The 576,716-nt window shown below is 38.5% G+C and overlaps 2 protein-coding genes across 2 annotated transcripts; both read left to right on the top strand.

Moving 5' to 3' along the window:
• Positions 1–14,150: 14,150 nt before the first annotated feature.
• LOC136857204 (serine-rich adhesin for platelets) lies at positions 14,151–343,601 on the top strand. The gene is made up of 31 exons (XM_068224997.1): positions 14,151–14,378; positions 19,693–19,977; positions 65,251–65,683; positions 76,326–76,438; positions 85,855–86,880; positions 97,477–97,686; positions 105,490–105,677; positions 115,901–116,079; positions 131,417–131,712; positions 134,935–135,113; positions 136,774–136,965; positions 140,015–140,136; positions 147,676–147,956; positions 155,909–156,249; positions 162,382–162,640; positions 164,035–164,043; positions 182,128–182,331; positions 194,807–195,066; positions 217,264–217,388; positions 221,795–221,896; positions 232,056–232,063; positions 232,772–232,790; positions 243,616–243,778; positions 260,052–260,158; positions 292,753–292,959; positions 297,120–297,122; positions 298,040–298,248; positions 298,990–299,178; positions 316,611–316,797; positions 332,261–332,396; positions 342,132–343,601. The coding sequence occupies exons 1-31, from the start codon at positions 14,151–14,153 to the stop codon at positions 342,181–342,183; spliced, it is 6,312 nt and encodes a 2,103-aa protein (XP_068081098.1). The 3' UTR covers positions 342,184–343,601.
• A 149,005-nt stretch (positions 343,602–492,606) lies between these two features.
• LOC136873980 (H/ACA ribonucleoprotein complex non-core subunit NAF1) lies at positions 492,607–540,847 on the top strand. The gene is made up of 6 exons (XM_067147388.2): positions 492,607–492,745; positions 506,150–506,774; positions 524,556–524,728; positions 528,876–529,119; positions 533,128–533,248; positions 539,675–540,847. The coding sequence occupies exons 2-6, from the start codon at positions 506,155–506,157 to the stop codon at positions 540,347–540,349; spliced, it is 1,833 nt and encodes a 610-aa protein (XP_067003489.2). The 5' UTR covers positions 492,607–492,745; positions 506,150–506,154; the 3' UTR covers positions 540,350–540,847.
• The last annotated feature ends 35,869 nt before the right edge of the window (positions 540,848–576,716 follow it).

The raw sequence follows: 576,716 nt of genomic DNA on the forward strand, positions 1-576,716 counted from the left end.
TAAAGTGCCGCTTGAAGTCTATTTAAATCGTAATGGGCTTCTGGGGGGAAAAGACTTGCAAATAAATAAAGCTTTGTGGGTTTCCAACATAGTTGAAAAAGATAATATTACCCTTTTGTGGAAACCCTTCACTAATATTGATCTCTGAGTAGTTATTTTCAAGAAACAAACCACATGGTTAACCGTACAAAATTTAGACACAACCTACTAACGTGAACCAATATGTTTAGAGCAGGGGTTTACAGTTTTTAAGGGCTCGAGAGCCACATTGGAAACCTTGGGTATAATCGCGGGCCGCACTATAATAATTGGCCAATTTTCGCAAAATTTCGCAAGAAGAATAGAGGTGTCAGTATGACGGATAATTTAGTGGGATTAGAGTGAAGGGAACAATGATATACGGCTGTGAGAGACTACAATCCCAACATTGTACTTCCAGGAGTACTTCTCTGAAAATGTATTCGAGTGTGCAGCCCTGTGCATCAGCCAGTACTACCAATGAGAGAAGAATGGAGACATGAAACCGCTTCTTTAACCAATGGCAATTAAAGTATTTCTTGGTATTCATTGCACGCTACGTTGCACAAAAATGTCCACAGTGAGATTGGCATGGAGTTCAGGAATTAGTATGGATCTCATAGCCGTTTTTATAATGGTTAAGACCCAGCAATGGCATGTATAGATAGTAACATCAAGAAAATAAAAAAAAAATCAGGTGACAAATTTTCTTGTGGAGAAATCAAATGATTTTAAATATACCTTTCAATAAATCGAACAAATTTATAACAAGAAGATACGCAGAAGAACCGGTATGAGAGACGCACTCAACACAGCGGATAAACTCAAGTGGAAATGGGGAGGCCAAATAGCAAGGATAGAGCACAAGAGGTGGACGCACAGTCTAATGTTGTAGGAACCCAGACGAGGCAGGAGAAACGTACGAAGACGGAGTGCCCCATGGGCTGACTCGATCAAGAAAATGGGTGGATCACAGTGGACCAGAAGAGCAAGAGACAGAGAAGACTGGAAGACTCTAGAAGAACTCTTTTTTAATGTAGTGAACATTTCAATGCAATTTAGTAAATTCAAATAAAAGATTAAGGAATACATTGCGTGTAATTCAGTAATACCGTATTAAATTCACAAATATAAAATAATACATAAAAGTAATACGAGATAAAGTATTACCCCGCCAAGGCGACTGAATCCGCGGAGGAAAGAATGTGAACTAGCGCTGTGGCGTGCGCGCTAAGCACGGACATACCGTATAGTCCCGTTAGATGATGTGCTGCCTCATCCAACGAGCTAGAATAACGTAGAGAAGCGAAAGTGCTGCCTGGTTGAAGTTAATTGAACGAAGGTCCGCCATGTTTTCAGTGGTCACAAAAGCAACGGGGAAGCTTAGAGCATCAATATAATCATAGAGTGCGAATAGCGCAACTTCCTCCACGTTGCGGCTCCAGGCCAGCATCGCGGTAGGTTGGTTGTAGAGTAGTTCGAAAAGGATACAAGGAGAATCGCCATACAACGACATATGAAGAGGCCACGAAATCGGAACAAAAGCATTAAACTGCTTAGCTGGTGTGGTTAAGCATAAATTACAGTAAAAACCGTGAATATAAATGAGTATTTATGACAGAAATCCTTTAAACGAAAAAGACCTACGATAGGTTACAACCTCATTCTGATCATATTTTTAAATTTATTTCATCTCCATGAGTACCACTAGAATTTTTTAACGTATTTAACGTATTTATTATAATTTAGAGGGCCTATAACTTTTCCCCATTGCCTATCATTCAGGAATTACTAGCTGAAAGGTAACCTTGAATGTTGTCCATTATGAAGTGTAGCCTAATTTTAAATACAAAAAAAATGCGAATTATATCTACAATAAATCCTTCATAAATTTCACAAACAGCAGTGAAAATGAAATGTCGGATGGCTTTTAGTGCCGGGATATCCCAGGACGAGTTCGGCTCGCCAGGTGCAGGTCTTTCTATTTGACTCCCGTAGGCGACCTGCGCGTCGTGATGAGGATGAAATGATGATGAAGACAACACATACACCCAGACCCCGTGCCATTGGAATTAACCAATTAAGGTTAAAATCCCCGACCCGGCCGGGAATCGAACCCGGGACCCCCTGAACAGAAGGCCAGGATGCTGACCGTTCAGCCAACGAGTCGGACAGAAACAGCAGTAAGATACTGTATTTGCCCTGCATTGTGTACGTTTGACTTAAAAAGGCCTACATTAAACCAATGCCAAAGCACAAGACACCGGGAGTGACTCATAGTCTTCAGGACCATTCTCCTTCTTCTTCCTCTTCTGCCGCTTTTTCCCGGGTGCGATCGTGTCTTACATGAGGATTTGGCCCTGTTTTAGGGCCTGATGCCCTTCCTGACGCCAACCCTATGTGGAGGGATGTAATTACTATTGCGTATACCAAGTGAGTTGGATATACGGTAAGGAGCGCGCGCAACTGTGAGCTTGCATTCGGGAGATAGTGGGTTCGAACCCCACTGTCGGCAGCCCTGAAGATTGTTTTTCGTAGTTTCCCATTTTCACACTAGCAAACGCTAGAATTGTTCCTTAATTAAGGCCATGGCCACTTCCTTCATACTCCTAGCCCTGTCGTATCCCATCGTCGCAGTAAGTGCGACATAAAGTTCCTTAAAGTAAAGACTCTGTCACTCAGTTCAATACTACTACTCTCTTCATAACTACTAAGGTGACTGACGTACGGCAATTCCTATAACACCACCACTCAAACACAACGATAAACAAACACTTAACCTGTACGGTACTACGTGCAAACACGAAATAATTAACCTGCAGGTATTTTGACCTTTCACATAAAAGCACCTAGCGACTCAAATACTTCTTTATCAGTATTCAGAATCACGAAGTTCGATCACAAGCAGGTTCGAAATAATTATTTCACAATTATTACTTTAAACTTGTAACCACGATCACATACAGCTATGCATGACCCGCGTTCACGGCCATATTGCCGCTAATCAAAACCTGCCTTGAAGTCTGAGTATTGTAGTTGGTCTTGGTTAGTGCTACAGTTGTTCTCCTTGGCTGACTGTACTGCGATGACGTAATATTCGTAACTAGTGGCGCTGTGCTGTGCAGGACTCCACTCGCCTTGGTCTGGCAATACAGAGAGAAAAGAAAGATCGTACAAAAAAAACTCCAAAAATAAAATTAGTGTTTGTCATAACGTGAACAATCTCGTAAGTTCTTAGATAGAAGAACAAGAGTACAGAACAGAGAGGATAAAGTGGTTGGAAACGTATATATCGCTAGTTATGAGAACAGCTACAAGAACAGTGGTTGCTAACAGGTAAGAAAAGTGAACCACAAGGTGCGTTCGTACTTCTTAAGACTGCTCATTTAACAAGTATAACCAAGCAAAATCCCTGCCTAGACAGGTCATTGCCCGTTAAGTATTTTGAAGGCTAAATTGAAACTTTTTTATTTTGAATTTATTTGCATCTAACTAATAGTTTTTGAGAGACATCTGTATGGAGTCGACAGGTATATATATGTGTGTCATGGCCATCCATTAATACCTTACATCACAGCCTGCAAGATCACATCAACCATCTGGACTCTAACGCCCCTCTTCGATAAAATGTCACTCATCCATGGCCATCCATCAATACTTCACATCACAGCCTGCACAGTTGCTAGGTAACATCGCATCACACATTTTGTATCGCTAATTTCGTGACGCAAATTTCCAGATGGCCTCCAACCATGACGTATTTATGTCAAAATCACGGCCGTGGCATTAATTAAGGCACAACCCCAGCATTTTCGTGGTGTGAAAATGGGAAACCACGGAAAACCATATTCAGGGCTGCCGACAGTGGGATTTGAACCCACTATCATCCGGATGCAAGCTCACAGTTACGCGCCCCTAACCGCACGGCCAACTCGTCCGGTCGTAACAGTCTTGGAGTGGCAATAAGAGACATTCCTTTGCTCAAAAGAAGGAGTTTGGGAAGTAATAATGGGTTAGAGAAAGCGAGCACTGTTCTTAACTATCCATGATATTTCATTTATATGTGGAAGTAACGTAAACGGGAAAATTGATACTCACTCGTGGTATCATCCTTTACTTGTTCTTCAATGACCAAGTTCTCATAAATGACGGTGAACTTTCCCTTTAGTGTGTTCCCTGCCAATATATCATAACTCTGCCAAATTCCATAAATTCTCCTTGCTTTCGAGGCACAGGATCCCGTTGCTGCTGAATGGGGTGTGACAAGGAAATTTCAGAAGTCAAGTCTTCAGTCCAAGACAAGGGTATGCAAAAAAGTTGCAACGTACTGTATACGACTATTGAGTGCGAATGCAGAATGACACGAAGGCAACCACTTAAGGGGTTCTGATAGTTCAGTTCACTAATAATTATGCAAATCTCAATGCAGAACTGTTGTGCGTGTAGAAGGCACTTGCTCCTTGTTCAAATACGTTTGCATTCTAACATATTCGAGTCTAAAAATCCTTTCCTTTTGCTTACAATAGCACGTAAAACTACCAGCACTTTTCATAATTACAATTCTCTTTTTGCAACTGGCTCTGTGGCCTCGTTTAGTTGAACACCTCTTATCGCTAAATCTTTAAAAACTGTATCTAACCATTGTCGTCGTCTTCTCGTACCCTCCATATTCGAGTCTGTTATTCTCCTAGGTAACTTACCTTCCTCCAATCACCTCATGTGACTACCACCGAATCCTGTTTATGCGTATGGTTTCATCCGTCGACTGCATTCCTAACTTAGCCTTATTCCCTCATTCGGAGTGCCGTGGTTGTTCCCACCTGTTCGTACCGACACTCCTTCTACCTACTGTACTTTCATTCAAGATATCCTTAGCCCACCCGGTTTTCACTCGGGTGCAGGAAAGTCAGTTAAGACCTATGCCAAGGTACTTCCATCCGAGAGCTGGCTTCTTTCTTATAAAATACCACTGTTCACAACTGCGAGCTCTCTCCATTATCTTTGCAGCACCTTGATTCGATTCTACTTAGTATAAGTTACTACCTCTTTTCTTTTCGACTTGCTTTTTTTCGCACCTATACATATAGGTCTTATGGGAACAATGGGCTGGGAAACGGCTAGGAATGGGAACGAAGCAGCCGTCACCTTAATTAAGGTACAACCCCAGCATATGCGTGGTGGAAAAATTGGAAACCACGGAAAACCATCTTCAGAGCTGCCGACAGTGGGGTTTGAACCAATATCGCCCGAATGCAAGCTCACAGCTGCGCGCTCCTAACCGCACGGCCATCTCGTTTCCTATCCCATCGTCGCCATAAGATCTATCTGTGTAAGTGCGACGTAAAGCAACTTGTAAAGAAAAGAATGTCAGTGACAAAATGAGGCCTAATAGGCAAGATGAGTGAGGTACTTCGCCGTTGTTTTCCTCACTGGGTTAGAAGGTGCTATTGCACCACGAACGGTGGTTTTATAACGTCCAAACGCAATAGTGAAGCTCCGAGCTAAAGCTAGAACAAAATCAACTCAAGACATTGAGCACTATGTGTGTATAAAAGGAAAAAAATTGTCACCGAATGCAGGACAAGAAGGAAATCCTCAAATGTTAACAATAACACTTAACAACACTTTTGAAGAGATCTCCAAAATGGAGTTCCTTCATCAATATATTCCGGAAGACGATCCAACTGCAGGTCCTATCTCACTCATTACATCAGAAGAAATCGTCAGTGCCATCAGTAGTATGAAGAACTTCAAAATGCCAGTACAAGATGACCTCGCGGCAGATTTCTGGAATTTTCAGGAACTACAGGAAACATCAATAAACCGGTTCATCGAAGTTTTCATTGCTATAGTTGACTCTGGCTCAGATCCATCTCATTGGGCTACTACGTAGCATAAATGTACCTTTCCATAAGCATAGCAGAATGTGCTAATTACTGTCCAGTTCGCATACTGTCACATACAATGAAGATCTTCGAGAACAAAACTTTATCACCAATTGAAACAAATCATTTCTATTAGTACTATTCAACGTGGATTCGTCACGGGTTCTGGTACCACCGAGGCTATTTTCACTGCTCGGTTACTCATTGAAAATCACCGAGAGAAAAGACTCCCACTGACTATTGCCTGCCTTGATATTGAAAACGCTTTCGACCATGTACCACACCACGTTATCTGGTATGCACTTCGTGACCAGGATGTACCAGAAATGCAAATCAGCTGGATCAAGTTGCCATACTCAAACACCAGAAGTTGTTGGCACATCGGGCATATTTTCAGTGGCAGTCGGTGTCCATTAAGGCTTCACATTGTCCTTGTGATGAAAAAAACGCACAAGACCTGCAAATGAGCATCACTTGGACTCCCTCATATGTCGCACTTGCAGATACTAACAGAAGAGAAATGCAGCACCAAGTTCAACAATGGAACAAGCGTCTTTCATTGTATGGTCTTGGACTGAATAAAAAAAAACGAATACCTGGAAACTAATCCAAGCGCCGGTTCCATCGAAGTTGGCGGAGTGATCTCATCGAAGACCAAAAGCTTTCGACATATCGGGTCTTGCCAAGAGAACGATGGTGGGAGCGGCGATGAAGTGCGCAGTATAAAAAAAGGGCTGCATGCATGTGATGGTGGGAAGTCACAGGCGCGTTTTGCGATAGAAGAATGCCAATAAATCTCAGTCCCAAATCAAACCGCATGTTAGTACGTCCTGTTGCATTATACAGTGCTGAATGTCGACCATATGACAAATCTACGGAATGCCATTTACATAGGATGGAAATGCTTCGTTTGGTCATTGGGTATTACAATCCTGGACCATGTTCAGAACGATACCGGTCTCCAGCAAAAGGGCATCGCACCCATCACTGAGAAAGCACAAGAAAAACGTCCTCACTGGTTTGGCCATGTGCTGCGTGAGGCACCTGGAACAGTCGCTAATCTTGCTCACCACTTTGAAAATGATGGACGCTATCCACGTGGAAATCAGAAACAGCATTGATACGACACAGTAAATACTGACATGAAGACTGCCAAGCTAAAGCCAAACGTTGCCCAGGATCGTGCAAACTAGCGTGTTATGATCAAGAAAACGGACCATGCTCCGTGGAGAAAACGTTAGGACGAAGAAGAAGAAGAAGAAAATTTCACGACTTTTCTGTTGAAAATCACAGCTGGTTCTATGACAAACAATGTTTCTGCAAGGTGTCCATTCTTTCACAGAAATGTCAAAGTAGTTGCAATCTGAGTTCATTGGTAGCTCCGTTCTGAACATTAAGTAAGAAGCACTTTACAAGAAAGTCAGTTTCAACACTGGCTAAATTACAGAAATTCTAGAGAAACTCGAACGCTTGTCTCATAAATCTCTGAACAATGTAACTCAACAGACAGGTATTTTCCCCTCCTCTACTAGAAATATTACGCATGTTCTATTCCTCACACCCTATCAGTACACTCGAGTAATTGTTTGAAAGAGATTAACTTGTGGAATGTGTGGAAGATTATTTAATTAAGTTGCAGATAATGTTTTCCTCGAATGTATAGAAACATAATTCAGCTTGACTTACTATCCTCTATAAGACAAATGTAGGGGAAATCGGAATTCGCATGAAACGTTGTAATGGCAGTCTGTAAAAACCTCGATCTTAAGAGCTTCAAGGAAATGTTAGCAAGGGCGACAGCAATGTACGTAAACGAACATCCGCTTGGCAATGCTCCAATATTCAATCAGCTACGTTATTTGATCACTGGGAGACCAATTACTGTCTAGTTATAAGTCAGTCACAACTCTCAGTCCCACCTGGATCCTGCCTTCCTCCATTTCTCTTGCCGCAATTCACCGTAAGGTTGCTGAAAAGTATGTTTTGAAAAATAGTTCATAATTTGACGTAATATAAAGAAACAAAAATAGTATTATTCTCTAAAATAAAGATAATCATTTCTAGGACTTTCAACCATCTTCTTCCTTGCATAAGAATTGACTGATAATATTAACAATCCTTGAAGCTGGTGGTGAAAATCTCTGCCCATATTTGTGATGATTTAAAAATTATCAAACCCTTTTCGTCTGAATTATTATGGAGTGAAACAAGTCATATTCATAATGCAATAAAACTATACTGGACGAAGTTTCAATTCCATTCCATCTATTTACTTATTTTAGTTAGATTTATGTCGTTCTATGTGCATGGGAATCTTCTTTTTCTTCTTCTTGTTGCTATGTGATTTACGTCGCACCGACACATATAGGTCTTACGGCGACGATGGGATAGGAAAGGCCTAGGAATGGGAAGGTAGCGGCCGTGGCCTTAATTAAGGTACAGCCCCAGCATTTGCCTGGTGTGAAAATGGGAAACCACGGAAAAAACATCTTCAGGGCTGCCGACAGTGGGATACGAACCCACCCTCTCCAGATTACTGGATACTGGCCGCACTTAAGGGGAATTGTCTTGATGACGAGTACCGCACTTTCTATTTAGCAGAGTCATTAAGTTCGTGGATTGGCCATCTAGTGTCGGTGTGGGACACTACAGTGGAGAGTTGCCCAAAAAGATGCAGCTGCCTGCATGCAGTGTAAACAGAACTACGGTCTCTGTTGTGAGGGGTAGTTGGATGTCAGAGAATGTCGTAGTTTGACAACGGGTAAATTTCAAGTTCTGCCAAAAATTAGGCAAATGCGCTAGCGAAACTTTTGAGATGATTAAGTCGAAATTGCCCGGATCACCACGATGGAAAAAAGTCGCCTACCACCTAAGTAAGAGTATGTACAAATCTAAATCCCTCTCCCTTAACCTCAAAATCAGGCATTACACTACTGTAGTGAGACCATAAGTTCTATACGCCTCAGAATGCCTAAACATGGTAAGAAAAGGGCAACATAGAAAACTGGAGCTGTAGGAAAGGAAGATCCTGAGAAAAATCATGGGCCCTATTAAAGAAGAACGCAAGTACAGAATCAGACTATGTGATCGCTGGGCTGAGTGGCTTAGACGGTTGAGGCGCTGGCCTTCTGACCCCAACTTGGCAGGTTCGATTCTGGCTCAGTCGGGTGGTATTTGAAGGCTGTCAAATACGTCAGCCTCGTGTCGGTAGATTTACTAGCACGTAAAAGAACTCCTGAGGGACAAAATTCCAGCACCTCGGCGTCTCCGAAAACTGCCAAAAAGGTAATTAGTGGGACGTAAAAGCAATAACATGATTATTAAACTATCTGTTCCTTAAACATGAATGAAGATCAGGCCATGAACAGCAGATGCATCAAATTGGAAAGCGCCTACCACCTATGTAAGAGTATGTACAAATCTAAATCCCTCTCCCTTAACCTCAAAATCAGGCATTACACTACTGTAGTGAGACCATCAGTTCTATACGCCTCAGAATGCCTAAACATGGTAAGAAAAGGGCAACTTTGAAAACTGGAGCTGTAGGAAAGGAAGATCCTGAGAAAAATCATGGGCCCTATTAAAGAAGAACGCAAGTACAGAATCAGGTACAACAACGAACTGTACCAACAACTGGAGAGCATTACAACATCTATGAGGAAGAGGAGATTGAACGTCTATGGTCATGTCATGAGAATGGACAATCAGAGGTTCACATCCAGAATCTTCCATACCATCTCTAGAGGGAAAGCAACTAATGCCAAGTGGGCAAGACTTGTCAGAAAAGTCCTTCAAGAACTGTACATCGCTCCCAATGAAATCTATAACAGGAACAGGTACAGAACATTGATCAAAACATCAAACTCTCTCCAGTCACTAACAGAAAAAAACAGTACGTCCGGGAGGAGGTGTGAAATGGACTCAGGAGCGAAAAGACATTCACAGTGCATGAATGAAGGAGTACTGGTCAAAGAAGAAAGCTGCTAGATATAAGAACCACGTGGTCCATAGCAGGCCCAAACGGAACTTAAAAAACGGTTAGTACCCGTACAAGAACACATTGACTGTAGTACGTACACAGGTGTACACTGTGTTGCCCACACAGTAAGCGCCAATCGGAGAAGTTATTAACTGTAGTACATGAGTGTACGCCGTACTGCCTACACTGTTTTGGCGTCAGTCCATGAACTTATCGACTGTATTAGTATGGCTTTACCTGCAGACAACGGATCAAAGTGATGAACTTCTTCCATGAACATTCATACGGTTATTATTAATCATATGATACACGTTTACATTTTATATGAAACAAAACAAAGAAGAAAACAAACAAAGGTGATCACAATCTAAAATGTAAGTTCAAAATGTAGTCTAGTGATGCAGAAGTCACAGAGGTGAAATCCTTGCTGTCCCCTTCATATGCTCTTATGGGACAATCCTGAATGATGTGCTTCACTGTTTGTTTTCCGGCTCTAGAGTCACACTTCGGAAAAGGTAACTTGTTCCACTTAAACAGAAAGTCCGCACAAACTCCTGAGTTGGTCCTGACCCGGCTTAGTTTTGACCGTATCCCGTGAGGTATGTCAAATTCAGGAACTTTAGATGTGACTGATAACATGTCTTGAAAGCCATGAGAAGCGGAAGTCTTCCGATCTTGTGACCACTGTCGCAACATATCAACGTGCTCATTGAGAAGTCTCGTAGCTCTCTTCATACGGGGCTATCTTGAACGAAGTCTGCGTAGACAAGCGTCAGATATGTCAGCATGAATATGACGATGTTTCGAAATATCTTGCACTACTCTTTGACCAGAACAGTACACCTGCGGAGATGAGGTGGAGGGATGTAGCACAGAACTGGAAGCCATTGAGTAGAGGTTCACTTAATGGTACCGGGGATCAATCGCATTGTTTTAATGATTTCAACTTCAAACATAGTGATGAGAGGATTGTTTAACGGCACGGTGGCGCAGTATTCAGCTGTAGATATAACGAGACCAATAGCCGAAGAGCGAAGAGTTGAAGCATTAGCGCCCAGCGTTGTTCCGCATAGTTTCTGGATAATGTTGTTACGTTATCCCAGCTTTGCAGCTGTCTTCAATTCATGCGGTCACCATATTGCTACTGTCGCTATTCCAAAGTTCTGGTTTACCTACTTGTGTGCTTGTGATCGATCTACCGGCATGACGACAAATTATCGGATATGTCAGTTGGAGTGATTTCCATTTCTTTGTCAGTCCGCAGTAGATTGACATATTATTGGTCAAACTGAAGGCTCTACATTTTCCTCAGAGCACGATTGCTTGGATGCATTACTATCTTTACGGACGTCGACAGTGTGTGAAAGGTAATAATGGAATCGTTTCCTCGTGGCGCCACGTGAATAGAGAAGTTCCCCAAGGCTCTGTAGTTGGACCTCTTTCTTACTCACTCTTTGTGAATGACATATCATCGAATTTAACACATTGCAAATACCATATGTACGTTGACAACAACTCTGCACAGACTCTACAGCACGAGATCTTCAGGAAAATACAGACTTACTAAACATTGACTTACAGGCTGTTAGTGACTGGTCTGCTGCCCACGGCCTGCAATTGAATCCTACAAATTCACAAGTAATCCTTCTTGGCCATCAAAATCAAATGAAAAGCATTTCCGCCGTTGCCCAGAGTAATCCTTCAGAATGTTCCAATTCGTTTTGTTTCACAAGTGAAGAATCTCGGCGTTATCATGGATGAACGCATAATTTGGTCTGGACATATCTGACATATCTGCCAAAAGGTTTTCTCAGCTCTTCATTCTTTATATAAATATAAACATCTATTTCCAATAAAAAATAAATAGGAATTAATCAAAGCTCTTGTAATGCCACATTTTGACTATTGCGATGTTGTTTTCAATGATGTGAGGCCACTATTGTCCCTAAGGCTACAACGCGCTCAAAATGCATGTGAGGGGTATATATGCAATCTAAGAAAATATGATCACGTTTCATCATATTTCTTAGAAAGAGAGTGGTCGCGACTCCATGGTCGTCTTAATCATCATACTATGTCTCTCCTCCACCGAGTCCTTACTACATCTTCCCCATCCTACCTTTCTTCGCGTTTCCATTACTTCTCAAATGTTCATAACAGAGATACAAGGGTCTATCGTCAAATTGGCTCGTCGTTCTTCACCATCGAACTGCCGCATACAGCAACTCACTTTTTGTGTTTGTCGCACGAGAATGGAACCGTTTACCGGATGACGCCATTTAAAAGAACTTTAAGAGGTACAGCAGGATACGAATGAACTGTGCGTTTCTGGTCTTTCATTGATCGTGCTAGTACATTATTATCACTAGCTATTATTATTATTATTATTATTATTATTATTATTATTATTATTATTATTATTATTATTATTATTATTATTATTATTGTAAGTATGAATATCTCACTGAGGTGGAAATTTATTTCTGTTAAAATGTACTTCGATTCCGTTTAACTGTGTTTATATTTAGTATTTATTACGGTAGTGTTAACTTTGATTCTATGTACAATAATTGGTTTATTATAAGAGAAGGCCTGACGGCCTAACTACGCCCATAAAGACATTTATCTATCTATCTAACAAGGACACTTGCTTTTTGACTTAACCTCGTAGTCTTTTCAAATCAGCTTAAAGAAACTGTCACTGCGGTGCCTTATTTATAACAGCGTGTCCGGCTCCACGGCTAAATTGTTAGCGTGCTGGCCTTTGGTAACAGGGTCCCGGGTTCGATTCCCTGAAGGGTCGGGAATTTTAACCATAATTCGTTAATTCCTCTGGCACAGGGGCTGGGTATATGTGTCGTCTGCATAATCAGTTCATCCTCATCACGAGGCACAGGTCGCCTACGGGTGTCAAATCGAAAGACCTGGATTTGGCGAGCAGAACTTGTCCTCGGGTACTCCCGGCATTAAAACCCATGCGCCATTTTTATAACACCGTATAGTAAGTGTCTACCGAATATGTAGTGTAGATCAAACGTGTTTCTTTCATTTACAGACGACGGAAATGACCAGAATTTTGTAGGAAGGTATTTTTGTTGGCCAAACTTCACATTTTAAATTTTTCATATAAAAATATCAGTAGCTTTGGAATGTTACTCAGACTGAACTAAACTGAAAGTGCGTCGAAGAGAAAAGACATCATGTTTAACCACATTTCTTTCAAAAATGTAATATCTTATTCTTAATTCTTTGTAGTTTAATAATTGATTTTAAAATAACTAATTTTGGAAAAGTATTGAAGTTTCTTGATATAAAAATTAACTTTCTTCAAAAATGCTGTGGATATCATTCGTCTTTAAACTATACAAATACAACACGCATAGTTATTAAATAGACATAAAATTTGTTGCGTAATATAAGTTTACCTCGCCGAAAGATTTTTTTTTTATTTAGACTGAATGAACTTGTGTTATCAGCGAAGTGGCTCCTGCAATCACTGCTCGTGGTAAAATTTAAAAGTCTGCTTTGATCAGTTTGTGAACTCTGGCTATGACCATGAATGGAACACAATTTAAAGAAATCTTGAAGGTGAAGGGAAACCAATCGTATAAGCATTTTTTCAGATTTGATTTTAGTCATATTTGGTCCTCTCAGCAGCGCCAAGGTTCTGGACCTTGTAAATTTTTAGTGATTTCTAGGTGATTTAATGCCTGCAGGCATTTTTAATTTCATGCCTATATCGATTTTTAAAATAAATGAACTTTTCAATTTGAAAACTTCACAAATAAATACATATATACATCTCTTAAGTCCATGGCATATTTTGCAATATCCTGGCTGTCTCGTGAGTATTCTGGAAATTATGTGTCACAGCCAAGTAGTGGGGGCTTGCCTGCGCTGTTATGTAATGGGGTTGCGGCCCGTGTGTTTATGTTGTGGTCTGTATGTCTTAAACTATGAATGTTAGGCATCCAAGAATTACTGATTTTATATCCTTCTTCTAAATTTAGGTCCGGGCCACGCTAGTAGGGTAATTTCTGCCTGGGAGACTGATTACCTCGGATCGAGTAGGGGTATTTCAGTCACCTTGACAAAGAATACTGCAATGTATTCGAAACGTCGGCAAACTGTACGTGATGTGCAGACAAGTACAACACGGTTCAACCCGGAAATTAAATTAAATCAAAGATAATGTTAATTCTAGAATGTACTTATATATTATATTCTAATGAAAATGCCTATGATAACCTGGAATGAAGTGGTGTTCAATGGTGTTTTCGCAGGCGGACCTGGCTCCGGATGCAATACCGTGCTACGAGTCGGAGGACGAGGCGATGGGTCGACGCCACAAAGTGCTGGGGCGCAACAAGCGAGGAACGCCGCTCTATTCCAAACAGGACATTAGGGAGCAGTACTGCATCACACGACAGCAGTTAGATGTTCTGGAACAGGCTCAAGGGTCTGGTGGACTCTTCGGTTGTCTGTCTAGCTATCATGTAAGTATGAATTACCCTACAGATCAATAGCTGTCACTTCATGGGAAGAAAAACGTGATTTTATTCACAGTTTAGTTCCGCTAATCGGAACAATTGGGTGAAGAAGCACCAAAAATGGACTTCGATTTATTTGCACAAAATCCTTTGTATTAATTGAGGGATTCACAATCAAACTGAACCAAGTCCATTTGGAATAGTATAGAGAAATTGAGTCCAAAATTTCTGGTTAATACTTAACTGCTGAAAATTTAAATTAAAATTTAGACAAGGGTATTTTCTAACTTAAATTTTAAGCATATATATGAAGTGACACTTTATTTTATTTTATTAAAAAATCCACAGTTCTAGCTCTTCAGACAAGCAACTCAGTGTTGAAAACATCCTAGGGATATAAGCTACGAATTTTAGATAAATAAAATATAATAAAGTATGAGAATATATTCGTTATTTATAACTAAAACTTACAATTATTTTCTTAATCACCGATATCCGGTCGATTAGATTAGCAGTTTGCCTTTTTCTACCACTACGAGCGCTAATGTGAGTAAGTGCATTGTTTCACTTAACCACCATTACGAGTGCCAATGTAAGCCAATGCAGAGTTTCACTTAAGCCCTTATAACTACATCATTCAGTGTGGACATTTTCAAAAACTCAAAAAACGCCTGAGGGTATTGAACCAAGGAACACATTACAGAAAGAATTATGTAAATAAGTTAATTTGGCTAGGATTTGAATCAGAAAGAAACCGAGTAAAGGAAAAGCGATTTTAGGCATATTTTAATAGTTTTTCACATAATCATATAAGCAAAATTCAACTCGGTCAGTGTACACGAATTAATCATGGTGATCTTCTGCGTTGTTTACAGTATCACTTGACCTCGTAGTAATCTCAAATTGGAGATTCTTGAAGAACTGACAATGAATTGGAGGTATATAGGGCAAGAGGTCCACCACGTCCTTCTTCTCAGCTTCAGAGATCCTTCGTTGAATTCAATATAAGGACTTTTCAATGATGGATGACAATGGTAATTGTTCCGGGGTCTTTGTGGAACGCAGAGAGGTGAAAGAAGATGTGGGCTTGAATGGGTCTAACTACAATATCAACAATTAATTTAAAACTTAAAATAAAGGTTTTTTTTTTTTTAGAATCTCGAACTTAACAAACAATATTTTCAGGTACTGGTAATCAGGTACACAATAGCAATAGAGATACAAAATAGAAAACTAAAGGATAGGTAGTTCACAAGTTTTGAGCTTTAAGTTCCAATTTTACCATTCGCAAATGTTGCGTTAGTCAGATAAGGAGAGATATCTCCCAATACACAGTGATCACGAGCACTTGGCTCCAACAGTAACAATTTACGGCCTTCCAAAGGCACCCCTCAGTATTACAGTAAACTTAGAAAAGAGCTTGCATGCTCTTCAACATTTACCAATTGCTTACAGCCCGCTTAAGGCAACATTTCACAAAATCTTACAATCTCTGGTCTCTCTAGGCATAATTTACAATTTATTTATTTTTACACAGGGGCATCCATTACCCAACCTACTGGGCCTTCGTGAAAAAAGGTTAAATTAATGGCCCGAACACAAACTGAATGGAGGCTTACACTTGTGCCCCTAGAAAATTAAAAACCCTAATGGGGCTCTCGGCCCGATGATGCAGAGGCTAATCCGAAGCTACTGAGGTGACTAGAATGGAGATTAATTTAACACTTTACAGAAAAGAGAAAAGGTTACAAAATCATAGTCACCTCAAACTAAGTTGAAGGGGAACTCGAGAGGGTAACGCACTCTATATCCCTGATTTACAGTTTAAGATTTTAGGAAATTTTACATTAGCCGAAAGAGGGTTTACTATTTTTTAAACAGGAGGTTACCTCGTTAGAAATTAGAACCTTCCCTCGTGTAAGTTTTCGGAGGTAGCTACAGAAAAATAAGACAGGTGGCCATTACCTTGGCGGTTGAACTGCCTGGCGAAGAAAGAGGCGCCTCGCCTCCTGACTTAACACACACACACACACTCTCAGAAATTCGGTGATCCAAAGACAAGGTAGCCTGAAAGACCGCAGCTTATATACGCGAGGGACGGTTCTAGAGGGTTCTGGACTAATCCGGACACACTCTCTCAATTTTATTGGCCGAATAAAAAGTTACACCCAAAAACCAACAAGAAGCCTGTGATAGGCTGAAAAATAATTACTGAAAAATTTTGATTGGCCGGACACCAAAGCTGGCAGGAAGAGAAGGGAGCGTTGCAAACCTTGAAATATATATTAAAAACAAATGAAAGTTAATTTACTTGAGAAAACCTATAAACACAAAATTTATTTCAATAACAAATTATTCCACTTTGCACCAGAGTGCGTGACCTGAGTTTTGTAGAGGCATCTATGGAGAAAATTTCAAACTTCTTGATGTACACCGAAACAAAACAAAACAAATCCAATCAGTTTAGGAAACTTAGAAATGACAAGCTTCTCAGTTATTCAGTAGTGACATCTTCTGATTAATGTCCCATCTTCATGCAGTAGCAGTTTCACGTTTTGTTTGATAGATAGATTTCTTTAAGGCGCTTCTTTTGAGTGTGCGGAGTTGAGGTGTACCTTCCGGTACAGTAATAATGATAGTCCTGCATTCTCGTTTTGCGCAAGAATTACCTGCAAGAAAGACATATCTTCATTCAGATTTTCCTTGAAAAAAAATTAAGGGGTACCTTTCACTACTCTAACCACATTATTTGTAGCCAGTTGAAGGCCTGACCATCATTAGTCTTCTTTTGTATTAGTAATTTCTTTCTCCAAAGTCTTTGTAGATAACAATTCCTCTCTCTCCACCTTGATCACTTAAAAATGTGGATGTTTCCACTTTGATTATTTGATAATTTGTACCCAGTCTTCTGGTCGTCTGGGATGTAGATATGTGTCAGATGTTTTAAGAAGTTAATCTTCACGTTAGACATCTTATTGACAAAATAAGACAAATACACTCACAAACAAACAATGATGGACTGTAGGTTAATGGACTTCGTTCACTATGGCAGTGAATAAACCGAAGTGTCGTTAGTCCCAGATTGCATTAATCCTCGTAATGACCAGTTTTGGACTTGGTCCACTTTGTTTGTGAACCCCTAAATTCATCCTTTCAGTAAAATTCAAAATAGTATATTCCAAAATGAATCAAAAAGTTATATTTTAAATATTTTTATCTGAGATAGTGACGTTTGGGCATATGGTGATTTCTTGATGTATCTTTAGTTTTCTTGTTTTGCATCACTTGGCTAACCAACAAAATTGTCATTTTGTGATTCGATTTGACTTTAAGAAATTCATTGCAGTGTATTTTATTATCACTAACTACCGGATTATATTCTATCAAATTTCTACGGGCATACCAAGACCCACCAGGGCTGTACAGGGTGCGACATCAGAAAGAAATGGTGGAGGGAGAAGGATCATAGAGCTCAACTATTATTTCAGGCAATACCCGGCGGGGGACGGGGTATATAATTCCCTTGTAAGTAAATTATCCCTTCCCCCATAAAAATGTAAATTTTAAATCTTCTTGTTTGAATTATGATGTTATAACAAGAATGATAAACATTGGAAAGTCATTTATTCATTTCAGTTCAGTGTCCGTTCAGCATTTCCAAAACACTGCAGCTGCGAATGGTCTTGTTGTTTCCTCTAAAAACATCTTGTGATATACACGGATTGTCCAGGAGGGGACAGATAAATAGGTGGCTTGGGTCTTGTTCAACACCACATTCACACGAGGTGTCTGCGTTTTCTGGAAGGATCCGCCATTTTTTCAGTTAGTTCTTGCATCAAGGAAAGATATTCACGGGTTTCAGATGGATTTTCCAGAGTGAAACATGGACAATAGGCTGCAGATACGGAGATGCTTTATTGCTCAAGGTCTGGAAGTCGTTCTATTATTTATATATTATATGTATTATTGCTGATGTTTTCATAAAAATATGCACAGTAAAAAGCATAAATTTCAGTGATACATGTGTTCTACATTTCCTCATTATTTTATAATGAAATAATCCTTCCCGGGCAATTTTAGTGGGGAGGAATATTTGAGATAAAATCGCCGGTGAGGTGGAAGGCACTCCCTGGGGCTGTATTGCCATGGGGTTTGTTTCTATGTTTGTTTGTTAACCTATGAGTAGAGGCATGATTTTTTCGCATTAACGATAAACGCGACAAAAAAATATTTTGAAGCGATTTTGCGATATCATTACAAATCATATGTTTCTGGTTAAAAAAATATGGATATTATGTTCGCGAATTAAAGCGATAAGGTCATTTTAAAGCGAAGTTCAATTATTTCGCGATAAGCGCGATATTACAGCGAAATGTGTAGTGAATAACGAACTTGACATTTTGTTCCAAGATAACACATGAAAATAAGAGGAAGAGCGAAGAAAGATTCATCAACAGGGACGAAATATGTTATCATTAATGTTCTGGAAGATCTCTCTAAGACATGGCATCAAGGAAAAGGGGTTGGCTCCAGGCTTCTTGCCAAACGAAATGTTTGGAATGTTGTTCTTGTGGTGGCTGGTAATCCCACCCCTGCCTGTTTCCTCACGGCATTGTGCAATCCTGGAATCCCTAATGACGTCTACAAGCAGCACAATTGACTGGTGTTTTTCGGCTTCGTGGTCAGGTGAAATCAAGAAAGTGATCACAGACAGTAGCGAAGATGGGTCGCTCGACAAGTGTTACGGTGCACAGCAGAGCTAAACAGTTTGGAGTGAAGGTTTATACGTTTCGGAAAGCAATATTTTAATGTGTAAATTTTTTAATGTTTTCATCGAGTGGGAGAAAAAAAGATACTATCTCAAAACATTGTTTTAAAAATAAAGAACATTCAGAACGTCAATTTAGCACTCGAATAGTGAAACAGCGGGCAACAACAGAACTCTCATTAGATATGCAAAGAAAGGTAAGAGTGAAAAAGTAGAACATATTCACGAAACAACAGCGATGCTGCTCAAAGCCAATATCCCGCTGGAAAAGGTAGATGATCCTGCAGTCCGAAAATGGCTTCAAAAGTATGTACCAGGTATGTACAGTCTATCAATTAAACCTCCACAATCAACGATAGTAATGAAACCTTTAATGAATAATTTTAGAATTTCATTAAAGCGAAATTAAAGCGATACGGCAATATCTATTTCGCGAAATAACGTGAAAATTAGTATCCTTTTCGCGAAATCGTTCAAAAATTAATGCGAAAAAATCATGCCTCTACCTATGAGTAATAAAAAGGAACTGATTGTCCTTCTGAAATCTTACAGGATAGCTCGTGCCGCTCCAGCCAGTCTCTGCTCTCGGTGTGTGTTCGCCGCAAAGTGCCGAGCGACGAGAACCTCCATGAATTGTGCCGTCGACCGACCGCCGCCTACGCCCCTATCCCTCGCTGGCCTCGCTACCCTCCCCCAGCGCCACCACCCCCAGAGATGTATCCCTACGACGACGATCTCGAGTGTTCCTACTTTCGGCGGAGACCTAAGTCGTTGTGCTCTGCCGCAGATCCTAAGCGCTACACGTGGATGCCCGAGGATGAAGAGGCCACACGGATGGTAAGTTATCATTCTATCCAGAGGTATGAAAATTATTAGACTCAACTCTAGTTTTTGAACATTTCCATTGTCGCATTACCTGTTTCTCACCTACCCATGAACCTCTGTCCTGCAGTGGAGTTCTTTTACATTTTACTTGCTATCTGTTAAAAGTAAATTATAGAACACATGTTACATCTTCTTTCAATTACATCACTGACGATGTTATAGTCAATATACTCTTCTATCAACATTAAATTCCAATGTTAAGGATTTTTAATTTCTCTTTTGAGTGGAATTACAAAGAAATGGAATTTCATGAAGTGACTCTGTGATATTTTGCATTACTTGAAAGCTGGTATAATTCACTGTGCTTTGTACTATTTATTATACAAGCTCTTCGAAATTGATGTTGTAGGATTAGCAAGAGACCAAAGAGAAATATTTAATTTCAACGTAATATTTTTAAAAATACGAAAAATACAGTATTTCAAAATGTTTAGGAAGACGGATATTTATCTGAAAGAGCAAATATTCCACGGAACAAATTAGAAGGACAAGTGAGGGAAGAAACTAAAACTAAGACAGTTTATCTCCTCCTTTCTGTCTAATAATTTCCATACCTCTGTAGTATTCAGCACGTAAGGCTGTAGATTAATCCTTTCAATTCGAGGTTTTTATGTATATGTACTCCTTCTGTGCTAGTTTTTCCCCAACGATATGTGATTATTGAAAAATATCTTAGTGGTTATTCAACTGAAATTATAAGATAATACATTGGAAATAAACACAAATTTACAATGATGATGTTCAACGTCTAGAAATGGACGTTACTTTGTTATTGTTCAGAGCATGTGCATTGTAACTGCAAAAAAATTGTGCACACATGTTCCTTCACATTCGTATCATTCAACTGCTGAAGTCTACTATTCGTAGAAATAAACTGTTAATACCTTCTTGAAATATTCATTGCTAGCATCCAGAATAACTTGTACCAGTTCGTAACTGAACAAACACAGAAATAAATCTATTTTCGGAGAATCATCATGTAATATATTGTCCACAACACCTAAATTGCGTAAACAGCATGAGTGAAGTATGGGAGTAAACTGACCAGCAATCCAAGAAAATTATTATTTATTTATTTATTTATTTATTTATTTATTTATTTATTTATTTATTTATTTATTTATTTATTTATTTATTTATTTATTTATTTCCGTTTCACTTGTGAAGGTAGACTATTTTTTACCTTCGTCTTCCTCAGCGTACGCATCTTCACCACCACTTTTTATCACATTTCCAACATCATATTCACTGTCACTTTCATTGTCCAGAAAAACTGTTCTATTTTATCATTGCCAAGGCATGTTCTTTTTCGTGGCGCAACCATTTTTGTTATTGTGGTCGAAAGCACAGACGATATATATTTCATCATTGCTAGGAAGTAAAATTCTAATGTAAATACGAGGGAAACAGTGAGTTATCTCTCCTTTAGAACTTCCCAGAACTTCTGGCAAACATTTGAACTGATCGGTCGCTGAATGCATTGTTATGGGCTTAGCAAATTGCATAAAAACGTAAATTAACGGGTTTAGTACGGCGGCTCGTCGTCGCACAACGTATATTTACGGGTTTAGCATTGATTGGGATGAAAACCAAGTATCGCCGCCCAATTTTCCCTTTGTTTTAATGGTCCTTTACTGCTGCTAACTTGATTAGTTACATACTGAAATCTCCAGACATAACCACAACAAACTATAACCTCAGTGTATGTATCAATAATGAAGGTTCACTTTCCCCAACTAAATGATCAATCAAAATATTCATAATTAAGTCGTCTTTCAGGGTCAATGAGGAATTAAGGAAATAAACACACTCTCTCACCCTCACTAAGTTAATGTTATATATTCCTGCATTTATTTTGTTACCTGCGTTACCATGACCGTATTCTTCCGGTTTTTGTCTGGAGAATATAATTCAGCTTCCTTCCTGAAATTTGGTATTACTTGTCGAACTGAATTAAAACCACGCTCTAATAAAACACACAAATCTATTACATACACACATGCTGTAAGTCAATAATAATACATAAAGGCTAAGTCTGCAAACTGTACAACCATACAGGTTAGGTTTTAGGTTAGGTTAGGTTAGGTTAAGTTGATAACGAAATTTCCTTCCAGTTCAACTGATTCTCAGTATGTCAGAAACTTATTATAGAATAGAAGAGGTAGGGTCGCTTTCCTTTTGGGAGGAATTTTCGCATTCTTCCTTCTCTATACATAAGAATTCCATACATAAGGACTGAACAAAATAAGACCGTACTAATAAAATGCTGCGTTTGTCATTTCACCCCAACTACTTTGTTAAATACATCATTCGAACCACAATTACACTTATATCAAAATATATTTACAGTCCTACAGGAAAAGAACATATGCTTTACATATTCTCGCAAATGTAACACATTAGTGATTTTCACAACACGGCAGAAGTAGTACATATAATCTCGCAAGTCACGAAAAAAACATGTCGACATGCGAGATGAACGGTTAACTGTAAGCTATTATATCGGCAAGTAGGGCCCCTAATGCATATGGTTAGGGACACTGAATCGATCCCAACACTTAGAAAATACTGTAACTATAAATCACTACCTTCAGTATTAATAGGGTTGAAAGAGTAAGGTTCTTCCCTTAGTGTATGCGCTTACATGGCAAGTAGTATAACTACACATTGTGCGAGAGTTGATCACACCATCTGATGCTTAGAAACTGTCACAGTAAATAATTTCAAGTTTTTTAGAATATAGAATATAGAACGAGTTTCCTGCTCCTGCAGATTCTTCTCAAAAATGTTAAGGGGGAAAATGAGAATCTTATTTCTAAAAGGTCCCAAATCCAAAAGTAAAATTTTACAGGAGAGATAAAAAACTCTCAGGGTGTAACATTCCAACTGATTATTTATTTTAGCACTCTTGTTGTGATAATATCGAATAAAAGCATTGTTATACGTACAAATAATTTCCGTTAAAACTTTTGTAATTTTAGAAATATTCAAGACAAAAGATTTCAGTAATAATACGAGCATTCTGAGCAAATATCAGATACTGTTAGAAAAAGATGACTGAAATTTTATGGCCATATTCAAAGAATAGGCAATGAAAGACTTACTAAAACTATATTTGATTATGCCTCCTCTCTACAAGTCAAGAATAATTGGATAATAGAAATTGAAAAAGACCTTCAAGAAATCAGTATAACAGGGGATATTATATGGGACAGGGCTAGCTTAAGAACAAACATCATTTTGCTGAAAAACCCAAAATGAGAACCACCACTGCATGGACGGAAGAATGAAAGAATAAGCATAGTGAAAGTATGAAAAGATTCTGGAAAGAGAAGAAAGCAAACTTATCTTCTCAATTGCTGTAAATAATAATAATAATAATAATAATAATAATAATAATAATAATAATAATAATAATAATAATAATATTATCGTTTTACGTCCCACTAACTACTTTTGAAGGTTTGCGAAGTCGTCGAATTGCCGGAATTTTGCCCCGCAGGAGTTCCTTTACGTGCCAGTGCATATACCGACACGAAGCTGACGTATTTTACTACCTTCAAATACCATCGGACTGAGCCAGGAATGAACCTGCCAATTTGAGGTGAGAAGGCCACCGCCTCAGCCGTCTGACCCACTCAGTCCGCAAAAAACTTTTGATTTTGTACTCTTTCGCACTTAAACTCTAAATACTTCCATCTGAAAGGCACAAATTTCACTGCAGTCATCAGAAAACTAACTGCATTTAAATACATAATGATCAAAATTAAGTGATTTATAGTGAAGGCACAGATTAGTTAAATAATATTAAATGAAATTATTGACAACTACATTGTAAAAAGTGTCCTGTTGTCGCTGGTTACTGAAAAGTTAATTTGTCCTCATGAATCCTAACTTTATTTTCATGTTGAGATCTTTCCTACTTTTAAAAGCACTACTCAAACTTATTCGTCTACTAACGTCATTTCACGCCATCTCTTCACTAACAGCTCGGAATATACCACTTAGTCGAGCAGCTCGTCCCCCATCTCCCAAGTCTTCCAAGCCTAAACGTTGCAGGATTTTCGTTTCAAGACTCTTTTGTTGGAAATCACTCAGAACAAATCGAGATGCTTTTCTTTGGATTTTTTCCAGTTCTCGAATCCTGATGAGGGTCCCATACACTGGAACCGTATTATTATTTATTAATTATTATTTCTTGCTAATGGCTAAACGTCGCACCGACATAGATAGATCCTATGGCAACGACGGAATAGGAAGTCCTAGGAATTGTAAGGAAGCGGCCGTGGTCTTAATTAAGGTACAGCCCCAGCATTTGCCTGGTGTGAAAATGGGGAACCACTATTAATTAATTATTTATTATTATTTATTTACTTATTTAGTATTATTAATTTATTTATTTTCGTGAAATTTTTCACTCTCCTTACTACAGCCCCTAAACAGTAGCAGCAATTAGGAGGGGGGCAGCAGGGTAGGGGCAGTTACCCCCACCACCACCACCACCACCACCACCACCACCACCACCACCACCACTTTGTAGAGAAAACATTACATTCTCTCCACCTGAAACTAGGAATTTTTTTTTTTTAAAGACAATTTGTACAAACCCTGTTGTCTTATCAGCTAATTCTTTCCTTTATTTTATTTAATTAAAACACAATTATTAGAGGAAATGCGCACAAAATGTCGTTCGTCGCGGCTAACCGATTTGTATAGCGCCACAATACGTAGTGGAGACTTCGCATATGCTGTGAGGAAGGGTAACAGGGGTATTTTTTCCAACGTCATGGACACTGAGGTATAATTCACCTGCTTGCCGCGCGCATTCGTGAGTCTGACAATATCTTTAGTGTCTGTTACTTTCTTAGTGTGTGGTCAAATACTAAATGATTTGTAATTGTATAATCACACCGTACTTCTATTTGATTGCAATATATGTGAAATATTATTCCTTTAGCGAATGTTTTATTGTATAGGCCTAGTGTTCAATTAAAATCTCAAAAAACTATTATGACCGCACTTAAGTTGGCAAACTGTCAACCTTTACCTCTGTGTGGAAGTTCGCTCAGAGAGCATTGAAAAATGCCAATTTTGTAGTTATTTTCACGTTTGACGTATATAACCCCGCCCACTATATCCCACGAACCCGAATAGTTTCTGTTGTCTGAATATTTTATCCCCTCCCTAACCTCCCCCCACTTCCAATTCCCAATCACCGCTATTGCCCGTAAATACCCTCATAACCATATGCAGAGATTCTTCTTCTTCTTCTTTTTCTGCCGCTTTTCCCACACCTGTGGGATCGCGGGTGCGAGCAGTGTCGCACATGTGGATTTGGCCCTGTTTTACGGCCGGATGCCCTTCCTGACACTAACCCTACCCTTCTGTGGTGGTTGGTAGTGTACTGTGTTGTCTGAATATGAAGAGGAAAGTGTTGAGACAAACACAAACACCCAGACAAGAAGAATTAACCAAAGGCGGTTAAAATTTCGGACCTGGTCGGGAATCGAACCCGGGACCCTCTGAACCGAAGGCCTCAACGGTGACCATTCAGCCAGTGGGTCGGAAAACCGTGTGAAGAGACCTGTACCTTTTATTTACAGTCACATTTATGTGATTACCCCAATGAAGGTCTTTCCTTATATTAACCCTTAGGTACTTACAGTGAACCCCATAAGGAACTTCCACCCCCATCAACGCAGTAATGAAAATGAGATGACTTTCCTCATTATTGAAACTCACAACCTGAATTTTAACCCCGTTTATCACCATACTGTTGCCTGCTGTCCATACCACAACATTACCGAAGTCTTTTCGCAGTTCGTCACAACCTTCTGACTCATTTATTATTCCTATACAGCAACATCCGCATATAGCCATGTCTCTGATTCCATTTCTTTACTCATGTCATTTATATATATATTGTATATTAAATGTTATATATCGTTGTTGCCGGGACCAAACCTCCTATGTGATAATATTTTTGGAGATATACTGACCCGCAGCACATACATTATGAAGAGCGAGAATGTCTTGACCGTATTCACACAATATTGCACCTTAGATGACAGAACCTTACCGTCCAGAGTTCTAAGCTAAAATATTTCACATAGGAGGTTTTGTCCCGGCAGCGACGATATTTATGTTCTGATATGTGGAAAAGAAATAAAAATTGTAAAACAATCTAAATAACTTGGAGAAACTATAGCATACAATTTAAACGAAAAACTTTCTTGGACAGAGAGAACGAATAAATTATCCAGAGCCCAAAAAGTAACCAGAAATACATGCAACAAGAAATGTTTGTCAAAAATACAAAATTTAAACATTATAAGACTGCAGTCCAACCTGAAATAACTTATGGAAGTGAAACATTATTTGAACTAAAGCAAAAGAATAACATAGAGAAAATGTTTAAAAAATAAAGAAGAATAGTAAGAACATGCATTAATAAGAAGTGCCAAAAAGAAGGAGAATGGCGTATCATCCCAAATGCAGCAGTATATCAGGAAATAGAACCTATAACGGATTTCATAAGAAAGAAGAGAATATCATTGGTCATCTGTTGAGAACACCTCAAGACAGGTTAATACGCAGAATTTTGGAAAAGCGTTGGAAACAAAATCAACAACCTGTCTGGATAATTGAAATAAAAGAAAACACGAAAGAATTAGACATAACACTGGAGAATCAAACAAAGTAAATAAATTGAAGAATAGTAAAATTAGATTCCTACCAAAATGTGATAAAAGAGAAACAACTAAAACGGTATTTTCAAAAGAAGAACGACAACGAAGATCAGATAGAATGAAGAAATACTGGAAGAACAAGAAAGAAAACACCATAAAACATCATAGAAGACCGGACAGAAATTGACTACAGTGGTCCAATGCGGCCGTAAAAGCACAATAATAATAATAATAATAATAATAATAATAATAATAATAATAATAATAATAATAATAATAATAATAATAATAAAAGACGATTGAAATTTCATGGACACATTATCGGAATGAACTCTAACAGGCAAACTAAGAGAATTCCCAACCTGGCCCTTTCATTTAAAACCAAGAATAGCTGGCTTCGTGAAACTGAAACAGATCTCCAGGAAATCAACATCTCAGAAGACATTGTACAGGACAGATGTAAATTCAGAACCAAAATCGACAATCACCACTTTGAAGACAAACCCAACACCAGAGCTACTATAACTTGGACAGAAGAACGAAGGAAGAAGCTCAGCGAGAGGATGAAGAGATTTTGGGAGGAAAAGAAGGCCGAAACATCAGCTAAGCAAGTTCAACCGTGCTCCTGAGTAGGGCATAACGATGTAAAAAAGAAATAATAATATATGTATACACCCGTGGATTTCACAGTTTTCATCTTCTCTATTTATATAAATAAAAGAGCATCTGTCTACCTTACGAAATAACATCATGTCTAAACCACTGGACGGATTTCGTGAAATTTTGCACAGACATCCACAAAGGTTTTATTGATATGACGACAATAGCGGACATATTGATAGTCTATGGTTTGTCGAGTGTGGCGAAAGTACGACAGCCTTTGTAGAGGTAAATTATATATTTCCTAATTAATTAACAGACCAACTTAAGGAGCGGTAAAAGCACCGAAGCTACTCGAAAGTCTGGAAGAAATTTAATTCAAATTTACGATTTGCCAGATTACTGGCGTCAGGAAGGGTATCCGACCGTACAAATAGATTTAATTCACATATTATGCCTTGGAGAAAACCAGAAAACATGTACCATTTACATTGGTTTTGTCTTATGCATACTTATTCGCATAAAAATCCGCTCTAAGCAAAATGAAGTTTTCAAAGCCGTTAGGGGAACGTTATTCAATTTATGTAGCTCTGAACAAGTACGGTACTTTTATTCGTCGGTTTTGTTGTCACCTGCTGCATTCGACATGGTAGATTCATAGAGAAACTCACCACTTTACGCTCTAATGGAAAAGTTCCGAACAAGAGTTCAGCGTCCCAGAAGTTGGAGGAGACAAGCAAGCACTTGAAAGGTACCTGGTAAGCCTCATGAAAAAAAAGTGCTAAACAAACTTTCCTTATATTACACAGTACAGTAAGCTAATTGGCCTAGACATTTAAAAGTTCCTCAACGGTGGATATGTTTTGTCATTCCACTTCACTTGCCACATGAACCAAAGACAAGGTGCACACGTTATTTTTGTTACATGCTTGCTTGTTGTTTTAAGGGGCCTAACATCGAAGGTCATCGGCCCTATTTTTGTTACAGACGACTAATCAAAAGTATCTAGGCCGTCTGCTGAGCGTAGTTATTTTAGACACTCGCCTTCTACGCTCAAAGTTGCGGAATCGAATCCAGGTGCAACCACTTGTCACTTAGAGTGAGTCCACAAGCACGCCCACAAAATTCGAGTCATCGCAAAAATTTAACATCGAATGAACGTTTGTGTTTCAGATGTTGGGAAGTGTATTTACCGTGGTGTGGTATGGTTGTCAAGTAATATTCAAAAATATAATATAACTCTCTAATTCGTATATTTCGTAAATACCAAATACAGTTACTCCCATAAATATTCGGTCACTCTGATTTTTTACATACATTTTTGGATTATTGCTTACACTATAATGATAATGTATAATACAACGAAACATGTAGGAAAACATAATACAACGTTATAGACACATTGTGATGTAAGTCAAACTCTTCTGGCAGTCATTAGTACGCCATCTGTCGTATATTTAAATAAAAGCAATAATTCCAGTGCCGCCTCAAAAATATTCGGCCACTGTACAAAAAAAAACAATTTAAACTCGCATAATTCACAACCCTGTTACACATTCAGTACTTTGTAGGTCCACCTTGATGTTTTATGACCTCTTCCAGTCGATTCGGCATACTGGCGATAACTTTCTTGATATAATCAGGGCTTAATGCCGCCTATTCTTGTAGCAGTCTCCTCTTCAAGTGTGTGAGGGAACTTGTCGGCCGGAATTGCAAAGCTGCCTTCATTTGACTCCACACATTCTCGATGGGGTTCAGGTCGTGTAATTGTGGTGGAGTCTCCAAACACTTCGGGCAGTTGTACAGCAGCCACTCCCTGACAAGTTACGACTTGTGCTTGGGGTCCTTATCTTGGTAGAATTTGAAAGTATGCTGTATACCAAGTTGTTCCACAGATTGTCGTAAATTGTTTTTGAGGATAGCCAAATAGCCCTCTTTTTTCAAAATATTTTCAGTGAAACTCAGTGCACCAACCCCGTTTGATGCAACACATCTCCACACCATTTCACTTCTTCCACCATGTTTTACCGTTGCTTGTAAATTGCTTGTTTTCAGTTCCTTGTGACGTTTCCGCCACACCAGTTACTTTCCATCGGACCCAAACACGTTGAACTTTGACTCATCAACAAATAACACATCCTCCCACCAAGCACTGGGTTTGCTTTCGTAGGTTTTACGAACTCTAACCGCTTCTTTTCATATACCGCGCTAATGAATGTTTTCCTCCTATCTCTTCTCCCAAGTAACTCATTCCTTCGCAGTGCTCTTTGCACGGTTTTAGTACCCACTTTCTTTCTACACTCCTCTAAGACAGCTGCTACCACTTTCTGAGCACTAATTTTTGGATTTCGTTTCCCATTCCGAAGCACAAACCGCTCCTGTCGTTCTGTCAGCCTTCTTGGTCTGCCTGTGTGAGGAACTTAATCAGTTCTGTCTTCATTTTTGAATCGTCTGATTATATCTCCAACTATTATTCTGCTATGTTAAGCATCTGCGATATCTTTCTATGCGATTTACCTCGAGCATGATGGAATATCACGAGCTGGCGTTCTTCAAACGTGGTATTGTGTTGTCTTTTGCACCCTATTTGATACCTGTCCGCAACACTGCAGCGAATGACTTCGGCACGACATGTCTTGCGGCACCGCATTTCTGAACTGAAAGTTTTGCAACGCTATCTGCCCTGTCTCTGTCAATGAACACAATGGCAATCCTGGCCTTTCCGGGTGACCGAATATATTTGAGGCGTGTCATTTCACCCACGTTAGCAATACCCTTTCTTTTACAGCATAATGTAAATCAATGCTCCCTGATTCCTCTTCGGCATAAGCAACCACATGTAGTTCCATTACCTAGACACAATTGGTTTCACATTCTGCTCATGGTTGAGTTATTGTCATCACTTTTTCGCGGATTTTATCAGTGACCGAATATTTATGGGAGAGACTGTATTTGGAATTAAGCCATGAACGCCTAGCGTTGCATATGTGCAACGGCGTGCCAGTGCTCTTTTTTTTTTCAATGTATGAAGTTGTTTTCCAGTAAAAGAATGAAAAATGCGCGCGTATTCGGTAAAGGGAAGTGTTGTGCTTTGTTACGAGTCAGTTAATGAATAGTCACCGCTTGATTGTTGACGAGGTGTATGTTTGAAGTTTGCCGTGTGTTCCATCTATCACAATGGCATACCGTAGGAGGTAAGTTCCCCTATATAATTTTATGATTTAGAAATAATTCACCTCTTTTAGGAAATCCAGGAAGTAAATTCATCAGAGTTTGAATGTAGCACGATTCTTTTTACAATTAATAACTCATGGGCGAGTGACATCCACATATTCCAGGCGTTGCATATTCGCAACGCTAGGCGGATTTGTCAAATCACTTCCTTATGTACCAATTTGGTATTGAAGGGTTTGTTATTGACGTAACAACCCTTCGTTGCTGTGCGTGCAATTCAAACTCATATACCAGTTTTGTGATGCATATTATTATTATTATTATTATTATTATTATTATTATTATTAATGGTGGTGGTAGAAAATTTTATCTCGTGTATATAGGAGGAAATCATAGTTGCATAGCGCCATTAGCAGAAATTCTCAAGGAGGTAGAGAAGCGAGATGAAGGAGTACATAATTATTACTTATATAGAACCTCCAGAGTCTACACCCCTTTCGGATGAAGACTCGGCAGATGAGGATGAGGGAGTGCTTATTGACAACCTGAATCATAGGCAGCTTGCTGCGGGAGCTGAAGTTGTTCTTTCCAACCAAGAAAGACTGGAGGAAGATTGCAATGATGAGTATGATATTGTCCCGCCTAATGATAGTATTGCTTCTACAGCTGCTCATTGTGTTTCTAATCGAAATCCGTTCATACCTCAAGTTACACGAAACTGGACTGTAAGAGACTTTTCACCACCTCCCGGTATCTTACCTGATAGTGACTTTGCGAAGTATAGTGATTTTCCCCTGTTGAACTATTCGAATTGTTATTTGATGATGATTTATTTGATTACATACTGGAGGAAATACGAAATTATGCGTTATTCAAGATCTGTTCAGATCCACTCGTAACCAAGAATGAACTGAAGTGCTTTTTCGGAATACTCGTAATGTCAGGTTATGATATGCTACCTGGTGTGAGATATTATGTTCCATCTCCTTATAGTAGAAAGAAGGCAACCATATAGTCTGACCAGTTGTTTCCCTACCGTATTAACTTTAACACATAGAACCTCCTTGGCTCAGGTGGCAGTGCGTCGGCTTCTCACCGCTGGGTTCCGTGGTTCAAATCCCGGTCAGTCCATGTGAGATTTGTGCTGCAAAAAGTTGAGGTGGGACAGGTTTTTCTGCGGGTATTCCGGTTTTCCCTGTCATGTTTCATTCCAGCGACACTCTCCAATAACATTTCATCTGCCAGTCATTAATCATTGACCCAGAGGCGTGCGACATGCTTCGGCAGCCGGCACAATTCCTATCCTCGCCGCTAGATGAGGGCTTCATTCATTCCAATTCTGACCCGGTCGAACGACTGGAAACAGGTTGAGGATTGTCATTAATTTTAACACATCTTATTTATGTTTTTGTATATTTTATGAAAAAGAAGGCATTGTAAGTCAGACCCACTGACAGTTTCATACTCCACGGATCTAGCCCGCGTCTGTGATTAGTACCTATATGGGCGGAACACCATGGGCCTACGTTGCTTTTGAGCAGTACAATTATGTAAGGAACCTCATGCGTCTGTGTTGATTGTGAGTAGTACACGTATGTGACAAACACCATGGGTCTGTGTTGTCTGTGAGTAATGCCATTATGTGTGAAATAATTGAGTTGTGTATGAAACCGTATATGATGATGCTGGATTTAGAATGTCAAACTAGGTAGTAGTATTTCTTGTAGTTTTTTCCATGGAATTTCTTTTTGTACTCGTGTTGTTGTAGTTGTTGGGTAATTACATTTTTAACTTTATTATCACTTGTTATCACTTATCACGTCTTAAGCTAATATTAAGTTCAGCCTATAGTATCGTAAACCGTAGTGCAAATTTGTACATAATGGCGCTGGATTTAGAAAGTTAAACTAGTAGTATTTTTGGGATATTTTTTAAATACTCTCTTTATTGCCCACCCTAGTATACACCATCGGCTTACAGGCAATAAAGATAATGAAACACACAGAAACAAAAAATAAACAAACAATATCTATATAAATAAAATTGTTTCTGTTTGTCTGTTTGTCTGTCTGTTTGTCTGTTCCACCATCACGTCGAAACGGCTGGATAGATCTCAACCAAACTTCATATTTAGAGTATACTGACCCCGGGGAAGGTTTCGATATGCATATCATTTTAAAATCTTTGAAAAGACGGGGGTTTTATAGGAAAAACGGTTTTCCTCCATTTTCTCTTATACTATTATAGGCAAAATATCGAATTTGTCGTATAAGGACGAGACAAAGCTCAATTTAATCCTCTTGACGCAAAGAACAAAACTCGGTGAGCCCTACGGGCCCGAAAACCATGTTTTAAGGCCCTAAAACCAACCGTTACGGAGATATTGGCACCACACTACCCCTGCTCTAGGAATCGGATAAAGAAATGAACTGCCGTAACCATGGCAACGTCAGCTCCAGGATTCTAGAGCAGTGAGATTATGCATGTACGTTTGGGCATAGCTGTCAACCAAAATAGGTACAAATAAGACTTAATATCTGGGAAAAAAATATACTGTTGTGTAAGGCACTCATAGGACTCCTTTGGGCGGGGATGGAAAGGGGGTGAAGAACGAGTGTAAAAATCTATATAAATAAAATTGTTTCTGTTTGTCTGTCTGTTTGTCTGTTCCACCATCACGTCGAAACGGCTGGATAGATCTCAACCAAACTTCATATTTAGGGTATACTCATCCCGGAGAAGGTTTTGATATGCATATCATTTTAAAATCCTTGAATAGACAGGGGGTTTATAGGAAAACCAGAATGGTTTTTCCACCATCACGTCGAAACGGCTGGATAGATCTCAACCAAACTTCATATTTAGAGGATACTCATCGCGGGGAAGTTTTCCATATGCATATCATTTTAAAATATTTGAATATATGGGGGGTTTACAGGAAAATCAGAATGGTTTTTCCACCATCACGTCGAAACGGCTGGATGGATCTCAACCAAACATTGTATTTAGAGTATACTAATCCCGGGGAAGGTTTAGATATGCATATCATTTTAAAATCCTTGAATAGACGGGGGGTTTATAGGAAAACCAGAGTGGTTTTCCCACCATCACGTCGAAACGGCTGGATAGATCTCAGCCAAACTTCATATTTAGAGTATACTCATCCCAGGAAAGGTTCCGATATGCATATAATTTTAAAATCTTTGAATAGACGGGGTGTTTATAGGAAAACCACAGTGGTTTTCCTCTATTTTCTCTTATACTATTGATTTTCTGTAAACTTCGTTTACCGTACGTGAAACGTCTCTTCATTATAAACAACTTTCGTTATGTTCATAATTTACCTTACTCTTTACATGACGGAGAAATTTACAATTTTCTGCTGGTATCATGCTCTGCATTTAGTGACCGACAGACCGACAACGAACCTACAGGTTACCATGGCAACGTCTCTGACTGCATGCCAGTAGGGAAGTAACGTATTGCCATTTTCCTCATCATGCTTTTAAATTCGTGGTTGTTCCTTGGGTAGATGGCAAGAGAGGCATCAATCGGCTCATCTGCGGGATATTGGCGGAATATCGTTGGAGGTTATAACCGCCCTCGAATAGATTAACTAATAACACCTAGTCATCTTCATACTTGTTTACCTAAGAATCACTGAACCTAAATTTCTCCTCTGTTAGCGCTTTATTATATCCATAACTCACGGCATTTATTTATTTGTCGTTATCCGGCTGTCCTCAGTTATAATCCATTTTCTATTAGTTTCAACATTCTTAACTGTATTATTTTCTTCCTTAATTACGCCGTATGTACGTGAATGCTAGAAACTACTGGATGCATTTCCACCAAGATTCGTATTTAGAATACACCTGTCCTTGATAGGTTTCAGGGCAAATATTGTTTCTAATACGAAACCGAAACAGTGATTTTGCACTTCCAAAAAATATACACAACAAAAGTTTATGGAAGTCTACCTACCTTGGTAGAAATTAATGTCTAAACCTTTTTTCTCATGTGCATCATTTCGATACGAGGATCAATAAGGGAGATATCATTAAAGGACCGTTTTTCTGTACAAGTCCCATCGGACTTAACTCACGAGCGGGTGCGTGTAAAGCGTATTCCTTACAACTTGAAAACTACTGAAGACATTCGAAACAAAATTTATATTTAGCATCCACCTGTCCAAAGGTAGGTTTTAAACGTAAATAACATTTCATGTTCCGGAATGGACTGGCGGTTTATAAGGAACCGAAATGGTGATTTTACTCTTCCACAATATATACAGAACAAGACCAACCTGACTGGAAATCGACCAAACCTGATGGAATTCCACCTCTAAACCTTTTTTTTCATGTGCATTTTTTCGTCAGGAGGATTAATAAGGGAGATATCATGAATGGTCACTTTTGCAGGTTAAGTCCAGCGGACATAGCCCAAAAGGTGTTTTACATGGAGCAGATTCCTTATCTATATAAATCAAATCGTAACGACTGTGTACCTCTACACTGACCATTTTGGCGAAATTTTCCTACAGCTTTCCGTTTAAGGGGTAATAATAACAATCTCCATAATTTTTGATTTCCTGAAAGTCCTAATTTTTACCCGCCTCGCCCAAAATCCACATTGTGGCATAATCTGCCAGAAGAATAAGAAGATAATTGAAATTTGACAAAATTATACGTTTTAGCCTGTAACGAATGAAAAATCCTATATCATTAAATTTTTCATTTTTTATCCCCGAAGAATATCGAAATATGCAGGCAATTTTAATGATGGTGCAGACCTTCGGAAATTCCTATCACGAAACGGATTGCACAATCTCCGTTCAATTTGGAATGATCTACAACCTTGGTCTTATGACTTTATGCCGTATCTGTATCCCTTTTACGTTTGATTTTTCTCTATTAATCGATGTTAAGTCAATTTGGAATTTTCACATGCATTATTCATACTTTCAATTACTTATATGAAATACAGAATCATCAAACTCTTCACGAAAATTGGCCCACTCAGTAGCCATATGTGAGCCAAATGCTACGTATGTAGCTGTCACATTATTATCCGAAAAGTAATGTAATGTGAGATAATCTTACAAAACCTTTACCCTGTTCCACGTTTCTAAATCTGACCCAAGAATAGATGACATATCATTGGACCAGCCATTTAGGCCACTAAATCCGGCGTGTCTTATGGTATAATCCTTTGTCGATATGACGTACGTTTAGTAGCAGTTAATCTGTAAATGAAGGTCTTCAATATTGTAAACACGCATATACTTTCGTATGTCGATCTATATATATTCACTGATGTCGATTTAGCGATCGAGAAAGGGTCGGTCTGCTATTGTAATCAGTACTCCCCACACCGACTTTGACTGGCAGTAGGAAAGGGTTCCTTCTCCAACTCCTGTGTAACTGTCATTAGTAAGGAAGGCCTACAATTGTAATGAATAGTTCCCTTCTCGATTTGACTTGCAGAAGGTAAGTGAGCATGCAGTTTTGTTTAAAACTCCCCTACCCGATTGTGTTTGGCAGTAGGCAAGGGTGCCCGCCATTATAAAGAAATGTACTCATCTAAAATGTGACTGGCATTAGGCATAGTGGCCTGCTATTTTGATGGAAACTCACCAACTTGGTGTGACTGGCAGTACGCTGGCTGGCAGTAGGAAAAGGGGCCTGTCATTATAATGATAACTGCACAACTCAATTTCGAGTGATAGTAGGGTAATTGCCTGCCATTATAATAAAAACTGTAATCTGTCTGGAGGTAGGAAAGGGGGGCTGCCATTTTAACGAAAACTCCCCAAATCGATTCTGTCCGCATAGTAGGCAATGGGGCCTGCAATTATAATGTAAACTTCCCAACCTGATTGTGAATGCCAGTAAACAAGTGAGCCTGCCGTTATATCACAAATCCGTAACAAACACTTTACATTGGAAACGTACGGGGACCTCCCCATGCTCTTTCTCGGATAACGCTAAGAGACATGCAATTTTAAAACTATCTTATTTACTGCATGTACACTATTTACTTCGATATTCGAATACAATGTAGAATACCGTAGCGAAGCACGGGTACATTCGCTAGTATCTATATATATATAAAGTAGCTTGTCCTGACTGACTGACTGACTGACTGACTGACTGACTGACTGACTGATTCATCATCGCCGAGCCAAAACTACTGGACATAAAGAAATGAAATTTTGGGGATATATTCATATTAAGATGTAGGTGCTCGCTAAGACAGGATTTTCGGATATTCCGTCGCTAAGGGGGTGAAAAGGGGGGTGAAATTTTAAAATGAGTGTGTTTATATCTCAAAACTTTAAAAGTTTAGAGATGTGAAAATTGGTATTTAGAATCTTCTTTAAAAATAAGGAAACACGTATTTTTTTGTTTTCAGACAATCCCAATAGGAGGGGTGAAAAAGGGTGAAAAAGGGGTTCAATGCCTAATCAGGATACCGGTGCTTATATCTCAGAAATTGAAGATATTACAGACCTGAAAATTGGTACTTTTGATCTCTTTTAAAAATAAAGAAACACGTATTTTTTGTTTTTGGAAAATCCAGTTAATGGGAGGGTAAAAAGGGGGTGAATTTTAAAAATGAGTGAATCTATATCTCCAAACTTTTAAAGTTTGCAGATGTAAAAATTGGTATTTAGATCATTAAAAATAAAGAAACACGCATTTTTTTGTTTTCGGAAAATCGCAATAGGAATCGTGAAACGGGTGAAATAGGGGTTGAATGCCTTTAATGAGGCTACTTATATCTCAGAACCTGAAGATATTACAGACCTAAAAATTGGTGTTTGGGATCTCTTTTAAAAATAAAGAAACACGTATTTTTTTGTTTTTGGAAAATCCAATTAACGGGGGGGGGGTGAAAAGGGGGTGATTTTTTAAAATGAGTGTATCTATATCTCAAAACTTTTAAAGTGTATTGATATAAAAATTGGTATTTAGAATCTCCTTTAAATATAAAGAAACACGTATTCTTTTGTTTTCGGAAAATCCCAATAGGAAGGGTGTAAAAGGGTGAATAATGGGTTGAATGCCTTTAATGAGGCTACTTATATTTCAGAAGCTGAAGATATTACAGACCTGAAAATTGGTATTTGGGATCTACTTTAAAAGTAAAGAAACAGGTATTTTTTCGTTTTTGGAAAATTCAAATATTGGGGGGTGAAAAGGGGGGTGACTTTTAAAAGTGAGAGTGTCTACATCTTAAAACTTTAAAATTTACAGATGTAAAATTTGGTAGTTAGAATCTCCTCTAAAAATAAAGGAACACGTATTTTTTTGTTTCCTGTAAATCCCAATAGGGTGAAAAATGGGTTGAATGCCTTTAATGAGGATACTTATATTTCAGAACCTTAAGATAATACAGAACTGAAAATTTGTATATGTGACCTCCTTTAAAAATAAAGAAACACGTATTTTTTAGATTTTGGAAAATCCAATTAATGGCGGTTAAACAGGAGTGACAAATTGGGGTGAATTTTTTGAAAGGCTATATCTACAGAATATCTTGGAAGCGTAAAATGTTACAGACGTAAAAAGTGGGTGTTTGGAATCTCCTGTAAATGTAAAGAAACATAGGTGATTTGTTTTTGGAAACTCCTCTTAAGGGGAACTCAAAAGAGGTGAAATTTTAAAATGAGAATGTTTACAGTATATCTAAAAAACTTAACATGTTACAGAAGTGAAAGTGGTATTTTTTATCTCTATTATACATAACGAATCGTGTATTTTTAGTTTTCGGAAATACCACTTGGGTGGTGGGGGGTGGGTAAAAGTGACTGAAAATGGTGTTGAATTCTTTTAATTAGGCTACTGATATCTCAAGAATGAAGATGTTACAGACGTGAAATTTGATATTTGCAATCTGCTTTAAAAGTAAAGAAAGACGTATTCTCGGAAAATCCAATGAAGGGGGGGGGGTGAAAGAATTGAAAATTTGACTTAATTGTATGAGAATGCATACATCTAATAAAAACTAAAGTTGTTACTGACGTGAAAATTCGTATTTAGATCTCCTTTAAAAACAAAGATAAACGCGTTTCGGTGGGGAAACCATCTTGGAGGGTGGGAGTGTAAAGGAATTGAATTTCTTTCATGGGGACACATAAATCAAAAACTGAAGAAGTTAGAGTCGTGATAATTGGTATTTAGAAGATCTTTTACTATTAAAGAAACAAGTATTTCTTGCGGGAAAATTCACTTGGGGGGGGGGGGAAGAGTAGTGTGAAATGAAGTGAAAAAAAAATTATTTTTATGGGGATACTTATATCTCAAAACTGAAGGCAATAGACGTGAACATTGGTGTTTGGAATCTCCTTTATACATAAAGAAACAAGCCTTCTTTTAATTTTTTTGGGGGGGGGGGGGCGGGGGTGGCGGTAAATAAACTTAACGGCGGTGGGGTGTAGAAGGAGGTGAGACCAATTGATTTTACTGTTCTTAATGTACTTATAAGTATCCTCCGTTGCTCAGGCGGCAGCGCGCCGGCCTCTCAGAGCTGGGTTCCGTGGTTCAAATCCCGGTCACTCCATGTGACATTCGTGCTGGAAAAAACGGAGGTGGGACAGGTTTTTCTCCGGATACTCCGGTTTTCCCTGTCATCAGCCATTCCAGCAACACATAATAATAATAATAATAATAATGTTCCGGACCGTCGTCAAATGTGCGGACCGCGCTGGAAAAGGCTCCTGGACGGGTAATGACTAAGAATGCAGTCCGGCTGCGGGTTCAGTGCCGCCAAAGCACCCAATATGACACCACGCCGGATCTCCTGAAGGAATTTATACATATTAAAATGATTATAGGAAAAGATGGCAAAGATTTACGGACCCAACTGACCGGGAGGAATACCTGAGACTAGACCGGGAAGTACGAAATCGATTGCTGGAAAGGAAGATTGATAAATGGGAGGAAACGTGCCGTAATCTAATAGAAAACGAGTCAGATCGGGAATTTTGGTGGATTCTCGCAGAAAACGAGTCAGATCGCGAATTTCGGCGGATTATTTATCTAAAACAATAAGCATTCAATTATAAATTTCAGTATAATACCGTAGCGAAGCACGGGTATCTTGCTAGTCTACTATATATCTCTTAAAACTACTTAACTACATACTCTAACTAATTTAGTGGCACCCGCACAGGCGGAATGCCAGACCATGAGCTGCACCACCCTTTACTAGAACTACAACTAACAGACAGAAAGGAAAAAAAGACAACTGGCTGTTCACGGTATCCCCTGATATGGAGAGAGCCCCTCCCATTCATGATACCGCTATCAGCCACACCCGTGGGTCAGATGTCATCCCCACCTAAACCTCGTTGGCAATGTGCTTCCCTCCCATTCTTTGTGTGACGAATCGCTGAAGCGGAAACCAGTCTATCATGCGACCCGTCATCCTCTTATCTACTGCCCCGCCTGTTAAACCGAATCGTCTTACGTACACATTGCCTGCTCCCATCTTTAACTCTCCAGTACCTCCCTGTGCAGACATGCTTATTCCTTTCACCTTGGGATGGGTCTATCACACCCTACCCTTCCACCACTTCTATCCCCCCGCCCTTTTCCAAATCTTTCCATTTCTCTTTCTGACTTACACATGTTCATCTACCTTATAGTAACTTATCCACTATAGTTACACACTGTTTGCTTATTTTCAACACTATGTCCTAGAGTTAAAATTTTAAACACCTTTTAATAACACTGAACTTATCTACAGTTCTACCGTTCCTTATTCCTCACCGATCTTTCATCTTGTTTCCGTCTCTTTGTCTGAAAGAAAACTAATTGCACATTTCTTTACATTACCATTCAATACACCTGTTCATCTACCTTATTGTAACTTATCTACTGTAATTTACACACTGCTTGTTTATTTTCCTCCACTATGTCCTAGAGTTAATATATTTAACACTTCTAACAACACCGAACTTGCCAACAGTTCTCCAGTTCCCTTACTCCTCACAGTTCTTTCATCTTATTTACTTCTCTTAGTCTAAAAAACACTCACTAATTGCACATTTCTTTACATTACCAATTCAATTATTATACCATCTCTTACAGGTTCTCTCTCAACTTACCCTCATCTATCTAATTTCTTTATAACAAGGTTTTCCTACCTCACCTTATCTAGCAGTTACCTACTCATCACTTATTAGAATCTTTTATTCATATTTACAGGCTTCTTCTATTATGTTTAGATTATCTATCCTATAACACATTTATCAACTCATCCTCGTCCCTATCTACTTCCACTCTTTTCTTAATACTAATATCTACAATCCCTACTTTTGTCACTACATTAACTGAAACAATTCATTCGACAACGTAATGCAATCTTCTTTCAATATCTAAAATTTTCTTTTTATAATACATTATTTTCCAGTATATTCAAATCTCCTCTTACTTATTTACATTATATATAGTCTAACAATTTCGTCTACATGTTTCATCCCATTCCTCTGAAATATCCTTCTACCTATTATTCCCTTAATTTCTTTAAAAATCTAGCTCTAACCAAATTTAAATATTTTGATATATTTGTTCCTCTTTCCCGTTCTCTGCACAGCCATGACGTCATCTAATAACCCTATTCTACTTTTTCTATCTCTTTCTTATTCAACACTTTCTTTTTCATCTCCTCTAACTCACTACATTGAGTAAATATATGCAGGACCGACCGTCCCTCCCCACATAAAATACATATCCATATTTTCTCGCCCTATCCATCCCCTATTTTTTGGAACTCCAATAACCCACCAGTATAAATCTCTTTTACACTTCCTACCATCAAATTCGCTTCTCGGGTTCGTGGTTTCCACCAAGCCGGGCTGAGTGGCTCAGACGGTTAAGGCGCTGGCCTTCTAACCCCAGCTTGGCAGGTTCGATCCTGGCTCAGTCCGGTGGTATTTGAAGGTGCTCAAATACGACAGCCCCGTGTCGGTAGGTTTACTGGCACGTAAAAGAACTCCTGCGGGACTAAATTCCGGCACCTCGGCGTCTCCGAAGACCTTAAAAAGTAGTTAGTGGGACGTAAAGCAAATAACATTATTATTTATTATTAGTTTCCACCAATTTGTTTAATACTGATAGAGAGTCTCTTTCCCTACATTAAATTATTAAACTCTGTCTTTCTAAAAAAGCCACTCTCTTTTTAACCCTTCTCCATACCCATTCTTTCCTCTCCCCATCTCTCACACCCTAAATCTCCTAATCTTAACTTTCGTAATTTATGTTTGCACTTATTCACCCAGTACTCTTCGTTCTCCATACTTTTCTGGAACCTATACACCTCTTGTAATAAATCTCCTCCCTTCCCTTCTTCCAATCTCATCCAATACTTCATCACCCTCTTAGCTATAGTAATGTCTATCGATTCTTTACATACTAATCTAGTCCCCACATTTGCAGTACAGTTTGGAACCCCCATCATAATCTTACTAAATGTTTCCACAACCTGGTTTAATTCCTTTCTACTGTCCTCCAATCCCCACACTTCTACGCCATATAACATTTTTCCTTTAACCATTGATTGGAACACCATTCTCTGAATTTTGTACTTAATATCCGGGAATTTATTTTCTAATACCCCCACTACTGCAAGTACTCCCCTCCCCTTCAGTGTGGCTCTTTTTTTCTGATCCTTCCAGGATCCGTTACTACTAATACTCCTAAATACTCATTTTTTCTGGTCTGATTTCTTCCTGCTCTATCATCCAAAATTTCTTTCCTTTCTTGGCTTTCCTTTTCCTACATACCATTATCTGCATCTTCTGAACATTTATTCTAAGTGCCCATCTTTTAGTGTATTCCACAACTTCTTCTAGCCGTCTTTTCAATCCACTTGCTGTTAGTGCCAAGATCAATAAATCGTCTGCAAATAGCAGTCCCGGTATCTCACGTTTCCCTATCCAAGGACATTGCCATCCTTCACCTCCATGCCTGTCTAATATATTACTTATAAACAAAAAAATAATATCGGTGACAGCTTACAGCCTTGTCTCACACCCCTCTTCGATTCAATACACTTACTCAACTCACCCCTGTAATTTAATCATCACCATTACTTTCTCATATATTCCTTCTATTGCCATCCATTTTTCTTCGATAACTCAATATCCCTTAATCTAGTAAATAACGCCTCCTTATTCACTGCATCGAACGCTTTTTCTAAATCTATTGCTGCTACATATAATCTCATTCCTGCTATCTTCACATACTTCGTAATTAAGGTATCCACAATCCATACATTGTTCACCGTACTTCTCTCTTTTCTAAACCCATTTTGATACTCCGATATCCTTCCATACTTCTCTGCCCAATTTCTAATCCTATTGGCTAGAATTCCTGTATATACCTTCGATAGCGAGTCAAGGAGTGTTATTCCTCTATAATTATTTGGATCGTTTCGACTCCCTTTATTCTTGTATATAGGACATAATACTCCTTTTTCTCCATTCGCTAGGAAATTTTGCCGTTTCCCATATCTTGTTAAAATAATTAACCATCACCTTCAACATCGATTCATTTGTCCCTACTTCTTTCCATACTCTGTTAGTAATGCCGTTCGCCCCACCCGCTGCTTTTATTTTTACTTTACTTAACACACTAATTACTTCCTGACTTGTTATCTCCCTATCTAGTAACTGTACTCCTACTTGTAATTCTCTTAGAATATAAGTCTTGCCCATATCCCCATGCCAGTCTCCCATCCCACCCAAAAGACCTGTAAAATAACCTACCCACTCATTTTCCTCTATACATGTTCCCTTTTCCGTAAGCCTAGTTCTCTTTAGCTTATTTATAGTCTCCCAAATCCTCTCAGATCTTTTCTCTTTGCAATATCTGTTCACTCTTTCCGCTTCCGCCTCTTTCCAACATTTATTTTTCTCGTTCAGTAACATCTTGTAATCTCTTCTTAATTTACAATATTCCACTCTTTTTTCTTGTTTCCCTCCCTTCTTAAACTCTGCTAGAACTGACATAACAACCTCTCGTTTCCTCTTACAGTCTTCATCAAACCACCCCGTGACTCTGTTTTTGTCTCCCTCTTCTCTTATCTTCACTTTCTTTCCCATCTTCCATAGTGGGAGTTCTGTTATTTTTAAAATTGTATCCATGTCCTCTCCTTCCATCGCCCTTTCACATTCTATCCTTATACTATCTCCCTTCTCTCTTAACTCTAATCTCAATTTCTCAATCGCAGTATCATTCCAAATATATTTCCATCCCTCCTTATACCTCACCCTTTTTCCTACCCCTCTCTTCACTTCACCATTATCATCTCTTAATTTTATCTTAATGGGCATGTGTTCTGTTGTCCCACATTCTGCCACCTCAAAACGTATTATTTTCGTTAAAGCTATTTCCATGCTTACACCTATATCTACCATACTCCCTCCCCTCGATGTGATGAATGTCAATTCTCCCATACTGTCTCCCTTCATCTATCCATTTAAAATTATAACTTTTCTATAGCACATAACTCTAACAACCTTACGCCATAACTATTTATATCTTTGTCTTTACTGCTTCTTCTGTACCCTCTCACTTCGGTATCCTCCCTCCCATAATCTGGTACTCTATTACTCACTCTTGCATTCCAATCTCCTATTAATAACATTCCATCTTCCACATATAAACCTTTAATTTTGTTTATTTCTTCAATCAGTTCTTCAAACAAATTTATTCTCATAAACTGAATCCTTAGGATAATTGTATAATAGAGCTAGACAAATTGCCTCCTTCTCTTCACTTCCCATTTTAATTCTAAACCACACCACCCCTTCTACCTCATTCTGTATTCTCTCTACTCTCCCTTCTATCTCATTTTTATTAAAACTTTTATTCCAGGGTTTCTTCCCATCCTCCCCAATTTTTCTTTATGACGTTGACTACTCTATACCCATCCCAATTAATTTCTACCCCTTTCCTTAACCAAGTCTCCACTAGGGCAATGATCTCAAACTCCTTTACTAATTTCTCTATTTCTTTATTCCCTAGATTCCCCATTCACCCCTCAATATTCCACAAACCTATCGTCATATCTAGTTATTTATTCCCTCCCCCTCTCTGCTTCTGTACTTCTCCACTTCCACGCCTACTCCTTGTCACTCTTTCTTGCAAGACTTCTCTATCACTCTCTCCTCTTGTTCCTTTCTCTCGTCCTCCTTCCCCTTCTCTGTACCTACGCCTTTTTTCTTTCCCCATAAATCCTTCAAACTTAATTATCTTTCCTTATTTAGCACCTGTCTTCTCTCCATTTTACTTTCTGTATTTCTTTTACTCGGGGAGGATGAATCATTACCCTGCTTCCTATTATCTTCATTCACAACTTTCACTTCACTCCGCACCATTCGTGACACATTACTTGCTTCCTCCACCTCTGCGTTGCGCTGACTCTTCAAGGTCTTTGCATTCCCGACCATCTGGTTGCTGTCACTGCTGTTCAGCAGATCTCTACTTCCTGCACCTGATATGATGTGGACTTCGCTCACTTCCGTAATATCACTCTCCTCTACGTCACTGCCATTTCTCCTTTTGCCCTTCCTTGCTACTCTCTCTGCCGTCAAGGACTCCTTCTGCTGCTGTTGGTGTTCCTCATAAAGTTGTTTTAGCCGGCCCACCCACATATACGATTCCATCTGCCGTCTCCAACCACCAATTGCTGCCATCTAATATATGCTTTAAGGCCTTGTATTTTGCCTCCCTTAAATGTCTGTTCAGGATCCTGTTCTCCTCGATGGCTTCCCTGTTCATCTCCCTTCTTATCCACACTTTCTCTCCTTTTAAGTTGCTCGAATTTCTTATCACAATGTCCGCCATCAACATAGATAATAATTTCACTCTGATGGGCCTTCTTCCCTTAACTTTCCCCACACGATCCACATCGTCTATATCCACTTCACTAAAGTTGATCTTCATCCTATTCTGGACCACTTCCACCACTTTGTACACTAGTTCCACTTTTGACTCTTTTTCCTCTTCCTGGACACCATATATAAAAATACTATTTCTCACACTTTCTTGCACACCCCTCTCTACTAATCTCTTAGTTTCTCTCAGGTCCTGCTCCAAACTTCTTACCTTCTGTTTCAACTGGTCCATCTTTATTGCACCCTTCCGCTTCTAATATCTTCTTTACGTCTTCTTTAATACTCAATTTTAGTTCTATAAACTCCTTGGATAGCTCTCGAAACATCTCTCTTATTTGCTCCGTCTGGCAAGCCTCTCTTATCATCTCTATTATCGTTTCGAACTCTTAACATCCAATGGAATCCATTCGAACTGGGCCAGGATTAACTTCCACTCCTCCTATTATCAACAGCACCATCACCACCGCCGCCACCTGTAGAGTAGCCACCATGCTCCTGTTTTCACCCTTCAGCTTCATTCTTGTCTCCATTCTGCTTCCCTTTTTACTGTTCCAGCTACCAATCGCTATCCTGTACTGTGTCAACGTATTACCCATTGCTCTGCGCTCCACTCAGCACATCCACACTCCTTGTTGTCTCAAAGAAGACTGTTGTGGGATATTTTCTTTCCGTGGAATTGCTTGCTGTACATTTTTAATTGTTGTTGTTGGGTAATTATGGTTTAACTTCACTTTATTATCACTTATAATGTTAAGCTAGTAGTACGCTCAACCTATAGTATTGTAAGCCGTAGTGTTAAGCACCGGAAATACTTAAGTTGTGTGTGAATTTGCATATAATGATGCTGGATTTAAAAAGTTAAACTAGTAGTATTTCTTGTAATATTCTCTTCCCATGGAATTCTTATAATCTTGTTGTTTTTTGTTTGCTTGATTGTTTTGTAAATTGTTTGTTTGTTTGTTTGTTTGTTTGTTTGTTTGTTTGTTTGTTTGTTTGTTTGTTTGTTTGTTTGTTTGTTTGTTTGTTTGTTTGTTTGTTTGTTTGTTTGTTTGTTTGTTTGTTTGTTTGTTTGTTTGTTTGTTTGTTTGTTTGTTTGTTTGTTTGTTTGTTTGTTTGGGTAATTATGTTAACTTTATTATTACACTACTGTAAGTGACCATTGCCACCGAGATATTTCCCACTTGCGATGTATTTGATAAGAAGAAGAAGAAGAAGAAGAAGAATAGTAATAATGCCCTGGGTCTACAGTATCTGTGATTAGTACCACCATGAGAGGAAAACCATGAGTCTACGTTACCTGTCATTAGAACCACTGTATGAGGAACACCATGGATCTACTTTACCAGTGATTAGTACCATTATGAGGGGCCGGTGACCTGGATTTTGGACCCCTTTGGACAAGAAGCATCATCCCAGAAAATAAGGCATCGTGAATCGGAACCACTGATTGTTTTGTATTCATGGTCATTTTTTCATCATCATTTGTTTTAGATTCCAGCCAGTGGATACCGGTACATTTTGAAGTTTTAATTATCGTTTCATTTAGTAGCACCTTGTATCATCAGAGTCCGATAAACTAGTTGTTAGGCCCGTTCAAACAACAACATCATCATCATCATCATCATCTGTTTCATACTCGTACAGTGATGGTTATGAATTTCATGTTTTTGGTCCGTATTGAACTGAGAATAATATATAAGTAATAATAATAATAACGTAAATGTTTCCACCTTTTCAATACTACAATATATTCACAAAATTACAAAATTATACGGTACTAGTTTCGACCCATCTAGGGGTCATCATCAGCCGTATTGGAGCAAAGATCATTTGTGGCGAAATCCTAGTCTTAGGATTTCGCCACAAATGATCTTTGCTCCAATACGGCTGATGATGACCCCTAGATGGGTCGAAACTAGTACCGTATAATTTTGTAATTTTGTGAATATATTGTAGTATTGAAAAGGTGGAAACATTTACGTTATTATTATTATTATATATTACTCGTACAGTGTCTGATCAAAAGTATCCGTAAACCCAATGTCCCCCTAAACAAGAGTTTGGATGTCACTATGACCGTCAATTCTGCTATAAAGGGTTGCTGAGGACTTGATGTTGTTCAGATCACAGCTACGAGATTCCTGCAGAAATTGTGAAGCAAGAGATCTTAGTGGGTTCGAATGCTGAGTAGTTTTTGGTTGCTACGTCGATAAGCAATCACTCAGGGCCATTTTCGTCCTTCTCAAATTACCCAGGTAGTCTCGTCTTTTGGGGACGTGACTGTAAATTCACAACCGGTAGGTCATGTGTGTTCATCGACAAGGAAAGTCGCATGACAATGTGTGATTGATGTAACTTACAAACTTTTTCAGTCTGTCGAACATACAAGTTCAGTACAGAGTAAATACTACACTAGAACCTTTCCTCTAAAAAAAAGCACTATTAAACAAGGAATAAAAATACACACTATTAAACAAAGAATTACATGTTTCGTTCTCAAAAGAACATCGTCATATTCTATCAAGTCACACTGGAGTGTAGACAATGCAGGGCTTCGTTAAGATAAGTTCCACATTTCAAATTTCTAACTGTTTAGACAGAAATAAAAAATATTTCCATATACTGAGTTTGACTTGGAGAGAGACTGATGATGTTCTTTTAAGATCGAAACATGTCATTCTTTGGTTAGTATTGTGTGTTTTTATTCCTTACTTCATAATGTTTAAAGGTACGTTATAGTGTAATATTTTTAAAATAGAATACTCCCATCCCTTAGTTTGGGATCGCCTGAAACTACGGAGAGAGCACTCTTTTATTGCAACTCATTAAGTTTGATCCATGCATTACATTTTCCTCTTATAATTATTTGAACACTAGCAAATGAACCCGTGCTTCGCTACGGTATTCTACATTGTATACGGATACCGAAGTAAATTACTGTACATGCAAAGTAAAGTGCGAGTTGCGGAGTTGTGATGATCACGGCAGGCATACTTGCCTACTAACATTCACAATCAGGTTGGGAAGTTTACATTATAATGGCAGGCTCCATTGCCTACTGCGCGGTCACAACCGATCTGGGAAGTTTTCTTTAAATTTGCAAGCCCCCTTTCCTACTTGCAGACAGATTACAGTTGAGGATGTTTTTTTATTATAATGACAGGCAACTTCCCTACTGCCAGTCAAAATTGAGTTGTGCTGTTATCATTATAACGACAGGCATATTTTCCTACTGCCAGTCAGATTAATGCCAGTCACACTGAGTTGGTGAGTTTCCATTAAAATGGCAGGCAACTATGTGTAATGCTTGTCACATTTTAGATGGTCACATGTGTTTATAATGACGGTACCTTCGCCTACACCCAAATACAATTGTACAAGGGAGTTTTGAACAAAATTTCATGTTCCCTTACCTTCTGCAAGCAAATCAAGAAGGGAATTATGCATTACAGTGTTAGACCCGCCTTACTAATGTCAGTTACACAGGACATGGAGAAGGACCGCATTCCTACTGCGAGTCAAAGTCGGTGTGGGGAGTACTGATTACAATAGCAGACACACCCTTTCTCGACCACTTCAAATCGACATCAATACATATATATATATAGATCTACATACGATAGTATATGCATGTTTACAATATTGCAGACCTTCATTCACAGATTAATTGCTGCTAAACGGTACGTCATATCGACAAACGGACTGTACCATAAGACGCCGTATTTAGCGGTCTAAATGACTGGTCCTATGATATTTTCTCGTATCTCATCTGTTCATAGGTCATATTGAGTTAAAAACGTTGAACAGGTTGAAATTCGGGTAAGATTGTCTCACAGTGCATTACTTTACGGATAATTATGAGACAACAAAAACATAACATTTGGCTGACATATGACTACTGGGTGGTCCAATGTTCGTGTAGAATTACATGATTCTGTCTTTCCTATAAGTGATTCAAACTATGAATTATGCGTGTAAAAAGGGCAAAGTTCACTTACAGTCGAGAAATGGAGAAAAATCTAACGTACAAGGATTAGAGATACGACGAAAAGTCACAGGACCAAAGTTGTAGATCACTCCAAATTGAACTGAGATTGTGCCATTCGTTTTGTGATACGACTTATAGTTTAGCCACGAAATACCTCGAAACGAAGGTCTGCACAGTCATTAAAATTGCCTCCATATTTCGATATTCTTCGGGGATAAAAAGCGAAAAATTTAGAGATCTTGGAAATTTTCCGTCGGTTACAGGCTAAAACGTATAATTTTGCCAAATTTTCATTTTCTAGCTCGTTTGGCAGATTGTGCCGCAATATTGATTTTGAGGGAGGGGGTTGGAAATCAGAACTTTCAGGAAACTAAAACTGAAAAATATGCAGACGGTCATTATTACAGCTGAAACGGATAGCTGTATGAAAATTTCGCCAAAATGACCAATGTACAGACACACGGTAGTTACGATTTTATTTATATAGATAGATAGATAGATAGATAAGGAATCTGCTCCACGTGCAATACCTTTTAGGCTATATCCGCTGCACTTAGCCTACAAAACCGACCGTTCATGATATATTCCTTATTAATCCTCCTGTCGAAAAAATTCACATGAGAAGAAGTTTTAGAAATGGAATTCCATCAAGGTTGGTCGATTTTCAGTCAGGTTGGTCTTATATATATATTGTGAGAGAGTAAAATAACTGTTTCGGTTCCCTATAACCTCCCGTCCCTTTCAGGAATTTGAAATGGTATGGACCGTAAAACCTACCTTTGGACAGATGGATGCAAAATACATAGTTTGGTTGAAATATCTTCGGTAGTTTTCAAGTTATAAGAAATACGCTCTACACGCACCCGCTTTTGAGTTAAGTCCATTGGGACTTGTGCTGAAAAACCATCCGTTAATGATATCTTCCCTTTCCCTGTTTTATTTAATGCTTACTTTTGTGTCACAAGTCTTTTGGAGTATCCTACCATCAACATGACTTACTTAACGTCTGAATTAAGAATAGTAAATAACGACACGACAATACAGTAATTCATATATTACTACATCTGATATTATATTTAACCTACTAGTAATTATATCATTATTCTGGAACAGGCAGGCCTCTTATCCGTCTTACCTTTATCCTTCATTATTCTTGTTCATATTTGTTTTGATATTTTAATTTCCTTTTTCCATATACTTTTTAAAATACAAAAAAATGGCTATTCTTCCTGGTGTAATCTGCTCTTTATCTAATAGTTTAACGATTGTATAGAATTGTCTCTCCCTTTCTATTTTTGTTCTATATTCAGATATTTAAGTCTCAGTTTTTCGGTTGCCTACAAAATCTTAATAGATGCGCTTCTTCCATTTCTTCTCCACAGAGTAGACACTAATCTTCGTTATTTCTCTCTCTAACCCTTATTTATATATATTCCCGTTAGCTACCACACCATTTCTCTCTCTGTTAGGAAGCTTTTCTCTCCGTATTACCATATTATGTATAATTTTACAAAATTCCAGCAGTGTCCTTTTCCATAACCATCTGATTCTCAATATCCTTCACTCTAATCCAGGGCCTCTCAAACTCCCAAAATCTCACGCGTGCAGACAGCGGCGCAGAGCTCCTGTGCACAGTGCATCGGTCCCGCTCGGCTCGGCTCAGACCAACGCTTAGTCTCTGGGCTACTCGGCTAAGCTCGGCTCAACTCGGCTCAACTCGGCTCGGATTTGGAGCGCTACGGAGCAAGTGAGGAAGAGAGAGACAGGGGAAGCGAGCGAGACAGGCGTGGGGAAAGAGAGAGACAGTGCTATTGCTCCAAATCGAGGAGTGGGGGTCTGCACTCTGGTCAACCAAGTGAAGTCGTCTTTTGCACCGTGCGCAGTGCATGCACCAGGCGCATGCACCAGGCGCATGCAGCCTGAGAGGCCCTGCGTCTAACCATTACTTTGTTACTGAATTCCTTATCTTTATACTGAATCTCTTTACCCCAGTAGCTTTCCATTCCTATTCCGTCGAGCATCCTTTTCACTTTCGTCAGCCAGTAATCATCCTTTAAATATTCCATCAGTTGTTTGTAACCTAAATTCAGTATTTCCCTCTGTAATATTTATATTGAACTAGTAAATGTACCCGTGCTTCGCTACGGTATTCTCAATGTATACGGATATCGAAGTAAATTGCTGTACATGAAGTGCCCTCCTGCTGAGAGTCACTAATGATTTGTAAAGTATTAATTACGATGTAAGACACACTCCTTTCTAGATCGCTACAAATCGACTTAAATTAATAAATGTAGATCGACATACGGAAGTATATGCATGTTCACCTTCATTTACAGAATAACTGCTGCTAAACGGTGTATTCATATTGAAAAACGGCTGGCCCTATGATATTTCCTCGTACCTCATCTATTTAAAGGCAAGATTATTTTAGAAACGTTGAATATGTTGAAATTTTTGTAAGGTTTTCACACAGTGAATTACTTTTCAGATACTTATGCGACAGCTTCAAACATAGAATTTGGCTGGGTGGGCCAATATTCGTGTAGAATTTGATGATCCCATCTTTCCTATAAGTGACTCAAACCATCAATTATACGTGTATAAAGTGCAAAATTTAGGTAAATCCAGAAATAGAGCCAAATGTATCATAAGGGATAGAGATACGACAAAAAGTCGTGGGACCAAATATTGTAGATCACTCAAAATTGAACGGAGATTGTGCCATCCGTCTTGTGATACGACTTACCGTTTAGCCACCAAATACCTCGAAAGGAAGGTCTGCACCGTCATTAAAATTGCCTCCATATTTCGATATTTTTTGGGGGTAAAAAAAATTGTAAACATCTCGTAAATTAACCATCGGTTACAGGCAAAAAGCTATAATTTTGCCAATTTATATTTTCTAACTCGTCTGGGAAATTGTGCTGCCATCTTGATATGGGGGAGGAGGTTAAAAATTAGGACTTTCAGGAAACTTTTAAGCCCATGAAACCTATAGGTTATCGTTCTGGATAAATATCACCGACTGTGTACTTATGCAGATTTTAAACTCCCAACGTGTCCCTCTCAGAGAATTTTGAGAATTTTAGATTTTTCTAGGGATCCTGAAGTCATCAGCTTGTCTGGTACCAAGTTTTAAGTTTCTAGGTTGCCTAGAATGGTCTCATTAATTCACGTCTGATTTCATTTTTATGCCATAATGTATATATGTATGTATTTGCATTGTACCGGGAACGCCGCTACGAGAGAAGTCCGAAGTGTGTTTGCTGAACATCGCGCGAGGTGGAAGGTAGGCAGCCCGCCGAACGCAGTGACGTACCCAGCGAGTGACGTGGCCGCCGTAAGCCAGCTATCCGCTACCATATATGGTAATGTTCCAGCTCATCCTCAAAAGTACATTTTGAGCTACTTTATCGCTATTTTGACACTGCCATCTTAAAAGCCTTTACAATGGACATCATCTGTTCAGATTTCAAGAGAATCCACCAAGTATTATAGAAGTTATAAGGGTAGATAGTACCCAAGTTCTAGACACTTCCATGCGAACGTGTATAAAAGGAGGACCACCCGACCTACGAATTCAGTGTCTGTCACTCCACCGTCTCTGTGACACGGGTGACAGGAGAAGTATTGTGTGTGTCGAACTTCTAGTTGACAGTCTGCGAAATCCAAGTATTTCGGTATTTTCTCTAAGTGTTGTATCGGGACTTTATCATATTCTTGAAGTGCCTGAATGGGACTTTATTTTCTGCGAGCATCGTATTGGAACTTTGTCATATTGACACATTGGAACTTTGTTTTTTTTAAGTGCCACATAGGGACTTACTTATTCGATAACGATTGAAAGGACTTCGAATTTTCACGAGTGTTGTGTACCGCATTGAACTTACGCTTCGAACTTATTCGAACTTGTATTTTTTGAATCAATTTCTGGAACATTGAAACTTTCCGAGCGTGTAGAATGAACTTCTGCCCTACCAACATAAACTTTCGTGTGGACGATGTGACTTCTTTTCTCAAGTGCCTCATTGAATGTATGCCTCGTAAAGACTATGAAACTTAGGGGACATTCAACATTACGTTTAATTGTGAAATATGCAATACTTTCCAAGTGCTGCACAGGGACTTATGTTTTGATTCTTAAAGACTGTGACAATTCAGAATACGCATATCGCGTTCCCAGAAAGCCTAGAACTTTCCAGTATTTTGAGTGATCCATAATTTATGAAGTCAGACTTTTTTCTTTCAAATATTATTTTCTTTAATGGCTATTCACTTCGCCTATTGACGGAACAGGACAGTTTCCGAGTGCTACTTATTCAGTTCATTGCCAATATGTTTTAAATCTTCAGAACTATGCGTTTAGGACTGCAGTGACAGTAATCCTCTAGAACATTCTGGCTTACAGTGAGCTTGCATTATGAACTTGGATTTCTACCAGTACTTGTTCTTCGAGTGATTATTCCACAACGTTTTGATTTAATATCTAGAGTGCAGTAACCATAATTAAAAGGTCATATCTGTTCAGACAGTGCCCTGAATGTGTGGAGTGCCGCGCAGGAAATTCAAGTGTGAATTACGTCTCGAATCGAACCCAGGAACGTGTGCCAATCTTCGAGACATTCCAGAACGTCGGGACATTCCAGAACGTCAAGACTTCCAGAAGGTCGAGAAGTTCCCAGAACCTCCAGACATTCCAGAACTCCTCATCCGAGCAGGTGTGGTCCCTGCCCAGTCGATGTCCAGCACCATCCCAGGACTTGGAGGTACCAACCAGCCACGACACTTCCACGCTGCTGTACGAAGGTGATATGGACTTGCTTTTGATGATCAATAAACTCAATTTATCAAAAGAATCTCTCAAATTGATAACTATACCTCTCTCTGTACCAGCTCCAATGATAAAGCCACTCCCTAGGTTAAGAATCATGCTCGTTAATTTAATATCAAGCGCCTTAAAGATATGAACACATTTTTACGGGTACAGTATATATATGTATCGCGCCAAACTGACTTCTATTTATTAATATGGATTATATATTTCACCCGCTTCCGAAGTGGTTCTAGGGGCGCCTTACTCCCAAAGTATGTTTTCCAGGTAGTAAGTCATACTTGAAAGTCATACTGGAACATACACACGCCTATTACCTTGGTCATTTTTGACAATTTATTTTTTCATCCTTTCTCACCCTCTATGCCAAAGGGGGGCATTTTTGACAATTTATTTTTTCACCCTTTCTCAACCTCTATGCCAAAAGGGGGCTGAAGGTGTACTTTAAAAGTCCGGAATATTACTATTCACCTCAGAGACTCGGAAAACTATGGATTAGGCAGTATATTCGATGATTATTATTATATCTCACTCCCCCTCCCCCCTAAAGGGGGATAAACTTTGAGTTTTAAAAATAGGGAGTGTTACTATTCATCTCAGCGACCCCGAAAACTATTGCTTCGACACTATTTTCGATTATTTTTAAATCTGAATCCCCTCACTCCCCACCAGAATGGGGGATGAACTTGGGCTTGTAAAATATCCGGGATCTCACCATTCATCTCAGCGACCCCGACAATCCTGGGAATCCTTCATATTATGAATTAATGAACCAGCACATATAATTAAAAGGGATTCAACATTATTTTCGTTTATTTTTTATTATCAATCTCCAATTGCCACCCACCACGAAGGGGGCTGAACTTTAAAAAATTCCGGAGTGCCATTATTCATCTCAGCGACCCCGAAAAGTATGATTCGACACTAATTTCGATTATTTTTATATCTCAGCCCCCAAGCCCCCCCCGCCCCTAACGGTTCCTGGGGTGTCGTACCCCCACGTGGTTTGTGTCCTGATACTAAAATTTTGAAGTGTACAATTCATCTCGGCGAAATCGAAAACTATGTATTCGACACTATTTTCGATAATTTTATATATCATTCCCCCCTCGCGCCGGATCCCAAAAGGGGATGAACTTATAAAATAACCGGAGTCTCACTATTCATCTCAGCGACCCCGACAACTATGGATTCGACACTGTTTTCGATTATTTTTATATATCATTCTCCCATCTCCCCCATTATGATGGGGGCTGAAATTGGACTTTAACAAATTCCGGAGTGTCACTATTCACCTCAGCGACCCCAAAAAATATGGATTCGACACTACATTCGATGATTTGTATATCTCAGCCCCTCGCCCGCCGCCACTAATGTTTCCTGGGGTGTATTACCCCCACGTGGTTTGTCTCCTGATACTAAAATTCCGGAGTGCCACTATTCGTCTCAGGGACCCCGAAGACTACGTATTCGACAGTATTTTCTATTATTTCTATATATCACACCACCATCAACCCCCCTCCCCAACGAAGAGGGCTGAACTTGGACATTAAAAAATTCCGGAGTGTTGCTATTCATTTCAGCGAGCCCGAAAAGTATTGATTCGACACTACTTTCCATGCTATATATGTCTCACCCCCTCGCCCCCCCCCCCGCCCCTAAGCGTTCCTGGGGTGTCCTACCCCCACGTGGTTCGTCTCCTGATACTAAAAATCCGAAGCGTACAATTCACCTCGGCGATCCCGAAAACTATGTATTCGACACTATTTTCGATTAATTTTATATATCACTCCCCCCTCGCCACCCACCCCAAAGGGGGATGAACTTATAAAATATCCGGAGTCTCACTATTCATCTCAGCGACCCCGACAACTATGGATTCGACACTCTTTTTGATTATTTTCATATATCACTCTCCCATCTCCCCCATTATGATAGGGGCTGAACTTGGACTTAAAAAAATTCCAGAGTGTGACTATTCATCTCAGCGACCACGAAAAGTATGGATTCAATACTACTTTTGATGATTTTTGTATCAGAGCCCGCTTGCCCCCCTGCCCGTAAGGTTTCTTGGGGTGTATTACCCCCACGTGGTTTGTCTCCTGATACTAAAAATCCCGAGTGTCACTATTCATCCCAAAGACACCGAAAAGTATATTTTCGACACTAATTTCTTTAATTTGTATATCTGATCCCCTCACTCCCCGCCCCTATGGTTCCTGTGCTGTCTTACCCCAATGTGGTTTATCTCCTGATACTAAAAATCCTAAGTGTACAATTCACCTCGGCGACCCCGAAAACTATGTATTCGACATTATTTTCGTTTATTTTTATATATCACTCACCCTCACCCCACAAAGGGGGCTGAACTTGGACTTTTAAAAAACCCGGAGTGTCACTATTCATCTCAGCGACCCCGAAAAGTGTGGATTCGACACTAATTTCGTTAATTTGTATATCTGACCCCTTGCCCCCCCCCCGCCCCTATGATTTCCTGGGCTGTCTTATCCCCACGTCGTTTGTCTCCTGATACAAAAAATTCGGAGTGTACAATTCACCTCGACGACCCCGAAAAATATGTATTCGGCACTATTTTAGTTTAGTTTTATATATCAGCCCCCCTCGCCCCCCACCCAAATGCGAGCAGAATTTTTACTTTTAAAAAATCCGGAGTGTCACTATTCACCTCAGAGACCCCAAAAACTATGGATTCGACACTATATTCGATTTTTCTACCTGACACCCCTAACCCCAACCCCTAAGGGGGCTAGAGGTGGCTTACTCCCACAGTGCTCGTCTCCAGATAGCAAAGAATAAGTTTCAAAATTTGATTGAAATTGCTCCAGTGGTTTAGGAGGAGGTGTGTCATTTACACACATACATACATCATCAGTCCCCCCTCGCACCCCCCCCCCCCCCGCAAATGGGAGCAGAAATTCGACTTTTAAAAATCGGGAGTGCCACTATATTACCTCAGCGACCCAAAAACTATGGATTCAACACTATTTTCGATTATGTTTTACCTGAAACCCCTAACCCCCCACCCCTAAGGGGGTTAGTGGTGGCTTACCCCCACAGTGCTCGTCTTCAGATAGCAAATAATAAGTGTTCCAAATTTGATTGAAATTGCCCCAGTGGTTTGGGAGGAGATGTGTCATTTACACACATACGTCCATTTTTATATATAGTTAGATTTGTGTGTTCGACTGACTGAAAAGATTTTAAGTTACATTTGACTGAGTCGAGTGGCTGCCTGGCCGAGGTGGTAAAGCCGTGCTCGGTTAACCCAGAAGGACGTGGGCTCGATTGCCCGTTAGGAAGTCGAAGAAATTAAGTAACTAGATTTCACTTCCGGAGGTGCACATGGCCCTGAAGTTCACTCAGCACACCAAAACTGAGTGCCATGTTAATTTCTGGAAGCAGAGGTGGGAGGGCGTAGAGCTAACCACTTTACCTCAATAAGTAGCAAGGTTACGGATAGTGGAAAACATTTCCTTTCACCCCTTCATGGCCTTCATGGCCTGTACGGTGATAAGTTCGCTTTGCTTTGTTTTGCTTTTAACTGAGTTGACACTGGAAAGTATGGCTTTCTTCTCAACAATGTGTGATAATATCAACCGTGAATTCCACGGTGCCACCAGTTGTGCAGTTAGTACCATGGCCGTGCGCCGGGAGATACGAGGAACGGGGTTTCTAGGCTTAGGCACCGCATTTGGTGGTGTAAACAGCGCCGCCTCTGGTCCATGGACGACAGGCGGTCATGATTTGGGATGATTAAACACGCTATCCCATGTGACAGTCGTAGTGGAGGGTCCAGATGTAGTGAATGTCAGGCGAACGATGCATGCTGGCTATTAGAATGCTCACTGTGGAATTTGTTGGTGGTGGGATGACAGATTGAGGCATGATTTCCAAGGAAGGGACTTCGTCCTCTCGTAATACTAAAAAGCACGTAAAATGCGGAAGGATGTTTTAACCTGTTGCATGTTTCCTGCTAAGAACGGCACCTCCACTTCAGACCCCAAAGAACGACATGACTAATTACGCTTTCTACAGCGCTGCAGGAAGAATGTTCTGCTATTCCTTACTGAAACATCCCGAATCCTGTCGACAGTCTCCCCCGCAGAGTTCGAACTGTATTCACTAATGGGCAGTATATCCAAGAAATACTTAGAGGACATGATCTTCCTACTCAGTGGATATTTGTAGACTATCATCGAATACGATGCAGCAGTTGTTAGCTTCCTTGAAACAAAATTCACCACCATTTGTCTTTAAAATTAAGTGAATCTGCCGACTTTACAACTGGTAGAACTGACAACACTGTTTCATCCTTTCCGATGAATTCGCATCCTGCTCGAATACGTTTTGCACAGAATGATCAGTGGCGACCGACTGTGTTTCTCTGGTATATGTAGACCTAGTTGATAGTTGTGTAATATGTGCGCTTATTTTGTGTGTGTTTGAGCAATATTATTTCATACTGGTTAATGTACAGTATACTATTTTAATTCCTTTATAAATGTGAATGAGAGTGAGAGCGTGTGTGTTAAATTAATGTAACTCTGCTAAATTATAAGTTAATATATCTGCAGAAATGTGCTGTAAATGTGTAAGAGAGGACCATCGCTCTCACTTCCCCACTTGAAATAAATAAATAAATAAATAAATAAATAAATAAATAAATAACGTAACTTAGGGAGATCCCGACATGAGGGAGAACTCGACACTTTTAAGCTTAGCGCCTCTGGTAATCACAGTATTGCACAGGTCAAACTTGCAATTACATTTACTGGAGCCATATGGTTTTGTGCTCATGGTCATCCTGTTAGCTGAAGATTATCACTATACATACAAGGCATATGAATAATTGAAGGTGAGTGAGTAAGTGATATATGATTTAACAGTAACTTGCTATAATATGATGAGCAGGTTGTGTAACGAAATAGGTAGATATGCGATACTTTTAAGATGATGTTTTAGGTTAGGCGCACAAAGCAAGTTTCGGAGAAGCGGTCATGTCATTTCCAAATCGCCAAACCTTCAGCTTGGTAAGTGTTGCGACCTCTTGCCTGCCAATGAAACTCGGGGAGATCTAGACACGACAAGCTGGGAGATCTCGAATCTCTAAACCGGGATACATTTTTGGGGACAGGGTTTAATGGTGCGTTTATACTACAGTTTAGTAGGAGTAATAAATGATGACAATGTAGTGTAGTAGGATATTTATATTATTTTTGTAGTGCGATATTTTTATAATGTTTGTATTGTAAAGTTAAACTCGAATTACGAAGGTTGGAGACTGATTATAAAGTAGAAGTTTCGCATTAATAGTTTTGCATCCAAATGGTTATAGGTGGAGGAAATATGTGTACAAAGGTCTGCTTGGACGATGGAATGCAGAAGATATGGCAGCTGCTATTAAGGACGTGACAGAAAATGAAACTACTTTAGCAACAGCTGCGAAGTATTTCAGTATTCCAAGGAGTACACTCAGATCCAGAATAATATCTGGTATATCTACCAATAGAAAACTGGAAAAAGGAGCAACAATTAACAAAGCTATGTAGGACCATTTAGTCAACCACATTTTTCATCTCGATTCTAAGGGGTTTGTGCGAACAGTGACTGACTTACGAGAACTGGCTTTTAGGTTCACTCAGAGGAATGGTGTTAAGAAGTATATTTAAAAAACAAAATGCAGTGGTTGGATATGACTAGGTTTTTCAAGAGCCTGGTAATATTTTCAATGCCAATGAAACTGGTGTTCAGCTCATATTTAAGGCAGGAAAGATTATCACTGAAAAAGGAAAGAAACACGTGTTTCACAGCACCACGGCAGGAAAGGGATCTACGGTAACAGTAATGGTGTGTGGTAATGCTATTGGATATGCTATCCCACCCTTTGTTATAATGAAAGGGGTAAGGCAAAGATACACTCAAAAGGACTGCCCAGTGGATCAGTTGTTAAAATGTCCGAATCAGTGTATATGACCACTGAGGTATTTTCATTATTCCTTGATCACCTAAACCGTTACAAACCTCGGGGCAGTATTCGGTTGATAATCGACGGACACTTAACGCACTGCAAAAATCCGAATGTGCTTGATAAGGCATCGGCTTTATGAATAGAGATGTGTTGCTTACCCCCCCCCCCCAACCGTCACGGTGACTTCACAGGATTATCGGGAAAATTTAAAGAACAAGAAACGCGAAAATGAAAAGAATCCTTCAAATCGAAGGACAACAACGAGAATTCGGCGTGGGCAAAGGGGAAGCTATTTTCTCAGGCAGTCTTCTTTGCTCTGAGAATTACTGCGCAGTATGTGATGACAACCGTAATGAGGCATGGGTCCAGTGTAGTGGGAAATACAGGAAATGGTTCCACGAGATGTGTGTGGAAAACGGAAACGATGAACAATTTATATGTACCTACTGTGTACTATTCGGAGGTCCTACCTAGTGTCAGGTTTTCCCTAAGTGCGGCAGAAGTGGACATTATTGCATCCTTTATTTATTTGATAATTTAACATGTTATGAAATGTTATTTTTTGCCATAAATAATAGAAAACATAAACTAACTGTGTACAAAATCACCAGGGAAATAATTGAAATGTTTTACAAATAAAGCATGATCAAAATTACAGGCTTTTGCTTAGCGTGTCGGGATATCCCTGAATTACTATTAATTAATTAATTAATTATTTAAATAGATAAATAAATAAATAATAAACAAATAAATATAAATAAATGAAGTTCTAGGGGGTCCGCTGTCTGTAAGTTCGTTTGTTTTGCCAATTTTTCATATACAGTATTTTTCCGTTTTAGGTCAACTCAAGGCCGAATCGGTGGTTTTTATTTTTCGTGTCAGTCTGTTTGTTCCACCATCACGGCGAAACGACTGGACAGATCTCGACCAAACGTCAAATTTAGAGCATACTCATCCCGAGAAAGGTTCTGATATGCATAAGATTTTAAAATCTTTGAATAGACGCGGGGTTTATAGGAAAGCTAGAATAGTTTTTCTCCATTTTCTCTTATACTATTAATTTTCTGTAAAATCCATGGACCGCATGTGGAGCGTCTCTTCATTATAAATAACTTTTGTTATGTTCGTAATTTATCGTACTCTTCAAATGACGGGTGAGCTCCCCGCTCGTTTACCGTGCGCGATAAGGGGAATGGAACGGTATACAATCACATGTCTTGTTCCTGAACTTTTTTCTGATGTTTTCTTGTTTTTCTTATGCTTTCCTTGTTTTTCCTTTCATTTTCTATTTCTTCAAAGTCATTCTAGCCCAAACTTCGTAACATTTTCGTAACAGAACAAAACGCGCTGCTTTCCTTTGGAATTTTTCCCCGTTCTCGAATCGAGTAATCCTGGTGAGGGTCCCATTCACTGGAACCATACTCCAGTTGGGATCTTACCAGAGATGTATATAACCGAGCTCGATAGCTGTAGTCGCTTAAGTGCGGCCAGTATCCAGTATTCGGGAGATAGCCCTGAAAATAGTTTTCCGTGGTTTCCCATTTTTGTACCAGACAAATGCTGGGGCTGTATCTTAATTAAGGCCACGACCGCTTCTTTCCCACTCCTAGCACTTTCATGTCCCATCCTCGCAATAAGACCTATCTGTGTCGGTGCGACGTAAAGCAAGTAGCAAAAAAAAGAGATGTATATACCCTCTCATTTACTTGCTTACTACACCCTATACCCTCAAAACCATGTGCAGAGATCTGTACCCTTTATTCACAATCCTGTTTATGTGATTACCCCAATTAAGATCTTTCCTTATATTCACAAAAATCTTTCACCCCATCAACTCAGTAATTAAAACTGAGAGGACTTTCCCCCATTAAAAGTCACAACCTGACTTTTAACTCCGTTTATCATCGTACTATAGTCTGCTGTCCACCTCACAATACTATCGAGGTCTTTTTGGAGTTGCTCACAATTTTGTACCTTATTATTCTATACACTATAACATCATCTGCTCCTGAGAGAGTGTGTTCTTTTATTCTTTTCTTAATTCTGTAATTAGTCACAAAATGTATTAAAGGTCGTGCGTTTCCAGCGACACAACGTACGATTCATATGTGTTAACTCAAGCAGCTCGTGAAGTTCGAAGACAGTTTCAAGAAAGATTCGCGGATATAGACGTTCCAAGTCGTAAGTCCATAATCTTTATTATAAATTTCAGGAAACTCAAAGTATTCAGCCTAAGGAACCAAAAACCCAAAATAGCAGTGTAGGGTTCTCACCGAAGAAAAGTTGGGTGAAAATTAGAAAAATTGTTTCAAAAATTCGCCTAAAAAGCAATTATTCTTCTTGCACAAGAAGTGGGTATTTCATAATATGGGGTCTATGAAAAGGCGACTAAATTATTACACTTAAAGCCGTATGAAATAACTGTAGCACATGCGCTTTAGTGACTCTGTACGTTGGCGCGCATTTACCTAGTGGAGTCAGGAAAATATATACAATGGACAAACAGACTCACATTTAAAATTATTCTCGGACTAGGCATGCTTCCACCTCCATGGTCATGTGTGTGCACAAAACAATCGCTACGAGAGTGTTGTTAAACTTGAGTTCGTACATGAAGTGTTCCTCCATGACACTAAAATCTGTGTATTGTGTGCCATCAATGGTAAAAGAATCATAAGACCATCGTTTTTAGAATATAGTTGATATTGTTATCATACTAACATTCTTCTTCAAAGAATTAACGAATAGGGAGTGTGATTTTTTATTCAAGATCCAGTCATCAAAGATCTGCATTTTAAGCTTTCGCCCAGGTGGCAGATTCCGTATCAGTTGTTTACCTGGCTCTTTCTTAAATGCTTTCAAAGAACTTGGAAATTTATCAAACATTTTCCTTGATAATTTACTCCAATCCCTTACACCTCGTCCTATAAATGAATATTTGCCCCAATTTGTCCTCTTGAATTCCAGCTTCATCTTCATATTATGATCTTCCCTGCTTTTAAAAGCTCAAGCTTATAGGTCTACTAATGTCATTTCACGCCATCTCTCCACTGACGGGTCGAAACAGTACGTAGTCGAGTATGTCGTTTCCTTACTCCCAAGTCTTCCCAGCCCAAAGTTTGCAACAGTTTTCGTAAACTACTCCTTTGTCGGAAATCACCCAGAACAAGTCGTGCTGCTTTCCTTTGGATCTTTTCCAGTTCTCGTATCAAGTAGTCCCAGAACCATGCTATAACTTCGGTCTTATCAGAGACATATACGCCCTCTCCTTTACATCCTTACTTCAACCTCTAAATACTCTCACAACCATGTGAAGAGATTTGTAACCTTTCTTTAATATCCTCGTTAATATGATTACCCCAATGAATATCATTCCTTATATTTCCACTAGGTACTTACAGTGTTCCCATGAGGTACTATCACCCAATAAATCTAAGAGGACTTTTCCTCTTGGTGAAACTTTCAACTTGACATTTCATCCCATTTACCATCATACCATTACCCGCTGTCCATCTCACAACATTGTTTAAGTCCCCCTGCAGTCGCTCACATTACTGAACTCATTTAATGCTCTATACAGCATTACATCATCCGCAAATAAATTTATTTGTGATTCCAGTTGTTTACTGATAACGAATTTGCAAATTTTTTAGTTTTGCTAATTGGACTCAGCCTCTGTTCACACTGCAAATTATTCCATCAGAGAAATTCACGAAGTGTATAATTAGAGTTATTAGTAGAGGTTTGACGCCCCCTTGCTCCCCAATTTATCAACCTGCGGTTGTTAGGTATCTCTGGGGTAAATTTAAAAATGGCGTGTATAAGACGAACCCGAACTTCATACAAGAACTAAAACATTATATTCGTTAGGAAATTGCTAGGATCCCTACACGTGATGTACAGCGTATGATGATTAATTCGTAACGAGATGCCAAAAATGTATGGATAATGAATGCAGACAGTTTCAACATCTTCCTTTCATAATTTAGTACATAAAAATTTCTTAAAATTATTTGTGTTACTGTTGTATGCTACTGACTTCGATCCCCAACCGGCAAACGAGCCCGTGCTCGCCTATGGTCAGAAGATCGCGCGTCGGAGTAAAGCATCTCTGACTACCCTGTATTTATCTCTAAAATTAATAAGCACCACATAAATTTATTTAAGGGGAATCATGACTGAAATTTTTAACCTTTATAATTTACCACTTATCAAAACCAAATTTTAAAAAGTAGCATATATTACCACACGAAATTTGGAGTTGATTAGTTAATTGGTTGCAAAATTATTGGCAAATAATTCGTATATGTTGCATGAAAAATGCTCCTTGCAACAAAGTTTCCATTTTCTTCGGCTATAATTTGGCAGACTTGTCAAAAATACTCATATATTTTAAGAAAAACTCCGGGTTTTGCAGTCAGGTATAAACTATTGTACATATTATTTTTCAATTACTCATTCAATAGGCAAAAAACATGTTTCGTGTTATTTGAGGAGTACAAATATGACGGTAATATTCAACTGGTAACAAAATGCAGTAAGTACTACTTTTAATTCCGTACATATTCAAACATTCTCTGAAAATTTCAGGTGAAACCAATCAGAACCCTGTCGCAAGGAGCATTTTATGGCAAAGAGCTGAAAAAGCTTTTAGACAAAATCAATTGAAAGTTTTAAGAACATAGAGTAATTGCTTTAAAACTGCCCTGGACTGTAAATTACTCCCTCAGATGGCCTTTTCCTCTTACGCACAGCGCAGGCCCTCTAGAATAAATATATCCAGTGGTAGTATTGAAATGGTAGTCCGAAAATACTTTGAAGCTAAGCTTGGCTGATAACATGAAAGAAAGGAGCATGGGCTTATTCTATATACGCCGAACCGCTACCCTATAAAATCGGCATTTGGAGCTTTAAAATTGGCGTTACGTAAACACTGATCATGGGATTTTAAAGGGGAAGAATTGGGGAATTTAAAGGTTAAAATTGAAAACTTTTTTTTCAAAATTCGCAACATTTCAATCAATATTAATATTTATGTTCCAGGAGCGTCCTCGCCCGATCAGGCCGGATTTGGAAGATTCCCACAGTGACTACGAGGTGTCTTCTCATTCTCATTATCATAACCACTACCACCCTCCGTCCCACCACCCTCTGTATGGCCCTCCTCGATCCTCTTGTCTATCCTATCTTAGTTACAGCAGTGAGTATCTTGCCTGCCCCGCGCATCCTGAACTTCCACCACCGCCACCACCGCCCGCCTTGCCACACCACGACATGCCGCCTCGCACCAAGCATGTCAGTTTCGCACGGTCTCATACGCTTACCTCTTTTGATGACGCCGTCACCTGCAAAGCAATGGCCGTCGCATGCAGCCAAGAACGTCTCATAGATGGGAAGAAAGCACCTGGAGACGGAGCAGGCAGCGCTCAGCATGGAGGAGGTAGTGTCGGAGACTCGCCCAAAGTGGTAATCCTCGGTAAGCCAAACTAACCTGCCATTGTCTCAAGGTTGAATTATGTCTAAACATCCTCCACATATAGACTAGAAATCACAATGTACAACCGCCATCATTCAAGTATCCATCTGGAATGGGTGCATTTCTTAAATAAGAGCAATATTTGGAATTAAATTGTTCTATCTCTATTCTTTAAGAAAAAGCGTATCCATATAGCAGATTACTTCCACATGTTAAATTTAATGTACTCCCAAATCCAAAATATTAATTCAGTTTATTTTCTGCGAAGCATACGCTCAATTTAAGCATACCTTGATCGAAATTCAAAAATTGCATTGAAGTTACGATCCATTTTAAATAATGCCTTAATATATTCGTTTAAATATTGGCAGGCAAAATTGTACAATACGATTAATAGCGAGATAATCTGTAATACAATATTAATTTATTTGTGTTACATATACATTACACCCCCATTTCTCAAGCATACAGAGAATTGTGATCTCCATTTTGCAATGACTTGGCATATATTTAAAATATAGTTTATAAATGAAGTTGCATTTTCTATGGCAGGAATTTTGGACTTGATATATGGGCCTATATCCAGATCAAAGAGCTTGGCTTAAAAAATGAAGAGTGAAAAGTGTCAAGTGAGTGAACACGCATAAAAATGATACTTTCATGTTAGCGGAGGGTAACCGTGAACATGGTTCTCAATATCTTAAGAAATGGAGAATAAACAAAATTCATTTTATATACAGTACATGTCTTATTTTACTTATGAAGTTCAGAAATTCATGTATGAAGAAACAGAAAAATTATTAAGGCAGAAAGGAGAGAGTAACACTCTACTATTTCAAATATTGCTTTACCATTGATGCTCATTTCAGGTCATTCTTAAGAACAGTAGACTCGCCATTTTTCATGAAAGATAATGCGGTGTGACCACATTTCTGTACCTAAGAATGAATTTACATCATACTTTCTTCTGCACATGCACTCTCATGTAATGCAACGTATCAGTGACAACAAATCTCAATAACAAAAGGAATGATAATTCAAAATCCTCTATAAAATATATGTAGTTCTCATGATTTTTATCTTAGAGAATAAAACAGTGTATCAATTATAGAATTATTATTATTATTATTAATGAAAATTATCAATACGTCATTCTTTCTGTAGCCTGTAAAACTTTTAAACATATATTTAACTTCCGAAAAGCGTTCTTGATTTCTTATACTGTAAAATTAAAAAGCAATTCCCGTCTTGGATCGTTAGCTCTTGGATAAACGTCTTTATCAGTCTGTCCATCAGAAATTACATTTCCAGTGTATAATTCATATCCCCTCAATTAACTACGTATTGCATATCCACTTAAATGCTGTATCATTCCTCCCAAAATTCAGTCTCACAATCTATGTATAACCGTTCAGCGTAGAAGATCTGTAAGCTGTCTTATCTGCCTTAAAAAATTACGATCTCATATCAACTGAGATTCTCATTACATGCTAGATAATAAATCACTAACAAATGTACAGAATCCTTTCCACGGAAGGATCTTAATCGATAATTCAAACGAGATTATTGTTAAATAAATTCAGGTAGCTCAGTCGTAAGAGTACCAATGTTTCGCCTCAGTGTGACTTGGGCTCATCATTTAGAAACCGCACCTCTTTACGACGCTGATGAACCCAGACCTCACTGGGGCGTAACGCTGCTTCTCTTACGATTGCGCTATCTGAATTTATTTACGGTTCGCAATTGGAAGCAATAAATTAAAGTTTACGTATGGATACTTATTTTTTTTCAAGATTAATGTTGTAAACAAAGCCATATTCTAAAAATGTTAAACCTTAATGAAGCCTTAATGAAGCGTTTGCTTCAGAATGTGGAGACCTTGCACATTACTGTAATCCTCACTATAATTGTATAAATTAATCACAATAATATTAGTTCACTCTCAGTCCTAATGGCCAAATCTTAAACAAGACGAAATATATGTTTATGTATATTATTTTGCAAATTATTCAGTAAGTAAAAACAAATAATAATAGTTTAATAATTTTACCATACAGTATTTTCTTTAACGAGGCTGTCGTAATAATTTATTGCACTAATTCCGATAACTCTCATGTTCATTTTTATTATTCAAAAACATGAATATCGCACTTTGAAATTCTGTCACTTTCATGTCGTATTCACACTTTAACTCAGAAATAAATGGAATTGTTTTGTCCCTTCAATGGAAAATTCAGTTTAGAACGGAATCTGTCGAATTTGCCAACCCATGATAATTTTCTTTCCTTATTGAAATAATATGTTTATAAATCATTCTTAGTACGTGGCACAGACTTAAGCTTGTTTTAAATAATAGTATGTCTAATTTTGAAAGAAGCACATTAATAAAATGGAATAATAAACTACCACACAATTAACATATTTGAATACAAACTTATAACATCATCACTCTTTTGTCATGTTATAATACTGTAAGGTGAACAAAAAGAGGGTATAATCTCCTTCCACTGAATTTATTGAAATCAAATAAAAGTGCTAGTTAATCAACAATTTACATTTAAGAGGACATATGTCATTTTAATGCAATAATTATTTACTTGCACATTAATTATAACAGTATGATACCAAATTATTAAAAATACTTGATAAATATATTCCTGAAAATGAAATAACAGAAGTTAGATTCCTAAAAAATGTTAAAGGGAAATTATATCACACCAAAGTGATTAAGAAAGTTTAATCAAGGTTTATGAAAAAAACTATTTTTGTCTCATCGTATGCAAATCCAAATGTTCTTGAACTCGAACATTCTATATGTATCCGTAATTTTAAAAGAAGTTTTCTAAATTGCTTTTCAAAGATTTGTAGTGCTTAATTTAAGGAGAAAATTGGACTTTTAAAGAAAACTAGCCCAACACCAGATTTCTTTTATTTTAACAATTTTCTTTACGCCGCACGATACACTTAGGTTTTATGGCGATGATAACAACACATTTGAATCCAGAGCAAGAACAAACGGAGTAAGAAAGTGGATAGATGCGTCTGCGATGAGACTTTTTGGCAGTGTGATAGTGAAGAAACCAGTCGTTACTGTTCTGCGCGTCTCCTCTTCGGTGGTGGTTATGACACATGAACAAATAAAGGCGTATGTGATTTGAAACTCCTGCGAAGTAAAATAAGGATACATGAACTTTCTACCCAATACAAGACAAATAATTTCAGTTTGGCGGGGGGGGTTCGGTAACCTCACCCATAGTTTAAGCGATGCATATGCGCACTTTAATAAGATGCACAGTGAAACTATCACAAAAAAAGTCGCAACATGCTGTCTGCAATAACAGATTATCTAAACGTTTGTGTTGCATGCATAAAAAAGTCTCGTAAGAAATGCCGCCGCATGGATTTCCGGTATAAATAACGATAAAAGTGTTGTTTAATACATGCTCATGTAATATGTTTGAGGCCATTCCATTTTATTAAATCTATATCACTAACAGACCCTCCATCCCCTAACATCCACAAACCACCAGCCGCCAAATGACATAGTAAATTAATCATTTTAGAGTACAGAATATGTCTGGAATTACAAACAATCGACACCATGAATGTAATCGCCGTCTCTCTTCTATGCGTTCTTATGCTTCCTTCCCACAGAGTATACCGGTATTACATCTTACAACAAGAGAATTGATAAGAAGTGGTAACAACTCTACTAGATAACATGATTTGTTAGTCACATTTATGGCCATTAAAGTACAGTGATAACTCTATAATCTGGATAATCGAATTCAAAATGTTAATATAATATCGCTATGGGTTCTTCATGTTCGGATAATTCAGGATTGGGGTAACTAACGCCCACATAATCGAATTTCTTCCTTAAATAGTAAAATTTAAACCTTTCTTTAACCAATACATAACTGAAATTTATATTCGATCATTTCGTATAGATTAAAAATCCTTTCTCCTCACTAAAATCTCTGAATGTTTGAACCTTCATTTTTGCACGGAAAAAATTATAAATTAAGATCGTTAAACAATTATTATATCACTGTGATCTTTGGCATTATAACTGTGGCCATCAAATTTGTGAACGTTCACTGGCACCATCAATTATATCATTCCTCCATCCTGATTAATGAATTATCTGAAAATCTTTCCACCTAGTTAAATTTTAATACGCCTTAAACATCAACATTTCACTCATTATATTACAAGGGATAATTGGTATGTCCATTTTTATATCTACCCAAAATAATGTAAAAGGAAACACGAACTGGTATGCATAGTAATGTAGCTACACAAATAATTATCGTACAAGTTGTACCTTCATCACAGTGGACAAATGTTACAAGAACACACTTTCTTTTTCTGCCATCTACATCGGGATTACTGATATCCTAACATTTTATCCCACGACTAACAATCAAATACAACTGAAACATCAATGCATAAATACCTCAGTTAATATTTAACATTCAGTGTAAGAAAAACTCCCTATTATTGTTGTCGATATTGCATTAATCTATTTATTATATAACAATATTAAATTGTGAGTATCTGCTTTAAAAATAGACGGATAATATCCACCGGACGTATTTGTACAAATGTATACTCATTTTTAATTTTTTCTCAGCTTATCTGTATCAGATTGTTTAGAGTGTTAATTTAATAAAAATTACGACTCTTTTTCCTCCGATATTTGTACATCAATAAACACATGTTTCTATTCTACTTTAGGCCTGCCACATAAAAATAATTTAAAATAATGTTTATTTGATAAAATATTAAACATATAAATTGCTTTAAGGTTATTGGATATCAGGGTTATGCCTTTCAGAATACTTTTTATTCGTATTACTCAATAATAATATAACATAAATGTATGAACTTCATGCATTCGATGATATTTTAAACATTGTTCTTTGGCATTCCTTTCTATTATTTGCAGGTGATGAATTGTAAAAAAATTAAGGTGGAAGCTTTCACTATATTTGATAAACCGTTCTCTTACTTCTTGAAGATCTTGACATAAAGAGAAAGAAGCAGAAAATTTTAATTTAATTATCTGATCATGTTCCCTTCAGCTGTAATTAATTTTCGAAAAAAAATCAGCTTCTTAAAATAGAACAGAATTAATTTTCGAAAATATGATTTTAAAACGCTACTCTTAGCTGAAATAATTAATATTAATTACTATCAAGTATAATATTGCTACCAACTCGGACGTAGAACAATCCCTAATAATAATAATAATAATAATAATAATAATAATAATAATAATAATAATAATAAACAAAGAACAAACAAATACATTTACCCACCACCAATCGCAGAATTCGACCTAGTAGTATATACCAAATTCTGTGTAAACTGTTACCGGTTATAGTCGTAAGCATTTTGACGCTAAGAATTTCAGATCACATTATATTATGTTTATAAGAGTCACACATGATAGTAAATGTATATATTTTCAATATATTCCATTTGAATATAAATTTCTGTACATTCCATTTGATAATCACTATTTGTTCATCGTTCGCATCTGTAGCTAATTTTCTTGTATTTATTAGTTTAAACATAAACTGCAAATTTGAAGACAATTCGATCTACGTTTAAGTAATATGATTTTGATAAAATGATTATACATAGACAAGCGTCAATAGTGTAAAACCTTGTGAATTTAAGTATATTGTCCTTGTATTTGAAAATATATAAAACTACTAACCAGTAATTGCTGATAAAACATTTAAAAGTGAAACCGTACGCTGTCAATATCAAAATAATTACTTGAAGTAACAGTACAAACTAAATAATGGGCTAATTATCAGTATACGTCAGCTGAGATACTCAATACCGTAACTTTAAAAAAGTATTTTATTAGCATTTTGTCTGAAGAAACTGCATGGCTACAACCAAGAAACAAAGCTTTTACAATCTTCATACTACTCTCAATAAAAGGCTGTTAGTACCTAGCAGCACATAACAGCGTTATACCAAAATTTGCCGGTCTTCGCATAAAAATACACCTTTAGAAGAATGAATCGAAACCACTACCGGTACGAATGAGATGTGTTCTATTACATCTACAATTATCGAGAAATGTTTGAGGTTAGCAGATAATGAGACTCTCTTTGGATATAGTCGATTGTTGATTTTAAATTACACAAAGCCATTATTATGAATCAATCATTTTAAATTATACATGAGCCGTAAATAGTTCAGAAATACGTTTTTAAAATTATTTTTCGTGTCTACAAAAGAACCATTTGAGACAATGCATTGAAAACAAATTTCACGTCGTATCCATACGCTCCAGATATGTGGAATAAATCAAAGTGCTCTATTGGCATATGTAAACAGAAAATTAAGGTTACAACTTTGGAGTATGGTGGATAATGTAATAAAATTTGTATTCTTTATAACAAGTACTCATCGCAGGCGCATTCGCTTAGAAAGGCCATTTTGATGACAACTACAAATCATAACCATGGCGGTTAAATTTCTACTAATACTCTCCTTGAAATAGTATATTTTGGACTCTAATTGTCAGGCAGTTTTATGCTGACTACTAGAAATCTTTTGAATCAGACTAACAGTATTATTCCGTTGCAGAGAAACGAAACATTTGTATAGTTTCGTATGGATGAGGTTATTAATAATAGCTCACAATAATCCATATAACAAATAAGGCAATGCTGAATATTAATTTAATGTTACTATGAAAAGGACGTAATATTTCTACCTAAAAGAGGCAGTTACTATACTTCAAAGAAGAATCGCATGTCCCTGGCATCTACATTTAACTATTCATATACATTCTAAGAGTATAGACACAATTCAACACTGAGACTATTCAGAATTTGTACCCTAAGGATGGGGGTGAATTTCTGCATTAGTGATATTGAAATTTGAACTAGAAGATATATTTGAATACTTCCACATTTAATTTTCAAAACCTATTACCGGTAGTCTATTTAATTATATCGTATATCATGGCGGATGGAGAGCGAATGATTGCTCTCAATATTATCAACAATATCACATGCATTTATCGAAACTGAGCCTCGATACGTTAAACTCACTTTGGAAATACACCCCCATCCTACAATGTATCGTATGCCACTATTGCCCTGACAACCAATTAATGTTCGTATATCTCTGCGTATTGTCAGTAATATTGAATACATAATGGTGGCAATCTTCTAATTAAAATACATTGATCAATATGTGATATTGATAAAATACTCATCTGTGACGAATATAGGTTATAATGCATACCAGTTGATAAACCAATATTGATCATTTTGTATTATTGTTGACATACTTTGCTCATAACAGCCAAATTGAAATTGAATGAATTTTTGCCCAGTGATTGTCCCATATGTGAGAATTTGTAAGAAGAAATAGGTAAAACGTTATGACTTTGCTTTCAGCTATTGTTTACCATGTGTTACAACTTCTTTCAGCATGATAGATTAAGATAATTGTCAGTCATTCATGTATACTAATAACTACTTTAAATAACACTAATCCTATAATAAATTAACTTCAACAAATAGTTTTCTTGTTGCTGAAGGTCGAGTCTAGCAAAAGTACACTTTCATTCATAAGAATATTTAAAGTGTGCATATATGTCTGGAATATGAAAGTAGATTAATTAACATTTCAGTATTATTTCTAAATGAAGGTTATTCATCCATGAACCTTGTCTGTGTCAACATTTTATTTATGTAGCACTAACGTAAACATTATTGCTGAACGTTAAAATTCATGTTTTAATTTCATGAACTAAGTCGCCGCAAGGTAAAACGAATGTATATCATAACTAATAGAACGTGTTATTAATATTAACATGATAATGTTTAAAATAATGTACAATAGCATTCCCTTAAAAGGAAGAGAGCATTAACATAAGTACTGTGATCTTTATGTTTTAATTTAATGCATTTGTATTGTATGAAAACTTCTATCCAAGAATGCTTGATGCATCGTTGGTAGCTCCTGGCATCGGGTAACGGTGTTTTGCATGTAGAATGTGAAATTGACAGTCATATTGCGGTACTGTGAAGAAGAGGAACATCCGACAGACGCTGACGTTTCGTCAATATTTTAGCGGGAACTCACTTCAGCTTATGATTTCATAAATAGAATATTGAAACTGCTTTGAAGAATCAATAGTATATCTAGATAGTAAATGGATTCTGTTGTTTTACACAAATAGAAAACAGTCGTGTAAGAGAAGATAGGTTTAAAAATCTGTGTTATTCAATTTTAATGTTTTAATTGTCGTCAGAAAAATAAGTGTGTAATGCTGCATTTCTTGTAATAGTTACACAGGAGATTAAGAGACAAAAAAAGGTTTTGGATCAGACGTAACTGCTTATTCTTTTGTACGGTAGATTTGTAACCTTTAGAAGGAATTCATACTTCCTTCGGTTTTGTATTACAAGTTTATTTAAAACTTATATATAACTTCAGAATCCCAGTTTGATAGTTCACTTGTATCTAGTACTTTGGTCTTCTTTTCTCTAAAAAGTAAATATAGTGTGAAGAGAATTCGTCAGATCATTTTAAGAAGATCCTTTGTTCTTTTGAACTCATCATTGCTATTAACAGTGAAGATGCAGTGTGGGTTGTCATTATTGTGACAAACTGAACCTGTCATCGAAAATCAACATCGGAATTTGGATAATGATGCCTAGATCATAAAAAGGTTTGTATACACTTCGAGAAAGTATTTGTTCACATCATGGACAATTGGCATGTTACTTCCATCGCTTAAATCATCAACAGCGTACGAGAGTGTGTACCGTCTTTCTTTAATCTGAATCGAGAAATGTCCATTGATGAATCAGGTTCAATAGAAGAACACGAAAGAAGAGTAAGCTTTATACTGCTTATCTCTATCATGACATGAGTAATGTGAACTTTCGAACCAAGATGAATTTGATATCTATTCTATGCTAAGGAAGCAAGATTTTCCAGTCCTTGTCAAATCTAGAAAATGTAAGGAAACTATCTTCAATTTCATGGATTCAAAATACAGCGAAATATTTTATTTGCTTCAGCGATAATTGTTTTATATGATGGAAATTATTTCTGTGTGCACGACGGACAAGAACTTCTATACATCAACATCCCTACTAAATTGGCATGTGCGTTTTAAATAACTGTGCTAAAATATATAGTTGTGTGAGTGATTTTTTATTTCGAACTTATGAAGAGTTATTTGTTCCCTAAGTGTGTTAAACAAAAACTGTAAGTATAATATTGATATGTGTTGTAAATGTTTGACAGTGAACATTTGTAATATAACATACGTTATGAAAGTAATTCTGGCTAAGAGTCTCTATGAAAACTAATTAATGGTGCAAGGCAAGCGCAACTATAATAATTTTTAAAAACTCTTACAAAGGAACATCCAAATAAACACTCGTTTTAATGAATATTAGCTCGATGTTGACGTTAATTCCCATGCAAGACACATATATACTTACTGGACATGAACGTAGAAGAAGTTAGGTGTGGTGAGCTTATAAACTTCATTAATGATACCACACGTATCAAATATCATCAACTTTAACAATATTTTCATTACATCACATAATAAACTATTTACATGTTTTAGGTATGATGCCATTTATCTAGATATATAGGAATGTGGTTTAATATTACTTAACATACTTTCTCGTGCATTGCGTAAGTAGATATAGAGGTATCATGAAGTAGTAATAAATCGACTAAGTGTTAAGTGTCAGATTTTAAAAATAAACGCCTCATCACCCGACAAGAAAAGGAAACATCTTCAACAGTCTGTATCTTTATTCTGCATTGTTGTCAATTTACAATACTTCGTTGAAAACCTGGCATAACAATTATAATTAGTGCAAACAATAGGAAAACATCTTTTATTAAAGGGATCTCATGAGATTTTAGAGTAAACTTATAGCTGTTATATGTGTAATATATGTACAAACTGTTGAAAATATGTTATTGGAAGACTTACTTGGATATCAATATATAAAGTTATCGTCACTTTTTTGTCAGGAACCGAAAACGCATCCAACAAGTATTTCGTGATTCGCATACAAAATTATTGTAACTATGAAATAGCAAGTACTATAATGACAAACAATATCCTAGCAAAAGCAATTAACTGATCACAATTCACTTGAAGGAAGAATAAGTCGTCCTTATATTCAGATAGAAATAAATTATGGTATCACCAAGTGAGTCTTTCGATATTATAAATCTGTATTATTTGTACGTACATTTTTGTTCTCAAATAAATCAGTTGGAGTTCTGTCAGGCGATTGAAACATCACAGATTTTCTTGAAAATTAAGAGCTGTGTTCAGTTTTAAATATCTGAATAATTTTAAGGAAACTGAATTTATAACTTATAAATCAGAAAGATTATTTTATTCGTCAATGATAAATTCCGTTAAAATATATGTGCATGAACCTACGTATCATGTGAGTACATAAGTTCACTGTTTCATAAAAATTTTGGACACAATAACCTGTTGAGTTTTCTCTCCCACTGACAGAACATGCAAGTGGCAATCACCCTTGCTCAAAACCTTCCGGAATATTCCCGGACAGGTTTTGAGCAAGGCTTTTGGCTGTTGTCCTTGCAGAGAAGGTGAAGAGGGCACCCATGAAGACCCAAGCAACTCAGACTGAAGTGTGTTTGGGACGGAAACCCATGGCTCCCCATTACCTGTCACTCAGTCCACGGACCATACATCGGGTAAGTCACGCCATTCTGTAAACATTTAAATTGTACCTCGGTAATGTATGCCTGTTGTCTATGTACTCCTGAGCTGTATGAAAATATCGTCCATCTGCTATGACTCGCTTTGTGAGATCTGTGCAAAATTGTTTATATTGAACGAAAACATCTTAAAAGATATATTCTGTTTCTCTGTACAAGGAAAATAGTAATATTTTCGTTCAAATGTATGTATGTATGTATGTATGTATGTATGTATGTATGTATGTATGTATGTATTGTACCCTTTAAATGATCCTGTTCTTGCATGAGATCGTTGTATTTTGGAATTTACCTCGGCGCAACTCAAGTACCATTTTCTTCTCTCATTCCACGGCTCAGACAGTCCCAAGGGCGCCCATATGATAGTTTGTAGGGGAGAGGCCTAGACCTAGGGGTATGTAGTATTTTTAATATTTTGGAAGATGAATGGCGACTTGTATTACACGGTAGAATACCACCCACGGTATCCTCTACCACTTCTACGTAATACCGTCTTTTAAATCATTTTCTTGAAAGAAAAAACACCTGACTATATTAGATTTTTTACTTTCCCTGAGAGCTAGGGGGAGCGCGTCCTCCCCTTTCCCCCGGGCATGGGCGCCCTTGGACAGTCCGTCACTTCGTCTTCGTTTTGGGTACATAAAGGATCCTTCCTATCTATGGGTTAAGCTACTAAATAAGGAGACAAGACTAATTCTACTTAATATGAACGTATTAACAAAATAAATCTACTTTAACCAAAATTGAACTGACTCTATATATAAAAAAGCAAGTCGGTTTGGAGCGAGATATATATATATATATATATATATATATATATATATATTGTACTGGGGAAAACAATGTCTGTCTTTGGGGCCGCTGACACTAGCTTGAAGTGCATGGAATATTTCTAAGGGTGTAGTACGTAAACATTGTAGTTGGTACAGAGAGGGGTATTAGTTCACTGAACTTAGATTTCTTCAGAAATTTGATTTTATTGTTCATTGGAAACAAATTCATATCACCTTTCATACAAGTTGAGTTGAAGCGTTGTAGCAGGCTGGAATCTCCGGACTCCGGGATGGTTATTGGACACGGTCTGGACAAGAACCACGCCCGTACTGGATGTGAAGTTCTCGACGTTCTAGAATTTCTCGAAGTTCTAGAGGATCTGAGAGTTCTCGAATTTCTAGGTGCACACGTTGCGGGGTTCGATCTCACACGACAATACTGAGAGGTAAGGCGTGACGCGCACACAAGTCCCCGTATGGCATTCAACTCGCTCGTAGCACTGTTAAATGAATTAACATTGACCTTTAAATATTGCATTCATTCATTCATTGCAAGTGAAATATGTCGAATCTTAATGAAATTGACACTCGAATCTTGATTCAAACACCTCGTTGAATCACCAAGGTTCATAAGTTATTACTTGAAAGTAAAACAATTAAACTGGATATCTGACCACATATTGGATGTCAGCTGAATTAATACTTGGGAAAATTCTGTACAATTTATAATGTCAAGTTCACGACGTAAGTCCGCTAATATTGGCATTGGCAGGACAGACTGGAGTGTTCCATTAGATCCGTAATCTTTATCATCACAGTTCCTAACGTACTGACTTCGTCAATTTATAATTAGAACGCAATATTGAGCACAATATCCACAGTTCATGAAAGTTCAGGACACATTAGCACGTTCGTAATAAATTAAGCAAATTTAACGGGCCCGGAAATGTCCTATTCCGTCCATAAATAAAAATTACATGTACTTGAAGACTGTTCAGCAATGTCATTAGATGGCGTAGAAACTGTAAGTTCAATATGGCACTGAAAAATTCTAATGTTCTCTCGGGACTTCACGAGAGGAAAACAAATTCAGATATGGCATGGGTATTTTATGTTTCCACAGTCTGTTAGGATGACACAAGTTTAAACACAAGTTCAGATGTAGCACTCAGAAATGTTCTATATTCCCACAGTTCGTTACGAAATACAAGTTCAAACGTAATACTCGGAAATACCCTCTAAGTTTTCCACAGTTCGTCACGAAACACCAAGTTCAAATATGGCACTCGGAAAAGTTCTATGTTCTCAAAGTTTGTTTACGAAACATAAGTTCAAACTCAAGTTCAAATTTAGTACTTGGAAGAGTTACAAAACTCACGAGAAAAATTCTATGTCCCTTCAGTTTGTCACTGAAACACAAGTCCTAATATGACATCTGAAGAAAATCAATAAGTTCCACCTCCGCTGGAACCGAGCACTCGAGATGCAAAGTTACGTCTGACCATAGGTTCGGTCTGCCGCACTTGTAGAGCTCCACCCGTCACACGTACCGCAGAGACAGTGGAGTATTACTGCCTCTGTAGCCTGGATGTGGCGAAGCATCTAGAAACGGGAATATTATCCACCTCTATAACTCCAAAAGTGCATGGTGATTTTTCTCGAGAATTTGATAGATTGCTTCTGTTTCGATGGCCTTCACGTAGGCGGTGTAAAAACATCAACATCTTAACTACAAGTAGACCTTTACACATGCGTCGGAATATTACCATATATGGTAGAGCCTGGCTGCGTGAAGCTGGCTCGAAGCGGCTATGTCACGGCTGTGCACGTCAGCGAGTTCGGCAGGCTGCCTATACTCCACCTCGCGCGAAATTAAACACACATACTTCGAACTTGGTTTCACGTAGCGGTGTTTCCGGTACAATATAAAAGTATTAAAATGGAAATAGACGTGAATTAATGAGGCACTTCCACGTATCTGCTAATTTTCCCCCTTCCCTCCAAATCAAGATGGCGGCATAATCTGCCAGACGAGCTAGAAAATTGAAATTTGGCGAAATTATAGCTTTTAGCCTGTAACCGACGGAAGAAAATTCCAAGATGCTTAAATTTTTCACCTTTACTTCCGAAAAATATTGAAATTTGGAGGCGATTTTAACGGTGTAGACATTCCTTTCGAGGTATTTGGTGGCTAAAAAGTAAATCTATCACAAAACGGATGGCACAGTCTCTGTTCAATTTGGAGTTATCTACATCTCTTTGGTCCTATGACCTGTTGCCGAATCCCTCTCCCTTACACGTTATATTTAGCTGTATTTCTCGATTGTACGTAAATTTTGTGATTTTTAACTGTGTATTTCATAGCTTGACACACTTATAGGAAAGATAGTCATCGAATTTGGCACGCACATTAACACGACTGATGACCATATGCAAGCCAAATTTGATGATACTATATTCTACACAAGTATACGAAAAATAATGTAAAGTGTTAAAAATGTACCCAAATTTCGCCCTATGCATTTTTTTACAATTTGTTTTGCGTCACACCGACGCATGATGACGATGGGACGGGAAAGGCCTAGGAGTGGCAAGGAAGCAGCTGTGGAATTAATTAAGGTACAGCCCCAGCATTTGCCTGGAGTGAAAATGGGAAACCACGGAATACCATCTTCAGGGCTGTCAACAGTGGGGTTCGAACTCACTATCACCCGGACGCAAACTCACAGCTGCGCGCCCCTAACCGCACAGCCAACTCGCCCGGTCCTATGCAAATTTCCTATATCATTCGAACCCATAAATATGGGAGATACTAAAAAATGTTTTAGGACCAAACATATAGAATGATAAAAGAGGCATCCGATGGCGCAAAGCGTTTGTTGATATGATGTACCGTTTAGGAGCAGTAAGTCTTGAAATGAAGGTCTGCACTTACAAATGTGCTCAGGCTTATCTGCCTTCTATATATATAAAAGCAAGTTGGTTTGGAGCGATCTATCTCCTTTCTGTATATACTATAAAAGGCTAAGTCCGACTGACTGTAATCAACTTCCAGCCAAAACTACTCGACATAATGAAATGAAATTTTGGGAATACATTTATACTACAGTGTAGTTCCTCACTAAGGGAGGGTTATTGGATATTCCGTCCCTAAGAGGGTGAAAAGTGGGGTGAACTGTTTAAATGAGTACATCTATATCTGAAAATCTTAACGGTTTTCAGATGTAAAAATTGTTTTATTGGAATATAATTTTTAAATAAAGAAACGCGTATTCTTTTGTTTTCGGAAAATTCCCTCACGGGGGCTGAAAAATGGTGAAAAGTGGGTTCAATATCTTTTATGAGGATGCTTGTATCTCAAATAGTGAAGATGTTACAGACATGAAAATTGTTATTTGGAATCCCCTTTAAAAATAAAGAAATGCGTATTTTTTTGTTTTCGGAAACACCACTTAACGGTGGGTGAACAGGAGTGAAAAGGGGGTGATTTTTTAAATGAGTATATCAAGAGTATATCTAAAAATGCAACATTTTACAGACGCGAAAATTTTTATTTGGAATCTCCTGTAAAAGTAAAGAAACATGCATTTTTCTCGGAAAATCGACTTAAGGGAAAGTGAAAAAGGGAGTGAATTTTTAAGCATATTTGCAGTAGGGTGTATATCTAGAAAACTTAACATGTTAGAAAAATGAAAATTGGTATTATTAATTTCTTTTAATAAAGAAACACGTATATTTTGCTTCCGGAAAAGCTACTTAAGTGGGGGGTTTGGTAAAAAGGACTGAAATGCGGTTGAATTATATTCATTAGGATACTGATATCTCAAACACTGAAGATGTTACAGACGTGAGCATTGTTATTTGGAATCTTCATTAAAAATAAAGAAATACCTTTTGGTTTTCGGAAAATCCACTTAAGGGGAGCTTGAAAAGAAGTGAAATAGGGGTTAAAGTATTTCATTATGATACTTATCTATATAAATAAAATCTGTAAATTGACTAGTTTGGTGAAATTTTCGTACAGTTATCCGTTTAAGGTGTAATAATAACGGTCTGCATATATTTTAGTTATATTCATAGTTTTACACACTTATAAGAAAGATAGAATCATTAAATTCGGCACGAACATTGGCCCTCTCAGTAGCTATACGTCAGCCAAATTCGATGTTTCTATCTGTCACATAAGTATCCAAAACGTAATGCAGTGTGTGAAAACCTTACCCAAATTTCTCCCAATTCTAAGTTTCTAACTCAATCTAACCCATAAATATAGGAGATACGAGAAAATGTCATAGGATCAACCATTTATACCGCTAAAAGAGGCGTTTTATGGTGCAGTTCGTTTGTCGATATAACGAACCGTTCAGTAGCAGTTAAATCTGTAAAACAGGTCTGCAATATTGTAAACATGCATATACTCTCGTATCACGAACTATACATATTCATTGAAGTCGATTCGTAGCGATCTAGAAGGGGTGCGTCTGCCATTATAATTAACACTTCACAAATTGATAGTGACTGTCTGCAGGAGGGCGTCTAATAATTGTAATCAATACTCCCCACATCGACTTTGACTGGCAGTAGGAATGGTGTCCTTAAGCTCCTGTGTAACTGGCATTAGTAAGAAGAGCCTACCATTGTAATGAATAATCCCCTTCTCGATTTGACTGGCAGAAGGCAAGGGAGCATGCAATTTTCTTCAAAACTCCCCTACCCGATTTTGTTTGGAAGTAGGGAATGGGCCTGCCATTGTAACGAAAACTCTCCAAATCGATTGTGACTGCACAGTATACAAGGAGGCCTTCTATTATAATGAAAACTTCCTAACTCGATTGTGAGTGGCAGTAGGCAAGCGAGCCTGCCGTTATCATCACAACTCCGCAACTCACACTTTACATTCGAAACAACGTATGGGGACCTCCCCATGCTGATTCTTGTATAACGCTAGGAGACATGCAATTTTAAAAGATCTTATTCACTTCGTGTACAGTAATTTACTTCGATATCCGTATACAATGTAGAATACCGTAGCGAATCACGGGTACATCTGCTAGCTAAACATAAATAAAAGTGTGCTAATCAAAAATATCATGAGAAATTTAAATAAATAAAAGTACATAAACTGTGAAGCTGAATAGGAATGAAATTATACTGAAATAAACTGAAATAAAATGTTAGTGGAGTACGGTTTACATAAGATGGGAGCCAAAAGAAAACTAAATATAAAATTACAGTAATGCACCAATTGACTATCGTAACAACATTCCGAACTTGAATCAGTAAACTGACCTTACATTATTCTTATTCGAAATAATCAATTTATGCTTGGATTAACGGGATTAATTCTGAATTAAATTAGATTGGAATTATATGAATCAGTAATGAATCACATCAGATAAAACTTTGATTGACTTAATTAAAATGTCATTGCTTGAACTTAATATATACGAGACTTACCTAACTCCTAAATTCTAAATGTAAACTATCGTAATGAAGCACGCATAATATTCATGCCCAATAGCAACTGAAACTTGTTCACGAGTACACTGTTATGTCACCCTCGAAATTGGAGCACTGTACTTTGTACTAAATGGGTCCTATTAGACTCTCATGGTGTAAGATTTCCCTCAGGAATTATTATTCACGCAATGACAGTACACTTGTTACATATGGCCATAAGAATACTTTCCTCTAAAATATATTTCATGAATTAATTACATTATTGTGATAATCACTCATATTTCTAGTCTTCTAAAGCCATTTATCAAAAGGTGCTGTAAACTCAACAGACGCTAGCGACATTACACTTTACCAGTTACAGTAATTAAATATCAATCACAGATTAAGTTCAACATAAATTATTCATTAAGCTGAAAATGTAATCACAAATAATCAAATAATCGCAAAAAATAAGCACCTTTTCAGTGATAATTAGTTGGAATAATGTTGTTGTATTTTTTTTGCAAGAATGTTGTCTACACTTAACCTGCGCGAGTTGTCATCCTAAATCCCCATTCTATCACAGCACAGCGAGCGTCACGGATCAGTTATGGTCAGATATGTACATTATGGACAACGCTGGGTTAAGGGAACCGGGAAGTGCGATAGTCTCAAGAATGCCAATTTTGTTTTTTGATCTTAAATCATTTCCATTCCTGAAGAATTTGGTGTATCAATTATTGTGCTGAAGTTATATTTGAGGCAATAAAATTAGGTTTAATCATTACTCTGCACGCTGAATACCATTGGATGCCAGCTACCAGTCGAACATTCTTCTTAGATTTTCCGTACGTAATTTTTTTTTAAATTTTGTGCACCTTTTTCTCAGAAACTATCACATCAATGTATTTGTAAATCGGTAGTCTATCAGACACTATATAGATCTGCTTGTGGATGTAAATGTAATTAAATATCTTGATTAGTTGATGGAGTCCAGTTTGAAGATCACTAGAAATTTTCAGAATATTTCAGTCTTCAAATAGAATATTTCAAAAGTTCTCAACTCTTGTAAACAATAACAATAATTTTACTTCAGCAGCTCAAAAATATATTTAAATATTATGCATGCAAAGTTTCTTGGGTCTGGTTTGAGTATCTTCTCAGAAAAAGGTGATCAGTTGAGGCAATTTTTAACAACATGTTTAAAAATATTACTTTCATAATGCTCTTTCTGACACAAAATATTAAAAATAGAAGATTCATATTCCACCCAAATAATGATGAATGTATTGTGAATATATCAAAAACATTCAAGGAAATACCTCTTTTAGTTCCGGAGATATATAACTAAAACATCGAAAGTTACATATTTCTATCGCTTCACAGTTCCTGGTTCTTTTAACGCAACAACAGTACAAAATGTAATGGATAGAAATGTATTAGGGCATAGGTTATATTTAGAAAAAGAGATCTTCAATGATTGATCCTCTTGTGCGTTTTCATATTTTATTATGTGCTCGGAATATTCATTATTGACGGCAATGCACATTTACAGTCTTCTCTCGAGGGATAAAGAATTGCCCTAGGTATTGCAGCAATGCAGCGATGATACAGCGTTTCACATCCTCTGGGATTGTCCATAAATTTGTAGGACGTGCATTATTCAACGCGATCTATGAATGAATGAATGAATGAAGACGTCCGAATTCTCAATACCATATTCTACCACCTAACAGTTTTTATCCAGCTTATTACCATTTCATATTCATGAACTTTCTTAACACATTAAAAATATTTTGGGTTAAATGTTACTGTTTCTTCATTTCTCAATTCAAATATACTGTATTCTCAAATCGGAGACAATTATGTTTTAGTTCTGTTATTTTGTTTCTTTTAAAAATGTATACCTGTTGCCATTTCTTGATGGATGCAGTATTTTTGTATCTGTCTCTTGCCACAGTCCAGAGCAAAGTGTAGTTTCCACCGAAGTCCCAGCCTCATCCATGGCTGTGACAATATGGAAGCTGCTGGGGTATGGGTGGTGCTGAGTAATGACATTTGGAGCACAACTAGTGTCCGAGTGTTATGAAAGGTGTTGCTCATAGGATCAGTCGTGCTGCAGTAGCACCTTCTGGTCCAGTGAGGAAAGCAATGACAGACTACCTCACTCCTCATCTTGCCTAGTACGCCTCATTTGGGCTCTGCCATTGGTTTTTGCAGTTTTCCTATAACTGCATAGCTTTCGAGGTGCTATTTGAGGATCCAACCAGCCTCTGGACTGATAACCTAACAGACAGACAGATACCTCCTTTTCCAAACTTGAGTTCGTCCGTCATAAAAACCTTGAAAACCCAAGGGACACATAATTGTACCGTTAGTATGTACAGTACATTACTGTACAGTTGTGTAGCTTGCACTCCAACAAGGAAGCAACTTGCGTATCAGCAAGACCTTGCGCCAGCGAACGGACTGATATGCCAAGACAAGTGCCTGGTCTCAGCCTCTAAACTCTCAATCTGAAGTAACCAATCAATGTATAAATGAATTATATGTCTGAATTTGTAACATGTTTTCTAAGGGAACAACATATTACTATAGTTTTGTTTTTTAAAAGCAAAGTAGGTGTCAATATCTCCGGTTTTAATAATCTCACGGAAAAAATCACGTTTTACGACCTCCTTTTAACACAATTTAAGAATACGAAAACATAATATTGATATTTTAAATAAATTAGGATTTATTTTGGTATAACACCTTAGGTGAATAACCCTGAATATGTGTGCTTCTAAAACACATTTTGATAAATGAATAAAAGAGAAGTGAGTTTAAAAACACAGAAATGAACGGTACTGAGGAAAAAGTAATGGTTAGGTAAATGTATGTTTGATAACCATATGTATAAATGAGTAGGTACAAATAGTTTCGAGGTAAATATCAGTTCACTGTTGTTACACAGGAGGAGTGTTCAAGTTGAATTTAATTTTATTTCATTTCATGAATGGTATTGTTTTCTCCAATATTTTATGAAAATCAAAGAGTTGAAGGTAATTTTATGAAGGAGTCTGCTGCCTCAAAGTAACAAACCTCTCTACTCCACTCCAAATACATTTTGCTCGTAGCTTTCTCTTCATTTTCATAACTATTATTAAACGTCTGTTAACTTTGTGTTGCTTCTTCCAGGTACGAATGGTGTCTCAGGGTGCCCAGACCAATGGCGGAGAGCGTTTCATCTCACGTCGAGGTCTCATGAAGAGTTACTCAGAGGCAGGCGGTAGATTTGGAGTCGTCCAGGCTACTGAAACGTATGAAGAAACGAGTAATGATCATGAACCTCTACAGCGAACTCAGTCAGAAGAACCACCACGATCGCCATTCCTCGTTACCACACCTCCTGAGACAATCCTGTCATCGTCTTCCGCGCCTCCTGCAACCACTTCACCTGCCCCCGTCCAAGTGCAACCAACCACCACCGCTACAACCACTACTGCCACTACGGTTGCCACCGATTCCTCAGTCAAAAAGAAAAAAGCTTACAAGGAAATATTCATCGACTTCGAACCTCAGGGAGTTGAACGTCGTGCCAAGAAACGAATGCTCCAAAAGACGCTCTCTGAGGGAGAAATTTTGGTTGACCGTCGAACGTTGTTCAACAATGGTGAAGCTGAAATGGATACTGCATCTGTTAGTCAAGAAGGGATCTCGGAAGATCGAAATTATCCATATTATCAAAACGAAGACGTATTTCTTGAACCATTAGAGAAGAAGAGTGTGGCATTATTTTCATCTATACCAGCGGAACTCGCAACATCATCGCCTCTCCTATTAGAAGACTCGCAAGAAGATGAATTCCACGAAAATCTTATCTATAGAGGACTATTTCGGAAACGTAGTGTTTCTTTGGAGGATGCGGTATCGTCCACTGCGAGTGATCAAGATATGCCTGTTTTTCACCAAGCCAGAGACGAGGAATATTTTTCAGATACCAAGTCAGCCCCACCATCACCTGAGCGAAAATTATCCCGACAACCGGCAGAGGATAAAGATGATATTATATCTCGAGTGTCGGAGCCTCAGGGAGAAAAGGAGGAGGTGCAGCCCCCAACCACGCCTCTTACGCAACGGTCTTCCCCATTTGCCTCCAGTGATTCACTAGCCAATGACCTGAGGGACCACAGTGACGGCATCTGGAATGAATCACAAGCAACTGTATGTATGAGGAGCAAATTATTATCTTCTTTATATCATCGTTGCACCTAGAAAAACTGCGCTATGTGATAATATTTCACTCTAGAACTCTACCAGAAAGGTTCTGAGTGATACATGTGCTGCGGGTCAGTATTTCTCCCCTCAGCATTATCACACAACGGTATTTCGAGGCGCAACAATGACATGCTGTATGCAGAGTGAGCAATTTAAAACTGGTCCCTTACTCACAGCCACCATCTCAGACTATCTGAAGAACATGCCAGACAGGCCAGTTTTAAGTCGATCGCTCAGTATATGAAAACTTTTTAACTGCTCCTTCCTTCCTTCCTTCCTTCCTTCCTTCCTTCCTTCCTTCCTTCCTTCCGTTTTCTTCCCATCCCTTCCTTTCCCTTCCTTGGTTAAAAGCTTGTCTTTTGTGCTTATGTTATGAGTAACAGTTAAGGCAGTTTGTCGGAATTTAACCCTGAGAATTCCACATACGATCTAATCGTAACACTGATTATTTGTCACCTTCTTGTCCTTCAGTCCTCGAGACCATAGGTTCTATTCCCGGCCGCCTCGAGGGATTTTAATCTTAAAAGTTTAATCCACTTGACTCGGAGACTGGGTGTTTGTGTTGATTCCAAAATTCTTGCAGCTTACATATCACACACAACACTATTCTCCACCACACTAACACTCAACTTCCTGTACACAGAAGATGCTGCCCGCCATCATCAGAGGGTCTGCCTTACAAGGTTAGCAATACCCACTAGAAATCAAGAATTAATTATTGGTTAAATACCAAATGAGACATTTAAATGATGATTATTTGCTAATGAATGTGAGAAGGATGCTCGACAGAATAAGAATGGGAGGCTACTGGGGTAAAAAGATTCAGAACAAAGATAAGAGACTCAGCAAGAAAGTAACGATTATAGTGAAAGATGTCGAGAAGCAGATGATTATGGCAGAATGTGAGACTAAAAAAATTATTAGAATTATGTAAAATTACCCAAAATATGTAAATAATGAAAAAAAGCTTTCAAACAGAGAAGTAATAGGTATGGTGTGGTGGCTAATGGGAATATATAAATATAAGGGTCGGAGAGAAAAACATAACGAAAAATCATTGTCTTGTGGACCCTGATATTATATTATATTATATTATATTATATTATATTATATTATATTATATTATATTATATTATATTATATTATATTATATTATATTATATTATATTATATTATATTACACTGACTGACAGAGCAAATGCAACACCAAGAAGGAGTGGTCAGAACTTTATGCCAATTGCAGGGTAGACTGACGTCACTGAGGTATGCTCATGATGTGAAATGCGCCGCTGTGCTGCGCACGTAGTGAACGATAAATGGGACACGGCGTTGGCGAATGGCCCACTTCGTACCGTGATTTCTCAGCCGACAGTCATTGTAGAACGTGTTGTCGTGTGCCACAGGACACATGTATAGCTAAGAATGCCAGGCCGCCATCAACGGAGGCATTTCCAGCAGACAGACGACTTTACGAGGGGTATGGTGATCGGGCTGAGAAGGGCAGGTTGGTCGCTTCGTCAAATCGCAGCCGATACCCATAGGGATGTGTCCATGGTGCAGCGCCTGTGGCAAAGATGGTTGGCGCAGAGACATGTGGCACGTGCGAGGGGTCCAGGCGCAGCCCGAGTGACGTCAGCACGTGAGGATCGGCGCATCTGCCGCCAAGCGGTGGCAGCCCCGCACACCACGTCAACCGCCATTCTTCAGCATGTGCAAGACACCCTGGCTGTTCCAATATCGACCAGAACAATTTCCCGTCGATTGGTTGAAGGAGGCCTGCACTCCCGGCGTCCTCTTAGAAGACTACCATTGACTCCACAGCATAGACGTGCATGCCTGGCATGGTGCCGGGCTAGAGCGACTTGGATGAGGGAATGGCGGAACGTCGTGTTCTCCGATGAGTCACGCTTCTGTTCTGTCAGTGATAGTCATCGCAGACGAGTGTGGCGTCGGCGTGGAGAAAGGTCAAATCCGGCAGTAACTGTGGAGTGCCCTACCGCTAGACAACGCGGCATCATGGTTTGGGGCGCTATTGCGTATGATTCCACGTCACCTCTAGTGCGTATTCAAGGCACGTTAAATGCCCACCGCTACGTGCAGCATGTGCTGCGGCCGGTGGCACTCCCGTACCTTCAGGGGCTGCCCAATGCTCTGTTTCAGCAGGATAATGCCCGCCCACACACTGCTCGCATCTCCCAACAGGCTCTACGAGGTGTACAGATGCTTCCGTGGCCAGCGTACTCTCCGGAACTCTCACCAATCGAACACGTGTGGGATCTCATTGGACGCCGTTTGCAAACTCTGCCCCAGCCTCGTACGGACGACCAACTGTGGCAAATGGTTGACAGAGAATGGAGAACCATCCCTCAGGACACCATCCGCACTCTTATTGACTCTGTACCTCGACGTGTTTCTGCGTGCATCGCCGCTCGCGGGGGTCCTACATCCTACTGAGTTGATGCCGTGCGCATTGTGTAACCTGCATATCGGTTTGAAATAAACATCAATTATTCGTCCGTGCCGTCTCTGTTTTTTCCCCAACTTTCATCCCTTTCGAACCACTCCTTCTTGGTGTTGCATTTGCTCTGTCAGTCAGTGTATATTATATGCGGTGGTCGTCCCAAACGATCTCTATGTGACGTGTCTTGATAAATGGATAGAAAGGGAAGGAAAGGAAGTCCAGGGGCTCGAGATCTGGCGATCTAGTAGACCAGAGAACAGGTCCTTCCCTTTCTATCCATTTATCAAAACACGTCACATAGAGATGGTTTTGGACGACGAGGGGGAGGGAGAGCGACCGATGTATTTCAAAACTGTAGTAAACGCGACGGGTTGCATAAAACGAGATCGTAAGAGGTCGGTGAACCATCTGGTATGTACGTCATCTAAATTCGTTTAGCTCCACTTTTCACTTCAAAAAACTGTTGAGTTTTAATTCATAATCGATACTCGTGCATTAAAGTGCCTTTTATCCGGCTCCATGGCTAAATGGTTAGCGTGCTGGCATTTGGTAGAGAGGGTCCCGGGTTCGATTCCCGGCCAGGTTGGGGATTTTAACCTTAATTGGTTAATTCCAATGGCTCGGGGGCTGGGGGTGTGTGCCGTCTTAAGCATTAGAATTCGTCATAGGAAGGGCCCCATCCTAATAGACGTGCAGGTCACCTATACGGCGTAAAATTGAAAGACCTCTCCGGAGGTCACACGGCATTATTATTATTATTATTATTATTATTATTATTATTATTATTATTATTATTATTATTATTACTTCAAAACCTCAACTTTTATTCTCGTTTTGCTCATTATTATCATACAAAACATTTCCGCGTGAGTTAGGATGCAATGTAAATAATCAGGCCTACAGCTCTTGTCGTCGCGGTTAGTCAGTTAACCACTCCAGAGTAACAGCTCTCTGCATCAAACCGCCACGGACTACGCGATACGTTCTGCCATCTTTGGGATTTGAAAACAACTTTTAAAGAAGGCATTAGAAACGGGTTGCCTTCTCGATATGAAGCAGCCATCGGATGCATATCGAGCAGGCAGTGCCGTGATCACACTGTAAACTGTGATCATGTTCTCCATACCTACAGAATTGTCCTTTCAAGCTCTAGCTATGCAATACGCCCAAGTTTGTAGTTCAAAACGGGGTTGTGATCGGCTAGCGTGGCGCGTGATTCGAATGGAAAGGGAAAGTGAATCGGCACTTACAACTTCGTAAATATGTTCTCAACGTACAGAAATCTTGTTCTCATCATACAATATCGTGTAAGTTTCATGAGTTTTGGGATTACCAGGGTGTTCGCGTGCTCATGTGATCCTTAAGAGGAGGCGCCCCTGCGTCTTGCAGCGTGTTAGGGACTCGTGCGCTGTATCGAGTAGATGATAGGTAAATGATAGAAAAAGAGAAAAAATATCATTAAAAAATTGTCAAGATTTCTAGTATTTTTTTCACATTGTCCTTTCACATTTTTTTTAAAAGGCATGCACTGTAGGGTTAATTGAGGTTTTTATGTGAGTAGCAGCCTACTGCAACGCGCACGTGGCCGAACTTGTCATTGTTGTCTCCCGGGTTGACATAGGGCAGTGTGTTATATTTGTTTACCAGTCATGAATCGAATGCCCCCAGCTGGGAATGTACCTACTTTCTATCTAACCATAAATGAAAAATATTAGACATGCAAATCAGCGGTGATTTATTTATTTATTTATTTATTTATTTATTTATTTATTTATTTATTTATTTATTTATTTATTTATTTATTTATTCTTCTTCTTCGTTTAGGCCTACGATGGACCACGTGGTTCTTAACTCTGGTGAGCTCTTTTCTTCCTCTTAGCCCAGTATTCTTTCATTCTAGCGCTATGGATGTCTTTTCTTTCTTGAGTCCATTTCACTCCTACTCCTGGACGCAGTGATTTAGTTGTTAGTGACTGGAGAGAGTCAGATGTCTTGACTAACTTTCTGAATTTATCTCGGTTGTAAATGTCAATGTGATCAATGTTTAGGTATTGTAGGTCTTTCCGTACTAAATTCGTCCATTTGGCATTTGTTGCTTTCCCTCTAGATACAGTGTTGAAGATTCTTGAAGTGAGCCTCTGGCTGTCCATCCTGACTACATGACCATAGAAGATTAGTCTTCTCTTCCTCATAGCTGTTGTAAGGCTCTCTATTTTACTGTACAGTTCCTTGTTGTGCCTGATTCTGTAGCCATCTCCTTCTTTAATGGGACCCATAATCCTTCTGAGGATCTTTCGCTCTTTCAGTTCTAGTTTTCTGAGTTGTCCTTTCCGGGTCATGTTTAGGCATTTTGAGGCGTACAGTACAGATGGTCTTACTACGGTGTTGTAGTGTCTAAGTTTAAGATTCAAGGAGAGGGATTTAGACTTGTATATGTTCTCACAAAGATGATAAGCTGTTTCTAATTTAGTGCATCTACTCTTCATTGCAAGATCCTCATTAACATTTGGGGTTATCCACTCTCCAAGATATTTGAATGAGTTGGCCTTGTGTATTATTTTGTCCCCCAAAGAAATGAAGTTGGGTGCTTCTCTGATGTTTGTCAGAAATTCTGTTTTATTGACAGCAATCTTTAGCCCTGCTTTAGCTGCTATGCATTCTAGGGAGGATAGCTGGAACGTAGCTTCTTCCATACTTGAAGCTAAGAGTGTGAGGTCATCTGCGAAGGCTAAGCAAGTAACTGTTAACTTGTCTTTTTTGTAGCCAATTTTTAATCCAGAGTTGTCAGCTAGTGTTTTCGTCCATTCCCGAATGACCTTCTCCAGCAGACAGTTAAACAGGATAGGGGACAAACCATCTCCCTGTCTAACACCTGTTTTGATCTCGAAGCATTCTGATAATACCCCTCTGAATTTGACTTTGGAGATGGTGTTTGTCAGAGTAGCCTTCACAAGATTCAAAGTCTTCTTATCCAGTCCCATTTCAGTCAACGTCTCAAAGAGGGACTGTCTGTCTACCGAGTCGTACGCCTTCTGGAAGTCAACGAAAATTGCTACATAGGGTGAGGTGCTGAGGTTTTTGTAGGTAAAGATAGTTTCGAGGTTCAGAATCTGCTCTGTGCATGATCTTGACTTCCTAAATCCAGCTTGGTACTCTCCTATGCAGGAATCTAATTGTGCCTCCACTCTTTTAAGCAATGCTTTGGAGAAGATTTTGTACGTCACTGATAGGAGAGAGACCCCTCTATAGTTGTTAGGGTCTAACTTGTCTCCTTTCTTGTGCAACGGGTGGATGATAGCTGAAGTCCAATCCCTTGGTAGTGTTTCTGTTGTCCAGATGTCAGTTATGATTCTATGGATACTGTCAATTGACTCTTCATCTGCATGTTTCCATAATTCTGCAATGATGCCATCTTCGCCTGCTGCTCTGTTAGATTTCAGTTCAGAAATGATCTGTTTGATTTCTTCTTTGGTAGGAGGAAGGGAGTCAGGGTTAATAACATTCTTCGGTTGAAATTGTAGTTTTTCCTTTGGTTCTTCTGCATTGAGGAGGCCATCAAAATATTTTGCAAGGGCTGTAGTACAATCTTCATTGTTCATTTTCAGTTCTCCGTCTGGTCCTCGAAGGTGGAGTGTGGGGGCTGAGTAAGCGTTTGTCTGAGGTTTTAGAGTTTTGTACAGGTTACTGGTGTTGTTCCTTTGAAAGTCTTTCTCTGCCTGATCTATGATGTCGTTGTTATATTGCCTCTTAGCATTTCTAATGGTCTTGGCCGTGTTCTTTCTGACTGTTAGGAAGGCTGTATGATTTTCCGTGTTTTTGTTGCAGTTCCATTTCACCCATGCCTGTCTTCTCTCCTCTATTGCCTTATCACATGTTGGTGTCCACCATGGGTGTTTACTCCTTCTGGTTGCAAGGATGGTTTCTATTGCTGCATCTATCAGTGCCTTCTGTAGGTTAGGCCAATGTGTTTTATTCTGATTATTGCTTAGTACCTTAGTAATGTTGTTGTTCTCTTTCAGCTGGGCTGGATTAAATTTTGGGATTCTGGACCTGGTGTAATTGTTACCTCTGTACTTCGTGAGTGGAACGAAATTTGCTTTGACCAAAGATAGGTAGTGGTCTGAATCAATATTGGCACCTCTCAATACCTTGACGTTCATTATTTCCTTGCTATTCCTTCTACTGATGGCAATGTGATCTAACTGGTACTCTCCTAGCAAGGGATTGGGACATCTCCAGGTCTTGGCTTTTCGGGGGAGGTGTCTAAATGCTGTAGATTTAAGAACAAGGTTGTGATTTTTACACAGGTTGATCAGCCTCTCACCATTACAATTGGTTCTCTTGTGGGCCGGGTATTCTCCGATATGTTCTTAAACCTCCGCTCCTTACCAATCTGGGCATTAAAGTCCCCCATTAAGATGATCATGTGATGTTCAGGAATTTTATCGATTGTCTCTTCCAGTTCTTCCCAAAAGTATTCAACACTTTCAATATTACTCTTATTAGTATCATTGGTAGGTGCATGGAAGTTAACAATCGTGTAGGCTTTGTTGAGACTTCTGAAGGCTATAGTGGACGTTTTCCCATTTGGTGATGAGAAGGAGATAATAGAGTTGATCATTTTGTTGTTGACTATGAAGCCTGTACCCAGGTGAGGCATATTCTTCATCACTCTCTGACCTGGCTGTCCCTTGTAGATCCTGAAGCCTTGTGACTCAAAAGGTTCTTCGTCCGTAAATCTTGTCTCCTGTAAAGCCGTTATAAGGATGTTGTGTTTTGTTAGGACGTCCAATGTATGTTTCAGTTTTCCTGTTTGTAGGAGGGAATTAATGTTTATTGTTGCCAGATAGTTGATGTGTTTCTTCCTCTTACATGAAGATGCAGGCTCCCCAGAATCCGATGGCCTGCTTGCCCCACTGTGAGTGGGGGTGGATTTGTTACCACCTGGGGTAGATTTCCAATTAGTCGTTTGCTCCATGTTTCCAGAGTTACGAAAAAGTTTAGAGGGGTTACCCGAAGGTAACGTGGTGTTTAACTATCAAGGTTGTAAGCCTTGAAGCCCCCAGCACTGATCGGTTCACTGACCCAGCTTCCCGCTGGGATTGGTTACCCAACCTTCCACTGGGTTGCTCAGCTTAACAGGGGGCACCTCGTGTAGGTTACGTGCTGGAGTTGTAGTGAAAGAGGCTAGTTGGGTTTATTTATTTATTTATTTATTTATTTATTTATTTATTTATTTATTTATTTATTTATTTATTTATTTATTTATTTATTTATTTATTTATTTATTTATTTATTTATTTATTTATTTATTTATTTATTTATTTATTTATTTTCGTTTGCCTATCACTTATTTGAAGGCCTCAGCTTTGATTCCTGGCCTATAGGCTATAAGGATTTTAATTCTGGTCTGGGAGCTGGAACTCTGGAATAAGTCAGCTTTGTGAGACCAAATGAGTAGCTGTCTGATATGAGGGGCATTGGAGTCAATCATGAAAGCCAAACAATATGGCTCAGAATATAACTCTTTCCATATAACACATGCCGTTCCAAATCTAAGGAGGTAGAAGGGGATAATAAATCAGTGCTATTGCCCAGTGATACATTTATTATTATTATTATTATTATTATTATTATTATTATTATTATTATTATTATTATTATTATTATTATTATTATTATTATTATTATTATTATTATTGCCATAGTGACAATAATGATAACTATTGTTTTGTTTTGGTTTTTTTTACATTCTTCAATCTTTATGTTAGCTTATCCCAGTTTATTATCTGCATAAAGAAAGATGCTTGAGAAGCAATTCTATCTAATACTAGAAATACAGTAGCAAAGTTTATACTAACTTAAGTTTGTATTCATATTGCTAAAATATCATACCGTAAACTAAACAAACTTTTAGCATGTTTCCACCATTAAACTCAGTAAAAAAGCATGATAGTAAACTAGTAGCCTGCTGAACCTACTGCTGGCTTGCATGGTAGTTCAAAATTATCTATTACAGAAAGAGCAGGTTTGCATTTAGGTAGATTACAGTTTCTTCTTTACTTCATTGCTTAATTCTTTGCATTTTAGAGTTCAGCAATCGCATAGTAAAATGCATGTTAAAATGCAAATTTAAGGCATTTTGTCTAGAAATATAATTTAAACAAGTAGCCTACTGTTTAAACACATAATAAACCTCAGAAGATCAAAAATGTAATTATGGTGCAATAATATATTTCTTAAAGTTCTATTCATTAAGGGAAAGTACAGCATACTATTATTCTGAATCCATTTTGCTTTTTTGTAAAAGTCATCAGCATCATCATCTTCACCCCCTTCCTTTGCTCTATGCGACCAACCTTTTTCTTTAAGGGCCTTTTCTAAATTTTGCTGTGTAAATAACCATTTTAAGTACGGTAATAGGCCTAGATAAGTTCTGTACTCAGAACAATTTTTCTGCTCATCTTAATCTTCCTAACATGTGATAGAACATCTTTAATACTGGTACCAGCACTGAAGTTCTATCTCCAATGGCTTAGAAATCATGCAAAGAATCTTTAGTCCTAACTCAGCCAATAATATGTACATACTGATATCCTCAAATATTCATTCTTGCTCAAGTAAAAGCCATTTTAAAGCCCATCTTTTATAAACACGTCTCAAAAATAAGACAAGTTCAAAGCATTACTACCTTCATTTGTAGAACAAACAAATTCTGTGTTACAGTACAGTATCATAAATGAAGATGATATCTTTCCTGAGTCATGTTTTCTTATATCAGCTGTTATTAGCCTTAACTAAAACTTAAAGTTCAAAATTCATTCCTTGAATATTTTTTTCCATTTCCTATTAAGCCTATATCTAATTTATCATATTGTGTAGAGATCATTTTCATTTTAGAAGCAAATAAATAAACAAACCAAACCTCATTATAAAGCCCTCTTTGCCACTAGATCTACTGGGCAACAAACTGACTACTCTAGCACAACATTAGAGCAAAATCAATCAAAATACCATCAGCCTTCATGACTAACATCACTAGAGTAACCATAATATTTAGCTTCTCAATTGTCCTTACAAATTTAAGACTCCCACACTCTACACTGCCATTTCAAAAGAAAAACCCTTAGACAGAGCCAAGAATCAAACCTGCAACCACTCAGACAGCAACAAGCCTATACAGTGTTCAACCCTATACCATACTTAACCTGCTTCAAACAGAGTTATAAATCAGGGCATGAACTGTAGATAGTGGATGGTGCAGGAATATGAATGCTGACAAAATGCCATACATCTCTGGAATGATAATGGATGAATAGCACATAATTGAAATAAAGAAATAGGGAAACTGGAAATTCTTGAGATAACCTGTCCTGCTTTCTCATTATCCAGAACAAACTTCACGTGTTGTCACAGCATTTTGAATCCAGGTACAAAAGACAAACTTTTAACCATGTGAGCTACTGAAAGATAATTAATAAAATAGCTACCCTTATTTCATCTGATCAGCCACTGAAAGTATTGTAATTCCAGAATTATAAGGGCTATCCCTGTAACACACAGGATCATAATTAGAAATGAAAAAAAACCTAAGCCCATATATGAACAATGAGATTACTGACTGCAATGTATCATTGTATAAAATTAATTTAATGATCATTTAGATGATGATCATATGTTCTCCATTTATTCAGGCAAAATAGACAAATTCACCTACACTATTCATGAGCTTCAATGGCAAAGTGTAGGTATTATCAGCAGCAAAAATTTGTATATTTTTGACTTCAGGAAATATCTGAAATAAGCATTTTTATTATAAGAATATAATTGTTTAATTTCAGTGTGGATATATATTCATTGCTAGAAAATATTTTGAGTCCTTCAACTGCTCCTTCAAATGAGTGTATTATGTGATTCAAGAAACCCTGAATTGTTACATGAGCTTGAAATACAGGACTGGTCATCCTTCCTTGTGATATTCATACTCCTTCTGTCAGTGCAGTGTCAGAGAGAGAATCCATAACAGTCAATTTCACTTAATGGTTGGTGATAACTACCACTACTGACGATGCAGGCACCAGGTGTTGCAGGCTGACTTGGACAACGGCACTGGCATGAGCTCATCTGATCTTAGTTCGCTGGCTGCCAACTCTTTGGGTGCTGCAACTGCTTTGGCGTTAACTCCTTCCTCACGTCGTAAGCAGCTGCTTCTTCTACAACACCAACAACGCAGTTCCATGGACACAGAAGCGCTGGAAGAGGAGCTTGCTGCAGAAGCAACTGATGTACAGGCAAGTCTACGATTCAAAGATTGATGTCGCTAAGATTTTGTTCTGACATGAAAAATTATATCATAATATCTTCCCTAATACAAAAATGTATCTCAAAGAAAAGACAAGAAAAGCAAGATGATGCAATGTTTAAAAAATAAACATGCAATTCTAAATTACAAGAAGAAACTAAGAGACCATTAGAGCCTTAAAAACCAAAGACCTAACTCTTTGCTAAGTTTTCGTGCTGAAAGTTGGAAAATTTAGTTCTTCAAAATTTATATGGGAATGCTTTTATTATCCTAACTCATCCTTCATTAAAAGAAAAGTTTTGCATTGCATGTAGACCCTATTAGTATTTTCCTTAGAAAAATCCAGTCATGTTTGGAACATGTATATTCAAACCTGCATCTTGTTTATTGACTTGAAATTGCCTTAGTTGGCTAAATTAATTTTTAGCTTCTCAGTGCAATAGCCTATTTTATCTTCAGAGTTATTTCTTCTGTTTATTTACAGTGCATGGTGAGTAAACATTCAAATTACATCAGTTGGTTATTTTTAAGTAGGCTGTATGATTTACTGGTCTGTCCTAAAACTAGAAAATTTGGCAAAATAGGGAGCATGATTTTTAATGGTTTATACAGATTTGCATCTTGATTTTTCCATTTATTTTCCCTCTAGATTAAATTTCTTTCCCAGAAAAAATGTGATAAAATTAATTTATTTTTCTCTGGTATTTCATGTGAATTGCATTCATGAAGATGATTCAGCAAGGACATCAATTGCAGGAGATAGTCAAAGTTCCACAGTCCTTCAAATAGTTGACATGTTACTGTATCATAACCTGTCAGAAATCAAAAACTGATATAAAAGTCTATGGTTAGGGGCAAATTTACACATAGGCATACTAGGCAGGTACAAACACTGGCAAATTTTAAAATAATAATTCAGGTTATTTCAAGGTAACTCACAAAGAATTTTATTCTGATTATTGGCAATGTTGACTGTAACCATCGAGCAAGAAATAGGCTGTAGACAATTGGCACAGTATTGTTGAAAGCATTGTAAACTGCGTGTTATGTTAAAATTGTGCTAGTATGGGAACTAGTGTTTGTGTTAACATGAGTGACGGAAGAAGAAAGCTTAGTGCTATTCAGTATTATTTAAAGCTAAAGAAGGTCAAGGAAACAAAGATTGCCAATGTTATATATAAAACTCAATGACTGGAAACATATTTCAGATCTGTGCATCATGATACGGAACACGGATCACACTTGTCAGCATGCACAAGTCCCACTGCATGTATTCTCCGTAACATAATGATTAGTACCCTTTGATGCCAACCTCAGAGGCAATTCCTTGTAATGCTGGAAATTTAAGAATAGCAGGAGGGTTGGTATGTTGTTAAAATGGACATGCAGCTCACCTCCATGCAGGGTGTACCTGAAAAGAACTGCACCACCTCAGGATGAGGACACAAGTTTTCTTACTGCATGTATTGTTGAACCTACAGATGAAGTCAATACTCATTGTTAATGCTGAGAATGCTAAGAATGAAATCCCTGCTCCTCAAAACACTGGCAGGAGAAACATTGAAACAGATCAAGTGTTTTAATAGTGATCCTGCTACAGTACAGTACGAATCAATCAGGACACAATAATAACTCTTTTTTTTTTTTTTTTTTTTAATGGTAAGGTGTTCAGATGTATATCCAACTTTTCCGGCTGCTACCCATACGATGGAGTCAAACCATCGCAATCAACCTTCCCTCATTTTATCTTGAATGAGGGTGATACCAAACTGCTGCCTGAGAAGTTGACTTTATGTAGTTTTGGTCATGGGTCAGCATCTCATTCCATTTAACATTACTGGACAAACAACAATGAAGTAGATGTTTGTCTTACACTGCAAGTATGATATCCTGAACAAGTTAGCTTTTTGTAGATGTACACCATTGGATGGAACCATCAGCTGGACTTGCTTCCAAATACTCCATTTTCACAGTATTAAGACGAAGCTCAGACTGCAAAAGGCAATCAGCCTATTTCTGCACTTGCTGCTGAAGCTCTTCCCTAGCTCTTCCCTCATTTTATGTTCAATGGAGGTGATACTAAACTGCTGCCAGAGAAGTTGACTTTATGTAGTTTTGGTCATAGGACAGTGAAGTAGATCTTTGTCTTCAGATGGATTGGCATTCTATGCATACACAAAGTACCATCACTTTGACCACATTGCTTTGACTTGCACTCTAACATCAACACGGATTCATCAAGCACAGCAAGGACAGTGGATTCAGAAAGTGATGGAACCTACTAGAAGAAAGAATATTCTGTACGTGGTGTTGGTAAAACCAGATGAGCTCTATAGAGAAACCAAAGTAATAGTGGTATTTAGTGATCATGAAGCATTTTTGCCATACTTAAAAATAAATGTGATAGAAAGGAAGGTCTTAAAAGTAGGACTATTAGGCAGTACCATATGGCTGATAAAACAGGCATGAGGGAGTTTTAAAAAAGTAACTACGATTGGTGGAAAATGGTAAATAAATATGTAAACAGACTCTGACAGCAATTGATGAGGAATGTAAAAACAAGTTTGTACTTTTAAAGGTGGTAAGGAATGGTAAAGACCCAATATACTATAACAGAGAAGTAAAGAGACTAAGAAGGAGGTGCACGGTGGGAAGAAATAGAGTTAGAATTGGCTGTAAAACTAAGGAGAAATTGAAGGAACTTACTAGGAAACTGATCCAGCAAAGAAGTCAGCTAAGGATAACATGATGGCAAGTATAATAGGGAGTCATACATATTTTAGTGAAAAATGGTAGGTTATGTATAGGTACGGTACTTTAAGGCAGAAACAGGTTCCAAGAAGGACTTTCCAGGAATCATTAATGAACAAGGAGAGTGTGTACCGTGAGGATCTTCAATCAATTAATCAATCAACCAATCAATCAATCAATCAATCAATCAATCAATCAATCAATCCTGATCTGCATTTAGGGCAGTCGCCCAGGTGGCAGATTCCCTATCTCTTGTTTTCTTAGCCTTTTCATAAATGATTGCAAAGAAATTGGAAATTTATTGAGCATCTCCCTTTGTAAGTTATTCCAATCCCTAACTCCCCTTCCGATAAACAAATATTTGCTCCAATTTGTCGTCTTGAATTCCAACTTTATCTTCATATTAGGATCTTTCCTACTTTTAAAGACACCATTCAAACTTATTCGTTTACTGATGTCCTCCCACGCCAGCTCAGAACATACCACTTAGTCAAGCAGCTCATCTCCTTTCTCCCAAGTTTTCCCAACCCAAACTTTGCAACATTTTTGTAACGCTACCCTTTTGTCGGAAATCACCCAGAACAAATCGAGCTGCTTTTCTTTGGATTTCTTCCAGTTCTTGAATCACGTAATCCTGGTGAGGGTCCCATACACTGGAACTATACTCCAGTTGGGGTCTTACCAGAGACACATATGCCCTCTCCTTTACATCCTTACTACAACCCCTAAATAGCCTCATAACCATGTGCAGAGATCTGTACCCTTTATTTACAATCATGTTTATGTGATTACCCCAATAAAGATCTTTCTTTATATTAATACCTAGGTATTTACAATGATCTCCAAAGGAAACTTTCACTCCATCGACCCAGTAATTAAAAGTGAGAGGACTTTTTATATTTGTGAAACTCACAACCTGACTTTTAACCCCATTTATCATACCATTGCCTTCTGTCCATCTCACAACATTATCAAGGTCATTTTGCAGTTGCTCACAACCTTGTATTCACTTTTCAGTCAGATTGTTGGTTACAGAGATAATGTCCAGTTAGAGACAGTGACTAATACTAAAGAAATATTGAAATTTACCTATGATAACAATGACATTTACAATAAGATACAAAAGTTTAAAACTAGAAAAGCAGTTGGAATTGATAAAATTTCTAGGAATATACTAAAGACAATGGGTTGGGATAGAATACCAATTCTGAAGTACTTATTTGATTATTGTTTGCATGAAGGAGCTATACGGTACTAAATGAATTAAGAGTTGCTTTAGTAGACCCTGTGTATAAAGGAAAGGGTGATAGACATAAAGATGAAAATTACAGGTCAGTCAATTTAACATATATTGCATGTAAGCTTTGGGAAAGCATGCTTCCTGATTATATTAAACATGTTTGCAAAATTAATAACTGGTTTGATAGAAGGCAGTTCAGGTTTAGGAAAGGTTATTCCACTGAAGCTCAACTTGTAGGATTCCAGCAAGGTATAGCAGATATGTTGGATTCAGGTCAAATGGACTGTATCGTGATTGACCTATCTAAGGCATTTGATATAGAGGATCATGGGAGACTACTGGCAAAATTGAGTGCAATAGGCCTAGACAAAAGATTGAATGGGTGGCTATATTTCTAGAAAATGTATCTGAGAGAATTAGAGTAGGCAAAGCTTTATCTGACCTTGTAATAATTAAGAAGGGAATTCTTCAAGGCAGTATTATTGGATCTTTGTGTTTTCTTATATCTAGGTATATAAATGATATGAGTAAAGAAGTGGAATCAGAGATAAGGCTTTTTGTGGATGATGTTATACTGTATAGAGTAATAAATAAGTTACAAGATTGTGAGCAACTGCAAAATGACCTCGGTAATGTTGTGAGGTGGACAATACGCAATGGTATGATGATAAACAGGGTAAAAAGTATGGTTGTGAGTTTCACAAATAGGAAAAGTCCTCTCAGTTTCAATTTCTGTACTGTATTGATGCAGTGAAAGTTCCTTATCGGAATCATTGTAAGTACCTAGGGGTTAATATAAGGAAAGGTCTTCACTGGGGTAATCACATAAATGGGATTGTAAACAAAAAGGTACTGATTTCTGCACATGGTTATGAAGGTGTTTAGGGGTTGGAGTAAGGATGTAAAGGAGAGAGCATATACACTAAGTCTCTGATAAGATGCCAAACAGAGTATGGTTCCAGTATATGGGACCATCACCAAGATTACTTGATTTCAGAACTGAAAAAAAATCCAAAGAAAAGCAGCTCACCATTTTCTGGGTGATTTCCGACAAAGGAGTAGCATTACAAATGTTGCAAAGTTTGGGCTGGGAAGACTTGGGAGAAAAGAGACGAGCTGCTCGACTAAGCAGTATGTTCTGAGCTGTCAGTGGAGGGATGGCGTGGAATGACATTAGTAGATGAATAAGTTTGAGTGGTGTCTTTAAAAGTAGGAAATATCACTATATGAAGATAAAGTTGGAATTCAAGAGGACAAATTGGGCAAATATTCATTTATAGGAAGGGGAGTTAGGGATTGGAATAACTTACCAAGGGAGAAGATCAATAAATTTCCAATTTCTTTGAAATCATTTAAGAAAAGGCGAGAAAACAATAGATGGAGATTCTGCCACCTGGGCGACTGCCCTAAATGCAGATCAGGATTGATTGATTGATTGATTGATTGATTGATTGATTGATTGATTGATTGATTGATTGATTGATTGATTGATTGATTGATTGATTGATTGATTGATTGATTGATTGATTGATTGATTGATTGATTGATTGATTGATTGATTGATTGATTGATTGATTGATTGATTGATTGATTGATTGATTGATTGATTGATTGATTGATTGATTGATTGATTGATTGATTGATTGATTGATTGATTGATTGATTGATTGATTGATTGATTGATTGATTGATTGATTGATTGATTGATTGATTGATTGATTGAAGCATCTCATCATCAGTGAATAGCGGAGCCAAAGGAAATTACACATTATGGTGTCCATGACGAGGATGAAAAGAGTGGCAACAGCATAGATCCCTGATGGATCCCATGTTTCACGTCACCATTGGTGCCGGCTGGGCATCTCACACTGTTTGTGGTGTTTGAGTAGAGCAATTAAATGCATTTGATGAGGAGCTCTGGAGTTCCATGGTCGTACAACCAGTACTGTATAGGAGTTGGTTTGTGAAATGGTTGAAGGCCTTCTCCAAATTGAGGAAAGCTGGATGTAATTGTTTTCTCTTCTCCTGGTGTCTCTCTAACAATAGCCATGCAACAAAATTCACATCTGTAGTGTCAGAAACTTTGACAAACCTGCACTGCTTGATAGTGAGCGTGACAATGCTGTGAAGGTGCTGGTCAAAAACTCACTCAAAGATCTCCAAGGTGTCACTCAAGAGGTGAACTGAACAATAGTTTGAACATAGATCCAGGTCCCCTTGTTTTTAAAAATGGACACTGTTCTACTTGTTGACCAACATCAACAGATGATATGCAAACCATTAACATTTTGTGTGAAGGCAGAAGCCAATACTGCATTCATGGACGTATCAGTCACTCTTCGTGTGACATATGAACATGTTAGAAGAAAAACAAATGGAAACTCCTACAAGTAGGCCTAGCAGCCAGTTGTTGATATAGGTTTCCTCACCTCCTTCAAAAATGAACATGAACATGGTTTTAAATTGAAAACTCATACCAGTAGAAAATGTAAGGCAAGTGAAAATATGAGAATCTGATGGATTCAATATTTACAAGTGTAATGCTTGCTAAATGTGCTCTATCAGTGATAGGAATGACTGAAGATACACAAGACATCAGTATGAACAACTGATGTAATCTGAGGGAGATAATACACACAGTTAGGGTGTGAAAGACAAGGTGGATGGCACAGTGAACTGTTTGTATTTTTGCTTGTTTGTACTTCACAATCAGATTGCACTGGGAAAAATACACATTTGGTGGCACCAGATCCCTGCAAACAATTCATACAGCTGCATGCATTGTAGTTCGCTAAGACAACAGACACATTGGAGAGAGACTTGCCAATCAGTGCAGCGAAGCTTTCGAATGATATGCAATGTAACCTGGATGCCAATTGTTGTGTCCAAGTGGCTAAGTGAAAGAGTATGGTAAGCACTTAAGTCTTGTAGTACTGCACTTGGCTTCACTTGCTATAATATGCAGGCAGTCAGGTACAAGTCTAGTAGGTTCAGTCTCGAAAATTCCTCGCTGCATGGCCACTTCTTCCTTGCAACCTAAAGAAGAGTCAAAACATTAGCACAAGCATATGATTTAATGACTTTTTTACTTCAACAGGACATTAAAAAGTTTAATAAGTGAATGTGTTAAACAATTACAGAAATACTGATGATTGTATCTGAATAGGATCTGCTGATATTGAGAGTGTCAAGAATCTAGTTATGCTGACTGAAGGATAAATAAGAAAACATTAGAAGAAAAACAAACAGAAACTCCTACAAGTAGGCATAGCAGTCAGTTGTTGATATAGATTTTGTCACGTCCCTCAAGAATGTTCAAAACACAAAACAGTTTTAAATTGAAAACTCATACAGGTAGAAAATGTAGGACAAGTGAAAGAATTAGGATTTAATCCGGTCACTATTGACAGGTACTCTAACTTACATCACAAAGCCGTGTCAGTAAACATGAAGCAGGGAATGTTCATAGTCAAAATATGTATGCATTATCATAGTAAAAATCAGGGAAAGTTACAAAAGATTGCTTCATGAAACAATTTTAAGGTTTCTACAGGATTCTTTTGATGGACTCATGAATCAGTTACAGGGGCAGAAATATTATACAAGATGTCACTCCAGGAAATAGAACAGGATTAAATTAACAGCTCTCAAGTTCATCACCTGTTATTCAGGTTCTGGATGTTTATGGCTTTTCTCTACTTGTTAATGAGTTTTCATTGTAATAACTGCATGTTATGTCATGTATTTCTTTTTGTTTCATAGCCTGCAATATCTTAACATGTTTCTGATTTTCTCTCATAGCAAGTTCCACTGTCACCACGAATTCGCATTGAAGCACCCCAGCCGAAGACATCCCCAATAGCCCCAGTAGCTACAGTAGCAGTAACAACCCAAACTACAACCACAACTACTACCCCAAGCCAAGAAGTGCCATTAATGTTGGAAGAAGCCAAATTGTTCAAGAGAAGGTCTTCTGCAACACCAGACAGGTAACTAACACATTGACATTCTTAGCAGAAATATTTACAATTAGGAGTTTAATTTTGATGCTATCTGAATGAAAAATGCTTTAACCCATTGACATACTAATTTTAATGTACTGAGTATGCGCATGTATACCATTTTTTCATGTATAAGATACAGTTTTACGCTACTATGACTTATACATGTATTCTGCAACATATTGAATTTTAATCACATGCTTGTTTGATGTCATGAAGTGCAGCACCCAGAAGAACAAAAGTTTTAAGGGTGTGAAACACCCTTAAACACTCCAGGAAATGCATAGCCACCAAATACTTTCAGAGTCGTATCTCATTACACTTTTCTTGCTTGTCTTGCTTTCAACACAGTCATGGCATGGTTTAAGGTTATAGGCCTTGTGAAATGTTCCCAGTGAACTCATATAGGATGGGTTGGGATTTTTTTCTGTGAATTACTGATTGGCAAAATTATGATATGGAGATGGAAAGTGAAGGTACTATTAGATTCTGGTGGTTATGATGGAATCCCAGCAGAACTGTTCAAAATCCTAGGAGAGGATGCTGTGAAAGTGCTACATTCAATATGTCAGCAAATATGGAAAACCCAGCAGTGGCCAAATGATTGGAAAAACTCAGTGTTCATCCCAATTCCAAAGAAGGGCAGCGCTAAAGAATGTTCAAACTACCGAACAATCGCACTTATATCGCATGCTAGTAAGGTTATGCTCAAGATCCTGCAAAATAGGCTTCGGCAGTATGTAGATCGAGAACTACCTGAAGAACAAGCCGGTTTCTGCAAAGGCAGAGGAACCAGAGATCAAATTGCTAATATTTGCTGGATTATGGAGAAAGCAAGAGAATTCCAGAAAGACCTATACTTATGCTTTATTGACTATGCTCAAGCCTTTGACTGTGTCGACCACAATAAATTGGGCAAGTACTCAAGACTATGGGAGTACCAGATCATCTTATATGCCTTATGAGAAATCTCTACTCTGATCAGGAAGCTACGATGAGAACCATATATGGAACAACTGAATGGATCAAGATTGAGAAAGGTGTACGTCAAGGCTGCATATTGTCACCTTACTTATTCAACTTACATGCAGAGTATGTGATGAGGAATGCCAAATTAGATGAAACAGAAACTGGAGCTAAAATTGGTGGGATACATATAAATAACCTTAGATATGCTGATGACACCACCCTGTTGGCAGAAAGCGAAGAACAACTTAAGTATCTACTAATGAAGGTGAAAGAAGAAAGTGCAAAAGCTGGACTAAGGTTGAATGTCAAGAAAACAAAGATCATGGCAACTAAACCTATCACCTCCTGGCATATACATGGTGAAACAATGGAGGTTGTTCCTCGTTTCATCTACTTGGGCTCCAAAATAACTGCTGACGGCGATTGCAGCCATGAAATTAAGAGACGCTTGCTCCTTGTGAGGAAGGCAATGGCCAACCTTGATAACGTTTTCAAGAGTAGAGACATAACTTTAAGAACAAAGATTTGTATAGTGAAGGCTAAGGTCTTTCCAGTAGCAATGTACGGAAGCGAAACCTGGACAGTAAGAAAGGCTGAGCGTCGAAGAATAGACGCATTTGAACTATGGTGTTGGAGAAAAGACCTTAGAGTTCCGTGGACTGCGAAGAGGTCTAATAAGTCCATATTACAGGAAATCAACCTAGGCTGTTCACTGGAAGGTCAAATAATCAGAGAAAAACTAAAGTACTTCGATCATATTATGAGAAAACATGATTCACTGGAAAAGACCTTAATGCTGGGGAAGACTGATGGTAACAGGAGAAGAGGGCGACAACAGATGAGGTGGATTGATGGCATCAAGGAAGCCACGGCTCTCAATTTAGAAAGACTTCAGAAAATAGTTCATGACAGGAAGAAATGGCGCACTTTGGTCTATGGGGTCACGGAGTGTTGAAAGCGACTAAACGACAACAACAACAACAACAGTGAAAGGTCATGCATTAGCTCCAAGCTTTATGAGGAAATTCTGAAAGAAAGTCAGAATATAACAGAAATTCGCATGAGGCAAACTTTCATTATAACAGCTGTTGGCAGTAAGTCACAGAGAGTCAATAAACTGATAGCGGTGCCAATCACGATTGAAGATGAATGTAACTTTCAGCCATGCCTTGTTGTACCAGTTATTTTAGGAGCTTGATTGGCTTACAAATCATGGGGCTAGATTAGACTTTGATTTAGGTAGTGTTTGTTTGTCCTGGGGGGAAAACTAGCAAAGAAGTATGTGTAAATTATGATGGGTCTGAGGTAGGTGTTGGTAACATGTGTTCTATTGAAGATATAAGAGAGGTGAATGAAGGTGTTCCCAGTGAGAGGAAATGCTTTGATGTGTGTCACATGTCCGTATGACAGGATCTGAGGGATAGTCTGTATGAGGCAGTGGCGAGAAGTAATTTGAGTGAATTACAGGAAGATCAATTGTGTTCGATGCTAGTTGAGCATCGGGACTTATTCAGTGATAAGCCATGAAGAACACATGTATATGAACACAAATTTGTAGCACATGACCATTTATCATTTGCGGGACCTAAGTACCCCATTCCGCTTAAATATGCTAGTGCCATCAAAGAACAAATAAACATTATGCTGGATACTTTTAGGTTCAGTCAATATTCCACCTTTACAATACCATAAGTTTATTGTCTATTTATTTAAAAAACATTATTAACTATGACGGGACATGTTTTGTCTAACTTGTAGACATCATCAGCCGTAAGATATTTTTTAAATATCATAGTTAATAATAGTTAATAATGTTGTTTAAATAAATAGACAATAAACTTATGGCATTGTAAAGGTGGAATATTGACTTAACCTAAAAGGATACGTACGACAATACAGACTTTACGATGAAATTTATTTTATGTAATTATGCTGGATTACAGAATAACTGACCCATCTTGTAGCCATAGTATTAATCCTTTAATTGTTGTTGCCAAGAAGGATGGTCTGTAAGATTATGTATAGATTCCAGGCTGATGAATCAGAGAATTGAGGCAGATCATGAGAGGCCTGAAACAGTGGAAGAACTCATTCAGCAATTTCATTGAAAAACATGGTTTTCTATCATGGATTTGTCTTCTTCATTTTGGCCAATTCCCCTCAGAAAAGAGAATAGACCTCTCACAGCCTTTGCTGTTTGTATCAATTTGCCAGGGTCCCATTTGGGACAAAGACATCTTCTGCAGCATTGATTCGTGCTATGTCTAGAGTTTTAGGTCGGGATACAGGGGATTTTGTAATGATGTACATTGATGAGGTAGTTATAGCATCTCACACTTTTGAGGAACACATGGAACATTTGGACATAGTTTTACAGAAAATTAGATAGGGGGCTTCACATTAAAACTGGATAAGTCTACATTTTGCATACAACAGATTTCATTTTTGGGGCACACTGTATCTGCACAGGGGGTAAAACCAGAACAAACAAGATTAGAGAAGATTAACAACATGAGTATTCCATGTAATGTTAAACAGTTAAAATCATTTTTGGAGGTTTGTAATTATTTTAGACGTTTTGTTATTCAATATGCAGCATTGTTATGAGCCATTTAGAGGATTATTGAAAGGCGGGACTAAATGGAAGTGGACGGGTGAACATGATGAGGCATTTCTTATGCTGAAGAAAGGTGTTAATGATGCTGTTATGTTAAAATACCCTATGCCTGATTGCGAGGTCATACTCATGACCGATGCATTGGAAAAGGTTATTTCTGGATGTTTTGCCAGAGGGATGATGAAGGAAATTTGGGAATTGTTTCCTTGGCGAGTCAGGGACTCAGTTTGACAGAAAAAAGGTATACCATTATGGAACTTGTAGCCACTATTTATTCACTAAGTAAGTTTAGGATGTATGTATTAGGAAATAAGTTTGAGATATGGACAGATCACCAGGTATTAGTATTTATTAAGACATGTAAGTTAACAAGTAATGAATGACAAGGTGGATTTTGGCTATCAGTGAATATGACTTTACTATTCAACACATTAAGGGTAGAGAAAATGTCTTGGCCGATTTCCTCAGTAGGAATCTATTAGGTAATACGGAGTCCAGGTACGTAAAGATAAGAGAAGGAATACTGGTATGTGTGGGTAGGGTAATGGGCAACATGATAGAACAGGATCGATTACAGCATCTCATGTTGGAACAAGATAGGGAGGATGAGATGTATGCTATCCTGACCTTACCAAGAGATAAGGAGGCAGATGTTGTAGTGAAGGAAGGTAAACATGAGTACAAACTAAGCAGTGGTTTCCTGTCAAGGAAGTGTCATTCTGGTCAATTTAAAGTTTGTGTACCAAGGTCATTACAGGAAGATATGATTTGGTATTACCACAAAGAACTCGGTCATTTTGGGGCAAACAAGATTCTTTATGCAATTCAAGGGAATTTTGTATGGAGGAATATAGGAAGGAGTATTAGGAAATTACTTGCGACTTGTAATCTAAGTCAACGCAGTAAGCATCCTAACAGAATGTTAGAGGGTCCACAGAAGGCAGTCATTGTAGACAAGCCAGGTCAACTTATATACACAGATCTGTTTGGGCAGATAGTAAAATCTCGGTATGGATACCGATATGTGTTTGTTTTGATTGATGCTTTCAGCAAATATGTCAAAATGTATCTCCTGAGAAAAGCTACTGGAAGGGGTTGCCTGAAGCAGGTTATTGACATATATATTCCTGAGTTTTGATGTCCACTCAGAATATTATCAGACCATGGCAGTCAGTTCAGCTCAAAGATATGGACTACCAAATTGAATGAACTGGGTGTTAAGACCATATATTCGTCAATTCGATACCCACAAGGTAGTATGGTCGAGCGGGTCATGAAAGAGATCGGGAGGATATTTAGAGTCTACATACACGACAAGCACAGTTCATGATTTTCACAACTAGGTGACATAGAACGACGGTGCAATACTATGTTACATGAGTCTACGGGATGTACACCTTACAAAATTCATTATGGTAGGAAGCCAACTGATCAAATTGCAAGTATGTTAGGTTTGGACTTGGGAGAGGGAAAATCTAAGCATTATTATATCCAACTGGCCAGGGAAAATTTAATCAAAGCAGGAAATAAATGCATTCACCAGCAGAAAAGGGCAAACTTGGACGAATTCAGTTTGGGTGACAAGGTGCTACTCAGGATTCCATTTCTGTCATCAGCCGAAGTGAGAAATGTGTCTAAATTCTTTCTTTTGTATATGGGGGTACTTCACAATTGTTAACCGTATTGGGAAGAATGCATATTCCTTACAAAATCAGGAAGGGAAGATTGTCAGTACGTATAACATCAGAAGTCACGTGAGATTTGTTGAGATATTAGTAAGATGATTGTTCTTTGTAAAAAGATGGCATAAAAAAGTGTAACTTCTGTGAATTTGCATATGAATCCAGTCTCGTATTGGTGCACTGAAGTCCAGTACAAGGAAAAATAAGAGCTATATTGTTGTGAATTGTATGAGAAGGAGAGAACAGGACACAAACGGTCATTTATTATGTCAAAATGTAATGTTGTAAGTTATATTCATTTAAAATTATTTGTATGTGTTAATTTCTGTGCTATATTGTTGTGAATTGTATGATAAGGAGAGAACAGGACACTTAAGAGTCATCTATGATGACAGTGTGCAAGAAAAGTTCTCACATAAGTGATATTTTATAAAATGTATTGATATGTTACAAAAAATGTTGTATACACATTTAAAAGTGTTTGTATGTGTCAATTTCAGCTGTTCATAAATCAGTTGATTTTTTTGTTCTTCGATTTATTTATAAAGGAGGCAAGTTGTAATGGTTCAAATCCCGTTACAAGCATTCCTTTGTGTGATTATTATTATTATTATTATTATTATTATTATTATTATTATTATTATTATTATTATTATTATTGTTGTTGTTGTTGTTGTTGTTGTTGTTGTTTGATTCAATTCTGTAATCTGATTTTGCTATGTATTGATTAATTATTTCATTTACTGTAATTTATTGTGTGTGTGTGTGCGTGTGTGTGCGCGCGCGCGTGTGTGCGTGTGTGTGCGCGCGCGCGTGTGTGCGTGTGTGTGCGCGCGCGCGTGTGTGCGTGTGTGTGGGGGGGTGTGTGTGTGTGTGTGTGTGTGTGTGTGTGTGTGTGTGTGTGTGTGTGTGTTTTTGCATTAAACTCACGTAGAGTGAGAGTTGCTGCCTAATATCAGATATGGACATACTTGGTGAAACCTTTTGACATTGCAACATATGGTGTAATACTGTTACAGTAACTGTCGAGTCATCGCTTTGTCATTGTATGCATTTAGACTATGACATAATGCAGGGAGTTCCTACTTTGCCTTAGGCTATTTCATCACTATATGTAATACTTTGGAGCTGGGTGGGAGTGACATCATGTACTCTTTTAACTCCGATATGGGTGTTATACCACATGACAGCTAATGTCCATATATATAGGAGTATCCTATAGCGGCAAGTTAGTTGGATACCGAGCTTTAGTCAAACCAGTCAAATGGAAGTGGACTCTCAATTAGTCAGTCAGTGAGACGGATGCTGAACAGTCAATTGGATGGAACCTTGGTTGATGGGTAGTAATTTGGGGAGTGAGGCCACAGTTAGTCAGTCAGTCAGTCAGTTGAAGATAGAACAGTGACATGAATACATGATCGTCAGTGACCAAATGGATTAAATGTTCGGCGTGTGTTTCGTGTATCTGATCGGTCAAATTCTTGTGTCAGTTCAGTGACAGCCGAATATTGAGTCATCGTTATGCAGACTAACAGTTATCAGTGAATTACTTGTAAAGTTGATTGTGAAGTGTGATTATATTTTCAAGCCATACTATATCTTGTTTGTGAAACTAAAAGGATACATCACCAAATTAGGTTTGAGATACCTACAGCTGATACCAATTCAAAGGAATATGTCATAATAACACTCAAAGTGTTTAAGGTACAGTCAAGTGAAACAGTGCGGAACAAATTTCTTGTAAAACTTTTAAATGTCCGGTCAAGAGGATTTCCAATTTAATGCCCCTTTCAGTTGTAACATCAAAATTTTATATTATCATCTGAATTATCACAACAAACCTCACCATTTAAATTATAAACTTAAAGAACATATTTTGTTTAGTATCAAATGCAGTTGTTTTATTTCAATGGTAGATCAGATAATCTCAAATTTTAATGGGGAAACCAAACGACAATCTCCTTTTCCCAGAACCTATATGCTATGCTGTCAAAGTAAGCTTATTACCTCACACCCTAGAGATATTCAAGATTCTCATTCTATTATCATTACATTTATTTGTAGCTGGCGCCCATCAACAATTGTATGTGTAAGTAATAAGGTAAGTGATGAGTGAGAGTACATAGTCCGATGATTGAGTATTTTATTTCATGAATACTTTAATGTCAGTTTCATTTTAAATTAATGAGCTAACCACACAATCAAAAAATCAAGAAGCAGCAGGTGTATTCCTAAATCTATCAAAAACAACATTTTTTTTTTGCTAGTGGCTTTATGTCGCACTGACACAGATATGTCTTATGGCGACGATGGGATAGGAAAGGCCTAGGAGTAGGAAGGAAGTGGTCATGGCCTTAATTAATGTACAGCCCCAGCATTTGCCTGGTGTGAAAATAGGAAACCATGGAAAACCATCTTCAGGGCTGCCAACAGTGGGATTCGAACCCACTATCTCCCGGATGCAAGCTCACAGCCGCGTACCCCTAACCGCATGGCCAACTCGCTTGGTCAAAAACAATTGACTGTGTGAAGAGTGTTAGTCCTCTACTGTCACACTCACTCACTCCGTAGGTTCTGAGCGACATGAAGTTCCTGTGCCCATCTCACAATCCTCTTCCATCCTTTTTGATCTTGAGCCCGCTCTTCCCAGTTATCAATATGGAGGGTCCGGCATACCTTATTGATCTCCTTCTTCCAGGTGCTTCGGGGTCTTCCTGAAAGTCTTTTCCCATTAAGAGATCCCTTGCATAAATCTACTTGTGCTCTGTTATCCTGCATCCTCAGTACATGTCCAGCCCAGCGCAGTCTGTTGGATTCTCACACACCCATTATAGTGTGTCATTGAGGGGTCATTTAGAGGGTCTAAATCTCATAATTAGACCTTGTCTGCCAGCTTTGAGAGATAGGATCAAACCATTGGCCAAATATATTTCTATAAACTTTATTTGTGCCTGGTGACATCCCCTGTTGCTCTGCTACTCCTCCCTTCCTCACCATGGAGAAGCTCTCAGCACCATCAGACCATGTGCACTCCAATGAGGGCAGCTCTAGTTGTTCTTGAAGTTAAGAAGTTCTTGAGGATCTTGAAGGTCTAGGAGTTTGGGTCACCGAGCTCATTCACTCAGAAGGATACCATGAACACACACATTTAAGCCCCATGGACATATTGGCTGGATTAGTCTTAGGTGTAATTTTTGAACTAACTTTAATCGTTCCCATGAAATGGTTAAAAATAATAATGCAAAGATGGCGTGGAGAATGTCAATGGAATTGAAAACAAATGCTTCTTTAAGGTAAATAAACTGGTCACTGACTTGAGAAAATAAAGAAATTATCTTTCATGCAGCCAAATGTCAATAGAAGTGAACCCGCATTCTTCTTAACGTAACTTACACTTGGCACAGATTATAAGATTGTTCACACAAAACAAATGGTTCACTTATGTTTTTTAATGTTTGAATAGGATAACGCAAGTATTTGTGGAGTTCTGTTTTACGATTGCTTTGAATGTACATATTTACAAATATTCAACACTGGTATGACACTATAAATGGCAGTTACTTCACTTTGGTAGAAGAAGTTAAATGTTGTACATGTGAATTTAGTTCCATTCACCTGCACTGTTATGTAGACATATGACAAGAAGGTAGCACTATTAGACTATTAATACAGGAGTGAAATTAGTCCCGTTCATTCACACTGTGATGTTTATGATCAAACACAAGTAATAATACTTGTAAGACTTTATAATACCATTTGATCATGAAAATTAGTTCCGTTCACTGATAGTTCTAGGTTTCTTTAAAGATACCGTGAAATCATAGATTGATTCACACATGAAGTTTTAATGTTTTCCTAACATTCAACTTCCACTTGAGAAAATACAAGTCCTGATGCACTGTTTAAGATTTTAAGTTTGCTATCAGCAGAAATATTTCAATCACCTTGAGATATTTTAAGTAATGTATCGCACTTCTCGATTTTACGACTGAGTTTGCAGTGATTACTGAAATGTTACACAGTTATTCTCACCGTAATTTAGTACAGTTGAAACCGTAGACTTTGATTCCGCAATAATACATCATAGCACCAACTTCCACCAGCCAACCGTCCTGGTTCAACTGTGGGACAAGACTGTATTGTGTCGAATTCTCACGTCTCTTTTATACTGAAGTTGCAGAGACTGCAGCTGTTTCATTCCTCTCAATAACTTTCTTAATCCGGGTTGGATTTTAATAAAACTTGGTGGTATAGGAGATATTAAAATGATATGTATGGCAAAGTTATTCTCTTATACATATCTTAATTCATATATGAGTTATTCTGGGTAGAAGGTATGGAGATGTAACTTAGCATTGGCAAGTTGGAGCTGGCTCCTACGTCACTCGCCACATACTTGCCGTAGCCGGCTGCTCAGTTGGTATGTGAAGCGTATTTTAAAGTTTGAAATACTTCAACACCTATGCTGGACCAGCATTTTTGGTACAATATTCATTATTTGTTCATATCATCTCTCATTCATAATCAGTGACTAGTTCATGCAGTGTTAAATGCGTATGATTTAAAGTGATTTGCTAGAATCTGAGGATGTTCTTTTAGAATGAAACTTGTCATTCTTTGTGTGTTTTTTTTAAATATCTTACGGTGTTATATATTATGTTTTGAACTAGTGTGTTCAACACACTGGAAAACTTTTAAGTTAAAATAGATATTGTGTTTATCCTAAAAATGCATTCCTTTTCACGTTCCTATATTTGACTTGATTTGCAATTTCTTTGTTCCTTTCCTTTACATAATTATAAATAATGTATATTTTGGCAATTCCCTAAAAAATACAAAATAAAGGAATATATTTTTAGTATAATCAAAAGATATTTCAGTTGTTAAAAACAAGAGAATCTGAAAATGACTACCCTGATTATCTGATTTCATAACCATAACAGCAGTTTGGATCGTTCTGATTCTCATCCCCTTCGAGAGAGAATACTCTCTCCAGGCCATCGTCGAGGTGAACTCCGTAGGAGAAGAAGTCCTGCTGGCTCTGGGTCCCGTACAACACCTGAGTCATCTCTTGAGCCTTCACTTCAATCACAAGAGTCTGAAACATCCCGCAACACCAATGGTAATAACAACAAGATTACCGTATATTCCTTTGTCTAAAGTTATAAATTTGCCTGGTTGACAATATGAAATGGTAGTTTAAAAAAAATACAGAATACAGGCAATAAATCAACACATAACAGGAAAAACAAAATGACAGGTCAGTATGGGAAGAGAGAGAAACAGAAAGATAACACAAAAGGACAAGGACATTCTCAACATCTTTATACACTGCCACCTACACATAGATTGGCTCTCCCCTCCTCTATCCCAATTCTTCTCAGCCCCTAACAAGCTTATTTTTGCTTCCCAGTTTCATCAGGTCTATATTCCTAACCTGTAAAACAAATTTTTGTATATCAGTTCACAGGAAATATAATTTAATTAATGTTACCAAATAACATTTTTTAACTTGTGTATGCATTTCAAGACAATGAAAGAGAATTTTATTGACTTGTAACAGTATGACTCTCTTAACTTTAATGTTTAAATGTGTTTTGATGATGATAATGATGCTCGTTGATTTTTTTTTAGTTGCTTTACGTCGCACCGACACAGATAGGTCTTACGACGACGATGGGACAAGGAAGCGACCGTGGCCTTAATTAAGGTACAGCTCCAGCATTTGCCTGGTGTGAAAATGGGAAACCACGGAAAACCATTTTCAGGGCTGCCAATAGTGGGATTCGAACCAACTATCTCCCGAATACTGGATACTGGCCGCACTTATGCGACTGCAGCTATCGAGCTCGGTGCTCATTGATTAAAGGGGCCTAACATCTAAGGTCATCGGCCCTAAATGTATTTGTAGCTGAGGAAGGTCACAAATAATGACTGAAACATGTCTTTTTATCTGTGATTAATTTTATATATTAAAACTGTAAAGGTGGGGGGGGAAATACCAATTATAGGAATAAATTAATTTGTCAATGCAGTTATCAAGGCACTCACTCTCGAGGCAACTTAAGTTCTGTCAAAAGCTTGCTTGTCATCATATTATCATCGTCATCAGCTGTTACTCATATCCAAGTATTCATATATCTCCTGCGATTCTTCCAATCCTTGAATTTATGGACGCAGATACCTTTGATGGCAAATGAGACCAATCCTAGAATGAAACATACAACAACATTGGTTGCACCTTATAGAGAGCAACGGTTGTGGTTGAGCCTGACTTTGTTTACACCTCTGACGTTTTTCCAGCTTCCTGTCCTCATATCAGAGCGCTATCATCTCAGTATGCTGTAAATGACCGGTAGCACCCAATAACTCTTCTACGAGCGATTCTGCCTCGACTTTAAGCCCCAGCAACCAGCAATTTCGAGAATATCCAGGCAAAGGTTAAACCGTTCTTACAATGGTAGAAAGTGACACCCTCGATCGGTGTGCCCTACTAGAGACACTATGTGTTCCAGCTGTCACAAAAAGGAACACTATTTTTAAAGTGTGTCAGTTTAGTGAATATCAGAAAATTCACAAAACCAAGAATGTTGTTTCAACAGCAATACTTGCAGGCACTAACCTGCCTACATCTCTTTCAACTGCAGTAACTAAAGTAAAAGTCAACTATGTGAGTACCAACTGTCTTCAATCAATCAATCAATCAATCAATCAATCAATCAATCAATCAATCAATCAATCAATCAATCAATCAATCAACATTGATCTGCATTTAGGGCAGTTGCCCAAGTGGCAGATTCCCTATCTGTTACTTTCCTAGCTTTTTCCTAAATGATTTCAAAGAAACTGGAAATTTATTGAACATCTCCCTTGGTAAGTTATTCCAATCCCTAACTCCCCTTCCTATAAATGAATATTTGCCCAAGTTTGTCCTCTTGAATTCCAACTTTATCTTCATATTGTGATCTTTCCTACTTTTATAAACGCCACTCAAACTTATTCGTCTACTAATGTCATTCCACGCCATCTCTCCGCTGACAGCTCGAAACATACCACTTACATGTAATAAATATCATTTTTGGTCCGTATTGATGATATTTGATTGAAATAATAACAGTAAGTTATTTATTAGACCACCTAATCAATACAAAATCTAGTCTTGGATGATTTACATAAATTTGTTAACTAATAGTGGTACATGTTTTGCCTTCCCTGAAGGCATCATCAGCCATAGTCTTAACCTTAACCACTGCCCAAAATTCATAAAAAGGATGTCCCCATTCGGCCTATAATTAATAGTATAAATAGTCCTACCTATAAAACCTCTCAATTCCTACACAAATTCCTGAAAAAACATTTCAAATTTCACAACTCCAACCCCATAAAGAACTCGATCGAACTTTGTAATTCCCTAAATAAGTTCAGTCTACAACCAAACCACGTTTTATGTTCTTTTTGACATCACCAACATGTATACTAATATCCCTATCAACAATACTATTAACATCACAAAAAACAATCTGTTGAAACATAGCACATTGAGTAAAATCGAAATTGATGAATGGTTAAAATTACTTAATTTTGTTTCAGACAATAACTATTTTATCTTCAATAAGAAAATTTACAAACAAGAAGGTCTAGTGATGGGAGACCCGTTATCTGGAATACTAGCCGATATATACTTAGATAATCTCGAACATAGTAAGATTATTAATAACATCAATGGACTCTGTCTTTGGCATCGCTATGTTGACGATACCATAGCTATCATTGATAAACAAATCAACAACAGCAATAATATACTATCATTTCTCAACAACTTAGATAATAATATTAAATTCACTAAAGAAGATGAGTTCAATAACTCTTTGAACTTCTTGGACATCAAAATCACACGAGCATTGAACAAATTCGACTTCCAAATATACAGAAAACCCACCTTTTCTCCAACAACCATAAAAAATGATTTTTTACATCCCAACTCACATAAAAATGCCACTTATCACAGTTTAATATATAGAGCATTAAAGATCCCTATGTCCTCTATTAATTTAAAGAAAGAATTACTATTCATTAAGGAAATAGCTAAATTCAATGGATTTAACACAAGTATGATTGATAAAATCATTAATAAAACCAAACTGAAACTAGCTACAAATTTAACTCCATTGAAACCCGTGAAACCAAAATACGCTAAATTCACGTTCACTAACCATAGCATTTATCTGATAACCAATTCATTAATAAAGCACTAAATAAAAATAGCCTACACAACAAAAAACACTAATCGTAATTTATTCTTTAATCACAACTCTATTAACATCACAGACAATAGTTACTCTGGATCAGGAATATACAGATTGAAATGCTCTACATGCAGTTTTTCTTATGTTGGCCAAACTGGCCGCAGCTTCTCCACCAGATACGCCGAGCATTACAATGCCCAAAGATACAACAAATTCTCCGCAATGGCCAACCACATGAGGGACACAGGGCATAAATTCACCACAATAGAACAAGACCTCCATATCCTAAAAAGAGTCGATAAAAGTAAACTCATGACAGAATATGAAAACTTATTTATTTTTCTCGACCAACATTTTAATAAAGATAAGAACCTAAATGACACTATCGATAAAAAAAGCCCCCTGTATGAACAGATCCTTATTTTATTACGAGAATCAACTCCCCTCACCAACATATTCTTAAAAATCTTCAACCTCACATCAATTAGCGTTCCCACCTCCCCTACAGCTAATATACCCCCCTCCCTTCCCCCCACCGCTAGTACCTCTAATTCAAATACAACCAATAAACCCATAGCCACACCCACCGTAACATCGCTCTCTCCAATGGCCTTACACCGATATAACACGCGCAGTAATACACTCTCTTCCTACCCTCCCACCAATAGCAGCCCCCCTCCAATAGTTACGTCAAAGCAAACAGATCCCCCTCCAACACAAACCTTCAGCTATAACACACGTAGCAAGAAGTCTACTGTTGCAAATACTTCTAACTCATAACATTACAAACTATCTTTGTCACCATCAAATGGTAAGTGCACACGATTCTACTTCAATATTTTCAAATATCTTTTCACACAATTAACTCTATGTTTCTTGCTTCCTTTTACAGATTCCACTATTATATGCCTTTTCAACTAGAATATCTACAAACTCACAAATTGCAACATTTGAGCATTACTTCAAATTTTGAGATGGTCCATAGAGATTCTATTTGAAACTGTTCTTCAACTTCTATTCTACAACTTCATATCCTCAACGTGTTCTACAACTTCACCATATGCCTCTGACTTTCGTCTTTTATCTTCAAGATCATTATTAACTTTGGATCTCTCAACTAACCTTTGACTTTTATTCTCTCTTCTTTACTTTGATTATATACGATTTTTCGCCATCGTCTAATTATAACCGCCAGACTATCAACTTTATTTTTATGCAATCTTACTACTTGTTGTATAACAATCTGTTATTTTATCCATTGCACTTATTTTAGCAGCCTTCTAATGTTAATTTTGTTAATACTTCCACTATTATATCTCATCACATTATATTTTTTAAACCATCATTTTTATTTTTAATGTTATTTTACTTCAAATCTCTTCAAGATTTTAAAATTCATTTCATTATTACATGTTATTTAGACGCTTATTTTTAATTTAAGGTTAAGACTATGGCTGATGATGCCTTCAGGGAAGGCGAAACATGTACCACTATTAGTTAACAAATTTATGTAAATCATCCAAGACTAGATTTTGTATTGATTAAGTGGTCTAATAAATATCTTACTGTTATTATATCAATCACATACTACTTAGTCGAGCAGCTTTTCTTCTTTCTCTCAATTCTTTCCAACCCAAACTTTGCAACATTTTTGTAACGCTACTCTTTTGTCGGAAATCACCCAGAACAAATCGAGCTGCTTTTCTTTGGATTTTTTCCAGTTCTTGAATCAGGTAATCCTGGTGAGGGTTCCATACACTGGAACCATATTCTACTTGGGGTCTTACCAGAGACTTATATGCCCTCTCCTTTACATCCTTACTACAACCCCTAAACACCCTCATAACCATGTGCAGAGATCTGTACCCTTTATTTACAATCCCATTTATGTGATTACCCCAATGAAGATCTTTCCTTATATTAACACCTAGATACTTACAATGATCCCCTAAAGGAACTTTCACCCCATCAATGCAGTAATTAAAACTGAGAGTACTTTTCCTATTTATGAAACTCACAACCTGACTTTTAACCCCGTTTATCAACATACCATTGCCTGCTGTCCATCTCACAACATTTTCGAGGTCACGTTGTAGTTGCTCACAATCTTGTAACTTATTTATCACTCTATAGAGAATAACATCATCCGCAAAAAGCCTTACCTCCAATTCCATTCCTTTACTCATATCATTTATATATATATAAGAAAACATAAAGGTCCGATAATACTGTAATACTGCCTTGAGGAATTCCCCTCTTAATTATTACAGGGTCAGATAAAGCTTCACCTACTCTAATTCTCTGAGATCTATTTTCTAGAAATATAGCAACCCATTCAGTCACTCTTTTGTCTAGTCCAATTGCACTCATTTTTGCCAGTAGTCTCCCATGATCCACCCTATCAAATGCTTTAGACAGGTCAATCGCGATACAGTCCATTTGACCTCCAGAATCCAAGATATCTGCTATATCTTGCTGAAATCCTACAAGTTGAGCTTCAGTGGAATAACCTTTCCTAAAACCGAATTGCCTTCTATCGAACCAATTATTAATTTCACGAACATGTCTAATAAAATCAGAAAGAATGCCTTCCCAAAGCTTACATACAATGCATCTCAAACTTACTGGCCTGTAATCTTTATGTCTATCACCCTTTCCTTTATACACAGGGGCTACAATAGGAACTCTCCATTCAACTGGTATAGCTCCTCCGACCAAACAATAATCAAATAAGTACTTCAGATATGGTACTATATCCCAACCCATTGTCTTTAGTATATCTCCAGAAATCTGATCAATTCTAACTGCTTTTCTAGTTTTCAACTTTTGTATCCTATTGTAAATGTCATTTTTATCATATGTAAATAATATTACTTCTTTGGCCTTAGTCTCCTCCTCTATCTCAACATTATCCTTGTAACCAACAATCTTTACATACTGCTGACTGAATACTTCTGCCTTTTGAAGATCCTCATAAAGACACTCCCCTTGTTCATTAATTATTCCTGGAATGTCCTTCTTGGAACCTGTTTCTGCCTTAAAATACCTATGCATACCCTTCCATTTTTCACTAAAATTTGTATGACTGCCAATTAAGCTTGCCATCATGTTATCCTTAGCTGCCTTCCTTGCTAGATTCAATTTTCTAGTAAGTTCCTTCAATTCCTCCTTACTTCCACAGCCATTTCTAACTCTATTTCTTTCCAGTCTGCACCTCCTTCTTAGTCTCTTTATTTCTCTATTATAATAAGGTGGGTCTTTACCATTCCTTACCACCCTTAAAGGTACAAACCTGTTTTCGCATTCCTCAACAATTTCTTTAAACCCATCCCAGAGTCTGTTTACATTTTTATTTACCGTTTTCCACCGATCATAGTTATTATTTAGAAACTGCCTCATGCCTGCTTTATCAGCCATATGGTACTGCCTAATAGTCCTACTTTTAAGACCTTCCTTTCTATCACATTTATTTTTAACTACCACAAAAACAGTTTCATAATCACTAATACCATCTATTACTTCAGTTTCCCTATAGAGCTCATCTGGTTTTATCAGCACCACATCCAGGATATTTTTCCCTCTGGTTGGTTCCATCACTTCCTGAATCAGCTGTCCTTCCCATATTAACTTATTTGCCATTTGTTGGTCATGCTTCCTGTCGCTCGCATTTCCTTCCCAATTGACATCTGGCAAATTCAGATCTCCCACTACAATCACATTTCTTTCCATGTCGTTTCCCACATAGCTGACTATCATATCAAATAATTCCGAATCCGCGTCAGTGCTACCCTTTCCCGATCTGTACACTCCAAATATATCAAGTTGCTTATTATCTTTAGAAATGAGCCTTACACCTAGAATTTCATGTGTCTTGTCAATACAGGTAGCTTATAAAGCTATATCAATAAAATTTTTGTCCAGAAACATGGTTTCTATGACTACAGCAGTTTTTAATTAGATGATCAATGGGTACATCTCAGCCAATATTACTATTGAAAGTTTCCAACACAAGGCATTCAAGCTATCTATACTCCATGACTTTTGTTCAGATGTTTTAGTTGGTCACGACCTAATGCGTAACCACTCAAATGTTGACGTTGAGTTCAGTGGCCCAAGGTCATCTGCAGTGTAGCTTGTGCTAATATTGAGTATTGAGTCAGTCCATCTCTTCAAACCTATCCTCAAACTGAAAACTGATAGACATTAGATCTCACCAACAGATGAAAGTGGTCAGATTCTAGTTATCAAAATGAGAAACATCAAAAGCAACTTGTGGCAGATTATTCACAGACCATAAAATGGCTTATATTCTAGATGCCTACCAATTACTAAATATTGAGAACCCTATCTCCAAAGTTGCAAAGTACAACTATCTGGAACGATCTTGAAAGTTTCTGTCATCAAATCCATATTCATGAAATTGACAAGACTTATACCCTACCACATTGGAATCAGATGGACATATTCCTTTTGAAATTAAGAATGAAGTAGCGGGATTCCAGTGAGTAATACACAACATCATTAAGAAAGAATATATTCATTGGGTTGACTCAGATGACATTACAGTAGCAGGAAAAAGATGGGATGAGTACAATCACAATTTACAACAACTTTTCAATGCTGTCAGGAAGTGCAGTTCAACATTAAACCATAACAAGAGCTTCTTTTCTGAGACACCTATAAGTTTTCTTGGTTTCTTAATCCACGGTGGCAGAATAAGACTCAATCCTGAGTGACTGAAGCTACTCATAGAAATGACTCTTCTAGAAAACACATTGGCCTTGTAGCATGTGATAAGAGTGTAAAATTCTAAGTGGATTCCTCATTATTCTACCAAAATTCATAACTGAGTTACCTATAAAATATTCCCTCTGGCATCAAATATATCACTAGACTTTGAAAACTTTAAAGATGATGTAGCTAAGTCGATGTTGCCCACCATATCTATTGACCTACCCTTAGTTGTTGAAACTGATGCTTTGGATGTTTCTACTGTTGCTCATATAAGCCAGGGTGGTCATCCAGTAGCTTTCTTTTCCTGAGCTCTTACCAGAAGTGAAAAATTGCATCCTTGTATATAAAAATAAGTCTCTTGCATTAAAGAATCTGTGCAAAAATGGCAACATTATCTTCTTGGTAAACAATTCAAATTGGTAGCTGATCAGAAAGCATTGAACTTTATATTCAATTTCAAGCATGATAGCAAGATCAAAAATGACAAAATCATCAGGTAGAGATTAAAGCTTTCTTGTTTCTACTTTGAAATCATCTACCAGCCAGGGAAGGACAGCACTGTAGTGGTTTTCTTGGAAGTTTGCAGATATCTCACTGCTGATTCACACATGGAGAATCACGAATCCCTCTGCCATGGAAATATTACCAGAATGTATCATTGGATACAGTTTAGAAGAAGTCAAGAAAATAAACTGAAATTGCCCTACATGGATGGACATTAAACCCAGACTCATCAGAAAACCTCCAAGCCATCTCATTAAAGCAATTAAACCATTTGAAAGGTTTAATGTGAAATCTAAGGGTCCACTGCCATACTTACTGCCAAGTAAATACTTGCTCACCATAACAGGTGAGTACTCTTGATTCTGCTTTGCCTTCTCTTGCCAAGATATGATCTCTGCAAATGTCAAATGATTTATGGAATTTTATTTTTATATTTAGCGTGCCAAGTTACGTTCACTCGAACCACAGAAATTCATTCTTATCCATTGAGTTAAACTCATTTTTGTATGATCAAGGAGTACCTGCCAGCCTCACAACTCTCTACAGTCTGTAAGAGAACAGGCAAGCCAAGGGGTTTAACGGAATTCTCTGAATGACTAACTCTGCAGCATTGAAACTTCAAAATCTAAAAACATCTCAATGGGAAATGGTACTGGTACTTTGAGAAGCATTACACTCAATCAGATCTCTTCTGTGTACTGTACTGCGAGGAACTGTACACCACATGAGAGAATGTTTTCATATCCACATTGTTCTGCTAATAATTTGTTCTCAAGATGGGTGGGAGCCAATGTTATTTTCTGAAATATCTTGCTCCATGCAGAGAAATTTCTTTGCAAACTGAAATGCTAGAAAATCCCTCACCTGTTATCATTGGTACTCAGGAGACAGCTTCAAGGTCCATGAAGGACTTGCCCGCACACTCATCACCAAAGACAACTACTCAGGAGATAGAACAAGAACAACTTTTAGGAAGCAACCACCAGGAATCTCACTGTCTTGTTCAGAAGACAGAAATGTTTATGAAGATTTTCAGCCAAGAAAATCTGAGAGGTCAATAAGAAAACTTCCCTATTTGGGTGATAATGTACAATGAAGACAACAGAGGAGGCCAATGTGTTATATCTTTATTTTGTTTTATTTTTACTCTGTTCTTCTGTTTTTATTATTTTTATGTATTCTACTCCTTGACAAAACTGTAACTGTTATTGGATGATTACACAAATAAAAATAATAATAATAAAGAATGAAATTTAAAAGTTAGTAAAAAAATTAGATCCAACAAAACATCGCAGCACAAAATGTAAACAAACAGGTTAGGAAACATGACAACTACAGAATGGATGTGGAAAGCAGCATGGAACCCTGACAGGTAATAGAACATAGCCTTTTAATAATAACGATAAGGAGCACTTGAATGAGTATTGAGTATAATGGGTTCACTCTTTGCTATATTCAGATAGCATTTTTGGTCTCTTTTTACACTTTAGGATGTGGTAACAATCACAGATGTCATTGCAAAGTGTGCAAACACAGTCAATCATTGGGTTATGGTATTTTGCCTTTGCACAATTGGTGGAAGCCACGTATCATGTATCTGGTTATAACATGTAGTTCTTTGGTCCAGTTTCAATTGATCATAGCATCACTACCATAGAATTCAGAGTCTATATACAGCACGTTTCCTTAGAAGTTTCTTCTGTAGTGCTTGGAATGGTTTGGAAGATGGCAGAGGTAGGTTGATTCGTAGATATTCTATGAAATATGTTTCCCGGGCCAGAACGTAGTCGAGTCTGGAAGGAGCCGATTTATTCACTCCTAGGGCCTTCTTGAGTCTTACTTTAACTTTTTCTATCTTCTCCACATCGCTAATTGTCAGGTTATCCCAGATTATCTTGATTCCGTATGTGACAATTGTGGTCTTGAATAATGCCATTGCTGTGTTGAATGATACCATAGATAGGTTCTTGATATTGTGGATGGCCTTGATTGCTGCTGTCATTCTGTCTAAGATGTGGTAATTGAAGGAAGTCATGGTCATTTGAAATGTCATGCCTAGGTATTTGACTTTCATGACTATTTCTTATGGATTACTTTTTAGTGTTGTAGTGCCATCTGTGGCTAACTTGTTGCCTTTTCTGAAAACCATCTCAGCTGTATTTTCCTGCTTAATCTTGATTTTGATTCTCGTGAGTGGATGATCACCAATCATTTGCTTTAGTTTTCCTATCAGGATATCTGTCTATCAGGTCAAAAGCTTTTCTGTAGTCCACAAAGACGACATTTCCCCTAGGGTGTCTCAATGCCTCTTCTACTTTCTCTTTTAGGTATGCTGCGGCTTGTATCATGCTTTTTCCCGTTAGGAAGCCTAGTTGGCATTCTGGTATGAATGGGTCTACTTCTTTGGTCAGGAGTTTTGCTAAAATGGTTGCAAAAGTTTTACGAAGATTGCTTTTGAGTCCTATGCCTCTATACAAGTCGGAGTTGTCAGTATCTCCTTTTCCCTTGTAGAGTATCTTTAGCATTGCTATTCTCCAAGTTTCTGGTATTTTGGCTGAATTTAGACACTGGTTGAATAGATCTGTCCAAAGTTGCAGTAAGTAGATTTGTGAGATTTTGTCTCTGTAAATGTTGTCTGGACCTGACACCTTGTCCATCTTGCTTTTACTGAGAAGTGTTTTTCCCATGTTTCCATGGTTATTTCCCTCAGTCTGCAAGTTTGTTTCTTTCTGAGAATGGTAAAAGGGTCTTTCTCGGTGTCAGCTATTAGCTTTATGGCTTCTTCCTCCACTATTTAGCTCTCTTATCTTTTATGAGTTTTTTGTATTTCCTTCTTTTAGTAGCGTATGTCTCTAATTGTTCAGAGGTCACCGTTGTTCTCACTGTATGGAGTGCACGTGGAGTGTCTATGCATGCAGTGTAGCACTGCCTGTCGAAACACTTTTGTGCTCGCCTTTTCTTCGTTGGTAGGGTGGCTTCCTCTAATAGGTTTGTAGCTATCTCTACTGCTTCATCTAGATGCCCTTAAGCAACAAAGGCTCTTGCTTTCTGTATTTTTGATTGGTCTTGCATTTTCATTATGTCAAGTTTTCTTGAAGATGGTACTTCCTTGTCATTGGGGGTCATGTCTTCCATTTATCTCTATGTTCAAATTCTGTGTAGATAGGTATATGTTTTCTGATTGGAGCTGAGCCTGATGACAATAGACTTTCTTGTTTCTTGATTGCAAATCTTACTCCTCTATAGAACACAAAGTCAATTGCACTGGCGCCATTTGGGGTGAAGTAAGTTTTAAGCTCTTTTCTGTTTACCATTTGGACTCCGTTAACTATCTCCGATTTTATGTTCGGCTTGTCTATCCTGCAATTGGGGTCTCCCGTGATTACCTATTACTTCTTCATCGGTGTTTACTTTCTCTACTGCGTCGAGTAATGTTTCAATGATGTCATCTGTTGGTTTGTCCAGTACAATGTATATTCCTATTATTGCCAGGTCAGTGGTTCTAACTATGACAGTGTTTACTCCTCTTTGGACTTCCTTTACTGTCCCAACCGCTGGTTTGAGGAAACAGGAGACTCCTCCTGGTCGCCTGCCTCTTGTTGGGGTTGCATATCTGTGGTACCCATAAAATTTTTGTATGCCTGTTGGTTCTAGTAGAAACGTTTCCATGGCTATCATGATGTCAAAATGTTTTAGTGTCTTGGAGGTGAGTATATTAAGGCATTGCTTAGTCCTTCGGTGTTCCAGAGTAGGATCTTGGTTGTTGTACTATTCGAGGGTCACTCCAGTTTTGCGTTTTTTGCCTCAAAAGGAAAATCTTCTAACGAGGATTGCTGTACGCCAAAAGCCCAGGTTTTCTATCATTTGTAGGAATTCAAAGGGAATTCCCAGTTTGCAGGCTTTCATGGAAACAGCTGTGTTAAGTATCTCACAGGCCTTTATCTGCAGAATAAAATTTATTTATTTATTTCTTTTGCTAGTTGCTTTACGTCGCACCGACACAGATAGGTCTTATGGCGACGATGGGACAGGGAAGGGCTAGGAGTGGGAAGGAAGCGGCCGTGGCCTTAATTAACGTACAGCCCCAGCATTTGCCTGGTGTGAAAAATGAGAAACCACGGAAAACCATTTTCAGGGCTGCCGACAGTGGGGTTCGAACCTACTATCTCCTGAATACTAGATACTGGCCGCACTTAAGCGACTGCAGCTATCGAGCTCGGTCCTTTTTTTTTTTTTTTTTTTAGAGTTTTTGATGTTATCTTCTGTAGTTCCTTCTTTTATCTTTTCCACATACAGCTTGCCGGCTGCAATTCGTTTTTGCTTTGCTTTGTGGCGATGATGGGCGTACGGTTCCATTTGGTATTTTTCACCACTGTGGTCCAGAGTGTTGTTTTCTTCAGGTCTGATGTCCTGGGGAGCCATGGTCATTTAGCACAATCATTGTATTCTTGTCTTCAGATTCATCATATGAGCAGGGTAGAGGTTGGAAGTTTTGGACTTGGCATGTTCCATCTTCATTTATTTCTGGATCATCTACTTCTGAGAGAGTTGGCACATTCAACGTTTCATCCTTGCATGCTAGTTGAATATCACTGGTTAATTTTTCTTCTGGTGGTGTAGGAGTTATTTTCTTGTTACTTCCATTCTTAGCTGGAATGTATGTCAGTTGCGTCTTTCCAGTTTCACACCATGTTTGCAATGCCTTCTTAATTTCTGACTCAATTATGAATTTCATATCCTGACGCATTGCTTGAATTTCCTGTTTCAAAGTAGTTAGTTCTTTTATATTCCTGAAGGATGCCAGATCTTTTCTGCATACCTGGCATAGCAACTTTGTTACTTTAATTGGGAATAGTCTCCAGCACCCATTCCCACACATTCTTTATGGATCCATGCATTACATTTTCCTTTGCAACCGACTGCTGCGTCATCTGCATTTACTAATTTACTGCATGTACTGCAGGAAGTGCTTTGCCTGGTGTGAAAATGGGAAAGCATGGAAAACCATCCTCAGGGCTGCCGACAGTGGGATTCAAACCCACTATCTCCCAGATGCAAGCTCACAGCTGCGGCCCCTAACCTCACGGCCAACTTGCCCAGTCTTTCATATACACTTGACCTCCTGTGTTTGGATATGACAGTATTTCTAGTATGGAGGTTATCACATGAACTTATGTGATTTCTACCTTGGAGTTCATTTTCTTAACAATATAATGATGTCTGTTTCTGGTGAACAGTAGCTAGCGTGTATTCTGACCTAAATCCAGGTCACTACCTTTAATCCCAGGTCATTACAACTACAACACACTATACACTACACACTACAACTAATCATTTGATAATGAAACGGCGCTGTTCCTCTCGGAATCTATAGAAACACTAATCTGAAGATACATGTCGACTAAAATGAGGGCTAGTTGTAATCTACACAAATATAGAAATAAAACCAAACACAGAGATACAGTAAATGTGTACCTTTATCTAAAACTCTTCAGGTAATGTGCATAGTTTTTCAGTACTTATACAAGGTGATACAGAAATACCAGGAGGCAAACCAGAGGGGTAATTACAACATTATACAAAGTAAAGAAAGAAATATTGCCTCCAAACAAGTAGTATATGATCCTAGCTGAGAAGCTAAGTCATTTTGACAAATTTAGCGGTGAATATAAAACTCGAGAATTAACTCCTGCATAAGACAAAGATAAATTATCACATTAGGATGAAGTTTAAAACCAAAGTTAAGGTTGAAACCATGCTTACCCAGAGACTGGATTTCCCACGAGGGGACCGGAGGAAGAGCAGGTCTGCTTGTTAAGATGGTTAGATTATCAAAGACACTGATCCCACCTCACTCCCACCGAAGAAGTGGGGTAAGGCCGAAAAACAGGAAATGGTGCAACCACCAAAGAGAACCAATCAAAATTTAGAATTCACCTTCGACTTCCACATTCACCAATTACATTTGCTTTTATTTTCTCCAATCCAAAGTCTCTTCTTTCTTGCTGACACACTGATAATAAATGTTCAAGTAAAGTCTTGTTTATGCAACAGGAAATGCGCTTCCAGAACTGCGCGTGTAGGTATAGTATGTTTCATAATTATATGACTAAGGACAAAAATATTAAAATTCACAGATCAAATTATAATTTTGATACAACCCATAAATAAAAGAGTTTTTAAAACAGAATTCAAAATGAGATCAAAATATTCTTCCAGGTCCAAAAGTCCAAAACAACATACAATGTTATACAACCAAAAATAAATTTTAATACAATAAAGTAAGAAATTTCAATCCATTCCCACTGCTGTATTTATACTGCCACAAAAACATCAATTATTTTCCATGTTGATTGTTACTACATAGTGTTTTGCCAAATGAAACCTAATTCTTTCTTCTAAGGTTTTTCATTACATACATCACGAAAATACTCAAGCGTACACATCACATGTTAAATTTACATAACATGAGCATGCATAGTATTGTTTTTGAAATGAGTCAAAATTTACTTAAAGAATACAAAACTTCCTTAGCTAAGAAATATTTAGTGGTTCTTTAAATACAGAGCCTGACAGCAATATTTATGTTTTCTTGGGAAGTTTATTGTAAAACATCACTTCCTTTATAAAAGGATCCTCTTTAGCATTATGTCTGTTTACCTTCACTCTGAAATAGTTTTCTTGACCTCTAGTTTGATATTGTACATATTACCTATCTATGTGCTTTACTACTTACGAGTAAGGTAATTTTAAATATTATGTACAAACCCTAGTGTTAAAGTGTCGTTTTGCTGAAGTGCATTTCTACATGATTCTGTAAGTCTCAGTCCGAATATTAATCTAACTACCCTTTTCTGTAATTTGAATAACCTTCCCATGTGACTATGTCCTGTGTGTTCTCATATTTAAATATCATAATGATTAATGAGAATCCATTAAAATAAAATATCCTCTTAACATCTTATGAATCTTCAGGTACCAGCTCAGGAACTCTTTCAGACCTGCTGGCTCGTACTGACTCAGGGAAAACAGGGACTGACCTGTCAGAAGCATCAACAACTGAGGACTACATTACCGCCAATGACAACAACTCCGGTACTGACACGAGTTCGAGACGAAATGGTTCACATAGAGTGAATGAAATGGGTGGTGCTGCCCCTGTAACTGGTGGTGGCAGCATTGGTGGAGCAGGAGATGGAAGTTCCTTTGAGAGTGCCTCCTCTATGTATAGTTTTGCCCGTGGAGATCTTAGTACAGAAGATTTGCTCCAAGTAAGAAATAAATTATGCTTATTTTTTAATTTTTTTCATGTCTTAAAATAGTCAAGATTTTCAGGTATTGCAATGCCTTCCTCCCTTGTTTCTTAAAGTACTTCATTTTGAGATTTTCTACAAATGATACATGTGATTCAACAAAAGTATATAGCTCCCTCTGTGGATCAGTGGAAGAGTGTTAGCCTCTGGATCCCAAGATCACAAGTTCTAACCTAGCAGAGACATATAAATACTACAGGTAATAGTTGGATATCCCCGTCAATATATTCTCAAATTCATAAGTTTATACAATTATTTTGACTCGTACAGTACATGTTTCAGGAGACATCACTCCCTTCATCAGTGACTTCTACATCGTGAAACAAAACTTCCCATATTCTAGGATGTAACAACCTCCACTTATACAGAAAACATATTTAAAATCATAAACTTATTTTAACACACACACACACACACACACTCTAAAAAACTTCTTGATACTGTTTGTTGTATTTATTTTTACTGTAATAGAACACTTTCAAAAAGCATTAAAAAGTCATCTGTTTTTTCTTCAATAAACACAGAAAAATTAAAATCTTGGTATTGTTGCTGTTAAAAATCTTTCTAAGATATTATCCTCCAATGAATTATTCCTCTTCATAAGATCTATTATGAATAATTGCTTTCGACTATTACTGATTGAACAGGATTATGTTATGCTGGTGTTAAACAGAGCGGATCGAACCTGTCATTGTGTCCTTAGAATGCGTGCCTAGTGGTTGATCTTTTTATCGCGTAATATCGGAGTACAGGTTGTCGTTCATCTGGGTTGAGTAATTATCACAACACTGAAAAATCACTGGTAATGTTGTATGTCCACTTTGTCAATACTAATTAAAATACTTTTTAATCCATATGAATTAATCTGTCATACATGTTTTGAGAACCATATTCATTTCACTTCATCAGCGACCAAAAGTTCACCGAATAATCTGCGGATTTGATTCATTTACATACTAACATTTAAAGATAAAAATTTCATTGTTCCATATTGAAAATTATCACAGTTAAATTTTACAGTGCCTACCCCCGTCATTTTTATATCGCCTCTTCAACTGATATTGTTTGGACTTGACCGTTAACTTCTTTCTTACTTATGCATTGTTTTTCGAGTTATAATCAGCTGATGATGACCCAGACTGGGGTCGAAACCGGTACCATTTCCACTTTTAATTAAATAAGAATGTAATCTCTACATCTCTTATTTACTTGTATTGAATAGGTTGAACTACCATATTTATTATTTCAATTTAACTGTGATACTAACATTATCAAATAAGTTATAAATAAAAATACAAGAATTGTCAATCTTATATAAAATCTTTGAAACTATATGAAAAACACACCTTCTTAAATTATTCTGAATACTCTACATAATGTTTCTAAAAACCCATGTGTGCATCGAAAACTTAAAATTTATATTACAGCTCCTTCTATACTTCTTGTCTGTTGATATGCCTCCCCAAAATAGTTAATAACTTTCAAGCCAGGGTGTGATTAAGCTTTCCATTACATATTGTGGATTATTTTTTACAAATCAACACTCAAATACATACAGATAACCTTGACTCATGAATCAATGTCATCTTGCTTTTCTTTCTCAATGATCGGTGTGACATAAAGCAAATTTTTTGAAAAGGAAAAACCTTTCTCAATGAATTCAGTTCAATGAATTATGGGTCAGCTGTTGTTGAAACAGTTCTGGTTCAACAAGTATGCAAGAAGCCACACAGGGAAGAAAGGAGTGAGTTAAAACAAAACTGGCTTGCATATTCTGTGAGATACCAGGATTCGAGTGAATGCTGCTTGACTGAAAAGTAGCAACAAATCACTGGTGTGTCTTCATCCAGTGGCAGCTTATGGTTGTGAAGTTGTTAGGTGAAGAGCTAGTAGAGAAATAAATTGTAATTCTTACTCACTTAAACAGAATACTGCATCAATCACTAACTGTAGAAAAATTCTGTTCAAACATACATTTTCATTAAACTGCACAGTATACAATCTAGCATTTTCCTCCAGGACATTTGAAACTGTGTACTGATTTCTTTCTAAAGTTTTGAAATGTATCTGGTGCTTTAAATGCTCTGCTGAATCTGAGTGTTTGTGTAACAATTGTGTTATATTCAACAAAGCAGCAAATTCTCTGCATTCCAAATGTGACTTATTGCTAAAAAGCAAGCATGGCTAACAAAACAATTTCTGCAGAATTCCTTAAACCATAACTGAAACAAGTATTGTAGCATTTACCTGAATGTTTCACATTTTTGTACCACATATTTGTACAGATTCAATATGGTTCCCACAGTTTAAAGATTCCTTCTTATATTCATCTTTCCAACATGAAAATGATGTTTATAATAAAATGCACACTACATCATAAACAGGACTCATATTTAAAACAGTGCAGCACTAAAGAAGGAAGCATGTTCTACACTAGAAGAAGCAGGAAGAAGAAACATACATCTCTCTCAGTACTTCACCCACATAGATCTCTATAGACAAACTGTAATGGGTGATGTCACGGTTGTCTTAGTAACAACCATCGAGGTATGTTCTGCCCGCAAAGGTTGAGCAGTGTGAAAAGCTGACCACTTCACTTCTCCAGTCACTGTGGTCAGAATCACAGAACGCTCACTGCCAGAACATTAAGAGTCCCTTGCTGCACCAAAATACAGAAATACATTTCAATTAAAACTATGATAATGAAAATAACTTTTTAATTACCCTGGCAAAAATAATTGGTAAAGTGCCAGGAAGTGGTGAAGTGCCACTTCACCTACTACCCTTCAGTAGCTGCCCCTGCCTCAGTCAGGTGTTATGTGTGATGCAAGGTTTTGATTTCTACATCTGGATCCCATTCTTGTGTTAGCCATCATCCTAAGTACTAGCAATAAGACACCTTTCAGTGGTGGTTCCATCCAGGATGATAAAAGAATTACTGATTTTCTGCTTGCTAATGACCATTAATTTTAATGTTATTAAATATGACTTCATAATTATAAGTTAATTTAACATATGAATTTTCAGTCTGATATGAATGAACAGTGTCACTTAGAAATTCATTGAATAAGGTATATATGTCCAGACTCATATCAAAATCAAATATTTTCTAGGGTTATATTTGCAAAATATATTGTGTCATTTTATCAAAAGAATATTAAGTTAAAGTATGTTAATTAGGCATCATGTTCTCCTCCACCAATTATGGAAGAGAATTCAAGTGACCTTCCTACAACACCCATCGTAGAGAGTGAGAATAACCAGGCCAGCACAACACCACGGGTTAGTGTGGACATGACAATTGTGCAGAAACCTGAGGCAACATCCCCAAGTGGTGAAAGCAGTAGCAGTTGTGGCAGGTAAGACTTTACACCTCAAGGAATGGAAAAAATCCAAATTTTAATACTGTAAATTGTTTGAAATATTCTGTTTTCCATTAGTAGTAGTAGTAGTAGTAGTAGTAGTAGTAGTAGTAGTAGTAGTAGTAGTAGTAGTAGTAGTAGTAGTAGTAGTAGTAGTAGTAGTATAGTAGTAGAGGGTCTTTTTTTGGCTCACTCCGAGTGTCAGGGGAACATACACGGAAGGCAATAGCGCGGCCGAGTGACTCATTTCCTGAGAGATATATTGCTTCATGACTGGCTAAGATGATCTAATGCAGTACAGTAGTGATAAGCATTGCTTCACAGCGATAGTTTAGTTTAACATATGTGGTATTGGTAGCTTGTTGAATGTGTTCGCTTTAAAATAACATAGTTTCTGTAGTAATACAAAAGTTATCATGTGTTTAAGGAGTGATGTATACAGTAGGACAGCGTGTATTCATTGTGTTGTACTGTGTGAAATATTCCTCTTATACAGAGTGCCGCTTTTGACTCATTTGCAAATTTCCTGGCATCCTTCCTCCCCATAGGAGTATGGTACATAAATTAGTAAAGAAGTTCCGCATAATCGGGTCCATTCTCAACAAGAAACCTCATTGGAGATGAACCGTTTTACCAGAGGAAAAACTTGACGAAATAGGAGCTCTCTTGGAAAGAACTCCAACAAAATCCCTGTTGCATCTTGCCGTACAAGCTAAAGTGTCATTATCTTCTGCCCACAAAGCAACAAAACTGTTAAAAGTCAAACCGTACAAACTCACCCCTGCCCAACATTTAAGAGGACCTGACAGTTTCGCTAGGATTCGGTACTGTAACTGGTTGCTTCAGTCAGTTCACTATGGGTATGTTATTGTTATATAGAGATGAGGTATGGCTACATTTAAGTGACTATGTAAATAGTCAAAACAGTCGCTACTGGTGTGCATAAAATTCCCACCAGCTGCATGTCCATCCACTTCATAATGTAAAGATAGGAGGTTGGTGCACAATAAGTACTCACAGAATTATAGGGCCTATACAGGATGAAGCGAAATTCGCGAAATTCGTGCACTTGGGCGTCAGCACGACTCCTCACATGCCAGCAATAAAAATGTGTCTCTCACAAAAGTTCGTCCTGCGAGTATATCCGGCAGAAAAAGAATGTTGAAGAGTGGCAACCTGGCAACACTGTAACCACGTGTATGGTAACTACCTCTGTCAGCACATACTAGTCGTGCTGTACACTTGGTGCAGTGGATAGAGTTTTGGGTTAGCATGCAGGAGGTCGAGGGTTCGATCCTGGGTTGAGGTGCACTTTTTTATTTGCTAATTTCCATCGGACATTACATGCTGTAATACAGTAAGACACCGTTTCTTAGATCACATGTATCCTCCATCTACAAAATTTAGTAACGCTGAACATGTTGTAACGCATCTAGTAGATGAAGTGGTGCAAATAAATTGATGCCCACGACGTGTCTATCCACACAGTCACTACACCTGTACACCAAATTAGTGCACAGTAGGTAATCTACTTAATAATATGAGTGGGCAGTGAAATATGTTCTATATTTTAGTACTATACACTTATTTTAAGGTTTAAAATGTTCTTTCAAGATATCTTTTGAGATCTCTCTAGCTGAACATAAATTATTTGTAGCTACAGTATTGAAGGCAGCATGGATGATCTGGACAAAAAAGCAGAAGGAGAAGAAACAGAGCTCCCTCCAGTATCACCTAAAGAAAAACAGAAGACTAGAGCTGCATCAGCATCTGATGAAGAACACAGTGGACATTACTCCTCATCTGGTTACTATGAATCTCCAGTAGATGAGGAAGATGAAGCTGAATGGTAAGTTCTCTTTGTAGAAATGTAACTAAAATCATTACCTATTTCCTATACTACTCTCACTATTACCAAAATTTGAAGAAGTTCAGTCAGAAATTGACAAATTAACATGCATTGATGCATAGTCCAGGTGGATTTGCAGTAATATTGCCCTTCTCAGAACCAACAGCTATTTAACATTTCTAAGTGTTGAAATGAATTAGTCATGGATTGTCAACCTCTGAGATGCAGTCTTTTAAGTTGTCCTGTCCATCTGTAGTGCAACAGCATTATTAGCTGCTGACCTCAGGGACCCAGGTTAGATTCCCAGTACTGTCAGAAATTTAAGATTGGCAGGAGGGCTGGTATCTGATTGGAGGTGTGCCTTTAAAAAAATGCTGCACCACCTCTGGACAAGGACAAAAATTTACATTTTTAGTTGTTGGCCTTCTGTTTCCAAGCAGTGTTGCCAACTTTATTTGACTATAAAAAAAGCCCAGACAAAGAACAACTAAAATGGTATTTAGAAGTATGAAACTGTTATAACTAGAGGCACCAGTTTGTGGTGGAAAATTTTGAATAATTTCGTCACTTAAAAAAGTTATTTTGGAATATTTCTCACTATTTTATTTTATTTTATCAATAATTTTGCTAAATTGTATATCCACTTTCCTGCAATGAAGCTAAAACAAAATGTAGTTGACAGCATATTTTCAGTAAACGCATCATAGTTTATTTCACATATGTACAAGAAACATGTTCCTGCTAAAAACACGTTACATATATCAAAGCCTGAATGTATGAAAACAAAATATCCTGTCACTTTAATAAGTATGACCTAGCCTACTGTATGTATATAATTTACACATTAGTCTAAAAAATACAGAGATTACTGGGAGTCAGAGTTGTTCTCCTGTCAGACATTATATTACAGTGCATTGAAAATGACCTCTCCCTATCAGCATTACTGGTACTGACTGGGGTCCATAAAGCTTCAACAAAATGCTCACATTCTGATTTCAGGGAGAAAATAATGGCAATCACATCAATATATTTACCTGCTCTACATGAAATACCAGCTAGATTCCTAAACATTGTGTAATTTCAAGATATTCTGATATTGAAATTTCTAGTACAGTGAGAATTTACTTTATTAGATGAGAGACTTCATCAAGTCATATTCCATTACGTTTGATCAAAGAGTGATTCCACATCATTTATTCAGTTATTTCATAGTTTTTCTTAAAGGCATTTGCCTATTTGCATTTTGGGCCAAATTTCTAAAATTTTGCAAAATGTTCACAATTTTGCGCTCCATGAAAAATAGGTGTCTCTAGTTTAACCAACAACCCTCAAAAATGGTTGTAGAATAACTGGGATTCATGAGGAAGGAGTTGGATTTGCAGATAGTGTATGAAGACATTCTGTTCCTCCCTCTTCGAACAGTGACCTGTCATTGGGTTAATCTTATTTTGGTCAGCGGATCTAGAGTTGGCTTCAACTGTACCAGTGGCCATAGCTGACCAACCAATCAAGCAGAGTAACTTCGACTGTACCAGTACCCGCGGTTGGACCGTTGCTCTACAGCGCTGCATTCCTACCATCCAACTGAGCAAAGTAGGCTTCAGCTTACCTGTGGCTACGGCTCTACCATGGCTCTACAGCTCTGCATTCAGGAGATGAACAGGGGAGGACAGATCCCCACCTTTGGATGTCCTGAGAATTATTTTCCATGGTTTTCAATTCTTCTGCACTAAGGCGAATGCTGGGACAGTTCCTAGCATAGGCTATGACCACTGATACCCTTACTTTCACAATACATACATCCCTTGCAATTCCTCATCACCATTCATCTGCACATAACAATTCTTTTACTATGACCGGTTCCAGACTTTGGAATTCCACATGTCAGTGTCAGGGAAGGTGACTCATTAACTAAATTTAAGAGATCTTGCCGAGATTACCTGTTGAAAGCTACCAACTGATGTGTGCACTGTACAGTTGAGTGTGTGAATAGCGATAAACTGTGTTTTTCTGGTATATGTAGGCCTAGTTGATTGTGCATTTATTTTATGTGTGTGTGTGTTTGAGCAATATTATTTCATATTGGTTAATGTACAGCATAATATTTTAATTCCTTTCTAAATGTGAGTGAGAGTGATAGCGTGTGTGTTAACATAATGCAATTCTACTAAATTATAACTTAATATATCTGTAGAAAAGTATTGTGAAAGTGTGGTTAAATGTAAGAAAGGGCTATGCACCCTAACTTTACCACTTGAAAGAAGACAAATAAATACATAAATACAAACATTCATATGTTTCTTTATCATGACTTGTCAAGTTTACATAATTTTTGGCTGAAGATGATTTCATGGGAAGATCAAAACTTAATATAGCCTTTATATCAAGAAAGTATTGAATAGATTGAACAATTCTAGCTTTTTGCTTTCCAATTTGTAATTTGTATTTCAATATGGATCAGTGTGTAACTTATTGCTTATGATAGCCTACTTCTGTTGAATAACACTAGGTGGTCTGCTCAAAGCTTAACATCCCAATGCGACGGGCGAATCACCATCAATAGTGTCATATGCCCTCATTCCATATGAACACTGCAGAGAGGTTTGGAATTGAATCCAGGCTTTTGTCACACAATCTAGTAATTTGAAATTGTATACAACCATCTCTCCTATTCTGCTGGTGAAAATATTTCCATCAATGGGACTCAAACCATCTAACCACCATGTCAGACCATGAAAACTGTGGCCATCAGGCAGGCTACTATAGAAATAAAACCTATAGACTTAAGCCAACCAAGTATATTTTAGCTCTTAATATGGTTTATACTGTAGTGATTTCATTCATTATGTGTATTTTGAGACACAGGGTTGGAGTATAACATTATGGAACTTCCTCCTTGAACACTGATTTAGAATTCTCTAAGCAGACCACCTATATAATAACTAAATAATTCATTCTGTAATCACTCACTCAATACTCTATGGATCACAAAAATTGTAATACAGTGTATTTGACAAAAAAAATGATTACATGATCATATCTTTTACAGTGTCTCTGGTACTGAGAGGAAAGAATGGACAGATGAGGAGAAGCGTCGTAAGAAGAAAGCCTTCAAATTAGATTTTTCACCCATCATGGACAAGGAGGGTGAAGAATCACCACCAACAGCAGGTTTGTTGCATTTTTTAATATGCTATGTATATGGTGTCTCTCTCTCTCTCTCTCTCTCTCTCTCTCTCTCTCTCTCTCTCTCTCACATTCTCAATTATCGGTACATGAAGAGGTTTGTTTGGATTTTTTTTTTGGCCCACACAAAAAAGATTAAGACTATCCAACAAATGGAGAATTAATGATTTCTTCAAACCATGCTAGATTTAAGCTTTGAGGCTCCATAATTGTTCATAAATTTTTATTTACTGTATATTGTACTGTATGTTTACTGCATCTACTGTATTTACTCGCTATTAGACCCCTTTTTCCCACTTTCACATCCAAAAATATGTAAAGGGGCATCCAATATGCACTAACCTCAAATTTTTGCAGTGAACACATGACTTCTAGGCTATAAAGACCTATAATTCTATACTACTATTTAACAAACTTACAAATGTATTTGAGTTATGCTGGCTATTTTGGATGGAAGGCAGTATTTCTGAATTTAAAAAGACAATAAATGGTGAACACGTCTTTTAGGCCTACATATAAAGTAAATATAATCGGTTTTAGTTACTCATATCACGTCGTTCGTTTAATCTCATTAATCTCGCTATGAAGATTCGTCTCACTTCACGCTCAACCCTGTAGAGAAAAGGGATAAGGGTATCGTACTATCATATTATGCAATATTGATACAAAAGAACTTAATAGCCAGTCATTTGTCTCTGTCAGCTGAGCAGTAGGCTTACCACTAAGTAAACCTGATCACTGCTTTCATTTGAATTATCGTCTTTCACTGCCAACTTCCCTGCTACCGGCGTGTCATCGTTCCAAGTAACGTCATTTTCAGTGCCATCTCGTCAGTCATGTCAGCTATGCACTGCAATCGAGAGCATTCGAGGTCCCGTCGTCCCGTCTTCTTTTTAACCTTTTAAAAACAGTTTTGTTCCTGACTATAGAGTCCAAACCATGTGAATGTATTCCCAAATGGTTTCTGGAGATGGTCTCTGATATTCCCAGTTAGGACATAAAATCATTATTATTATTATTATTATTATTATTATTATTATTATTATTATTATTATTATTATTATTTATTAGGTACGTTGGTGAGTAAACAATCATTATAATTGGATAGTTTTTATCACATTTTAAACCTACTTCCCTCCGAAAAATACCTATTTTGGCCCGAGTTACGAGATATTAAATGATCACTTTGTTAGTGATCTCGCCTGCTATATTAATAGCAAACATGCCCCCAGTGGAGGAGACGTAAATCTCTAGCAGTACGGTACCAGGAATCTAACTTGGACTCCCGAGAACAGCAGGTAAATTGTGCTACCATTACGCTGGTGGACATTATTAATGACATAACACAGACATAAAGCATGACTGATATGTGCTTGCAATGCACGGGTCGGATACAAAACTATTGACCTAATTGTGCGACATCATCAGAGCTGCAGTAGGCCTATGCTACCGAGGCGGACACAATGTACCGCATGACTTTGACACGTGTTTTCATTGTGTGGGTCATACGGATGAAACTATTCACAAATTTACGCATTGTCATCAGAGCTACCATAAGACTTGTACTGTTTCAAAGCGGAATCGTTGTTCCTCTCTCGAATTACGTTGTGGGTCTTGGATGCGAGATTTAGTTTTCATTTTCTTCGTCTCAAAAAAACAGGGGGTCTAATACATCAGTAAATATGGTATGTGCATCAATCTTAAATTTTTAAAATTTTGAATTCATAATTGTTCATAAAATTGTCAATTCAATTATCCAGATATTTGCTTGTGACCTCTAGTACCAGTTAGTCCAGATAATCAAGTTTCTACTGAGCTGTATATATGCCATGGTGGCATTTCAAAAGCTTAAATTGAATTTGGCCTTGAATTATCAAAATCTTGGATTTTACAAGGGGAGATAAAATTTGAAAACTATTAGAATTCTACAGTCATGCATTCTACATTCTAATTGTATTTGATTACTTAATGTCTGTCAATAGTTCGTTGTTCTTTAACCTGGCTCCACTTTTTGACAGAAATGTCTTCCCAATGTATAATAATAAAAGATCTATTATTCCACTTTTCTTCCATATTAAAAATTTGTCATCAGTTACCTCAATTGTCTTGGTTCTCATTCTTTTTTTAACTGATCTGTGTTTGCATCACCAACCTTGCAGTATACTTGCAAATCTTCTTTTTTAATGTCATTATCAACATGAGGCAGATTTGATGTTATCATTTTGCTACAGATGGTCCCACTCTTTGGCTGAATGGTTAGCTTACTGGACTTCAGTTCAAAGGGCCCTGGGTTTAAACCAGCCAGGCCAAGGAATTTAATTGTATATGGCTAATTCTCTGGCGTGGAAACTGGGTGTTCATGTTTTTCTTAATAAATACCTCTTCATCAACACACAATGCAACACAGCACACTAACAACCACCACAGAAACACCCAACAGTGAATACATCCCTCAACAGAGAATTGGTGTCGGGTTGGGCACCTGTTCATAATACTGAGCCAAACTACATAAAATGTTGACCCCAATAAACTGGGAAAAAGGACAGGAAAAGTAAATTTTGCTGTAGATTGATGTATTCACAAAGACACACACAAGATGCTGTCAGTTGTGTACGCTATTTTATTCACAAATTATATTTACATCTTCTACATACATGCACTAATAAGCTGTAATAATAAACAAAACACTACTACGAAAAATCAGAAGAAGACTGCAACAGATGCATGTCAACTACCAACCAAACAAAACCAGTTCACATACTTGACTTCAAATACTCGGCTAACATGACTTCAACACAAGCCACATCAAAACAACTCAAGTCTACTACCAAGACTGCTTCTTATATATACATTGCCTGGCCAGGCTTCTAGAAGATTATGACACAACATATTTTCTCATAAATTTGAGAGTCTCCAATAGTCTAGTTACAATGTAACAAATTCTCTATACAATTCTAGTCACACCATGCATTGTTCTGGACTTATTACAGTGTATTGTACAATGTTGCGCATAGGCTTAATGTAGGCACTCCACTCACTCCGCTCGCTGTGCACGGAGGCTCGGCAGCAGGTGATGCTCTTTTATTATTCACTGGACTTTGGTTAACTGAGAGCTGGATAAATATGGTTCTGCTTGATATAGTCATTTCAAACTGTCCCTGTGGATCAATACTTAAATTGTTTTCCTTGAAAGCCATACATGAATTTATCAAACTTAAGTATAGCAGGAAGGAGACAAAAAGATATACATTCCTTCTAAATCCAACATATTGGTACATCATAAAATATTTCAGTGTGGGTTATACAGGTAGTATGCATGCCTTTTATCTGTAGGCCTTGCATTTGTTCCTGGTTTTTCTAAGGATTTTAATCCTGCGCTCGAACGGGTTTCACTCAGCCTCATGAGTTTAACTGAGGATGCAGGAGACTTGCTGAAGAAAGCTGAATAATATGTAGGGCCTGGATATTTTAAAAATTCATATGCGCATATGCAAATGCATATTTTGAACGTTAGTGCATATACAGACATATTTCTCTTATGTATCATCGATTATCTCTGAGATTTCTCAATGAAATGAAATATCTAATGAACTTTATATGTTGTACATCCCTTGGCAACACAAGACCCTTGCTGATCAAATAAAGGGCTTTCAGTGTCATAATACAAGCCCATTTCAGAACAACTATTTCCTTCTTTCTGACATTCCTTTCTCCTTATAGTAGCCTCCCAAGGTTTGCTTAAACAAGTGCGTTCATCTGCTAACTTGCCGTTCGTCTATTGCAGTGTTTCACCAGATAAAACTGTAAAAATGCCTAAAGATAAGAGCTCTAGGTCTTTTTTATTTTTAATTTAACAGTGGATATCACGCAATATTGACCATACAAGTGAAGGTGATGTAGTGTACTGTCAAGTGTGTGACAAGAGTGTAAAATGCAATAAAAAATTTCAAATTGAACAGCATTTGAAAACAACTTCATATCTCAGATTAAAAGAATGGAGTAAGAATACTCAACAACTACTTTTAACTGACATGAAAACATGGTGTAAAGTTAGTACATTTTCCGCTGATATGTTTAAAGCTTTTGTATGCAGCAACATTCCGCTACATAAATTGAATACAGTAGAACCTCGATAATTCGAAATCGGTTAATTCAAAATCCCGCCTAATTCGAAGAAGCTCTCGTTCCCGGAAACATGAGATACAGTTTTGCATGTTATTTCAATTGTTTAATTCGAAATACGGATAATTCGTAATTCGAAGTACAATGTCGGCCCCATTACCGAAATTCAGACTTTTAATTCGAAATTGCCTTTACATTTTAAAACAATAGTATGTTACAGAGTAATTTCAACTCGAAATTTATCCGCTCCGCGTCATAATAGAACGCGCGTTCCGGAACGTGGAGGGGTAGCTTTCCGCACTTACACTCACTTCGGTGGGTCAACAGTGCGCTTCATGATTGCTAAGTTGAATGAAATCGGAATTCTTGTTTGTTCAACCTTTTAAGGAACGCCGTAATATCACGCAACACGCAGTGTGCGGGAAAACAGAATCCGCGAACATTGGCGATGCCGACAGTTGACGAAAAAACGTGGCAAATATAATGAATTCGTAGGCACCGAACAATATTGACATGGCGGTGAAACTGCATTGCTTTATTTTAATGCGAGCCCAAACGGTCTTATTGTTTTAAAGGAGAAATTGCTAGCCTGGAAATCGTACAGTGTGAGGGATGGGGGTCATAGCAGTGCGTTTCCATGCACATGGAAGCGAGATACTTTATTCCCTCGTCATAGGAAACTTCGATAAGACACGATGTTTTAAGAGCGTCCGGCACTTTCCATGCCAGTACAAAGCATCTATAATAAAAATGCAAACAGTAAAGAAATCCAAAAAATAATGCATTTGCACAGGGGAACCGGCATAATTTATCCTCGTCTTTGAATTGTGCGATTTTTTTTTCTTTCGTTGCGTGAAGTTATGTTTGTCAGTGATTTATCCAAGTGCATTATTTGAACATTGTAAATGCACCTTGTTGGATACATTTCGGAAATAGTTTTTTCCATAGCATTTGAAAGGTTTAAACTGTGAATCGAGGTGATTGCATGTATTAATGGGTCTTAGAATACTTCGTGACGCGGCAAGTGTTTACATTTCTGAAGTACGAGAGAAGTGCCTTGGCGGGAAATCGTACAAGGATAGAGTCAGATAGAGTCATACGAAAGTTCGATTTTAAGGGCATCGGGTACTTTCTGTGTAAATACAAGGCATCTAAAATCCATACAGTATAGTAATCCAATTAATAAAGCACTTGCACATGGGAGCGAGCATAGATTTCTCCTCGTCTTTGAATCGTGCTTTTTTTTTTCTTTCCTTCGTTGCGTGAGGTTATGTTTACCAGTGAGATATCCGAGTGTATTATTTGAATACTGTAAATGCACCTTCTTGGATACATTTTGGAAATAGTTCTTTTTTTATGGCATTTGAAAGGTATAAACTGTGAATCAAGGTTAAATGCATGCTGTAACGGGCCTTAGAATATTTTGTAACGCGGCAAGGGTTGGTACTTCTGAATTGCGAATTGGCGGTTAATTCGAAATCACGTAATTCGAAGTCCGATTTTTGAGTCCCAACGTCTTCGAATTAACGAGGTTTTACTGTAATCCACATCTGCGCTCGTTTCTTGAAAAGTATTGGGCTAATCAAAGCATACAAGATGAACTTGCCCTAAGGAAGAACTATTTTTTACCTTCGCTGCACACTTCTGTTGTTGATTTGATATGATCTGATATACATGGGAGGGAACTGTGTCCACATATCTGTAGATGAAACAACCAATTCGTGTGGTCGATACATTGCCAACTTCACAATGGGTAAATTATGTCCGGAATGACCCAGCAAATCTTGTTTACTTCCATGCAGTGTGTTAGAAAAAAACCAACCATGCCCCAGTTGCAAGATTTGTTAATGATTCCCTGCTACTTCTGTGGCCTAGTGAATCGGAGAGTGATTGTTAATCACAGATGCAGCATCGTATATGATGAAAGAAGGTCAGTCTCTTTGATTATTTTTTCCAAATCTCATCCATGTCACATGTCTGGTGCATGGATTGCATTGTATTGCAGAAGAAATATGTACCCTCTTTCCATTTGTCAAAGAAGTAATTTCAAGTGTTCCTAAGAGCACCGGCTCATGTACAGTTGTAGAACACTCATCTGTCTCAGGTTTCTCATCTGCCGGAACCTATTCTCGCAAGAAACAGAACTTGGTTATCTGCAGTGTCGTTCTACCAGGAGAACTTTAATCAAGTGAAAGATGTAGTTAAAAGTCTTGATAGTCATACTGCATGTGTTTGTGAAGCAAAGTGTGCATTTGAATCTGAAACTGTATATAAAGATATCAGTTTCAACCATGTGCATTATTTGTCAATTTTGAAGGCGATTAAGGGCCTAGAAACTTATGGTGCACTCCTACACGGATCCCTTGAATTAATTCAAAACACCACCAGTTTTTAAAATGGTGCCCATGGTGACACTGGAGAAAAAGTTAAAAAAGGAAACTCAGTACAGTGTTGGACTCAAACCCAAGACTGAAGAAGATTCAATACATAAGCAACTACATAAGTGGAATCAGGCAGTCTTTGCCAGAAGAATGTTCTGAGCAGTCAGTGCCAGTGTACAAATATTGCCCAGTTACGTCCGTCAATGTAGAACAATCATTTTCAGTATATAAATGAATTATGTCTGACAACACAAAGTCATTGACCCCTGAGAACATTGAAAAACTGTTGATAACCTACTGCCATGCATCATTTTTCAAGGTATGAAACATGTTTGTCAATTTAACACTGAGTTAAAATTAAATAATGCGTTCGGTAACTGCATTTTGTTTGATTTTTAGTGCATAGTTTTGTACATATTTTCAACAATTTTAGTGCATATTTGCATGCATATTTTTGGAGTTTTTAGGGCATATGAATCTAGGCCCTAGTAATATGGCTGAGGAAGTCATCTCGTGGGCCATGTGAAATGTCAATATTTGCAGGCCATCTAACTAGGCAGTGGCACTTAATGGACTATACCTGCCACAGGGTTTCATCTTTTCTTAAAAGATGGTGATAATGCTGTATGTTCATTAGGTATTAGAAATATGTACACATTGTAAGGTAATATGTATAGGTCTATTTTAAACCTTAAGGACAAGGTTAAAATTGGGTTGTTATAGCCATGTGTTATTGTCACTGGCTTCTCACCTAAGTAGCCATAGTTTAAATCCCAGTCAATACACTTGGAATTTTTTATATGTAAAGTCATATGCCTGTGGTTCAGATTCCACATGAAACTGGAGGTCCCGTAGCTATGATCAACATACCAACAGTCATGTAAAACTATTTTTTGTTATTACTTTTTAGTATGCCCAAACTTGACAAGTTAACAAGACCACCTTGTGCAACAGTGATTTGGATACTGTATTTAACTTTGTGATTAGATAATTGAGATATAATTAACCTTTCTTACTTCAGCCCAGCCTCCTCGTCGAGATTCAGATACATGGAGCAGACGTTCATCAGGAAAGAGTGAAAAGTCCAACAAAAGTGAAAGATCAAGTAAAGAGGAGGTCAAGAATGGTAGACGTGGAGAGAAAAAGTCATCACCTGAAGCTCAAGCATCAGCAGGGGAGGGTGAACTCCTTAAGGATAAAGAAAGACCTACAACAGTAAGGAAAGGAAAGTCCCGAAGCAGCCCTGTACAGCATCACCGAAGACCACCTTCGGGAGTACCAGTGCTTCCTGGAGCAATACAGGTGAGTAATGATATCTTTCTCTAATTAATTTTTTTTCTCAACTTCCAGCCCCAAGAGACACAATGATAGGTCATCCTCGGAAGAGTAGGAGTCAAGGACTAACGTAAAAACACAAGAGAACAAGGACAATCTTTGCATCTTGTCGTAGGACAGGTATCCTAATTTGGATAAAACCTTCAATACTCGTATTTTGAAGTTTTATGATGAGCCGAAATTATTATGTTATTATATTTATGTTTAGTGTCCATGGACGTATAACGTGCGGACGTACGGACACACAGACTTCCAATATGGCGTCAAGGAACAGCACCATTAGATCTCTGATGTAAGACATGTATAAATTCTATGTAGATTGTTTTAGAGAGCGATTGTTCGTTTTGTATTCTGAGAGAAGCACTGAATGTTTTCTTCTTCTGACAGGATAAGTTCGTAGCGATAATAAAGTTGTTTTTAGAATACGTAAAAGTGTTCTCGTGTGATATTTTTATTGCGTAAAATAGAAAATCGCATATAGAGAACGACAAATTGGCGACCGTGACAGGACTTTCGAAGTTTAATGATGAAGATTGATCAAATGACCGTAGTGATTGTACGAAAGGTGCTGATATCCCGAGGGTTACCGACGGATGGGAGCAAGTCGGAACTACAAGAGAGACTACGCCGGGATCTGATAGAAAATGAGGAAGACCCAGGTAGTTTCGATTTTGAAGTTGTCTCGGAGAACGAAGCCAACGACCGGATGCTTACGCAACTAACTACCTTGATCAGGACACAATCTGAAGAGATAAAAGGCCGAATCGATTCCTTGGTAAGAGATCTGAAAGAGGATATTTCCAAAATTAATGACCAAAACAACAGCGTAGAATTAGATGTACCGGTAGATAAAGTAGTAAGTGATATGAACACCTTGGAAAACGAAGTCAAGGAGAAGAAAGACGAAGAGAAAACCATTTCAGAGGCTAACAATGCAAAAGATCAAGATTTCGATGCTCATTCTGCAACTGAAGAAGATCAACGAAAGAAACCTGCGTATGATCTGCCCTGTCCTCATTGCTTAATACAATGTGACACAGTACGGGAGTACAAAATGCACCTCTCTTCACCTAAACACATAAATGTCATGAGGAAACAATCATTACTACATAAGCAGACCTTGCAGCGAATGCGTATGAATCAACGTCAAAAGCACCGCATGCTAGATGAAACTGAAGAGTTCCGGCATACACTGTCTGATAGAACGAAGTTCTGTGCCATTTGTAAGCTCAATTACAAGCAGCCCAAATCAACACACATGACTTCTGAGGATCATGAGAATATGGTGAAATTCTTGAATCCATACTGCCGGGTATGTAAACAAAGATTCAATACACTAATGTCTTATGAACATCATCTGTGTTCCTTAGATCACATCAAGTTCAAGGCTCTCTTGGCCGACAAATCCAAGAGTGACGATGAAGAGAGTGGTGGAAAAGATGATGTAAAGGAGCTCAACCTTGTCAACTTTATGATTCTTGATTCAGTAGGTTCTGTTGGTAGTAAGGAAGGAGAAAGCGGAGGAGATGGAAAAGCTGAAAAGAAAGCCGGGGGAGAAGAAGAGAAGGAAATCGCACCCAAATCTGAAGACAAAACTGAAACCATAGGTGCTGAATATGCCCGGAAGGTGGGGGTGTATTACTATGATTGGTGTCGTACCTACTTGTCATTGTATGAAGAACAAGAGAGTGTTCTAACCATCCATTATCACTCAAGGGCACGCTTACGGCGATATGTACGTTATCGTGAAGATAGATTTCTTAGAAAAGAGGCTGAGAGACTCCATCAGAAAAAGTTGGCAAGAAAGATTCTGAAAAAGAAGCAAGGTCCTGAAAGACATCTGGAGAGAAAGATCAGTCAGATAGTAAAACAGCGGAAAATAAAAAAAAAAGTGAGAAGGATGGTGAGAAAAGCTCAGAAGATACAACAGGTAAATCTTCCAAGAAAAAGAAAAAAGACGACTGAAATGGCAGTGAGGTTTCTCAAGGAGAAGATGTTATCTCGACCACTACAGGATAGCGGAGGGACCGGAGAGTGGGCACTCTCTAGGGGGTCCCGGAGGAGTACGGACTTCGGAGAGGATCAACATACACTGATACCTGTTCTGGAGGATGGAATAGCTGAAGACATAGATAACAAGACGACTAGTTGTAATTTGGGACCTGGAGAAGAGAAGGTCCGGAATCAGTATTGAAGGTTTTAGGGGGGGATAATTGTCGTAGGACAGGTATCCTAATTTGGATAAAACCTTCAATACTCGTATTTTGAAGTTTTATGATGAGCCGAAATTATTATGTTATTATATTTATGTTTAGTGTCCATGGACGTATAACGTGCGGACGTACGGACACACAGACTTCCAATATGGCGTCAAGGAACAGCACCATTAGATCTCTGATGTAAGACATGTATAAATTCTATGTAGATTGTTTTAGAGAGCGATTGTTCGTTTTGTATTCTGAGAGAAGCACTGAATGTTTTCTTCTTCTGACAGGATAAGTTCGTAGCGATAATAAAGTTGTTTTTAGAATACGTAAAAGTGTTCTCGTGTGATATTTTTATTGCGTAAAATAGAAAATCGCATATAGAGAACGACAATCTTCATACATTGCTATCTTTGCATAGATGTGCTATTCCTGTATCATTTCTTCTACATCTACATGTTTCTTCTCATTCCCTAACAAGGTTGTTACTACTTCCCAGTTTTTCATCAGGTCACTGAGGTCCATTTCAAAAAATCTTCACTCTTCATGGGAAGAGTGTAAGATAAGAAGAAAGCTGGACAAATAAAGAAGGGAAGAGACAAAGACAAAGATAAAGATTGATACATGTAGTAAAAGACTAGGAACATGGGACAAACACACAACAAGAGAATGGGCTGGATCAGTACAAGAAATGGAAAGGAACAAATAGCAGAAAGCTTTACAATGAATAAAAAATGTTTGGTAGAAAATCTAGAAGCCAAGGAAAGGAATATCCTGAAGAAAGTCCTCAGCCTGGTCAAAGAAAATGGTGAGTACAGAAAAAGCCACAATCAGGAGTGATATTCCCATGTGGAAAAGATAACGGTCACTGTTCATGAAAGGAGGATTGTGTTCTACAATCACCTGACACGAATGCATTCAGATAGACTGTGCAATTGGATCTTTTCCTACTTTCTGGATAAGAAGACTGAAGGAGCCTGGTTCTCCACCTCAGAAGAAACGAGGATTGATGACATCCTGAAATGTGATCCTCTTCAAAAGAAACTTGGAGGACACCATAGTTTCCAGAAAATGTCCCAAATGAAAACAGACTAGAAGTGGACTGAAGAGAGAAAGGAAGCTCAATGAAGAAAAATGCAGGAATAACAGGCAATGGTTAAAGATCATAGAAGAAAACAATTGAAATGGCATGGTCCATAGCTGGCCAAATCAAAATAATAATAATAATAATAATAATAATAATAATAATAATAATAATAATAATAATAATAATCATAATAATAATAATAATAATAAACAAACACTATGTGATCAAAAGTATCCAGACACCTGGCTGAACATGATGTACAAGTTCGTGGCGCCCTCCATCAGTAATGCTAGACTTCAACATGGTGTTGACCCACCCTTAGCCTTGATGACAGCTTCCACTCTCACAGGTATATGTTCAATCAGGTGCTAGAAGGTTGCTTGGGGAATGGCAGCCCATTCTTCACAGAGCGCTGCACTGAAGAGAGGTACCGATTGGTCGGTGAGGCCTGGCACGAAGTCTGCATTCCAAAACATCCCAAAGGTGTTGTGTAGGATTCAGGTCAGGACTCTGTGCAGGCCTGTCCATTACAGGGATGTTATTGTCAGGTAACCACTCCGCCACAGGCCGTGCATTATGAACAAGTGCTCGATCGTGTTGTAAGATGCAATCGCCATCCCCAAAGTGCTCTTCAACAGTGGGAAGCAAGAAGGTGTTTAAAACATCAATGTAGGCCTGTGCTGTGATAGTGCCACGCAAAACAACAAGGGGTACAAGCCCCCTCCATGAAAAGCACGACCACACCATAACACCACCGCCTCCAAATTTTACTGTTGGCATTACACACGCTGGCAGATGACGTTCACTGGGCATTCACCATACCCACACCCTGCCATCGGCTCACCACATTGTGTACCGTGATTCGTCACTCCACACAACGTTTTTCCACTGTTCAATTGTCTAATGTTTACGCTCCTTACACCAAGCGAGGCGTCGTTTGGCATTGACCTGCGTGATGTGTGGCTTATGGGCAGCTGCTCGACCATGAAATCCAAGTTTTCTCACCTCTGCCGAACTGTCATAGTACTTGGAGTGGATACTGATGCAGGTTGGAATTCCTGTGTGATGCTCTGGATAGATGCCTGCCTATTACACTTGATGACCCTCTTCAACTGTCAGCAGTCTCTGTCAGTCAACAGATGAGGTCGGCCTGTACGCTTTCGTGCTGTACGTGGCCCTTCGCATTTCCTTTTCACTATCACATCAGAAACAGTGGACCTAGGGATGTTTAGGAGTGTGTAAATTTCGCGTACAGACTTCTGACACAAGTGACACCCAATCACCTGACCACGTTCGAAGTCCGTAAGTTCCACGGAGCGCCCCATTCTGCTCTCTCACGATGTCGAATAACTACTGAGGTCACTGCTATGGAGTACCTGGCATTAGGTGGCAGCACAATGCACCTAAGATAAAAAACGTTTTTGGGGGTGTCCAGATACTTTTGAGCGCATAATGTATATAACAAAATGTCCATCTCTTGAAATGCAAAAATTTGACATTATCAAACTGTAATTAGACAGAATATTATTATTAGCAGAATATTTAACACTTCGAATACATAGCCTGCTTGAAAAACTGTCAGTTGAGGAAAGGAGGATTATCCAAAAATTTATTGGTCCCAGTCTCAAAGATGGTGTTTACAGACTTCGTAGCAAGTTAGAAATATACATCCACACTGAAAAGATATCAAGTGTAATGTGGAAAAAGATAACATTTTACGCTCACCTCTTCAGATTGCCAGCTGAAAGAATCTGTAAACGTTTGTTATCCTACTTCAGAAGTCTCAAAACGATTTTTGATTGGTTGGTGGAGATTGGTAAAGATCTTTTAAACTATGGAATCTCAAAACAGACATTCAACTCTGAGCATAACTCAAACACAAAGTTAGACAGGTTCACCAAGAAGAAGTCCCAACTTGATTGAAGCATGTCCATTCTGATGCATGGAAGAAAGCACACTCCGAAAGGATGAAAACCTGGTGGGCCCGCAAGAAGACAAACAGTTGAGATCTCACGGTCCTTAGTGGCCCTAATGATGAATAATAATATAATAATGGCATGTGGCAGCTGATGATGACCTAAATAATGGGTCAAAACTGGTACTGTGACTGAAATATTTTAGACACCTCATATAAGAAAGTATTGATTAGGTGGAATATTCTTGACTTTTTACTTATGTCACATAATAATTATTAAACTAATGTTGTAATGGTCCACCTTTCAATACTATATATATATAGTATAGTATACACTTCGCAAACTGCATTTGTTCTGCCACTGCCTTCTAGATTCTCAGTGATTGTAACTTTTGTGAGAGTATATAATATATACTATATAGGCTATAAAGTATTGAAAGGTGGACCATTACAATATTAGTTCAATTATTATTATTGTGATTACAATTCAATATGGATCGGAACCATGAAGTTTATATCCTATGATTTATACTTGTGTAAGTTACAATGAAGCTGATAGATTATAATAAAAAAGGCATGGTCAAGACAAAAAATTTGAATAAATGTTGACATCATGCACCTTGCTTTACAGCTGTGATTCTAACAAAAGCGCATTGAAACACGCTCACAAACTGCATTTGTTCTACCACTGCCTTCTAGATTCTCACTGATTGTGATTTTTGTGAGAGTTAACACTGTGTTAGCTAACAGTTATCAGGAAATGTTTGGTTGAACGCAAGAATCTTAACATGCTGCTAAATTTTTAATGCTATGTTAACAAACACTATGTTATTGTTCTTTTAACTGAGATTGAATAAACCAGGCCTAACTATTAAGTTTCTTAATATACCTGTCCATCACTCCCAGTTGTTGTCAAAGAACCTGTCAGAGACATTAATACTGAAGAGGTCAAGGCTGCTTTGAAAGAAATGAAGCCAGAGAAAGCTGTTGGCTTAGACGATCTTTCAGTAGAACTCTGGTACTCTCAACAATGGGGTGCGGCAGAATGGTAAGCATGATCTTCAAGCAGATCATTAAAGAAGGTCAGACACTGAGCGACTGGCAACAGAGCATCACCGTACCCATCTTCAAAAAGAAGGGGAGCCCAGCTGAACATACTGATTATGGCCAATCCGACTTATGTGTCATGCGATGAAGGTATTTAAATGTGTTCCTGATAAAAGGATTTATGAGATCACCGAGCTTTCCAAAAACCAAGCTGGATTTGTGGAGAATTGTGGCACAACTATTGCAATACATCCTGCACAGCTCTTGGTTGAAAAGCAACGTGAGAAGAACAAGCCAGTCCATCTAGCTTTCCTGGGCTTGAGAAGGCCTTTGATCGCTTACCGCATGACCTCATATGACTAGCACGGTAAGAGCATGGCATACCAGAATACTTTGACAACTGGGTTCAGCTGCTTTATGTAGATGCACAGAGCTATGTTCAGACTGCCGCAGGAGCATCCAGTAACTTTCCTATCACCATCGGCATTCACCAAGATTCAGTGCTGTCACTACTCTTGTTCATTCTAGTGATGGACACTGTAATAGCAGACATGCACCATCCTTTGCCATAGACGCTTCTCTATGCACACGATGTCACGTTGGTCTCTGAGACCCAGGTTGATCTACAATGCCAAACCCAAGAATGAAACGATCGGCTGGTGCAATACGACCTGAACCTCAATAAAAAGAAGACTGAATATATGGCGTCAGATCCACAACCTATCGGAACCATTCAGGTAGAGAGTGGAGGACCTGCCGTGACTGACAAGGTTCGAGTATCTTGGCCCCATAATAACAGATGATGGCCAACTTGTCGAAGAGGTCATTGCAAGGATATCCGCAGCCTGGATGAAATGGCGAACAATGACCAGCATCACTTGTGACTGAAGGATGAAAGATAATCTCAAATCAAAAATCAATCAATCAGCGATTGTGGAGCCAAGATACTTGAATCTTGTCATTCGTGGTAGGTCCTCACTGTCTACTTGTTGCAATGTATGGTTGCAAATGTTGGCCGACTACAAGAATGAGCGTCATGGAGACTAAGATGCTGAGGTGGAGAGTTGGTGTCACTAAACTAGATCACATCTCTAATGAATCCACCATGGAGAGATTTGACGTTGCACCAATTCAAGATAAAATGCATGAGAATCATCTACGATGGTTTGGACATGTACTAAGAACAAGGGTTGCATGTTAGAAGTCGCCAGTAGGAAACCAAAAGGATGACCAAAACAGCGATGGGCCGTTACCCTTCACAAATATCTGAAGAGCGTCAATTTTCATCCTGACATGGCCCACGGTAGCACTAAATGGAGCCAATGAATTCATGTAGCTGAGCCCCATGAGGGACAAACACTGAAGAAAAAGAAGATATACCTGCCCATCCAGATGTGAGAACACACTTGTGATCTTAAATGTGTGTGTTTGTATGCGTGCGTGCATGCGTGCATGCGTGTGTGTGTGTTTTTTTTGTTATATAGGTTGATTAGATCATGATAGTGCAATTATTATTTCTATCTATACAGACATACAGAGTTTAATATGGAAGGAAATATACTTAAGAGCAATTATTTGTTGCAAGAGTAGGAGATGTTAGTATATAAGCAACTTAATATCTCTAATTAACTGTATGGGATGCTTCAACTCTCCCTGTCTTCTCTAGGTAGTTGGGAAGAAAGTCCACCGAGAGAAAGCAGACAAAGAACCCATTACACCTGGTATGGTTCGAAGTCCTGCTATGCATGAAGGTTTTCGCACCGAAGACTGGGGAACACCTCAACGGAGTACACCAGCACACACACCTGAAGAAGGCACGCTTCTTGGAAATAGTAATCATGTTAATACGGGTACATCTGATGACTCTAGCTGCGGCCACAACTACCCTGCTTCTGAGGGAGGAAGCCAACAGCAGTCATCTCCAAGGAGACATCGTCGAGTGAGAGACAGCCCACGGCGTAAAGTTGCCGGCACAGGTGGTCGTAGTCCTACAGCTACACAACAGAGGTAAGCAATGTTAGTAGACTTAGTGGTGTGAAAGAGGATTTGTTACAACTTATGATTATATTAGCCAAGAAACTCTTGTTGATACTGCTACATGTTCACAATGCAAGCAAACAACTCTTCAGCTCATTAGATCATCAAGTGAAGACAGTATACGTGCAACATATATGTGATTAAGGAAATAATGGAGAGGAAGAATGGCTGACATAGACAAGGATGTTTTATTTATTTATCATATGTCATATGCATTGAAATAATTAGAAATTAATATTTAAAAATGACTATACAAACTCATCTCCAAGGAGGCATGAATGCTGTTTGCTTCTCAGTGCTGCAGTCACAACATGATGAAGGTCTTCTTGGCCGTCTCTAGGCTACAGGAGATCTCCACTTGCCCAGCAATTTATCCATATCCAATTTAATTTGATCAAATTCTCATTAGGTTGATTAGAGCATGATAGTGCAATTATTATTTCTATCTATACAGACATACAAAGTTTAATATGGAAGGAAATCGTCGTCAGCTGTAACTCAATCCGAGTATGTATAACTTCTTCCTGCATGCAATGACCAGTTCAACTCAGTTCATGGATGTGTTTGTGATGACTAAACAGATCAATTCTGGCATAAAACATATGCCCACACAAATCACACTGATTGGATGCAGGAGGGCGGGGTTGCAATTGATGGAATTTTCTTCCTGCAGCATTCTCTTTCAAACAAGTTGACAGTGCTGGATGTAGTTTTCTGCCACAGTGAACGGTCCACAGCACATTCTTCCCATTTCTGTATATTTATACCAGTTGTCTTCGTGATGTGTTTCAGCTGGTCCTTAAAACGCTTAAGAGGTGCTCCTTGAGGTCTACTGCCGGAGCAAAGTTCACCATAAAAAATTTGGTAGGGAAGCCTGGTATCACCCATGCTGTGAACATGGCCTAACCATCTCAGTTGATGAGCGATCATTGTTTCCTCAATGCTATTTAGCTGCGCTTTGTCAAGAACTGCCATGTTGGTCACATAGTCCTCCCACTTAATATTTAAGATGTATCTCATTTTCTGTTGGTGGAAGCACTCAAGTTTTTTCATATCATGGCAATAAGAGTGTCCAAGTTTCACAGCCATACATCAGCGTGGAAATGACAACAACTTTGTACACCATGAGTTTGTTTTGCAGTTTTAAGTCATTATTCATGAAGAATGTCCGAATGCTGCATGAGCAGCCCCAGTTCTTTTATCAATGTCTTGTTTGCAGATACACCATTTAGACAAGATGCTTCCAAGATATGAAAAGTGATCAACCTGTTCCAGTGTTGTGTCTAAGATGGAGATACTGAACTCAAGAAGAGTTAATCCTGGGGCAGGTTGAGCAAGTACCCTTGTCTTCTTTTTTTTTTTCACATTAATGGCAAGACCAAAGGGATCACATGCAGTTATAAAGCAGTCGACTGACTGTTGTAGTTCTGCAGGTGTTAGAGAAGGAGATGTAATGTCATCGGCATAGTGCAGTTCTGTCACCTGGGTAACCAGAGTGTGTCTTTGTGAGCGAAGTCTTACTAGAATGAAAAGGCTTGCATCAAAACAAAATTTAATCTCCATGCCTAAGTTGTTTGCAGATGATTCATGCAGCATTGCAGCCATGTAGAGTGCAAAGAGTGTAGGAGCAACCACACAGCCTTGTTTCAATCCATGAGTGATTGGGAACGAATCCAATACTAAGTTACCGTGAAGAATCTGCCCAGACATGCTATCATGAAGAGCTTGAACCAATTCCACATAACGTTCAGGACATCTAAAATGTCTCAATACTTTCCACATAGAAGATCTTGGTACTGAATCAAAGGCTTTTTCCAAATCATAGAAAACCAAATACAGAGGCTGCTGTTGCTCTCTGCATTTTTCCTGGAGTTGTCTAGCACAGAAGATCATATCTATTGTGCCTCTGGAGGTTTGGAAACCACATTGAGACTCAGGCAGAATCCTCTCTGAGATAACTCTGGCCTGTTTAATAGAATCCTTGCGAGAATTTTACCTGCAATTGATAAAAGCGATATACCATGGTAGTTCCCACATACACTATGATCGCCTTTCTTGAAGATACTGATGATGGTAGCATTCTTAAGTCTTCAGGTACTTCTCGAGTTTCCCAAATCAAGAGGTTGATTTCTTCAAGGGTACACCACCATTTTGTATCAGTTCCAGGGGGATGTTATCAGGACCAGGAGCCTTTCTTGGTTTTAGCTGATTGAGTGCTTTGGTGAAGTCCCTGTATGTGGACGGAACTGCCATCCATGGTTGCTGGGGCTGCTGAGGGACATTACAAAGAAAGTCCTCAGTGACAGTGGAGACACAATTTAGAAGCACAGAGAAATGTTCCTTCCAATGCTCTAAAATTTCTCCATTACCAGTTAAAATGATGGAGTTGTCAGCAGTCTTCAATGACCCTGATGAAGATCGAATTGGGCCATATACCTCCTTTATGCCAGCATAGAAGTTTTGCAGGTCACGGGCATCAGATAGTCTTTGCAGTTCTTCAGCTTTTTGTTGCCACCAGTTATTCTTGATTTCCCTCATTTGTGCCCGAGATTTTCATTTAAATTCCAAGAAATGTGATTTGTTCACATTGGAAGACGGATCTTGAAGATAGGATAGATGGGCTTCCCATTTGGCATTGGTCAGACACTTAATTTCTTCATTATTTTCATCAAACCAGTCTTATCTTTTTTTCTTCACAAAACCAATTGTTTCCTCGGCTGACTCAGTGATGACCTTCTGAAGTATGACCAATTTCTGATTTGTACTATCACTGCTGACTGGATGACTAGCCAGTTTGTTTGATATTGCACTTCTGTAATCTGTAGCAATGGATTCAATTTGAAGTTTAGAAGTATTGAATTTCTTTCTGGGCAGGTTGTGGATGGATCTTTTTGGTTTGCGACAGATTGATATTTTCAACTGGCAAAGAAAGAGCTTATGATATGTCTAGCAGTCATCAATGTTTCTTGCAGTCCTTGTAATAAGGATATCTTTTTTATCACATTGCCTAGTGATGATATAATCAAGGATGTACCAGTGGTTTGAGCGAGGATGCATCCAAGTGGTCTTGTAGCGATTAGGCAGGCAGAAATGAGTATTAGTAACAAAAAGTTCATGTTCAGCACAAAAACCAAGGAGCAGTAGACCATTGGCATTACAGTTGCCAAGTCCACGTTTTCCCATCACATTGCTCCATAACTGGTGATTTTTACCAACTCTGGCGTTGAAATCACCAAGTAGTAAGTGTTTGTCTCTTAGTGGTACTTTGGTGATGGTAGTGCTCAGCAGGTTGTAGAACTGGTCTTTAGCTTCTACATCAGCATCCAAGATGGTTGCATATGCGGAGATGAGTGTCATAGATTTGGCTTCAGAGAGTGGCCTTTGGAGGGTCATAATTCTTTCGCTGACAGCGGTTGGAGTTAGCTGATAATCATTCACCAGTGTGGTCTTCACAGCGAATCCAACACCATAAATATGGTATTCTCCCTCATCTTTTCTCTTCCAGAAGATTGTGTAGCCTGAGCTGAACTCTGTAAGTTTACCTTTGCTGGACAGTCTGGTTTCACTTAAGGCAGCAATATCAATATTCATTCGTCCAAGCTCATGGGTGACAAGCGCTGTTCTTCTCTCAGATCTGTTATTGTCTTTCAAATCAAGTAGGGTTTGAACTTCCAGGTTCCTATAATCGAAGTTTTGGTAATCTTCGTTTTTCGACAGCATAAGGGGTGATCCACTGAGTGCAGCCTCCCAGCCAGCTCAGAGTGTGACTACTGATGTTTAGCCCACATTTTCTAGGGTCTTCCCCATTCAGGGTGGACAGTGGTGATCCTAAATAGGCCTGCTCAAACACAGATGCAGGACCGAATTCCTGAGTAGTCACAGGGACTCAGAAAGATGACCATCACACATCTGCTGCCAACGTGCAGGTCCAAACAAGAGGCTTCTAGTTTCACCCGAAAACCTGCCTCCACCATCCTTATCCCATTGCCATTGGACTTGAGTTGAAGGACGTGACAGCAGGAAAAAGTGCCACAAGCGGGATTTTGTTTAAGGTGGATCGCAGCTTGCAAGGAAGTGACCCACACACTATGATCTTGGAACTATACCCTGCGGCACAAATTAAATGCAACATGCAGGTTCTAGTACCATGACTGCAACGGACTGCTGCAGACTTGAAATACCATTGAGTTGTGCCTTCACAGCCAGTCTGTCTGGCATGACCTCATCCGCCTCCATGACTAATGAGAAACACAAAAAGGAGGTTCCTCTGTCCGTTTTGCTGTTGGGCCAAAGACACAGATGATGGGTTCCAGTGTCATTTCCTACACTGAGGAGACCATCACCCCACCCAAAGGGGCTCATCCGCCTGAAGCCGTTGGCCCCTATGGGGGGGTCGAGTTATTTACCGCCGCTTGACACTCGGCGTTAGCAGTTTTTACAACTGGTTGCCAAGCCAGAGCAGTTTTTACAGCTGGTTCCCAAGCCAGCTAACCCTCCTCCTTTCCCATTCTGGACTTGATACTGGACAATGGTGGAGTCTGAAAGGAAATATACTTAAGGGAATTGAAGGGCTTATTTCCAAAGTGATGCATCTCCAAGAAACATACTTTTTCAGGAAACACGAGAGAACAAATATGGAAACCTTTTCTGCTGGGGCTTATAAAATAACAAGTGCACCGAACGGTGTAAAAAACACATATAACAAATATGAAAACATATGTACGGGGGCCAATAAAAATATCCAAGTATTACTGTATTGCAGATCACTCTTTCTAAAACAAATGTTAGTAAAAGCCTTTCATTTCAGAGCAGTGGTTTATAAAACATTATTTTCTGGTCACACTCTTAGACAATGAATTGGAGGTTATACTCAGTCATGTGCGACTGTAACAGAATGACTCTGGCCACCATTTTTCAAAACTTCGACCAAGTCAAAACTCGAAGGTGCGAGTTCAACATTCGCGATCTCTGTGCACTTAAAGATGCGGATGTCAGTCCACTTTCTGAAAGATTTTGATGTTGTCTTCATTAGAAAGGAATTCCACTTTTTCTGTTTCCATACCTAGGCTATCACAAGACAAATATGCACCACGCTAGTCAGTTCCACACAATGCTCCTAATCCACATGTAGGCTACCGTATCACGTGAAGAAAACTTCACTGTACCACTTAACACACACACAAAAAACTTCTAATTTCTTAATGGAATACAAACACAAATAGGCTCAATTTTTCCATAATCATGCAACTGTGGCAATGGCTCTTACCTGAGTTGGAAATGATGTTTGTTTCACAAGGCATGGCAAATAACCTTTTCAGGGCTAGAAAAAAAGTGATTGTACTAAGCGGTATTAGCGAAAATTTGTGATGCGGTAAGTGAGGTATTTTTATATAGATTTAATACGATGAGAATCGGGACTTCGAATTTACAATGTGCTAAGCGGGAAAACATGTTAATGAGGAACACACTAACGAGGTTTCACTGTACTTTATTTCCTAATAAGATAGAGACTTAATTTTTTCTATATAACATCATCACTTCAAACAAAATCTGCTTGTCAAGGTGGCTAAAATCATAGTACAAAGAATACCATAAAAATGGACCGGGGAGCTTGGATTTACGTCACTTTGGAATTTCAATACATTGCCCAATTTGGTCCTTGTTCCCCTTCAAGAAACAACCATTTCCTACCTCTTTTCAGCAGGATGTGTTTGCACACTGCAAAACCACAAATGAAAGAGCAAAGTCCCCCCACAACCAATAAGCTGTCACGTGATATGTGCACGCCAAGCTATTGGTCATGTGGAGTAGCGCCACTATGAAAAGAAAAGCATCGAGGACTTGCATCACATTGGAAAACAGTACAACTTTTGGATGCCATTTTAATCATGATATACTCCACTTTGAAAATAAATATGTTCCCACATGATAAAGTACTATTGTGGGAATACATTTTCATGTTCAGCTTGAAATCCGAAAAAAGTAGAGTTGCGTCACTTTGGAAATAAGTCCTTCAATTCTGAATATTTATTAGAAACGTGAAAAGTTAATTTTCATGTAATCAGTTTATCATGAATTACTAATTATAATCCAAATTTGTAGACCTCGGCGACGCAGTGGTAGTACTGAAGACAAGACTATATCTACTGCAGTAACGCTTGCTCGAAGACGTTCATCCATACCAGCCAAATCTCCAAGTGCTCAACCTCCTCTACCAGATGAACCTTTGTCTGCCCCTGTACTGCTGCCCAAAGGTAGTCGTCTTAGTCCTCATCGGTATTCTCGTAGTCCTGGTGGTAGCCCAAGCAGAAGACACAAATCCAAAGGATCACCAAAACAAATTGGAGATAAGGTATGCATAGTTATGTGGTTTCTTCGTTTCTTCAGTCATTAAAAAAGAGATATATATAAACTAAATGGTGTAGATCACTTATTTTTCTTTTATTATTGATTTGTTTCTCAGAAAACATGAATTTTAAAAATCTCATTTAGAGTTTGTTCATTTATGGGCAAATTGTAAACAGTTGAATCCCTGTTTTATTCCTTACAAGGGAATAATGAATAAAATTCCTAAATGAAAATATTAAGCATAAATATTTTAAACCAGCTGCAAGAGGGTAAGTTACTGTTTAGTTTGAGAACATCACATGGTAGTAGAAGTGGCATCGAACCTGGTCTATTTTCAGATCACCCCCAGCCATGAGACATATTTGTGTCAACACTAGACAACAAATATGAAAACATTTGCACTGGGGTCCATAAAAGTATCATTGTATTATTGTAGATCACACTCTTTCTTTAAAAAATGTTAGTTGAAGCTTTATATTTTGGACGAGTGGGTTATTAAATTGTTTGGAAGTTACACTTGGCCATGTGCAAGAGAATGACTTAAGTCGCCATTTTGAATGTGGCAAAACTTCGACCTCCTCAAGTATGAAACACAGAGGTGCTAGTTTCAACATTCACACCATCTGCCCATCTCTACACACTAAGATATGGGTGACAGTTCACCTTCTGAGGTATTTTAATTTTGTCTTCATTAGTAAGCAATTTCATGACTTTTTCCACATTTATAACAAGACAAATATGGGCCATGCTAGTAAACCTCACACAACTATGTTCCTAATCTGTAGGTAGACTAGATGTGATAAATATTCACTGCCCTTCTGTACCACTCAACACAGAATAAATTTCTAACTTCTGACTGGAATGTGAAACACACAAACAGGTTCACTATATTATTCAGCAATTTCACTGCTAGCTGGCAAGCAAAATTGAACTTTCCTGAGGCCAATGCCTTGTTTCTTGAAGGTTCAACTAACACTGTTAAGTTCAGGATTTCAAGATATTTTCCCATACTCATGCAATTTTCCCTGACCAGTCTCCTGTGGTGAGGGTTCTTATCTGTGTTGGAAATTATGTTCCTTTCACAAGGGATGACAAAGAATATTTTCAGAGCTAGGAAAAATGTGATCATACCAAGCAGTAATCAATAAAATTTATATCACAGTAAATGAGGTATTTTTATTGTATATAGACTTAATATGATGCGAATCGGACGTCATTGTTAGATCAGGTCAGGCTCGACAACAGTGCCCAGGAAACTGGAACTGTGTAACGATGATGATGATGATGATGATGATAATGGAAATTGGGACTTTAGATTCACAATGTGCTAAGTGAGCAAAAACATTTTAATTCTGTGTAGTTGACTATATTTCAGTTTTTTTTTTTTTTTTTTTTTATACAAATGAGAAAATGCAAGTAATTATATATAGTAAAACCTTGTTAGCACGTTCCCCATTAAGATGTTTTTTCACTTAGCATGTCATAAGTTCAAAGTCCCAATACACGTCGTATTAAATATATATAAAAATATCTCACTTACCACATGACAAATTTTTGCTATTTCTGCTTAGTCGGATCACACTTTTCCTAGCCTTGAAAATGTTCTTGGTCATCCCTTGTGAAAGGAATGTGATTTCTAACACAGATAAGAGCCCTTGCCACAGGAGGCAGGTCAAGGAAGGTTGTGTGAAAACAGGAAAAGACCTTGAATTTCTTCACGCTCTTAGTGCCCAGAATCGCTGTGAACAGTCCTCAAAAAATGAACAAAACTTGCTGGTGGCGCTCTGAGAGACACTTCATTTCTTTTTTCTTTGATAGGCTTCTAGGACAAAAAAGGCACTTAATTTTGCCATGTCCATTAAAGATAGTTCAATCTACCATGTTCTGACAACATTCTTTTGTTTTCTGTCTATCGATAATCTGGAGCAATATTAAAAATACATTGACTTATTTAGGCGTGACTCATAAAACCATGGCATCAAAGTGAAAGAAGTGTTCTGTAAGAGAGGAGGAAATTAAAGAACTAATGAGTCCAGGAACTGCTATGGAGCCTGTATAGGGTTGTCCTGGTCACAATTCATTTCTTCCCAGTCATTATTAGTCATCAACATCATCATCTTTCACTTGTTTATGTAGTCACATTCCGCGTAGGTGATTCATTGTCTGATGTGAAATCAGCACTTGATTGGTCACCAAGATTGGAATCACTGTCCACAAAGTCCAAGAGGTCACCACTTAACTCACAAATCATTAGCTAATATGGCTGTTTATTTTTATGTCATCATTTAATTGTGTTTACATGTGTGATTACCATTGTTGGTGTATTTTTTCAATATCCTAGAATTTTTGGATTTTTGACACCTCTGGAGATATTTTTTGAACAAACAAAATGATTTTCTTATTCCTCTTATTATGTATGTATATTCATTTTTACTCCATTTGTAAGCAGGTGGTAATAGGAATAATCAAATTTTTCAACTTTTATTTTCCTGACTAAATTATTAATTAATCATTATGATCTGAAATACATCCTGAATTTAGGTGACTATGTTTTGCACTCCTTGATTATCTTTCACTTTCATATCTTTAAAAACAGAGGAGTTACATTCTTTTTTCTGAAAGCTTACATTTTCCATTAAAGCAGCTTGGTACTTTTAGACTTCACTTCACATTTTCGCCTGGCACTAAAAAGGTTAACTTTACAGGTTAACTTACACCTTTGGGGAGCAAGCCGTTAACCTCAGAAAAGTTCACTTTTGCTTGCTGGTTTTCAGTGATATTGCTGAATAACCCATTAAGCCTGTTTATGCTTGTATTTTGCATTCCACTCAAAAGTTAGAAATTAATTCTGTGTTGAATGATACAGTGAAGGGTAGCAAATATTTGTTGCATGATAGCCTTTGTACGGATTAGCAACATAATTGTGTGAAGTTGACTAGCGCAGTGCATATTTGTCTTGTGTTAGCCCAGTTATGGATACTGAAAGAGTCATGAAAACACTTACTAATTAAGACAAAATTAAAATCCAAGAAGTGGGCAGGCATCTACATCTCTCAACAGTGGCACGTGTGTTGAAACTTTCACCTTTGAGTTTTGACTGAAGTCATAGCCTACGCTCTAATCAGTCAAAGTGTTGTCACATTCACAATGGCAGTCAAAGTCATTCTCTCGCATATGACCGAGTTTAACCTCAAAATAATTTGTGGTCAAAGAGTGTGACCAAAAAAAAATGTTTAATAACCCACTGGTCCTAAATGTAAAGCTTCAGATAACATTTGTTTGGGAAAGAGTGTGATCTGCAATATTATGCGGATACTTTTATTGGCCTCAGTGCAATTGTTTTCATATTTGTTGTCTTGTGTTTTATACACCTTTTAATACACTGTTATTTAATGAGTTCCATTGGAAAACGTTTTAGTATTTGTTCTCTCATTGTTTTTTTTTTTCCACTCCTTTTAAACTCATTTCATTTTTAGAAATGGTAGATAGCCTATATTTTTCACTGTACCTGTACATACATGATGTAAAATGCACACATGTCGAAAAAAAGTTTCAAGTGTTTACATACCCTATTATATAATTTTTATTTGTGTATTCAGTAGTATGTTTTCTCACTTAACACATTCTCATTCCTTTTCCCCTGTAGAAACATCTTAATGAGGTTGTACTGCACTTATTCATTTGTATTACCTATCTCATTCTTTCTTTTCTTAGTTATCTACAGGATGATGCATGAACACCTGACACATTTACAGTATAAAGCAAATAAATAATCTTGGGTACCGGTATGCCATTCAATTACCATGGATGGCTCAACTTTTTCCTGGAAATACCATTAGAGGTCAGTATAGTGGATCTGATTGTCTACTACCTTTGATTCAGTTGCATTTTTACCATGGCAGAGTACATTTGCCTCTCTACTGAACATCACACTAAAACTGTGTTGCTCTACACCGAAACAAAGAGTGCTACTACATTGTTACTACACAAAGAAAGTTTTGAGCCATTTTTCAGGTTTCGTGTGTCCCAGAATGGAACATTATCCTTCATGTGTACCGGAAAGTTAGACAGGTAGGCAATGCAAAGGAAGAAACAAGACATCTGACACCAGTAAGGCATGCATTCTTCTCAAAGCTCTGCGAGTAAACATGCACTGAAATCCCGATAAGTCTATTAAACAAGCCGTAAGAGAAATGGGATTATCTTGCGATGCAGTGCAAAGAATATTAACACTGTGCTCTGAAACGGCTCCATACAAAATGACTATTTTACACAAGTTGGCACAACATGACAAAGAGAGAAGGTTACAGTATGCTTCATCGGTGGAGGGTAGTGAAGAAATCCGTTTCAAGACATGGTTCTTTGGCAATGCCTATTTTACATGTATGGGGCTCTAATAAGCAAAATATATGTTTTTTTGGATAACAGAAAGCCTTAAATTGTTTACAGAAAAAGCAGTCAGGGTTGAAAGTGATTGTCTGGGTTGCTTTATCCAGCCAAGAAATTATCGGCCTCATATTCTTCAAACAGTTTATTTGCAGTGCTACTTGAATATGTTGCAGAATGACTTTGTGCCTCAACTTTTCACAACCAAATTGCCAATCCAGATGCTCTGATTGGTTAGTAAATTAATTTGTTTTTCTTTCTTGTTTGTATCACAGAAAAGTTTGCCACAAAGCCTGGCTAATGAAAGAAATTTTGAACATTACGGTATTTATGATAAGTCATAACAGCAAATATATTTCTAGTTTACTGAGTCTCTCCTATGAGAAACTTGACGACATGACTCCCAATCTAGTATAATTGAGAAAACCTCTTAAAAGGATTAACAATGCTCTCTACCATATGTGCATTCTACAGTATTTCCACAAATTACCAACAGATACAAATTCTATATGCAGTGAACAAATTTGAAAATAACTACAAGTTAATAAAAGGAAATGAAACTGACTATTGCTGTTTCTTCAAAATTAAATTCTAATTGCCTACGTCTGTATTCAAGTTAGAATGTACATACTTTATGAAGGCTTATTTTAATATTTCATTGTAACCAGATAGAGGAGAAAATACAAATTTAGATGCTAAAGTCAATGGTGTTATATTGAATATGATTAGATACACTGATCTGTTGTAACAAGGGAGGTCTTCAGCAATTACTTGACAATATCAACAGAACATCTGAAGAATACTGACTCAGTATTAATGTAAATAAGAAAACTGATGATGTCCAGGATACTCTTGAGTAACAGAGGTCTTCGATTCGAACATGTTCACCATTTTAAATACTGAGGGAGTCTGGCGTTGAAATCAGAAGTCGCATAGAAATAGCACATGATATACAACCTGTGACGATAAAGTTCTGTGAATAGTCCTGTATTATCAACAACAATGCATGACAGTGACCTTACTGTCCTTCCAAATAGTCCCCTCCCATAACTATGCACTGCTGAGATCGGCGATACATGTCCTGGAAACTTTGCGAGAAGGCTTCCTTTGGGATGGTGTTCAAAAGCCTCGTCACATTTCATTGGATGTCAGAAATATCATCAAATCTCTTTCCATTCAAAGCGAGTTAGATGCTTGACTTTTCGGCTCTAACCTTTTTCCGATGAGAGGATCCCGGAGAACGCCATTCCATGCTTTGCCATTTTGTTTCAGGGTCGTACCTGAAACCAGGTTTCACCCTCCACGACAATACTTCTTCTTCTGCTTCTTTCCCTTTGTGTCGTTAGGCGTCGGGACATTTCAGCCATTTACTGAAGATTCTTCTGTCGTGTGCCATTCTTTGGACCTCACCCAGGGTCTTCCCCGCTTCCTGGTCAGTCCCAAGATGTACTCCTCCCATTCAATCCATGGCCCCCCTCGTGTTCTTCTTCCTGTTGGTCTGGCTCGCCACACCTGCTTCGCTTTCCTTTCATCTTCCATTCTTTCTAGGTGACCAATCCAGCCCAATCCCCTCCCCTCAATGAAATCCATTATTGACTCCTGCTGAAGCTCATCTCTCACTGTGGTGTTTCTAATATGGTCTCTTCAAGTTTTCCCGGCAACTTTCCGCAAATATCTCATCTCAGCGGCAACCAAACGGTTCTCCAGTTTTTTTATGCACTGTCCAACTCTCTGCACCATACAGGAGGGTTGGCAGGTACATTGCATGATATACCCGCATTTTTGTGTTTCTAATAATTTCTTTCTTCCCTATGATTGTGTTGTTTATACCATAGTAAACTTGATTAGCTTTTCTAATTCTGTTGTTTATTTCTGCCTCTAATTTTCCATCCTCTCTGAAAATGGTCCCCAGATACTCAGTTTGTTCTACTTGCTCAATATCCTCATTGTTCCACCTGATCTGAAGCTGTACTTCTTCTCCTTTGGTGAACTGCATGGTTTTGCTCGCATTCACTTCCATCCCACGGTCCTGGAAGGCATAAGCCCATTCAGTAAGAGCTTGTTGGAGATCCTCATCTTTCCCAACCAAAATCAGAATGTCGTCTGCATAGACCAAGGATTGGACATATATTGGTCTCACGTTCCAATTGCCAACCTTAATTCTTTTAGTTCTTTTACACTGCTTAATGACTGGGTTCATGAAGATTACAAAGAGAAGAGGGCTCAAGCTGTCACCCTGCTTTACTCTCTTCGCCATTTCAAATTCCCTAGAGCATTCACCAGCTATTCTCACCACTCCTTGGACTCTATTGTACATGCTCCTCATGCACCATAAGAGAGTCTTGGTTACCTTTTCGTCTTCAAGTGCTGCCCAAAGCTGTTCCCTGGGGACTGAGTCAAATGCGGCCTTTAGGTCGACAAATGCAACTGGAACATCCTTCCCTCGACTAAGTCTTTTCTCTATAACAGTTCTTAGTGTGTGTATATATGGTTGTGTGTTTGTCGACTTGGCCTGAAGGCACTTCTTCCAACTTTTCCTCTGCTTCTTGTCTCAGCCTCCTCTCCAGTATGCGGGAGTATATCTTTCTGGCCACACTGGAAAGACAAATTGCTCAATAGTTTGCACAGTCCAGAGTGCTGCCCATCTTATGGATAGGAACAATAATGTTCTCCCAATCCTTTGGAATCTTCTGAATGCTCCATACTTGTTGGCACATCCTTGTCATCCATTTTACCACAGTCTCTCCACCATATTTCATAAATTCCGGTGAAATTCCATCCCAACCAGCCGCCTTGCCCACCTTCATTTCAGTGACAGCCTCCCTTACTTTACTCTGCATAATTGACTCACCTTCTTCTAGTTCTTCTTCTGCCGCGTTACCGGCGTTGTCTTGTGGATTCTGGTCTGGGCGGAACACATCCTCATAGTACGTGCTCCATGTATCAAGAATTTCCCATGGCCTCGTTTGGATTTTCTGGTTCCTATCTTTAATGTTTCTGATTCTCTTTCCAGTTTTGCCTTGGAGGGATCTTAGTATCTTCCAGAACTTCTTCTGATTATTTCTGTATTCTGATTCCATTTCCTCACCAAATTCCTGCCAGTTCCTTTCTTTTGCATCTTGTACTTGCTGCTTAGTTTCATTATGTGCTTCAACATAATTCCTCTAGTCTTCTTCCCTTCTTGTTCTCATGTACTCCTTTCAAGCTACCTTTTTCCTCCTTACACATTCCTTGACTTCCTCAGTCCACCACTTTGTTCGTTTCTTTCGTGTGTTTACTGTAGTTTTCCCACAGACCTCTTCTGCTACTTTGATAATATTCATCTTAAATTTCCTCCATCTTTGCTCTAAGTTCCAACCTCTCTCAGGTTCTTCTCTTTCTGTTTGCTGAAGTTTGTCCTCCAACTTCTGAGCATAATTCTGCCTTACCTCTTCCTCTCTAAATGCAGAAATTCTTATTTTCTCAAATCGAAGATGAGAGGGTGTGGGTGTAGCCTTAAACCTTGTTTTCATAACCAGAAGCCAATGTTCTGTACTCATTTCTGCACTGCGGAAGACCCTTACATCTAGTGCTGCATAAGTCATGTTCTTAGTGTAACAAAAGTAGTCAATGCAACTCTTTGCTCCTCGGCCTACTGCCTCAAAAGTTATTTTATGGATAATTTTATGGGGGAAAAAGGTGTTGTCACTCCTTAGCTCATTATCAATACAGAATTCTAACATTCTGCTTCATGTTGGCCCATACATCCATGTCCTCGATGTAACCTATTTCCAGTCCTAGCATTCCAGTCCCCCATCACAATAACATGTCTACTTCTTTCCCTGGCTTTGTCTATAGTTTTTTGCATTTGAACATAAAATTGCTCCTTATTTACTTCTTGCATATCTTCAATGGGGGCATAGATCTGCACTACCATAATACTTTCTTCTAATTCCACATCCACTATAATAAGCCTGGAGTTAATAGGTTCCCATCCTGTCACTTTGTTTTTCACTGCTTCAGACATAATGATGGCCACTCCTTCTTTTGCCCGTTCATTCCTGCTGACTCCTGAGTATCTCATTACATGTCCCTTATCCAAATTTATTTGGCCATTACCTTTTCTCTTGGTTTCACTGACTCCGAGTATGGCAAGCTTGTACTTTTCCATTTCTTCGACTATTTCTACCTCCTTCCCTGACAGCGAGGTCACATTCCAAGTACCAATTCTCATATACCTTTTCATGCCAGGTTGTTCCCTTGTTATCCGTCCAGCTACTCTCATGTTTCTCTGAATAGTTAATTTCGCCCCACGTGGGTTAGCTGTCATGCCAGCCCGTTTTCTGTCAGGGTATCTTCCCTTAGCCTTTGGGGTCCACTCCCTATCTGCAAGGCAGCAATTTGTGGTTCGCAGTTCCTCTGCCTACTCTGCCGTTGAGGTATTTACAAGGTTCCTTCTTCCACCTTCGTAGCCATTGACTGCCAACTTCTGATGAATTTATGTGCCATTTCCTGCACAAAGGCTTCATCTGGTCTCCAAAAGGGGAACTCCTCCGCCCATAGCCGTTGGTCCCCCTTCTGGTTGTCAGGTTTGGTAATGGCCGCCTGACCGTCAGCCAGACAGTCGCAGGTTGTACCATCTACTGTCACATATGGTAGCAGGATATTCCTGACCTGACCGAGCCACAACAATACAGTTCAAGAAATTTGGTGTCGCATCCGCCATTTTGACAAAATCCTGTGAAGCCTCTAAACGTGCCTAATTCTGATCATCAGTCAAGTGATGTGGCACAAGACGAGAACACGTTTTCCTCTTCCCTAACTTTCGGGTAACGATTTGTCGCACGGATTCACGGTTAATCTGCAGTTAATCCGCTATCATGCGCATAGTTAATTGCCGATCGTATATGATTAATGTCCTCACGTTCTCATTGTTTTTGTCATTGACGGTGGTCGCTGGCCTTCCACTACGGGGGTTGTCAGAAACACTTTCCCAGCCTCCTCGAAAATGGGTGAACCACTCGTACACACACTTCAAAGACAGTGCTTGATCTTCATAAACACGTACCAGCATCGCATGTGTTTCTTTCGGTGTATTGCCAAGCTGAAAACAAAACTGTACATTGATCTTTTGGTCGTTCACGTTCCTGTTTGCAGTTCAGAACCAATGCACTAAACGCACACTGTGTCAAACAGGTCTTACACGGCACACACACAATGCTCAACTGAACAACATTGGGAGCAGGTGGTCAAAAGGTGCTACTACGCAGGTGCAGCGTTGTGTGTTGCCAATGTTGCCGGATCGACTGTTCTGACTTCATTCACCAAACTTTATTGTCACAGGTTGTATATAGAAATATATATTAACAGTGACAACTTAAAACCTGAAACTACATCGGAGGATGCTTACAACGTCCATCTGATTGACTCTTCTATATGGTGTAGAAGCTTGAAAACTGAAAGTTGGCACCATGAGAAAATCAGAAGCATTTGAGGTTTGAATCCATCAAAGAATTCTGAAATTACCCTGGACTGTTGAAGTGATGAACAGAGATGTCCTAAGGAGAGCAAATAGCAAACTTCATCTCTTGTCTGCAGTTAAATGCAGAAAAAATTAACCAAGTTCCTCCACTACATGGAGAATCATATAAGCATGGATATGTTCTTTCCTGTCTTCATGTACATAGATGATATACACTGGTTGCCATGGTTACCATGGTGTCGGAAATCTGTCGATACGAAACTGCCCACGCTAATTCTAGATAGACCCCAGCCCAAAAATATATCGTATTAAAACAGCCTACTTTGGAGATGTGTTCAGAGGCTAAAAATATCAGCTGCTTCAACTAATACTGAAGGGAAAGATAGAAGGCAGATGAGGATATGGTAGAAGACAAATGCCTTGGCTTCAGATTATAAAAAAGTGGTCAGTGATTCTCTGTGCTGGAGAATTGTTTAGGCTAGTGGAAAACAGAAATATATTCATCAGAGCCAATGTTAGGGCACCGAGCATGGCACTTGAAGAAGAAGAGGAGATTTGAAGGCATCTTTTGTTAAGTCAATCCAATTTCTAAATATCTTCTGTTTAGAAGAAGATTTTTTCCAAAATTCGTCCTTAGGAGGATGAAAATTTTACTATAATGATCTTTCCAGCATTGAAAGTACATTTTTTGTCAGTTTTTGTTGTGTTGCTTTCTCTCACTCACACTCACACACACACACACACACACACACACACACACACATTTGCCAAAAACCAATTAGTATTAGTGTGTTAAAACTCTCTAATACTATATATGCATCATTCCCTAACATCATTCCATGTATTAGATACATACATGAAGGAAGTCCTTTCACCACTGTCTGTAATTTTACTTTACCTCTCCTCTTCTTGTTCCAATCGCTGGATGTTGTCTCTCACTATTACCTGTATCTCATTCCCAACAATGCAGTATACCTTTGCCCTTTCAGCTGGAACAATCTGTATCTCACAGCCATAGGTCCATTAAGGGATAAAATGTTAGATAGATGACTTGCTTTCCTCAAAACATTCCTCGAATAATATCTTTGATATTTACCACTTCCATTTCAAATTACCTTGTATCTCATCTCATTAACAATTTACATTTTAAACATACTTATGAATCGATCTATAATTAGTGTTAATATTTGTAGGAATGGCTATCAACAATAATAAGAATAACAATAATGAAATATGTATAGTGCTCTTAACTAGTTTGTTGGTGCCCTTGAAAAGCAAAGCGTCCGATGAGTGTACAGGACGAGAATGTGTTTCGGTGCACAATTTAAATACCTTGCAGAACTCATTATACACAACTTAAGCGAGAAAGCAACATGGATAAATAGAACCAACAAAATGAAAAAAGCACAATTTCTAACCTGGATAACTTTTAACAAAAAATGCTTGTCAATAGACACTAAGATCCAACACTATAAAACTGTAACTTTGCCCAAAGCCACTTAAGCTTGTGAAACCTTGTTCCAAATTAAAAAATGAAAGAAGAACTGATCAACTCCTCAAAACTGAAAGAAGAATTATCATCACAACTAGCATAAATAAAAAGTACCAGCTGGAAGGAGCCTAGAGAATCCTCCCCAATGAAACTGTCTATCGAGAGATTCACCAGTTACCAGCATGATGAAGAAGAAAAGAATCTCTTATTTCTTTCACATCTTACAATTACCAGAAAACAGGATTTTATGACAACTAGTGAAGAAATCTGGGAAAGAAGACAGGAGGGCATTGGATCAATGAAATTCAAGAGGATCTCAAAACAGTTGGACTTGAAATTACAGATGCAGAGAACAAGAATAAAATTACCACCCTTCTTAAGAATCACAAATTGTCAACTGAAATGATGCACAGAAGGCCTGTAGAGATTTTAGATGAATTAAAAACACTGCAATCAGAATGAGTGAATAAGTACTGGGCAGATAGGAAGGATCAAACAATACAAAGTGTACATGGAAGACTCAAGTAGTCCAGTGTGGTCAATAAAGTTAATAATAACAGGGTAATGTGGTATATGGTATGTGAGTTTCAGTTGTATTGGAGATAAAACAAACATCCAGTCTGTGACCCAAGAGAATTAATCATTCGTTATTAAAATCTCATGACCTGGCCAAGAATTGAATCAAAGACCCTAAGATCAGGTCAGGACACCAACCATTCAGCTACAGAGCCAGACAGAATAAACCAAACCAAACCCCAAACCCCATAGCACAACAGCCCCAAAGGGCCATGGTCTACCAAGCAACCACTGCTCAGCCCGAAGGCCTGCAAATTATGAGGTGCCATGTGATCAGCACGATGAATCCTCTCAGCTGTTATTCTTAGCTTTCTAGACCGGGGCCACCATCTCACCATCAGATAGCTCCTCAATTGTGATCATGTAGGCTGAGTGAACCTCGAACCAGCCCTCAGATCCAGGTAAAAATCCCTGACCTGGCCAGGAATTGAACCTGAGGCCTCCGGGTAAGAGGCAGGCATGCCACCCTACACCACAGAGCCAGCGTCAGATGGAATATTTATTTTAAATAATACCATATAGTTCTTGAAGCAGAAGAAATTAAATGATAACTGAGTAAAACATACCAAAGAAAAATGTTTTATAGATAAATGACAGCACAATACAGATTATTTTCTTACTGAAATATTCCATATTTTGAATTTCATTTCTTTCTTTCCACTTTTTATTTGTTCATCTTTAATTTGCTGTAGTCCACCTCCATAGTGTAATGATTAGTGCAATCAGCTGTCATTCTCAGAGGCCCCAGATTAGTTTCCTATACTGCTATAGATTTTAAATTGGTTGAAGGGCTAGTATGTTGTTAGTAAGATACATGCAGCTCATGTCCATTGGGGAGGAGCCTGAAAGGAGCTGCACACCTTGGGGAATATGAAGATGCAAGTTTACTTTACTTTACTTTACTCTGCTTTACTTTACTTTACTACTGTGTAAACTAAACTTGGGACAAAGAATAGTTGAATTACAAAAGAATGTTATGCATTTCCTTTAATAACCAGTAATGAAACTTATGTTTCTTTGTAAAATCTGTTTCATTTTTAGGACTTCATAATTTTTTATATACTGCTCCCATAAATGTTGTCAAAGACTTGTTACTACATCCAGTTTATTCCTAATTTGCTTTTTCTAAAATATTATGGAATGAAAATATACCTAGGTACTTACAAACATATTATATCGGTGGATATCTGTAATAGCTAAGACTTCTGTTGTTGAAGTATACAATAGAACTGCAACAGCCCTGAAGATGGTTTTCTGCGGTTTCAGATTTTCACACCAGGCAAATACAGATGCTGTGCCTTAGTTAACACTTAGGGCATAGGTGCCGTACTATTACATTGCAAGGTAACTTTCTAAAACTGCGGCGAGTGTAATATTACGTTGTTCGATTTCTCATGCTTTGTGTTGGAGACGAACGTAATATTACAGCTCTAGCACTCCTGTGTGGATGCCAGTAAGCATGAAGTTGCTTATACTATTTCTAGATAGCACCACATCACTGTTTAATGGAAGAATATCGATCTGTTCAAAGGCATGAGAACTCGTGAAAGGAGCATCCCTCGTAAAGTTGTTTGTTATTGTTTGTTCTGCACATGGCTTCCATCTCATTGTGATGGCAATAGCGAATGGTTGTATTGTTCACAATGATCAGAAAGCAAAGAAACTCAGCACCTCCCAGTTTTTTCAAGACATTTGCTCAAGATTAGTCCTGTCTGCAGGCAATGAATTCGAACCCAGCACCTCCAACAAAGATAGGTCGGATCACTCGAAAACATTTTCCAGACTAAGTTCCTCTTTCTGATGGTAAAATGAAGGCACAGAGAAGATGTATTGTTTGTAGTGACAAGGAAAAACATTGCACGTCAAGGCCGGTAGAAAAGACACTTCATGTCAATGTAGTGACTGTTACGTTGGACTTTGTGCCACCCCCTTGTTTCAAAGTTTACTATACCATAGTGCATTACGAGGGGACATTTATGGTTTTTTAAGTTCAAAGTAGTGTGTTATATCAAATAAATGATGTTTGAGATTTATTTCAACAGTGTAGTGCAGGCATATTTGATTTTTAAATTTTTAATGTTTTTTATTCCTGAAAATGTGTAATTTTGCAGCATCTTTTACAAAAGTTTTTTTTCAATCATACCCAAAATATATTAAACTTGTAGTGTAAGGATTCAGAAACTGAATGGACTTTTCAATTTATCTGTAACTCAGACCACATTCATTTTGTGCCATTCTGAACTTAGCCATAAATTCTAGAAATCAGCCAGCTCGTGGATGAGGAGCAACATTTAAGGCATCAGCAGGATAAGTTTTAAAGCCATGGCCTTTACTTTCCCAGTCCTAGGCCTTTCCCATTCTTGCATCGCAAAAACCTTCAATGTGTTAGTGTGACATTAAAACATTAACCGAAGAACTGTAACATCTTTCGACCTGATTTTATGAGAACAATTTGAATGATGCACTGTGTGCATCCAATCTGTCTGCATCTTGGCACTGAAAACTGAAGGTTTAAAAATTAGGTAGTTCTCCTCTCTGTCAACAATAGACTGATCTCATAAACTTTCATTAGCATCACATTTCTCCATTATGTTTCCTGCATTTACCTTTTTTTTTTTTTTGGTGGGGGGAGGGGGGTTTTTCATTATAATGTTATCTCACTAGATCATTTTCAGCATTTCTACTATTCCTTTAATGAGGGAAACTTGTTTTGTGCTAAACAATGTCTTATCCCAGCAGTAATACCCATGAAAGTAAAGGCTCAATACATACTGTAATACTAATAGGTTGATGGTCACCCTGTAGAGAGTCTTTGGTTATTACTGCATTCCTCGTACCTTTGACGGGTGAGAATCTTCCCTAATATATAGCTTGTTTTAGTTCATCAAAATTTTCAGATAGGCCTACATATGAAAACATTTAAGCATTATGGAGAATGATTCAATTTTACCTGCTTCAAAGGTGTCATGCAAAATCCTGACTATATTAGGACAGGCATTATCATGCAGAGTAGTGATACATATGAAAATCTTACTAGAAATCTTGAACTTAGTGACATGTCTCAATCACAAGGAACAACTCTCATTATTGTTCCGTATTGAAGATGACATTAGGCATAAAATCTCAAGGATAATTTAATAAAACCACCTGTTCAGTACTATCCTCGCTGAATGTGGTTTGAATCTACATGAATTTATGTAGACTTATCAGGTACATGTTTCACCCATTATTTGGGCATCTTCAGCCTGTAGACAACCTTTAGGTCAAGGTTCGGGACCTTATTTAACCATATATAGTATAATATATTGTCTACAGGCTGAAGATGCCCAAATAATGAGTGAAATATGTACCTGATAAGTCTACAATAATTCATGTAGATTCAAACCACATTAAATGTGGATAGTATTGAATAGGAGCCTCCGTGGCTCAGACGGCAGCGCGTCAGCCTCTCACCGCTGGATACCGTGGTTCAAATCCCGGCCACTCCATATGAGATTTGTGCTGGACAAAGCGGAGGCGGGACAGGTTTTTCTCCGGGTACTCCGGTTTTCCCTGTCATCTATCATTCCAGCAACACTCTCCATTATCATTTCATTGCATCTATCAGTCATTAATAATCACCTTCGGAGTGGCGACCCCACTGTAATAACAGCCTATATATGTTTCATTCATTACATTCCTGACCCGGTCTAAGACTGGAAAACAGGTTGTAGGTTTTCTTTTTTTTTTTTTTTTCAGTATTGAATAGGTGGTTTTATTAAATTATCCTTGAGATTTTATGCCTAATGTCTCAATCACCCTGATGTTTCTATGCACGGCACTGCACTGTACAATGGTATGCTTTCATTACATTGAAATGAAATGGTGTATGGCTTTTAGTGCCGGGAGTGTCCGAGGACATGTTTGGCTCGCCAGGTGCAGGTCTTTTGATTTGACGCCCGTAGGTGACCTGCGCGTTGTGATGAGGATGAAATGATGATGATGATACATACACCCATCCCTTGTGTCAGCGATATTAACCAATTATGGTTAAAATTCCCGAACCTGCCGGGAATCGAACCCGGGACCCCTGTGACCAAAGGCCAGCACACTAACGATTTAGCCATGGAGCCGGACTTTCATTACATTGATCCTATATAACTACCTCAGTTGTGTTTCGGATGACAGAAAACTGCACCTTCTCCCCTTCTGGCACACATTGTTAATGACATAATCTTGACAATATTGTTATTAACTGCATAAATTAGTATATGCACTGAATGTCAAGTGGCGTGTATATGAAAATCCATTGCCTAAATCAGATATAAAATTTTATACACACTCCAGGCTTCCGAAGTGTCCTTTGAATGTACCTTTTATACTTGAAGTCCATCGCTGCATTGAAAAATCATAAACCAGTTGAAAAGAATCCTCAATGGAATATTCGTCCTCTCATACAAACAATTGATGATCTTGATGTTAGGGCTCCTGAGACTCAATCACCAGTCAGCCAATACCCAAAAATTCCTTTATAATACACGAATATTGCACAAAAACATATCCAACAGAATAATTATAATTGGAAAAATAGAGTTTCAAAACAACTATTGACAGAACAAGGAAATGTTTACATATTTTTATAGTAGACAATGATACATATTAGGGAAGGTATAATTACACAGAGGTTGTGTGAGTACAGTTCCCTGTATCCTCCTCTGCTTGTTCCTGTGCCCAGGCAAGATGCTTCCTAATTCCAGTTCCTACTTTCTTCTTCTGTTTTGAAAATGTTCCATTAGCCCATGTTCAATAATCTCAAAGAGGGAGGAGAATGTAACTTCCTAGGAATAAGGCAGTGCATGTATCTGAGAGAAAAAATCGTATGTCGTTTCCAATGATGAAAATGTATTTAGGGCCAGAGAGTTCACGTGAGCACTAAAGCACATTTATTTTATTAGCACATTTTTCAGTGAAGTATACTACCTGATTAAAAGTATCCAGGCAACCCTATGTGGGGCCTACATGTAAACTAGAGCCTCAATATTACTATAACCACTGCTATAAAGGGTGATTGAGGACACCATGTTGTTTAGCGCTACAAGATACCTGCAGGACAGGTGGAGCAAGGAAGCTTAGTGACTTCAAACATGGATTGGTTATTGGTTGCCATGTCAGTAAGTTATTAGTAGGGCCATTTCTGCTCTTCTCAGGTTACCTAAATTCACTAATGGGAATGTGAATGTGAAGTAGAAATAGAAAAACATAATCACAACAAAACCATGACCAGGTAGGCCACATGAGTTGACCAATAGCAATAGCATGCACAGTAAAATCATCTGACACTGTGCGATGCCATTGTCGGTGAATTCCACAGTGCCACCAGTTCGGCAGCTAACACCATTACTGTGCACCAGGAGATACAAGAACTGAGATTCAAGGCTTAGGCACCCATCCACAAGCCACATATTTTACCAGTGAAGACTTTTTTGCTACTTGCTTTACGTCGCACCGACACAGATATGTCTTATGGCGACGATGGGATAGGAGAGGCCTAGGAAGTGGAAGGAAGCGGCCGTGGCCTTAATTAAGGTACAGCCCCGGCATTTGCCTGGTGTGAAAATGGGAAACCACGGAAAACCATCTTCAGGGCTGCCGACAGTGGGGCTCGAACCCACTATCTCCCGATTACTGGATACTGGCCGCATTTAAGCGACTGCAGCTATCGAGCTCGGTACCAGTGAAGACTAAGGACCGCAATCAGTGGTGTGAATAGTGTCGGCACTGGCCTGTGGATAACTGGACCATGTAGCAGTCAGATTGGGCAGTTTGGGAGTAGTGAATGCTAGGTGAATGGTGTATGCTAACTTGTAGAATGACCACAGTAAAAAATCAGCAGAAGTTGAGTGACACTGTGAGGGGGTTGCTTTCCATTGAAGGAACTCAGTCCTCTCATGACTGAAGTTAATGAAAATGAAATGGCGTATGGCTTTTAGTGCCGGGATGTGTCCGAGGACTTCGGCTCACCAAGTTCAGGCCTTTTGATTTGAATCCTGTAGGTGACCTGCGCGATGTGATAAGGATGAAATTATGTTGATGACGACACATACACCCAGTCCCCGTGCCAGGGAAATTAACCAATTAAGGTTAAAATTCCCGACCCTACCGGAAATCGAACCTGGGACCCCTGTGACCAAAGGCCAGCACACTAACCATTTAGGCATGGAGCTGGACATTGAGGTTAATAATATTACAGAGCACATTAAAGGTGGAAGGAAGTAAAGACATTTTGACTAGCTCCATGATTTGGAGAAGATCACTGTGTGTTTCAGCATGATAATACTCCCTGTCACAAAATGGAGTCTGTTTGTGAGTGGTTTGTGAACAATAAGGTCCCTGAAATGGACTGGCCAGCCCAGAGCCCCAAGCTCAATCCTATTGAACATGTCTGGGATGAACTAGAATGAGGACTTTGCTCCATACCCCCAATGATCCACATCACAAAGTACATTTGTTACAGCATTGCAGAAAGAATGCTCTTCCATTCCCCTGGAGATGTCTCAACACCTGGTGAACATTCACCCTTGCAGAGTTCGAGCTGTTCTTAACCACCCTTTAATGATGTCCACTACTGGGTAGTATATCCGAGAAACACTTGGAAAACAGTTTTGAGCAGGTGTCTGGATATTTTTTAAAAATCCTTCACATTGTGATTTTTTATTATCAGGCAATTGCCTACTTATTCATATTACAGATACTGACTCTGTGTTGTCTGCCTATGTAATGATGTTTACAGAAAGATAGACTGGAGAATATTATACATTAACAGAACGAAGTTCACCTCTGCAGTGTATTGGTATTGGTTAGCACTATTCGCTGCCATCCTCAGAGGCCCGGGTTTGATTCCCTGTACTGTCAGAGACTTAAGAATGGCAAAAGTGGTACATGCAGCTCACCTCCAGTGGGGGTGTGCCTCAAAAGAGCTGCACCACCTCAGGATGGGGACACGAGTTTTCTTAGCAGAATGAAAAGTGAAAAGAACATACCAGTAACACATTTCATAACCCTAAAGGACTACTTTGTAACCATAACAACAAGATATACTGATGATTGAAACAAAACATATGGAACCATTACAATTTACTCCAAACAAATAAGAAGAAGAAACAATTTACAAACATTAATACAGTGATTATTACATACAACATAATAAATATTACCAACATGTCAAAAATGAAAGAAAGAAAAACACCTAAGAATGAAAAGAAAGCATGTTCAGGAATTAAAAGGGAGCATGTCAGCATAAGACTAATGAAAATCATATGGTATAGTTGACAGTTCACTAAATAATCCATACTGAATAAAACATGAAAACCATTATAACACTAATCACTGTGTATTCCTTACTATAATATATTAATAGAATTTAAAGGATTTGAATCAATAACCAACAAATTATGAATTTTCTTTTCTTTATAGTCTACTCTTTTACCGAAATAGCAAAGACCCAACATAGCTCTTAATCCCTAGTCCCTTCATAAGGGTAGCCCTTTGGTCATTTGTATGCAGTGTTGAGAAGGAAATACAAAAATGCCATTTCTCTCATTTCCAGGGAGCAATGAGTCCCGAGTCAAGTCGCCTGAAGGCACTGAGTGCTGAGTCATTACGTTCAGTGAGTCCAGGCAGTGATAGTGTGTTTTATAGTGAGAGTGCAGACCCCAGTAACAACGTCCCAACGAGTGGAGAAAGTGCAGGAGTGCTCTGTCACCATTGTGGGCGAGAAGTAGATAGTAAAACACTCTCTTCAGGACCTGAGGTGTGTTCTTAATAATAAGATGTGGCATAACAACCACTCAGTGACCCTGAATGGTGTTAAAAGAATTCCCAAAGGAAAACAGTTAATCCTGAGGTCCTTGATCTGAATCTGTAAACCACTTCCAGTAACTTTGTGTTGAATCACTTCTTCTTGTCAACTTCCAATACTCCTCTTGTGGTCTTGTATTATTCCTAACCTAAAATGTTTCCTCTTTCAAAAAAAATGGAGGCTTCTTTCCATCCCTCAAGTTTAATACAATTTGGCTTTGCTTTTTTCTCATGTCGATCATTCAGTCAGTCAATATATTTTGTCAAGTTCATTAAAATATATATTTGTAGGTAAAATAGTCCCATTATAGGGGTGTTGATGTAAATGGCTCATAAAATTCAATCCATAATCGGACATATCTTAACTGCGTGTTTGATAGTAAGCACAATTTGAATGTTTATGTATCAAGGAGAATGTTGAATATCAATTAACTTCTTTGTTGATGAGTGAAAGATTATTCAAAAGAGCAAAGTGTAATGGGTATTGATGGTGGAGTTAATGGACTGATTCTGGGAACGATGAAACTAATTTTTTGTTTATGTTGATTCTTCTTCTGAGTTGCAAATTGCCAGTCAATTGATCTTTGAATTTCTGGCCACTCATTATTTGATAACACACCTATTTTTAATAGTAACCATTACTTCATTTCAGCTTCACTTAAATTTTCTGAATTGCTCAGGAATCTCAGGAATTAAAATTCCAGCATGTCCCAAACTTCTAAGGTAAACTGAAAGATGTGTTGCCTTTGAGGTCTGGCTAACAAAGGATTACAGAAAGCTACAAGATTATAAATTAATGTTTGATAGTTCTTTACTCTCTGGCTAGGGTTACCTGCCACAGGATGGAGTGGACAGTACAGCCAGTGACTCAATGCCAAGGGTTGGGTGGCAGTAAACAACACAACACTCTAAAGGGGCCAACAGCTTCGGGTGGACGAGACCTTTTAATTATGTGCTGGTATGCAGTGGAAGAAATTCCACTGAAATCCAGCACACAGCATCTGTTCTCCAGGTTAGAGACAGCCTCATTGAAACCTGGCAGTTAGGTATAAAATGCCTTCAAGTATGGCAAGCCTACATGAAGCATCAAAATGGATCAGGAAAGAGCTAAGAAGTACCATACATCTCTGGTATCTCCAACAGGGTGCAAAAATTGGAATGAGATCAATGATCCACTAATTAACCCGAGAGCTCCTTGGTAATGGAAGAAGTAGTTTGATAGTTCTTGAGCAATGAATCAGTACCGTACTAGATTTAGCTTATGAGGGTAGCAGTGCAAAAATGTAGCTTGTTTAACAAAATGTTGAACTCCTCTGTGATCATCACTCATTTGAAGTCTACCACTGCTCATTACTATAATTAATTTCCTAAAAATGAAGCATGTTTATAATGATGTCCGATAATTTCAATGTAGATATACCGTATCCTTCCTGTGTGCAAAACCAAAAGATAAGACTCATTTTTGTGATTTACCAGGTGTATGCATAAGTCTTTTCTGGTTTCACTAAGAGATGGCTCCAGTGAACAGTACATAGCGTACGAATTTGACACATATGTCAGTTTGTCCAACTGACATTAACCTATCAACAGACACAAGATGAGTCCGCCAAAAACCAGCTTCTGTGTTGTATCGTTCAGTGAACATGTCGACATTTCTGCCTGAAAAAGAACTTTTGCGGCATTCTTTTCTTATTTAATCAAAAGCAAAAGGCTGTGGAAAGTCATAGTTTTCTGGTATAAACATATTGTCCCGTAAGAATTAATACTGCATAACTGACAAAATCCAAAGTCTACATGAGAGGCAAAAAACAGTTTATTTTGAACATAATACAAAATAATATAGTTATTTTTTGATATTGTGATGTAAACTCATCATTGTATACTCAGATAGTGCTATTAAATTAATGTTTGTGTTGTTTAATCTGTAGCATCAGTTATGCAGTATTGGATCAGTTAAATTTTCAGAAAACAGTGAGTTACGCGGTATTGAATTCCATAATAAAATTGATAAAACCTAGTTGTTTAAATTATTATTCTAATTCTTACCATTAAATTTAAAATATAACCTTAAAATACAAAAGTCCAACATCCTTGGTTTTTATAGTACCCAAATTGGGCCACATCAACTATGATCATGAATCACAATTAGGGTATTCATTCTTACAAGTGTGAAATGTTGTCATAATAGGAATGGCAGTCTTTAGGAATTACACTTTGAGTTGCTGAAGATGATCCCATTTTGTATTCTTGATCTTCAAGTACCTTTGGTAAAGTTTTGAAAGCTCTTGTTCACTTACTATTTTAGGTCACCTGGGCATCTACACAAAATCATCCTCAAAATTCAATTTGTAGAAAATTTCTCCTGTCAGATCATATTAAAAAACTTTACGATCCATAACAGATGGGTCATAAGCTTTTCGTCCGGGATGAATGGAATCGTATATCCATGAATCTCTTATGGCATAATTGGTGAAGAATGAGTAGTCAAGATAAACTGCATTGTATGGTTGGGGTTTTCCTTATGTTTCTTTTGACACTGATGCATATTGGCTGGGAAGTGTGATTTCACAGTTCTTTAACATACATTCAATTGCACTATGGACTGAGTCACATTCCATTTGGATGTGACCCTTTACTAGGAATTTCTGGAAAATCGCTACCCCAGTTTTCTTGGCTAGCTTCAACAAAGCGTCAGACATCACTACATTCAGATTTTGGTAGGTGCATCCATCGGAATACAAGATAATAGGAACACGTGCCGTTTCAAACTGCTTGCTTATTGTATCGATTATGCAAGAGGTAAAGACTGAAGCCACCAGCTCAGTTTGGCTTTCATCGAACCAATATCATGTTACATCATGGGTTCCTAAGTTATATTGTACTCAGTTATGCTGCCAGCTCTGTAGCTAACACACAGATTACATTCATCTTTTCTTGGCCTGAACAATCCTATGTTCAAGTCAGAGAGAATGGTACTGGAGGTGTACCTACTGACAATCTCATTATTCATTCCTTTGTAACTCTCTTTGTACAGTTCATGCAAATGACTTACTGATTGAATTACAGGCTCCAGATATACTTTTGTTGACTTGCTCCTGCAGTAGTGAGAAGGTAATTTTGGCAACTTTTCCAAAATTCATGTATTCCACTCTTCTTGCTACGATTGCCTAATGGATGGTTTTTCTCAGCACGACGAATGGTTCTACTCTCTGAAGTTTGACCTTTCTAGTACCTAACAGTCCATGCATTAATTCTGAATGTGTTTAAAAACTTTTTATTTTTGCAAACTTGTTTCTTCTGGTGGTTGATGCAAATGTAATAGACCATGTACCACTGCATCTTGATTCCCCTACATGTGGTCATTTTCTAGCGATGGAATCCACAAGTCCAGTAATGTGCACTTTACGCTGATCCCAAGATATGGTCTTCCAAAATTCCTTAAATACCTCTTTTCTTTCTTCATCTTTAATGTTGTTGCACTCCCACAATTTTTGGACTTTTTACACATATTTGAAGTTCAAGTAGGTCCCTGCTTCCTTTCTCTAGACATCTTGTATGACTTTCCGTTCTTTTGTCCTTCTGTAATCTAGGTATGGATTGCCTTCCATTCTCAATCTTTTATTTTTGTGTTGTTTCCATACATCTTTCATACTTTTATTTTTCCTTCGCCTTCTGGTGCACTGAATAGCTCAGCCCATGTGTCAGGGGTGTAATAAGAATAATTTTATTTGGATACTTTGTTGGCAGGAGGAAGTATAGGTGGACCTAAAAATCAAATTAATGTACATGTATAAAATTTTGAAGTAATATTTTAACTAATAGCATGCAATTAGATTATCCTATACTGAAAATTATTGCAATGGAACATGCATACTTTCATTGTCTGTAGAGGTGCTTGAAGACCTAAGTGAAGATTTCTCACTTGGCTGGGGTTTAGGAGCACCATTCTCACAGCTCCTATCAACAATACCTACCAAAATAAGCAATAAAGCGAAATGTAAGGAAATTTGAACGATTTAAGGCATATGATCGTAAATTTAAATTAGAGCCTGTGAAATAACAACTACTGACTTACGTTGATTATATGACTTGGAATTTGCATCTATAGCTTCAGGGGTAAATAACTGTAGAGTAATGGGATCTGGAATGATAATAAAAATATTTAATCTCCATTATAATATAACATAAAGTAATTAATTTACATAACGAACAGGCCTACTAATAAATTAAATCTTTCGAAACTACATTATGTCATTTTTAATGTGCTGAAAACAAACTTACTTGATTTTGCAATTCTTCTGAGAATTGAAGCATTTGCAAATGAGAATCCAAGTTGTGCTATTATTCCATGTTCCGAGAACGTATTATCAACAACATCATCGGAGTTCTCAAGTAGTATTTCCTCATCAGTGACTGAGAGCAGAACAGTAATTTTCCTCTTTTCCTTCTGAAGCCATGTAACGCAGTGGCTTTAATTCTGATGTTTCTGGATAATAACTACTACAATTATTATTATTATTATTATTATTTTAACACAAGCACTGTAGAGAACTCAAGACAAACTTCTTCTCCACCGGGCGAGTTGGCCGTGCGTGTAGAGGCGCGCGGCTGTGAGCTTGCATCCGGGAGATAGTAGGTTCGAATCCCACTATCGGCAGCCCTGAAAATGGTTTTCCGTGGTTTCCCATTTTCACACCAGGCAAATGCTGGGGCTCTACCTTAATTAAGGCCACGGCCACTTCCTTCCAACTCCTAGGCCTTTCCTATCCCATCGTCGCCATAAGATCTATCTGTGTCGGTGCGACGTAAAGTCCATAGCAAAAAAAAAAAAACTTCTTCTCCCACCAAAGTGTGATTATTGTAGACCTGGGCTACTGACTGATAGTCACAGAGTTGGCTGTCGGCAACAATACTGTGCTACTTTCAGTTCACTACGCATGAATTGGCGGAGGTTATAAAAATGAGAGGGAAATCCTTTTGATTCACAAAACCCCGCCAAACAAGACAATTCAGTTATGTGGTACTGCAAAAATATATGAGTCACTGTACTTATGCAGTATAGTTTCACCCCCAGTTTTTGGACAACAATGTGTAACTATGAAATTCCCACTGCTGAAACGGATGAGGGGCTCATTACAGATGCCAACAGAGCCAATAAGTCATTTTCATCAGAAATGTCAGTTAGGTGGTATTCATTCTTAAGGTACTATATGGTGAACATGCTCCATCAATTAGAACATGCGAGATATTGTTTCGACAATTTACACGTGGTGATTTCAATGTGAAAGACAGTGCGCGCTCTGGTAGCGGTATTGTGTATTATGATCTCTTGAAGCCTGGTGAAACTGTTAATGCACAACGCTATCACCAACAAATCATTAATTTAAATCATGCATTGATTGAAAGGTGACTGGAATGGGCCAGAAGACATGGCACGGTGATTTTGTTACACGACAATGTGCCGTCTCACACAGCAAAACCAGTGAAAGACACCTTGAAATTGCTTGGATTGGACATCCTTCCGCACCCACCATACTCCGCCGACCTGCATAAGTTTTTGTCAGTTTTTGTGGTAAAGAAAATATGTGATTTTCAAGGGAAATTCATTTTTTTGTTCTCCACACTTTGCCCATCTTTTTAGGTAAGTTATAAATACCATACCATAAAAACTGCTCGTCTTTTGCGGCAAACCATTCGTTGAGCCATTTTCCAACTTCCTGAAAATTGCTGAAGTGCTGCCTTGTGAGTGTGTGCCCCATTGATGCGAAGAGGTGATAGATGGTACCAGGTCAGGGAAGTACGGCAAGTGTGGAAGGATGTCCCATCCAAGCGATTCCAAGGTGTCTTTCACTGGTTTCGCTGTGTGAGACGGCGCATTCTCGTGTAACAAAATCACTTTGCCATGTCTTCTGGCCCATTCCAGTCACCTTTCGATCAATGTATCATTTAAGTTAGTGATTTGTTGGCAATAATGTTGTGCATTAGCAGTTTCGCCGGGCTTCAAGAGTTCATAATACACAATACCGCTCTGGTCCCACCAGACACAAAGCATGGTCTTTCATATTGAAATCACCATGTTTAAATTGTTGAAACCATGTCTCACATGTTCTAATCGATGGAGCATGTTCACCATATGTTTCTACCAGCAAATGATGACTTTCCACAGCCTTTTCCTTTTGATTAAATAAGAAAAGCAATGCGTGCCGCAAATGTTCTTTTTCAGGCACAAACATCGACATGATCACTGAACAATACAACACAGATGCTAGTGTTTGGCAGACTCAACTTGTGTGTGTTGGTAGGTTAATGTCAGACGAACAAACTGACGTATGTGTCAAATTCATACCCTGCGTACTGTTCGCTGGTGCCATCTCTTAGCGAAACCGGAAAAGACTTATGCATACACCTGGTAAGCACTTTGGCAATATTAAATATTTAAAACTTCAGAATTTCAAACAAATGAACTATTATTGTCTATCAAGATATTTTTACTTCATGACTAGGTAATACTGAAAGCTTCACATAGTTAGCCATATGTCAGTCCTGGGAATGTGTCTTCTTGATAGAATATTGTAATAATTTTATACCTTCATAAATTACGTTATCTTCTTCTGACTTACCATCAGCAGAGCAGCAGCCCCCACAGACAACTTGTCCTTAGTGGGTTCACAAGCCACCTGCCCTGCTTATCTATAAGATTACGATCTTTCAGTCTAAAGGTGGAGCAAAATGTAATGCTTTTGGAAGCAGTTCCTGTGGTGATCTTGTTTAATTGTTTATCTCTTAATTGTTTTCTTTTTGTAATGATCCAATGTTTATACCATACAATTTTGTTGAATAAATTGTAATGATTTTATACCTTCATAACTTAGCTTTATTTGACAAAATTACACAATACAAACAAACAAGAGATACACAATGAAGTGAGATTGCCATAGCAAGTTCATATACTGTATTTGCCATTGGGAGAAACTGATAGTTTTATGGCTAATGTCCTAAAAGAGAAAAAGATATTATTCATATACTCACTGAAATACAGTTGAAGGTTATACTTGTCTTAACCCTACAACACAAACGTTCGTAATTTTTACAACTGCCAATTCTTCATTGTTGCGTGAAAAGTATGGGAAGAACACAAGCGCTTTTCCATCGCTTCAGTACCTTTGTAGCTTATGTGCTTGAATGATGTGCTTATGACTTCCAAGAGGAAACTCCACGCACCGCTTAGAAAACAGTTGTGGCCGTTCTGAAGGTCGTCATTGTTACAAACGTTTGTAACCTCGTTATACCAAACAAGGTCATTAATGCTTACGATATGGGCTTATAGTTACTTTTATTATGTGGGTAATCCATGTTCACAAAACCAGCTGCAAAAAGAAGAATGTCCTAAATGGGAAACACTTCCTAATTCAACTGAGTGACGAGCCACTCTCATCATGGATGCAAAGCAGGTTACATATTCCAACACTATCAAATAATCTGCATTTCGCTATACAGTCAGTCCTTGGAATCGAACCCCATCATGAGTAAAATACTGGAACATCATCTGTCCCAAGGAGAACTATCTGCCACATTTGTCCGTCAAAAAGGAGGAGAATGACAAAAATGTTTTGTACTGTTTGTTGTAAGGCATTTTCAAAGTGCCCTGAGCGCAAATATGCACTACGTGTTCAAAATAAATGTTTTCATTGTTGTCAAAACTATTGTTTCTTTGCCTTTAGACAGTGCCCTGCATTGTTTATTAGTGATATTTAATATATAATAAAAGGTGTTGCAAAATGTTCGTTCGTTCTTTTGTCATGTCATAAAAGTAACGAACGTTTGTGAAATAAGATAATTGAAGGGTTAAAGAAAATTCTAGTTCTACATCATTACATATCATAAAATGTAGCATTTCAAAAGTTTAAAGGTGTTTTTAAATATTGGAAGAAAAAAAAACGAGCGAGTTGGCCATGGGATTAGGGTGGCATACTTGTAAACTTGCATTGTGAGATGGTGGGTTCAAATCTCACCATCAGCAGCCCCGAAGGTAGTTTTCCGTGGTTTCCAACTTTCACACCAGGCAAATACTTGGGCTGTACCTTAATTAAGGCCATGGTTGTTACCTTTCCAATCCCAGTGCTTCCCATACTTGCATCACTGAAAACTTCTGATGTGACAGTGTGGTGTTAAACCACTGGCAAAGAGAAATAAATCAAGAAACTTGTTGATAGATTGCAACAAGCATTATAAAATTTTCAGTAGCAATCATCAGAAATCATCTGTATAGATATCACAGCACTTGAAATTTCACTAAGAACCTATAGCTCAAAATTGATTACAAATGCATGTAAATCACTTGTGTATTATTCAGTACCAGATTAAATTATTATTATTATTATTATTATTATTATTATTATTATTATTATTATTATTATTATTATTATTATTATTATTATTATTATTATTCTGAGGATACTGTTGTGGACAGAGGTGAATGGGTGGATATAGAAAAGATGGAAGATTACTTTAAAACTTTAAAATTGGGGGTTTTTTCTTTCTTTTCAAACTTTACACTTTGCTAAGCAAATAACAAAATCAAGTACAAAGTCTAGCTCATGTGTAAAAATACAAGAATCATGAGATAACGATTTAACAACATGAGCTTGAAGGGCATCGATCAAGGAGACTGAGCTCCAAATTTTACACCTAGTAGGAGTAGCATCTTTACTCTACCCAATTACTTCTTAGGAGACTATTCTTCAAACTTACAAGGTCCAGGCCTTTTAAAGCACCTACCTACATTTAACAAAACTGTCTTATATGCTCAACAGTCTGATTTACCTTAAAAGTAAAAAGAAATGAAATTGACTTTAACAGGGGTAATGAAATGGCGTATGGCTTTTAGTGCCGGGAGTGTCCGAGGACATAACAGGGGTAACAAGTACCCACACTACATGGTCTTTGGTACAAACAAAAGGTTGAAGTTACTGGCCGAAAATCAAAATGTTAGGAGGTAAACACTTGCACTCCTTGAAATTCACATGAAAATACTTAAAACCCTATGTGTGCTTATGACCCGACGTTACAGAGGCTAAGCCTATATTACGGAGGTGACTAAATGGAGAGAAAGTTTACAAAATTAAGAGATGGATTAAAAAGATACAAAATCATAGTCACCTCAATATCTAGTTGAGGGGAAATACAAGAGGGTTCCTCACTCTTTATTCCCTAAGTTTGGTTGTTCTTTAGACTTGTTTGAGAATTTACATTAAGAGATAAATGTTACACTGTGAAAGAAATTTCAAACCTTCTCCTCGAACTAGCTTTCTGAGACTATCACATGTTTACAAACGGTCTGACATTACCTTGAGCTGATGGGCCTTACGGAGATGGACGAGGGAGCCCTTCCTTCTGCCTCCGCTATGAATACACTCTAAAAGTCTTGACTGGAGCGATCACAAAGACAACATGGCCCGCAATCTTCCAGCTTTTATAGCAGAGAGGAAGGTTCCAGATTTCTCTGGGCTGAAGCCCTGACACACCCCCCATTTTCATTGGACAATCAAATAAATAACAAAAACAGTGATTGGTTACTTAAATAAATGTACAAATATTCTTATTGGCTAACATATTAAGTTGGCGGGAAGAGATAGAAGTGTTGATAACTTTAGAACACCAAAAACAAACTATAAACAATTCAGTTTAGGAAACCTTGACCCACAAAATTACTTTGAAAATTAATATTTCATCTTCACCCCAGAGGGCGCACATAAGTTGATAGTTAATAGAGCAAACGCCTGAAAAGCCTCACATCTGATCTGTTTTTTGACATGCTCTATTGGTGGAAAAATATCTAATTCCCTCTTGGGAACTTAGAATTTCCATAGCGACATCTGTCGAGAAACGTTCAAACTATTTCCGAAATGAGTTTCAGATTTCCTGTTATAGATGGCCTTCTACAAGGCGCTAGTTTTAAATGCACGAGGTGGGTGTACCTCCGGTACAATTATTATTATTGTCTGACTCATTAGCTGAATGGTCAGCATTGAGTCCTTCGGTTCAGAGAGTCCCAGGTTCGATTCCCGGCTGGGTCAGGGATTTTAATCGCATCTGATTAATTCTTCTGGCTCAGGGACTGGGATTTGTATTTGTCTCAACAGTTTCCTCTTCATATTCAGACGACGCACTACACTACCAATCACCGTAGAAACATGCAATAGAGATTACATCCCTCCGTACAGGGTTGGTGTCAGGAAGGGCATCCTGCCATAAAACAGGGCCAGATTGCCATGTGTGATACAGTTCACACCCACAACTGTACAGATATGGGAAAAGCAGTAGAAGATGATGATTTATTATTATTATTATTATTATTATTATTATTATTATTATTATTATTATTATTATTATTATTATTATTATTATTATTAAAAGGAACAAACAAGTGATAAATCCAGTCATATACAGAAGTAAAAACATGAATAGGATCACACAATAGGATAGGATAAATATACAATGACATGTCAGCATTGTAAGAGGGAGTAATAAAAAAGAAGACAAAGTCAAACATAAAAAACAAAAGGACAAGGACAATCTCCACATCATCATCATATAGATAGCTCTCTCTTTAAACTCCCATCTTCTACACCAGTTTCTTCTCATTCCCCAATGAGCTCACTTCTACTTCCCAGTTTTCTTAAGAGGGTGGGCTTCAGCACTCATTGAGTGCCAAATGTATGTACAGTACCATAATGTGTATAGATCAAAGTAAAGGATTCTTCAAATCAGATTAAAATTTTCTCACAGGTTGTAGTTTGGTGAACTACTTGGTGAAGGTTATTGTTTTAAAAGGTCTAACTTGGAGGTTATCAACTCCAAGGAAATATGTTTGTGGCTGATTAAGTGAAAAATGAATTTTCTAAAAACTATGTTACTAACCTGAAAGGGTTTGCATACTTAATTTACAGATTATTTCAATGATGAAACTTCCTTACATTTTTCTGGATGAGATAGAAAATGAAACAGAATAGTGATAGAACTGAATATATGCTCCCCATTGTTGTTCAGAAATGAATTGCCATGTTTTGTTTCTTCAGTATTCTGTTGTAATTGAGCATCAAACATCAGAGATTAGGTATGGTCAGAGGAGACTGATATCTTGACCACTAAGCTTGCTATACGTAGAAATATTTGGCCATATACAAACTTTCAATATCACATTTCACAGAAAACTAGCATGAATTTGGACATAACCTGAACATAATAATGCACAGGATGTGTTTGAGTATCACTTGGGCGTTTTCTGAATATAATTTTCATAAGGTATATTAGACATTTGTAATATAAATTCTTGAAATATAAAAAATATGAAAATTAGTTTTAGCTGCTGTATGCTGCATTGAGAACTGTTGTATCTGTTGAAACAACTAGAGCAATTTGTAATTTGGCAGTAAATACATTTTTCCTCGCTGTTTTGGACTATCCTAAATATGAAGCTTCACCAGATGCCTAGGAATTAGAAGACCTTTTATTCACTTATGAAGAGTTGTTTGTGGAATGAGGTGTTCCACAAGCAATCCCAGAGTATTCTTTGTCACTAGGACATATTTTCAATTGCTGTTGAACATTGAACTCTTAGGCAGATAAGAAAATAGGTAGGAAAGTTGCTGCAGATAGTAGTAGATCTGCAGAGGGCAATAAATTAAAATCTTAGTAAGTGGAGGAATTAAATGTGGATTTAATGCTGATTTTGAAGACAACAGTGAAACTCTGAAGATAATTTTGAGCTGAACACTAAATGATACTTACCTTCAGTATTTTGTTTTTAAATTGTACATTTGCTATTTGGAAAATACAAAGGTCATTTGAAATAACAAATATGATTAATATCTGTGTACATGTATTACTGGTTGTATTCTTACAATAGTAATACAGTACTCTGCTATGTGTATAAAGAGGGGTGGGGAGAGTGGGGGGAAGTATTACTATATTTCTGCAGGTTCACAGCTGACACTTATATGAGCATTAGTTCTTGAGGAGGAGGCAATGAGCAAGAACACATGTACTGCCTCTTTCATTTAACTATTAGCTAGTGCAGTTTTCTTAGAATACTATATCACCATAATTACTCTTTGTATTTCCATCCTTCACAATAGCTTCATCATCTTGTAATTATTACCAAAAATATCTAAATTTTCATCTTTCTACAACTTAAACTATTGAATCTGCTCCATAAGTTGTCACACTTCTTCATTCTAAAAAGGACAACTTGCATTTTGATATATGTTCAAATTTCATGGATGTTTTAATATGGTAAACTGTAGTATATTAGTCTCATAGTACTGTATTAAGACAATCTTAGAATGTCTATTTTAATGTTTGCAAATTATTCTTTTAAAATGAATCCCTTTTTCTTCTAAAGTAAATATAGAGTAATTTATGTTCAGGATACAGAACAAGGGAATGGTGAAGGAGCAGAACCTGAGCAGCCCGACATTGTCCAGCCACCTGCAGGATTTGCAGATTCACCTGATGGCCCTAGAAGTAAGCCTGCTTCTGGAGGACGGTTATATAAGAAACTTGAGAAGCGATTTCGTTCTGAAGAACGCGGAGGACATGGAGAACGACGTCACCATAGCCGGTTCCGCTGTGAAGGTGCAAGAGCCAAGTCAGAAGAAAGAGGACGTGAAGATCGTGTCAAGATAAGGTGGGTTTGAACTTCCCTTCTTATGTTATATCACCAACATTATCTTCACCACCACTGTCAGCTGTAGCAAAGCACACATTGACCTGCAAATTAGACATGTCCTTGATCACCTGTACATTACTATAACAAAAGTACACCATCTAAATACATGAGTGTCCAAAAGTTAAGCACAAGTTACGAGTAAGCAGGGCAACAGGAAATAGACCGCAAATCACACGACATATGCACCTACCAACCTTATGTGTTTGCTCTGTATATGAAAGGAGTGTTCCCTGCTTTGACTAGTGGTGTAACCGCAAGGTAAACACAGCCAGTGCCTGCGCCTCATATTCCCTCAGTCGTGTTTGCCCTGTTATAGTGTGCGTAGTGTAGCCTCATGGTGAACATGACAACATAATGGCACAACGACACCATTTGGACCCCGTTTTGCAGGGTAGAATACTCGGCCACCTAGAAGCAGCCCAGACACAGACCGAAGTCGCCGTATCCTTGAATGTGCCACAAAGTGTCATTTCCAGGCTTTGGAGACGATTTTGAGACACAGGAGATGTTACTCGTAGGCCAGCACCAGGTCAACCAAGGGTAACCACCCCATAGCAGGACCGATATCTGGCCTTAACCATCCGACGAATCAGAGTGCACCTGCAAGACAATTGTCAGCGGAGCTTGCAGCCATCTCAGGAGTTGTCGTTTCCTGGCAAACTGTGTACTGGAGGCTCAGAACAGCAGGGCTGTTTGCCCGACGTCCAGCGGTGTGCGTCCCGCTGACTCCAGCACAGAAATGGGCCCATTTACTGTGGAGCCGTCAACATCAAAACTGGACCATGAATGAATGGAGGCATGTGCTCTTCACAGATGCATCCCGCTTCAGATTGCAGAACATTTCCTGTCGCACATTAATCTGGAGAGAACCAGGTAGCCGATACAACCGCAGGAACCTCATGGAACGGGACCAGTATGGTGTGGTGGCATCGTGTGTGGGGCGGCATCATGTTGAATGGCCATATGGACCTGCACATCTTCATGGGTAGTCCAAGGAACACTGTTAACGCTCGGAGTTACAGGGATGTGGTACTGAGACCACATGTTTGACATGTTTTTTGCTAGTGGCTTTACGTCGCACCGACACAGATAGGTCTTATGGTGATGATGGGATAGGAAAGGCCTAGAAGTTGGAAGGGAGCAGCTGTGGCCTTAATTAAACCTCTCATGCATGAATTTTGAAATAGAATTTTTAAAAATTAATTCTCATGTTTCTAAACAGGAAATACAATAAATGATACCATCTAACAAAAATTTCAACAGCCAGTCTGAGTGGCTCAGACGGTTAAGGCGCTGGCCTTCTAACCCCAACTTGGCAGGTTCGATCCTGGCTCAGTCCGGTGGTATTTGAAGGTGCTCAAATACGACAGCCTCATGTCGGTAGATTTACTGGCACGTAAAAGAACTCCTGCGGGACTAAATTCCGGCACCTCGGCGTCTCTGAAGACTGTAAAAGTAGTTAGTGGAACGTAAAGCAAATAGCATTATTATTATTATTAAAATTTCAACAAATTGACTGCTACAACTGTCCAAAAATGAGAGGCCTCATATGAGGCTTAAGTGTACCAATGACATCTTTTAGATTACTAGCAGTATAAATAGATGGATTGCAACAGGTATCTAGAAAACATGGTTTAGCCATCTTATTGTAATGTTTGCTCAAATATAAATTATAATACATCCATATACTGTAAATAGTAATAATAATAATAATAATAATAATAATAATAATAATAATAATAATAATAATAATAATAATACATAAATAGCACAGCAAAATAATTGTCATTCCAAATCAGTTTGTACTGCACAGATGAATCTTTATAATGTATCTGAGGAATGTAAAAACTGTATGTATAGTGGAGTCATATCTTCCTTGATTCTTCCCCTGAATGATGAAACACAGTCGTCTTGTTGCTTATTCCAGCATGTTGTCAGTATGGTGTAAAGTCTTGTACCATGTGTCTGACTCCAGTACTGTCTTAGTCTTGAATATCGTAAATAGGTAATCATATAGTTGATACCGAAATACGCTTTCAGCTCTGGGACTGTAAGTCTAAAATTTTCTCTACCCTTCTGGATGGCATACAAATTACTTTTTTTTTTTTGCTAGGGGCTTTACGTCGCATCGACACAGATAGGTCTTATGGCGATGATGGGATAGGAAAGGCCTAGGAGTTGGAAGGAATCGGCCGTGGCCTTAATTAAGGTACAGCCCCAGCATTTGCCTGGTGTGAAAATGGGAAATCACGGAAAACCATCTTCATCTTCAGGGCTGCCGATAGTGGGATTCGAACCTACTATCTCCCGGATGCAAGCTCACAGCTGCACGCCTTTACGCGCACGGCCAACTCACCCGGTATACAAATTACTAGCATCAACTCTTTCCTGTATCAACTCTTCAGGGAACATGGATAAAAAATAACCTATAGGCATCCTGCCTTCAACATGCATGTGTGCCCTGAAATTGAGGAATGTTGCCCACAAGACCATATTCTTTCTCACCAAACCACAGAAGTGGCCGTGGATTTATCTGAAGACCATTTATTGTATCGGTTGCAAGTGATGGTGGTTGGTGATAGCTCCTGAGAATCATTTACACTATTGGGTGAACCATCTTCACATTCTCAGGTGGGACCCAGAGTTCATCCTCTGATCCAGAAAAGTCATCTTCTGAGCTTTATGTGTACAGCATGTTATGGATCTCACGTGTTGATAGCATACCCCTCAAGCCTGCATTCTAAAAAAATAGTATAAAATGTAACTATCAGTCACAGCAAAAAATCAATATTATAACTTATAAACATATGGGCCTATTTTAATTTATACTATTATACATATCAAAAAAGTAGGCTACTCTTAATCTTAAACACATTTTAAATATATATTTGGTACCAATAAAGCCGTCACTTTGTTTCTTACGTTGTTCCTCCTGTGAATCATGACCAGGTTTTACTGAGCTGGAAGAACGTGATGGACCATGATCTCCATCCATATCTACGTGGATATAAACAAAATAACAAGTGTTACAGGATGCAATTATCATGCAATCTCCACAAAGGAGAGATAAACTGAACTATATAACAGGAGTAAAATGTAAGGTTAGAATCCATCCTGCACCCTTCAACACAGATAGGCCTCATATGAGGTCTCACATTCAAGCACAAATAACATGATCCACAATAAAGATAGGTGTTATAATGTTATGTATTCATGATTTGACATGCTTTCCAAACCTAAAAATAATTTTACTTACCTCCTAGTTGATATCTGCCGAGCAACACAGGTCACTGAACATTCACAGGTGCAATAACAACACAACTTCAAAAATTATCACAGCAGAGATGCAAGTTCGGGGTCCTTACAGTGCTGCAATCTGTCCCACGCTCATGAAATTATAAAATGACCTTACCTGAGGTCTATGTGTAGCAATGGAAACGTAACAGAAAACATCTGTTGTCATGGAGACCTAGCATGACACTTCAAATATCAATTAATTTTAGACCTCATATGAGGCTTTCATGCACGAGAGGGTTAAGGTATAACCCAAACATTTGCCTGGTGTGAAAATGGGAAACCACAGAAAACCATCTTCAGGGCTGCCAACAGTGGGGTTCAGACCCACTATCTGCCGGATGCAAGCTCACAGACCTGCACCCTTAACCGCATGGCCAACTCACCCGGTACATGTTTGACTCTTCAGAGGTGCGGTTGGTCCAGACTTCCTCTTAATGGACGATAATGCCCGACCGCACCGCGCTGCTCTGGTGGATGAATTTCTGGCTGGGGAAGACATTCATCGCATGGACGGGCCAGTGAGGTCTGCAGATCTGAATCCTATAGATCATGCCTGGGATGCATTTGGGAGGCAAATTGCATCCCGTCAGTATCCACCAAGGACCCTCAAAGACCCTCGCATTGCCCTTTTGGAGGAATAGGATCGACTGCCACAAGAGCTCTCGGACCATCTGATAGAGAGCATGCCACGTCGCTGCGAAGGATGTGTGGCCATTAGGGATAACCATACACCCTATTAACAGCATATTTTATTGTAGAAGACATTGCCAAGTTTTGTTAGTTGTTGTCAAAGGTGTACCTTAGCTATCAGAACCTTTCTGACACTGTTTTTTTGGACAAGTTGTGTGACATATGGTGTGATTCAGCTTCCATTTGTTCAGCAATCCATCTGACATTCCTGTCAGGCAGTATGGCCTCGTTTAGTGATTATGCTTAACTTTAGGACACTAGTGCAGAATCATTATTGTCTAAATATTACCCATTTGGAAAATATTCTAATCTGTAGTATGTAGTAGGAGCAGTTATAAGCCTCTAATATTGAATAATATTTGTGTTCAACTCTCCAAATATTTCCAAGCAAAACCAAAAAAAGAGAAAATTCTCTGTCGCAAAGGCTAAATAGAAAGATACTATAGAAATATTATGTATCTAAATATAACCAACTGCACCTCTTTCCTTCAAACAATTAAAGCTAAACCTAAGAAATTTTTAGGATTTAATTGATTCCTCTTACCTTATTTTGCCAAGTTTATTGCTCTTTTAAGGCGATGTCTGGCATCTGTTCATATATCATGTCCACCCTATATGAGTCTTCCAAGAAATGTAGAACTGTCCAATATTTTCATTCTTTGTCCATTTTTTTTTTTTTTATAATTGTGTTGAATTATACATACAGTAGTTCATTACAAGCACAGGTATATGAAAATTGATTGATGGTGTTCTGCTAGGGGGGTTAAAGACAGAAGTCCCCATTGTAACACTTGTATATCCCCAGTATAAACAAAATTATAGTTTACAATAGGAGTGAAAATATTAGTACCGGTACAAATAATGAAAAAATTCACAGCCTGTTTCCAGTCATTTGACCAGGTCAGGAATGGAATTAATAAAGCCCCATCTAGCAGCGAGGATAGGAATTGTGCCAGCTGCCGAAGCCTGTAGCACTCCGCTGGGGCACTGATTAATGACTGGAGAATGAAATGAAATAATATTGGAGAGTGTTGCTGGAATGAAAGATGACAGGGAAAACTGGAATTCCCAGAAAGAAAAAAAAACATGTCCTGCCTCTGCTTTGTTCAGCACATGAAGAGACCGGGATTTGAACCATGGAACCCAGTGGTGAGAGTCCAGTGCGGTGTCGCCTGAGCCATGGAGCACTTACTACAAGTGATAAGGTGCTCAAATATGCTAGCCTCATGTTGGTAGATATATCAGTATGTAAAAGAACTCATGTGAAACAAAATTCTGGCCCTTCAGCATCTATGAAAAACATAAAAGTAGTTAGTGGAATGTACAATGAATAACATTGTTGCTGCTGCTGCTGCTGCTGCTGCTGCTGCTGCTGCTGCTGCTGCTGTTGTACCTTAAAACATAAATGCCTACTTTACATTTGTGAATTAAAATACAATGAAACAAATAATGTGTTGATGGGTTAGCTTTTCAAATTGCTGCAGTATTGCCATATAGGCCACATTATTCTATGTACCGGGTGGTTCACCAGCCCATTATTTTTAAGGAGGTAGGTAACCCAACTAACGTGTATATCATAGTCGTCCGAAAAACATTAGTACCGATACCTGCTTCTTTATGGCCTTAGTACGATACCGTTTATATATTGCTCACGAATATGGTAGAAATAATTAGCGGCAGTGTCATTTCTATTAAGTAAATTATAGTGAATGTGTAAAACGATCACAGCTGAGAATAACACTATCTTACATTTGGACAGGAAGTGTCTATAAGGACTACAACACATTAACAGTTCACAGTGGCTCACGGTAGCTAAGGTGACTAAAGCACGAGTCACTGCTGTTGCATCAGCGAAGATATGTGGTAGTAGGTTCGAATCACAGATTGGTACACTTTTCTTTTTGATTAACACTGTTTACAGTGACTGTAATATGGCCGCATATCATCCCTTTCGAAAGAGTGAATTATTATTTGGTCCTGAAAAGGACCGTTTTTATCTGATGTTATGTAACCAGGTTGGACTACGACGTGATGGTCTGTAAGTGGGAAGTATGGTACTCTGCATATTCAGAGTAAGAAGTGTTCGAACTGTTGACCACTTTACAGTTTTTGGTCCACCTTGTCAATACACTTTTTGAATTGAAAATTATTTATTCATACACGTTTCATTAAAATGTTGGGCTAAACAAAAGATAGTGTTATATTGGTTTTATTCTTTGATTGGTAGATTTCACTGATGAAGGGAATGTACTATGTTCCTGAAATATTTATGAATAAATGATTTTCAATTATAAAAAGTGTATGAAAAGGTGGACCAAACACTCACTATTTTAAAAATAAATTGAATAGCTTTTGACAAGTCAGAACAGGATCAAATCAAATACCTATTATGGTTAAGTTTATAAACACTTTACAATGTTCATTTAACTTTTTACCATTACAAAGCACGTGGCATACATTCTAATTCCACCGTACTTTCTCCATAAATTAGCAACAACTCAATGTTGAGTAAAGAAATAAGTGCTGTGATGTGACCTGGTAGGTTTGAATTATTAATTATGTGCACTGGATTCGGTAGGATGAGGATTAGAATCCCATGCTGGCCGTCCTGAAAACAGTTTTCCTTGGTTTCCTATTTTCAGCACCAGGCGAATGCCAGGACGGTACCTTACTAAAAGATTAAGGCCAATTTCCGTCCCAATTCTTCCCCCACCTATTCTTAGGGGGAAAATGCCAAATTAGAGCGCACCTCTTAAAATCAATAGCAAAACGTATTTATTATTCTTGTATCCCCGCTAAAATGGAGCACCCCTGTCGTTCAAAAAATTTGCCTAATGCTGGATTTGAACGACTACGCTGCCGATACTCGCACATATTCTGCTCCAGCCCTTGACCGATTCAGCCACGACTTCAACATACAAAATGTTTGCTAGAGGTTCTTGTAGTACTTAAGTGCGGCCGTTCCACCTTGAAAGTTAATATCCATGTCAAAATCTTCAATGAAGATTTATAATGTTCATTTAACTTTCTTATGTAACCGAGCACATGGCATAATCTATTAATTTGGTCATATTACTGGTACCTATGTTATTTCAAGGCGCAACACAACACATGTTTGCAGAATGGTCCATAGTATTTGACAAGGAATTGTGCAGAGTAGTTGTTCCTTTGCTAGTTCCATGGATCAATTTACTGTGATGACACACAGGTAGGGGAGAGCTTTATTGATTCCAAGGAGAAATTTCAAGTTATTTGGTGTTCATAAAACTCAATTATAAGGATCTTTGGATTATACGCATTATTTGGATTGCCTGTCTCCGAAAAAATAAGGTGCTGGTGAACCACCTGGTATATACTGAATACAACCAGCACAAAAAGAAACTAGATGTCTTTGAGCTGTGGTTCAATAAATACATATTGAAGATTTCTTGGACTGACCATATATCCAACTATGAAGAATTGAGAAGAATAAGTAAAGCCAAGAAAAATCAATACCTGGGTCATGTGATGTGAAATCCTAAGAGATACGTGCTCCTTCATCTAATACTTTAAGGGAAAATGTCCGGTAGACGTTTTGAGATGTGGTTTCACTATTCCAAACAAAAGCATCATACCATATGGATTGCCAACATCCAATAATGGATCATCACTTGAAGGAGTAGAAGAAGAACAAGAAGAATTCCATTTAGAAGGGAAAAGTGGCAGGAGGAGAAACATAGTATAGCACAACTCAGCTAACAACAATAGTCAGTCAATATAATGTTATTGTTCATAAGGAGGATATTGTTGCTCATCACACTTTATTTTCTTCCAGCTCGGTGATTTTAGGGCATTCCAGATCTAGGCCTTCTTTTAAAATCTCTCATTCTTTGAGTGATTGGGGTCGGCAGATGCAGAGTGGGTTTCGACCCACAAGTAGCCACGGCTGGTCTGTGATCCGACAGCTCTGCACTCTGACGTTCATCCGAGCAGAGGAGGGGTGACCACGGCTGTACCGTGGCTCTACGCCTCCGTATTCGGGAGATGGAGAGGGGTTGGTCCCCACCGTCAGCTGCCCTGAGAATGGTTCTCCATGGTTTTCCATTCTCCTGCACTAAGACGAATGCTGGGACAGATCCTAGTATAGGCCACGGCTGCCAAACCTCTTACCTTCTCCACACATATCCTTCTCCAATACAAATCCCCTGGCTTGTAAGATAGCGTCACCATCTAAGAGGCCCGCATCCCCCTTCAGGAGAGGAATGAAAACATTTAATAGTAGTAGTTGAGTGATTATTCCTTCTGTTTTTCTTCTTATTTTGAGAGTTACTTTATCTTCCTGATCAATAGGGGCTAATGACCACATGGTTGTGCACCTTATAAAAACCATTAGAGTTCGGAAGCAATTGAAGTAATCAAATTGCTTGTAATGATTACAATCTCAGTAATTTTTAGTTGTAATTTACTTCTTGAAATAAAATTATAATTGTTATGTTCTTGTAATAGTTACATTCTATTAGTTGATATATGATACATCGCATGGAATCAGAAATGGGAAAAGAATGAATGATGATCTTTTTTTAAGTTCTGCTATGGCAGAACTGGTATTTCCTCAGTTCTGTATGAGGTATTTTCTTACCTCTCCAGTACTTTCAAAGACAGCATACTATACCAACAATGTTCTTAATATTAAACTCAGGCATTCCTTCAGGTGTCCATGTAGGGCATCTTTTCAGTAAATGCAAAGGTACTTCCCTCCAAAGACATTGAGGGTTAGCAATGAGAATCTTTAGAATAAATGAATTTATTTGCAAAGTAAATGGAAAACTATTTGAAATACTAAAAGTCATTATCTAAAATAAAAATGATGGGAAAAGGTAATTCAAAATCTCCAAGGTACGAGGGCAAGTCAATAAGTATCTTAAATTTCACTCTAATTGTCTTTAGGTTGGCTCTATGGCGTTGTGTGCTCACCAGCCCCTACATGGCACCGTTGTCCACCGGGCAAGTTGGCTGTGTTGTTAGGGGTGCGCAGCTGTGAGCTCGCATCTGGGAGATAGTGGGTTTGAATCCCACTGTCGGCAGCCCTGAAGATGGTTTTCCATGGTTTCCCACTTTCACACCAGGCAAATGCTGGGGCTGTACCTGACTTAAGGCCACAGCCGCTTCCTTCCTATTCCTAGGCCTTTCCTGTCCCATCGTCGTCATAAGACCTATCTGTGTCGATGCGAAGTAAAGCAAATGGCAAAAAAAAAGAATAGCACCGTTGTCTACGTCTGTGGTAGGTTTCAGCATTATCAGATCAGTACAGCTTCCGCTGTTGCAACACAAATATGTTTGCACCAAGGAAGAACAGAATTCCATAATCCATTTTTTGTGGTCTGAGGTTGAACCAGCAACGGAAATTCATAGAAGACTTTGAGCACAATATGGGGACAATGTTTTGCCACAAAGGATGCTTTCATTCCATGCTCTGACATTTGCTCTCTGGTTCAAAGTGGTGAACCCATATTTCATCTCCAGTGATGATCCGTTTCAGAAATGTTTCACCTTCATTAGCATGACGGTCCAGTAGGTGCTGACAGATTCTCACACGATTGCACTTCTGCTCTTCATTTAGTTGTTTTGGAACCCATGTCAAACAGACTTTGTGAAAGATTTTTTTTTACTTTGCTAGTTGCTTTACGTCGCACTGACACAGATAGGTCTTATGGCGATGATGGGAGAGGAAAGGCGTAGGAATTGGAAGGAAGCAGCCATGGCTTTAATTAAGGTACAGCCCCAGCATTTGCCTGGTGTGAAAATGGGAAACCACGGAAAACCATCTTCAGGGCTGCTGACGGTGAGATTCGAACGCACTATCCTCCGGATGCAAGCTCACAGCCACGTGCCCCTGACCACATGGCCAACTCACCCGGTCTTTTTGAAAGTTAAGCCTGTTATGCATGATTTCATATGCTGAACCATGGCTAATGTGCATATGGGTTGCCACGTCATCAACAGTCACTCATCAGTTATTCAGGATCATATCACGCACTTTTTCAATATTGGCATCAGTTACAGCTGCAGATGGACACCCAGATCTTTCCTCATCTTTCATGCTCGTGCGACCCCTTTTCAACTGTTCAATCCACTGGTAAACACTTTGCTGTGGCAAATTTTGTCCCCGTATTGTGCTGAAAGTCTTCTATGAATTTCCACATTGCAACAATGCAAGCTGTACTGATCTGATAACACTGAAACCTATAATAAACATAGGCAAGGGTGCCATCTAGCAGCTGGTGATCACACAATGCCATAGAGCCAGCCTAAAGACAATTAGAGCAAAATTGCAGATACTTAATGACTTACCTACATATTATGTTTAGCCTCACCTAGTGATGATAGCTAGTGTCGCCTTACTTAAAAAGAAATCACAATATGAAGTAATACCTCTTCCTTGTAAACTTTGCATTATTCCTGTCTGATTTAAAAAAGTCAGTGATTTCCTTAAGACTGGCGTTCTGTAAAATAATATTGTAATTTTAGTGATTACTTGTTGAAAAAGGAATTTGTAATCGTAGTTAAATAAAATATTTTTTCAAGTAACTGTAATTCAGCCCAATTACATTTTTTCATGTAATCTTCCCATCGCTGAAAACAAACATGACAGCAACAACCACCATTGCCAGCTCGCTATCATGATGACGATGCGCCTCTGTTATTATAGCCCATAGGGTAAAAAATCATTTTACATGTAAAATGGTATGGACACAGTCTTGGAAAAGGAGTGCAAGGTGAAAATAAAAAATCTGTAACAAAGGTAATGGAGTGCAGTTGAATGCTACTTGCTTTACGCTGCACCGACACAGATAGGTCTTATGCCGACGATGGGACAGGAAAGGCCTAGGAGTGGGAAGGAAACGGCCATGGCCTTAATTTAGGTACAGCCCCAGCATTTGCCTGGTGTGAAAATGGGAAACCACGGAAAACCATTTTCAGGGCTGCCGACAGTGGGGTTCGAACCTACTATCTCCCGAATACTGGATACTGGCCGCACTTAAGTGACTGCAGCTATCGAGCTCGGTGCAGTTAAATGAAGTCAAGTGATGCAGTAAATATTAGATTAGGAAATGAAGTCTTAAAGGAAGTAGATTCATATTGTTACAGATGCATATTGTTACCTGCATAATAGACTAACTAATCATGGCAGAAGTAAGGAGGACCTATAATGTAGACTAGCACAAGCAAGAAAGCCCTTTCTTAACCTTTCAGGTGGTACATTTCTTTTGAGTAGCTACTAACATAGTGGCACATTTTCCATAAGGTACTGGGAAGTAACATACAGTGAGATACTCTTGTGTAGTATAGTACTTTAATCAGGTTCAAAAAGTACAGAATATGTATCAAGCTGTCAAAAATGATCATTAGTATGAAGGGCAAGGTGTCTGGCTTGCTGAGGAAAGCAATGGGAACTTACAGTGAGATACTTTTAGTTGGTCAGGTATTTTCATCAGGTTCAAAGAAACAAAGTCTCATTTTCAACCTATTAAAATGATTACAGTGCCAAGGGTAAGGAAAGAGAATCTGGCTCAGTGAGGAAAGCAATGGAAAACCTACAATAACATAAGTGACTCATCTACAGACACATCGCTTTCGGGTGTGTACACACTTTGGAATCTGCTATTCAAGTGGTCCAGAATAGGTTTCAGTTTGTAGAGTTTCTTCGGACCACATATGGCTTCATCGTATGCTTCGTTATCGACAAAATGTAAGAATTTGAGGAGATGAAATCTTCTTTCAGAGAACAGCTCCAAAAATATTAGGGTCTCTAATATCTGTCTACGAGAAAGGTAGCTGATGAATGCCTTGTAAGAGAAAGAATGCAAGTAAAGTCATAATTTCATCTTTATTCCTGTCTGACTCGTTGGCTGAATGGTCAGCGTACTGGCCTTCGGTTCAGAGGGTCCCGGGTTCGATTCCCGGCCGGGTCGGGGATTTTAACCTTAATTGGTTAATTCCAATGGCACGGGGGCTGGGTGTATGTGTTGTCTTCATCATCATTTCATCCTCATCACGACGAGCAGGTCGCCTACCGGCGTCAGATAGAAAGACCTGCACCTGGCGAGCCGAACCCATCCTGGGATATCCCGGCACTAAAAGCCATACTGCATTTCATTTCATCTTTATTCCTGTCAGTCCACTGATTCACTCTCGAATATAGTATCAAGGTTGGTGTGCTTTCTAAAAGCTGTTGGGCGCACCGATTGGTTTCCCTACTTATTACTTCTGCTAATTCAGGAGTGATTATCAATTGAAAATATTCTAGCAGATTATTTACATCTTCAGTTTGTACATTTAGTCCAGGTTGTGCAGTAAATGTAAATCTTGGCCATTCAGATCCTACCTTTGTCCATACACCGAGCTGAATATCACCGCTAGTGCTACCGTCACATTCACTTGAGTAGCTTTCACCATTGCACTCGCTATCTCCTGACATTTCAACATGAGTCTCACTATCAGATGACACATCACTCTCTGAATTGTCACAACATAATAAATCAAACAGTTCTTCTTCACGTAGACGTTTCCGAACTCCACTTGCACCTGCCATAATGCACTATTTACCACTCTCAGCAGCCTGGCGGCTGGTACTGGCTGACTGCCAGCTGGGCACGGAACAAAAGAATTTTACCCGATCACGTGGTTTTAGGAGAGTGCTGCTTTAGGAAAAGCTCGAAACTAACATACACACACAAAGGAAAGTGATCTCGGATCCTATGACGGAATAAGTCGTCATACCCATCGCCGAAAGACATTTACAATGTGATGACGGAATATTCCATCATGGCCACTTAGGAAGCCATGCGGCTATATCGCTGAAAGGCATTTACAATGTGATGATGGAATATTCCATCATGGCCACTTAGGAAGCCATGCGGCTATGACGATTTATTCTGTCATTACCATTTCAAAGGTTAAAGAAAGAAATTTGCTCACTATGAACATCGATTTAGGAATTTGAAAGACATTTTTGAAAACTTTCGTCTGGAGCATGGCATTATATGGAAGTGAAACATGGAAGACAACTAGCTCAGAAATAAAGAAGACAGAAGCTTTCGGAATGTGGTGTTACAGAAGAAAACTAAGGGTGAGATGGGTAGATTAAATCACAAATGAAGAGGTACTGCATCGAATTGGTGAGAGGAGAATGATTTTGCAAAATTTGACCAGAAGAAGAAACAGAATGATAGGATACATCTTAAGACACCCAAAACTTGTTCAGTTAGATTTATAAGGAAGTGTAGGCAGTAAAAACGGCAGGGGTAGACCAAGGTATGAATATGACAAACAGATTAGAGTAGATCTAGTATGTAGTAGTTACATAGAAATGAAAAGGTTAGCACAGGATAGGGTGGCATGGAGGCTGCATCAAACCAGTCTATGGACTGATGACCCAAACAACAACATACACAAAACCTCATTTATCCGAATTAAGTGGGACCAGTACTGATCCGGATTATCGAAAATCCGGATAATCTGGAAAACTAAAAAACAAATACAATATATGGTTTAGGCCCTACAACATATTAAGATAAGTTGTACAGTAATGTCTTTTTCAATTGTACAAAAAAAAATATAAGAACACTTTTCTTATATTTACGACTCTGTTTTATGCACTAAAGTAATGTGTGAGCTTTTTCTGTTTTACATTTGTATAGTGTTTGCGTGCAGCATGATCATGAAGACATTTTACTAACATCAGTTCTGCCAGTGTTGTTTCAGTCTGGGATTCTAAATAGGCCATCAGTTTGTCCAGCTGCATTGTTCCATCTCCAGGAGTCATTGTTTCTTCTGATGGAGCGCCGGTTTCTTTTTCGAATTCACCATCACTCTCGTCATTACCTGCCAAGGAAGAAGAGGCAATAATTTATTCATCTGTCATTATACTGTAGCCTGAATTACAGTAATTTTTCAACTAGTCATTTACGTCGTTCACATCCACCTACATCCGAGCATCTAGGAATGCGTGCAAATGTGTCAAGGAACTCAGAAGAGCCCACAGTTTCCCATTCTCAATTTCAGGCAAGTGCCGGGACGGTACCTTTAATAGATCGCAGCTGACTTCCAATTCCTGTCCTTAATTATTCTTGGCGGAAAAGACATTCAAGAAGAATCGACCCTGTTGAAGAAATACTGTACATGTAAAAATAAATGTTTATTATTTCCTATCTGGATAAACCAGAGATCTGGATTAATGAAGGCCAGATAAATGAGGTTCATGTGTATAAAATATTGGAAGTGGAATTTTCTATTCTTCTTGTTATTTACACTCAACCACACAAAAATTGGCTATCGCAGAAGATGATTTTCCTTCAAAATTCTCATTTTTGGAATAGAATGAACATATCGTGCAGTTGGTAGGATTCAAAGTGTGATCTCTTCTGCCACCAGCTATTCACAGTTTATGAATATCCTCACGTTTCAGCATCAGAATTCAAGACAGGTGTCTGTGAGAAATCAGTACGAGCCACTGCAGGTAGAATAACAGAAGGAAGATGAGGAACAGAGAACTGTTGCTGAGAAGTGTGGAAGTAGAAGGAAAGGAAAAGTAGGAAAGAGAAATGTAGAGTAGAGGATAGGAAAATACAAGTGGAACAGGGTCATGGGAGGGAGAAAAGGGAGGAAGAAGTAGCTTCTTCAGTTGTCAGGAAAGATAGGACTGGCCAGGAAGGGAGAGGATCAAATATAGTGGGTAGGGTTGAGACATTGGTCATGGAGGATTCCATGTGGGGAAAGTGTGTGGAGGAAAGAGAACCAGGATAGAGTGCTTTCCAGGAATTAAGGCAGATGTTGAGGAAAGTAGAAGAGAAGGAGGAGGGAAAGGAGAAGGCAGTAGTGTTTCACGTAGGTACCAGTAACATAAGGCAAGCAAGTTTAAGTAGCAACATAGTTGGGGAATTGTGGGATCTGGAAAATGCAGCACAGGTGAAGTTTAAGGGAGTGGAGATTGTTATCAGTGGAATACTGTGTAGGAGGGATAGTGGCTGGAAGGTGATTGGAGATTTAAATGAAAGAACTATGGAGTAGGTATGTGGGAAACAGGGAGTGAGATTTCTAGATCCTTATGGGTTGGTAGGAAATAGGGATCTGCGCACAGATGACCTTCATTTAAACCACAGTGGTACGTATAAGTTAGGAAATTTGTTTGGAAGGGTTATAGGGAGGTACATTCAGGGAAACGGGGTGGTCTAGGGAGCGGGGATAAGGGTACAGGGATCTGAAAGTCAAGTAGGGATGACATTAATATGTTAGTGTTGAACTGGTGAAGTGTTGTAAAGAAAGGAATAGAATCAAGTAATTTAATAGATACTGTATATACTTACCAGATATTGTAATAGGAGTTGAGTCATGGCTGAGAAATGATATAATATATGCAGAAATTTTCTCTAGAAACTGGAGTTTTTATCATAGACATGGGAAGAAGGCTCATCTCTAAAGATAATAGGTAACTTGATGTCTTTGGAGTGTACAGACCAGGAAAGAGTAGCGATGACACTGATTCAGAATTATTTGATAAGATAATCAGCTATGTGGGAAACGATACGGAAAGAAACGTGATTGTAGCGGGCGATCTCAATTTACCAAATGTCAAATGGGAAGGTAATGCGAATGACAGGAATCATGACCAACAAATGGCAAACAAGTTAATATGGGAAGGAAAGCTGATTCAGAAAGTGACGGAACCAATTAGAGGGAAGCAGATTCTGAACATGGTGCTGGTAAAACCAGATGAGCTCTATAGAGAAACTGAAATAATAAATGGTATTAGTGATCATGAAGCTGTTTTTGTAATAGTTAAAAATAAATGTAAAAGAAAGGAAGTACTTAAAAGGAGGACTATTAGTCACTACTATATGACTGATAAAACAGGCATGAGGGAGATTTTAAAAAGTAACTACAATCAGTGGAAAATGGTAAATAAATATGTAAACTGACTTTGGGAAGGGTTAGCAAATGATGAGGAATGTGAAAACAGGTTTGTACCTTTCAAGGTGTAATGAATGGTAAAGATCCACTATTTTATAACAGAGAAGTAAAGAGACCAAGATTTATCTGACACTGTAATAATTAAGAGAGGAATTCCTCAAGGCAATATTATTGGACCTTTGTGTTTTCTTATATATATAAATGATATGGGCAAAGAAGTGGAATCAGAGATAAGACATTTTGCAGATGATGTTATTCTATGTAGCATAATAAATTAGTTACAAGATTGTGAGAAACTGCAAAACGACCTTGATAATGTTGTGAGATGGACAGCAGGCGATGGTATGATGATAAATGGGGTTAAAAGTCAGGTTGTGAGTTTCACAAATAGGAAAAGTCCTCTCACTTTTAATTACTGCATTGATGGGGTGAAAGTTCCTTTTGGGGATCATTGTAAGTATCTAGGTGTTAATCTAAGGAAAGATCTTCATTGGGGTAATCACATCATTGGGGGTTATAATAAGGATCTAAAGGAGAGGGTATATAAGTCTCTGGTAAGACCCCAACTAGAGTATGGTTCCAGTGTATGGGACCCTCACCAGGATTACTTGATTCAAGGTCTGGAAAAAATCCAAAGAAAAGCAGCTCGATTTGTTCTGGGTGATTTCCGACAAAAGAATAGCATTACAAAAATGTTGCAATGTTTGGGCTGGGAAGACTTGGGAGAAAGGAGACGAGCTGCTCAAGCTTCCGAGCTGTCAGTGGAGAGATGGCGTGGAATGACATTTTTAGTCAAATAAGTTTGAGAAGGAAAGATCACAATATGAAGATAAAATTGGAATTCAAGAGGACAAATTGGGGCAAATATTTGTTTATAGGAAGGGGAGTTAGGGATTGGAATAACTTACCAAGGGAGATGTTCAATAAATTTCCAATTTCTTTGCAATCATTTAAGGAAAGGCTGGGAAAACAACAGATAGGGAATCTGCCAAGTGGGTGACTGCCATAAATGCAGATCAGGGTCGGTCGGTCGGACCAGGCCAGACATGGACCAAAGAAGGATGAAAAAACTTTGAGAATGAATGCAGCAGTACTGGGGAAATGTTCAAGCCTAAGGAAGAAAAAAAGCTGGAATAATGTGGTTCACGGCTGGCTGAAATGACACGAAGGAGAAGAAGAGGAACAAAAAGTAGGACAGTGATGGCAGAGAAACTGGGATTACTAATATGTTATCAATTCTGTTAGATAAACAATGAATGTGTTGGATTTTGTGGAAAGTATAGTGTATAGGAAGAGGTCAAGACATGGATATAACAAACATATTAGAGTAGATGTAAGATACAACTAAAATTCTAAAACGTTTCAATTTGTGGACACCATGTGCTTTCCATACACAATGTATTGTGATATTTCTACTTATTTTTGTATTATATGCTTTTGTCTCATCCTTTATTAAAAATTAAATATACTTTACTGAAGTGGGTAGATTAATTTATATGAGTAATTAGTTGTAGTACCCATCCTTGATGGGACAATCATATAGCGTGTGCAAAGTTAACTAACTCCCTAGATACTTTTGGGCAATATTCAGGCATACTGCTTTACTTGGAATGGAAACGAGTGGCAGCAGAAGAGAAAAACCACACCACAACAATGGTCAATTATTATGAGCTTTCAATATTATAGGCATTCACATTTAGTTTTCTTTCAAATCTGTGATATTAGGATATCTAATGTAAAGGGAGTCCTTCCTTCTTTCATGACTCTTTCTTGTCTTATTCTTCAAGCTATCCTTTACGTTTTTTCTAATTTTTTATAATCATCTTCACAATTTTCCTTCGCGATATGGACTGACAACCAAGCGGTTTTACTCCTGAAGACAATCATGATAAAAATCATTGCCAGTAACATGATTGAACAATATTTCCATGTTACCAATGATTGGTGTTGATATACACTAAGCAGCTAAAGTTTAAATTCATCAGTTCTATTATCATACATACATTCACACATACATTATCATTATAGACTGTTATGCCTTTCAGCATTCAGTCTGCAAGCCTCTGAGAATTTACTAAACGTCGCCACAATCCTCGATTTGCAACTAGTGTTGTGGCCTCATTTAGTTCTATACCTCTTATCTTTAAATCGTTAGAAACCGAGTCTAACCATCGTCATCTTGGTCTCCCCCTATTTCTCTTACCCTCCATAGAAGAGTCCATTATTCTCCTAGGTAACCTATGCTCCTCCATTCGCCTCACATGAACCCACCCCTGAAGCCGGTTTATGCGTATAGCTTCATCCATAGAGTTCATTCTTAAATTAGCCTTTATCTCCTCATTCTGAGTACCCTCCTGCCATTGTTCCCACCAGTTTTTACCAGCAGTCATTCTTGCTACTTTCATGTCTATTACTTCTAACTTATGAATAAGATATCCTGAACCCACCCACCTTTAGCTCCCGTAAAGCAAAGTTGGTCTGAAAACAAACCGATGTAAAGATAGTTTTGTCTGGGAGCTGACTTCCTTCTTACAGAATACTGCTGATCTCAACTGCGAGCTCACTGCACTAGTTTTACTACACATTGATTCAATCTCACTTATTATATTACCATCCTGGGAGCACACACAGCCTAAATACTTGAAATTATCAACCTGTTCTAGCTTTGTATCACCAATCTGACATTCAATCCTGTTGAATTTCTTATCTACTGACATCAATTTAGTCTTCGAGAGGCTAATTTTCATACCATACTCATTGCACCTATTTTCAAGTTCCAAGATATTAGACTGCAGGCTTTCGGCACAGTCTGCCAATAAGACCAAGTCGTCAGCATAGGCCAAACTGCTTACTATATTTCCACTTAACTGAATCCCTCCCTGCCATTTTATACCTTTGAGCAGATGATCCATATAAACTACGAACAGCAAAGGTGAAAGATTACAGCCTTGTCTAACCCCTGTAAGTACCCTGAACCAAGAACTCATTCTACCATCAATTCTCACTGAAGCCCAATTGTCAACATAAATGCCTTTGATTGATTTTAATAATCTACCTTTAATTCCATAGTCTCCCACTATAGTGAACATCTTTTCCCTCGGTACCCTGTCATATGCTTTCTCTAGATCTATGAAACATAAACACAAGTGCCTGTTCCCCTTGTAGCATTTTTCAATTACATGGCGCATACTGAAAATCTGATCCCGACACCCTCTCTGTGGTCTGAGACCACACTGATTTTCATCCAACTTCCTCTCAACGACTGATCGCACCCTCCCTTCCAAGATGCCAGTGAATACTTTGCTTGGTATACTAATCAATGAGATACCTCGATAGTTGTTGCAATCCTTCCTGTTCCCTTGCTTATAGATAGGTGCAATTATTGCTTTTGTCCAATCTGAAGGTACCTTACCAACACTCCATGCTAATTTTACTACTCTATGAAGCCATTTCATCCCTGCCTTCCCACTATACTTCACCATTTCAGGTCTAATTTCATCTATTCCTGCTGCCTTATGACAATGGGGTTTATTTACCATCCTTTCCACTTCCTCAAGCATAATTTCACCATCATCATTTTCCTCCTCCCCATGAGCTTGGCTGTTTGCAACATCATCAGGATGATTTCCTTTTTAATTGGGAAGATGTTCAAAATATTCCCTCCACCTCTCCAGTGATTCCCTGGGATCTATTATGAGTTCACCTGAATTACTCAAAACACTGTTCATTTCCTTTTTCCCTCCCTTCCTAAGATTCTCTATTACTGTCCAGAAAGGTTTCCCTGCTGCTTGACCTAGCCTTTCCAGGTTATTACCAAAATCTTCCCACAACTTCTTTTTGGATTCAACAACTATTTGTTTTGCTCTGTATCTTTCATCTACATACAAATCCCTGTCTGCCTCTGCCTTTGTTTGGAGCCATTTCTGATAAGCCTTCTTTTTACATTTACAGGCTGCTCTCACTTCATCATTCCACCGAGATGTTCGCCTTTTTCCATCTTTACACACAGTTGTTCCTAGGCATTCCCTTGCTGTTTCTATTACAGCATCCCTGTATGCCACACATTCACTTTCTATATCCTGAACCTGCTTACTGTCTACTGTTCGAAACTTCTCACTAATCATATGCATGTACTTCTGTCTAATTTCCTCGTCCTGGAGATTTTCTACCCTTATTCGTTTGCAGACAGATTTCACTTTCTCTACCCTAGGCCTAGAGATACTTAGTTCACTATAGATCAGATAGTGGTCTGTATCATCAAAAAATCTCTGAAAAACTTGTACATTCCTAACAGATTTCCTGAATTCAAAGTCTGTTAAGATATAGTCTATTATGGATCTGGTACTGCTAGCCTCCCATGTGTAGCAGTGAATAGCCTTATGCTTGAAGAATGTATTCGTAACAGCTAAACCCTTACTAGCACAGAAGTCCAGCAAACGCTTCCCATTCCCATTAGCTTCCATATCTTCCCCACATTTACCAATCACCCTTTCGTATCCTTCAGTTCTATTCCCAACTCCTCTCGCATTGAAATTGCCCATTAGTACTATTTTATCCTTGCTGTTGACCCTGACCACGATGTCACTCAATGCCATAAAACTTGTCAACTTCATCCTCATCTGCACCCTCACATGGTGAATACATGGACACAATTCTTGTCCTAATTCCTCCAACTAACAAATCTACCCACATCATTCGCTCATTTACGAGCCTAACAAAAACTATGTTGCGTGCAGTGGTATTCCTGATAAAGAGTCCTACCCCAGACTCTGCCCTTCCCTTTCTAACACCCATCAAGTACACTTTATAATCTCCTATCTCTTCCTTATTATCTCCCCCTACCCGAATATCACTTACTCCTAGCACATCCAGATGCATCCTCTTTGCTGACTCAGCCAGTTCTACCTTCTATCTTCCATAAGCCCCATTAATATTGATAGCTCCCCATCGAATTCCATTTCATTTGCCAAGTTGTTTCCAAGGAGTCCCTCGCCTGTCAAATGGAAGTGGAACTGCATTACTCCCATAGGTCCGAGGCTTGCTTAAAATGTTCTGAGCTCGGTAAATTCATGAAGCAGGATGCTACCCTACTTGCACATAGTCCAAGTGAGGATCTCTCCTCTAACGGGTTATGGACCACCGGTGAATTGTATAGTCCTAGCCGCCTGAGCACAAGGAGGGCCATGACTCAGAATATGTCTGAGATGCCCACTCCCATTCCATAGCAACTGGTATCCCGACTCTCAGGACCACTTACTAGGCCACTCAGCCGTTGCCCATGGTTCATGAACTAGGACGTGACTACAGTAACCCACAAACATGAACCATAAAGAATTTAAAAATTACATTTTAGGCACCTTCCCCTAAACTACTGTTTCATTCAGCATGTCAGATTTTTTTAAATGTAATCCTGAGTTGGTTTACCCCCCACCCCAGACCGGTGAGGGATCCCACCTCTACCACCTCAAGGGCAGTGTCTGGAGCATGAGGAATTTGGTTGGGGGATAGAAATGGGGAGAAGGACCAGTACCTGGCCCAGGTGGCCTCACCTGCTATGCTGAACAAGAACCTTGTGGGAGGTGGGAAGATTGGAAGGGATAGGCAAGGAAGTGGGGAAGGAAGCTACCGTGGCCTTAAGTTACATTCCATCCCGGCATTTGCCTGGAGAAGAAGTGGGCAACCACGGAAAACCACTTCAAGGATGGCTGAGATGGGAATTGAATCCCCTTTTATTCAGTTGACCTCCCAAAGCTGAGCGAACCCCTTTTCAGTCCTTGTACCACTTTTCAAATTTCGTGACAGAGTCGGGAATCAAACCCGGGCCTCCAGGGATGGCAGCTAATCAACCATAGTGTCAGATATATACGCAAAACAAACCAAGAGCTTCAAATGTTTTTTATACAAGTAATGCTGGACAATCTTGTTGTCGGCATGGGAGTCCATTTAATGCATGTGTCATACTAACTTTTTACCAGACTACCCCACATTGGTGATATGGCACGGATTGTATTGGACATTTTGTGGTCAATTAATATCATATACTTTTAGGAAATGTTTTATTGTGAATATCTGTGAATGTACTGTTATGCTAAACTAGCACATCTATGGATGTGCATGAACCTACACAATTTTTGCACATAACTGTATATAAACATGACTGTGAGAAGGATGAAGAGGAGATTTAATAGAAATGTTTCTGGTCCCATTTCCCATGTACAGGCCTCTTGCTCGTTCAACAGATGCCAGCATGGAAGTTTTGAGAGCGGCGGACTCAAGTCCTAATGTTACAGCAACAAAGGAAGGCAGCCTCACAGATCTAGCAGGAGAGGAAGATGAGGATATTGGTGAGTATAAGAATCAAGTACTAAACTTAATTATTCACAAAACTGTGACCAGAGAAATAAGTTTGCTGAAAGTTGAGAATGAATTTTCTGAACAATTTTCTATAGTTGTTAGTAATAATGAACCTATTGTAGTTTTTCCATAGTGCTGGTTATATAAATAGTATTAAGGTTGAAAAAAAATTATCTTGAAGTCCATATGCGTTCCTTCTCAGTGTTGTGTCTATAATGATTTCTCTCGTAGTACACCTAATATAAAAGTTCAGTACAATTTTTTTTAATAACAATATGGGCTGCATAGCATTGCTGGTTAGGCAGTTGTCTTCTATGCTCAAGGTTGAGCGATCAGATCTTGATTCATTCATTTGGCATTTGAGAGTGGTTAAATAATGAAAGACTTGTGTCAGTGAAATTCCTGATACTTTAAATAAATACTTTATGGGATAAATTTACAGCATTCCAGCATCTCTCAAAATCTGAGGCAACTAAAATGATATTAAAGTACAGAGTGTCCTGCTTGAATATGTAATATAATGAATATGAATATTTTGAGAAGTAATAGCGATAATTATTGGTGGTTTATTTCTACAGGTACAGAAACTCAAAATGTTCTTCTTTTTTTTACATATATCTAAAACACCTTGATATGTGCACCAGTAATGGCACGACAGACGTTGCAACTGTTTTCGACCTCTCTTCATGTGTTTTGTTGCATTGCAGATGTAGCATTTGCGATAGCTGCTCGAATGCTGCATTTAAATGTGAAAACTGCATTTAACATGAACATTTTTATTTAAGTAAGCATCCCAACATACAGCTGGCCTGCAAGATAAGTGTCCCATCTGTCTCTCTTCTTTGAAGGTTAGGCAGCTGAGATGGTTGCACAACACAGCACGCATCCTGCTAGCTGTCTGTTAGTTTTGGACAACATCGTTTTGGGCTGGAGTATCAACTGCAGCTAAGTGACAGTTTTCCCCATGTATATATCAATCAAGAAATGGCACAGATGCCTTCGGGAAATTGGCAGATTGCTTTTGATATCAGGCCACAACACCAAGCACGCCGACATGGGGGAGAAGTGTACTACAGATTCAGCGTTTGTTGCACCACTAATGATGCACATATTGAGGTATATTAGGTATGTAAAGAAACAGTTTGAGTTTCTCTTCTTGTACAACCAAACTGCCAATGATTATCTCTATTACTTCTCAAAATATTTTTTTTAAATTATACATTCAAACCAAACATGCTGTGTGTAGAGTCAGCAGCAGCAACAATAACAATATAATAATAATTTAGTATTTTAAGGTACTAGACAATTAATTTTCAGATGTCTACTTAAAAAAATAAAAAAAATAGCAATACTAGAAGAGTAAAAGTACTAATGCAGTTTTGCAAACATTATCAGATGGGAGTTAACTTTCTCTGTGTTGTTTCATCTCAGATCCATTTTTTTACTTCCAAATGATGATTAAAGCAAAGGAAGTTCTTCTTCTTCTTCCCTGCCGGGTGGGTAATGGACCTGTGTGCACCACCTCTGCCTGTTCTTCCACCATTCTTCTCAGAACTCTCTGGGCCAGTTAACACCTTTATCCTCCACTGCTTCCTCTAATTTGGTTATCCACCTCTTCTTTGGTTTCCCTCATTCCAGTCACCTTCCATTCCCATCATTGCTCTAGAGATCCTTATTATTTCTATCCTGTTGATGTGGCCAAACCAAATCAGTCTACTGGTCCCTATTCTGTTTAGAAGCTTCTCTATCCCCAGCCTTTCCTATATCTCTTGCTCCTTATATGGTCCTCTTTCTTCTTCCTGAGGATGCTTCTAAGGAACTTCATTCCCACTCCTTGGATCCTGCTTTCTTCTCTGGATGTTGTAATCCATGTTTCTACTCCATATGTCAGAATAAATAGGTCAATCAATCAACCAATCACTACTGATTTGCATTTAGGGCAATTGCCCAGGTGGCAGATTCCCTATCTGTTGTTTTCCTACCCTTTTCTTAAATGATTGCAAAGAAATTGGAAATTTATTGAACATCTCCCTTGGAAAGTTATTCCAATCCCAAACTCCCCTTCCTATAAACAAATATTTACCCCAATTTTTCCTCTTGAATTCCCGTTTTATCTTCATACTAGCTGATGTACCCGTGCTTCGCTACAGGATTCTCAGAAAAACTGACTTTGTTGTCTTCCTAACTGAAGTCAACATAGGTCATTACAAAAACGTCAGTAGGAATGTAGTGATTAAAAACAATGTTATCATATAAAACACTCGATCAAATGAAAAACCACACATTTTCTCACTTTTAACGAACAGTACTACAGTGCTGATCTAACAGTCCAAAGTTCCAGAGCTGCCGAAGACAGCCGTGAACATTCCTCTGCCCTTATTCCGTTAAATATGCACACTGCTCATTCCAATCAGTGCCTCAGAGTGGGGATTGAATAGCTCCAATGCTATGATGAACCAGTGTGTTACGTACCAGCAGTATCAGAAAATTTATGAACCAGAGGAATGGCATGCTAAAGAAGAAAGTTATCTAACTTCCCAGCTATTTAATGCCAATATTCAGGCAGGCTGTTACACGCGGTACGACTGGGCGAGTTGGTGTGTGCTTAGGGGTGCTAAGCTGTGAGCTTGCATCCGGCAGACAGTGGGCCGTTATAGTTATAGTTCACAAACTTTCACTAGCAAAAAGAATATTTATATGGATATCCATGACAATAATAGCATTCATTGAAGATAACAAACAAAATTAAGAAATCTATAACCAGTTTCTAAGTCTCGTAAATGACCACTATATGCAACTTATGTTCGTTTTTTATAAGTGTTTAAATGTGTTTCATTTTAATTTAAAAGACAACAAGACCAAAGATTAAGAAATGAACAATACAGTTGAATGAACGATTTAACGTGTTTCTAATAAGTGTTCACCGAGTGTTCAACATTCATTTTATGTGTTTTTATAGTCAAATTTGTAATATTCAACTAATTAACTAAGTGTGATAAATTAATGTACCTTTCTTTTTACATCCATTCTAAGCAATAATGAGGCCAATTAATATATAATCGGGATCCCGATGCTTCATGTTTTTGAGGATGAGCTAATGGCTGATGATGCCCAATATATAGGGAAAAACATGAACCAATTAGGATTGTAAATATTAATGCATAAGTCCTAAGCTTAAGATATAACATATGTATTGAATAGGTGGACTATTTTAAAATAAATTGAATATTTTAATATTATATAGAAATTCAGTACGGATCAATAATGAAATTTATAACTTGTAACATACCACTTAGTCAAGCAGCTCGTCTCCTTTCTCCCGAGTCTTTCCAGCCCAAACTTTGCAACATTTTTGTAATGCTACTCTTTCGTCAGAAATTACCAGAACAAATCGAGTTGGTTTTCTTTGGATTTTTTCCAATTCTTGAATCAAGTAATTCTGATGAGGGTCCCATACACTGGAACCATACTCTATTTGGGGTCTTACCGGAGACTTATATGCCCTCTCCTTTAGATCCTTATTACAACCCGTGAACACCCTCACAATCATGTGCAGAGATCTTTACCCTTTATTTACAATCCCATTTATGTGATTGCCCCAATGAAGATCTTTTCTTATGTTAACACCTAGGTACTTACAATGATCCCCAAAAGGAACTTTCACCCCATCAATACAGTAGTTAAAATTGAGAGGAATTTTCTTACTTGTGAAACTCACAACCTGACTATATTACACCTCTTTATATCATTGTGGGACCTTTTGATTCCATACTATATCCCTTACACTGTGGTAAAGTCCTCCAGCCATTTACAGCCTGTCACTGATCTCATATGTTATAGCCCCATCTTGTGACACATACATCCCAAGTAACTTACTTGAAGGTGTCAACTACTTCTAGAGGCTTGTTGTTTAACTTTATTATGCCTGTTCCAGACCTTTGTCTCCTTGCCACCCTGGTTTTACTCTTGTCTTTACTTATTTTCATTCCCCAGTTTTCAATTTGTACAAAATTTCAACCTGATTTTTTAACTTATCTTTAATGAACCTTGCACACTAAAAAACTGGGTTTTGCACCAGCAATGTTATTTAAGATATCATGGGGCGCTGGGCTCTTGTCAAAATATTTGGGCCATAGACCTTGCCTAAAATGATATGATGTTACTTGTTCCAGTTCACTCTGGATGAAAATTTCAAGTTTGGTTCCTGTCATTTTAAATTGTCCTGATTCCCTTTATCACAGTCTGTGGCTGTTGGTTAGCATTTTTTTTAGTACTTTCTATATATGAAGGATTATGTTCCTGTAATGCAAAAATAATGCCATTAAAATTTCTATTGCATTTTTTAAAAATTCTTTGTGAATATTGTTACATAATACTGCACTCTTATAAATTTAAGGTGTGTATGCAGACTCCTATAAAAGTTCCACATGGATTTACATTGGAGACTCAGAAGAAATGCATGTATGGCAGAAACCTGAGACAAAGGGTGAGGACAAAGGTAAGTTGAATTTTTGTTTGCTAGGATTTACAACTAGGATTTTATATTGAACCATAAAATTAATGCCTTAGTAAGTATGGTATTGCCTTGCTGGTCTAAACAATAACTATATTACACAGCAATCTTGCCTTATAAGGGAAGGGTTTTACTCTTAGGCCACGACTCTCATACACACAGTACAATCTCGTGTAGCTAAGCAGCATGGTGATAGTACATTTTTACACTTGTTTAAGAAGAGGTGCACATTTGTGAAAATCATGTATAACCAGCATATATTCTCATTGCTATGTATAATGTACAGTAAACTAACTAATGATTAATAAATGTCAGTATTAGGCTCATAACAATCCATTTTATAGCACCCAGATGTTACAAAAGAAAGAAATGGGAAAATTATTCATTTAAATACGGAGAAAACATGGGCACATTAAAAAAATTATACACAAGAATAACAGTACTCCAAACCCTGCAAATCCAAAATGTTGTATAATCCAAAGAAAATTCATTAGAGTGGGGAAAAGTTTTTAAAAATGTTTTCAGTATGAAAATGTATCATTGTCAGCCATCTGCTGGTCAAAGTACAAGTTTCAATTAATCTGTAGGGAGTTCTCCTCAAACTGCTTCAAAGTCTACTGAACTCTAGTGGTGAACTTCTGTAAATGGCTCAAACTTTCTCTCTTTTGAACTCTAGCGATGACCATATAAGCTAGTCAAATCTCTGAAGGAACTCAGTAACACATTGGAATTGGAGTGTGAGGGTCTCTAGCTATAGTCAAATCTTCATAATATGCATGATCCATGGCAGGAAACAGTTCTCAGCAGGCATCATCTATTGGTGTTGCTTCTGAGTGTAGTTTTTATTTCAGCTTCAGTTTGTCTAGATCAGTTATTCCTCAAGAACAGAAAAAGACTAAAAATCTATATAGCAATGATTAATTTCAGGCTATGGTTTTACTAAAGTAAAAGAAGGATATACTTGGGACACAGTACCTACCCAGGTATACTACTTTATTTTATAATTTTATGCCTAATGAATCTATGAAGCCTGCTGATCTCAGGCAACACTTGAAGAAAAATTATTCACAATAAAGAAATAGATCAATAGATTTTTTAAGATTAAACTATCAGAGAGAAGGGGAGGAAAAAATACTCAGGATAAATTAACCCTGGATTCTTATGACTTTGTAAAAATGGCTCATAACTGTACACAAGATTCCTCCTTGTACACCCTTCATCCATTGGTTGATTAAGAACATTAACATGGATAATCCACCTTGTGTCTACTCACACCATAAGAAATCTTGGATCATTTCTTAAGTGGCTTATTCATTTAAACAGTTGATGGTTGTTCAGAATAGAAATATTCTTCTGTTGTTGGACAGACATGCAGCCCACAATGGAAATTATCCAAACCCAAATGATCTAAATTATCTAAACCCAACTCTTATGATGAGAGCTTGTTGCAGAGGACTTATAAGAGCTGCAATTCACACTGTTGAAAATAATGCAGCAACTCTAAGTTGGAAAATCTGTGATATGTAGAAAACAGTCACCACAGCCTGGGAATCTGTGTTATCACAGTATATGCAAAATTGCTTTAACAGAAACTGATGAGTCCAAATGGCACGTCTGGACGAAACTCTGCATTATGCACACGGCCTAACCACCCAAAAGCTGGTTCTATTCCTGTGATTATAAAAACATACTGTTGCAGATCATATCCATATCTATACCATTCTACCTGAAGAATGGGCTATTCTGGACAACATTGCAAACCCTTGCAAACAATCTTTCAAAAAGGGGACGATTTGGAATAAAGTACTATAAATTATGTGAATTGTCCAGTGGATACTGTTTCAAGGAATTAGTTAGTGTAGTGATCATGTTGCCATATGTGCTCCAGTGGAACCTGATGTACCAGTATGTATGTCTGAGGTGCAAGAAGAGTCATCAGAAGAAAGTGTGGAAGACGATATCAATCTCTGAAATGATCCTTTACATTTTAGTCATATTTTAAAAAAAAGAATAAATTTTATACACCTTTATTTATAACAAATAAGAGTTAAAAAACACAGACTCATAACTTCTGCATTAGTAAGTATCATGGGAGAAATCATGTTTCTTTTTGTCTTGAAAAATTCCTCAATGTCTGGTTTAACTGTAAGTTAGGATCAAAATGGATGCAGTTTCTTTGTGTGTTCTTCAGGTAACAAAATACCAAAATGTTTGTACACAAAGATATGTGGAACAAAATGGAAATAGACATTTCAAATCTTTCTTACCTACTTTCTTTCAATCAAAAAATACCATTACCAAGAACTGATGAAGTGTACACTGTTTGAAAAGTGTCTTCAGTGAACCATAACAAATCAGTTCAGTAAGTTCAACAGGAATCATGAAAAGTGCCTGTGCAAGGTTATGATTTATAAGCAACTAAGCGTTCCTTGGCAACAGCAATATGCTGGCTAAACTTTTCACACCAGAAACATCAACTCGAAATGCAAGAACAATTATTAAACTGCATGCTCCACCAAGATATTTGCCTAGGGTGCATCTTGGGAAAAGATTGTAAATGAGTCCCATGTTGTTCATATTGAACACATCATATGAGGCATATCTTTCTCTTATTAATAAAATTCTTGCAACGAATTGTTTACCCTTTCTTCATAGACTTTGTTTACTTCACAACAAATTTCTGATGATAGAACTGAGCGTCTTTCTTTGGAATTGGTGAAGCCAACCAGTAGAACAACTGAAATCTTCAACACCTAGATATTTGGTAGTCTTATTTGCTTTTGACTGAATTATAGGCCCATGACTGAACCATTCTAGAAATAACGTCTTGATGTTTTACAAAGTCACTTAGTTTTCTCTCCAGTATTTATTATTTTTGTTGTAAATTATTGTAGATGATGTAGATTTAGTGATTCAGCAATTATAATTTTCTTAAATGCAGCGCAGTCTACTTCCTCCAGAATCTTTAGGTTTGTCTTGAGATCTATGACTGACAGTTTTCTCTTGGTCATGGCCTGAGCTCCACTGTTTGCTGATGGAACAAGTCACCATGGGACTACATCTTAACAGACACAACCATCAATGTAGGATTCATTTTATAAAATATGATACAAATACTCATAGATGAGTGAAAAAATTATCTAGGCACTGGTTCAAGAAAGAAGTAAGTTCAGAACCTGGGTACATGGTATAATGGATCTTCCAGGAGTGATGTGATGACTTGGTGCAGAGTGGTCTGAAGAGTAAAGAACTGCATTTTCCAACATGACAAAAGAGTACTTGAAATCTGGAAAGGTTGATACGTGTTAAGTATGGCCCTGAGGGGCTGAAACAATATGTTTAAAATAATAATAATAATAATAATAATAATAATAATAATAATAATAATAATAATAATAATAATAATAATAATAATAATAATAATAATTTTTTTTTTTTTTTTTTTACGAGGGAAGTGTGGGAAATCTTTCATTAGACACTTGTGAGGGTCCGCACTCCACAAGCGTGTGAGATTCCTACTCACTAAAACCCACACACCCTTTTCCCACGACGTATATCTCCGCCCCGGAACCGCTCTCGCATTACTTCAGGGCGGTGTCGTGCTAATTTCTTAGGTTTCTTCTTCCTTATTTCTCCTTACTGCCGTTCATGAGCATTCATATCTCTCTTTTTCTGACGCAGGATGCCTTCTACATATACTGCTATCTGATCCCAAATTCTTGGTTTCGTGGCATCGCCTACACAATAGTTTCTGGCATCAACTCTCCTTGCTCAGTATATAAACATCTTCTCTGAGTTGACCAATGACAGCATATGAAAAATGTGTGAAATGCATCGTCTATATCATTCCAATAAATACACGCCGAGTCGCTCGCTCTACCTACTCTATGTAGAAATTTCCGGAAGTATCCGTGACCTGTCAATAGTTGCGCAATGTAAAAGTTAACCTCGCCATGAGCTCGAGCAACCCAATCAGCTAGGCGTGGTATCAGCCGCTTAGTCCATTTTCCTCGAGGATCTTCCTCCCATCTTTGCTGCCACTGCTCCATTCGTTGCCTATAAGCTAGCTCCTTAGCGCGCTTCTTTCCGAGCTCTCCTTTAGTTCGCCAGACTTTCTGTCTCTCTAAGGCAAATAAATCAATCGGCGCTACCACTGCTATTGTAAGGACCGCAGGTTCGGACACTGTGCGATATGCGCTTGTAATACGCAAAGCTGATCTCCGCTGTACCGCAGCTATCCTTCGCCGGTATTTTTCAAACTTCAGAGATTCAGCCCAGACTTTGGCACCATATAGAAGTGTCGAGTGAACTATCAACATCAGAAGTCGTCGTTTGCTAGACTTCGGACCTTTAACGTTGCTCATTAATCTACTCAGCGCAATCGTTGTTTTCACCGCCTTATCTGTCACCCATTTGATATGAACCCAAAAAGTAAGTTTGGTATCAAGTGTCACTCCGAGATACTTTATACTTCTAGATGTTTCGATTTCTGTTTGTCCAATATACATTGGAATGACGGTCGTGATCCTTTTTCTTGTCAAGAGAACAATCTCTGTTTTATGATTTGCAAGCTGTAATCTGTGATTCGCCATCCAATCTTTCACCCGTCGCATTACTTGATTTAGCTTAAACTGAGCCAACTCCAAATTTCGACCAACTATCAAAACAGCTATATCATCAGCATAGGCCACTAGCATTGTGTCTTCCGGCATCTCTAACCTCAACAATCCATCATACACTATGTTCCACAGATTTGGGCCAAGGATGGACCCTTGTGCTGCACCAGCTGTGAGCCGTTTCACTCTCTGCCCATCTTCTGTGTGATATACTAGAGTACGATCTTTCAAAATAATTTCTCATTATGCGCATGAGATACTCCGGTAGTTTGAAAGTATTTTGAAGCGCTTCCAATATGTCATTCCAACTGATCGAGTTGAAAGCGTTCTTAACATCAAGGGTCACAAGGAGTGTCACTTTTCGAGAGTGATGATTACCCATTTGTGCCCTTTTAGCTGTATTCAACACTTCCCATACTGCATCGATTGTCGAATGCCCTCCTCGAAAACCATGTTGACGATCAGAGAGGTCCCCAGCTAGTTGAACTGCTGAAAGTATTCTTGGCTGCAAAAGTTTCTCTAATCCTTTACCAGCAGTATCCAGCATACATAAAGGCCTATAGCCCCCAGATTTTCCTTTGCTTATTAAAACTAGCCGAGCTGTTTTCTAGTGAACACTGAACACCCCCAATAGCAGGCAGCTATTGTACATTTTCAGCAGTAGTTGTGGACAGAAATCTGCTATAAGCTTTAATATCTCTGCTGGAATACTATCTGGTCCTGGGGCCTTTTTATTTCTAAGGGACCTAATCGCTCTCGTCAATTCTTCTCGTGTAAAAAGTGGCACATCATCTATGAAGTCATCATCATCATCATCAGCTGACCTCTCAGGATGATCTGGGAATAATGTATCCACAATATCCTTCATTGCATTTGAGTCCATGATCAGGTTCGAGAAACTTCCAAGTTTCTTCATAACGATCTTGTATCCTAAACCCCATGGATGATAATAATAATAATAATAATAATAATAATAATAATAATAATAATAATAATAATAATAATAATAATAATAATAATAAATTTTTTTAAACATTTTTTTGCGAGGGAGTGTGGAAAATCTTTCATAAGACGCTTGTGAGGGTCCGCACTCAACAAGTGTGTGGAGATTCTTACCCACTAAAAACCACACTCCCTTTTCCCACGACGTTTATCTCCGCCCCAGAAACCGCTCTTGCATTACTTCAGGGCGGATGTCGTGCTTAATGCATCTTGTGCTTCATCTTACTTCTTCTGCTTTACTGTCTGTCGTAATCGTCCAGGTCCTTCTTCTTCTGACGCAGAATATTTTCTACGTAGACTGCCACCTGGTCCCAAGATTCTCGACTTTGTAGCATTACTGACACGATCCCTTCTGGTGTCAATTCTCCATGCATAACTTCTAAGCATCTTCTTTGTGGCAGCCAATGAACACACACAATGAAAGTATGTGATACGTCATCGATATCACCGCAGTATATGCACACCGGGCTAGTTGCTAGCCCTAGCCTATGAAGAAATTTTCGGAAGTATCCATGACCTGTCAAGAACTGTGTGAGATAGTAGTTCACTTCACCATGATTTCGGGCAACCCATACGCCCAGAGATGGTATCAGTCTTTTCGTCCATTTCCCTCTAGAATCACCTTCCCATCTTGTTTGCCATCGTTGCATTCTGCGACTAAGAGCCAAAGCCTTTGCCCTTTTCCTTCCTAGCTCTTCTTGTGTGAGCCAAATTTCTTGTCTTTCGAAGGCCAACAAGTCAATAGGAGCTACTGCTGCTACTACTAGAATCGCAGGTTCTGATACTGTGCGATATGCGCAAGCAATTCGTAAAGCTGCTCTCCGTTGTACTGCCGCAATTCTTGTCCGATATTTCACAATTTTTAACGATTCAGCCCAAATTTCCGAACCGTATAGCAGTATCGATTGAACAATTGACATGAGAAGCCGCCTTTTACTAGATATCGGTCCCTTGATATTTCCCATGAGTCTACTCAGTGCAGTCATGGTTTTCGCTGCCTTATCTGTTACCCGTTTGATGTGGTCCCAATATGTAAGCTTAGTATCAAGCGTTACACCAAGATATTTTGTGCTCCTAGTTGTTTCGATGGCTATCTGTCCGATCTGCATCGGTACAACAGTATTAATCCTTTTCCTCGTCAGGAGGACAATTTCCGTTTTATGATCTGCGAGTTCTAACTTGTGATTTATCATCCATTCTTTGACACGTCGCATCTCCTGATTCAATTTAAATTGAGCCAGCTCTAGGTTACGGGTTACTATCACAGCAGCCACATCATCAGCATAACCCACAAGTTTTACATCTTCTGGCATATCCAGCTGTAACAAACCATCATACATGATATTCCAAAGGTGTGGTCCGAGAATTGAGCCTTGCGCTGCACCAGCTGTGAGAGGTTTTCTTCTCTGACCATCTTCCGTGTCGTATAACAATGTACGGTCTTTCAAATAGTCTCGCAGGATATACATGAGATATTCTGGTAGCTTGAAAGTTTCTTCTAGAGCTTCCAAAATATCACTCCATCTTGCCGAGTTGAAGGCATTTTTAACATCTAGAGTCACAAGAAGCGTCAGCTTCCTAGAGTAGTGATTACCTGTTTGAGCTCGTTCTGCTGTCTTCACCACTTCCTTCACAGCATCTAGCATTGAGTGACCTCTGCGAAATCCATGTTGTTGGTCAGATAGGTCGCCAGCTAATCGGACTGCTGCTAGTATTCTCGGTTGTAGGAGCTTCTCTAAACGTTTCCCGGCAGTGTCCAGCATACCTAGAGGTCTGTAACCCCCAGTTTTCCCTTTACTGAGCAGAACCAATCTAGCTATCTTCCAACGAAAGCTAAAAATTCCTGCTTTCAAACAATGATTATACATTCTCAACAGCAGTTGAGGACATAATTTGACTGCCACCTTTAGTACTTCTGCTGGAATACCATCTGGTCAAGGGGCTTTCTTATTTCTAAGGGAATTAATTGCTGTTATCAATTCTTCAGTTGTAAAAGGTGGTACATTATCTAGTTCTTTCTCGGCCTCATCATCAATCCTCTCTGCATGATCAGGGAATAGTGTGTGTACTATTTCTTCCATGGTGCGTGGATCCATGATAGGGCTTGGTAGCATCCCGAACTTCTTCATGACAATTTTATACACTAATCCCCAAGGATTTTCATCCACTTCCTTAGACATTTTCCACCACTTGTCGGCTTTACTCTTTTTAATTGTATTTCGCAGTCTTTTCTTCATAGTCTTATACTCTACTGAGAGAGCTTCATCGTTATGACGTGCTCTTTGTGTCCTTCGTCTGAGTCTCAGGCATTGTTTCCTCAGCTCAGCAATTTCTTCATTCCACCAATATGCTGGACGCTTGCCTCTTCGTTGTTTGATTCTGGTCATTGATGCGTCGCATGCTTGCTGAAGGAGTCTCATGGTGTGTTCCACGCATTTATTAGCAATTACGCTTCTTTTGCCTCCGTGACATGTATCCGTCATACAATCCATTCCATTCTGTATTACTTCATGAAATTTTTCTCTATCCATAGTGGCTATGTTCCATCTTTCTGGCTTGGGCGTGGTAATCCTTAGATTCAGAGTCTCTTGAAGTACACGAAAAGTGATATACTGATGATCGCTTCCAGTATATTCTTCAATTACTCGCCATTCGGTTATCCTAGACGCAATGTCTTCAGAAGCAAAGGTTACATCTGGTATAGTTCCCTGACACCCTGGTCGCCAAAAGGTTGTCACATTACCAACGTTGATAACCATTAATCCCAATCTCGCGACCATCTCCATTGTACACCGCCCTCTAGAATTTGTTTGAGGCATGTTCCATTCAACTGCTTGAGCATTAAAATCACCAGCAACAACTAGGTTAGTGTTCATCCCTTGCAGAGTATCTTCAAGCCCATCTAGTTTTGTCTGGAAGTCAGAAATAGCCTCGTTCGGGGTAAAATAATAATAATAATAATAATAATAATAATAATAATAATAATAATAATAATAATAATAATAATGCCTCTCCAGGAAAGGAGTCAGGATGACACCCAATGCAGTAATAAGAATGAAGCTTTAGCACATGTCAGTGGCTCCTGCCAGCATTGGAATTTCCTTTGGAATACAAGACACTGTGTTGCAGTCCACACATAAATGACATCATTGCAATTGAGAGGAAAACTGGATCAGAATTTATTATTGATCCTACCATAGGCTTTGAATCTGGAAAAGATTGGCCAGTGACAGTGGATCAAGGAGATCTATGAGCCAAGAGCAAACTATTTTAAAACCTTCTATGACCTCAATCTTGTCATGTTTAAAGGGGCTGCAGGTAGAGTGTAGAGCCAATTTTTTGCACAAGTTTTGGGCTGAAAGGCTACTTCCACATTTTGCTAAATCACTTATACAACAATCCCCATTAATTTATGTTGTTAATGGATCAATCTTGATATGACTGTTAGTTTTGAAAATCCTACCTAAATTTAAGTATGGACACAAATACTTTAAATGGTATGGTTTTTCATAATGGCAACCTATAAATTGGGAAGTAATTAAATTAAATTTATGGCCTCAGCTACTGAAGTGGTGCCATATAAGCAGCTTGCCTACTAATTTTCATGTACTAACAGAAGTTATAGTAGAAAATTTCTGGGCAGCTCCTAGGACTGAGTTAACTTTGTCAGGTAATGCTGAGTGAGTCACCAGAGGTCTTCAACATATCGACAAGGTCGTGGAGTGACAGGAATTTTGCTTGTCCTTCAATGACTTCATCAACCAAGATAAAACCCACACATTTGGAATCAAGAGTCGAACACTCTACCACTGATTCTCTGAAGCATCTAATTCTTCTTAATGAAACATTTCTTACTTTATAACACCCATGGGACTGGAAGTTTTCACACTGTTTGGTTTTTTACATTGCTGTTGGATCATTAACCTTTTATATAATATCACTAATTACATGACAATTATAAAGTACTAACATTTAACCATGGCTTTGCATGCATAGAATTCCTTCTGCCGAGCAAGTTGGCCATGAATTTAGGGGGATGCAACTGTGAGCCTGCATTCAGGAGTTAGTGGGTTTGAACCCCACTGTCGGCAGCCCTGAGGATGGTTTTCCATCGTTTCCCATTTTCACACCAGGCAAATGCTGAGGCTGTACCTTAATTAAAGCCACAACCACTTCATTCCCACTCCTAGCCCTTTCATATCCCATTGTTGCTGTAAGACATATCTGTGTCGGTGCGACATAAAGCAACTTGTAATTTTGAAAAAAGAATTCCTTCCAGTTTATCACAACATATAAATTTCCTTCCAGTTTGCTTTGAATTTCAACCAGTCATAGTTCACATTTGATTTTCTGTGAAATAACAGCAGTGCTTCACTGCTCCATTTGAACAATATGCAAAGCTTATCAGTGTGAGCATAACTGGCAGAAATGACATACATGAGAGTCCGTCAAGTAGACAGCTGAGAAATGCAAGAAAGTCGGAACATTTTGATGGCAGATTACTGAGGCTTCCCTCATCAGACAAGTGGAAGAGGTACAATTCCCTTCTCTCTTGGCCTCTTTTGCTGAACACAAGTGAGCTGAATCTCCAGTAGAAGAAGCTGGAGTGTTTTCTTAAACACTTCCTAAGGCAATAATACTGAAAATACATCTTATTGATCATTATTAAATTCTATTGCTTACTATGAAGATCTTGGAGTTTTAACAATATTGGACTATGTATTTTACCTACAGTTTTTCACACGCCTTCCTGGATATGTGTGTATCCTGGACTACAAGTTCAAAATGCTTGCTAACACATAGAAATATAACTTTCTGGAAAATTGTCCAAGTTACAAAGAAGATGCACTTGAACATTTGTATAGGAAAATTCCAAATTATGTATGTATGTATGTACACTGACTGACAGAGCAAATGCAACACCAAGGAGGAGTGGTTCGAAAGGGATGAAAGTTGGGGAAAAAACAGAGATGGCACGGACGAATAATTGATGTTTATTTCAAACCGATATGCAGGTTACACAATGCGCACGGCATCGACTCAGTAGGATGTAGGACCACCGCGAGCGGCGATGCACGCAGAAACACGTCGAGGTACAGAGTCAATAAGAGTGCGGATGGTGTCCTGAGGGATGGTTCTCCATTCTCTGTCAACCATTTGCCACAGTTGGTCGTCCGTACGAGGCTGGGGCAGAGTGTGCAAACGGCGTCCAATGAGATCCCACACGTGTTCAATTGGTGAGAGATCCGGAGAGTACGCTGGCCACGGAAGCATCTGTACACCTCGTAGAGCCTGTTGGGAGATGCGAGCAGTGTGTGGGCAGGCATTATCCTGCTGAAACAGAGCATTGGGCAGCCCCTGAAGGTACGGGAGTGCCACCGGCCGCAGCACATGCTGCACGTAGCGGTGGGCATTTAACGTGCCTTGAATACGCACTAGAGGTGACGTGGAATCATACGCAATAGCGCCCCAAACCATGATGCCGCGTTGTCTAGCGGTAGTGCGCTCCACAGTTACTCCGGATTTGACCTTTCTCCACGCCGACGCCACACTCTTCTGCGTGACTATCACTGACAGAACAGAAGCGTGACTCATCGGAGAACACGACGTTCCGCCATTCCCTCATCCAAGTCGCTCTAGCCCGGCACCATGCCAGGCGTGCACGTCTATGCTGTGGAGTCAATGGTAGTCTTCTGAGCGGACGCCGGGAGTGCAGGCCTCCTTCAACCAATCAACGGGAAATTGTTCTGGTCGATATTGGAACAGCCAGGGTGTCTTGCACATGCTGAAGAATGGCGGTTGACATGGCGTGCGGGGCTGCCACCGCTTGGCGGCGGATGCGCCGATCCTCGCGTGCTGACGTCACTCGGGCTGCGCCTGGACCCCTCGCACGTGCCACATGTCCCTGCGCCAACCATCTTCGCCACAGGCGCTGCAACGTGGACACATCCCTATGGGTATCGGCTGCGATTTGACGAAGCGACCAACCTGCCCTACTCAGCCCGATCACCATACCCCTCGTAAAGTCGTCTGTCTGCTGGAAATGCCTCCGTTGACGGCGGCCTGGCATTCTTAGCTATACACGTGTCCTGTGGCACACGACAACACGTTCTACAATGACTGTCGGCTGAGAAATCACGGTACGAAGTGGGCCATTCGCCAACGCCGTGTCCCATTTATCGTTCGCTACGTGCGCAGCACAGCGGCGCATTTCACATCATGAGCATACCTCAGTGACGTCAGTCTACCCTGCAATTGGCATAAAGTTCTGACCACTCCTTCTTGGTGTTGCATTTGCTCTGTCAGTCAGTGTATGTATGTATGTATGTATGTATGTATGTATGTATGTATGTATGTATGTATGTATGTATGTATTGTAACTGTCCGTGGTCCGTGGATATTGAGGGTTCGTAGATGATGTGAATATGCCTCGGCTGGAGTCAATGGTGATACATGAGTTTCCACTCAAGGCATGGACATTCGGTGAGCATCGATGAAGTTCTCTTTATATTTAACACAAGGCCCTTATTATCGTAACAAGTAATCGTTCAACTAACTGTGTAAGGCTAAAATATTTCTCAACTAAATAAAGAAAAATATTTAAAATGTTAGTTTCTTGAAAGGATCTTCCCAATTTAATGAAATCATAGTACTAGAACTAAATGACAATAATATTTACATCACAGAGTGATTGGAGAATGTGAAAATAAAATGAAATCAAATTCTTTGTTGGCTAATACTACTACAATTCATCACATCATTAATATTTAATTTTAAATTCAACATTCTATCATGATGAAATCAAACATGGAACTTGCTGAAGGCTTAATGTCGCTCATAAAATTATTCCATTATCATTAATTGTCCGCCTGTTATAGAAATAAAATGAAAATCTTAAACGTCTCACTTATTTTTATCATTCATTGATCCAAGATTTCATCTTTCGGTACTCTATCGTTCTTATCGTTTCTCTTATAAATTGCCTAAGTGCTTATCAACTTGAATTTCCTAATAATAACCTATAATCAATGTGGCCATCCTTAAAAATGCGATCATATATTATTTAAAGACATTATAACTGAATTTAATAATAATTCAGTCGAATAGGAACAGCATCTCCCAGGAACTCATGTCTGCCACCTAAAATGCACAATATATAGCTAATACCATCATAATCAACAAAGATCTAGAAATGATTAACAGCATCTGGTTTCGCCGGAACTGTCCTTCTGGAAAATCGTGTGAAGATCTACCATCTACAAAGATCCATGCTACAAAGCAACTACTCAAATGAATACAACTTACACTACGCCAGGTGATAACAACTTATTTGAATACGATGTTCCACTACGTCCATGTCAGTGTTATTTAATGTCGAAGACCTCCTATCAGTGATTATCCATTCAAAATATTCAGTATCCGCACCGCATCATGCCGCAAATTAATGTCTTGATGATCGTACATCTATCTACACTTATGACCTCCGGAAAATGTTACATGAAAACATTAATGACAACCTTACTGCTTGTCTATCTCTGGATTCTCTTGATTTGCATGATTTTTATTGGATAAATCATACATCAAAACACAGAAAAGTGATTTTCCTAGAAAATTATATAATTATATATAGCCTATAATAAAACAGAATAAATAAGCTTTCCAATGGTTGGTGAATTAGTGAAATCAGTTTAGCAGTTTCCAAGACTGTCCTCCATAAACTAACAATCAAACAAACTTTTTCTCTCTCTCCTGAAGAGAGTAATATCTAGCTGTATCTGTATTCCGTCTGCACTTGAAATTGTTGTTTTTTTGTTTGTTGCTTTTTTAAGTTATTACATAGTCTAGCCATGAATATTGTCACAAAATATTTTTTTTTAAATAATTGGATTATGGTTTTAGATTACTCCTTTTCCTTTTAATATGTTATAGACACACACATTACACACCATTTACACTAATCAGTCTTCAAACTATCCTCCATTAGCACACACACACAGGCTTGGAGTCTCTTTGGCTAACCATCTATCCCAGAACGGACAGTATCACTAACGAGAAAGTCTTTACCACTGAAGTGAGCTTTAACCACCAGAATGACAGGGAGTGTGTGGGAAGTTATTGAGAAGGATTTATTTTGTAAAGGAGATGTAAAAACAAATGGAAACTTTTATGGATACTCTTCTAAAGGACTTGAGTCACACATGTTCAAAAATGAGCCCTGGAACTTCCAGCAAGATTCTGCATCACCTCATGAAGCAAGGATGACTCAACAGCTTATTGACCGGACTTCATCTCCACTGCCGAGTGGCTTTCTGGCAGCCCCAATCTCAACCTCCTGGACTTCAAACTATGGTCTGCAAGAAAAGACATTCTGTGTTTGAAAGTTTGAAATTCTCCTTAGTAGCAGCAGTGACAGATTTCCCAATTGGTACTGTCTTTTCTGCAATAGAAGACTGACCAAAGAGACTACAAGCCTGCATGCATGCTAATGGTGGATATTTTGAAGACTGATTGGTGCAAATGATGCATAATGTGTGTATCTATAACATATAAAGAAAATTGAAATATCTCAAACCATATTCCAGTTATTCAAAAAGTTTGTGACAGTATTTACTCATATAATAGCTATATTTCAATAGGCAATATATTAAAAAAACAATTAAATCATAGGAAGTGAAAAATTGATTTAATTTTGGTTCTACTTAACAATGTGGTAACCTTCATACTAAATGCTGAAAATCACTTCCATTATGTCAAGATATTACTTGTTGATGATTTTCACTGTTTTGAATAAAGTCTGCATCTTTAGTATTTACCATTTCCTATTCCTTATATCTCTCCTTCACTGTTCTCTTAATTCTCTAATAGCATGCTTCACTCTTTACAATTGCATTACACCCTTTCTTTCATTGTACAGTACATACTTATAACTAGGGGGCAGATGTTGTTGACCTAAGAAATTACTGAAGATAATCAATACAAAGCCTTTAAATTTATATAAAAATGCTATAAAATAAGTAAAAAGACTCAAATTAAAAACAGTCAAACGAAAACAGTACACCATTACAGATGAAGAGAGGGCGGCCAGGTCAGGAAAAATGAAGTTCTGGGAAGAAAAGAGGAAGTTGAGAAAACATTACAACTAATATTGTGAAGAGTGTAGTGTATATGGATTGATTTAAGTGCTCCAATGTGGGCGTAAACTATGTAAATAAATAAATAAAATATTTGACCAAACTGAATTCTGGTGAATGTGTAACAATGGTTTTACAAGTAATACAGTATATCCCTGTTCTGTTCACTACACAGCTCTTGTTTTTACAGAAATGATTATCTCCTAATTTACTAGGAAGTGTTTATAAATATGCATATATTAATTTGCTGGATGCAGTGTTAGCTCTTTGCCCCTGAAGAACCTGGGAACACTTGTTGTTCTTCACACTAGTTATTGCTTTCAGTTGTTTCTCTTGTTTAATGTGCAGTTGTACAACAAACTTCCTTTCAGCACTCACTTTAACACTGATCAATTTACAAAAAAAATAGAACATGGCCATCTGTTGTAAACATGTATTTTCAAAATTCATTTACTAGATGAATTTTTAAAATTTGTGATGGTTTCACTTTCAGCATTTTTACTGCCCAGAACTCTAACACAAACTTGAGATGATAATTTTTGTACTGAAGCAGAAAGTTATATAACTATTGTTTCCAATCCCTTCTCATTTTCGTTTGTTCTTGGCCTTGAGGTATGCGGGGGATGAATGACTGGCTGTAGGGGCGAGTCCGAAGGCTGGTGCATTCCTTGTGCTTGTGACACGTTAGGAAATAATTTCTCCTAGTTATCTGACTTCTGTATTATGTTTCCTTGTCCGGCTCCATGGCTAAATGGTTAGCCTACTGGCCTTTGGTCACAGGGGTCCCGGGTTCGATTCCTGGCAGGGTCAGGAATTTTAGCCATCATTGGTTAATTTCCCTAGCATGGGGGCTAGGTTTATGTGTTATCTTCATCATCATTTCATTCTCATCACGACGCGCAGGTCGGCTACGGGCGTCAAATCAAAAGACCTGCACTTGGCGAGCCGAACCCATCCTGGGATCTTCCGGCACTAAAAGCCATACGCCATTTCATTCATTATGTTTCCTTACCCTTTCTTAGACACCATCAACTGCTGGTCAGTTTGTATGCTCATTAAAGATATTTAGGCCCTAGCAAATTTAATCATATGGAAAAGGAAATTATAAATTTTTATATTGTCACATGTGTACTTTTATCAGCCTGACAATAAAGACTGCATGCATACATTAAAAACATTTTTAAATAATCAAAAAATGCTTCAGAATACTATATATTGACCTAAAATCTTCTTTAAAGTTGAAATAATGACTGATCGTCCCAAATCAGCAAAAAATACAAAAGAATGCAAAATAAAAATGTGTTAATACATTTATTATATTGTATGAATTTCTAGACCACTGAGCAATGTTCTAATACAAAGGGAAAAATCATGACATTTCAACAACATTCGCCCCCTACTTATAACCTTAAAAACTATTCCCTTTTCAGTGTTCCTATATGCTTCTTGTCCTTAATGTATTTGATTCACTGATAATAGCCCATAATATTTTCCTATATTTCAATTGGTTCAAATTTCGTTTCTACTGCAAATAATTAATTAATTAATTAATTAATTTATTTATTTATTTATTTATTTATTTATTTATTTATTTATTTATTTATTTATTTATTTATTTATTTATTTATTTATTTATTTATTTATTTATTTATTTATTTATTTATTTATTTATTTATTTATTTATTTATTTATTTATTTATTTATTTATTTATTTATTTATTTATTTATTTATTTATTTATTTATTTATTTATTTATTTATTTATTTATTTATTTATTTATTTATTTATTTATTTATTTATTTATTTATTTATTTATTTATTTATTTATTTATTTATTTATTTATTTATTTATTTATTTATTTATTTATTTATTTATTTATTTATTTATTTATTTATTTATTTATTTATTTATTTATTTATTTATTTATTTATTTATTTATTTATTTATTTATTTATTTATTTATTTATTTATTTATTTATTTATTTATTTATTTATTTATTTATTTATTTATTTATTTATTTATTTATTTATTTATTTATTTATTTATTTATTTATTTATTTATTTATTTATTTATTTATTTATTTATTTATTTATTTATTTATTTATTTATTTATTTATTTATTTATTTATTTATTTATTTATTTATTTATTTATTTATTTATTTATTTATTTATTTATTTATTTATTTATTTATTTATTTATTTATTTATTTATTTATTTATTTATTTATTTATTTATTTATTTATTTATTTATTTATTTATTTATTTATTTATTTATTTATTTATTTATTTATTTATTTATTTATTTATTTATTTATTTATTTATTTATTTATTTATTTATTTATTTATTTATTTATTTATTTATTTATTTATTTATTTATTTATTTATTTATTTATTTATTTATTTATTTATTTATTTATTTATTTATTTATTTATTTATTTATTTATTTATTTATTTATTTATTTATTTATTTATTTATTTATTTATTTATTTATTTATTTATTTATTTATTTATTTATTTATTTATTTATTTATTTATTTATTTATTTATTTATTTATTTATTTATTTATTTATTTATTTATTTATTTATTTATTTATTTATTTATTTATTTATTTATTTATTTATTTATTTATTTATTTATTTATTTATTTATTTATTTATTTATTTATTTATTTATTTATTTATTTATTTATTTATTTATTTATTTATTTATTTATTTATTTATTTATTTATTTATTTATTTATTTATTTATTTATTTATTTATTTATTTATTTATTTATTTATTTATTTATTTATTTATTTATTTATTTATTTATTTATTTATTTATTTATTTATTTATTTATTTATTTATTTATTTATTTATTTATTTATTTATTTATTTATTTATTTATTTATTTATTTATTTATTTATTTTGAGGTCTATTTCACTGTGATGATAATAGTGTTACAGAATTGAAACAACTTCAGTACTGTCTCATATTTGAGAAGAGAGAAGCCTCCCCGTAGGATGTGTTAAGAATATTAATAAATTCATCCGGGTGTTCCCTGGGCAACGGACTAGGACATTTCCTAGACAGCTGATTCTCTCACACCAGAAGCATCTTTTGTAAAATATTTCATTCAGGTGACCACCTAGAATTTAACATGACAGCAAAGAAATATCAAAGTAAGGCCTTTTCAGGACCCAAATTTACAATCATGTCTTTTAACACTGAAGGCATATCATCTTGTAAAGAAGAGTTGCTGAGCCGAGTTTGTAGAGAGCAAAACGTTGACATTGCATGCATCCAAGAATCCCACAGAGATATTAACCAGATGCGACCCAGAATTCATGGCATGCAACTCATTGCTGAAATACCTCATAGCAAATATGGAAGTGCCATATTTACAAAACCGGCAACCTTGATTCTGTCAACGGCATTTACAATAGAGAATGAGATTGAAATTATAACAATTGAACCTTCCAACTGTACAGTTACATCAATCTACAAGCCTCCAGCCTCCAATTTCTCCTTCAAAGAACCAGTGAACTTTAGAAACCAGAAAGTGAATTTTGTGGTGGGATATTTTAATTGTCACAGTACTGAATGGGGATATGAACACAGTGATGACAATGGCGAGCTACTACAACACTGGGCAGATGCCATGAAACTCTCTATTATTCATGATAGCAAACTGCCACCTTCTTTTAACAGTGGCCGTTGGAGAAGAGGATATAACCCAGATTTGAAGTTCGTCACTAATAACATAGCACAACAATGCAGCAAGGGAGTATGCAACCCAGTTACCAAGTTTCAACACAGACCAATCCTATGTCAGTTTTACTCCGCTATCCAACCTCAGTATGCTCCCTTTCGTCGTAGATACAATTTCAAAAAGCAGACTGGTCAAAATTCTCCACTGTACTGGATGATATGGTCCAAAACATCAAAATATGAACAGTTCATGGAGGCTGTTAAGAAAAGTTCTTGTAAATCTATTCCCCGTGGATGTCGCACCAGTTACATCGAAGGTCTTAATCTGGATGTAGTCTCGCAACTAGAGGACTACTACAAGCTATTCGAACAGAACCCAATGGGCGAGGAAACTATTAAAGCAGCACATGCCCTAACTTCTCTAATAGCCTCATCGAAAAGAGAGAGCTGGTCAAAATTAATGGAAGAACTGGATATGATGCAGAGCAGCCAAAAGGCTTGGAGACTCCTAAAGAAGCTGAGCAGAGATCCAACCATGAGTAACACACATTTTTCTGTTACATCCAATCAGATTGCCCACCAACTTCTCATAAATGGCAAAATAAAACAAAAAACCAAAACCCAGAGAGCTACGTTGATAGTACCTGCAGGTAACATTTCAATTTCACTGAGTTGGAAAATGCAATAATCAAGTGCAAATCAGGTAAAGCTGCAGGTCTGGATGATATGCGAGTTGAGCAAATAAAGAATTTTGGAAGAAACACGAAAGAATGGTTGCTACAGTTTTATAATAACTGCCTAGAGATGTCCAAGATTCCAAAACTGTGGAGCAAAGCACGTGTAATTGCTGGAAAGGACAGCAGAGACCCCAGGAACTACAGACCAATATCTCTCCTGTGCCTCCTATATAAGATTTTTGAAAGGATGATACTCAACAGACTCATCCAGACTATCAACAAAAACCTCATTCCACAACAGGCAGGCTTTAGACCAGGCAAGAATGCTGTTGCACAAGTTCTCAACCTCACGCAGTACATTGGGGATGGTTTCAAAAATCGACAAATTACAGAGGTAGCTTTTATTGACCTCAGTGCTGCTTATGATACAGTGAACCACCATATACTGCTTCATAAGATCTTTACACTCACGAAAGATTCAAAACTTACCAGATTGATGTCAACCTTGATGCAGAACCGCAAGTTTTTTGTTGACTTTCTAAGACAAAGAAGCAGATGGAGATCACAGAAAAATGGATTGCGCCAAGGAAGTGTACTGGCTCCATTGCTATTTAATATTTATACCAATGACCAACCACTCCCAAACAAAACAAGAAGTTTCTTATATGCAGACGACCTTGCACTAGCCTGCCAGAGTGCAACTTTTGAAGAGGTAGAACTCACTCTTGACAGTGCTCTGAAGGTGTTAGGCACATATTACAAGGCTAACCACCTAAAGCTGAATCCATCAAAATCTCTGCTTTGTGCTTTCCACCTCAAGAACAGAGAGGCATCAAGGAAATTGCATGTCTACTGGAATCGAACCCCCTTGGAACATTCTTTCACCCCAAAGTACCTAGGGGTAACGCTGGACCACTCCCTCACTTTCAGAAAACACTGTTCCAACACCAGACACAAAGTCAGTGCCAGAAACAACATCCTGAGGAAGCTGAGAGGTTCAAACTGGGGTGCAAAGCCACAAGTTCTTAGAACCACTGCATTGGCTCTGTGTTACTCTGCTGCAGAATACGCATCCCGTGTGTGGTATAGATCATCCCACGCCAAGACTGTGGACCCTGCCCTAAATGAAGCTTGTAGATTAATCACAGGATGTCTGAAACCTACTTCTGTTGAGAACTCTTGCTGGAGTTGCACCTCCAAGTATTCGTCGAGAAGTCGCTGCTGATCAAGAACGACTGAAGGTTGAGAACACTGAAGCTCACCCGCTGTTTGGTCACCAACACTCTCAATCTAGGCTGAAATCCAGGAAAAGTTTCCTCCAGACATCAAAGCTCTTGAAAGGACCACCACATAAGGCAAGACTTTCCTCGTGGAAATCTAAGCAACAAGAGGAGGCGCGTGAACAACTTCCGGCTGGCTACAATGAAGACTGGAGTGTTTGGAGGTCCCTCAACTGATTAAGAACTGGTGTCGGCAGGGCTAAGTCCTCACTTAAGTTATGGGGCTTCACATCAGAGGACAGCAAGTGTGACTGTGGTGAAGAACAAACAGTGAGTCATATGTATCAATGTCCTCTCTGCCCATTTTCAGGCTCAGAGCAAGATTTAATGCTTGCTGATGACAATGCCCTAGGTGTGGCTCAGTTCCCCAAAACACCATCTAGATGAACAGTAAATTTGGTCTATTTCCTTTTGTCTGTTAATTTTTGTAAATAGTTTAATTATTACTTTATTTTTAACTGTATGATTAAGTATGCTTCTGACACGAGTAAATAAATAAATAAATTTATCATATGGGAGTGTCCAAAGACATGTTCGGCTCGCCAGGTACTGGTCTTTCTGTTTGAGGCCCATAGGCGACTTGATAATGATAATGAGTAGGAAGAGGGTGAAACCCGGTGTCAGCACGTAGCCTACTCCTGTCAAATAACACTAAGGGGTCTCAAAGTTTTACGTCCCCATCCGACGGACGAATCACCATCAACAGCATCATATGGCATTACTCCAAATGAGTACTGTGGAGAGGTTTGGAATTTAATCCAGGATTTTGGCACGCAATCTAGTGATTAGATATTGTATACCACCACCTCCCCTACCCTGCCGGCTACATTCTGATGGTGAAAATTTTTTCGACCAGCTGGACTTGAACCGGCTAACCATGGTGTCAGACCATATGTATAGGCTTCAATGCCTTAATGATCATGGCAATCAGGCAGTAATGATTTACTTGCTAGAAATGCTTTTAACAGATTTCCATACGGTCATTATAAGCAATTGAATATATAACATACAATACATAATTCCTTGAATAAGGTATTTCATTTACTGAGTCAGGCAGAATGAAGTTAGTTTAATTCATTATTTATTTATTTTTTCCATTCATTCATTCATTTATTCCATAAGACTAGATTTTTGAGTCAAGAATGACTTGTAATGAATTCACTTAATTCCTTATTCCTCTCACTTATCACTTGTTCCCCTTATGTACAATATGTATCTATTCATCATTGGGTAGTTTATAAAAATTAATTGAAATTTAAATTAGGATATTTTACTGCAGAGGAAAAAAATGGAGAAGAACAAGTAAAAATTTCTGGAAATGGCCGTCGTGATTCAGCAGAATCAACAAGTTCAGAACGAGACTTCCGAAGAAAATATCAAGCCATCACACATCGAATGGTTCACCGAAAATCCAGCGTGGAAATGTATAAACGCCTGGCCTCCAAATCTTTTGGTGAGTCCAAATCCTATAGTTTTCTATCAATTATAAAAGTATTTATTGCAGAAACATTCAATGATAAATTAGCAAAGGCATGCAGTAGTATCCATCTACCTATTATCTGCTCCTCCAACTACTGATCATTGACTAACAACTTTCAAAATAATTAGTGTAACACTGTAAATTTTGAGATGGATGACATATTAATATGAAACTTTTGGTCAAGATATCTTCAGAAATACTCTTCATAAGTGATAGCAACTCCTCACAAATCCCTTTAAAAATATATATATGTTATCGGTGATGGGAAGAGTACAAGAAAAATGTAATTGGGCTTAATTACAGTTACTTGAGAAATATTTTACTCAATTACAATTACAAATTACTGTTTTAACAAGTAATCAGTAAAATTACAATTACTTTTCAGAATGTTAGTCTTAAGCCCTTTAAGCATTAATTTTCCACATGTTGCGTATTTATTAATTTTTTTTACTTCATCACTAAGAAACTATTCAAATATTGTCACTGGTTCAGGATTATCCTCAAAATTAGCATGAATCCCACTAGGCCTATTACTGGTAAAATCAAATCTTCAATCTCTTCACATTTGTGTCTGTCATCGTGGAATACATCACTTGATTCGGAAGAATAAGTGTCACTTTTGTCTTCACTTTCATTACAAAACAAGGGCATTTGCTCAATATCACAGCTAAATTACTTTGTTTGTTTACACGCGGGGGTTTTAGTGTGGAAACCATATTGCTTTGATTGCTGACCACATGGAAAAGGTGTGCACAGCTATAAGAATTCTACATGGAATATGATATTCCATGGAAATAAAATGTAGTACTTTATTGCAAAATAAGGCCAATAGATGTCAGAAGTATCTATAAACTTCTGAGGCTTATAAGCAGTTGACACAATCTGTAATGAACACATGAACTTGAATGACGCTTATAAGCAGTTCACGCAACTTGCGAGTAAATGACCTTGATGCTCATAAGTGGTTGACGCTGGGAAGGGGTTAAGGAAATCTCTGCTTATTTCGCTTGGGGCTGGAAGAATACAAAAGCTGGCAAGGGAAAGGAATATATTACTACATTTTCAGTGAATGATTTTTTTTTTTTTTTTTTTTTTTTTTTTTTTTTTTTTTTTTTTTTTTGCAAAGAGGCATTATGTGAGAACCACTCACTAGGTGAGCCAACGGCCATAGCCGTCTTGAAATACTGGATCCCGTGAGATCTCCAAAGTTAAGCAATATTGGGCGTGGTCAAAATTTGGATGGGTTGCAACACACTGCTGGTGGGGGGTAAGGAAATGGAGGAGTGGAAAAGAACTGGCCACCCTACCATACATAAACTCCGGCGCAGGCACACCTCTGCAGAGGTTTGGACCTGCCTTCAGGCAGAATACACCCTTATCTTACCTTACTCACTAGGTGAGACTAAATATGATACCAAGAAATTTTTCCTATAATTTTTATTTAAGTTAATTACTTTTAGTAATGGAAATTATTTTCCACTTATTTTGTAAATAAATTAATTGGTCCTTAAAATACTCATTGATAATCCTCGACATGTATAGGGGCACTTGAAGGAATACCTGTGTTTAATATTAAGAACATCATTGGAATGTCTTTGAAAGTACTTGAGAGGTAAGAAAATATCTCATCCAGACTGGTAAAGCTACTGGTTCTTCTATAGTAGAACTGAAATAGTTATCTTCATCATAATATACTTTTTCACATTTCTGTGTCCGTGGGATGTATATCAATTATTCGAATATAATGACATTACATACATACATTATCATTATAGACTGTTATGCCTCTCAGCGTTCAGTCTGCAAGCCTCTGTGAATTTACTAAACGTCGCCACAATCCTCGATTTGCAACTAGTGTTGTGGCCTCATTTAGTTCTATACCTCTTATCTTTAAATCCTTAGAAACCGAGTCTAACCATCGTCGTCTTGGTCTCCCTCTACTTCTCTTACCCTCCATAGCAGAGTCCATTATTCTCCTAGGTAACCTATCCTCCTCTCCATTCGCCTCACATGACCCCACCACCGAAGCCGGTTTATGCGTACAGCTTCATCCATCGAGTTCATTCCTAAATTAGCCTTTATCTCCTCATTCTGAGTACACTCCTGCCATTGTTCCCACCTGTTTGTACCAGCAATCATTCTTGCTACTTTCATGTCTGTTACTTCTAACTTATGAATAAGATATCCTGAGTCCACCCAGCTTTCGCTCCCATAAAGCAAAGTTGGTCTGAAAACAGACCGATGTAAAGATAGTTTCGTCTGGGAGCTGACTTCCTTCTTACAGAATACTGTTGATCGCAGTTGCGAGCTCACTGCATTAGCTTTACGACACCTTGATTCAATCTCACTTACTATATTACCATCCTGGGAGAACACACAACCTAAATACTTGAAATTATCGACCTGTTCTAGCTTTGTATCACCAATCTGACATTCAATTCTGTTGAATTTCTTACCTACTGACATCAATTTAGTCTTCGAGAGACTAATTTTCATACCATACTCATTGCACCTATTTTCAAGTTCCACGATATTCGACTGTAGGCTTTCGGCACAATCTGCCATTAAGACCAAGTCGTCAGCATAGGCCAGACTGCTTACTACATTTCCACCTAACTGAATCCCTTCCTGCCATTTTATACCTTTCAGCAGATGATCCATGTAAACTACAAACAGCAAAGGTGAAAGATTACAGCCTTGTCTAACCCCTGTAAGTACCCTGAACCAAGAACTCATTCTACCATCAATTCTCACCGAAGCCCAATTGTCAACATAAATGCCTTTGATTGATTTTAATAATCTGCCTTTAATTCCATAGTCCCCCAATATGGCGAACATCTTTTCCCTCGGTACCCTGTCATATGCTTTCTCTAGATCTACGAAACATAAACACAACTGCCTATTCCTCTCGTAGCATTTTTCAATTACCTGGCGCATACTAAAAATTTGATCCTGATAGCCTCTCTGTGGTCTGAAACCACACTGGTTTTCATCCAGCTTCCTCTCAACGACTGATCGCACCCTCCCTTCCAAGATGCCAGTGAATACTTTGCCTGGTATACTAATCAGTGAGATACCTCGACAGTTGTTGCAATCCTTCCTGTTCCCTTGCTTATAGATAGGTGTGATTACTGCTTTTGCCCAATCTGAAGGTACCTTACCAACACTCCATGCTAATTTTACTACTCTATGAAGCCATTTCATCCCTGCCTTCCCACTATACTTCACCATTTCAGGTCTAATTTCATCTATTCCTGCTGCCTTATGACAATGGAGTTTATTTACCATCCTTTCCACTTCCTCAAGCATAATTTCACCATCATCATTTTCCTCCTCCCCATGAGCTTGGCTGTTTGCAACACCACCAGGATGATTTCCTTTTACATTGAGAAGATGTTCAAAATATTCCCTCCACCTCTCCAGTGATTCCCTGGGATCTATTATGAGTTCACCTGAATTACTCAAAACACTGTTCATTTCCTTTTTCCCTCCCTTCCTAAGATTCTTTATTACTGTCCAGAAAGGTTTCCCTGCTGCTTGACCTAGCCTTTCCAGGTTGTTACCAAAATCTTCCCATGACTTCTTTTTGGATTCAACAACTATTTGTTTCGCTCTGTTTCTTTCATCTACATACAAATCCCTGTCTGCCTCGGCCCTTGTTTGGAGCCATTTCTGATAAGCCTTCTTTTTACGTTTACAAGCTGCTCTCACTTCATCATTCCACCAAGATGTTCGCCTTTTCCCATCTTTACACACAATTGTTCCTAGGCATTCCCTTGCTGTTTCTACTACAGCATCCCTGTATGCCACCCATTCTCTTTCTATATCCTGAACCTGCTTACTGTCTACTGTTCGAAACTTCTCACTAATCATATCCATGTACTTCTGTCTAATTTCCTCGCTCCTGGAGATTTTCTACCCTTATTTGTTTGCAGACAGATTTCACTTTCTCTACCTTAGGCCTAGAGATACTTAGTTCACTACAGATCAGATAGTGGTCTGTATCATCGAAAAATCCCCGGAAAACTCGTACATTCCTAACAGATTTCCTGAATTCGAAGTCTGTTAAGATATAGTCTATTATGGATCTGGTACCCCTAGCCTCCCATGTGTAGCGGTGAATAGCCTTATGCATGAAGAATGTATTCATAACAGCTAAACCCATACTAGCACAGAAGTCCAGCAAACGCTTCCCATTCCCATTAGCTTCCATATCTTCCCCACATTTACCAATCACCCTTCCATATCCTTCAGTTCTATTCCCAACTCTCGCATTGAAATCGCCCATTAGCACTATTCTATCCTTGCTGTTGACCCTGACCATGATGTCACTCAATGCTTCATAAAACTTGTCAACTTCATCCTCATCTGCACCCTCACATGGTGAATACACGGACACAATTCTAGTCCTAATTCCTCCAACTGACAATTACAATTACAATTTTATTTCAGTAAGTAAATAACAAGTAAAATTACATTTTGTAAAAAGTAACAATTACAAGTAAAAATTACTAATCGTTACTAGTAATTCAATTACTTTTACTCAGTTTCTTCCAACTCTGATTATTATAAGTTTTGAGAATTCCATCCCTACATGGAATATGATATTCCATGGAAATAAAACATAGTACTTTGTTGCAAAATATAGCCAACTTGCAAGGTATTTTGAAGAACTGCTTAACTGCCCAGAGCCAACACAAAGATTTCCACCGCAGGAACCTGACTTCACAAACCCAAATTCAGTACCACCGGATGAAGAAGAAATAATGGCGCAAACAGAAGTCTGCCCTCAAGATTGACCAACCAATCACTCTTGGTAGGGGCAAATTAGCAGTAGACTGCCTGGCATTTGCGGACGATCTGGCAATCTTAACTCGTGACGTTTCAACAGCCATAAACCAGATCGAACTCCTGAAAGAAACAGCGGAAAAAGTCGGCCTCCAAATATCGTTTGAAAAAACTGAATACATGACCTGCAGCAAAGAAGCCCCTAAATTCATGGCAAAATAAAACGGGTCCAGCAATTCAAATATCTCGGTGAAATAATTCAGGAGAATGGAATGGAAACAAAAGCCAATGAAGTTAGATGCCAAAAAATGGAAACTGCGTATAGACTCACCCAAAATATCTATAACAAAAAGTGTCTCTCCAAGCATGCTAAACTAAGACACTGTAATACAGTTATTAAACCAGAATGCCTCTATGGATCAGAGACACTAATTTTGAACAGGAAAACTGATCTAGAAAATATTCAGAAAAAGGAACGCAAGATCATTAGAAAAATTTTAGGCCCAAAACTCGTAGATGAACAGTACCACCTTAGAGGGAAACAGGAAATCAAACAATTTTCTAACATTCACAGCGACATCAGAAAACGCAGATTAAGATTCTTTGGACATATAAAAAGGATGAACCCAGATAGACTTACCAAGCAAATAGTTGAATTTTATGAAAACCGAAGTAAAGCTAAAACGGACACAATAAAATGGATTGGCGAAATTAAAACAGATCTCAAACTGGCAGGAATTACACCTGAAGACATCCAAAGCCGGGTTATCTTCAGAACCAAAGTTCATAAGTGGCAAGTTGACCAAGAGGAAAAACCAAAGAAGAAGACCGGAACAACATGGTCTCAAGAGAGAAAAGAAGCACACAGCAAACGAATGAAGGAAGTGTGGGCACAAAGAAAGGCAAATGCCTGTCTCTAAGTACTTTGCGTAGTCCTAATGGGCTCATTCGCAATATATATATATATATAATAATAATAATAATAATAATAATAATAATAATAATAATAATAATGTTATTTGTTTTACGTCCCACTAACTACTCTTTTATGGTTTTTGGAGGCGCCGAGGTGCTGGAATTTAGTCCCGCAGGAGTTATTTTATGTGCCAGTAAATCTACCGACACGAGGCTGACGTATTTGAGCACCTTCAAATACCACTGGACTGAGCCAGGATCGAACCTGCCAAGTTGGGGTCAGAAGGCCAGCGCCTTAAAAGTCTGAGCCACTCAGCCCGGCGTGATGTCAGAAATATCTAAAAAATTGTACTGGTTATTTTGTGATAAATTTTATACAATGTATCTGGAAACAAGATTAATTAATATTATAAACAAAAGTCCTGTAGCCCATTAAGGATCTTGGACCTGCAAAAATGATGTTACCTGGCCAGATGGTCAGCAAATATTAGAGTATCATCTGGTTTGTAAGACAACTTTCTCAGTCATACTATTGACTTAATTGACTGAGTTTGCTGTCACTCATGCCAGAGAGCTCTCACTGACTTCATAAGACTCAATAAGCCCCACTCTTATAAAAGAATTAAAATTCTTAGATGAGCCCAAAATCAAATGCAGGGCATCCTATTAAGAGACAGGGATGCAACCTTTACATCAAGCAGGTGACAAGCAATTTAAGTAAGCGTATGTTATTGATTAAAGAGAGGAAGGCCAGAAGTAATTTTGCTGAATATTCCACTAAATCTTTTGGTGGTCCCAGGCTGAGTAGCTTAGATGGTAGAGCACTGACCTTCTGACTTCCAGCTGACAGGTATAGTCCTAGCTCAGTTCGGTGGTATGTGAAAGTGCACAAATATGTACTTCCTCTTAAAACAGTAATCACCACCACCACCTCGTATCAGTAGATTTACTGACATTTAAGAAACCTCTTGGCAGACAAAATCCTGGCACCTCAGTGTCTTCAAGAACTGTAGTTAGTGGGACATAACACTATTATTATTATTATTATTATTATTATTATTATTATTATTATTATTATTATTATTATTATTATTATTATTATTATTATTAGTATTTTGGTGGTGATTATTGTTTCAAGAGGATGTACAACTGGGCAACTATCCAGAGAAAAAGGAAAGAGGTCCAATGCTTCAAAGAATGAAGGCCTCTTTTGTTAAAATGAATTAAAAATAGAGCTGTAAGTTGATGACTTGTGCATTTTACATATCTGTGCACTGGAGGTAAATGGCATTATGTCCATTTTTTCAAAATTAAAGTTTTGACATAGGGTATATCCTATGTATTTTCTGTGCTCTTTTCTGGAGTGAGTAAAACACTATTTCCTACGCACAATAATAAGCAAGCTGGCCAGTTTGAGGTAAAAGGCACCAAGTCCAGTATACTTCAAAAACAAATAGAAAAGAAATCACATTTTCAGAATTACTAGATGTTAAACATTGGGAAAATTTTGCATTATTTTGCAAAAGAAGTTTACGAAGCTTTTAATTTTTTAAAAAGTGCGAGTGAAACTAACACTGAAAAGTTTTTGTTTAGATCGTTTAGATGTAATGTTTAGATTGTAAGATCGTATACTTGTGACACAGTGCCCTTTACCTCAGGGGCATAGTTATTTCAGAGATAGTTTTACATGCTTTGCACAAAAAATTATTCTCATAATTCAGTTTTACCTTAGGCTGCAAATCAAAAACTGTCGTCTTTTAACAAACTCAGAAGAAAATTGTCATGTGAATGAACATGCCAATCTACTGTCTTTTAATGATGGTTCTGCTCTTGATAACTAATTTACTTAGAAACATATATCCTCTATTAATTCAAAATCTTCTCTGTCAATAATCTGACACCATTAAGAAATGATTAGAAAATGAAGTCTTAAAGGAAGTGGATGAATATTGTTATCAGGGTAGTAAAATAACTAATGATGGCAGAAGTAAGGTGGACATAAAATGCAGGCTAGCACAAGCAAGGAGGGCCTTTCTTAAGAAAAGAAATTTGCTCCTTTCGAATATTGATATAGGAATTAGAAAAATGTTTTTGAAGACTTTCGTTTGGAGCGTGACATTGTATGGAAGTGAAACATGGACAATAACTCACTCAGAAAGAGAATAGAAGCGTTTGAAATGTGGTGTTACGGAAGAATGCTGAAGGTGAGATGGATAGATCGAATCACAAATTAAGAAATACTGAATCAAATTGGTGAGAGCAGATCATTGTGGCTAAATTTGTTGAGAAGAAGAGGTAGAATGAGAGGACACATCTTAAGACACCCAGGACTTGTGCAGTTTGTTTTTGAGGGAAGTGTAGGGGGTAAGAATGGTTGGGGTAGACCAAGGTATGAATATGACAAGCAGATTGAGCTGATGTAGGATGCAGCAGTTATGTAGAAATGAAAAGGTTATCACAGGATAGGGTGACATGGAAGGCTGCATCAAACCAGTCTATGGACTGATGACTCAAACACACAGCATTTGTATTCCCTTAATTTGAATTGTAATTTTAACACAAAATCAAAAATAATACAATCAATAGCTCCATCCCATCCGAACTGAGTTAAAATGACACTCCCTTCCATTAATGCAGTACACATATATTATTTCATTATTTTCTATTTTTTTTTTTTTAATATTTTCAGATGATCTTGCAGAATTTCTGGTTGGAGCAGCTATCATTTCTTAATTCCTCTCTCACAGAACATTTCTAATGACAAAGGTCCTGGGTTCAATTCTTGGTTAGTCCAAGGATTTTAATTCTAGACTGAAGGCTGGAATGAGGTTCTCTCAGCCTCCTGAGACCAAGTGAGGAGCTATCTAATGTGAGAGGCAGCAGACCTGGTCACAAAAGCCAAGCAATATGGTAGAGGATGTAATGCTGACCACAAGATGCCCCACTTTCTGCAGGCCTTCAGATGGGGCAGCAGTTGTCATGGCAAACCAGTACTCTTAATAGGATGTTATGCTGCAGGCTTGTGTTGTTGGTTTACTGTCAGTCCCAAAGTGTTCGAATATGCCATCTTCATGTCAGGTAAACATTATATAGGTAGTTGAAAGCTGGGCTATCTTATATTCTTACAGAATGATATAATATTGAATGATGAAAACCTACAACTGGTTTTCCAGCCAATGACTGGGTCAGGGCGAGGATAGGAATTGCGCTGGCTGCCGAAGCCTGTCACAGTCCTCTGGGGCAGTGATTAATGACTGACAGATGAAATGAAATGATAGTGGAGAGTGTTGCTGGAATGAAAGATGACAGGGAAAACCAGAGTACCCAGAGAAAAACCTGTCTCACATGGAGTGACCGGGATTTGAACCATGGTATGCAGCGGTGAGAGGCCGGTGCACTGCCATCTGAGCCACGGAGGCTCAGAATGATATATTATATTTCTTTAATGTAAGACGACTCAGGATCTTATGCCACTGGAATTGCAAGTCTTGTTACTAAATTGCTTTACTTCCTGATGGGGAGTTGAACCCATACCCTTCCTGAAAAATGGAGATTTGGTTAAGGAGCCCCCAAAGCATTACCAGAAATTCATTGAAATCCTCTAATATTTTAAGAAATTTAATTAACAGGAGAGAAATAAATTTCAAAATTATTTAATTATTTAATTGCATTTAGATTCTGCAATACAAATAATTATGTGCATTATGAATGGGAGTTGTCCTAAATTGCTTCATGTATTTTAATATGCACAAAGAAACCAAACAAAATATGAAAGATGTATATTTATTGGAATTTATTAAGAAACACTAATATTTTGGTGATGCCCATGTATGTGACATTATTTTAAAGAAAGACTAATGATCTTCATTTTTTATTATTTCTACCATTTTTATTATTATTAGTAGTAGTAGTAGTAGTAGAGTTGCAAGAACAAGGGACAACATATATAAATGGCATTTTCCAACCAAGACAGTTCTATATGATTGTGGTGAATTTCAAACAACACAACATTTCTTATGTTGTCCGTTGTGCCCATCCAGATGTACAATGAGTGATTTGACTCAAGGTAATTCAAGTGCTCTCAAAGTGGCTAGTTTTAGATGGGAAATGTTTGAAATCACTTGATGAACACATATTTGTGTACTTCTGTCCATTTCGTGCTTCCTTTTTTTGTTTTCATGTTTCATATTTTGTACTTCTGACAGAATAAATAAAATAAGTATTTTTTTAATTATATTTATTCTTCTATTCTGATTATGCTGGAATTCAAATAAATGTTGTATTTCCTAATTATTTTCAGGTATAATCATATGGTATGTGTATGGAATGTTACATGATCATGATATAAAGTGCTTTATTTTGTTTCAGGATATGTAATTTCTTAGATCCTGACTAGACTGGCATGTATGCATCACATCACTCTAACACCATGTAAACTAGATTCTTTCTAGGTAATAACTAGCATTGTATTCTGTGTCACATCTTCACTAATGGTTTTTGTAGTATTTTGTTAAGGAATGTATTTAATTGAAGTAGATTTTGTTAATTTATTTCTTTATAACTGTATTTTCCATAATAACAACTAATGTAAGTTTCTCTGTATTTATGTTACTAAGAATTTATCTTTCTTATTTCAAAGGGCTGAACATCCACCAATAGATACTAAGCAAATGTAATTAAACGGAGAACTTCGCCAGTGGGAGTATATGGAGTATGTTGCATTCTCAGTCAAATAAAGTAATTGCTTTCAAATGCTATTTCCTGTGACACGCTTCTAAGAACATTTTGTAAAAATGCCTAATTTGAAATGTGCTCCAGTAATGCAGACAAAATAATGTCCTCTGAAATGAAATGTCGTATGGCTTTTAGTGCCGGGATATCCCAGGACGGGTTCGGCTCGCCAAGTGCAGGTCTTTCTATTTGACACCCATAGGTGACCTGCGCGTCGTGATGAGGATGAAATGATGATGAAGACAACACATACACCCAGCCCCCGTGTCATTGGAATTAACCAATTAAGGTTAAAATCCCCGACCCGACCAGGAATCGAACCCGGGACCCTCTGAACCGAAGGCCAGTACGCTGACCGTTCAGCCAACGAGTCGGAATGTCCTCTGATATACATACAATATGTGTTAAATCATTATCAGTTTGCACTTCCAGTTTCCTGGGTACTGTTGACGAGCCTCTTCCGTTCTGTCTTATTGAAATATGTTCTGTTGTTAATGACATCCTCCAGTGTCCTTTCCCGATCTGCGATGCCCATCTTTATGATGTCTATCTAGTGGGTTCTTGGTCTTCCCACCATCCATTTTCCTGCCACATGTCTCTCGAAGTTAACATATGCTGTCCTTGTTGCTCCATCCTCATTACATGGCCCAAACCACCTCAATCTGGGCATGCAGACTCGATCTAACAATGATGTCTCAATCCCAGCTTCCTTCCTAACCACATCGTATCCCAAAGGAGTGTTCATACTTGCCAGTAAGAGTGAGAGCTCTTCTGCACTCTATTTGCCACCTCCTTTGTGGCTAATGTATCTTGAGATATCACACTGCCAAGGTATGTAAAGCTTTCCGCACTTTCTAGTGAATGGTTTCCTAGCATGATGTTTGCTGGTCGTCCCTCTCTGTATTTTGCTATCACTACTGTTTTGGATTCGCTTATCTTGAGATTGAACTCCTGGAACTTAACCTATGATCCATTCATGTGGAGAAGTGGGCTTGAAATTTCTTGGGTATGTGATTTCTTGCCTCTCAGGTGTTTTGCCTGAGGTAGCATAATGGTGAATGTCCTCTTCTATAAATGTATCCAGATCTCTGTTGAGCTGCTCAGTATTATTTCTCATATTGTAGGCAATTGTCTGTGCACCCTGCAAATGAGTTTCAATGTCCGTGAAGCACTCATCTCTGACTGTTTCAAATATTATCGACACACTTTTTCTGGATTGTTTTGTGTACGGGGTTGAAGAGTAAGGAGGAAGCTCTCCCGGTTATGGTAGTGCTGCCAACAGAATGAAAATGAAATCTGAATTGAATCGAGAATATGATTGATCGATATGAAATTTCTAAACCATTATTATCTTAAGCCAACAACTGTGTCACACACACATTATATAACATTTCTCTATGCAAATCTCGTTCCTAGCATGAATTCTACAGTGTGGCTTTGCTGTGTAAACAACAGTACTAGTACGTAAAGTGTGTTCAGATGTCGAACAGCGATGCATAAGCGATTCATAGTTTGTGTTTCAAAGGTTGCCAGTATGAATCTCGAAGATTGCCGAGGTCAACCGATTCAGCACTATGGTGTAAATCTATCCAGAAAAAGTGTGCCGATAATAGATGAACTGGATCTCTTCTCGATTCTGCATGAATGGGGACAGATGATTCCAACTCCTTAATGAAGTTAGGCATTCTACCTCTCAGCATAATTACAGAGATTAATTCCGTCATACTAATGTACAAAATAAAAAGAAACATAATATTTCACAACACCACTTTAATAACTAATTTGGACAACCACAGGTAACAAACTAGACATGCAGATGATTTGGCCTTGTACCACATCCACTCTTCAAAATATGGGAAGAATAGTTGTAAATTTTCAGCAATTCAAGCATACAACAAACTCCCCCCTAATGTAAAAATTTCCCCTACTTTAAAAAGTTCCAAACAAAAGGCAAAGGAAAATTTATGGAATAGATACATCATAAGTCAATGTATCTAAATAGGTAATGTTTAAAACAACCACCCCCACCTGCATTGTTACTCACTTTTTAGTACTAAATATTTTAAGTATCTTAGTATAATTGAAAGACAATAGAATGGTAAGGGATAAACACATTTATTTTTTACACTTTCTTTATTGATGTCTTTACTTTTACTGTTTAAGTCACCTGACTTCATCATTGTATGTATCAGAGTTTGTAGATCTGCCATTGAATATATTATTCATTGTACAATTCCTCTGTATGAGCCTTTGGCTCATTGGAATTAATTATTGCAATAAATATCTATCCAATTGTTTTAACTAAATAACTTTTGTTTTTGAATATGTAGGAAGGTCTATGATATACAGGGAAGGGGGTGTAGGGATTGAAATAACGTTAATTGGCATGGGATTTATGGCAACATTGGAATTGGAAGGGGCTAGGATTGTGAAAGAAAAGACTGTGGCCTTAATTAAGTTGCAGAAAACCATCTTCGGGCTACCGACAGTGGAGTTCAAACCCACCATCTCCTAACAAAAAATATGATCCAAACCCCATGGCCAGCTTGCTCGGTAGAGCCATTTATTAAAGATTATCTTCTCAATGTCAGTTGCAAATGATCTTCAGGAACTTTACCTAACCTATCAGAAATGTAATTTTTGACAGAAGAAAATGATAATCTGATAAGTACAAACCACATCATACTAGATTAGAGTATCTCAGCCAGATATACTGCAGTTCTTTTATTGTGTTGGCAGTGTGCCTCTTACTCAGAGAGGGAGCAGTACAGTACTTCCTTGTTCCTCGTGCTCACATTCCAGATACAAACAATTTACTTTATCCTTGAACTTTCATTTTATTATAGTCCCAAAGACTTGTTTATAATTGAATACAGGAAGTAGTAATTCAATGTCTCATTTGTATATTTAAGTTTTTTCTTGAGTAGGATCAGATTCCTTCTCTGTTATTCTTTCGTAATTTATTTTCTTTAATCTTGATTAGTACTGATTCCCTTTAACACTGCTTCTACAAAGACATCTCCCAGTCAACCGTATAAACCTAATTAACCATTCATACATTCCAAACACCAATCTGAGAGACTCTCTGTGTCCAAGGGCAATTACCTAATTCCTCTATGTCCTATAGCTGATAATCTAATACATCATTGTCTATTAAAGTGCTCAGATACTATGTCAGCCCTGAATACCCATATATTAGAATGTATTATGTATCAGTTATTGAATGATAAACATTTATATTTTTCTAATATATATTCATAATGATGGATTACATCTTCAGGTCAACTGAAAAATGTAGTTTGTTTAAGTGTTCAGTTTCTCTCCATAAACTTGGGGCACTGAATCCTGATACAACTGGCATTTAATCATGGTTGAAGATATTTTTCATAGAAAACATCATGGCAGAAGATGTTTTCTATGAAAAACAAAACATGTATTGACTAATTTTAAGATCAATTTTATTTTAATCTAAGTAAAATTGTAAGATTTTAAAATGGTGGAAAGGTGGAAATTCTCAAATTTACAAGTTGAAATTAGTTATATATAATAATTCCATCACCAGAGAATAGGATCACCAGGAGAATAATAGAAAAATTATGGAATAGTAAGTGCAACATTAAGTGGATTACAGAAATCAAGGAAGATATGGATGAACTACAAATTACAGTGGAAGACCTAAGAAACAAAACCAACAAAATCAAGAAACTCATAGACAAACAAACCAGACTGCAAATCAGAATCAACAAACAGACAATAGGAAGGGTGATTTCCGATGAAGAAAGAAGGATAAAATCAGAGAGAATGAAGAAGTACTGGGCTGACAGGAAACTGAAAAATTCTTTGTATAAAGTTGGCTAGAGGGTCCAATGAAGGCCATAAAATGTAAGTAATAATAATAATAATAATAATAATAATAATAATAAAGCTACCCACCCACAACAAACTAATTGCTCTTCTTTGCAATCCCCTGCGATCCTACATTAATGAGAGTTCCATATCCCTACAGAATGCTGTAACTGTGACCTTATTATTATTATTACAATAGAATGGAAAAATACTCAAAACTGTTAAGTTAGGAGATGGTGGTGGTGATTATCATTTTAAGTGGAAATGAAACTAGATAACAATCTCCTCAGCAGTTTAGTTACTAACCCAAAAATGTTCATACACATCTAGCTTTAATAAGGGCTGGTTCGAGGTCTACTCAGCCTACTTGAGAACAATTGGGCAGCTATCTGACAGTGAAATAGCAGCCCTAGTCTAGAAAGCCAAGAATAACAGCTGAGTGATTTGTTGCACTGACCACACATCACCTTGTAAACTGCAGGCTTTGGGCTGAGCAGTGATTACTTGGTAGGCCACGGTCCATCAGAGCTATAGCACCAAGGGAGTTGTGTTGGGTATTATTTAGCAGTACAAATATTTAATGCTGGTAAAATTCCCCATTGTTATGTTGAAGAATGAATAAGAACTTCAGATGTATAAAGGCGTCGGTAATAAAATAGCAAAACAAGAACTCCTCCTTGAATAAAAGAAACAAAAACTAAGGAATTCTCCATGTGAGTGAACAGTGAACAGTGAGACGTCATTAAGAAATTCTTGGCAAGACTGAGAGACACAGTAAAGCTTCATTAAAAATAGAATGCTCAGAGTTAGCCCTAGAATAGCATGCAAGGCCATGGAGTCATGACGCAGAGAAGGAGGGGAGATGATGCAATGTGAATGTCGGGGAAGTCTCTCCATGCTACATGAGCCTGTAGCAGACATATGTCAGTACGAATGAGCCCTGCTCTCGGGCTTTACGATCAACGAATATTGCTGTGAGCATAGGATTGTGTTTCCTATGCAGCCACATGCAACTCAACTTTCTGTCTTGACATTTTGTGATTTGTGTTACCTAGTTCCATATAAAATCATTAAAAATGGTTACTGGTATGTAGATTATACATATTTTATATCACTTAAGCTTGCGTAGGAGCACATACACAGCTCGGTAGAAAATTGAAAGCAACTTGTTCTCATCTCCCACTATTTTGCTCATATATATTAGTGTAGTATTTTCATTAACAGATTAGTTCTTTCTTGCATAGCTACTGAAATATTTATGTAATATAGTGTAGTGTGCTAAATTTTATTCTGGGAAATAATTTCCGTATTTCTTGGAAAGGGTACTTGAAACCATCCACTCTATGCATCATGCATCCAATCAGTTCTATGGCAATGACACACAATGTAATTTAGTAGTTAGTGAAAATGAATTACAATAACTACAAGTAAAGTACCGGTACAGGTTTTCAAATAGTAGGATTCCAAATCCCACAACCTTTCCTTAAAGGTGGTGATTGGTGGTAATTATTGTTTTAAGAGGAAGTACAAATGGGCAACCATCCTCATCTTTTCCTTAAACATGTCACTCATGATTTTCCCAACAACATTATAAAATGAAAATTATTTGCTCTAGTTAAAGTCACATTAAAAATTGTAAAATATATATATATAGTTGACCAGTTTACAATATTTGTTCAAAAAAACATTAAGTTCAAATATTATATATCTGTAAATTTAATTGTGAAGATGACAGCAGGCCCAGCCAAATTAATTACAACTGAAACTATAATTTAGTAGAAAACTGATATGTAAAACCCAAGCATTCTTTAATTTCTTACTAGTCTTTCATTTATCTCTGCTTTCTATAACTGTAGTTAATAGTCTATAGCTCTTCCTTTAAAGTAGATAGTCTAAAGGTTTAACTAAATGAGATATATGAGCATCCAACTTCAACAAAGTTTTGATTTCACAGCAGATTCAAACAGCAGTGCACATTTGTCCCTTCATCGAAACCTAGAGGAATTGTTAAAACTGATGCTATCAGTATGGTGTAAACAAGCAATGGCAGTAAGGATGAGATCACTAGTACCTCATGGTAAGCCATAGAAGTATTATTTCCTTTTATTTATTTTTTTAATTTTCCAGTTGCATGTGCTAAATATTGAAATGATTGAAATTTGAACTCAAGGATATATAAGAACTTTATCTCCTTTTGTAACTATAAAATATCTCTATGAATCAGTGATGAAACTGAATTGTTTTTAAAACATTCTTAATTCAAAATGATAGGACTGTATGGGCTTCTGTCCATTAGTACACTCTAGAACAGCGGCAACTAACTGGCAGCCCACAGACCGCATCCGGCCCGCCAAGCCATTCTGAATGGCCCCAGTAGTATTCCTGGTTTTTAATATTTAATAAATAACAATTATATCATCGATCTTTTTTCAAATGGTCCACCCAATACCATTGCTTCTATACTAACAGCTAATGTATTGTAATAGATGCACGTTTTCCTGCTAGTAGCGATATGAATAGAGTATCCTCATAGTTGCATGATTTTCTGCAAGGTAGCAACAGAGTTAGGGTTTAGAGAAGTAGGTCTGTAGTGTAAAAATTCACAATATTTTCAAAACAGAAAAGTGGATAGTGAAAACTGCACGTTCAAGCCAGATTGGGAGTTGGGTTATCTCTTTACACTTTCAAAAGACAACAAACTCCAATGTTTAGTGCACTTCAAGAAATAGCAGTGTTGAAAGAATATAACCTCAAAAGACACTACATCACTGACAGAAAATTGAAAAATACTCCCATGAATCTCATAAAATAGTCATTGAGCATCTGAAAAATATGCTTTTTTTTAAAAAAAAAAAGGTGTTTAGTGATGTGACAAAACTACAGGAATCAGCTGTTTTGGCTTCCTATATGGTCAGTTATGGCTGGCCCCATGGTGTAGGGGTAATGTGACTTCCTCTTACCGGGAGGCCCCAGGTTCAGTTCCTGGCCAGGTCAGAGATTTTTACCTGGATCTGAGGGCTGGTTCGAGGTCCACTCAGCCTACATGATTATAATTGAGGAGTTATCTGATGATGAGATGATGGTCCCAGTCTAGAAAGCCAAGAATGATGGCCGAGAGAATTCGTCGTGCTGACCACACAACACCTCATAATATGTAGACCTTCAGGCTGAGCAGTGGTTGCTTGGTAGGCTATGGCCCTTGGAGGCTGTTGCACCATGGGGTTTGGTTTTTTATGGTCAGTTATGAGCTCGCTAAGGCCAAGAAGCCATTCACGGATGGTGAGATCGTTAAATGATGTTCTATAAGAATGCCCGAGGCCTTCAAGGAAGATAAAGCGGTAAGAGAATTCTAGTCTGTCCCTCTTTCAAAACATTGTGACAAGGAGAATAGAAGACATCAGTACTCATGTGTCTACTAACCTGAAATCGGTGAGTGAGGACTGTCCACATTTTTCACTAGCTTTAGATGGGAGTGGTGACATGACAGAAACAAGTCAACTGTTGGTTTTAAAAAAATTGATTCAGGACGACTTTACCATCATAGAAGAATTGTTAAAAGTGTGCTCATTACATGGGACAAGTAAAGGAGAAGACATATTTGGTGCAGTTGACAGAGTATGACAGATTTGATCATCTGACTGCTGTTTTTATGGATGGTGCTAAGGATCTAGTACTGGTTTAATTGGTCTTTTCAAAACAAAAACAAGACAATGTACCAGCTTTCCATTGCACTGTTCATCAAGAGGTTCTGTATGCAAAATCTATCAAATTGTGTGACACTATGGTTACTGCGACAAACATCACAAATGTAGTAAGAGGAGGAAACAAGTCTTTAACTCATAGGAAATTCATTTCCTTCTTAGAAGAACATTGTTTATGGAGACTTGCTGCTTCATACTGAAATAAGGTCGCTTAGTTGGAGGAAAATGCTTAATAAGATTTTATGAGCTCATACATGAAGTTAATTACACATAACTTTTTCTTGTTACAGATATATCAACAAGCTCAGGTCTAAATTTGGAGTGTTCATATCAAATTTCAACTCTATGTTAGAACGTCCCTTTTGACTAATGCCTCATACAAGCACACAACGCTTTGGGAATAAAATAACTTCTGACATATAACAAGTCATTCCAGCATTAAGTCAACGATAGGGAGAAACTATAATATCATTTATGATAGACATGCTAAACCCAATTAACTTTAATTCATAAGATGAAGAAGCATGAAGATTTAAAGAAGCCTGAATGTTCTAATGAACACACACAAAATATTTTAGCCAAATCTCAAGTTAAAACAATATTTTTTTTTTAATATTCAATTTTCGCGACCGCATTGTAATCGAAACCGACTTTCAACCTATTAGGTCGTGTTACGTACATTTAGTACGTGTTGAAGAGATGTTAAGTACAGAACAAAAATGGCCAACCAGACACCATTAACAGAGTCTCATTCATTTTCTATATTTAAGAAACAATTTTATCTTCAAGATTTTAGACAATTAATTTTTTTAGCTTAAAGAACAAACTTTTTAAGACTATAATAGATGGTAAACTGAATATGTATGTAACTGTAAAAAAAGTGAAGTGTTGGTTATGCAGAGAATTGGTCAACCTGAAGGTTACATTGAAATAGAGAGTAATCAACTCAAGATGTCCAACAAATTAAAATATCTAGGAAGCATGATATCAGCAACAGACTCCATTGAAGAGGAACTTACCAGCAGGTTTCAAGCTGGAGGAATATTCTATAGAGTTGTCCGAGACCTAATATGGAACCCAAAAGTACCATTGAAATGCAAGCAAGTAATTTATCTGACTTATTACATGCCAATTTTGACATATGGGAGTGAGACCTGGACCATGAGGAAAAAGGAAGAAACAAGGATTCAGGCAACTGAAATGAGATTCGTCCAAGCGATGGTTGGCAAAACAAGACGAGATAAAATTCATAATGAGAACATCAGGGATATGGCTCAAGTTGGCAGAATGCAGGATAGCATAACTCTGCGTAGACTCAAATGGCATGGTCACATGCGAAGGATGGATCCTGATCACATACCCAGAAAAATGTATGATCTGCAGTTAAAATATTCAAGACAAAGAAGGCAGCCAAGAATGTGATATACAGACAGGGTGAAAAACGACATTCAGCAATGAGGAGGGGATTGGGACAACATTGAAGAAGGAGAAAAGTACAAAGACAGAATTTGGTGGAGGGGCTTCATTTGCCGACCCATTGTATAGATGGAACGATGTGGTATGGTATATGCTATGCTATGCATGTACGTAACAGTAAAGATTTTTAGATCCATAGCTAAGAATCATACATGAACATTGTAATTAATTAAGATTCTCAAAGAATTTGGTAAAATAGCATATATTTGTAAAGTAGCATAAATTATTTCAAAGTTCAAGGTCAAGATCCTAATCAACCTAGAGTAACTATAGCGGCTGATGATGCTCAGAAAAAGAGCAAAACATGTACCATGTATAACAATTTAGTAAGGATGTAATCCTAACTAAGCTAATTATGTATTGAATAGGTGGATTGTAATACACCATTGCATTTTTACATCATAATTGATCTTCAATACGAGTTCTAAAATGAGAATAGTTACTTTTAAAGCTCAGAAGATGGTTTTCCATGGTTTTCCATTTTTACACCAGGCAAATACTGGGGCTATACCTCAATTAAGGCCACGGTCACTTCCTTCCTACCCCTATCCCGCTCCTATCCCATTCTTGCCATAAGACCTACCTGTGTGGGTGCAACATAAAAGAGATTGTAAGAAAACAAAACACACGTCAATTTGAGATAATTATTTATTTAGGAACATGAACGAGTGGAGTGACCATGCATGTTAATGTGCTACGGCTATGGAGCCAAGTTCTGCATTTCGGAGACATGTGGGCTTAAAACCCACCATAGGCTGTCCTGAGAATGGTTTGCTATGGTTTCCCGTTTACACTTCCAGGCAAATGCCAGGACAGTTCCTATTCATAGGTCCCAGATGATTCCTTCCACCTCCTTACCCAATTTCATTCACCATCATTTATTTCATGTTCATTAGCTCTCGAACTGAGGTTGGTATCAGGAAGGGCAATCAGCCTTAAAACACGTGATATAAATTCATCTCACCTCATCCCCGACCCCGTATCAACAAACGGGACTAAGGAATAGACAAACAATTTATTTGGGAATACGAATGCTTAAATTTAAACAAATATAGTAGTTATTTATTTAGGAATGCAAATACTTAAATTTAACCAAATTTGAGATAGGAGTATGTTTAGTATGAACTAAATAATGCGAACATATAATCCAGCATAATACAAAACAAACATTTTACACTGTCATTAGTTCCGTTGCTTTCAGCTTCTTTCCTGTAAAATATATACATTTTGTTTCCGGGTTCGATCATTTTTAGCTGGAGCATGGAGGCCACACTTGGTAATTCCATCCTTCCCTAAAATGAATGGAATACAGCCTTCAATCAGTGAAAGTACCTCTTCTTCCTCAGAACTTGCAGACAATCTGTTTCAGATTTATGATCACTTTTGTATACCTCATCTGTTTCATTACCATCACCTTCAGTGTTCAAGTCCACTTCCTCCATCGTTTCACCAAACCACAAAAGTATCAGATCAGTGGATGGCATTATACCTTGCATAAATTCACTAACGACAGTCACAATGTAAAAATTTCATTTTAAACACAAACATAAGACAAAGCTTGACTTATTTCAATGCACGAAATGTGAGTAGCACTGTCGCACCTAATAATGGATTGAGGGTCTTGGTTTTCAAAGATAATGGAAATAACTGACACATCCCTTTCCTAAAAATCTGTTTGAAAAGTATATGGAGTTTCAAAAGTAGAGGTGTTGTAACATTCCAACAATAAGCAATATACTACAGTGGTGAGCACAGCACTCACCATGCAAGTAACCGCAGGTTAATAACAAACCTAGTAAAACCCCCCCAAACCACATGGCTCTACAGCCCTTGAAGGGTCTTGGCCTATCAAGCAACCGCTGCTCAGCCTGAAGGCCTGCAGATTACGAGGTGTAGTATGGTCAGCACAACAAATCCTCTCGGCCGTTATTCTTGGATTTCGAGACCAGGAACAAACCTAGTACCTACATATAATTCTAAAGAAAATTAATTTGAAGAATAAAATATGGTCTAATTTTAACAAGTGAAATAAAGTGATGAATTTTAAAATTAAATCCAAAAGAAAATTATGTTTGCAATTAACATTTAGAGCAATGCTGATATAAAATCAAAGGAAGGAAAAATGTGATTAAACGTAATTATTTCCCAGTACTTTTTATATCTCTGATGGTGGTGCAGAGAAGCTTGATTTTGTTTAGTTCTCCAATATGTTTTATATAATGAGATGACATGATCTCCAAAGGGATAGGATTGACTGCAACCTTGAAAATGTAGGATGCTTTGTATCTCATGAACCCAGAAGCTATAGAATGTGAAATGTCACACAGAGAAAAAAATTAATGAAAACTGCTGCATTAATGATGGAAACAGCATACATTGGTGATATCACAAGCGGGTAGTTTACGTTGCCTGCTGGAACTTATCTATGAAAGTCAAGTTCAGGGGCAGAAAGAAGTGATGTTTGAATGAAATAAAGGTGTAATCAGGCATTCACAGAACAGAACACTTTTTCTGTCAAGCAAGCAAACAATAGAGAAGCATCCTGGATCTGCACACTGGCCCAAAAGTTAACACAAATCCCTCCATTTATCAGACACTCTTCCTGTCCGTTGTTAACTGGTATCCAGGTTTACAGGGATGGTTCCAGGCTAGAAGCGAAAGTAGGCTGTGCATTCCTTGTTAATAATAAGAGGTTTCTTTTTCCTCTACTGAAAACCTGTAGTGTGTACACAGCACAGCATTATGCTATCCTTGAAGCTCTGCAGTACACACTGTTCAATGAATGTCAGCACTTTCTTCTGTATACAGACTCCGTGAGCTTGTTACAATCTATCGATTCATGATTTCCACACCAGGACCTGCTGGCCATGTGTTTGAGTTCTAGCACCAGAATCACGTTTCTGTGGCTCCCACACCATATGGGTGTAGCAGGAAACGAATTAGCTGATAGAGATGCCAAGGAGGCAATCATATTGCCTCCTGTTGCCTTACAAGGTTCCAGCCAGTGATATTTGTTCTCAGCGGAGACATTTGGTGATGTCCCTTTGGGAGATGGACTGGCAGGCCAACTGTCTTTCAGATAAACTGAGGACAATTGAAGGAACTACAAAGGTATGGAAGACTTCCCTTTGGGTTTCTCAGAGAGATGCAGTGGTATTATGTCGCCTTTGAATCGGCCATGGTATTGGAACACAGTCCTGTTTTCTGAAGGGAAAAGTCCCCCCCCCAGTTTGTACTTGCGGTAGTCATCTTACCATAGTATACATCCTTACGGAGTATGTGGGTCTGGCCAATTTGTGCCGTAGTCTAAAACTTTTGAGTACCGTCTCACTCATTCTACATGATTAACAAGTAGTCAATTAGACCTTGTCAACTGTTTTATGAGAAATAGTGGCCTGTTTTATCATGTTTAAAAGTCAATTTTCTTGTTGTTTTTAGTTTTTATGATATTGTTAACTGCTTTTTTATTCTTTTAACTCTTTTTTAGCCTGTCTTTGTATATTTTAATGTGTTTTTGAAACTATTAATTTGAATGAAATGATTTCATTTCAAAGGCAATTTTAATACATTTTAATCTATTTTAAAATCATTTTATATGAAAATAAGGCATTATAAATTAGACCCACTGATTAAATTCATAATATAATTATTTTCTTCATCATCATCTTTTAAATTGTAGTCAGTGAGTAAATTTTAAATTTTAATGATTATTACATTTTGTTTCATCTTGTACTATTAAGGGCCAATGACCTAGATGCTAGACCCCTTTAAACAACAAGTTTCATCATCATCATCATCATCATCATCATCATCATCATCATCATCATCATTAAAGGTGCATTTTCCAGATCATTCCCTAATACCCAAAGGACTAGATGTCATACTGGAATAATGTTTCCTTTCTCTGAGTTTCTAGCCTTTGTGCTAATTAAAAATATACTACTGTATACCATATTATTCAACAATTTAAAATTATTATTTTCTAGAATCTGCATTGAGAAGTAGCTAACAAAAAACAAACAAGTGCCTTACCCAAACCTGAACATTGGTAGGCTAGTCATTGCCACGGGCTAAACCAGAGGCACTGATCAAGTATCCTGAGCTAGAGTTTACTTGCAGTAAGGTGGCCAGTCCCTTTCTGTTCCTCCTCCAGCCAACAGGATGTGAGCTACCCATCCAAGTGGTGACCAAGCCCAATGTTGCTTAACTTTGGTTATCTCATGAGACCCAGTGTTTCAACGTGATTATGCCATTGGCTTGAGAAGCAGTACTTGTAAAAAATCAGAAATTTGTCCAGGCAAAAGCTTTGTTACATTATATTTGAAGTTCTAGAATACCTTTCACAATCTTAGATCTGAACTGGTACAATTACGCACATACCGGTACCCACACACTTTATACGATAACATACTGTACATCATCAGACAGTTGTGTCCAAATTTGTAACAAACATATTGATACGATGATGAAACAGTATTCTTAAATTTGTGCCCCAGACAAGTCAAATGTCCCAGTGTACCAGAGGATTAGTTTCAGGTGAAATAGTGACCATCTGCATACTTTTTAGCTTTGGTGTCTGTTTGTCCGTTTGTTTATTTGTTTGTCTGTCTGTTTGTCTATAACTTGAAAACTACTGGATATATTTCCACCAAACTTCATATTTAGAATCCACCTGTCCTTGGGTAAGTTTTAGGGCCAATACTGTTTCTAAATCTCTGAACTGACTGGAGGTTCATACGAAACCGAAACCATGATTTTGCACTCCCACAAAATATACACAACCACACTTAATGAAAATCTACCTGCCTTACTGGAAATCAATTTCTAAACCTTTTTTCTCATATGCATCATTTCAATATGAGGATTAATAAGGGAGATATCATTACTGGATGTTTTTTGTACAAGTCCCACCGGACTTAACTTAAGAGCGGGTTCGTGTAAAGCGTATTTCTTATAACATGAAAACTACTGAAGATATTTCAACCAAACTTTATATTTAGCATCCACCTGTCCAAAGGTAGGTTTTAAGGTCCATACCATTTCAAATTCCCAGAATGGATTGGGGGTTTATAGGGAACCGAAATGGTGATTTTACTCTCCCACAATATACAGGGTGAAGCGTAATTCGCACACTCGGGCGTCGCAGCGCGACTCATCACATGCCAGCAATAAAAAAATGTCTCTTACAAATTTTCGTCTTGCGAGTATATCCGGTAGAAAACGGACGTTGAAGAATAGCAATCTGGCAACACTGTAACCATATGTAGGGTAACTACTGCTGTCAGCACGTCGAGGTCGTGCTGTACAGTTGGTGTAGTGGGTAGAGTTTTTGGTTGGCATGCAGGAGGTCTATGGTTCGATCCTGGGTTGAGGCGCATTTTTTATTTGCTAATTTCCATCTGACATTACCTACAGTAATACAGTAAGACACCGTTTCTGAGGTCACATGTATCCTACATTTACAACATTTTGTAACGCTGAAACAACAAATACCTGGTTAGACTAATAAGAAATAGACAGCTGAAACAAACAGATTTCACATCTAGTAGATGAAGTGGTGCGAATAAATTCACGCCCACGACGTGGAAAGGGCGCCTTTCAAAGCTGACCAATGAAAACGATTGTTCATCCATTTCTAGGATCGTAGTATGTAAGTGCAAATGGTTTCTAGAGGACCCACTGCAATCACTGTTGACGATTAAGATGCCAGATACCATACCACCTGGACTACATTTACGAATAAAAAACATACACCTCAACCCAGGATCGACCACTCGACCTCCTGCATGCTAACCCAAAACTCTATCCACTGCACCAACTGTACAGTACGACTAACTTCTGCTGACAGAGGTAATTACCCTACATGTGGTTACAGTGTTGCCAGATTGCTACTCTTCAACGTAGTTTTTCTGCCGGATATACTCGCAAGACGAAATTTTGTAAGAGACATTTTTTTATTGCTGGCATGTGAGGAGTCGCGCTGCAACGCCCGAGTGCGCGAATTACGCTTCACCCTGTATACAAGACCAACCTGACTGGAAATTGACCAAACTTGATGGAAATCCATTCCTAAAACTTTTTTCTCATAGGCATTTTTTCGACAGGAGGATTAATAACGGAGATATGAATGGTCGGTTTTGCAGGCTAAGTCCAGTGGACATAGGCCAAAAGGTGTTGCACGTGGAGCAGATAAAATTGTAATGAACGTGTGTCTGTGCATAGACTGTTTTGGTGAAAATTTCATACATCTATCCGTTTAAAGGGTAATAATGACCATCTGCATACTTTTAGCTATAGTTTCCTGATTGTCCTCAATTTTACCCCCCTCGCCCAAAATCAAGATTGCGGGTCAATCTGCCGGGCAAGCTAGAAAATTGAAATTAGGCAAAATTATATATTTTAGCTGGTAGCTGACGGGAAACTTCCAAGATCTTTCAATTTTTCACTTTTTATCACCAAAGAATATCGAAATATGGAGGCAATTTTAATGACAGTGCAAATCTTTGTTTCAAGGTATTTTGTGACTAAACGGTAAGTCCTATCACAAAACGGATGGCACAATCTCCGTTCAATTTGGAGTGATCTACACCGCTGGTCCTATGACGTTTCATCATATCTCTATTCCTTATATGTTAAATTTGTCTCTATTTCTCGATTATACTTACATTGTGCTCTTTGTATACGTATAATTCGTAGTTCAAATCACTTATACGAAAGCTAGAATCATCCAATTCTACACGAACATTGGCCCACCCAGTATTCATATGTGAGCCAAATTCTATATTTGTAGCTGTCATATTAGTACCCAAAAAGTTTGCACTGTGAGAAAACCTTACCCAAATTTCACCCTATTCAATGTTTCTAACTCAATTTTACACATAAATAGATGATACAGGAGAAAATATCTTAAGACCAGAACAAACTAAGGATGTATGAATAACAAAATACAGTTCTCATAAGTTTAGACCGCTAAATGAGGCATCTTATGGTACAATCCGTTTGTTGATATGATGTATCGTTTAGCAGCAGTTAATCTGTTAATGAAGGTTTGCAATTTTGTAAACATGCATATACTTTGTATGTCGATCTATATACATTCATTGAAGTCAATTTGTAGCGATGTAGAAAGGGTGTGTTTGGCATTATAATTAATATTTTACATCAATCGTGACTCTCAGCAGGAGAGTGTCTGCTATTGTAATCATTACTCTCCACATCGGCTTTGACTGATAGAAGAAATGGGATCCTTCTCCAACTAACTAGCATTAGTAAGGAGGGACTACCATTATAATTAATATTCCCTTCTTGATTTAACTGGCAGAAGTCAAGGGAGCATGCAGTTTTGTTCAAAACTCCCCTAAACAATTGTGTTTGTGAGTAGGCAAGTGTGCCTGCCATTATAAACAAATTTACCCGTTTAAAATGTGGCTGGCATTAAGCGTAGTGGCCTTGCTATTATAAAGGAAACCAACTTGGTGTGACTGTCATTAAGAAAAGGGGCCTGTCATTATAATGATAACAGCACAACTCAATTTTGACTGACAGTAGGGAAGGTGCCTGCTATTATATTAAAACTCCTCAACTGTAATCTGTCTGGAAGTAGAAAAGGGTGACTACCATTGTAAAGAAAACTCCCCAAAATTGATTGTGACCACGCAGTAGGTAAAGAGGCCTCCCATTATAATGAAAACTTACCTACTCAATTGTGAATGGCAGTAGGCAAGTGAATCTGCTGTTATCATCACAACTCCGCAACTCGCACTTTACATAGGAGACATTGTATGAGAACCTCCATCTGCTGTTTCTGGATAACGCTAAGAGACATACAATTTTTAAAAATCTTCTTCACTGCATGTACAGTAATTTACTTAGATATCCGTATACAATGTAGATTACTGTAGAGAAGCACGGGTACATTTGCTAGTTATTATTATTATCATTGGATTAGGGCATACTAGGGACCACGTTCCAATTTCAATTCTTCTTGCATTGTTGTTCCTTCCTTTTCTTTCAATATTTCTTCCTTGTTTCAGTATGTTTCTTTGTTCTTTCTTCAGACCACTTTGTGGTGGTTTTCTTTGCCTCCCTTGGAATCCTTCCATCTTTAAAACTTTCTTCCTAAAAATTTCTCTTTCCTTTACTTCTTCCTCTCTGATGTTGTTTCTTTCCAAGACTTTTTTGATCTCTTGAATCCAGCTGGTTGTTGACTTTTTCTTCCAAAGATACATGAAGATCTTTTTGTTTAGTCTACTGCAATAGTAGGCAGGTTATGGAATTAATGAGCCTCTCCTTATTATCTTAAATATCTTGCACAGATTGTTCAAATGTGAACTCTTTTTAAACTATCATTGGCCTACAAGTATTTCAACTTGCTTCCTTACTTTTTACTCTACATAAACAACATGAATAATCTATATATATAAAGTAACTGGTCCTGACTGACTGATTCATCATCACCAAGCCAAAACTACTGGACATAAAGAAATGAAAATTTGAGGATACATTTATATTACAATGTAGGGGCTCGCTAAGGGAGGATTTTTGGATATTCCGTCGCTAAGGGGGTGAAAAGGGGGGTGAATTTTTGAAATGAGTGTATTTATATCTCAAAACTTTAAAAGTTTACAGATCCAAACATTGGTATTTAGATTCTCTTCTAAAAATAAAGAAACACGTATTTTTTTTGTTTTCGGAAAATCCCAACAGGAGGGGTGAAAAAGGGAGGAAAACGGGTTGAATGTCCTTAATGAGGATACTTCAGAAACTGAAGACATTACAGACCTGAAAATTTGTATTTGGGATCTCCTTTAAAGATAAAGGTATACGTATTTTTTTTTGTTTTTTTGAAAATCCAATTAAAGGGGGGTGAAAAGGGGAGTGAATTTTTAAAATGAGTGTATCTATATCTCAAAACTTTAAATGTTTAAAGATGTAAAAAATTAATATTTTGAATCTACTTTAAAAATAGAAAAACTTTTTTTTTTCGGAAAATCCCAACAGGAGGGGTGAAAAAGGGTGGAAAACGGGTTGAATGTCCTTAATGAGGATACTTATATCTCAGAAACTGAAGACATAACAGATCTGAAAATTTGTATTTGGGATCTCCTATAAAAATAAAGAAACAAGTATTTTTTGTTTTTGGAAAATCCAATTAATGGGGAGTGATAAGGGGGTGATATTTTAAAAATGAATGTATCTGTATCTCAAAACTTTAAAAGTTCACAGATGTAAAAGTTGGTCTTTAGAATCTCCTTTAAAAATAAACAAACAAGTATTATTTGTTTTCGAAAAATCCCAATAGGAAGGGTGAAGAAGGGTGAAGAAGCGGTTAAATGCCTCTAATGAAGATATATCTCAGAAACTGAAGATATTACACATCTGAAAATTGGTATTTGGGATCTCACTTAAAAACAAAGAAACATATTTTTTTAACGACAAATTGGGGTGAATTTTTAGAAAGATTATAACCACAGCGTATCTCAGAAATGTAAAATGTTACAGATGTAAAAAACTGCTATTTGGAATCTCCTGTAAAGGTAGAGAAACATAGGTGATTTGTTTTTGGAAACTCCACTTAAGGGGAACTAAAAAGGGGGTGAAATTTTAAAATGAGCATTTCTACAGTATATCTCAAAAAGTAATATGTTACAGAAGTGAAAAATGATATTTTTATCTCTATTACAAATAAAGAAACATGTATTTTTTGCTTTTGGAAAAACCACTTGGGGGGTGGGGGTAAGAGTGAAAGAGAAAGGGGTTGAATTCTTTTAACTAGGATACTGATATCTGAAAAACTGAAGATTTTACAGACGTGAAATTTGGTATTTGAAATCTCCTTTGAAATAAAGAAATACGTAGTTTTTGTTTTCGAAAATCCACTTAAAGGGGGGAGGGTAATTGAAAAAATAATTGAAATATTTGTATGAAGATACTATTATCTCAAAAACAAAAGATTTTGCAGACGTGAACATTGGTATTTGGAGTCTGCTTTAAAAGTAAAGAAACACGTAACACGTATTCTTGGAAAATCAAATGAAGGGGGGGGGGGGGGAGGGGAGGTGAAAGAATCTAAAAATTAATTGAATTAATTATATGTGGATACATCTAATAAAAACTAAAGATGTTACAGACGTGAAATTTGGTATTTGTATCTTCCTTAAAAACAAAGAAAAACGTGTTTTGGCGGGAAATCATCTTGGGAGGTGGGAGTGAAAAGGAGTTGAATTCCTTTTATGAGGACACAAATCTCAAAAACTGAAGATGGTAGAGTAGTGATAATTGGTATTTAGAAGTTCCTTTACTATTAAAGAAACAAGTATTTTTTGCCAGAAAAATCACTTCGGTGGGGGAGGGGGGTGAAAGGAAGTGAAAAAATATAATTACTTTTATGGGGATACTCATATCTCAAAACTGAAGGTAACAGGTGTCGAATCTCCTTTAAACATAAAGAAACGCCTCTTTATTCTTGGGAGGGGGGGTAAATCAAATTAACGTCGGTGGGGTGAAAAAGTAGTTGAGACCAATTGATTTTAGGTACTGTTCATCAAGAGCCATCTTTTCCTTTGGAAAACTTATAGATTACAGTAGATTCTCCTAGCATGTAAATGCAAATTTAAACACATTTGAAATAAACGATAGGAATGATATTGACCATGCAATTGTCCACATCTATAATAAGGTCAATAATGCACGGAAGTATATCATTCATATCGCCAGAAATCCCGCGCACTTGCCTACGCGCGGCAATGGTGCTGGTCACATTGTAATGACAATGGCAGCAGATGTAATTTACAGCCAAGTAGCGGTCTTGCATTTTGCTGTGGGGCCCAGAACAGCAATAATAATAATAATAATAATAATAATAATAATAATAATAATAATAATAATAATAATAATTGTTACCGTGGTTTGGTGGATTAGCAGAGGTGAAAGAAGGTGCAGGGGTGAACAGGTCTCAAAATACGAAATTAAAGTTAAGATAAAATTTAACAAGGTTATATTTTCTTTTCAAGATCAAGAAATAACAAGAATGGCAGGTACAGAGTAGCAAAGCCACTAATTCGAAAGTGTACAGTTACAGTGTTACAAGATTTGGGCTCTGAGAGCTGGACACATAATTCTTGAGCAATGAGCCCAACTTTACGATAAACAGAATTCAACAAAGGGGCAGAAGACCCCAATCATGCCTAGGAGCACTTGCTCCTCTTTACACGGTAAAGCCTCCTTGAGGCACGCAGAAACAAATTTCAAGAAAGAGCGACCCGCCCTTAAGTTCAAGCCTATCAAAGGCCACACCAAACTCCACGTTCAAGCTGTCCTCCAAGGACATATACACAGGGGTAAAAATACCCAACCTACTGAGGCCTATTAAGTAAAGAAACAGGTAAATTACATGGCCTCTAAACTACCAACTTGAGAGGAGGCGTTCTTGCACTCCTAATACACTTTATATAAAACCTACTTGGCACTAGGCCGTTACTGCAAGGGCTAATCCCATACTAAAGAGGTGACTTTTAGAAGGAAACAATTTACATTACGTTAAGGAAGAAACGGTTGTGAAAATAAGTTCACCAAAATGCAATATGAGTGGGAGCTCGAGAGGGTTAAGCACTCTCTATCCCAATATGTAGTTTAAAAGATAGAATTGATACTGCGTGTCTTTACATTTTAGGGGAAAAGTTACATGATGGAAAGGCTTCGGACCTGCCCCGAGAGTTAAACTGCTGAGCTGACAAGAAAAGAAGTTATTAAACGGCCATTACCTGGTGGCTGAACTGCTGCCCGAAGAAAGAGGCGCTTCCCGCCCCCTGCTACGTACTTTACGCACTGATAGATGTTACTGAAGTGGCGCAGAGACCCGAAAATCAGCAGTTTATATACCCTCGTGGAAAGTTCGAGGCGTTTCAGGAATGAGAACAACCTCCCACAAGAATTTTATTGGTTACCCACGAAAACCCCTACACAAGATGAAGAAGAAACACATTATTGGTGGAAATTTAATTACAGAAAATTATGATTGGCCAGTTTCAAAACTGGCAGAAAGAAAGGGTTAATATTGCCAACCTAAACAATAACTGAAAGAAATTTAACAAAGAACAAACTTATGAACACAAAATTTCTCCAAAAACATAGTTCTTTCACTTCGCACTAGGGTGCACAATTGTAGTTCTTCAGTAGTGCCATCTGGAAGAGAATGTCCACACTTCTTACTACAGGTAAAACAAAAATACATCGAAAACGACCCAGTTCAGAAACTTCAAAATTTACAAGTAGTGACATCTTCTGAGAAACTTGAAAATTAACACAGTAGATAAAGTTCAGACTTCCTCCAGTAGAGGAGTTTCAACTGGCGCAAAGTTTGAATTAGCGGCGTGGGGGTGTACCACCCGGTACAATAATAATAATAATAATAATGTTCTGGACCGTCGTCAAAATGTGCGGACCGCGCTGGAAACGGGTCCTGGCCGGGTAATGACTATGAATGCAGTCCGGCCGCGGGTTCAGTACCGCCAAGGCACCCAAGACAACACCACACCGGATCTTACAGGAAAAAATGGTAAAGATTTAAGGACCCAACTGAATGGTTGGAATACCTAGACCTAGCCCGGGAAGTACGAAATCGATTGCTGGAAAGAAAGATTGAAAAATGGGAGGAACTTTGCCGTAATCTCTCAGAAAACGAGTCAGATCGCGAATTTTGGCGGATTATATATAAAACGTTAAGCATTTTATTATAAATTTCAGTATAATACCGTAGCGAAGCACGGGTATCTTGCTAGTCTATATATATAAAATAATTTGTCCTGACTGACTGACTGATTCATCATCGCCGAGCCAAAACTACTGGTCATAAAGAAATGAAATTTTGGGGATACATTCATATTAAGATGTAGGTGCTCGCTAAGAGCACTAAGGGGGTGAAAAGGGAGGTGAAATTTTGAAATGAGTGTATCTATATCTCAAAACTTTAAAAGTTTACATGTGTAAAAATTGGTATTTAGAATATTCTTTAAATATAAGGAAACACTTTTTTTTTGTTTTCAGAAAATCCCAATAGGAGGGGTGAAAAAGGGCTTGAATGCCTTTAATCAGGATACCAGTACTTATATCTCAGAAACTGAATATATTACACAGCTGAAAATTGGTACTTATGATCTTTCAAAAATAAAGAAACACGTATTTTTTTGCTTTTGGAAAATCCAATTAATGGGTGGGTGAAATGGGGGGTGAATTTTTAAAATGAGTGTATCTATATCTCAAAACTTTTAAAGTTTACAGATGTAAAAATTGATATTTAGAATTTTCATTAAAAATAAACACGTATTTTTTTGTTTTCGGAAAATCCCAATAGGAGGGGGTGAAAAGGGGTTGAATGCCTTTAATGAGGATACTTATATCTCGGAAACTGAAGATATTACAGACCTGAAAATTGGTATTTGGGATCTCCTTTAAAAATAAGGAAACACGTATTTCTTGTTTTTGGGAAATCCAATGAAATGGGGGGTTGAAAAGGGGGGTTAAATTTTTAAATGAGGATATCTTAAAAGTTTACATCCTTAAAAATTGGTATTTGGAATCTCCTTTAAGAATACATACATACATACATACATACATACATTATCATTATAGACTGTTATGCCTTTCAGCGTTCAGTCTGCAAGCCTCTGTGAATTTACTAAATGTCGCCACAATCCTCGATTTGCAACTAGTGTTGTGACCTCATTTAGTTCTAAAACTCCTATCTTTAAATCGTTAGAAACCGAGTCGAACCTTCATCGTCTTGGTCTACCTCTACTTCTCTTACCCTCCATCGCAGAGTCCATTATTCTCCTAGGTAACCTATCCCCCTACATTTACCTCACATGACCCCACCACCAAAGCCGGTTTATGCGTACAGCTTCATCCATCGAGTTCATTCCTAAATTAGCCTTTATCTCCTCATTCCGAGTACCCTTCTGCCATTGTTCCCACCTGTTTGTACCAGCAATCATTCTTGCTACTTTCATGTCTGTTACTTCTAACTTATGAATAAGATATCCTGAGTCCACCCAGCTTCCTTCTTACAGAATACTGTTGATCGCAACTGTGAGATCACTGCATTAGCTTTACTACACCTTGATTCAATCTCACTTACTATATTACCATCCTGGGAGAACACACAACCTAAATACTTGAAATTATCGACCTGTTCTAGCTTTTTATCACCAATCTGACATTCAATTCTGTTGAATTTCTTACCTACTGACATCAATTCAGTCTTCGAGAGGCTAATTTTCATACCATACTCATTGCACCTATTTTCAAGTTCCAAGATATTAGACTGCAGGCTTTCGGCACAATCTGCCATTAAGACCAAGTCGTCAGCATAGGCCAGACTGCTTACTACATTTCCACCTAACTGAATCCCTCCCTGCCATTTTATACCTCTCAGCAGATGATCCATGTAAACTACGAACAGCAAAGGTGAAAGATTACAGCCTTGTCTAACCCCTGTAAGTACCCTGAACCAACAACTCATTCTACCATTGATTCTCACTGAAGCCCAATTGTCAACATAAATGCCTTTGATTGCTTTTAATAATCTACATTTAATTCCATAGTCCCCCAGTATGGCGAACATCTTTTCCCTCGGTACCCTGTCATACGCTTTCTCTAGATCTACAAAACATAAACACAACTGCCTGTTCTTCTCAAAGCATTTCTCAATTACCTGGCGCATACTGAAAATCTGATCCTGACATCCTCTCCGTGGACTGAAACCACACTGGTTTTCCTCCAACTTCCTCTCAACGACTGATCGCACCCTCCCTTCCTAGATGCCAGTGAATACTTTGCCTGGTATACTAATCAATGAGATACCTCAATAGTTGTTGCAATCCTTCCTGTTCCCTTGCTTATAGATAGGTGTGATTACTGCTTTTGCCCAATCCGAAGGTACCTTACCAACACTCCATGCTAATTTTACTACTCTATGAAGCCATTTCATCCCTGCCTTCCCACTATACTTCACCATTTCAGGTCTAATTTCATCTATTCCTGCTGCCTTATGACAATGGAGTTTATTTACCATCCTTTCCACTTCCTTAAGCATAATTTCACCAACATCCTTTTCCTCCTCCCCATGAGCTTGGCTGTTTGCAATACCACCATGATGATTTCCTTTTTCATTGAGAAGATGTTCAAAATATTCCTTCCACCTCTCCAGTGATTCCCTGGGATCTATTATGAGTTCACCTGAAGTACTCAAAACACTGTTCATTTCCTTTTTCCCTCCCTTCCTAAGATTCTTTATTACTGTCCAGAAAGGTTTCCCTGCTGCTTGACCTAGCCTTTCCAGGTTATTACCAAAATCTTCCCATGACTTCTTTTTGGATTCAACAACTATTGTTTTGCTCTGTTTCTTTCATCTACGTACAAATCCCTGTTTGCCTCAGCCCTTGTTTGGCGCCATTTCTGATAAGCCTTCTTTTTACGTTTACAGGCTGCTCTCACTTCATCATTCCACCAAGATGTTCGTCTTTTCCCATCTTTACACACAGTTGTTCCTAGGCATTCCCTTGCTGTTTCTACTACAGCATCCCTGTATGCCACCCATTCACTTTCTATATCCTGAACCTGCTTACTGTCTACTGTTCGAAACTTCTCACTAATCATATCCATGTACTTCTGTCTAATTCCTCGTCCTGGAGATTTTCTACCCTTATTCGTTTGCAGACAGATTTCACTTTCTCTACCCTAGGCCTAGAGTTACTTAGTTCACTACAGATCAGATAGTGGTCTGTATCATCGAAAAATCCGCAAAAAACTCGTACATTCCTCACAGATTTCCTGAATTCGAAGTCTGTTAAGATATAGTCTATTATGGATCTGGTACCCCTAGCCTACCATGTGTAGCGGTGAATAGCCTTTTGCTTGAAGAATGTATTTGTAACAGCTAAACCCATACTAGCACAGAAGTCCAGCAAACGCTTCCCATTCCCATTAGCTTCCATATCTTCCCCACATTTACCAATCACCCTTTCGTATCCTTCAGTTCTATTCCCAACTCTCGCATTGAAATCGCCCATTAGCACTATTCTATCCTTGCTGTTGAGCCTGACCACGATGTCACTCAATGCTTCTTAAAACTTGTCAACTCATCCTCATCTGCACCCTCTCATGGTGAATACACGGACACAATTCTTGTCCTAATTCCTCCAACTGACAAATCTACCCACATCAATCGCTCATTTACGTGCCTAACAGAAACTATGTTGCGTGCAATGGTATTCCTGATAAAGAGCCCTACCCCACACTATGCCCTTCCCTTTCTAACACCCGTCAAGTACACTTTATAATCTCCTATCTCTTCCTCGTTATCTCCCCTTACCCGAATATCACTTACTCCTAGCACATCCAGATGCATCCTCTTTGCTGATTCAGCCAGTTCTACTTTCTTTCTTCCATAAGCCCCATTAATATTGATAGCTCCCCATCGAATTCCATTTCGTTTGCCAAGTTGTTTCCAAGGAGTCCCTCACCTGTCAAATAGGAGTGAAACTCCATTACTCCCATAGGTCCGAGGCTTGCTTAAAATGTTCTGAGCTCGGTAAATTCATGAAGCAGGATGCTACCCTACTTTAAGAATAAAGAAACTTTTTTTTTTTTTTTTTTTTGGAAAATCCCATTAAGGGGTGTGAAAAAAGGGGGGAAAAGGGTTTCAACTCCTTTTTTATGAGGAGACTAAAGATTTTACAGACATGAAAATTGAAATTTGGAATCTTCTTTGAAAACAAAGAAATACGTAAGTTATTTTTGTGTTTTTGGATAATCTGATGAATAGGGGTGAACAGGAGTGACAAACGGGGTGAATTTTTAAAAAGACTCTATCTGCAAATTATCTCAGACACGTAACATATTACAGATTTGAAAACTGGTATTTGGAATTTCCTGTAAAACTAAAGAAACATTAATATTTTTTTTTCTGGAAAATCCACTTATGGGGAACTGAAAAAATGGGTGAATTTTTTAAATTAGTGTATCTACAGTATATCTCAAAAACTTAAAATGTTGCAGATGTGAAAATTGGTATTCAGAATCTCCTTTAAAAAGAAGGAAACACCTATTCTTTGGTTTTCGGGAAAAACCCTACGGGAGGTGTGGAGGGGGGGGGGAGGGGAAAGAATTGAAAAATTAGTCAATTATTTGTATGATGTTACAAACGTGAAAACTGGTATTTTGAATCTCCTTTAAAAATAAAGAAACATGCATTTGGTGGGGGAATCAACTTGGTAGGGAGGGGGGGATGAAAACAGAGATGAATTTGTTTTATGAGGATACATATATCTTAAAAACTGAAGATGTTTCAATCATGATAATTGGTGTTTGGAAGCTCTTTTAAAGAAATGGGTACTGTTTGTTTTTGGAAAATTCACTTGAGTGTGGAGTGTGAAAGGAAGTTAAAAAAATGAATTATTTTTCTGGAGAAACATATATCTGAGAACTGAAGGTTACAGACGTGGAAACTGGTATTTGGAATCTCCTTTAAAAATAAAGAAACACACATTTTTCGGGTGGGGGGAAAGCACCTTAACGGGCAGGGATGGAGTGAAAAAGAAGTTGAATTATTTTCATGAGAATACTTATATCTCAAGAACTGAAGATGTTACAGACATAAAAATTCGTATTTGGAATTTTCTTTCAAAGTAAAGAAACATGTAATATTTTAGCTTTGTAAAACCCACTTAAGGGGGGGGGAATTAATTGAAAAATTAGTTGAATACTTTGTATTAGGATACTTATATCTCAAAAACTAAAGATGTTACAGACATGAAAATTAGTATTTGGAATCTCCTTTAAAAAAGAAACATGTATTTGGGGTGGGGGGTGGGGGAATCACTTGGGGGGGGGGGGGGTTAAAAAGGAGTTTAATTCATTTTTATGAGGATACATATATATCATGTTTCAGTCATGATAATTGGTATTTGGAAGCTTCTTTATAAATAAATAAACAAGTTTTGTTTTTGGTTTTCGGAAAATTCACTTAAGGGGGAGGGTGAAAGGAATTGAAAAAATGTAATTCTTTTTATGGAGAAACTTATATCTCAGAAACTTAAGGTTACAGTGTGGGGAATGTGCAGGGGTGAAAAAGGAGTTGAATTCTTTTTATGACGATGCTTATAGCTCAAAAACTGAAGATGTAAGAAGCATGAACATTTATATTTGAATTTCCTTTCAAAATAAAGAAACACGTATTTTTTTTGTTTTCGGGAAGTCCACTTAAGGCGGGAGAGGGGTGGAAAGAAGAAGAAGAAGAAGAAGTTGAATTATTCTTATGAGTATACATTTATCTCAAAAACTGAAGGTGTTACAGACATACAATCATCGCCATAAGACCTATCTGTGTCATTGCGACATAAAGCAACTAGCAAAAAAAGAAAAAACAGACATACAGGCATGAAAACTGGTATTTGGAATCTCCTTTAAAAATAATGAAATACTTTTTTTTTTTTTTTTCGAAAATCCAGTTAAGGGGCTGAAAAGAATTGGAAAAGTGGGTGAATTTTTAAAATGAGTACCGGTATATCTACATTATATGTCAAAACTTAATATGTTAGAGATGAGAAACTTGGTATTTGGAAAGTCCTTTAAAAATACAGGAACGTGTACCTTTTTCTTTTCAGAGAGGACACTTGACAGGGAGTAAAAAGAAGAGAAAAATAGTTTAATTATTTTTTATGAGGATACTTATATCTTAAAAACCGAAGACGTTACAGATGTGAGGTATTTGGAATCTCCTTTTAAAAGTAAAGAAACATCTATTTATTTTTTCGACTTGAGAGAAGACTGTTTCTCACATGTACAGTTCTATTTCGCATGGTTATCTTAGCCCCAAAAGGTAATACCACAAACAAAGTTTACAAAAATTTCTAGGGTAAATGAAACTCATTTTTTGGGTGAGTTTTTATAATTTAGGAATTTTCAGATAATGTCTTAGTACAATGCCGAGAAACGATTACTTTGATCAAATTACGAAATCCACGCGAGTGAAGCCACGGGTAATTGCTAGTATATATATGTATAGGTACTTAGGAAATTTAGATTTACTTCTCTTTGCTTGTGATGCAAAAAAGATTAATAAAAGTTAATTGTTTGCTCAGTTGTTGAAAGTTCCAAGATGATTTACATTATCTGGAAAAGTATTGGCCTCAAAATGGGTTGAAACACAATCATGATGAAAAATTGTTTTAAAAATAAAGGAAAATACAGTTTCCATATTAAAAACTTTCTTTATATTTTTACAAAGTAATGACCGAGCAGTTTTATTTATTTAATGAACGTGTAAGAAATATTAAGAAAGACTGGATTGCATCACTAGATATTCCAGAATATTTACCAATATAACTACATTTTGTGTGCTGTATGTGTCCTTGATACGATTGTACAAGAACACTGTAAGTGTCCTTGATACAATTGTACAAGAACACTATATACCTGAGTGGAACACTTCCATCAGACAACTGTCCATTAGATTCAACACAATTTTAGAGTTCTAAATTTGTATTCATTTAAAGCACATCTCTGCTCTAATAAAGGTGACTATATTTAGAAACCAAAATCATTAAATCTGTATGGTTTATGAAAATGCCCTGACATTTTGTATATGCTTGATATGCTTTTCAGTTTATTACTCACAACCTCAAGAAAAATTAATTTCCATGTTCCAGGAAGGAGCACCAGATTTAATCATATTCTGTCCACTTATTGCATTGAACTACAACTGTATTTGATGGCCCAATCGAAAGAATGACAGGAGCCTTGAAAAAAGAGGGCATTGATATATTTAATGGCTCATTTTCTTTAATGAAAGTAATATAGATAATCTATTTTCTTTCTCTTCTTTGCTCAACCAGGCTGAGTGGTTCAGATGATTAAGGTGCTGACTTTCTGAGCAGGTCTCTCTATTTGATACCCATAGGCAACCTGCACATCTTGATGTGGAATGATTATGATAATGAGGTAGGGAGAGGGTGAAACCCATTGTTGGCACATAGCTTGCTCCTGTCTAATAACGCCAAGAAGTCTGCTCAAAGCTCTATGTCTCCATCTGATGGACAAATCACTATCAACAGCGTCATATGCCCTCACTCGATATGAATACCGTGGAGAGGTTTGGAATTAAATCCAAGCTTTAGGTGTGCAATCTAGTCATTAGAAATTGTATACCTCCACATCTCCTACCCTAACAGCCAACATTCTGATGGTGAAACTTTTTTGACCAATGGGACTCAAACTAGCTAACCACGGTGTCAGGCCATATAGACTCAATTCCTTAACGATCCTGGCCACCAGGCGGGCATCTTGGATTTATGATAAACATGAATAATTGATTCATAGGACTATGAGATTGGTACGGTATAACATCAAACCCATTCTTCTTAAGAATATTGTCATGAGTAAGCTAACATGTCAGTTACAAGTAGATTTTTAATATGCAGACTGTACCTGTGTGTTATGACCAAGGAATGGATATCTATGTAAATACATATCTATTTAGGAAACTAAAATTTATTTATCTTTACAAATCATGACTTGTGGAGTTGAAAAGCGCAATGTTTATTTTCCATATTTTGGAATTTAGCACATATGTTCCATAATCTTAGTCATTAAAATCAATATAGTCCATATTTTGGCTAAAAAGTGTTAAGACTGTGTCTGTCCCATAATTTCATAACTCAGGAAATCCCATTCATAAACATTGCAAAAATAGTTGTCTGCGACACAAGTGTAAGGAATTATTTAAGTGACATTCAGCATAATTTTTCATGCTCCACAAAAGTACTCAAAAGGCTCCAAAGCTTGCATCTGTCACTTTCTGAAAGTTTCAAAATTGTGAATAATACTGCGTAATAACTGGATCGTGGTAGAGGTAAAGTTGCAAATGTAGCAAAATTGAAGATGGACACTGTACTTTCAAAGAACTCTGGATATGGAGAAATGGGAAAAGTTTCTGCAATGCTGTGTGAAGTTAACGATGAACTTAAACCCAGTAGACATTGTGAAGTTCAAACATGCCCATATTACCTCTTCTGATGTCGAATGCAGTTTCAGTCAATATAAAATAATGTGCCTCTAGACAATAGATGATGAATCACTTTCCAGCACTAAAAAGAAAATTTTGTAATCCATTGTTTTGGTAACAGAGAATTAAATATTGTTTGTTCTTCGAAGATCATATTAAAATGAGAAGTGCAACATTATTTTTCATGCAGGTCTATTTTGTTTAGCTTCATTGAACTTAATCATCATCATTTTAATTTCCCCTTGTCCAGCTCCTGCCAGGTCTGGGTGTTGATGGTATACCATCACTCAGTTTTAGGCTATTGTTATAATCATGCCTGAGAATCAATTCCTTCAAATCTTCACTCCTAAAGTCACTTGTGAAACTACTTTGAACTGATTGTGTAATAGGTGATTAATCATTCATGCTCTCAAGGGAACAACATTGTCTCCATTCCTCCAGTTTTTTTTTAAAATTATATATTTTTACATTTTTTATAAGATGCTAAATTTATATAACTATGCTAGGAATAGATTTTTTTGTAGTTTCAAGTTCATATATAATTCCATATTTTAATAAAAATAATTAAATATATATGTATATATTTCATTAATTATTAGAACATATAAATCCTCATCATGCCTGAGAATCAATTCCTTCAAATCTTCACTCCTAAAATACTACTACTACTACTACTACTACTACTACTAATTTTTCTTAAGTGATGTCTTTATTGTACTAGCTATATTTTTACATAGAGTATGTTATTGATTATTAAAATATGTATGTATAAGCTGCTGTTTCATGGTTTTTCAGCCTGAACCAGGAGTCCAGATTTGTTCATTACATCAAGGTGTATTTCTGTTGTTCATTTTCAGCTTTCTTGTGACATAAACAGGCTCATGTAATCTTGTCCTAGTTGTCAAGAGCACCAGACTGGCTTCTTGCCAGCACCTTCATTCACTCGTGAAACTACTTTGAACTGATTGTGTAATATATGATTCATCATCTCAAGGGAACAACATTGTCTCCATTCCTTCAGCTGTTTTATTGTATATTTTTACATTTTGTTAATAAGATGCTAAATTTATATAACTATGGTACAGGTGAAAATTTAAATAATGTATTTAGCACTAAAATATTTTTTTTAAATTGTTACGTACATGATGCAAAGCCTTATATGTATTGCTTCCTGGAGAATATTAGAGTGTATAGAATCCTTTTGAAGAAGTAATCTATTAATCATTAGCCTACTATTTCAAAACAATCCTAAGACATATCCTTCAACAAACCACAGCCAGAGATACCTACAGCTTTAAATATACTATTGTTTCAATGAATTACAGAAAACCTCTTTTAAATAGACCCACAGAGAGAGCTGAAGTATTATTTTGAATTCTTGAAATATGACTGAACCACTTTCACAGTGCAGTTCACGACACGCAGGTCGCTTACGGACGTCAAATCAAAAGAACTGCACCTGGCGAGCCGAACCCTTCTTGGGATCTCCCGGCACTAAAAGCCATACGCCATTTCATTTTACAGTGCAGTTGGCAGCCTGTATTGGTCTTGTTCCTCATCATACCTGAGAATCAGTTCCCTTCACTCTTCACTCTCAGACTACTACTACTAAACTTGTTGGCAATGTGGTTAGGGTTGCGCAGCTGTGAGCTTGCATTTGGGAGATAGTGGGTTCGAATCCCACCATCAGCAGCCTTAAAGATAGTTTTCTGTGGTTTCCCAATTTCACACCAGGCAAATGCTGGGGATGTACCTTAATGAAGGCCATGGCCTCTATCTTTCCAATCCTAGCCCTTTCCCATCCCTCTGTCACCCAAAAATCTTCAGTGTGTTAGTGCAGCATTAAACAAGTAACTGCTGTTACTGCTACAGAAAAAGGAAACTGTAACACCATGAAGGAATGGGAGAGAGAGAGAATCCACAGGGATAGCTGCTCTAGAACAAGGGGTACTGTACGGTAACAGCATCAAATTAATGCCATTCCAATTTTCACACTATTTATCTTAGGATAAAATGAGCTTACATATTTTTAAAATTGTTGTTGTACAGCTATCCCAGTGCTGATATGGAGATATGGAATGGTGACAAACAATTGGTAATTGTTTTAGTATGCAGCTGGTGTACGGTCCCATGTATCTGCAGCAAGCGTTCTACTGAATCCACAACATCAACATATGAGGCTGTCCTGGTGTCAGAAATGATCATGCTGGGCTGACAAATGGCATTGATTGATCATGATTTTGTCTTGGCCACGATAATTGTCAAAATCATGTCTAACGGCATACGAGGGAGAGAGGATGCATCGATGTGATTGTTGAGAAGCATAAAAGGCCAACATCAGGCATTACAGTCTAGGGAGCTATTGATTTTCATGTGAAATTGCCATTAGTAATTGTTGACAAGGGCACAATGGCTGCTCAATAGTATGTAGACTGGATTGTCCCTCTGATGGCAACTGTTTCAAATGGGATATTTCAAGACAATGCCTACCCTCACACTGCAGACATCTCCAAGGAAGCTCCAAGACATTATGCTTTTACACTGACCTTTCAGGTCCCTGTACCTAAACCCTAGAGAACATGCATGGGACATTGAGTAGGCACCTGTAAAACTCCCCTCTACTACTTCTACTACTACTGCTGCTGCTGCTGCTGCTGCTGCTACCCTGAACTGTGGACAAACTGACCCTCACAGCATAGCAAGCATGGGCCACAATTCCACAGGATGTTATCCAAGGCCTTCTTGACTCCTACCACATAGGAATTAGCAATGTACGGCAGCTCAGAGTGGGCACACCATGTACTGTGTACAGGTGCGGACAGAGGTACCTGAGCAGTTATCGCATAACTGTCTCACACCCGTCCACTATGCACACTTGGGTGTTGCAGGCACACCCATTCATTGTGTTACAATTTCCATTTTCCCTAGTGTTGTAATATTAATATTCCACTTCAGACATAGCTACATTGTTTCCGGTATGTTTTGTTATTTGTTCTTGATGGAAGTGATTATATTATGATAGCCAACAGCTAAATTGTCAGAGCATCTATTTATAACATCAACATGTGCAGCTTTATGTATAGCTTTTCCTGAATTCTAGATGAACTGAATTTAATGAAAATAGAAATTTCCTGTAAACATACAAATTCTGTTACTACTTTCAAACAAACAAAAAATCTCAAAATCTCATTTAAAGAGTATTGAAATCTTTACTAGCGTACAGTATTGTAATCATTACTAGCTTACAACCAAAGTCTTTCATAAAACACTTGCAACCATGACCTCAAAGGTCAACAATAGGTCAATATATTATTGCTTATGTTTTTTATTATATTAGCTAGTTCTTTTATAAGAATATAATTTGTAACAACAAGATCCAAGATATTTCAAAGTGAATCAAAACTACTAAATGAAAAATATGTTTATAAATGCATAGAATCTTCATAATGTGCATTCATTTTCCTAAATATTGTGCACCATGAATGATCAGTAATAAATTTCATTGTGGTCCATATTGATTGATCACTATCCAAGAAGAGGATGGGGAGGTCCATCTATTCAATACCAATTAGATTGATGTTATTATCCTTATTAAATGTTGGGACTAGTTTTGAACCTATGATATTGGGTAATTTTCAGCCATGATTAAAAGATGGAAAAGATAATACATGCAGTTACAAAAACCATAAGATATTACAATTTGTTTGTGAAAACTTGTTAACATCACATGTTGTAATTACATATGAGTCATAATCAAGTTGATGTTGTTTACATATTATTCAGAGTTTAATGAAAAAATTTTCATTGAAAAAATTAGTCTTGATATAAAACAGTACAAAGAAATGCGAATACTATACAATTAAAAAGGGGATTAAAATGACACATTAAAATTTCTTCTATTATTGCATAATTAATATATCCTTTGGTATAAGTTCTAAATATTGCATAATTTATACATGAATCCAGAGTTTAATGGGGTAACTTGACCTCATTGAGAAGATTAGAGTCTTTATGTAAGATAGTACAAAAGAATGTAAACACTGCACAATTAGAAAAGAATTTAAATGACACATAAAAAATTATATCTTCTAGTATTGCATAATTATTACAATGTCTACTGATATGTATTCTGAGTCTTGCATTAGTGTTGATGTTGGATATTTGCCATGTATCTGGTGGACATACTCATATTTGATCCACAAGTTATGCTTAATACTTAAAGAATACGACTAACAATTTTTATTCTTTGTAATGCTTAAAGAGACATTCACGAAATGTGATATAAGGAAGAAATCTCAGACATCTTTTCAAGGAATTAGAGGTACCGGTACACAGAGGGTTGCTAGATCTGAAACAAGAGATTATGGTAAGATATACTTTCTTGGCAAGATGTAAAAATCACTGGGAAATAAGGAAAGATGAGTAGAGGCAAGTTTGGAATGAACATATCAAAAATACACAGGAGATCTCAGTGATTTTTGCACCAGAGCTGATGATGACAGGAACAAAGAAGATGGTGATGTGCAGAGAGAAGATTGTAAATACTGGTGTTGATGGTGGTGGGAGTGGTGGTGGTGAACATTGTTTTAAGAGGAAGTACAAGTAGCTAACACTAATCAGAGGGGAAAAAATAGAAGGGATCCAACACTTTGAAAAATGAAGGTACCGACCAAAGAAAGTCAAGGGCCATGAAGAGCGTGAAAATGAAAGACTCCCTAAGCCTTGGTTCCTAATACTGTTGGGGTTGGAAAAGAACAAGAGTTGACCAAGAGGGGTTGGACAGGATAGACAAAAGTGAGGTGCCTGGCACAAGTAAGTGGAAGCAATGCCAGGACTCAGGTAAGGGATCCGTTGTCGCCAACCCACGCTCCCAAGTTGAGAGCCCCTGGGACCTCTTTTAGTCGCATCTTACGACAGGCAGGGGATACCGTGGGTGTTATTCTACTGCCCCCCACCCACAGGGGGATGTAAATACTGGTGTGTAGGGGAGAAATATAGTCTATACATCCTACCTGTGTATTTAACTATATAAATTTTGATGTTTAATTTTTATTTATGTCTATAGGTGAAATACTCATTTGCAAAAAAAAAAAAAAAATTGCTGACCAAGAAGGAGGCATAACAGTAGTATGTAAGTAGGTAAAATCACAGGACCTATAGTAGAAAGAAAACATCAAAATACTGTACCACACCAAAAACTGATTGCAAGGTAACAAACACTTGTGGGATGCACTCATTATGGTATTGGGCAACCAGTAGCACAGAAACGGATGTGATACAGTTTGGCATGGAGGCATACATACGGACTTTGATGTTTTTCTGAGGAAAATCCTTTCACAGCTGGAGTAGGCCCTAAGTGACCCTACAAATCTGTCATAAAATGGCCGAATGAACTGGACAAAGCTGTTTTTTAGTAAATTTTTTAAATATAGATATATTTTTAGATTAACATTAAAAAAAGGAATTTGAATTGAGAAATGGGCAGTAAAAATGTACTCGAAAGAGGGGGAAGTTGCAAAAAACCCGTTAAGACCTCAGAAAGGCTAAAAAAGGGCCATAAGCCAATAAACACAAAAAAGGACAAATAAAACCCACTATTTTTTGGCCTACAATGACCCAGAATGAACATATATTACATTGGGCCTTGTTTCCGGACACTCGAGAAAAAAAAATATTTTTCTTCAACTTCAACCTATCACATTTACAGTATGTTTAATAAAATAACCCAAACTCTTAAACAAAGAAGCCTGTAAAAGTGATAGTAGGTCATTTCCTCAACGCTGATCATAAATGACGGATTAGAAAAGTTTACCAAATTTGAATTTGACTGAAATTGGAAAAATATTTAAAATCACAGTCTACCATGGTTGATGGGGTATCATCACATTACTTGAGAATTTAATATAGCTGTATGCGAGATCAAGGCACCAGTCCTTTTTCTAAATGGATAAATCCTTCTCTCTCCTCATAGCAGATAGATTTTGAACTATCTTTTTACCAACAATTTCTGATCTGTATACCATACAGTAAGCTCACTACAATCAGGTGGTAAACCTTTGTTCATATTCCTGAGTTGGGATTCATGACTCAGTGCATTTGTTTCACGAATGAAGGTTTATAGAATAGAAACTGACTTAGAAGGCTCTGTTTCTTTGACACTATATCTATCTGAGCAGACAGAAATGAAATGTTAGACATAGATTTACTCTCAATGAACCTGCATTAGAAATTAACAATTGAGGCACTTGACGTAAAAGGGGCACATAGACGTATCGGCCTGCTTTACACAGAATACATAGGTTTATTCGCCATTCTCTCTAGTTAATAATGGCGAAAGATTCAGTGGGATATGTTGAAAATTGTTGTTACACCTGTTTAAAGTGAGCTGCACAACTTTTTCCAATTCATGGTCACAGCTCTTCACAGTGTGATAGGAAATTTGGACTTATCAGACAGTACATGAACCAGAAAGAAGTGACTGGGAATGCCAAGTCTTATCTTACTGCAATGGTCTTGTGCTGCAGAAATTCTTCCCCAATTTTTAAAGTTACAATGATCTTCGCCATAAGACCTATCCGTGTCGGTGCGACGTAAAGCCCTTAGCAAAAATAAATAAATAAATAAATAAATAAAAATAAAGTTACAATGGCTGTGGACTACCAGCCTGGGATACATTATCCAGAAATAATGTCCCATTCACAGTAATGCAGTATGTGATCATAAACACATTGAGAGGTGGTCCTGTTTTGTGTTATTTTCACACCTTTACTGCAAATTCCAACCTTTTTCACATTTGAAAATGTCCTTACAGGCAAGGAAACTTTACCATTGAAAAGACTGCTGTCCTGGACATCAACCAGAAGAAAGTGAAGGATATAAGAAGCCTATACAAATGAAGATGATATTATGTTTATTGAGGGGATGATAAACCAAGACTGAACAGTAAATGAAGTAGGGCCTTTTGGTATTATTCTCTGACAATGTTAATAAACTAAGACTGAACAGAAAATTCTCTTCTCTGACAATACTGATCTATTGTAGCCACTTAATTTTTCCATGAACTCAATCTTGTGCATTAATGTTGTATTACATTTAATTTAAAGCACTGTATTTAAGTCTTGTTTATTGAATTTTATCACTGAAAATGCTGTCTGCATAAAAAGGGCTCATAATATTGATTTAAAAGTTCTTATTCATTTAATTCATGAGCCATTTAAGTCATATTTTACATGAATTATTCATATCTGAATTAAATATTCTAAATAATAACAAACACTACAGTATGGAAAATAAATAAACACCGAAGAAAAACAAAGGCAAATATTTCATTTCTTCTCCAAAATGAGTTTTTACATATGTGCCCTTTTTACATCAACTGCCTCAAGTTATCAAAACTTTGAAGATCTTGGATTCATGCTCTCTCTTGATATTATTGGGGGGAAGTTTTAATATATCCAGAAGTTTTCAAACAGCTTTTGTGTGATAATATTTACAAGCGACTACTAGCTTTGGTGCTGAACAATAAAATACTGTTGTATTGTCTCTGAATAATGAATAGTTAGATACTGAATTGTGGTATTCAGGACAGATTTCTTCAATGTCAATAAGTAAGTATATGTTTGGCAACAATTCTTTTTGGTTAATAGAAGTGACAGGAAGGCTGTGTTCTTCAACTTCAGTATTAATCCTGCAGTTAATTGTTGCAGCATATACCTCCCCAGGGGATGTGGAGTGGATTCCATGATTTCTTGATTGCATGTAACTGTCAAATTATTACAATAATCATGATGAAAATGATAATGCTGAAGTGCTGTTAGAAGTTTGTTGATTCCATTACAATGCATAGACCATAAATTTTATCCAACTGGCAGAAACTTCGGGTCTTGAGGTTGGCGACATAGTCATCAGTGTGAATGGTGTTAATGTGCTAGAAACCTCACACTCAGAGGTTGTGAAATTCGCCCATGCAGGTGGGTGATTTTTTTCAAGTATAATGCTTTTATAATATATCAATGGACTTACCTGCTCTTTGCACAGGGGTTGTTTGTTAATGAAACTGGTAAGGAAATAACCTGCCACCTTCCATCATTTCACAGGTTGTACCAAATATGGTTGCTAAACATGACCATGGTCTAATAGTGTGGAAAACAAGCTTCTACCATCAGATCCCATCTCAAGAAGTGGACTGTAAATTTTTATTTCACAAATTATTCTTTATTATGTATGTCTGAAATATTCTGATTTTCTGATTTAATATGATTTTCAGCATAGCTGATACATATAGATTTACACCAATTTCCCTTATATATTTGACTGCATTGTATTTCATGATTGTAGAAGTGTGTAATAAATATTGGTAACTTTCATAATCTCATACTTTTGGAAATTCAATTATCATTGGATATATAGAAAAAAATATTGTTGTGACTCCAGAGTGTGATAAGACAGTGGTAGTACACCGGCAGTCGGGAGAGTTTGGTTTCCGGATCCATGGCTCACGGCCTGTTGTGGTTTCGGCCATCGAACCTGACACACCGGCAGAAACTTCGGGTCTTGAGGTTGGCGACATAGTCATCAGTGTGAATGGTGTTAATGTGCTAGAAGCCTCACACTCAGAGGTTGTGAAACTCGCCCATGCAGGTGGGTGATTTTTTGTTTTTTCAAGTATAATGCTTTTATAACATATCAATGGACTTACCTGTTCTTTGCACAGGGGTTGTTTGTTAATGAAACTGGTAAGGAAATAACCTGCCACCTTCCATCATTTCACAAGTTGTACCAAATATGTTAGGCCTAACACTCTCATAGGAATCACCTGTTAGTTTTATAGAAAATAGCTTGAACTATACCAGTTTGAAGATTTGGGATTTACTATGATTACTCTAAGGCCAGCTGCAAAATGAGACGCAGGTCCATGAGATGTCGCAAAGTGACTCATGGTGAGTTTCTGCGAACCACAGAACTGACTGGACCCACGCGTGTTATGGCGCAGGGTGACGTGACACAGTTGCTGCCCGTAGTCTCTCTTCCGCAGTTTCCTGCAAGACTCATGGTGATTTCGGTTATTCATATTGTTGCTAAACAATTTTACTGAATCAGGAATTCTTTTTGAAAAATCATATTAAATGTATTTTTTTGTCTAAACCACTATAAACTATATATTGTGTTTTGAGGAAGAAGTAATGTACAATATAAAGCAGCAAAATACCAATTTATTGCAGTTTAATGTTTTATCTATTGATGAATGCAAAAATAATTGTTTTGAAATGAGAAATTCCAAAACTAAACTCTTGTGATAAACACAAATTATTTGTAATGGCTAAACTGAGATATACAAATTGAAAACAACTTAATTTCCATACACAAAAAGTGAGTTTTAGTGAGAAAAATAAGTAACAAATAATGTGACGAAGTTATGACGAGGGGGTATGAGAGAAGGAAGTAATTATGAGTATTTTTTTCTTTTTACAAGTTGCTTTACGTCACACCGACACAGATAGGTCATAAACTGAGTACTGAAACTGTGATCCAACTAGCGACGATTGTCGCCGTGACTCACTCTGCCGTGAAGAATTCGACATGAGTCACCCTGCGTCACCTCACAGATCTGCGTCTCATTTTGCGGCCAGCCTAACTGTTGGCTACACTTGTCTGTGCCATATATTAAATTAGAAAGTGAAGAGAAAAGACAACTAGCATCTCCCACTCTACCAAATGGTATAACAAGATAAAATTAACTATCATTGCAGCCCACAACCTATCAGTCCAAAGCATTGCTCATTTGAAGATATTAACATTAAAAGTTCCCCCTTGATAATACTTACAAAAGTTTCATTCTTATAGCAAAGTTATAGGTACATGTTTCGTCCCTCTTGAGGATACCCTCAGCCTAGCAAAGAACAAAAGTTAACTAGTAAAATTATAACAACAACAACAAAAAAAAAGCTGTTTTAAACATGTCTACAGCAAATCAAAGTTATATCATCAAAGATTTAATAAAGTAAAATTGGTCATAATATGTGATGTAGGGGTCAAAGGATTTATGTGTTGATATCATATTTTATACCGAACCTTTTAAAGAATAGACTGGGCACATAAAAAAGCATGGAACTTAGAATAGCAAGGGATAATAGAATAACAATGAATATGCTCAAACCTCATATAGAGGTACAGGACTAAATTCTTTGTTGATACTTCACTGCATTTTGTTCTATGATACAATCTAGCAATTTATTCTCTGGAAAATTAACCTCAATCCCATAAATGATTCAGACAGGTTGTAGAGCTCGTTATTCATAAAACTGGTGAGCCAACCCTGTGTGGCTCTGGTTTCTTTTATTATCCATGTATATTCCTATAGCATTCTACTCTGTCCAACTAGATGGCAGTAGGATCACTCCTGTGTTGAATATCACCAAGGGGCCTGCTCGAGGCTTAATGTCCCCATCCAAATGATGAATCACCATTAACAGCATCATATGCCCTCGCTCCTCACGAACATTGCAGAGAGGTTTGGAACTGAACCCAGGCTTTTTTCACACACTATAATTACTAGAAATTGTATACCATCACCCCTACCCTGCAGGCCAGCACTGAGATGGTGAAAAGATGTTTCCATCAGTGGTACTCGAACCAGCTCACCACAGTGTCAGACCATACAGACTTGATGCCTTAATGATCATGACCACCAGAAAGGCCAAAAAATAGAATGATCAATTCATGTACTGATGCAGAAAAGTTGTACTGCTGTGGAAGCTCAGTTACAAAGAATTAGGAGTAAAGAGACGAGCTGCTCAATAAGCTGTATGCTCTGAGCTGTCAATGAAAAGATGCCGTGGAATGACATGACATTAGTAGATGAATAAGCTTGAGTAGAGTTTTAGAGGTAGGAAAGATCATAATATCGCCAAGCCAATGCAACACCATGATAAGTGCAAATTTTTCCGTTTTTCTTCTTTTTTGTTTTTTTTACATAAGTTGGTGTATTGTAGTGTGATCTTCAATGTAAGAGTTTGATAAATTTATAACATTAGGCCCTTCAAGTAAAATAAATTTGTGCTCTTAAGAGCATGAAGGTTTTAAGATTTGCAATTGATGAAGTAAATTATTGTTTCTTTCTAGGAACCTTAATTTTTTAAATAAATTTGTTTTACACTGTAATATTTTTTAAAGATCTTCTGTGCAAAACAGCATCATCTGCAGATGCATCTGTTTTACACTGGAAATTGAAGTAGCATTCATTCACCTTCAGTGCAAGTCCATGACATCTGCAATGGTCATGATTTTGCATGGACAATGTTTAGAATCTTTAGAAAAGGTTGAAATTTAAGAGGACGGGGACTGTCAACAAATTATTCATTTCCTTCTATACCTGAGAAAGCGATTAACATTTCTCCCCAACTAACTCTGAAAAAAAAGAAGATAACAGCATTAACAATTAAATTTCCACTTCTTGATATTTTTAAACTCCATTGAAATATAACCCGACTGTATTCTGAATCTGAATGGTCGCCCTCATTGGAGGATGGACGATTTATTTCTTTAATAAATCTCTCTCTCTAGGAGGAGGAGTTAGGGACTGGATTAATTTATCAAGGGAAAATTTTAATAAAAGTCAAAGTTCTTTGAAATCATTTAAGAAATTACTACATAAAGAATTGATAGATAATCTGCTACATAGGTGACAGCCCTAAATGCAGATTAAAGACAGACAGACAGACAGACAGACAGACAGACAGACAGACAGACAGACTGACTGACTGACTGACTGACTGAGAAGTAACACTGGCTACAGCCATTCGACCCTAGGTTCTGTATGGACCACCTGTCTCATAGGTGGTATGTGACGTACCGATACTGGTGCTCCCATCGGAGCTCCTCTGTCAGTCTGTAATGCGGGTGGTCAGTTGGGTGTTTGAACTTTTAATATATTATCCAGTATGGGTAATTAGTGTGCAGTATTAGTGATTTGTAAGAGTATGAGTACTGGTCACCCATCCAGTGGATGACCACACCAAATGTTGCTTAACTGTGGTACTGGTATGTATATTTATATGTTTCAGTGTGCGAGTTAAGTATACTGTATTTTTAATGTTAATAGTGTGTGTCCAGGGAAATTTGCATCATTCGGTGATATGACTAGTACAGCATTTTACGGATACGATGTGGCTTACCCTGTATGGTCGACCATTCAGGGCTTTCCTAGCGTGATGTTGCTTTTGGAAATTTGCAACGCTGCTTCCTATGTTATGTTCGCAACTTGCTCTTTTAATGTGTAAGAGAATAAGTATCTGCGAATGTTAAAATTTTGAAAAATCAGCATCTTATGAATGGCAGCTTGTGGCACCCCACCTTGACTGTACCCTTTCCAGTGCTTTTGAAGGCGTTACGTGGTAGTAGGAAGTGAGAACTTTGGTTTACATTGCTTGGCGGGGTAGCTTGGAGGGGGTGGGGTTATTGAATGAGTTGTCTGTTAGGCAGGGTGGGTAATAATTGTGACAGTTCAGGTGAGAGTAGCTTTAAGAGTAGTAAGTGGAGGGGAGTGGAGAGTCTTGGGTGGACAGGTGTGTGAGGGTGGCAGTGGAAGGGCTGGGGTTCGAGGGTGAGTGTATATTGAGGTTTAAGAGTTGAGGTGGGGGGGTGTTTGTTGTGCGTGCTGATGGTGTGCTCTAATTGCTTTTTTGAGAAAAGGGCAACTGGGGAATGAGGCAACGTGGCTGCCTTGGCAGTTCGCGCACCTCTCCTGGTCCCCTGGTATATTACAATCAGTATGACGGTGAGGGCCGCCACATCTGTTACAGCGGGTAGCCTCTGAACAGGTTGCTGCAGAGTGGTTTAATTTGAAGCAATTATAGCCCTGGGTAATAAGTGTAAGCCTGGAAGGAGTGCAGGTGCGAGTTTTTGTTGTGAGGGTGTTGTGTGTTGGTGTGTTTGTTGACTCAGGAGCAGTTTTTTTTATGCCTGCTTCGGTTCTGCATGCTTGAGTTGTGTGGGTTTTGGCTTCGGGCTGTTTTCAGTGATAGTTCAGCCTCTTTCCCATCTGTTTGTGTGTTTTGGTTTGTCAGAGGTGGAATCGGGGTTGGAGGTGGGGAAAGCCATATTATTTGTGGTAAGTAACGTCATCTTCAGAAACTTTCAATTTGAGTTTTCTCTAATCCATGCTCTTTGAACATAAGTTTATATACATACATTTCCATTGATTTAGGAACAACCTCCTATATTTACAGGCTGCCACTAAGTACAAAATAAAACATACCAAATTTTCTGTACAGTTCTATTAAGTGAAGAAAACTCTAAATTATAAAAAAATTGTATAGGCTAATTACAGCATTTCAGAGCTGTAGCTGTAGAGGTGGTGTATCAGGGTCTTGAGAAGCCTCAGAGGATGAGAGTCACAATTTTGGGGGATGAGCTTCATTGGAAGTTGGAAGCACTTCCACGTGGTGACATTGTCCATAGTATTTCAATTTCCTGAAGGTTGTATTTAGATTTGTAGTAAGGAATAGTGGGTTTGCATTTTTTAATCTTTTCTAGATTAACCTCCTCTGGCTGACCACTATGGTGCTCGAACCTGACAGTCGGATATAATCCTAGTGCATAAAGCCATCAATATTCTATCTATATTTTACTGTAATTCTCTGAAGGAAACATGTATTTTTCTGATGTCTACAACAAATTCTGTGCAGTTAATCAGTTATCATTATCAACCATTTGATTACAGGTTCTGACACCCTAGAATTAGAAGTGGCAAGGACTTGCAATGTGCTGACTCCAGTGGTTCGTGAACCTGGTGCTGGAGCTCCTCTGTACTCAGGCTATCTATGGAAACTTGGAGGAAGTTCAAGTTCTGGAACCAATAACAAGAAGTGGGTCCAGCGCTGGTTTTGTCTCAAAAGAGATAACTGCCTCTATTACTATAAGACTGATGCAGTAAGTTTCACATTCTCATCTTCTAATATTACATTGTAGAATCAATGGAAACAGGTTCAGTTCTTGAGGTAAAGCTAAGAAATGATGACTGAATTCAGTATTAAGTAATGTCAAGGTAAGTTGCATGGAAGCAGAATACAACACAATACTAGCTGTGTATGGAGGTTTATGAAGGCAATAATAATAATAATAATAATAATAATAATAATAATAATAATAATAATAATAATAATAATAATAATAATAATAATAATAATAATAATAATAAAAGGTCTAATGGAAGAGTGTTTTCAATTGAGGAAGGAAGGCAGCGTCTCTCAGAATAAAGAAATATTGGGCTGATAGAAAAGCAAAAAAATCATGTGTATAGAGTGGTCCAATGAGGTCATAAAATGCAGAATAATAAAATCAAATTATTATTATTATTATTATTATTATTATTATTATTATTATTATTATTATTATTATTATTATTATTATTATTATTATTATTATTATTATTATTATTATCATCATCCACTAATGAACTTTCATTATGATGTTCTTGGGTAACTATCTTATCTGAATATGAGTCTTTAAAAAATTATATTCACAAGGCAGTGTAATTTATTTCCATTCATCCTTCTGTCAGAGAATTATGTGACTTGATTTTGTATGTGTGTATGTATTTATTTATTTATTCATTCATTATGTTAAACAGCATATTTGACCAATTTTCACTTAAGCATCTAATTATTGCAGGAGAGCCAGCCACTGGGTGCACTGATGTTGGCAAACTACTCCGTAGCTCGCACCTCAGACAGTGGACGTCAACACAGTTTCCTATTAAGTCGATTGGGAGCAATTGGCCTGCACTTGGCAGCTGATGCTGATGAAATGGCTACTCGTTGGCTAGCAGTCATAAGTCATTCCATTGAGCGTAACAAGCAGGTACACATACTGTTCTTTGGCTAGAAGACTTGATTAGCATAAAATTAAATATACCTATTGTGCTCCAGCTACATTTGTTCTTCTGTTCTAATATCTATATATATAAAATAACTTGTCCTGACTGACTGACTGACTGACTGACTGACTGACTGACTGATTCATCATCGCCGAGCCAAAACTACTGGACATAAAGAAATGAAATTTTGGGGATATATTCATGCTCGCTAAGAGAGGATTTTTTGATATTCCGTTGCTAAGGGGGTGAAAAGGGGGGTGAAATTTTAAAACGAGTGTATCTGTATCTCAATACTTTAAAAGTTTACAGATGTAAAAATTGGTATTTAGAATCTTCTTTAAAAAATAAGGAAACACATATTTTTTTGTTTTCAGAAAATCCAAATAGGAGGTGTGAATAAGGGTGAAAAAGGGGTTGAATGCCTTTAATCAGGATACCAGTACTTTATCACAGAAACTGAAGATATTAAAGATCTGAAAATTGGTACTTTGGATCTCTCTTAAAAATAAAGAAACATGTATTTTTGTTTTTGTAAAATCCAATTAATGGGAGGGTGAATTTTTAAAATGAGTGCATCTATAAAACTTTTAAAGTTTACAGATGTAAAAATTGGTATTTAGAATCTTCATTAAAAATAAAGAAACACATATTTTTTTGTTTTCAGAAAATCCCATTAGGAGGGGTGAAAAGGGGTGCAAAAGAGGTTGAATGGTTTTAATGAGGATACTTAAATCTCAGAAACTGAAGATATTACAGACCTGAAAATTGGTGTTTGGGATCTCCTTTAAAAATAAAAAACAGGTATTTTTTTGTTTTTGAAAAATCCAATTAATGGGGGGGGGGGTGAAAAGGTGGTGAATTTTTAAAATGAGTGCATCAATATCTCAAAACTTTTAAACTTTACAGATGTAAAAATTGGTATTTAGAATCTCCTTTAAAAATAAAGAAACACATACTTTTTTGTTTTTGCAAAATCCCAATAGGAAGGGTGGAACAGAGTGAAAAATGGGTTGAATGCCTTTAATGAGGCTACTTATATTTCAGGACCTGAAGATATTACAGACCTGAAAATTAGTGTTTGGGATCTCCTTTAAAAATAAAGAAACACTTATTTTTTTGTTTTCGGTAAATCCAAATAATGGGGGGTGAATGTTTAAAATGAATGTGTCTACATCTTAAAACATTAAAAGTTTACAGATGTAAAAATTGGTATTTAGAATCTCCTTTAAAAATAAAGGAACACGTATTTTGTTGTTGTCTGTAAATCCCAATAGGAGGGGTGTAAAAGGGTGAATAATGAGTTGAATGCCGTTAATTAGGATACATATATCTCAGAAACTGAAGATATTACAGAACTGAAAATATGTATATGGGATGTCCTTTAAAAATAAAGAAACATGTATTTTTTTGTTTTTTGAAAATCAATTAATGGCGGTTAAACAGGAGTGACAAATTGGGGTTAATTTTTTGAAAGACATAATCTACAGAATATCTGAGAAACGTAAAATGTTACAGATGTAAAAAGTGGGTATTTGGAATCTCCTGTAAATGTAAAGAAACATCGGTGATTTGTTTTTGGAAACTCCTGTTAAGGGGAAGTAAAAAGGGGTGAAATTTTAAAATGAGAATTTGTACAGTATATCTCAAAAAACTTAACATGTTACAGAAGTGAAAAATGGTATTTCTTATCTCTATTCAAAATAAAGAAACATGTATTTTTAGTTTTCTGAAATACCACTTGGGGGGTGGTGGTGGTGGGGGGGTAAAAGTGACTGAAAATGGTATTGAATTCTTTGAAATAGGCTACTGATATCTCAAAAATGATTTTACAGACATGAAATTTGATATTTGGAATCTGTTTTAAAAGTAAAGAAACACGTATTCTCGGAAAATCCAATGAAGGGGTGGGGGGGTGAAAGAACTGAAAAATGAATTGACTTAGTTGTATGAGAATACATACATCTAATAAAAACTAAAGTTGTTACAGACGTGAAAATTGGTATTTGGATCTCCTTTAAAAACAAAGAAAAAACGCATTTTGGAGGGGGAATCTTCTTGGGGGGCGGGAGTGAAAAGGAGTTGAATTCCTTTCATGAGGACACATAAATCAAAAACTGATAATTGGTATTTAGAAGATCCTTTACTATTAAAGAAACAAGTATTTTTTTGCCGGAAAATTCACTTAGCGGGGGAGGAGTGTGAAAGGAAGTGAAAAAAGTGAATTATTTTTATGGGGATGCTTATATCTCAAAACTGAAGGTAATAGACGTGAACATTGGTGTTTGGAATCTCCTTTAAACATAAAGAAACACGCCTTCTATTATTTTTTTTGTGGGGGCGGGGGGGTAAATAAGCTTAACGGCGGTGGGATGTAAAAAGAGGTGAGACCAATTGATTTTACTGTTCATAATGTACTTATAAGGAGCCTCCGTTGCTCAGGTGGCAGCGCACTGGCCTCTCACAGCTGGGTTCCGTGGTTCAAATTCCGGTCACTCCATGTGACATTCGTGCTGGACAAAATGGAGGTGGAAGAGGTTTTTCTCTGGATACTCCGGTTTTCCCTGTCATCATTCATTCCAGCAACACTGTCCAATATTTCATTTCATTTGTCATTCATCGATCATTGCCTCAGAGGAGTGCGATAGGCTTCGGCAGCTGGCACAATTCCTATTGTCACCGCTAGATGGTGCTTTATTCATTCCATTCCTGACCCTGTCGAATGACTGGAAACAGGCTGTAGATTTTTAATGTACTTATTCTGATCATAAACCAATCATTTTTAATCTTTCCTGGGTTCATTTCCAACAGCCATCTTTTCCTTTGAAAAACGTTCTTAGATTACAGTAGATTCTCCTGGCATATAAATAAAAATGTAAACACATTTGAAATAAACGATAGGAATGAGATTGACCGTCCAATTTTTCACCTCCATAATAAGGTCAATAATGCACGGAAGTATGTCATTCGTATCGCCAGAAATCCCGCACACTTGCCTACGCGCGACAATGATGCTGGTCACATTGTCAACAATGACAATGGCAGCAGATGTAATTTACTGCCAAGTAGCGGTCTTGCATCTTGCTGTGGGGTCCAGAACATCTATAATAATAATAATAATAATAATAATAATAATAATAATAATAATAATAATAATAATAATAACAATAATAATAATAATAATAATAATGTTCTGGACCGTCGTCAAATGTGCGTACCGCGCTGGAAATGGGTCCTGGATGGGTAATGACTAAGAATGCAGTCCGCCCGCAGGTTCAGTATCGCCAAGGCACCCAAGACGACACCACGCTGGATCTCCTGACGGATTTGATCCATATTAAAAATGCTTATAGGAAAAGATGTCAAAGATTTAGGGACCCAACTGATTGGGTGGAATACCTGGACCTAGCCCAGAAAGTATAAAATCGATTGCTGGAAAGAAAGATTGAAAAATGGGAGGATACTTGCCATAATCTATTAAAAAACGAGTCAGATCGTGAATTTTGGCGGATTCTCTCAGAAAACGAATCAGATCGTGAATTTCGGTGGATTATATATAAAACAATAAGCATTCAAATCTAAATTTCAGTATAATACCGTAGCGAAGCACGGGTATCTTGCTAGTTTACTAATAAATTTCTTAATATCAAGGAAAAGTTAATTTTCTACAGATAGGTACCAAAAAAAATACCATATTTACTCATCTATAGAACCCTCCCACTTAATTTTCAACTATTATTGGGGGAGGGGGAGAAATAATTGAAAAAAATTATCAAAAGAGAAAGGTATCAGGTAAAATATCTAATCGCAAAAAAATATTTCTAATGACCAGTCAGCAAGTGCAACAATTCAGTTTAATGGTAAAACCCATTCTACTCAACGCACCTGCTGTGCCTGAATGACTTGGTCTTAGTTACTCTCCACCCCATCCTAAATTTCTCAATACCCTTCCAGCTTCCAACCTCCACATTGCACATAGCTGCATGTACCTAATATTCCTCAGCCACGTGTAGTGTCTGGTGTGTATTTAGGAAGTGTCCAGTACACAAGTAGGAGTGAAAATTAGCAAAGGAACAATTTTTTGGCACAGTGTCCAGTGTGTAATAGGGAAGCATCCAGTATGCAAGTAGGAGTGAAAATTACCAAAGGAGCAAGTTTTATGGCATACTTCAGGTTGAATGTGTTAGAATATGCTGCAGAAAATGGTGTGAGATCAGCAAGTCTTAAATATGAAGTGCAATCACGTTTGAAAACATCTAATTCTTTCCACGGTGTGAAGAAAAGAGAATATGAAAATTCAGACATAAATAGGCCATTCAAAAATCATGTTAGGAAGTTCTATGCAAGTTGGATGGTAAATGATTATCACAAGATGACAAAAGTGGAAAAATCAAGTGACCATCCTTTCATGTAATCTATGACTGGATCGGAAGTGCATGCGCACTAATCACTCCTGATATTGTTGAAAATACATTTTAAGAAACAGGATCTACTCTAAGAAGGACAGATTAAAGGGAAGAGGATTCAGACCAGCCATGTGACTACAAAACCAGTGGCAATAGTGACGATTCCACTGAGCGATCTGAAGCACACTTGCACAAAAGGTAAGAAGAAATTAATTTTTAATAGTATATTAGAATATTTTATAAAAGTCAGTCGGTATTAGAATCATATATTTTATATTCCAGGCAGCTGCCACATGACGACAATGCAACACTATGTAGCCTTGAAGTCCGTGCGCTGTGGCACGGCGCTTAATCATGTGACCAGTCAGCTGTGGTAGTGCAGGAGAAGCTGATACAAAACTGTTTGGCATGGCACTTAGTCATGTGACAAGTCAGCTGTGGTAATGCTGGAGGGGGCTGATACAAAACTATTTAAATGTGCTATTATCATTTTTTGTGTAAATAAAGTATAGAATTAAAAACGATTTTGTACATTGATTTAAATATGCTAGATATTCCTTTTTCTGCTTTTAAACCATGCCAGCCTAATCTGTATTATGTGAAATGTTTACCTATTACCGTATTTACTCGCGTATTAGACCCCTTTTTTTTCCACTTTTACAGTCAAAAATTGCGAAGGGGGGTCCAATATGCGATAACGTCAAATTTCGTGCAGTGAACACATGACTTCTATGCTATAAATTGTACACGTAAACATTCTACACTATTCTTTAATAAACTTATGAATGTATTCTGCGTTTTACTGGCTATTTTCATTCGAAAATTTATAAATTTAAAAAGACAATGGTGAACATGACTTTTAGGACTACATATATTTTAAATATAATCAATCACTTTTATTTACCGTATTAAGCAATGTTAACACAAAATAATGAAAAAGAACTTAATGGCCAGTCATTTGTCACTGTCAGTTGTATTTGATAGTTCGGGAAACACGCGAGCATCGTCGTACCTACGTTACCAACACTCAGCTGATGCAATACGACCGCGGCGCACAGCCCGCATAAAATGTAATACTGTACTCCAAAAGATAATTATTCATGAGGTAAAATAAATTCACAAAATATACACTTACTAACAACATCCGGCACTAAAATGAGAATACAAGAATAAAAGAGAGTGAGGAAATAACAAATTACGGTACTTACAGTTAAGGGAGGTTATGGTGTACAAAAGAAACACTCCACTGATCCGAGACTCAAGTAACTTTCTTGCCACGTGTATTTCCCGGAATAAACGAGACATGGTACACACAGAACTAGATACACTAACCAACACACAAATATCAATAAAACTACAGCTACAATAAACTATTAAACGCATAAAAAACTACGTTATTGCACTAATGCTGTGAACTACGCTATCCTAGAGAGATGAAGACTAGAAGTAATATAACAATTTAAAAAACACAAATTACTGATGAAAATGTTCAAGATCACAAACCGTATCGGTAGGCAAAAAGTCTATTTACAAGCTATAATGTTCAGGTTATAGCAATCCTAACTACTGCTTTCATCTGAACCATCGTCTGTGTCGTCATCTTCCCCGCTGCTGGCGTTACCATCCCACGTGACGTCGTCTTCACTCCCATCGAGAGCATTTGAGATCCCGGTTTTTTTGAAACTTTTCACAATAGTTTCGTTCTTGATAAGAGTCCACGCAGTGAGAACCCATTCACATATGGTTTCTAGAGATGGTCTCTGTATTCTCCCAGTTGGTGTGAATTTATGTGTAGCAGAAGCCATCCATTCCGAATAAAGCCTTTTCATGTGACCCTTAAATGGCTTGTTAATGGACACATCTAGAGGCTGGAGTATTGATGTTAGTCCTCCAGGGATGATTGCGAGATCCGTCTTTAGGGATTTCAGTTCGTCCTTAATGGCATCTAACAAATGACCCCTAAAGCTGTCTAACACAATTAAGGCTTTCTGCTGCAGTAGTGCTCCAGGACGACGACTCCACACGGTTTTCAGCCAGTCTTGAACCAGGTCTGCTGTCATCCAACCTTTCTCATGTACTCGAACATGAATACCGCTCGGAAATTTTCCCTTTGGTAGAGTCTTCCGTTTAAATATTATGTATGGAGGAAGCTTCCTACCATCGGCAGTTACGCAAAGCATGACTGTACATCTCATTTTCTCAGCACCACTTGTACGCATTACGACACTAGAAGCACCTTTTTCATGAATAGTAGTGTTTCGGGGCATGTCGAAATAGATCGGAGTTTGATCTGCGTTGCCAATCTGAGAAAGCAAGTAGTTGTTTAATTTCCTTTGCTGAATGATGTAACGATGAAAAGAGATGACTTTATCCGTATAATCGTGAGGTAGTCTCTGGCAAATAGTTGTTCGTCTTCTCAAACTCAGACCATTTCTCCTCATGAAACGTGTAGCCCAACCCCTGCTGGCTTTGAACTGTTGCCGACTGAGATTCAATGATAGAGATGTTGATTCCCATAGGGAATCTGAAATATTTGTCCTGAATGAGTAAATTTATAATACCAATATAAATGGTCCGTTATTGGACATTATAAATTTTCCAGCTAACTCATTCTTGGTTGCCAGCGTTTCGCCCTCGTGTGCTAGGGTGGGCTCATCAGTTGGTACCTAGCACACCTACCAATACGCTGGCTAGTGCATACCGTGGAGGCCACTGCGTAGGCTAACTGGAGCCACCGGCAGTGCCAATGCACTAAGAGACTTTGTCTCATCACTAAAAATTGATGCCTGCTTGGCCATCAGATGATAGAGATGTTGATTCCCATAGGGAATCTGAAATATTTGTCCTGAATGAGTAAATTTATAATACCAATATAAATGGTCCGTTATTGGACATTATAAATTTTCCAGCTAACTCATTCTTGGTTGCCAGCGTTTCGCCCTCGTGTGCTAGGGTGGGCTCATCAGTTGGTACCTAGCACACCTACCAATACGCTGGCTAGTGCATACCGTGGAGGCCACTGCGTAGGCTAACTGGAGCCACCGGCAGTGCCAATGCACTAAGAGACTTTGTCTCATCACTAAAAATTGATGCCTGCTTGGCCATCAGATGATAGAGATGTTGATTCCCATAGGGAATCTGAAATATTTGTCCTGAATGAGTAAATTTATAATACCAATATAAATGGTCCGTTATTGGACATTATAAATTTTCCAGCTAACTCATTCTTGGTTGCCAGCGTTTCGCCCTCGTGTGCTAGGGTGGGCTCATCAGTTGGTACCTAGCACACCTACCAATACGCTGGCTAGTGCATACCGTGGAGGCCACTGCGTAGGCTAACTGGAGCCACCGGCAGTGCCAATGCACTAAGAGACTTTGTCTCATCACTAAAAATTGATGCCTGCTTGGCCATCAGATGATAGAGATGTTGATTCCCATAGGGAATCTGAAATATTTGTCCTGAATGAGTAAATTTATAATACCAATATAAATGGTCCGTTATTGGACATTATAAATTTTCCAGCTAACTCATTCTTGGTTGCCAGCGTTTCGCCCTCGTGTGCTAGGGTGGGCCCATCAGTTGGTACCTAGCACACCTACCAATACGCTGGCTAGTGCATACCGTGGAGGCCACTGCGTAGGCTAACTGGAGCCACCGGCAGTGCCAATGCACTAAGAGACTTTGTCTCATCACTAAAAATTGATGCCTGCTTGGCCATCAGATGATAGAGATGTTGATTCCCATAGGGAATCTGAAATATTTGTCCTGAATGAGTAAATTTATAATACCAATATAAATGGTCCGTTATTGGACATTATAAATTTTCCAGCTAACTCATTCTTGGTTGCCAGCGTTTCGCCCTCATTCAGGACAAATATTTCAGATTCCCTAGGGGAATCAACATCTCTATCATCTGATGGCCAAGCAGGCATCAATTTTTAGTGATGAGACAAAGTCTCTTAGTGCATTGGCACTGCCGGTGGCTCCAGTTAGCCTACGCAGTGGCCTCCACGGTATGCACTAGCCAGCGTATTGGTAGGTGTGCTAGGTACCAACTGATGAGCCCACCCTAGCACACGAGGGCGAAACGCTGGCAACCAAGAATGAGTTAGCTGGAAAATTTATAATGTCCAATAACGGACCATTTATATTGGTATTATAAATTTACTCATTCAGGACAAATATTTCAGATTCCCTATGGGAATCAACATCTCTATCATCTGATGGCCAAGCAGGCATCAATTTTTAGTGATGAGACAAAGTCTCTTAGTGCATTGGCACTGCCGGTGGCTCCAGTTAGCCTACGCAGTGGCCTCCACGGTATGCACTAGCCAGCGTATTGGTAGGTGTGCTAGGTACCAACTGATGAGCCCACCCTAGCACACGAGGGCGAAACGCTGGCAACCAAGAATGAGTTAGCTGGAAAATTTATAATGTCCAATAACGGACCATTTATATTGGTATTATAAATTTACTCATTCAGGACAAATATTTCAGATTCCCTATGGGAATCAACATCTCTATCATCTGATGGCCAAGCAGGCATCAATTTTTAGTGATGAGACAAAGTCTCTTAGTGCATTGGCACTGCCGGTGGCTCCAGTTAGCCTACGCAGTGGCCTCCACGGTATGCACTAGCCAGCGTATTGGTAGGTGTGCTAGGTACCAACTGATGAGCCCACCCTAGCACACGAGGGCGAAACGCTGGCAACCAAGAATGAGTTAGCTGGAAAATTTATAATGTCCAATAACGGACCATTTATATTGAGATTCAATGTTCTTGCCACTTCAAGTGCTTTAAGCTGTATCATATCATGAGTTACAGCAAAACCATCATTTCTCAACTCTGTTATATATTCTAGTACTTTGATATCGATCTCAGGATATTTGCCCGTTTTGGTCCCACGAAAAGTTCGCAAACTTTTATTTGCTGCTTCCAGTTTCTCTTTTTGCTTGCGCCAATATCTGATCATGTTTGGTTGCACATTAAATGTCCTGGCCGCTGACTTCACCCCTTGTTTTTCCGCAAATTCACAGCGTTTAATTTGAAAGCTGCGGTGAAACTACATTTCTTATGTTTCGTACTATTTACCTCCATGATTTGAAGCAAAACTCACTTAACAACAGGCAACTTAACTAGACACATGCCACTATCAAAAGAAAGTTGTTAATAGTACGTTTTCGCGCCGTTATTGTACCGATACCACTACCTTCGTGATGTAAGCAAGCTGTACTACTGTAGGCGTCCGTGCGTGCTCACTTGTGTCTAGGCAATGACGTGCAGCCATAATCGGCTGTACCCGGACCTGCTCGGGTAATCTCGGCATATAGCCCGTCCCACCAAGCATTTCAGCGCGGTGCAGCCAGCAGCACTCACAATGGCCAGTAGCATGAATACGAACAGCTGTTACTTTTTAGAATTAGGTACCGGTAATCAGTTTAATAGCCACAGAATCTCTTATGATAGTGTAATTCATATATTTCAGTTATTCCTATGTTGGTCTGGTTGTTCTCTAGACATGAGTGAGAGAGTACATTCTATTTCACTTGATAGTTCACCTCGTGGGTCACTTTGGAAATTTGAAAAGCGCTGTTGTTATTAACTTAAATAAGAAATCGAACTCAGGGCCCCGGGAACGGCAGCTAATAGTGCTAAAGCTACGGAAATAGACATCTCTTAACTATAAGACAGACGTATCACACGATTTTGGTGTGAGCTTGAATCGGGCGGGTCGGACGGACGAACCTTGAGCTCTCTCAGTGTAGAAAGCTGCGGTGAGTGGAGAGTTTCACTTCCGCCTCTCTTCCTGCAGGGAGGCCAACCAGCCGGCAATGGAACCAACAGTAACAAAGTTCGTCATATTGACATATATAAGGTTAAGAATTCAAAGCATATTTTCATAAACCGCCATTTGCGTCACAAGTACTGATTATATCAGCTTTTACGGGACATTTTAAGTCTCAATTCATTCACTGATGGCCGATTGCGAGTCTACGGAGGAATACTCGCCACCGTATTTTCTGACATGTTGGCAATTTTCCAAGACACAGACACACGTACTGTGATAGTCTGTAGTTGGAAAGTCGAGAATAAAAAAGTAGTAGGCCTATTTCTCCGTTTACGCTAATCCACCTACGAACTCGGACAATATTCTGTGATGCTTGTACCGTACTGCTGTAGTGGCTGTCGCAGATAAAGCTGTCAGCTCCGATTGTGCCGATCTGGCAAAAGGCAGCTGAGGGCTCAAGAAAATGTGCGCAAACTTGTACACACATTTGTACGACGTCATCAGAGCTGCAGTACAGCTTGTAGTACCCGCTACGAAGTGGAATCGTTTATTGGTCTCAGCTGAATTTCGTTACGGGGTCTAATATGCGAGATTTATTTTTTTCCATTCTCTTGGTCTCAAAAAGCCGGGGAGGTCTAATAGGCGAGGGGGTCTAATACACGAGTAAATACGGTATACCCTCCCCTATTTTTGAAGTTGAAAATTAGAAAATAAAGGGTATTATAAGCAAGTAAATACGGTATATACATAATGTAGATTCTTAAAGTTGGTAGATATCAGTCAGTATTTCTAACTTACTATAATTGCATTTTGCTTAAAAGCACAACATTTTTGCAAGTAGAAATTTGAAAACAAAAGTTAAATCCATGGTGCAATGGCCCAATGGGATTTTGACCTACTGGAGCACCATGTATTCAACATGATGACATCCGTAGCTATGTTACTGGGTTTTCTTGATCGGACATGCTGCCTCTTATATCAGACAGTTCCTCAATTGGTCTTATGAGGCTGAGTGAAGTCCATTCCATTCCTCAGTCCAGAATTAAAATCCCTAGACTGATTGGAAATCGAACTGGGGCCTCCAAGTAAGAAGCAGGCTCGTTACCTCTACACCATGAGGCTGATGAATTAACTCAATCAATCAGTCACTACTGATCTGCATTTACGGCAGTTGCTCAGGAAGAAATTTTGATGAATAACCAGAAAATATCAATTATTAACTCTAATCTCATTGAAAACATTAAGATTCCATTTTTTATAATACCCAATAAAATCAGTCAGAACTGTAACCCTGAGTAATGATCATTTAAGCAGTATATCAATATAATTCCTTAATAAACTGAGATAATATGCTGCATAACACATAATACATCATTCTTCTCTACATATTAATATACTGTACACTAGTTTATAAATACCTATGTGTGTATGCTATTTAGCTGAATGAATAAAAGAGCAGAAAGAAAGATTATTTTCCATAAACAAATGTAGAAGATATATACTGTACCAGGAAAAGTTTTTGGGTAAGGGCATGAGTAGGACCTCAGGGAGTGGAACTTGGTTTTGGAGCCGATACAGAGTAGGATAAGCTCGCAGAGCGAATAATAGATGGTTAAAAATATTTTTTTTAATGACAATTTATTAATTCTTCACCCTGCAATATGATTATTGGACTCAAATCTGGCATTGAAATGAAAAGTTTGAACGTAATCTTCCTGAATTCTGTTCATGAAAATTAAATGAATATCACTGATTCCAATGTCTTTCATGTGTAAGAATATGAGGTATTAGATTTTCACCTAAAGTCTTTCTAAATATAAGCACACACTTGTAATTGCAAATTGACATGAAAAATTAAATTTCTGTTAAAAGATTTCAGTTTTTCAGTTTGTAAACCTTGATGTATAGCACACTTGAAGAGCCTAAAGTCTTTCTATGAAATATGAAAATTAAATTTGAAAATTAAATTAATCACTTCTGAGAAATTATGAGAACTCTGAAATATTTGTTCACACGCGGCACTGAAGTTTTCACTGTTCAAAACCAATGAGAAAATTTTAGTCAGTTTGTTACTACTCACTTACTGAAAGAAATGTTGCTACAAATGTCGAAGGATGGATATCTAGAATGTTCCGTGTAGAATCAGGATCGGTGATGTTCCCTTAACACACCATGTTGACATTCTCCGATGAGGTGATGATAGCTGGAACTGGATCGTGTAGAATTGCAGCTCGTTGAGGTGATTTTACGCACACGAAAAATTCTCTTGGTGCAAGTAGTTATCACTGACACTGTCATTTACTGTTGAACACAGTTTACGGCATAATTGAACTTTAAGACGTTAAATGAATAATCACAGTCCTTTCTGTATGAAATACTATTTAAAGTCGTTACTGAAAACGTCCATAACAACACATTTCACACTTGAAAAAGGCAAATCATAGTCTATAATCACAGCCTTTGAACACGGTCATTAAGTCACTAAGGATTATTTTCTGATTAGCTGGTTATTATAACGTCATATTACCTCAGAAAAAGTTCTTAGTATTCACCCAGATTACTACTGTAAGTTGTATATTAATACGGCATGAACACTATGTGAGTAAAGAAACACAGTTCGATGCTCGAAAAGAAATGAGTCCTGGTAATTCTACACGTTAGGTTCTGTTCATGGTAGAAGTTCAATATCATGTGAAGTAAGCTAAGTCTACACGTAATGATATGTTCTGTGAACGTTAAATATTTGGTATTTGCACTTCAATAAATTAACTCGTATTACATTCTCAAATGTCTTTAGAATTAGACCGTATTTAAAGATAAAAATTTTCATTGTTCCGTATTGAAATTATTGATGTTAAAAAATTAAATAACTGGAAAGGAGGTTCAACCTATTCAATACTCAAAAGAAAGAAACGTAGCAATCACATTTCTATTTAAATGGGACCGGTTTCGACCTTAGTCTAGGTCATCATCAGCCATAAAAACATATAAAAATGTTTATGAATGTTGGAGGTCAGTTCCACACTCTGTTAGGCACAAAGACACGACATCACATTCTGTCCTGCACAAAGTCACAACACTACTAATCAACATACGAAGATCAAAAAGGCTTGAATTCGCAGACGAACAGATCTGTAGTAGAAAGCCGCCAGCTCCCGGTGACCAGCGCGGCACACTCAAGGTCACGCGCTGCGGCCAAACACCAAAGTAGAGTGGAGAACGTTTCGAAGGTCCAGAACCTGTCATGGCTGCGGGAAGCCAATTACGTATATAAAAATATACGACGCCAATTAGTACAACTGAATGAGCACCCGTACTCCAGATAAGATCTTGGTAAACAGTTGACTTGAAAAAACAATTGTAGAGAGAAGAAAAAAATGTAGTAAAAAGCGCAATATCGGAAAACAAATGAAAACTTATATGCACAGTGCGCTATTTTTTAAGAAGAAAAAAAAAATTTTAGGTTATGATTGAAGTAGTCGAAGTTGGCGCAAGACAAAAATTTGAAAGAGGAGAATAAATTAAACGAGGAAGAGTGATAGTGAAATAAGAGAAAGAATAAAAGAAATTGAAGTTAGATGGTAATGAGGAAAGATAAGATAGGGAAATGAAGGAGGGGTAGTTTAAGGTGGGTTAGGAGGGTGGGTTATTGGAGGTAGAAAATGTGGGTGGGAACTATGTAAGACATGGAAAATAGAATTGGGGTTTTGGAATTTGGAATTTTTGAGAAGAAGAATTAGGAAGTCAAAAAGGATATTGGGTTTTTCAGAAATGTCGTTTAAATTGAAATTAGGGTTGAAGTACTGGTCAAGGTGGATAAAGCAATTTTCAGTAATGTTTAAGAGGGGGCCTTTGTTAATGATTTTAAGTATGTTTATGTCATTGTCAATATTGGTGAAACTATGTTTGGAGTCTTGTATGTGCTGTCCTATGGCGGAGAATCTGTTGTATTTAATGGCGCCATAGGACAGCACATACAAGACTCCAAACATAGTTTCACCAATATTGACAATGACATAAACATACTTAAAATCATTAACAAAGGCCCCCTCTTAAACATTACTGAAAATTGCTTTATCCACCTTGACCAGTACTTCAACCCTAATTTCAATTTAAACGACATTTCTGAAAAACCCAATATCCTTTTTGACTTCCTAATTCTTCTTCTCAAAAATTCCAAATTCCAAAACCCCAATTCTATTTTCCATGTCTTACATAGTTCCCACCCACATTTTCTACCTCCAATAACCCACCCTCCTAACCCACCTTAAACTACCCCTCCTTCATTTCCCTATCTTATCTTTCCTCATTACCATCTAACTTCAATTTCTTTTATTCTTTCTCTTATTTCACTATCACTCTTCCTCGTTTAATTTATTCTCCTCTTTCAAATTTTTGTCTTGCGCCAACTTCGACTACTTCAATCATAACCTAAATTTTTTTTTTTTCTTCTTAAAAAATAGCGCACTGTGCATATAAGTTTTCATTTGTTTTCCGATATTGCGCTTTTTACTACATTTTTTTCTTCTCTCTACAATTGTTTTTTCAAGTCAACTGTTTACCAAGATCTTATCTGGAGTACGGGTGCTCATTCAGTTGTACTAATTGGCGTCGTATATTTTTATATACGTAATTGGCTTCCCGCAGCCGTGACAGGTTCTGGACCTTCAAAACGTTCTCCACTCTACTTTGGTGTTTGGCCGCAGCGCGTGACCTTGAGTGTGCCGCGCTGGTCACCGGGAGCTGGCGGCTTTCTACTACAGATCTGTTCGTCTGCGAATTCAAGCCTTTTTGATCTTCGTATGTTGATTAGTAGTGTTGTGACTTTGTGCAGGACAGAATGTGATGTCGTGTCCTTGTGCCTAACAGAGTGTGGAACTGACCTCCAACATTCATAAACATTTTTATATGTTTTTATGGCTGATGATGACCTAGACTAAGGTCGAAACCGGTCCCATTTAAATAGAAATGTGATTGCTACGTTTCTTTCTTTTGAGTATTGAATAGGTTGAACCTCCTTTCCAGTTATTTAATTTTTTAACAATTAGACCGTAGTCGTGACGTGAGATACCAAAGACACTGCGACGTCTTTTATAATTTTGTCGGCGATATAACTTCGTGTTCCGGAAATGCGACGGCAAGTACTTTCACCGTGACTGCGCAGACATACTGTACGACTGTCTCGCTCACACACACACATCTGTGCACTCGTCCTTGTACTGCCGCTCTGCTGGTTAGCCTTGACATATATACCAGTGCTGGGAGGGGTAGTATCTCTTGGCCATGTGACCGTGAGTGTAATTTCTTTTAGACTTTAAATTATTATAACTCAACAACCATGGGATGGATTAATTCGAAATTCACAGGGATTAACTTTTATGACGTCCGCTACAATTCAGCGTTTGTCCCATTGAAATTGGTTCAGGCGTTGAAAAACTTGCGAAAAGAAAATTATTTTCGAGAAATATCTCTAGGGGAGGTGAGCTTCGAGCGACAGGTGACGTCACTTGACTCTGCCTAGTGCACTCGTGGAGTCTGGCACATACTGGAACATTCTTTACTTAGATGTTCGTACATCGGTCGGATCTTTTTATGCTGGAATAACATTTCTTTCGATTAATATGGACCAGGACCTAGGCTTTCCTGGTACAATACATATTAGGGTAAAATACAGCATTCTGATAAGAAAAGTTTAGGCATTATATGATCCTTATGTTTCTACTTTCTTTAACTTGAAAGTTGAAATTTTTTGCAGTCTATTTATCATAAAAACATCTTAATTTCATAAAATATCACCACAATGAAAAGAGTTGTTTATATTAACATACAAAAGTTCTGACATAGTCGACAGGACACACTGGTGCAACAATCAACAATATCCATAATAATTCAGCCATAACATAGCAGATTATCAACAAACAGCAATTCAATATCACAGAACCTAAAAGCAATTCTAAATCAGTTCATACAGTTCTTAGAAAGCAGAATTGTGAGTTTGAGTCCTAACTTAAAAATTTGACTGTCCTTAGCTCTTTTATCTTACTTAACATTTGGATCTTGGTCATAACATGTAGCAAGTATATTTTTATAACTTAACCCTCATATACAAAGTTAAATTACTTAACCCCAAGACACAGTCATCATTAATTTCATTCCAAACTTTTTCTTTTAATTTTAATCTATGAGAAGAAATTTTGATGAATAACCAGGAAATATCAATCATTAACTCTAATCTCATTGAAAACATTAAGATTACATTTTTTTATTACCGGTAATGCATTACCGCTACCCAATAAAATCAGTCAGAACTGTTTATCATCAGTCATTGTCAGGGCATGTGTCCAGAAATGAGGTAGTGATTAGCAATATTTTCTAGACTTCCTGTCCTTTCTCATTTTATAACAAGACTCCTAGAGTCTGTCGCATTGACTATTTTCATTTTTAAGAGAAAGAAAGTAAACTACTGATGGAAACCATCAGCAGTATAACATAATGATATCAGATGTAGGCAGATAGGAAAGTAGCATATATATCTGCATTAAGAATTTGATATTTCTGTTTGGGGCTAAGCATTCGGACAGTAAGTAGAGCCTGGCATTCTGAGCCAAAGGTGGAGAGTTTGATCACAGCCCATTCTGATGGTATTTGAAGGTGCTCAAGGCTCAGTTGGTCTCACTAGAATGAGTTAACACTTAGACTGGCGGGATTCAAACCTGGGACCTCTGGGTAATGGGCAGATATGCTACTCCTACATCACAGAGCTGGCCAACCAAATAAAGAAATAAATAGTATTAAAAATATCTATCAGCATTATTCTACAATTGCTTTTTGCTCTGATTACTTCTGAGTGCATCACTAACATTGTCTTTTCTACCCTTATTTCCAAATTAAAACATTCTTATAAATGTATCGGTTCAAAGCTTTAGTAAAATATAAAGTCTGATAACTCCCATTAACAGATTGTCACATGTTGAACTGTTACCTCCATTTTTTGAACAAAAGAATTTGTTAGACTGAATTCTGGTTTGTAAAAATAGACGTCATGTTTGTATTTTCTTAGAGGTATGATAAAATAATGATTCTACCATCTTCAGTCCATGAAGCAGATGAAACCTCTTGATCCATGTATGAGTATATTGGAGTAGTCCATGTCAAGAGATTATTATTGCTTATTTCAAGATTGCTTCTAAATTTTCTCAAATAACCTGTACGGTATTTTTTAGGTGGATGAATGGCTTGACATCAGTAACCGTAACATGAAGCTTGCAGCCAGTGCAGTGCAGCAACCTGACTGTTTTGGCTACCTCATGAAACTGGGCCACAAGTGGAAAGCGTGGAAGCGGCGATACTGTGTGCTTAAAGATGCCTGTCTGTATTTCTATCAAGATGGAACATCTGACTCCGCATTAGGTAAGAAGCAGAATGATTTAAAATTCAAGCACTAACATGTGTAAACTATAGACCATAAATGAAATTATAATCTTGTTGCATTATTTCAGATTTTCACCTCGTACTTTGCTTCTGTGTCAGATTAGGAAAACAAAATGTGAATGTGGGTTCAGTTCAGCTTTTGTCTGTCTGTTCATTTGTTGTGAAATTACTGGAAACAGCTTAACAAAAGTTAAAACCTGGTATTAAAGTTCAAGGATAGTGTGGGTGTACACTAGTTTATATATTATATTTTTAGACTGCAGTAGCACAGAAATATTAAGGGTCAAAACAGAAAACTCAAATTTCTCCATCAATATTAGCTATATTAATTGGAGTGGATGTGGGGAAGGTCTTGTTTTCATAATTTGTCCTGCATACTGGTAATTTGTGTATAGGCATCCAATATTATTATTATTATTATTATTATTATTATTATTATTATTATTATTATTATTATTATTATTATTAGCCTCTATGGCTCAGGCGGCAGCACACTGACCTCTCACCGCTGGGTTCCATGGTTCAAATCATGGTCACTTCATGTGAGATTTCTACTGGACAAAGCAGAGGTGGGGCAGGTTTTTCTCTGGGTACTCCAGTTTTCCCTGTCATTTTTCATTCCAACAACACTCTCCAATATCATTTCATTTCATCTATCAGTCATTAATTCCCAAGAGGAGTGTGACAGGCTTTGGCAGCCGGCACAATTCCTATCATTGCCGCTAGATGGGGGCTTCATTCATTCCATTCCTGACCTGATCAAAGGCCTAGGATTATTATTATTATTATTATTATTATTATTATTATTATTATTATTATTATTATTATTATTATTATTATTATTATTATTATTCCCTGATCTCTACCAAGCTATACATTCGAGAGATGTTTTGGAGCAGTTCATTAAACCATCAGACCCCAGAATTCAGTGAACTCTAAATTCAGTCCAAGAGTCTCTCCAATTTTAATCTGAAGGTAGGAATTTTAATATGTAATAACGGCCATTATCACAGAGTTATAAAATCCAAGATGTGAATGAAGCACTAAATATATCTGAACTGCAATACTGAAAGATAAATCTTTGTTTTATAAGTAATAAGCACTTATGAGTATATTGGCATACTGCCTTCACTTCCACCTCACTCAGAAAATATTGACTCTTGTGTATTACGTTAAGGTGAGTTTTAAGATATTCCTTCGACATGTCTTTCTGGAGCGGAGAATTGATGATGATGATGATGATGATGATGATGATGATGATGATGATGATGATGATGATGATGATGATGATGATGATGATGATGATGATGATGATGATGATGATATCCAAGATGTGTATGATTAAAATTAATGTATAAAGCAATCCTTTCCCAACCAAATGGCATATAAATGGGGATGATCAGATTAGCATTGCTCATCAGCAGTTATAAGTGATGGAAAGGAACAAACAAGTTACAAATCAAGCCATAAATAAAAAGACGAATAGAAGTACATAATAGGATGATAGCAAAGATTCAAAATTGAGTAGGTTGTTCTTCCAAACAAAAGCATTTCTTCATCCACGATTCCAGAGGATACTGTATAACCCCCCAGTTTGGCACAGTGATGACAGGCATTCCCAGGAGAAGCAACCAGTGCCTCAGCAGTTAATTTTCTTTTCTATGCTGTCTCTAGGCATTTACTGTTCCTCTGTAGTTTTCTTCAAAATGCAGCATACCGTAATGGACTAGTGACCTCCATGTTGAACCGTTGAGTGCTAAGATCTCCCAGTGATTAATATCAATGTTGCTCATCCTCATTTTAACCTTGATTACATCCTTAAATCACTTCCTCGGACCTCCAACACAGCATTTACCCACTGTTAACTAAGAGTAAACCACCTGTTTGGGAATGCAATTGTTGGACATATGGACTACATAGTCTGTCCACCAGAACTGCTGTCTTATAATCATAGCTTCTATACTGCTAGTGTGTCTTTCTTCAAGAACACTAACATTTATGTACCTGTCTTGGCATGTTATTTGAACTATTCTCTTCAAGCATCACTGGTGATACTGTTCCAGTTATTTAATATGTCACCTGTAGCTTGTCCAGCATTCATATCTGTAGTCAGATGGGTATTACAATGGAATTATATACAAGGATCTTTGTTGCGAGATTGATCTTGTAGTTGTCAAAAATTCTAGATCTCAGTCTGGCAAAGAATATTCCAGCGTGGTTAATACTGTATTGGACTTCTGTATCAATATATTCATGCCCAGGTAAAAGAAGGATGAACATGAGCACGAACACAAAAACACAGTGTAGGATAAGAAGAAGCATAGGAAAAGGGAAGAGGTAAGAGATGAATGCATGTGGTTTAATGATGAGGAAGACAAGACACCAGGAGAAGAAAAGTCCAAGAGGTTAATACAGTATAAGAAATGGAAACGAACAAGTAACACTTCAAGTCATATACAGAAAAAGAAGAATATGATAACACAACAGGGTGTCAGTGCAGGAAGAGGTAGCAACAGAAATAGAATCTGTGACATTGCAGAATAGAGAGTTAGGCAAAGATTTCTGTGCCCTTGTTATGAACTCCAAACTTATTTTTTGCTTTACGTTGCACTGAAACTTAATTACGGTACAATTGCCTGCTATGAAAATGGGAAACCACAGAAAATCATATCCAGGGCTGTCGACAGTGGATTTCGAACCCACTAACTCCTGAATGCAAGCTCACAGTTGTGTGAAGCTAACCATATGGCCGACTAGTTTGGTCCAAACACTGTGGTATAGCCAATGATCCTATGTTTGGGACATGGCCTAATCCTGGCACATATCCGATTCTTTCCACACCTTACAACAAGTTAGCTTGTTAAAATATCTCTGGGGGTCTGGCAATCTTCCACATCAAATGAGGTTCCAACTAAACTCACATTCTCACTTATGTTCACAGTCAACTCTTGATTATCGATAGTAATGGGTGACAGCCACCCCTGCAATTTAAAAAAAAAAAACACAGTTAATATGAAATTAGTCATTATCAAAATTAGGGTTATTTAAAACTTACATAAATGAAAATGTCCTGCAGTACTAAATGTTTACTATGAGAGGTTGTACTTGTTTTATCACAACCAATATCATCATCATCATCTGCTCCAGCAACCACAACCACAAAACATTAAAAATACTAACAACTTAATTTTGTCAGTTCCACTTGTCACTTTGCCAAAATAGTCTATTAACACTATCCTGCACTATGTCACCATTGTTCAGAATCTCAAAGCCTTGTTTACATGGGTCACAATCAAGGCAATGTTTTAAGCTGTCCACACTCACTTTGTTCACCACCATCAGTTTCTTCATTGTTTTCCTATTTTTCATCCCACTTGAGTTAGAAGACAAAGCAAAGGAAATAAATTAATTCTTCTTCTTTTCCAAATCAGGTACTGTTTGCCTCCCTATTCCACATTGTAGTGCTAGCTGTTCAACAGTTCCACCTTTTCCTAAATACTCAATTATTTTTAGTTTTTATTCAATACTAAGAACTAAGATGGCGACCATTAATGTAGTGACACTAACATGGAAACTAGAAGAAATTGTAGATTTTATGGTTGACAAAGATATAGCATTGCTGTGAATCAGTGAGAACAAATGGAAAGGAAAAGGTGAGAGGAAACTAAGGATAGATCTTATACTATAGTAGAGGAAGAGAAGTCAAAAATGGTGTAGGTCTCATAACTATTAGAAAAGAACTAAAGGAATACATAGAATTGGTGGAAAACATAAACGACAGGTTGATTAAGGTCAGATTGAGACTTAAAACTGGTGTTACAGATATAATTCAAGGCATGGGCACCCATAGGATAGTTTGTAGTGGGGAGGGGCCTAGACCTAGGGGTATGTAGAATTTTTAATATTTTGGAAGATGAATGTCGACTTGTATTCCATGGTAAAATACCACACATGGTATCCCCTACCACTTCTACGTAATACCGATTTTTAAACCATTTTCTTGAAAGAAAAACAGGTTTTCTATATTAGATTTTTTCCTTTCCCTGAGAGCTAGAGGGGGGCCGCATCCCCACCTTGCCCCCGGGTATGGACGTCCATGATTCAAAGGTATGCTCCACAAACAGGAAATACAGATATGGATCTAGAGGAATACCTTGAATATCTGGAAGTCCATATACAGGACAAACAAGTTGTGATCATAGGAGACATGAATACCCAAGTAGATCAGGAAAGAAAAGGAGATGAAGAGATTATAGGTCCATTTGGATATGGGAAGAAAAACAAGGCTGGAGATATTTTGGTAGACTTTTATAATAGAAATGAGCTGATCACTGGTAATACATGGTTTCGAAAGGAAAACAGTCTGAAGATAACAAGATATAGTTGGGATAACAAAATCAAAACTCTGATAGATTACATTTTGGTCGAGAAAGGTAACAGGAAAATGTTGGTAGATGTAACAGCCCTCCCAAGTGAATCTTTTGAAGGAGATTACAGAGTTGTGATAGTTAAGTTAAAGATGGGAAAGATACAAATGAGATTGGGCAGAGAAAGTTAAGGGTGTGGAAATTGCAGGAGAAGGGAATAAATGAAGAGTTCCAGACACACATTAAAACAAGTATACCTAAGGAAGACATCAGAAGGGTCGAAGAAGAATGGGCATACTTTAAAACAGTCATAGTGGAGTCTGCAGAGAAGACCTGTGGAAGAATATCAGGAAGGAAGGAAGATCAAGAATCACCCTGGTGAAATGACAGGGTAAAAGATATAGTGAAAAGGAAGAAACAAGCTTGGTAAAGATGGCTAAAAAACAGAACAACAGAATGTAAAACAGAATACAGGCACTGCAAGAAGGAGTGTTCCAAGGTGGTTCAAGAAGAGAAAAAGAAATGCTGGCAAAAATTCACTGAATCTCTACAAGAAGATACAACTGGAAGCAAAAAAGATATTATTCCAACGGGTTAAAAAGGAGAAAAACCCAAGTGAAGGTGCTAAAAATTAACAGGAGGAAGTGATGACACAGAAGCAGGATATATTGCAAAGGTGGGGAAAATACTTTGAACAGCTTTACAACGTGCAAAATACCTCAGTACAAGGAGAAATCAAAGAACTAGATTTAGTGCAGATGGAAGATAAGGAAAGCGAGGTGTCCATGGCAGAGATTGAGTGGGCCACTAAAAGAATGAAATGAGGCAGGCAGCTGGAATTGACGAGGTCACCATAGAAATGATAATAGCAGCAGGAGCAGTTGATCTACAGTGGTTGTATAGACTCTTCAGCGTGATATGGAGAGAAAATGTTCCAAAAGAGGATGAAAAGGGTCATTATACCAATTTTCAAGAATGGAGACTGGAAGCAATGTGAAAACTACAGAGTAGTGACACTGATACCTCATACAGTTAAGATCCTATAAAGAATCTTGGATAAACAAATAAGGAAAGAGTAGAGGGGAAATTGTTAGAACACCTGTATGGATTCAGAAGGGGCAGGTCCTGATTTGACCCAATATTAACATTGCATCAAATGATTGAAAGATATTGGGAATATGGAAAGGACATGGTAGTAACATTTCTAGATATTGAAAAGGCATATGACAGCATCCCAAGGAATTTGGTATGGAAAACATTGACAGAGGCACAGATTGGGAATGAAACAATGCACATGGTAATAGCATTGTATCAAAATTGCAAAAGCTGTGTTAGAACCAAAGTGGGTCAAACTGAATGGTTCAGAGTTGGGACAGGCTTAAGACAGGGAAGTGTATTGTCTCCCTTACTCTTAATTATCATCATGGATGGAATTCTACATAATATCAAGGAGAAGATGATGAGCGAGAAAGTAAAGTCTATGCTCTTTGCTGATGACATTGTAGTTTGGGGAGATAATGAAGAGGAAGTACAGACACAAGTTGATTTATGGAATGAGGAGATAAGAAATTTTGGAATGAAGATTTGTACTGCGAAAAGCAAGACTTTGATCATGATGAGAGGTAAGAGAAAATCCAGGGAACTGATAAAAATAGGAAATGAACATCTTGAAGTAGTGAATTGGGCAGTGTGATGTTACAAGATGGAAATTTGGATGGAGAAATTGACTTAAGAATACAGCAGTCTGCAAGTTCCTACCAGTGTGAGAGAGACGTTGTATGGAACAAAGATGTGCCAATGAAGTGCAAGAAGGTGTTATACTCTTCCTGTTATAAACCTATACTGACCTATGCTTCAGCAGCCTGGATGTTGACTAAGCGGAACCAAAGTAAGATACAAGAAGCTGAAATTAGGTTCTTGAGGAGCATACAGGAAAAGACATGATGAGATAGAATACAAAAGACAGGGATCTGTAGCAGATAATTTTAATGGTATTAAGTGTCAGCTGCACAAAAGTACAAAAGACTCTTAAAAATGTGCTGGCTGAAGTAACAGCATTGAAGATTAAGAAGAAACATGGGAGTGTGTAAACTTCAAGTAGAGATTGATATAGCAAAGCTAAAATGGTTTGGACACATGATGAGAATGTCAGGGGAGAGAATACCAAAGAGAACATTCATGGATACAGAGAATGGAAAGAGGCCTAGGGAACGGCCTAGAATGAGATGGAGGAGCTCTGTTGTGGACTGTATTGCAAATAGAAGAGTTGATAGCAATAAAGAACTAGAAGAGGAATGGTGGAAGGATCCAGTAAGGTGGAGGGCTTTGGTACACTACCATACCCAGAGAGAATCTGGAAAAGGGAATGGATGAAGAAGAAAGGAAAAGACTAAGAACCTTTCTTTCATGTTCCAATTCTGACATTTTTACTAACAATAAGTCACACTCTGTATACTAAGAGTTTCTCCAACAGACTAGGTATAAGGCAGAAATGTGCTGGCCTCTCACCGCTGGGTTCCATGGTTCAAATCCTGGTCACTCCATGTGGTATTTGTGCTGGACAAAGTGGAGGTGGGACAAGTTTTTCTTTGCATACTCCGGTTTTCCCTCTTGTCTTTCATTTCAGCAACATTCTCCAATATCATTTCATTTCATCTATTAATCATTAATCATTGCCCCACAAGAGTGTGGCAGGCTTCAGTAGCCAGCACAGTCCTATCCTTGCTGCTAGATGGGGGCTTCATTCCACTCCTGACCCAGCTGAAACTGGATTCAGGCTGTGGATTTTTCACTAGGTATAAGATAACCAAAACACACAGTGCTACATCACGTTGCTTATGGTGGAGGGCAGAAGTTTTTGAGTCTTAAGTTTAATTCATGTAGGCTATACAAAACATCAAAAGGAAAAAAATAATTCCATGGTTCATCCACATCCAGATAATCAAGAGTTGATTGTATTTATTTTTGTGTGAACCTCAGTTAGCTTCATAGCTGCCATTTAATTTCCAAGACCAATTTGGTGAACCTACAAATGTCTTTTATTGTTTATTTTGCCTTTGTGTCTTGATTGATAAATTGTTTGACTGACTTTTCTTCTATTAGCTATATGCAGAAAATTTGCATTTGACAATGTAAAATATTTTTCAAAAGAACTATGCACTAAATAAGACTTTTTTTTTAAATTTGTTTCACGTCGCACCGACACAGATAGGTCTTACAGCAATGATGGGATAGGAAAGGCCTAGGAGTGGGAAGGAAGCAGCCGTGGCCTTAATTAAGGTACAGCTCCAGCATTTGCCTGGTGTGAAAATGGGAAACCACGGAAAACAGTGGGGTTCGAACCCATTATCATCTGGATGCAAGTTCATAGCTGCGCGCCCCTAACCAAATTGCCAACTCGCCTGGTAATAAGAAAATGACCCTAATTTGTATCATATGGCACAATGCACAAAAAGGGTGGATTTGTATTAATTGAAAATGGTTTTGCAAATTTATATAAACATGTTTGAACAGAAATTGAATTTGGTATTGTCAGGCAAAAGTGATTAACGTCACAGAAAAAGACAGCACATGAATATTAGAAATTTCACCATCCACGTTCTCACACTTGCTGCTGTAGTACCACTTCTTAGTTTTTCTCCCTGATATCAGATGTTTGTTGATGTATTTGGCTCAGTTAGCTGCTGAGATACTGGTACCTAAATCCTTAGAGTTATGGGTTGACTCCACCTTCCTGCTTCTTTTGGGGCAGATGACACGCATTCATATCACTGTCGCCCACTTTGACATGGAGCACACCATCAGGTACTTCCATGACTGGGACAGGATTCTCGTCAGCCAGCTGTGCAACCCTTGAATTTCTAGGTTATTCCTTCAGACATACTGTTGACTGCTGGATGTCCAGATTTTTCTCTCCCTTCATCTGCTCCTGACTTTACCCTTTCGAGGATAGCAACCTTAATCTTCAATGCTGTTACTTCAACCAGCACATTTTTAAGAGTCTTTTGTACTTTTGTGCAGCTGACACTTAATACCATTGAAATTATCTGCTACAGATCCAATGGGACTGGAAGGAATATTTCTTTAGGTTGTTATATGTGAATCTTGTTTTGGGAGTATTTGTGAAGATGTCTATATGGAGCTTTCAAAATTGTAAATTGATAGTGACTATTCTTAGTGGCTAATAAAAGATCTAAAAAAGAAAGAAAAATAAGAAACAGAAGATGAGAATTAGAAAACTTGTTGCAAATAGGATTAGATAAAGTAAAACTCATGCTCTCTCTTCCAGACCCTGATATTGACACTGTCAAGTGATGTGGTCATCTACGTGAGCATGTGCTTAGTTTGCCTTGGGCTTTTGCTGTTGTGGGGGAAATGGTAATGAAGGGCAAGCAGGGAAAGCAGAGACTGTGGGAGGGGAGGAAGTAGCTTGTTTATTGTGTGTTACTGGAAGCTCATTTATTTGTAGTTGAGAATTTATATTCATTATTTTTTCAAATAAGATATTGGTTTTTGCTGTTATTTCATTAAGGCTGTAGTTGGGGTCATTCCTTTGATTGAGATATATGTGTACGTTTGAAAATATTGATCTGTGGTGGAAAATATGGTTATTTTCACTCATATGCTTGCCCATCACAAAAAATCTGTTGTGCCTATTGGCACTTTACATGTAATGTACTTTATAAGATGTAGGACAGGTATCTAAATTGTGGGGGTGATGTTTACCTGTAGATTCACTCAAACTGTCAATACTATTGTTTTGATGTAGTGTATGTTGTCCAGTACATATAGTGTAAGTTTCTACACACCAATCTATGTTTAAATTCAATAACTTCTACATTATGCCAACTTTTATAGATGTTTTGGACTAACTAAAGCCTTCATAAACACACTTGCCATAACAGTGCTAACCCTCAAACAGTCACCTAGAAAAACACAAACGGTTGCTTCCATGGGCTACATGTAGCCCAAATAATAACTTGATTTGATTCAAAAGATTCTCATGCACTGGTTTTCATATTAGTATAATTTTGCAGTTCATAGGAAGAAGCAATACCAAATTTGAGGACTTAATGTCTTTTTTTTTTTTTTTTTTTTTTTTTGAAGAGGAAAAATGAACCCTATGAATTAAATTTAATATTAATATTTCATTAAATATTCTATGTAAGGAAAAATAATACCTTTTCTGGCAAAACCTAGTGTTTACAATGTCTTGTGGTATAGACTAGAGCAATTTTATTACTTTCATTGACCTGCCATAGTCTTATCCTTGGCTTCGACAACATGAAAGTGATTAAAGTATGAGCGATGCTAGTAACGCCATTCCTTATGGAGCCAGTCCATGCTATGAATGGTATGAAAATGTTGCTCATAGAGTCAGTAGGTGCATGCATTTCAGTGGGCTTGGCAGACTGATATGTAATACAACTTCTGGCTCAGTGAGGAAAGCAACAGGAAAATGACCTCACTCTTCATTTCCCTAGTATGCCTCTTCAGTGATGGACAATCTATGACAGCTAATGGTGGAATTGTTGAGGATCCAACCAGCCTTCGGGCTGAGGACTGAACATACACACATGTGCGCGCACACACACACAAGGAAAAATAAGAAATGTAGAAATGTAATATTCAGTTTAATATAGACTACTACTGTTACAAAGATTTTGTAATCAAATCTAAGAAATAGTTCTATAGCCTAAAGACAGTATGAAAATTATTTTACAATAACCATTTTCAATTTGACTTTGTTGTGAACCATTCTGTGTTTGCTTTTCCATATTTCTTATACCTCCATGCACGTCATAATTACTTCACAATAACACTAGAACATATTCACACGTCGCCTTCACTGAGACATTCTGTACAAGTCTCCTTATAGAGTAATCAGGACAGACTTCTCTTAGACGAAGCATGTCAAGGTCATGAGCTGATTGACAACTTTGCATGCTTTAGAAACAACTGTTACATGCACTAGCCCCAGATGTTTCAACTTAGCGCAAGCCTGGAATGGTGTACAATACACTTTCGTAACTACAATACTCTGTGCAATAAATGTATATATTCTTTCATGTAAAGACATACATAATTAAATGTGTTAAACATGGCATTTGCATAAAATGCTCAAAACAACATGCTTTGTAATCACTGTGTACTAGGAAAATAAGTAATAACTTTAAAAGTTGCCATAAGCAATGAAGTATAAAATAAAAGGCATTTACCTCTTAGGGGAGCCTCCATGGGTCAGGCGGCAGCACACCGGCCTCTCACCGCTGGGTTCCATGGTCCAAATCCCGGTCACTCCATGTGAGATTTGTGCTGGACAAAGTGTAGGTGGGACAGGTTTTTCTCTGAGTACTCTGATTTTCCCTGTCATAATTCATTCGGGCAACATTCTCCAGTATCATTTCATTTCATCTACCATTCATTAATCATTGCCCCAGAGGAGTGTGACAGGCTTCAGCTCTGGATTTTAGGGGCTTAACATGCACAATAATATAAGGAAAGATCTTCATTGGGGCAGTCATATAAATGGGATTGTAAATAAAGGGTACAGATCTCTGAACATGATTATGAGGGTGTTCAGGGGTTATAGTAAGGATGTAAAGGAGAGAGCATACAAGTCTCTGGTAAGACCTCAAGTGTATGGGACCCTCGCCAGGATTACTTGATTCATGAACTAGAAAAAATCCAAAGAAAAGCAGCCCAATTTGTTCTGGGTGATTTCCGACAAAAGAGTAGCGTTACAAAAATGTTGCAAAGTTTGGGCTGGGAAGATTTAGGAGAAAGAAGACGAGCTGATCGACTAAGTGGTATGTTATACTGTAATACCAGTATAGTTGTCAAACTCGTTGGCTGAATGGTCATCATACTGGCCTTTGGTTCAGAGGGTCCTGGGTTCAATTCCCGGCCGGGTCGGAGATTTTAACCTTTGTTGGTTAATTCCAATGGCTCTGGGGTTGGGTGTTTGTCCTGTCCCCAACATCGCTGCAACTGACACACCACACATAACACTATCCTGCACCACAATAACACACAGTTACCTACAAATAGCAGATGCCACCCACCCTCATCGGAGGGTCTGCCTTACAAGGGCTGCACCTGGCTGGAAATAGCCACATGAAATTATTATTATTACCAGTATAGTTGGTCCATTATTGGACATTATAAATTTTCCAGCTAACTCATTCCTGGTTGCCAGCATTTCACCCCAGTGTGCTAAGTTGGGCTCATCAGTTGGTAAATAGCTTACCTACCAAGATGCATGGCTAGTGCATACCGTGGAGGCTACTGCGTAGGCTACTTGGAGCCATTGGCAGTGCCAGTGCACTATGAGAGGCTTTGTCTCATTTTCAGAAATTGATGCCTGCCTGGCCATCAGATGATAAAGATGTTGATTCCCATAGGGAAGCTGAAATATTTGTTCCGAATTAATAAATTTATGATACCAACGATGAGTAAATTTATAATGTCCAATAAAGGACCAACTATATTGCATATTGCAACTATATTCCCTATGGGAATCAACATCTTTTTCATAAGTGGTAAGTTCCGAGCTGTCAGCAGAGAGATGGCGTGGCTCCAATTAGCCTATGCAGTGGCCTCCATGGTATGCACTAGCCATGTGTCTTGGTAAGTGTGCTATTTACCAACTGATTAGCCCAACTTTGCACACAGAGGTGAAACGCTGGCAACCAGGGATAAGTTAGCTGGAAAATTTCTTATGTCCAATAATGGACCAACTATATTGGTATTATAAGTTTACTCATTCAGAACAATAACACAACCCAGCATTTTCAAACTTTTTTCTTGCGGCAAGAGGTGTGATAGGTGATCTTAACTAATTTTGGGTCGCTGAACATGAATCCGTTGTCAGTTTCTATGTATCACGTCACGTTTTCTCGCAATAGGTATATCAAAATAAGAGATCGACCTGAATATTGCATTTAAAAAGTACTGAAAAATGTTGATAATTTTGGAAATATCTATATTTTTTGTATTATTATATATATTTTGAAATAGTGGGATATTGTCTTGAGTTATTATATACAATGAATAATTATTGAGTATAAAATTACAATGAAATAATTAGCATTTATTGTAATATAATACTGATTTACACAAAAACACATAAACAACTCTGAGGCAATGAAAGCATTTTATTTTTACAATTAAAAGTGATTTACAAGCAAACAATGTAACTTTTATTCAGTATATTTATGAATTCATAAATGTGAACAAAATAAACTTTAATAGTCCTAGATGACCGCTTGGAATGAACGCTTGGCTCCCCAGCGTATGACTGCATCAAGCTTTGTCTTTTCTTTTCAAGCACCAACAGTAGTCGGCCATCATTGGTTCATCCCACCTCCCCTGGTATCTTCTTTCTGCCTTGATGTCCTGATGGAACCTCTCTCCCATCTCTTCATTAACAGCCCCAAGATTTTTCGGAAATTGATTGAGATGAGAATGTGCAGTTTCAGACTCATTCTATGCAACACTTTCATATCTCCCAACATCGTTTTCACTATTGTTTCGTATTGTTCATCCTTTACATTTCCTAGGAACTTCATTATGGCATCTCTTATTGAATTCCATGCATCATGTTCCATGGCATTCATCGTCTGTTCAAAGTTTCTGTCTTTCATAAGCTTTATAATTTGTGGTCCATTAAAATGCCTTCCTTGACTTTTGCATCAGATAAATGTGGAAATTTGGTTGCAATGTACTTAAAACAGAGGCTACTTTTGTCCAAGGCCTTAACGAACTGCTTCATGATTCCCAGTTTGATGTGTAGCGGTGGCAAAATAATTTTTTGTGGGTCAACTAGTGAAGCATTTGTAACATTGTAACATTTTTCACACCAAGTGTCAAAACTTGTCTCTTGGGCCAGGAAGATGTAGACCAGTGTTTGTACCTAGCTCTGCTGTCCCATTCACATAAATAACAAGGGAATTTAGTGTAGCCTGCTTGTTGTCCTAATACAATACCACACACCTTCAAGTCACTACACACATCCCACCGGTGCTCATGATACTTGATTTTATCTAAAACAGTTTGCATTGTGATATATTGTAATTTTCTTTTAGTGAAACCAAATGTGCCACAGGAATCGAAGCTAGAATGTTTCTGTTACGAAGTAGTACAGCCTTTAAGCTCCTCTTGTAGGAATCCACAAACACCCGATTCGCCGTTATCACAATGCAGCACTGTGCCGCAATGACACATTTTCAGACAGTAAATGGCAAATATCATGAAAACTAGATGTGATACAATAGAACCAATGACATTTCTGAAATCAGGAGACCTTATTTAGTTAAAATCATGTATCAGATGCCTTGCCGCAAAAATCATGCTGGGTAGTGTAATTTCAGGTTGCCTATGGGAATCAACATCTTTATCGTAAGTGGTATGTTCCGAGCTGTCGGTGTAGAGATGGCGTGGAATGACATTAGTTGACGAATAAGTTTGAGTCATGTCTTTTAAAGTGGGAAAGATCACAATATGAAGATAAAGTTGGAATTGAAGAGGACAAATTGGGGCAAATATTCATTTATAGGAAGGGGAGTTAGGAATTGGAATAACTTACCAAGGGAGAAGTTCAATAAATTTCCAATTTCTTTGAAATCATTCAAGAAATGGCTAGGAAAACAACAGATCGGGAATCTGCCACTTGGGTAACTGCCCTAAATGCAACCATCCAATGAACAGTTATGAAGCAGAATAATGCTGAATACTATGCCAGCTTTTATATCGCTTCTGAAGCAAAAGATAATGTTTTAAAATAAAATTGAACAAAGAAAAATAGGCTTCGATGAAACTAGCATCTCCTCAAGTAATTGTGTTGATACAAAACACAAATACAAACAAACACTAACAAATTACTGTGTCAATCCTTATGTCACAGCCTATGTAGCTGTATGACTCAACCATTACGTATAGACCAAAACAGGTAACTGCTGCCTGTCGTCCATAGGCGTGCACAGCCTTGGGTCTGCTACAAGGAGTAGTGCAAGGCAGAGAAGAGACTTGCACCCACGAGCACACGTATTTCTAGCACAGGCATTGTGCTTTATGGCATGTAGGGTTTGACACCCATGTCTTAGACAATCCCTGCAGTGTGTCCTTGTTGGCCTCTCTCTTCCTCGTCCACACAAGAACCTTTTAGTTTCATGTGACAGTCGTAATAATGATAACATTCCCATTTCATGTGGAATATGAACCACAAGGTTGAACATTCTACATAAAAGGATCCCTCATGCATAGGCTGTGGTTACTGCCATGGCCACACTAACAGCACCATTTGATTTCCTTGGTCCACAGCAGAACAAGCTATAATTTTTTAGAAGAACCTTGGAATGTGTTATTAGAAAATCCTAAATTGATTTTATATCCACCCTTCAAACAATTTGTGGCTTTATTAACTCTCAAGTAAGTGTATCTGAAAATAAATGTCTGCTGTGTCCATTTGGTGATCTTCATGTGCTACTATATTTTCTTCATAATCAACACTTTCTTCACTGTAACTATCACTATTTTTATCTAACTACAGAGTGATTTGAAACTCATCCAGTTTGGCTGTGTGATAGTTCATTGCCCCGTCATCTCCGGTACAGAAACACAAATACCCATGCAGGCTACACTCATAACCCAGCTGACTTCCAAGTCATCTGGCACCAATGTCACACACCTCAGATTGCCAAAGTGCATTTTCTGTTTAGGAGGGACAATGACAAACAGCTGCGGGGACATTCAGTATTCAAAACAAATAATTAGCACATCGAAACAAAAGAAATCACTGTGCTATACCTGTAGCCTGCATGAGTATCCAAAGATTAAATGTTCTACTGTATTTGCATATTTAGGAACCATAACTAATGGGTCTTGATTTCGTATAGATTGTTTAATTTCCAAATACCAACATGTAATTTTACATAGTAATCAACTGCATGTCTTTAGGTACCCTTTGTCATCATGGCAACCTGCAAATATTGCAGGAAGACTTTCAAACAAATGAAACAAAATACTCCCGCAACCTTAAATACTGTGCTAATGAAACATTATTTTTCTCTCTTCAGGAATGGCATGCTTGCATGGATATCGTGTACAGAATTCAACTGTGGGTGGCAAGAGATTTGCGTTTGAGATTCTCCCTCCTGAGCCACGCCAAAGGCATTACTTCCTCCACACAGACACGGAAATGGATAAGAAAAGGTAAGATATGCCCCTTTTTTTATTGATTGATTTATTTTTAATTTTTTATTGAATATGTGAATAGAAAGTGTACTTTGAAGCAAGTATATGTTTTCTTAACATAAAAAACTAGACTGATTGATTGATTTATTAATTTTTATATTTATTTTTTTGTGATAAACAGATACAATACTTAAATTGTATGTATACAAATTGAAAGCTAAATTTAGGGTGTTTGGAAGTATTTCTTACATGTGCAGCTAAGTATTATATGCAGTGAACGCCGCTTATTATGATCACTCTGGGATGCAGATAATTTGATAACATTAACCGACTGATAACAGTAGCCGAAAAATAAAAATTGATAGGTAGCCTACTGTATTTATTCATAACCTACATGCACTACAATGAAACAGATACCGGTACACAGCATTGCAGTACAGTTAACTGTTTTCAGCTATGTAAAATAATCTCTAATTTTGTTTGCTTCTGGTTGTCTCTCAAAAGCCCATTAATTAATCTTTCATATTCATAATGTTTTTGGAACTCCACTGACCTACGCTGAACACCTCTTCCCAAGATATCTAGCGCCTGTCGCATTTCAGTATTCTTTGGTGTTCGGGATGTTTTGGCAACATCGTCATCATCAGCATCACTATCTTCTGCTCCGTGTTCTTCACCTCTCCTATCTAATTCTGCAGAAGTAACTGCCTCACATGTCATCTTCTATCTGTTTCACATCAGTAATGATGCCCTCATCTATGTTCATTCATTTCTGAAATTCATCTTCCGTTAAGCCTGTTGGACAAAGTCCAACATTCTCCCCTACTTCTGATAACTCTCTTAAAAATCCCCATGCTGGAAACAGTTCCTTATTGTTTGTGCTGAGACATTATCCCATGATATGGGTAGAAGATCCAGGGCATCGAGTAGGCTGGTTGTTTTGGCAAGGGCATTGGCACTAGTTTTATGCGAGTCCTATGTTTTCTAAGAATCTTGTGTGCATTTGATAGCGATAATACGCTTTCATGGTGCGAATGATTCCTTGATCGCTTGGTTGAAATAATGAAGTTGTATTCGCCGGTAAGAAAACCACATTGATGATATTGAGCTCACAATTCACATTGTGTACTGCACAGTTCTCAACCACCTAAACTATTTTACGGTCCAGTCTATTATCCCACTTCAGTAGCCATTCCTTGAAAATCAGGGGAGTTATCCATGCATAAGAGTTGGAATGACAGTCCACTAGAAACTTATTGATGCCTTTAAAGCAAAGTGGGTTCTTACTTTTCCCAGTCACTAACAGTCTTTCCTTTTTACCAGATATACTCGCACAACATATAACTGTTACTCGTCCGTTGGAGGTTTTACAGCCTTTAGCACTGTCATTTTTGAGCAAGTAAGTGTGTTCAGGCAAGGCGCAATAATACTGTGCAGTCTCATCAACATTATACACACACTCAGAAGGGAATTCAGAAGCAATTTTAGGCCACTCCTCTTCTCTCCACCTCTCAGCAGGGATAGAATCAGCGTCCTTCTGTTCACCATGCGTTCGTTTGTACATTATATTTTCTTGTTTCTTCCAAGACTGGCACAGTGTAAAATGGGTTTTTAAAAGTTGGGAGCATTTTCCTTGTGTGCACTCTACTCTATACTTATGAACGAAATCCTTGCAAACAAATGTGATAACATAAACCAAATTCATGATCACAGTAAACAGAAGATTTTCAATGTTTCAGTATTTGTCCATACAGGACTTCAGAAAAGTGATTATATAATACGGTTGATAACATTATCCGTGATTACAATAAACAGCGCCCACTGTATATGCTATTACATGAAATAATAATGATTAAAATGTTGATATTAATTGTAGGAATAACAGTATATTATTGTAAAATTACAATCACAATGGCCAATTCACCAGGTGTACTAATATAAGGATTTGTTTTCAATCTTCTAAGTGTACAATATTGTGGCTGTCCTATGTCAAAACCTGGCACATAACCCAGAAGTCCCATGCTTTATTCAAAATTTCATTCCTTGTGGACTTCAGGAGTAGTCTGGTACCTTTAAGAGTTTGCTTGGCATACCAGATGCGGTCTCATTCATTGTACCTGAGGAATTTGATTATAATTGGCGTATTCCATGTGGACTCTACTTCAGCTGCCAGCTACTTCATATGGCCCATTCTGTGATAGCGATCTATGCTGTCCATATAGAATTCAATGTTCAGTTTGTTTTTCGAAGTTCCTGGTATTACAGAACAGGTATCCTCCCCAGCAAGGAGGAAGCAGTTGTTCCTTCTGCTATAGTGTTCTGCCTCTTCAATCAGAATGTCCTGCTGATTGAGACGTTCATGTAGATGACTTACTCCCTTCTTCATCATGCCTAATTCACTGGTTATTTTTTCCCAACATCCTGGAAGTCTGGTGCAAGATCAGTCAGTATATTGCCAGGGTTGGCAGTACTCGTTGAACCAGCAGCCTTGGTTTGTTCCAAGCAAGCTTGAAATTCAGCCATTCACTTTTCAAACTTTGCTGAATGTAAACTTACAGCCTTCAGCATCATAGGACTTCAATGATATATACAAGTTCACAAGTTCACAATTCAATTAAACATTAGCACAACCACAAATTGTAAAATGAATGTAAACTTGCTGATCTGATATGGCAGGTGAATTCAAGAGTACTCATGATGTATAGTGCATGCTATTGTGTCAAAATATTCTCCTCGGTTCATTGTAAATTTTTGGAAGCAGTCTAATTTAGATGTTCCAGAACATCTAACTATTTCTTTGTTAGCTTTATAAGGTTCAGTTTCATTGCTTCAAAATCATTGCTATGTGCTGTAACTCCTGTACTTTAACAACACTATAAGAATAATGTAATCAACAAAAATTATCATTGTAAGCTGAAATTATACATTTCATTATCTCATTGTCCATTGTGGCAACCTTCAACAGAGGGAAGATTTTGTAAATAAATTTTCAAAGAAGAAATTAACAGTATTTCATCCCTGTGTAGCAGTGGGTTCCTCAGTTTTATATTAAAGCAAAGGCAGGCACTATAGCATATGGAGGTACATAATCTCCCCTAGTGCACTGTCACTGCACGTGCTTCAAAGGAGACTTACAATGGTGTCTCAACACCAGCTGGCAGCGTTTCAGGAGAGGTGTGAAAAACTGACTGTTGAACCCACTGCCACATTGGGGCAAAATGTTATTTCACATTGATAAAGCCTAATATATAATGTAGAAAGGTGTTAGCAGATAAATTTGTTATAATATTTGCAAACTGTGAAATTAAATTAAAATTCTACACTGATAATTTAATTTTTGAGAACAGTAGGGGTAGACCAAGGTATGAACATGACAAACAGATTAGAGCAGATGTAGGATGAAGTAGTTATGTAGAAATGATAAGGTTAGCACAGGATAGGGTGGCATGGAAAACTGCATTAAACCAGTCTGTGAACTGATGACTGAAAAAACAACAGATTTAAGTTATCAGCACTGAAGAATAGGTTCATATAGCAAAGATTTTATATGTACCTCATATCAGCATCACCATAACTACTTCCCACTTCTAAAACCAAGCAGGCTTGGGAACATACTGGTACACATTCTAAAACTTTTTTTTTCAAATGAATTTCATTTCGAAAATTCATTACAATAAATATTAAGTTACTGCTTGTGCTACTGTACATTAGATTACTAGCAGTTACCCACGGCTTCACTCGGATGGATTTAATAATTTGTTAAAAGTAATCGTTCCTCGGTACTATACTAAAACATTATCTGAAAACCCCTAAAATATAAAAACTCACCAAAAAATTGAGTTACATTTACCCCAGAAAGTCTTTGTAAAACACATTTGTGGTATTGCCTTTTGGGGCTAAGATGCGACATAGAACTCTACATGTGATAAACAGTCTTCTTTCAACTCGAAAAATACATGTTTCTTTATTTTTAAAGGAGATTCCAAATAACTATTTCCACGTCTGTAACATCTTCAGTTTTTGAGATATAAGTACCCCCATAAAAATAATCCAATCCCTTTATCAGTCCTTCCCCCAGCCCCACCCAAGTGGATTTTCCAAAAACAAAAAATATATGTTTCTTTATTTTTAAAGAAGATTTCAAATACCAAGTTTCACATCTGTAACATCTTCAGTTTTTGAGATTTACTTCATAAATATCCTCGTAAAAAATATTTAAACTCTTTTTCACTTATTTTCGGCTCTGTTAAGTGCCTTTTCCAAAAAAAAAAAAACATGTTCCTGTATTTTTAAAGGGCTTTCCAAATATCAAGTTTCACGTTTGTAAGATGTTATATTTTTGACATGTACTGCAGATATGCTGGTACTCATTTTAAAAATTCAGCTGCTTTTTTCAATTCTTTTCACCCCGTTAAGTGGATTTTCTGAAAACAAAACAATATGTGTTTCTTTATTTTTAAACAAGATTCCAAATACCATGTTCACATCTGTAACATCTTCAGTTTCTAAGATTTAAGTATGTATGTATGTTTAGTCATCAGCCCGAAGGCTGGTTGGATCCTCAACAGCTCCGCCATCAGCTGTCATAGATGGCCTAGGCATCACTGAAGAGGCATACTAGGGAAATGAGGAGTGAGGTAGTTTCCTGTTGCTTTCCTCACTGAGCCAGGAGTTGTTATTACATATCAATCTGCCAAGCCCACTGAAATGCATGCACCAACCAACCGTATGAGCAACAATTTCACACCATTCATAGCAGGGACTGGCTGCATAAGGAATGACATTACTAGCATCGCTCATACCTCAGTCACTTTCATATTGTCAAAGCCAAGTATAAGACATAGACAGATCTATGAAAGTAACAAAGTTGCTCTAGCCTATACCAGAAGACATAGTGCACTGTAAACACTAGGTCCCGCCAGCAAAGGCACAAGATATAAGTATCCTCATACAAAGAATTCTACTAATTTTTCAGTTCATTCACCACCCCTTAAGTGAATTTTCCTAAAACAAAAAATACATGTTTATTTATAAAGGAGCTTCCAATTACCAATTATCTCGACTGTAACATCTTCAGTTTTTAAGATATATGTATCCTCATAAAAATAATTCTCCTTTTTCACAATCCCCCCCGCAAGTTGATTTTCCCGAAAATGCGAGTTTCTTTATTTTTAAAGGAGATTCCAGATACCAGTTTTCACATCTGTAACATCTTTAGTTTTTTTAGATGTCAGTATCCTCATACAAATATTTCAACCAATTTTTCAATTATTTCACCTCCTTAAGCGGATTTTCCAAAAACAAAAGAATACGTGTTCCTTTATTTTTAAAGAAAATTCCAAACACATCTGAGACATATTTAGCTTTTTCACTGTAAGTATCCTCATACAAAGAATTCAACTAATTTTTCAATTCTTTCACCTCCCTTAATTGGATTTTCTGAGAAAAAAAATATTTCTGTACTTTTAAAGGAGAATCCTAATACCAATTTTTACGTCTGTAACATCAGCAGTTTTTGAGATATCAGTATCACAATAAAAATAATTCAACTCCTTTTTCAGTCCTTTATAACCCCACCCTGTAAGTTTTTTCCAAAAACAAAAATACATTACTGTTTATTTTTTAAAGAGATTAAAATACCAATTTTCACATCTTTAACATGTTAAGTTTTTGAGATGTACTGTAGATATGCTCATTTTAAAAATTCACCCCCTTTTTCAGTTCCCCTTAAGTGGATTTTCCAAAAACAAATTATCTATGCTTCTTTACTTTTACATCATCAATCATCATCATCATCATTTCCCTTTATCCAGCTGTAGCCGGATAGGGGCAAATATGGTTCCTCTCCACTTTCTTCGGTCTTTCCACCACTCCTCCTCCAACACTGTGTCCCAGTCCAGGTTTCTTTCTATAATGCTGCGTTGGATGGTATCCTTCCATCTCAATCGTGGTCGTCCACGGCCTCTCCTTCCTTGGATTTGCATTTCCATCACCTTTTTTGGCATTCTTTCGTCGCTCATTCGGTTTATGTGCCCAAACCATCTTAGTCGGCTCTTCTCTATTCTATCATTCATTTTTTCCACTCCAATTTCTTCCCGGATTTTCTCATTCCTTATTTTGTCTCGTCTACTCTTCTGTATCATACTCCTCAAGAATTTTATTTCGGCTGCCTGTATTCGATTCTCATCCTTCTTTGTCATTGTCCAAGTTTCTGCTCCGTAAGTTGTTATGGGTACGTAATACATCTTGTACATAGTATCCTTTGCTTTCATTGGCACATCTTTGTCCCATAACATATTTCTTACACTATGATAGAAACAACTTCCATCTTGAATCCTTTTACTAATCTCAGCATCCAGTCGAGCATTCTCCATTAATTCACTCCCCAGGTATTTAAACGTTTCCACTACTTCCAGGGGCTTGTCTGCAAGTCTAATCTGACCTTTCCCTTCTTTCGCCCCTCTAGTCATAACAAGAGTTTTACTCTTTTCTACACTTAATTGGATTTTCTGAGGAAAAAAATATTTCTGTACTTTTAAAGGAGAATCCTAATACCTAGCCTATACCAGAAGACATAGTGCACTGTAAACACTAGGTCCTGCCAATCTTCCCATTCACCACATTCAATTGTTCTTGAACCTTCCTGTCATCTTCTCCCCAAATCACAATATAATCTGCAAATAACATCATGTTCATTTCTCTTCCTCCATATGCTGCTTTTGCTGTTCCCATGATGTCATCCATTACTATTGTAAACAGGATTGGTGATACAACACTTCCCTCTCTCAGCCCACTAGTTATTTTGAACCAACTTGTCCTGCCAACTTGTGTTTGCACGCAACTACAACATTCCTTATACAATGCCATGATCATTTTTATTAATCCCTGTCCAATTCCTTTTTGCACCAGACTGTCCCAAACTTTCGTCCTAGGGACACTGTCATATGCCTTTTCAATATCAATGAATGTCAACACCATATCATTCCCGTACTCCCAATGCTTTTCCATTAGTTGTCTCATAATGAAAATGGGCTCTATTGTTGACCTTCCACTTCTGAAATCAAACTGATTGTCCTGTATCTGCTTCTCAACTGTCAACCTTATTCTACTTTCCAGTATCCTTTCCATTATCTTAGCAACATGGGATATTATAGTAATTCCCCTGTAGTTCTTCAAAACTTTCTTATCACCTTTCTTGAAAATTGGGATGATTATTCCTTTTTGCCAATCCTCAGGGACCTCCTTATTCTCCCAGACATTCCTGAGAACCCGATATGTCCACTGCAGGCCTACAGCTCCAGCTGCCTTTATCATCTCCACTGAAATTTGATCTATTCCAGCAGTTTTTCCATTCTTCATCTTTCTTACTGTCATTTCAATTTCATTCATTGTAATTTCTTTATCCATTTCTTCGTCAACTAATTGCCTTTCTTGGTCGTCCATTGAATGACTGTCATCCGTTCTTATGTTCAGCAGCTTCTGAAAATACTCTCTCCATCTATTTCTTATTTCTTCTGGCTTTGTTAAAATTATGCCACCTTCATCCTTCACAAATTTGGTGTTTACTTGATCTCTCTTTTCGTTTCTTAAGATACCATACAGTAATTTCTTGCTGTCCTGCGTATCATCTCTCAATTTCTGTGTGAATAAGGCCCAGCTTTTCCTCTTTTCTTCCTCCACTACTTTCTTGGCCAAATTCTTTGCCTCCACATATTTTCTTCTACTTTCTTCAGTCTTAGATGTTTTCCATGCTTTCCATGCTTTCCATGCCATTTTCTTTTCCTTCAATCTTTACCCTATCATTCCACCAGTGTGTTTCTTTGTCTTTCACATTTCCTGATGTTCTACCACACACCTTTTCTGCACATCCAACCAGTCCTTCCTTAAATATTTTCCATTCCTCTTCAACATTCCCCACCTCTGTCCTGGGTACCAAGGGTATTATTTCCCTTTGAAATTCTTCTTGTATGCTTTTCTCCTTCAACTTCCATACTTTAATTCTTTTCTCTCTTCTTAATTAGGGTTTTTCAATCTGTCCAACTTTCAATTTTCCTATCACAACTCTATGATCTCCACCAAAGGCTTCTTCAGGCATGGCTGTTACATCTACAAGGTTCTTCCGGTGTTCTTTCTCTATGATTATATAATCAATCATGGTCTTTGTTCGTCTGTCTCCCCAGCTATACCTTGTAATCTTCTGACTGTTCTTCTTCCTAAACCAGGTGTTTCCAACAATCATTTGATTCCTCATGCGAAAATCCACCAACAACTCGCCTTCTGGATTTACATTTCCATATTCAAAGGGCCCTACAACATCTTCCTTTCCTTGTCTTTCCATTCCAACTTGTGCATTTAGATCTCCCATCAATAGTACTTCCTTATCTTCTATCTGTCTCTCCACTTCCTCTAAGAAGTCCTCTAGATGTTCATCTATGCAACCAGTTTGTGGGGCATACAACTGAAATAGATCTTTCACGCCATTTTCAAACTGGAGTCTCATCATCATCATCCTATCGCTGACGTACTTTGTATATTCCAGATGGATTTCTCTTCTAAGTATGATGGCCACTCCATTTTTTGCTTCAGGTCCTCCGCTGTAATACAGCCTGTATCCTTCTCTCAGAGGGATCTCCCCTGTACCCCTCTTCTTGGTCTCGCACAGTCCAAGTATGGCTATATCTTTTTCTATCATGAAGTCAACCAGTTCTTCTGTCTTTCCCGTCAGTGTCAGTACATTAACTGTTGCAATTTTGATGTAGTTTGGTGCTGGTTGCCCATTTTTCACAGTTCCCCCAGCACCTGAAGAGCTGTGCGTCGCTTTTAGCAGGGGACGCCCTAACCTTTTCCGAGGCACCATATCTGCTTTGTCCATATAGGCTATTGTTACGATGGGCTCGCCACACCCAAAGGCATTTTATACCTACTGCCAGGTTCAAAATTAGGCCGCCCCTAACATGGAGACAGACGCCTTTCGTAGCCGCTCCTCTGGAGTACAGACGCTACGGGTATGCCCCTTCCGCCATCTCCGCCGTACCGAAGTCCACATTCTCTGCCGTAGATGCCGTTGAGGTCTTCATTCATAACCCTGAGCTGGGACCCATACCAGATGTTACACACCGGGTCAATGTGCTCTGGGACTCACATAGGCAGGGGCGCCACTCCCTGGGTAGGGCTGCCTCCGAAGAGGGTCCCTACCTGCTACCTGCTTTACCTACTTTTACAGGAGATTCCAAATACTAATTTTTCATGTCTGTAACATGTTACATCTCTGAGATATACTGTAGATAAAGTCTTTTTTTAAATTCATCCTCTTTGTTACTCCTGTTCACACACACACACACACACACCCCCCCAATTAATTGGATTTTCCCAAAACAAAACTATATGTGTTTCTTTATTTTTAAAGGAGATTCCAAATACCAATTTTCATGTCTATTAACTGTTAAGTTTTTTATATATAGATACATACATTTCAAAAATGTTACCCCCCTTTTCACCCCATTAGTGAAGGAATATTCAAAAATCTTTCCTCAGTGAGCACCTACATTGTAATATAAATGTATCCTCAAAATTTCATTCCTTTATGTCCAGTAGTTTTGGCTTGGCGATGATGAATCAGTCAGTCAGGATATGTTATTTTATATAATATAGAAATAGGGAAAAGGAAACTCTTGCATTTCTGAATATGAATTATAAATGTGAAGCACCTCAATATAGACCATTCTGTTTAATTATGGATGTATATCTTTGAAGGTGGTTAGCTGCCCTTGAATATTCCATCGACCGCTGGATCAAAGTGGGGTGACGCAAGTGCCTCGGATGCTCCAATCATGAGAAGAGTGAAGAATCTGACAACACAGCTCCTTCATAGTTGAAATGTCCTCCTATACAGTTAAGGACCCTGAAATGGATTCTACTGTAAGGCACGCAATGTGTAAGCGACAGTAACGAAATCACACAATATGCCGAAAATAATACGACAATTTACGACAAAATATTAATAATGTAGAAAACATCAGCAGATAAACTAAGTTTTTAGTTAAGTAAAGAATTACTGGATGAGAAGAAATAGACTTAGTATTTGTTGAAGATTAGTTCTAGGGAAGGAACTTAAAGAGTGCTGGTGGTGAACAATTAAATGTACTGTATATTCTGAAAGTTTGTGATTAGTTTGTGTTGCTGTGATGGAGAAAATTATTGTAACACCTAAGTAAATATGGGTTCTCAGAGAGTTCTACAAAGAAAAACAAAAAATTAAACACAAAATTGTTACAAGTAATTGATTTAAATCAGTGAAATGTAGGACCCACATGCATATTTATATGGTGAGTAAATTGAAATTGAATTGTTGAATGGTTATGTCATAAAGAAATTTAGGAAGAATTTGGTTGTTCCCCATGCTGGAATCATGGTCAAATAATTGTTCTTTAGATAATGAAATGTTGGTTGTTCTCTTGGTAATGATATCCAGCTTGGATCTATATAATATATGACTTGTAACTTATTAATCTATAATAATGATTGACATGTTCTTCAACTGCCATACCGTCTTCTTCCAGACAAATGTTTGAACCAGGGAGCATTTAGACTATTTTAAAAAGAATGAAGCTGGGAAGATTTCAGACGCACAAAACAAATTACATGATTGCTTGCTTGGTTAAGAAAGTGCCATTTCTCTGATTTTTCCTATATATTATCAGTGGTTATGAAACAATTTGGTAAGTCACAACTGGGTAAGCCACTGTTGTCACACGATAACAGTTCCACAAGTTGCAAATTGTATGGTTCAGAGATTAGCTAGATAAAATTGTAAATGTATTACACTATACTCCAAAAGAAAACAAAAAATATGACATATTGGTGGAATAGTTCACTTACTACCTTTGTATTTGTTGAAGAATGTTCCAGGATTTTTTTTAGAAATAATATATGGAGAGAATTTAAACAGAAGTATATATAATTGTTATTACTGTTATAAAAGAAATTTAATAATACAGATGCTGTATAGATTTTAAAAAGAAAATTTTAAAGTACCAAAGAGCTTCCTTCAAATGAAAGAAGTGAACTAAAATAGAACGCCAGTAATATAAGTATTGTAGTGTGATAGAGTGAGTGAATATCTGAATGTAAAACTGAAACATTTATAGTTTTTGTCTAGGATGGAAACTTAACCATTTCTAAAAGAAAAAGCTCAAATAAAATCACAAGACTTGAGATAATAAAGCGGGTTGAAATATAAACTAACCAACTTAAATTAAATAATATGAAGTTTAATAATACTCCATCCCTTACTGTAACCCATTTAGACATTCTCTTTTTTTAGATCCATCTCTTGTGTCTTGTTTCTCCAGCTGAAAAAACTGAAAGTGGAAGTATCCAGATGGAACTTACAAATGAGAACTCAACAAATTGTAAATAGTTGCCGAGTCAGATAAATTATCATATAGCAAATTATTGGATTAAGGATGTATCATACATAGAAATTTTTGACAAAGATTCAGGTTACATGTTATAAACCTCATTTTAGGTCCGTATTGAAAATTTAACAGTTCAACAATGATAAAGGTGTTTTAATTTATTCCACCTATTCAATACTTATATTATCACGTATAGTTGTTACATAATTAAATTCTTAGTTACATGGGACATGTTTCGCCCTCAATTAAGGGCATCTTCAGCCTAAATACAATAATCAAAAATACAACTAAATTAAAAGTGGACGTTAAATACAATCATCAAAAATACAACTAAAATAAAAAGTGGAAGTTAAAAGTTTAGTCTGTTCTTAAAATTCAGAACAATAAAATTGTGAAAAATGATAAAATAAAAAGATGCTAATGGAAAACTGTCTTATGATTAAACTATAATCTTGTCAGAGACTAAAACTTCTATTAAAATTCGAATTAAAACAGTTCATATAAAATATTGGAAAATCAAAGTGGTAGTAATAAAAAGCCAACGACATGAGGGCGTGTACACAAGCATAAACTTGATTGTCATGAATACAATCTTTTCAAGGCCGTTGATGAAATTCGTAGTAAGTAAGGCAGAAGCATCTATTGAAAAATTGTAAGAGGCCGTTAGCACCGGTAGGTAATAAAAAGGCTGAATCCTTGCCAGAAAATGTCAACAGATGCAGAAATAAGTTTTCTGTAAGAAAAGGAAAAGAAGAAATAAGAAATTGAACGTAAGGAGAGAATTCAGTCTTACATAATTTTGAAACAGATGAGGACTTACATGTAAGTGGAAGTTGTTATTTCTTAACTACTGTTGAGTTGGTTGCTGCCCGTCTGTTGGCTCTAAGTCTGGTGTTATAACTGTGCTGCAGAGGCGGTAGCGAACTCGGAGGGGAAGGAATAGGGGAGTGCGGAAGGGAGGAGAGGATGGGTGGAGTCAAATGTGACGAGGCTGACAAAGGGGCGGAGTCAACTGCATTGCTGGAAGTAGGCCTAATATCTGTAGGTATGGGAGGAGTATTAGGGTTTGAAGAATTAAATATATTAGGTATCCTAAATTTATTCGAACTAACTGACTTTAATAATTTCGGCATTAATTCATGTAACATACTTTTATTGTCCGTGGTTTCATTGAGATTCTTTTGCTTATTGTACGTCTGATCTAAATAGATGTATAAACTTTCTAATTCATTCAGCATTCTTCCTTTTTGTATGTTTCTAATTATCGTTAAGTCTTTCTCTATGGATTCAAATCTGTGGCCAGTCTCCCTCATATGCAAACTCATCGCTGAGTATTTCCTATGTTTTTCCGCGTTAACATGTTCCATGTATCTTGTCATAAAATTTCTCCCAGTCTGTCCAACATATGAAAAATTACACTGAGTACATTTAAGTCTGTATACTCCCGATCCTAAATAACGATTCTTATCATAATTAACTTTTTTATGATTAAAGAATATGGACTGGTTAGTATTAGTAGTTTTAAAAGCTATATTAAAATTATGTTTCTTGAATACGCTAGTAATCTGGTGTATAGCTGGATTATTAAAAGTGAATGTAGCATACTCAGTTTTTTTGGTCTTTTCTGGTATCAGATTCGTAGATAATTTGTTCTTAATTTTATTGATTAATTTGTTGATCATTTCTATTTTGAAACCAAGTTTATGCTTGTGTACACGCCCTCATGTCGTTGGCTTTTTATTACTACCACTTTGATTTTCCAATATTTTATATGAACTGTTTTAATTCGAATTTTAATAGAAGTTTTAGTCTCTGACAAGATTATAGTTTAATCATAAGACAGTTTTCCATTAGCATCTTTTTATTTTATCATTTTTCACAATTTTATTGTTCTGAATTTTAAGAACAGACTAAACTTTTAACTTCCACTTTTTATTTTAGTTGTATTTTTGATGATTGTATTTAACGTCCACTTTTAATTTAGTTGTATTTTTGATTATTGTATTTAGGCTGAAGATGCCCTTAATTGAGGGCGAAACATGTCCCATGTAACTAAGAATTTAATTATGTAACAACTATACGTGATAATATAAGTATTGAATAGGTGGAATAAATTAAAACACCTTTATCATTGTTGAACTGTTAAATTTTCAATACGGACCTAAAATGAGGTTTATAACATGTAATGTGACAGCCAACCAGGCAAAATGTAGATTAAATAAGTTTCTCAATCTGAAAATGAAGAGTTGTAAGTTAGGAAAAGATTTAGCTTTTCTTAAACAATGTCTGAGACTAAAACTTGTACCTACTTTTCTAAAATCAACACAACGTAAGAACATAAGCAATCCAAGCCATAATGTAACCCAAAATAAGGTAAATGAATTATGGCTTAAAAATGAAATCAAGGCATATTACAGGAAGAAGTCCAAATTGAATTTGCAATTATATAACGTTCACTTAGCGGTGACACAGGATTTAGCCCCATTAGAATGGCAGTCTTTTTATCAACACATGGAACACAAATTAACATACGCACTTAGTAAGAAACAGGATACATTGAATAAGAAATTGAATCATTTAATAGACACACAAATACGTCGTAGTAAACAAACGAAACAAGAACAAATTAAGGGCCCATCGGACAATGTCACTCCCACGGTAGTTAACTTGACCAAGGTAAAATTTACGGAAGGAGAGAATGACCTACTTAAAAGGGGTCCGAAATACAATTGGCCTAATAAAGATAGAGAAATAGATATCATTAACACAGTTGCAGAAGCGGAGGCGAACATATCAAAACTCCCACGCGATGTACAAGATGAAGTAAGATTGGAGTTAAAGAAGAAATTACCCAGACTGGCTAAAGAAATTTATTCCAATTTTGATCCCAAACAACAGAAAACAATAAAAAACATGAAATCGAAAATTGAAGATAACAATATTATAGTAACCAAGGCTGACAAGGGGGGTGCGATCGTTTTGATGGATAAAGATACATATATCAAAAAAACTGAAGATTTTTTTGATAATAATAAATACACATTAGTAACAAAAAAATCCGCTAACTAAAATTCAACGCAACTTAAAAGCCTTACTTAAAAGATCCACATCTCTCTTTACTGAACAAGAACAATTAAAACTTGTCAATATGAATCCTAGGCTCCCGGAAACTAGAGCTATGCCCAAAATACATAAAAAAGATATTCCGATTCGTCCGATTATCAATTGCCGTAATTCTCCCACGTATAAAGTCTCCAAATACATTCACAATTTTTTGAAAAGACATTACACTTTTAATAATAAACAACCATTAAGAAATTCCATTGACTTGTGTGACATTTTGCTTGGATTTGGCGTACTTCCAAACCAGATGATGTGTTCGTATGACGTAGTGAATATGTTCCCGAATATTCCGACAGATAAAACTGTTAATATCATTCATGATAATATTTGTAAACACAGTAATCTTAGTAAAATGGAAGTAGAAGAATTCACTAGATTGTTAAAGTTCGTATTAGACAATAACTACTTCACATTTAACAATAATATTTATAAACAGAATGGATTAGCAATGGGTGACCCAATATCGGGCATCCTTGCCGACATATTTATGGATTCAATCGAACACAATGAAATAATAGCAAAAATTAAAGGAATAGATTTATGGTTGAGATATGTAGATGATACATTTGTAATCATAAACAAAGATGTCACTAATAGTCAAGAAATCTTAAATAAATTAAATGAAATCGAACCTAATTTGAAATTCACGAAAGAGGACGAAGTCGATAACTCATTGAATTTTCTAGATATAACAGTTACGCGTAAGGTTAACACTTTTGATTTCCAAATATTTAGAAAACCGACACAATCATCTACAACTATAAACAATTCCTCTTTACACCCGAGTTCACATAAACAAGCATCTTTTCACAGTCTAATTTATAGAGCATTTAGAATCCCTCTATCTCCCATGAATTTGAAGAAAGAATTGAATTATATTAGATACCTCGCTAAACAAAATGGTTTCAAAATAGAAATGATCAACAAATTAATCAATAAAATTAAGAACAAATTATCTACGAATCTGATACCAGAAAAGACCAAAAAAACTGAGTATGCTACATTCACTTTTAATAATCCAGCTATACACCAGATTACTAGCGTATTCAAGAAACATAATTTTAATATAGCTTTTAAAACTACTAATACTAACCAGTCCATATTCTTTAATCATAAAAAAGTTAATTATGATAAGAATCGTTATTTAGGATCGGGAGTATACAGACTTAAATGTACTCAGTGTAATTTTTCATATGTTGGACAGACTGGGAGAAATTTTATGACAAGATACATGGAACATGTTAACGCGGAAAAACATAGGAAATACTCAGCGATGAGTTTGCATATGAGGGAGACTGGCCACAGATTTGAATCCATAGAGAAAGACTTAACGATGATTAGAAACATACAAAAAGGAAGAATGCTGAATGAATTAGAAAGTTTATACATCTATTTAGATCAGACGTACAATAAGCAAAAGAATCTCAATGAAACCACGGACAATAAAAGTATGTTACATGAATTAATGCCGAAATTATTAAAGTCAGTTAGTTCGAATAAATTTAGGATACCTAATATATTTAATTCTTCAAACCCTAATACTCCTCCCATACCTACAGATATTAGGCCTACTTCCAGCAATGCAGTTGACTCCGCCCCTTTGTCAGCCTCGTCACATTTGACTCCACCCATCCTCTCCTCCCTTCCGCACTCCCCTATTCCTTCCCCTCTGAGTTCGCTACCGCCTCTGCAGCACAGTTATAACACCAGACTTAGAGCCAACAGACGGGCAGCAACCAACTCAACAGTAGTTAAGAAATAACAACTTCCACTTACATGTAAGTCCTCATCTGTTTCAAAATTATGTAAGACTGAATTCTCTCCTTACGTTCAATTTCTTATTTCTTCTTTTCCTTTTCTTACAGAAAACTTATTTCTGCATCTGTTGACATTTTCTGGCAAGGATTCAGCCATTTTATTACCTACCGGTGCTAACGGCCTCTTACAATTTTTCAATAGATGCTTCTGCCTTACTTACTACGAATTTCATCAACGGCCTTGAAAAGATTGTATTCATGACAATCAAGTTTATGCTTGTGTACACGCCCTCATGTCGTTGGCTTTTTATTACTACCACTTTGATTTTCCAATATTTTATATGAACTGTTTTAATTCGAATTTTAATAGAAGTTTTAGTCTCTGACAAGATTATAGTTTAATCATAAGACAGTTTTCCATTAGCATCTTTTTATTTTATCATTTTTCACAATTTTATTGTTCTGAATTTTAAGAACAGACTAAACTTTTAACTTCCACTTTTTATTTTAGTTGTATTTTTGATGATTGTATTTAACGTCCACTTTTAATTTAGTTGTATTTTTGATTATTGTATTTAGGCTGAAGATGCCCTTAATTGAGGGCGAAACATGTCCCATGTAACTAAGAATTTAATTATGTAACAACTATACGTGATAATATAAGTATTGAATAGGTGGAATAAATTAAAACACCTTTATCATTGTTGAAAAGATTCAGGTGTTAAAGAGAGACCAAAGTAAAAGCTTGAGAATATTTTATATGTCCTTTGCCGTTAACATTAGTTATCTAATGTTATCTAGGCCTACTGCATGATAATAATATATATTTGTCAAATATTCTCTTAACACAATCTTAACCCTACGCAGGTAGAAGCGTTCTATGTCTGTACATGGACCAAAAATATGGTGAATTAAAACTCATCCAGAATTGTCGAACACTAGCTATAAACATGCATATGTACATAATATTAATTAGTTAACTTGAATATTGGATGTACTCCATCGCAGAGGTCCATAGGATATTATTGAATTTTTTCACTACAGCATGTCAACACAAAAAAGGCATAAAAAACATTCCACAAATAAGTATTACGCCAATCAAAGGCATTATATTAGATAGTGTTGGGGATGACCAGTCTTTGATTCTACATCTTCTAGTTGGAGGTGTTGCCTGTTGTTTCCATTTATTTCCCTGAATTGCTCTTTCCTTGTAAATTATGTCAAAATTTCAGTATCAATAATAGTGAAAAGGGCTCTGCAGGCTCGATCGCCATGTCAAAATATGAATATAAAATTGGTCTTTGATTAACGTTATGTATCAGAATGGTACTTGAAAGTCCTGTGTCCAACTTACTCACGTCATTGCTTTTGTCAGCTGTTTCATTCTCCAGGGCACTTGAGTCGCTTTTGCACTGAGAAGACTCACTACTTAAATTTCCGTCTTCAGACCCTGTAAATGAAAATCACTTTTATCTACATCTGTAGATTCCAAACCTGAAGCAGTCTATTGCTCACTGACTCTCTTCTTATTAACCATGTCGCAAAATAGCTATATGAATCGCAAGAAGCTGATCTCGAAACTCGCAACGCACGCTTCACTGAACATTATAGCCTCTCACAGCTTGTAAAAATATAGTTGAGAGATAACATAACTCTATTCGATGATTTCCCCTGCAACCAGACCTATAAGTGTCGTTTACTGCTATCTGTTGAGTTTTTTAATTACCACGTGCACCGGTGATGCTGGATCTCTACCCATTTAATATGTTAAATTCTCCTCTCGGGCGACCTGTTGTGGGATTAAATTCTGCCCTCTAAGAGTTATAAAGAATGTAAAAATCAGAAGACAGGCTTTTGGACTGCAGAGCAAGCATCAACCAAAGAGTTACAGGGATATATGCAGTAGAATCGTGGAGCATGAGCGGAAAAATATTTATAGTTCCAAGCTTTGTTATTCGGCTCATTACATATATGCAATAAGAGGTTTGCAGCCAAAAAAGACTTCTCTGACAAATAGCATGAATGAAATCATGAAAGAACTATTCTTGCAGTTTTTTTTTTGAAGCACTAATGAGAGAACAAAATCTTATTGCCTAACCTAGGGTATCATTATTTTGATGAGAACACCTCTTCCAGTTATACGACAGTTTTTTACTTTATGATTTAATGATGTTGGCTCAAATTCTGTGGGATTATCTACCAGGAATTGGAAATCTTCAGAGGAATGAGAGACTATTCTTCCTGGTGCTGTATAACTGTAGTTTAGATGTGAGTTGTTGGGATCTGGAGCAAAGTCACTATTTTTTTCATCCCATGTATGTTTGATAGGGTTGGCCAGTCCCTTCATGTAACCTTATTGTCCACAAACCAGTTATGAATAGAACCTGTTTTTTGGCAGGGAGTATTATCATCTAGTAAAAGATGCAAATTCATGTCCTGCTCTGGAAGTGGTGCAGGTCTTTTCAGGTACACCCCCTGCCCCCCATGGAAGTGAGCTGGATATACTTTCTTTTAACCACATACCACTGGCGTAGCCAAGGGGGGGGCCCACTGGGGCCGGGCCCCCCCCAAAATGTTTCCTGAAACTAGAGCGAGGATCAGCCGTTGTTTTACGTACGATACGAACAACTTAAAACTTACGCCGAAATGACGAATTAACGTAGCGACAAAGAATATACTAGCAGGGCTCAATACGGCCATTCATAATTCTCCATATTTGTACTGCTTGAATGAAAGGAAGTCACTTAGGATTGTGATGCGCGGGGATATTTCACTGTATAGGCCTCAGTACTGGGAATGTGTTGACAAATGCCAAAAGATGAGAAAAGGGGCAATTAGCCAGGGATTACTCAGTAGGGGGCCGGAACGTGACCACCGAGATAACGGGGTCCACAGCCAGAAACAGTTGAACAACATCGTGTCAGCTTTTGCAGATCAGTTCCAGGAAACTGGGGTTGTACCGTGGTTGAAAGATGTGCTGTGTTTAAGTTGCAGCGTTCGGAAGACTGTGACAGGATTGTGATCTGCACGTTAGTTTCTCATTTTGTGCCATATAATAACTTTATTTGTCACTAAGGGCAAAATAATGTGCATCCTCGGTAAGTTATGATTTTTTTTAAAAATTCTAATAGCAAGACAGATCGCAGATGCGTACCTTAGTTCTATAGGTAGGTCCATATATTTTGTCAAATGCCCGGGGACTGATTGGAACTTCAAATGGCACCATCAAACGTGCATGTAACTATCTTGTAATTAGCGGACGTGATAACTCAGTTCCAATGGTTCTATCTTCTCATCAAGACGGCCGAGGCTTGAGTCGCAGTCGATGCATGAAACATTTTTAAAATGGGAAGTCACGTTCTATTGATACAGATTCTGCTTAAAACACTAGGTCGCGTGCCTTACCTTTCTTTAGTACTTTTGAGTAATAACCGCATCATTTATGATGGTGTATTTTGAGTATCAACCATTCTTTGGGCTTACCTTGTACCTTAAATGGTGAGTGGATGCAGTGGCGTACCCACGAAATAATATCAGTGGTCAAGTCTAGGCCAGTAGCGTGGATACAACTTTTCCGTGGAAGGGGTTGTGAAAAGATGTTTTATTTTGTATTTATAATTTGCTTTACGTCGCACCGTAGGTCTTATGGCAACGATGGGAAAGTAAAGGGTTAGGAGTGGGAAGGAAGCGGCCGTAGCCTTAATTGTATGTTGTATGTTCAGTCTTCAGCCCTAAGGCTGGTTGGATCCTCAACAGCTCCGCCATCAGCTGTCATTAAGGTGTGCAAATGGGAGACCACCGAAAACCATCTTTAGGGCTGCCGACAGTGGGGTTCGAAGCGGATGCAAGCACAAAGCTGTGCGCCCTTAACCGCACGGCCAACTCGCCCGGTGGATATGAAAAGAGAGCCGGTCCTACCGAGTGCGGTGACGGATCTTCTGTAGATATTGATGGTTTTGATTGTTACCATGTAATTATATCCAACAATCGAAATCATAGCTTCTGTGCTCTAAACCGGTTGCATATTTGAAACTGTTCGTAAAATTGATATCGTTCTTCGTTTGTGAGGAAGTAGAATCTTCATTTAATTTTTTTGCTAAAAAAAAGAAAAGAACCACTTTGGTACTACGCCCCGTGAAGGTGACTACCTGCCAGGTCGTAGATATTTCGATCACGGGAGACTCATGGCCAACTCTATTGCACCCACAAACAAGGCTGTATCTTCCCGATCCCATGCCTTTCTTAACTCTGTCAGTGGCGGGCATCGAATGCAGGATGCCTTGAGTCTAATTCTAAAATAAGGTGACCTAAAAGTAACAAGCCGACCCCGCGGTGTAGAGGTAGTTTGCCTGCCTCTTACCGGAGGCCCCGGGTTCGATTCCCGGCCAGGTCAGTGTTTTTACCTGGATCTGAGGACTGGTTCGAGGTACACTCAGCCCACAAGCTTATACTGTAATTGAGGAGCTATCTGACGGTGAGATAACGGCCCCGGTCAGAAAGCCTAGAATAACGGCGGAGAGGATTCGTCGTGCTGACCACAGGACACCTCGTAATTTGCAGGACTTCGGGCTGAACAGCGGTCTCTTGTTAGGCGATGGCCCTTCGGGGCTGTTTCGCCATGGAGTTTGGTTTGGAAAAGTGTACAGAGAAGGAAGCGACACCCCTGCAAGGCTCTTTAGCTTCCAGCTAGTTCTTCCGTCCGGTCTCGTGCATTTAGGACAGTTGGAAAACGTACGTCTTAATAAATGCTCTTCATAAAACCTGTGTAAACAAACTAACTGAATCTATTTATAACAATAATCACAAACGCCTCCTTTTCATGTGGTTCAGTTGGTTGAGTCGCTGTCCTTCTGAGTCCGAGTTCGCAGGTTCAAATCCCGACTTTGGTCGGGGGCCCTGAAAACGGTGTTGAAATGGCAACAGCTCCATGTCGTTGGTTTCTGGCACGTTAATAAAAATTATACATACGAATATTAGCGTCATAAAACTGTAACTTAATGCTACTATATTCTGCACCCCAGGCTTGCGAGGGAAACGAATTAACAATTTGCTTTATGTCGCAACGACACTGATAGGCCTTATGGTGACGGTGGGATAGGAAAGACGTAGGAGTGGGAATGAAGCGGTCGTGGCCTTAATTAACGTACAGCCCCAGCATTTGCCTGGTGTGAAAATGGGAAACCACGGGAAACCATTTTCAGGGCTGCCAACAGAAGGGTTCGAATCCACTGACTCCCGGATGCAAGCTCACAACTGCGCTGCCCTAACCGCTAGGAAAACTAATAGGACAAGATAAACACTCCCTAGCATATGTTGTGACATATATTTTTCTTTACCAACTAACAAAATATCTATACCCATACCTCTTAAATTCTATATTTATTTATTTATTAGTGCCCTTTTTACAGTGGCGAAGTTAGGGCTCGAGGCCCTCTCGTATACTTAACCACATACTAATCAAAATCTTAAATAAAATACTGAGATACGTAAAACAGTTAAAACTACATAAATTAATAGTTTTAAAAATAAATTTAAATACATTACTAACTAAATTAATATTGAAAAGTGCGGCTGCATGGCTAAATGGTTAGCGAGTTGGCCTTTAGTTACAGGGGTCCTGGATTCGATTCCCAGCAGGGTCGGGAATTTTAACCATCATTGGTTAATTTCGCTGGCATGGGGGCTGGGTGTATGTGTCGTCTTCATCATCATTACATTCTCATCCCGACGCGCAGGTCGCCTACAGGTGTCAAATAAAAATACCTGCACCTGGCGAGCCTAACATGTCCTTGGACACTCTTGACACTAAAAGCCATACGCCATTTCATTTCAATATTAAAAACTCTTAAAAATGACATCCTCAGGCACGCACACATTCACATGTCAACCATTCAGTCAGCTGTCCTCAGCAGGTAGTCTCGGCAGGTTTAATTTAATTTCGTGTGGCTATTTCTAGCCGAGTGCAGCCCTTGTAAGGCAGACCCTCCGATGAGGGTGGGCGGCAACTGCCATGTGTAGGTAACTGTGTGTTATTGTCGTGAAGGATAGTGTTATGTGGTGTGTGTGAGTTGCAGGGATGTTGGGGACAGCACAAATACCCAGCCCCCGGACCACTGGAATTAACCAATGTAGGTTAAAATCCGCTACCCGGCCGGGAATCGAACCCGGGACCCTCTGAACCGAAGGCCAGTACGCTGACCATTCAGCCAACGAGTCGGACGTCTCGGCAGGTGACCTTAAATCTTAATAAAGAGCTAGTTTCTCTGACCTGAGCTGACAGGGAATTCCATAATGTGACGCCGATCACCACAAATAATCTATTAATTGTATTTGTGCAGTGCAGTGGAATAGAATGATAGGATCTAGAACGTGTATTTAAGTTGTGAAATGATGATAAAAAGGTGAATTTAGAAGAAATATACAGTGGCTGACTTTCAGCTAACACTCCTAAACACCATCGTTAAAGTGTGTAGCTGCCGACGTTTATCAGGCTTCAGCCATGAGACAGCCTGATAGTATGGGGTGGTATGAACATCGTACCCGATGTTGTAAATAAATCTCAGGCAGGAATTCAGTGCTCGTTGAAGTTTAAGTGTTTCTTCTCTCGTCATATCAACTAATACAACGTAACAGTAATCAAGAATAGGGAGAATGAGTGTCTTTATTAGTTTTGCCTTTAGCTCAAATGGAAATATATCCCTCTGCCGTTTAAGAGGGTGAAGCACTCCAAAAGTCTTTTTTACGTATTTCTTTCATTTGACCAGAACAATCAAGTGTTTCATTCATAATTAAGCCAAGATTTTTAACCGGTTTACTGAGGGGAATAATGTTCCCATTAAGTAGGATAGGCGGGATTGCGACATTGTTAGATCAGCTCAGTAATTTTCGTGGTCCAATTATGATTGCCTAAAATTTTGTGGAGTTTAGTGTAAGAGAATTTCGTTGTGCATATATTCTGAGTCATCAGAGGTCATTGTTAATATCTTGTCTTGCAGTGTCGATATGTTATTTCCTGTCTCGGATGGTATGTCATTGATATAAATACAGAAAAGTAAGGGCCCTAGAATACTGCCCTGCGGGGCACCACTAAGTTTCATTTTCCATTTAGAGGCCTTGTCGTTTACTGTTACACGCTGTTGATGGTTACTCAAATAATAACTAAGAAACTTAAGCGCAGCCAGGTCGAAATTTAGCAGTTCCATTTACTTTATCATAGTCGGAATTTCTATAGTGTCAAAGGTGCTACTGAAGTCAAGAATGATAAGTTTAGTGAGCAGTCGTTTGTCTATAGCGTTTCTTCTTACCTTCAAAAGTGCTGTCGCGATACTGTGACCCTTCTTAAATCCAGATTGCAAAGGGTCCAAAGGAGCATTTTTATTTAGGTATTCCAGAACTTGCTCATATACTAAACGTTCAAGGGCTTTAGAAAGCGCAGGGAGTATGAACACATGACGAATGTCAGGGAGATTGTGGGTCTAAACTCTTAGGTACCAGTATAATATTCAATATTGTCTGTTTTCCAGACAGTAGGGAAAATTCCGTTTAGTAAACAGTAGCTCAGTATGTGCGTCAGTATAGGCTGGACAGCACCAATAATTTTATGTATAAAAGTAATAGGATTATCATCTACACGTGTGGCCTTTGATTTAATCGAGTACAAAGTCTTTTTAACCTGATTTTCTGTGACACTGTGAAATGTGAATGGTGGATTGGCTGGAGGGGAGGGCGGTGATTCGGTGCAGTTAATTGGGGTAGATTGAATATTTATTCTACTGGAGTAATCGTTCAATTCGTCAAGTAGAATGTCAGGAGTTGTCTGGCTCTGTTCATGTTTTCCTATTCCCAGAGCTCTAAATTGGTCCCATGCGCGACTGGAATTAAAGTTGTTAGCTAAATTCCGGAAATATGCACATTTTTTTATTTCTGATTAACTGCTTTGTGCGATTTCTTAAGATGCGGTAAGATTCGAAGTCTGTGTCATTTAAGGGTTCTTTATAATGTCGAAATAACGAGTCACGGTGGGCCATCATTCTCTTGGTTTCAACATCTAGCCATGGAGAAGGGCGAGAAGCCTTTATTCGACGTGTATGTGTGTGTTTCTTTGCCGCATTAATCGTATAAAATGTCACTTCTTTATAGCTTATCACATGACCATTATTATAATAAAATTACCATATTTATATTCTGGCTTGGGGACTTGGAGTTTGTCCCAACATTTTCCTCTTCATATTCAGACAACATACTACACTACCAAGCACCAAAGGAACACACAGCAGTGATTACATCGCTCCATATAGGGTTGACGTCGGGAAGAGCATCCGGCCGTAAAACAGGGCCAAATTTACATGTGCGACACAGTTCGCACCCGTGACCCCACAGATGTAGGAAAAAACGGAAGAAAAGAAGAAGAAGAAGAAGAAGAAGAAGATGATGATGATGATTACTATTAGCTTCCGGAATCCGCACGAATCCACCACTCTTACTTGGATCCAAGGACACTCATTTCCTTTTTAGGTATTCTATACCACCTAAACTCTGGAAGTTTGGTCACCTATCAAAATAAATGGGCCCCCCCCAAACTGAAATCCTGGCTACGCTACTGCCACATACCAGCCCTCTTGCCAATCTTAAAACTCTAGCAGTACCAGGAATTGAACTCAGGCCTCCAAAGATGGCAGATAACAGTGTCAATCATTACTCTGCAGAGATGGACTATTATCATGCTGAAAAACACAGTGATAGTCTCCAAACTGGTCTTCTATTGTAGACAGCAAGTAGCTGGTCAAAATATCTTTATAACTTTCCCAATATAACATGTTGTGTAGAATTACAAGAGGATTAAGACTCTTCCATCAAAGTCATCCCCACACTCAAACCCCACTGGCCAAATTTCACTGTGGGTATTGTACAGGTTGGCATACATTCCAATAGGATCTCACTGCCTATGATTCTATATTACACAATCATGTCTAATATTTGCCTCAATCACAAACTCTTGGTTTTTTTCAATTATCTTTCAATGCAAAGCAACTGTAGATTATAAAATAGAAAAAGCTGCACATAACTGAATAAATTTACTTAATATGTTTCATGTTCCTAAAATTGCTAGGTGTTAAGAAGTACTAGAATATCAGAAGTTCAAATACAATATTGTTCTTTAATGTACAAGAAAATGTACTGACATAGGTATCTCTCTCTCATTTAAATACTCTTAAATGCCAAACGACAGGCTGCGACTTGATCTCCCAACCTTGAGAATAAAGGGTAAGCTGACTTAATGTTTAAAAAGCAAACATTGGCAATTAATGTTACTAAGCCTCATTTAAGAAGAGGATATGTATTTAAAAATTAAACTCCATTTAGCAACTTTAACTCAGAAAATTAGCATCAAGTTTTATTCCTTTTTCTTTCTTCTTCTTTCCACTTTTGTCACCAGCCCTAACTACTTTATGCATTCCTCATATCTACCTGTCCAAATCACATCGACACCATTAACTCTTTGTCTGAATACAAAAAGTATTCATAGAGATAAATTACATTCCTTGTTTGACAGGTATTAGGTCGTGAACTTCAAGTAGAGATCTGAATTCTACCAAAAGATATGGTGTTATATAATGCTGAATGAAGCTTCCATCTGTGTACTTCCATAATTGAATGTAGGCTACCATTTTGTGACATAGTCATTTTGTTAATTTAATACAAAATGAAGAAAAAATAATGTTTAGTTCTATACAATATCTCCTGATATGCATACTTATTTGATGAGGTAGGTTTAATGTAAATAACTGATATATTGAATTTAATTTTTAGTTTATATCCCAACTCATCAATGACATCTAATTATGCACCCAAAATATTCATAAATTTCCCAAAGATGTTGATTTAATTGTAAGAAGACATATTTTTTATTTCCCATCAACAAAATATATAGGATAGAACAGCAAACAAGGAGATTACAAAATAGAAGAGAGTGAATTAACTGCCATCTCGAGAGGATCTTCCTTCTCCTCCTCATGGTAGGTTAGTCATAATGGACAATTTTTAGAATGAACAAGATTTGTTCCTGGATTCCAAATATAATGATACATCGAACAATTATATCCCACTGAATTTCCCTTCCATATGGCTTTAATGTAGTACAGTCTGTAAATGTACCATAGACTTTGTCTATATTTTTTACATGTTCTTGGACCAATTAGCAAGGCTAGAACAGGAACACACTGAATTTCTTTAACCATAAATTATTTAGCCACGTTAATAGGAGAAAGTTGTACCGTATTGATCATTAAGATAAGAAAAGGTATACATATCTTGAGAAAAAGCTTATTGTATTAAACATATTTCAGGAAGATTCTATGAAGTTTATGCCTTAATGTGTTGAAAACCCCCTTATCTTGTTCATTATCTTCAGAGCTCTTTCATGTTATTTTGGTTGCAACTATTCATACTAATGGTTTTCAACATTACACAAAATATCATTCATATTTTTAAGAATTATTATTCTAAAAATGATAGAAGAAAATACCCAAAGACAAAATATGAATTATTTTAACTTTTGTTTAAATGAAACTTACTTTCATAAGCTAGGCAATGAACTTTAATTATTAATATAATTTCAATAATGATTTTACTTTTAATCAGATACTTTCCAACAGCTACATTCTAATAGTGTATTCTTGTAGTCATTAAATAAATGTCAATTTAAAGTAAAGTTTCATAGATTCTCATTCTCGCTTTACTTCTGATATTCTAAAGTATGGAGCAAAAATTATATAAACTGCAATACAGTACGGTATCAAAAGTGCAAAACCTCTGAAATCACATGTTCATAGGAGAGCACAATTATTTTAAAAAGCATTCCTTTTTTTATAGATCAATTAGGTTCATTTTCTCCTTTTGAGTTTGTCTTGCGTTACTATTCTTTTACCACCTGTTTCATGTTTACCATTTTGTCCCTTCCCTTTTCCTGAATCTATCCAGATTCCCACATCAAGACTGAAGTTCTGTCAAGATAGGCCCTCAAGGAGTTTTGAAACCTGCCCTCCTGATGAAGGTGGGAAACAGAAACAACCTTGTTAGGGGCTGAGAAGAATAGGGACTGAAGAAGAGAGAGCTTGCCTATTTGAAGATATGGAGATTGTCCTTGTTCTTTTGTCTGTTCATATTTGTCCCTGTTTCCTTCTATTGCTCCCTCTTCCAACGCTGACCTGTCTTTGAGTTTATCTTATTATGCTCCTATCTTTCTGTATATGAACATTAAAGCTATGTGTTGTATGACAATATTAGAAAACTTATTTTAGGATCCTTGTCATATGAAGTTTCCAAGTCAACATAAAAATTAAGTTTATAATCTCATATACATGGGTGAAACTGAGTTTATATAAAAATAATAGACAAATAAATTAGCATTTTGAAGAAGAAGTTATTATGGTCTCCATCCCACAAAAAAGAAAAAGAGAAAAACACATTTGTATATTGCTATAAAATGTTCATGTAAACTTTCAAAATGACATGCTGTATTACAAAAATATGAAAATTAAGTGTAGATACATGTGTGCCCCAAACTCTTGGAATCCTGGCTATAAAATATATGTAGAGTATACAGTATGTGAAATAGCTAAAATAATATACAGTAACACTACACTGAAAATTTTACAATAGTTCATTAGTGCAGATGTGATGATGGAATGAGTCAGGTATTGTTTCATCATAATTTATATATATATAATTTGATTCTAGTATAGAGTTATTGTTTATATGTTTAATTGTTTGCGTATATTTTGTCATTCATAAGGGATCCTTTTGAAAATGCAGTTACAGTGCAAAATGTAACCTATTGTATTATAAGAACTATTAGAGATATGGACATTCTGAAAATACTAATTGAAGGCAATGTGCAGGAAATAATAATATGTTAATATATGCTATCAAAATTTATAGTATTTGGACCTAAATGAGAAATATTTGAAGACACTCAATGTTTCATAGTGCTTTTTAAACATTTTCACATTCAATATAGTGATAGGACAGCAGTCCAAATAGGAAGTATGTGTACAGCAAGCACAGCTAGTGATAGGACAGCAGTCCAGATAGGAAGTATGTGTACAGCAAGCACAGCTGAATACTCCTAATCCATAGTACATATGAGAAATATTTGAAATATTTCACATGCAATACAGTGATAGTACAGTAGTGCAAACAGGAAGTATGTGTGCAATGAGCACATCTGAATACCCCTAATCTATGACACATTGAACAATTACAGCAGGGGAATGCTTCTTTCCTCACCTACAGTGTTCTGGACAAAAGATCAGAAAGGGTTCATACTCATCTGGAGTACTGTTTTGTACTCACTGGCACCGGGCGAGTTGGCCATGCGATCAGGGGCATGCGGCTGTGAGCTTGCATCCGGGGGAGATAGTGGGTTCGAATCCCACTGTCGGCAGCCCTGAAGATGGCTTTCCTTGGTTACCCATTTTCGCACCAGGCAAATGCTGGGGCTGTACCTTAATTAAGGCCACAGCCGCTTCCTTCCAACTCCTAGGCCTTTCCTATCCCATCGTCGCCATAAGACCTATCTGTGTCAGTGCGACGTAAAGCAACTAGCAAAAAAAAGATGTATTCACTGGCGACAACCGTTCAGTGTGTGATGAATTAAGGGTATTTAGATGTTCTTGATGTACACGTACCTCCTGCTTGGATCTCAGTCTTATCACTGTATTACACGTAAAAAGTTAAAGGCATTATGAAACGCCAACTGTATTAACCCTCTACTGCATGAATTATTTTTCGTTTTCGTTTGGTGAAGAAAATTTCAAGCTTTAATGTCCAACATACGTTCAGTGTATTAGATGTACCAGCAATTCTTAACTGGGGCTAATAGCTTAACTCTCATATGTGATGTGATGTGGAATATATATACGATTTTTCACGATTTTGGGCTAAGCTTTTAACATTCAAAGACCGAACATTACTACCTACTGGCCATGGGTACGTACTACAAGGCGCAAGTACAACTTGCAGAACCGTAGGTCGGTAATGTCTTTGAGGTTGAGCCAGAGGTACTCCTGAAGCCTGTGGTAATGTGATGGCGAGGGCCCACGTAAAATAAACGGTGGTTGGTTCGCGTGGATGTTGACGGGGTGGAAGGAGTACCTTTGGTTGTAGGGCTGTTTTGACTTATGTTATGTAAAAAAAAACAAGGCATCACTGGGATATGTGTTTAATTGATTGTACAGTTGAAGGTGTGCCATAAAACTACCTCTGTCTACAATATTTATCCATTTATACAAGTGAAAAGTTATTTGTTGCCTAAAGGCAACAGTATGCAGTAGAGGGTAATATTTCTTGCTTGGGCTCAAATACTGTGACTTTGATCAAATATACCATATTAATATACTTCTGCTCATTTTTTACAACCTTATAATGTTTAAACCTGTCAGCATGGGCAGCTAGTATTTTCAGAATGTTATATCTATAATAGTTCTTCCAAAAGCAGCAGGTTAGATGTTGCTCTGTGAGCTGCATTTTTGGAATGTTCCCTTGTCAGATGCATAGTATAACACAAACTTGCTATCCTTTGCTTTACTGATTTGTATCTGTGGACACAACCAATATTCTTATGAATTCAAACAGGTGGTAATTCTAGATTATTTTTTTTACTACAACTTTTTCTTACAGCTTGCAGTAATAACACTATAGACTCAGCAACAAGGGTGACTTGGCATCAGTCAACTAATTGAAAAGTTATAAAAGTTAGAGTATAAATAATCACACCTGTATATAATCATACAACCAAAAAATATTTTCAAACATCCATCTGAACAAATTCTTGTCCAACTTAAATTTCTTAAATGCAATGTTTTGAACTTGAAAATGTTACGTGTGTTGTTTTAATATACCATATGAATTTATGAAGAGGAAACTTAGGACAGTGCAGAGAGGCATGGAAAGGTCAATGCTGGGTCTTACAAGGAAAGATAAGAGAGCAGATGACAACAGATCAGTCACTAAAGTTAATGATATTCTTGAGAGAATAGCCACCTTCAAATGGCAATGGGCTGGTCATATTGCTCGAAGGGAAGATGACAGATGGATGAAGCTAGTGTTAGAATGGAGTCCAAGAGATCATCAGAAGCCTAGAGGAAGACCGCCAGACTGGGGACAAAGACATTGAGAGAATAGCTGGTGCTACCTGGCAGAGAACTCCTCAAGACGGTTCCACTTGGAGAGTTCTGCTAAAGACTTACCTGAGTTCACGACTTAATGAGGCCACATCATGTAAGAATAGAATTGGCTGATGATGATGATGATGATTATGATGATGACAGGGGCACGAAAGATGAGTGAAATTATTGCTCGCTTCTCACCAAGAAGGCCATGGTTCAGATCCCAGCCAATGCGTATACAGTAGATTTTTGAAATGAAAAGGCATGTATTTGTGCTATGTATTCCAAATACAGGGTATATCATAACTATATTGACAAAAATGAGGGATACTCTTTGTGTTTTGTTAATAATGGTGCAACCGGATTGGCAGAAGAAAAAAATTATTTTGGAGAAAGTGAGGTTACTTGGTTACTTGACAAACTATGCCAGAGCACAAGCCGCTGCCATGCTTCAGAGAAGAGGAGGGAGACGAAGTGGGGTGTATGATGGAGATAGAGTTAATGCTCCATGCGTATGCACAAGTTTCCTCGTTCGACTCGCACAGGATTGTCCTTGTCTCTTACAGGCAATGTCCACAGTTTGTTTATTAAACAGCTGTAACTACACACAAGTACAAGAACACACTGTAATTAAGACACACTTGTCAGTCAAGGAATGCACCAGATCATTTCTCCTCTCGTCTGTTGGTCGCAGTAACGTTCTTTATTATTTAACATGCTCGAAGATGCAACGCTTGCCACCCCATGCCCCACATACAGAGCAAATATGCCAATTGCGTCAATTTGAATCATGTGCCTGGAAGTAACAAAGTAACCTCATTTTCTCAATAAGAAAAATCTTCTTCGCCAATCTGCTTGCACCAACACGAAGAACATCCCAGATTTTCTTGTCGGTTTAGTTACAATGCACATTGTATAAACTGAGGGTTCCATACTATGTTCATTTCTGTTCTTATCTATCCTATTACATGTAATCAAGTCGTTGTTGTTTGAGTCATCAGTCCTTAGACTGGTTTGATGCAGCTTCCATGCCACTCTATCCTGTGCTAAACTGTTCACATCCTACATCTCTTTCCAATCCATTCTAATCTGCCTGTCATATTCATACCTTGGTCTACCCCTACTATTCTTACCACCCACACTTCTCTCAAAAACCAACTGCACAAGTCCTGAGTGTTTTAAAATGTGTCCTATCATTCTATCTCTTCTTCCAGTCAAATTTATGCAAATTGATCTCCTGTCACCAATTCGATTCAGTATCTCATCATTCGTGATTCAATCTATCCATATCGCCCTCAGCATTCTTCTGTAACACCACATTTCAAATGCTTCTATCCTCTTTCTTTCTGAGCTAGTTATCCTCCATGTTTCACTTCCATACAATGCCACACTCCAGACAAAAACATCTTTCTAAATCCTATATCAATGTTTGAAGTGAGCAAATTTCTTCTCCGAAGGAAGGCCTTCCTTGCTTGTGCTAGTCTGCATTTTATGTCATCCTTACTTCTGCCATCGCTAGTTATTTTACTACCCAAGTAACAGTACTCATCTACTTCCTTCAAGACTTCATCTCCGAATCTAATGTTTCCTGCATCACCTGACTTTGTTCGATTGCACTCCATTACTTACGTTTTGGACTGATTTATTTTCAACTTGTACTCCTTACCCAAGGCTCTGCCCATACCATTCAGCAATTTCTCCAGATCTTCTGTAGTCTCGGATAAAATAACAATATCATCAGCAAATCTCATGGTTTTGTTTTCCTCTCCTTAGATCATGATTCCCTTCCCACATTCGTCTTTCATTTCCTTTAATGCCTGTTCTACATAAACAGTGAAAGCGAGGGGGGAAAAGCTGCAACCTTGCCTCACTCCTTTCTGGATTGCTGCTTTGTTTTCAAAGCCCTTGATTCTCATCACTGCAGACTGATTTTTATGCAGATTGTAGATAATTCTTCGTTCTCGGTATCTGATCTTGATCACCTTAGCTGTCCTGCACTTTCTATCCACTTCATTCTTTATTTGCCTGTATTCTTTTCTGCCCTCTTCATTTTCTGCATTTTTGTACTTTCATCGTTCATAAATCAGATCCAGTATATCCTGAGTTATCCATCCATTCTTAGTTGATCTTTCCTTTCTTCCTAGCATTTCTTCAGCAGCCCTAGAGACCTCATTCTTCATGACTGTCCATTCTTCTTCTATTGTTTCCTTCAGCCTTTTCACTTAGTCCTTGTGCAACATGTTCCTTAAAACAGTTTCTTACACTCTTTTCTTTCAATTTGTCTAGATCCCATCTTCTTGCATTCCTCCCTTTCTTCAATTTCTTCAACTTCAGATGACATTTCATGACTAACAAGTTGTGGTCAGAGCCCATGTCTGCTCCTGGGAAAGTTTTACAATCCAACATCTGGTTTATGAATCTCTGCCTAATCATAATGAAGTCTATTTGATACCTTCCAGTGTCTCCAGGTCTCATCCACGTATACGGACGTCGTTTGTGGTGTTTGAACCAAATATTAGCAAGGACTAAATTATGATTGGTGCAGAATTCTAACAGCCGACTTCCTCTTTCATTCCTTTGTCCCAATCCAAATTCTCCTACTGTATTACCTTCTCTTCCTTGGCCTACCATTGCATTCCAGTCTCCCATCACAATTAAATTCTCATCACCTTTTACATATTGTATTAAATCTTCTATCTCTTCATATATTATTTCGATTTCCTCACGATCCCTGAACTAGTAGGCATATGAACCTGTACTATTTTGGTGGGCATTGGTTCGTTGTCTACCTTGACAGCAATAATCCTTTCACTATGCTGGTCATAGTAGCTTACCTGCTGCCCTATTTTCTTATTCATTATTAGATCAACTCCTGCATTTCCCCTGTTTGATTTTGTGTTGATAATCCTGTGATCGCCAGACCAAAAATCCTGCTCTTCCTGCCAACGTACTTCACTTATACCAACTACATCTAACTTTAATCTATCCATCTCCCTTTTCAGATTCTCTAACCTACCACAACGATTCAAATTTCTAACATTCCACACTCTGACTCGCAGAATGTCAGTATCCATCTTCTTGATGGGGGGACTATTTTACCTCCGGAATATTTTACCCAGGAGGAAGCCATCATCATTACACCATTCATACAAAGAGAGCCATGTAGCAGTATCAACACAGCTAAGCCATGTTGAGTATTATTACAAGGCCATATTAGTCAATCATCTAGACTGCCACACTTGCAACTTCCGAAAAGCTGCGACCCCCCTTTCGATGAACCATTCGTTAGTCTGGTCTCTTAATAGATACCCATCCAATATGGTTGCACCTGCGGCTCGGCTATCTGCTTCATTGGAACACGCAAGCCTCCCCACCGTGGCAAGGTCACATGATTCGTAGGGGAGGTCAAATATTACATGAAAAGATAGGATACAAAAGGAAACAGACAATAAGATGCACATAATAACAGGTCAGTATGGGAAGAGGGAGCAATAGAAAGAGGAGAAAAAGACAAACATGAAAACATGAAAGTACATGGGCAATCTTCAAACAATGTCGTCATCAAATAGATAGGCATTCTCCTCATCCCTAGTTCTTCTAGTACATATCTTCCCATCTCCAATAAGTTAGTTTCTGCTTCACAGCTTTGAGGATCAATCTTGACAGAAATTTAACATGGAAAGTGTAGGTTAAGAAGAAAGATGGATAAACACAGAAAATTCCCTTTTGCAGTTGAAGCCCATTCTCCCGATAAAGATGGGAAGCAGGAAAAAGCTTGTCAGGGGCAAACAATTTGGACTGATAGGGAGAGAACTTATCTCTACTTGAAGATGATGGTATACAAAGATGTGAAAATTGTTTGTGTCTACTCATACTGACCCGTCATTGTGTTTATCCTATTATACACTCACGTTTATAAAAACCAGAACACCCTGAAAGACTAGAGATAGTATTAGTATGTTCTGAAAAAATTATTTGCATTTGAACCATGTTGGTCCTCAAGTTCAAGGTCCACATCGATATCTCCGTGCACCACCACCGACTGGTAAAATGTGCCTGTGGCTCTTGTTGTCACTATAAACTGAAGGTCATAGATCAGTGTGACTTGAGCAGATGTGCAGGATGCGTCACAGATGTATGCGAGAACCATACCGTCAAATAAGTGAGTTTGAAAGAGGGCGCATTATTGGCATGAGAGAACATGATGCATCCGTCCGGGAAACTGCTGCTTGTGTGGGATTAAGTGTGTCAGCAGTGCAACGGGTGTGTACAGAATGGTTCACAGAAAGCCACAGAACACGACGAGATGGGTCTGGTTGCACCACCCTGACCAACCCCCGAGAAGATCGACACCTCATCCGAATGGCATTGCACAATCAATCAATCAATCAATCAATCACCCACTACTGATCTGCATTTAGGGCAGTCGCCCAGGTGGCAGATTCCCTATCTGTTGTTTTCCTAGCCTTTTCTTAAATGATCGCAAAGAAATTGGAAAATTATTGAACATTTCCCTTGGTAAGTTATTCCAATCCCTAACTCCCCTTCCTATAAATGAATATTTGCCCCAATTTGTCCTCTTGAATTTCAACTTTATCTTCATATTGTGATCTTTCCTGCTTTTAAAGACACCACTCAAACTTATTCATCTACTGATGTCCTCCCACGCCATCTCTCCACTGACAGCTCGGAACATACCACTTAATTGAGTAGCTCATCTCCTTTCTCCCAAGTCTTCCCAGCCCAAAACTTTGCAACATTTTTGTAACGCTACTCTTTTGTCAGAAATCGCCCAGAACAAATCGAGCTGCTTTTCTTTGGATTTTTCCAGTTCTTGAATCAAGTAATCCTGGTGAGGGTCCCATACACTGGAACCATACTCCAGTTGGGGTCTTACCAGAGACTTATATGCCCTCTCCTTTACATCCTTACTACAACCCCTAAATACTTTCATAACCATGTGCAGAGATCTGACCCTTTATTAACAATCATATTTATGTGATTACCCCAATGAAGGTCTTTTCTTATATTAACACCTAGGTACTTATAATAATCCCCAAAAGGAACTTTCACCCCATCAATGCAGTAATTAAAACTGAGAGGACTTTTCCTATTTGTGAAACTCACACCATGTCTTTTAACCCCATTTATCACCGTCCATCTCACAACACTATCGAGGTCACCCTGCAGCCGCTCACAATCTTGTAACTTATATATTACTCTGTACAGAATAACATCATCTGCAAACAGCCTTACCTCTGATTCCACTTCTTTACACATATCATTGATATATATGAAAAAACATAAAGGTCCAATAATACTGCCTTGAGGAATTCCCCTCTTAATTATTACAGGGTCAGATAAAGCTTTGCCTACTCTAATTCTCTGAGTTCTGTTTTCTAGAAATATAGCCACCCATTCAGTCACTCTTTTTTCTAGTCCAATAGCACTCATTTTTGCCATAGTCTTCCATGATCTACCCTATCAAATGGCTTAGATAGGCTAGAGTTAAAATTGAAATAATTGATAGAGAGATTCAACCTATTCAATACAAAAGAATAAGAAATGTAGTGAATTAAGTTCCCATTTAATAATTGGTAGAAATGGTACCGGTTTCGACCTTAGTCCAGGTCATCATCAGCCGATTAAGACGAAAAACAATGCATAGGATCAGTAGAAGGGGCGAAATAAAAATGAAATGGGGGTAGACACTGTAAAACTTAGAAGAAGTAAAATGCAAATCACTCAAAAGAAAACAGTGCGCAATTCTGTGAGCGGTATCGTAGCACATGCAGCACTAGGCAAAGTCCCACAATGTTTACGAATAGCGGAGAACGGTTAAATGAGCCAGTTTTTAAATACTGTCAGGCATAAAGTCACATCACAATCGAACACGTATGAAGATCCATAATCGTGCAGGAGTTGGCAATGGCTGGGGCAATGATTGATGACTGACAGATGAAATGAAATAATACTTGTGTGTTGCTGGAATGAAAGATGACAGGGAAAACTGGAGTACCCGGAGAAAAAAATCCAGGTTCTGTTTGTTTGAAAATGATGACCGCATTTTGGTTTGCCCCAGACAGGTGGGAGAGGCATCACATTATATGCATTCACATAAGACATACAGTGCCAACTCAAGGCTTTATGGTGTGGGGTGCTATTGGGTACAACCACAAATCACAGTTGGTGCGTGTCCAGCGTTCTGTGACCAGTTTGACCTACATGAATGACATCTTGCGACCTGTAGCCATACCTTTTCTGCACAACACCACAGATGCCATATTTCATCAGGACAATGTGCGACCACATGTTGCTGCATGAACACGTACCTTCTTGTTGTCACAGGATGTCGGACTGTTGCCCTGGCCCGCTCGATCACCGGACTTTTTGCCAATCAAAAATGTGTGGGATATGGTGAAACGACAGGTACGGCGTTGTGACCCAATGCCAACCACCGAAGATGAACTGTGGAACCAGATGAATGCAGCATGGATGGCTATACCCCAGGATGCCGTTTGCGCCTTATACACGTCGATGCCATCACATATGGAACACATTATCAGTGCCCATAGAGAAGCCAGTGCCTACCAGGCAACAGGACGCATGCTGAACCTAGGTAACTGAAATGCTATCGTTTTTGCAGAACATATTAATGAACTTGTCCTGTGAATACGAACTTCCTATCTCTAATCTTTCAAGGTGTTCTGTCTTTTATGAACATGAGTGTATGTTTACTTTCATATTCTGTCTTTCTATATATTACTTGTGTTTCCTTTCCATTACTTCTAATATGTATTCAGAGACATCAAAATCAAGAATTTTAAAAAAAGAGGTAAGATTTTATACTATTGATATTAATGTTATACATTAAGCAATCTACATCTACTTCCATAATCCATGAAATAATCCTGGAATTAATATTCACATGTATTTCTAAATATTTTTAAAAGTTTATAATGAGAAATATGTCTAGTCACATAAACAAAAAGACCTACTTGTTCTGTTGAAGATCACTTATGCATGCAACCTAAAATAATTGAAATCTTTAAACACTGTACAATAAGAAGAACACATTCTATAACAAGATTATTTCTTCTTATATACACAGACAAAATACAAATAACCATTGTTCAGATTCTCCTGTGCAATTTGTGTCCTTTAAAATTCATGTGAAAACTAGCACGTAGGCCTATAATGTACTTTGGTTTAATTTATAATTTTAATATGCCCAAATTTCAGCTTTTGGATCTTTTCATTCACTACATGGCACATTAACGAACCAAGTTCATATGAGAATACAAGAAATTTCTTCTGTGTCATCATATTAGGATCTACTTAGTTTATGTGGATTATCTCATTCAAAATGACTAAAACTGAGGGAGATCTATCATCACATTTTGTACGTCTGCAGTAGAAATATTTATCAATCAATCGATCATAATTGTTGTGCATTTAGGACTGTCACCCAGGAGGCAGATTCGCTACTGTTTTTAACTAGCCTTTTCTTAAATAGTGTCAAAGAACTTGGAAATTTATTAAACATTTCCCTTGATAAATTATTCCAATCCCTAATTATTTCTCCTCCTATGAATTAATATTTGTCCCTTTTTGTCCTTTTGAATTCTAACTTCTTCATAATATGATCTTTCCAACCTTTTAAAACTCCACTCAAGCTTATCCATCTTCTTATGTCATTCCATGCCATATCCACTGACAGCTCAGAACATATCGCTTAGTCAAGCAGCTTGTCTCTTTACTTCCAAGTCTTCCCAGCCCAAAGTTTGCAACATTTTTGTAACGTACTCTTTTGTCAGAAATCACCCAGAATAAATCATACTGCTTTCCTTTGGATCTTTTCCAGTTCTCATATCAAGTAACCCTGGTATGAGTCCCATACACGGAAATTATATTCTAAATGGGGTCTTTCCAGAGACTTATATCCTTTACATCCTTACTTGCTGATGATGCTTGTTGTTTTAAGGGGCCTAACATCGAAGGTCATCGACCCTACATCCTTACTACAATCCCTAAATACCCTAAATTAACTATATGAAGTGATTGATTAATGAAGGACCGTTATTTTCAATATCATTAATGTGTTTACCCCAATGAAGATCTTTCCTTATATTAACACCTGAGTACTTACAGAGATCTCCATGAGGTACTATCAGTCTATCAACACAGTAATTAGAAGTGAAAGGACTTTCCTTGGTAAAACTTACAACCTAACTTTTCATCATGTTTACTTCATACCATTGTCTGCTGTCCATCTCATAACTTTGTTGAGGCCTTTTTGTAGTCACTCACAAGCCTGTAACTTATTTATTACTCTATATGCAGTATAACATTATCCATAAATAACAATACCTTGCCTTGTGGGACACCTCTCTTAATCATTACAGGTTCAGTAATTTCCTCAGTTCTATTTCTGAAAATTTAGCCACCCATTCAACCAATCTTTTGTCTACACTGCTGTGCAGAACTTAACGACGAGATAGATAAAGCAACATAACATATCAACTACTTGGTATAAGTAATTACGTGTGGCTATTTCTAGCCGAGTGCAGCCCTTGTAAGGCGGACCCTTCGATGAGGGTGGGCGGCATCTGCCATGTGTAGGTAACTGCGTGTTATTGTGGTGGAGGATAGTGTTATGTGTGGTGTGTGAGTTACAGGGATGTTGGGGACAGCACGAACACCCAGCCCCCGAGCCATTGGAATTAACCAATGAATATTAAAATCCCCGACCCGGCCGGGAATCGAACCCGGGACCCTCTGAACCGAAGGTCAGTACGCTGACCATTCAGCCAACGGGTCGGACAGCTACTTGGTGGAAATGAATGAAAGTGTGGTAACATGATGCCAGAAGTCTCCCACACATAGATAGAAACCTGGCATGAGGTCAGCACTGTAGTGCCAAATGGGTCTGGCCTAATAAACCAAGGCAGTTAAAGGAATGGGACAAGACAGTGTAAGTCAATCAGCGAACTGTTACGGTGCACTGTGATGGTGTTATTCATTACAACATGGCCTGGAGACAACATGTGGATGACTTCACATAGGGAAGAATCATTGGGAAACTGGAAGAAGGACGAAGTGTCACAAGAGCATTGTTTCATGTGCATGGAGAGCATTCCATACCACAGGCACTGCTGCCCAAAGAAGAGGAGGGGGATCAACCATGGTCAACTACAGCAGAACATGACCGCTACATTGTGCAACAGGCAAGAAGACACTCGCATCAAACAGCGGGTTCACAATGAAGTATTTATTTATTTTCCACCTAGTCGATACAATGATTGCCTAAGGCAATTTTTATTGGTCAAAAGTGGTACATGTTTCGTATATTATCAACATCTTCAGCCACATAACACAGTTTAGATGAAAAATATAAAATTGACAAAGTAATGCTTTAGAGGAAGTGTCCTTGAAATTAACATAAGATTGACAAGATTAAAACAAACAAATAACTCAAGAGAAAATATATAAATTATTTCTACAATAGAAAGCAGTCGTCAAGGAAACACTTGTACAATATTCCATAGAGAAATTGTCCTAATAAATATTCTTTTCTTAATAATCCATGAAAAAAGATCAATTTATAAATTAAAAATTATACATTTTATAAGTAATTATCGAAATGAAGAAATCCTGATATCACAGTGCGGCTCTTATTATTAATGTAGATGAAAATATAACTAATTCCTAGTTGTCAAATCTTATTAAGCCTGCTTTCCTTTGGAACAGTAACTCCTGTCATTCTTTCACAGTTTTGCGCCGGGTGTAATATTGATGATGCGTTCTTCCTTGTTCTTGCACCTGAGGAGGAGGAGGAGGAGCGGGGGATATAGGTGTGTCAAGAACTTCCTTGCTGTCACCTATAGCTTCGACTGAGGAGGAACAAGTTGTAGGGCTATCTGTAGGTGGAGAAATTCCAATTCTTTTTTCTTGATCCTTCTCAAGCATTTTCAAATATACTAGAATTTGATAATATAATGGATTCTTATATTCTACAGCCTCATTAAGGTTATCATTTTTCTTTACAAGTTGGTCTAGATGAATGTACAGGTCTTCATATGTGTTCATTAAGCTGCCCTTTTTTAACTTTTTTATGATGGTCAGGTCTTGTTCTATGTTTGTAAATTTATGACCTGTGGCAGTCATGTGTGATCCCATTGCTGAGAATCTTCTATGTTTTTCAGCATTCACATGTTCCAAATATCTAACTTTAAAATTGCGGCCAGATTGTCCTATGTATGTGTTCTTACATTCAAAGCATGTGAGTTTATATATACCGGAATCAAAAAATTTATCTTTTTCCGAGAGATTTATTCTATCATGGTTGAAAATACTATGTTTCATGTTGTTATTGGTGGAAAATGCAACTTTGAAATTTTTTCTTTTAAATAAATTTGTTATTACATGAATGTTTGGATTATTATATGTGAACTTGATATATTTTTCAGTTTTACTAGGTTCGACTGCTAATTTAGATTGTTGCTTCTCCGAAAATTTATTAATTATTTTATCAATCATGTTATTGTTGAAACCATTCAAGAGGGCTTGTTGTCGGATAAACAACAGTTCTTTATTCCTTTCAGATTTGGATAAAGGAATACTAAACGCTCTGTTAATGTAACTATAATATGCTGATCTTTTCTGTGCCTCAGGGTGTAACGAGTTGTTCTTGATAGTGGTCAGTGTGAAAGTGGATTTTCTGTGTATTTTGAAAGAAAATCCTTTTTCTTCTCTTGTTGTGACTATGTCCAGAAAATTCAGTGATTTTTCAACTTCTTCTTCTAAAGTGAATTTTATATTGGAATCCAAATTATTCAATATATTTAAAACTTTATTGCTATCGGTGAGTCTGTTATCTATTATAGCGTAAACATCGTCCACATAACGTGTCCAAAAATCCAAACCCTCTATTTGATTAATAATTTTCGTGTGTTCCAAATAGTCTAAGTATACACAGAAAATCCACTTTCACACTGACCACTATCAAGAACAACTCGTTACACCCTGAGGCACAGAAAAGATCAGCATATTATAGTTACATTAACAGAGCGTTTAGTATTCCTTTATCCAAATCTGAAAGGAATAAAGAACTGTTGTTTATCCGACAACAAGCCCTCTTGAATGGTTTCAACAATAACATGATTGATAAAATAATTAATAAATTTTCGGAGAAGCAACAATCTAAATTAGCAGTCGAACCTAGTAAAACTGAAAAATATATCAAGTTCACATATAATAATCCAAACATTCATGTAATAACAAATTTATTTAAAAGAAAAAATTTCAAAGTTGCATTTTCCACCAATAACAACATGAAACATAGTATTTTCAACCATGATAGAATAAATCTCTCGGAAAAAGATAAATTTTTTGATTCCGGTATATATAAACTCACATGCTTTGAATGTAAGAACACATACATAGGACAATCTGGCCGCAATTTTAAAGTTAGATATTTGGAACATGTGAATGCTGAAAAACATAGAAGATTCTCAGCAATGGGATCACACATGACTGCCACAGGTCATAAATTTACAAACATAGAACAAGACCTGACCATCATAAAAAAGTTAAAAAAGGGCAGCTTAATGAACACATATGAAGACCTGTACATTCATCTAGACCAACTTGTAAAGAAAAATGATAACCTTAATGAGGCTGTAGAATATAAGAATCCATTATATTATCAAATTCTAGTATATTTGAAAATGCTTGAGAAGGATCAAGAAAAAAGAATTGGAATTTCTCCACCTACAGATAGCCCTACAACTTGTTCCTCCTCAGTCGAAGCTATAGGTGACAGCAAGGAAGTTCTTGACACACCTATATCCCCCGCTCCTCCTCCTCCTCCTCAGGTGCAAGAACAAGGAAGAACGCATCATCAATATTACACCCGGCGCAAAACTGTGAAAGAATGACAGGAGTTACTGTTCCAAAGGAAAGCAGGCTTAATAAGATTTGACAACTAGGAATTAGTTATATTTTCATCTACATTAATAATAAGAGCCGCACTGTGATATCAGGATTTCTTCATTTCGATAATTACTTATAAAATGTATAATTTTTAATTTATAAATTGATCTTTTTTCATGGATTATTAAGAAAAGAATATTTATTAGGACAATTTCTCTATGGAATATTGTACAAGTGTTTCCTTGACGACTGCTTTCTATTGTAGAAATAATTTATATATTTTCTCTTGAGTTATTTGTTTGTTTTAATCTTGTCAATCTTATGTTAATTTCAAGGACACTTCCTCTAAAGCATTACTTTGTCAATTTTATATTTTTCATCTAAACTGTGTTATGTGGCTGAAGATGTTGATAATATACGAAACATGTACCACTTTTGACCAATAAAAATTGCCTTAGGCAATCATTGTATCGACTAGGTGGAAAATAAATAAATACTTCATTGTGAATCTATTGAAGTGCGATACGGACCATGAAGCTGATTTTATGTAATCAAACAGCGGGTGCAATTGCAACCACATTTAACAGGACTGTAAGGCACCCAATCTCACACAGAGACACGGTGACTGCATGTGGGTGGTCTGTTTGCCCAGTGACCATTATGCTGTGTTCCGTTGACACCCACACATCGGCAGCACTGTTTGCGATGGTGTCAAGGGCATCAGGTCTGGATCGAAGAGGATGATGATGATGATGATGATGATGATGATGATGATGATGATGATGATGTTTGTTGTTTAAAGGGGCCTAACAGCTAGGTCATCAGCCCTTAATGGTATGAGATGGAATGAAAAGACGTGATAATAAAAATATATTCAAGGACTAGAATTTAAAACAAATGTTGATGAAAAATGATTATGAAATTAAAACAATTAGTGGATCTAATTTGCAATGCCTTAATCTCTGATAAAATTATAGAAAATATAGATTGCAATGGAAACAGGCATTTCCTTGAAGTATAGAGATATATACTATTCAAGTTAGATGTTAAAATAACACATTGAAAAACACAAACTAAAATAGAGTCAATGGGATAAAAGCACAGTTAACAAAATTACACTAATAGAAAATACACTTTTACACACAATAAAAAAAAGCCACTATCTCTCATAAAACAGATGATAAGGTCAGGACCGATGAGGAGTGGGGTCGCGTGTTCTTTCTCAGATGAGAGCAGATTCAGTCTGAGTAGTGATTCTAAATGTACCCTCATCTGGCAAGAGGTGGGAACATGTAATGCACTCAGAAACATTGTCGAACATGATCATTTTGGTGGTCCAAGTATTATTGTGGGGAGGCATAATGTTGCATGGGCATACCGACGTCCAAATCTTTGAATGGGTTACACTCACCAGTCAACATTATTGTGACAGTGTACTTCCTTCCCCATGTGCGTCTTTTCAGAGGTGTATTCGGCCCTGACTTCATTTTTATGGATGACAATGCATGACCATATTGAACAGCACAGGTGGAGGAGCTCTGGGAACGAGAGGATATTCGGCGAATGGACTGGCCTGCCTGTTCTCCTGACTTAAATCCCATCAACCCCTTTTGGGCAGATATATGGTAGCACGTCCACATGCACCATCGACTATCCGGCAGTTGTCAACCGTGCTGATGGAGAAATGGAACACCCTACCACAAGAACTCCTTACCAATCTCAGGGCCAGCATAGGAACACATTGCAAAGCATGCATCACTCTCCGTGGTGATCACACACCCTTTTAAAATAACCATGTGGGTCTTTTGTGCTGTCCAGGGGACCATCAAGAGTCACAGTGATTTACATGTAATTTATTGTCTCTCTAATAAAAGTATCATTTCTGTTTGTCTCATCACATATTCCTTTCAGTTGCCTACCGTGCCATACTTAGGCAGTTATTCCTATGCATGATTCAAGTTTCATTGATTTGTGTTACTTGGCAGTGTCACAACATATGAAAGTTACTTTTGTCCTTAAGTTTTGCACAGCAATGTAGTTCAATTGCTCTCATTTTTATCAGTAGTCTTCTCCTGACTTTCTTATTTGACTTTCTGAATCTAAAATATCAGCTATATCTTGCCAGAATCCTACAGGTTGAGACTCGCTGGAATAGCCTTTTCTAAACTCAAGCTGACGTCTATCAAACCAGTTAGTAATTTTGCAATTGTGTCTAACACGATCAGAAAGAATGCTTTCCCAGAGCTTACAAGCAATGCATGTCAAGCTGACTGGACTGTAATTATCTGCTTTATGTTTATCACCCTTTCATTTGTATACTGGGTCTACAATTGCAACTCTCAATTAATTTGATATAGCTCCTTCATGCAAATATTTTTCTGTTGTTGATAATGATAAGAAAGATAAAATTCTTACTTTCTTACCTTAAAATCAAGTGAGTTATTTGGACATACTGTTAGTCTAGTTTTTTTGTATGATATTTGTCATCATCTGTCAATCATTGCAACTGTGATATACATTTGAATGCTGGACGCATGACTGATGAAAGTAATGGAGAAAAATGCTAGGAAGTAAGGGTTTCACAACCATGAGACTTCAGAGACCTGTCACCCCTCCCCAGTATTTTACCAGATAGGAAACAGGGATAAACTACATTCTAAAAAAAAGAATATTAAACCCTGAACCAGCTGGAGTAAACCACTAAGCGACAATGCCCCTCATTTTATCTTAGAAACTGCAAAGCACAAATAAATTTGTTGTGAATATTTTAGGCTGTTCATTCATGCACACATAATACATTTTTCATCCAACTGCAACTTGAAGAGAAGTATAGATATACTAAACAACAAGAAACAAACGTTGATAATGTCCTGGGTATACTGAAACTAATTCTCAGCCACTATTGCTGCCAACAATTAACAAATGCTTTACCACAACTGTCTTGTTTGTCTCTGACAATGTGTGATTATAATACACAAAATGGCTTGAATATTACATATTTCATCAGACAGTACAAATCCATTGTGCAGTCTGTTTAAGTTTAATTTAATTTTTCACCATAACTGAACTGGTAAGGGCATCTGACATGAAATATGAATACACCAAATATATTGCAGAATAAAATTTCTTATAAGCTATGCTTGAAATTTGACTGTACATTAAATAATATGTCTTTGTAGTTTTGAACATAAACATAAAACATAATATTTTTTAACATTTTCATTATTAATATCAATGTTGGAAATAAGCCAACGGCCATAGCCGTGTTGAAACACCGGATCCCGTGAGATCTCCGAAGTTAAGCAACATTGGGCATGGTCAGGAGTTGGATGGGTTGCCACGCGCTGTTGGTGGGGGGTAAGGGAATGGAGGAGCAGAAAGGAACTGGCCACCATACCGCACATAAACTCCGGCTCAGGAACACCTCTGCGGAGGTTCGCACCTGCCTTCAGGCAGAATAACCCTTACGTTACCTTACCTTGGAAATAATTTAATTTAGGCACAATTCAATCTCTAAGCTGCAGACAAACTTTGATTTATTTTTGTGTAGGCTATACTTTAGTAGACTGGGACTTGAGATTTGCTGATGACACCACCTTGATAGCATCATCTGAAGAGGAGTTGACAGAGCTGATCAAGAGAGTGGAGGAAGCAAGCCTTGAAATTGGATTATGCCTAAATCGACAGAAAACCACAGTTATGATTGTTGATCGTAAGAACAACAACAACAGTCCACATATCCAACAGATTGGAGGTTGTGAAGTTGTACATCAGTATGTATATCTAGGCTCCTCACTGTCCAATTCTGGTGGTTCCAAAGATGAAATAAAGTGAAGAATTAAAACAGCAAAGGTGGCAATGATCCGTCTGTGGAAGATCTGGAAAGATAATAACATCACCATCAATACAAAAAAGAAGTTCATTGAATCTTTAGTCTTCTCAGTCTTCTTGTATGGTGCAGAGACGTGGACCATCCTCAAATGTGATTGTGAACAGATAGAAAGCTCTGAAATGTGGTGCTGGAGGAAAATGTTGAGGATTCCTTGGACAGCTCATCGCACGAACACATCAATCCTGAACCAATTTCAGATAAAAGTTCATCTATTGTGTAAGGTCTCCCAGCGGATCGTACACTACTTTGGACATATAATGCGCCGAGATGGTAGACTTCAAAAGTTGATTGTTGAGGGCGAAGTCCAGGGAACCAGACAACGAGGATGAGTACTAACATGATGGATTGACATGGTGAACGGCCCCCTACAGAATTCTCTCAGAGCAACCACATTGAAAGCTTTTGATAGAGAAGAATGGCGGAGTATGGTTCATCGACTAGATGGCTGAATATTATGATAGTCACGACGCCTCAGTCACGAGGCAAAACAAAGAAGAAGATACTTTAGGAGTCAGCAGATCAAGGAAAATGGCTCAACAGACATGCCATGTAACAACACTGAGAAGTTCGATCACTTCTATGCATCAACCATATGTTTGACCACCCAGATGAATGTTCCACCACCCTACACCTATCCAACTTCTAAAGCCTAGAGCCATTACCTATTGAATGAAAGGGTATATATCCAGGCCAATATTGCTAACTATGGATTGCATGTTACATAAGCCAGAATCTGAAATACCTAGAAGAGGTCTTACAAACTATACACCTCAAAATTTTTTTGGAATATTATGGAATTAAGCCCTTTACATGGTAGGGCATGTGTAATCCTATTATAAGTGGTAGAGATCACTGTATACAAACAAGTAATTCAATACTTGTTTACAGTACAGCAGATATCATTGCCTATGGTCCATGTTGAGGCTGGGGTGAATTATGCTATTTCAGGTGAAGACTGGTAGTAGTGTATGCAATGTTAGTGTTTACGTTTCAAGTGCAAAGCGTATTTCCCAGTTTGATTGCGCAAGAATTGTGGCATTGACTCATTGACACATAAGCAGCAGTATCATGCATTACAGGGGTTATCCAAAGTGCATAGTCAACAAAAACGTGGAAAAAGGTTCCAAAAGACCTGACGTCACTGACAGACCAAGGATGACAACACCATGTCAAGATCAGTATATCCACGTAACAGTGCAGAGGAGACCAACTTAGGTGCTCAAGATTTATGAGATGACTTCTTGAAGGCAACCAGGGTCTGTGTATCTGCTCTAACTGTATGCTATCAGCTACATAAGCCCAATTAAGGTAATTTTGATCGATTTTGTGTGTTCCATTAGAGAATCGTCCCTCAATTGAGCAGTGTTAGAATGTTGGTCTCCGGATCCCAAGGCCCGGCAGAGTAGTCAGATTTTGAAGGGCGGAGAAAAGTCCATTTGACACTCCATGTTGTATCATGTTGGCACATATTTGGTGTTTACCCGACAAAATTTGTTAACACTCAGCCATAAACCCCCAAGAGAGATTCGGTTTACTCTGCCGTCTAGTAGGCCTAGAGTAAAATGGAACGTCGAAATTGATGAGAAAACACTAAATGGCATCAAATTAAAATGCTTGCACATGGTTATTATTATTTTACCACGTTGAGAGAAGAACTGGGGGTCGGATGAATGGCATAAGATTGCAACTGATTAACTTAATTTTTGGGTTCCTTTAATAGAATTTATACCTGCCAACTTAACAAAACCAAAAATCAGCAGATTTTGATATGAAAATCAGGAAAAATCAGGAGAAACAATTGGTTAAAACTGCTTATTCTACATGTCTTGCGCAATACAGTACTATGATATATTTATAACACTTATTGTCTCAAAGTTTGACTGTTGCTATACGAGGTTACAAGGCTAAAAATTACACATCTTTATTCCCCCATTGGAAGTGTGTAAGTGAGATGATTGCTCTCTGATAAGCCTACCGAAAATAGTATGAACTCACGCTCCACATGTGTGAATCAGTCGCGTACTTAGATGCCATTACTTACAAATGCAGAAATTAATATATTGCATGAAGCGCCCACACGATTATGCAAAGCGCAATGCTATCTGGATCAAATAACTAGCTGATGTACCCATGTTTTGCTATGGAATTCTCAGAACAACTGTCTTTATAGTACGAATGTTGCGATTAAAAGCAATGCTGTCATATGAAATACTCAAAAAATGAAAAACAGCACATTTTCTCACTTTTAATGAAAAGTATTACGGTGTTGATCTAACAGTTCAAAGTTACAGGGCTAGAATGACCAGGCTGCTAACAGCCGTGAACACTCCTGTGTAATTATTCCGTTAAGTGTGCACACTGCTCATTCCAATCACTGCCTCAGGGTAGGGATCGAATAGCTGGAATACTATGATGAGCCAGTGTGTTACGTACCAGTAGTATCAAAAAATTTATGAACCAGAGGAATGGCATGCTAAAGAAGAGAGAGATCTAACTCCCCAGCTACTTCCCGCCAATATTCAGGCAGGCTGTTATACTCGATACGCACCTACACAGCAGTAATCCCATCTATCGGAGATAAATGACAGCAGAATACACAAAGCACATCACAACAAACAATGGTCAATGTAATGTTATTGTTGATAAATTTTATGAGCTTTCTATATTGGAGGCCTTCACATTTAGTTTTCTTACGACTCTGTGATATTAGAGCATCTAATGTAAAGTGAGTCGTCCTTTCTTTCATGACTCCCTCTTGTGTTATTATTCAAGCGATCGTTTCCTTCATGACTTTTTCTCATTCTTATAATCATCTTCAAAATTTAATCACCATAACCACCAAAATGGTAAAACTGAGTAAGACATAAATAATTGGAAACTGTATTCTCTATAACTTTTGTTATGTAGTACTTTTCGATATGACCAATAAGATAGGTAATTAAAAATTAAATTTTTGGTCCCTTCATCTAAACTACCATTTTGAACAGTGCGAATAAAATTATTTATAGTGTAAACTGTAGTTCCTTATTCCCCGATTTTACACAGAATTCTGTTCACTAATTTTCTCGTACCTTGGCGCTGATATGAATTTAGCAACAAAAATCCAAATTCATGAATATCTCTTCAAATCAAATCAAAATCTCTTTATTTGCAAATGAGGTGTCTACCTCGGTGGCTAATGGTACACTAAAATACATTATTGTCAAGCACTAAATTTTTAAATTAACAGGAGACGAAGAAAATTTTCCTAGAATACAATATTATACAATTTACGCTAATAATTTTTTCTATTAAACACACACATCATCCTTAATAAATTTATATTGTTTACAAAATTCTACTTATAATATCTTACAAACATAGTCAACTCATATACAGTACGGTATGTGAAATGACTTCTAATAATACTATACAACTGGTATAAGATTAAAATTAACATTGAATTTATTTACATATTTATATTTTACCCATTTTGGAACCTAAGTAGCATAACGACCTGCTGCGTCTTAACCAGAGCCCCTTTTGCCACCACTTTTCAGAGTTCATGAAGGGCCTTCACAGCTACCGTAGTGGTCCCAGGGCCCTCGAAGTCCCCACTGTACTTCACCCCTACAGGCAGTCCCCTACTTGGGCTGTCCAAACTCCTTAGACCAGGGGATGGAATTAATTTAATCACACACATTTTTTATTTACAATATCCTGCACTGGTCAAATGCCCTCTAACATTTAATTTATTATCTCTGTTGTTGTTTATTCTCTTCTTGAATATCTGTACAGATTTTGGAAAAGGATCAAACACTACCCTTGGTAAACTGTTCCACTCCTTCACGCCCTTCCCAATGAAAGACAATTTACCCCTATCGCTTCTGCTAAAATTCCTTCTAATTTTGTACTTGTGGTCAGTTCTACCAATATAATTATTTTCCAACTGAAGCCTCTCACGGATATCTCTTCATGCTTCTTCTCCTGTATAGGCTCTATATAATCCTATAAGTCTAGTTTTCTCCCTTCTCTTACTTAAAGTTTCCCAACCAAGTTCCTTTAACATTTCTGATACACTACTCTTTCTCCTGAAATCCCCTGTTACAAACCTTGCTGCTTTCCTCTGCACACCATCTAGTTCTTTTATTAGGTATTCTTGGTGAGGATCCCAAACACTGTTTGCATATTCCAATAATGGACGAACCATACTTAAGTAACTTTTTTCTTTTAATTCTTTGTTGCATCCTTTAAGTAGCTTCATTATGACATGTAACGATCTGTATGCTTTCCCAACAACGTCATCAACATGACCCTTCCAGTGCAAATTACTTTCAAATCTCACACCTAAGTATTTGCACTTGCCATCTTTTGGGATAACTACCTCATTGAAAGTATATTCAAATTCAGTTTTAAAGCTCCTGTTTGTAAATGTTGTAACAGTTAATTTGCCTCCATTAATCTTCATATTATTTTCTTCAACCCATTCTTGGATACTCTCAAGGTCCCTTTGTAATTCTGAACAATCCTCAATGTTATTTATTTCCCTATAAACAATTATGTCATCTGCATACAATCTTATTTTTGATGTTATATTGTTCCCTAAATCATTTGCGTATATTAAGAAAAGTAACGGACCGATTATACTACCCTGTGCAATTCCCTTCCAAACTTTCTCTTCCTGTGATATATTATTCCCTACTTTGACTTTCTGAACCCTTGAATTTAGAAATGTTCTTATCCAATGTATAGCCCTTACGTCCAATCCTATTCCCTCCAATTTCTTTAATAATATTCCATGTTCCACTCTATCAAAGGCTTTGGAAAGATCTATGGCTATGCAATCTAACTGGCCTCCTGAATCTAACTGATCTGATATGTCCTGCTGAAATCCCACCAGTTGTGCCTTGCAAGAAAATTTCTTTCTAAATCCATACTGGCTCCTCATGAACCAATTTTTATCATCATATATCCCTCTGATGTACTTTGCTATTAAACTCTCCAGTATTTTACAAACTATACTGGTCAGGCTGATTGGTCTGTAGTTCTCTGGTTTCCTTTTATCACCCTTTCCTTTATAAATTGGTATTATAATAGATTCCTTCCATTCCTTTGGTATTACACTATTATTTATGACAGTCAAAGATAAATTTTAAATAAGGCACTATATACCACCCCATTGTCTTTAATACCTCCCCAGTAATTTGATCACTTCCTGCTGCTTTTCCTTGCTGAAGCAGTTGGATTTCTCTGAAAATATCTTCATTTGTGAATGAGAAGCTTCTTTTATCCCTGTGTGTCTCTCCCTCTCTATCTTCTGTTACGGTTTCCAAGACCTGACAATCTTCTACTGAATCTCTGAATTCCCTACTAAAGAGGTTTGCTTTCTCAGTATCTGTTAAATAGTATTCACCCCCCTTCTCCCACCATTGTAGGAATTTGGATTCCTTTTCCTTTTTGATTCCTAATATATGAATACAGCTTTTTCCATTTCCCTTTGTGGTCATTACCCTCTTGAAGGATGCCATTCATGTAATTCTCTTTTGCTTCCTTTTTCACTCTATTCAGTTCCCTCATTAGCTGTTTTCTAGTTTCTCTATTCTCCCTACCCTCTTTGATTTTCCTGTTTACTATTCTACATTTTCTTTTTAATTTTTTTATTTCCCTTGTGTAATAAACAGGGTCTGAGGTCATTTTACCCTTCTTAACAGGTACAAATCTCTTCTCTCCTTCCCAAATGATTCCTTTAAATTTAGCCCAAAGTGTATCCACATTATACCATTCACTTATCCAACAGCTGAATTGTGATTTAGGGTAAGTCCCAAATTCATCAACTTTAGTTTTTTTGTATAATTTCTTGTCTTTTGTGACCCTCTTATTAAGCATTTTTGGTACGAGTCCTACATCCATTATTACAGCCTTATGGTCACCTATTCCTTCAATTACCTCAGTTTTATCAACAATTTCCCATGGTTTAACCAAGAATACATCTAGCAAGTTATTGAGACGAGTTGGTTCTTGTACTACTTGTGTAAATCCTCCCTCCCAAATTAACTTATTTGCCAGTTTCTGTTCATGGGCTTCACTTGCAGCTCCATTCCATTCAACTTCAGGCAAGTTTAGATCTCCCCCAATTATTACCGTATCATTATTGTTTTTATGAGTATAATCTATTATTTTCTCAAATATTTCCATGTCTCTTTCCTCTCTTCCAGGCCTATATGTTCCTATAATTCCCACCTCCTTCATATTATCACAAACTAATTTTATCCCTAATATTTCATCCCTCTCATCAGTAAACCATTCATGCGAACAATAAGTTTCCTTCACCAGAATAAATACCCCTCCTCCCTTTTTATCTCCTCGGTCTCTACGATAGACTGTATACCCTTCTGGAAATACTTCTGTATTACCCACCCCTTCTCTCAACCACGATTCCACTCCTATCACCACATCCGTCTCATAAGATTCCATCAATGTACCGAATTTTAATTGTTTATTTACTACACTCTGACAGTTTACCAAGAGCAATCTCAGACCTCCTTCCCCCCTAAAACTTGACTGTTGCAATTGGGTAACGTTTGACTCATGAGTTGAGAACTTCCCTGGAACCCAGATCCTTGTACATAGATCTTGATTTAAGGATCTGGGTTTTCTGGCAAGTTTCCCTGTATGTGCCAGTTTAGTGGTATGGGTTTTCTTAAGTACAGATTAGTTTGCAAATCTCTGTTGATAATTGTATCAATTTGTCTACAGAGAGTTGCTTTCCCATTTCCATTTAGATGTAACCCATGTCTAGTGAACATTTGCCTGCCAAGACCTAAAGTCTCTACTACATAGACATTTCTAAAACTCTTAGGCCCTACATAATCTCTTGATTTTTATATTTACATCATGTACAGCTTTGTTCACACATGAGTCCTCTAAAAGGTCATACCTGGGTGGCACATAAACTACAATTACTTTTGAGTCAGGTAGTTTGGAAATCTTACCTCTGAGAGTCGTAATTAGTTCCTCACCTTCATTAGCAGCAATGTCATTTGTACCACTCACAATCACCACATAACTGTCTTTCTCTAACACAGGATCACAACTTGAAAGGACGTCTTCGGTTTTGGCACCTGGTTTTATTAGTCCTAAAACCTCAGTCTCTGGATTCTGCAGCTCTTCCTTGATGCCTTCTGCCATACCCCGCCCTTGACTGTCTGCGTAGAGATGAATCTTTGGCGATCTTGACTTTCGGTTGGTTTTCTTCTTCTGTAGCTTACCTCCACTGGATTTAAAATTATTTGGAAAACTTGGTGTGTCTTCTTCTGGAACTTGCTGCAATAACTGAAATCTATTTTGGCACTGCAAATAGTTTTTTCACGGTTTTAAGTTGTACGTAGTTTCTCCCATATGTTTAACATTAGGCCTAAAATGGCTACGCGTCACTTCCGTCCACGGCGATCTTTCTTCTCCAATGTCTTCTTTATCTTCCAGTTTCTTTATTCTGTCCTTTAAGCTTTCATTTTCATGTTTCAGAGCGCATAAGTCTTTTTGTAGCACTCCTAAAATCTTAATTATAGTTTCGTAAGTCTCTCTTTCTTGTTGTTCTGCCTCACTATCAGTTTGTTTACACTCGGGACACAGCCACTCACTTTCTTCAATATCAGTCCTATTTACAATATTTTCACAACGAAAATGGTACCATTCATCACACTTATGACACAGAATCCCATTTTTAACTACTCTTCTGCATTTGCCACATTTTTCACTGCATCTTACACCATTATCTACTACGGATATCACAGACTCACACACAGTAGTCGCCATCTTACCATCATAGCCGGTACGGTAAAAATGTGTAAGACATAAATGTCAGGATATTTAATAATTTATATTCTATAACTTTAGTTATGTAGTATTTATCAATAGGGCCAATAATAACATAAATATTTCAGAATTAAATTTTAGGCCTTCCCCTAAAGTACCATTTCACTCAACGTGAATAAAATTATTCATGGCCTAGATTGTAGCGACTATTATTATTATTATTATTATTATTATTATTATTATTATTATTATTATTATTATTATTATTATTATTATTATTATTATTATTATTATTATTACTTATACAACTACCAGTGGTCCCCATAGTGTGCAATTAATTAATGTGCGAAGGTCTACTCAGCTGTCCTGTACATACTTTCTGTATCAGTTGCATACTCGCTGTACATTCATTGTATATTGTATATTCATTGTATATTGTTAAAAATTTATGCAAGTCCCCAAAATTCATGAGCCAAAGCCGCCCCCCATGTTATTCACCGACGTTATATACCGATTTTCATTATTTAAATTCTCTTAGCCGTTTTCTCGTGATGAGCGTACATACATACAGACAGAAATGACAGAAAATTAAAACATACCGTACATTTCGCGTTGTTACTGTGGTCACGAACAGTGCGCAAATGTCATTCTCTTTAAATTCTGAGCAATATACAGACAAAACTCTTATTTTACTTATAATGAGATAAATTGTCTGCCTCTGTGGTGTAGTGGTTAGCGTGATTAGCTGCCACCCCCGGAGGTCCGGGTTCGATTCCCGGCTCTGCCACGAAATTTGAAAAGTGGTACGAGGGCTGGAACGGGGTCCACTCAGCCTCGGGTGGTCAACTGAGTAGAGGCCCCAGTTCAGCATAGCAGGTGAGGCCGCCTGGGCTAGGTACTGGTCATACTCCCCAGTTGTATCCCCCGACCAAGAGGTGGGATCCCTCGCTAAGTCCGAGGGAAAAACCGAACCTGGAGGGTAAACAGATGATGATGATGATGAGATAAATTAAAAATAAATTAATCAGAATTGTCTCCAAATGTCTCCTAAAATCTCTAGAAAAGTCACTTGTCATAGAAATTCTGTCACTAAATTACTAAGAAAGACTCCATAACGACTGAATCGACTGAACTGATGTGAACAAACCATGACCACCGATAGAGAAGGCCTCAGCATTGCCTGGCCATGACCACCGATCTGTCTGTCCAAAGAGAATGTGTCTCTGTGTATCTGTCTATCCGTCGGTGGTCACGAACGAACACGAACATAGCACGCGAGAACGAGAGATTGACAATTACCGAGCTCGATAGCTGCAGTCGCTTAAGTGCGGCCAGTATCCAGTAATCGGGAGATAGATGGTTCGAGCTCCACTGTCCGTGATTTCCCATTTTTTCACACCAGGCAAATGCCGGGGCTGTACCTTAATTAAGCTTCCTTTCACTTCCTAGGCCTTTCCTATCCCATCGTCGCCATAAGATATATTTGTGTCGGTGCGACATAAAGCAAGTAGCAAGTGATTGACAATCGATATAGGCCTACGCGTCGCGATATACAGGTTTTAATAAACATCGCACATTCGCGCACATTTCTCGCATTAATAAACGTTGATATTTCGTTTGAAAGCGGCCAATGAGCGAAGGACTTCCGGCCACTGGCGTAAAAAAGCTGAAATGGCGGGATTTTAAAACAAATGTTTGAAGTTCACCAAAAAAAAAATAAGCTAAAATCGGGAGAAATAATAGAATAATCGGGACGCGGGAAGAACTGTCGAAAATCGGGAGTCTTGCGCCTAAATCGGGGAAGTTGGGACGTATGAGAATATAAATTTCCACCTATGCAATACTTCATCACACTAGTTCAATTAGTCATTAGATAAAAACTAGGACTTGGCTCATGTTGGGCCATCTTCAGCTAGAAAAAATACAATTATTAATGTGTATTTACAAAATGTATCAGCCTCCGTGGCTCAGGCGGCAGAGCACCATCGGTCTCTCACCCTGGGTTCCGTGGTTCAAATCCCGGTCACTCCATGTGAGATTTGTGCTGGACAAAGCAGAGGCAGGACAGGATTTTCTCTGGGTAGGTACTCCGGTTTTCCCTGTCATCTTTCACTCCACCAACGCTCTCCAATATCATTTCATTTCATCGGTCAGTCATTAATCATTGGCCCAGAAGAGTGCGACAGGCCTCAGCAGCCGGCACAATTCCTATCTTTGCCTCAAGATAAGGGCTTCATTCATTCCACCCCCGACGCGGTCAATGACTGCAAAACAGGTTGTAGGTTTCATTCACAAAATGTGGCCATTAAAATTGGCACATTATAGTATTTTGTACATATTAAAAAGTATCACAATAATTAAAAATATGCATGAATAAGGGCTGGTTTACACGGGTAGAGTAGCGAGGCGAGTAGAGTGGATAGTAGAGCTGCTAGCATCGTGTAAACGACCGGGATAGTAGCAAGTAGAGTAGAGTAGTTAGTAGGCAGTAGAGTAGAGTGGGTTTCCGCTGCGGTAAAGTAACTCTACCACTATCCTTCCCCCTCCACCGGAACCGAGCTCCGAGAGCTGGCGGAGAAGTCCGAGGACGTTCGATTTTTCAGCTGACGCGTCATTCGACTGCTGTATTTGCATGTGTGTACATACGATGGTATTACGTCGAGCGTTTATTTGGCGGCAAAATGAAGTGGACGGAAGAAGAAACTTCCAAATTTGTGGAGCTCTACAGCGAAAAAGAATGTTTATGGAACATAAACAGCGTTACTTATAGAAATAAGAATATGGGACGGGCGGCGGAAGAGGACTTGATTGCGAAAATGGGTAAAGAGGGTTTTGGGTTAACGGAACTGAAACAGAAAATAAAAAAATTACGATGTACATACAGTCAAATACTCATGAAAATACGAAGATCCAAGAAGTCTGGAGGTGGTGCCGCAGACATCTACACTCGAAGATGCAACATAAAATATAAACAAGTGTCAGCTGGATTTTCACTTAATATGAAGATTTCTCAAGTTTCAATGTTACACAGCGTGTTCATCATGTGTCTCGACATGTTTAAGTTAGGCAATACAATGGTGCAGGACTGTGTACATTAATCATATTAATAACATACATAGGGATCTTCTACATATCACTTGCCACTGCCGTTAATTTTCAGCAATAACAGTAATTTCCCCAACAAATTGAATAGTTTCCATATGTTGTTTGAAATATCCAAAATAATTATTGTTTACAGTACAGTGTCAGATCTAGCAGCTTAAGCTCTACACCTGGGCCGTACAAGCAACGAACAAAAAAGATCAGTAATAGGGAACATGCATAATTTTCAAAAATATTTTTTTGAAAAGTACACCAATGAAATAGTATGTGAAAGTATTACAATGTGGTAAGTTGCCTTGTTTTCTACCATTAAAAAAATGTTCAAAAGTGCTTTTCCGCAAGGCGAGTGAAACGGCCTCTGACGTAAGCGGCGCGCTGTGACGTCACGATCCAGTACCGCATGCAGCTCTTCCAGCCATTGTGCATCAGTCGTTACTAAAAGCCGATTGTTTATTATTCGTGATCGCGAATAACTTCAAAATGACAGAAGAAAGGTTCAAAACAGCACAGTCAGACAATCTATCATGTGTAGATGTCATCATTATTGAAAAATAGTGACTTTTGTGGCCGCAGAAATTCGCGGATAAAAAGCAAGTTTGTAAGTGGCATCTTTTATATACGTACAATGTACTGTAACTCATAGTATTAGGATAACAACGAACCTGGATAGAAATCACATCACTTTCAACATTTCCTTCTAGACTGATTCCCATATTAAAGAATAACATTACATTTTCGGGCTTTCAACATTAGTAAAGTAAGAAATCGGATTTCAGCACTAACATAAACATATAGGTAGCATTATAGTACTAGTCCGCCTCTGTGGTGTAGTGGTTAATGTGATTAGCTGCCACCCCCGGAGGCCCGGTTTCGATTCCCGGCTCTTCCATGAAAGTTGAAAACGAATAGTACGAGGGCTGGAACGGTGTCTACTCAGCCTCGGGGGGTCAACTGAGTAGAACGGTTTCGAATCCCACCTCAGCCATCCTCGAAGTGGTTTCTAGTATTTTCCCACTTCTCCTCCAGGCACCTAAGGCCACGGCCGTTTCCTTTACTCTTCCTTGTCTATCCCTTCCGATCTTCCCATCCTCCAACAAGGACCCTGTTGAGCATAGCAGGTGAGGCCGCCTGTGGGCGAGGTAATGGCCCTCCTCACCAGTTGTATCATCATACCCAAAGTCTCACGCTCCAGGACACTGCCCTTGAAGCGGTAGAGGTGAAATCCCTCGCTGAGTGCGAGGGAAAACCAAACCTTGAGGATAAACTGATTAAAAAAGGAAGAAAGAAAGAAAGAAAGAAAGAAGGAAGGAAAGATTATAGTACTATAGATCTATAATCTATCATTCCCGAAAAAATGTATATTTATGGTTGGGGCAACTGGCCTACCCACTTCCGGGGCCCATGAAAGAGAAACATTAAATATCTTGGTGGAGGGAAAAAGTTAAACATGATAAAGATAAATATGACTTCATCTAGTTTTCACAAGTCAGGCTGAGTGGTTCAGACGGTTGAGGTCCTGGCCTTCTGACCCCAACTTGGCAGGTTCGATCCTGGTTCAGTCCGGTGGTAGTTGAAGGTGCTCAAATACGTCAGCATCGTGTCGGTAGATTTACTGGCACGTAAAAGAACTCCTGCAGGACTAAATTCCTGCACATCGGCGTCTCCGAAAACCGTAGAAGTAGTTAGTGGGCGTAATGCCAATAACATTAATTGCATTTGGCTTTTAACAAGCTGAGCATATCACGCAAGAAAAGTGCCTTTGTGACATTTTAGTCGTACAATACAGGAATGTCTTTGGGTACTGTGAATTTTACCCCCCTTTTTTTTTGCTATTTGCTTTACATCGCACAGCCACAGATAGGTCTTATGGCGACGTTGGGACAGGAAAGGTATAGGAATGGGAAGGAAGCGGCCATAGCCTTAATTAAGGTACAGCCCCATCATTTACCGGGTGTGAAAATGGGAAACCACGGAAAACCATCTTCAGGGCTGCCGACAATGGGTTCGAACCTACTATCTCCCGGATGCAAGCTCACAGCTGCGTGCTCCTAACCGCACGGCCAACTCGCCCGGTATTTTTACCCTTCGGTTTATTGACTTGGCTTGTATAACCTAAAACTTAGGCTAAGTTGGATAATGGTTTAAACACCAACATCACTATTTTCACCTGTGTGCAATTATATTATTTATTTCACTAATATTATGATAATTATTATAATTGAGCATTGTTAACTTATAAGACCCCAACAGACAAGCATTGGTTTTGTGTAGAGATATACATTTGTTAAATTCACGTTCTTTTCTTTCATGACGTACACGCCTACTTTTTGTTATATTATAGAGTATTTAGCTATAGCCTAAATTTCTTTACAAATGTAAGCTCTTCAATAAAGACATAAATAACTGTCGCATGCCAAGATAAATTGGTATAATTAGAGCTGTCAATATGGTTCATAAACCTTTTGGTTTATTACCTTGACATGGATCACCCAAAACATAGGTTAGGTTTGGAGAATACTTTAATAATCAGCATTAATTAATGCACTGTTCATTACTTTAATATTCCAAGATGTAAATGAAGCATTTAATTAAAGCATCGTACATTAAAATTCAAGGTGTTACCTCTAGAACAGCTGACATGGAAAAGTGATTGAAAATTCAAACAAATTCAAGTTACGTTAAAATGATCTTTTATAAAAATAAACTGTAGACTTTTCCGATATATCACCAGCATTTCTCCGGCTCGCCAGAATCCATTTCTCCCTAGTTTTAGCGTCTTTGGAAGATTTATAAACAATTTGTTTGGGATGGTATGCGATGTGCTATTGCACATCGGAACCATACACCATTTATAAATTTTCTGCCTCACTGTCTGCGCAGGATTCATTTTAAGTCTAAAAGATACCACTCAGATTATTATACAATGTATAGACTTCGAATTTAACCAAACCAGACACTAACATAAAGTACAAATATGCTTCTCACAGCACACTATGTGTTATTTCGTCTGTTAATTCAGTCAACCTGTACGATGACGTCAGACCAATGAGATCGCGTACTTGCGTGACGTGACACTTTCGTACTTTAATTTAGATTTTTGTCATGTTTGGAGTTATTATTTGTACATTCTGATCACATTTTTGAATTCTGCGTGAAATTTTGAATCAGATTAGCATATTTTTAATTAAAACCCCGGATCATGCATGCTCCCTATTGGGATATTTATGGCGAAGAAGCTACTGCAAATTACGCCTACGCGAGCGTAATTTACAGTGTACGTATGGCCGGTTACGTCTCAAAACTCACGTGCAAAAATTAGTAGCAAATGGTATCAAAACTCACGACTGCAAACTAATAGCTAAATTAATATTCCAATGAGTCTCAAAATCCACAACTCCGGATAGCAGGTGCCTGCGATGACGGCAGGAGGGGTGAGGTGAGCGGTGACTCACTGACCAGGTCTCTCCTGAGGCCACAATACCATAAACATTAAATTTATATCAAAAGGAAAAATACGTTATATTACCTTTAAGACCACAGAAAAATGTTTTGATGATGATGATAATAATAATAATAATAATAATAATAATAATAATAATAATAATAATAATAATAATAATAATAATAATAATAATACACCTCTGTGTCATTCACCGACCATTATTTTCCCCTGTGTGTTGGGGTGGCAGAGTAACATCCACAGTATCCTCTGCCTATCGTAAGAGGTGACTAAAAGGGCCCCAGGGGTACTTACATTTGTTAGCAAAGGCCCTTGTCTTTCTTTGCCCGAAACCTTCATTTTCTCGAAGCATGGGCCACCTTACATTTTTTCCCTCTGATTAGTATTAATAGAGGATGGCTGCCCAGTTGCACTCCCTCTTAAAACAGTAATCACCACCACCACCTTTTCCTTCTTTGTTTTCAACACTTATTTATTTTTAATGAACCTTTCCACATTTTCTGGGCTGGCGAAAGAACCACCATCATAAAATATCATCAACATCAGCGCTGTGGAGTCTTTTTTAAGTCATATAGCAACAGAACGTCAAAGATAGCGATTGGCTACTTCGCTATATTTCAGATAAAATTCTGACACATTTTAATTTATGATTTTATAAATTTGGTGAGCCAAGTAGTCAATACTACAAGTATATAACATTGCGTATCGTGTAATCGCGTGGGGGCGTGGGGGCGTGATGTAATATATTAATCTATGCTAAGTAAGGCATCTGGGAGTACATGACTCAGTCATACGTGTGGAGCATGAGTTCATATTATTTTTGGAAAGCGTATCAGAGACCGTTCATCATACTCGCCCACTTTCTGAAGGGAATGAAGATAAGTAATTTAATTTCCCTGCGATGAGATTCATGACCAAATTAATCTCTAATGAAACTAAATGAGTGAATTAACAGTCGTAATATTTAATATCGGTAAAATAAAGTTTCTTATATAAGTAAATGCCGTCTTCTGGCCTCATAATAGAACTAAGCCCCGGTAATTACTACCAACTGAAAATTTATTTTAACTAGCAGCAGGCAATATACCTACTTTAATTTTATGTCATCCGGCTGCATGGATACATGGTTAGCATGCTGGTCTGTGGTCCAATGGGCCCAGGGAGTCCCAGGTTCGACTCCTGGCCGGGATTTTCACTTTCATTTGTTAATTCCTATGGCTCGGGAACTGAGTGTTTGTGCCGTCTTCAGCATTGGACTTCATGGATTGCAAAAAAAGAGGCGTATTTCTATTTTTCATCTATTCACATAATTCTATCGATTATCCATCTGACACACTTACACCGAAAAATGTATTCAGGACGCAACCAATTATTCTACGCGATATAACTGAATGATATTTGAAATTCATTTGATTATTTATTCCATTATTTAAATAACCGGATGGAAGCTATTTGATTTTTTAAAAAATATCCGACTATATCATCGCTAGTAGGGTGGGCACATATCCATTCAAAGAAGAACTGGTCCTGCTCGTGAGGTTTGAGACTGGCCCAGATAGAGAAACCTATTCTTGCTAATCCTCTTCTTAGAATTCGTGAATTTTGATACTCGTGAGTTTTGAGACTCGTGGGTTCTGAGACGACACACTGATGGCCAATGGGTATTCTTTCTATAACTTTTGAAATGAATTCTGTAAAATTTCATTCGGATAAGATTTAGGTTGGCTGAAATAAAAAAAAAATAAAAAAAATGGAAATAGAAACATCACTACAGTCTAACTGGGGAAAGGAGCCCCCCATATTTCTCCAAATTGCCAGGTTCTCTCAGAATTAATGCCGATGCCCCGAGTGTATCTCTCCTACTAAGCCAGCCTCTTACCCATTCCCTTTTTTCCTCATTTACTTCTTCTTCTAACGCTTCACTAACCTCTTGCAGTAATATGTTTGTAAATGTCTTTAAACACTTCCTTACGATGTGCTTACGTCTTGACATGGTGCTACTACTGTACTCTACTCTACTGTACGACTCTACTCCCGTATGAACGATACGAGTGTCAACTCTACCAGACAGCGGTAGAGTAGAGTAACGTGGCTACTCTACTAACTACTCTACTCGCCTCGCTACTCTACCCGTGTAAACCAGCCCTAAATATGAGTCTTTAAAGTCTTTAACATATTCTCTCTTGACTTGATGAAACGTATGAGACTGATCCCACCAGTTGAAAGATCGGTGTGGATAGAAATTAACTGTCAAATGGGTAGTGGAAGATGTAATTATAAGTGTTAATTTTTGTTGCCAATATTGTTACAGTATTTCAGAAAATTATGTCACTAACAAAGCCTGTGAAGGTTTCCGTTGTTAATGGCCAAATTATGCAGGTCTGCAGTCAGCAACTTTGTTCTCCTATTTCATAAAGGACACTCGTTGAAACTTAGATACTGAAACCATTTTTAAAACACACAAAGTATCTCTGACCAATCATTGACATGGGGTCCATTTGCATCCGCGTATATTACCTCACTAACAAACATCGGTTTGTCGGGGCACGAACGTAATGGTTTCCGAAGAGCCTTACCAAGTGTGCATCTGACTCAAAACGTTCCGTTTCCATAGTCTAGACCACAACGTTTATTTCTCCAGCCCTTTGTGAACATGACGCTTGTCCTAATAACACAGCCTCTCATGCCACAACTGAAATGTTTCCATAATAGATGCGGAGAATGTAGATGTTTCTGTACTTGATCCTTTTCTAATTTCTTCGGTGGTAGATGACGTCAACAGAATAGCAAAGTCATTCATATCACTCTCTCAGCCTATTGAAAAAGTTCTGCTTGTTGTGGGTTGAGATTTATTTTCAATAATTTTCACTGTCGTGTGATTTCTGACTAGATATTTTCTTAAGTTCGTTGTCGAAGTTTTGTAACTAACAATATTTTTACAAATATTAGGCCTACACTTCGTAAATGTAGTAAATGAACAGTAATTTTTTTTTGGCGTAAATGATGGTAACACAGATGTCGCAAGTCGAACACCTACAATAGGTGCTAATAATTCCAGATGTAATATGGTGATTTTCTTCGTGAGTGCCACTCGTGTTTTTCTTCTTCTTCTTAATCTGTTTATCCTCCAGGGTCGGTTTTTCCCTCGGACTAAGCGAGGGATCCCACCTCTACTGCCTCAAGGGCAGTGTCCTGGAGTTTCAGACTTTGGGTCGGGGGATACAACTGGGGAGAATGACCAGTACCTCGCCCAGGCGGCCTCACCTGCTATGCTGAACAGGGGCCATGTGGAGGGATGGGGCGATTGGATGGGACAGGCAAGGAAGAGGGAAGGAAGCGGCCGTGGCCTTAAGTTAGGTACCATCCCGGCATTTGCCTGGAGGAGAAGTGGGAAACCACGGAAAACCACTTCCAGGATGGCTGAGGTGGGAATCGAACCCACCTCTACTCAGTTGACCTCCCGAGGCTGAGTGGACCCCGTTCCAGCCCTCGTAGCACTTTTCAAATTTCGTGGCAGAGTCGGGAATCGAACCCGGACCTCCGGGGGTGGCAGCTAATCACGCTAACCACTACACCGCAGAGGCGGACGCCACTCGTGTTTTTGCTTGTATAAATCGTAAATCCATGTTATCAATCCTCTGTAAGGTAAGGGTTATTCTGCCCGAAGGTAGGTCCGAACCTCCCCAGAGTTGTTCCTGAGCCGGAGTTTACGTGCGGTAGGGTGGCCAGTTCCTTTCCGCTCCACCATTCCCTTACACCCTACCAACAGCGCGTGGCAACCCATCCAACTCCTGACCACGCCAAATGTTGCTTAACTTCGGAGATCTCACGGGATCCGGTGTTTCAACACGGCTACGGCCGTTGGCTCAATCCTCTGTACTCTCAAGAATATAACTGCGGCATGTATGATTTGATTAGCATCGCAGAATATATGTACAGAGATATCTTCAACCGATGGTAGCCTTCCAATCAGACATCTAGGAATCTTACTCTCAGCCAGGTGAGGTAGTTCTGCCAACCACTTAAGAAACCTTTCCTTCGATGATTCATTTACTTCAGTGTCCCAGACCAGCTCAGAAGCCCAAAGTTCCTGTAGAATTAATTTAGGGCAGAGAGATACAGGACATGAAAAAAACCAATAGGATGAAATACTCTATGAGCAGCTCTTTGTATTGTCCTCTTTGTTATTATGTCAGGTATGAAATCAATGACATGTGTCAGATTCAACTCAATGGTATCGTTTTCTTTATTCCAAATGAGTCCTAACACTTGCGACAGGTTTTCAGTTGGTTTGTCGTCAGAATACTCTCAGCCTCGTAGACTGAAAGACGCCTTCTCCGTAAGTATATTTGCTTCTCTCTTGAATGAAATGAGTTCAGTTTCATTGCTGACACTTGTAGTACAATTATCAAATACAGTAGAGACAATACGAGACACTTCCGGATTTAGCCTTGTTAAAATGGGAGACAAGTCGCAAGTGGCACTCCTAATGGCTTGACCTGAAAATTCGCGCTAAATTCAAATATCAATGGAAATGTATATACAGAAATGGATAAATAAATTACGTCTAGAAAGAAAGTGTTACTAAGATATTAACTTCAAAGTTTGCTAAAGCAATTCTGGATAGATGAACGAAGAATTATTTAACAGGTTATTATTTAAAGGCTGAAATTATACATACTGTTTAATCAAGATGTGAAATGGGCTGCTGTGAAAGGGCTTGATCTTTCATTTATGCATTACTTTTTTAGCTTTGGAATTCCTGCCTGAACGTTCACGGCTAGATTTTTCTTTTTTCTCATTTAAAAGCATTGTATCATCATATTAAAACACTTGTCAACAAAATTATCAGCACATTCCTTACACACATGATTCGATGAATTTACATTTAAGAGCTGGAGAATTTTCCTTTTAACTTGAAGCATACTAACAGAAAGAAAATCTATAAATTTAGCCTCAAAAATATTCAAACTTTCCCTATAAGCAATACTTGCCAGAATGCCATTACGTTAGGGTAAAGCAAATTTGCATCATCATATTGTTTCAACAAAATATGTACATTTCTTAAATCACCCATATTCTCTTCAGTGCTTGACAACATATTACGGCATTCCAAATGGGGTAACTTGGAACACAACCGGCCACACTCATATGCATATGTATTTTCCTGAATTTAATCAAACCCACAGATTACACCTACAACAACACATCGGTATTGAAGGTTACATGCTGCACTATACAATAAAATATGCGTATTATATTTTAAGCCAGTTAAAATATGAGTCGAGCAGGTCAGGAGATTATGAAGTACCGGTACTATAAAAATCTCTTTGTCACTGGAAGAATATATATGCAAACACAATATTACTTATATTTTCTTGTCACGAGGGAACGGAAGAAATACCGCGCATTCTTCTCTACTTCATAGTTACTGCAGCCAAACACAGCACATACCTTTCCCCTCATGTTGAGAGGAGATATCAAGGAATGACACACGCTACTATTTAATTATGTCAACTCACCGAAAACGCATAAATAACACCAAAAACGACACACACAACTTAGCCTACAAGGAATACAAAGCCTGCCCAATAGCCACTCATAGCTGTCCGCCCTGTGGATGCTATATTTGCCGTTAGAGGCGCTGCAATTCAACCTCACATGAACACCTCGGTTGGCGGTATTTCTACACGTTGTATGCTTACTGGTGACGTTTACTACGAAAGTTGAATGTTAATACTGATAGAAATAATGAAACTCAATAATGATTTTGTTTTGTCCCAATCGTTGGCTGAATGGTCAGCGTTGAGGCCTTCGGTTCAGAAGGTCCCGGATTCGATTGCCGGACGGATGGGTGATTATAATCACGTCTAATTAATTCTTCTGGCTCGGGGACTGGTGTTTGTGTTTCTTGATATAGTGATTACTAGACCCCGGATTTTTAGGTACTAAAATGTTATTTTAGCTGCCTAAAACAGACTCTCAAATAGGCTCTACAATATTTTTAGACAGCTGCAGTTTTACGTATCTTAATATGCATTATTTAAAACACCGTGTTGATTTTGCTAAATTGATAATAATTCGTTATGGGGAAATATAAAACAAGTTTCACTCACCACTTGCTGCAAACGTCACAGAATATAATTTTACCATCCGATGTGAAATGGGTAAACTCTTGTAAATTGAGGATGAATTGAAACCTGACACTTTCGGCTTAATTCACACACTAACCAAATGGGAATCAAGGTATTGTTAAAATACGTCAATCATATTACACTGGTGTACTGCTGCTTTCCGTTTTGTGAACAAGGCTCTAGAAATAAAGTTCTTGGAACTAGTTTCCATGAATCCCCTTGCTAAGAGCCAACTAGGGAATTATGGATTGAAGCAATAGGCCTAAGCAGACAAGGTATGGTACAGTAAATACACAGACCATGTGACGGCAAAAATTAGGTTACTTATTATTATTGCTCCTGTTCTGATGATAATAATTTCCTTATTCTGTTGTGTAAGTGGTACCAAGGATAAGTTATGGAACCCTAGTGACCGCTCCGTCGAGTGCTGCAATGGCATATATTGGAGGGTATTTTGTAAGAGTTGTCAAAGACCAAATGCCATGTGAAGATTGTGTTGAAAAAATTAGTAGTATCCAGAGTCCATCTCCACTAACGTCATTAATAAAAATCAAAGACAGAGGTGGTATCACGTCTCAGGTATCCAGAGCCAAGTTTTGTTTCACTGCTGATGAAACTGGGGCAAGTAAGGGACGAAATGTTATCGGTAACGCTGGGCAGTCCAAAAATAGCACAAACATTAACCGAAATACTGTTGCCACGTGTTGCTAAAAGTCCTATTCTACAGTGTGGGATAAGTGATCATCCTGAGGAACAAAGCAGAATAATACTGCAGAAGTTTCTGCATCCCTCTGTCACTAACTACGCGAATGGCATGGTAGATGAGTATCGCCGAGAATACTTCTCGAGAAGAAAAACAATTTATGAGAAGAAAATACCAAGGAAAATAGTTAAAGTCGTTCCTTTTCACTGAAAATCTACGGTGCGGTAGTAAAAATATCTAGTGCAGACCTTATATCCTTTTAAATGCTAGACATAAATTTCGACAGTTATGTGTGCCATCTGAAATGAAAATACACAGCTGAATTGAACTCCTAGGGGTAAAAGGTGAACATTTATTATTTTCTGCTCAGTAACGTATATAATACACAGGAAGTATAGTGTAGAGATAAATTTGTGCTGGTTTTAACTGCCGTTAGCAATGTTAGTGAGTGCTGATGTGAGGTGGTATACTAGCGCTGCAGTGGTCAAGGCGCGCACTGCCAGGCGGACACTGTTTCTGAAGAGAGCACTGCGAATGAGCAGGCTTTGTATTCCTTGTAGGCTAAGCACACAAATACACGTGCTCTTATGACAGAATCGATAGTTCTCAGGTGAGTCCGCTGGAGAGAGCTCTAATAGCTGTCCCCCGATATCTCGCTGAGTGTCGCGTATTGTCTCTGATGTATTTGCAATTATGTACATAGAAGCATTCTCTCAGCCTTTCTATTGTCGGAATCAAGTAGGGATTTTTCATCAACTGCCTCTCTCTTCATCTCGTTCAAATGGAATTCTACTGTCGCTGACAAGAAGAAAGGAGAACTTGCAAGACCGAAAACAACTGCATTGTGATAATCAGGCATTGAGTTGGGTATTGGCCAAACCAAGACGGACTGGTCGTTTTGAGCGTTGGGCAGTACCGTAAGCATGTCGGCATTTCAGTTCGAAGCTCGTCACATTCGTGGCACTGAAAATGTTGTGGCTGATAGCCTCAGCAGAATGTTCTATCCAGGTAATTCTGATCCTAAATCAGAGCCAGTGGCGGCTCGTGACAAAATTTTTAGGAGGTTCACAACATTTCTGTTCATGTCTCAAATCAGCAAAAGAGTAACATAGGTACATAAATCATTTCACTAACAGTTCCTTGTACGGTTCCTTCTTCACAAATACTTTGGGAGAACCCCTGTAAACGAGGATACATTTTATACGAGACTAATTTGTTAGTGTAGAACAAAAGTAAAATTCACAATAACTTTACTACACTGAGATTATTGAAGGATGCGAGCACTATTCTTGGTTTTTAAACAGCACGAATTTCACCTGGGTGTTGGTGTAAAACCAAACCAAACCTCATGGCCTACCAAGCAACTGCTGCTCAGCCCGCTGGTCTGCAGATTACGAGGTGTCGTGTGGTTAGCACGACGAATACTCTCGGCCGTTATTCTTGGCTTTTTTGACCGCCATCTCACCGTCAGATAGCTCCTCAATTGTAATCACGTAGACTGAGTGGACCTCGAACCAGCCCTCAGATCCAGGTTAAAATCCCTGACCTGGCCGGGAATCGAACCTGGGGCCTCCGGGTAAGAGGCAGGCATATTACCCCTACACCGCGGGCCGGCTGTCTTAGTGTAGAACAATAGCAAAATTCATAATAGCTTTACTGCACTGCGAACACTGAAGGATGCGAGCACTATTCCTGGTTTTTAAACAGCACGAAGTTCACCTGGGTATGACGAGAAGCATAGAAGGAATGTGTACCGCATTTACCGGTAATTGTTTTAAAATAATTATTTCCGAATTGACCCCAGTAGTCTCCACATTATCTCGGTTAGTTAGGGTTCTACTGTATCACATGGCAATTATTCTCATTTTGCAAATTATAGCCACTACTCTAAACAATTTAGCATGCAGTACAACCAACAATACTAGATCATGCTTATTTAAATGATAGGATTTAGATTAGCAACTCACGTAAATGCTGATTATTTCTACAGGAAAGCAATCCTTCTGTCTTTCAATCGCGCAAATTTCTCAATCACTTTACGATTGAAGTCACTGATGTTGTTGACAAATCTCTTCTCAATAGCAAGAATAGCCAGCGCCAGGGGCGTATATAAGGCTGCTTTTAGTTTCTACGAAGGAGATCTGTCACATAAAGAGATTGTGCAAAGTGAGTTTATGTTGTGGAAAGAAAAGTGGAGTCAGGAAAATCCTTCAAATCTTCCCAAAATGGCTGTAAGTTCTCTAGAAAAATGGAAACGTTTCCATCGCAAACGTAGGAAGAACTTTCTCTAGCCTAAGGAGACTGAAGACTTACTTAAGGAACAGCACATCTGAAAGTAGGCTTAACGGGCTTGCTTTACTCTCTATCCACAGATACATTATAGTTAGTGACGAAGAAGTTCTTGATAAGTTTGCAAGTGTACCAAGAAACCTGGACTTCGTTTTGTAACCATTGGTGTACTGTATGTATGCATGTATGCATGTATGCATGTATGCATGTATGTATGTATCAGCCCAAATCAATGTTTCCTTTATCCTTTCTAAAGTGTTTGAAATCGTCTGACCTCTTAAAATTACTTAACCTAACCTTACATCAATCTTGGCCCCCCCAAAAATATATTCTATATTCGCCACTGGCCAGCGCTGACAGTCGTTCTCCAGTCATGGTGTTCCTCAGAAACGTTTTAATTCGTATTCAAAGTAGAAAAACACCTCTCAGGCTCCTCTGTCGTAATTGGGGTTGTGACAACAATTCGGAGTAATTCGCATACTTGTGGAACTGTGTCCCTATCTAGTTCATTGTCAAGCAGAAACTGCAACATGGAAATGGCCCCATCATCTTTCTGAAAGCCATTTCTCATATACAATGCTTCTAGTTCAGTCTTCAGCTGTGTCTTATTTAGGCAGGGATACATACGCGCCATTATATTCAGTTCTCTTTCTGGAAAAGAGTCTGAACAGACACCAAAATGCCTATTCAGAATTAGGGTACTAGCGAAATCTGCCGGTTATGTAATGCAATAGTAGCTCCTGGGAGGCTGTGGCTAACCATAATAGGGGAGGTGGCGGACCCTTGTGGTCAACTGTAATACTGGCACTGGGTTGAGGGTGGCTCTAGACGACAAGGCACGTACCTTACTGTGCTCCTCGCTAATGGGAATATCAGTGCAGAAAACCATGACGTCATCTGCTTTGCGCATGCGTATGGTCTTCAGCACAATAGCTCATTATCCAGTGTGCTCGCTGCACTGTCAGTCAAAACGAACAACTGTCGGTGTAACGGAGCTTCGATATAAGTCGATTGTCGAATGCTTTCGATCGATTGTCGAAATCAGGTCGAAAGAAAAGAATGAATGCGTAAATATGTAATAAAACTGGGTGTTCACGTGCTCCTGTGCTCATGAGAGCCCACCGCCACTGATCAGAGCCTTCAGATTCCTCTCGTAACCAAGATTCGGCCTTTGTGAATGTAGTTCTAACTAACTCGCCTTTTGTTTTCTAAGATATTTCTAAACATCAGGAAGATGATGCGGAATTAAAGGCTATTATTGGTAGGATTAAATCTGGCGAACATGTTAAACCTTATATTCTGAAGAATGGCGTTCTATGTTGCCTTGCTCGCGGTAGAAGAGACCCAAAAATTGTTGTTCCATCTAATCTAGTTCCTGCTCTTTTCAAATATTTTCATGAATCCCCAGTTGGTGGTCATCTTGGTTTTTCCGAAACTAGAAAGGGAATCTGTAAGCATTTCATTTGGAAATCCATGGAAGCAGGTAGGTATATAACAGCTCCATATGCTCGTTCCGATGCATCACAGAAAACATGTAACGTAGAGGTCTCAAATCGTGAATTTACGACTCGTATTCATCGTGGAAGAGAAATATCTGAAAGATGGTGGAGATTGGAGCACCATAACGCCCATTTTGCACCAATGCCCAAAGGGAGTGTTTCTAGCCATTCAATACCTCTGTACCAAGTATCTTGGAATAGTAATTTGCCTATTATTAAGACTGGTGAGAACAATCCGAGTGGATCATAGAATTTTGAAATAACCTGAAGTACTAGGCGTTTGGTACTAGGTTTTTCTAAATAGCCAATCAAAATATCACCAGCGATGAGAGAGAAGGCATCAGGCTCGGTATTCCAATCAATGCCAAGAACTTTTGTTCTTATATGTGGCGCTATATTCACAGCCTTCCACGAGTCTTGTAGAGATTCATAGTTACTAGCCCATTTCAACATCGGAAGCTTGTATGTGTTCATGAGTGCGATAAGGTCTCTGTGTATTGTGCAGATAGTAGTTTCGTCTGTCGTAGAAGTAATAAAGTCATCCATCTAAGTGCACTTGTCCACCAGTACAGCAGCTGAAGGAAATGAATCAGTGTGGAACATTGCTAATTCTCTGAGTACGGCAGGCAGAAGAAAGGGGCTACAACAAAGTCCAAAATATAGTCTGGTGAAACGATAAGTGATAACGTCATTTGTAGTCTGAGGTTGGCCATTAGCGTCTGATATCACACGATACTAAAAGAATCTGGTCAAATCTCTGTCGGTGAGGTACAAAGATAGTTGTAGAAATACTTGATTTACATCCCTTATTAAGGCATATGGGAACAATCTGAACCTGAGTAATACAACTAATGTTTCAGGAAGTAGGTTCGGTCCTATTTACAATATATCGTTTAAAGATAGTCAAACCGACACCATCGACAAGGTCCCAGAAACAACCATCGGATGATGGGTTTATAACCTCACATCCCTGAGAGAGAGACCCCCAGGTGAGAAGGATAGTAGCGTGTCCGCCCCAAAAAGGGAGATAAAGCAAACACCATAGAGCGGGCAGAAAGATCAAGCAAAACAACAACAACAACACACAAGAATCCACCAAACAAGAGGAAAAAGTACACTTACCTTGGAAGTAGGAGGAAGCAGAAAAAGGCCGCGGTCGTAAATTAAATAAGAAACAGTGACAGTGCTTCATTGATTTAGTGAAATGAAAATCTACCATTAGTAAGAAAATAAAGGACTTTAATTCACCTTTTTTCAAGAAAAAATATATGTTAGAAAAATTAAAGGAGAAAATGGAATTGAACTTGAAATTAAAGGTCTTGAAATGTTATTAAAAATCTCTGGATAACTCTAAACAATGAAAAGTCTTTCAGTTGTGGAATGCTCAAAACCAACAAATGAAAAACCAATTAAATTAAGCAAAATTAATAGTTATTTAAAATTACATTAATTTAAAAGGACAACAAAATATAAATCCAATAAATAAGTTTTTAAAATAAAATAAAATGCTGACCTCGATAAGAAAACTAATGAAACACAAGGATTAAACCTTACCCACTCGACCGGTCGCCTACTCTAAAATTGTTAAACTTAAAATCTAGAAAAGTCAGGAACCACATCTCAAAATTTACCAAACCGGGAAAAATAAATGGCGAAATAAATATAAGATAACTTTACATTTAGAACACACGAAAATCAATCACATCCACATTAAAGAATGTACAATTAAGACACCACGCCACGATTAAAATCCAGGTTAGCCCAACAATCAAATCAACAACTCGTTGCTAAGGCAATAACAACAAAGCATGTCCAGAAGGACAACAACCCACACCAAATAGCCCCTAAAAGGAAAAATAAATAAATAAGACCCAGAAAAGGCCGAACAGGAAACAATAATTAACCCAAACACCAAACCCCAAAGAAGAAATTTAGGAAGGTTAACCAAATTTCAAACAGAACCTTGCGGTGGCTCTTCATTTACATAAATTTCTAAAAAAATTCAGTAAAAATCATAGTTAAACTTAAAATAAATTTTTATTTTTGTCCGCGCCGTACTTTTCTACTAAAAGCACTAAGATGAAGCTTCTTTGTGAACACATGGTAACGTAACGAACATGCAGTCATTACACCAGTCGGAGATTATTATTATTATTATCGTTATTATTATTATTATTATTATTATTATTATTATTATTATTATTATTATTATTATTATTATTATTATTATTATTATTATTATTATTGTTACCGTGTTTTAGCGGTAGGTAGAGGTGAAAGAAGGTGCGGGCGTGAACGGGTCCCAAACTACGGAATCAAAGTTAATGTAAAATTTAACAAGGTTATATTTTCTTTTTAAAATGAAGAAATAACAAACATTGCAGGTACAGAGTAGCAAGTCAACAAAATGTAGGTACAATAATTACTGGATTTGGGCTCAGCGCCCTTATTTCACAATTCGTGGGCAATCAGCCCAACCTTACTTCAAAATAAGTTTTACCAGAGGGGCAGAAAACCCCATTCATGTTCAGGAGCATTTGCTCCAAATTACACTGAAAAGCCTGCACGAGGCATACAACACTCAATTTTTGAAAAAGAGCCACTCGCTCTCAACTTTAAGCCTCTCAAAGGCCACACCAAACTCCACCTTCAAGTTGTCCTCTCAGGACATAGACACAGGGGTAACATACCCAACCTACTGAGGTCAATTAAATGAAAAAGGGTAATTACAATGACCTCTAAAGAAACAATTTGAGAGGAGGCGATCTTGCGCTCCTAATACGCTTTGTTTAACCTACTTGGCACTAGGCCGTTAATACAAGGGCTAATCCCATACTAAAGAGGTGACTTAATAAGGAAATAATTTACATTAAGTCGAAGAAGAATAGGTTGAGAAAAATATAAGTTCACCTCAAAAAATATGAGTGGGAGCTCGAGAGGGTTAAGCACTCTCTATCCCGATATGCCGTTTAAAAGATGGAATAGATACAAGTTCCTTTACATTTTAGGGAAGGTTACATAATGGAAAAACTTCGGACCCGCCCCGAGAGTTAAACTGCTGAGCAAGCAAGAAAAAAAGTAATTAATCGGCCATTACCTGGTTGTTGACTGTCGCCGAAGAAAGAGGCGCTTCCCGCCCCCTGCTATGTACTTTACACACTGAAAGATGGAACAGAAGTGGCCCGGAGACCCTAAAATCAGCAGTTTATATCCTCTCGCGGAAGGTTCGAGGCGTTAGGGGAATGAAAACACCCTCCCACAAACTCTTTATTGGGTAGGATACAGCAACATATTCAAGTTGGGGGAAGATACCTCGGATTGGTCAGAAATTAATAAAAGAAATTCGGGATTGGTTAAGTACAAAACAAGGGGAAGGAGAGGGGTATACAGCCAACTTAAACAGTAACAGAAAGAAATTTAACAAGAAACAAACTTTTGAAATAAAAATTTCTCCAAAAAAACAGTTCTTTCACTCCGCACTAGGGTGCACTATTGTTGATCTTCAGTAGTGTCCTCTAGAAGAGAAAGTTCACCCTTCTTACTACAAGCAAAACAAAAATACGTCGAAAATGACACAGTTCAAAAACTCTAAAATTTCCAGGTAGTGACATCTTCTGAGAAAATTGAAAATTAATACCGTCAATAAAGTTCAGACTTCCTCCAGCAGAGGAGTTTCAACTGGCGCAACTTTTAAATTAGCGGCGTGGAGGTGTACCGCCCGGTACAGACCTCCCCCCCCCCCCAAAAGTTCCTCCAGGGGTGACACATGAAATTTGTTTGAAAACAAGGTCCAAGTTTTGATGTAGATATGGAGATTAATTGGCGAAAAATTTATAAGATTCTCTTAATGTGGTTTGATTCAGTTTCAAAATTTTGTTGTTGCAGGTGAAGTAAAGTCTTTATGGTTGTAGAAGTGGAATTCAGAAGATAAACTTTTAATACTTGAAAGTGAAGAAAAATTTTGCAAGGTCCACCAAATATTGCTGTTGAATTCCCAAGTGTAGTCATTGCTTATAGTAACTGTTCATGTAGTTGATGTTGATTAAGTTGGATGGCCAGACCGGCCGTTGCAGCTTGCGTCCAAAGGAGGCCGCTCGGACCCCTCAAGTACCCTGAGATACCGCTCGCCCGCACTATGAGGGGAGCAGTGGTGTTGAAGCACGCCGCGCCCGCGGTGAACATATACAGGCTGCGGGCAAGTAGCAGGTCGTGCGCCGCACATCAGCCTTGGCCGGGAGGAGAGCTCCGGCTCGCCGTGCACATGTCGTCCTCGCTGGGGTCGAGCGGGCCCTTCCTCTAGCCCAGTCGCGGCACGGCGCCACGCGGCTGCGGGGGCACTGAAACATTAAAACTAGGCGGCAGAATTGTTGGACCATCATCATTTTTTTGAGGGCACAGGCTTGGTGGAGAGGTTGAGGGGCCAGCGGCGTGCAGATATCCATGGCATTTAATATAAGCAAACCACAGTGTGTATAGCAGGAGACGGGAGCGTGGTAATGGCCGTGGTAAGGACAGAATGGCAGCTTAACGGTGCGGGGAGGGTTTACAAAAATACTTACATATGAAACTAAATTTTATAGAAGGGGCAGAAAGCCTTAAAAGTGAAACTCAAAAAATATAACCTTCATATTCCTTTCAAATTATATGAAGCAAGTTGACACAAAATTTACACTGGTTTCACCTGTGACAGGTGAACCCTAAATATCCTCTCGGTGGCTGGATTACTTAATAACAACGTAACCGGCGTAAGAAAATCGAGAATGATACAAGGCCCATGAAATCTGGGGGCAAGCTTGCCCGCGGGAACAAGGTTCTTGACCATAACTTGGTCACCTACCTTCAAAGGGGTGGGTCTCCGTCCACGATCATACCTTTCCCTAACCTTTTCATGAGACACTTTAAGATTGGCTTTAGCCTTTTTCCAAAGATCTTTAATGTTGTCCGGATCTATTGTCTCGGGTAGAATGTCACTCAGAGACCAGAGGTTAGAGAGCGGCGTGTTGGGAACAAACTTGAACATCAAAGAGGCTGGAGTAAATTTATGTGATTCATGAACCGCCGAATTCAAAGCAAAAGCTAACCAATGCAGGGACGTGTCCCACCTGGAATGATCTTCATGATGATAGGCAATAAGTGCGGACCTGAGATTACGGTTAACTCGTTCAGCCAGAGATGGTTGAGGGTAATAAGCAGAAGTTGTCACGTGAGAGAAGGACAGGTCAAAGCAGAATTTACGAAAAAGATTTGATGTGAACGCCTTAGCATTATCAGACACAATATATTGGCACGGACCAAAAGAGGCAAAAATAGAATTTAAGCAAGTAATGGTAGACTGAGCGGTAGCCAGCTTAGTCGGAAATAACCAGGAAAATCTAGTAAAGCCATCTACGCATACAAAGATAAACTTGTTAGCATTTCCCTTAGACTGGGGGAAGGGTCCTACATAATCAATATACAGGAGTTCCATGGGACGCGGCGCTTGATGAGAAGACAAAAGGCCTACCTTGGTGGACATGGTTGGTTTACTAAGCAAACAGGATTTGCAAGCCTTCACTAGTTCACGGATTTCACCGTCCATACCTTTCCAGATGAACATTTCACGAATCTTCTCACGAGTTTTAAAGATACCAAGATGCCCTCCTAATGGGGTCTCATGATAATACTTGTTGATCATAGGTACAAGAACAGCTGGAACGACAACTTTCATCATCTTATCATGCCTCGATGGGCAACATAAAACACCATTCCTCAGAACATAAGGGACAACATGTTCCCCAGAAGAAAGGGTTTCCATTATCGGAGCCAGCGTCGGATCTTCACGTTGGTATTTCTCGATATCCCTAAAGAGCATGGGAGCATCAGTTAAGATGGCTTTAACACCATATAGTATGGACTCGGGAGGTGATGAACTGTCGGCCGGTTCGTGGGTCTCGACGTCGTTGGAAAACATACGGCTGAGTCCATCAGCGACAACATTTTCGTTACCTCTGATATGCCGGACATCGAATTGGAAGGCAGAAATACGGATGGCCCAGCGGGCTATACGACCAGTACGACGCGGCCTACCTAAGACCCAGCTTAAAGCTTGATTATCTGTCTCCAGGTCGAATTTGACATGTCCCAGATAGAGACGGAACTTCTCTAAGGCAAATAAGACTGCCAACCCTTCGAGCTCATAGATAGAATATTTGGCTTCTTGAGCCGATAGAGTCCTAGATGCATAGGCGATGGGTCGCCTCCCTAGTTCAGTCTCTTGAAGAAGGACTGCAGCTACTGCTGACGACGACGCGTCGGTTTGGACGATGAATTTCTTCGAGAAATCAGGCATAGCAAGTACAGGGGCATTACATAGAGCTAATTTAAGATCTTCAAAAGCGGCTTGTTGAGAAGGTCCCCACTCGAATTTGATGCCTTTCCTACGAAGAAGGTTTAAGGGCGCCGCTCTATTAGCGAAGTTAGGAATAAACTTCCTGAAGAAATTCACCATACCAATGAACCTGGCGATACCTTTAATGTCCTTGGGAGGTTTAAAATCACGGATGGCCTGTGTTCTAGAATGATCGACTGCTACACCATCAGGTGACACAATATGCCCTAGGAATGACATAGAGGGCTTAGCAAAGGCAACCTTGGACAACTTGACAGTTAACCCAGCCTTACGAAGGCGATCGAGGACTTCTCGCAGATGATCTAGATGTACTTCAAAAGTATCTGAAAATACGAAGACATCATCCAAGTAGTGATATAAGTACTCAAATTTGATGTCGGAGAAGACCCTATCTAGCAGCCTAGTGAGTACAGCTGCCCCCGTGGGGAGCCCGAAAGGCACGCGGTTGTATTCGTATAAGTTCCAGTCCGTGGCAAACGCTGTAAGGTGTTTAGACTCTTCGGCAAGGGGAATTTGATTATAGGCCTGATTCAGGTCCAAGATAGTAAAGAATTTGGCCGTACGGAACCATGAAAAACAAGAATGAAGGTCGGGAAGGGGCACAGATTGTAACACCACCTTCCGATTGAGAGCCCTATAATCAATGACAGGCCTGAAGCCCCCTTGGGGTTTCGGGACTAGAAAAATAGGCGAAGAATACGCCGACTTAGAGGGCCTAATAATACCGTCCTTCAACATCTGATCGATGATTTCTTTCAGAGCCTTCATTTTAGGTGGAGATAGCCTATATGGTGGAAAACGGACAGGAATCGAATCCGTGACCTCAATTTTGTATTCAATAAGGTCAGTAACACCAAGAGTATCAGAGAACACCTCTGGAAATGACTGACATAATTTACGAATACTATCAGCCTGCTCCTCAGGTAGATGTCTAAGGTCTAACAACATCTCATCCTGGGTAGGCGAAATAGATGAACATGATACAGAATTACACTTTAACAAGGGAATTTTACAATTGGACGCAAATTTGAATGTGCACGACTTACTCTGGAGATCGAGCACAAGACCAGTGTGAGAAATGAAGTCCGCTCCAAGTATGATGGGGCAAGACAAGTGCTTAGCCACAAACAGTTTGATTTTCCATGTAAATTTAAAAATACGAATTTTGGCATTTACAGAACCTAGAATTTCTAATGGGGATGAATTAGCCGAAACATATTGAACAGGAGATGAATCATAGTCAGGTAATTTACAAACAGACTTAAATTTTGAATACCATTGGTCCGAAACAATTGAACAAACACTGCCTGAATCTAATAGAGCGGTTGTAGGCTCGTTATTTAACTCAATCTTAAGAAAAGGAACAGGTGCGGGGGTATCCGCCGCAATCCTAAGGCATTCTTTTGGGCATTCAAAAGATGAATTTGAAGACTGATCGTTCCCTGAATTCACGACCTTTTTGCCAGGGGCTGAGCCTTGGGAAGCAGAATTAGTCGACTCAGCCGAAGCCGCTAGTCACATTTTATTATTGGCATTGGTGGAATTTGCACCAGAAGTTGAGCAGGAGGGGGTGCTATTTGAGTTTGGGCAATTCTTGGCGATATGTGAGAAAGCCCCACATTTAAAACAGCCTTGTGATGAACCAGCCCCATTCCTTGTCCCACTCGACTTGATCAGTGGACACTTATTGCGAAGATGGTCAGGCGACCCGCAAGCATAACATTTACGGGAATTGACTGGTCGGCGAGGTGGAGGCCGAGGATTACTAAAAGAAGGAGGAGGTTCTTTCGCGACACGCAAAGAATCGGCGTATCTAACTCCTTCCGCTGAGACGGCCAATGCTTCAAGTTCAGAAAAAGTTTGCGGGCACGCCGCAAAACACAAATATGACCTATAGAGAGGTGAAATTCCCTCTACAATAGCCTGTACAATCTGATCTTCAGGAAAATGAAGGGCAAACACCCTAGTATAAAACTTAATGTCCTGTATGAAATCAGCCAAGTTTTCATCCAAGCGTTGTACACGGTAATAGTACTTCTGAATCAGAGATGACCTCGCGCGGGCGGGAATAAAATTTGCAAGCAAGTGTGCATGAAAATCTTCAATAGATGACTGTTCAGCTATGGCTCTTACTATTTTGTCAGAGAGAATACCAATTGCATAAGGATAGATAATTTGCAAAATTTGACACGGAGAAAGAGAAAACACAAGAGCATGATCCTGAAATTCAACTAGAAATCTTAAAAATGAAATTACGTCACTGGTGGTATTAACGGAAAACTTAGAGATACCTCTGAGCAACATTGCCAATGGATGAGGCAAGCTGCTAAACCCGGGTGTCATAGTAGGTAAAGGTTTCAATGGCAAGGAAGTTAATTCAGAACGTACATTATTTAATGAGTTACGGCGTTCAGACTCGTCCAATGGGGCAGAGGTTGTTTGAGCAGCAATGGTTTTCCTATTTACTTCTCCCTTAGGAGGCGCTTCCTCACTACCTGCATTCACTGTGGTGGGTAGATCGCTTTTGGGAGGAACCTCCCCAGTTAACAATTGAGTGATCTTGCTAGATAATTCAGAAATATTTTCAAGCAGCGTACTAGCTTCCTTCCTCTGAACGTCATTCAACTTCAGAGACAACAGATCGTTAACTCTATTTGAAAAGTGATATAGCCTGACTTGCACACGCTTAATTTGATTAGGAGAAGGATCATTTTCATCAAAAAAACTAACTACAGAAGCTAGCCCAGTAATATTCTCGACGATCGTGGAAAGAGAGTCGTCAACTTCTTTCTCTCCCAAGGTGGGGATGGAAATGGGCAAATCAAGGGACTCTCTAAGCTTATTTGTGTCTACTGCAACCGTGCCTCCAGATTGCACATTTCTAATAGTTAATTCATAGATTAACTCCTCTTTGCGCAAATAGTTAAGATGGAGAACATCGCGAGGGCCGGGCATGATGACAGAACAAATTTGAAAAAAATCAAAAAAATTCCAGCAACTGAGAAAATTGTTAGAGTTCGGAACAAAACGATGTTTAGCCGTCAAAAGGGGCTAAATTGAGACCCATTCAACCACGCTCTGCTACCACTTGTTACCGTGTTTTAGCGGTAGGTAGAGGTGAAAGAAGGTGCGGGCGTGAACGGGTCCCAAACTACGGAATCAAAGTTAATGTAAAATTTAACAAGGTTATATTTTCTTTTTAAAATGAAGAAATAACAAACATTGCAGGTACAGAGTAGCAAGTCAACAAAATGTAGGTACAATAATTACTGGATTTGGGCTCAGCGCCCTTATTTCACAATTCGTGGGCAATCAGCCCAACCTTACTTCAAAATAAGTTTTACCAGAGGGGCAGAAAACCCCATTCATGTTCAGGAGCATTTGCTCCAAATTACACTGAAAAGCCTGCACGAGGCATACAACACTCAATTTTTGAAAAAGAGCCACTCGCTCTCAACTTTAAGCCTCTCAAAGGCCACACCAAACTCCACCTTCAAGTTGTCCTCTCAGGACATAGACACAGGGGTAACATACCCAACCTACTGAGGTCAATTAAATGAAAAAGGGTAATTACAATGACCTCTAAAGAAACAATTTGAGAGGAGGCGATCTTGCGCTCCTAATACGCTTTGTTTAACCTACTTGGCACTAGGCCGTTAATACAAGGGCTAATCCCATACTAAAGAGGTGACTTAATAAGGAAATAATTTACATTAAGTCGAAGAAGAATAGGTTGAGAAAAATATAAGTTCACCTCAAAAAATATGAGTGGGAGCTCGAGAGGGTTAAGCACTCTCTATCCCGATATGCCGTTTAAAAGATGGAATAGATACAAGTTCCTTTACATTTTAGGGAAGGTTACATAATGGAAAAACTTCGGACCCGCCCCGAAAGTTAAACTGCTGAGCAAGCAAGAAAAAAAGTAATTAATCGGCCATTACCTGATTGTTGACTGTCGCCGAAGAAAGAGGCGCTTCCCGCCCCCTGCTATGTACTTTACACACTGAAAGATGGAACAGAAGTGGACCGGAGACCCTAAAATCAGCAGTTTATATCCTCTCGCGGAAGGTTCGAGGCGTTAGGGGAATGAAAACACCCTCCCACAAACTCTTTATTGGGTAGGATACAGCAACATATTCAAGTTGGGGGAAGATACCTCGGATTGGTCAGAAATTAATAAAAGAAATTCGGGATTGGTTAAGTACAAAACAAGGGGAAGGAGAGGGGTATACAGCCAACTTAAACAGTAACAGAAAGAAATTTAACAAGAAACAAACTTTTGAAATAAAAATTTCTCCAAAAAAAAACAAACAGTTCTTTCACTCCGCACTAGGGTGCACTATTGTTGATCTTCAGTAGTGTCCTCTAGAAGAGAAAGTTCACCCTTCTTACTACAAGCAAAACAAAAATACGTCGAAAATGACACAGTTCAAAAACTCTAAAATTTCCAGGTAGTGACATCTTCTGAGAAACTTGAAAATTAATACCGTCAATAAAGTTCAGACTTCCTCCAGCAGAGGAGTTTCAACTGGCGCAACTTTTAAATTAGCGGCGTGGAGGTGTACCGCCCGGTACAATTATTATTATTATTATTATTATTATTATTATTATTATTATTATTATTATTATTATTATTATTATTATTATTATTATTATTATTATTATTCCGAGTGGAGATCACTTTTGTCACATTTGACCAAGATTTTCCTTGAAATTCTTCAGTTTCTTTGAAGGTAGAATTCCTATTATTAGATAAAATGAAACTTACAGTTTTCGATCCGTGAAAAGCGAAGGGACGTCGATGGCTTCATTATGTTACCTTACACAACCAGACTCCAAGTGGAATAAAGATGCACTTTAACTGCTCGTGCACCAATTGTAGAATAGGCCAGCTACTAGGTTTTTAGGGCACAAAATGCCCACAGGAGCATGGTTTTATCCATTATCGAAGCTACTGCCCCGAAGCATACCGCCGGTCCAACACACACGACTTCTTACCATGGCGATTCCACTCCAACTCTCAGCGTCCCACGCTAAGGAGCGTGGCTTGCCTTGTTGCCGCACGCACAAGCGCAGAACCCCTCAGGCAGACTCGAAAGTTTAAAGCCTAGTCGCCAGAGCGTAGCACTTCATAGCGCGACAAGATATGGTAATCGAAATCAAACAAGAACGGCGAGAAATTTCACATTAAATGTGAAACGATAAAGTTCTTTCGCAAGGTTCATTGACACAAATTTCTAAGGGCGCAGAACCCAGTTCAAAAGGATAACTTGGGGAGGTACATTACACTAAATACTGTCACAGTCACCCCTCTCCGAAGCACGACATATCCTAATGCTTGCTTCAATAATGATGCGGTGGTCAGGAAGTAAACTAGATTTAGCTGAAGCAGTCCAATAAAAAATGACCACCGGTATAAAATTCATTTCCTATTAAAGGTCCACATGACCAAACTTATAATATCAGTAACTGTTCCACATAAGGTTGCTTTTTAAATTGATAGTCGGGGCGCAATCAACATTAGTTACCAAACACATGAATTGTTCACTCAAGAGATAGCAGTAGTAAAATGTCACACCAAATTCAGAGTATATACAGCCTGGATTCCAAAATTGCCGATTGCACACGTTATAAATTCAATCAAGAAGTCACACGATAATATAGTTTTCAACCATAAAATCAAGTTCGCTTGTGGTTTCAAAAATCTCACATAAGTTTCAAATATTCCAGCGGAGAACCAAAATAAAATCCCTTTCTTTACTAGTTTATGCATTCAGGTTATTCCCTAAAGCACAGTGGTAACCAAAATTCTATCGCTATAATATGTTTACAAATCTCCCTAGGTTTTAAAAATGTGCATCATCTCGTGTTGCAAATCAGCAATAACAGGCTAATTAAGCATTCGATAAGGCCCAGAGGAGGGCAAGTAAAGGGAAACAGGAAACAAAAAATAAAGCAGGTGAGTATATAGTTACAAGGATCAATAGATCTATCAATTATTTTTACGTGTCATTAATTATAAACAAACTAACCGAGGCCCAGAGCGCTCCACATGGACCGATTAGGCACGGAAGGAAAAGGAAGAGTCAATACAACCACAATCAAGAAACAAGGACAGGGGATCACATTAAATACACTAGGTTACTCACCACGAACAGTAGAGATCGGGCCAGCTAGGAAGACATCTGGGAGCGCATGCGCACTTTGGACAATCTCGTGTAGCGTATCCCCTCCTAACAGAGCTCCTGCTACAAGGACAGTTCAGTGCATAAGTTTACACTCAGCTGCCGCGCTCTGCTTTCTAATTTCCTGTTGAGTAGTGACTATGGTTAGTGGTGGTGTACGTTAGGCCTATCTGTGACAGTATGGAAGGCGTTAAAAGTAGCCTGCATCGTAAGGTGCTAAAGAGTCAGACTCGTGCAGCAATCTTGAACGTTATAGACTTGATGGAAAGGGAGGCAATGGAAGAAAAGTTCGTGATAGATAGTAAAAAAAACTGCAGGAAAGAGTAGCAGCAGCTGTTGGAGTGTCAGAAAGTTCTTTGGTACGGATTAAGAGCAAAAAACGAAAGAATTAGGAACACCTATGGATAGTCTGTTTGAAACACCAAACAAAAACAGAATGCGCACATAGAATATTACTGGATTGGACGACTTTGACGAAAGTGCCGTACGTCGTATTGTTGGCAATTTTTATTTAGATGAAAAATATTTACCCACAGTTTCAAAAATTCGTGCAAAGTTAGGTAAAGACTTAAAGTTCAAAGGATCCATAACTAGTTTCAAGCGAATTCTTCGATCATTAGGATATCATCAGAAAAAAAACTAACACTAACAAGCGCATCCTAATGGAAAAACATGGTAAAATACAAAAGGTTTGTTTATTTTAAAAATTCCCAGTATCGGGCGGAGGATAGTTGTACATGCTGGCGGTGAAATGGATCTCATCGAGAGAACTGTCTGCTAATCTGGAAGTCTGGCAGCAAGAGTGGCGACTACCACGATGACATGAATAGTGACTTTTTTTTAAGAGAATGAAAGATATGAAAGATAACTTTCACCTCGCAGTGTTCTCGTAATTGACTACGCGTCGTATCACAAGGAAGTAGATCGTGCTCAAACCTCCGGCTCACGTAAAGTGACGATGATCTCCTGGCTAGTGAATAGGAACATTCCACACCGTGAGACGATGTACAAACACAAGCTTTGTGACCTTATCAAATTGCACAAGCCGGCACACAAAACCTACGTCCTAGATGAACTCATGGAACAGTACGGACACTCGGTAATTCGACTGCCCCCATATCAATATGAATTAAACAGTATTGAAATAATGTGGGCAAAAGTGAAGAACCGGGTAGCTTCTCACAACGCCACCTTCACTACTGACGACGTAGAGAATCTCACTACATAGAAATTCGCGTCAATATCCGCCGAAGACTGGAACATAAGGGATGGGGAACATTTTGAAGACATTATGGAGTCCTTTGCGATCTAGCTGGGAGCCGACGACACGTCATCCGGTGAGGACGACAGAAGTGATGACGGAGGACTCAGTGGAATTGAAGAGATGTAGTGGACATAATAAAACAAGAATGTGCTCATTTTGTGAATAATTATAGTGTCATTATTTTATTATTTATTACTTCTAGTGCCATTTAAGTTATCTTCGTATGCATACGTTGTTACTCAGCAAATGTAGACCCTTTATGGTGTTTCCTTTTATGAATTATATTTTGTTTCTGTACCTGAGAACAATTATATAATTACAGTATATATGTCATATCGTTAACTCACATTTCTTATTTTACAAGAAAGCAACAAAATATTGGCATTAAGGAGCTAGTGACAAACGTTCATTTAGTCTAACACTGCTTTCTCGCTTTAAAGCAAAAGTTATTATTGTTGTTGTTACCGTGTTTTTGTGGTAGGTAGAGGTGAAAGAAGGTGCGGGTGTGAACGGGTCTCAAACTACGAAATTGAAGTTAATGTAAAATTTAACAAGGTTATATTTTCTTAGCAAAAAACAAGAATTAACAATAATGGCAGGTACAGAGTAGCAAAACCACTAATCGAGAATGTACAATTACAGGATTTGGCTCCGAGAGCCAGACACACAATTCTGGGCAATTAGCCCAGCATTACGATATACAGAATTCAACAAAGGGGCAGAAGACCCCAATCAAGCCCAGGAGCACTTGCTCCAAATTACACAGTAAAAGCCTCCTCGAGGCATACAACACTCAATTTTCGAAAAAGAGCCACTCGCTCTCAACTTTAAGCCTATCAAAGGCCACACCAAACTCCACCTTCAAGTTGTCCTCTAAGGACATATACACAGGGGTAACATACCCAACCTACTGAGGTATATTAAGTGAGAAAAGGTTAATTACTTGACCTCTAAAATAACAATTGAGAGGAGGCGATCTGCACTCCTAATACACTTGTTTAAAACCCTAATCTGGCACTAGGCCGCTAATGCAAGGGCTAATCCCATACTAAAGAGGTGACTTAAGAAAGAAACAATTTACATTACTGTTACGGAAGAATCGGTTGAGAAAAATAAGTTCACCTCAGAACAATATGCGTGGGAGATCGAGAGGGTTAAGCACTCTCTATCCCAATATGTAGTTTTGAAAAAGAATAGAGGCTAAGAGTCTTTACATTTTAGGGAAAGTTACATGGTAGAGACGCTTCGGACCCGCCCCGAGAGTTAAACTGCTGAGCTAGCAAGAAAAGAAGTTATTAAAAGGCCATTACCTTGGTGTTGAACTGCTCCCCGAAGAAAGAGGCGCTTCCCGCCCCCTGCTATGTACTTTACACACTGAAAGATGGTACTGAAGTGGCCCCGAGACCCGAAAATCAGCAGTTTATATACTCTTGCGGAAAGTTCGAGGCGTTTTTGGAATGAGAACACCCTCCCACAAGGATTTTATTGGTTCACCAAGAAACCCCCTACACAATACGAAGAAGAAACATATTATTGGTTGAAAATTAATTCGAGAAATTCGGGATTGGCTAAATTCAAAACAAGGGGAAAGAAAGGGTTAATATTGCCAACTTAAACAATGACTGAAAGAAATTTAGCAAAGAACAAACTTTTGAAATTAAATTTTCTCAACAAAAACAGTTCTTTCACTCCGCACTAGGGTGCACCGTTGTAGTTCTTCAGTAGTGTCCTCTAGAAGAGAATGTTCACACTTCTTACTACAAGCAGAACAAAAATACATCGAAAACAACACAGTTCAGAAACTTCAAAATTTCCAAGTAGTGGCATCTTCCGGGTAACTTGAAAATTAACACATAAGACCAAGTTCAGACTTCTCCCAGTAGGGGAGTTTCAACTGGCGCAAGGTTTAAATAAGCGGCGTGGAGGTGTACCGCCCGGTACAGTTATTATTATTATTATTATTATTATTATTATTATTATTATTATTATTATTATTATTATTATTATTATTATTATTATTATTATTATTATTATTTCTTAATCTGCTTACCCTCCAGGGTAGGTTTTTCCCTCGGACTCAGCAAGGGATCCCACCTCTACCGCCTCAAGGGCAGTGTCCTGGAGCGTGAGACATTGGGTCGGGGATACAACTGGGTAGAATGACCAGTACCTCGTCTAGGCGGCCTCACCTGCTATGCTGAACAGGGGCCTTGGTGGGAGATGGGAAGATTGGAAGGGATAGACAAGGAAGAGGGAAGGAAGCAGCCGTGGCCTTAAGTTACAGTATGTACCATCCCGGTATTGGCCTGGAGTAAAACCACTTCCAGGATGGCTGAGGTGGGAATCGAACCCACCTCTACTCAGTTGACCTCTCGAGGTTGAGTGGACCCCGTTCCAGCCCTTGTATCACTTTTCAAACTTCGTGGCCGAGCCGGGAATCGAACCCGGGCCTCCGGGGGTGGCAGCTAATCACGCTAACCACTACACCACAGAGGCGGATATTTTATTTCTATTATTATTATTATTATTATTATTATTATTATTATTATTATTATTATTTCGTTTCACCGTCTTTGGGGTATGTTGAATCAATTTTCTCTGTGTCTTTTTTCTTAGTGCCCAGTATTTCTTCATTCTTTCTGATCGTTGTTTCTTCTCGTCTTCCGAGATAATAGATTTGGCTTTTAATGTTTTGGAACGTTATGTTTTCTTCTTTAGTTATTACTTTAGCTGTTCGACCGAATAGTGAAATTTCTGTCATTTTTAATTCTGCCATGTCTTTTTTTCAGTTTCTTTAAACCAGTTCAGTTTTGTTTTGGGTTACGGAAGAAGTCAAGATTTGTTCGGTTAATCATAGAGTTCATTCTGAGGAGAAGATGACCGTAAAAATTTATCCTCCTTCTTCGCATAGTATATGAGAGTTTTCAATTTTCTTGTAGCTTATTATTATTATTATTATTATTATTATTATTATTATTATTATTATTATTATTATTATTATTATATTTATTATTATTATTATTATTATTATTATTATTATTATTATTATTATTATCGAGTTATTTTACATGACGTGGTTCAGGTTATGAAGCCTGGTGTTATAGCAAACCATATTCTACACTGTACATTTACAGCGTCGTAAAGTTAATTTTACATCAAATTATAATTTAAAAATAAGGACTATGCAAATTGATACACGGAAACGGTATTGACAGCTACTGTAATAAGAGGTTCAATTATGTTCTAACTCCTTCAATCTGTCATCTGTAACACTTCTATATGCATTCATTTCGGCTAGGTATGTCTGTAATTTACAGCCGGAAGGGAATTCCACTAACTGGAAATCTGCGGAGTGTTACATGTCAGTTATAACAAATATTTCGTGTCAACTGTACGTCGCCACAACACTGAGCGAAAAGGGGAAGTCAGCGTTCTCGCTCCCACGGCTCTGCTTTCTCACTCGCACACTTCCCCTCACCGGATGTCTTCCTAGCTGGCCAGATCTCTACCCACTAAATGTATATACAGAAACAATCAAATAAGAACATGCTAGGGCATAAGGTACACACCAACTCTTAGTCCTATACTAGAGGACTGGGACTGATACCACAAATGGTTCATTAAAATAACAGAAGGAGAAGCAGAAATATTACGTGAGCACAGATCTCCAAATTATAATCACGCAATTAAAGATACAGGAACACACAACAGCATGGACGCAGTGGGAACATATGGTATGGTATAATTGGAGCAAAATCAGGAGGGCCAAAACATCAAATTACAAATATAGATACATGGGTAACACACACATAACTACAGAGTGGTGAACTCGTCAATTTGCCCACGATCAGAAATCAGCAGCAGAAAAATATACTCGCTAGACTAGGATCACCAACTTATCCATAGTTGCCTACTAAATCTCTGGGAAAGAATCGAGGAGAGATAAATGATACTTTCAACAGACCAAAGGAATGCCAACAGAAACGACGAAAGACGTTGAAAATAACTCAAGTTAAAGGGAGACTTAAACGGGGCGACGGTAGAGTCGATGGGCACGTAGGGGATTCCTATAGTTTACAAGGCGGAGGATTCGCGATCAGTAGGTCATCCATAACAGCCGCATCAAAGGTACCACACAAGAAACGACGCCCAGATACAAGTATACTAACTCATGAACCATTTATCTTAAACACCATGAGAGACACAGGGCGCGCATGGTTATAAGAAGAATGACCGGAAGAATGATCCACAAAGGTATAGAGGGTAGATAATGAACCCGTTTCAAAGAAAACGCTCGGTAAAAGAAAGGTGAAGGAAAGAACACAATGTAAAGATTCCATAATCCTTTCACAAGGAAAAAGTCATAAGCAAGCAGGGTACTTAAGAAGAGCCCAGAGTTACAAAATATAGAATGGTGACGACGGACAGATATCAAGTGGGAAAGAACAAGTTGAAGAACCCAGAGCCTATTAAAATCAAGATATTTCCATCAAGAAAGTTTACTTCATCAGAGTTGTGGATTCCCTAACAAATGGCCAAATCTACTGCAACACAGAGGTAAATTGAAGGACAAATCACATCCCAACCAAAGTGTCTTGACAACCAAACCTCTGAAGCTCAAAACACAATTACAATAATGACCAGCTTAATACACGGGTCAACTCATTAAGAGGTCAAAGGATATCCATCCTCAACGCGTGCTTACCAGCCATTACACAAATTCAGCACAATGCGGAGCAGAAATTACATCATCAAACCAGGTACAAGCCAAGGACGAGGACCATACCATATAGTCACAAAGGAGATACCCCCTCAGGAAAGAAGTCCAATATAGTACCACTGAACAACCCATACAGCAATTATTAGATAAGGTAAATTACACTTCATCATTAACAATCCACAACTCAAAGGATGAAAACCATACCACAAATACTTTACCAAGTTACAAGACAGGGGATACAACCACAATGCTTGCAGTAGTGCACAAACCAAATATCAGCAGATAAGGAACGGGGACACCGGTTTTCTACATAATTTCAAATCAATTCAAAATCGAAAGGTTAGGATGATGAATACCACAACAAAACAGTTACAGGCAAAATAAGATTGTCAATGGTTCACACATAGAATACAGCAATAGAAACAGCTGCCAAGTGTACCCGAAAAGAAGAGTGTTAAATCACTTAGTAATAGATGAAAACCAAACATCAGTAGCCGGAAAATGAAACACCTTTAAGACGTACAGTCCATGCACAAGGCAAGCAGGTAACCTTTCCGACACCAACCAATCGTAGTACACCATAACCAGTAATCGCATAATACAGAAATGGTACAGACTGCAACCAAATCATTACTAAGCTTCTCACACCCTCACACACATACAATGAAAGGATGATAAAATGGTAAACCATTCGGCTACCAAACACACTCCCTCTCATTCCATCCCAAACTCACTATAGCCCAGCAACGATTAAGCCGCTCGATGATAGACGGGTCCAGCACAAGAAATTCCATGCGGAGCCACGAAAGAAATAAGTCCATTAATTTACCATTTTTAAAACCTTGAGTAAACAAGAAATCAGTTCAGGAGCATAATCTAAAGTTAGATGAAATTAGATTTCCACCGTGGAAATTCAGTTGCACACCACACAAGCACAAGGTTCGATAACACAAATAGAATATTTTTAAGAAATAATACCATCACCACACGGCAGGCAAGGTTAAACAGATTTCAGGCTACAAGAAAGCAAACAAAGTAGCAGTAATACGTAAGGAGCGCTAAATTAGAGTCACCAACACTAGATACAATAAGGACCAAATTGACTCGCTCACCAACCCGCAGTATGCGTGCCAGGTTCAACTAAAAGTACGGATCAGCTACCAAAGGCGCATCTAACCAGCAGAGGATACAGTACAATATTGCCCGTTTAACCAGGTTTAATTTGGGAAACGTGAACGCGCCTAATCCGTTTCGCTACAGGATCAGTTACCAAAATTGAAACCGGAGACAAGAACTCCAACACAGTATCTGGGGGCAAGCTTTGCCGAAAACTTATTCACGGCCTTACTTACGGGGTAATATTTAACATATACCAGATCACCAAAATTTAATTTAGACGGCTTTCTACCTTTATTGTACTTCCTTTTGGCCTTCTCATATGACACAGATAAATACTTTTTGGCTTCGTTCCAGATCTTTTGAACGTCATTAGGCTTTGACAGTTCCGGCAGAAGATCTTCAATGCATAGGATATTATACATAGGGGAGTACGGGGTATAGCTGAACATTATAGAGACATAGGCGTCTTACCATGTGACTCATGAATAGCGGAATTAAAGGCATGGGCTAACCAGTGCAGACAGGAGTCCCATTCGGACTGATTGTCATGATGATACGCTATCAACGCGGACTTTAATACCCGATTCAACCTTTCGGCATATGAAGGATTAGGATAGTACGGGGTAGTGGTAATATGGGAGATGCACAACTCAAACAGATAACTTTTGATAGAATTACTGGTGAAGGAACTAGCATTATCAGAAACTAAGAACTCCGGTGGGCCAAAGGATGCGAAAATGGAATTTAGACTAGAGATGGAAGTACGGGAATTGTGGACCTGGTGGGGAAGATCCAAAAAACCGGGAGAAGGCATCTATACAGACAAAAATATGGGTGTTGCCTAGGGAAGACCGAGGGAGGGGACCTACGAAATCGATGAACAGCCGCTGCAATGGGCGTGAAGCTTGTGATGATGACGACAATCCCATCCGTTTATTCAAATTAGGTTTGCTGATGGCACAAGATTTACAGGATTTGAACATGTTTCGGATGTCACTGTCCATTTTCTTCCATACGAAAACTCCCTAATTTTCTGACGGGTTTTGAAGTTACCAAAATGACCACCAATGGGAGAGCAGTGATAGTATTTAAAAATGACAGACACCAGAACCTTTGGAACGACAATTTTGAGGTTATGGTCCTTGTGACCCTTACAACAAAGAACGCCCTTAGATAAGGAGAAAGCTTTTACTTCGGTCCCACTATTGATTGTGTCAATGATGCTTTTCAAATCCGGATCAGTTTTTGATGATCCCCAAATTCATGGTACAACAAAAGAAGGTCGGTAAGGATGGCACTAACACCGACAGCATTGACTGGAAGCTCATTGACATTCGGGTTCACTTCAGTACAATAATTACCATCAAACATCCTGTTCAAACCATCGGCAATGACATTCTCGGAACCACGTATATGCCGAACATTGAAATTAAAAGATGAGATTCGTAGTGCCCATCTAGTTATCCACCGGTCCTTTTAGGTCGATTTAACACCCAAGAAAGAGCCTGGCTATCGGTCTCTAGATCGAAGTTTACATGTTCAATAAAGGGTCTAAACATTTCTAGTGCAAACAGTACAGCTAGAGATGGAGTATTTAGTCTCCAAATCGTTGAGGACCCTAGATACATAAGCCACCGGCCTACGTCCGTCTTCATGTTCCTGTAATAGGACACCAGCAATAGCACGCCCGGAGGCATCAGTTTGAACAATGAAATGCTTCCCAAAATCTGGAATGACTAACACAGGGGCATTAGTCAATGCGACTTTCAATGAATTGAATGCTTCCTGTTGTGCACTATCCCAAGTAAATTTAACATTTTCGTCCTAAGGTAGTTCAACGGAGCTGCTATCTCTGCGTAGTTGGGGATAAATTTTCTGAAAAAGTTCACCATACCGATGAATCGGGCGACACCTTTAATATCTTTAGGAGGTGGGAAATCCCTGATGGCCTGAGTTCTAGAATGATCAATTCAAACACCATCAGAGGAAACTACATGCCCTAGGAAGGACATGCTGGGTCTGGCGAATGGCACCTTTGATAAATTCACTGTCATTCTGGTCTTCTTTAGCCGTTGCAAGACTTCCCTGACGTGTACCATTTGTTCCTCAAAGGTATTTGAAAAAATTACAAGTCATCTAAATAATTAAAGAAAAATTTGAATTTTATATCCGAGAGAATGTAATTTAGCAGTCTCGTCAACACGGCGGCTCCACAACTGAAGCAAACGGGAGCCTCAGAAATTCATACAGGTTCCATTCGGTTATAAAAGCAGTAAGGTGAATGGATCCCTTGGATAAAGGCACTGGTAGTATGCTTGGTTCAAATCTAGCACCGTGAAAAATTTTGCTCCTGAGAACCATCCAAAAACAAGTATGAAGATCGGGCAATGGTATAGATTGAAGCACAATCTTGCTGTTCAAAACCCTATAATCTATAACTGCGCGAAAGCCACCAGAAGGCTTGGGTACCAAGAACACTGGGGACGCGTACGGAGAAGTGGAAGGTCTAATTACTCCATCTCTCTCCATTTGCTCAACAATTTTCTTCAATTCCAACATTCGGGGTGGGAAAAGACGGTAAGGAGGAGATCGAACAGGCTGATGGTCAGACAACTCAATATCATACTCGAGAACATCGGTCAAGCCTAACTTGCTACTTAAAACTTCCGGAAAATCTTTACATAGAGCGCGGACATGACAGGCTTCATCGTCCCCCAAATGGTTCAGGACAAGGTGATTAATGTCGCTGGGCTCATCGGACAGAGGGTAATCCATACAAGAAACAATAGGCATCTTCAGTGGGACGTTTATCTAGTCAAATTTTAAATTAGGGGAAAATTTGAAAAATAAATTCCTACCTCGTAAATTCAAAACAAGTCCAGTCCTAGACAGAAAATTGGCCCCAAGAATAACGTTACATGATAGATTAGGTATTACCAAGCACTTGATTTTCCAAGTAAAATTACCAATTCTTAACTTGACCTTCACCGAACCCAAGATTTTCAAAACTGACAATTGGCAGAAACACATTTTAGTTTAGTAGGTTTCAATTCAGGTAACGTACATGAAGTTTTCATTTGACGGTACCATACAGAATTCATTAAACATACTAAACTACCCGTATCGAGGAGAGCATCAACTGGTTCATTATTAACCTCAACAAACGTGCAAGTACAAGAGGAGGGGACATGAGCGGAGATTCTATTGCACAGGGGAGGATACACAGGCTTTTCAAAAGATTCAGAATCTACCATTTTAGGATGGGCAGGAACTGCCCTCTTACCCTGTAGTCATTGATCAACGCCACTAAATGACATGGCGCAGTTCCTTTTAAGATGCTGTTTTGAGCCACAGGTATAACAACCACCGGAATTACGGCTAGAAGTGGTAATTGTGAGTGGTACAAATGACATTGCTGCAAATGAAGGTGAGGAAATAATTACGACTCTCAGAGGTAAGATTTCCAAACTACCTGACTCAAAAGTAATTGTAGTTAATGTGCCACACAGGTATGACCTTTTAGAGGACTCGTGTGTGAACAAAGCTGTACATGATGTAAATATAAAAATCAAGAGATAATGTAAGGGTTTTAGAAATGTCAATGTAGTAGATACTTTAGGTCTTGGCAGGCAAAGGTTCACTAGGCATGGGTTACATCTGAATGGTAGTGGAAAAGCAACTCTGTAGACAAATTGCTACAATTATCAACAGAGATTTGCAAACTAATCTGTACTTAAGAAAACCCATACCACTAAACTGGCACATACAGGGAAACTTGCCAGAAAACCCAGATCCTTAAATCAAGATCTATGTACAAGAATCTGGGTTCCAGGGAAGTTCTCAACTCATGAGTCAAACGTTACCCAATTGCAACAGTCAAGTTTTAGGGAGGAAGGGGGTCTGAGATTGCTCTTGGTAAACTGTCTGAGTATAGTAAATAAACAATTAAAATTCGGTAAATTGATGGAATCTTATGAGACTGATGTGGTGATAGGAGTGGAATCGTGGTTGAGAGAAGGGGTGGGTAATAGAGAAGTATTTCCAGAAGGATATACAGTCTATCGTAGAGACCGAGGAGATAAAAAGGGAGGGGGTGTTTATTCTGGTGAAAGAAACGTATTGTTCACATGAATGGTTTACTGATGAAAGGGATGAAATATTAGGGATAAAATTAGTTCGTGATAATATGAAGGAGGTGGGTGTTATAGGAACATATTGTGAGCGTTCGTGTGGGACGCCTGGTTCGAAGATATTTATAAATTTCATAATGTGCTCAGCTAGAATTCAGTGGTTTACATGATCCTCCACTCAGGGCATGGCCCTTAGGAGAGAAAGCGGTCACATCCTATCAATAGTTAATCCGATAATGATCCAACATCTGTTCAATACAATAAGTTCACTTAAATGAGGCATAAAATGAGAATTGCAATGAGAAATTGGAAGGATAATAACTTTAATTAAAATAAAATTAACTAACTATAATCAGACATCTGGATAAGCAACGTAATAACAAATATACTCGTGCATTATCAATCGCACTGCACTGGAAAATCGAGTCCTTCTTGAAAATTGTCAATCATTAAATTCAAATCTCACCATCGCACAACACTTTGATATATTTAAATAATTATGAAATATAATGGAAATCAGCAGTTTAAGTCTCTTTTCCTTCATCTTGTTTGTTCATCCACTAACACATTTATTAGCCGAACTTGTCCTCCCTGCTCTACCTTTTTCTTTCGTTTGCTTCATTATAACCACCTAACTAACTAAATAATAACTTGTATTTCCCAACGGCTCTTTGATAAACACCGAAAACATTCCAAATACACAACAATAACATTATAGTTCCTTAATTAGGTAACTGCATGTCATCATCCAACCTACGGCAACGCATGGCTGCACCTGAAATCAAGTATTAACTACTGACATATACAAGGAAATGATCAAATGCCAGAAGGTCTGCGTTGCATCTGCATCTCTCCAACCTGCTGAAAAACAACTCTACAGTACCAACTTACTACCTCATGCAATGGTACAAGTGTTGATATACAGTACAGGTGTCAATAATCTCAAAATCCAACTAACATTCGAATAGCTTGTTGAAGATCCTACTTATGTGTTCACTCAAAACATTCCGCTATTTATGTGATATTAAACTTTACTCATGTCAGCTCGTATGCCTAACCAATCTCTTCGTACGCATTCAATCAATGCTAAATAAATCGCTCATTTATCATACTCAAATATACGCGGCGGAAATACCTTTCAATAACACTATCCTAACCTACTGGTCATCTCGAAGAATTAATCTATTACCGCAATACACAATTCAATAAATCTTTCACTAATTATACCGTCAACTATACCTTTAGATGACCCTACATATTTACGCTACACAATATACACCCCATAATGAAAACAATCATCATTCCCTAAATAAACGAGCAAACGTCATTGAAGAGCTTCACTATTATTCATACAACCAACACTGAATCTGATTAAATAAACACATCACAACACTCCGCAGAATTATTTATATCAAAGGATCACCACATGTGTTATCTCACACACTGGTACATTGAAACTTACCTGTAACATTCATGATCACTCATTCACTTCACAGTTATTCTATAATACGGAAACAACGCAGGAAAGATCGCCTAACTCAAATATTTTCCGACGGTGAACGATATTCTAACATACGCAGACGTATAATACAACGTTAAACTAACACTGTTAACACGTTAGAATATTCAAGTTATTTCACTTTATATCACCTGTGTGATATTTAAAAAAATCTACGTCTACTATAAGGAGCTACTAGTAAAGCAAAAAGGGCAAGGTTCGTCTACTCATCTGGTCTTCACTTCATCGTAAGGGTATTGGTAGTCAGGTTATTTTTCCAGCCATCTCATCCATTTCGGCAGAGCACGGATCCACCACGATCCTATCAGTTTACTCGAACATTTTCTCCATATAGCTTTCCTGGTTCACAAATGTAAGTAACATCTTTGGCTTCAACCTGAAACTCGTACAGAAACGATTAGAACGAATTCATACAGATTTACAAGTCCACTTTCATAGATTAATACTGGCCTGCATAAATTAACGTCGTTTAGCGCTATTTTAAGCTTGTTAAATATTATTTAGCACTCAACTTTACCAATCTTGGGTGTTTAAATACGTATACAAGAGCTGTGTTCACTATTTGCTTCTCGATCTTTTTCGTTATTCCAGAATTGGCATAAAAACAAAATTCTAACTTCTTTATTTACAACAATAATAACAAGGTTGCTTTCCATGAACCAGAGAGCCACTACCTTAACTTCATTACATGTGATTTTGACATTTGAGGAACTCGTTATCAAAGAGATTCACAAAGGAACACACGCTACTATTGTTTATTCTTCTCCACATGAAGTACGTCACACCATACGCCTGTTAGATGTTTAGCTGCATATAATTCCAAGTCACCCCATGGCCTCCTTAACGTCTAAGACTAGATATGATGTCTGGCCTTTCTTCTTCTCAGTTGTTACCGTAATTATTTATTGATATCCGCTTGTGACTAAGCTGATTTTCATGTGGTCCGCTGTACACCACGGGGTTCTGAGTTTGATCTTCTGATTCTCGTCCATAAGATCTACCATGAATTTGCGAGTTGTGTCGACTCATATATTACGAACATATAAATTTGCCGTGCGTCGACAATTTACCTTACTTCCATGCCGTCCACATGCATCTATTTAACTTATGACCTTCAATGACTCCCTGACATATAATTATACGTCATTGAAAGGTCATAATATAGGCCTGGAAGAGAGGAAAGAGACATAGAAATATTTGAGAAAATAATAGATTACACTCGTGAAAACAAAAATGATATGGTAATAATTGGGGGAGATCTAAACTTGCCTGAAGTTGAATGGAATGGAGCTGCAAGTGAAGCCCATGAACAGAAACTGGCAAATAAGTTAATTTGGGAGGGAGGATTTACACAAGTAGTACAAGAACCAACTCGTCTCAATAACTTGCTAGATGTATTCTTGGTTAAACCATGGGAAATTGTTGATAAAACTGAGGTAATTGAAGGAATAGGTGACCATAAGGCTGTAATAATGGATGTAGGACTCGTACCAAAAATGCTTAATAAGAGGGTCACAAAAGACAAGAAATTATACAAAAAAACTAAAGTTGATGAATTTGGGACTTACCCTAAATCACAATTCAGCTGTTGGATAAGTGAATGGTATAATGTGGATACACTTTGGGCTAAATTTAAAGGAATCATTTGGGAAGGAGAGAAGAGATTTGTACCTGTTAAGAAGGGTAAAATGACCTCAGACCCTGTTTATTACACAAGGGAAATAAAAAAATTAAAAAGAAAATGTAGAATAGTAAACAGGAAAATCAAAGAGGGTAGGGAGAATAGAGAAACTAGAAAACAGCTAATGAGGGAACTGAATAGAGTGAAAAAGGAAGCAAAAGAGAATTATATGAATGGCATCCTTCAAGAGGGTAATGACCACAAAGGGAAATGGAAAAAGCTGTATTCATATATTAGGAATCAAAAAGGAAAAGGTACCCAAATTCCTACAATGGTGGGAGAAGAGGGTGAACACTATTTAACAGATACTGAGAAAGCAAACCTCTTTAGTAGGGAATTCAGAGATTCAGTAGAAGATTGTCAGGACTTGAAAACCGTAACAGAAGATAGAGAGGGAGAGAGACACACAGGGATAAAAGAAGCTTCTCATTCACAAATGAAGATATTTTCAGCGAAATCCAACTGCTTCAGCAAGGAAAATCAGCAGGAAGTGATCAAATTACTGGGGAGGAATTAAAGACAATGGGGTGGTACATAGTGCCTTATTTAAAATTTCTCTTTGACTATGTCATAAATAATAGTGTAATAGCAAAGGAACGGAAGGAATCTACAATAATACCAATTTATAAAGGAAAGGGTGATAAAAGGAAAAGAGAACTACAGACCAATCAGCCTGACCAGTATAGTTTGTAAACTACTGGAGAGGTTAATAGCAAAGTACATCAGAGGGATATGTGATGATAAAAATTGAAGACATGGATGGAAGAAGGGCGTAACTCAAAAAACACTCTTTTGAGATAAATGAGTTTAAAGAATTACAACATCAAACACTTTTCTCAGAAATACAGAATTTTGGAATATTATACTTAACTGCATTCTTGATTATTTCATAATATGTACATCAAAAATATTTATAAATTTTGCGGTTTGTTGTCAATTTTGTATTTTGGAGTTACGCCCTTATTCCATTTTCTAGAAATTTTTGTTAAAATTAATGTTATTTACATTGTTGGAAGCATGCAGACAAGTTTTACAGATTAGAACATTTGACAGGTCACAACATATTATTAGGGGAGTCACTATATCGAGAATTTCCTACTCCCACAGATTCAGCTCCTCGGAAAATATTTTCAAACCATGCACGTGCACCTGCGCATAGAAAGCTTATTAAATCCTTAACATCTTTTAATTTCCCTGGTTCAATACCTACATGAGGGACTGTGAAGCTACCCAAAGTATCTACAGACCTTATATCCTTCAATAACTGAAACTCGTCATGAAACGTAATATTATAAGTCTGGCTTCCTCATACAGTTCCTTCTGGAGAGTGACATAATATGACATACTTTGGAATAGAAAACTTAAGTCCTTTTGTTTGTGGTGTCGCAAATGCCACTGAGCTGAGAACGGCAGAACATTCGGATAGTAAGGATTTAGTATCCGAATCATCTGAGGTTTCACTTGGTGTATATTCACTGTCATCTGCTGAAATATCAGATGTTTCTCCTCCTGACATTACTCCTGCATCAGCCGTTTCGCTTCTGATGAGTTATGATTGCTGGCTCGTCGTAAGTCAGCATTGGAGTGTATTTTAAGTCGGGCACGAGCAATATTTGGAAGAACGGCGCAACTCATTATAGCACATCACACGCCATCTATTGACACTACCGAGAAGCCATTTAGGTAGAATCTAGAACAGCCTCCAAGGAACGTATACATGCAATTTACCGAATAACGCCACAACCTGACTTAAGCCCTTCTTCCATCCATGTCTTCAATTGGTTCATGAGGATCCAGTATGGATTTAGAAAGAAATTTTCTTGTGAGGCACAACTGGTGGGATTTCAGCAGGACATATCAGATCAGTTGGATTCAGGAGGCCAGTTAGATTGCATAGCCATAGATCTTTCCAAAGCCTTTGATAGAGTGGAACATGGAATATTATTAAAGAAATTGGAGGGAATAGGATTGGACATAAGGGTTATACGTTGGATAAGAACATTTCTAAATTCAAGGGTTCAGAATGTCAAAGTAGGGAATAATATATCACAGGAAGAGAAAGTTTGGAAGGGAATTGCACAGGGTAGTAAAATCGGTCCGTTACTTTTCTTAATATACGCAAATGATTTAGGGAACAATATAACATCGAAAATAAGATTGTATGCAGATGACATAATTGTTTATAGGAAAATAAATACCATTGAGGATTGTTCAGAATTACAAAGAGACCTTGAGAGTATCCAACAATGGGTTGAAGAAAATAATATGAAGGTTAATGGAGGCAAATCAACTGTTACAACATTTACAAACAGGAGCTTTAAAACTGAATTTGAAAATACTTTGGATGAGGTAGTTATCCCAAAAGATGGCAAGTGCAAATACTTAGGTGTGAGATTTGAAAGTAATTTGCACTGAAAAGGTCATGTTGATGACTTTGTTGGGAAAGCATACAGATCGTTACATGTCATAATGAGGCTATTTAAAGGATGCAACAAAGAATTAAAGAAAAAGTTACTTAAGTATGGTTAGCCATTATTGGAATACGCAAACAGTGTTTGGGATCCTCGCCAAGAATACGTAATAAAACGACTAGATGGTGTGCAGAGGAAAGAAGCAAGATTTGTAACAGGGGATTTCAGGAGAAAGAGTAGTGTATCAGAAATGTTAAAGGAACTTGGGTGGGAAACTTTAAGTAAGAGAAGGGAGAAAACTAGACTTATAGGATTATATAGTGCCTATAGAGGAGAAGAAGCATGGAGAGAAATCTGTGAGAGGCTTCGGTTGGAAAATAATTATATTGGCAGAAGTGACCACAAGTACAAAATTAGAAGGAATTTTAGCCGAAGCGATTGGGGTAAATTTTCATTCATTGGGAAGGGCGTGGAGGAGTGGAACAGTTTACCAGGGGTAGTGTTTGATCCTTTTCAAAAATCTGTACAGATATTCAAGAAGAGGATAAACAGCAACAGAGAAAATAAATGAAATGTTAGAGGGCATTCGACCAGTGCACGATATTGTAAATAAAAATGTGTGTGATTAAATTAATTCCATCCCCTGGTCTATGGAGTTTGGACAGCCCAAGTAGGGGACTGCCTGCAGGGGTGAAGTACAGTGAGGACTTCGAGGGCCCTGGGATCGCTACGGTAGATGTGAAGGCCCTTCAGGAACTCTGAAAAGTGGTGGCAAAAGGGGCTCTGGTTAAGACGCAGCAGGTCGTTATGCTACTTAGGTTCCAAAATGGGTAAAATATAAATATGTAAATAAATACAATGTTAATTTTAATCTTATACCACTTGTATAATACTATTCGAAGTAATTTCACATACTGTATATGAGTTGACTATGTTTGTAAGCACAGGAGATATTATAAGTAGAATTTTTAGAACAATATAAATTTATTAAGGATGATGTATGTGTTTAATAGAAAAAATATTAGTGTAAATTGTGTAATATTGTATTCTGGGAAAATTTCCTTCGTCTCTTGTTAATTTAAAATTTAGTGCTTGACAATAATGTATTTTAGTGTACCATTTGCCACCGAGGTAGACACCTCATTTGCAAATAAAGAGATTTTGATTTGAAGTCGGGCAATGGTTTTTCAAGTGATTATTGCAACCAAAATTTAAGCACTTGCGATTATTTGCCTCATTAGAAGTCTGAGGAACAACTGGATAAGAGGGAACGGTAGGAGGGGGAACATTAGTAGGTCTCGGAGCATCCCCGCGTTTCACGTCCTCTGCATACGAGCATGCTTCTTCCAACTCTTGGATATTGGTAGGATACTTGGATAATGAGAGGTAGGAGCGGTATGAAGGAGAGATAACTTTTAGGATCCTAGCCACCATTTCCCCTTCGAGAACCGAAATTTTAAAAACTTTGCAATACAACCTTAAGTCGAGAACATAAGCAAGCAAGTTTTCATTAAGAAACTGCGTCCTGAAACAGTACTGCGGTACTAGACTTTGAAGAGCAAGGGTGGGAATGGATTTAGACAAGACAAGCCCATGAAATGCGTTAATAGTTAAATTTCTAGAAATAGATTCTGAAATTTCCCTTTTCAAGATCCCTTCACAATGAGGGGAAAGGGCGCGGAAAATCCCCAATTCTTCGACAGAGTAGACGTTTCCAGTGACTGTTAACTCTACAAGGAATTGTAGAAATCTAATACTTTCGTCAATTGAATTCACCGAAAAGCGCCTCACTCCACGGAAAACCTCCTTTAAGTAGTTTGGAGAAGAAACACAATTTAACCTAGACACTAAACTTTCCCTGAAAGGAGCTGTCACACAGCATGAACCTTGACTCTGGGAAGAGGACACAAATTGGTTAGAAGGAATATTTGAGGTAGGTACAACGGGATTATGACTAGCTGAGGTAGAGCAATTCTCCATATCGCTACTGACTAACAACAAATCCAGATCAGCAGTAATACCTGAAACGACCGTTAACAACTTTGCACATTCAGATATAAATTCAGCATCAGGCTTGATGGACAACACGTCCTGCATACGATCCGAGTAGTGGCTCCCTATGGCCCTCAGCCGGTTTACTTGGGCCTTCGATGGAGGCAACTCAATGACTTCCTCCCTTATTACATTTATCTCGCTCAAGGCATTACAGATAAAATTCATGTACTCACCAACTCTGTTCCTGTTAATTACCGATAGGTTAATGGGAACCTGGGAGTTAGCTGATAGCAAGGCAGCACATTCAGCAACAGTACGGGCAGGTTCAAGATTGCGACTTGATAACTCATACTCCAAATCAGCCCGCCGCAGGAAGGAGGGATGCATTACAGCGCCACGCCATCGTAGTAGACATGCAACAAAATCAATGTCAGAATTACACGAGACCCTTGTACTTCCTTTCACAATGAATGTTCACAATAAGTTTTGACTCTCTTTGTTTCTGATTTTCATTCAGCACCAAATCAACACAGCACAGCACTGTATTAAACAGGGAAAATGGGGGGATTACGCTGCACACAGCGGAAACAACTAAAATCAGGTGCACAACAACAGTGAAACAAAAACAACCACGCTCTGCTACCACTCAAACCGACACCATCCACAAGGTCCCAGATAAAACCATCGGATGATGGGTTTATAACCACACACCCCTGAGAGAGATACCCCCAGGTGAGAAGGTTAGTAGCGTGTCCGTACCAAGAAGAGAGATAAAGCGAACACCATAGAGCGGGCAGAAAGATCAAGCAAAACAACAACAACACACAATAATCCACCAAACAAGAGGAAGAAGTACACTTACCTTGGAAGTAGGAGGGAAGCAGAAAAAGGCCGCGGTGATAAATTAAATAAGAAACAGTAACAGTGCTTCATTTAGTGAAATGAAAATCCACCATTAGTAAGAAAATAAAGGACTTTAATTCACCTTTTTGCAAGAAAAAATATATGTTAGGAAAATTAAAGGAGAAAATGTAATTCAACTTGAAATTAAAGGTCTTGAAATGTTATTAAAACTCTCCGGATAACTCTAATAAACAATGAAAAGTCTTTCAGTTGTGGAATGCTCAAAACCAACAAATGAAAAACCAATTAACATAATTAAGTAAAATTAATAGTTATTTAAAATGACATTAATTTAAAAGGACAACAAAACATAAATCCAATAAATAAGTTTTTAAAATAAAATAAAATGCTGACCGCGATAAGAAAACCAATGAAACACAAGGATTAAAGCTTACCCACTCGACCGGTCGCCTAGTCTAAAATTGTTAAACTTAAAATCTAGAAAAGTTAGGCCTAGGTTGCAGTAACATTCACCACAAGAAAACTCTTACTGGACGGCGAGCCTTCGCAAGTGATAGTATGTAATACCGCAAACACACGCGAAACTACATCTCAAAATTTACCAAACCGGGAAAAATAAATGGCGAAATAAATATAACTTCACACTTAGAACGCACGAAAATCAATCACAACCACATTAAAGAATGTACAATTATGACAGCAGGCCCCGATTAAAATCTAAGTTAGCCCAGCAATCCAATTAACAACTCGTTGCGAAGGCAACAACAACAAAGCATGTCCTGAAGGACAACAACCCACACCAAAGAGCCCCCAAAAGGAAAAATAAATAAGAGCCAGAAAAGGCAGAACAGGAAACAATAATTAACCCAAACACCAAACCCCAAAAAAGAAATTTAGGAAGGTTAACCAAATTTCAAACAGAACCTTGCGGTGGCTCTTCATTTACATAAATTTCTAAAAAAATCAGTTAAAATCATAGTTAAACTTAAAATAAATTTTTATTTTTGTCCGCGCCGTACTTTTCTACTAAAAGCACTAAGATGAAGCTTCTTTGTGAACACATGGTAACGTAACGAACATGCAGTAATTACACTAGTCGGATATTATTATTATTATTATTATTATTATTATTATTATTATTATTATTATTATTATTATTATTATTATTATTCCGGGTAGAGATCACTTTTGTAACATCTGACCAAGATTTTCCTTGAAATTCTTCAGTTTCTTTGAAGGTAGAATTCCTATTATTAGATAAAATGAAATTTACAGTTTTCGATCCGTGAAAAGCGAAGGGACGTCGATGGCTTCATTATGTTACCTTACACAACCAGACTCCAAGTGGAATAAAGATGCAGTTTAACTGCTCGTGCGCCAATTGTAGAATAGGCCAGCTACCAGGTTTATCGGGCACAAAATGCCCACAGGAGCCTGGTTTTATCCATTATCGAAGCTACTACCCCGAAGCATACCACCGGTCCAGCACACACGACTTCTTCCTTTGGCGATTCCAACTCCCAGCGTCCCACGCTAAGCAGCGTGGCTTGCCTTGTTGCCTCACGCACAAGCGCAGAACCCCTCAGGCAGACTCGAAAGTTTAGAGCCCAGTCGCCAGAGCGTAGCACTTCATAGCGCGACAAGATATGGTAATCAAAATCAAACCAGAACGGCGAGAAATTTCACATTAAATGTGAAACGATAAAGTTCTTTCACAAGGTTCACTGACACAAATTTCTAGGGGTGCAGAACCCAGTCCAAAAGGATTACTTGGGGAGGTACATTGCACTAATTACTGTCACAGACTGGCACATATTTGTATGAGAAGATGCATAAAAAACGACTCTCCATTTCGTGTAATCTCCATTCTTCTTGATAGCGTGGTGTGATAGATAGAATGATAAGTCTGCTATGATATATGTTTCAACTACCTCAACTTGGGCCTGTAGAACTTAAGTAAGCATATTATAGTAGAACATATTTTTGTAGCTGACGTCGTTCTTAAATTCTCTTTTTAATGCTTTAAAGCGTTTTCTTCGTTGTTCCGATTGTCGTTAAGAAGTGAAATGTGTTTCTTGGGATGTGAAACGACTCACCTACCGTAATCTACACAGAAAGAATCGTGGAATTCGTTGAGTATCTCTGTGTTTCTGGTACTTAAAGATTTTGATCTTAATCCTTGATGCCCCATGTTTTCAAGATTCCAAAACTGACGTATTTGGTTATCAAGTGTTGTAAAATCTTCGAGTAGCTCTACCTTATTTACGCTGACTTTGTTAATGACGATTCCTGATCGGTTGCCTTTAAGTATTGTGACCGTTCGTGGGACGCCTAACTCGGAGATGATAATAAATTTTATAATTCGCTCGACTAGATTTCAGGGGTTTACATGATCCTCCACTCAGGGCATGGCCCTTCGGAAAGGAAGCGGTCACATCCTATCAATAATTAGTCCGATAATAATCTAACATCAGTTTCAAGATAATAAGTTCACTAAAACTAAGCATAAATGAATATTTGCAATGAGAAATTGGAAGTATAATAATTTTAATAAAATGAAATAACTGACTACAATTGAACAACTGAATATGCAACGTAAAAATATATTAACTTGTGCATCGCTACCGCACCGTATTTAAAGAATCAAGTCCATCTTGAAAAATAATTGTCAGTCATTAAGTTAAAATCACATCATTACGCAACACTGATTCGATTAAATAAATATAAAGTAATATAATGGAAAATCAGCAATTTCAGTCTCAAATCGTTCATCTTGTTTGTTCATTTCTGACGTATTACTAGACGAACCTGTCCTCCCTGCTCTACTTCTCTTATTACTTCATTATAATTACTTAACTAACTGAGTAATAACTTGAATTCTCTAACAGCGCATGATAAACACCGAAAATCCATCAAATACATAATAATATCAGTGGTCCATAATCAACTAACTGCATGTCTCCATCCAACCAACGGCATCATGTGGCTGCACCTGAAATAAGGTACTATCTACTGACATAAATAAGAAAACTATCAAATGCCAGACGATCTGCGTTGCATCGGCTCCATTCCATCCTGCTGGAAATACACCTACAGCGCTAACTTACTACATCTAGCAATACCACAAGTTGATCTACAGTACAGGTGACAATAATTTCACAATCTAACTGTCGTTCGAGTAGCTTGTCGAATATCCTACTCGTATATTCGTAAATACATTCCGCTACCCATGTGATACCAAATTAAACTCATGTCAGCTCGCATGCCTAACCAAACTCTTCGAAAAGCATTCAAACAACGCTACGAAACACGCTCATCTAATAAACTCAAATATACGCGGCGGAAATACCTCTCAATACTATTATCCTAACCATTGGCCATCTCAAAGAATTAAATTACTACCGCAATTCACCACACAATAAATCATTCTCTACTTATACCGTCAACTATACCTTTAGATGATCCTACATATTTTACGCCACACAATGTCCGCCACATAATGAGAACAATCATCATTCCCTACATAAATGAGCTAAATATCTTTGAAGAGCTTCACTATTATTCATACAACCATCACTGAATCGATCTACTAAACATATCACAACACTCCGCGGAATTATACATTATTATAAGATCACCACTTCAAATATCTCACACATCAGCACATCAAAACTTACCTGTGGCATTCAAGATCACACACGCCTTATAGCTGTTCCACTAACACGGAAAACAACGCAGGAAAGATCTTCTAACCCTAGTATTCACCAACGGAAACCGATATTCTAATGTATGTAGTAGCATTACATGACGTTACCAACACCGTTAGCACGTTAGAACATTCAAGTCATTTCACTTTATATCACCTGTGTGACATTTAAAAAATCTACTTATACTATAAGCATCTACAAGTAAACAAGAAGGGCAAGGTTCGACTACTCATCTGACTTCTTCGTTTCTCCATAGGTATTGGTCGTCAGGTTATTTTTTCAGCCATCTCATTCATTTCGGCAGAGTGCGGATCCACCAGGATCCTACTGGTTTACTCGGACATCTCTTCTATATGAATTTCCTTATTCACAAATATAGGCAACATCTTGAGTTCAACCTGAAACTTGAACAGAATGGTTAGATTGAATTCGTACAGATTTTTTTAATCCACCGTTTAGATTAATACTGGCCTGTGTAAATTTTATATCGCTCAATGCTATACTTAGTTTGTTAACGTATTTAGGCCTCAACTTCTTAAATTTTATGAGCTTTAATTCGGATATAAGGGCTGAGCTCTCTATTGCTTCACGATCCTTTTCGTACCATACAATAAATGACATTTTAAAACAAAATCAAACTTCATTATTTCAATAAAAAACGAGGCTGCATTTCATAAACTACATGACTACGATCCTGACTGCTTTACATCTGACTTTGACATTGAGGAAACGTTATCTTAGAGATTCACAAAGGAATGCAGGGTACCATTGTTTTCCTTCTCCACCTGAAATACGTCATACCACACGCCTGTTAGATAATTAACCGTATATAGTTCCGGCTCAATGCATGGCCCCCTTGACGTCTGTTATACTAGATGTGATGTCTGGCCTATTTCTTCTCAGCTGTTACTGCAAATATTTATTGATACCCGCTTGTGACTACACGGTTTTTCACGCAGTCCGATGTGTACCACGGGGTTCCGAGCTTGATCTATCGATTCTCATCCATAAGATCTACTATCAATTCGCGAGTTGTGTCGGCTCATATCTTACGAATATATAAATTCGCCGCACATCAACAGTTTATTTTACCACCATGCCGTCCACATGCATTTATATTCCTATGACCTTCAATGACTCCCTGACATGTAATTGCACGTCATTGGAAGGTCATATTCCCCCCTTACTTGGAGAAGAAATTTTGAACATAGGGAGATATTTCTTATCATGTGATTCTGAATAACAAAATTCCTTTTTCTTTTTCTTCTAATGTTACCAAATTCTTTCTTCATGACCGAACAACTCGCACTTATCTTCCAGATCAGAACTTATCCATTCTTCTATTAACTCGTCACCCTTATCTTAGCGGTATCAATTGCCAAACTTAACAGGTGTCTTCCTCTCCGTCCATAGGATTGTCTTCACTCAGTTCGTCGTCCGTCGTACCATCTTCAAAAACGAGATTAGTTTCCTCTCCTTCTCTGGCGATAGGAAAGTAATATTGTCGCAAATTGGCAGAATTGTATATTGACATGTTCTTTGAGTCCATACTTTGAATCCTATAGGCATTATTGCCTAAATCTTCTACGATCTTAAATGGTCCAATGTATAGGTGGGCAAACTTCGAGAAAAATCTTGCTTTGGGATCGGAATCAGCAGGCTTTTTAATTAAAACATAGGTCCCAATCTCCAATGGTTTCCGGAACTTCCTATATCTCATTTTCTTCGCTCTTTTCTCCGCTTGTTTTACCATGCGTAACTTTGCTCGTCGAACGTTATCTTCAGCTTCAGGCACTTCATCTACAGGTCTTGGGATAATATCATTCCAAGGACGCCGAGGATGACGATTTAGATGAAGTATGCTGGGAATGTTGTCAATTGACTCATGCCAAGTATTATTCATGCATTCTGCGCCCATGTCCAATGACGTTCCGGGCAGAAAATTCTGCAGTGCTTGGAGATTTCCCGCATAATCCTCTCTGCAGCGTTCGATTCTGGATGCCTAATCGAACTAAACCTGTGTTGTATGTTCATCCTTGCAAGCGCCTCAGCAAACTCTTTAGATGTAAATTCAGTCCCGTGATCAGTGATTACGCAACTCGGCTTTCCCATTTCCGGTATAACCTGTCTTTCTAACGCTCTGATGATGGATTTCGAGTTAGCCTTTCTGATTGGTTGTAACGATACAAACTTCGACATGAGATCTAGGGTCACCAAGATGAACCGCTTACCTCGTTTACTGACTGGTAACACACCATATAAATCCATTGCGAAAATTTCTCTGGGGTTATCTGGTATTATAGGAATTGGCTGTTGGTACAATAATATTGAGCTGTGCTTCACACGCTGACAGATGTCACATGTTCTAATTATTTTCCTAACATGTCTTCTCAATCCAACCCACGTGAACGTCTCACCAATTGTAGCTGTCAATTTATCAACTCCACCGTGAGCAATCATACGGTGTACGTACCATATTAATTTGCATCTCAGTTTATGCGGGACGACTACCCTTAATTTCTTCTTCTCCTTATCTATAAATTTATATAGCAAATTGTTAATGTAGACGTACTCAGCCGTTAGCGCATTCACTCCGTGATTATCTGGCCTATCATCGACTCTTTGACACTCTTCAATTATTGATCTTAAACATCGGTCATTCATCTGCAACTCTGATAAACGTTTCAGATCTTGGAGGCATTCCTCGTCCTCAGCCGTTATTTCTATGGCATTCATTTCTCGTACACCTTCCGGAGGATTCCTGCTCAAACTATCGGCTAATACATTTGACTTCCCAGGGCAATACTCTATTTGAAGGTCAAATTGTTGTGCATATAATGCCCATCTAGAGACCCTTTCACTAGATAAAGATGATTTTAGTGCAAACGTCAGAGCCTTATGATCAGTTCTCAGAATGATTGGGTACCCATAAATAATCTTCTTCCATGATTGTAAAGCATAAATGATTGCTAACATCTCTAATTCTGTCGTGGTGTATTTTGTCTCATGGGAGCGCTGCTTCCGACTCACGAATGCTAAGTACGTCTTCTCACCATTCCCGCCTTCATCTTCTTGGAATAAAGCTGCTCCCACTCCAACAAGCGATGCATCCGACTGAATAATAAATTTTAGATTAAAGTTTGGGTAACCAAGCTTGATGCTGTTGATCATTAACTCCTTCGTCTTGAGAAAAGCATCGTTATGACGTTCGCCCCAGTGCCATCGATTATTGGTCTTTAATAGATCCTGAAGTGGTGCTACAACATCGCTATACCCTGGACAGTGGTTCGCAAAGAAATTCGTTAAGCCTAGGAACTGTCGGACGTGTTTGATTCTTTTAGGTACAGGGAAATTACTGATAGTCTGAATTTTCAAAGGGTTTGGTTTTACCCCAGTTCCATCGATCACATGTCCCACAAATAGAATTTTAGGCTGACAGAACTTAGACTTATTCCTATTAATTTTAAAGCCTGCTTCGTTCAGGTTGAACAGCAACCGTTCTAATTTCCTTACATGTTCTTCGAAAGTCGCTGTCGCAAGGACAATGTCATCCACGTACATGGTAATAAATTCCTTAACATTAGGGTCCAAGTTCTTGTCTAGGGCTCGTATGAGAGCAGCCCCTGAATTACGGATACCAAATGGGAGTCTTTCGAACACATATGCCTGATTATCGAATAAGAAACCAGTGAACAATTTCGATTTCCCTTCCAGAATGATGTGGTAATACGACGACGTCAGATCTAATATCGTGAAGTACTTCATTCCCTTGAATCTCTTAATGATCTCCTTAATCAGTGGTGCCTTGTCATACTCTGGTAGGATTCTCAAGTTTAACTGTCGTGCATCCATACAAACGCGAATCGAACCGTTGTTATTCCTCACTATCACTAATGGGCTACAGTAAGGTGAATGCTTTTTCGAGATGATTCCATTCTCGATCATTTCTTGAATAACCTTCCTTGCTTCCGGCATATATTTGTCAGGCACCGGGTATGGTTTTGTTTTGAAAGGTCTCCAATCGTTTACCAATATTTTATATTCGAAATTCTTAATTGCACCAGGCTGTTTCTTAAAAGCGCTGTCATATTTCTTCAATAGGCTTGTTATTACTTCCTTCTGTTCAGCCGTACCTCCAATTCCTTCTTCAGTCGTAGTTTCTCGCAGGTCTTCTGAGTCATATTTCTCCACGATTTCCTCTGCTAACTGCATTACCTTTTCGGCCGAAATGTTCATGGTTTTATGTAATTCACATACCCTTTTATTTTCAATTCTAGCAGTAACATGCGTTCGTTCCTCATTATTGTGTCTGATCCGAATCTCCTCTCTGTTCAAATCGATAACGATGTTGTTTTCTCTTATAAAGTCTGAGCCTATTATTACATTGTGTTGGATTTTATCCTTTACCAAGAACGGATGTTCAAATGTGACCCTTCCAATCTCCACCGGTAGAAAGGTTTGCACCTTACAACTGGCAACTTTGTCGGGTATGATCCCTCTTATCTTTACGTTGGCTACCGGTATGACAGGAATTCGTGCTCTGCCTTGAAGTTCCGTGAAAAATACCCTTGAAATAATGCTAATGCTGGCGCCTGTATCTAATAAAGGGTATACTCTGACGCCCAATATTGCTACCCAGATGATAGGAAGTCCTCTTTTTATTTCAACTTCGCCCCACTGGCGGTCTTCTAATAACTCTTCGGGCTCGAATTCCCAAGACTCTATATTGCTGATAATCCATTCTCGTTGCCTATTCAGCTGTTCATGAAGATCTATCTTATCTTCTCCAAATTCTAAATGGTCGTTGTTTTTTTTCACCCCGTTACTCTCTTTGGGATTATCCTCAAACGGAATTGCACCAGGATTGAGCGTTCTACTTAAAGCATCATTCCTTTGCTGTTGCTGGTATTGGAGACTTGTCGCACCTACACAGTCCGCATTCATTTCCTGGTTCCTAATTGCTTCCTCCCAACGCTTTGCTTCTTGTTGGTGTTTCAATTCTTCCAGGTATTTCCTTTTTTCCTGATCGACGTCCCCATTTCGATCTTCACTCCTCTGTCCTGGTCTTCCCTGGCTTCTGTTTCTCCGGTACGGCCATCTATCCCGATGATAGTTCCAGTGTGCCATTCTCCTAAATCACGAGTACCTCCCATTGTTATTCTGAGGCGACGTCCATTCTCTATGTTGCTGGTTACTATCTTGGTTATCATATCTCTCTTGCTTCCATCTCTTCGCACAATGGCATTGATTATTTCCTCGACAGTCTTCTCGTTCCACTGGTGTAGCGACATTCACAGATGGCTCTACGTGTTTTATTATTCGGCTTCCAACCTGCGTATTCGTACTGTCCAGTTGTCTCAGAACTGCTTCAGCATGTACTGCAGATTGTACATTTGCTGCAGTTAACAATCGCTGAACGTCAGGCGGAAATTGTTTAATTATAGCTCGTACCATTTCTAGTTCTGTCGCCGGTGAATCTAACTATTTTAGACGGTGGAATTGCATAGTAAAGTAATCTGAAAAGCAGCTTGGTCCACCGAGAGAGTATTTTTTTGAGTATAGCTCCAACCTAATATTCTGTTGAACATCAATTCCCCAAAATCTCTCTAAAACGCCTGTTTAAACCCGGTATAATCCTCGAAAACATATCTGAACGCCTTAAACCATATCAGCGGCGCTCCGTCCAGGTGACGTTCTACCGCTTTGAGTTATCTTTCAGGCATTATTTTCGCCTCACGGAAATACTCTTCAATTTCTCGGATAAAACCTCGAGGAGTCATTCCAGACTTAATGTTCCCAGTGAACTTCTTCGGTCTATCCTCATTAGTGCGAATCACATTAATTATCTGGGTACCATACCCGGTATGCATGACGCTGTTCTCGCTACCATCAGTATTGCATACTGGAATCTCAAATTGGCAATCTATTTCTGTCTTCCTTTCGTTATCCGTTGACGATGATTTCTCTAAAGTGGTCAGTACAAGCCTCTTTGTTGTTTCGCTGTCAATTTTCATGTTTTGAATGTCCTTTTGTACGTTCTCAAGCTCATCGCTCAATTTCTTTATTTGCTGACCAGCCAGTGTTCGGTTTTTATCTGACTCGTCGATGATCAACTGGAACTTGCTACTGATGTCTTCTTTTGCTGTGTTCATCTCCTCATGAACACCTCTGTTGACTTCCTCAACATCTTCAGATATCTTTTTGAACTTGTCTTCCCAGCTGGTGCTCGATTCAACGATCTTTCCTTGTATAATTGCTACTTCCTCCTTTAACTCATTTAGATCGCGGTCAACCTGTACTTGGATATCGTTCACGTTCACCTTCAGCTCGGCCTTAAGTTCGGCGAACATTTCATTGACTTCTTTCCTGTTTTCGTTTATGACCGTTGTAACTTCATTCCTTAAATTCCTCATGTCCTCTTGCATGTCAGCCTGTATCTCGGACATTCGCGACCCCAGTGCTAGCATTTCTTCTTGCATTACCTTCGAATTCTGCTGGACTATTTCAGCAACGATCCGTTGGTTCTCCCTGATTTCTCTGTTGGTCGCCTCCTGCCTTTCTTGGTTCTCTTTTCTCATCTCCATTGCCATTGTTTCCTGTGCTTCTCTTATTTCTTTTGCCGTTGTCTCTTGCAATTCTCTCATTTCTTTCGCCACTGTTTCTTGCAATTCTCTCATTTCTTTCGCCGTTGTCTCTTGCAATTCTCTCGTTTCTTTCGCCATTGTCTCTTGCAATTCTCTCATTTCTTTCGCCGTTGTCTCTTGCAATTCTCTCGTTTCTTTCGCCGATGTCTCTTGCAATTCTCTCATTTCTTTCGCCGATGTTTCTTGCGATTCTCTCATTTCTTTTAGAGCGATTTCCTGTGATTCTTGCGCTTTCGTTACCCTTCCTGCCAGTTCTTCTAACAGTGCCTTCACTTGTGCCAACGACGCCATTATTAATGTTATGGTAATCGAACAGTAAATGTCTTTATTCTCCTACCGTTCCTCAAATGTCACCTACCTAACTCTACTCGCTATCCGCTAAGTATATCAGTTGACTATTTAGGCCCTGATGGACCCGAACTCGTACCGAAATGACTGATAGCTACCGCAATAAACATGAATGAACAAACAATCTGATCTTTGATTAACAGACACAACCTTCCAATTTCTCATTTGCCTAACTGAACCTTTGCTATCATATCCCGTTGCTTCCTCTTCAGGCCCCGCTGTTGGGTAGCCAAAAACTATAAATACCCTATGTGACCGTTCGTGGGACGCCTAACTCGGAGATGATAATAAATTTTATAATTCGCTCGACTAGATTTCAGGGGTTTACATGATCCTCCACTCAGGGCATGGCCCTTCGGAAAGGAAGCGGTCACATCCTATCAATAATTAGTCCGATAATAATCTAACATCAGTTTCAAGATAATAAGTTCACTAAAACTAAGCATAAATGAATATTTGCAATGAGAAATTGGAAGTATAATAATTTTAATAAAATGAAATAACTGACTACAATTGAACAACTGAATATGCAACGTAAAAATATATTAACTTGTGCATCGCTACCGCACCGTATTTAAAGAATCAAGTCCATCTTGAAAAATAATTGTCAGTCATTAAGTTAAATTCACATCATTACGCAACACTGATTCGATTAAATAAATATAAAGTAATATAATGGAAAATCAGCAATTTCAGTCTCAAATCGTTCATCTTGTTTGTTCATTTCTGACGTATTACTAGACGAACCTGTCCTCCCTGCTCTACTTCTCTTATTACTTCTTTATAATTACCTAACTAACTGAGTAATAACTTGAATTCTCTAACAGCGCATGATAAACACCGAAAATCCATCAAATACATAATAATATCAGTGTTCCATAATCAACTAACTGCATGTCTCCATCCAACCAACGGCATCATGTGGCTGCACCTGAAATAAGGTACTATCTACTGACATAAATAAGAAAACTATCAAATGCCAGACGATCTGCGTTGCATCGGCTCCATTCCATCCTGCTGGAAATACACCTACAGCGCTAACTTACTACATCTAGCAATACCACAAGTTGATCTACAGTACAGGTGACAATAATCTCACAATCTAACTGTCGTTCGAGTAGCTTGTCGAAGATCCTACTCGTATATTCGTAAATACATTCCGCTACCCATGTGATATCAAATTAAACTCATGTCAGCTCGCATGCCTAACCAAACTCTTCGAAAAGCATTCAAACAACGCTACGAAACACGCTCATCTAATAAACTCAAATATACGCGGCGGAAATACCTCTCAATACTATTATCCTAACCATTGGCCATCTCAAAGAATTAAATTACTACCGCAATTCACCACACAATAAATCATTCTCTACTTATACCGTCAACTATACCTTTAGATGATCCTACATATTTTACGCCACACAATGTCCGCCACATAATGAGAACAATCATCATTCCCTACATAAATGAGCTAAATATCTTTGAAGAGCTTCACTATTATTCATACAACCATCACTGAATCGATCTACTAAACATATCACAACACTCCGCGGAATTATACATTATTATAAGATCACCACTTCAAATATCTCACACATCAGCACATCAAAACTTACCTGTGGCATTCAAGATCACACACGCCTTATAGCTGTTCCACTAACACGGAAAACAACGCAGGAAAGATCTTCTAACCCTAGTATTCACCAACGGAAACCGATATTCTAATGTATGTAGTAGCATTACATGACGTTACCAACACCGTTAGCACGTTAGAACATTCAAGTCATTTCACTTTATATCACCTGTGTGACATTTAAAAAATCTACTTATACTATAAGCATCTACAAGTAAACAAGAAGGGCAAGGTTCGACTACTCATCTGACTTCTTCGTTTCTCCATAGGTATTGGTCGTCAGGTTATTTTTTCAGCCATCTCATTCATTTCGGCAGAGTGCGGATCCACCAGGATCCTACTGGTTTACTCGGACATCTCTTCTATATGAATTTCCTTATTCACAAATATAGGCAACATCTTGAGTTCAACCTGAAACTTGAACAGAATGGTTAGATTGAATTCGTACAGATTTTTTTAATCCACTGTTTAGATTAATACTGGCCTGTGTAAATTTTATATCGCTCAATGCTATACTTAGTTTGTTAACGTATTTAGGCCTCAACTTCTTAAATTTTATGAGCTTTAATTCGGATATAAGGGCTGAGCTCTCTATTGCTTCACGATCCTTTTTGTACCATACAATAATTGACATTTTAAAACAAAATCAAACTTCATTATTTCAATAAAAAACGAGGCTGCATTTCATAAACTACATGACTACGATCCTGACTGCTTTACATCTGACTTTGACATTGAGGAAACGTTATCTTAGAGATTCACAAAGGAATGCAGGCTACCATTGTTTTCCTTCTCCACCTGCCCTATTTCTTCTCAGCTGTTACTGCAAATATTTATTGATACCCGCTTGTGACTACACGGTTTTTCACGCGGTCCGATGTGTACCACGGGGTTCCGAGCTTGATCTATCGATTCTCAACCATAAGATCTACTATCAATTCGCGAGTTGTGTCGGCTCATATCTTACGAATATATAAATTCGCCGCACATCAACAGTTTATTTTACCACCATGCCGTCCACATGCATTTATATTCCTATAACCTTCAATGACTCCCTGACATGTAATTGCACGTCATTGGAAGGTCATAGTATCCATCCAAAAATCGATGGAAGTAAGACAAATGTCGAAGAGATTCTGATCGGTGGAGTGTATTTTATTAGTTTCTAATAGTTTTCGGCTCCGATTAGAATCTGACTGGGCAAGTTTGGCGAATTATCTTTGGGGTCTGCCAACAATAGTTTATGATTGTGTGGAAGTGAAGTTATGTCTGATGGAGAAGTCGGATGAGCAGAACACACATTGTTACTTTCGAGAACAGTGATAAATATTTGTGCTTTTCTCGTAAGTCCTTGAATATGAAGACGTACTTGACGACGTTTCTCTGAAGTTGATTGGGTCGTTTCAAATCCAGTGATGGTGACAGCTAGTTCAGTGACATTTACAACTTTGAGCGAGTTGATAAGTGATGTACAAATGAAAATAGAATAACTGCCTGAGTCCAAAGCGTAACGTGTTACTTTACTCAATCCTATTGGTCCGTCTGTAAGTGCGTGTAGTCAGGTAAATGGGTGGCAATTTGATTAACTGCGGTGGGTTGTGAATCTTCAATAGGGCAAATTGAACGATGATGCGATTGCTTGCATTTAGAGCGGAGACCTCTTCCACGTTTGCTGCAGCTCTTAACTGAGTGACCACGGTTTAGGCACAGAAAGCATCGTGATGTAGTTTTAAGTTTCTCCGTACGGTCGTTGATGTTCGTCATTTGCTTACAGTCTTAGACCCAATGTCCTCGTTTATCGCAGAATGCACAGAATGGCTTCGGTGTCTCTTTTTTAACTGATAAATTTTTATTTGATTTTGTGTTTACGTGGAACGCAGCGGTAGTAGGAAGATATGTTTCTTCAGTGTGTGAATCACCTCGAATTTTCTTCGCTATGAGAGCGCCTTCAACCTCGTCAATCAAAATGTCCATCAACTTAGAAATATTGCCTTCAGAGAGTTTCTCTTTCTTCGTGAAAATTGTCCAACCGCGGCAAATGACTTCCGAGAATGCCCGGAGAATTTTGTGTGCAAGAATTCGTCCGTAGTTTTCTACAATCTCTCCCAGAGACCTCAGAGTTTGTATGCTACGATTGCATTCCATGTACATGTAATTTAAGGAATCAAGTGTGATAGATCGAATGGATACTCAACATCTCTACAACACGTACTAAATGTAAGTAACACGACCTGATGTTTGACAGTCGGTTTCGATTACAATGCGGTCGTGAAAATTCAATATTCATTGACTTGGCCCTCAACGGGCGACTTAAACCCACTCTACAGTGTGATGGCAGTAGTGCCAGAACTGTAGCTTAGATCCTTTCCTACAGGACAAAGATGGCCCAGGCCACCATAGCTCAATTGGTAGATCAACCGACGCGAAATCGGGAGGTGTGGGTACGGATCTCACTGGTGTTCAGTTGGCCATGTTTATTCTGTACTCAACATCTCTGCAACACGTACTAAATGTACGTAACACAACCTAATAGGTTGAAAGTCGGTTTTGATTACAATGCGGTCTTGAAAATTCAATATTCATTCACTAAAGCTGTTAAGAGCATTAATAAATCGTGTAGCATTTGCCCTCTCCCTAATGCGTTTCCGTTTCAAGTTATGTAATCTATCTAATGAAGCTTCTGTCATTTTGTTAGGGAATGAAAGCGGAACAATGAACAGGTTATCGTTTCTGGCGGCAATAAATCTCTCGTGACCAATATGTGCTTAACTAAAAAAAGTAATATACGAAATAGAGTACTCTTCCTAAAATGGACCAAAATAAAGTGGAAATTCTAAGTGGAGTAAGTAGCAATGCTAAAACGAGCATGATAATTCCCTTTATCTGCAACTGGATGTTTACGAAGTTGTCGAAGTACAATAACCTTAATGTTACTTTATTTTAGTCAAAGATTCAAAGTACGTCGGTTCATTCAATCGAGAATTTCGCCACCAATAAATGTAGTGAATTGATTAAAATGAAAAAAGGGGGATCACTTCCAGTCAACTATGTGCTACCATTTTATTTCGAAGAATCTATATCCTGGATGATGCATCAACTTATCCTTCTTCTTACATGTGATTGGGCTTAGTTTGACTCTGTGCCCATTAACCACACTTTTTATTTATTGCATTTGTTTTTGTTGATATAATATTCTTAGGTTGGTAGTCATGAGAAGTTATAAACATGGAAGTTTTTGTAGAGGTTGAGGATGAAGTCGAGGAGTATGTTTGTGCTCGTAAAAGATGATTAAAATAATATGCTTGCCCGACAGTAAATTTGGAATGTCACTTAGTTTCGCCTGTATGCACATCGAGGTTGGATATTAGAGTTCTGCTCTATTCGGTTAGTTGAGTATAGTACTGTTTATTTTTGAATGAAGGTTAAGTGAAAAGGCCGGGGTACGCGTTGTATGTGTGATAATGATAATGCAGGTAATGAAATTAGGGAGCTTGTAAGGGACTGTAACTTATAATGTGATTTAATTCATCAAAAAATTATTCAGAATTTTAACTAACAGCTCTGTAGGAGTGTGAGTAAGGCAAAATACCCTTGTTGGTAAAGGGACGTTATGGTCAATTAGTGCTTGGAGAAAACCTTTCCGTTGGTTGGAGTAGTTAGGACATTGGAATACTATGTTGTGGATGGTGCCACGAGCTTGTTGACAGGAGCAGGTATCTGTGTCGCTTATGTGAAATCTGTACTTATATTCGGGCGTTAGCACATGATTGAATGTTAAGCGGATTATAATGGTAATATGTCTCCTTGAGTATTTGCCCGTGATGAACCAGGGGGCTCGTTGAAGTTCCGGTTTAATTTGGTAATAAGATTAACCCTTCGTTTTCGCGGAATCTTTCCAGAGGGAAGCCCATTTTTGGAGTATTTTCTGTTTGATAAAAAGAGGAAAATTCGTATCCGGAATGGCTAGTTGATAAGCAAGTCCTGTACCTTTGACTGCCACTTTTGCTAACCTATCGACCTGAATATTAGCGGGTATATTACAATGACTTGGTATTCAGATTAGTATTACATCGTGCTGATTTCAAGAGAGGGTGTGTAACAACTTGTGGATGTTCCAGATTTACCAAGAGGTAGATTCCTTTGGGGTTTGAATGCTTTGGAGGACACTTAAGGAATCGGTACATATGATGGCATTGGGAATGTTATATTGTTTTATGCATAAAGGAGTTTGACGAATAGCGAAGGTTTCTGCCGTGTAATTGAGGCATTGGCTCGTAGAGTAAATTTTTGCTGTATGTTATGCTAAGGTATGTAGTAGGCAGCTCCTGTACCCTCTGATCCTTGGATCCATCGGTAAAGCAATTGGTATATTGTTTGTGCGGATGGAGAAATGCCTGTAAAGTTGTGTTAACCAGAGTGGAATTATTTTTCAAGTTGCCAGGAAGGTACTCGAAGGTTGTAGTAATAATAGAAGGTTGGTGTGTGGTTATGCTGTATTGGTAAGGGTATGCCAGTAATGATCTTGTTTGTATGACATTGTTCCTAAAGGGGATGAGTACAATACATGTCTGTAGGAGAAGCGATATGTTGCTGGTTTTCAATTTGTGCCGTTGTAGATAGCGGTATTCTCTTAAAAGTTGCAGTTTTGGCAATATGGGATGTTGGTTCAGAGATATCCTTTTAGATAAATATTTGGACGATAAATTTTCCCGTCGCATAGCCAAGGGTAGCTCTGCTGCTACAACCAATAAGGCACTGGTGGCTGATGCCCCTAATGCACCTAATATGATTCGAAGTGAAGTAAATTGCAACGTGTCTAATCTTTTTGAGTGGTCGCTGACGCTGTGTCGAAGAAATTACATCCATAATCCATCGTTGCTCTGAGTGAGTTTTTATATAAAAGCAGTAACGTGGCCGTATCCGAACCCCATTTTCTGCGAGTTAGGGACTCAAGGATTTGAATGGTGTTTTCAATTCTATACGTCAGCTGGGCGAAATGTGTTTTCCAATGTAACTGATAGTCAATGTAGACTCCCAAACATTTAGTATAGGATTTAATGGCAATAACTTGAGTTGCATAAGGTATTGCGGATTTGTCATATTTCCGTTTTGGATGAAAATAACCGCGGCGCATTTATAGCGCGATATTATAATCCATGCTGTTCCATCCAAATATATATATATATATGTGAGAGGGCTTGCGTGATTGAGTGACGACATATATCTACGCTATTTTGTGTGGAGTATATTAGTTTGTCATCTGCAAATTTCAGGTTGCGTGCATATGGAGTTACTACTTTTTCCAAATCACTTGTATATAATGCAAATAGCATGTCGCTTAGTATATTCCCCTGTAGAAGCATTATGTTGGCGTATCCTGCGCTAGAATTAAGTTGATAGTTTTCAAATTTAATATGCGTTTTATTACAAGGTACTTGAATATATGAATGGGGGATAGTGGGAGGTATAACTTTTGTATTTTTTGGAGTAGAATGTTAAGGTCAACATTATCGTATGCTCCGTTAACATAAAGGGAAAATGTTATACTATCTTGGTTTCGGCACCGTGCTTTAATAGGTCCGTTAAAAATGTTTAAGGCGTCAGTGGTACTTCTGCCTTTTATGAAGGCGAATTGACATTTTGGTAAAGCGTTATAATATTCTAGATTATATATTATCTTCGGAGAAGTATTCTTTGAAACGTTTTGCGTAGACATTACCCTAATATTATACCTCTGTAATTTTGAGGGTGTAAGGGATCCGTCCCTGTCTTATGAATTGGAATAATGTCAAATTTTTTCCAGTCTGATGGTATTACTCTGTTGGTTAAAATCTTAAATACTGGTTAAGAAGGATTGATTTAACCTTAAATGCTAAGGAGAAGGGCATTTTATAAGTTATTAAATCTGTCCCTGGGGATGTAGTTTTTGAAGTGCGACGTCTAATTCCTGACATGTAATCGGATTCAGTACTGTATGATATTTAGTAGAGGGGCGTGCACAAATTAATACATATTCTGGGTGAACAAAATCTGGTGTTAGATTGCGGTAAAATTGATATAATTTAGGAGGTGTTAGGGCGATAGGCTGTGGTGTGCACCTAGAGTTACTAAGGGAGCGAATTTTGGCCCATATGATTTTACTGGGCCTAGTACTATTTATGCCCTCTACGAAGGTCTTCCATGCCGCTCTAGGTTTGGTGTTGAATACATGTGTAAGTTTTGCACAGATTCGTTTAGATTGCGTATAGTTAGTTAGCGTGAAATGTTTCCGTAAATTTTTCAACAGAATTCTCCGCCGTCTAATCCAGTCCTCACATTCGTGATCCCACCAACGAATTGTGTACATCGGATTATTTGTGGTTGGAGTTTTGTGAATAATCGGATGATAGATGTCAAATTACGATTTTTTACATTGTAGATGCGAATCATACTCTGCTGATGTCGATTTGGAGGTATGGTTGAAATAGTCCTGTATAAAGTGCTAATAAGGATCGTAATTTATATTATGCAAATTACGTATAGGTGTCTTACATGGCGTGTTGCTGTAGGTAGGCTTGTTGTTGGAACATGTAACAAGAATGGGGAAATGATCACTAGCATGAAGATCCTTAATAGTTTGCCAGGTTTTTTTGGGCTATATCCGTATTACATATGGTTAGATCCACCGCACTCAGGGTGTTTGAAGAGCCTGTTAATCGCTTGGGTGATCCGTCATTAAGGATGGTGAGGTTGGCTTGAAGGGAGGAGTTGAAGATACCCGTTCCTTTGGAGCTATTGCTGCTGCTTCCCCAAGTTATATGATGAGCATTTAAATATCCAAGTATAATATTATGATTCTCACTGGTAAATTGGGTAAAAATTTTGAGCCAATGTTGATAGGAGCCATGTATGTCGGGAGGAGCCATGTATGTCGGGAGGACAGTAAAAGTGAGAAATGATAATTTTTATTTGTATGCGATGGAATTAAGTGCCTGATAAGGCTTGTTCCGATTGTATAAGAGTAGTGAGAAAAGGACAGAGCTGGGCCAGAGGCTAATGCGCAAGATGGCCGCTATACATGGGTTCTTATGGAACTAACTCTAGGAAGCTGGGCTAAGGGCTAATGCGCAAGATTGCCGCTATACAAGGGCACTTACGGAACTATCTCTAGGAAGCTGGCCCAGGGGCTAATGCGCAAGGTGGCCGCTATACATGGGCTCTTATGGAACTAACTCTAGGAAGCTGGGTCAGGGCTAATCCGCAAGATGGCCGCTATACATGGGCTCTTATGGAACTAACTCTAGGAAGATGGACCAGGCTAATCCGCAAGATGGTGCATATTAGGGTTGCTATACGCCACGGATTTAACGGACAGTCCGCGATTTTAGGGTAAATGAAAAGTCCGGGTCGAAAAGACAAATGTCCGCGATATTTGCTGGATTTGAAGTCAACTTCCGGTAATTTAAAAAATGTGTCAAAGAAGCATCAATATGTTATCTCTTTGCCTTCACATTATATAAAATCCAAAGAGAACAGAACAGCTTTCGAGATATCGAAACAGTGGGCAGTCAGTCATCTCTGATGGTATACAGTACATGCTCCTTGATTTGCGAGATTGCGAGTTGGCGATACAGTGGGCGGTTAGTCATCTTTGGCAATTGAGAGTATTATCATCTTTGATTAGCTTGTTGAATGTTCGCATGGTTTGTTGTGCTTGCGATTTAGTTGTGTTATATTGTATTAAATAGTTGTTATTATTTACCTGGTGGTTTAATAATGTCGGCTAGACGAAAGGTTAAGTTCAGGGAGGAATATACTGAATAGTTTCCAAGTATAAAGCGAGGAAGAACTGAATATGAAGAGTTCTGCAAAATTTGCGGGTGAGTAACATTGCGTTTATAGACAGACCCATTGAAATCGTCTTTAAATTGTTAATTGTGCAGGTGCTACATCGTTGTTTTCCTAGAAAAATTATTCTATTATACGCTTTTCTTCTTCACAGTTCCTACATTTCAATCAGTAATTGAGGTAGACGTGATATTCACGACCACGTGCAATCGAAAACATAAGACGGCAGTGGGTTCATCATCTTCCAAACAGCTCACCAGCTTTTTCAAAACACAGGCTGATGGTAATAAAGTAGCTGCAGCAGAAGCTACATTTGCATTTCACTGTGTCAAGCACCATCATTCATACAGCTCCAGTTCTTGCGCTTCAAATATTATATCTCAGATTTTTAGTGACTCGAAAGTTGCAGTGAACTTTTCCAGCGCCAAAACTAAAACAGAAGCCATCGTTAATAATGTGATATCACCGTTCATTGAAGACAGAACAAGGAACAGTCTACCGAAGGCCAATTATGTTGGTATTAGCACTGATGCTAGCAACACCAAGTATTTGAAAATGTTTCCTGTTCTTGTGCAGTATTTAGATTATGAAGAAGGTGTCCAAAGTAGATTGTCAAATTTAAATGAATGGGACAGTGAGAATTCTAGTACAATAACAGAGTGTGTATACAGTGCCATTTTAGAACATGAGCTTAGTGATGAAGTATCTGCTTTCGGTGGAGATAACACAAATACTTACTTTGTGGGGTGTTGCGCGAAAAGGAAAAAACACCGTGTACAAGAAACTTCAGAATAAACTAAATAGGGAAATTTTAGGAGTAGGTTGTCCAGCTCATATTTTGCATAATGCAATTCAGACTGGTGCAGATGTCCTCTCTCATGATAATAAGAGCGTTATCATAAAGGTTTTTAATTATTTCTCCATATATATACAGTTCGTGTAGCATAGCTAAAAGAATTTTCAGAATTTGTTGATGTGACACATAAGGACCTATTTAGACATGTATGAACCAGGTGGTTCACCATGTTTCCTGCTATAGATAGTTTCATCCACATGTTTAAGGCACTTAAGCCTTACTTTCTTTCACGTGATACGTGTCCTTCCCTTCTCAAGAAATTATTTTCTGATTCTGTTGGTGAAATGTATCTGTTCTTCTTGAATGCACAAATGAATCCTTTCCAGAGGTCAATTAGCAGTATTGAGAGGGAAGACATATCAGTGAATGAGGTAAGATTGGAGGTAGAAAATATACTGCAAATTTTAGGAAACTGTGTTTTCATTACGTCTAAAATTAAACAATTAATGTCTGACCTTACACAATATCAGCAGTCTATATTTCTAGGGGAAGTCTCTCTTTTCTATCAAACTATTATTGATTACTTGATAAAATGGAGCAAGTCCTTGTCATATATTAAAAATTTTGACTGGATTTTGATAAAGACTGTACCTTCATGGGAAAATGTTGAAAAGACATTTAAGTGGCTGCATGAAAACACAAGCTGTAAATTGAATGAGTCCCTTCTCTTTGACCAAGTACTGAAAATAAAGTGTGTTTTGGGGGAGGTCAAAGAGGAAAGTTTTGAGAATTTGGTGTCACATAAGAAATGGGTGTTCTTCATTCATAATTGTATTTCTAGTGAGCAGTATTCAGAGTTGATGAAAATTGTGGAATTTTATTTCTCCGTTCCCGGTCATAACGCCAATGCAGACCAATGCAGAGAGAGTCTTTCCCTCATGAATTCTCAATGCACAGTAGAAAGGAATAATTTAACAGTAAAATCAGTTAATGCAATGTTGCAAATACAGTACAATATGAAAAATGTAAATTGCAGTGAATTTCATAAACTGATTGAGAGCCAGATAAGTTCCTTTCATCTGTTCAAGGTTCTGAAAAATACGATTGGTATAAGAACAGCTTAAATGATGACAACGGAACTTGGTGTACTGAATAATTTAAAGCATATTCTCATTTTTGGTAATAAATGCTTTCTTAGTGAAGCAGTCCTTCCTCAACTCTGGATCATTAATTAAATTCACATTTCCCTTGGCTTAGGGGCATGAGGACTCCTTATGCCTCATATTTCCATTTCCTTCGATCGATACCGCTGACCGTAAGTTTTGTCCTGGTTTCGGATTTCGAGATTGACAACCCTATGCCTATACATTGGCCTTACGGAACTAACTGTAGGGAGCTGGCACAGGGAAAATTGGACACGATGGCTGCTATACATAGCCTCTTATGGAGGAAGCTGGCGAAGGGTAGGATAGGCGGTATTCATTGATTCTTATGAAGGGAGCTGGCCCAGAGTAGGATATGCGGTATACAAGGCCTCCTCCTCCTCATTTTCCTCCTCCTCCTCTTTTTAAGGGTATTATGGTTACATAGTATACTTTAAACCAATCAGGACACTAGAAAGTAGAAACTGCCTTTAACACCACAGCGGGTTTTGTAGTCCCGTCTAACCGAAGTGTAGCCAGTACTCTACTCCCTCTGTGAGGGCTGATATTATTAAGGAGTTTGCAGCATTACAGCAACGCAGTCCAACATATGCTACAGAAGGAGAGGTGAGGATTAGGGGTAGGCATGTACGAATGTGTTTAGGGTGCTATGTAAACTGTAATCTTTAAAGCTTACCGTATTTAACTCAATGTAGAGGCAGCGTAATAGCCACACGCATGTGTTGTTATACCATCAGCAGCAATTACCCTCTTGTCGTCATGAGGTGAGAGAGCAATCTTATTTAGTTTAACTGATGACACCTGGTGATTCTTCGACGTGGTTATATTCATAGGAGTCATTTTCAATTGCTTGTTGCTTAAACAGTCCTTGTAGGCTTCGAACGTGATGGACTTACTAACAACATTTTTTATTCCCTTAATTTTTTTAAATTTCGGGTCCATCAATGTCTAAAGCATACATTTTTGCTCGAATTTCTACAAACCGTCGAATAATGCGAGCACAAGCCTCATCTTTAAATTTACCTAGATTTTTTGTTTTTAGTACAGTGGCATGAATGGTTGGTTGGGAAATCAGATGTATCAAGATGCTCCATAAACTGCAATTTGTCTTCATATATGTCTGTAGTTTTTACTAAATGCATGAAGGAATCAGTATCGATGTACATAAGTTTCAAATTGTCTAAGCCGTAGTGAGGGAGCAAGACATCATAATGATAAGAATACATAAGAGTTTTGGAAATGTCCGGTACGGACAAACCGACATAAATAGGTTTGTTGAAGATAATTTTTTGTTTTGCCATGTGAACTACTACTAGGTTAGGACCTTAGATTGTCCGGTCAACAAATGTTGGTTTGGCTACCAGCTTCTCTAACAACTTACAATCGGTTACTAGTTGAACATCAATCCTTTTACTAAATTTTCCATTGTTTTTTCCAAATACTGCATTATTAAACAGCTTATAGAGATTCTTTTCAAAATCGTTATTAGCTTGCTTACTTAGTTCATTGTTAAATTCTATACAACTTCTTAGCCAGCACGACTGACGGAATTTCAACACTCGGTGAATTTTAATTAGCTGTAATCCATGATTTACCGCTTGTTTCAGTGCCATGTAGTGAACTACGTAGTGACGTCTGTTTCCAGGATAAGAAATTAACTTCCTAGCAGACATTTGAGGTGGTTTTATACATTCAGGCAGGAACGGTAAATCGTTGTGGAGTTTGTGAATCTCGGGTGGATAATTGACAACTACCTCCAAAATAAATCAAAAGTGATCGTCTTTTTTTAGGTTTGATAGATCAGTCATATCTAGAGAGACACATTTAAAGCCTCCATAGGGAAAAGGGTGACACATAGCCCAGCCATATTCGTTATTGGCGTCTTCATACGCGATAAACAGTGACGGCTTTTTTTGGAACGAACTCGGGCCTCGCCATAGCGATGTGACACCTGGCATATTCCACCTCTTATTCCTGCCCATACCATTAGAAACTGATCGTAATTTTGAAGTAATTCCAATTGAATCCTGGTGAAAAGTAGCATGGCATCCAATGTAAGACCAGGTGCGGTGAAGTAGTGTGCAGGATCTACTTTATGTGTTTTTATGGTTGTATTTCTGAAAGTTTCGAAGACGTCTGCTAGTAGGAGCGTATCAGTTACTAGATAAAGATCACTATATTCACCTACATTCTTAATATTAAAATGGTTCCATATATTTCTGGCGTGCTGATAGTCTTCTTCGCTGATGTCTTCTTGATTGAGCTTACTAAATAACGCTTCTTTAGGAGGTAGACATGTTTCGCTTTATTTTTCCCATGAATCTACGTAGTCATAAGCAAAGACTCCTTTTCGACTCATTAGTTCCAAATTTTCCTGTCCAAAAACTGGTTTATTTCAGGGTATGAAGTAAGGTTATGCGCTATTTTTTCTAAACTGCTTGCCATGAACCGGAATGTGTCTACAAATCTTAGTTTCATACCCGCAACGTACTTGGTAAAGGAGATATAATTTTCTTCTGAATTAGGGATAACTTCAACTTTCTCTGGTGTAAATCCTAGCTCTTTCACAATAAGATGTGCATCGTATTCGCTCAAATTATGGATTAATACCGGGATGTAGTTGCATGGTTTGTATTGTAAATTACAGCTAATTTTTTCGCATCCTCGATATTCTGCTGTGCTATGACAGTGATCACGCACTTTCTAGTCTTTTTCAGTAATTTTTTTGTGGCACAGATAGCATACATTTGATAACTGAAATTTTTTTCTTGTTCTTCTGTTAGAGATTTTGGTTTATTTAGGCTGTATATACGGTTGACTTAATTAGCTACAGATGCTAGATATTCTATGAGCATCTTTACCACAATAGGACCACGATACACGATGGGTTCCTTTGGGAGGTTGATTTCTACGTGTTCAATTGATGACTTGACATATACAGCAAAACTTAGTGGCTTATGGGCCTGGTACACAGTAGTATAAATTATCTCAGAGTTTGTTTGGCATGTATTATGTATAAGTAGTATACTTTCAAAGTCTGCATAGATAACATCAGGTTATCTTAGTAGATTCTGTCCTTTTTTTAAATTTTACGATACAATATTTTTGAGTAGACATCTGAATCCTAGCAATATCATGATTTAGACATAATATTTTATGGTCCTCTAATTTCTCTAGCCAACTTCTCCCATACTGATTATCAAAATGTGAAACAACGCTTACAGGTGTAGATTTTTCCATCGTGTTTGGTCACTTGGAAACGCACAAGCTTATTAAAGTCCTTTAAAACACATAGTGGCTACGTCCAGAGTCATCACTTAACATAAGCAAATCACGGTGATCGGGTAGTTCTTTGTCAGCAACTTTCAGTGGAAACCGATTGTTATCTTCTTCTAATCCAAACACATTGATAGATATACTGTTCTTCTTTTCAAATTTTGATGTCCGAGAGAAGTGTAGGAGAAGTGATACAAGAAAAATCATACTTTGTTTCTAGATTTTTATATTTATTTACACGCTGAGGTTTTTTGTCAATCAATTTTGCAAGAATAGCTTAGAGGAAACATTTTTTGTCTTTAAAATTCTGAGGATTAACACAGGCCTCTGTTAGCTTCAATACAAGCAGGAAGTGGAATATAGGTGCTACCACATAAAGGGTTGTACTTATTGATCCTCAACTGAGGACCATCAACTGCTAGTAAAGCCCAATTACTTCCTTTCGGAAGCGATTCTTCCATTTCCGTAGTTAACTTTTGAAACTGATCCTCAACAAAGGTATTTAAATCTGTTTCCAAAAACACAGCAGTGTTACGGATCTTGAAGGCTTGATCTTTCCTCGGCAATGCACATAAACTGACACTCGACCATTAAGTTGATTTTTAAAGATCTGTGGATAACAAGTTCTTTGCGTATAGCCTGAATATTTTGCTCTTTGCTTTATTTTAGGTAGGTGTTTAAATCGCTATACCGAATGAAGTATGATTTTAATCGTCCGCCGAACGCGTTTTCGTATTCAGCTACACCGTTATTGTCAGGTGTTATAGACAATAATTGCGATTTAGTAGGCTCAGTTTTAAGCCTTTTGGCCGGTGAAGTTAGACCGCAAGCCTCTTCATGACGTTGCCCGTTGTAGGCATTGTTGAAATTACATCCACAATATTTACATTGATACTATTGGCCACATGATACTTCTGACGTATCCTATCATAATTCCGGGGGAAAGACTTTCCAAACTCCTTGCAGACATAGGTTGGTATTGTCTGATCCATGATAGATGTCAACTTCTTTAGAACACCTGAGGAAGAGAGATAAAGAGAATGATGTATGTTCACCTTAACTGTTTACTATAAACTAAATTTACTAGGCACCTATTTGCCTCTAGTTATATACTGTAATTCAAACCTCTGTGGAGTAGAATGGCAGCCTATACTAGCTTAGGGACGTGAGATCTTAACCACGATGTGGACTGCTCGACAGTTAACAGTAAACTAACAAAAAGCGTGTAATCTATCCGTTTTATGTACAACATGGATTGCTAATCATTCAAAGGTGTTAAACAATGTTTAAATAATTGCTGACATTATTGTGTATAAGCAAGTAAATGCATGTAACTCATACGACGTATTAAGCACTTGCAATGCACGAGTTAATGTTAAGAGAGATATAAGGCAAAAGGGAAAAGACACGCAAAAACCTACAGTAACATAGGAAAAGCTTACTTAATATGTTTAAAATAAAATAAGAGAAGATACGGGGGAGCGTATTTTTCCCTGCTCGATCCTGGGATAGATTTTTGGAAGTGTGAGCTCTGGAGTTGGTTTCCAGCATAAGGCGCGCACTAAAAGTGCACCTAGCTCTACACGACGATATATAGAAGTAAGGCGAGAGGATTGGAACACGTGACGGGGTTGATGGACTCGTTGCAGAGCGGGTAGCCCACAAAACGAACGATGGAGAGAGAGAGAGAGAAAGAAAAAGAGAGAAATCGTTTGTAGGAAGCATACAAATTTTCCATTTATCATTTGAAGGGTGACCCACCCTTAATTTCTAAAAATAACTACGTAGATTGAGGTGTAAAAGGTAGATAAAGATTTAGAGTGGGTCATGCGATATATTTTAAGCTACAGAATGCTATGTTTGGACTAGTAGTTTTGCTCTATAGGCTTCCTTTATAAACCCCAAGGTCGGACGTACCTCGAAACATGTGTACTGGAGTAGCCTGAACTAGTTTAATTACAAGTATTTCTGTGCTTCTTTATTAATTTTTTAATTTGTTAAAGCCTAATACGATATATGTAACGCTTATGAAATTAAATATAGAAATGAATAAACACATTCTCACAGGATATGAATCCCGAACCTGTTTTCATTCCTGTCCACATGTCCACATAATGAATTATTATTATTATTATTATTATTATTATTATTATTATTATTATTATTATTATTATTATTATTATTATTATTAATAATAATAATATTACGTCTTGGTAGTGACAAGATCAGTAAGTCTGTTGTGCATGCAATGATCGAAGCTTTCGTTGGTAATCACCCGTATATTGATATGGAAAGTGAGTATAAGTAATATTTAATATAGGTACGTGCTTTCAATATTTAACAGGATAAACTACGGTAGTGGGTGAAAAGTTCAAGACATTGATATTGTGTGTTAGTGAAATTGCGTTTTTTAGGTTACCTAGTTTCGTCATAGAAAATAACAGAGAATAGATATTTCTCCGCGACCTGAGTCACGGCCAGCTGGACTCCCTATACGGCACATTGTCTGGAGCTGGAATCCAGTGTGACTCTCTGGATTTGAATTCAGCATCTATGGAACAAGGCCACAATATCACGTACGTGGAGCGCACGCATGATACATGCAATAGTAGTATTGAACAAAATGCGAAAACGAATTTGAGGCTTGATATTACTCAACAAATTATGGAGGATATGTTAAAAGCGGAAGAACAACTGGAAATCGCCAGAGGCCTGTTGAAAAGTATTCTTGCAATTCAGCAGAAAAATATGAAGATCGAAATTCAGCAAGGTTTAAAGAAATTGGAGGAAGCCCTAGTTGCGGGATCTACGCACAGAAAAGCTTGGAAAGCAACTACAACATTAATGCAAAAGGATTTGCCCGTTCAAGAGAAAGTAGAACAGAGCACCACAAACAGAAACGTAGAAGAGGATAACTGGGAAATAGCGTTATCCAAGAAGAAGAAGAAGAAGAGGGAAGAGAGGCAGAAGAAGGCAGATGAAGATGAAGGTACTCAACCTGAACCAGTACCGGTATCTGAAACAGTTAAAAAGAACGAGCAACGGAAACGTTCAACTATAAGAAGCCGCCCAGAAGCCATACTTATTAAACCGATGAATGGCAAGACTTTCGCAGATGTTGTGAAGGATATCCGCAGCAAGGTGAACCCGGAAGATAGTGGCGCTGGTATTAGATCGATCAGGAAAACTATATCTGGAGCTGTTCTTCTTGAATATAATAAGGCCACGGAAAAGGAGAATAGAGAAAATTTTAATAAATCACTTAAAGGTGCTCTTGGACATGATGGCGAAGTAAAGGTCTTGACGCCTAGAACTACATTAGAAATTCGGGATATGGACAGTTCCACCACTATTTCCGACGTAGAGGAGGAGATAATCTTAATCAAGAACTGAAGGTCTCAATCACAAATCCGAACAGCAGGGGACAAAAACTCGCCATTGTGGAGATAGAAAATAGCGAGGCACGAAAGCTGTTAGACATAGGCAAAATTAAAGTAGGCTGGCTGTACTGCAGAGTAAGACGGTGGGCCGTAGTTCTTCGGTGCTTTAGATGTCTGTCATATGGGCATCAAGCACGAAACTGTAAAGGATTGGACAGAAGTAAACTCTGCTTTAAGTGCGGGGAAGCTGGTCACAAGACAGTAGGATGCAAAACGAATCCACGATGCAGAATTTGCACAGACATGGGCGTTGAAGAGTCAAAACGACATCATGCTCTTGGCTCAGGCAAGTGTATTGTGTTTCGTGAAGCACTAGAAAAAGCCAAAAAGCAGTGGTGAATGGTACAGATCCTTCAAGCCAATATACACAGGAGTCTAACTGCCAGTGATCTATTGACGCAGATGGCCTATGAGATAGGAGCAGACATCTTGATTCTTAGTGAACAATATCAAGATAAAGATCAACCGGGCTGGTTTTCAGACATCCTAGGGACAGTTGCGATATGGGTACTAGACCTTGGAAAATATTCAGTTATAAATCAAGGTTGCGGAGATGGGTTCGTCTGGGTCCAAGTTGTGAAGGTAATTTTTGTCAGCTGTTATTTTACCCCGAATGAGGCTATTTCTGACTTCCAGAAAAAGCTAGATGGGCTTGAAGATACTCTGCAAGGGATGAACACTAACCTAGTTGTTGCTGGTGATTTTAATACTCAAGCAGTTGAATAGTACATGCCTCAAACAGATTCTAGAGGGCGGCGTACAATGGAGATGGTCGCCAGATTGGGATTAATGGTTATCAACGCTCGTAATGTGACAACCTTTCGGCGACCATGGTGTCAGGGAAATATACCAGATGTAACCTTTGCTACTGAAGACATTGCGTCTAGGATAACTGAATGGCGAGTAATTGAGGAATATACTGGAAGCGATCATCAGTACATCACTTTTCGTGTACTTCAAGAGACTCCGCATCTAAGGATTACCACGCGCAAGCCAGAAAGATACAACATAGCCACTATGGATAGAGAAAAATTTCATGAAGTAATACAGAATGGAATGGACTGTATTTCGGATACATGTCACGGAGGCAAAAGAAGCATAATTGCTAATAAATGCGTGGAACACACCATGAGACTCCTTCAGCAAGCATGTGACGCATCAATGACAAGAATCAAACAACGGAGAGGCAAGCGTCCAGCATATTGGTGGAATGAAGAAATTGCTGAGCTGAGGAAAAAATGCCTGCGACTCAGACGAAGGACGCAAAGAACACGACATAACGATGAAGCTCTCTCAGTAGAGTATAAGACTATGAAGAAAAAACTGCGAAATACAATTAAAAAGAGTAAAGCCGACAAGTGGTGAGAAATGTCTAAGGAAGTGGATGAAAATCCATGGGGATTAGGGTATAAAATTGTTATGAAGAAATTCGGGATGTTACCAAGCCCTATCATGGATCCACGCACCATGGAAGAAATAGTACACACACTATTCCCTGATCATGCAGAGAGGATTGACGTTGAGGCCGAGAAAGAACTAGATAATGTACCACCTTTTACAACTGAAGAATTGATAACAGCAATTAATTCCCTTAGAAATAAGAAAGCCCCTGGACCAGATTATATTCCAGCAGAAGTACTGAAGGTGGCAGTCGAATTAAGTTATGTCCTCAACTGCTGTTGAAAATTTATAATCATTGTTTATAAGCGGGAATTTTTAGCTTTCGTTGGAAGATAGCTAGATTGGTTCTGATCAGTAAAGGGAAAACTGGGGGTTACCGACCTCTATGTATGCTGGACACTGTCGGGAAAGGTTTAGAGAAGCTACTACAGCCGAGAATACTAGCAGCAGTCCGATTAGCTGGCGACCTATCTGACCAACAACATGGATTTCGCAGAGGTCACTCAACGCTAGATGCTGTGAAGGAAGTGGTGAAGACAGCAGAACGAGCTCAAATGGGTAATCATTACTCTAGAAAGCTGACGCATCGTGTGACTCTAGATGTTAAATGCTTTCAACTCGGCAAGATAGAGTGATATTATGGAAGCTCTATAAGAAACTTTCAAGCTACCAGAATATCTCATGTATATACTGCGAGACTATTTGAATGACCGTACATTGTTATACGACACGGAAGATGGTCAGAGAAGAAAATGGCTCACAGCTGGTGCAGCGCAAAGCTCAATTCTCGGACTACACCTTTGGAATATCATGTATGATGGTTTGTTACGGCTGGAGATGCCAGAAGATGTAAAACTTGTGGGTTATGCTGATGATGTGGCTGCTGTGATAGTAACCCGTAACCTAGAGCTGACTCAATTGTAATTGAATCAGGTGATGCGACGTGTCAAAGAATGGATGATAAATCACAAGTTAGAACTCGCAGATCATAAAACGGAAATTGTCCTCCTGACGAGGAAAAGGATTAGTACTGTTGTACCGATGCAGATCGGGCAGATAGCCATCGAAACAACTAGGAGCACAAAATATCTTAGTGTAACGCTTGATACTAAGCTTACATACTGGGACCACATCCAACGGGTAACAGATAAGGCAGCGAAAACCATGACTGCACTGAGTAGACTCATGGGAAATATCAGGGGGCCGAAATCTAGTAAAAGGCGGCTTCTCATGTCGACTGTTCAATCGATACTGCTATACGGTTCGGAAATTTGGGCTGAATCGTTAAAAATTGCGAAATATCGGACAAGAATTGCGGTTGTACAACGGAGAGCAGCTTTATGAATTGCTTGCGCATATCGCACAGTATCAGAACCTGCGATTCTAGTAGTAGCAGCAGTAGCTCCTATTGACTTGTTGGCCTTCGAAAGACAAGAAATTTGGATCACACAAGAAGAGTTAGGAAGGAAAAGGCCAAAGACTTTGGCTCTTAGTCACAGAATGCAACGATGGCAAACAAGATGGGAAGAGGACTCTAGAGGGAAATGGACGAAAAGACTGATACCTTCTCTGGGCGTATGGGTTGGCCGAAATCATGGTGAAGTGAACTACTATCTTACACAGTTCTTGACAGGTCATGGATACTTCCGAACATTTCTTCATAGGCTAGGGCTAGCAACCAGTCCGGTGTGCATATAGTACGGTGATATCGATGACGTATTACATACTTTCTTTGTGTGTGTTCATTGGCTGCCGCAAAGAAGATGCTTATAAGTTATGCAGGAAGAATTGACGCCAGGAGGGATCGTGTCAGTAATGCTACGAAGTCAAGAATCTTGGGACCAGGTGGCAGTCTACGTAGAAAATATTCTGCGTCAGAAGAAGGAGGACCTGGACGATTACGACAGACAGTAAAACAGAAGAAGGAAGATGAAGCACAAGATGCATTAAGCACGACATCCGTCCTGAAGTAATGCGAGAGCGGTTTCCGGGGCGGAAATAAAAGTCGTGGGAAAATGGAGTGCGGTTTTTAGTGGGTAAGAATCTCCACACACTTGTTGAGTGCGGATCCTCACAAGATTCTTATGAAAGATTTTTCACTCTCCCTCGCAAAACAAAAATTATTATTATTATTATTATTATTATTATTATTATTATTATTATTATTATTATTATTATTATTATTATTATTATTATTATTATTATTATTATTATTATTATTATTATTTGCTCGGGTTCTGCAACCATCTCAACCAAGGTGAATGAGACCGAACTTTTTCAACGGACTGAGCTGGGCAGCAGGGCACATTGCCAGGCTGTAGCCTCAGGATGTAATGTCCCTTGTTGCGAAAGTTTATTGATTACTTAATTATTAAAATCATTTTTGGTGGTGGTGTACAAGGAGAAAGAATGTTTGTTAATTATAAAAGGTTGTTTTGGAAACGAAGACAAGGGATCTCGAATTTCTCCGCAGCTAACAGTAACAGGAGACTAAAGGTGGCGTGCACCATCTTGGAGTAAATTACTACGGAAGTAGCGTTTACTAAAGAAGTCCATACTACAGAAGTAAATTACTACGGGAGTTATTTACTCCGGAAGTAACGTCGGAGAGTTGAAGTACAATTTACTCTTTTAGTTACTACTACAGAAGTAGCGTTCGTTACTCGCGGAGTAGTGCTGTGTTCGTGTATCTTATTTAAAGAAATCCAAATAGATAAGGTTATGTGCGATAGGAAACGGGGGGAAAACGTAAGCGAAAAAGATAAATGCTTGTTAATAGAGATAATGACCATCTGTGCAAAGGATATAAGGTGTAAGAAACACAACATAAAGATGCTGGATAAGAAAGGAAATTCATGGAAAGTCGTGGCGAAAGAATTCATTGCTTCGAGTGACGGAAAACGCAGTGAATAGCAAGTTAAGATTCTGTAGAAGGACTTAAAAGCGAAGACGGAAACAAAGCAGAAAGTCATGGACACGCGGGAAAAATTAAAACTGATGGCGGTTTCTTCATACAGATGGCCTACATTCACAGCGAAATTTTCCCATTTTCACACCAGGCAGGTAGGCCCTACCTTAAGGCCACGGTCGCTTCCCAATACCTAGGCCTTTCCTGCCCTATCGTTGCCATAAGACCTATCTGTGCCGGTGCGACGTTAAGCAAATTGAAAAAAAAATCTTCCGATTTCTGAAAGTTCACCGTTGTCACCGAGAGGGCAATAAATGGGAATATGCGCGCAGTCACAGTCAATTGCACCCACGACGTGTGGAAACCTGCCAACGTGAAGAATATCCTTTTATTTTCCGAACGATCATCATCATTTGCAGGCGTACCTCCCTCTTAGCCTCAACTACTGCTTTAACCACGCGATGAAAGATACGGCTAGCAGTTGTGTGGTAAACGTTAATTAGATCACCGGCAACTGTACTGAAATGTTCCGGTACGAGACAATCGTAGGGCACACAGCAACTGTAATTTTATATATACAACAAAATTAAGACAAGAATTCAGCTGTAAGTGATCTCCAAGTAGATTTGGAAGGAAAGTAAAGGATTCCTTCCTAAGACCAAAACGTTCCTGAAACTCGCCGTGTTCACATTACACGGCTATCGCCTTTCACGCACTGTAGGCCTACGCACTATTACATTTCCCATCGTTTACTGCGTCGAGATCGTCAATATAATCTAAGTAATCCATAAACACGTTTGAAACGTCTTTCCTCTCATATACGGCACGATATTATCATTAGTCATCAAGTCTAAACTTAGCTTACTCCATGCACGACGTGAGAGTAAATTCTAACCTATATTCGTACGTTATTTACTTCTTTAGTAATATACTACAAGATGGTGCTCTTCAACATTTTACTCTTGTAGTAATTTAGTCCAGGAGTATCTGAAAGGGCTAAAATACTTCGGAAGTAATTTACTCTCGTGTGGAAGTCCCCGAATGCTGACTTCAAGAGTACTTTACTACGGAAGTAGAACTTACTCTTGGTTGGTGCACGCCACCCTAAGAGGTGTGTAGAGAATACGTCAGAGTCTAGCGTTAGAGATTTACTAGGTGACCTCCACGGAAGATGTGCTGTACGGTTGTGTGCAGCCTGCTGATGAAGGGAAAAGCAAAATCTAGTAAGAGGTTTACAGATTCTTGGAGATCCGAAGGAAATATGTTTACATTTGATAATGATTTAATGACATTAGTTCTTAAATTGGTTCGTCAGTATTTTATCGAATATCTCAAACGTGTATGAGTCTATAGAGCTAAGTGACATTTAACAAACATTTCTACGTTTGAGAGAAACAATCCGAATTTTTCCTTTTCTGTGTACGGTGTTACCGGTGAGAGTATTGTAGGACCACTTTGCACAACTTCCTCTCCGAGACAACATCCTCTTCATCTTTTGTATGTTTGCTATGAAAACACAAGCCGCTACTGTCTTGACCCTTTCACGTTTGTTGAGTTCTCAACTTTCATCGCACAAAGAAAATAAGTTTATTTGTAACAGATGCTTGCAGTACTTTACAACAAAAATCTCTTTTTTGCTAGTTGTATTACGTCGCACCGACACAGATACGTCTTATGGCGACGATGGGACAGGAAAGGGCTAGGAGTGGGAAGGAAGCGGCCGTGGCCTTAATTAAGGTACAGCCCCAGCATTTGCCTGGTATGAAAATGGGAAACCACGGAAAACCATCTTCAGGGCTGCCGACAGTGAGGTTCGAACCTACTATCTCCCGAATACTGGATACTGGCCGTACTTAAGCGACTGCAGCTATCGAGCTTGGTAGAAAGCTTGTTAGCTACACACGTAAATGATTGCGCAACACACCCATCCGTAAAACTTGTTGTACGAAAGAAAATGCGGAAATGAAGTTTGAGAATTATTATCGTCAGGACCCTGTTCCGTTTACTGTTTATGCAGATTTCGAATGTTTTATTGTACCCTTTGATCGTTGCCAACCACACATGAGCGAACCCTACACTGATTATGTGCAGAAGCATACAAAGCTGTTTGTTTATATGATGTATCTCTATCATTGTTTAAGATGTATCGAGGAGAAAACTGTACCGCATGGCTGTTAAAGGAATTAGAACAGTTAGCACATCGCGTTCATTCCCTTATATCATAACCAGTGCCAATTCAAATGATGTTAGATGAGATGATTTTGCACGATGAAACCGATGAATGTCATATCTTTAAACAGTTAATTACATTCCCAGAGGTTAAGGTTAGAGATCACTGCCACTTTACTGAGAAATATCGTGGACCAGCACATCATTCTTGCAATATTTTACACTGACTGACAGAGCAAATGCAACACCAAGAAGGAGTGGTCAGAACTTTATGCCAATTGCAGGGTAGACTGACGTCACTGAGGTATGCTCATGATGTGAAATGCGCCGCTGTGCTGCGCACGTAGCGAACGATAAATGGGACACGGCGTTGGCGAATGGCCCACTTCGTACCGTGATTTCTCAGCCGACAGTCATTGTAGAACGTGTTGTCGTGTGCCACAGGACACGTGTATAGCTAAGAATGCCAGGCCGCCGTCAACGGAGGCATTTCCGGCAGACAGACGACTTTACGAGGGGTATGGTGATCGGGCTGAGAAGGGCAGGTTGGTCGCTTCGTCAAATCGCAGCCGATACCCATAGGGATGTGTCCACGGTGCAGCGCCTGTGGCGAAGATGGTTGGCGCAGGGACATGTGGCACGTGCGAGGGGTCCAGGCGCAGCCCGAGTGACGTCAGCACGCGAGGATCGGCGAGGATCGGCGCATCCGCCGCCAAGCGGTGGCAGCCCCGCACGCCACGTCAACCGCCATTCTTCAGCATGTGCAAGACACCCTGGCTGTTCCAATATCGACCAGAACAATTTCCCGTCGATTGGTTGAAGGAGGCCTGCACTCCCGGCGTCCGCTCAGAAGACTACCATTGACTCCACAGCATAGACGTGCACGGCTGGCATGGTGCCGGGCTAGAGCGACTTGGATGAGGGAATGGCGGAACGTCGTGTTCTCCGATGAGTCACGCTTCTGTTCTGTCAGTGATAGTCACCGCAGACGAGTGTGGCGTCGGCGTGGAGAAAGGTCAAATCCGGCAGTAACTGTGGAGCGCCCTACCGCTAGACAACGCGGCATCATGGTTTGGGGCGCTATTGCGTATGATTCCACGTCACCTCTAGTGCGTATTCAAGGCACGTTAAATGCCCACCGCTACGTGCAGCATGTGCTGCGGCCGGTGGCACTCCCGTACCTTCAGGGGCTGCCCAATGCTCTGTTTCAGCAGGATAATGCCCGCCCACACACTGCTCGCATCTCCCAACAGGCTCTACGAGGTGTACAGATGCTTCCGTGGCCAGCGTACTCTCCGGATCTCTCACCAATCGAACACGTGTGGGATCTCATTGGACGCCGTTTGCAAACTCTGCCCCAGTCTCGTACGGACGACCAACTGTGGCAGATGGTTGACAGAGAATGGAGAACCATCCCTCAGGACACCATCCGCACTCTTATTGACTCTGTACCTCGACGTGTTTCTGCGTGCATCGCCGCTCGCGGTGGTCCTACATCCTATTGAGTCGATGCCGTGCGCATTGTGTAACCTGCATATCGGTTTGAAATAAACATCAATTATTCGTCCGTGCCGTCTCTGTTTTTTCCCCCACTTTCATCCCTTTCGAACCACTCCTTCTTGGTGTTGCATTTGCTCTGTCAGTCAGTGTATATCGTGTTCCTAAATTTATTCCTTGCTTTTTCCATAACTTGTCAGGTTATGACAACCACTTTATTGTTCGTGAGTTTGCACAATTAAATTGCACAAAGTTCACTGTAATTGCGAAAAATCATGAACGCTTCATTTCAATCAGTTATCGGGCAGGCGATATTAGCATTCGCTTTTTAGATTCGTATAAATTTATGAACTTTTCACTTAATACACTTGTAAAGGGTCCTTCAAGCGACGACTTAAAATGCATTCCAGAGTATTTCCCAGATCCTGAACAATTTAAACTTTGTATAAGGAAAGGTTTTCTGCCCTTTGGCTATATTCAGAGCTTTAAAAACATTGGAAGAAACAAAATTACCTCTTCATTCTGCATTTACAAGTGTGTTAAGTGAATGTAGTACACCGTCACTAAGCTCATCCTTATACGATAAGCATACGGTATCGATTTCAGATGAAGACTATATTGCATGCCTGCCAGGTGTGGTCAACTTTTCATATACAGACATTAGGTGAATATGCAGACTTGTATTTGAAGGTAGATACACTTTTACTCTGTGATGTGTTTGAAAAGTTCCGTAAAATGTGTTTAACTATTTATGTATTAGACCCTTGCTATTATTACACAACGCCCGGGCTTTCGTGGGATGTGTACCGGTGTTCAACTTAATCTTCTTACGGATGTCGACATGCTGTTTTTTTGAACACGGCATTCGCGGCGGACTAGTTTCGCTTGTTAACAGGCATGCGATCGCAAATAATCCCTACCTCCATAATTATGATTCAGAGAAAGAAGATTCTTATCTTGTGTATTTCGGTGTGAATAATCTGTATGAGTGGGCCATGTCACAGCCATTACCATGTCAAGATTTTGTATGGCTAACAGAAACAGAAATTCAACATTTTTATGTTTTTCAAGCTGCTAAAGATACTAATCGCGGCTACGTCTTGGAGGTTACACTTGCATACCCTTCTCATCTTCATGATTCACATTCTGACCTTCCTTTTTGCGCTGAAAACATTATTCCACCTAATAATACATCAAAGCATAGTAAACTGTTAGTTACTCTTCTTCCGAAAAAGCGCTGTGTTATCCACATACAATGTCTTCTACAATGTCTCAAATATGGCTTACAGTTAGAGTGTATTCATCGTATTGTTGCGTTTAAGCAGGAAGTATGGCTTAAACCGCACATGGATTTGAATACTGAACATCGTCTACGTGCTACAACAACATTTGAGAGTACGTTTTTCAAACTGATGAATAACTCTATCTATGGAAAAAGCATGTAAAATGTATGCAAACATCGCGACATTCATTTAATTAATCAATAGGATGGACGGTATGGGGCACGCAAGTATATCTCAAAACCAAATTTCAAAGCCTATCATGCCATTGATCGTGACCTTATTTCTATTGAAATGAAAACAACTGAGATTGTCTATGCGAAGCCAATTTATTTAGGAATGGCTATACTTATTTTTTCAAAATTAAAAATGTATAATTTTCATTATGGATTTGCGAAGCAACAGTTTTCTAATCTTACACTTTTGTATATGGATACAGATAGTTTAATTTATCATATTCGGAATACAGACGTCTACGATGTGATGCGAAACCATTCTCAATAAAATTATGCAGGCTTTCACGGCCGGTGCCAATATAATAAAAATCTTCTCAATACTTTGACACTTGTTCCTTTTCACAGGACAAGAAAGTCATAGGGCTTATGAAAGATGAATGTGGCATGAATATTATGACTGAGTTTATTGGTTTAGCACCAAAAATGTATCCCTATGACACATAAAATTCACAATCTGTTAAAAAAGCAAAAGGCGCACTTCCAAGCGTAGTTAGCTGTTTACATGTTCAACACTATCGCGATGTACTATCATCTAGAAATGCCGCTTTTTGTACACAAAAAAGAATCCAATCGCGCAGACATCATGTATGTACCAATGAGCAAAATAAATGCTCATTGCTTCCTTTTGATGATAAACGTGTAGGTATGGGATAGTCATTCCCTTACAAGTGTACCATGGGGGGTACAGCAACATTTAGTTGTGTAAAAATACAAGATGCATAAAATGACTAATGCTATAATTAACTTGTAAGAAGGGGATGCAGCAACATGTAGTTGTGTAAGAAGGTGAAATAACATTATCATTCAAGATGCACAAACATCATTAATGCTATAATTAAATTGTACCAACATGTGTAAGAAGGTAAAATTACATTATCATTCAAGATGCAGAAAATCACTACTGCTACCAGTGGCGTATACTGAGAGCTACCAAGGCTATCAGTGAAGCCCAAGCCTCAAATGAGAACGATGGAAATCTAAATATTATAATGTAAGCATCTGACACATACTTCCAATTACAAAACTTGAAAGTATTGAGAAAGAACGTCGCTCGTATTTCTGAGAGCAAGGCATCGGAGACTAACATCGCAGCCCAGGCCTTCGGCCCACTCCCCTCGACCCGCCGCGCGAGGGTTGCTGGCGAAGGTCGTAATGGTGCGGGGAACGAGGGGATCCTAACCTTCAGCTGGGCTAGGCTTCGGTCCGTCAAATCGCAGCCGCTAACGAGAGAGACAGTGGTGGAAGGAGAAGGCCCAAAGACTCGAAATTCTCCGGAAGTGTCCGAAATGATGGGATTCGCCATGTGGTACACAATCACGGGTTTGTTTTTGCATGTGCAGGACATCTTACGGGTTGCTTATAGGTGGAAATTATTGGTATATTTCAGTTGATCTCAGAACAATTTTAGTTTGTCTGAAGTTATAGTGTTTAACGTGACTGTGACCTTGTGAAAAGTTGTTGGATAATCCATTCTCGCAACTGAAATATGAAGATAAATTGCTGATGATTAAAAATGGTAAGCCTATCCCACCTCTTACAAAGCTACAGTGTGAACAGGAGGAGAAAAACAAGAATCCATACAAAGGGGTATTTCAACTTAAGTATGAAAAGCATTTGTGGTTATGTGGCTCATGCGAACTTCACAAACTTTATTGTTGGCCACGCTTATTGTTTGCAACTGAGAAAATAATAATAATAATAATAATAATAATAATAATAATAATAATAATAATAATAATAATAATATCTGCCTCTGTGGTATAGTGGTTAGTGTGTTTAGCTGCCACCCCCGGAGACCCAGGTTCGAATCCTGACTGCAACGAAATTTGGAAAGTGGTACGAGGGCTGGAACGGGGTCCACTCAGCCTCGGGAGGTCAACTAAGTAGAGGAGGGTTCGATTCCTACCTCAGCCATCCTCGAAGTGGTTTTCCGTGGTTTCCCACTTCTCCTCCAGGCAAATGCCGGGTTGGTAACTAACTTAAGGCCATGACCGCTTCCTTCCCTCTTCCTTGTCTATCCCTTCCGATCTTCCCATCCCCCACAAGGTCCCTGTTCAGCATAGCAGGTAAGGCCAACCCTGGAGGACAAACGGATTAAGAAATAATAATACTAATAATAATAATAATAATAATAATAATAATAATAATAATAATAATAATGCATAGCCTCTGGAAAGGCTTGATGGTGACCTGATGAAATGAATGGTGAAGACGTCATAAGTACCCAGTCCCCGAGCTAGAGGAATTAAGAGTACGATGAGGCTGATTCGTTGGCTACCATCTACATTGATCAGGTGTTTAGTATTGGCAGTAGCAGAGGCTAGGTCTTGTGAACCATCCTTAACACAGCAGGCTACTCCGATGGCTATTAGCTGCAGCTCAAAACCCTTAAGGCTTGACGTTCGCTAAACCAACTATCGAAACTGGGTAACCTAAGTCTAGTGATAGCCCATGTCTTGATTGCAGCATACGCCACTGACTGCTACAATTAACAAAAAAATATCAGGAGAGAAACTGGGCTATCTAAGTAGATGAACTAATGCGTATGAATGAACATTTCCTTACATGAAGCTAGAAATGTGTAGATGCAGGTAAAAGACATTTTCAACATATTCTGTGATAAGGTGAGAAATCATTTTAATTTGATTATGCGTTATTATGTGTGCTTGTTATTTACATGCGATTTATAAGGGCGCTCTCCTGGTCCCAAACTCAGCGAGTAGCTATGTGCTCGTCCGACCTTCAGCTCGCTCATCTACCCGCTGCGCTGCGCCAGCCGACCGGCCGGCCCCACTTTGAATGAAAGACTCTGTAGATCAAATCATATTCGCAGCACTTGGCAAAATTCAACTCGTTCCGTAGAATACTAACACCTTTCTGTTGGAAAGAGATATTTCCTAACAGGTGTATATTCTTTGTATATTTCTCATTTAAAGCTTTATATTTAGAGAATTTAAACAGTGAAGTATCTGAAACAGTATAATTTAATCTACAACCTATTACGCAGCACGAACGATCCGTTTCGGAAAATGCTACAGTCGTTACAGCACAACAATATACTCTATTATGCACAATTATTTACACCCCTAACACTACACTAATTCATATTGTGTATATAATTTATACTTCAATAACGCTGTTAAAATAGTATTTCTTATCCTCTAAACAAAATGTAAACAAACATAACCATTCGCGAATCACACATCCCGTACGACCACCACGAATTCCACCATTTTCCCGCCGATCGATAGTAGCCTGACATTAAGGTCTGAGCAAGACCGACTACAATATTCGATCTTGGACCAAACCTTGAGCTTGTCACGGCCGCGAGTATAAAGGGGCCCATAGACGTGCAATATTATTGCGCAAAATGGATTGTACAATATATTGTTAGCTGCCCGCAGACATACAATATTATTGCACAACAATCGGGTTTGTGCATTAAATAGAATCGTGTGGATATAATTTTGCTGGTTGTGCAATATATTGTGCAAAAGCGGTCATAGACGTACAATATGCGTGGCAATATATAGTCAGTCCATGCCGGTATTTTGTTTGGTGAACACTCTTTTCTGTATCACGATGCTGCTTCACTTCCTTCCGGAAGTTTGTACGCAGAGAACTGACTTTAAAAAAGTAACTTCTTGCTTGTCGGCGTTCGGATATTTTTCGCGATATTTCTTAATAAGCACCTCGTTCTGTTCGCCTTTTTTAACGCGATTATTGTAATCTTTGCTCTTAACGTCCCATAGAGCTGGAAGGCTTCGATAAGCTCCAAAATAAACTTTTTCACTACCTGTTTGTCTGCCATCACGATACGGTCTCCCCCACTTGTTGATACCAACTGGTGGGAGGACGCGATATTGCACAATATTACCAACACACGACACAGTATTTTGTGATTTGCGCAATATATTTCAAACTCTTTTGATTTCGTACAATATATTGCACAACCCTTCAATATTAAATACACGCTATCAATTATATTCCACAAACCCCGATATTGCGCAATAATATTGCACGTCTATGGGCCCCTTAACGTAGGCAACGGCTAGAATGACGCATCAAGTCGGTCGTGCTAACAGGGTCTCTCCATCTTGAGTCTACAGTAGTTACCTTGGAGTGGTAGTTGCAACAACAATCTTTGTTAATGCTCTGAAGATGATCCTGTTTCCAGGTTCGAAACGCGTCAGTTTATAATATGTATTACCTGACACAACACCCCCAAAATTATATATTTAAATGTCATTTAACGGTCGTGAAAAATTACGTCTTATTATGTATTTGGTAAATTAGTGCTGTCGTCAATCAAAGTGCTGAAAACACGACGGGAATTAATAATGCTCTTCGATAAGAGAGACGACATCAGTGGCGGTTCGAGACATTTTACTCTGGCAGGGCTGTGCCGCCATCTGTTTCCCCTCCCCAATCAGTCCAGTTTTCACTGACCAGCACCACGATATAATAATAATAATAATAATAATAATAATAATAATAATAATAATAATAATAATAATAATAATAATAATAATAATAATAATCCGATGACACTGGCTGAATAGAAATCTGCTTGCTCTACAATATTAATTAACTACACTACAATGGCATTTATGCACACACATTAATGAACAGGCTAACAGCTAATACAACCCCCAGTATTATGGCACTGCACTGTTTCACTGATCACAATCACAATTGATAGGCCCTAATAACAACATTCATGAAAACAAATAAACAGTACACTCCCGAATTTCTATCTGCTTGCTCTAATTTCAAAGCATGACAACTTATTTAACAATTTGACCACCCTACAAAGAGTGCCGTCACGTCACGGTTATATTTTGAATCTTTATTTTAGCTTCTTTGTAGAACTGAATTGTTCAAATAGTCAGTATAATGGAATTCATTGGTTTGTAAAATGTTTTGGAATTAATCTCTAACAACAATTAATATAAGACGTGGTGGGGAACCAAGGTACATTTTAAAGTGGTTGGCAATGTTGCTGAGGGCTCCGCTGTTCAGCGCTTACACCCACCTGCAAGCCCATATCGTTCTTTCAAGCTCCACCCACATCCCACACACTTGCCAACTCTCGGGACCTACTGAGGTCTCTGCCGAACAGATCATACCCACCTGCACTCTTCCTTCCCCTGACAAGCTAACATCGTCCTTCCAGGCTCCTCCCGCACCCCGCACACTATACTCCGCACGGCCTTACTTCTAAACTGAAGTTTCGCAAGACAAATGAGCATCACCTTCCCTCTGTTGCCAGCGCGCTACGCCTGCGAGAACAGCTGATGCAATATGACCGCGGTAAACAGCCCTTGTAAATAACAATACGGTACTCAGAAAAACGAATGAATATGGATTGAAAACAAATTCACAAGAACTACACTTTCTAACAATATCTGGCACTAAAAGAGAATAGATATATTATTAACAATAAAAGAGAATGAGAAAATAACACATCACTAACGGCTAATGGCTGGGACAGAAAGGAGGTTATGGCATACAAAGGGAACACTCTACTGATCTCAGAGTCACTGGAACTGGAACAAACACACTAAATATTAAAGGAAAATGCAAAAGATCGCGAACCGTACCGAATACCATACACGCTGAGCGAGATAGGTTAACCACGTGGCGAATGTAATATTAGAGTTGGCAACTAGGTTTCGAGGTCGTGCTCTGCCGATATAAATCGATATGAATGGCAGCTTGGGATTGGTTGGATGTCTATGCTTCAGCGCATAACCACCAGACAGAGCCAAAATCTGCTAAAACGTCAATTTAGAAGTAGAGCCGTACGGAGTATAGCTAAAGTCTGGTGACCTACTCAGGGCTCTGTTGCTACAGTCCGAGCGCCTCCCGATTAAAGAGAAAACAATAAAACATAACGCTTGCTGGACAGCAGCCACGGTCCGAAAGCCTTTGCCATTTTCTTGAAAATAGAAAAGCAAAATGCTTACGGACGAAATAATAAAGATAACATTGTATAACTGAATATCACACCACATAAGTTCGATTTCGCTACATTTTTCCATCTCTTTATGCAATCATTTACAGAGTGAAATAACGTTAAACGTTTTTGAAAAGGCGGCGGGGCGGCGCCCAAAAGCCCTTCATGCACGGACCGCCACTGGACGGCACACATTTATTAATGGAATGTATGATATTTTCACAAGGTCCGACTGCTTGACTGAATGATCAGCGAGCTGACCTTCGGTTCAGAGGATCCCGGGTTCGAGTCCCGGCCGGGTCGGGGATTTTAATCGCTTCTGATTAATTCTTCTGGCTCTGGGACTGGGTGTTTGTGTCCGCCACAACACTCTCCTCTTCATATTCACACTACACTACCAACCACCACAGAAACATGGCATCCGGCCGTAAAACAGGGCCAAATCCAAATATGCGACGCAATTCGCACCCGCGACCCCACAGGTGTGGGAAAAGCGGTAGGTAAAGAAGAAGAAGAAGAAGAATAATATATTTGCACAAGTGTGATCTGAATGATGCAGACCAAGAATGGCTTACTTTCTCTACATATGAGGCACGCTGTTCTAAAAGCACGTGTGTTCAATTGTAATTTCTCTAGATTCCTTTCTTCCAGTGGCGTATGCTGGGATCAAGATGTGGGCTACCGTTAGACTTAGGTTTCCCCTTTTCGATGGTTAGTTTAGTGAACGTCAAGCCTTCAGAGTTTTGAACTGCAGCCAATATCCAACGGAGAAGCCTGCTGTGTTGTCAAGGCTGCCTCTGCTACTGCCAATGCTCAACCCCTGATCAGTGGAGATGGTAACCTAAGGTTTAGCAAATTAAAGTCGTCTTTGTGGCTAAATGGATAGAATGCTTGCCTTTAGTCCGATGGCCGCGGTTCAGTTTTCAGAATCAACCCCCTCATACTGTTAATTCCCCTGGTTTGGGGACTGGGTATTCATGATGTCTTCGCCATTCATTTACCCTCATTAGGTCACCATCAAGCTTATACAGATGCCATGCCCCATTATTATTATTATTATTATTATTATTATTATTAAATAATAATGCTGAATTTTACAGCGGTCGTACCCATCCTTAACTGGTTAATTAATTAGCTTCCTCGGGAGATCCACAGAGTTAGTAAATGATTAACTAGAGGTAGCACTGGCGCCACCTTCTACGAGAGAATCACTGTAGCGAGCGGAACATGTTGAAATCGCAGCTGTTTGGCAAAAAGCTCATTCCGCTGTACTCATCAGTGTAGTTTGGATGTAGATAAGGTTTAAAATTCTTACATGTAAATATTCTCAGATACTACAGTATACTTGCGATGCTTCTCTCCAGTAAAATAGGAAAGCCTCAAAAGCATGAATACAGGTCTAAATGCGTAATTTAAGAGGACGGTGTTCAGGTGCAGTCAATCAACACAAAACCAATTTACTGATCATATTAAGTCTTCTAACAACATACGTTTGGAAGGAGGGCTCGTATATTTCGCTACTTTTTTGTGTAAACGACCAGAAATTTGGTATAGCCTAATTCTGCCCAACGACAGAAAATGTCCTCCCTCGCACGAAGCGGATGAGCGAACTTTTAGGCCTAAAAACGTTGGCGAGATTTTGGGGTAAAGTAGACTAAATATTATCATCGCTGGTTTAGACCCTAGCTTTCTGAGCCCACGTTGGCAGGTTCGAGCCTGACTCAGTCCGGTGATACTTGAAGGTGCTTAAATAAGTCAGGCTCCTGTAAATAGATAGATTTAGCGGCACATGAAAGAACTCTCGTGGGACAAAATTCTGACACCTCAGCGTCTCCGAAAACCGTGCAAGTACTTATTATTATTATTATTATTATTATTATTATTATTATTATTATTATTATTACTTTTGATGTTTTCTAAACGTGATTACAAGTGGAAATATAGTCTAACACTCGGTTTTGGTTTCAGCCTATTATGGAGTTTTTATTTAGCTTTTCCTGAAACGTATGATTTGCTTTAAGATTTTAACTTTTAAAATTATATCCGGTAATGGAAAGGGAGAGTGGGAAAATTATTTGATTGAAGAGAATTGAAAAAAATAATTACACATTTTTTACAATTTGATTTACATCGCACCGACACAGAGAGGCGATGATGGGATAGGAAAGGACTAGGAATGGGAAGGAAGCGCCCGTGGGCTTAATTAAGGTACAGTCCCACCATTTGCCTGGTGTGAAAATGGGAAACCACGCAAAAACATCTTCGGGGCTGCCAACAGTGGGGTTTGAACCCACTATTTCCCGAAAGCAAGCTTACAGCTGCGAAGCCCTAACCGCACGGCCAACTCTCGCGGTCAATAATTCATTATGCTTGTATATAGTCATATATGACATTTAAAGGAATAATAATATTGACGAAAGTAAAGGACTCAGATGTTCACACGGTGTTGCACATCTACATAGTACTCTAAATTGTAAAAAGTGATAAGGTATGAATGGGGACTGTTACACGTATTGTACGAAGGGAAAGCAACAAACTGTATATACAGAAAATATATTCAATAGCTTTTAATAGAAAAAACCAAACCAAACCCCATGGCACTACAGCCCTTGAAGGGCCTTGGCCTACCAAGCGACTGCTGCTCAACCCGATGGCCTGCAGATTACGAGGTGTCGTGTGGTCAGCACGACAAATCATCTCGGCCGTTATTCTTGGCTTTCTAGACCGGGGCCGCCATCTCACCGTCAGAGAGCTCCTCAATTCTAATCACATAGGCTGAGTGGACCTCAAACCAGTCCTCAGGTCTAGGTAAAAATCCCCAACCTGGCCGGGAATCGAACCCGGGGCCTCCGAGTAAGAGGCAGGCACGCTACCCCTACACCACGGGGCCGCCTAGTTTTTAATAGGCCTACTATAAATACACAAAGAAAGTGAAAAACGGACCACATTTCCAGGCTATTATACACATCTTTCCTTAATTTTTTTTTTGTACCAATTCGCTTTACGTCGCATCGACACACATAGGTCTTACGATGACTATGGGACAGGAAAGGGCTAGGAGTGGGAATGTAAAAGTAAAAGTTGGAAACCATTTTCAGGGCTACCGACAGTGTGGTTCAAATATAATATCTCCTGAATGCAAGCTGACAGCTACGTGACCTATGTCTACAGCCACTCGCTCGATATCATGCATTTGATTTTTTTTTTTTTTTTTTTTTGTATTCGCTTGCAAAGGCATGGCCATTCAGTGAAAGGAAAATGTCATCTATATATATAAAAGCAAGTCGGGCTGGAGCGATGTATATATAAATATTTAAAAATGAGAAAAGACGTGAATTAATGAGGCACTTCCAGAAATCTCAGAAATTTGAAACTTGGTACGGGAGAAAAATCGGAAATTCTCAAAATTCCCTGAAGGGGGCACGCTGGGGGGGCTCAAATTTTGGGCTCAGCATAAGAACGCAGTCGTATAATATATCCAAAACGACAACCTATAGGTTTCGTGGGCTTAAAAATTTTCTGGAATTTCCTCATTTTTATCCCCCATCCGCCCAAATCAAGATGGCGGCACAACCTGCCAGACGAGGTAGACAATTGAAATTTGGTGAAATTATAGCTTTTGGTCCCTAACCGACGGGGAAATTCCAAGATGTTCAAAATTTTCACTTTTTACCCCCAAAGATATCGAAATATGGAGGCAATTTTAATGACTGTGCAGACATTCCCTTTGAACTATTTTTTGGCTAAACGGTAAGTCGTATCACAAAACGGATGGCACAATGTCCCTTCAATTCAGAGTGATCTACAACTTTGGTCCTGTGACATTTTGTCGTATCTCTCTCTCTTATACGTTGAATTTGGCCGTATTTCTGGATTGATCGTAAATTTGGTGATTTTTACAAGTATATTTCATTGTTTGACACACTTATAAGAATGATAGGATCATCACGTTGGGTGCGCACATTGACACGATTAAGAGCCATATGTGGACCAAACTTCATGATTCTAACTTATACAGAAGTAGGCAAAAAGTAATGTAAAATGTTAAAAATGTACCCAAATTTCACCCTATTCAAAATTTGAACTCAATTTACCCCTTTAATATGGGAGATACGAGGAAAAGGTTTAGAAACAAACATGTAGAGCGATAAATGGGACGTCTGATGGCGCAAACCGTTTCTTAATATCATGCACCGTTTAGGAGATATGAATCTCGAAGTGGAAGTCTGCACTTTTCAACGTGCTCATGCTTATCCGTCATCTATATATATATACAAAAGCAAGTCGGGCTGGAGCGATGTATATATAAATATTTAAAAATGAAAAAAAAACGTGAATTAATGAGGCACTACGAGAAATCTCAGAAATTTGAAACTTGTACGGGAGTAGCTGATGACCCCAAATATGGCCAGAATGTGCGTCTTATCGTACAATCCGTTTTTCGATTCGATGTACCGTTTAGCAGCAGTTATTCTGTAAATGATGGTTAACATCCTTATACTTCCGTATGACGACTATATTCTTTCATTGACGTCGATTTGTAGCAATCTAGAAAGGGTTTGTCTGACATTGGTATTAAATACATTGCAAATCAATTGTGACTGTCAGAAGGAGGGCTTCTGGTATTGTTTTCCGTCCTCCCCACATCGACTTTGACAGGCAGTAAGAATGGGGTCGTCCTCCATCCCTTGTGCACTATTTTAATGCATAATTCCCTTCTCGATTCGACTAGCAGAACTCTAGGGAGCGTGCAATTTTTTTCAAAACTATTTTACCCGATCCTGTTTGTCAGTAGGCAAGGGTGTTTTCCATTATAAACAAATTGACCCATCTAAAATGTGACTCACGATAGGCGCAGTGGCCTGCTATTATAATGGAATCTCACCAACTCGGTGTGATTGGCAGGAAGCCGACTGGCATTAGAAAATGCGTCTGACATTATAAAGATAAGAACACAACTCACTTTTGACTGGCAGTAAGGAAGGTCCTTGCAAATATAATAAAAGTTCCTCAACTGTAATCTATCTGAAAGTAGGAATTGGGGTCTGCCATTGTAATGAAACATCCCCAAATCGATTTTGGCCGCGCACTAGGCAATGGGGTCTGCCGTTAAATGAAAATTACCTTCTTCGTTGTGAACTGCAGTAAACAAGTGGACTTGCGTTATCATCGCAATTCCGCAAATCACACTTTCATTGAAAACAACGTCTGTGGATTTCACAATACTGATTCTCGGATAAAGCCAAGACAAATCCAATTTAAAAATCTTATTCACTTCATGTGCACTAATTTACTTCGATATCCGTATACAGTGTAGAGTACCGTAGCGAAGCACGGGTACATTTGCTAGTCCCTTATATTTCGTAAAACATTCATTTCAGTCTTCAAGGTAAGATCCAAAGAATCTCATTCACGCCGACAGGGGAATCAGTCGCGAAGTCAGCCCAAGTAGGCCAATTCACATGACAATAAGTGTCACGCAAAGTATTATTTTATGTGTACGGAAATGAATTTAAAGGAAAATACCTGTGAAATGATATGCCATGGCCCTTTGTGAACCTCTCTATGCAGCCATAAGCTGCACATGAGACTGGCATGTGATTTTCCTTCAGAGAAGTACTATCAGCGCACTTTTTAGCGATAGATTTACACCCTAGTGCTGAAGCGGTCGACCTCGGCAATCTTCGAGATTCGTATTGGCAATCTTTGAAACACAAACTATGAATCGCTTATGCATCGCTGTGCGACGCCTGGCGTACACTTTACGTACTAGTACTGTTGTTATTTACACAGCAAAGCCAAACTATAAAATTCACTCTAGGAATAAGATTCGCGTCGAGAAATGTTATATAATGTTATGTAATGTGTGTGTGACACAGTTGTTGGCTTAAAATAACAAAGGTTTAGAAAATTCTTATCGATCGAACATATTATCGATTCAATTCAGATTTCATTTCCATTCAGTTGGCAGTACTAACGGAACCGGAAGAGCTCCCTCCTTACTCCTCAAATCCGTACACAAATCTATCGCTAAAAAAGTGCGCAGATAGTATATACTTCAATTTATCGGGAAGCTCCAGTAGTGACAGTGCCAAACAATCCAGCTTTTGTTTATGAACATTAAAATAAGAATGAAATGAATAGAATAGAATAGAATAGAATAGAATCGAATCGAATCGAATAGAATAGAATAGAATAGAATAGAATAGAATAGAATAGAATAGAATAGAATAGAATAGAATAGAATAGAATAATAAGAATAATAGTTAACACCACCTTTCCAATACTTCCAATACTTAACTTTCCTTATATTGGAAAGGTGGTGTTAACTATTATTCTTATTTTAATGTTCATAATCTGATGTCCAATACGGTCTACAATGAGATTTATTACTTGTAATCCAGCTTTTGCCAAACAGCACGCTCGTTCAACTTCGCACGCGACTGCAGCGCCAATGCTACCTGTAGTGTATCATTTACTAACTTTATGGGGAGATCAGTGGTGGTGTCCGACCCATGATCACGGGTTCGATTCCAACCAACAAAAGAGAACACCAAACATGAAAGATTGCATTTTTAAACAGATCTACCAATAAAAAAAAAAAAACTATATTGCTCCTATAACAGCAGCCCTGCAGTGTCTTCCTACAAGGATGTAGAAGTAAACGGAAGTGAAATACCAGCACTATATAATTAAGTCAGAAGTATGAGGTGAGGAAGTATATACGATGAGTAACGCATGGTTGATAGCAGTGGCGATCTGACGGACCGAAGCCTAGCACACCTAGACCTCCGGTCCCCGTTCCTATCCGATATAGGCTACAGCAGCAAGACGTGTGTGTCGAGTCGAGTGGAGAGGGGCGAGAGTCTGGGCTGCAATATCAGTCTCCGATGCTTTGCTTTCAGAAATACGTGCGACGTTTTTTCCTCACTCTTTTCGAGTTTTGTGAATGGAACAATGTGTCAGATGGTTGCATTATAATGTGCTTTAGAATCTCATCGTTCTCAGTTGAGGTTTGGACCTCACTGATAGCCTGAGTAGCCCTCAGTATACTCCACTGCTTTCTTCCCATGTTATGAAACCTTCAGAAAAAGATGTATTGATTGCTTCATTTTCACTTTCATTCAAACTCGAGTGACGCTTGAAGAGAAACTTTCTCCTCTCAGATCACTAATTTTACGATTTAACTTACCGGTATTCTTGTTGTTTGCATTCAAGGACCAAGGACCAAAGGGGATTGTTTTCATTCCCCTCCCCGAAGGGGAGGGACGGGCCACCTAGAAGATTACGCCTTCTCTCTGGCCAGGAGATTTGGCGGGGTTTGGGGATTTGTGATGTTGGGATGATAAAAAAGGAAGAGCTGTGTGATTTTGGGGATTTGGAGATGGGGCCTCTTGGCTGAGGGGTGTAGTTCTGTTCCTTGCTTTTTATTGAGTATTCGGAGATAGTAGGTTCGAACCCCACTGTCGGCAGCCCTGAAGATGCTTTTCCGTGGTTTCCCATTTTCATACCAGGCAAATGCTGGGGCTGTACCTTAATTAAGGCCACGGCCACTTCCTTCCCATTCCTAGGCCTTTCCTGTCCCATCGTCGCCATAAGACCTATCTGTGTCGGCGCGACGTAAAGCTACTAGCAAGCTTTTTATTGAGCTTGTATAGGTTTTACAATTAAAATTACATTGGTTATAAAGGCATACAATACAGTTACAATACAGTTATTAAATGTTACAATGCAGTTGCTAGTAGTTACTGTTGGAAGTTGGGAAAAGAAGGTTGAAGATTTGATGGTAGAGGGAAGAGAAGTTTAGTAATGATGTGAGGAGTACCTGGAGAAGCTAGGAGCGGTTAGGAAGGTTTGACGGGTGGGATTGCGGGTTGGGAAGCCGGGGGGCGGTTGCGGGAAGAAGAGGAAGGGCGGGAGGAGGGTTGCAGGGGAGATCGGGATGCCTCCACGCGGTGGTGGCGGCCGAAGAGCTTTATTCTCTGCTGTATTAGTCGCTGGACTTCCTCTGTTGACTGGAGCTGGAGTCGCAGCATGAAGGTGGGCCCGGCTTCATTGAGATCCTGGAGGCTCGTTTTAGATGGTGTCCGGCGAGGCGCAGTTCCTGGCTGATGAGGTTTATCGGTATTCCTGGGTTTACTCCCCTCACGACGCAGCTGGGGTTGCCTGCCTGTGGTGGTGGTGGTGGTGGTGGTGGTGTTGATATTCTGGTGGATTCGGGCGCTGGTGGTGGTGTTGTTGGTCTTCCTGGTTCAGTTGAAGATTCTTCCGTGGTGTGGGTGGCAGGGCTGCTGGGTTTGGTGAGCTGATTGGAGAGGTGGACATCATGGTTGGGGAGGGGTGGGTCGTAACTATAGTGGTTGTGGGAGTATTGGGTGACGTGAGAGTGGGATAGGAAGCGATAGTAGTGGTTATGGTAGTAGTAGGGGTGGTGGATATATAGGACGGCTGCTGAGGTGGTGGAGTGTAGGGAGGTGGCTGGGTGCAAGGTTTCGGTGACTGTGGTGGTGGAGTGTATCCAGGCGGCCGGGTTCCCGGTTTCGGTTCGAAGACGTTTTCTAGGTGCTTTGGGCAAGGTTCCACGATGACCGGCCGTCCATAGATGAAGATTCCGAATCTCAGCGCTTGCTGAACATTCGTGCGCCGTGGCCAGTTGAATCAGGGCATTCTCTGTTGGGATGCGGTTTTCTAATAACCTGGATGCATTTGTTGCTGATACGCCGCTGTTTTGGAGCGCACGGAGAATTCCTCCGTCCGTGAGGTAGATATCTACGCCTTTGATGATGCAATTGCGCATTTTGGGGAGGCCGACGTCCTGTTTGGTGTCAGGCCTATTTAAGCTGGTTAGCACGGCAGGGTACGAAGTTAAAGATGTGGCGTTCCCCTGCCGTAATAAAAATAGGCGTAGATGGCTTTCCGAGTTGTTGCATTCAACCCTGTGATAAAAGCTATCTCTATGTGCTTTTTACTATCTTTAAGAGCATCACGATTTTGAACTTTTATGCAGTACGGTACAAGCATATAACACCTCCGGAACTGTTTGCTGAAAGCTAAGTTTATTTGTTTTACGTTTCTCGAATCTCACTTCGTCTCTATGTACATCCTCCGATTAGGTTACCGGCACCGCAGTTGATTTCACAATTCTACTACCGGTACCGGTACCGGGTAGAAATATAGTAAAGGGGCCTCGAGGTTTATTACGTATAACATTACTTTAAATGCTGCTGTTCTCACCTTAAAATGATCGTGGAAGAGAGATGTGTTCAATACGCTTTGCCTAGAAGTACATTTACTTTTATAACAAAAATACTGTTTTAGACGTCATACTCCATTGCTTACAACTGTGATTGGTTAACGTATGGAAGAGGATGACGTCATCAACACCTACGTTGAGGTCCAAATTTTGTAACCAACCACTGCAGAAGACAAAAAATATGAATAAAGGTCATTTATTAGTTTTTACGTACTTTTGCTCATCCAGACCAATCGAGAGGCACTTTTCTATCGCCGCGGCGCATACTGTCCGCATGGCAAGAAAAAAGGTCTTTATTAGCTTTTAGGTATTTTTGCACATCCAGGCCAATCTCTGTCATGAGACACTCTCTTCGAGAGGTTCTTTTCTATCGCCGCGGCGCATACTGTCCGCATGGCAAAAAAAAAAAAAAAAAAAAAAAAGTCATTTAGTAGTTGTAAAATGCAAGAGTCCGCCTCTGTGGTGTAGTGGTTAGCGTGATTCGATTCCCGGCTCTGCCACGAAATTTGAAAAGTGGTACGAGGGCTGGAATGGGGTCCACTCAGCCTCGGGAGGTCAACTGAGTAGAGGTGGGTTCGATTCCCACCTCAGCCATCCTGGAAGTGGTTTTCCGTGGTTTCCCACTTCTCCTCCAGGCGAATGCCGGGATGGTACCTAACTTAAGGCCACGGCCGCTTCCTTCCCTCTTCCTTGTCTATCCCTTCCAATCTTCCCATCCCTCCACAAGGCCCCTGTTCAGCATAGCAGGTGAGGCCGCCTGGGCGACGTACTGGTCATACTCCCTAGTTGTATCCCCGACCAAGTGTCTGAAGCTCCAGGACACTGCCCTTGAGGCGGTAGAGGTGGGATCCCTCGCTAAGTCCGAGGGAAAAACCGAGCCTGGAGGGTAAACAGATGATGATGATGATGATGATGAAAATGCAAGAAATACTGTAGGATAGAAAGGGTCTCCAGCCAACAGTTGGCAGCATTGTCGTTCCTCTCGGCGCTCCCTCCAAATACAGTAGAGACAATACACGACACTGAGCGAGATATCGAGGGACAGCTATTGGAGCTCACTCTAGCGGATAGACCTGAACGGTACTGATTCTGTCATAAGAGCACGTGTATTTTGTGTGAAGTTTTTGGTGTTATTTATGCGTTTTCAATGAGTTGACATAATTAAATAGTAGTGTGTGTCATTCCTTGATATCTCCTCTCAACATGAGGGGAAAGGTATGTGCTGTGTTTGGCTGCAGTAATTACGAAGTAGAGAAAAATGCGCGGTCGTTCTTCAGGTTCCCTCGTGACAAGAACATGTAAGTAATATTGTGTTTGCATATATATTCTTCCAGTGACAGAGATTTATATAGTACTTCATAATCTTCTGACCTGTTCGACCCATGTTTTCACGGGCTTAAAATATAATATGCATATTTTATTGTATAGTGCGTATAGTGCAGCAGTTAACTTTCAATACCGATGTGTTGTTGTAGGTGTGATCTGTGGGTTTTGAAATGTCACAGAAGCGATTTGGATAAAGTGTACAAGAAAGAAGGGACGTTACGCTTGTATAAGAATTATAAGATCTGTTCAGATCATTTCCAGGCCAGCGACATTAAAAATCCTCGACAAGGGTATGTTACATTTTTACTCTAATTGTACGTAAATATTCCTCAAAGCATCACTATCCACAACATTTTCAAACTTTTCTTTCTTTTATCCCTCTTCTCAGATTAAAGCCGGGATTTTATAGATTTTCTTTCTGTTAGTAGGCTTCATGTTAAGAGGAAAATTGTCCAGCTATTAAATGTTAATTCATTGCATCATATGTGTAAGGAATGTGCCGATATTTTTATTGACAAATGTCTTAATGTGATGATACAATGTTTTTAAATGAGGAAAAAAGACAAATCCAACCGTAAGATTTCAGGCAGGTATGCTAAAGCTAAAAAAGTAATGCATAAATGAAAGATCAAGCCATTTCACAGCAGTCAATTTCACACCTTGTTTATATGTCTAATTTCAGTCTTTGAATAATAACCTTTTAAATAATTCTTCATTCATTTATCCAGAATTGCTTTAGCAACTTCGAAGTTAATATCTCAATACCACTTTCTTTCTAGACGTAATTTATTTATCCATTTCCGTATATACATTTCCATTGATATTTGAATTTAGCGCGATTTGTTCAGGTCAAGTCACTAGGAGCGCCACCGTCGAATTGTCTCCCATTTTTAGCAAGGCGAAATCCGTAAGTGTCGTGTATTGTCTCTACTGTATTTGCTCCCTCCCAGCGCTACTAGTACGACTGTCAAACTCGCGGTTTGAGGCCCCTTTACTATAGTTTTGTATATTTTCACCAACACTTGTCCCTGCAGCTGTCACTACTAGAATATTTACCTGTTCAGTAGAAGACGTAGGCCTATTACTTGATGGTTCGGACTCTGTTACTTCACGCTTTCTTTTATTAAAAACGTATCCATGTTATTAACTACGATAACTTTAAGAATATCCACCCTCCTTAAAAGACGTAGGGGGCAGACTACCAAAGAACACCAGTCACTACTGCTCTCATTATCACAGCGCACATTTTTCAACCACATTATTGCCGGAAATATTAAACCAATAGCCAACACAAAGCAGTGCCGTAGTATAAGCATTATGTTATGTCCATTGTCGAGCTTCGGTTACACCGTGCACGTCTAACGCTTGTTAGGGAATTTATGTTGTTATGCCTTGTGTAGTGATAGAGAAAACACTGAGTACTTGTTTCCGGCAATTACATTTGAATTTTAACTGACATTTATGAAATATGGAAACATATCCCTGACAAGAAAGGAAGATTTTTATTTCACGAGAGGGGAATCCCCACACCCTCCTGCTGGTTAATTTGAACCCTGATATTTATATAGAATGGAAACACCAAGAGCTTATCCTAATGCTAAACGCACCATACGCCATTGTGCTGTGCGTTCTACTGTTTTTATTATTTATGGAAAGGATCACGAGGCTGCCTTTATTTCATGCCAGAGTCGTCTAAATTTACTGTAGATTTACTCTGTTTCATTTGTTTAATACCATAGCCGACTACAGTTACCGTTTACGTTTGAACGATTGAGTTGGCAATCATGGTAAGAAATAAACAACGTAATGTCGATACTGCCTTGCAAATGCCTTGTGGTCGTCACATGTTTACAGTCTGTGAACTGGTGTGACTGTGAAAATTGAGATCGTTGTAATTGTGTTCTGTTGTTCAGTCGTCAGTTCTGTGGCGGTGTTCAAATTATTTTTTTCGGATTGGTAATTAATGTTTAGTTTTTTATATTATTTTGGGTCGTATTGTTTAATTGCGTGAGTAATAAGGTCTTTTTTTATAGGTTAAATTAGTTGTTTGTTTGCAGATGGTTACATTATAGTGCCGGTAAGATCAATTTTATTGTATTTCTTGTTTTTTATAGAGATATTCTGGCAAGTTTGAAAGGGAGGAAACGGTCCTATGAATGTAGCTAGCCGAACGAACTGGGGATATAATTTAACTTGATTTAAAATATGCAACGTTGTTCACGTGATTGTTGTTGCGTGTTATGGATTGAAACCTATTTAATTTGAACTTTTAATGTGCTGATAACACTAGGTTTTTAAGAAGCAAACTCAACGAACTAATTATCCTGTACTGTTGATCTTTAATACGCAATTTATTAACTGCTTTTCTCTCGTATATGGAGGAATTTTCTGGATTCACGGTGACATTATATTTGATAATTATAGTCACATTTTTACACCCTTAATATTGGCGTGACTGAAAATTGTGATTGTCTAATAATGAACAGCAGTCTGTAATTAAAAGAAAAAGAAATGGGACAAGCAGCTTATTGAAGGAGCAATGGGCATTAATGGATCGTAACTCTCATACTGCTGCTCGACCATGTTGAAAGTTCTATTGAGGCTACCATCGTACCGTAATTTATTTCATACAAGCTAATTTATTCCCAAAAAATTGGGTATCTGTAAAGACACATCAGGCAGTTTCGGTTTTAGAGTAATGGTCATTGTAACCAACGGCGATTTTCTATATTATATATATTGTTGGACATAGTATTTAAATAATTATGCAATCAGTGTTCGTACCCATTATTGTTGGCTCTTCATTTTTAGTGTTATGCATTTAATGAGCCCTTGCAAATAATGACAAATTTATTCCATGTTATGGTTGAGCGAGTTGGTTGTGTGTTTTGAGGTTTGTAGCTATTGGCTTACGTTGAGGAAATAGTGGGTTTGAACTCCGCTGTTCGGAGCCCTGAAGATGGTTCTCTATGGTTTCCCATTTTCACATAAGACAAACGCGGTGCCTGCACCGTAATTATTAAGGCAGTGGTCTCTTCCTTCCCAGTCCTAGCCATGTCCTATCATATCGCCGTAAGACCTGTCCGAGTCGATGCGACAAAAGAAATAGCATTCCAGTCTATGACTATCTCCCTTTGGTTATTTAATAGATCTTGCACACACAAAATAGTACATTGTGATATACTTCCAGAAATGCCTACATTGCAATTAGCAAAATGAATGAATTTCAGATAATACATCATGTACGACCTTGCAGAAATAAATTTTTCGTATGGTAATTTCTGCAAGTGTGTTGCATTTACTGTTTGTCCTATGAAAGCAAATTAATTTCAAAGACAGGTCAGAATGGGAGCATATTTTATTTGGGACACTGCAGGGCTAGTCACCTAACATTACCACCAGTAATATTTCTGAAACTAGAAGGAAATTTGAAAAAAAAAAAAAAAAAAAAACCAACTTTCGCAGACAGAACATTAGAGGGGCTCCTAAATTAGTGGTTACAGTTAATTATGGAAGTATTTTCAAATGGAAACCCCATAAAGCAGAAAAAAAAGAGATTAGTAATGTTGTATGTTACATTGTAATATGTTAATTCGCCCCAACCCCCACAAGTAATTGTAATGTAAAGTTGACACTTGAGATACACTCCTCAGCAGTTAAATCATGTGTCTGTTAGGGAAAATGGGATGAAGGAAGAGCAGTGATAATGCAACTTAGTATTATGAACAATTTGTTAAGAAGTTTAACGGTGTATTATATGCACATGCCAACACTGTATTAACTTTTTCCTTGTGAAAATTATATACTGTATGGAATAGGTGCCTTTGTCAGAGAATTGTACATATTCAGTTACACAATTAAATGTTCAAAGTGTAGGGAATTGATAATGCAGCACAGTATGTCTGATTTAATCCTACCTCAGGCTCAGGCCCCGATTTACAAATGGGCGGACTGGGCATTTGCCCAGGGCGCCAGTTTTTGAGGGGCGGCGGCCGGCGGATCGAGTAATTATGGCCTGCGTGAATTACGTCTTAAATTCATTACACTCAAATTACTTTTACATTCCACAAATTAATCCAATTATTTTATTAGATTATATAAAACACTTTAAACTATTCTAACTTTAAAATCTGAATTTAATCTATATATTTAAATTTTATGAAGAAAACGTGTCTTATTTCTAAAATTATTTACTAACATACAAACTATCCAACTGAACCAACGGCTTTTTAAATAAAAATAAAAACAGCCTCATTCTCATTTGGCTCTTATCTTTATTTGGCTTGATAACTTTAATTATGAGAATTAATTGTATTTGCATAATGTGCTGTTTTAAAACTCATAATCTTGAAAACTGTTAATATTTAATTTGTAAACAATTATTTTTTAGAACGAACAGAGGGGCGGGCGGCTAAATATTGTTTGCCCAGGGCGCTAACTACTTGAAATCGGGGCCTGCTCAGGCTGCCTCTATGCAATGTTTCATGTCCTCTATAGTTTTAACTGCTGAGGAGTGTGTCTCAAGTGTCAACTTTGCAATACAATTATTCAGGATTGAATTAACATGTTACATTGTAGCAAACAACATTATCTCCTTTTTTCCTGTTTACAATTGTGCTAAAGATAATAGGGGGTTTCCATTTAAAAATACGTAAATTTGCTTTGAAAGTTATACTTCCGTATATTTTTAAAGTAATAGTTAATTTCATGAGCCTCTCTCCTAACGTTCTGTCTTGTGAAATTGATTTTCAAAACTCCTTGTTTAAGAAATATTGCTGGTGGTAATGTTAGGTGAATCACCAGCAGTTGTGCATTACGTACAAGCTTGCAGGAAAAAATTTCACAATCTTGTGCTAAAACCAATTTCCAGTGGCAGTTTTCTTGTTGGAAATAATCTTTTTGCACTTCTGAAGGGGGGAAAAAAAAAGAAAAAAAATGGATTTGTTGCCTTCTCTCATAAAGAAATCTATAAAATTAATTTTTAAAACAAACTCAATCCGTGACTATAATCCTTTCTGTTGTACTAGTTCTTCTGATGACTTGTCCAAAGTAACTTATTGGATGTTGGTCTGACTGATCCACAGGAGTCTCTTGTCCGGATGCTCTCATTAGTTCGATGTTCAGACCTAGAGACGTGGAGGATGTTCCAGTAACCTACAGTTTCGCCACTATAATTTGAACATAGGCGACCCTGTCGCTATGTTATTGGGTTAAATAGCAATACTCTTCAACTGTTAATTAACAGTGGGAAGCGAGTACCTTGTTTTGCCCAAACTAGACGTTCCTAGGACGATGTTTACTCCTTGTAAAAAAACATAGATTTTTAAGCAAACAGAAACTTGGGACTTTTTTCACAGTAAAATGCTAAAATAACTCTGTAATGGTGAAGCAATTTTGATTTATTCCTGGATTTTTTTCTAACACACTATAGGCCCTATTTTAAATTAGCAAGGATGAAATGTTCCTTGAAAGAAATATTTTGCAGATGGCCAAGTATTTACTGATTATTTTTTTTTTTTTTATTTTTTTTTCCTAGACAAGGGTGGGGTTGTTTGAAATAACTTTAAAATGGAAGCACCTAGCGCACGCAGAACATGTCTCACCTACAGTGCGGATCCCAAGGAGTGCTGCTGTGCAAACCGCAGCGCACTAGATACTTCCATTCATAAGGATATCAAACAATGTGTATCATTTCCCACACCCTTGTCTAGAAAAAAATAAAGCTCAGAAAATGCTTGGCAGTTTGCAAAGTAATTTTTCAAGACACATGTCATCCTTGCTAATATAAAATACCTGTAATAAATCAAAATTTTATCACAGTTATTCAGTAATTTTGCACTTCATGTCAATTTTCATTTGCCTAAAAATCTATCAATCACATTTTCTAGAAGGCGTCATAGAAATGCCTTGTTTGAGGATAACGTTCGTTTCCCATTGTCAGTTAATAGTTGCCTATGTTCAAATCACAGTGTGTCCCTAAACTTTCTGGCAAAATTGTACATCTCAGAGCTCTTGATTTTCTTTCTATCTGCTTGATGAATTGTCCATGTCTCAGCTGCGTTAGTTGTAATGGAAATGATGAAGGAATGGACCTAGCATAATTCATTATTCTTAGGTATACTTAAATCTGTCCTGCCATAGTATGTTCAGCAGTGTGGTGGCTGCCTTGACCATAGCCATTCTCTTCCCGATTTCTTTTGAACATCCTCGTGCATTGGATATCATAGAGCCCAGATGGATGGATTTCTCAGTGACCAGAAAACCAGCTCCCTTCGTCCCATCAGGCTGGTTATGTGTCTGTTGATCACCACCTTTGTCTGCCATTTATAGAGACAGGATCGTGAAAGAGAAGTAAGATTACCTTACATCTGTTCTTTTTTCCTATGTTTAACTAGCTTTCTTTTTATCCTATACTTATTGAATCGAGACTGAAAATCTTTCACGATGGTCTCTCATTGACTGATATTGCCCACCCTCCTGATGAAGCTGGAAAGCAGAAACAAGCTCGTCATGGGCTGAGTAGAAATGGATGTGGAAGAACTGTCATTGATGAGAGAGGCTATCCGATGTGTTTGAAGATGGCAGTGTACGAAGATGTGGAGATTTTTCATGTGTTTTAGTATTTGTACTTGTCTCATCTTTCTGTTGTTCCCTCGTCCCTCACTGAGCTGTCATGCTCATTCTGTTATTCTGTTATGTGTCCATTTTCATGTTTTAGTCGCTCTGTAAATTACAAATAACACCCATGGTATCCCCTGCCTATCATAAGGGGCTCCAGGGGCTCTCAACTTGGGAGTGTGGGTTGACGACCATGGGGCCCTTTAGCTGAGTCCTGGCGTTGCCTCCACTTTTGCCAGGCTCCCCACTTTCATCTATCCTAATCGACGTCTCTTGATGAACTCTTGTTCTTTTCTGACCCCAACACTAGGGAGACTTTCATTTTCATGCCCTTTTGTTCCCATCTTCCTTTTTTGACCGATACCTTCAGTTTTCATAGTGTCTGGTCCCTTGATTTTTTCTCTGAGATTAGTGTTATATAGGAGATATTGCCTAATTGTACTTCCTCTTAAAACAATCACCACCGTCTGTAAATTACTTGATGACACTTGTTTGTTCCTTTCCTAGCCATGTTCTTTGCTAGTCCCTGAGGTTCTCTTTATTGACCTGTAGTTCCTGTGTATTTGTGGCTACAATGAGTGGATCTTTGGTATACCTCAGGTTACTGATCATCTTTCTCCTCCTCAATGAGAATGGCTTCTCCCCACTCCTTGAGCACATTCCTCAGGAATGCTCTGAATAGATGTTATAAAAGAGGGGTGAGAGAATGCAGCCTTGTCTTATATCACCTTCTGTTTTTAAAGTTGCAGGGCTGTGATTGGTGTGGACAACCTTGGTATATCTCTTACAGATTCTACACAAATGTCACTAGATGCTAGGATACTCTCCAACAGAAGGATCTAGAGGGTGTACACCTTGCAAAGTCAAATGCCTTCTAGTAATCTCTGAAACAGAAAGTTCAAGGCCTACAGTTGCTTTAATTTTCATGCCCTTCATGGCCCTTGCTTTTTTTTTTTTTTTTTTTTTAACCTTCATTCTTTGAAGTATCGGATCTCTTCCGTTTCTCCTCTAATTAGTGTTAAGAGAATGGTTGCCAAGTTGTACTTCCTCTTAAAACAGTAACAACAACCACCACCACCACCACCACTCCGTAGTGCCTTTCTCTAGGAAGAAACTGCACTACACCACACCTATTTAAGAGAAAAAGAAGTGTCTGCTCTTAATGCAGGATGTGGAGAAAGATCTTGCATGCATCAGGGATGAGTATCACAGACCTGTAATCTGAGCATTGTCAGAGATTCTTCCTTGTAGATAAGGATGAGGATAGAGTAACACAATCGTCTAGCCACCTATTTCTCTTGGTGGTGTGGCACAGTTGCAGCTTAACCAAATGGTTTCAGTACTTCTGCAATTCTGCCATTGTCCTGGGCAACTTCCATTTACTTAGTTGACTAATGACTCTTTTTCTAGTTGAGACTGCAAGGCAAGAGCTTCTAATTTGTGTGGCATATATAGGGTGTACTTGTTTGGCCTTGGGCATCCTTGGTCAGTTCAGTACTGTCAGTGTTCGTCTGCAGTGCTCTGTGGGTCTGATTTTTTAACACAGTCTTATCATTAATGACCTGGACTTAAGGTTTGTATCTCCTTGTCTGGTATTTCATAATTATGAAGAGTTTATGGGAATTGTTCTGGGTGTCATGGTGCTTAAGATCAGTGCAGTCGTTTTCAGGAAGATATTTTTGCCATGACAGTAGGCTCATTTATTCTGCTGGTGGATCATAAATGCAGCTGATCCTTGCCATCCACATTGCCCAAGTTGTGTTTGATGCATTGCCTTTCTTATATTAGATACGTTTGCAAAATTACCAACTGGTTTGATAGAAGGCAGTTAGGGTTTAGGGAAAGTTATTCCAATGAGGCTCATCTTGTATGATTTCAGCAAGCTATAGCAGATATTGTAGATTCAAGAAATCAAATACAATGTATCTCCATTGGTCCATAGATCAGTTGAGACTACTGATGGAAATGGTAGCAATTGGACTAGACAAAATAGTGATTGAATGAGTGGCTAAATTTGTAGGGGATTACAATTAGAGTATAGGCACCGTGCGTGTCGCTCTAGCGGCCGGGCGGAGAACAACAAGTGAGGCAGACTCCAGACTCGCAGTAGCTGTTCTGAGTGAGCGTGTAGTTACTCCGATGAAAATGGCAGAGAAAAGGAGATCAAGTAAACGCAATTGTTGTGTTGTCGGATGTTCCAATACTTACGCAAATACAGGAAGTGAAGTAAAATTTTATTGTTTTCGAAAACGAGCGATAGAAGTGGACCGAAGGAGGCGATGGATACAAGCAGTTAACCGAACGAAGTAAGTAGGTCTACACATACGTACTGCACATGTTTGCAACAAGTTCAATTGATCCGATTTAATTTCATTTTGGTTTTAATTTTTAGCACTGATGGATCACTTTGGCAACCTACGACTTACTCAAGAATATGTAGTGCACATTTCATCGGAAACAGAAGATCTGGACATCCACTAAGTCCAGCCTATGTTCCGACAATATTTCCGGATGAATACAAGAAGAGGAATGTGTCGCCGGGGCCCAGCTTACAGCGCTTTCATAGACAACTCAAGCGATTGAAAAAGGAAGAATCAGACGGAAAATTTTCGAGTACAGTATGCCCAAGTAACATAACCAAGGATGCATCCGTGGGAACAGAGGCATATGATTTTCATTGTTCAGACTTCATGTTTTCTTGTTCAATACATGAAAACGACGTAAATACACAAACATGTATTCCACTTAATTTCGGTCTGGGAGGGGACATTACGAAACATGATCAAATGTGTGGAACGGAAGACGATCATGCAGATATCAAGGGTTCAGGTTTCCAAGGCTACAATTCCATAAGGAACAATACACAAATGCGTGATTTAACAGGTGTGAACTTCAATGTCTTTGCCTTGCTGCTTGCGTTATTACCAAACTGTAACGTTTCAAAATTATGTAAAGAAACCAGATTACTGATTTTCCTAGTGAAAATGAAAACCGGACTGTCCTATTCTGCTTTGAGAGTGCTGTTCGGTGTTCACAGGACAACAATTTCACGTATTTTTACGACCGTGCTTATGCAACTTACACTGCGTACGAAACATTTCATATTCTGGCCTAGTAAGGAAAGTGTTCAAGAAACAATGCCTTCAGCATTCAAGAGAAATTACGGTAATTGTCGAGTCATTATTGACTGCACGGAATTTAGGGTTGAACAGCCTCCCCAAGTAGATCAGAGAGTGTATTTCTATTCTCAATACAAGGGTTGCTACACTGCAAAAGTTTTAATTGCAATCACGTCTAGTGGTATGATCGCCTTTAATTCTAAATGTTACGGTGGAAGAGCTAGCGACTCATTCATAACAACCGACAGTGGTTTATTAACTTTCCTTCAACCTTGCGATGAGGTCATGGATAAAGGATTTCCTGGCATCAGAACTGACTTATCTGGCCGCGGAGTCGTAATCGTGACACCACCGTTCTTACATGACGGGAGATTAACAGTTGAGGAAGTTGAGAGTACTTAAAATATTGCGAGTGTTAGAATTCAGGTAGAAAGGTGTATTCAAAGAATTAAAATATACAATATATTACAGTAATTGCCAACAGAACTTCTTCCACACGTGGATGACATCGTGCATATGTGTTGCGTGTTAACGAATTTGCAACCTCCAATAATTAAAGAATAGTTTAAGAATTGTTCTACCATAAGTTTGTTTTATATATTCTCTGTTTACATTTTGATCTGTTCAACGTTCAAAAAACAAGAATTGGCAAATAAATACTTAATTATTTTTATCATTATTATTATTAGGGATACCGCTAATGTTTGGCAAGTAATTATTGAAATAGAACTTTGTCATTTTGGTGAGATATTCCTCGACATACTTATTGTCCTGATAAATAGGTATTCTCAACTGTTGTGCTTTGCTATATACATATAGATCACATTTTTCCAAGCCAGTTATGTACATCAGTATTTGTATTTGTGTGTAATACATATGACTTGTCTTTAACTGTATGTTATTTTGCTCGTCAAAGTAAAGATAACGTACTCGCACATTTCCTGACTCATCTACTATTGGTTTATCTTTACACGAAGATGGACACTTAACTTCTAACACTCTGTCAGCTACATTTCCTCTGAGAACTATGCCATCTGGAGACCCACAAATCCAAGGTTGTTTCTTGTGGATTATTAACCCACATCGAATAACACGAACACCAAATGAACTTCCATAGCATTCTATTGCTTCACTTTCCATTTCACTTCCGTAAGAAAGATTGTTCAAAGCAGCTCCCCCAATTGGAGATTCAGTTACAAATGCGGGAGCTAAAGTATCAAAGTTATGTTGCCTAGTTTTGATCCGATGTGCTTTCGTGCTAGCAGGTATTCTTATCTTTCTTTCTTGAAACCACCGAGGGCTTCCTGATTGAGATAGATTATCCAGGGAGATTTTAATTATATGATCTGTATCAACCTGCACTTTGCTGGTAAAAAGATTATCCAGGGAGATTTTAATTATATGATCTGTATCAACCTGCACTTTGCTGGTAAAAAACATTTCGTCACTCACAGTGCGAAAGGTGTATTTGTCTGGCAAGCGCACGTCGTTAGAGACTTGTAAATGTAATAGCTGTGTCACAATTTCCTCACATTCTTCTCTCTCCACATCATTCACTACACTGTCTATCAATGAGATGACCATGGCCCTGCACGATTGTTCGATTTCAGTACTTGCTTCTGCTCGAAGCATTGTACGAAGACTGCAAGGGATGTGTTTTAAAATATTCTCAGTTAATTCGAAGGGGGGAAGAGATGTCCTCAAAGTATTTTTACCGAACAGTTCTTCTACGCGTTTGCCTTTTTTATATTTTTCTGTTGACGTTGTATTCGGGCTCGGTTTTCCCCATTGTTGCGGACGGTCTGTTTTGGAGACAACACTTTCATTCTTTATATAATACACTACCGCAGCCACGTGTTTGCAAGTTCCTCTGGCGCCGGCAGGACAGGAACATTCGCTGGTAGAGACATTACGATTCTGGTCAACCTGAACACAAAATAAAAATGCGTACAACTTAGCAAACATGCATTAAGTAATCCTTACTAAATAAACTTTATAAATTGTTACCTAACTACACCTTGCCTACCTCAAGTTTCACGATATAAGGCGGCAAACTGACAGACGTTTGTCGGATGACTTTTCCTGTGATGTATCCGAAACCATTCAAAATTAACTCTTCAACGCCATTCACGTGGCCACTGACAACAAGGGTTCTTCCTTTATTGCATGATGATTCACTTAGATCCCCGAATTGAATCGCTTTAAACCCGCAACTTGTTCGAATGTCACACATGTTGTACTGAGACTCTCGCACTACACCTCACCTCTTGTTTCAAAACGGGCCACTATGTAGCGCTGGTAGCAGCATTTCGATGTATCTGCACGGTGCCTATAGGAAGCATTATCTGATCAATAAAGCTTTGGTACACTTCCCGCAAAAAAAAAAAAAAAAAAATATGTTAGAGATCCAACCTGGCACTGCTTGGACGACTATCACAATGCACTTAACAGGCCTGTCAATGTTGGAACATTATACACAGCTACTGTACCTAATCACATTTTCCTTGCTGTGTGGCCAGTATGCACCATGGCCATAGAAAAGAGCTTCTTGAAGGGAGTGTAGCCCAACAGTGGCCTCAGTTTCCAGGACAGAGATTGGCTTAGACACGCCTACAAAATGACGAACACGAAAGATAGGTTAGACATCCCTTCATATTAAAAAAATTGACCGATCGCAACCAGTACATGCATGATTGGTTCAACTTGACGTTTTTCTTATTTTCTTCAAATGTGGCAACCCTGTGGCCACACACAATGTGAGCTGTATGAATATTGTCTTTATCCCGGCTGGTGAACAGCAACGAAGAAAGCGGACACATTTCATTGTGCTGTCTCACTTTTAATTCTTCTCTATAAGTAAGAATACTTCTTGGGACAGGCTCATGGGTCCCTGGCATATAGAATAATAAATAAGTTGCAGGGTTGGGAGCGGCTGATAAGACCTCAATGTTATGGGCAGACAATGGTATGATGGTGAAAAGTCAGCTTGTAAGTTTTGCCAAGTGAAGTCCACACATTTTTAATTACTGTGTTACACGAACCTGCTACGATGGCGTAGCAGGGGGAGAGGTGGTACTCCCACGTGGCATGTCCCAGGTGGCGGATAGGGGGGTCCTAACTGACTTGCCGGTGGACTTGAGGGAAATAAAATACCTCTCGTGGACCAAACACCCCCCCCCTGTGGGTGGGGGAGGCAGACGAAGAATTCACCCACGGTATTCCCTGCCTGTCGTGAGAGGCGACTAAAAGGGGCGACCAAGGGATGATCCAATTAGAACCATGAGACTACTTGTAATTAGTACCATCACGCAGGGAACACCATGGGTCGCATTTACTTGCGCGTAATACCACTATGTTAGCGACAGTGTGTGAATCAAGAGGTGGGTCCTACAGTACCTGTGATTTGTACCCCTATATGAGTGACACCATGGGATTAGCGACACCATGGTTCTGCCTTACCTTTGCTCCATTCCTACTATATGAGGAATTCCACAGGGTAGTAAGAGTCCCTGTGGTTAGTCCACTTAGGCGAGGAACGCCATAGGTTTGTGTTGCCTGTAAATAGCGCCGCAATGTGCGAAACACCATAGGTCTGTGTTACATGTGCGCATTACACTACCTGTGAATAGTACCATAATGTGTGGAATACCGCGAGTCTCAGCTACTTTTGATTAGAACCGCAACATTAAATATAGCATGGTTTTACTTTCCTAGCAATAAATACCATTATGAGGGGCCGATGACCTGGATTTTGGACCCGTTTCGACTATAAGCATAATCGATTCAGCATCATGCTATAGAAGCAGTCCCTTGGTCAGTACTACTGTTTTGTGCCAGCTTCTGTGCATGTGAGTCACTATGGGTCGGATCCACTGATCGTTTTAAATTCATATCCATCCATTCATTCTTCGTCCTCATGCTTTCAATTCTGGTCAGTGGAGGGTTTTGGACTTCTAAGTTGCAATTTCATCTCATTTCGTACCATTAGGGACCGATAACCTTGATGTTAGGCCCCTTTAAATGATAAACAACAAACAACCAAGCTCGATAGCTGCAGTCGCTTAAGTGCGGCCAGTATTCGGGAGATAGTGGGTTCGAACCCCACTGTCGGCAGCCCTGAAGATGGTTTTCCGTGGTTTCCCATTTTCACACCAGGCAAATGCTGGTGCTGTACTTTAATTGAGGCCATGGCCGCTCCCTTCCCTTTCCTAACCCTTTCCTGTCCCGTCGCTGCCATAGGACTTATCTGTGTCGGTGCAACGTTAAGCCAATAGCAAAAAAAAAGGAAAAAGACAACAAACATCGTTCAATCATCAGATACTGTGTTGGTGGGGTAGAAGTACCTCATGGGGATCACTGTGAGTAGCTAGTTCAGGTGAAGAAAATAAAAGATCTTAATTGGAGCAATCACATTAACAAGGTTGCAAATAGAGGTTACAGAACTCTTCATATTGTTATGAAGGTATTGAGGGGTTGTGGTAAGGATGTGTAGAAGAGGGCAGGAGTCACTGGTAAGAATCCAATTAGAGCATGATTAGAGCAAGATTACTTGATTTGAGAAGTGGATAAGATCCAGATGAAAGCAGCAGAATTTGTTCTTGGTGATTTCCTACAAAAGCGTAGTATTATGAAAATGTTAGATCTTGGTCTGGAAGGACTTGGCAATAAAGAGAAAAGCTGTTTGTCTAGGCGGTATGTTCCGAGCTGTCAGTAGAGAGATGATATGGAATGACATTAGCAGATGATGTCCATGAACAAGAAGGAATCCACCTGAAGAAATAAGATTGTAAGAAGTTAACCAGTGCTTTTTCAAACACTCTTTTGAGCAGAAGCACGACAGAGACTTAAAAAGACATTTTATCTTTTAAATTAGAAGCTGAACAAATGTTTTAATAGTATTTTAGTTAAGGATAAGTTTTTAATTACAAATTTTAAGGATTCCCCCCTCCAGCTCCCACCCCACCACCATCGTCCTTCCCCCATTAGACAAAGTTTTAAATAAGCATTTCTTGAGAAGAGATCAAGGCTGTTATGAGAACAATATATTGTGTGTACTTTAATCTTTTTGTATCTAAGCATAAGTGAATGTAGTTGTTGACGAAACATGCTGGACTACTACAAATGATTTTATGAAATTGCCAAAGGCAAATAAAGGTATTGATTAGGTGGTTAAACAATTCTTTGATTCGTAGGTTGTCATATCGATACGGATATGAAGTGGATAGTCTGTAATACTGGTAGTATTAAACATTTACATTTGAGAAACGATGGGAAAATAGTGGTTCAGGGAAAGATTGGAGGTTAACTGTGGCTGTACCAGCTTCCTGAAATTAGTTGAAATCTGGTATATCATATTTAACCGTTCTTTTTTTTTTTTTTTTGTATATTTGTCTTTCTTAATTGTCTGCTTTAGATTATGCTAGAAATGTAAACCAGATAAGTTTAGGCCTATTCATGTTATGGATTAATGGAACTCGAAGAGTGTGTTAAGCCTGATGATGTGAGCAACAAATTCAACTGTAGAGCCTAAATGGAATATTATTTTTCTTGTAATACATGTATGTTTATCTTGATGCTGGAAAGTTTTTCTTTTAATATTGTTATTTGCTTGTATCTTTCCCAGAGGAAATGGCAGATGGTGATTCAGCTTTTCCAAATGCAGAAGTAGAGAAAAGGCATTTCAATGAGACTATGTTGTGTGATGTTGCTGTTGAGCAAGATTTCAACAGCATCTCTCCTTCAAAGACATCAGAGGAAAAGGAATTGAATGAAATGGATTCCAATAGAACTACTCCTGCTCTTCATGCTGTTGATTCAGGAGGGAATTATGACACTCCTAATAATGATATGACAAAGTATTGTAAAGATACTGCTAATGCTATAATCCATTCTATTATAAATGGTAAATCTGATCCAGAAAATCAGGAAACTAATGAGTCTAATCTGAGTTTTTCTGGGATTGAATCTAAGTCACCCAGGGCCAACCTGAGTGCTTTAAGCCAACTTTGTGTTTATGACAGTGATTCTGACCATAGTGTGTCAGAACTTTCATTACCTCTGTCGTCGGAAGATGTTGTGGAACTTAGGAATAATTATAATTATCGAACCTCTCAGCCAGTGTTAAGCGATTCTGATGAGGATTCTGAAGATGATTCTGATGACTCTGATGAATATATTGATGATTCCAGCTCAACGACATCCAGTAGCAGTTCATCTACAGCTGTTGCTTCATCAGATGAGTCTGACAGGTTAGTTATTATTGACTGATTGATGAAATGGAGGAAATGAAACCCTACCTAAAGTTTTTCATTTCTGGATGAGGCAGATATGTGCTTGATTTGTGAGATGTGAGGGGTGATTACAGCAACCCAACTGGGCAGACACAGAGTCGTTCATATGCATGATGGGCAGTGCTCTTTCACGTTTTGTTTCACCTCCGTTGTTTAATTACTTCTTTTGCAGCTCTGATGGAATTAGATTTTAAAAACCTTTGGAATCGTCTCATTTTTCTGCCCTTCATTGGTCCTCCTAGTCACCCCAATACCCTTATTCTTCACCATGTTCCAATGTAAAACTGTTCTTTCATTGTTAGTCTTGTGGGTGGTGGCATACTTAAATTGAAGCATCAGTCATTAAAACATGTTTGTGTATATTTTTATATAATTTCAAGAGCAAATAGCTGGTTTTTTACATATCCTGCAGTAGAGTATAGTAGAGTGCAACCTTTGCTGGGCCAAAAAAAATTAAAAAAACTGTCTCATAATGGTTGTAATAATGATGGCAGCATATGGTCAGTTGGTTGCAATTTGCTGTTGAGAGAGCTACCATTCTATCTTAACACTGATATAATTCAGTTATTCACAATATCAGTTAATTGAATTGAATTTTCTTACCTTGGAGAAAAGACTTTCTCACTGATGGAAAAATAAATTTTTTGAGGATAAAACTAACATGTTTTGTTTGCATCTGAAAGAAGTAGCTTTATTTTTAACCCTAGAAGCAAGTTCATCTGTCAAATGCTCTAGTTATTTTCATCAATATACACAGTGAAAATAAAATCATGCCTGTAATCACATAATTAATACTAATAAATGTATATGCCAACAGATAGCTGAAATACTGATCTACATGAAGATGACACAAATAACAGAAAATATTGTTATGATTTCTATCATAAAATACAATTATACATTGTTTGCACAAAGGAAATTGTTGAAATATTTTGCTCAAACAAAAGAATTTCTGATAGATAATCTATTCCTGAAACATGATATTCTGAAACGCACAAGTATGTTCTTGCAAATTCCCCCACAGTTCTCCACTTTTCATTTCAAATGCTAAATAAAACTCAATTTTTGAAACAGATTTTGAGTTCTTTTCACGAATTTCGAACCTACAGCTTATCTTAATTTTCTTGCATCAATTTCTTCTTTCATGTTTTTGATCGAAGTCCTTATAACAAATATCAACAGTTTACGCTTATCCCTTCGCTGGTTTGTTCAGATTGCCCTGCCAATAATAACATAACCTGCACCTACTTGAACATCATTCTGGTTATCAAAATTTCCCATTACTTCCAAGGCTTCTGTTACTTTGCAGTCACTTTCACTACTTTCAGGAATAATTTCCTCGTCGGACTTAACACAATAACCACTGTCTCCATCAGTACTGTCACTAAGATCTTCAAAATTCAAGCGCTTGATTTCAGGGTCGTCAACATAGCGGGCTGCCATCTTGATTCTAAGAATATATGAAAGTACTTTCACTTCTACGACTAAGTAAACTTCCCCAGAACGTTTGTCTTTCAAAGACTTTCAGAAGTAAAGATAAAAGTATAAGTATTCAGCTGGTATCTATATTGATGGCATCTGGTGTCCAATTATAAACCTACAGCGGTTAAACGACAGTCTCTCAGAAAGACGATCACACTTGACAAAACAGTGCACCATCTTCCAGAAAGACAGTCCGCAGTTCTAGGGTCAACTTTGCCAAACAACTTTAGCCGTTGTATTGCTAATCACAATAGGTGCGGGACAAATTATGTTCAGATGCAGCCACTTAATTATAATCCAGCCCGATGGAGAAAGGTTCCTCAAATAATAGCCATTTGTCATCTCGGGGTTGGTACTATCCCAGCATTTGTTGGAGGGAATGTGGAAAATCCCAGAGTAAAACCACACTTAGGATAGCTGCTGTCAGCACCGGGATTTGAACCTCTGATCTCTGAACGTTGCAACTTGTCAGCCCTCTCATGAAGTATGAGTAAACACGCTCAGCTATGGAGGTGATTGGAACACAAAATACTGAGCCAGAACATGAAAACACAAAATGCTTGTACCATTTTTCAGCAATATTAACTTTCACGTACATTTACAGTCTCCTCCCAGGCTTTTCTTTTCCTTCAGTTCACCTCTGTACGTAATGTAAGAATCAACACTAACCCTTTTCTTTTTCTGCTTTTTGCTTTCCCAGTTTCTGACGTTCTTTGTACGTTTTCTGTAACTTTCTCTGGTAGAACTCTTTTCACATAAATTTTCACCTACAAAAGCAGAAGCCATCTTTACTTGGTTTGTAAGCAGACATATGGCCACTAAGAAACAATAAATGTCTATATAACACTTTATAATTTAAATTAATTTATTGCATTGAGTACTCTTCTAATGCAATGCATTATTAAAATGAAAATAATATCTGCATTTTTTTATTCCATTTTGAATTAACTTCATACCAAAATGCATTATTAAAATGAAAATAATATCTGCATTTTTTATTCCATTTTGAATTAACTTCATACCAAAATGGACATGTTTCATGGACTACCAAATTCCGTAGTGTTTGCTACCCTGCCGATAGTGTGGCAGCATCAAATGCAAACTTTTAGCCGGATTTTGCAATTCTGTCAAGATGATTTAAATATCCCAAGAACTTCAAAGCCTTGTATTTCTTTATAGGTAATTTCCTGATGGTAGCCCACTTCAGTGAATGTAGTTTGTATCATTAACAGTAGTTGGCAGCATCAAACTCACTTTTCACAAATTTGATGGTTAGCCCGTTTTTGCGTGCATCCCTTAGATTGAAGTCTTTATTTGTGTTATTACAGTCTGTTAGCTCCCTCTGTGGATCAGTGGTAGAGTAGCAGCCTCCTTCAAACCTGGCAGGGGTCAGAATTTTGAAGGGTACAAAAATGTTCGACACTCAGTGTTGTAGGGTGTGGCATGTGAAATATATCTGCTGCCACATGTGGTGTTTATTTGACAAAGTTAAATCTCAACCATAGATTGCCCAACAGAGAACCGGTTTAAATATCCTGCCATCTGGTGGTAAAGTGGAATGTTGAAATTAACCTATTAAGTGCTGACTGTTTGGTACCTCATTGCTGAGTTTTTTCATTCATATATAAAAAAAATTGTAGAAGCCTCAATTTTTAACTTATGAGTGGGGTGATTATCTTAAAATGTTTATAGATGTTGGTTCTTTATAAATCTAAAAGCAAATGGAAAATCCTGCACTTATGTTAAATATTATTTTGAGAGAAAACAAAATTACACTTTTGTAACCATGCATACATTATCTTTATACAAAGTAAAGAGCCCAAAATATTATTTCCTAAAATCTGTAGGCAATATGTTAACTTCTGAGAAGTACATAAGTTGATATTTTAAAATACTTTCTAAACCTGGAATGTGGTGATAGTTAAATGTTTTCTACTGGTTGTTTGTGATGCCGATCTGTTCAACCATCTGCACCAACTCCACTGACAAAAGTTTTTAAAAAATAAATGATTTTCAGGTTGCCATCAAACACTACTTGACCGGGCGAGTTGGCCGTGCGCGTAAAGGCGCGCGGCTGTGAGCTTGCATCCGGGAGATAGTAGGTTCGAATCCCACTATCGGCAGCCCTGAAGATGGTTTTCCGTGGTTTCCCATTTTCACACCAGGCAAATGCTGGGGCTGTACCTTAAGGCCACGGCCGCTTCCTTCCAACTCCTAGGCCTTTCCTATCCCATCGTCGCCATAAGACCTATCTGTGTCGGTGCGACGTAAAGCCCCTAGCAAAAAAAAAAAAAAAAAAAAAAAAAAAAAAAAAAAACACTACTTGGCCCTCAGAGTCTGTCACAGTTTCCTGAAAGTCTGGTGGAGAAAAGTAATCTGTCCGAAACGAAAATGGTGATTAAATAGCTTTTGAATTCACTGTGTTTTTCTTCTTTCGTTTAGGAGGCGGCTCTCGTTCTCTCTCACATACAATATCTTCGGCATTCTCTGTATCACTCACTTTCAAAATTGCTTAACAATTGACTAAAATCATAATCTCCATCACTTTTCGCTGTGGTTAATAACTGAAAGATTCTTTGATCCATAATAGCATCGCTGCAAGAGCGACTAGATTGTTCTGCCATGTTTGTTTAAATCGCAGATGAATTCCACAGATGTCTACAAAAATCTCTAAGTTACATCCCAAAGCTATAATCTGTGATCAATTAGTTCTACATAATTCCCAACAAATGGCAGGACATGTCAGAAATCAAATTGGTACTCGAGAGTGAATCGGGAAATTAAAAAAATTAAAGTTCACGCGCACCACCTATAAACAATTGTAGCAGTGCTGGAAAGACCGTGTCAACCCGTCTAAAGGTGGGCGTAGCACTCATCGGGTTAATGCTCAGGCAGCCTAAATGGTATCAAAATGCCTGCACATAGTACCTTAGGCCATTACTACTACAGTCTGTTGATGTGTCAGTATTTTACTTTCTTGTTAGTAGTGAAGTAAATTTGACTGTAGAACATTGATCATGGACTAAAATATTTTGTTTTAAATACAGTGAAACCTCATTAGTGCGTTCCTCATTAAGACGTTTTCCCGTTTAGCACATTGTAAATTCAAAGTTCCGATTTTCATTATATTAAATCTATATAAAAATACCTCACTTATAACATCACGAATTTTTGCTATTACCGCTTAGTACAATGACATTTTTCCTAGCCCTGAAGGTGTTGTCATCCCTTGTGAAAGAAACTTGATTACCAGCTCGGCTAAGAGCCGTCGCACAGTTGCGTGTTAATAATGATGTTATTGGTTTTTTTGTCGCACTAACTACTTTTATGGTTTTCGTAGACACCGAGGTGCCGGAATTTAGTCTCGCAGGAGCTCTTTAACGTGCCAGTAAATCTACCGACACGAGGCTAACGTATTTGAGCACCTTCAAATACCACCAGACAGCCAGGATCGAACCTGCCAAGTTGGAGTCAGAAGGGCAGTGCTCTACCGTCCAAGCCACTCAGCCTGGCAGTTGCGTGATTACGGGAAAAGGCCGTGAATTCCTGAACTACACAGGATAAGTTGAACCTTTGGTGGAGAGCAAGCCGATAGCCTCAAGAATGTTCAGTTTTACTTGCCGGTTAGCAGCAAGTTTGCTGAATAACTCAGTGAGCCTGTTTGTGCTTGTATTTTGCATTCCATTCAGAAGTTAGAAATGTATTTTGTGTTAAGTGGTACAGTGAAGGGCAGCGAACATTTGTTGCATGATAGCCTATATCTGGATTAGGAACTAGTTTTCAACCACGTTGGGTCTCCCTCGTGCTTTCCCTCCTCCTATCTGGGGTCTCCATCATCCACTTGGGCATCCTTTTCTCTTCCATCATCTCCATTCTATCATAAAGCTTTTCCACTCGGATTTCCCTCATGATGTCCTAATTTATTACTCTGTCCTTTCTTGTCTTTCCTATCATACTTCTTAAAATTTTCATTCCGCTGGCCTGGATTTTATTCTCCTTTATTTGCTTCAGTGTCCACGTCTCCGCTAGACATAGACTTATTCTTGTCAAAATAGCTCACACATGTCTTTTCTTTGCCTTTTGAAACTTGGAAAAGTTTTTATCTGCAGAAGCCTTTTAGGCTGACATGCCAAAAAAAAATCTCGATCTGTTCTTTACACATGCATTGAGGAACAATTAGATAACTGCTAGGATTTTCTGGTAACTTGGGAGATAGCATTTCTAATTCATTAGCAAGATCTGTTGCACTTACTGTACTTCATTAGTTTAACTTATAACTTCCAACTATGTGGTTTATCGTAATGATTTTCATCTCTTGTATTCTTAGGTATAGTGTCTAAAATGCTGATGTGAATCATGTGGTGTGTAGTTATTTGGACAAAAATTATTGTAAAAATTTGACCAAAATTAAAATTACTACTTTTGGAAACATGTTTCTGGAAGTGTTCAGTTAAAGCAGAATGCAAATATATTAATAAATGGCCCAGCTATGAAGAAAATTGTGAACAACGGCACATAAACCACCACCATTTTGAATTGGTAATTAATGTGTGTAGTATTGCCTCTCTGAGTTTTGAAATACAGTATGCAATTCTGTAGTAAATGTATAATATTTTTTGCTTAGAAAGTTTCATTGCTGTACATGTATTGTAGTAGGGCTGAGATTTAAAAAAAAAACGAAGAAAAACCAGTATTTGGAGGTTGTAACATTTACCAATCCCCTTAACTGAAAAACCAGAACATTGTCTCTGTAAATAGGCCTATTGATTTGGCAGTAATTCATAGCAACATGGCGCTCATACTGTAGTCTTTGGATGTTTACGTGAGAAAATTTTGTTAATGTAAGGAAGTTGTCAAAATTAGATGGTTAAAAGTGTGCACAATCTCTTGCCAGCAGGGAAGTATGGAGTTCATTCAAAATTCTTTGCAAGTTGATATTTTGCACTTGCGATTGATTGCTTTGAAAATTTTGTGAAGGGTAGAATAGAAAAGTGTTCATATTGCAATGACTGTATCCCTCCTTATATCTTTGAAACCTTTCCAGTTGTTATTGTTTTGATAAGCTGCACTGTAGGAATGTGATAATGTTCATCTACTTAGGTGTTAAGTATAAACAAGGCCAAATGAGTTGTTACAAAGCAGACTTGTGCACAGTCTAACAATAATAATTAGTGGTGCAAACTAACATGACTGTGGTAAGAAGATAGTCACACTGTGGTTAACAATAAGACAATAGATAAACATGCACTCAAGGATGAGGTCTGTCCTACTAGATCAAGATGTTGATGTCAGAAGCTGGTTTCAAATGAGGGTGAGATGGCATTAACTTACTAGGATAAACTGTTAGGCAATCAACGTACTTCTTTTCAAAAGGAACCATCAGCACATCCTCTTACCAAATTACAACTAGATCAAGGCAAATCTGGTTCCCTCTCTATTTTACATTACCATTTTCACCCCTCATCCATTTCATATTCCAGTTCAGGTTCTATCATTTCACCATTCCTCATTCATCTTATATTCTAGCCCAAGTTCCATGTCTTATGCTGTTCTTTTCCATGTTCATCCATTGTAATCTGGGTTTTCCTGAGCCTCTTTTAATGTCTTTTCCTTTTATAGGTAATATTTTTTTCATTCTTCTGTAATGTTTTTTTCTGTCTTATCACTTTACTAACCCATATTTTGGTAAGGAGATGGAGAGTGGCATATTAGCTTAGTGAAATCCTTGGCTTTTTCCAAGACAGCAGCTGTTTGACTCCTGGCAGATGCCTATGGGAATTTTGAAATGAAATATTATGTCCCTGTAGTTCGGATTCCATGTAAATTTAGTGGTTCTATTGCTAGAGTGATATCAACAGTTGAATTGAACTACATGCATGCTTTCTTTCTCGTAGTGTCTATATTTCTCACTTGTTCTTACTTTGTTTTCTGTAACTTACTTTTCAGTTTAATTTCCATTGTCTGTTGAATTAGGCTAATAAGCAAGTTGACTGCACAGTTTGGGGTATGAAGTTGTTTGCTCTCATTCGGGAGACGGTGGGCTCGAACCCCACTGTCGGCACTGCACGAGTTCCCATTCTCAGATCTTAATTGAATTGGTCAGTGGAGAAAGGAACTACAGTCTGTCTCACCATGTTTGAGAGACAGTGTACACATAATTTTCAAGTTTTGGTTTTAGTAACACACTCCCTATATGAACAAATGTACAAAAATTAACGTTGCTGAACTTACGTAGTTCAGAAGAAATGTAATTAGCCTAACATGTGATGCTCTTGCTTATTATTAGCAATACAATTTAAGTATAGAAATGTATATACAAATTTGTTACGTCACCCAGACATAGGGAGGCAAGTCACTTGACGAAACAGTTTGCGGGAAATGACTATCCATTTTGCAAACATGATCCTTGAGCCCAGTAGCTCGGTGAGTGCGGATCCAAAGCACGTGTCCATTTGCTTGCTTGTTCGACGTTTATTGTGAATAAAAATAATACACAATGGTTATCAAATATACTGTTTAATTAGTTGAAAGTGCAAACATCCATCCAGTATACGTGTGTGCGAGAAAGTGCTGTAGTGGCAAACCATGTGTGAACCAGGGCAGTCTGTGATTAAATATTTTTAAAAATATCCAAATTTCGTGAGGAAAATCCTGGAAGTACTCTGGATGAAGTAACACGTGCAGTGGCCGATGTAACTGGTATTTCCAAGGCAAGCATTCACCATGGTAGGAAAGAACTTAAAGTTGATAAGAAACTGTTTTCTCCTAAGAAAACTCGTAAAGCAACAGAGCTAAGTGAAAAATAAGACAGTTTTACAAAAGACTGTATCCGTAAAAATTCAAGACTTGAGGTACTTAATATCATACATGGACATGCGCCACCTATATCAAAATTGAGTTAAGGATTGATCCTTATAGCATTTTTAATGCTCTCTCTGAATTAGTGGTCCGTGTCTTTCATAAATGAATATTTGTACGTAATTTTTAACATAGAAATGTGCAGTTTCTTTTATAATCGGACACCTCCAAACTTAGTTTGTATCAAAAACGGACATGACCGTTTCAGCCAATCATATTGCTACAAGTGACATCAAACTGTCATGGCGACCAGAGAATTTTTAACGAAGTCTTAAAGGAAGTAGATGAATATTGTTACTTGGGTAGTAAAATAACCAACGATGGCAGAAGTAAGGAGGACATAAAATGCAGACTAGCACAAGCAAGGAAGAGCTTTCTTAAGAAAAGAAATTTGCTCACTTCAAACATTGATATCGGAATTAGAAAGATGTTTTTGAAGACTTTTGTGTGGAGCGTGGCATTGTATGGAAGTGAAACATGGACGATAACTAGCTCAGAAAGAAAGAGAATAGAAGCTTTTGAAATGTGGTGTTATAGAAGAATGCTGAAGGTGAGATGGATAGATCGAATCACGAATGAAGAGATACTGAATCGAATTGGTGAGAGGAGATCGATTTGGTTAAATTTGACGAGAAGAAGAGATAGAATGATAGGACACATCTTAAGACACCCAGGACTTGTTCAGTTGGTTTTTGAAGGAAGTGTAGGTGGCAAGAACGGTAGGGGTAGACCAAGGTATGAATATGACAAACAGATTAGAGCAGATGTAGGATGCAATAGTTACGTAGAAATGAAAAGGTTAGCACAGGATAGGGTGGCATGGAGAGCTGCATCAAACCAGTCTATGGACTGATGACTCAAACAACAAGGAAAAAAGAGGACTGTTTTTTAATGTCCTATGATTGCCAAAAGAACCTCGTTTTGCCAAAATTAAGTGATCAGTCGGCTTATTATTCCAGACAACTCTACTGTTAAATCTGTTTGTTGTAATTGGCACATCTCAAAGAAAACTGCGCCCTGACAGTGTGTTTGTTTATACATGGCTGGAGAATAAGGAAAAGAAATCATCAAACGAAATAGCATCAGCGGTTGTCATTGAGTTACGATCTAATGATTTACACGGCTTCACTTCAGTCGGAAGTTGATTGCTGATGGCTGCGCGGGCCAAAATAAAAACATTAATATGTTGGCGATGTGTGCAGAGTGGCTAACAACGTATGCACCATCCTCTGTTGACAAATTAAAACTTGAAAAAAGGCTAACGAAAATAATAGAACCACAACTACAGGAAGAACAATACGGATTCAGAGAACACCGATCAACTATCGATCTCATATTTGCACTTAGAATACTGTTAGAAAAGCATTGGGAGAAGGACAAAGACTTAACACTGGTGTTTTTGGATCTCGAAAAAGCATTTGATAGTGTTCCAAGGAAGACTATATGGGAATGTTTAAGAAAGAAGAATGTACCCAAAGGGCTTATCCAGAAAGTTAAAATGCTTTACAAAGACTGCTGCAGTTGCGTACAGATAGGAAACGGTAATTCTGATTGGTTCCAAACCACTAAAGGAGTGCAACAAGGCAGTACCCTTTCACCATTACTTTTTATCACTGTCATGAATGAAGTCATGAAAGAAATTAAGCAGAAGAACAATATGGACATCAATGCATTTGCAGATGATGTAGTAATTTGGGGAAATACAGAGAAGGAAGTCCAAGAGAGGCTGAACACCTGGAATGAACATTTGAAAGCACACGGATTAACAATAAATAAATCGAAAACTGTTACTATGTCTGTCAACAGGCAGAAGAAGAAAGGAAAAATAATGCTGGAAGGTACACAACTGGAAACAGTAGACCAATATAAATATCTTGGGTGCATCATTTCAAGTGATAACAGAATACAGCACGAGATTAACAACCGCATTCAAAAATCAGCTCAGTTTTACCATCAAGTTCGGAACCTCCTCTGGAACGAACAAGTTCCCTTAAGATCAAAGCAGATTCTATTCCAGTCATACTTCACCCCCATAATAACATATGGCCTAGAAACCTGCACAACAACCCAACAAGTGGACAGCAAACTACAAGCCGCAGAAATGAAGTTCCTACGAACTATGGTACAGAAGACAAAAAGGGACAGGGTAAGGAATGAAAGAATAAGGGAGCAAGCTGGTGTGTACCCATCCCTGAATGAAAAAGTGACAGGGGCCCGTTTGAAATGGTTTGGCCATGTCAAACGAATGGACGATGGAAGGACAGCAAAACAATGGCTACACACAGTCATGGCCGGAAAACAACCGGTAGGAAGACCTAGGAAGAGGTGGCTGGACCAAGTGAAAGAGGACATAGGAACAAGAGGAATCAGCTGGGATGTCGTCTTGAGAGAAGAGTGGTACATGGACAGACAGAAGTGGAGAGTGCTTGTAAACCACACCCGGGCAACTGGAGTGGAAAACTGATGATGATGATGATGATTTCCAGTTACTGGAAACTCATATTTGCCTCCAGGTAGGATTTTTGGACTCATTGAGAAAGACCTTAAGAAGACGACGACCGTAGTACGTACTGATGAATATCTTGAGGTGTTCAAAATGTACTGCACAGTGAAAGTGATTGGACAAACTTTGGAACCACTGAATTGGAAAGAACAAGCACATATTTATCTGAAATCTGCTAGTCAACTTCATTTCAAGATTTCACAGTGTAAAAGAATTGTACTCAGGAGCACGAAAAGAGGCAATGTTGTAGTTAAAGGTGAGGTAGGCTACTATTTGGAAACATTTTTTTTTTTCAAGTTGCTTTATGTTGCACCGACTCAGATAGGTCTTATAGCAACGACGGGACAGGAAAGGACTAGGAGTGGGGAGGAAGCGGCCCCAGCATTTGCCTGGTGTGAAGATGGGGACGGTTCAGCTTAAGCCACGAAGGAGAGCGGACGCATGAGTAGAGAGCTCGGGAGTGGGAGTAAGGAGTGAGTGCTGAGTGCAGGAAGCTTGTGAGGAGTTTGACAACAATGATTGGAGTAGATCAATACAGGGCAGCTATTGGAGGATGGCAGAGGAGAATCAAGAAAGAAGTAAAATCAGGTGGGTGTAAAGTGGATTTGGTAATCAAAGGAGAAGTAATGTTAACAGCGGCGGTGGTTATAATGTTGCTACTGATTGGAGGTGTAGAGCCGAACCCAGGCCCGACATCTAGTGGAAATGAGGGATGGGAAGACATAGAAGAATTCAAAAAATGGGTAAAAGAGACGGTGGTAGAAGTGTGCCCCTTTGAGCAAATTAAGAATATGATCCAAGAACAAACCAGGGAGTTTGGAAAAATGAAGTTATGGCTGCGAGAAATGACGGATGATATAACATCACAAGTGAGAAAGAACGACGAGGAAGTGGCAATATTAAGAGAAAGAATAGGACGACTGGAAGAGGAGACGTTGAAATTGAAAGCGGAAGTGAATGCCAATACATTGAATCGCAGGAAGAAGTGCTTATTTATTTATGGGGTGCCTGAGGAGGCGAGAGAAGACAAAGTACATACAATTTACAAAGTAGTCGACTTAATACAGGGGAAATTGAAACTTTAGCGAAGTGGACATAGATGACGTACAGAGAGTGGGAAGAACTCGGGACAACAGGCCTATCAAAGTAGAACTGTTTTCTACGTTGATGGCTGATGCTGTGATAGGCAATGCGAGTAACATGCAGAGAGAAAAAATATGGATCAAGAGAGACGTGGGATGGGAGGCTATTAGGAATGAGAAAATACTCAGAAAACACAAGATACGTGCGATAAATCAAGGACTGAGAGCTACTATTAAAGGACAAGAGCTAGTGGTATCAGGCAGAAATTGGAAGAGGAACTGGTCTGTGAATAGACTGCTGGACTTAGAAATGAAGATTAAAAAAGACGAAGAAAAAATGAGCAGTGCAACGAGAGATGGGGAAGTGAGGAGAGAGAACAGTAACAGGGTAATGTGTGAAGAGGGTCAGAGAGAGGCGCCAAGTGAAAATGTAACCATTAACAGTGAAGAAGTTCAGGAAGAGGCGACATGTGAAAGAGTGACCATAAGCAGTGAAGAAGAAAGGCAGGGGAGTGAAAGCAGTGGAGTAAGGAAAGTGACGGGTAAAAAGGTGACGTCAGAGGCAACCGGAGGATGTCTCAATAGGAGTTGGGAAAGAGGCAAGGGCAGAAGATTAACGGAGATGATGGAGCTGAAGGTGGAGGCAAAAGAACACAACAGAGTGAAGATGGTGATGAAGTGGCGGACAAAAGAGGTGGCAGAGAAACAGGAAGGTATAGAAAACTGACAGACATGTGGGATTCAGGTAGAAATGAGAAGGGTGTAGTCACTAGAAGTAAAAAGAACAATAGTATAGGGAGTAGTGAAAATAAAGATTGTTAGGTGTAAGAATGTAGTGTTGAGGAATGAGTGTTTGGTATTTGTAGGTGAAGATGAAGTGATATTTTGAAGGTTGTGATGGTGTATGAGTGTGTGGTATTTGTAGATGGAGATTTATTTGATGGTAGACGAGTGTGTGCTAGGGCTGAAATGTGGTGTTGGAAGTAGAGGTGGTATATGTTGAAATGTGGTGTTGGAAATGTATGGAGAAGTGGTGGTGCACTCATGAGTAAGTTGTATTTAATGTGATGGTATATGAGTGGGTGGTATTTGTAGATGTTGAAATGTGGTGTAGGAAAAGTATGAAGATATAGTAATGTAATTTGGCTATTTGTAAACTTTGGTTTGGTGGAAGATGGAGTTTTCGGTAGGTAATTAAGTGTGTGTATGGTTTGTTATGATGGGTAATAGGATGAGTATGAGTGTATGGTAAATTGAGTATGGTAGATGAGTGTGTGCTAGAGATGAAAGCTGGTGTTGGAAATAAAGGTGGTATATGTTGAAATGTGGTGTTGGAAAGGTATGAGAAGTAGTGGTGCACTCATGAGTAAGTTGTAAATGAAGGTAGTTTGGTATTCAATGTGATATGAAATTTGGAGATGGAGGAGTGATGGTACTTTTCAATGGCAGATTTTAAGTGTTGAGAGGGACGAAAACTGAGAAGTGGTGTTTGTTTAAGTGTTGAGAGGGATGTGAATAGAGAATTGGTGTTTGTTTGTAAACTTTGGTTTGGTGGACGTGATGACAAATGGATGGTGGACGTTTAATTATTGCTATATTATGTGAGTGTTAAGTGATGATGTATTGGTATTAAATTGCAGTAGAGACGGTAATTTATTGCTGAAATGTGGAGATGGAGAAATGGTGGTATATGTAATGGCAGAATTTAAGTGTTGAGAGGGTTGAGAATTGAGAATTGGTGTTTGTTTGTAAACTTTGGTTTGGTGGACGTGATGACAAATTTCAGGTGGAGTATGGCTTGGTATTTAAATTGATTAAGCATGGCTGACAAGGATAAAGTTGCAAAGTGAGCATACGTGAGCATGAATACGCAATGACAGAATGTAACGTAAGTCTGGACTCAGCAACCTAGAGTGGGTCAAGTAAAATAAGGTAGGAGGAATGGAATGTGCAAGAGTTTGCGTGTCTAGTTAAGAGAGGCATGAAGGTCTTTGACATTCTTAATACTGCTGACTTTATTTCAACTTTATTATGTCCTTTAATTATGTTTATTTAAACTACACATTCTGGGAAGACAACAGGAATATTCAGCAAAGACGTTGGACATGGCATGAAAGGGCCGAGGATGACTACCGTGGTGACCCTCACTTTGGGGGTTACGTTTCCGGAGTATCTGAGGAATTTCATGGCATGTCCATGGAGTACGTTTGATTTTTTTTTCTTTCTTATTAATATTGTTTTGTTTGCTCATTTTTGTTCTCTGCGTGTTTTCTTTTTCTTTTCTTTTTTCTGTACAGTGTGTAGAGTTTGAAAGAGTGAATTTTGGCATGGGCTGAACATGTTATTTTTCTCATTTAAAGGATCAGATGGGTATTATTACTGTAGATCTAGAGAAAAATAATAATAAAGTATCTAAGTGAAGATGGGAATCCACGGAAAATCACCTTCAGGGCTGCCGACAGTGGGGTTCGAACCCGCTATCTCCTGATACTGGATACTGGCCGCACTTAAGCGACTGCAGCTATCGAGCTCGGTATAAGTGGTATGTCGAAGTCGTCAATAAGAACATTTGTTGCAAAAATGAACAAGCTGTTGATGATTATTTATGAATGTGATAGTTTTGAAGACCCTTGTGATGAACCAGAGGTTATTTGCCTAGAAATACAGTGAAGCAAGAACTCAAATATAAGAATAGCCTTATTTCTTTCATATTTTAATTATATTTCTTTTAAAATGGAAGTTTACTTCTGTGTCATCCTGCAACTTTTTTTTCCAAATATTGGGATAGTTCGTTTCAAAAGTGGACAATTACATGGATGTTTGTATAAAAAATGGACAAAAGCCAATCTCGGTTTCAGAAATGGACATCATCATATTTGAACATGTTTTACATTAACTTTAACTGAAATTCCCAAGTGTCGACCATGACTTTCTTGTTCATAGGGCTGGAAATATGACACAAAAATTTTCACAGATGTAACGGGGGTTTAACATAGAGAAACAAAAGTGTGGCTCTACTGAAAAATTAACAAAATGGCTTTTGTCCATGTTTGATACTAGGCACCTCACTTCTTTTTAAGGAATGAAATACTAACTCCGAATAAAATATTAGCTTCAGTTAATTGGGACGATTTATTACCTAAGTTTTCTCGTGCAACTCTTCCGACTTTTAAATATTATGAACTTTACTTATGTATTGCAAAATCGCCAGTATGTTCTTATTGAAAGGGATGAAATAGTGGAAATCATTTCCCTCAATATCCCATCTAGCTAATTATAAAGTAAAAGAAAGCATGCAACCCCGACCTGTCCGTATTTACAATATCACAAAAATAAAATAAACACGTGCTGTCAGGTTGAAATTACACTAAAGAAAATTCCTAATCTAAGCCTCACTAGTATTAATCCTAATTCACAAAGCATGCCATTTAAAATTTTACATGCGTCGTATCTTGGCAACTCCCAGGACTTCTGCAACGGGTCACTTCCCCGCTGTCATGAGTAACTACTACATGATCAGCAGAGTTTCATCACGTGGATCCAATCTTCTTTCTTTTATAGACGATGCCATCTTCTTGAAGCTAGTTCCTGTATAACAGCAACACACTAATTTCTGGTCAGTAATTCTTCACCGCGCTCTGCGCACGTTGCACCGATCAAACCCTCTGTCGGCTGTAATTACAAGCCAAAGTGAATAAAGTAACACCAACAACACGTTCACCCTATACAGTAAATATTAGGGGTTTAAACACTGTCACTAGGAGCGGCCCGCGGATCGATTCGAATAGTCTCTCGTGAAACACAACCGGCCCGAAAGTAATACACGGATAAGCGTCTCTCGCTCGATCGCCCGTCTGCAGCGGAAATTGTAGTCTGTTTTTTTTAATACACGAACTTGACATAGCGCACTTGGCTAATTATTGCTGCACACAGTTTACACAACACTGTTCACAAGAAAAGAAATTCACTGTCTTGGGTTGGTACAACCGTACAAAGTTAAACTCGTGCCCACGTGGCAGCAATTACACGTCCTGCATACACTGATGTTCACGATTCAATGACACACAAAGGAGAATGCTCCAACAGGAGGTGCACTTAAGTAACTAAGCAGACGCCGTTATGGCTAGGGGATTCCCTGGGGATTCAAATGCTCAGCTAATCAGAGCTATTGTTTCACACAATGTCTTTGTAATTCACTGAAATTAATATTAGATGCACTCATGTTAACCAGATTACGGCTTAGACAATTTTTATAATTTATTCCTGAATATTTCTAGCTCTCAGACCTGTGGAAAAGCCTCAAATAACAGAACTGACCACTCTTTCTTGCTGAACACACCACACGTAGAACAATGTTGGTCATCCTGAAATTTTAACTCTGCGCGGTCCAGTATTCATAATAGCCACGCCCTCGCATTCTAATTGGCTTCACACACCTCGTGGCCTAGCGATCTCTACACATGCTGGGCTATGCTGACTTGGTAAAATTGGACGTTTCCCACGGTCACTGGAAAACTTTGCACAACTGTCCCACGACATTCTGTCTCCTGGACTTCCAGTCTCAACTGTAGTCTGCTACTCTTATAATGCCTGACTACAGTCCACGTTTATAATACTGTTCGATATGCCAAAAATATAACTTAATATTTCACATAAGCCGTCAGGGTACGGTGCAGTAAGAGGATGCAAGCTGGAAACTGTTTCTATCATAGTGTAAGAAACATCTTATGGGACAAAGATGTGCCAATGGAAACAAAGGAAACCATATACAAGATGTATTATGTACCCATAACTTACGGAGCAGAAACTTTGACAATGACAAAGAAGGATGAGAGTTGAATACAGGCAGCCGAAATGAAGTTATTGAGGAGTATGATACAGAAGAGTAGATGAGACAAAATAAGGAATAAGAAAATCCGGAAAGAAATTGGACTGGAAAAAGTGAATGATAGAATAAAGAAGAGCCGACTAAGATGGTTTAGGCACATGAAGCCAATGAGTAATGAAAGAATGCCAAAAAAAAGTGATGGAAATGCAAGTGAAAGGAAGGAGAGGCCGCTGACGACCATGATTGAGATGGAAGGACACAATCCAACACAGTATTAGAGAAAGAAACCTGGACTCTGGGACACAGTGTTGTAGGAGGAATGGTGGAAAGACAGAAGAAAGTGGAGAGGAACCATATTTTTGCCCCTACCCGGCTATAGCTGGATAATGGGAAATGATGTTGGTGGTGATGAACATATCTGTAAAAAAACACAGTATTAAACAAGGAATAAAAATACACACTATTACACAATTTTTTTTACAGGTATGCTATAGGCATGTATTGAAATTGTGTGTTCGACAGACTGAAAAGCTTTTAAGTTACATTTAACTGAGTTGACATGGAAAAGTATGGCTTCCTTCTTTAAAAAAATTAAATATAAATCCAGTGATTAGAAATTTTATACCACCCCCTCTCCTACCCTGCTTCCAACATTCTAATGGTGGAAATTTTATCCACCAATGGGACTCGAACCCACTAACCACGGTGTCAGACATTTAGCACCTGAACGGTCCTGGCCAGAGGGCCAAATATTGACCAAAGATGGTGTGCACAGTAAATGAAGATAACAAAGTGCCCATATCATTGTGCCTCGGCATTAGAACACACACCCACACAGAGATTCTCAAAGTTCTCAATACAAAATTATTAAAAAAAGATGAAATAATTGTTCAGTACTTTTTATTCAGAACCTTTTTATATTCGGTCTGTTAATGAATAATTTCAGTGTTCTTTCATTTACCTGTAACGCATTTTTGTTTTTCCAGTGATATAGTTCTGCCTGCAGCACCAAAACCTGATATCATCAGAAATGATGAACCACGGACTAAGGGTGAACTTTCTATTAGTGATCTGCCTCCAATCGAAGACTTACACATCAGTGTACCAGAACAGGAGTGTATGGAACTGGGACACATAGAGAGTATCGTTGGTACATTAGGTATGAATATGTTTCTGTTACATACTTAGTGTTGTTCTTTCTTCTAATAGAGAGATGATTTTTGAAGTGAAAGTGTATATGAATGTTATAGTTTTTCCATAATTTATTATCACTTGTTCATAACCTGCAATGTAAATAGAAGTTGAAACTTGTATTACACTTTTTGCATGATCAAATAGCAAAATATATTTATGGTACCAAAGGTTTCAAGTTTCTGAAATTTAAAAATGACTTAACACTTTTTGAAACTGCAACTACCAGAGGAAGCTGTTCTTCGTAATAAAGTTTGAAGCAATTGTCCTGACTTCATATTTGTCACCAAAATCTTCCAATATATTTTGACGTCTAATTTCCATCATCATTTCCCATTTTCCTGTATACCAAGTTCGTGCAAATATGGGTCCTGTATATTTTATTAATCCTTCACTGTATTCCAGTCAAGTATCCTCGATCTCCCTTTTCTTCATTTGTGATTCCATTGTTTGTTCTACCATTTGTTTTTCATTCATCTGTTAATTCTTTTCTTCAGTTTCTCAACTTTTGCTTCTTTAATTCTTTCCATGTGTCTTCATTCCACTCTTTTTCACCTCGTCTTTTGTGGCATGCTTCTCAGAAATTTTTTTCTGCTGCCTGTATTCAATTTTTATACTTTTGTCACTGGTCATGTCGTAGCCAAATGTGTTAAATGGTATGTAATATGCTTTGTATTTTTTTTTTTTTTAAGTGCTATTTGTTCGGGGCATTGACCTATAGAGATCTTTTGCCCCTACTTGCACCATGTGATATGAACCTGCGCGTAATTGGAATGGAATAAGTGTAGAGTGTTGAATGTGAGGAAGGGAACATTAAGGACGACATAAACACCCAGTCCCCAGACCAAGGATATTAATCATTTACAATTTTAAAACCCTGACCCAGCCGGGAATCGAACCCGGGCGCGCGAGTCTGGGGCGGATGCGTTGCCCCGTACACCGTGGGGCCGGACAATATGCCTTGTATACTTCGGGACAAAAGCTGAATGGACTGTAGTACAGAAGCGCTGGCATTTACTTTGTATACTGCAGTGTACCCCTTTGTAATATAATATTTCTTGTACTCTGTAAAGTATATTTATCCAATACACTCTTCACCAATGAACTTGTGTAGTTCTTTAAGCTTAGGAAAGTAGCAAATTTTATCATTTAAACTCTTGTAGATAAACCTTTGTGTATTAACTAGCTGAGAAATGTCCCTGACTGTGCCCTTTTTCTTTCACTTGTGCTGTGTACTTGGGGATTTACAAGAATTTTCAGGCAATCCCTTTTTGTATCAGAAAGTGTACATTATTTCTTCAGCCTTATTTGGTGTATCTTAGGGTTCGTATCCAACTGTCGGCAGCCCTGAAGATGGTTTCCCGTGGTTTCCCATTTTCACACCAGGCATATGCTGGGGCTGTACCTTAGTGAAGGCCACAGCTGCTTCCTTCCAATTCCTAGCCCTTTCCTATCCCATCGCTGCCATGAGACCTATCTGTGTCGGTGCGACGTAAAGCCACTAGCAAAAAAAAGTATATCTTTGGTCAGTTGTAGATTCTGTACTCTCGGAGAGAAAGCACTCCAAAGTTTTATTCTTTCAGCAATTTCCATATCAAGTCTTGAATTCTCTATTATTTCACTTCTTAAGTAGATGGAAGTTCTCTACAACTTACATCTTTCTCTGATTTTTATTGCTGCTTTACCTTCTCTCTCTTCTTGTCATCACCTTGGTCTTTTCACTGCATCAATTGTCATTCTTTAATCTTCTCACTTCCTGTATTAATCCCCAGCAATCTCCAGGCTGGAGCATAAATTGTAACAGTTGTGGAAAATATCTGCTCCAGGATAATATAAGGTGTCTGTTTTATTACATGCCTGATCATGTGAACACATGTACATGTATATGCAGGCCCAAAATGTGTCCAACAAATTTTATACATAAGCTTATTCTATGCCGCTGGTAGGTTGAACATTGCAAGTGATAAATATCATTATTGATCCGTATTGAAGATACTATATGTAGGATGCTAGATAGTATATTCACTTAATAAACTAGGTTGAACATTGTCCTGATACATTGATATTGTAATCACTGCTTTCCTCTGTCTGTTGTAAGGCACGAATAAAATTTTCTTTGAATGCGATGGTTCTTTTTTGATACACAAAATTTGTATGCCAGTGAGGATTTTTGTTTCTCGCCAGTTTTGTTTATAATCATTTCAATAGGAATAAAATTAAGGTATTTTAAAATTTAAGCTAGGTACTATTCTGATCTGCATTAATCAAATACACTGGCAGATAAAAATATCTAAACACTAAGAAGCAGTTGTGCTAGATTAATGAAAGTTGGTAGGCAACCAAGAGCGAGCAAATTAGCTGGAAAATTTATAATGTCCAATAACGGACCATTATATTGGTATTATAAATTTACTCATTCAGGACAAATATTTCATGTTCCCAATGGGAATCAACATCTATATCATCTGATGGCCAGGCAGGCATCAATTTTTGAAAGTGAGACATAGTCTCTTATAGTGCATTGTCACTGCTGGTGGCTTCAAGTAGCCTATGCAGTGGCCTCCATGGTATGCACTAGCCCTGCATCTTGGTAGGTGTGCTAAGTACCAACTGATGAGCCCAACTTAGCACACGAGGGCGAAACGCAGGCAACCAAGAGTGAGTTAGCTGGAAAATTTATAATGTCCAATAACGGACCATTATATTGGTATTATAAATTTACTCATTCAGGACAAATATGTCATGTTCCCTATGGGAATCAACATCTATATCATCTTTGAGATGATGCGTAGGTGGAGAATAACAGTGCGTGGGAGAAATGTTTGAGCGGGCAGCCCGTGGTGAGTTGCGGTCTCACGCCCACAGTTACTTGTTATTGGACATTAGGTTTTATGCATGTCATCATACACAGTGGATCAGCCATGCTCGCGACATCAGTACTGCAACCTGTATCAGAACCCGATAATGTACTATAGCGGGTGGTATGGTAGCAGTACCTATAAGGAAGTAGAAATGGATTTAGATGATTAAAAAAAACTGTAGGCCTGCTCTCACCCATTGACATATTTATTTCTAATTTTAAATTTAAAAGTTATTTGTGTGTTTTTTTTCTTTTTCTTTGTGATTTAGAGTGGTTGTTGTGGAACGCGAAATAAAGTTAATACCTTTAATGTCGGAAAGACCAGTGGTCTCTTATTTGGGAAAGCGTAATATCAGACCCTTCATTGAAATAGTATCCTCAAAATTGTACTTATCTTCTTCTCTAACATAATGTGAAGGACATAGCATGTGTTAACTATTTTTAAATGTTGTTAAATGTAGAAGGTAAACTAAGACTATCATGGTCCATATTTAAGATTAAGAAGGATCTGCTGGAAAGCACGGGGGAGTTTTGCACTACTTGACCTGTTGTGTGTGGAAGTCAGTGGAAGGGGGTGAACGCGGGCATACACACGGGTACGTTTTACTCCTGCGTCGTCTGAAAGAAGCCTGAGTGACTTGTGTACGTAAATTAGGCCTACTGTACTTATTTATACAGCTGACATGTTGGAGCTTAATTTTACATTCGTAAATGAATTGTGTAACAACATTCAAAAATTAGGCCTACTTATGCATAGTGGTTTTCAGGATTTTCAGTTATGGAGAAAAAGCTAGACAGTTTATAGATGATGAAAAATTAAAATGTATTGAGAAAATGCTAAACCACACATAAAACATGTGCAAATCACCCAAATGTTGGACTTTCCTGTTACAACTTCAAACATAATTGACAGCGACGTGTATAGTTCGCTTTTCTAAGAATGTTTTTCCTTGAAATTTTGCATGTTGCTGTTCTTAAAATGTATTATTTCTTTATTTTATTAATTATAATTTTAAATACTTGTTTCTTTGTTTTCATCCTTATTATTTTTACATTCAAACCTAAACTTAAATTTAACAGCGAAATTGGTTTTCATTTTTTAGCACATTTCCTCTGTATGACTTTTTTTTCGGTCCCCACAAAAACGTCCTAACCTGTTTTGACTAATAATTTATTAGTTTCACTTTTACCCTTTCTGGCCTGATATCTAATGTGAATGATTACATACTAACTAATAATTTAAAAAATCTTCCAGTTGTTGTACAGGCAAAGAAGAACTCTCCTGCTTTAGACTTGGATAGTGTGTTGTTCTTGGACCAGGGAAAACGGCCTCTAGGAAGAGTATTTGATGTGTTTGGTCCTGTAAAAGAACCTTGCTATTGCATCCGGTTCAACTCCACGGAACACATTCGTGAGAAGGAGATTGCTAAAGGAATGGCTGTGTATTGTGCTCCTCGTTCTAAGTACTCCTCCTATGTTTTCCTGCCAGATCTGTTAAAGTAAGTACATCTTTAATGCAATTTTATGTTTACATTTAAAAAAAATTTAAATACAAACGTATATTGCTTGAGAGCTAGCGGTTCACAACTTGAGTTTGGATCGGTACTCTGAAGCCCCAGGTGAAACATGCAAATACCATCCTGTTCACACTCCCCACCACCAAGTAAGTGTTTTAAGTCCTTCCATATTCACCACCTCCTTTCCACTCACTTGCCCTGGGAAACTCTGAAGTTTGAGATCAACTAGTAGCACACAGTCCCTGGGAAATACCTGGCCTAAACATCAGATATAGCTCCATTTTCCTGTCCTCTTCTTACTCTTCTCCTCCACTACCCCATCACAGCATTCAACAAGACGCCACTGCTCTATCTCTTCCTTGAATCAAGGATTTGTTTTAGAAATTCATGATTTGTATCACGTTTTCTTTCTTTTATGTTGATTGTATCAACTTGTTCTTATGTGGTAAATTGCTGTTTTCTGAATGTTTCCCATACTTGTACTGTATATTCTGCTCTTTATTTGTGCATTTATGGCTGTAAAGGAAGATAATAAAGGTGACTCCAGCTAATACACTCTGACTTGGAACTGCAGAGTATCTTCAGGAATGAAAAAGTTTCTTTGTTCATGGAGAACGAATTTGCAGCAATGAATTCCATAAACATGATCTTTCATTTACTGGCCCTGTGGCAAATATTGTACACTGTTGTTTGCCTATCTACCTTGTAACCATGTAATTCCTTTCCTTCCTACTTGTTATTCAGGCAATAAAAATATGTCTGTCTCTTTAGTCCCATTTATTGATACAGGATTGGGGATGACACGAGATGAATTTACATGGCCTGCTTTTATGCTGGATGCCCTTCCTGATGTCAATCTCAGTTGAAGACCTAATGGAGATCATTGACGGTGAATTAAATTGTGTAAGGAGATCGACAGAATGAGCTTAGGTTTATGAATAGGACCTGTCCTGGCTTGTTCCTGGAAGTAGAAATGGGAAACCACAGAAAACCATTCTCAGAACAGCCAACGGTGGGGTTTGAACCCACACATCTCTCCCGAAAGCAGAGCTTGGCTCCATAACCATAATGCATTAACGTGCAGGCCACTCCGTTCTGTAATAAAAATAATATGGCCTCAGCTAATGTTTGCTTTTGCAACAGCAGGTATCTGTGATGCGTAATCAAAGAAAGCTGAATTACTAAGCAACGTCTAAAATTACCCCAATGTTACAGATGACGACAACCATGTTTGCAGAGACTGGTTGCTGTGCAACATGTGAATCCTTGAATTAGTGTTTGTGATTTGGTTATCATTATCATCTTCATTACCAGTTTCCACCTTCCTGGGCCGGGTTGTGAATCAAGGACCTCCATCGCTGCCTGTCTCTCCACCACTCTTCTTTTTTTTTTAAAGTACATCTTCTGGTTATCCTCCCCTCTTCTCTATGCACTCCCACACTGAATCTGTCCACCTCTTTCGGGATCTTCCTTGCGATCTCTTTCCTGTTAACTTCTCTAAAAAAGATTTTTTTTTGGCACACTCTTCTCCCATTCTCATATGCCCATGCCACTTAAGCTTTGCTGTTTTTATCCTGCGTAGGCCTACTGCAGCTCTGATGACGTCGTACAAATAGGTAAATACTCGTAGTTTTGTGTCTGACCTACGCAATTAAAGCATGCATCAGTCATGATATGTCTGTTTTTTGTAGTTAAGAATGTCCACCAGCTTAATGGTTAGCACAATTAGCTGCCGTTTTCGGGGGCCTGCGTTCGATTCGCAGTACCGTATTGCCAGGGATTTAAGAATGGCAGGAAATTTTATATGCAATAAAAATTGTACATGCAGCACCCCTCCTTGGGGTCTGCACCACCTCGGGATGAGGAAACAAGTTTTCTTTAGTTAAGAAATATTCACGGTTGTTGCTATTAATATAGCAGGGGAGATCATTAACAAAGTGATCGTTTAATATCTCGTAATGATATAGATCTAGATTCCCATGGGGAGTCTGGAATATTTGTCCCGAATGAGTAAATTTATAATACCAATATAAATGGTCCGTCATTGGACATTATAAATTTTCCTGCTAACTCATTCCTGGTTGCCAGCGTTTCGCCCCCATGTGCTAGGCTGGGCTCATCAGTTGGTACCCAGCAGACCTACCAAGACGCATGGCTAGTGCATACTGTGGAGGCCACTGCGTAGGCAACTTGTAGCCACCAGCAGTGCCAATGCACTATGAGAGACTTTGTCTCCTTACAAAAAATTGATGCCTGCTTGGCCATCAGATGATATAGATGTTGATTCCCATGGGGAATCTGGTATATTTGTCCCGAATGAGTAAATTTATAATACCAATATAAATGGTCCGTTATTGGACATTATAAATTTTCCTGCTAACTCATTCCTGGTTGCCAGCATTTCGCCTCCGTGTGCTAGGCTGGGCTCATCGGTTGGTACCTAGCACACCTACCAAGACGCATGGCTAGTGCATACCATGGAGGCCACTGCGTAGGCAACTTGTAGCCACCTTTCCCATTCTTTTTACATGTCCGAACCATCCCCGTCTTGCTTTCTGTATGTTCTGTACTAACGGTTCTATATTTAGCTCTTATCTGATTTTAATATTTTAAATTCTATCTCTTCTTGGCTTTTAAATTGATGTTCTAGGTGGCACAAGATGACAATTCAAATGAAAGCAATGATGCGGTTTACTTTGTGGTAGGCCTACTGCTTAACTGACAGACACAAATGACTTCCATTACGTTCTTTTGTATAATATTGCATAATACTGTACGATACCCTTATCCCTTTTCTCTACGGGTCGAGTATGAAGTGAGACTAATCTTTGTAGCGAGTTTTTACGACCGCATGCCCTTCCTGACTTCAACCTCATCAGTGGAGTTAGATGAAATGAATGACATAATATAAGAATAACTAAAAATGACTATATTTACTTTGTATATGGGCCTAAAAGGCATGTGTTCACCATTTATTCTTTTTAAATTTAGAAATACTGCCTTGCAACAAAAATAGCCAGTAAAACTAAAGAATACATTCGTAAGTTTGTTAAAGAATAGTTTCGAATGTTAACATGTACAATTTATTGCTCTTTATAGCCTAGAAGTCATGCGTTCACTGCACAAAATTTGAGGTAATTGCATATCGGACTTTCCCTTACTTTTCTTGGCTGTAAATGTAGAAAATAGGGGTCTATAAATACTATAGCTTCAAAAGTATACTCATATACGCATTATGACAGGGTTTCCACGTTTTTGAAATTCAGTGGTAATCAGAAAGGAGTCAAGGAACTCTTTAGTCATGGATACCTTTTGGCTTTCAAAGTCGGTGAAATTTTGTCAGTGAGGGGAAAACGTTATGCTGTAATCTGCTGTAATCCAGGTTATAGTAGCATTTTATTTTTAATCTTTTACGTGTATGTCTCGAGTGATTTTGTGTTGTCTGTTTAACTGTGAGGTACATCTTCAGTTATGCAATATTTTAACATTTGTCATGGATAAGCAGCATATATTTTCCAGTCATTGGCTAGATAATGAACTGTATCCAGGCTCTGCTGAATAGTTAGATTTGGTACAAGGGATCGAGTAATACTGTATAGGAAAGCAAGCTATGATTTCACACGCTAAGGGAACAAAACATTTGAGAACGTGTCAAGCAAATGTTTACAACTGAGTAGGCCTATTTCTTTTTCTTTAAAAAAAAAAATGAAGTTTGAAAAATAAATGTGAAAACAAATTAGGAAGAAAATTGAAAGTCAGGAAGTGGAAAGAGCTGTGGGGATGGTGTAGACAGGACTTCCTTAGTTTCTTTTACTGTGGGTTTTTTTTTTTTTAATCGTCCAAAGCAGTATGTATTACATTATTGCACTTCAACCTTTATTGTAACATTTAGAAACTGTTGCATAAAATGTGTATAGTGAACTGTTGTATATAATGCATTTCAACTAGCACAAATTTTCAGTAAGTTAGAGCTTCTGCAAATATTTTTAGGATGAAAGGCAGTGATGCTTCTTGGGAATTTAACAACGAACCTCCACAGAAGTTTCTGGATTACTCTGATGATGAAGAGGAAAGAAGAGCTCGAAGGGCAGACAGGGCTACTAACAAGGAGGTAAGAATGAATTTTATTCTGCGTGGAATCTTCCTATTTCAATGCTAGAGTATTGAGTTCTTGCTTTAAATTCAAAAAACCTTTTGCATATATTTTTCTTACAAATGATCAATGCAGGAAAATTGTGGCAGAGGATAAATCATTTTTTGAAGATTGATACAACACAACGGTAGTTCGAGGAACAACAGAGACGGCGAAATTTAACATTAGTTAACATAGAACATTTTCGGAACTGAATAAAGTGAATGAATAGGGAAAAACAACAGTCCTGGAAACAGTAACAAATACTACAGCGTTCTGTTAAATAACTAGATCGGTAATAGTTTCAATATTGTTGCCAAGAAAAGAAGATAGAAATAACATGACAATTCAAGGAAAAGTTCATTTATAGCCACAAAAGCTTGAAGTTTTGTTCGTACATTTGAATTAAAAGAGTAACATTCCACAAGTTACAAGAGTTTCTTCCTTCATTGCTTTCCATTATAACACCAAATTGTTTGTTTTTAAATGTAACAACTCTAAATTATTGTAGGCCTTATCTAAATATTGACAAAATATTGCAGACACTGTAATTAAAAAAAGGCCTTTGTATTGGTGCCTGCCTCCCTTCACCCTTCCCAAGAAATGACCATCAAACCCTGTCTTCTTGAAGCAAGTAGCAATTGCACATGTGCAGATTATGGTTCATCAGCTGGGAGCCAACTTCATGTTCATGGTTAATTTATTATGTATTTTCCATGAATTGATGATACAATTCAGGGATCGTAAAGAATGTACAACAAGTTTCCAACTGTGCCATATGTAGGCCTACAGTAAAGAATGAAACGACATCTACAAACTTTTTTCAATTCTAAATAATGAAAAATTACACATTCTTTGAAACTGCATTTGGCTGCAAACGCAGGTTATCGCAGTCATATCCACTTATGGCATTAATGTGCAATAAGAGAACTGACTTTAAAGGTTTTGAATTATTATAAGAGGTAAAGAAAAGTGAGTCTGGCCCCGCAGTGTAGGGGGCAATGTGTCTGCCTGTCAACCAGCGACCCCGAGTTCGATTCCCAGCCGGGTCACGGGTTTTTAATTGTAATGATTAATATCCTTGGCCTGGGGACTGGGTGTTTGTGACGTCCTTAATCTTCCATTCCTCACACGCAACATTCCACACTACTGCCATTCCAATTACCTGCAGGTTCATACAATATGGTGCCAGTAGGGGCAAAAGATCCATATTGGTCAACACCCTGAACAAATAGCATTTAAAAAGAAAAAAAGAAAAGTGAAAAGCAACAACTTAAAACACACGCCTTTTATTTTCATTGCATATATCGTGGTTGCAATATTTTGATTCCTCTGTATAGCGTGACTTTTACACAAAGAAAAATGTCCAGATACAGTGGAGCCTCGATTCTCCGTTTTTGGAGGGACCACCGAAAATAAACGTACAACACGGGAAAACAGAAAATCCGGGAATGAATGAACCATGAGCTATTTGGTTAAACATCACAAAAAAGAAATATGTATACTTAAAATCTTACAAACAGCCCTAAACCAAACCAAACTACAGCCCCAATGGGCCTTCCGCCTACCAAGCGACCGCTGCTGGGTCCGAACGCCTGCAGATTACGAGGTGACACATGGTCAGTGTGATGAATCCCCTCGGCCGTTATTCCTGGCTCTCTAGACCGGGTTCGCCATCTCGCCATTAAATAGCGCCTCAATTAAAGGTAATTGTAGAATGAGTGAACCTGGAACCAGCCCTCATATCCAGGTAAAAATGCCTGACCTGGCCGGGAATCAAACCTGGGTGCTCCACGTGAGAGGCAGGTAAGTTCGACCGCGGGGCCGGCTTCAAACATTAATTACCGGTACGCGACTTAAAAGTCTCGAAACTTTACATTCAGTTTTACCGGGGAAACTTCGTCGGTTTCTTCTGAAAACTTCTTTCAGTTCAGCAACTTTGATCGGTCAAACTGTTCGAAAAACCTAACAACAAGAAGCCAAACAGTCGACCACAAGTATTTTTTAATTCTCTAATCTAATAAAATAAAGCACATTGGATACAAAAGCACCTAACATGATGGCGAAATCCCTTTTTCTTTAAATCTTCCATTGTAATTTGGCCATCGGTACACTGTTTGTAGTCAGTTTGTAGAAATCTTGTACCGCGCAAATTAGGCCTACGGCCTGCATTGACTTTTAAAGGTTATGTTGAACTCGAGAATATTGTTTGGAATGTAAGTGTCGATTCTCAAGTTTTCGAATGCATTATATTCAATTATGTCCGTCACTAATCACGATTAAATTGGAAAGGGAAAAAATATCCTCAAAACTTCCGAATTTATGGTTATTCGCGACCTTGACCTCAGCTGGGAAACACGCTCGCTGTCCAAGGCGGTACGAGTGCGAAATAATGCAAAGGTTTTTACATGTAACGTGCGCAAATAAAACGATTGCGGTTTTAACATTTTAACACAACGTGAAATTCCTAGTCTTACATTAGGACCAAAATAATAATAATTTCGTGTGGCTATTTCTAGCCAAGTGCAGCCCTTGTAAGGCAGACCCTCCGATGAGGGTGGGCGGCATCTGCCATGTGTAGGTAACTGCGTGTTATTGTGGTGGAGGATAGTGTTATGTGTGGTGTGTGAGTTGCAGGGATGTTGGGGACAGCACAAACACCCAGCCCCCGGGCCATTGGAATTAACCATTTTAAGGTTAAAATCCCCAACCCGGCCGGGAATCGAACCCGGGACCCTCTGAACCGAAGGCCAGTACGCTGACCATTCAGCCAACGAGTCGGACAGGACCAAAATGGTAATAGGCAATCCCAAAACCTCCCATGGCTTTATGTACTGTATGTAAGAAGGTGCAACATCTGTTCTAGTCTCCATAACGTAATCGTATGCGATAATATTAAAATACTAAATTTGTTACCGGTACTTAAGAAGGAGCAGTTTAGATTCCTGCCTGAAAGCTCGGTGACTATACAGTGCCCTGAGGGAAGTGCCGAAAACCTGTTCGGCGATACACTCGGGAGAAAAAAATAAAGTGAACATCTAACCCTGGACATAATGTAGACTCTTTGCAAGTACGAACATTTGACGAAACTTGTTCCGTCTTACAAGTAGAGCTGTCGAAATGCGCTCTGTCTCCTTCCAATTGTTGTGGATACTCTCTGCTTTGTGATTTCGATTCTCTAAATGCGATGCTAAGATGGTCCCTTATGCAAGTTTACCGCAATGACTGGACGTTAACACCAAGATCCGCAAGTATGCGTTGCCGTCCTTTCGTGAGATACTGTTTCTTGAAAAACGCGTGATCGAGGATTTAGCGTTGATGGGACTGAAATTTCTGAGCGGTTGATACGGGAAATTTTCTTTGAGGAATGGATAATGCGGGATTTTTACAACGTGATTTAATTAGGATGCTCGTGGGACCACGTAATTTGAACGGATAATACGGGAAAATGTAGCTGCCGGGAACGTATAATCGAGGTTCCACTGTACAGCACCTGTATTTTATTATGTTGCTTTCCTCATATTTTTTTATGTTACCCACATTTATAGTTTTTCTGCATCCTTTGTCAGCCCCAATCCCCCACTGAAAAACATTGCTTTGAGGTTTTACTGTAATTTCTTGATAATGTAGCAGAAATACATATATTTTAATAAAAAATTAAGAATACTATGTGCACAGTCTCTCTGTCCTAGTGGTTGAATTATGATTTACAGCAAAGGAGAAGCTGACTGAAACATTGTTACTGTCCATTCTGCAGCAACCTCCTGCGGGTGGGGGACGTGCATGTAGAATACATCCGCGGTATCCCCAGCCTGTCGTAAGAGGCGACTAACAGGGGCCCAAGGGGCTCTCAACTTGGGAATGTGGATTGGCGACCACGGGGCCCTTAGCTGAGTCTTGGCATTGCTTGCACTTACTTGTGCCAGGCTCCTCACTTTCGTCGATCCTGTCCGACCTCCCCTGGTCAGCTCTTGTTCTTTTCCGACCCCGATGGTATTAGAGCATTCGAGGCCTGGGGAGTCTTTCATTTTCACGCCTTTCGTGGCCCTTGCCTTTCTTCGTCCATTCCTTCATTTTTCGAAGTGACGGATCCTTTCTTCTTTTTTTCTCTCTCTCTCCCCCCCCAACCCGTGGGGACGCAGACGAAAAATACGCCCACGGTATCCCCTGCCTGTCGTGAGAAGCGACTAAAAGGGGCAACCAAGGGATGATTGTCTTAGAACCATGAAACTAGTTTTGATTAGTACCATCACGCGGGGAACACCATGGGTCGCCTTTACTTGCGAGTAGTACCACTGTATTAGGTACGAAATAGGTTGGATACTGTTGAGCTGTTGCTGATTGTTGTTCACTTCATGTGATTATGTGAAGTACTGGACTGTCATTGGAGTCGAACCGACGAACAGTCGTCGTGTGTTGCACTGTGTTCAAATCCAGTGGCTGTACGAGGTTACTGGACTTGGGAGGAAGTGAAAGTAAAGATTATAGGCGTTCCCAGTTAGCAGACAGATTTGTGAATAGACTGGTAAATTAGTGTGTGGCCATTCATAACTGGTGAGAATAGTTTGTATTTAATTATGTGGCCATTTATTAGGCCATCCTGAAATAAATTAGAGTAATCAAACAGATGGAGTTTTTATATTCATAACAATATTTATATAACCCAGTGGCAATCACTTCACTATAATACACTCATTACTACACTGAATGAGGCTTAGAACAGTTAAGTGAATGAGAGGGATAAGAAGAACATCTTTACTCGTCAGTACAAGTAACTCAATAATTCATGCCAGATTCTAAACAATCCCCACGCAAAACCGCAACAGTTGCAGAAATCGTGGTCTTGCACTGAAGGTAAATGAATTCTCCTTCAGTTTAAAGTGTAAAACCTATGCATCTGGAGATGCACTGGATTTGCACTGAACGTCTTTAAAAAAATACCCCAATGTAAAACAAATTCATTTTACTTTGAGAGTGGAAATTGCTTTTTCACACTTGTACATTGAAGATCACACTAAAATACTCCAATTGCTGTTAAAAAACAAAAATTGAATAATTTGTACTTATCATGGTCTTGCACTGGCACGGTGATATGTTGTTGCATTAAAAAGTTTGGGAGATTTACTTCTTCGGGATTGGGATAGAATATTTCAAGGCAATCACTACAACTTCTCTTATTAATGCCCGATTGAGGTTAAATGATTTGCAGCACTTGACGAAAAAGAGAGGAATGATTCCTAGCACCAACCATTAATCCTATGACTTTGATATTATCCAACTGGTATTCTTATTGATAGAATGGGATGGTTGGTTCATGTGCTGTTTCCTTTCATTGGGTTGTGTTTTGGATGTCTCAAATTCAATCGCCAGATCTATTATAAAGCTCTTTCGGTGATCTTTGAAGATCGTCCTGTCAATTCGACGGATGCTGCGTGTAACAGAGAGACCGTGAACCTCCTTGAAGACTGTAAGACCTGAGTCCCTTAACGCTTGAGCAGTGGTAGATCATATTTTATGATGCCTAGTATTTCGTAGACCTTCTCCATGCGAGCAGTAGCCGAGGACGTGGCGTTTCTACTTCGTTTTGGCAGCGCCGACAACGGACAGTGTCCATGATCCTGTCTAGAATGCCTTGTATGGCCGCTACGTTGCCTGTCGTTTTCAAGGCATCACACCATTAGCTACAAGATAATCCTAGAAAGTGACTAACCCATTGATTGGCTGGAGGGTGTTGATGAAAAAGGATAACTCCTTTCCCTTTTTGTGGGAGGTTATACCACTTACTAAATTTAACTTCTCTCAGCTTGGTTCTTATTTTCCAGGGATCTAAAGAAACATTCTTTTATTCAGTACACTGTCATTTGGTGTTAGACGAAGCCTTTCAGACAGTAAAGGCTTTCTTCTTTTGGTTCCCTTGTATTTAGTTATCGTGCTACCTAACTTCCTCCACTATGAGCTGGGAAGGCAGGAGTAGAGGGGTTCAATGCTACATTTCTTCCTTATGGTCTTTTTACTGAAGAAACTAACTTCTCTTTCCTGTGTATTTGTATGAAGTTTTAGAATATGCCTTGTAGACAAGTAAGGTTAGTTGAAAGATTCGTTTTCACTAATGTGGAATACGGCAGTCAGGGAAATGTGGTGTAGAAAAATTGTAGATGGTTGTAATATCAGATCAATTCCGGTTTGTAATGAATGAGATTTATTGATATTTGTGTTTGAAGCAGATACTTAATTGCTAAATTTCATCTTGAAAAAAAATCCTTAAATTATATTGACTGGTAAAAAGAAAAAAGTAGTACAGCATGCCTGTCATGTTGAGAGATAACAGGTTGAAGTTTATTCATTGTTATCAACTATTTTTGTTTGTTTTTCATTTTTTTAATTTGTTAAAATCTCAAATTGCAGCCTAAGGAGGAGGATCCAGATCAACCTTGCCACAAGAGAAGTAACTACGAGCAGATAATGAATTCTCGCAATCTGCGTATGTCTGCAATCAATCCTCCTGTCTCATCAAGTGTTAAACAAGGGCCCTGGGGTGGACCTTGGGGTCCCCAGCCGGGTGCTTCCATCTTCACTACCCCTCCTCCTTCAACGCCTCCCCTCGGTGCATCATCACCCTCTGTACTAATCCGACCTCCCTCTTTTAATGTGCCACCCCCCAATTTTTCAACTTTACCTCCTCCAGCTTTCTTGGTCACATCTACTCCTCCTCCTCCATTTCCTCCTGTTAGAAGGAACTCTTCGGAGGAATCTCCAGCAATTCCTAAGTTTGATTCTACATTGCCTCCTCCACCTGTTATATCACCTTCACCACCTTCTGCTCTAACACAGTATAATTTTCCTCCTCCTGTACCACATAACCCTCCAAACCTGCCTCCACATTTATTCCAGATTCCACCTCCTCCTCCTCTGCCCTCTCTTCTTCCCACTCTACCCTCTATCCCTTCCAATCTATCCTGTATCCCTCCCTCTCTACCACCACCTATCCCTCCCTCTCTACCATCACCTATCCCTCCCCCACTCCCTCAAATGGCCTTTCTTTCTTCACCTCCACCTCAGCCTCCTCCAACCCATTGGTAGAGAATAAGAACATACTCCAAATGATCTGTCTTTCTTCAAAATGTAATGAATTTATGAATACAAGAAATGTAATCAATTTCTGTTAACAAATTTGTAAAATATATTTTCCATGTTATCTCTGTTCAATTTATATTTTGAAATTTTGATTTTTGCCCTTCGAATGTATTGAAGACAAAATCTTCAATTCCAGTAGTTATTATGGAACTCTACATTTTTGTTAACTCTCCATAAAAAGCATTTATTGACTGTTTAACTTCATTTATTTGATGAACATCCATAATTTATATTTGCATTCCAGCTTGAGGAATACAGATTAATGAGGTGCTTTCGTTTTTCATTATAGTTATTGTTTCATTATTTAAATGAAGATTTGTGTAAGTTATATAAGACTTTGTGTTACATTGTTCTTTATGAACAAATGTTCATTTGTTTGTTAATTGTATTTTGAATGTATGTTATTCCACATTGTTAAAGAAAAATAAAGTTAGGAAAACTGTTCTTGCTGCATTTCTTGTTCTTAAGATACACTGAAACTTCCAGTTAAATACTATCAAACGTTGATCTCAAGCTAGATCATTTGGAATTTGTATATGTTTAAAGTATAGCTATTATTGAAATTACTGTAGAATATAACTGTCAGAATTGCATTTGCGTTTCATCTTATTGCTTCCCTGTCTCTTTGACAAAATGTCTTCTTTCTCTGTCAACTTTTCAAAAGGTTGTTGCTGTGTTGGCTAAAAGAAATTCTTTAGGCTGTTTAAATAAGCAAGCAAGCATGCATGGCTTGATTTGCTTCTATAAATAAGGTATTTTTGTAAATAATATGTTCTAAATTTCCTAAGTCTTGAGAGCTTTATCTGATGTAGTATTTGTTATTCATATACATCAATTATCTTTCCTATTCTCTAGAGTTCCCAGTTTTATTTGCTGGAAGATTCTAGTTATTGAACTTTTATGGTATATTTGTGAGATGATACAAAACAGTTGTACTATTTTTTAGAAAAAGATTGAATTAAAATAAAACTGTTATAATCTTGAATTAACTGATTTATTACTATTGGTATTGTGTAGAAATGTGGAACTACTTTCCGAGTATCTTGTACATTGCTGGTGTTTGTTTTAAACGTATTGCTGACACTGCAAATGTCAAGGCAGTAAGTAACCTTAATCAGCTCTGCTGCCTTGAATTCTGATGCAACGATTTGACTTCACCTCAGAGATGAAAGGTGTCCTTGTGATACTAGCCTGTCCGTAAATCGAACTTCTGCTTCATTTCAGTCCAAAAGTTGTAACATTTTTAATTAAGGACTTGCTTTTACTACAAGTATTAGAGCATCAGTAGTACAGTACTTGCTCTAATTATCGCAATGACGGGGTGTTAACACCAAGATCCATAAGTATGCCGTAGAAGTCCTTTTGTGGGATACAGTTTCTTGAAAAATGCTTGATCGAGGATTTAGAGTTGAACTAACATTTTTGGACAGTTGATCCGGGAAATCATTTCTTCGAGGAACAGATAATGCAGGATTTTTACAGCTTGTTTTAATTAGGATGCTCATGGGACCATATAATTTGAACTAATAATCCAGGAAAATGTAGTTTCCGGGAGTGGATAATCGAGGTTCTACTGTAATCAGAATCGAAATGCATCATAGATTTTATGCAATGGGTTGAGGTATTGTAACATCATTAGCTTCAATTGTGTGAACACATGCAGTTGTCGCACAATGGTTGACAGTGGTGTTTCATATCAGCAGCATATATACATTGAATTCCTTCATAAAGAGGTAATTCCTGCTACTGAAATTTACCACTTCGGTACACAACTTGGAAAGAGTTGACATAATCCTAGAAGATAGGCGTATCACTGTAGATACAATTGCCACAAAACTTACAGTAGGATGCAGGGCAGTACAAGAAATTATTGCAAGCTTAGGCTTTTGAAAAGTTTATAACCGCTGGATTCCACGCTTATTAACATAGGACTACAAAGTTGGCAAAAAAAAATAATCACTCAAGATTTTCATATACACAAGAACCTTGTTTATCCGGATTAAGTGGGGCCGGAACTAATCCGGATTATCAAAAATCTGGATAATCTGGAAAAATTAAAAAACAAATACAGTACATGTTATATAATCGATTAACATAAATTGTACAGTAATACCCTTTTTTTTTTTTCAGATGTACAAAAACATATAACACTTTTCTTACATTTACGACTTGTTTTATGCACAAAAATAATGTGTGAACTATTTCTGTTCTACATTTGTATAGTGTTTGCGCGCAGCACGATCACGAAGACGTTTTGCTAACAACAGTTCTGCCGTTGTGGTTTCAGTCAAGGATTCTAAATAGGCAATCAGTTTGTCCAGCTGCATTATTCCTTCTCCACGAGTCGTCTTCCTTGGCCGATACCTTCATTTTTCAAAATTTTCTCTCTGATTAGTGTTATATAGAGGATGGTTGCCCAGTTGTACTTCCTCTTAAAACAATAATCACCACCACCACCTCATTGTTTCTTCTGATGGATTTTCGGTTTCATTTTCGAATTCACCATCAGCAAATTAATAGTGCGTTGCGTTCAGAAGAGCGTGGGTTCGAATCCTGTCCTGGGAATGGTTTTCAATGGTTTCCCATTCTCCATTCCAGGTAATGCCGGGATGGTACCTTTGATAGACCATGGCCGAATTACTTCCAATTCCTGTCCTTGGCGGAAAAGACATTCAAGAAGTGTCGACACCATAAAAGAAATACTGTACAAGTGAAAATAAACTTTTATTTTCGATCCGGATTAGTGAGGGCTGGATAAACGTTCTTGTACTGTACTTCGAAATAGTGACAGGCAAGGAAACAGGAGAGCATGGAAATGGCACCATCAGAATTTGCCATTGTGTCTAACATTTCACAAGCTCTGTTGAGCATTATAAACTCACTGAAAAGGTCATGTTCTGTGTTGGTGAACGCAATAATAACCATACTTTTTCACTCTGTGAAAGGTGGAAAATGGAGGCAATGAAATGAAGTGTAACAAGCAAAAGAAGTGCAGGTTCTGGATTGATTGTTGTGCTGTCTATTGGCTTCATACAATTGTACTCTTGATAATTAAGTTCCTTAACACGTTCACTGCCACTGACACTTTAAAGCGTTAAGGTGATATATACAGCAATGCCGCTTTAAAGCGTCCAGAGCCCTATGTTTCCAAAGCTACATAGAAACGCGCCGGCTTGGCAATTGATGCTTGTGGTTATGCTGGAACTGCTGGAAGGTTACCTTTAGAACAATTTGCCACACGCGGTTCTCTTATTGAGCAATTAGGTTTCAAAATGGAGAATGGGTCAGAGCCTTGTCCATTTCATCCTAAGAAGAATTATGAGACAATTTTATACTAATGAAGATTTTAATTAAAATGTTAGAGGATTCTGATAGCGAATCTGACATTGTTAAGCAGTGAGGAGAATGAGTGGAGGAATTCTGAGTGAAAGTGACAACAGTGCGCTAAATGAAGATGACAATGTTCGTGAAAATGTGCAGTCAACATCCGCAAATGAAGAGGAAATTAATAGGCGTATGGTTTTTAGTGCCGGGATGTGTCCAAGGACTTCAGCTCGCCAGGTCCAGGTCTTTTGATTTTATGCCCGTAGGCGACCTGTGCGTCGTGATGAGGATGGAATTATAATGAAGACGACACATACACCCAGTCCCTGTGCCAGGGGAATTAACCAATTATGGTTAAAATTCCCAACCCTGGAGTGAATCGAACCTGGGACCCCTGTGACCAAAGGCCAGCATGCTAACCATTTAGCCATGGAGCTGGACGATTGGGTAGATGATCCGTTAGGAATGGTTTGTTTCCCGTTTACTAAGAAGGGAAGCCACCTTATTTGCCTGGACGACAACCAGCCTATTGACTACTTCTGCCTTTTATTGGAAGATTCATTTCTCCAAGAAGTTGTAGATGAAACTAATTACAATGCCATACAGATGTTTCTGGGTACAGAAACAAAAGACACATCGCGAATCTGTCAGTGGAAAGACGTAACTTTAGAAGAGCTACTGGTATATTTGTGTTTCTCCACGTGGGTACATGAAAATGAATAGTTTACAGGATTATTGGAAGAAAGAGGTTTTATTCCATAATAAAGGCATTTCAGTAGTATGAGTTGCAAGAGGTTTCTTCTGATGTTGCACACTCTTCATTTTTCAAGAAATCTGGGTGAAGGTGACCCAAAACCAAGTGACCGCTTGTACAAAATAAGACTAGTGATCACATTTTTCAGCAACAGGATGTCAGAAGTGTACTATCCAGGTCGTGAACTTATCACTATATGAAAGCATGGTTCTTTGGCGAGGTCGTTTGTCATTTTGTCAATACATCCAGAACAGGCAGCATAAATATGGAGTGAAATTTTATATTCACCCAGAAAGTTGCAATATATACTGGTTTGTTAGATGATTGTGATGGTAAAGGTCATGCACCGAAGGTACTTAATCAATTTATTAGCAGATAAATTAAATCTGGTCACCACATTTTTATTTACAACAGTTTTCATTTGGCTAAGAAATTCTTGGACGAAGGAAGACACTGTACTGGAATGCTAAGGTTGGTTAGAAGAAATTCACTCAAGGAAGTAAGTGTTGCAAAACTGTAAAAAGGGGAGACAATTGCTAGATATGCTAATGGAGTTATGATAGGCAAGTGGAAAGACAAATGAGATGTAAGTTACATCTCAGGGGAGTATGAGAATAGACTTGTGGAAATCGAAAAGAGACGGAAAGAATAAATGGCCTTTGCCAGTTGTTAGTTACAAGAAATTCATGTCAGGAGTGCATAGACAAGATCAGATGCTATCCTATTATCCATCCCAAAGGAAGGCAGTTTGTCAGCCTAAGAAACTTTTCATACATCTTGTTGAAATGATTCTACTGAATTCACATGTTCAATAAGTACTCTGTGGCACTATCCCACTTTATGCTATCAGACTGAACGTCATCAAGCTGCTGTTACTTTCAATGAGTGAAAAGTATCGCCCATCGCGTGATGTGCCACAGCAAGACCAACTACAATATATCAGACCTTAATGCAGTTATCGATATTAGCTAAAATGGCGCCCCGATCGGTTTGCTCAAATGTAAACATGAGCATGTGCGAAGCATCTGTTTAGTTCTTTCTATTGGTTTGGTTTGATTAGGAAACTTTAGTGTGCGGTAATGATGTTTTTATTGAAATTTTGTTTTTAAAACTATTTTGATATATTAGGACGTGTCGATCGTGTTGTATGCCTGAGTGCAATTCATATTACAGCAGATGCACTTACATTCAGATCAAATCTACCATACTTGATGCATCGTGACGATTTCGAAGTTGCTAGTAATTTACTAGGGTGCATTAAAACACTCGAGGATAAATTTGTCAATATAGAAGATGTGTTCCGTGTACATGAGCTGTTTTTTTTTTTTGTCGGATAAGGCCAAAATTCTGTGTTGGTGCCAATTGTAGTCATCATCATCATCATTTCCCTTTATCCAGCTGTAGCCGGATAGGGGCAAATATGGTTCCTCTCCACTTTCTTCGGTCTTTCCACCACTCCTCTTCCAACACTGTGTCCCAGTCCAGGTTTCTTTCTATAATGCAGCGTTGGATGGTATCCTTCCATCTCAATCGTGGTCGTCCACGGCCTCTCCTTCCTTGAATTTGCATTTCCATCACCTTTTTTGGCATTCTTTCGTCGCTCATTTGCTTTATGTGCCCAAACCATCTTCTCTATTCTATCATTCATTTTTTCCACTCCAATTTCTTCCCGGATTTTCTCATTTGTAGTACGTTTCTCAATTACTGTACCTTTTGAGGGTTTTAAAAGTGAGGTTATAAAAAGTGATAAAGCTATTTATTTATCTGTGAATGAAGATTATATTCTCTTTGTTAAATTAGAGAACAAGGTATCAACTAATATACTGTCACTTACAGTACATATTTACGTTGCCAATGACTTGGGAGTTAAAGTGCTTTATACGAAAATGCATATGCTACCAGAGAACTTCAAATTGATTCTCCTATTGATTATCTGAAATGAAACAGATGTAGCAGTTTGGTGAATCATTATCAGAATCATTGTTATGAGAGAATTGAAATTTGCGACAAGGTTATTTTTCTAACAAATTTCTTGAACGAGGTAGGATATTATATTTAAAAAGGTATGGTAATGGGAAGGTCATTTAAATAAATGTATTTCTAAAACAGGTACTGATTTATAAGAAGAAGAATTATGCTCTGAAATGATTTACCAAGGGTGCCCCCTACTATATCTACACAAATTAGATAAATTTCCAATTTTTTTGAAATCACTTAAGGAAAGACTAGGTAGACGATTGATACGTAATCTGCCACTTGGACGACAACCCTAAATTCAGATCATTGGTCATTGATTAATTAATTGACTGAATTGAAACGCATCAAATATTCCTCCAGGATTGTTATTTTAGAATGCAATCCTATATTACCTATTTCCTTTACCATACTAGTTCTTAGAAAATATTTATATTTTGAATTATCCGCATACTGCTTATCTAAATATAGGGTACTTCTAGATAGCATTGGTCTATTACCCAAAGTAAAGTATTCTGTTCGTTATCATTGATAGCTTAGCAACTCAATACGATTATCAAAAGGTTATGTTTACTTATCACAGGCATGTTTACATTGAACCGATGCGTCGGCCATATTATTTTTGTATTAAGGTCTGATATTATTGTAGATGGTCTTGGCCACAGCAGCACGTTCTCATAAAGCACAAAACAGCACCAGGGAAGAAACAGATTACAAGGAAGTGATGTACACTGTGCTAAAGAAGGAAGTCCAGGTCAACGAGCATGCTGTCTACGGTACAGTGTCATCTGTCACAAATAGATGTACAATCAAAGCTCTCAGCGCTTGTGCCACTCATAAACATGTGACCATAATTAACATATTTGTGTTTCTATTATGTGTTTAACAATAAAACGGGATTTCATCAAAATTTTGGAACAAACGGATGTTTATTTACAGTAATGTGCTCTCTGATTCATCATGTTGTACATTGTTATACAAATAATTAGTATAAAAGAAATGTATTGCTTGACGCTTTAGAGCATCAGATGGCACACTCCGAAACTCGGCCTGAAGTACCACTGACGCTTTAAAGTGTCAGTAAATAAATATTGTTTTAAACTTACTTTTTTTTGACTCGATGGACATGGTTTTTTTTTATAAAATTTAGACCGGGCGAGTTGGCCGTGCGCTCAGGGGCACGCGGCTGTGAGCTTGCATCCGGTAGATAGTGGGTTCAAATCCCACTGTCGGCAGCCCTGGAGATCGTTTTCCGTGGTTTACCATTTTCACATCAGGCTGTACCTTAATTAAGGCCACGGCCGCTTCCTTCCAACTTCTAGGACTTTCCTATCCCATCGTCGCCATAAGACCTGTCTGTGTCGGTGCGACGTAAAGCAACTAGCAAAGAAAAAAAAAAGAAAAAATTTAGTGCCATTTATTAGGATTGACTGATACGGCCGAAACAGCTCCTGAGAAAGTTTTTTTAAATGGTGGCAGCGAATGTGTTAAGTAGTAACTTGGTGTTGTACACTGCCTGACAAAAAAGGGTTAAGCACCCAGGAGTGGTCCAGTATTACCCCATTTCATTATTCATGCATACCATTGATGTGTGAATAAAATTATCAGATTTACAAGGATCTGTAATGTGTAGAACGTCCACCAGAGTGCATTCGTCATGGCATCGTCCTGTTGTTGATAAGTTGTTACCAGTCAGCTGCTGTGAGCCAGACAATTAAGCGAGACGTGCAGAGCGACTATGTACAGTACAAAGCACCCGTGATGCCTCACAGACATGTTAGACAGCCTATCCACCAATTGACAGCATTTGACAGAGGCCGCATTGTGGGACTGCATGAGGCTGGTTGGTCGTATCGTGCAATTGTCAGGCATGTGGGCTATTCAGATGTCACAGTGGCCCAATGGTGGACCTAATGGGTACATGAGGGCACCCAGTTACATGCAGGTTCGGGTCGACCAAGAAACATCACCCTGAGGGAGGACGGTCATATGGTGCGCCAAGCATTGCATGATCCCTTAACTTCCGCACCTGCCATCCACAAACATGTACTGGAGTCTACAACATCCTGTGAGTTCCATCACAGTGTCTCGACGGCTCTCATCCGCTGGATTGGGGTCCTACCGCCCCATGCGTCAGTTGCTATTGACACCAGAACACCAACGCTTGCATTTGGAGTGGTGCCTTGCCCGGAAGGCATGGACAGAGGACGACTGTCGTCGCATCATGTTCAGTGATGAGTCCCGTTTCTCCATAACCTCCAATGACGATCGTGTGCAGGTTTAATGGCATCGAGGGCAGATCCTGCCCTTATTGTGGAAAGATACACAGGCGTAATCCCTGGCATCACGATGTAGAGAGCCATAGGATATGCATTCAGGTCAGCTCTAATAGTGCTTCGGCTGACTTTGACGGCACAGTGATACGTCACAGATATTCTGCATCTGCACGTCCTACCCTTTATGGCACAGCAACTTGGGACAGTGTTCCAACAGGATAATGCACGTCCGCACACAGCACGTGTATCTATGGACTGCCAGGAGCATGTTGAGGTCCTCCCGTGGCCAGCAAGAGCCCAGGACCTCTCCACCGCTGAACACATATGGGATGACATTAGAAGGGGACTCCATCCCAGTACCAACATGCGGGATCTGGATCTGGAGGGACAGCCTCAACAAGTGTAGATGAACTTGCCTCAGGAGAAGATGCAAAGGCTGTTTGACACCATTCCAAACTGCATAACAGAGTCCTGCAGAGTGGCCCACTGCGCAGCACTTCAAACCCACAGGCTCCGGCAGCCCAGCCCGTACAGTGTCATTCCCTTCTGACTGCGATCCACCTTAAACAAAATCCCGCTTGTGGCACATTTTCTTGCTGTCACTCCCTTCAACTCAAGTCCAACGGCAATGGGACAATGATGGTGGAGGCAGGTTTTCGGGTGAAACTGGAAGCCTCTAGTTCGGACCTGCACGTTGGCAGCAGATGTGTGATGGTCATCTTTCTGAGACCCCGTGACTGCTCAGGTATTCGGTCCTGCATCTTTGTTTGGGCAGGTCTATTTAGGATCACCGCTGCCCACCCTGCATGGGGAAGGCCCTAGAAAATGTGGGCTAAACATCGGTAGTCACACTCTGAGCCGGCTCGGAGGCCGCCCCCAGCGTGTCACCCCTTATGCGGTCGAAAAACGAAGATTACCTAAACTTTGAGTATAGAAACCTGGAATGTTCAAACCCTACTTGATATGAAAGACAGTAACAGACCTGAAAGAAGAACAGCGCTTGTCACTCATGAGCTTGGACGAATGAACATTGATATTGCTACCTTAAGTGAAACCAGACTGTCCAGCGAAGGTAAACTTACAGAGTTCAGCTCAGGCTACACAATCTTCTGAAAGTGAAAAGATAAGGGAGAACACCGCATTTATGGTGTGGGATTTGCTGTGAAGACCACATTGGTGAATGATTATCAGCTAACTTTACCCGCAGTCAGTGAAAGAATTATGACTCTCCGAATCCCACTCTCTGGAGCCAAATCTATGACACTCATCTCTGCATATGCTCCTACTTTGGATGCTGATCTAGAAGCTAAAGACCAATTCTACAACCTCCTGAGCACTACCATCACCAAATTACCACCAAGAGACAAACTCTTACTACTTGGCAATTTCAACGCCGGAGTTGGTAAAGACAAATACAGTAGAGACAATACACGACACTCAGCGAGATATCGAGGGACAGCTATTAGAGCTCTCTCTAGCGGGTAGACCCGAGAACTACTGATTCTGTCATAAAAGCACGTGTATTTGTGTGTGAAGTTTTTGGTGTTATTTATGCGTTTTCAGTGAGTTGACATAATTAAATAGTAGCGTGTGTCATTCCTTGGTATCTCTTTCCAGCATGAGGGGAAAGGTATGTGCTGTGTTTGGCTTCAGTAACTATGAAGTAAAGAAGAATGCGCTGTCTTTCTTTTGCTTCCTTCGTGACAAGAAAATGTAAGTAATATTGTGTTTGTATATATATTCTTCCAGTGACAAAGAGATATTTATAGTACTTCATAATTTTCTGACCTGCTCGACCCATATTTTAACTGGCTTAAAATATAATACGCATATTTTATTGTATAGTGCAGCAGTTAACCTTCAATACCGATGTGTTGTTGTAGGTGTAATCTGTGGGTTTTGAAATGTCACAGAAGTGATTTGGATAAGGTGTACAAGGAAGAAGGGACGTTTTGCTTATATAAGAATTATAAGATCTGTTCAGATCATTTCCAGGCCAGCGACTTTAGAAATCCTCGACTATACAGCGAAGGGCATGTTATGTTTTTATTCTAATTGTACGTAAATATTCCTCAAAGCATCACTATCGACAACATTTTCATACTTTTCTTTCTTTTATCCCTCTTCTCAGATTAAAGCCGGAATTTTATAGATTTTCTTTCTGTTAGTAGGCTTCATGTTAAGAGGAAAATTGCCCAGCTTTTAAATTAATTCATTGCATCATTTGTGTAAGGAATGTGCCGATATTTTTATTGACAAGAGTCTTAATGTGATGATACAGTGTTTTTAAATGAGAAAAAAGACAAGTCTAACTGTAAAAGTTCAGGCAGGAATGCTAAAGCAAAAAAAAGTAATGCATAAATGAAAGATCAAGCCATTTCACATCTTGTTTATATGTCTAATTTCAGTCTTTAAATAATTCTGCATTCATTTATCCAGAATTGCTTTAGCAACTTCGAAGTTAATATCGCAATAATACTTTCTTTCTAGACGTAGTTTATTTATCCATTTTCGTATATGCATTTCCATTGATATTTGAATTTAGCGCGACTTTTCAGGTCAAGTCACTAGGAGCGCCACTGTCGAATTGTCTCCCAATTTAACAAGGCTAAATCCGTAAGTGTCGCGTATTGTCTGTACTGTATTTGGTAAAGATCACCAATTATGGGGCAATGTGATGGGGAAACATGGACTTGGCAACTGTAGTGCTAATGGTCTGCTGATCCTTGGTTTATGTGCTGAACATGAACTCTTCATTTCTAATACTCAGTTCCACCTGCGTAATCACTACAAGACCACTTGGATGCATCCTCATTCAAAACACTGGCACATCCTTGATTATATTATCACCTGGCAATGTGATAAAAGAGATGTCCCTGTTACAAGGACTGAAAGAAACGTACATGACTGCTGGATGGATCATAAGCTCCTCTTTTGCCGGTTGAGAATCTCAATCTGTCGCAAATCAAAAAGATCCATCCACAACCTGCCCAGAAAGAAATTTGATACTTCTAAACTTCAAACTGAATCCATTGCTGCAGATTACAGAAATCCAATATCAAACAAACTGGCTAGTCATCCAGTCAGCAGTGATAGTACAAATCAGGAATGGGCCACGCTTCAGAAGGTCATCGCTGAGTCAGTTGAGGAAACAATTGGTTTTGTGAGGAGAAAAAAGACAGGACTGGTTTGATGAAAATAATGAAGAGATTAAATGTCTGATCAATGCCAAATGGGAAGCCCACCTATCCTATCTTCAAGATCCGTCTTGCAATGTGAAGAAATCACATTTCTTGAAACTGAAAGGAAAATGTCAGACACAAATTAGGGAAATTAAGAATAACTGGTGGCAACCAAAAGCTGAAGAACTGCAAAGACTACCTGATGCCCATGAACTGCAAAATTTCTATGCTGGCATAAAGGAGATATATGTTCCAATTTGATCTTCATCGGGGTCATTGAAGACTGCTGAAAACTCCATCATTTTAACTGATAATGGAGGAATTTTACAGCGTTGGAAGGAACATTTCTCTTTACTTCTAAATCGTGTCTCCAACGTCACTGAGGACTTTCTTCATAATGTCCCTCAGCAGCCCCAACAATCATGGATGGCAGTTCCACCTACATACAGAGACTTCACCAAAGCACTCAAATCAACTAAAGCAAAGAAAGGCTCCAGGTTCTGACAACATCCCTCTGGAACTGACACAAAATAGAGGTATACCCTTGAAGATTAGACTTTTCACACTCGTCCTGTTGAGAGACCAGACTAACGAATGGTTCATCGAAAGGGGGGTAGCAGCCTTTCGGTAGTTGCAAGGGCGGCAGTCTAGATGATTGACTGATACGGCCTTGTAATAATACTCAACATGGCTTAGCTGTGTTGATACTGCTACACGGCTGAAAGCAACGGGAAACTACAGCCGTAACCACCTCCCGAGGACATGCAGCTCGCTCTGTATGAATGATGTACTGATGATGGCTTCCTCCCGGGTAAAATATTCCGGAGGTAAACTAGTCCCCCATTCGGATCTCCGGGTGGGGACTACACGAGAGGGGGCGATCATCAGGAAGATGGATACTGACATTCTGCGAGTCGGAGCGTGGAATGTTAGAAGTTTGAATCGTTGTGGTAGGTTAGAGAACCTGAAAAGGGAGATGGATAGGCTAAAGTTAGATGTAGTTGGTATAAGTGAAGTACGTTGGCAGGAAGAACAGGATTTTTGGTCAGGCGATTACCGAATTATCAACACGAAATCAAACAGGGGTAATGCAGGAGTTGGTTTAATAATGAATAAGAAAATAGGGCAGCGGATAAGCTACTACGACCAGCATAGTGAAAGAATTATTGTCGCCAAGATAGACACCAAACCAATGCCCACCACAATAGTGCAGGTCTATATGCCTACTAGTTCAGCGGATGATGAAGAAATTGAAAGAATATATGAGGAGATAGAAGATTTAATACAATATGTCAAAGGTGACGAGAATCTAATTGTGATGGGAGACTGGAACGCAGTGGTAGGCCAAGGAAGAGAAGGTAGCACAGTAGGAGAATTTGGATTGGGACAAAGGAACGAAAGAGGAAGTCGGCTGGTTGAATTCTGCACTGACCATAATTTAGTCCTCGCCAATACTTGGTTCAAACACCACAAACGACGGCTGTATACGTGGACGAGACCTGGAGACACTGGAAGGTATCAAATAGACTTCATTATGATTAGGCAGAGATTCAGAAACCAGGTGTTGGATTGCAAAACTTTCCCAGGAGCAGACGTGGACTCTGACCACAACTTGTTGGTCATGAAATGCCATCTGAAATTGAAGAAATTGAAGAAAGGAAAGAATGCAAAAAGATGGGGTCTAGACAAGTTGAAAGAAAAGAGTGTGATGGATTGTTTCAAGGAACATGTTGCACAAGGACTAAATGAAAAGGCCGAAGGAAACACAGTAGAGGAAGAGTGGAGAGTCATGAAAAATGAAGTCAGTAGGGCTGCTGAAGAAATGTTAGGAAGGAAGAAAAGATCAACTAAGAATCAGTGGATAACTCAGGAGATACTAGACCTGATTGATGAACGACGAAAATACAAGAATGCTAGAAATGAAGAGGGCAGAAAAGAATACAGGCGATTAAAGAATGAAGTGGATAGAAAGTGCAAGGTAGCTAAGGAAGAATGGCTGAAGGAGAAGTGCAAGGATGTCGAAGGCTGTATGGTCCTGGGAAAGGTAGATGCTGCATACAGGAAAATCAAGGAAACCTTTGGAGAAAGGAAATCTAGGTGCATGAATATTAAGAGCTCAGATGGAAAGCCACTTCTAGGGAAAGAAGACAAAGCAGAAAGATGGCAGGAGCATATCCAACAGTTGTATCAAGGTAACGATGTAGATAATTTCGTTTTGGAACATGAAGAGGCTGTTGATGCTGATGAAATGGGAGACCCAATTTTGAGGTCAGAGTTTGACAGAGCTGTGAGTGACCTAAATAGGAACAAGGTACCTGGAATTGATGATATTCCCGCTGAATTACTGACTACCTTAGGAGAAACCAGTATGGTAAGGTTATTTCATTTAGTGTGCAAGATGTATGAGACAGGAGAAGTCCCTTCCGATTTTTAGCAGAATGTTGTTATACCTATTCCCAAGAAAGCCGGTGCTGACAGGTGTGAAAACTACCGCACTATTAGTTTAGTATCTCATGCCTGCAAAATGTTAACACGTATTATTTACAGAAGAATGGAAAAACAAGTTGAAGCTGAGTTGGGGGAAGATCAATTTGGCTTCAGAAGAAATGTAGGAACACGTGAAGCAATCCTGACTTTGCGTCTGATCTTAGAGGATCGAATCAAGAAGGACAAGCCCACGTACATGGCATTCGTAGATCTAGAAAAGGCATTCGATAATGTTGATTAGACCAGGCTATTTATGATTCTGAAGATGATAGGGATCAGATACCGAGAGCGAAGAATTATCTACAACCTGTATAAAAATCAGTCTGCAGTGATAAGAATCGAGGGCTTTGAAAAAGAAGCAGCAATCCAGAAAGGAGTGAGGCAAGGCTGCAGTTTGTCCCCTCTCCTTTTCAATGTTTACATAGAACAGGCAGTAAAGGAAATCAAAGAGAAATTTGGAAAGGGAATCACAGTCCAAGGAGAGGAAATCAAAACCTTGAGATTTGCCGATGATATTGTTATTTTATCTGAAACTGCAGAAGATCTCGAGAAGTTGCTGAATGGTATGGATGAAGTCTTAGGTAAGGAGTACAAGATGAAAATAAATAAGTCCAAAACAAAAGTAATGGAGTGCAGTCGAACGAAGGCAGGTGATGTAGGGAATATTAGATTAGGAAACGAAGTCTTAAAAGAAGTAGATGAATATTGTTATTTGGGTAGTAAAATAACCAACGATGGCAGAAGTAAGGAGGACATAAAATGCAGACTAGCACAAGCAAGGAAGAGCTTTCTTAAGAAAAGAAATTTGCTCACTTCAAACATTGATATCAGAATTAGAAAGATGTTTTTGAAGACTTTTGTGTGGAGCGTGGCATTGTATGGAAGTGAAACATGGACGATAACTAGCTCAGAAAGAAAGAGAATAGAAGCTTTTGAAATGTGGTGTTACAGAAGAATGCTGAAGGTGAGATCGATAGATCGAATCATGAATGAAGAGATACTGAATCGAATTGGTGAGAGGAGATCGATTTGGCTAAATTTGACGAGAAGAAGGGATAGAATGATAGGACACATCTTAAGACACCCAGGACTTGTTCAGTTGGTTTTTGAAGGAAGTGTAGGTGGCAAGAACGGTAGGGGTAGACCAAGGTATGAATATGACAAACAGATTAGAGCAGATGTAGGATGCAATAGCTACGTAGAAATGAAAAGGTTAGCACAGGATAGGGTGGCATGGAGAGCTGCATCAAACCAGTCTATGGACTGATGACTCAAACAACAACCTCTTGATTTGGGAAACTCGAGAAGTACTGGTACCTGACGACTTGAAGAATGATACCTTCATCACTGTCTTCAAGTCACAGTGTATGTGGAAACTACCGTGGTATATCACTTTTATCAATTGCAGGTAAAACTCTCACAAGAATTCTATTAAACTGGCTCCGAGTTATCGCAGAGAGGATTTTGCCTGAGTCTCAATGTAGTTTCCGAACCTCCAGAGGCACAACAGATATGATCTTCTGTGCTAGACAACTCCATGAAAAATGCAGAGAACAACAGCAGCCTCTGTATTTCGTTTTTTATGATCTGGAAAAAGCCTTTGATTCAGTACCAAGATCTGCTATGTGGAAAATATTGAGACATTTTGGATGTCCTGAACGTTATGTGGAATTGGTTCAAGCTCTTCATGATTGCATGTCTGGACAGGTTCTTCATGGTAACTCAATATCAGATTCGTTCCCAATCACCCATGGATTGAAACAAGGCTGTGTGCTTGCTCCTACACTCTTTGCACTGTACATGGCTGTCATGCTGCATGAATCATCTGCAAACAACTTAGGTATGGAGATTAAATTTCGTTTTGATGGAAGCCTTTTCAATCCGGTAAGACTTTGCTCACGAAGACGTATTCTGGTTACCCAGGTGACAGAACTGCAGTATGCCGATGACACCGCATCTCCTGTTCTAACACCTGCAGAACTACAACAATCAGTCAACTGCTTTAAAACTGCATGTGATCGCTTTGATCTTGCCATTAATGGAAAAAAAAAAAACGAAGGTACTTGCACAACCTGCCCCAGGATTAACACTTCCCGAGTTCAGTACTTCCATCTTAGACACAACACTGGAACAAGTTGATCACTTTTCATATCTTGGAAGCATCTTGTCTAAACGGTGTATCTGTGAACAAGACGTTGATAAATGAATTGGGACTGCTCATGCAGCATTCGGACAGTTAACGCACAGAGTCTTTATGAATAATGACTCAAAACTGCGTACCAAACTCTTGGTGTACAAGGCTGTTGTCATTTCCACGCTGCTGTATGGCTGTGCCAATGCCGAACCTCTGCATCGTAGGAGACGCGGACCGCGACACTCCCGCTGTCGGCGACGGGCGGAGCCGCCGCTTACAAAGTACGTACAGGACTCGCCTGAGCTCGCAACAGCGGGGTCGGCAGGAGTCTCGCTCCTCGAGGGAGCCTCGCCGGAGGAGAGGACCTACGGAAACCTTGTTACGACTTTTACTTCCTCTAAATAATCAAGTTTGCGCGAAGCAGATCCCGCGCACCGGTCCGAAGACCTCACTAAATCATTCAATCGGTAGTAGCGACGGGCGGTGTGTACAAAGGGCAGGGACGTAATCAACGCGAGCTTATGACTTGCGCTTACTAGGAATTCCTCGTTCATGGGGAACAATTGCAAGCCCCAATCCCTAGCACGAAGGAGGTTCAACGGGTTGCCCGGTCCTTTCGGACTAGGAGGACACGCTGATTCCTTCAGTGTAGAGCGCGTGCGGCCCAGAACATCTAAGGGCATCGCAGACCTGTTATTGCTCAATCTCGTGCGCTAGAAGCCGCCTGTCACTCTAAGAAGATGTGTTGTCGCCGGTAGCACGAACGGATACCGGATGCGACTATTTAGCAGGCTAGAGTCTCGTTCGTTATCGGAATTAACCAGACAAATCGCTCCACCAACTAAGAACGGCCATGCACCACCACCCACCGAATCAAGAAAGAGCTCTCAATCTGTCAATTCTTCCGGTGTCCGGGCATGGTGAGGTTTCCCGTGTTGAGTCAAATTAAGCCGCAGGTTCCACTCCTGGTGGTGCCCTTCCGTCAATTCCTTTAAGTTTGAGCTTTGCAACCATACTTCTCCCGGAACCCAAAAGCTTTGGTTTCCCGGGAGCTGCCCACCGAGTCATCGGAGGAACTTCGGCGAATCGCTAGCTGGCATCGTTTATGGTTAGAACTAGGGCGGTATCTGATCGCCTTCGGACCTCTAACTTTCGTTCTTGATTAATGAAAACGCAAACGCTTTGCGACGATCCAAGAATTTCACCTCTAACGTCGCAATACAAATGCCCCTGCCTGTCCCTATTAATCATTACCTCGGGTTCCGAAAACCAACAAAATAGAACCAGGTCCTATTCCATTATTCCATGCACACAGTATTCAGGCGCAGCCGGCCTGCTTTAAGCACTCTAATTTGTTCAAAGTAAACGTGCTGGCCCACCTCGACACTCAATGAAGAGCACCGCGGTAGGACTTCATCGGGGTCCGCCTACGGCGCGCAGGAACCGCACGCGGATAACCACGGCGGCCGCGCGCTTTCGACTCGCCACCACCGGCAGACTTGGACACACTATCGCCGTGATATCAAAAAACTTGAGCACTTCCACCAACAGAAAATGAGATTCAACTTGAATATTAAGTGGGAGGTCTATGTGACCAATACGGCAGCCAAATGGCATTGAGGCAACAATTATCGCTCAACAACTGAGATGGTTAGGCCATGTTCACCGCATATCAACTGGTATACAGACCTGGGAAAAATGTGCTGGGGACCGTTCACTTTGGCGGAACACTACATCCACCGCTGTCAACTTGTTTGAAAGAGAATGCGCAGACATCAAAAGGCCAAGGGACAAGCAAGAAATCTCCGTCAATTAAAACCCCGCCCTCCTCCATCAATTCAGTGTGATTTGTGTGGGCGTATGTTTTATGCCAGGATTGGTCTGTTTAGTCATCGTAAACACATCCATAAACTGAGATGAACTGGCCAATGTATGCAGAAAGAAGTTATATGTACTGGGATCGAGTTACAGCCGACGATGAAGACGACAGTGCTTTATACAAGGTTTTGAATGTTGTAGGTAAGGAGCCCTCTGTAGTTATTAGCATCTTTTCGGTCAACATTTTTGTATAGTCGGTATAAGAGAAAACATGTCTATTCTCCCGGAACTTTTTCAGTTTCCCAAATTTCTTCTAAAAATGTAGGAGATTTTCAATCACTTCACCGCTGTCACATTTCTGCAATAATTGAGTCTTCTCCAAAAGCCTTGTTGTTTTCGAGTGCTTTGATTATACTTTGTACTTCAGTTTTGTTAGGAGGATTTGAATTTGGAAAAATGTTTGAGGTTCGTGTTTATCAAACATTAGTCCTCAATTTTTGCAGTTGAGAAGCTTTTCGAAATATTCTATCAAAATTTGACAATTTTCTTTATTATTCAAAGCAAGTTCTCCGCTTTCTTTTTCTTAAAGCATAAACTTTGTTGTTGGTATCTCGTTAAACTCATTTTGAATGTTTTGTATAAATTCGGAGTATTTTTTTAAAATCATCTACAGTTTGGTTCAGTAGAGATTTTTCAAATTTTCCCTTAGTAGACTTTATCATTTTTGCTGTTTGCTTTCTTTGTTTTCTGAAGTTCTCATAATCATCTTATTTCTTTGTAGAATACCACTTTTTCTGATTATTGGAGTCTTTCTTTCATCATATCTTCATAGTCATGGTTCCACCTTCTATGCTTCTTTCTCTTTTTCATTGGTGCTATTTCTTTGGCTGCCTCTGTTCTTTGGTGCTGACATTCTTCTAGTCATGTTTACCTAGGTACTTTTTATTCTGAAAGGCTTCATTTGTTGTTTAGTGATTTCTCTGGGTCAATCTTAAAAGTTTTATCATTTTTGTATACTAATTTTGTTTTGAAGAATAAGTACTTTGATTGCAGTCAAGCCTGTTTAAACATTTACTTTATTTTTAACCTTGGCATCCATCATTTCTTTCAATTTTCTTTTAGAAATTGCAACATAATCAATTTTAATTTTTTCTAAATTAGGGTTTGGTGATCTCCAAATATTTTGCTTTTTAGGAAGTTTCTTAAAGTGCTTAGACACCAGTTTTGAATGAAATGCTTTAAACAATTAAATAAGTCTTTCTCCATTTCAGTTTGTAATTTTGTGGGCAGGATATTCTCCGGCGACTACGAAACGCCTTTTCTTTCCCAATTTGTCCATTGAAGTCTCCTAAAACTATTTTGATTTTTTCTTCAGGTAATTTGAAAATTTCATTTTCTAAAGTTTCCCAAAAATTTAGTTCTCTCCCCCCCCCCTCCCCGTATTATCTTTATTTATAGGAGCTTGATAATATTAATCAAAGTATAACTTATGTTCGTGCAACGTGTTGTTAGAAGGTACAATTTTTCTGAAGGGAAATAGAAGTTAGTTTCATAGTTTAGGATGTGACAGTTCACGGCGACTTATGTTCCTAGGTGCGGAATACTATGGATGTGACTGTTCCCGGTTTGCCTTTGAAGATATGGTTATTTTCAGATTCTAGTGTATTTTTCAGTGAATGTAGTCTCCTGTGGTGCTACAAATATAATGAAGATTGTTTTGCAATTTTTAAAAGGGTATTTCAGTTTCTTTGCTATTTTGCTTTACGTCGCACCGACAGAGATAGGTCTTATGGCGACGATGGGATAGGAAAGGCCTAGGAAGGGAAGGAAGTGACAGTGGCCTTAAATAAGGTACAGCCGCAGCATTTGCCTGGTGTGAAAATGGGAAACCACGGAAAACCAACTTCAGGGCTGCCGGCAGTGGGATTCGAACCCACTATCTCCCGGATGCAAGCTCATAGCTGCGCGCTCCTAACCGCACGGCCAACTCGCCCGATGGTATTTTAGTTTAATATGCCAATAAAATACTTCTTTTCTGGTTTTGTGACGTATTATTATTATTATTATTATTATTATTATTATTATTATTATTATTATTATTTTATCCTACTACGCGCTAACAGCAATCAAAACTGCTGTTAAATACTGAATGACCGAAGGGATTACACAATAATCCAGTAACACAATATCCAGTCGTTAAATACTAAGAACTAGCTCACATCGACATAACACATAAACAATATTCTCGCTGCCATAGTACAAGCCAGAAATGAATTGAAATTGGCGCACGATTAATTGGTAGATGACCGGGCGAGTTGGCCGTGCGCGTAGAGGCGCGCGGCTGTGTGCTTGCATCCGGGAGATAGTAGGTTCGAATCCCACTATCGGCAGCCCTGAAAATGGTTTCCCGTGGTTTCCCATTTTCACACCAGACAAATGCTGGGGCTGTACCTTAATTAAGGCCACGGCCGCTTCCTTCCAACTCCTAGGCCTTTCCTATCCCATCGTCGCCATAAGACCTATCTGTGTCGGTGCGACGTAAAGCCCCTAGCAAAAAAAAAAAAAAAAATTGGTAGATGTTTGTATATCAGTCTGTTTGCGTGAAGGTCTGAAATATCATCAGAGATTGGCAAGTTCAGATTTGACATAGTTCTCCTATATCTTCGAACGAGAGCAACTTGCCTTCATAGATCGTATTATAGGCTAATTAACTAGCTGATATACCCGTGCTTCGCTACGGAATTCTACATTGTAGGGCCTATACAGAATTTTAGGTTAGGTAGTTTACACGTAGTGGGTAAGATTGTATTAAATGGCATAGCTCTTACCGTTACCCCACAAATGCGATGGGGAAGTCACGAAACGTCCTTTCTCATGTAAAGATTGAGTTAGGGAATTTTCATTGAAATGGTAGGCCCACTTGCCTGCCATCAGTCACGATCAATTTGGGAAATTTTCATTATAATGGCAGACGCTCACTCTCCACCTGCCTTTTTACATCCTCAGATAGACTGTCTTAGTGGTTTTCCAAACTGAATCCCCCTGTGGGTGGGGGCGGTAGAATAACGCCCACGGTATCCCCTGCCTGTCGTATGAGGAGACTAAAAGGGGCCCCAGGAACTCTGGAGCGTGGGTTGGCGACTACGGGGTCCTCAGCTGAGTCCTGGCATTGATTCCACTTACTTGTGCCAGGCTCCTCACTTTCACCTATCCTATCCGACCTCGCTTGGTCAACTCTTGTTCTTTTCCGACCCCGACGCTATTAGATTTGCGAGGGCTAGGGAGTCTTTCATGTTCACGCCCTTCGTGGCCCTTGTCTTTCTTTGGCCGATATCTTCATTTGTCGAAATGTCGGATCCCTTCTATTTTCCCTCTGATTAGTGTTATATAGAGGATGGTTGCCTAGTTGTAATCACCACTTCCCAACTGAAGTCAACATAGATCATTACAATGACGTCAGTGGGAATGTCGCGCTTAAAAGCAATGCACTCTGCTGCCGTATTCCGTTAAGGTTTGGATTCTGCTCACTCAAATTGGCGTGTCAGAGTAGGTATCGAATTGCTGGAATACTATGATGAACCAGTGTGTTACGTACCAGTAGTATCAGGAAATTTATGAACCAGAAGAAGAAAGAAAGTTATCTAACTCTCCGGCTGTTTCCCGCCAATATTCAGGCAGGCTGTTATATTCGATACGCAGCAGTAGTCCCATCTATCGGAGATGAGTAGCAGCATAAGAGACAAAGAACATCACAGCAAACAATGGTCAATGTTATGTTATTGTTGACCAATTTTATGAGCCTTCGACATTGTAAACCTTCACATTTAGTTTTCTTCCTACTCTGAAATACCACTCTTACCATAGCTGGTACGGTAAAACTGAATAAAACATAAATGATCGGAAATTGTATTCTGTATAACTTTTATGTAGTACTTTTCGATAGGACCAAGAACATAGGTATTTAAAAATTAAATTGTAGGCGCCCTCCCCTAAACTACCATTTCATCCAGGGTGAATAAAATAGTTTATAGCCTAGACTGTAGTTTCTTATTCCCCGACTCCAAATCCGATTTTCAATAAATACCGTTTACCCATTTGCTCGTGACTCGGCGTTGATGTGGAAGCAACAAAAAATACAAATTCGTGAATGTCTCTGCTATCACAGCCGGTACGGTAAAAATGTATAAGGCATAAATGATCGGAAATTTAATTCTATATAACTTTAGTTATGTAGTATTTATCGTTAGGAAAACTAATAAAATTAATATTTGAGAATTAAATGTTAGACCTTCCCCTAAACTACAATTTCACTCAGTGTGAATAAAATGATTTATAGTCTAGATTGTAGTGCTCCATTCTCTGACTTTGCGTACCGATTTTCATTAAATTCTCTTCAGCCGTTTTCTCACGAAGCGCGTACATACATGCAGACAGACAGAAATGACAGAAAATTAAAATGTGAATTTCCTAGTTAATATGGACTCTTCTGATAAAGATATACCATTTTTAAAATTCTGAGCAATGTGCAGACAAAACTCTTATTTTATATGTATAGATTTGAGGCTCGTTTCGAGAAGGACGCTAGGGGACTATAATAGAAATACGATAATGGCCTAGCAACTGGAGTGTATAAGCATGGAAATAAACGAGAGAACCATTCCGGCGTAACAAATACACTTAAGAAAATGGAAATTGCAACACCATGAAGGCATTGGTCGTTTGTGTTGATTTTCAAGATATGGAACGATGCCATGTAGGTATGCAAACGATCAAAGTTTCAGACCCATTGTATTGTTGCTACAGGTCTCCTCACGTGATTGGTCACGGAGGAATCAACTCCAGTATACGGACTCTGGTGTAGCGTAGTTGACTTGCAGTTTGTGCAGTGAAGTGTTCCCCGTCAACCATGCCTCGACGACGGAGAAGAGCACGCTATCAACAACTGTCGCCGTTTGAGAGGGCTCGGATAATTGGACTGTGTGAGGCTGGATTATTGCTAAGGACTGTCGCTGCACGTGTTGGCCGACAGGCATCTACGGTACAACGTGTATGGCAGCAGTGGTCAAATGAAGGTACCCACACTCGTAGACCTGGCACAGGCCCAGCGCGGCAGACAACTGTGAGAGAGAATCGCCGCATCATTCGGATGGCTCGGATGGAACCCCATGCAACAGCAGCGCAAATTCGAGCAGCTGTGGCACCCCACGTTACACAACAAACAGTTAGTAATCGCCTGCGTGCAGCTGGTTTACGAGCCCGTATCCCTGCAGAATGTGTTTCATTGACCTCACAACAGCGACGCGTAAGGCTGGCCTGGTGTCGAGAAAGATCGACGTGGGTCGACGAATGACATAGGGTCGTCTTTAGTGATGAATCGCGCTTCTGTCTTGCCCGCAGTGATCGCCGGAATCGTGTGCGCCGACGTACCGGGGAGAGGGGCCGCCCAGATCTTATTGTCGAGAGGCACACAGGGCCAACACCAAGCATTATGGTCTGGGGAGCTATTGGCTTTAATGTGAAATCACAATTAGTGCTTGTTGAGGGCACTATGACTGCTCGACAGTACGTTGATAGGGTACTCAATCCAGTGGTTGTCCCTATGATGGCGAACATTGCTAATGGGATGTTTTAGCAGGACAATGCCCGGGTTCACACTGCACGCATCTCCAGAGAAGCTCTCCACGACATCACAACCTTAAAATGGCCCGCCAGATCCCCGAATCTCAGTCCTATTGAGCATGTGTGGGACTGATGCGTCGACAACTGGCCAACCGTCCTCAGCCACCCACAACTCTGGAACAACTGACCCGTGCAGTGCAGCAAGCATGGGCCACAAATCCTCAGGAAGCGATCCAGGGCCTTATTGACTCCATGCCTCAACGAATTCATCAATGTATTGCAGCTCGTGGTGGGCACATCCTGTATTGATTGTTGTTCAAACTTGCGGTCAGAGGGACCTGAAAGTGTAATCATCAAATCACAACCGAACACGCGTCCTGCATGTTAAATTGCAGCAATGTAGCACCACTCCTTCTGGGTGTTGGAATTTCCATTTTCTTCAGTGTAGTAATATAGGCCTACAATGACTAGTGGAAATGCGAGGAAGTTGCGAGAAAGTGCATTAAAAATGAAACACTCATTCAAGTCCCCGTGAGACGAATGAAATAATAAGTAATTATATTCTCATCAGTGTACAGTAATTGACACTTGAAAACGCCTCTTCTAAGCCCTGTGACGCGACAAATGTGACCGATTTCCGGCAGAGCGGGAAAGACAGAAATCAGAAGAGCGAAACCGAGACGTTTAAATATTATCATTATACTGACGATGGATTTCGTTACACTGATTAACTTATGGGTCAACTCGTTCAACCAATTCTTGGATTTTTCCTTACATTCGTTCATTGCAAGGACCAGTTAACAGTACACGACCAAGGCGGCCAACTCCTATGCTCAATATTCTTTGTGGAAATGTTTCACCATTCTGGTTCTCTTAAAATCTATAACAATTAAGGGTAGATAAAAGTATTACTATTATTATTATTATTATTATTATTATTATTATTATTATTATTATTATTATTATTATTATTATTATTATGTGCGTATGGACCAAATGGATCACGCAAAGCTCTAACGATTCTGTTTTCTGAGTTGCCAAACAGCTCTCATTCTTTCTCCGTGGATCCTTTTTCGTTCTTCTGTCCACTTTGCTCCAGTCTTCTTTTTCACTTCGTTCTCTGGTTGCACTTTCCATCCATTAATTTTTTTCCTATAAAGGTTTCTGTCCGCGGAGTCATTTAGGTTTATCTGGGCTTTTTCCAGATCCTTCTTCACTTCTAGTACCCATGGAATATTTTTTAGATGTTCTATGTAAGTGAGAATCTTGTGTGTCAGTCTACTTGCCGGCAATCTGTGGACGTGCCCATAGAATTTCAGACGTCTTTTGCGGATGTCTGCTGCAATGTTGGAATGCTCTTCTGTCTCTTTGCGTGACCTCAGTCTATATCCATCTTCTGCTTTTCGGGGGCCGAGAATTTTCCTCAGGATTCTTCTTTCTTCTTTTAAAATGTTTTCTAGGTCACCTTTCCCGTTTAGTGTAAGGGTCTCGCTGGCATATAAGACTTCGGGCTTTATTACTGCATTATAGTGTCTGATCTTTGCATGGCGGGACAAGCACTTTTTATTGTATATGTTGTGAACCCTACCGTAGGCTTTCCGAAATTTTTGTAGGCGAATTTTCTGGGCAGCGTTCTCGCCTCCCGTTGGTTCAAGTATTTCTCCCAAGTACTTGAAGTGTGGTACTCGGTTGATTTGCCCATGTGTCGTGTTCAAATTTTGGATGTCAAATTTTGAGCAGAAGAACTTGGTCTTTTCAAAGGAAATTTGTAGGCCAACCTTTCCAGCACATTCGCTAAGGGTTTCAATTTGTTTAACGGCTGTGAATACATCATCTGTAAGTATGGCCAGGTCATCTGAAAAAGCGAGGCATGATATCTCAATACCGTCTTTGGGTCGTCCTAGTCGTATGGGGCGCCAGTATCCCATGTCTTTCAATACCTTTTCCCACTCGCGGATGACTTTGTCTAGGACGAGGTTGAAAAGAAGCGGAGATAAGCCGTCACCTTGTCGGACGCCAGTTTTAATCGGGAATGGTTCAGAGATCTCCCCCATGAATTTAACTTTGGAGATAGTGTCAGTGAGTGTTGCCTTGATGAGGTTGAGGGTCTTGGAATCAAGCCCCAGTTCCTCAAGAACAACGAAGAGAGACTGTCGATCAACCGAGTCGTACGCTTTCCTGAAGTCAACAAAAATGCAGATGACCGGTTTGTTCCTCAATGTTTTGTATTTAAGTGTTGTCTTCAAGTTGAATATTTGTTCTGCACACGAGCGACCAGGGCGGAAGCCTGCTTGATATTCGCCAATACTTTGTTCAAGTTGTTCTAGTGCTTTCTTCAAAAGGCAGCTGAAAGAATTTTGTATGTCACTTGGAGAAGAGAAATGCCCCGGTAATTGTTCGCGTCATTTTATGTAATGGGTGGATGAGGGCGCACTTCCAGTTCTGAGGTAATTCTTCCGACTGCCAGATATCTGTAATGATTTGAGTGAGTTCCTTGAGGGAATTAGGTCCAAGATTTTTCAGAAGTTCCGCAATGATGCCATCTTCTCCGGAGGTCCTATTGTTTTTAAGTTTGAGGATGTGGCAGCGGATTTCTTCCTCTGTCGGTGGTGGAGATTCTGGGAAATTGTGCCTTGGGGGTTCTTGAGGGAATCTTGTGAGGGGCTCTGGACAGTTGAGGAGATCAGCGAAGTAAAGTGCTAATTCTTGACAATTATCCTGATTACTGAGTGCAAGTTTTCCATCTGATCTTTTCAAAGCCAGGTTTTGAGGAGCGTACCCACGGACTTGTCCTCCGAATTCCCTGTAGAAATCTCGTACATTGTAGTTACGAAAGTTGTCTTCAATCGAGTCCAGTTGTTGCTTCAGGTGTTTTCTCTTGACCTGCCTGATGATTTTGGCTACTCGTCTTCTAGTTTCATTGAAATATGTTTGGTTTTCTGGTGATTTCTTGCTGTTGTATTTCTGGAATGCTTCTTTTCGTTCTTTCAAGGCACGTTCACATTCAGAATTCCACCAAGGGTGTTTAGTATTCTTTTTCAGGAGAATTTGCTCTCGAGCTTTCTGGATGATTTTGTTGCGGAATTTCTCCCAGGTGCCTGCATGTTCCCTTTCCCACACTTCTTGCAGATTAGTATTTCCAATCTGTGTCGTATCAAACTTCAGTATTTGTGACCTCTTATGATGAATTTTCTTCGGGGTGAATTTTACCTTTATTCTCACTAGGTAGTGATCGGAATCGACGTTTGCTCCTCGGCGTACCTGTACATCGTGTACCTCTCTCTGCATGGGATGAGAGATGGCAATGTGATCGATTTGAAATTCACCGATCCCTGGAACGGGAGACCTCCAGGTCTTCTGTTTCCGTGGAGATTTTCTCAGAGAAGTTGACATGATTTTAAGATTGTTTTGTTGACACAGTTCAACGAGTCTCAACCCGTTTTTGTTAGTGAATTTGTGAGCAGGGAATTTGCCAACAGTTTTCTGGTGTTCTTTTTCTTTACCAATTTGTGCGTTAAAGTCGCCCAGCAAAATTTTTGTATCCTCTTTTGGAATCTTCGTCATGATTTTCTGAAGTTTAGCCCAGAATGCATCAGTTTTGTGTGGTTCTTTTTTATTGTCCGCGTTAGTGGGTGCATGTACATTCACTATTGTATATTTCTTGTTAGCACACTGGATTCGCATTGTCATGAGCCGGTTACTTATGGGAGTAACTTCTTTCATTGAGTCTACAATACTTTTATGTACCATGAAGGCCATTCCTAGTAAGGGAGTTCCCTTACCAACTCTCCGCTCCGTTTTACTCTTGAAGATACGGTAGTTTCCATAATCAGCTGTTTCCTCATCAGTGAATCTCGTTTCCTGCAGGGCAAGTATCTGAATTTTCTGTTGATCTAGTTCTGTTGCAAGATTGTGCAATTTACCAGGTTGGATTAAGGTATTTACATTGAACACGCCAATGTATGTGAAGGTTTTGGATGTTAGTTTGCCAGAGAACTCCGACTTTCTCTGTGTTCGTGATTGCCTGGGTTCCCCAGAATCCGAATACCCAGTAGCCGTCTCATGACGGGTGGATTGGTTACCACCTGGGGTAATGCTGATTTTACTCTCACGAATCATCATAGCTTGTAATCAAAGATTGATCCAGTGTTTCCACTGGGAAATTAGGACCAGGGATTGCTAGTTCCTGGAACATAACTATACAGCCGTACCTACTAGGTAAACAGACGCTGACCACTTCACCGCTCGATCCGAGTCAGACGCGAGGTGGATTTTATTTTTGGTTCTTCCGCCCTCTCAGCCATTGAGACACATGTCCTCTTCTGCCATCGAAGCCGTTGACCACAGTTCTAGTTTCCTCAGTTGATCCGCGAGTGCTTATTTGACTACGTCTTATTTCACACTTGTCCTGTATATCTACAGGAGACTTCCCCTATTAGCCATTGGGATGCGGGGTAGTGGTAGCATGCCTCTTGCTCAGAGACCGTGGATTCGATTCTGGCAAGTCCAATAAATGTAATTTTGAACTGGAACAGTGTTTACTCAAATTTGCGAGACCAACTGAAGAACTGTTGATAGGAGAGCGAGCGGACCCAGTTGCGAAAGCTAAGCAATAGGTTGAGCGTGACACTCAAATATCTGGAAACCATCCGGATGAGCGGCAGTTATCTTGGCAGGTCAAGGTCCTTAATGAGCTATTGAATCAGAGTTCCATTATTATTATTATTATTATTATTATTATTATTATTATTATTATTATTATTATTATTATTATTCACTGCAATGTAATGCAATGGTGGCCTTCCCTGATGATATCATGATCTGGGGAGAAACTGAGGAACAAGTACAGTCGATACTCAATGAATGGAAGGTTAAGTTCCAGGAATTCAATCTGAAGATAAGCGAACTCAAAACAGTAGTGATGGCAATAAGCAGAGAGGGACGACCACCGAACATCTTGCTGGGAAACCATCCACTAGAAAGTGTGCAAAGCTTTACACACCTAGGCAGTGTAATATCTCGAAATACACTAGCCACAAAGGAGGTGGCAAATAGAGTACAGAAGAGCTCTTAGTTTTACCAGCAAGTACGAACACTCCTCTGGGATCCCAAATACCATGAAATCAAAACTGGTGATGTTCAATCAGTACTTCATACCAATCTTAACCTATGGTATTGAAACCTGCACCCTCACTAAGAAAGACTCATCAAGGTTGCAGGCATCCGAGTTGAAGTTCCTTGGGTCCACAATTCAAAAAACCAAATTAGACACGTTAAGGAATGATGTGGTTAGGCAGGAAGCTGGGATTGTTACATCATTGTTAGATCGGGTCAGCAAGTCCAGACCAGTAGCGGCGATTGAGAATTAGAAGTAGGGGGGGCAAAAAATGTAAAGATAACAAAGTACCAGAGTTTTTGGGATATAGCGGGGGGGGGGGTTATATACGTGATACATTAAAACTGGAAAAGAAAGCTACAACATGGAATTTCGACAGAGAGGTAAAGATTCTCAGCCTAACAACTGTGTTGATAATATTTATTTGAGATTTTGATTCAATACTATACAATAATACTTTCACGAGAGGAACGATATTACACATGTATTACAACTAAATAGACGTACGGCGTGATTATATAATTAAAAATCATTTAGTATTTCACTAAAAACTAAAAAAAACTAACAGACACTAAAGAGACTGCCAGACTAACGAATGCGCGCGTACCCTTCTTCACAGCACATAAAAAGTCTCCACTGGCGCTATACAAATCGGTTAACCGCGTGAACGACTTTGTTCCGTATTTCCGCTAATAATTTCGTTATTAATTAATTAAAGCAAATAATTAGCTGATAAAACAACAGGGCTTGTACAAATTGTTTGTTTTAATAATTCCTATAATTCCTTGTTTCATCCAGCTAAAATGGAATACAAATGCAAAGTTTTCTCCACAAAGTAGGGGGGCGACTGCCCCCCCTCACCCCCCCAATCGCCGCTACTGGTCCAGACTGAGGTGGTTCGGGTATGTAATGAGGATGGAGCCAACAAGGACAGCATATGTTAACTTGAAGAGACATGTGGCAGGGAAACGGAACCTACTGGATGGACATCATAAAGATGGACATTGCAGATCGGGGAAGGACACTGGAGGACGTCATTAACAAGAGAACGTGTCGCAATAAGACAGAATGGAAGAGGCTCGCCAACAGTACCCGGGAAACTAGAACTGTAAAATGATGATGATGATGATTATTATTATTATAATATTATTATTATTATTATTATTATTATTATTATTATTATTATTATTATTATTATTATTACTATTTGCGAATAAGGCCATTAGTACTATGCAAAGTACTTAGAGTCGTGCATTTGCCTTCCTTTGTGTCCTATTTCTTTCATTCTTTTACTGTGGGCTTCCTTTCTGTCTTCAGACCAGGTTGTTCCAGTCTTCTTCTTTGGTCTTTCCTTTTCATCAACTTGTCATCTGCTAATTTTGGATCTGAAGATTACCTTGTTTTGGATATTCGCTGGTGTAATTCGTGCCTGTTTCAAATCGGTTTTGATTTCGGCAATCCATTTCATTGTGTATGTTTTAGGTTTACTCCTGTTTATTATTATTATTATTATTATTATTATTATTATTATTATTATTATTATTATTATTATTATTATTATTATTATTATTATTATTATTATTATTAGACCTACATGCGAAGTGAACCTCTATGGCTCAACCAATCTCATTTTCAGTGTCTAGATGTTGTCTAAATTCTACCATTAACTCTTCCGGCTATCGATCAGTGCCTTATTTTACCTCTCTGGTAAAAGTTTCCTCCATCTTCTGGGTTCTGATCCCACTTTAAAAACCCCATACCCTCTGACCATCCATCTAAATCTTCCCTGTCACCGAATTTATTTTCCGTAATACAGTTCTATCTCAGATTCAAGAACAGACTCCAGCATTCTGTAAATTATGTGTAAATGTTATATTTTAATGCAACGCTCAACCCAGTGTAAATTGAAATATTAAGGCATACGCATTATTTAAGGTATGTGTGAACTTGTATATGAACGTGCTGTGTTTACAATGGTAAGATAATCATTGTCCGCCTCTGTGGCGTAGTGGTTAGTGTGATTAGCTGCCACCCCCGGAGGCCCGGGTTCGATTCCCAGCTCTGCCACGAAATTTGAAAAGTGGTACGAGGGCTGGAACAGGGTCCACTCAGCCTCGGAAGGTCAACTGAGTAGAGGTGAGTTCGATTCCCACCTCAGCCATCCTGGAAGTGGTTTTCCGTGGTTTCCCACTTCTCCTCCAGCCAAATGCCGGGTTGGTACCTAACTGAAGGCCACGGCCCTATTCCTTGTCTATCCCTTCCAATCTTCCCATCTCCCCGTAAACAGGTGAGGCCACCTGAGCGAGATACTTGTCATCCTCCACAGTTGTATCCCCAAACCGAGAGTCTGAAGCTCCAGGACACTGCCCTTGAGGTGGTAGAGGTGGGATCCCTCGCTGCGTCCGAGGGAAAAGCCAACCCTGGAGGGTAAACAGATTAAGAAGAAGATAATAGTAATTGGACGGCTCAATCTACAGTAAGTCATAGTGAAAAATTTTGAAATTACTTATGGTATGTATGAATTTGTATATGACTGTGTCGTAATGTTAAGCTAGTAGTAAGGTCAACCTATAGTACTGTAAGTCGCAGTGTTAAGCACTGGGAATACTTAAGTTGTATGTGAATTTGTATATGATGATGCTGGATTTAGAATGTTAAACTAGTAGTAGGCTATTTCTTATTTCTTATAGGCTTAGCTTCTGTAACTTCGGGCCATAAGCCCAAATAGGGTTTTAAGTTTTTCATTTCAATTTTCAAGGAACGCAAGTGTCCGCCTCCTCGCCATTTTGATTTTTAGGCCAGTAACTTTACCTGTTGTTTTTCACAAAGGCCTGGTAGAATGGGTACTCGATACCCCTGTTAACCCTGAGAGTAACACCATACATTTTTCTGACGTGTTGTGCGAATGAATGCCATCTATTCCTCTTAAGGAGGGGAGAGTTATCCCCTCCACCACCTCTAGTCCTTGTTCATTCCATCTGGTAACTTTAATGTAACTTTAAATAATAGGCTTTGAGTGACACGTCTTCGAAACGTGTGGTGTAACTAAAGCGATATTTATAGACGTGTTACTGTCAGGGTTAAACTCCATTTCATTCCTTTTATGTAAAGATGTTAGACTGTTGACAGTGAATAGGGACTGCTTGAATTTGTAAAATGTAGGTTGTGCCTTTGATAGGTCTGGACATTTCTGGAAATAGGTTACTAAGTGTAAATTTTATAGAGCAAAGACGCTCTTTCTATTAATGTAAAGATTGAATGGTGCCTTTGGAAGGCTGTAATGTTATAAGGTTCGAGAGTAGTCTCCTACATGAATTTGTAGAGCAATAATGGTCTTACCTATGGTGTAAAAGAAATTGGTAAATCCATCTCCTTGATTATTGATTGAATGGAACAGTAGTGCTCAAGTAATATTTGTAAATTGGGAGGTTTAAGCTCAGATTGTTAATTGTCAATTTGCTGATTCTTCTGATTTTTCCAACATTGTACCTAAGATAACGAGCTAGTTCTGTACCTGAATTGTTGCTTTCTTAGCCAAGTGTAAAATTGAAAATCTGAAAAGAAAAGAAATAGACATGATACTGTATAGGCTTTTGGGCTTATGCCGCGTCAAGAAAATAAGGTGAAATTCTTAACGTTTCCCAGAGAACCTCGTGGTCAGTCCAGATTTCTTCTGAGGACGCAGAGCACAGTTCTCTGTGAAACGTTAAGAATTTCACCTTATTTTCTTGACACGACATAAGCCCAAAAGCTTATACAGTATCATGTCGATAAGTACGGGCCATGAAAGCATTAATGGCGACAGAAAAAAAAAAGGCAAAGAAAGGAGTATAGCTCTAATTTTAAAGTTTTAAATTAATCTTCTGATTTTCTTACATCGACCCATTCATGCCCGCACCTTCTTTCACCTCTGTGACCCACACAAACTCGGTAATAATAATAATAATAATAATAATAATAATAATAATAATAATAATAATAATAATAATAATAATACCGGGCAAGATGGCCGTGCGGTTAGAAGCGCGCAGCTGTGAGCTCGCATCTGGGAGATAGTGGGTTTGAACCCCACTGTCGGCAGCCCTGAAGATGGTTTTCCGTGGTTTCCCATTTTTACACCAGGCAAAGGATGTACCTTGATTAAGGCCACGGCCGCTTCCTTCCCATTCCTAGGCCTTTCCTGTCCCATCGTCGCCATAAGACCTATCTGTGTCGGTGCGACGTAAAGCAACTAGCAAAAAAAAAAAAAAAAAAGAAAAAAAAAAGAAAAGAAAACTATCGCTAATTTAACATCACTACGTTTAGAATTTCCAGAGTTTTCAGTTAATACTCCACTTTTTTATTTTATACAGATATTGTATAATAATAATAATAATAATAATTTCGAAGACGTCGAGGTGCTGACAATTTGACTGTAAATCTACCGACACGAGGCTAGTGTATTTGAGCTATTTTAAATATCGCCGGACTGAGCCGGAATCGAACCCACCAACTTGCTTTTTTTTTTGCTTTACGCCGCACCGACTCAGATAGGTCTTATGGCGACGGTGGGACAGGGAAGGGCTAGGAGTGGGAAGGAAGCGGCCGTGGCCTTAATTAAGGTACAGCCCCAGCATTTGCCTGGTGTGAAAATGGGAAACCACGGAAAACCATTTTCAGGGCTGCCGACAGTGCGGTTCGAACCTACTATCTCCCGAATACTGGATACTGGCCGCACTTAAGCGACTGCAGCTATCGAGCTCGGTCCCACCAACTTGGGAGCATGTGATTGTGTGCCACACAGCCTGGCTTATGTTATGACTACACTGATCCAAGTCTCCTGCAATGGTTAATTTCCCAGCTATTTCGTGAAACGTGACTAAAGGCATAGTAGATATGTGTACGTAATTAAAACCACACCAAACCCCATGGCGCAACAGCCCCAATGGGCCATGGCCTACCAAGCGACTGCTGCTCAGCCCGAAGGCCTGCAGATTACGAGGTGTCGTGTTGTCAGCACGACGGATCCTCTCGGCCATTATTCTCGGCTTTCTAGACCGGGGCCGCCAGCCCACCGTCAGACAGCTCCTCAATTGTGATCACGTAGACTGATTGGACTTCGAACCAGCCGTCAGATGCAGGTAAAAATCACTGCCTTGGCCGGGAATTGAACCCGGGGCCTCCGGGTAAGAGGCAGGCATACTACCCCTACACCACGGGGCAGTTAATGAATCTGATATTGAAAATCAAAACCTACAACCTGTTTTCCAGTCTTTGACCGGGTCAGGGATGTAATGAATGAACCATATATAAGCTATTATTACAATGGGGTCACCACTCCCAAGGTGATTTATTAATGACTGATAAATGCTATGAAATGATAATGGAGAGTGTTGCTGGAATGAAAGATGACAGGGAAAACCGGAGTACTCGGAGAAAAACCTGTCCTTCCTCCGCTTTGTCCAGCACAAGTCTCACATGGAGTGACCGGGATTTGAACCACGGTATCCAGCGGTGAGAAGCCGACGTGCTGCCGTCTGAGCCACGGAGGCTACAAAATCTGACATTATGTTCGCGTATTTTTGCTATTATCCGCGCACTTTTTAGTGATAGATTTTTGTACTCGTTGGAGAAGTAAGAAGGGTTCGGTCAATACTGCCAACTGAATGGAAATGAAATCTGAATTGAATCGATAATATGATCGATCGATATGAATTTTATAAACCTTTATTATTTTAAGCAAACAACTGTGTCACACACACAATATTTAATACTATATAACATTTCCCGTTGCGAAACTTGTTCCTAGCATGAATTCTATGGTTTGACTTTTCTGTGTAAACAACAACAGTACGAGTACTTAAAGTGTACGCCAGATGGCGCACAGCGATGATAAGCGATTCTTAGTTTGTGTTTCAAAGGTTGCCAATACGAATCTCGAAGATAACCAAAGTCGACCGCTTCAGCACTAGGGTGTAAATCTATCACTAAAAAGTGCGCGGATAATAGACTCTTCTTTGTCATCTGTCGTATGACTTTCCTTCTACATAACATCTTGCTTCCATTCCGACGATATAAATTTCGTGAGACCTGCCGAGTCGATTTCATTTTCCTTATTTTCATGTGCTTTACCTTTTGTCGGACTGAGTGGCTCACACGGTTGAGGCGCTGGCCTTCTGAGCCCAACTTGGCAGGTTCGATCGTGGCTCAGTTCGGTGGTATCTGAAGGTGCTCAAATACGTCCACCTCGTGTCGGTAGGTTTACTGGCACGTAAAAGATTTCCTGCGGGACTAAATTCCGGCACCTCGGCGTCTCCGAAAACCGTAAAATTAGTTAGTGGAACGTAAAGTAAATAGCATTATTATTATTATTATTATTATTATTATTATTATTATTATTATTATTAGCTTTTCCTTTCTGTAACCAAAACTTTGATTCTTCGAGGTGTCGGTCCGCAGTATCACTCTCCCCTGCGAATCATTTTAAAGAGACGTTGAAAGCATCTTAATTTTGTCCTTTAAAACAGCAATTACAACCTCCATTGTCAGACTGGTGTTATACGTAGCTTAGACTTCAGTACCACCATTATTAAGATTGATAACATCGTAATTATTCAAAATACTTCTCATTGAATGGGACATTTCTCTGGCTGGTTAGAAACAATGTTCCCTCTGTACTTTGCCTTGTTCAAAACCACGCAAGGGGCGAGGGCATGCGAGCATGGCCGATTCTGACGATAAAAGTTGTTATTAACTTTCTCTGCACTGTCTCCTGTGGAACAATATTGTAATGCAAAACAAAACAAAAAAGAAAGGTTCTTTCCTCTTGCCACTCAGCTGACGCATGTAGCGTGTCGCATCGAATGCACTCATCAGTTTCTTTACGTAGCTACTTCAGTCAAAACTTGAACTCTACCGCGTGCGGTTCAGTGTGATCTTGTTGGCTTGTGATCAAGAACTTACGGACTTAATCATTACTGTGAGTATTTATAATAGTTAAAGTTTATTCACTCAATAGGACTAGTCTGTTTTTCGTTATTTGCAAAGCTAAAAACTAATCTCATGGGGCAACAGCCCCAAAAGACCTTGGCCTACCAAGCGATCGCTGCTCAGCCCGAAGACCTGCAGGTTACGAGGTGTCGTGTGGTCAGCACGACGAATCCTTTCGGCCATTATTCTTGGCTTTCTAGAACGGAGCCGCTATCTCACCATCAGATAGCTCCTCAAATATAATCACGAAAGTCGAGTGGACCTCGAACCGGCCCACAGATGCAGGTAAAAATCCCTGACGTGGCCGGGAATAGTTCCCGGGGCCTCCGGGTAAGTGACAGACTTGCTACCTATACACCACGGGGAGCGGCTATTTGCAAAGCTAGCAGATCATTAATCATTATTTCAGTACTTTATAAACAAGAAACAACTTATTATTGAGTTTGATTATTTTATTAATTATTGTTTAACGTTAGAAAAAAGTGGTTCTCGAAATATAAAAATATCAGAATGACCTTTACAGAATTAAAACTCTAAGTACATACCGTAGGCCTACAATAGCCTATAGCATGGCAAATGTTAAAATGTCTAGACCATACAAATATTTGTTGGGGGTTATAAAGAAATATATTGTCTCAAAATATGTATTCCCATAAATAC

Source organism: Anabrus simplex, chromosome 1 (genome assembly GCF_040414725.1).
Source record: "Anabrus simplex isolate iqAnaSimp1 chromosome 1, ASM4041472v1, whole genome shotgun sequence".
Taxonomy (NCBI): Eukaryota; Metazoa; Arthropoda; class Insecta; order Orthoptera; family Tettigoniidae; genus Anabrus; species Anabrus simplex.

Bases quoted from the DNA above. Each gene is read 5' to 3' on its own strand.
- LOC136873980 (XM_067147388.2), top strand. From the start codon at position 506,155: ATGGCAGATGGTGATTCAGCTTTTCCAAATGCAGAAGTAGAGAAAAGG. The intron at 524,729-528,875 runs GTATGAATATGT...AAAATCTTCCAG, and splicing joins GAGTATCGTTGGTACATTAG to TTGTTGTACAGGCAAAGAAG. The intron at 533,249-539,674 runs GTAAGAATGAAT...CTCAAATTGCAG, and splicing joins ACAGGGCTACTAACAAGGAG to CCTAAGGAGGAGGATCCAGA.
- LOC136857204 (XM_068224997.1), top strand. From the start codon at position 14,151: ATGGTGTTTTCGCAGGCGGACCTGGCTCCGGATGCAATACCGTGCTAC. The intron at 147,957-155,908 runs GTGAGTAATGAT...TGTCTTCTCTAG, and splicing joins TGCTTCCTGGAGCAATACAG to GTAGTTGGGAAGAAAGTCCA. The intron at 260,159-292,752 runs GTAAGCCATAGA...TTGTGACTCCAG, and splicing joins GAGATCACTAGTACCTCATG to AGTGTGATAAGACAGTGGTA.